The sequence below is a fragment of the Homo sapiens genome, chromosome 1 (assembly GCF_000001405.40).
Source record: "Homo sapiens chromosome 1, GRCh38.p14 Primary Assembly".
NCBI lineage: Eukaryota > Metazoa > Chordata > Mammalia > Primates > Hominidae > Homo > Homo sapiens.
Window position 1 is genome coordinate 167197956 of NC_000001.11, and position 416271 is coordinate 167614226.

Below are 416271 nucleotides of genomic sequence, written 5' to 3' on the forward strand. Positions count from 1 at the left end.
TACCTCCCCTGTCCCATGCTTACAAGTATTTATTGGTCAGCTTTTGCTAGGTTACGCTGTCGTGACAAACACTCCTAAAATTTCAGTTGCTTCCTACTCACTACAAAGTTCTATTTCTACCTCTTATGTATCAGCTGCAGTTGGCTGTGCCTGTGCTCTGTATGTCTTCTCCACTCTGGCATCCAGGCCGCAGGGGCAGCCCCTGCCTAGGATGGACCATTCTCATGACCAAAGGGGAAAGAATAATGGCAGAACTGTGAGAATGACTCTTAAAACCTTTGTCAGACATGGCACATGTTACTTCCACTGACAGCACATCTGGCCAAAGCATGTTATATGCCAAACCTGATGTCAGTGGCCTGGGAAAACATAATCACAGAGAGATTCAGTGACTAATTGGAAATACATAATACAATCTTCAACAGTATTTGAATTTATTCCTCTCCTGATGAGAAAACATTTTGGAGTGAGGTAGGAGTAAAAACCAGAGGGCCTTGAATGCCAGCCACAAGGCTCTGTGACCGACAGCAAAGTTCCACATGCACATAAAACAAACAAAAAAACCCAAGGCAGGTGTGAATCTGGGAAACGGGGCTTTCACTGTATACAGCCTTACAAGAAGCATGCAACTGAACGTGACAGAGGCTGATAGAGGAGGAGGAAAGGGTTAGATCCCTCTGCTCCTGTCTTTATTTACAGCAAAGGGTAGAACACTTTGTCACCTTGGAAACAACCAACAAAGGCAGTGTGTAAAGCTGTAAGAAATCCCTGTCTGCTCTCTCAGAGGTGACTCGGGCTAAGTAGTGGGGTGGGGTATCCTGCCACCAGACTGCCCTGGGTCCTGGGTATTGTGTAGTCAGGCAGATGGCTCCAGCTGGAAGAAAAAGCTGTTTGGCCTTTGATGGTCACAGCTGACTACATAATATGTACCTTCTTGTCTTTTGTATTCAAAGATAACACTGCTGACCAAGGAGAGTGTGACCATAGTATCTGAACCCGTGACCTACACTGGGGACAGTACAGTCTCTCCGCTGCATAGCTATTCTTTATAAGTCTCACTGCAAAGATTTTATAGTCTGTAAAATTCTTTGCAATGGTTTTTACTCTGAATAAGCCTTAACAATCTGGTGGATTTTACTATCATTCCCAAAAGCATCTATATGTCACTGCTTGCATTTGCATAGTTACTAATTTTCTCTTACCATTTTATACTAAGTTGCATAGACTCTGCACTAGGAAAATTCTTCAAGAAGCTGATGTGCTTCTATCTTAGACTGTGGACTCTAAATTAACTACAAGATTAGTCACAATCATTGCTGTATCAGCCTGAAGCCTTGGTGTGATATCTCATGTCATATTGATGCCACGCTGGCACTATTCAAAAAGTTCTTGGCCTTTGAAATAGAGTTTTGAGCTTCTTAGACCTTCCAGATATTATTATCAGTTAGCACACAGGTGAAGATAGCCCAGCATATCTTTAGCCCTATCTGTGTAACATATACATTCCATAATGCCTGCATGGCTGAGCCATTCCTACATGACTATTCAAATAAAATGTAAACTTTATTTGCATTTTACTATAGAAAACATCTCATTTTGTTTCAGATTAAACATTATCGAGCTCAAAACTTTATAGTCAATTCCAATCCATTTGAATACTAAACTTCAGAGTATTAACATGTCTCCATATATAACATGGTTTAATAGGAACGACAATAGATTAAAGGAAACCTGAGTTTGGGGCTCAGCTTAGCCATTTATTATGTGACCATACACAAGTCATTTACTCACTTGTATAAAGAATGGACTAGAAGAGATAAGAGACAGCAAATATTTGACAGATGTACCATCAGTCCTAACTCCTCTGACATGGCAGACGTGACTAATCATTCATGGCCCTGATTCTTACTGATCTTAGAATGATCTTCAAAACCCTCTTCAGTACAGAATTCCAGGCAGCCACTACCAGTCATTGGAGTTGGCACTCAAGTTGAAATTCACATATGAGTCCAGGTCAAAATAATCTACAATATATGGAGATAACATGTGAAAGCACTTTGCCAATTGTTCTATGTCATACAAATTTAAGATGTTATTGTTACTACTATTACATTAGCTATTGTTACAGAAAATTTGTGCAGATTATGTTTATTTATTTATTTATTTTTTATTTTTGAGACGGAGTCTTGCTCTGTCTACCAGGCTGCACTCCCCTCCTGGGTTCAGACAATTCTCCTGTCTCAGCCTCCTGAGCAGCTGGTATTATATTATGTTTAGACTATATGAAGTGCTGATGGTGACTTGTATCTTGCTATTTTGCCACCTATAATTGTTATTCTAACAGCATGTGTGAAGAGATTTGGCTCCCAGCCTTTTCTTAGGTGAGCATGCACTATGAAAGCAATTTCACAGTACTGAAAAGGACTATCTTGGACTGCCTAGGAAACTGTCAGGGAGACATACTGCCTTGAATTTGAAGCCTGGCCTCACCTTTTAATGTGTGAATGTTGGCCTGTCACTCAACCTCTCTGAGCCTGTTTCGTCGCCCATGAAGTGGACAGTATAACCAACCTCCTCTTGGGGTTGTTAAAAAAATTGAAATGTAGGCTGGGTGCAGTGGCTCTTGCCTGTAATCCCAGCACTTTGGGAGGCCAAGGTGAGTGGATCACGAAGTCAGGAGTTCAAGACCAGCCTGGCCAAGATGGTGAAACCCCGTCTCTACTAAAAATACAAAAAAAAAAAAAAAAAAATTAGCCAGGTGTGGTGGTGGGTGCCTGTAATCCCAGCTACTCAGGAGGCTGAAGCAGAGAATTGCTTGAACCTGGGAAGCAGAAGTTGCAGTGAGCCAAGACCGCACTACTGCACTCCAGCCTGGGCGACAGAGTGAGACTGTCTCAAAAAAAAAAAAAAAAAAAAAGAAATGTGTAAAATAAGAAGCAAAAACCATGATTCATAAGCTGTACTCTATAAATGTGAGTTCCTGATACTGAAAAACTGGTTTATGGTGAGTACTCTAGGAATTTTGACTCACTTTCTATTTAACCTTAAGAGACAGAAAACACTTTCAGTCAGAAACAATATTTCTTTAGTGCAAGAAATAAGGACCTGCACTTAACTTAAATCACTATCTTCTTTCAAAACAAAGGTAAGAGCTGGAGCCCAAGTCCTCTCTGTGAGATTTGCCGCCAGGGCCGGGTGCTGTTGCTCATGCCTATAGTTCCAGCACTTTGGGAGACAGGGGAGGGTGGATCGCTTAAGTCCTGGAGTTTGAAACCAGCCTGGGCAACATGGTGAGACCCTGTCTCTACAAAAGAATTCTAAAAATTAACTTGACGTGGTGGCATGAGCCTGTAGTCCCAGCTACTCGGGAGACTGAAGTGGGAGGATCCACTGAGCTGGGAAGGCAGAGGAAGTTGCAGTGAGTCGTGATCCCTCCACTGCACTCCAGACTGGGTTACAGAGTGAGACCCTGTCTCGGCTCGGGAGCGGTAGCTCACGCCTGTAATCCCAGCACTTTTGGAGGCCGAGGCGGGCGGATTGCCTGAGGTCAGGAGTTAGAGATTAGGCTGACCAACATGGTGAAACCCTGCCTCTACTAAAAATGCAAAAATTAGCTGGGTGTGGTGGCCGGCGCCTGTAATCTCAGCGAGTTGGGAGACTGGGACAAGAGAATCGCTTGAACCCTGGAGGCAGAGGTTTCCCTGAGCTGAGACCAGGTCATTGCACTCCAGCCTGGGCAACAAGAGTAAAACTCCATCTAAAAAAAATGGGGGCCGGGCACAGTGGTGGCTCATGCCTGTAATCCCAGCAGTTTGGGAGGCCGAGGTGAGCAGATCACCTGAGGTCAGTAGTTTGAGACCAGCCTGGCCAACATGGTGAAACCCCGTCTCTACTAAAAATACCAAAAATCAGCCGGGAGTAGTGCAGTCGCCTGTAATCCCAGCTACTCAGGAGGCTGAGACAGAAGAATCGCTTGAACCCGGGAGGTGGAGGTTACAGTGAGCCAAGATCATACCATTGCACTCCAGCCTGGGTAACAAGAGCGAAACTCCGTCTCAAAAAAAAAAAAAAAAAAAAGATTTGCCTCCTTTACCAAATGAGTTGTTGCGACTTTTATCTAAAACAATTAGAAAATTTGAAGGGAGCAATAACTCAAAAGCTGCTAATGCTGTGTGGATGACATTCAGTAAGGGAACAATGCTATGACTTAAAATAACATACTTCAATCTTTGTGCTAAGATCAGACATTGTCATATTATGCGTGCACGTGCTTGATCATGTAGATGAGATTTATGCAAATCCCTCTGGGAATGTATATGTGACACTTTTCAGAGTGTTCTGTGTCAGGGTTCTGAGTATCTCAATTAGAAGACTTTCAATGCTCAGTCTGGATACTTCTGCTGTTTCCACCTCAAAGATTAGAACTTCTTTTGAAACTATAACCTTGGCAGCTTTAATCTGCCCCCATCCCTATTCCTCATCCATCCACCTCCCCTCTGTCAAGTTTATTATCAGTACATACTTTTTAAAATCTTTGGAATGCAAAGCCATTTAATTAAGAAAAATTTGAGGGCACAACTATATAAAGGAGGTAAAAATCGCTAATATTAGTTAGTTAAAAATCTGCTAGGGGGCAGCTAGATTGAGAAATCTTGCTTTTGGGGTAGCCATTTTTGTAGCAAAATTTTTTACCTTCTCCAAGAGCAATGGTCTGTTGTGACTGTAGCAACTGATAGGAAATCCTAAGGCCCAGAAGCATCTTTTCAATATGTGGGGGTTCTTAAACATTAAGGGAAGATATTCTTAAGCATTTTCTTGAGCAGATGTGTTTTTAAAAATGCAAATGGATATAATCTCTGAATACTAAACCAGTGGTGAGCAATCTTTTTATATAAAAGCCAATGTAAAAACATAAAATAAAAAGTTTATAGCCTCCCACCCTCTCATTTTTTTCTAAATAAAAATGTCTTCATATTTTCTCTCATCATAAAAATGGTATAAATTCAGAAGAAAATTGACGCTGCTTTGTAGCCAATAAATATGAATATCTAGACCCGTTATGGAAGTAGCAAAGTGGAGTTTTTTTTCTAATCTTTTTATGAACTTAGATCAAAATGCAAGATGGGGAGCACGCAGCCCTCAAAGCCACAAAGTTTTTATCACCTTTGAGAAAGAATATAGTTTTTCCTTTAAATGTTGTCTCTTCTAAATTACTGTTGTAGGAAAATAACATGATTATATACTTGAAAATCATAAAAGAATCACATTTAAAATGACCCTAACTGAATTCAGTATGGGAATTAGTTTAAAAATAAATAAATAAATAAATAAATAAATTTTTTATTTTTGAGACAGAGTCTTGCTCTGACACCCAGGCTTGAATGCAGTGGTACGATCTCGGCTCACTGTCACTGCAACCTCTACCTCCTGGGTTCAAGTGATTCTCCTGTCTCAGCCTCCCGAGTAGCTGGGCTTACAGGCGCACATCATCATGCTGAGCCAATTTTTGTATTTTTAGTAAAGACAGGGTTTTATCATGTTGGCCAGGCTGGTCTTGAACTCCTGACCTCAGGTGATCCACCTGCCTCAGCCTCCCAAAGTGCTGGGATTACAGGCATGAGCCACAGCGCCTTGCCTAAAAATAAATTTAGAAGTGTGTCTCTCACACACGCACACACACACACTTATACACATATATGCACATACATACATATACACCCACGTATACACACACACACACACACACACACACAAGAGGACTTCAAAAAGCTCATGGAATAATAGAATTAAAAGAAAAAGATAAAAATATAAATATAAGCTTTACTTCTCAACATAAGCTCCATCAAGTTCAAGACACTTTTTTTAAATGATGATACCTGCCATTTAGTCAATCCATAAAGAACTGCACGTCCTGGGAATTTAACCATCAAAGCAGTCTTTTAAAATATAATTTAATGAAGAAAAATGGATGCCCTTTAAAGACTTTTTTTTTTTTTGAGACGGAGTTTCATTCTTGTTGCGCAGGCTGGAATGCAATGGTGCGATTTTGGCTCACTGCAAACTCTGCCTCCCAGGTTCAACCGATTCTCCTGCCTCACCCTCCCAAGTAGCTGGGATTACAGGTGCATGCCACCATGCCCACCTAATTTTTGTATTTTTAGTAGAAATGGGGTTTCATCATATTGGTCAGGCTGGTCTCGAACTCCTGACCTTAGGTGATCCGCCCACCTCGGCCTCCCAAAGTGCTGGGATTACAGGCGTGAGCCACTGCACCGGGCTTGAAGATTTTTTTAAGATTAAGAAACAAAAATAAGTCAGAAGCAGCCACATCAGGATGGTATGGTGGATGCCTAATGATTTCCCATTGAACCTCTTGCAAAATTGCCCTTGTTTGATGAGAGAAATGAGCAGGAGCATTGGTTGTGGTGGAGAAGGACTCCCTGGAGAAGCTTTCCTGGGTGTTTTTCTGCTAAAGCTTTGGATAACTTTCTCCAAACACTGCCATAATAAGCAGATGTTATTGTTCTGTGGTCATCCAGGAAGTCAACAAGCAAAATGCCTTGAGCATCCCAAAAAGCTATGGCCATGACCTTTGCTCTTGACTGGTCTGCCTTTGCTTTGTTCTTTTTTTTCAAGATGGAGTCTTGCCCTGTTGCCCAGGCTGGAGTGCAGTGGTGCAATCTCAGCTCACTGCAACCTCAGCCTCCCAGGCTCAAGCGATTCTCCTGCCTCACCCTCCTGAGTAGCTGGGACTACAGGCTTGGGCCACCATGCCCAGCTAATTTTTGTATTTTTAGTAGAGATGGGGTTTCACCGTATTGGCCAGGATGGTCTCAAACTCCTGACATCAAGTGATCCCCCTGCCTCAGCCTCCCAAAGTGCTGGGATTACAGGTGTGATCCACCACGCCTGGCCTCTGCTTTTGCTTTGAGTGAACCACTTCAACCTCTTGGTAGCTCTTGGTAGCCATTGCTTTGATTGTGCTTTGTCTTCAGGATAGTACTGGTAAAGCCATGTTTCATTTCCTGTTATAATTCTTCAAAGAAATACTTCAGGATCTTAATCCCACTTGTTTAAAATTCCATTGATTTGTAGGCCTAGACCTGAAAAGAAATAAAATAAAATAATAAAATTTCCATTGAAAGCTCTGCTCTTGTCTGCAGCCAAGTTGGGTGCAATGGTTCTGGCACCCATTCAGTAGAAAGTTTGTTCAACTTTAATTTTTTTTTTTTTTTATTGAGACAGTTTTTCACTCTTGTTGCCCAGGCTGGAGTGCAGTGGCACGATCTCAGCTGACCGCAACATTGTCTCTCAGGTTCAAGCGATTCTCCTGCCTCAGCCTTCTGACTAGCTGGGATTACAGGCACGTGCCACCATGCCTGGCTGATTTTGTATTTTTAGTAGAGACAGGGTTTCACCATGTTGGTCAGGCTGGTCTCAAACTCCCGACCTCAGGTGATCCGCCTGCCTTGGCCTCCCAATCAACTTTTAATTTTTCAGTCAGAATTGTGTAAGCTGAACCAGTTGAGATGTCTGTGGTGTTGGATATTGTTTGTGCTGTGAGTCATTGGTCCTGTTCAGTTAGAGAACAAACAAAATGAATATTTTCCTGACAAACTGATGTAGATGATCTGCCACTGCATTCATTTTCAACATGCTCTCACCCCTTACTAAAATGAGTTACCCATTTGTAAACTACTGGTTTCTTTCAGGCATGTCCCCCCTAAACTTTTCATAAAGCATCAGTGATTTCACCATTCTTCCACCCAAGCTTCACCATAAATTTGATGTTTGTTCTTGCTTCAATTTTAGCAGAATATGTTGCTCTGATAGGGGCTAATTTCATACTGATGTCTTATCTTTCTAGTGCCTCAAACTTATCCCATTTAGACATGTTATAACAAGTTAGTATGAGTTTATTTTGGTACAAACATTTTTTGAAATCCATGCATAGTTTTTTCATAATACATACATTTCGTGAATTTTAAAAGACCCTGCATGTATATGTGTTTGTGTGTGTGTGTGTGTGTGTGTGAGTTCAAGACCACCCTGGCCAACACGGTGAAATCCCGTCTCTACCAAAAAACACAAAAATTAGCCGGGCGTGGTGGTATCCACCTGTAATCCGAGCTACTCAGGTGGCTGAGGCAGGAGAATTGCTTGAACCCAGGAGGCAGAGGTTGCAGTGAGCCAAGATTGTGCCACTGCACTCCAGCGTGAGTGACAGAGTGAGAACCTGTCTCAAAAAAAAACAAAAACAAAAAACAACAACAACAACAAAACCTTAAGTATGTCAAAATACACATTATGGGTCTTGATGCTCTAGCCGAATGCCAGACCCAGATTCTAGTTGAGTGTGTCTGTTGACCAGCTAGCAGCTCGAGGAATCTGTTCATTGTCATGCATGTTGGGGAGGAGCAGTTGAGAAGGTGTGTGAGGTGGGTACCTGGAAAAGAGAGAGCAAACAGTTAAGAATGGTGTCTGTTCTCCAACTGACCTCAAGGGAAGGAAGGGACAATTCAAAGTTGAAAGAGTAGTTTCCTTAAGGTTGTTGGTGGGACTTGAGGCACAAGCAGTGATGTCTCTGGGCCAGGAGACAGATTTCAACACAGTGACAGAGTGAAATGCTCTCTCCCCAGCTCAGCTGAATACTCAGTACAAGAAGATCACCAGGGGCCCAGAAACTGTTTGGTATGCCCAGGGGTTTGTGGCTGTGACAGCCCTAGGAGGCAGCCTTCTTCTGGCTGAGAAGAATGGCAGGTGACTCTGTGCAGAGTGAAACATGAAAGGACAGCTTTGAATGAGGTGTGCTTATGTCCTGCAATGATGAGGATAGGTGCTGGGAATAGGAACTTTTGGACTATTGAAGAAAATTTGAACCCATTTGTATTCAGAGGCTAGTGAGGTCTTGAGACATCTGGAATATCTGATACAATGTGGTTTATATGGATTATTTTTTAACAGAAGAAAGAGGATTAAATTATAATACATAATGACACCTCACTTATTTCACATTATGAGGAAATGTGATATTCCAGTAAGTCAATTTTCCAAATAATTGAAACAGCTCTTTAAGATTTAAAACATTTTAATGTTTTTAATGGAAAGTCTGCCAAAGTATACTGTACACTTTGCTTGCTTCTCAGAGGGGAAAATGAATTTAATGATTCCAAGTCATTGTGAGCACTGATGACTTTTTGTATTCTAGTATGGCAAGGCCCTGAGGATCTGATGACATACCTAGGGCTATTTTCTCTTAAGATAAATAGTCCCTAGCCTGCCATGCTCTCTGAACTCTTGTATCCACTTTTGGTAGGTTTGCTCTCTCCATTGTTATTAGACTGTCAAGAGACACTTGCTTTTCTCAGGGAGACAGTTTCTAGGCATCCACTTTACCCTCATTAACCTTTTAATTTCATCTTTAATCTGCTTTGGATATAGAAATTGCATGACTCATGTGAAAATCCTGGCTTAAAAAAGATGGAGTTCTAACTTCTGACAAAGGGTTGGAAGGGTTTGCCTAGGAATGAAGTGCGAGTTTTTAAAGCAGTTATTTTGTCTATTTGGAAGTATTTTAAATTTACTTTTGGTCTTGGCTGTGTTCCTCCACATTGCAGTTATTGGACTGGGGACTTTCAGAGAAGTGGTTTTTAATATATGTACACAATTGGGATGCTGGGGAGAGGGGAAAAGATTATTGTAGCCCTCTATCTCACCCAGATCAACATTATCTTATTCATTTTATGGAAATTGTAGTTAATATTCTGAATTAATTAGATTGTACAATCAGTTTCAAAAGCATAATGCAGTGGTGTATAAAATTTAATAATGTATAAAACTTGTTATGGAAATTTAAAATTTTAGGGCCAAGATGGAATTCAAACATGAATTTTGTATGAAGAAATGAAACAAAATAGTTGTGTTAGAGTAATTTTCTTTATTATTAGGGAAAAACATCCACAGCATCATTTAAATACTATACCATTCATCACATGTAATGCTTCCCAGCAAACTAATTTAAGGTGGACTCTAGACTCGATAAATATCAAAAGAGTATATCACAGTCCTCGCCTCTGCCTGTTTTCCTTTTGAAGATCAGCAGGCTTAGTAAAAACAGATTTCCTAAAATAAGCATTATCATATACAGAGAAGACTGGAAATCGTAAATGATGTGAGCAACTTCCCTTGATTATGACAGGAAGCCTGCATATATAATCTTTGTAGTGAATAAACATCTCCAATTTCTAGTATTATATCATCCAATTCCAGGAAAACATTATCATAATATGAAATAGATGAGAAAGTAAGTAGCAATCAGAACTATCTGGCAATGAGAAACACTAGGTTTTCTTTCTCTTGAGTCAGAGCAGCTTTCCTTAGTGAGAAAAGCTGATGTAAGGTGGTTCCACATTCAAATTTCAGTGCCTGAGCAACTTCGGGTAAGTTACTAAATTTCTCTGAACCTCAGCCCTTCTGACCATTATGCATTGGAAATAATGCTTCCTTCCTGTCTTAATCTGTTTTGCATTGCTATAACAGAATACCCGGGGCTGGGTAATTTATAAAGGAAAAAGGTTTATTTAGCTCGTGGTTTTTTTTTTTTTTTTTGGCTCCAGACTGTCCTCTGGTGGAGCTTTTGTGCTGCATTGAAACATGGAGGAGAAGGTCAAAGGGGAAGCAAGCATGAAGAGGGACCAGACCAGAGGGGCATCCTGGATTTATAGAAACCTACTCTTGGGGGAACTAATCCATTCCTGTGAGAACTAAACCAGTCTCACCAGAGCAAGAAATCACTCACTGCCACAAGGACAGCACCAAGATATTCAGGAAGGACCTGTCCCCATGACCCAAACACCTCCCACCACACCCTACTTCTCAACACAGACACACGGGGGAATCAAATTTCAACATGAGATTTGGTGAAGACAAACAAACCATATCCTAACCATAGCACTTCCCAAGAATGGCATAAGATTTAACTGAGGTAATGTTACTGAAATGCCAGGGGTTCACTCTAGGTCCTTCTGCTTGCCACACAGAAAGCCAATCACTGAGACAATGAGTATGACTAGGGAAGAAGTCTTTAATTAGGTGCTGCAGCCAAGGCAATGGGTGATTGGTCTCAAATCTATCTCCCTGACTAACTAAAATTAGAAGTTTATATAGCAGGGAAGAACTATAACCACGTATGGGAAAACAAGAATTAGTGAGGGGTAAGGAAGAGGAGTTGGTCAACAGGAAGCAGGTGGCTGGCTAGGCACTCATGACAGGTGAGGGGTCTGGTGTTTCACTGTCCAGATGCAGTGATCTGGTAAGTTTCAGTTCCTTGATACTATCTGGGAGGGCTGATGTTTGGTTTTCTGAGAAAGGAACTCAGATAAAATAAATGTTTAGTGCTTCAGTGGAAGTTTATATATATGTAACTTTCCCAAGTTTCAAGACTGGGAGGATGAATTTCTATGTTTATTCAAAAGAAACCATAAACATCAGTTCTAGGGACAATTGGGCTGGCTTCAGTCATGCACATTTAGCCCTTTCCTGTACCCTACATCCCCTCTATTTGAAAGCAGTGGTCCTACACTCAAACAGTCTTCAGGTCCTCACCTCCAACCATGACCTCCCTCTTGTATGTCTTGTCTTTCTAAGGGATCCCCAGTCACCCACCCAAAAAGCTAGTGGCTGTCCAAGGCTCCTCCTTTGCCTTCATCCTCCCGGCTCTGAACAACTCCTGGCCACTGATTCCTGTCTGAGTTAGGAGTTAGATGCATCTGCTCTGAGCTCCCCTGATCTACACGTACTTCACAATGTGCACTTTACCCACACTGGTGAATGCTCAGTAGACTCAGATTGTCTTGCAGGAAGGACTTAGGGTTTTTATCTCTGAATAATGATATTTGTGGAACTAAAGTGAAATAAAAGAATAATAGCTCAATAAACCTCAGTTTGCATTCTCCCTATTATTTCTTTTGCTCAAGATGCTGACTTGTGTGGCTTTTGTGTCTGGCTCTTGCCCTGCCTACATGTAGGACTGGTTTCTGTGGGTATTTCTGGTGAGATCTCAGAAGTATCTCACAAAATCCTATCAGTACACACAATACAGGGAGCACTAAGAAAGCACTGCAATCCCCATCTTACAGGGGAGGACCCTAGTGTACAGGGGCTTTCAAGATCTTCGTGTGAGGTTAAACAGTCAGTGAGAGGCAAGCCTGGGATCAATCCTGGGTGTGGCTGATGCCAGTACCCACACATAACCATTATCATAACTCTATTCCCTCCTCAATAGGTGTGATCAGTTACCCATGGCATCCTCATTTTACACTCCTTCGTCTACTTAAGCTTCCCTTTCCAAGCACTGCTAGTGCTTTTGATTGGTGCTTCTGATGCCTCTCACAAAGCACTGCAGTCCTCAATTTGCCAGAATGGGGCAGATTGTTCTCTCTTGCTCTTTTGTTCATTCAACTTTGTCAGAGGATTATTAAAGCTCCTTGTACCCCTATGTCCCCTAGAAAATTTCATGAAGTGGGCAGAAATTCAGCGGATATGCTCTGGCCTTGGGCACAGCTGGCAGATGCCCTGATGGATTAGGTGCCAAATTGGATAAATTACTGGGTGTGGTGGCTCATGCTTGTACTCCCAGCACTTCGAGAGGCTGAGGCAGGAGGACTGCTGGAGTCCAGGAGATTGAGACCAGCCTGGGCAACATAGTGAGACTTCATCTCTACAAAATAAAATAATTGTCTGGGTATGGTGGCATGTGCCTCCATAAAGGATAAATTGTCTTAATATAAGTTAAACATAACTTAAACATAAATTAAATACAAATGTAATTCCCCATTTATTTAATATTTAAATTAAATATAACATATTAATATATAAACACATGTATTTCGTTTTTGAAATATATATTTATATCCATCCAATGTATATATTTGTTTTGAAGCCTCTTTCTCTTATTTGTTGTTTACTAGTTTTGTTTTGTTTTTTGGTTTTTTTTTTTGAGATGGAGTCTCGCTTTGCCGCCCAGGCTAGAGTGCCGTGGTGCAATCTCAGCTCAGTGCAACCTCCGCCTCCTGGGTTCAAGCAATTCTCCTGCCTCGGCCTCCCAAGTAGCTGGAATTACAGGTGCATGCCACCATGCCCAGCTACTTTTTGTATTTTTAGTAGAAATGGGGTTTCGCCATGTCAGCCACGCTGGTCTCCTGACCACTCCTGGCGCTCCTGATATCAGGTGGTCCGCCCGCCTCGGCCTCCCAAAGTGCTGGAATTTCAGGTGTGAGCCACTGCACCCGGCCTGTTTACTAGTTTTACATTTACTTCCACCCTACTTCTCAAGCTTCTAATCTATAACTAGATCTTAGGAGAATGATCCAGCGGGTGGTTTTACTGACTTCCTGGTTGTAAGACTGTGTCTTTGTCTTCCTACTTGGCTAAATCTTCAACATCCTATAAAGCTGTAGCCCCAGGCAGAAGTTAGGCCACAATTTTACTCAGCCTCCATTTACAAAACTGTGTGGGAGTGTGAAATGACATAGGTACAAGGCTGTTCATTGTGATATTGAGAGTAACAGAGAACATTTATCTGTAAATAGCATGTGTACAGCAAGAGAGGACTCGAGTAAACCACGGTTCACGCACACAATGAACTACACAGAGCTATAAAAAAGAAAGTAAAATCTCCATGTCCTGATATGGAACAATCTTCTGTACATACAGTTAAGCGACAAAAGCAAGGTATAGAACAGTGCATATGGTGTGCTATCTTTTGTGTAAAAGGGTATGCTATCCTTTTAAGAAAGCGAGAGACACCACATGCCTGTGGTCCCAGCTACTTGGGAGGCTGAGGTAGGAGAATCACTTGAGCCCAGGAGTTTGGGCTGCAGTGAGCTATGATTGCGCCTGTGAATGTGAATAGCCACTGCACTCCAGCTTGGGCAACATCATAGAGAGATCCTGTCTCAAAAAAAAAAAAAAGGAAGAGAAATAAGAATATATATAGTTGCGAGAAGAGCCATTGGAAGAATACACAACAAACCAATAAAAATGATTTCCTAAAGAAGAGGGAAAGTGAGACTGGAGTAAACATGAGATTTCTCTGTATCATAAAATGCTATAGTTTGAGTTTTGAATTTTGATTTATGTAATATGTAGATATTAAAATATCTACCAATTACCAAAATAAAAAAAAAAAGAGTGTGTGTACCTGTGTGTAGAGGGCAGGATGCTTCCAAGCCCAGAGCCTAGTTCCAAGCCCATTTTAGCACCTCTTTGTGGTGCTAAAATTCCAAGTACCACTGCCTGCCTCAAGGCAGCTAACCTACTCCTGGTCTGCATTTATGTGCTCTTCCTGGTTTGTGGAAATGATTATTGCTTTTGAGTCTGTTTCTTTTTGGTTTTCTCTTTTTCTATTTCATCTGTCTTGCTGAATATTTGGAGCAGAGGAAATGTTTAGATTTGTGAAACTATTGTGCCATTGTAAGTCCTTTTCCTTTAGTTTTAACCCTTATTATTGAAAATCCTTTAAAAATATTTTTTTCTTACCTTACAAAGTCCAGCACACTCAGAATTACTAAACATTTCTCAGATAACAAAACATAATAGAATGAACTTTATAACCCTTAATTATCAGTATAAAATCATTACATTTCATAGAGTTTAAAATGTCATTGTAAGATGCACCATTATTTTATGTACCATTAGAAAATGCTGCCAAGGCCCAGCGTGGTGGCTCACGCCTGAAACCCCAACACTTTGGGAAGCCGAGGCAGGAGGATTGCTTGAGTCTAAGAGTCTGAGAGCAGCCTAGGCAACATAGCAAGACCCTGAGTTTACAAAAAATAAAAAATTAACTGGGTGTGGTAGTGCACACCCCTGTAGTCCCAGCTATTTGGGAAGCTGAGGTGGGAGGATCACTTGAACCCGGCAGGTCGAGGCTGCAGTGAGCCATGATCACACCACTGCACTTGGCCTGGGGGACAGAATGAGACCTTGTCTCAAAAACAAAAAAATGCTGCCAATTAAACTATGATACAGTGCTTTCTTATCAAACCTTTGTAAGGTGCATCTTGATGTCAAAGATATTAAAATGTGAAGAATTGTGCATCTGAATGAGTAAAATAAAGAATTATAGTTGTAGACTTGGAAAATAAAAAGGTTGAACTAAATGTGACTGATCCTAGGATGTTCCAGAAATCCAAAGGAAATATTTTGCCTAGAGTAATGTCAAGTATATGGTAGGTACTTGATGAATGTTTATGAATAAATAAAGGCTTTTTACAAGACATTGGATGGTCATTAAAACACAGCGAGAAGTAGGCAAGAAAATTTGTTTTAAAAATGTTGGCCAGGCGCGGTGGCTCACACCTGTAATCCCAGCACTTTGGGAAGCCAAGGCGGGTGGATCATGAGGTCAGGAGTTCAAGACCAGTCAGGCCAACATGATGAAACCCCATCTCTACTAAAACTACAAAAAAATTAGCCGGGTGTGGTGGCAGGCGCCTTTAGTCCCAGCTACTCGGGAGGCTGAGGCAGAGAATTGCTTGAACCTGGGAGGTGGAGGTTGCAGTGAGCCGAGATCGTGCCACTGCACTCCAGCCTGGGCGACAAGAGTGAGACTCCGTCTCAAAAACAAAAAAAAAAAAAGAAAAAATGTTAAGCATCGACTCTGTCTAGGCCTGTACTGTAACATTAAGAATAAGAAGATAAAAAAAAAGAAGATATAGTCTAGTCTTTGATAGTTTATACTCTAGTGAAGGAGACAAATGTAACACAGTCTGACAATCAGAGGAGAGATGGGGACTGAAGGAGTAGGTTGTCTTCAGAGGGATATTAATAGTTGAAATTGGGACAGATAATGACACCAAACAGGCTTGCAACATGAGAGGGACACAAGCAGAACCTCGGAGAGTACCTATATTTAATGGGAAGAAAAAGAGGATCCAGTGAGGAAAATCAAGACAGAGTTAGAGAGATCAGAGGAGAAATTGAAGAGCAATTTGTCATTGAGACCAGAAGCAGAGATGGCTTTGAGAAGGAAGGAACGATCAACATTGTCAAATTGCCGAGAGATGGGGCAAGATGAAGAGTGAAGATGTCATCAGATTTGGCAGTTAGGAGTTCATCAGTGGTTTCCAATAAAGTAATTTCAGTAAAATCATTGGAGCAGATGTCAGACTGTAATGGGTTGTTGAGTAAATGCAGGGAGAGTTTATCTAGAGAATGCTTATGAGGAAGAATAAAAAGAGGCAGGAAAAACCAGGAAGGGCAGAAACGTAGTCAATAAATGCAGGGGGAAAAATAGGCATCTCATTGCATGGAAACGAAGTGAAGGATTGAATGTCTAGATGCGAGGGGAAGGCAGGTTGGGGCAGAAGCTGGCAGCTAAGGCGGCGAACAAATCTGGGGGCTCAGAGAAGAAAGGAACAGAGGATATGCAATCAGGCAATCTTTGGTTCAATTCCTAGTTCTGTCCCTTACTGTGTAAACTTGGGCAAGTTACTTAATCTCTGCCCTTCAGATGCTAAAAAATAATCCTCAGAAAAAGGACAGATACTCCAACAACACTCCTACAGTAAATATGATAACTTCTAAGAGTTTTTTCTTCTTATGATTTTAATGTAGGCTGATGACATAAGTCCAAAGTACGATTCTAGGAAAGAATCTTACAGGGGACAAAATGATGTATTTCAAGTGCATGGCTTTCTGACAGTTTGGCTTTTAAGAGTATCTAGAGGTGAAATAGCAAATGGATTTTATATTGCATGCCAATGCTAGGAGATGCCAATGGCTGCTCAAAGCACTGGTTGGGTAGAATCATGTTTGAGCAAGAGTCTAGGCTCAGCATAAGAAAGGGTTATGGATTAAAGAAGTTGCCCAGGGGCGTGGAAAGGATAGTAAGTAGCAAGAGCAGTGCCATATACAGTATTTGCTGACACTGAATTAGAAGAGAAAATGGCTATGTATCCATCAGATAGTTCTCCATAAGTGATATTGAGCTTTTTGATAAGTAATGAATTGTAAAGATTTCCGAGAAGTAGAAATATTCTATGCTGTACATTAAGGGTAAGAACATAAATTACAGTAGTCAGCTACAGTCAGAAAGTGTGACATCCTTTTATGAATGTTAAGGCATGTGACCAGTTTACATTCATTAATTTAGCAGAAGGTCTCTCCACCTGCTCAAGGGGGAAAGACCATGGAAATATCTGAGGCAGGATCAAAATCTTCCTTGGAAAAACAGGATACTCTATAAGACATGGACAAAAAGGAGATGAGGGTTCCAGTGCTTCATATCCAATGATCATCATCATTTTATCTTGAAAACTTTTTTTGTTTTTTTTTTTTTAAGAGACAGTCTCTTTCCATGTTGCCTAAGTTAGTCTCAAACTCCTGGACTCAAGCAAAGCTCCCTCCTCAGCCTCCCAAGTAACTGGGCTTCCAGGCATGTGCCACCATGCCTGGCTTGAAAACTTTTAAAAGTTTCTTTTGCCAAGCTTGCTTAATAGTATTTATAGTATATGCACCTTTAAGCTTGATGTACTTACAGTCTATGCACTTTGGTTGAATCTTCCAAGACAGTGTATTTCATTATATATATATATATATATATATATATATATATATATATATATATGAAATTATTTGTGTGTGTGTATAAACTATTTTATCTATGCTAACGATTCAATTGATTTTCTTGTATTTTCTACATAGACAATAACTTACACATAAAAATGATAATTTCTATGACTCCCCAATATTTGTACCAATTATTTAATTTCATTTACTTTTTACCCTTGCCAAAGTGTCAATAGAATGCTAAAGAGTAATGGCATCCTTTTTTTTCTTGATTTTATATACTTCTAGATATGTATATATGTACACACACCCACACACACACACACACATATATATATATACCATGTTTTTAAACAAAATCTCATCTTGAACTCCAATACAGGTGAAGCAGAACCATTCTGGCTGAAGGGGACGTAGAGGGCTTGTTTTTCATCAAGGCTGGCACTGACGACTTCACAGAACATAGTTTGAAAGCCTCTGCTGTAAGATTAGTTACGAAATGCATCCCTAGGCCACAAAACAAATTAATTTGCTAGATTAGAATGTTCATCTTTATGAACAGGTGAAATGTTGGGGATGTTTATAAAAAGTAATAATTTTTTATTTAGTCACTTAAGGCAATTATAATCATTAAAATACATCTCCCAGTGTCTGGATTCCCCAGTCTTTAACAAAACCATGTGGTAGCACCAAGAGTTAACTCCAGTACAAGGAAGGCTGTGCCAGTCCCAGTCCTGTGCTTCCCTCTGCCTGTGGAGAAGGTCTGATCTGCTAATTGCTCCTAACAGGGTGTGGTCTTTTGAGAAAAATGGCACTTCAAGGCCCAAGAACACTGCAGGTATTTCAGTCTTCACATCTGCATTCTGGGCAGCAGGAAGACAAAAAAAGGAGGAAGAATAAACTTGCTTGTTTTATTTTTTTGAGACAGAGTCTTGCTCTGTCGCCCAGGTTGGACTGCAGTGGTGAGATTAAGGCTCACTGCAGTCTTAACCTTCCAGGCTCAAGTGATCCTCCCACCTAAGCCTCTCAAGTAGCTGGGACTACAGGCATGTGCCACCACATCCAGCTAATTTTTATATTTTCTGTAGAGTCACAGTCTCATATGTTGTCAGGGCTGGCCCTGAACTCCTGGCCTCAAGCAATCCTCCCGCCTCGGCCTCCCAAAACTTGCTTCTTGAAAAAGCATTCCCAGAAATCCCACCAAATTAACTCTTTATAATTCAATAGTCAAAATTTTGTCACACATGGCCACACCTAGCTGCAAGGGAGCCTGTGTGTTGCACTTTAGCAAGACAGATGGAACACATTCCTGTTGACACTTTAGGGCTGTTACTAAGGAACATTCATCCAGTAATGGTAACAGCTAGGCAGAAGTAACCACCACTCCCCTGCACTACTGTGCCATGTGTGTATTTTACTATATGTACAGATTTGTGTTACCACTACCATACTCAGGATACAGAACAACTCCATTAACCACCCCCCTCCTCCAAACTTCCCTTGTGCCTATCCCTTATAATCACATCTTCCCCTGTAACTATCTCCTGGCAAACACTGATCTGTTTTCCATCACTATAGTTTTGTTATCTCATTAATGTCATACAGATGGAACCATATAGTACATGGTATATAACCTTTTGAGACTGGCCTCTTTCAGTCAGCATAATGCCTTTGAGATTCATTGAAGTTGTTGTATATGATAGTAGTTCATTCTTTTCAATTGCTGAGTAGTATTCCATGGTATGAATGTTTTATTCATTCATATGAAAAACATTTGAATTGTTTCTACTTTTTGGCAATTATAATAGTTGCTATTTGTTTCTAAGTGAAGTTAAGTTCTCATCCACATATACCTTTTTATTTGTATTTATTTATTAAAATCATTTTTTTGAGACAGAGTCTCACTCTGTCACCCAGGTAGGAGTGCAGTGGCACCATCATAGCTCACTGCAGCCTCGAACTCCTGCCCTCAAGCAGTCCTCATCCCTCACCTCAGCCTCCCAAGGAGCTAAGGAGCTGGGACCATAGGTGTGTGCCACCACACCCACCTTAACTTTTGGCTTTTTGTAGAGACAGGGACTGTGTTGCCCAGGTTGGTCTTGAACTCCTGGTGTCAAGCAATCCTCCTGCCTCAGTCTTCCAAAGTGGTAGGATTTTAGGTGCAACTACTGCACCTGGCCTACATTTTTATTATGACATTATATACAAGGACATTGTTTGTTAATGTGTTGTTCCCTTCCTATACTGAACTATATGTACCCATATGGTTTAATCTGTGACCCCACCAAATCTCATGTCAAATTATAATCCCCAATTTTGGTTGTGGGGCCTGGAGGGAGGTGATTGGATCATGGGGGTGGATTTCCCCCTTGCTGTTCTGGTGACAGTGAGTTCTCATGAGATCTGGTTAAGTGTGTATCTCACAGCTTGTGGAACTGTGAGCTAATTACACCTCTTTGTAAATTACCCCATCTCAGGTATTTCTTTATAGCAGTGGAAGAACAGACTAATACAGAGGTGTCTGGATCATTGGGGTAGATTTCTCATGAATGGTTTAGCACCATCGCCTTGGTGCTGTCCTCATGACAGTGAGTTCTTGTAAAAGTGTGTGGCACCTGCCCCCCTACCCTTTCTCTTGCTCCTGTTCTCCTGTGTGATGTACAAGCTCCTGCTTGGCCTTCACCACGACTGTAAGCTTCCAGAGTCTTCCCCAGAAACATAGTCCTTCCCAGTGCTATGCTTCCTGTATAGCCTACAGACCCATGAGTCAATTAAACCTCTTTTCTTGTAAGTTACCAAGTGTCAGGTATTTCTTTATAGCAATGCACGAACAGTCTAATACATGTACCTCCAAGATTTTGCCTGACCCAAAGCAAATAACTTAGTGTAGTGGTTAAGAGTACGGTCCCTTGCCTGTGTTTGAATTTTAGCTCTAACACTTAATAGTGGTGTGACACTGGGCAAGTTACTTGACATCTCTATGCCTCAATCTTCCCATCCTAGATAACTGGGATAAAGAGTTTCTACCTCCCAGGGTATTGTAAGGGTTTTTTTTTTTCTTTTTTAAAGTGATATATGTGAGTTTGCTGAGGTTAAAGTAGTGTCTTACACATTTTCCTATCTTTAGCACCTAGTAAGTTCATGAGAATGCAGATGTTTACAATTTTTTATTGAATAAATGACATTAATTTTACAAATAATCCTAACATACATAACTGTATATTCACTATTTTTCTTCAACAAATATGAACACCTACTATGCCCAGGCATTGTGCTAGGCACTGGGGACAGCTGGAAACATAAATAACTCATTAGGAGGAAAATGAAACTTTGATACAGTCTATTTTAAGCTATTTTTGTTCTCACAGAACTATCCTTCCTTAAATAAAAATCCTTTCCATGAAAATTTCCTTTTATAGAAGTGAAACAGTAAAGAATGCATAACACATACACTAGCTTCAATGACTTTCCGAAGGTCATATTAATATACTTTTTGAACCAAAGAGCAAAACTAGGATTAAATAGAAGACAGGAAATTAAATGAGGGTATTTGAGCTCTTTTTCTTAATGGAGATGATTTCAAATTTGTGGTCCCCAGAGCAGGGGCATGTACTTAACTATTTCCAATAAGGTTGTCAATTCTGAGACTTCCCTTACAGTAATGCTGGTGAAAATAACTTAGGCCATATTTCCAGATTAACTAGTTAAATATTTCATTTCCTTAAGTGTGCTGGTTGGCGTGGCTCTAAATAATTAGATTACAGGGCGGTCTAATTATTTGGTTCAAACAGTCATGCACACACCCTAAGGCTTAATTACCACGAACAAATCAATCCCACCCCCAAATCGTTGCCTGTCACTGACAATAGCTTTAACTGTACTTGCACAGTTAAAGGAGTCCAACGAGCATTCTAGGACTGATGATTAAAACTTTACCCATTAAAATAATTGCACTCACTTGGAAATCAGTTTTGTTTTTAATTGTAGAACCAGCAGTTCTACCCAATTTAAACTTCAGTCATATCTCTCAAGACAGATTAACTAGAGCTGATTTTTTTTAAACTTTGCTTACCATGAAATACACCTTTCTATTCTTAAAAAACAAACAAACAAACAAAAATAGGGCTTTAAAAATTCGTAAAATAATTAGACCTGGGACTTTGTCCAGGGAATTTCGCCATTTAAGATAAAGAAAACTCAGCAACATTATGTCTAGTTACCAAGAAAGATATGTGCAACGCGAAACCTTTCCCCAATACCATATTTACTCTGAGAAACACAGCAAAATAAAATTCACGATGAAGTTACGATTTCGACATTTTTATTAGTCATCAGCTTACTGCTAGGTTTTAAAAGGTGTTCCAAGGCGGGAAGAAGGCGCGGGGGGAAGCCTCAGAATATGGGGTCTGTTTCGATTGGGGGGAGCGGCGTTAGAGGGGCGTGAAGGCAGAAAGGAAGGGTAGGGCGGAAATTAGCGACTTAATAAGACGCCTAGCTCCCGAGGAAGCCAGCCTGGCGTTAGAAGCAAGTAGAGCAGAAGAGATTTAGGGCTAATTAAAACAATCACACGACACTCCCCCTCGCGTTTGCCGGGGCCGGGTCTCCTGCACTAGCAGAGCCGGGGGCGGGGATTAGCTCGGATTCAAATTTAAAGCGGGAGGCCCGCGTGTGGCTCAGCAGGTGCCTCATGCCCGGCTCCCGTGGCGGTCGTTTCCGCCCCTACCTGCCCAGAGGGCCGGAAATTACCTAGCGAGGAGCGGCTTATCCATTGTTGCCAATGTTTCAACTGCGCGGAAACCCTGAAGAAAGTGCGGAGCACAGGGCACGCGGGCCGCTCACTGCCCTTCCACGCGCCCCCACGTTTCTGGCCGCTGCGCTCCTTGCCGTGCTTTTACAATGCCACAGGCCACTGGGGGAGACCGGAGCGAAGCCAGGAGGGAAGCAAGGCGGGAGGAAAAGGGAGAAGTGTAAGAAGACACAGGCGCCCGGGATACTATATAATCTGGTTCTGAGCTAGAGGGAGCGCATGCGCCGGCGACACTTCTGGCGGCAGGAGAAAGGCGCGCATGCGCAGAGCCGAGACGAAAAATGAAGCCACAGGGTGCCTGGCTGATTGAGGGCGCTGCTTTAGCTACCGAAGGGCCACAGCGCCCCGAAGGCGCGTGCGCAGAGCGCGGGAAGGGGGTGGAGCTCTTCTGAGGGGGCCGGGGCGAACAGAGCCGGCCTCGCGCGCCCCCTGGCGCGCGCCCGGGGAGAGGAAGGAGCGGGAGGGGGCGGAGAGGAGGGAGGAGGCAAGCAGGGCGGGAGGGGGGAGGGGAGCCAGAGCGAGGGAGGGTTTATCGACCGGGCGATTTTGGTTAAAATATTCAAAATGGCGGACGGAGGAGCAGCGAGTCAAGATGAGAGTTCAGCCGCGGCGGCAGCAGCAGCAGGTAATCATTACAGCATTTTACATATTCATATTCATACTCAACCCCGGCTCCCGCTGCCCCCCCCCGCGACTTAGCATAATTTATTAGTACTCAGGATTATTATAATTAACGGCGGGGAGATGGGGGGCCGGGGAGCATTGAGCCCCCGCCGGGCGCTGAGCGGAGGGGGAAAGAGGCTCGGAGCGGCCAGGCGGAGGGGGAAGACAAGGGGCAAAGGGGGCTGCGATCCACTGCCCTCCTCCTGCACCCGGCCCACCCCGCCGCCGCTCGCCGTCTGCCCGTCGGCACCGGCCCTCCTCCTCTGCCGGCCGCCGCTGCCGCCTCCTCGCCGCCGTGCCCGAACCCGAGCGGGTCCGCGGCGGGGCGGCGGGGCCGGGGCAGAGGGAGAGGACAATAAAGACATTTTACATATTCATAGCTGCTGGGCCGGCGGGGCGCAGTAGGGCGCGGGCGGGCGGCCGGGGCCGGGCGGGCGCGGGGTGGGGGGCGTGAAGGGGGATGGAGGCGGCGGCGAGCACAATGCCGGGGAGGCGGCGGGGCCGGAGCGGACCCCGGCGGCCGGACACCCGCACGCGTCTTCCCCCGGGAGCGGGCCCGGGCGGGGGGGCGCTGCCCGCCTTGGGGGGCGGCCCTCAGGGCAACCGGGGGTGCGCGCGGGGAGAGCTCCCTGCCCGCGCCCCGCGCGGGGCTGAGCCCGGGGGTCACGGCCCCAGGCACTTCGGCCTCGCCCCACTGGTCCCCAATGTGGTGGCCTGACCCAAGCCAGGCCTGCTCTCTAGGTGGGTAGGGGTGAGCGGTCGTGGGCGCTGCGAGGTGGCCTGGGGCGGCGGGGGTGGGGAACCCGCGCAGGGGTCTGCGTGCCCCCCCTGGGGGGTGGACTGGATTGGAAGGAGTCCTTGGGGCAAGTTCCTTCCGAGGGGATGTCCTCTGGGGCGGCCCGCGCGCCCCCGGCCGGCGGTCGGCAGCCCCTTTGCGTTGTCGGCCGGGGCTTCGCGGGCGAGTTGGGCTGGAGGTGCCTGGCGTGGTCTGACCTCCGTCTCCCTTTGCCCCTCCCCGCTGCCCCCCCTCCGTTCCCCCCACCCCCTGCGCCTGACCGGGACGCACGGGGCGGGTGGCCCTCCGGGGCCTCTCGCTCCGAGGCCCCAGAAGCGCCCAGAGGCCTCCCGAGAACTTGGATGTAAAGGGCTGCCCTCCTGCCCCAGAATGGGCTGGCCTGACAAGTTGATCGTATTCTCGATTTCCTCTCTCCTGTTGGGAGTCGGTGGGGAGGGACGGGGATCCCCCTCCCTTCTTCTGTGGCGGTGTTTTCTCGCTGTGTGCTGGGTCGTCTTTACTCTCTGCTTAGCTGAACCTCTTCTCATTTGAATAATGTCTAATTCGGGGAGGTTTATATTATTGAAATGGCCGCCTGGCTTTCCCCGCCTCTCATGTTTAGTAATTCAGACCTTTAATAACAGCCACTCACAGCCCAACGCCGTGTTTATATTTTACATTCGCCCCATGTGCTTTTGTGGTTCGATATGATTTTTTTTTTCCTTGGCAATCCGCAGGGCTCTGAGATCAAACCCAGGCCGTGCTGGGAAGAGAGGGGGGAAGCTGGGCCTTGGCTTCTCTAGCAGTTGCCTAGGCCTCATGTTCTCTGCTGCTTGATTTATTTACTAATAACCAAAATGACTACCTCCACCAACTTCCACACACTTTCCCCTCCTCTGCGGGCAAAACAAACTCTCTTGGGGCTTTACTAGCATTAAAACAGGTCCTAGCTAAGTATCAACTCTGTGATGGTTTGTTTTCTCTTAAAAAGACTTTCTTATACTTTGCAGTAGTATTGGGCCTAGGGGGAAAAATCTGTCCTGTATTTTATTTTCAGAGCCTATGAAATCTATTTTGGTTTAATCCAAATCACTTTGTTTTGGGGATGGGTACCCCGGTTGCTCCCCACCCCCATGTTAAATACTTTAAGGCTTTGTAAAGGTCTGTAGTATTTGTAAAACTGACACTTTTTTTTTCCTCTAGGAGTTGTGGAGTAGCTAAATATTAGAAATTCCAATTAACAACAGTTTCATAATTTCTTGGTGTGGTGCTACCTTTCTGACATCTTCATTCTAATTTAAAATGGAGCTGACGTTAATTTTGTGCTATCATTGTCATAGACTTGCTTATTTTAATTGTAGCACTACTGAAAACAAAAAAATGGGGTTATGTTTTCTTTGAGTATTTGTGTCATGATTAAATGAGTGAAAAGAGAAGAATAAACATAGGCATTGCGTTTACCCTGATCTTGGAACTTATTCTCCTCCCAGCACACCCGCCCCTCCTCTTTAAGTTGTCAGAATTGATGTTATGTTTTATCTAGACTTAGGACAGTTGGCTTGTGAGAGGCAGATTAACTTTTACTGTTTAGAGGAAACAGTAATTTTGATTTTTGGTCTTTCCTGTGGTAAAATTTTCTTTTAACATTTTTATTTTGTGTAGGGGTGTGTGTGAGTGTGAGTGTGACTAGTGTTGCCTGTCACTGGTGGATGTTTACCGCTGCGTAGTCGAGGGAAGTATTAGAGGAGTGGGGTTTAACACTAATGTGTTAAACCTTTGAAATTATGTTAAGACATTTTGGTGAGTGGCTAGCTATGTATTTTGTGGGACTTTGGTCTTCAGTTTAATTTGTAACAAAATTCTAGGTTTGATGGATTAAACGCAAGCTAATTTCAGATAACCAGTTCTCACCATTTTTCTTCTTTCACTCACAGTAGGCAGGCCCTGAATGCAGCAGGAAAAAAAAAAATCTGTAGCTTTTAAGAGAACCTTCAGGTGAATGACTGCTTCAGAGACCTGAAGTATGAGGTCAGATGGACAAAAAGCAGCAATATAATTTCATGCCTTAAATAGCATATGTTTTTGCACCCGATTCCCAAGATGTGGTCAAACTGATGATGTCATTGGACAGAGGACAAGGTGCAGTTAATTTGATTTATTGTCCTGAGGTGAAGTGTAGCAGTGAAGCCTTCTCATAGGGAAACCATTTATTTCGGGTCAATTTCCTTTATAGCTGCAATTTAATCACTACTGAGGCCGTAGATATTTTATACAAAATGATAAAATGTACATTGGATTTTACAAGCAAAATTTCGCTGTTACAGTTTTTGTAATACAGAAAAGGATGGATGTTGTTAACTGGCCTTATATTTTGGTTCACTTTTAATGCTATTGTAAAAATTCATTTCCTCAAAATTCTCAAATGGAGTATTTGGGTTTTAGATAGATAGTCATAGAAGTGACCCATATAAATGTTTGTTGTGATCCCCCAGACTTTTATAAGAAACTGTGTTTCTTAATCAGAGCATGGCTTAGGCTAATGGAGAGACCATTTGCCTTAGAATCCATTTCAGTGAATAAAGCAGAGTTGAGAATGAGGGCTGTGTATTCTTTAAGGTGGAAATGATAATGTTGAAAATAAGGTAGAATACTCACAGGAAAGCATGTGCTTTTAAAACAGATTTTTTAAAAAAAATTCAGAATTCTTTTTGGATTTATCTTAGTCTGGACAAGTTTGTTCATTTTGTTTTGATTAGTGATTTTAAAATTGTTCCATTGCAACAGTGATTGCACTTAGAATTTTTGACATATTAATAGATTTTCTTGTAAGACATTTCTCATATTTTTAATTATTAGTTTATTTTAAGGTGATGATTAAAATTCCCTGAGAATGTGATAAAATTGCTTTATTTCTAACCTGAATTTGTGATCCAATTTTGATAGAGTATTTTAGGTTACTTTTGAACCCACATGAGTTTATAACCTGCCTGTCTCCTTTTGCATCTGTCAAGTAGTTTCCTGCGTATTTCTAGGAAATCCATTGTCACTGTCTTCTTTTTTTTTTTTTTTTTTTTCCAGACAGAGTCTTGCTCTGTCTCCCAGGCTGGAGTGCGTTGGTGCGATCTCGGCTCACTGCAACCTCTGCCTCGTGGGTTCCAGTGATTCTCCTGCCTCAGCCTCCTTAGTAGCTGGGACTACAGGCATGCGCCATGACGCCCGGCTAATTTTTGTATTTTTTGTAGAGGCGGGGTTTCACCGTGTTGGCCAGGCTGGTCTCGAACTCCTGACCTCAAGGGATCCACCCGCCTCGGCTTTCCAAAGTGCTGGATTACAGGCGTGAGCCACCATGCCCAGCCCGTTGTCACTTTCTTAACTCTCCCACCTATTAATTACAATGATACTTTTGAATCAAGGTCTTGAAAATTCATGTGACAGCTGACCAACTGTTTTTGATTTCTAAAGGACTGTTCTGCTTCCAAACCATTACCGTAAAAGCAATTTTTAACCTCTTCCCTCAAATTAGTTTGTAATTCCTTTCATTTTGTCATTGTCAAAAATCCCAGTAGACAAGGAAAAAACAAACCGTAGCTATTATTCAGGTTCAAATGAATTCAGGTGTAGTGTTCTGCCATATTTTAAATTTACTATTCTCTACATCAATAGGTAGTATAAAGCAGTGTAAATAAAATATGTTTCATTGCTGCCTAGTTTGAAGTAATTGTCAATCTGCCATTCATCTGGTTAGTGGATTTTGCAATAAGTTCAGGGCTCAAAATGTTACGTTGCTCTTCTCAAGCCACCAAAGATGTTTAATAGACCCTTGAATATCTTAGGCAGGTGGTTCTGAAATAACAGAAGTGGAAATTTGAATGTTATCTTTAAGTATTTTCTATTAAAAATTGAAATATTTGACCTGCTTCTTGAATCTGTATTGCTTCATCTTGAATTTATTTGTGTTTTTTAAGTTGGTCACTCATTTTCATGAATGTTTCCTTTGTACTTGGAAGACTGTAATATTATGTAGTAGTGATTGCCTTGTTGTTATCGGTTATTTTTGTTTTGTTTTTTAATTTTGAAACCCCATAGTTGTAATCTTTGCATATTAGTCTTTCAAGCACCATTAAAAATAATGTTGTGTGACTCATTAATTTGCCTTTATATAATTGTGTTAATTACACAGTTTTTGTGATTAGTAAAGACTTGCTATGAAGCCTGATTTTAAGCAGGAATGTGTTTTTCCTAATGAAAGTGATTGCATTTGAATTTAGAACTATTCAGGTAATTTGCGTTTAGGGAACAGACCAAGTCACAAACAAAACATGCCCCCTTTTGGTTATCCATGTTCTTGTTTCTGATCCCTCCTTAAATGCTAAATGCCTGAGCAAATGTACTTACTATTTCTTGGGCGTTAGAGTTGAAAGTTGTTGATTTGATTCAGTGACATATCTGCTTTGAATTTCTGTACCCTTTCTGCATGAATTTTTTCCTTTTCCTTTTTTTGGGGTAACTTTGAGTCACCATTTTGCTTACTTCTTACTGTGTTGCTTAAAGGATGTAAATATCCTTTTGAGTGGTTGAAAGGGATAATAATTAAGGTTCACAGAGAATAGCAGTTTCCTTATGCATCTTTCGCTGGACATTTTTGTGCATTATTGACATTTCATAAGTAAAGAGAATTGAATAACTGTAGATTTTAATTCTTCTTAGGAATAAATTGGTTTGTTTTGTACCGAAGTATTTCTGTGTTCTAAACAGGTGATGAGCTCTTATAAACTGTTTCAGCAGTAATAACAATGGAAACAAAAATAGCCTGAGTAGAGCTATTGCCTGACTTACTTGATCCGTTTACAGTATGTTTAGAATTTGGAATATGAGAATTGTCTTGAGTTTCAGAAGTTCTGATTTGAAGATGCTCCTTGCATACAGTGCATGTGGTTATGGGGTTCTGTGTGTTTTTACTATGGGGTGTGAATTTTTTGAGCATTGGTATCTTTGTATACTCAGTGACTAATAGAGCTCTTTTGTTTTTGGGTTTTATTTATTTATTTATTTATTTCCAATTAAGCAAGCACTCAAGATTTCAGTGTTGCCTACATTTGCTGACAGGACTAGTAATTGAGCAAAAGAAGAATCAGCAAACCTCTAGATTTATCAGATTATCTTTTATTCATTTATTTTCTCTTATTTTTAATTTTTTTTAAGAGATGGGGTCTTGCTATGTTGCCTAGGCTAGTCTAAAACTCCTGGGCTTAAGCAGTCCTACTGTGGCCTCCCCAAGTGCTGGGACTACAGGCATGAGCTACCACACCTGGCCCAGATTTCTTTTAAACTGCTGGAACTCCTGGACATTTATCCGGAGAGGATACATTATACTAACTTTTTTTTAACAGCCAATGTTCACATTCCACAAAGCTAAGTGTTTGTAGTAGCTTTACTAAGTCTTCAATATTGAAAGTCATAGCAAGTGCAGTTTATCACATTATTTATTTCATAATTCTTTGTAACTTTATGCTTTTTATGTTGGAATATAGAAATGGTATATGAAATTAAATCAATAATAATAATTATTATGGCAGGTTTCCCCCCCTCTGTTGAACTTTCTCTTTGCAATAGAAGATATAAACAGGAATGGCTGGAAAATGAACAATATGCTGTGTGTTAAACGACTCATTTGTGCTTAAACATATGATTACCTTAATGGAGTTGCACTGATACCTTAAAGGGAATATATTTTTATATGGAAAAGTGACTTAGGTGTTTTCTTGTTTTAGTACACTTATTTTAGTGGTCTGCTTAATGAAAAATACAGCCTTTTTTGGCTGATTCATACTGCAGCAAGCAATATTATAATTAATGTTTTAAAGTAGTTACCATCCTAGTCTATAAAAGGTATCTGCTATGTACCTGGTCCTATGCCTGTAGTCTTTGGGAATAACAAGGAAATATGACTGCTGCGGAGGAGTTGGTATGTTTACTTAAGCAGGAAAAATTGAAAAACAGTGTATATAATTACATATTAAAATATGTAACAGATAATGAAGATTGGAGAATAGATCAGAGTGTGTCCAAGTTTGAAAGAGCCAGAGCATCCTAGAATATATTATAGCTGGAAGGTAATTTAGATATAATCTTTGCTAAAGGTTTTGCTTCACAGATGAGGAAATATTTTCACAATGGTTTAGTGACTTGCTCACAGTCACTTAACTATTCAGTAACAGATAAGAACACAAGACTTCTAACTTTCTCCCACCTCCCAGTCTCTCCTCCTGCCCCATTGCTGTCAGTCAGAGAAGGCTTTATGTAGAAGGCGAGACTTTTAAACCGAGCTTTAAAGGGCAAAAAGAATTTAGAGGAATGGGAATACAGAGAAGGCCATTGAAGGGGAGATTGTGTTCAACATTGTGATGTATAGGTAAAGAATGAGGAAGCATTTGTTCTATCTGCAGGAAAGCTGTTGGAGGATTTTGAAATAGGGACTGATGTGATAAAAATGGTGTGTTAGGAGTAATGTGGTGTGCAGGATGGTTTGAAATAGGAAGGGAGAGATTAGATCCATAGAAACCAGTGTATAGAGGTATTTGGTTTATTAACTAATTACTGTAGGTGCTACTAGAGATACAAACATAATTTAAAAATTACTTGACCTCAAGAGACTTCCAGTCTAATTTATGAAATAGATAAGTCGTGATAAAGGTGTTGAGGATATTGTCCAATTACATTACATGGAATAAGGACGTTTGGGAGAAATTCTTACCTGGCCTTTACAGTAGAAACTATTTGTTTTTAGTCTTATGGACACTGAATTGTCTAATTGACTTAGTTTCCTTTTCAAATCAAACTACAGTTTGATTTGGTCAAATTTAGGTCAGATTATTAACCTGAGAAGCACATGCATAGGCAATTACGTTTGCATTTCTTAGCCTGATTAGTAGATCAATTTTTTGTCCATGCATTTGTTTTGTATTTCTTGTATTGCTTCCATCTTTAAACTCTTTTTATCTTGTTTTATGTGGGCCACCTTACATCCTTTCTGGAGCAAGGCAGGTATAAATAATATTACCATAACCATGGCACAGTGATAATGTCTGTATTTTTATAGTACTTTAAAATTTATAGCCACATTCTCATTTTCATTACCTCAGTTAGTCCTTTCAGGCAAGCGTTACTATACCCATTTTATAGTCGAGTAAAATAAAACTTAGATTAAGTGACTTTCTCAAGGTCCTGTGTTTTTATAAGCATTAAGTGTGGGTAATAGCAAGACTTCCAGCTTAGTTGTTATTTAGGCTGTGTATTAAGGCACTTTGGGGCTCTATTGTGGAGAGCTCTGAATCCTTTGTGTTGGTGTAAGAGTTTGGATTTTATTTGCTAGGCAGTAGGAAGTCACTGAATTTTTTTTTTTTAATTTTTTTTTGTTATGGACAGTGCCATGATCAGAGCCCTTAAAGTTTAGCAGCTAATTAGATGCAAAGAGATTATCAAGGTTTTGAGTTTAGGTTATCCAGAAAAGAGCATTACCATAAGCAGATGTAGGGATGTTGGGAAAAGGAGCCATTTGGGGAGTAAGTCAGTGAATTCACTTTGACATGTCATTTGAGACATGTTTGGGTGGGTCTTATTGGGTTGTAGATTCCTTGTGAAAATTGAAAATTTTTTAGTGAATTAAATGTTTGATAAACATTAATACTAGGGTTGAAATTTATGCTCATGCCACTGTGCGTGTGGACTGAGTATTGAATCTGAACGTTGTAAATTCTAGATATCTCATTTTGGCTTTGGCACTGTCTTCTAAGGTTATTTCCTTCAACAATACGATGGTGATAATACCAGTGTTAGAGGGATGCTGTGGGGAGTATCAAATTGATAGCAGAAGCATTTTTAAAGTAACTCTGTAATAGTTTTTCTTACATGAGCACAGGAGTAAAATCAGGAATTTTATTACTTGTGCTGCTGTAGAGAAGCAGAAGCTTTAGCAGCCGATGGATTCTGTGGGGCACCTGACTGTAGGTTGTTCATTTTTTGGTGCAGCCAGCATCTTAGGAGGAATGGACACTCCTAATACTCTTCTGAAAACTTTATACAGTGGAGGTGTTGCATTGTAGCAAATACAACTTACCTTGATTTCAGGGCATTCTGTTATCTAGCCCCTACCCTTGCCTATGCATTATTATCTTTACTACTTCCTTAAATAGCATGACTCAACAATTCCATCAAGGAAGTTCCCTTATTGTCCATTTCTACCACAAATACAGCATATTATCAGATTTTAATTTTTAAAGAAATTTCCCTAAAATTTGAAGATCTATCTTGGGAGGATGGCTATAATTTATCCTGAGACTTACCTGAGCCTTTCTCCCATTACCATCCTTGCAACACCAATCCCAGTTTGAGACACATGACCTGAATGTGTACCCAGTGTTTTGGTCAAGCCAGTGTGTTTGGGACGTTGTGTGAGAACCTTTACTCACACTTTTTCCTCCATTGGAAGGCCATGGTGTATGGTATGGTAGAGTGAAAAAAGGTACTGGGGGGTTCAGAGACCTGGCTTCTCTGTCACTAATTAGCTTAGTAACTTTAGGACAAGTTACTTCACCATGGATTTTTTTTTTAATTGCATTTGTAAAATAAGGGATTTCAAACTTTTAAAAGCCTTTGGTGTTCTTTTTTAAAGGCAAAAGTGGAGCTGTTCTGATTAAAATTGGATATTGGAGCAAGAAAAGCATTTTCCTCCTCCTTTCCACAGTAGCTTTTGAGGCACTTTCACAGGGTCCTTAGGACTTCTGCTGGTCATGACTTGAAAACTTTTGTCCTTATTTATCTTAAGGGACCTGTCTGTCCATTTCTTTATCTCCACAAATAGCCATCTGTCAAATCTGAGCTCCTGTCATACTTTCTCTGAAATTAGCACTTAATTTGTGTTCAGTTACCCAATTCAGCACTTCATTATACACAGTCCTATTTTCTTCTCTAATTGATTATGTAAGTAAATCTTGTCCTAAGAGCCTTGAGTGCAGGAACATACTGGTAGGGACAGAGTAGGCCTAGACATTTAACAAATAATGAATGCTTGGTTGATGGACTTAGTGGTTCTCAATCTTTGTCACCATGGGGTGACCCATGGAACTTTTTCAACATAAGAAGGCCCAACTTCTAATACAGTAGAGGTCTGAAAATCCATACTTTAAAAAAGCTCTACAGGTGATTTGATAACATTAAATGATTACTTGTTGCACTTCAAGATTATTTATTGCTTAGCATACCTTGAATAATGGTTTTCAGTTAATGCACCAGAAAGGCCCTATACTGGAAAGACAGACTGAGAATTAGGAGACTTGGATCCTTATTCTGCTTTTAGCATTAACGATAATAGCTTTCTGATCCTGAATAAATCACTAAATTTTTCCAACCCATAGGATTCTTATTGATAAAATTATGGGCTGAGCTAGGTGAATAGTTTTCATACTTTTTTTTTCCTTTTTAAACTGGAATTATTCAGAAACATCTTTTGGGTGAAGACCAGTAAATATAACATATATTTTTATCAGTTCGGCTTTCATCTGGGTACCTGAATATTTATTAAAAATATAGAACATGGTAAGCTTGGTCCTGTCCTAGTAGGAGAGCTAAATTGTATGCAGTAGGTAGTACTGAAGATGGGATTTAGACTTTAAACTTGAAACATCCTATTAGAATGCGAATGAACAAAGGTAGTAAGCTTATCAATAATTGTGGTACTCAGTGTGAATAAAAACTAGATTATGATGAACCAATATGGCCAGTCTTTCTGCATTCATTTAATTCAACAAATATTTATAGAGCTTCTGCTCCTTGTAATGTACTGAGCACTGGTGGTAGAGTAATGAATAAGATAACATCTCTGCCCTCTCAAAATGTATATTGGTCAGTTGGGGAAATCATATGTTAAATAATACTGGTTGTAGTTTAATGAGTAGAATACGAGAGATTTGAAGTACCCCAGGAGCATAAGGTGGGGACTGCTAATCTGGACAAGAGGATTTGGGAAGGGGCTCTCTGAGGATATCATGTTTACAATGAGATGTGAAAGATGAATAGGAATTAATCAGTTCAAGAACTGGGAGTGAGAAGTGGAATTGAAAATGTTCTGAGCAAAGGGAACACTATGCAGACATCTCAGACATCCCTCATTATACACAGGGGCATACCACAAGGGGATTGGTTCCAGGATTCCCTACTCGTGTGCCCTCCTCCCCCAACACACACACACCAATATCAAAATCTGCACATGCCTCAGTCCTGCAGCAGGCCCTGTGGAACCCGAGTATGTGAAAAGTGTGCCTGGCCCCTGGGCCTCAGAGCCCCTGTGACTATGAGCTGTTTGCATCCCGTGAATTCTGTATTTTTAATTTGCATGTGATTGAAAAAACCTGATTTAAGTGGACCCACACAGTTCATACCCATTTTGTTCGAGGGTCAGCTGTACAATCACGTACCGCATAATGACTTCTCAGTCTATGGACCAGTATACAATGGCAGTCCCATAAGATTATAACAGAACTGAAACATTCCTATCTCCTAGTGACATTGTAATGATCCTGACCCTGTGTGGGCCTAGGCTGATGTCTGTGTTTGTGTCTTAGTTGTTAACAAAAACATTTAAAAGGTAAAAATTTAAAAAATTTAAATAGATAAGAGCTTATAGAATAAGGATATAAAGAAAAATTTTTTGTATAGCTGTACAGTGTGTTTGAAACTGTTATTACAAGAGTCAAAAAGTTTTTAACATTTTAAAGCTTATAAAGTTACAGTAGGCCCAGCGTGATGGCTCATGCCTGTAATCCCAGCACTTTGGGAAGCCGAGGTGGGCAGATCACCTGAGGTCAGGAGTTCGAGACCAGCCTGGCCAATAGGGTGAAACCCCATCTCTACTAAAGATACAAAAATTAGCTGGGTGTGGTGGCACACGCCCATAATCCCAGCTACTCGGGAGGCTGAGGCAGGAGAATCACTTGAACCCGTGAAGTGGAGGTTGCAGTGAGCTGAGATTGCGCCACTGCACTCCAGCCTGGGTGACAGAGTGTGAGACTCCATCTCAAAAAAAAAAAAAAAAGTTACAGTAAGCTAGTTAATTTATTATTGAACACAGACTTTTTCTCTTATAAATTTAGTGTAGCCTAAGTATATGGTGTTTTTAAAGTGTATAGTAGTGTACAGTAATGCTGTAGGCCTTCATATTCGCTCACTCGTCATTCATTGACTCACCCAAAGCAACTTCCAGTCTTGCAAGCCCATTCAGGTAAGTGCCCTCTACAGGTATACCATTTTTAAATCTTTTATACCATGTTTTTAACTATACTTTTTCTGTGTTTAAATATTTTTATTTTTTAATTTTTTTTTTTTTTTTAAGTAGGGTCTAGCTCTGTCACCCAGACTGGAGTGCAGTGGTGCAGTCACAGCTGACTGCAGCTTCTACCTTCCAGGGCTCAGATGAGCCTCCTACCTCAGCCTCCTGAGGAGCTGGTACCACAGGCGCACGCACCCATGCCCAGCTAATTTTTTTTTTTTTTTGTAGAGACGGGGCTTCGCCTTGTTGCCCCGGCTGGTCTTCAACTCCTGGACTCAAGCAGTCCTCTTGGCTTGGCCTCCCAAAGTGCTGGGATTACAGATGTGAGCTCCTGTGCCTGGCCTAGGTATTTTTAAATACACAAATACTTACCATTGTGTTAGGATGCCTGCAGTACAACAGTAGAATAACATGCTGTACAGGTTTGTAGTCTAGGAGCAACAGGCTATACCATATAGCTTAGGTATGTAGTAGGCTATACCATTTGGGTTTGTGTAAATATGCTCTGTGATCACACAATGACAAAATCATCTAATGACATAGCATCGTTAAGTGATGCATAACTGCACATACAATTCTTGAAACTAATGAAAACACAGCACTTTCAAGGAACAAAAGTTCAGCATAGCTGGTTCAGGAAGCATGAGATTTAGCTGAAGAGCCAAAGATGATTTTCATGTTATGAGGCTATTTGCATGATCTTTGTACTTTTTAGTGACAAGTCCACAGTTGGAAATTGTGGACGAGATTCCATACTTTTCAATAAATACATTGATTCCTAGTAACAACAGCAATAACATTTATCAAGTCTTTGTGCCAGTTGTTGTACTAAATGCTTTACATGCATTTATGTTAATTACAGTGACCCCCATGGGGTGTGTATTGTTATCCTATCTTTCAGGTTAGGAAACCGAGGCTTAAAGAGGCTAAGTGGCACACCTAGGTCTCTGTTTTGATTATAGCAGTAAGCAGTTAAGATCATTATCAGGCTCTTACCCGTTAATTTCTGCTTCAGGCCAGTGGAATGATGAAGCATATATCAAATGGAATTGGGGGATTGCAGAATTTCCACTGTTAAGATCTATAGATTTAACAGCTGTTATTCTGAGTTTAACCTCAGTGTTTGTACAGTTCCCAGGTCCAGATTGTGTGCTCTAGAATCAATTGTGCATTCTTATCTCTGTATTGCATTTTGGAGACACAGACAATTGATTATCAGATCTAATGTTAACTTAGCTTTCAGGATTTCTAGATGCTGACTATAAACGTTTTTGAAGTTGGTTGTATGCAAACTGCTGATCCTGGTAACCCATACATTCTCAACATTTTGGGTTTTTGTTAAGAATTGTATTTTAGGGTAGGTTTGGTGGCTTATGCTTGTAATCCCAGCACTTTGGGAGGCTGAGGTGGGAGGATTGCTTGAGACCATGAGTTTGAAACTGGCCTGGGCAACATAGCGAGACCTTCTCTCTGCAAAAAAATTTAAAATAATAGCCAAGCATGTTGGTACTTGCCTATAGTCCTAACTATTCTGGATGCCGAAGCAGGAGGACCTCTTGAGCCCAGCAGTTCCAGGCTGTGATGGACTGTGATTGTGCCACTGTTCTCCAGCCAGGATGACAGAGCAATACCATGTCTGTTAAAACAAATATATATGAAACTGAAGCTAATTACACATGTTAACCTTGGGATAATTTTCATCTGGAGCAGCATTTATATTTTTTTGTGACCCAGTTGGTGAAATAGAAAATTAGGATTTACCCTGTTTACATGTTATTTTGATAAAAACATAATTTAAACTATTTCAGTGTTGTCAAATGAGTTGTGACTTAAAATTAATATGCAAGCAAATTATGCAAAAAGGTGGATTTGTTTACCACTTTTTACCAACCACTTCCTTTCTCCCATACCAAGCTGTTACTAAACTAGGGCTGTAGCTTTCAGTTGAGGAAACATGACGGTTGATTATTGTTTCTAATAATAGCTATTATTAGAAGTCAGCTATTTCATGGCATTGGTTTCCAGTCATTCACACCTCATTTAATCATGCCCTGCATCACCTTGTTGAGTTGTTAATGCTGTTTATTTCTCAATTTTTCTTTTACACTACATTGCTAAGTCCCCCCATCTTCCTCTTCATAGTGCTTTCCCTACCCTCTGAGTACTTGCTTCTTCATGCTCTGGCCAAGGAGAGTGGTGTTTTGGCAGACTGTTTTATACATGTACACTTATATGCCAATCATCATTAGTTAGAAAGGAATTGGTGAAAATGCTCTTATGTTATGAGAGACATGTTCAACATCACAATAGTCTGAGAAGATGAATTAACAATTTATGAGTGTTGCTGGAAAGTATGATTTCAGGCGATTAGACTATAGGGGCAAAGCCATTGCCGGCTTATGCTGTTGGAATCACATCTTAGTAGTTACATAATGCCATCAGGACCAGTACGAGACTGGTTTGGTGATTGAGCCCATTTCCTGGGATTTGTTCCTATGTATTGCAGACAGATGTCCACGCTTAGGTGTGCATGCTCCTGTCATGCATGTACACATAATTTTTAAAAAAGGAGTCATAGTGCATATCCTATTATATACTTGCTGTTTTTCCCCCATTGCTCTCTATTCTTTAGTTCACTCATTTAAATAAGATAAACATTTTAATGAAATCATATTCTTTGCAGTAACTTGGATGGAGCCAGAAGCCATAATCCTAAGTGAATTAATGCAGGAACAGAAAACCAAAGACTGGTTTGGTCTGTTCTGCTGAGACCTAGTGGAGGAGGCTAGTCCAAAATAGTAGTCTCCCATAAACTTTCTTTAACAGAATATACACACTTAAAAATTTTGTACATGTCGTCAGGTTGCTTTTAGTACCACTCTATATTTTTTATCTACAGTATTTAATAGTGTCAGTTTCTCCTGCACTGTTAACTATTAGTCTTTTAAATTTTTCCTAGGTTGATGAAAAACACTTCATTGCTTTAATTTTAATGTTTTTACTCTAATTTGGACATCTTTTTTTTTTTAGACAGACGATTGCTCTGTCTCCCAGGCTGGAGTGCAGTGGTGTGATCTCGGCTCCCTGCAGCCTCCACCTCCCAGGTTCAAGCAATTCTCTGCCTCAGCCTCCTGAGGAGCTGGGATTACAGGCGCCTGCCACCATGCCTGGCCAATTTTTGTATTTTTAGTAGAGATGGAGTTTCACCATCTTGGCCAGGCAGGTGTTGAACTCCTGACCTCATGATCCACCTGCCTTGGCCTCCCAAAGTGCTGGGATTACAGACATGAGCCACCGCGCCCGGCCGACATCTTCTTATTAAATTTTTATTAAATTAAATCTTACTAAATTTTATTAAATATAAAATCTTTTATCATTAGTTTTCAAATGTACAACAATGATTTATTTTTCCTGTTTTGGCCGTTTCAGAATACTTGTAGTTTTCCTGAAAATTTATGACTTCTTAAATATTCTCTTTCGACGTGTGCCTGCCCCACCTCCTTCCCCGCAGCTAATTCCTATACCTCTTTGGAGAAGTAGCTTAGGGATGCAGGTGGAGCTTGGATCAGTCTACCTGTTAGTCACATGCTTTACTTGCATCCCACTATTAGCTGTTCATTTATAGAAAGGGGATGGTTGCAGAGTCTGGGCAGGGATGGGTCAGCTGTGGCACTGTGGTCCTGGAGAGTCATACCCTACTCTTGGACAAAAATGTTTCTCTTAGCAGAGAACTGGAGTGAGCATATTTTTTTTACTCTGCTTTCTCTAAAGGCAATTTTAATTTTTAAGTCAAATATATGGGAGGTAGGGATAAAGGAGAAATGGAAAGATAATAGAGTTTTAGCAGTCTAGGGGTCTATTTCCTACACAAGGGCTTGGAAATGATAAGACTAATCCTGAAATATTTTCAGTGCTGGATTTCACCTAACCTCCTAGCAAGCTTGGAGTTCTCTGGGACTTGGGGAGCAAGAAATTTAAGGAAGCTGACAATAAGGAGGAAGGTATCTAACTTCTGAGTAGAGATGGCTTGATGGTGATGATACTTGTGAACTAGGGTTAACATACAGCAGTGACAGCATTGTAAAGTCTGTCAGTGGTGAGAAAAGATGACAGTGACCTTGAAGGAGAGAGGCTATCTAACGAGAACATACTTATGCGTGTTGGGGAGTGTAAACGCCTACCTAGACTTTCTGCTGGGTTATTTAGAATGTTGAGAAGTTAATAGATTCATATTGTTGCATGCATAAGTTTTTGTCCTACTATTTGGGATGGATGAGGAAAGAGCTCAGAAAAGAAACAGGTTACAGTAACAGCCCTGTTGGTCTTGTTTGTTGTTTTTCCGGTACCCTTTGGCCATTTTTATCAAGTAATTTTTGTATTTTCTTTTTCATCTGCCGGTATGTTATTTTTACCATTTTGAGTGATGTCTGTGGAATAAGAAATGTTTGTAAATATTTTGTGACTTACATGGTAAGCTTGACTAGGTTTACACAAAGTCATTTTGTACTACCATTTGTCTGATTTCTACAAATACATTATTTGGGGGTATTCTTTAATTTTTCTTTCCCCTTTTGTCCTTAATTCCTCTTCCCCTGTTCCTCCAGTTAATTGAGTTACTGGTTTTATTTTTTAAATCCATATATGTGTGTGTGTATATATATATATATATATATATATATTTTTTTTTTTTTTTTTTTTTTTTTTTGGCAGAGTGTTGCTCTGTCGCCCAGGCAGGAGTGCAGTGGCGTGATCTCGGCTCACTTCAGCTTCCACCTCCAGGGTTCAAGCGATTCTCCTGCTTCAGCCTCCCGAGTAGCTGGGATTACAAGTGCGTGCCACCGCACCCGGCTAATTTTTTTGTATTCTTAGTACAGATGGGGTTTCACTGTGTTGGCCAGGCTGGTCTCTAACTCCTGACCTGAAGTGATCTGCCCGCCTTGGTCTCCCAAAGTGCCGGGATTACAGGTGTGAGCCACCATGCCCAGCCCATATATTCTTAATTTCTTGAGTAAGCCCTTGATTTCTCATGTGACCTTTTTTCTGATCCCTTAAATTAAAAAATTTTTTTGAGATGCATTAATGTAAATTTTATCCATTTATTTATTTGTTTCATTTTGTCTCTCAAGTTGGTTTATAGAGATTTATCAACTGTATGGCAAGAAATGCAAAATAAAAATATAAAAGACCTAATATAAAAATCTAATATTTATTTCCGGTGGGGCCCAAATACTCTGTAAACTTCTTAGTAGATGATGCAAACAAGGAAAACTTGGTCAATTTATGCCCATAAAATTTGAAAACAAACAAACTTTTAAGAAAAGCACAACAATTCCTGGTACTAAGATCAGAAGGAAACTTCTCTTCAGAGGCCTTATAAACAGGACCCTATGTAATGTAATAAACAGTGCCCTCAACAGTCTTCCTACTGTGGACACACCAACAAATTTCAGAATGCCCCTGTATAGGCCAAATGCATCATACCAGAGCACCTTCATTAAGGCAGTTAATTGGTGGGAGATGAGGATATTGAGTGAGGACTATTCAAAATGGTCTGACTTAAAAAGGGAAAAGATTTTGGAATAATTAGAAGAATGGAGATACTGCATATTCTTTAGGCAATCTTCCATAAATACCTGTTTTGTTCACAGTTAGTACAAGGTTACTGGCATAGGGTAGGTTATCAAGAAATGTTTTCAGAGTAAATACTGGGTTGCATTGGGTTTGAAATTACATTTGTTGGTGCACATCATTGAAGGTAGAGTGATAAGATTTTCATGTTGTTCAGGGAGACTAGTTGGCTACTCAGATGGGTGGCTAGAGTGTACTTTGCCCTAAACAGTGCAGGGCACATCCTGAAAAGTTTTGTTCTCTAGGCTCCCCTTTCCTATTCTGAATCCAGGCACACACTCTAAAAATCTTTAACCTTTAATCTTTTCTCCACCATTCTTTTTTGTGTATGGTGTAAGGTGTAACCCTGACAAACTTTTTTTCCCCCCCAAATGGACAGCCAACTGTCCTAACACTACCTATCCCTTCTACCAAAAATGTCAGTTTCAGTCATTCAGTCATTTAACCTAGTGTTCTTTTTCTGACATACGTAGTGTTCTTTTTGTGACATACCATTTGTCAACTGACAGAAAAAGAACACTAGATTAAATAGTCTACTTTAAAAGTATTTTTAAATAAGGAGATATAGTTTAAATTTCGAATATCTGTGAATCTTCACTCCCCATATCTTTTTTGCCATGCTATCAAGACATAGTTAACTCCTAGTTATAATAAATACAGTGCTTATCTGGTATAGATGCCACTGCTTTACAAGAGTAAAAGAACATATGTAAAAGTGCTGTCCATGGGCAGCAGTTCAAGGGGTAATTTTAATTCGTACCACAGGTATACATACACATTGTAAACTGCTTTAGTGGCTTAATGGTTGTATTTTGACATTGTAGTCAAATTTGATACTCCCACCCCAACCCTCACTTTTATGCTCATTCTAGCAAGTGCTGGGAATGCTAAAAGCAGAATACATAGCCCCTTGAAGAACAATATACTTAAAAAGTGATCACCTTAATACAGACATGAAAGTTTCCTCTCAGCATTAAGCTAGAGTTTAGGTGCTTGGAATGATTGAAATTGATTTTTTAGGTAGAAGGGCCAGATGGTGTTGGGACAGTTGGCCGGCCATCCATTTGAAAAACACAAAAAATGTATGTCGTCAGGGTTATACTTTACACCGTACACAAAAAAGAATGGTGGAGAGATTAAAGATTAGACTGTTCAAAGAAAAACTCAGAAAAATACTAAGACAAAAATACAAATAATTTTTATTTAGTTTTGGGGATGGAAAGGCTTTTTTTTTTTTCTTTAAGCTATGAATAGGACTTTATGGAAAGGCTTTTTTGACATGACACACAACTCAAATGCCATAAAAGGAAAAGATGGATAGATTTAACTATATAAAATATTTATGGTTCTGCCTTCTGAAAGACTCTACAAATAAAATTAACATAATATATGGTAGAAAAGTATTAGCCTGTATGGAACATAGAGGGATAATTTTTCTTACTATATCAAGTTCTCTTAGACATTAGTAGTACATAACAAATACCCCAGTAGTCGAAGTGTATGAATAGTCAATTCATGTAGAATAAGGGCTGTGAAGATATGAACCCTGACTAGAAGCCTCTGCTGTAAAGACAGAACCTTCTTTAAGTCCGATATAAAACAAAAGGATGAAGAATTACAAAATGTATGCTTTGGTAGGGCAGTGAAGAAATTAAAATATTAGAAAAAAGAGTAAGAGTTGAATACTGGCCATTGTTTTAGAGGTAATTGAGGAAGCGTATTTTATATACTCGTGGGTAATTTTACTACTTTAAAGGTGGAAAAAATATTTAAAATAATGAAATAAATAGAGAAGGGATTCCTGCTGTTCCTGATTTAACACACAGGACAACAGATAAATGATTATGAGCTTATACTTAGCCTAAGTTTGTGTGGAAACTGTTAGTTTCTTCCAAGATAAGTGTTTCCTAGATAACTGAAAATCTACTATTGTTTTAATTCACTTTTTCTTGTGCTTCTGCATAAACATATTTAATATATGCCTTTGGTGTCCCAATGAAGTTCACCTTTTACAGTTGGTTTGAAGCCCTTCCCTAGAGGTTTGCCAACGTTATTTCTATGTGGAAATCCATTCAGAACCCAGCTTCTGAAACCTTTGCTTTGGGGACACCTTGTTCTGTAATGAAATTATCTGAAAAGGCCGGGCGCGGTGGCTCATGCCTGTAATCCCAGCACATTGGGAGGCCTAGGTGGGCGGATTACCTGAGGTTGGGAGTTCGAGACTAGCCTGACCAACATGGAGAGACCCCGTCTCTGCTAAAAATACAAAATTAGCCTGATGTGGTGGTGCGTGCCTGTAATCCCAGCTACTCGGGAGGCTGAGGCGGGAGAATCACTTGAACCCGGGAGGCGGAGGTTGCCGTGAGCCAAGATCGCACCATTGCACTCCAGCCTGGGCAACAAGAGTGAAACGCCATCTAAAAATAAATAAATAAATAAATAAATAGTCTGAAAAAGTTCTCACCCAGGAGATAACTCTCCTCTCCTATTTTACACATCTCCCTTTGATTTGCCAGTGTAAAGCAATAACCTTAGCAGAATGATGTCTTCTGTCATAATCTATTTGTCTTCATAAGGGCATGACTCAAAGAGGTCTGTAGAATCTGTTTTTTAGTGCCGGGTGAAATAACTAAATATTTCGTTTTAAAAGGAAGGAATTAATCAGGAACCTTTTATGATTCTAGCTACTACTGGGCTGTAAACAGTGATGCCAGCAAAATGTTACTTCAGCTGATGAAGTGATGCTGTTTCGAGAATTTGAAAGCAATTTTTCAGTGGATAAAGAAGTTGACAGCACGATTTGTTGGATGTGATGAAGGATTAATGAGCATACACCTTCACTTGTATTAGCTTAAGATGGAATGGTTCTGGGCAATATAAAATAACAGGTTTTCCAGTTTATTTTTATTACTGTACTTGCTTGTTTATAATATTAGGCATATTAATTAACACCTATGAAGCCCATTTGGTATGCTAAGCACTGTTCTAATGTTTTACATGAATTGTCTCGTTTAATCTTCATGTCAACACTTATGTAGGCATCATTGTTATGTGTTTTATAGGTGTAGAAAACTGAGGTACAACGAAGTTAGGTAATTTCAAAAAGTTAACATAACTGGAAAGTGGTAGTGTTAAAAATAATTTGAGGGTTTTGATTCCAGTTTTCATGCTAACTTTAGTTGACTAAAGGAAGGATACATTGTCTAATTTAATCACAAACGCAGCTATGTGAGGAAGGATTTTTAGAGTTCTCAGAGCCTAAGTTTTCTTAAGTGCCTAAAAAAATGCCTTGGTTAAGGAAGATATTTATGGTAGAAATGCTTTGTTATTGCCAATTGCTTTTATCAGGATTTTGGACCTAAGTTACCTGTTAGGTGCTAAAATATTTTTAAAGATGATGAAGCATCCAAGTGCTGCTTGTTCATTTACACTTTTATTAAGTAATTGTGAACATTAATTATGGTTTAACTAAGAAGCACCAATATTAATACTTTTGGTTTTCAGAGTTTCAAAGCCGCAATTTTGAGTTGTTCGGCCTGTTTAGTGACAGTCAAAAAATAAATGCCATGCACGAGAATTTCAGCACTATGAGCAGTGATAGAAGAGAACCAAGAAGAAGTGTATACCTTTGGAAAATGTGTTTCCTGTTATAGACACATAGAAGGACCTGTTGCCCTTGATGATTCTGCAAAGCTATAAAAGCTGGTACTTGAAAAACATGGTGTAAGAAACCCAAATCACAGAAAGACTCTAAGACCAGCTTTCTTACCATGGTGACGCATTGAAGCACTAAGTGTTTGAGCACATCTCACAGGATGATCTAGCTATAGAATTGACAAGATTTTGCCCTAAGATAGTTGAGAGAAGCAAATGTATGCTTTCTTCCATGGCATAATTTTACCTATTTACCTTTTATGTGAAATTAGCCCGAATCAGGAGTCACAGCTTAACCTGTTTATATGGGTGAAACTTTCCATATTGTGAGATGTTGTTTTTACTAGCAAAGTAACAAGAAATGAAGAACCTTCCAGAGTTTGTAACTTACTGCCTTGCTATGAAAATGATACTTCAGATACAGTGATGTGTTTATAATGTCTCCTTTTGCGTAGGATAAATGCTGTATCTGTATATGTATGGGCAAAATTCAGAAAACTATTAATCATACACAATGTATACAGACATACGTATATTCTCATTCTCCCTCTCTCCCTCCCCCTCCTTCCACCTGCCTCTCTCCCCCGCTTTCTTTCTTATTTCCTTTGTTTCCCAAAATGAATTCTACCTTTATTAACTCAGTTGAATTTTCAGCAAGTGTCTACTAATTGAGACAGAATCTACTGTTCTTCAGTGCCGCTACTTAACTATATGCTCATCTCTTTCTACTCATATCTCTGTTTTATATTTTTACTTGGGACGTTATTGCATGGTAATTAAGAATACTGGCCTAGGAATCTGACCGGTTAATGTTTCAATAACTGACCAGTAGCTTGATTCCTTCAACAAATATTTCAGTGCTTATTGTATTAGGCATTGTTTTAGGCACTTAAGAAAATCTAGGCTCTGAGAAGTTAACTGTAAAAGCCCTTCCTCATGTAGCTGTGTTTAGGATTAAGTGAGATAATGTATATAATTGCTGAGCACGTTGGAATCTGTCGATTTATGTAAACTATTTCTTATTATCTTCAAACCTTTTAATGACTTGGAACTCTCAAAGTGAAAAAGTAAGTATGAACAGGTATAAATTTATTTTTTTAATTTTTATTTTTTTTTGAGACGGAGTCTCGCTCTTGTCGCCCAGTCTGGAGTGCAGTGGCGTGATCTTGGCTCACTGCAACCTCTGCCTCCCAGGTTCAAGAGATTCTTCTGCCTCAGCCTCCCGAGTAGCTGGGATTACAGGCTTGCGCCACCATGCCTGGCTAATTTTTGTATTTTTATTAGAGATGGGGTTTTGCCATGTTGGCTAGGCTGGTCTCGAACTCCCAACCCCAGATGATCCACCCGCCTCGGCCTCCCAAAGTGCTGGGATTACAGGCTTGAGCCATCACACCCGGCCTAAACTCTTTTCTTGAATTAAGTTTCAGGATTGACAGCCTTCATTATAACATGTCCCATGTAATTAGCATCATGACCACTATCACAAACATACTGATAAATATAGTACAGGACCCAGATTTCAGCACCTGTTACATAGAGCCATTTGTTTTTTTCCCCTCTTATCCGTAGCTGCCCTCCACAAATATGGATAATGGACCGAGAGTAGACTGTGCTGTGTCTGCCCATACTCTGAATCATATTGCCAATCTCCTACTCATCCTGCCTCTTGAGAATCCTGAGCACAGGACACCTGAGATAGCAAAAGGTCCTTCCTGTAGTAAAAGGCTTACAGAGTCAAATGGCTGGAGCGGTGTGAGAATATGGACTCAGGAACTTTGGAATTGGGAGTACATTTTAGATTAGAAGATAGCATGTAAAGGAAGAAGGAGAGAATTTTTGTGGGTCAGGCATCTGGGCATGGCTCAGGTGGGTCCTCACAAGGTTGCAATTAAGATATTGGTCAGAGCTACAGCCTCATCTGAAGGTTCAACTGGGGAAGCATATGCTGCCAAGCTCACTCACACAGTTGTTGACTGGACTCAGTTCCTTACTGGTGGTCGAACCGAGGACCCTGGTTTCTTCCTGGCAGTTGGCCAGAGGCTGTTCTCCATTCCTTGCCATGTGGACTTCTCTGGCTTGCTTCAGAGCAAGCACATGAGAAGAGCCAGATAGTGTTCCAGCTGGAAAGGAGTATTAGCAAGACAGAGTCACAGCTTTTGTAACCTAATTGCAGAAGTGACATCTCATCCCTTTTTCAGTATTCTGTTTATTAGAAGCAAGTCACTTGGTCCACCCCACACTCAAGGGGAAGGGGCTACACAAGGGTACAAATAGCAGGAGTTCATGAATCATTGGATGGCCATCTTACAAATCCACCTATCACCTACCTACTGAAAGCCTTCAGTAAGCTTTAAGAGCATACAGGAGCCCTGACACCCAAAAATTAGAGAACTGCTGATCTAAATGTATGTTACATTGGTGGAACATGTATGGGAGATATAATACCTTCCTTAAAAAGTTCTTCTCTAGGATAAGATCTTGGGCCTTGGAAGCCTGTATATGGGGAGTGCAGGTAAAATCAGGAAAGCCTCCCCTTTTTGTCAACTTCAGTTTCTGGAGAGAGGGATCTTAATACTACATAGCTGTCTTCTAACATCTTTTAGGAAGTAACACAACTATGACAGGAACAGTAGTGAATGTTAGAAAAAATAAAAGGTCTGAGAGAGGAGAATAGGAGCATATTCTTGCAAAGCAGAAATAAAACTTTTTAAAAAAATCCGTGCCCTTCAGTGAAACTTTTTTTTAAAGGATCTTTGTATGTTACCTTATGGGAAACTCTAGAAATCAACTCTAAAAATGAAATTTTGAGTAACAATTTTTAGAATGGTTGTTAAAATGGCTAAAAGCTATTATGTGACTCAAATTTCTTTTTTTTTTTTTGTTTGAGACAGGGTCTCATTCTGTCACCCAGCTGGAATGCAAGTGGCATGATCGTGGCTCAGTGCAGCCTTTACCTCCTTGGGCTCAAGTGATCCTCCCAACTCAACCTCCCGAGTAGCTGGGACCACAGGTGCACCACCACCATGCCTGGCTAATTTTTTTTTTTTTTTTTTTGAGATGGAGTTTTGCTCTTGTTCCCCAGGCTGGAGTGCAATGGTGTGATCTCAGCTCACTGCAACCTCCACCTACCCGGTTCAAGTGATTCTCCTGCCTCAGGCTCCCGAGTAGCTGGGATTATAGGCATGCGCCACCACACCCAGCTAGTTTTGTGTTTTTAGTAGAGACGGGGTTTCTCCACATTGGTCAGGCTGGTCTCGAACTCCTGACCTCAGGTGATCCGCCCACCTCAGCCTCCCAAAGTGCTGGAATTACAGGCATGAGCCACCACACCTGGCCCAGCTAATTAAAAAAAAAACTTTTTTTGTAGAGATGGTTTCACTGTATTGCCCAGGCTAGTCTCAAACTCCTGGGCTTAAGCAGTCCTCTTGCTTTGGCCTCCCAAAGTGTTGGAATTACAGGCGTGAGCCACTGTCCGTGGCTCAACTCAAATAATTTCTGAAAATTGTGATAGGATTTTATTGTTTATGGTAGTCATTCAGTCTGAACAAGAAGCTATGTTTTTCATACTCAGTCCTTACTAAATGGACAGACAAAAAAATACTTTCTGAAAATCTAAGTTTATTTCTGCTTACAAATCTAAAAATAAGCAAGGTTATTGAGAAGAATTTGATGTCAGTTAAACTGTATTGTAATATCTAAGATTCATGTACAAAAATAGAAGTAATGATAATAATGATAGAACATTAAACAACAAATGAGCCCTTCTATCAGATTTATTGTTGTTGAGAAGGTTGTCCTTAAGTCACTTTGAATTTTTTTTTCATGAAGACCCACCTAGGAGATTTCTTTCAAATCCTAAATACCTGAAAAAAGTTTTGCTTTTCTTGAGAAATCAAATGCTGCTGTTCCCCCTTTCCTCCTAAAGCAAAGTTTAGAACATTTTCTTCTTTGCTTTAGCCACCAGGAGTCTTAGTGCCAAGTTTATGCCTCAGTTGAATAACTTTACATATTTACATTCGAAATATATGCTCATTTAATCTTCTATATTGTTCCTTGTTTCTGATTTCTGTGTGTTTTACTTTTCTCTTTAGGTCTTTGCTTAAAAAATATTGAATGAAATTATTATTATAAAATTTTTTAGTGAACTTAGAAAATTGTTAGCTTCACAAATAATCTAAGAAGTATAAATTAACACTGAGAAACATTTAAAATCAGATTGTAAGAAATGAAAATAATGATGATTTTCAGTGCTGACTGACAAATGCAGTAAATTGGACACTCATATCTGTTAATGGAAGTGTAAACCTGTGCAGTCTTTTTGTAGTGACTTAAAACATATACCTTAAGGAAATTCCTTAAGTTTGGAAAAAGCTATGAACAAAGGTGCTTATCTGTCCTTCATTTTAAAAAGGTGAAATTTGGAAATAACCTAAATGGAACTGTTAAATGAGCTATTATATACCTATGTACTTTATGGAAGGAGTAATACTGTATTTTTAAAAATCATCAAAATGAAACTGACCCAGTAATCCCATAGACAGTAAATCGATTAGTTTATACTTTTAGATGCTTTAGGATATAAATAAATTGGTAACTATGAACCACGTGCTATAGAGTTTAATGCTAAATGTAATTTTACAAGTAAATCAGGTTATATATATATGTGTGTGTGTGTGTGTGTGTGTGTGTGTGATTGAATTTTTTTTTTTTCCTTAAAGAAACAGGGTCTCACTCTGTCGCCCAGGATGAAGTGCAGAGGTGAGATCAGGGCTCACTGCACTCTCAACCTTCTGGGCTTAAGTGATGTAACTGCCTCAGCTTCTCAAGTAACTGAGACCATAGGCGTGTGCCACCATGCCTGGATAATTTTGTTTTATTTTTTGTAGAGACGGTTGCCCAGGCTAGTCTCAAACTCCTGGCCTTGAGTGATCCTTCTGCCTCGACCTCCCAAAGTTCTGTGGGATTACAAGTGTGACCTGCCACACCCAGCCTGTGATACAATTTTTATATCTCCGAATTTTAAAATGTTTGGATTTGTAAAGGATTCTTCTAAAATGGCATATATTCTAATCTTTACCTAAATTTCCTCGTTACCCAACTTTTTCCTCATCCAAAGCTTCTTTTTGTTGTTGTTTCAAACCTGAAAATATCCATCCCCACTTGAGTTTCAGTTTTGAGCTATATAGTACTTACTAGGCTTCTATCAATTGGAACATTGACCTGTTTATAGTTTTTTTTTAAAATTCTGTCTATAATACAATGATCCAGTATACATACTATTCCATACTGTTAACTTTGGTGTAGGAATTCTGTTGTTGGTCAGTAAGGTAAGTGGAATATGTCTTTATGACTTATTGGAAAAGACAAACCTAGCTTGGCTTTTCTACGTGTTTTACATATGTACCTTTGAAAAGGTATGCTTAAATATTAAACAAAAAGTACAAGTAGAATATTTATACCATGCAATCAAACTGTGCAGATTTTGAATGTTTAAATTTTGCCATGTTTAACTTTTTTAAGGTTGCATGCAGAGAGATAAAACAACAATGGACACTAGTCAGATTCTCATAACCAGTGAGGGGGAAGTATCTTTTTCTAATAATAGAATGATCTTTGGTTTGTGAAAAGAGGTGTGTAGTTGGAAGTTAATGTATTTTTCTTTACAGAGTATACAGCAGTTTACTCCTTTTAACCTGTTATCAGATTTATTTTGGAAAGAATTGTGTGAGTAATGTTCTGAATTTAAAAAAGCATTGCAGGAAATTGATGTGTGATTATTCTTTTGAGTACAGTGCCCTTTAAGAACTCAGTGGGTAGTTATGTTTACTTGTTTAACTGCATCACATTTATTCATGATAGACAAGACAGCAAGTTAGTAGATGAACTTAATGGATGAATTTGTTTTGCTTTGTTATACCTTGCAAGAAAGCACAAAACAATCATCTAAGGCTTTATCGTCTAATTTCCATCAGGTACTGTGTTACACTGATTTGCATACATTGCTGGACTTATTTTTAACAGCCCCCTGAACTTTAAATAGAAAAGGTAGCTCCTATCCTGGAAGAACTCACAGTTCGGTAGGGAAAGGGAGGCAAGGAGCAGGAACAGATGAGTCAACTGAAATTATAATACCCTGTGATAAATGCTGTGAAGGATATAAATCCTGTATGCTATGGAAGTAATGGAATAGGTTCACTTAACCCAGTAGTTTGTGGGGAGGAGGGAGAGGAAGAGTCAAGAAAGACTTCTCAAAGAAGATCCCCAGAGCTGAGGGATAATAGGAATTAGGTTGGGATAAGGCGGTTGAGGGGAGTATGTTCCTTGTAGTACTGAACAAACACAAGAGCATCTAAGAGCATTTCAGTCTTTTAACTACAATAATAGGTAACATTTAATATACAGTGCTTATTATGTGCCAATTGCTATTCCAAGTGCTTTGTATTTTCCATGTATTAACTCCTTTAATTTTCATAACAACTTTATTATGTAGGTATTATAATTATCCCCATTTTACAGATGAGGAAACTGAGGTACAGAAAGAGAAAATAACTTGTCTAGGATCACATGATGAGAAAGTAGAAGAACTAGGATTTAAACCCATGTTGTCTCATTTCGGAGTTTTGGCTTTTATTATGAGAAAAGTTAAACTCTGGATTGCACCGGAGATAAGTACCTGGGGTGAGAAAACCTTTTCAATTAATTCTTCTTACTGAAACACATATATTATTTTCTTAAAATCTGAAGCAGTGGATCCTATCCATTTTTTTCTGCCTCTGTAAGAATGTTTGGCATCCTTTATCTTCTCATCTCCAAGCTTTCCCTAGTAACCAGCCCTCTTAAACTTCAGCATTCTCGAACTTCTCCCTTCTGTTTTCTCTAGATACCAGCCTTTTGCTTCCCCTTATCTCCAGACTTCTTTGTAAACTCCTCTAAACTCCCTGCCTCTGCTATATAACTTTCATTCCCTCCTCATCCCATTGAAATCTGGGTTCTAAAGAGAGATTTATGAGGAAACTTGCTAGGCAGTGTAGGGTTATGCCTTCTTTTTGTTTTTCTAATAGTGCTTGACAGGTCAAGGTGTAGAAGTAGGAGTGGAGATGGCAGCCCTCCAGGATTGGGGTCTTTGTTAGGATGTGGAACAGAAGGACAGGGGAGCAAGGGAGTGGAAAGTCTTGACAGGAATGTCATTCATGGACCCTGTGGTCTCAGTAGAATTTAGAAGGAAGTGAAGACGGGAGTGAATTGATGGTCTAGGGGAAAATGGAAGAGCAGGAGGTCAGGTGAATTGCAGAAAAGCTCTTTAATGGGAGTAAAAGAGCCAGAGGTCTGGGAGTATTGAGGTAGTATTGGGAGAGTTTAAAGTTTTAGAGGAGGAACTGTCCTGAGTGATACATTTCAAGATCTGGTGGTCATTGGTGTGAATGACTGAAGTGACAGTCGTGAGAGTTCATGCTGACTCACCTACAGTGAGGATGGGCCTTGTGTGTGCAGTGGAGCACTGTGATGAGCAATGAAATAATGAAAGCATCATTTGCAAGATGGTGTTACCTTTGCCCACTTCTTGCTGTCAGATGGTAGATACTTATTTCATTAACAGGAGTTATGTTTATTTTTGTAATTGACATTTTATTCTTGTTTGCATAGAATAATGCAAAATCTTCATTGAAAAGGAGCAGTATCTGTAGTATCAAATTCTTTTGTGTGTCATTTTTTTTTTCAGTATATTTTCTAACATAACACTTAACATTAGCAGTATTTTGACCTTTTCTGTCATTCTGGACAATCTGTTCTGGCATTTTCCTTCCGGAAAATAGAGAAGAGAAAAAAATATGAGATGAAGAACAAATGGTTGGGCACTCATCTTTAATTTTGATTGTTAGAATTGTTTAGGTTGTTAGAATTCTGGTTGTTAGAATTGTTGTAGATGTTTGGGGAACATCCATCATGGATCAGATAGAAAAGAAAACAGTGTTTTTGGCTTATTATTACTTTGCTTTTTGTTTTAATTTTATATAGTTATAATGTTACAAATATTTCTCAATTTAAATTATAGTGTTTAAATTTTAGGTAAGAATGGAAAATGATGCCTGTTAACATTTTTATTCTTGAGAATGTTGCCACAGGAACATTAGAGAAAAAAAGTAATCTTGTGTTTTGAGAGAATTCATTTGTTGTTGACATTCCCCTCAGAGGATACTACTTTGATATGTACAAATAACAAAGGTAGCAATATGGTTTGTTGGTTTTCTTTAAACTTTGGCATAGCCAAACCTTTAGTGGACCCTGGAGGCATTTTCTTATCAACAAAGTGGATCAAACTGACTCTAAAAGTGGTTTCTAGTAATCTGGTAAACAGAAGAAACATATAAGGGCCCAGCATATCCTAAACATTTCAATTTTCTGATATACTAGAGCACTGTTTTTAAAAATGGATTTTAATAACATTGTCTTCTTAGTTATAAGTTATTTTATTTCTCCAAATTTTGTTACCTTCCCTAATTATGCTCAGTTTAGGAGCATAAATGAACACATATACACAGACTTTATTTTGCTGGAATTCTAAAAGCAAATTAAGACATTATTTTAGTAGTTTCAGAATTGTGTTCCTCAAGAGAACAGTAAAGATTTAAGTAACAACAGTTTTGGTTAATAACAGTGAAATTTTCTTTTTGTGAGGTGTATTATAAGAACATCTCATATGAGTAGAACATGAGGTATTTTAGCTTTAAAGCTAATCTTGGGCCAAGTGTGGTGGCTCATGCCTGTAATCCCAGCACTTTGGGAGACAGAAGCAGGTGAATCACTTGAGCCCAGGAGTGTGAGACCAGCCTGCCCAACATGTGAAACCCCCATCTCTACAAAAAAATCCAGAAATTAGCCGGTGTGGTAGCAAGCGCCTGTGGTCCCAGCTATTCAGGAGGCTGAGGTGGGAGGATTGATTGAGCCCAGTAAGTCAAGGCTGCAGTGAGCTGAGATCATGCCACTGCACTCCAGCCTGGGTGACAGAGGGAGACCTTGTCATAAACAAACAAACAAATAAATAAATAAATAAAATTAAGCTAATCTTGAATTCATTTGTACTTAACTAATTAGGCCTAGTATTTGTCAAATTCATATATTATTTGGTAGAGTATGGAGGGAAATATACTTAAGTGTTAGTTTGGAGAGGTAGTTTTAGTATGTTATTGGGGAATTTTTACTTTTGACTTTCCCTCATGGTCTCTGTATATCAAGTACTAGGAAAACAGCATTTTTCCATTAAAGGGCTCATACTTCTTGGAACTTCTGGTCTGACAGGCTGATCTTGTTTGTGTGACTACATAGGCTATGTTTAGGTTTCTTTACGTATTAGGCTTTACAAAGAAGATGAAAACACCATATCACTTTTGTCATCACGGAACATATTACAGGTTTCATAATGGATAACGTAAAATAATTCAGCTCACTGTATTTTTTGTTTCTTCGTTATATCTTTTTTTTTTTTTTTAAACAGAGCCTCACTGTGTCGCCCAGGCTGGAGTGCAGTGGCACTATCTTGGCTCACTGCAACCTCTGCCTCCCAGGTTCAAGCAATTCTCCTGCCTCAGCCTCCCGAGTAGCTGGGATTACAGGTGCATGCCACCATGCTTGGCTAATTTTGTATATATATATATATATATAGTTTTAGTAGAGACCGGGTTTCACCATTTTGGCCAGGCTGGTCTGGAATGCCTGACCTCAAGTAATCCACCTGCCTCGGCCTCCCAAAGTGCTAGGATTACAGGTGTGAGCCACCGCTGCAAGTCTCTTCTTCATATCCTGATTATTTAAATCAAATGTATTTCTTTTCTGAGGTCTTGGAGTTTTCCCCATGTTTTAAAATGTGTTTCCTTACCTTTTAACTTATAACAGAATCCCTTTAAGACGCTTTTACAAATGAAGGCCATGCTATTTGCTATTAGGATTATCTGAACAGACCAACAGAGAGTATATTTGACCAACAGTCCAGGTTTCATGTGAAGAAGGAGAAGCACGTATGTTTGTAGTTCTTTGTAGTTTGTGCCTACAAAACAGCAGTCACCACTAAAATACTTATTTGAAATATTTTAAAGTGCTGAGATTACATGCGTGAGCCACCGCGCCCGGCCTGAATCTGTTTTTAATGTTAATTTTTTATTTTTCTCACTGAAGGGGAACCAGCGCCCTATTAAACTCCATTGTTGGTAATTTGAGAACACAAACCAATTAATATCTATATTCTGAATAATTATATAGTTAAGGTGCAGCTTTTATTATATCTGGCTTTTTACTTTGTTGCAAACTCCAAACCAAAGAATGTTCATAACTGTCCTACAGCAGTGAAATGAATTAAAGTAATTCTGGTCATTAGAAAATCTTTAAATTATTTTAAGAATACGTAACTGACTGTGATAACTTCTTGTTTATAACAGGTTAACATGGATGACTAGTTTATAGCTTTTGATCTTATGTGTAATGACACTGGGAAGAAAACATGTATCCCTCTAAGGTAGCATTTCTGTTATTTCTATGCCCAAAGACTGTGCTGACCGCCATTTTGCCAGAAGCTTTGAACACTGTTGACTGATTGATGTGTACATCTAATTCAGATTTACATAATCTAATTGGACCCTTGGGTTCTTAAAAAATGGCCTTCTTTTATCACCATATGTGTTCATTACAATGCATATTTTAAAATGAGATGGCCCAAAGAGCATGCTATGATGAATTTACTGTTGAAATACTTGTGAAACTTGGATAAACCTAATTATCAAGGGACAGTTTCACTTAAGAGGGCAAAAGTTTCACTTCAAAGAAAAGCCTACTGCTCTTGCTTTTAATGGTTTGAATTATGTTTTTATCTTTCATCAGCCCAAGAGTTTGTACTTCAGGGTCAGAAACAAAACTTGGAGCCTCTGTGAATCCTGTAATCATTTACTAACTCTCTTGTAGAACAAGATGTCATTTTTTCCTACTATTCTGTTTCATTCTTTATTTTTCTGCCCCCCCCCCCCCAAACACACAGGAGAGTGGAACTTGGGATTATAATTGGTTAATGGGTTTTTTGGGTTTTTTTGGTCTTACTCTGTCACCCGGGCTGGAGTGCAGTGGTGCTATCTTGGCTCACTGCAACCTGTGCCTCTCAGGCTCAGGCGATCTTCCCACCTCAGCCTCCTGAATAGCTGGGACCACAGGTGCCTGCCACCACGCCTGGTTAATTTTTTGTATTTTTGGTAGAGACAGGGTTTCACCATGTTGCCCAGGCTGGTCTCAAATTCTTGAGCTCAAGTGATCCGCCGGCCTTGACCTCCCAAAGTGCTGGGATTATAAGCCTGAGCCACCACGTCCAGCCAGAATTTTTTATTTTTTAAGAAAGAAAGTTTATCTTAGGTCCTCCTTCCCCCATACCCCATTTTAATTTGGTGCCAGGTTTGCCTGTCTCTGTGGAGAAAAGAATAGAAATGTTGGCTGAGGGAAAGTTTTTATGTCTCCTCTAATACGTATTTCATTTTTTTCTATTTGCTCCTTGCTTTTCTAATACAGGTAGGATAAAGAGGCAACTTCAGGAATACCCAGACTTTAGCTCCATCTAGGAATTTTTATTGGTTTGTTTTTTGACTAGAGTGTAGAATGGAAGCTCTTTTGGCTGGGTTGGGTCCTTGGGCAAAATATTTCAGACTCCTGTATTATATGGTGAATTAAATTGCTTCACTGGCACTTTTTCTTTTTTAAAGCCTGTTCACACTTTATACAGTTTTTGAAGAGGAAAACTTTGGATAGTGCTCTTTCAAACCAGGCAAATGCCTCGGTTTCTTTTAAAAAATCTTTGTAAAATAATAATATTAGTCTGACTTAAAGGTTATGATGGAATACATATAAAACATTTGGGAGTCTCAATTCTATTTAATGTAGGTTCGATCAATGTTACTAATGTGCTTTAGCTGCAATATATTAATATTTGTTTCTTAGCATCCTGAGGCTAGCCACTTGCCTCTTGTTCACCTTACTAGTACAACTAAACTAGTGTCTGGCCCTGAAGGTGGGCAGAAAATATTCATTAAATTGAATTTTGATGTAGGGATAATTCTGTTTCTTTGTGTCTTGCCTAAGTTTAATTCATGTCATAGTCATGTTTCACATGTATCTTAATTCTTACTGCATAAAATGTTCATGCAAAAGGCAGTATTAATTTTACTCATTGTTAACAATCAGCAAGTACTATTCAGAGTCTGACTCATAACCATAGAGTATCTTGATGCTATAATCAGAAACATTTATTATCCCTGGCTTTAGCAGTTGAACTTACAGGATAATGTTTAGTTCTCATTATCAGAGAAAAAGGTGATTCAGGTAATTTCTTCATTTGTTCGTTTCTCTATCCCTCTACCCCAGTGTCTTGAAAAAATATTTAGCTAGAATGCTCAAAAATGGTGTGTTAGCATTCATTTTCTTCCATTAGGTGATTTTTGTTGACTATCATTAATAGCAATATGTAAGACTTACTATTCATTTGCCTATTTATTCATTCTACAACATTTATTGTTTTTCTACTGCCAGGAACAATTTGAAGTGCTGGATATATTTAGTGGGAATTGGTTTTCTTAGGCAGATTATCATCTGTTTGTGAAGCTTTTTCACAGTGTACGTGCCTGGCCCCAAATCTAGGAGATTCTTGTTTGGTATATTTGGTGTGGTGTAAGTTCAGGCATCTGTATTTTTACAGAGCTTTTCAAATGACTCTAATGCACGTTTGCTTTTGAGTACCATAGGAATAAAACAAGTCTCATTCAATAGGTACTCAAAATAGGTAAATGCAGTAAAGTTTCATAGATGCTGTAAGAGAAACTGTTGGTATAGTGTGGGCACAAAGCAAGAAGTCCTACTAGGTACCTCAGGAAAGGTTTCCTAAGAATAGAAATGCCTAGCTGAATCTTGTTCTCCTAAGTGTTTTAGAGTAGGTGGAACCCATGAATCTATAGATTAGCCTAAGTAAATTCCAGTATGCAGGGCAATGTGAACAAAAAGAGAGAGGTGTGAAACAGCTTACAGCATTTTGGAAATTGCAAGTAGTTGGCATGATTGAATTACTAGATGAGGATGGTTAAAAATAAGATAGTTTTTATGGTGCTGAAAACAAGCATACATTAAAGAATATGAAGAAAGGAGAATAAGAGTAGACTTGAACTTTAGAAAGATGACAGTGATGGTATGAAGCATAGATTGGAGTGGTATGAGAATGGAGGTAGGGAAATGGGTTGACATAGCCACAAGAATCCATACAAGAGCAATTCAGAGGCCTCAACTAAAGGAGTCGCAGTTGGAGAGGAAGAGGATTGGAAAAAAGAACCATAAGGAGGTGGAATCTTTGAGAATCGGTGACTGACTGGATTTAGGAGACAAGAAAGACGAAGTAATTTCTCACCTATATGAAGAATATGGTTGATGTGCCAAACATCAAGGTGAGGGTTTTAAGGGGATGATTAGGTTTTAAAAGAAGATAATGCAGATGGGAGGAGGAAATGGGAACAGGGAGGCATTTACCTTGGATAAGAGAAGGTGTAGAGAACATCTGTGTTTTTGCTTGGAGGGACTCACTCCTTTCCTACTTTTAGTCCGTGCTTACGGGGTGGTGTTTACTTTGCTTCAGGATTCAGGATTGTGTTCCCCTAGTTACATGGTTGGTTCAAGGTGGGCACATTACTCTAGTGAAGCCAGTCACAGCTTTTGCTTTTGTTTGAGCTGTAGGAGAAAGATTCTTTGTGCTTAAACCTAGGGGCTGATGAAGGATGAGAGTGGTTCTACAACTTATCTGGCCATCAACGGGAAGCCTGAGAATAAGAAAATACAAAGAGAGGCAAGCTGAGTGTGTTGGGGGTAGAAGAGAAGAGAGAGGGAAAAGGGAGAAGTATCAGGTTGTGAAGGCATTGCCTGAGTGTCAGAAATGAACTCTACTTCTGGCTATTCTAGTTCCTTGAGACAATAAATTTCTTCTTTTTTTTTTTTTTTTGCTGAGTTTGTGTTGGGTTTTCTGTTCTTTGAGATTGATAGGGTCCTAACTGGTATAGAAATGATAATAATTGTTGTTGAAGCAGGAGACTAGATGATGGAGATAACATAACTTTTTAGATGAAGAATTGTTGAGGATATTCACACCAAATAACTTTGAATTTCAACTTGAGAATAACTGAGGTTAAGTGAGTAACTGAAAGTCATGCAGCTGAGAGTAGAATTCAGATCTCAGAATCTTCAGCTTAGTGAGTTTATACCATATCATCTCACTTACGCCACCCGAAAAGTTACGAAATGATAGTCTTTGGATGTGTTGCCTTTGAATAAGGGAGAGTAATTTATTTATTTATTTTTTCCCCTTGGTGGTTGTATTTGGAAAACTTTGGGATGTAGCAGTACAATGACTTTCCTGCTCTGAAGAGCCTGAGTGAATGCCTATTGATATATTAGAGTCTGGGTGCACTGGTTATAACTACACAAATCTTTATTTTGAGGCAGTCATAATTTTGAGTTGCTTCAGGGAGAGAGATACTTATAAAGCAGTAAAAACCTGTCCGAATGTGACTGTACCTTTTCACTGTCTGGATGTGCTTGTGGAAAATGTCTCCCTAGGACCTTTAATTTTGTTCCTAAATTTACAACAGAGCCACTTCTTGATGCTATCTATTGCTCAAGGTACTGTTGGCGATAAGATTGTTATTAAGTTGGGTAGGTGAGCTGTAGACTGTGTCCTGCAGGGAACCATTTATTGTTTTGTACAAGAATAGGTAGTGGTGAGGAATCAGGTCTCATTTTGGGCATCAAATGGTCTCTCACTTTAAAATCTGACATTGGCACTACTTTTTCTTTGATTTAAACAGAAAGACCAGCAGATGTTCATGTGAGCATGAGGATAACTTAAAAACAACCATTTTTTTTTAAGGCATTGGCTCTATTTTATTTGCTCTATGAAAAGTAAAAACAAGGAAGAGCACTACAGTAACACATACACCTATGTCCAAATGATGAGAGGTGGATGGCATTTTGGCCTGATGTCAGTTACTATAATTCTTTCCCCAGAAATGTCTTTCTTTTGAGCCCTGACGTCGATTTTCAGTTGAAAATGTTGGAACCGTATAGGGCTGAACATACATAGTAGCTTCAAATCTAAAGAAATTTGCTGAGAAGTGAAATAAACTTTTATTAAAACTATTTGAGGCAAAAGGGTATTGAAGAAAATGGGAAATGTAAACTGTAAGTGATTGCATTGTAGGAAATATTAAGGGATCTATTTAGACAAGACTTTGGCAACTAGAGGTAATAATAATGGCCAACATTTAATGAACACTGATGATGTGCCTGACACTGCTAAACTGTGTTATCTTATTTAATACTCAAGTCTTGGAAGCAGGTTTTTTTTTTTTTTTTTAAAGGCAAGGTCTTGCTCTGTCTCCCAGGCTGGAGTGCAGTGGTGTAATTATGGCTCAGTTCACCCTCAACCTCCTGAGGTCAAGTGATTCTTCCTCCTCAGCCTCCTGAGTAGCTGGGACTACAGGTGCGTGCCATCATGCCTGGATAATTTTTTTTTTTTAATTTATTTTCTGTAGAGACAGGGTCTCACTATGTTTCCAGGCTAGAGGTAGATGTTTTTAACTTCCATTTTACAAAAGAGGAGTCTTGAGATTTAGGTAAAATAATTTGCCCAAGGTTCCAAAGCTAAGCTGTGATTGTCATGTGTGTCACCGCTGAGATGTAAACATAGGCAAGCTGATTCTCATGCCCCCACTTTAAACAATATGTTATAGCTCCAGATGAATGAATATGCTCTTACCTCTAGTTATATTGTGACTCCAGAAGTGACTGCGGGTAACATTTTGCTTCATTTTCTACTGTTTCTTATAGCTTGTGAGCATCTCCATATTTTGGAGGGAGTGACTGAAAGACACAAGAATTAGCAACTTTCTTCATATTTCTTCCCCTTCTGAATGTGCCACACTGTATGCGATCCTTAGCAATTGTTTGACAACCAGTTATTATCAAACTTGATCCTTTATTTCCTTCATAGCACTTACAAATTGCAAAAAAATTATAATTGCATTAATTTGTTTTGCTTTCTTCTTTACTAATAATATCCAGCACATACCTAATGGCCAGGTCTATTTGTCTATCAGTCAGTGAGATTATATAGATATATGTGTGTGTCTGTATACACATGTGTACACAGGAGGACCTGTGTAAGCTGTTAATCAGAGGTTGGCAAATCTTTTCTTTGAAGGGTCAGATAGTAAATATTTCAGGCTTTGTAGGCCAAGAGGCAAAATCATGGATACTATGTAGATACTTATATAACAAGAGAGAGAACAAATTACCATGTACTTTAAATTCAGAAAATTCAAAATATAAACGAATAGAATAGTAATTGAGTTAAAAACTCTTGCAATACAGGTCTACTAATGAGAAGAATAGAATTATTTGGGGAGGACAACATTTTGCCTAATTGGGGTCCAAGTTTAGTGTTTCTTATCAAAACTTTTGCAAATGTTCTTCTGCAAAAACTATTCTTGGCTTGTGGACCATATAAAAAGAGGCATCATACCAGATTTTGCGTACAGGCTGTAGTTTGCTAACCCCTGTTTTTATTGCTCATGTGACTGTTGGGTCAGCTAGGTGATTCTGCTGATCTTAACCAGGCTTACTCGTGTATCTATGACCAGCTGCTGTGTTGGCCGAAGTTTGTGTAGGCTAAGATGCTTCAGCAGAGACAGCTTGTTTCTGCTTCACATGGTTTTATCCCGAAGGAGGCTGGCCTTATCTTGTTCACCTGGCAGCTGAGCAGTGTTATAAACGAGGGAGTGGAAGTATATAAGGCCTTTTGAGACTTAGGCTAGTAACATCATTTTTATTGCATTCTATTGGGAGACCATCCCAGATTTGAGGGATGCAGCTCTTGATGGGAGGAGCAGCAAAGGCACACTGCAAAATGGCATGGATACAGGGAAGGGAGTAACTGCAACCAGTTTAGTAAACCATCTACCGCAATTCAGTTTCATGACCGTGTGGTATTTTGTTGAATAAATATGCCACAGTTGATTTAGTCGTTTTTCTTTTGATGGACATTTTGACTGTTTCCAGTTCTTGGCACTTATAAGCAATGCTGCTCAGAATAATCCAGTATATATCTCCCTGTGCGTACATGTTAAGAGTTTTATTAAGGGGGGGTGTGTTTGTGTGTGTAAGATAGAGTGCATGGACAAAATGTACAGTACATATGTAAGCCTAGAAGTGGAATTGTATGTAGGGTGTGCACATCTTTAGCTTTATCAGATACTGCGAGAGTGACTATATCAATTTATATTCTTACTACTAGTGTAGTTCTTATTGCACCACATCTTTGCCAAGATAGTGTAATTTTGCCAGCCTCATTGCACATGAAATGGCATCTCATAAAGGGTATAATTTGTATTTTCTTTATTGTTAATGATATTAAGTATCTTTTCATATGCTTATTGATCATTGCGTTTCTTTTTTTTTTTTGAGACAGAGTCTCGCTCTGTCGCCCAGGCTGGAGTGCAGTGGCGCGATCTCAGCTCACTGCAAGCTTCGCCTTCTGGGTTCACGCGATTCTCCTGCCTCAGCCTCCCGAGTAGCTGGGACTACAGGCACCCGCCACCACGCCCGGCAAATTTTTTGTATTTTTGATAGAGATGGGGTTTCACTGTGTTAGCCAGGATGGTCTCGATCTCCTGACCTCGTGATCCGCCCGCCTCAGCTTCCCAAAGTGCTGGGGTTACAGGCGTAAGCCACTGCACCCGGCTAATTGTGTTTCTTCTATGAATTGCCAGTTAATATATTTTGCTTGTTAAAAAAATCGTTACATCTTTCATTGATTTTTAGGAATTTTTAAATTCTAATTCTTTTTTGCTCGGTTATGTATGTTCTAATATCTTTCCCAGTCTGTGATTCATCTTTGTATTTTTTAATGGACTCCTAATGAAAACAAGTTTTTAATTTTAATACTATTGTATTTATCAGCCTTTTCCTTTATGGTTTGTACTTTTTATGTGTTATTAAAGAAAGCTGTCTCTTCCAGATCTTCAGATTCTCGTATGTTTTCTTAACGTTTGCTTTTTTACCTTTTGATCCTTAGTCTACCTGGAGTTGATTTTTGTGTATGGTATGAGATGAGGATCTAATTGTTTAAGTATATGGATTTCTAATTCTCTCAACATGATTTGTTGAATTTTTCCCTCTTTCCTCAGCTTTCCTGCATTGCCAAAGCTCTGTCATACAGAGTTTCCACATATACACATGTTCTACATTTCTTTTGACGCTAATTTCCTGTATAGGAAAGTTGTTCGGTTTTCACTTTTGAAGCTGGCACTTTTTGTTTACTACTATGTTATTGCCTGAGTAGTCTTGACTGAACTGTGCCCTTAATTACTTTGGATAAGAGTAGGTAGCAGTTTTTGGGTTGCTCACTATATGCTAGATTAGTATACTTAAAATTTTAGTGCATTTAATGCACTAAAATTTTAATGCATTAGCTCTTCATGACAGTAGTATGAATTAACTATATTTTTTTGTTCCTTTTAGAAATTAGTAAACTGAAGCCCAGAGGAAACTTAATACTTAGCTAGGATTATGAACCCATGCCAGCTAGCTTCAGGGTCTCAACTTTAAACCACTATTTTATAGTATTTCTCATTTGATTTATAAATGTCTTGTCTGATTTGAAACATTTGAATAGGAGAGTGGTTCCCAGTCAACCATAACATATCTAAAATTTGTCTGATTACTGATGTTTAAAGAGGTAATTGTTAAAATGAGTCAAGCAAGCGCTATAAGGACTAGTTACAGTTTATTTTTAGAATTTTATTAGGTTTTTTTAAATGGTCACCTTTGAGATCTGCCCCTCTCCCCTGCCACTCATGAAAGGAAAGATGCAGAAAATGATTCTTTATTTTGGAAAACTATTTTTGTGTTTTTAGATGTCTGGATTTTTCATGTGTGCACTAGCAGAGGATTCTTGCATAAGATAATGGGGCCAGTGAGCATGAACGGTTGTAGGTTGGAGATGTGGTCCTCTGCATGGGTTATTTTTCTTTTTAAGAGCAAGATATAGGGATAGATATAGCTGTTGGCACAGTCTAGGGGAACACATTGTTTTAGATAATCTTGCCTCTTCCTGCCCTCTAGCCAAGCTTCTGATAAGCATTTTGCATTGAGGATGACCAACTTTGATCTCTCCACTCAATTTCCCATGGCACTTGTTATCTGTACCAGCTCTTTGGAAATTCATATTCAATTTAGGATTTGATTTTGTTTTTTGTTTTTTAAGACAGAGTCTTGCTCTGTTGCCCAGGCTGGAGTGCAGTGGCACAATCTTGGCTTGGCTCACTGTAACCTTCGCTTCCCAGGTTCAAACGATTCTCATACCTCAGCCTCTTGAGTAGCTGGGATTACAGGCACGTGCCATCATGCCTGGCTAATTTTTGTATTTTCAGTAGAGATGAGGTTTCACCATGTTGCCCAGGCCAGTCTGGAACTCCTGACTTCAAGTGATCCGCCTGCCTCAGCCTCCCAAAGTGCTGGGATTACAGGCATGAGCCACTGTGCCCAGCCTTGATTATGTTTGATAACACTTTTGTATTTTTCTGATTGCTTTGAAAATATGTTTCGTGTACCTAAGAATAGAACCTTAGGAACCTTCTTGGGACAGGGATGGTGTTTTATACTTATTTTTAATCATCTCTACAGTCTTAGCACAGCAGCTAATTACAGTGCAGGTGTTCAATAAATGTTGCTTTTTTTGAGATGGGGTCTCACTATATTGTCCAGGCTGAGGTGCCATGGCTACTCACAGGTGCAGTCATGGCATATTGCAGCCTCAGGCTCCTAAGCTTAAGTGATCCTCCCACCTCAGCCTCCCAAGTAGCTGGACTAGGGGTGCCCACCACTGTGTCTGGTGCTTCTTTCTTTTAGTGTGGCTTAACTAATGAGACCCCAGAGATAAGGGCAAATTTTATATTTGATTTAAAATTGTTGAGTGTTTTATTCAACACTAATTTATTCAGTGTACTTTGTTCAGCGAATTGCGGGAAACACAAGATGAATCAGAAACCGTATCTGCCCTCAAAGGGACTAAGTTCTTAAACAGTTTAAGTTATAAATATAGTTGCTTGCTTCTGTGTACATACGTACCCTCTTAGTTTCACAGAGGGAGCTAGAAGTTGTTTATAATTTAATTGAGGAGATCAAACATATGAAGAAAAATCATTCAATGTAGAATGTGGTGAGTCACAAAGCCCCTGGGGATGGATTTTGTACTTGAGGTGGGTTGAAGAAAGATGCTTAGAGTGGCAGTAACAAGGGAGCTGGGCCCTCAATAAAGAAGGTAGGATTTTGACAGGTGGGTTAAGGATGGAGGGTGGGGTTGCATTTAAGAAAGAAAAAAACAGTGTGAAGCAAGGTCTGGTAGAGGCAGAAAAAGCTGGCCATGTTTGGAGCAAAAGTAGTTCAATTTGGCTAGAATATAGGAGAGAAAAGTACATAAATTGGGGCCAGTTTATGTAGAGTCTTAAATATCAGGCTAAGGTGTTTGGACTTAATTCAGTAGACAGTGGGGAGCCACTGAAGTGTTTTGAGTAATATGATCTGAGCCATACTTTTGGAAGATTAATCTGGTTGCATTGTCAGTAATGAATGAGAAAATGAAAGTGTTTTCCATTGTTGGAACACTTTTTTGTTTTCTTTATAAACATAACTAAAACAAATGTAAGCTTAGTGTAGCTATCAAATAACACTAAAAACCTTTATTAATGAAAATGTAAGAAAAGATATGTTTTTGTATATCCAGCTATTTTAAAAAACATGTCGGCCGAGTGTGGTGGCTCATGCCTGTAATCCCAGCACTTTGGGAGGCCGAGGCGAGTGGATCACCTGAGGTCAGGAGTTTGAGATCAGCCTGACCAATATGATGAAACCCTGTTTCTACTAAAAATGCAAAAATTAGCCGGGCGTGGTAGCATATGCCTGTAATCCCAGCTACTCAGGGGGTTGAGACAGAATTGCTTGAACCCGGGAGGCAGAGGTTGCAGTGCGCCAAGATCGGGCCATTGCACTCCAGCCTGGGCAACAAGAGCGAAACTCCGACTCAAAAAAAAAAAAGGCCCTATTCACCTGTTGGCTTCTAATTCAGATTTTTGCATTTAGCCTCTTCAGTGAGTTATGTACCACAGATAGATATAAACTTCCAAAAACACAGTTCCGATTGGTATATTTTACTACTCAAAGCCTTCAGTATCTCTCCATTTGGCTGCTGAATAAAGTCCAGATTTCATACCCCAACAGTCAAGGCCCTCCCTCATTCATCTCTCCTACTACTCTACTCTCTGGCTGTTTCAGACAAACTATTCTTAAGACTCCTTGTGATTTCCTACTTCTTTGTCTCATTTACTCTAGTTCTTGTGACCTTCATAGAGTCTTAAGAATAAAAGGGAGGGAAGATATGTTGAAATCTTGAGAACACCTGTGAGTAGGTCATATGTGGCAGAGCTGGGATGAAAGCTCTTCTATTACTTGTTATTTTTTGTAATTGCTATGTGCCAGGTATTGTGGCCAATCCTGGGTTATGATGGTAAGTGAAACAAAAGTGATCTCTGCTCTTTATACCTTATGGTCTATAGAGACAAATATTAACCACTATATATAGTAAACCAATGTTGCAATTACAAACTTGGATGGGTCCTATCAAGGAAAAGTACTTTGAGGTACTTTAAGAGAAGATAATGGGCAAAGGGAGTACAGCTAATTTATAGTGGTATGTCAGGAAAGGTCTCTTTAAGGAAGTGTTTTTTTTTTTCTTTTTTCATGCTGCCCCATGTGATTAAGAGGAAATGAATTTTAAGCTGAGAACTGACATATGAGAGCATGTAGGTAGGGCAAAGAGTGGAGAAGGGCATTCTAAGCAGAGTGAGCAGTATGCACCAAGGCCCCCAAGTGGAAAGGAATTTGGGGTATTAGATGACCTCAAAGGTCAGTGTGGCCAGAACATATTTTGATTACTGAGGAGTAAGATGAACCTGGAGAGTTAAGGAGGAACCAGATCATATAGAGCCTTTTAGACCATATTGGATTTTGTATTTTATATAAAGTACATTGAAAAGAAAATGGCAATTGAAGGGCTTTTGAAGAGTGACACAGTCCAGTTTGTGTTTTTAAAATATCACTGTGATTAATAATATATCCAAAATTCAGCCACTTCTTATCTCCACAGTCTCCACCCTGGTATAAATCTCATTTGAATTAGCTAGTCTCAGCTTCCACCCTTCCAGCCCTACAGCTATTCTTTTTTTATCTTTTTTCTTAAGAAATTTTTTTAAAAAAATTTATCATGGCCCAGGCACTCACACCAACAGCCTATTCTAGACAGTTACCAGTTTTTTTCCTTTAAAATGTTAGAGCATGTCTCTCCTGCTCCAGATCTTCCCACGGTTTCCCATTTTACTCGGAGTAAATCTCCGAGACATGCTCCCACCTCAGGGCCTTTACACTTGCTGTCTCGTTTGCCTAGGATGCTTTTCTCACAGATACCCATGTAGTTCACTTCCTAACCTCCTTCAGGTCTTTATACAACTGGTGAATCCATACCAGACCCCATCCCTGCCAGTCCTTCCCTACTTTATTTTTCTCTGACTTTCATACTAGAATGTAAATTTCACTGGATAAAGAATTTTGTAAGAGAGTCCTGTACTGATCTATTCTCAGGATGTGTAATGCTGTATATAACAGGCATTCAGTAAGTATTAGTTGAATGAGTAGCTTGGTGGAGTCTAGAGTAGCAGCTGAGAGAACAGTTTAAAGGGTCTGAGTCTAGATGAGAGATGGTGGCTGAGACAAAGATTGTGGAAGATGCAGAGAAGCAGGGGATTCAAGATACATTTTAGAGATAGAATTAACAGGACAGTTCACAATGATAAGATAACTTAAGTTTTTGCCTCACAAGTTTAGCGTTTCTTCTATTAAACCATTATGAAATGTCATTGTTAGCTAGTAATTTAAGTTAGTAATTAGGTTATTCAGAGTCATTGATTTAGCCTGTGTCTAAAACCAAGCAATGTAGATGGCTGCCAAATTCACTAATGGCAGCAGCATGTGGTGAAGGTTAAAGAAGATTTGATAACTCTTTTAGGTATTTAAAATATTTGTATATTTTTAAAAATCAAACTTATGAGACAGTGCATGCAGTAGTGAAATGTATATATATAGCTCATTTGAGGAGTACTCTTAGGGTTGTGGTTCTCAAATAGGGACAGTCTCTTGCCGTACCCTCCCCCACCCCCCAACATTTGGCAATGACTGGAGACATTTTTGATTGTCACAACCTGAAGAATGGTGCTCATGGCATCTAGTGATTAGAGGCCAGTTATGCTGCTAAACATCCTGCAATGCACAAAGTCAGTCTCCTCCCCTCTCTGCAAAGAATTATCTGGTCCAAAATGTCAGTAGTACTTAGGTTGAGAAACCCTACCTTAGGTATTAAAACTCAAGCTTCAATTTATGTCAATGCTAAGCCTGCAGCTACACTGTTAAATCCACAGACCTGTATACTTCTACAACTTGTTGTGTATACAAGGTGTGATTAGAATGGTTGCACTTTTAAACAAATATAACTGACACACTTGCATGCTTATGCACAGAAATCCAGTTGAAAGCTCCACCTTCACAATAGTTCTCTTGGGAAGAGTTTGCATTTATATGATTCTGCCATTTTTTTAAATTTATTTTAAGTTTCAGGATACATGTGCAGGACCTGCAGGTTTGTTACATAGATGAACACATGCCATAGGTTCTGCCTTTTTTATAGTTGCCTTTGAAACCTGGAGCATACCCTTTAAATCTCCTTAATGGTACCAAATTATCTTCCGAAGGTGGATTTGGAAATATCCAGTGCTTTCTGAATGCATTGTGATGGGTGTAATCAGGTTGGGTAGTAATTCTATTGTAAGGTGAAATTGAGATATGGCTATAAAATAATAATTGGTGGTTTAAAAGTAGTGCTTTTACAAAATCTTTTCATCGGTAATTAAGTGTGTCATAATCTCAATTTGAAGAGGTATGTGCAGATGTTCTAGAATTATTAAAACAAAATCAGTATCAGAATGTCAAATATTTAAAAGATTGTTGTCTGGGATCAAGGGAAACAGCCACTGTCACATAATATTGGGAAGGTACTTTGGCACAATTTGGTAATACTATTAATTTTTTTTTTTTTTTTTTTTGAGATGGAGTCTCGCTCTGTTGCCAGGCTGGGGTGCAGTAGCATGATCTTGGCTCACTGCAATCTCCACCTGCTGGGTTCAAGCGGTTCTTCTGCCTCAGCCTCCCAAGTAGCTGGGATTACAGGCACGTGCCACCACACCCAGCTAATGTTTGTATTTTTAGTAGAGATGGGGTTATATCGTGTTGGCCAGGATGGTCTTGATCTCCTGACCTCATGATCTGCCTGTCTTGGTCTCCCAAAGTACTGGGATTACCGGCGTGAGACACCGCAAAATGTTCATATTATTTCACTTAGGAATTCTGTCTCTAGCCATTTGTTTACAGACATTTTTACACCAGTAAGGAAAGATATGAAAAGTGCTGTTTCTTGGAGGTTTGTTTGTAAAGTGGAAAAATTAGAAACAACCCAATACCTGTATTAATAGTATTAGTATTGTGATCAGTATTATTGATCACAAATCATTAGTATATCCTTGAAGTAAAATACTATACACCACCAAAAAATGAAGGTATAATGTGTACTGATATAAAAAGAGCTATCAAATATATTAAATGGGGTGGGGGGAAGGAAGCTGTAAAAAGGAAAAAAAAAACCCACAAAAGTAGTAGGTATGGCATGTGATACCAAACTATATATGCAAGACATGCATAGAAGAGAGACCTGGAGGAATAAATACTAAATGTAATGGGAATAGGATAGTTTCCTATATTTCAGACTTGTTTGATTGTATTGTAATGTTTTACAATCAGGAAAAAAAAACTAAAACCGTGAGACAGTGATCTTACTTATAACTAGCTCTTTTAAGATTTTGAAGCAGTCCTTTGTATTAGTACATAGCTACCGATCTTTCTGCAGTTCTGTTTTTATATTAATAAATACCTAAAATTGGCCAGAGATTCCTAGGGCATTGTTCTTCATCTGAAGTTATTTACTGCTTTAAAACATTTTAAAATTCTTCATTGTGAAAGTATCACAGTTACTGTGTCTTTTTTTTTTTTTTTTTTTTTTTTTGAGATGGAGTGTTTGTTGCTCTGTTGCCCAGGCTGGAGTGCAGTGGTGCGATCTTGACTCACTGCAAGCTCCGCCTCCCAGGTTCATGCCATTCTCCTGCTTCAGCCTCCCTAGTAGCTGGGACTACAGGTGCCTGCCACCAGGCCTGGCTAATTTTTGGTATTTTTAGTAGAGATGGGTTTTACTGTGTTAGCCAGGATGGTCTTGATCTCCTGACCTCATGATCTGCCTGCCTCGAGCCTCCCAAAGTGCTGGGATTACAGGTGTGAGCCACCGTGCCCGGCCTACTGTGTCTTTTTTAAAATCTTGGGCTTTGAAATACCAGTGTGGTAAACTGCTAATCTGTGTTTACCCTGCAGGTGGCGCTGGTGGTTTTGTGGTGTTCTTCAGCGTGACTCAAGTAAAATTCCCTTCAGCTGGGAAATCACTTAGATATTGGTTCTGCTTGTAGAATGTTATCTTTCATGTAATCTGTTGAATATCAGACATTTTCTTACTATTATTTCAAGAAATACATGTAGCAGGAAAAAATCTACTAACAAATTATTAGGATATAATTATATTTTATACCTTATTTATCTACTTTATTATTCATTACAATTTCTGGGAAAATTAAATTTATTTCAGCAGTTCATTACTTTCCAACTCCCTTAAAATTCCAAAACTTCATCAAAAAACTGGCAGTAGAACTAATTTTTTCAAATTAATTCTCTTTGAAGTCTTTCATTTTCCTTTCTGTTTGTGTGTCTGACTCCCCCTTTCTTTCTCTCAGTCTGTCAAGTTCAAGAGCAGCTCAGATGCCATGAATTAAGTGGAGCACAAAAGGGGGAAAGGAGACCCTTTTGAAGAACAAAGGCCTCCCATTAGGCTGCCATGTTCTTTTTTGACCAAAAGTGCACCCTACATGGTTTCTATTGTTGTCCACATGCCCTGCACATAAGGTAAATACAGCAGATCCTCATTACCTCACGTTTTCCTCCTCTTCCTCCTATGCCACACACAACCAGTGAAGCTTTGGGTCTTTGATGTCTTTAGGCATTCTTATACAGTTGCTTTATCTCCTTTTAAAAACCTACAGGGGTAGAAGTGGAAGTGGAGAGCAATGCACACCGAGTAGTAAAACCTCACAAGAAGGGAAAATGAGCTGTTAGAGAAGCTGCAACCCAGGAATCCAGGGCAAGTGGAAAGATCCAGAGATTTTACTGTTGTTGTTCTCTATTCTCTGTCTTTTAATCCTATAGCTTAAAAATCCTGTATTTTTAAAGTAATAACTTTGATTTACATTCACTATAGTTTTTCCTCCCTTTGTCCGTGTAACAAGACAGGCAGGTGGGAATAAATTTAATTGCTGAGAGCAGTTCATGTAATGATCAGAAATTCTTGCTAATCTGCTCCTACTTATTGGATGTTGGCTCTTTGGTGTCATGGAGATGGCTTTACTGTAGGTTTGTTGTGTTGCATTACTTTTCATTGGGATTGAACTGAGAAATAACAAACAAGCTTTAAGTGGGAAATTAAAAAAAAGAAGTAACCTATGTAGATCCAAACTTAAAATGTGAGAAATTATTGAAATTTCATTTTCTACAAACTTGAAATTAGCCTGCTAATTGTAAAGTTGTTTTAATAATGCTGACAAATGTCAGTTACGTTTGCAAAGGAGTGTATGGTTCTAGGTATTTGCCTACTGTTAACCGTTGAGAAAAACATTGTCAGGTTAGCAAGTCTATTGAAATAGAGACCTCCTTAGTTTACAGCAAAGAATAAATAGCTGATGACTGGAGATTGGGACTAAGGTTTTATTTATTTATATTCTTTGAAAGAAATCGGACAGTTAATAAGTGGTTTGTGGTAGAGTTGAAGGATGTCTGAGAGATGGAAAGAGAGTGACAAAGGAGGAGAAGGAATAGTATTTCTTTTTTAGTATTGTTTTGAAATTAAAACTCTGTTATTTTAATATGGTAAAGAGCAAGAGTTGGGTTGGGCGCGGTGACTCACGCCTATAATCCCAGCACTTTGGGAGGCCGTGGTGGGCAGATCACCTGAGATTAGGAGTTTGAGACCAGCCTGGCCAACATGGCGAAACCTTGTCTCTACTAAAAATACAAAAATTAGCCAGGTGTGGTGGCACATGCCTATAAATCCCAGCTATTTGGGAGGCTGAGACAGGAGAAGCACTTGAACCTGGGTGACAGAGGTTGCAGTGAGCCGAGATCCCGCCACTGCACTCCAACCTGGACAACAGTGTGAGTCTCTGTCTCAAAAAAAAAAAAAAAAGAGTAAGAGTCGAACTTAGGACAACGTATGTTTTCTTTTTTTTCTGACGTTGAGCTAATGGTGGGCAATTTGTGACTTAACATTTAGTGACCACCTTGAACTCTCCCTGAGTTTGTGGGTCTGCCCTTTTAGGATTATAGAGGTGATTCAGTGGTGTTAAAAACAACATTAAAGGGATTAAAGAAGTAATTCCTTTGTAGGAACAGTAGTAACATTTTATTTTGAAAATTTCATGAGGAAATTTTTAGTATTCCTATTTTTTTCCCCATATGTTCTTCAAATAAATATACATAGCACATTCAACATTTTTGGTCCTAAGAATTTCTTATATTAAAATCTGACTAGCATAGCTGAAGTTAAAAAAAAAAGGCCTGTTAACTACTTGAGGAAATGTTTTGACTCTTTATGGACCCTGAATATTGCTTTTCAGGAAGTATTCCTTGTTTTGTTTTTTTGGGTACAGCAGTCTGCAAGAAGCCTTTGGTTTATGTACTTGGCAGCAAAATAAAAGGCAAAGAGCTTCTTGCTGTGTGTTATGTAGGAAATTACCATTCCTGTTGTCTGTGTAGGATGTTCTAAAGATGTAGCCAGGAATCTCAGAGGAGAGAGAGAAGAGACAGAGAGAGAGAGACAGACAGAGAGTCAGACTTGTAGTTCTAATATTTTCTTGCTTTTGCCTCTGCCTCTGGTCATACATTGGATTGTTTTTCTGCTTTTGTTCCTTGGGGTGGCATCTGTCTTCAGGAGAAATCACTCCATAGTCAAACACAGATTGCTGAACTGTGGCATTTTTGCTGTTACTGTTATCCTGAATTTACTGGGAACAGTTTTAATATGGGTGCATTTAAACACTTGTTTGTGGATAGGGAGAGATGGAGAGTGAAATTTCATTCTCTGTTGAATGCTCCGTCTCCTGCCCAGCACATTTCTGCCCCTTCCACATGGTTTTTCACTAACTCCTGAATGTTTCTCTATGCTAATCTGAAAGCTCTACAGCAGAGACTACACATTTATACAGTTCCCCACATACAGGGTCACTTTATGAAATGAATTATTTCTTGACATTTTTCAGGTTTGTGATTGTACCTTTCCAAGCCAGTGTTAACACATTTCAAATATTGTGAAAAGTTGAATTTATGCTAGCATTGTTTTAATTATTTAAATAACTTAACATTTTAGAACCTTGTGGCTTTAGATTTAAAGAGGTATCAAGTCCTTAAAACATTTTCGGTTATTATCCTAATATTAATACAATAATAGTCATTAGACAAATAGTAAATTTTAAAAAGAATAAAAATTAAAAAGAACACCTAACTGGGAAAGTGGGAGAGAAGCCATTTAAAACAATAAACTGAAACTCTTTTCCTGAGTTTCCTTAGAAGCCATTTGGACAATTAATGGAGAGATTTTAAACATTAAATGTATTTGTGACTAAAACTTGCCTTTTCAACAAGACACCCGAACTGCCAAGACTTCACAGGGGTCTCATTGTAGAGAATTAAAATTCAATGATGGTTGAAAGAGAAAAGGCATAATAAGATTGGTCAGACTTCTATATTTATTCAAAGATTGAGCATGAAAAGATTTGGAGCTTTACAGTATTTCAAGGAAGTAGGATGTGTAAAAAGTTGAGATGGGTGGCTTATTTTCTGACATGAGTAGATTTTGATTTAAAACATTCAAGCTGTGCCCTGGGGAGAGGGATGTGTAAGGAGGGAAGGAATCTGATGAAATGAGGACCTCAGAGAGTTTCTGTGGAAGGCTTAGAACTGGAAGTGGTGAATTAGTGAACCATCAAGAAAGAGAATATTTTTATAGACATTTATAAATTTTTATTTCCACAAACATTGGAAATAATGTAGGAATAGGCAAACAATGGTCCTCAGGTCAAATTCGTGTTTTCTGTTTTTGTATGGCCCTTGAGCTAAGAATGATTTCTACATTTTTTTGTGGGGGAAAATAAAAAGCATAATATTTCATGACATTATAATTATATGAAATTGAAACATCAATATTCATAAACTTTTATTGGGATATAACCATACCCATTTGTTTATGCATTGTCTCTGTAATATCTATAGCTGCTTTTATGCTGCAACAGCAGAGTTGAATAGTTGTGGCAGAGACCATGTGTCCCATAAACACTAAAATGTTTACTTTCTGACTTTTTACACGACAGGTTTGCTGTCCACAGAAATAAAAGAATGTCCGCAGTATGTTAGAATGAACAGTATACAGTTTTTTGTAAGACTAGGAATACTTGCCATTAATAAATTCATTTTCTGTATTCTTATATTTGCTTATCAGGAATAAATGCTTTTTTTGGTGAATGGTTTTCATTCTGAAAAATGTCAAAATAGTAAATATTACCTTTTTTTTTTTTTTTTGACAATGCCCCCTTTTTTGGCTGGGAATGTTCTTACTCTGGTTTTGTAAGTATGTTCCCACACATTAGGATTTCAAAAAAAAAAAAAAACCATATTCAGAACTGTATTAGTCAGTTCTTGCATTGCTGTAAAGAACTTCCTGAGACTGGGTAATTTATAAAGAAAAGAGGTTTAATTGGCTCACAGTTCCACAGGCTGTACAAGCGTGGTGGGGGAAGGCCTCAAGAAACTTAGAATCATGGCAGAAACTGAAGGGGAAGCAAGCAGGTCTTTTATGACCAGAGCAGGAGGAAGAGAGAGAAGTAGGAGGGGCTACACACTTTTAAACAACCAGATCTTGTGAGAACTCACTATTACAAGAACAGCAAGGGGGAAGACTACCCCCATGATCTAGTCACCTCCTTCCAGGCCCCTCATCCAACATCGAGGATTACAATTTGACATGAGATTTGGGTGGGGACACAAATCCAAACCGTATCATTCTGCCCTGGCCCCTCCCCAATCTCTCATGTCCTTCTCACATTGCAAAATACAGTCATCCCTTCTCAGTAGTCCCCCAGAATCTTATTTCAGCATTAACTCAAAAGTCCACAATCCAAAGTCTTATCTGAGACAAGGCAAGTCTCTTCCACTTATGAGCCTGTGAAATCAAAAACAAGTTAGTTACTTCCAAGATAACAACACGGGTACAGGCATTGAGTAAACACACCCATTCCAAAAGGGAGAAATCAACCAAAAGACAGGGGCTACAGGCCCTGTGCAAGTCCGAAACCCAGCAGGGCAGTCATTAAATCTTAAAGCTCCAAAATAATCTTTGACTCTATGTCTCATATCCGGGCAGCACTGATGCAAGGGGTGGTCTCCCAGGTCCTGAGGCATCTCTGCCCCTGTGGCTCTACAGGGTACAGCCCCTCGGCTGTCTTTACAGGCTGTCGTTGAGTGCATGTGGCTTTTCCAGGTACACAGAACAAGCCGTCAGTAGATCTACCATTCTGGGGTCTGGAGGACGGTGGCCCTCTTGTCACAGCTCCAGTAGGCACTGCCTCTGTGGCGACTGTGTGTGGGGGCTCCAACCCCACTCCCCTCTACACTGCCCTCGTAGAGGTTTTGCATGAGGCCTCTGCTCCTGCAGCAGAGTCCTGCCTGGAGTTTCCATACATCCTCTGAAATCTAGGCAGGAGCTCCCAAGCCTCAACTCTTGCCCTCTGTGCACCCGCAGGCTTACCACCACGTGGAAGCTGCCAAGGCTTACAACTTGCCCCATCTGGAGCAGCAGCCTGAGACGTATCTGGGCCCCTTTTAGCCACAAAGAATTTTCTTTCTCTTGGCCTCAGGCCAGTACCTTTTATGCCTTGCCTATTATGTCTGGCAGAAGTGTGGCAGTTGTTGGGAAAGTAACTGGGAGCTCTCATAGGCTTCTGTATGAAAAGCTAGGATAACCACGTTATGAGTAGTGTATGGACAAGAACTTGAACTTGTGGTCTTTCCCCTCTCATCAGCTTCATATTGCTTAAGATAGAAAAATAAGGGATTTCAAAATGTAAGAGTGAAAGAAATTAGAGTTTGACAAAGATATAAAAGCCATAGTTTAAAATAAATGTGTTTTATTTTCTTCCTGAATAATTGAGCCTGAACCAGGAGCATACTGTTCATGTTTAATCTCTATGTGAAAAAACAAGGGTAGTAATTGTAGAGCAAACTCTTGATTTATTCTGAATGACCACCAGTTACTAACTAAAAATACGATTTTCCCCAACTAGGTTTTCTTATTCCTTATAATAGTTGAAGAGTAATAAGGTTGAGATTTTCTTTTTGTGTGTTTCTTTGCTCACATTAAGAAGGTTACTCTATGCAGAACTTTTTGACTACTTTTATTAGTTACGTACCCCTCCTTTCCCTTAATTATTAAAGCTCTAATCTCTAGCATGTAATGTTTTGCTTTTAATCTGTTGCTTCTCACCCTGTTGCTTTAGGTAAAGTTTAAGGGGTTTTATTTTAATAGGCCTGAGTAGAGAATGAAACTATGAAGAATCTGACTATAAAACTAGTAACAGAAATTCACTTGGTTATTTCAGATAATTCCTTTATCTAATATCTTCCTTTCCTCTTCTTTCCTTCTAGGTCTTTTGAGTATTGCCTGGAATTTACTATTTCTGACAAATTTCTATAGAACATGTGGGTCTATGAGGAAGGTTTCATTTTAAATAGGTAGTTACCTATTTCTGTTATTTTATTGTCCTTGTTTTTAGATGAATTTTGCTATGTATTGGGTCTATATTTTGCCCTAGTAAATATAGACCAAAATTACTCTGAATTTTAACACAGTTAAAATTCAGTCTTTGCTGATTAGTAGACTTACTTCTTTGTAGACTCACTGTGTTTCCGAAAGGGTTGGGAGTTAAAATAGTTTGGTTGTCATTTGTTCATATATTCAGTTTTCTGGACAAACCATGAATTATAGTAAAGTTACGCTTTCTTGTAAATCCAGTTCTTGCGAAAATGCTTGTTGCCTTTCATTAATGACAGCATTTCCATCTAAAAATAATGACAACCCTCTCATTTTCCTTTACAGCTCCTTCTTGTTTTCCACCTTTTTTGTTGTCTTTTAGAAAGATACTCTTCTGAAACATACTACTTTTAGTCCTGAGATTTGCAGTGAATGAATTGCAACTGATGAACTCTGGGGCTGCTAATCTTACTTAGTCAAATAAATGTATTTTTTTTTTTTTTTTTTTTTGAGACAGGCTCTCACTCCAGGTTGGAGTGCACGATCACAGCTCACGGCACCTTTGAGCTCCCAGGCTCAAGCAGTCCTTCCACCTCAGCCTTCCCCCAGTAGCTGAGACTACAGGCTTGCACCATCATGCCTGGATTTGGTTTTTGTTTTCTTTGTAGTGATGGAGTCCCAGTATGTTGCCCAGAGTGATCTTGAACTCCTGGGTCAAGTGATCCCCCCACCTTGCCCTCCCAAAGTGTTGGGATTACAGGTGTGAGCCACTGTGCCCGGCTGTAATAATTATTGATAATAGAACTATGATGAGAACAATAGTGTTTTCTTACAGAAGACTTTTTTTTTTTGGCTTATTTAAAAACTGTATTAAAACTTTAAATGTACATCATTCTTCAGTATGACTACAGAAGGCCGCAATGGCCCTGATATCTCTACTTGTTCTTTCTGAAATTGAAGATGGGGCCAAATACTGTGTCTAATTCAACAGTTCAGATTTTTCATTCCCACTTTTTAAAGTGTTAGTGTTCGCTTGAGCACACAGGCGAGATTATGGGATCTTAACATTTGAATCACCTGGCAGAACTCTGAAGGTTTAGGGCAAGGAAAAAAAAGACATCCCAAAATTCTATGCTTACTATCACCCTGTCTTAGTAATGGTAAATTTTAAATTCTACCACCCCCTGCCCAAAAAGATGGGGTAAGAATAATGATTGGTTAAGTGATACATGGAAGACTGCTACATCCTAAAAAAGACTGATGGATGGTTCTGTGAAACACTGCTTATGTCTTAGCTATTTTCCATTCTGAGGTTTCTGTATAAGAATATCTTGTGCCCTGGAAATATTCAAGAAAAAGTACTTTAGATGAGTCTTATTTAATAACTTAAGATTTTATAACAGAGATGGTGGTTTGTGCCACATTATATCCAGCAGTTAGCGATCTAAGAACAAAATATTTAGCTTATACTAGAAGACAACAGTAGTCCCCCTTTATCTGCTGTTTCTTTTTCTGTGGTTTCAGCTTCCCACAGTCAACTGCTGTCCAAAAATATTAAACGGAAAATCCAAGACATAATTTATAAGTTTTAAGTTGCATGCTGTTCTGAGTAGTGAGATGAAATCTCACGGCATCCCACTCTGTTCTGCCGAGGACGTGAATCTTTCCTTTGTTCAGTATATCCCATGCTGTATACACTACCTGCCTGTCAGTCATTCAGTAGCGGCCTATGTTATCAGATTGGCTGATCATTGTATTGCAGTGCTATGTTCAGGTAACACTTATTTTACTTATAGTGGTCCCAAGGTGCAAGAGTAGTGATGCTGACATATTATTATAACTTCTATTTTATTATTCTTATTGTTAATCTTACTATGCCTAATTTATAAATTAAACTTAATCATAGGTATATATATATAGGAAAAACATAGTGTTATATAGGGTTCAATACTAGCCCCAGTTTCAGTTGGGGGTCTTGGAATGTGCCCCCCACAGATAAGAGGGGACTATATTCTTATAGAAGAAGAGTTTGATTTTTTAGGACGTTATTTCCTGTTCAAACCATTGACCCACTCTTTGAGATAAGTTATTCTGAAGCTTTCATATAAGTAAAAGCAATTAAATTTTGCCACCAGCACCATCCTCAACCATTCTGAATTATAAAGTGTTAAAATTAAGAACAGGAAGAATGGAAGTATTCAATAAAAAATGAAGTATTTTCAGTTCCATATTGTCATCAAATAAGGGTGGGAAAGGCAAAGGAGAAAATCAATAAGTATGGAGAAGAAAGAAATGAGTAGATAGAACAAAAAAGATGAGAAAGGAAGCCATATTGAAGTCAGGAGAGAGTGCAGAGCAAGAAAGGATGGGCAGAAAAAAAGAAAACAAGAAAGGAGTTTAATGAGTGAGTAGAATGTGCTCTTGTTGCATTCTACTGCCAGTCTAAGCCATGGAATAGTTCACTATTCTGGGAAGTATTCTTAAGATCATCAGTGACCTTCAGGTCATGAAATCTAATAAGCATTCTTTCAGACCTGTTCTTATTTGACCTCTCAGTGGTGTTTGACACTCTCAACCACCAACTCTTTGTGAAACCTTTTTTTCCCTGAAAGCTGTGAGGTCGTGCTTTCTCGGTTCTCTTCTCATGTCTCTGGTAACTCCTGCTTTGTCTACTTTGGGTTTTTTGTTTTGTTTTGTTTTTTGTTTTTTAAGAGTTGGGATCTTGCTCTGCTGCCTAGGCTGGAGTGCAGTGGCGCAATCATAGCTCACTGCAACCTCACACTCCTGGGCTTAAGTGATCTACCTGCCTTGGCCTCCTAAGTAACTGTGTTCATTTGACACAGTTTAGGAACTAAAGATCAGGTAAAACCAGCCAGTTCCTGAGCTGGAATTGAATCTGTTCAGAATGTCTGGGAACTAACTCCATTTTTACGTGTCAACCATACCTGGCTAATTAAAAAAAAAAAAAAAAAATTGCCTAGGCCAGTCTTGAACTCCTGACCTCAAACGATCCTACCTCAGCCTTCCAAAGCCTCGGATTACAGGCATGAGCCACCTCACCCCAGCCACCTTTGTTGTCCAGAGATGTCAGATTTTGTGAAAGCTCAGTCCTAGGCTTCCATTTCTTTTCATTCTACGACCCAGCAATTATATCTATCCCAATGGCCTCAGTTACTACTCGCTGATGCCGCATGCCATCCTCTGGTGTCCCACATGTCAGTGAATAGCATCACCTTTTTTATTCCAGTTTTCCAAGTTAAAGACTTAGGAGTAATTCCTAATACCCCCTCTCCCTCACTTCCCAAATTCTTACTGTACTAAGGCCTGTCTATTTGACATCCTTTAATAATTTTCAAATCCATATTCTCTGCTGTCTTAGTCTGAGTAGGATTATCTCCCCCTTGCAGCACAATAGTAGCCCTCCATATCCTTGTTAAATTTGTTCTGTACACTGAAGCTAGGGTACTGTATCCTATGAAAACACAAATCCAGTCATGTCATTCTCCTCCATAGCATTATTTCCTGCTACTCTTAGGATAAAGACTAACATTCCCCAGGCCTACTTCTCCACCTCCCCTCTTATTTTTCAAACCCTCTGCACTTGAGCCACTGAGACTTTTGTTCAGATTCTCACAGGTACCATGCTCTGACCTTTTACTTCTCTGCTTAGTCAATTTCCATTTCATTCTTCACGTCTCAACACAAAGACTGTTTCTATAGAAAAAGTGATTATTGATATATGGTCTTGTAAGATTCTGTTCTTTTGCTTATAGCATTTATCATAATTTGTTATTATGTATCTCTGAGACTGAAAACTCCCAAGAGGGATGGGACCTTGTCTGCTTTACTCACTGCTGTATCTCCAGCACCTGGCACATGGTAGGGATTTCATAGATAATGGTTAAATGACTTGAGTTTGTCCTTTCTCTAGATCTAGGGTATTTGTCATTTGTCCATAAATTTTGCTTCAGGAAATTTTAGGGCTCAGCATAATCTGATTAGGCTTCAACGATGAAGATAATGTTACATTTATCATTCGACACAGTTTAGGAACTAAAGGTCAGGTAAAATCAGCTAATTCCTGAGCTGTGGAATTGAATCTGTTCAGATTGTCTGGGAACTTTATTTTTACCTGTCCTGACAAGTCTTCTAAAAAAAGATACGTTGACTTAGCTCACTTTTCAGCAAGCGTTTCAGTGCTTACAATACGCCAGACATTTTGCAAACTTTAATTGGCTATCCCCTTCATTTGTTTTTCTATTTTAATAGAATTTAATAAAATTCTATTTTAATAGAATTTATTTTAAATTTGGTTTTCAAGACCTATTTCACATGGGTACATATTTGTGTCTTTGAGTATGATTCTTTAAGTAAAACACTTTGCAAATAAAATGATCATCTGAAAGATATTTTTTCATTTGATTGTAATTAGTTAGGTAAATTAAGGGGAATACATAATTACACAGCTTAAAGATATTCAAATGCTATTGGAACAGGATTGGTGTCTCCATGTTCTTCCATTTCCTTCTATTCCCCCCTGATTATAATGGTACACAGTGCTTACAGCATACGCCTGATAATGTTAAATGAACACACATTATGTGTAGAATATGCAGAATCATGGGTAGTGGTATGTAACAAATGTTGTTAACTGATGAGATATAGCAAACGTGAATAAAAAAGGTTTAATTAACATGGATAAAGAAATTCAGTCTTTTGTTTTATAATGTAATGCAACTGACCTCTGCCCTGTGATGCAGACAAGAGCTGTTACAAGTTATCAAAAGTAAGTTTATGAAAAAGATCATTTTTCTTATTGATGTTGTGTCCCCCCATGACAGAACATGTAACAGAGTTAAGAGAATAATGTGTGACCTACCCTCGCAATCCAGATAAATATAGAAATTCTTGATAATTTAGTTATATGAGCTTGAGTAATATTTTAAAGGTGAGAAGAGTTATGACTTAGAACAGAGGAAAAATGTGATTCTTGGTAGAGGGAACTGCAGCTTAAATGTTCCAGAGGGGGCCGTGCATGGTGGCTCACACCTGTAATCCCAACTACTTGGGAGGCTGAGGTAGGAGAATTGCTTGAACCCTGGAGGCGGAGATTGCGGTGAGCTGAGATTGCACCACTGCACTCCAGCCTGGGCCTCAGAGCGAGACTCCATCTCAAAAAAAACCATATGTTCCAGAGGGAATAAATATTGATGGGAGTTGGGTGGGGACAGATGATGGATGGAACTTAAGTTCTGGAAGGGTTAGCAAGCAGGTTTACTTGTCTAGATTGAGAAAAAAGTGATTCATGGAAACTATGTTTGGAAACATAGGATAAGCACTCTGACTTGACAAAATGATTTGTATTTAAAACCATATTGTTGGCAGGGCATAGTGGCTCACTCCTGTAATCTCAGCACTTTGGGAGGTCGAGGTGGGCAGATCACCTGAGGTCGGGAGTTTGAGACCAGCCTGACCAACATGGTGAAACCCCGTTTTTACTGAAAATACAAAAATTAGCCAGGCGCCTGTAATCTCAGCTAGTCTGGAGGTTGAGGCAGGAGAATCGCTCGAACCCAGCAGGTGGAGGTTGCAGTGAGCTGAGATTGTGCACTCCAGCCTGGGCGACAGAGTGATACTCTGTCTCGGGGAAAAAAAAAAAAAACTTATTGTAAATGTGTGATATCAGAAATAATAAAGCTTTCCTCTCCAGATCTTATGAAAATAAAAGTGGACATGATATGTAGCAAATATGCTTGGTGTTTGAGCTTGATTTTTTTTTTTAAAGAGAGATTTTATTGCCATTACTGTTATGTAGGGTTTTTTTTTTTTTCAGACTTTTAGTTTTTATAGCTAGTCTATTCATTTGGAGAATGTGGAAAAATAACTCTGAACACTTCCCACTAGTGAACATGTTAGGCTCTCAATAAAACAGTTTCTATAGTCAGTCATCCTGTATCAGTGTCAGCCAGAATTACCTAAAGGTATGAACAGTATTATGACAGTTACCTTTAAAACGATAGGCAACACTGGGCTTTTACATGGCCCTTTGTGTCAAGATGTGTTACAGATCAGTTTTGCTTCCTTTGTTTTGAAATGATTTTGATTTAGCCTTTTGTGAACCTTTGACTTTTCTTCCCATTTCACTAAGATAACTTCTTTTGCATGGTCTTTGAATAGTCTCATTTTTTAAAAAGTCCTAAGCATAAAAAGTAAGATTTTCCTTCTTTCCAACCCTTTCTGTGAAATTATAATTGTGCTAAAGTATCAGCTTAGATTTCAAGCAGTCCTCATGCCAAAGGCGTTTATTAAGTGTTTATATGTTTGTTACTATGCTGTATTGTATCAATAAAGTAGGAACACACAGGAGTCACATCTATTAAGTGCTTTTAAAGTGCCTGGTAACACTAATGTAAATCATATTTTCAATGTCATTCATATAAATAGTGTCAAGTCCTGCCTGCCCCCTCTCCACCAAAGCTAAGTATCTTAAATGCTAAGTATCTTACAAGATTACATCCCCATAGGAAGAGGGTGGAGTGTTTAGTCTTCATTTGTGACTGGTTTAAATGAATAGATACAGTTCTCCAAAGGTCCATTTATAGACCGGTCTTAACTTAAAATGTACATAATGTATTTGGGTATTGACGAAAGAGTCAAACTCTGTAAAATATTTAAAGCGTCTTATTCTGAGCCAAATATGAGTAACCAAGACCTGTGATACAGCTCTAGGTGTGATAGAGTTAACTGGGTGACAACTGAAAAGTGAAATGAGGGTTGCCTGACATCTGAGAATCATTCTGGAGTGAGACAGTCTGTTAAGGAGTATTTGATCAGGAAGAAGGTAGTGATAAAAGAAAAACCTCGGCTGAATTAAATTTAAAAGAATTTAATTCAGCAACTGACGGTTTGCCAATCGGGCAGGCCTCCCAGCCATAGTAGGCTCAGAGACTCCAGTGCAGCCACATGATGGAAGAAGATTTATGGACAAAAAAAGGAAAGTGATGTATAGAAAATGGGAGTGAGGTACAGAAACAGCTGGATTGGTTACAGCTCAGCATTTGCCTCATTTGAACATGGTTCAAACAGTTGACTACATTTGATTGGCCAAAACTCGGTGATTGGCGTAGGTGTAGGCTACGGTCTGGTTACACCTCCACTTGTTATAGTTCACCATGTACAGAAAAACCTTTAGCCAAACTTAAAATACGTAATGAGGCAGCTTTAGGCTAAACTTGGTTTAACAGTAGAGACTTTTCCTTTTTGTTCCAGACTTGTAAATTCTGCTGTCTGTTGAACTTCTCTCAACGGTGCATCACATTAAACATATCCAAACTCATTCTTCTCCCTTTCAGGCCACACTTTTTCCTCTACTCATATTTTCCTGCTCATCTCCTTCACTCAGTTGCACATGTTACTTAGTACCAAGGCTTCCTTCTTTATATTGTTCATACCTAGTTCTTTTCCATTCTCATGGCTACTACTTTAATTCTAGCTCCTACTCTTGCCTAGGGTTCATGGACTGGCTCCCTCACTATTTTCATACTTACTCCCTCAAATCTATATTCATACTGTTACTTAAGTAAACAAAAGAATTTTTTTTCTTATTTTTTTTTTTTCTGAGACGAGTCTCGCTCTGTCGCCCAGGCTGGAATGCAGTGGCGCGATCCCGGCTCACTGCAAGCTCCACCTCCCCAGGTTCACGCCATTCTCCTGCCTCAGCCTCCCGAATAGCTGGGATTACAGGCGCCCGCCACCACGCCCAGCTAATTTTTTGTATTTTTTAGTAGAGATGGGGTTTCACCGTGTTAGCCAGGATGGTCTCGATTTCCTGACCTCGTAATCCGCCCGCCTCGGCCTCCCGAAGTGCTGGGATTACAGGCGTGACCTACCGCGCCTGGCCAAAAATTTTTAAATTTCTATTACATCCCTCTTGCTTAAAACTCCTAAAACCACTCAGCTTTAAGGACTAACTTTAAGAAGTTGAAACTTAAATATGAGGACCTTCATAATGTGGTCCTTGTCTATCTTTCCAGCCTCTTCTCCTGTCACTTTTTTGCCTCTTCTTTTCACTCTGTCTTACTGGTGTTTCCTGAATTTATCATCCCTGTCACACCTCATTTTCTTCCCATGTTCTACTTTTTCTGTACTTTTCCACCCTCATAATACTGCTTTCCCTTGTTTCTACTTCTCAGGGAAGCCTGCTCTAACTTTCCTATAGGGTTTAGATATTGCACCTCTTCTCTGCCCCATTAGCTTCCTAGCAAATGGGGTTAAATGCAGAGCTTGCTCCAGAGGCCTACTGTCCAGGTTAAAACTTTAGCTTCACTCTGCTGATTATGTCTTCTTGGGCAATTTACTAAATATCTCTGTCTCTGTTTTCTCATATGTAAAATGGGAGTTACAAAAGAACTTCATAGGGTTGTTCTTGTGGGAGTAAATTGATGTATGTTAAACACTTAGAATAATTGTGCTTGGCACATGTTAACACTTACTGAACATTAACCTATTACTATCTTGTGTATACCTCATTCATAGGACAGATTATTTGATATTGAACTTCTGTTTTACTTGTTTCTTCCTCTAGTACATTGTGACCCTTTTTTGAGGGCAGGAACTAAATCTTATCAACTTAAAGTTTATTTAAAAATATTTGAGCATCCATTAAATCATTGATACTTGGCTAAGTCCAAATTACGGCCTGTTTTGTGAGACCCCTTTTTACATTTTTGTAAAATGTAAAAAGCCATTACCAACAAAAAGGAGGAAAAAAAAAAGAGGAAGAAGAGTATGGACAGAGAACATGGGCCAACAAAGCCTGAAATATTTACTACCTATAATTTTCTTAACAGAAAACATTTGCTGATCTCTGAGCTAGACCTCTTGATGTTGATGTTACACATAACATGATTAGAATCCAGTAAATGTTTGCTGGAATGAATGGATGGTTGGGTAGATAGATAAATGACTAGGATAAGAAGATCAGAATTGTGTGTATTGGTGATTATTTCTTAAGACGTGACAGCAATATGAAAGTCAGTGAAGAGTCTGAAATAGTTGCTTTCTCATTTGGTGACATGAGACTAGACTATTTGCACTTTGTGGGTAGGAATGTTTTAGGGTCCTGTGTCTTTCTGTTGTGTTTGAGAAGTTGGACACAAGAATGGTGTTCAAATTCCTGGTATTAACATGTGAAGAAGACAAGAATTTGCTATTTTCTATAGTTTGTACAGATGGAAAGTGTCAAGCGGTCTTCTGTGTTTTCCATTAAGCATTCCTTGCTGTTATTGCTAGGAATATCATAAAGGAGAGGATCCTCACTGTCATTTAATAAATAATAATAACAGCCTAAGTGGTTAATTTTGTTCCTTATCCCTACAGTAAACAAATAATAAATACTTTGAATTTAACTAGCTTAATATTCTGTTGGTGTAGAATTGTGGAGATAGATAAGGCTGAGTAAATTCAGGCCAGATTCTTTAATATTTATTTTTGACCGCTCTTAGGGATTTTGACCAAAGCAATTTACCCTCTAACTGTCCTATTTTGTATTTGTGGTATCAGAACAATTTTTCTTCCTTCATTTTTATTTCCTTAATGATTCAACTTTCTGTCTGCTCTAAACAGTATATGTGTTAAAGCTAATGTCCAAATGGTAATAAATTTTTTTTGTTATTAATTGATAATTGTTTGGATGTTGCTATTCTGAAAAGGACCATAAAGAGTATTTACACCAAGTCTTTAGTTTTACAGATAGGTCAGTTATTTAAAAATCACAAAGGTTCTTGATAGTAGAATGACAGCGAAAAGCTGGTGCTCTGATAGACCATGCTGCATCTCCTACTGTCCTGGTTTTTTATATAATAAGAGCTTACCATCTTCAGTTACATTGTTTTGCTGAACTTAAGCTGTGTATTGCACTCTTTCCATTGCTACCTGACAGAATAATAATGATCAAGACTTAAAATCTATTTCTAGTTTATTTTTTAGGTATTCGAAAATATTCTACTGTATTCACTTTGCCTTTCCCATTGTGAATGGTCCAAGAAACTTTAAAAAATATAGATACTGGTATAACTATGATTTGATACATTTTAATATAGGCAGTGTCAACATTTTGTGAATTTTATGTCAATATTAGATTATATTTTTCCTCTTCAAAGGGGCTTTTTAATGAAAATTGGGGAATAACTTGTTTCTAGTCTTGTAAAATCTTCCTTCATGGCACCATGAACTCTCATACATACAGTGGTAGACTTTCTACTTTTATATTATCCTTAGCTGTTTTAGTTTAGAATTCTGTTAGTGCCTTTCACAATAAATGTTTGTTGAATTGAATTGAACCTTGTGAGTAGAACTGTTTTGCTTTGCTGTTTTGTTGCAAGTATAACAGAATAACTTGTCATTATTTGCTATCTATACTCGATTCATTTGTGTTCATAGTATTTTCAACATATTTTTCTTTGTTTACTTAAATGTGGAAATTATATTCTAAATCACTTGGCAGCTGTGATATGCAAGAGCAATAGGCTTATTAAGTTAAAAGATGAAGTTTATGCCTTCATTCTGCCACTTGTATAGCATTTGTATTAGGACAATCAGCCTGAATCTTCTTTCCTCATCTGTAAAATAATGACTGCTTTATAGAGTTTTGTTAGGATTAAAAGGGAATCACATTTAAGCCTACCTAGCATGGTATCTGGTACATGGAGGGTGTTGAGTAAATGTTTACCCGGTAAAAAATGGCGATATGTACTTTAGATGTATCTTAAGACTATTTTTGGCCGGGTGCGGTGGCTCACGCCTGTAATCCCAGCATTTTGGGAGGCCAAGGCGAGTGGATCACGAGGTCAGGAGATCGAGACCATGGTGAAACCCAGTCTCTACTGAAAATACAAAAAATTAGCCAGGCGCAGCAGCAGGCGCCTGTAGTCCCAGCTACTTGGGAGGCTGAAGCAGGAGAATGGCGTGAACCCCGGGAGGCAAAGCTTGCGGTGAGCTGAGATCGCGCCACTGCACTCCAGCCTGGGTGACAGACAGAGACTCCGTCTCAAAAAAAAAAAAAAGTATTTTTAATAAAGGTTTTATAGAATCACAAAACCTTAGATTTTAAAGGGATATCAGAGTTCAAGCCCAGTTTCCCTTTTAAGAATTAAATTTCTTCTCTGCCGTATCCTGGGCTAGTGCTCATTTATCAGTTGCTATTTAATTTCTTTGTGCAAGGCGCTGTGGTAGGTTTTTGGGAAGCTGCAGAGTTGATTTAGGACAGATACTCTTCTCAAGAAGGTTGTTCCGAGTAAGCTTCATGGAAGAAGTGGCAGTTGAGCTAGAACTTGAAGGATAGGGTAGAATCTGAATCTTTATAGGGGTTGCCAACTGCAAGAACACAAGGAACAAAGGAGAGAAGAGTTTGGGCAGTTGCAGAAAATCATTAATAAATGAGTAATTTTATTTGACTGGATTAGGGAAGGTGAAGAAATAATGAAAGGTATGGCTGGAAAAGAAGATTATGGCCAAATAATAGAGATCCTGGATATATTGCAACAATTGGATTTCCTGGTACTCATCAGATGAAGTAAAATGAAACATTTTTAACTGGGGGTGATATAGTCAGTTTCATTCAGCTTTTTAATATATATGCCAAGTTTTAAATAGTTCTTTATTAATATTAACTTCTTGTAACTTTGATCTCTTTGCTGTAGTTCATTCTCTTTAGCCTTAGAGTCAGTCCCTCTTTCATCCTTCATGTCAAATCAGATACCTGTCAGTTTTGCCCCTAAAACACATGTAAAGTCTATCCTCATTGCTCCTGAGTTACTGTCTCATGTGGCACAGGATCAACCAGTAAGTTTCCATTCCTACTCTCCTGTTTAGAGCATTCATCAAAACCTCTGGTAGCCTTTATTGTCTTAAAAATATAGAGAGCATAGTGAAAACCATGTCACTGCCCTTGATTCTTATCTTCAAAATTATAGCGAAGTTAAGCAGTCTGCTAATTCTTATTTTCCTGTTGTAGCTAAAGCAGGAATCACTGAGGTAATAAGTTATTGTTTATGCATTACCTTATATTGTTGAGCACTAGAGATGTCTGTTAAAATCAGGGCAGAGAAATAGACAAGTAAACCACAGTGACAAGGTGGAGTAAAATAAGTACATACTTATTTTGTGTAGTGCTATGGAAACACAGAAGGGGCAAACAATACTGTTTTAAATCTTGCTTTTGAAGATGGAAATTATTGTCTTAAAGCTTATTCTCAGAGACTTGTGGCAATATAATGGATTAGATAACCTGAAAAATTCTGTGAAATGTCTACAAATGTCCATAACATTCGTTTACATGTTTTCCCTGCAAGCTCAAGGATGTGAAGGATTTCCCCAGGGCAATCGAAGAGAAAAATTAATGGTTATCAAGCTAATGCAGGCGCTGCCCTAAGTAAGGGCCTTTGTTCAAACCACACTCCAGAGCTTTGTGTTGTACTGGATCTTCTCGAGAAAAGGCTGGATTTTTCAGGGCAGGGAAATGGAGCTGAGGATCCCTGTATAGAGCTGTAACTCTTAAAGACTTTATACTCTTAGTAAAAGGGTAGGCTGGGGCGAACAACCACCCACCAGCAAAGTATACTGATGAAGGCTTGTCTTTCTTAGCCTTAGATCCAAATAGAAGTCTTCCCTGAAAATTTAAACCATAACTCTTTTAAAATACAGGTTTGCTATTTGAATTTGTTCACCTGTGTGGTCTGGGAAACCCAGAGATAAGAAACTAAAATGATCCTGAGCTAGAAGTGCCTCAACTGGAGCAGAGGCAAATATATGGCCTTTCTGAAGGAATGTGCTTTCAACACAAGCTTCTCATATTCCTCCAGATTAAAGTTTTCCAATATTAGCCTGTAACCCAAAATGACAGAACCTAGGAAAAAAGACAACATCAGAAAGTTGCAGCAAAACAACCAACAAAGGAAAAAAATAGTCATTGAAATTTAGAAACTTAATGGACAAGTTCAGCAAATAGATATGTTTTGAAGAATGGTTTAGGAAATTAACATATGTAGTACTGCTTTGTTTTCTCTGAGTCTCTTTTCTCTGAGATGAAAAATGCAAAAGAGAAGTTCAAAGTTATGGAAAATAGAATGAGGTTCAAAATGAATCTAATTGGAGTTACACAGAAAGAATAGGGATAGTTCTCAGCTGCTATCAGTTTAAATACATACTGGCTGAGATTTGATACAAGGCATGAATTCTCAGCTTTAGGAAGCACAATGAAACTCCAAGCGAGATAGGTAAAAATTCTGCACCTAGACACATTATCGTGAAAATGCAGAAAATCAAATATAAAGAGAATATCTTAATAGAGAGTAGAAAAAAATAGATGATTGATCATAAAAGAGCCACATTTAACTACTCAGTAGCGATGATGGAAGCCTAAAGACGATCAAGTTATAAAATACTGAGAAAAGATAACTGCCAACCTTAAATTTTTACCCAGGTGAACTTTAAGAGTAAAGATGAAATGACTTTTTGGACAAATAAAAACTGAGTTGGCTACCATCATACATTCTTTTAAAAGATGTACTTAAGAGAGAAGGAAATTGAACTCAGAAGGAAAGACTGAAATGCAAGAGGGAATAATGAGCAGATATATTGGTAGCCTGTGGGTAAATCTAAGTAAACTACGCTTATTTTATGACCTTGGTACATAGTAAATGCTTGGCTAACAGATATATTATTCACCAGTTTTCCTGAAATAACGTGTTTTCTTATTCCATTGTGACAGACAGTGGAATTGACTTCATATTCAGAAATTAAGAGAAGCTGGAATCTCAACAGGATTCCTAACATGGTTAGTCTTATTTTTCAAAGTTAACAGATACAGTGTCTTTAGGAGCTGACTTGGAGTGGCTAGGTTTCTTAAAAGTTTATGTTGGCCAGGTGTGTGAGCTCAGGAGTTCGAGTCTAGCCCAGGCAACATAATGAGGCCCCATCTCTACAAAAACAGTTAAAAATTAGCCAGGTGCTGTGGCCTGTGCCTGTAGTTCCAGCTACTCAGGAGGCTGAGGCAGGAGTGTTTGTGCCCAGGAGTTTGAGGTTACAGTGAATTGTTATCAGGCCACTGCACTCCAGCCTGGGTGACAGAATGAGACCCTGTCTAAACAACAGCAACAACAAAAAAACAAAGATTTATGTCTACTTATAGGCTGCTGAACAAATTTTAATTTAGATATTAACTGACCTTGCCCCCTCCTTACCAAGATCCTAATTTTTTGTGTTTGATTTATAGTTTGGATCTAGAATTTCCGTTCAAAATGTTCTCAGATTTCACAATCATTAAATAGAAGACAGTTCTAAATTTATTATTTGAGAACCTGTGCTAATCTTGGGGGAAACATTATAACAATAAGTAAAATGGAACTCAGTGCTCTTTAAATGGCCAAGAACATCACAAACCGGAAGCTTGGTCACTTGTGGTCCTGACTTGTAAAAAGAAGTATTTGCTAACCATGTTTTTATTTTTATTTTTTTAAACTATTGAATTTCAGGTAGTCTATGAGGGGAGTATACTTGTAGTAGCATTTTGCTAGATGAGCTGCCTTTATTCCAAATCAATAAATGAGTGGTCTGAGCACATGTTTCTTTTTTTGAAATAGTTTCTTTGAAGTTTTATTGTGGACTTAAATCTAATATCCCTGACGTAATATTTATTGACTTTCTAGGCATCATTCATTCATTCAACAAATGTTTCTGAGTGCTTGTCAGATTCTACCACTAAGGTTGCTGTACTGAACATGACTTATAAGGTGCCTGTGCTCAGCAAGCTTACCTTCTAGTGAGGACTAAACAGAAACCAGACAAGTGAACAGGGTTTAAATTTAGGAGAAGTACATACAGAAAATAAAATCAGGTGATGTGATAGTGACTTCAAAGGGTCTCTCTGAGGAGGTGACATTCAGACAAAGACAGAGGCCTGGGCAGAAGCATCTTCAGTGGAAGGAACAGAAATTCCAAAGGCTGTAAGGTGCTTGTGAGTGAGTTTGGTGTACATTTACATGGTGCTGTAAGTGCTGAGAGGGTATATTAATGTGATGGTTTAATGTGACTAACATATTTTGTGGAAATTAATTTTGATTTTATGATCAATCACACCAGATTGCCATAACTTAAAATTTCTATCTCAGGTCTTAGGAGTTACACTAACTTTTACTCTGTTCTATATTTGGCCAGTGGAACTCAAACCCATTTGAAAACGTTTGGTCTGAGATGTTCATTTATTTGCTGGCTTGTGTTCTGTTCTCTTTTAGACAGTTTTTTTGTGACCCCATTGTAATGTAAAAACATTTAAATATTTGCCAAATTAGTTGAATTATAAATCTACATTTTTACATAGGGAGACAAAATATAATGAAAAATAATTATAGTAACTTGGAAGAGACTTCAAAAGCAGTATCCAAAACTGCAAATTATGTTATACAGTTTAAGCACTTAGTTCATTTTCTTTGTAATAAAACTTATTCCACAAATACGTAATTATTTACAGGATTCCTACATAAATAAGGAACTACTAAGATTGCATGAAGGCTGGGTGCGGTGGTTCATGCCTGTAATCCCAGCAGTTTGGCAGGCAGAGGCGGGTGGATCACTTGAGCTCTGGAGTTTGAGACTAGCCAGGGCAACATGGCAAAACCCTGTCTCTACAAAAAATACAAAAATCAGCCCAGTGTGGTGGTGGTGGTGTGCGCCTATAGTCCCATGTACTTGGGAGGCTGAGGTGAGAGGATTGATTGAACCCAGGAGTTTGAGCCTGCAGTGGGCAGTGATCGTGCCATTGCACTTCAGCCTGGGCGACAGAGCAAGGCCCTGTCTCAAAAAAAAGTGTAGCACGAAAACCACATGTTCTCTTTTGTGTTGAGATATGCATATGATTATACCCTTTTATCAAAATTTAGTAAAAGCATTTCTTAGCTTTTGCTCAAATTACAGATTCTATATGTCTGTCCTAACTTGTCATCCATCCAGCTGAAGCGTCTCAAGGTCAGAATCATGTCTGTTTCATCTTTCTGACCCCATGGAGCAGAGTACAGTGCCTATGCATAGTAATCTCTCAAAATTGTTTGTTGAGTGAGTGAATGTGTGAACATTTTATGAAATTATCTTTAAGAGTAGTTACTCATGATCAGTATACTTTAAAAGATCGGCAAAACATTGATGACTTTTTAAAAAGTAATTTTGGCCAGGAGCAGGGGCTCATGCCTGTAATCCCAACACTGGGAAGTGAAGGGGGGAGGATCACTTGAGGCCAAGAGTTCAAAACTAGGCTAGTGAACGTAGCCAGACCACATCGCTACAAAAGAAAAATTTTAAAACCAGCTGGATGTGGTTGGCATGTGCCTATAATCCCAGCTACTGGGGAGGCTAAGGCAGGAGGATTGCTTGAACCCAGGAGTGCAAGGCTGCAGTGAGTTACAATTGCACCACTGCACCCGGCCTGGGTTAAAGAGTGAGACCCTGTCAGAAAAAAAAAAAAAAAAAAAAGTCATTTCATAAAATTGTTGGAAAATATGCATTTCTGAAGGAGAGGCGTCAGTGTGAAGAACACTCATCTGAACTAAGAATCAGAAAATGGATCTGAATTTCAGCTTTGCTATTCATTCAGTGTCCTTAAATAAATCATGCAACCTTGCACATCATTTTCTTATTTATACAATGAAAGCATTGGATTGATCATTGCTAACATTTCTCTCTGCTCTAAAACTGTGATTTTTATCCTTTGCTATTTGCAAGAACCAGAAGAGATAAAGGTTGCCTTTTATGTTAGATTTGATTCTAAATCTAATGATATAGGACAGCGGTGCTTAAGCTATTTTTGTGAAGTGATAAGGAAAAACCCTGGGAAAGGTTCAGTGGTGGTTTGCACAGCTGATTATTTGTTATGATTAATTGTTCCACTTTTATTTTCTTTTGTGGCCTGTAACCTAATTTTTCACTTAGTATTGGGATTATTTTAGTACAAACAAGTGATATATTTGTAAGAAGGGATCCAGAGAGTATGGTAAAATGTCTGGATGCTGATGTTCTCTAAGTTAAAGGAGATTCTAGGGGGTAGTCTATAATAAAGGAAAAACACATTTTTTAAGGTTTTAATTTTTCAGAGTGCAGGGAGGTGCTAGGTGCTTTCCTCACATTAAGTATAACATTTCCTTTTACAGTATGTCAGCATATTGTTGAAGTTTTCCAATATGAAAATAATATCTATTTACTAGCATATTAAAGCTTAGCAAGAGAATTTTAATAGCCTCATTTAGCCTCCTAAACAGTCAGAGGCAGGGAAATATTATTAGAGTAACAACACTGTAGGTGCTCTCTTTTGTCTCTAGTAGCAAAATGAATTCTGGCTACCATGTACTGTAGGAGTGCTGCTGGCTTGAGGCTCCTGAGATCTGGCATGGCTGTTATACTGACTTGTTTTCTTTCAAATTCATGTTAGAAAAATCTGTGCGTGTGTGTGTGTGTGTGTCTGTGTACACAAATATTTATATTACCGTGTCTCAGTGCTTTGAGACTGTGTGAGGCGGGGGAAGAGCTGTTGAGGCTTTTTATAGATAAAGTTGATAATGCTTTTTTGACTTGGTTTTCTGTTACCATCTTTTTTGTCTCTATTATGATATCTATTATATAAGTCAGAAGGAGAAATGACACAAATGCCAGTATACCAGTTCAAGATAGGATCTTGGTTTGATTTAGCTAAAATTTACCCTACTTATTGGTGCAATTTTTAATAATAGAAAACCATTCCTCATTGCTTGGAATTTTTATCTGCACTTTCCATTTTGAATATTATTGTTAGTTGTTGAACACCAGGTTTACTCTGCAGGACACCAAGCAAAGCTTTAGAAATTTCTGCCATCATTAAACCCTGAACAGACTGATAAGCAGCAAAATTGAATCAGTTTAAAAAAAAAAAAAAACTTGCCAACAAAAAAAGTCCAGGACCAGATGGATTCACAGCTGAATTCTACCAAACATTAAAGAAGAATTGGTACCAATTCCAAAAGATTGAGAAAGAGGGAATCCTCCCTAAATCATTCTATGAAGCCAGTATCACTCTGATACCAAAACCAGGAAAGAACATTTAAAAAAAAACTACAAGAAATAATAAATAAATAAAAATTAAAAAGAAAACTACAGACCAATATCCCTGATGAACATAGATTCAGAAAACCTCAAGGAAACACTAGCTAACTGAATCCAGCAGGACATAAAAAAGACAATCCACCATGATCAAGTAGGTCTCATCCCAGGGATCCAGGGATGATTTAACATACACAAGTCAATAAATGTGATACATCACATAAACAGAATTACAAACAAAAACCATACGACCGTCTCAATAGACAAAGAAAAAGCATTTGATAAAATCCAGTATTCCTTTATGATAAAAACCCTCAACAAACTAGGCATGGAAGGGACTTTTACCTTAAATTAGTAAAGCCATATCTGACAAACCCACAGCAAACATCATACTCTATGGGAAAAAGTTGAAAACATTCCCCCTGAGAACTATAACAAGACGACAATGCCCACTTTTACCCCTTCTATTTAACATAGTCCTAGAAGTCCTAGCCAGAGCAGTCACGCAAGAGAAAAGAAATAAACAGCATCCAAATTGGAAAAGAGGAAGTCAGACTATCGTGATTGTATGCCTAGAAAACCCTAAAGACTCTTAGATTCGAGAAACAAATTCAGTAAAGTCTGAGGTTACAAAATCAGTGTTTACAAATCAGTAGCACTGCTGTACACCAATGACCAAGCCAAGAATCAAATCAAGAACCCAATCCCCTTTACAACAGCTGCAATAAAATATAAAATACCTAGGAATATACTTAACCAAGGAGGTGAAAGATCTCTATAAGGAGAACTAAAAAACACTGCTGAAAGAAGTCATAGATAACACAGACAAATAGAAGCACAACTCATGCTCATGGACTGGAAGAATCAATATTGTGCCAGTTGACAGATTCAATGCAGTCCCTATCAAAATACCAACATCATTTTTCATGGAATTAGAAAAATATCCTAAAATTCATATGGAACCAAAAAAGAGCTCAGGTAGCCAAAGGTAATTGTAAACAAAAAGAACAAATCTGGAGGCATCACCCACTACGGGATTTCCAGTTATACTACAAGGCTGTAGTTACCAAAGCAACATGGTACTGGTATAAAAGTCGGCATGTAGACCAATGGAACAGGACAGAGAACTCAGAAATAAAGCCAAATATGTATAACCAACCTGATCTTCAATAAAGCATACAAAAAAGTAAATTAGGAAAGGACACCCTATTTAATAAATGGTGCTGGGAGAACTGGTTAGCCACATGAAGAAGAATGAAACTGGATTCCTATCTCTCACCTTATACAAAAGTCAATTCAAGATGGATCAAAGACTTAAATCTAAGACTCAAAACTGGAACTAGAAGATAACCTTGGAAAACCTCTTCTGACATTGGCCTAGGCAAAGAATTCATGACTATGGTGGCTCACGCCTGTAATCCCAGCACTTTGGGAGGCCGAGGCGGGCGGATCACAAGGTCAGGAGATCAAGACCATCCTGATCTCAGTGAAACCCCGTCTCTACTAAAATACAAAAAAAAAAAAAAAAAAAAAAAAAAATTAGCCAGGTGTGGTGGCGGGCACCTGTGGTCCCAGCTACTCAGGAGGCTGAGGTAGGAGAATGATGTGAACCCGGGAGGCGGATCTTGCAGTGAGCCGACATCATGCCACTGCACTCCAGCCTGGGCGACAGAGTGAGACTCCATCTAAAAAATAATAATAAAAAAAGAATCATGACTAAAACCCCAGAAGCAAATGCAACAAAAACATAAATAAATGGGACCTAACGGAATCAAAAAACTTCTGCACAGCAAAAGAAATAATCATCCGAGTACACAGACAACCCACAAAGTGGGAGAAAATATTTGCAAACTATACATCTGACAAAGGACTAGTATCCAGAATCTACAAGGAACTCAAACAAATAAGCAGGAGAAAAACACAAATAATTCCATCAAAAAGTGAGTAGATGACAGGAGTAGACATTTCTCAAAATAAGATATACAAGTGGTCGACAAACATGAAGAAGTGCTTGGAATCATTAGTCATCAGGGAAATGCAAATTAAAACCACAATGAGATACCACTTTATTACTGCAAGAATGGCCAGATCTGGTGAAAGGGGAATGCTTATACACTGCTGGTGGTAATGTAAATTAGTACAAGCTCTATGAAAAGTAGTGTGGAGATTCCTTAAAGAAGTAACAGTAGAAGGCTGGGCACGGTGGCTCACACCTGTAATCCCAGCACTTTGGAAGGCTGAGGTGGGCAGATCACTTGAGGTCAGGAGTTTGAGACCAGCCTTGCCAACATGATGAAACCCCATCTCTACTAAAAATACAAAAATTAGCCGGGTGTGGTAGAGGGTGCCTAATCCCAGCTACTCAGGAGGCTGAGACCTTGAACCTGGGAGGCGGAGGTTGCAGTGAGCCGAGATCACGCCACTGCACTCCAGCCTCGGTGATAGAGCAAGACTCCATCTCAAAAAAAAAAAACCTAACAGTAGAAATACCATTCTATCCAGCACTCCCACTACAGGGTATCTACCCAGAGGAAAAGAAATCATTATATGAAAAAGACGCCTACACATGCATGTTTATTGCAGCCCAATTCACAGTTGCAAAGATATGGAACCAACCTGAGTGTCCATTGACTAATGAGTGGATAAAGAAAATGTGATATGTATACACCGTGGAATACTACTCAGCCATAAAAAGGAACAAAATAATGTCTTTTGCAGCAACTTGGTTGGAGCTGCAGGCCATTATTCTAAGTGAAGTAACTCAGGAATGGAAAACCAAATACTATATGTTCTCACTTATAAGTGGGAACTAAGCTATGAATATGCAAGTGCATACAGTGATATAATAGACATAGGAGACAGACGTGGGAAGAGAGTGCCAGATAAAAAAACTACATAATGGTTACAACATCACTATTCAGATGACAGGTGCATTAAAATCTCAGAATTCACCACTATATAATCCATCCATGTAACCAAAGCTATTGAAATTTTAAAAGACATTTTAGCCGTTATTTTTGTGGAGCCATGAACATGATTCAGAGGCTAAATTGTAATAAAAGATTTCTCTTAATGTTCTACTAAGTTGGTTGCTTGGTGTTATCATAACCAGTGTAAAGTGAATGGGCCATAGAAGGCCTTCTTCTATACCAGGGAGAATAGGGAACCTCTTAAGGGTCGTTGTAAATTTTTTGTTGTAATTGCAGGATGAGTGACTTTGAACATGAAAAAAGTAAGAGTCTGTGAATAGATGTGTTATGGAGCTGCTGTTTTTAATTCAGAAAGGGAGGGTGTATAGTAACTGCTTTAATATGTAAAAATCTTTAAAATTTTTATTTGGTCTAAAAAGCATTACAAGTAGAAAACTTTTTTTTTTTTAGTTTCTGTACAGTTAAGTCGTGAGTTGGACAAAGAATTTTTACTGAAGGAAATAGATTATTGGTGGAGACTCAAAGTAGTAAGGGCAGCATTTTGGAGTTCATCCATTGAGCCTTTTTGCATTCAGGTAAAATGAGAGCTAAACTCAGGCCAAATGGAGAGATGGTCAGAAAGAATCCAGTTTTATGTTACTTCTAAGCAACCTGAGCTTAGTATTTGAAAAATCTTCATTCATATTTGTCTATTTCATCTTCATCACAACTTAGAACTTTCTCATATTGTAACACATCTTTATATTTAATATCAATATTGTAATTCCTGCCACAGTGGTTCTTACTTGTTTTTAATCTTTATCATTTTCTCTGTTGGACCTATTTTTAGGACTCTGGTTCATCTTAGCTCCTCATTGTCTGAAGCAGAAAAACTTCTTTCAAGAGGTTCTTTGTGATAAAATAATAAAAACTGATTACACAGCGTTGCACTCCATTATTTACACAGATTTGGGTAATAAAGGAAAAGTGTTTGGTCAGATTCTGGGGACCTAACCAAATATATTAGGAAAGTAAAGAATTCAGCTAAAATTCTTTTAATAAAAATAAATTTACAAAAACTCGGTGTCCATTAAAAAGATTGAAACAAAAAATAGAAATGTATATGGTAAATGTTAACCATTTAGTGTGAAACTACAAGTCCTTTTTCCTGTGTTCATATATATGTCCATAGGTATATGTAAAAGTCAGATCATATCTGTAACTATCCAGCATATTTCCAATTATATGCAAAGCACTGTAGTGTGAAATACGGGGACTGTTTGCACTTTAAAAACTTGTATCATGAAGGCTGATTTTTAAAAATTATAGGCTGGAAATGGTGCAAATATGCTATATATGTTTATATGCTGTATGGGAAGACTGATTTTTTTAAAATTATAGGCTAGAAATGGTGCAGGTATGCTTATATAACTAAGATAACTAAGTTGATGTGCAAGACAGGAAAGAATGGTTGAAATTAAAAACCATAATTTAATATTGATTTTGCACTAATAACCAGACCCAATTTTGGAAATTCCAACTTGTTCATAATGTGCATATACAACAGGAGTTTTGCAGAGTTTTGGCAAAGTATGTGGCAGCCACATGTCTTCACAGAACACTGAAATAATCCTTAGTAAACTCTGGTAACTCTAACTTGTGAACACCAAATTAATAACTCTTAATAATTTAACGTATTTGTTATTGGTAGTTTGCTTTCAGCTTCAGACAATTGGAACTGGCTGAAATACAAAGGAGTTTGCGTGGCTAATCTGATTGAGAAACCAGAAGCTTCAAGGACAATAGGGCAGGGCTGTGTTTGGACTCTGCACTTCTGTGTTTTGCTTTACCCTCATGGTTGCAAAATAACTGCCAGCAGCAGCCAGGGAAATATGCTTCCTTGTTAATAATGTCCAGAGAAAAGAGAGTAGTCTCAGTATTCTCTATTAAAAGTAAGACTATATCAGAAAGGTTCAGGAGCTCTGTCCTTGATTTCACTGCCCAGAATTGAATAAAAATTTGAAATGCAGTTCACTTCTGAGCAAGCCATTAGCTAGGGGGATGGGATTAATCATTCAGGCCCTTTCCTTGTCCTTGCTCTTATTCAGCTAGAGAGAGTTGGAATGGCAACCAGCATGTACTACTACTATGTAAGCCCTCAGTCAAATGTCACAACCAACAGAAGCAACAATTTTGAATCAGCTCTATCCCACTAGTGGCAGGAAGAAAATACTTTGGCAATCACTAGTGTAATGAGAATTGGGCTGAGGATGGACCCTAAGGAACACTAACTTTTAACCAGTAGAGCAAGAGGCCAAGGTGGGTGGATCACTTGAGGTCAGGAGTTCAAGACCAGCCTTACCAATGTGGTGAAACCCCGTCTCTACTAAAAAAAAAAAATACAAAATTAGCTGGGTGTGGTGGTGCAAGCCTGTAATCCCAACTACTTGGGAGGCTGAGGCAGGAGAATTGCTTGAACCTGGGAGGCAGAGGTTGCAGTGAGCTGAGATCAAACCATCACATTCCAGCCTGGGCAACAAGAGTGAAACTCCATCTCCAAAAACAACAACAACAACAACAACAAAAACAAACAAATAGAGCAAGAACGAGGAGCCTGTGAATCCATTTCCTGTTTTAGTCCATATTGCTTCTTTGATATGGAATAAGACAGTAATGATGACTCCAGGATTTTTTTCTTTTGCATTTCTTTTTCCAAGACTAGAGTAAATGCTGGAAACACATTAAAGTTAGAAATAGAGACTTGAATTTATTCTTTAATAAAAAATGTTCCTTGAACATTTAAGTAAAAATGTATCTATGATACAAGCATTTTCTAATTTAAGATAATAGCAAGCAGAAGAAAACAAGTTAAATGTAAATTTTTTTTCTGTTTCCTGCTCTGTATGTAAAGTCAAGAATCTGACCTTTGAGTAAATTTCATCATATTTCTTATCGTAAAATAGATTACAAAATAAATCCTGAGAATAAGTAAACAAACACTTCCCTTTGAATTTCCTGGGGTGGTTTGTATTTCGTTTTTTTTAATTGTGGCTGGTCTTCAGATTCATTCAAAATATAATTTTAAGAGTCCATTTTTTGGGAGTATAATACTGACGGCATTTAGCAATTTATTTTTAATTATGAGCTTCAAAAAACTATTCAGTTTGCTTGAATTCATTAATTTTAACAGCATATGCCATGTTCAGTTTACCCAGTGGCTTTTCTTCATTAAATCTGTGTGTCTCTGGTCACTTTAATGTCAGTAGCTCATCAGTTTCTTCGAAGTGCTGCCCATTAGAATTATGGAAGGAAGGCTGGGCACGGTGGCTCATGCCTGTAATCCCAGCACTTTGGGAGGCCAAGGCGGGCGGATCACCTGAGGTCGGGAGTTCGAGACCAGCCTGACCAACATGAGCAAACTCCGTCTCTACTAAAAATACAAAATTAGCTGGGCATGGTGGCAGGTGCCTGTAATCCCAGCTTCTCGGGAAGCTGAGGCAGGAGAATCACTTGAACCTGGGAGGCGGAGGTTATGGTGAGCCGATATCGCACCATTGCACTCCAGCCTGGACAACAAGAGTGAAACGCCATCTCAAAAAAAAAAAAAAAAAAAAAGAATTATGGAAAGAAAAGAAATATGGAAGGAGTTGTGATTGGATATACTGAGGTTAAAGGATAAAATGAAAAGTGTATCTTGTAGTATATATGAAGGCAGTGTGGTTAGTTACTAGGAAGAACTGCATCCTTGTATGTTTTTTAAAAAAATCTTACAAGTAGTGTTGTTAAAATGTATGACTCAAACTTCATACTCATCTTTACATACATATTTAATATGTTGAAAAAATTATTCTTCTAAAAGGAATAAATGGTTAGGTTTGCTGCCCTGTGTGGGAAGACATCAGTGATTGGAGATTGATTGTGATTAGTAATACATTATGAATGGTAGTGGATTGAATGTTCTACGTGCAAGGACCCTCCTGTCCTTGAGTGATTATAAACAAACACTTGATTTTCGCTTGGTGCTTTACATGTGTAGGAATGACAGACACACTGAACTACTGTTTATCTCTGCATATCTTTTAGACGGTGAGATATTAGCCAACAGACTCAATTCAGGAGACCAGAGTTTTTTTTTTTTCATTTTATTTTGCTGCTGTTCCTCACCTAGTTCCAAAGAGTGGGATAAAGCATTGCATTTTCTATTTCATATTTGCCTCCTCTGAAGTTTGACACTGTAAGTCAGTGGTTCAGGGTCTTCTAGGGGTTTGTTAAAACCCAGATTGTTGGGCCCCCACCTCCAGAGGTTCTGATACAGTAGGTGTGAGGTAGGGGCCAAAAAAGTGCATTTCTAATAAGTTTCCAGGTGATGCTATGATACTGATCCGGGTACTGCCCTTTAAGAGTAGCTACTGTGCACTGTTCACAATAGCAAAGCCATGGTATTAACCAAGGTGCCCATTAATGATGAATAAAGAAAGTGTGGTACACAGATACCACGGAATACTACACAACCATAAAAAGAACAAAACCATGTCCTTTGCAGCAACATGGATACAGCTGGAGGCTATTACCCTAAGCGAGTTATTGCAGAAACAGAAACCAAAATACCACATTTTCTCACTTGTAAGTGGGAGCTAAACATGGGGTAGGTACCACATGGATATAAAGATGGGAACAGCAGACACTGGGGACTCCAAAACGGTCAGGAGGAAGGAGAGCAAGGGTTAAAAAATTAGAGATCAGGTACCGTATTCACTGTTTGGGTTATGGGTTCAATAGAAGCCAAAACTTCAGTATCATGCAATATATCCAGGTAGCAAACCTACATATGTACCCTCTGAATCTAAAATAAAAATTAAAAATTTACAAAAAGAATTACCATTGTGAAAACTCTTATTTTTTATTTATTTTTTTGAGACGGAGTCTTGCTCTGTCGCCAGGCCAGAGTGTAGTGGCGCGATCTCAGCTTACTGCAACCTCCGCCTCCCAGGTTCAAGCGATTCTCCTGCCTCAGCCTCCCGAGTAGCTGGGACTACAGGTGCACGCCACCATGCCCACCTAATTTTTGTATTTTTAGTGGAGACGAGTTTTCACCACGTTGGCCAGGATGGTCTCGATCTCTTGACCTCGTGATCCGCCCACCTCGGCCTCCCAAAGTGCTGGGATTACAGGCATGAGCCACTGCACCCAGCCTCTTATTTTTATTTTTTATTTTTTTGGAGACGGAGTCTACCTCTGTTGCCCAGGCTGGAGTGCAGTGGAGTGATCTCGGCTCACTGCAACCTCCAACCCCCTGGTTCAGGCAGTTCTCCTACCTCAGCCTCCTGAGTGGCTGGGATTACAGGCGCATGCCACCACGCGCAGCTAATTTTTGTATTTTAGTAGAGGTGAGGTTTCACCATGTTGGCCAGGCTGGTCTTGAACTCCTAACCTCAGGTGATCCGCCTGCCTTGGCCTCCCAAAGTGCTGAGATTATAGGTGTGACCCACCGTGCCCAGCTGTAAAAACTCTTAACAGTTTTAATTAAACCAAGGAACTGTCATATTAAATTTATTTAAGGAAAAGATGCATAGTATTTACTACTGTTTAGATTAGACTTTATATTGGTTCTCTCTCTCTCTCTCTCTGAATGTTACCTATTACATTAGGTGACCCACAGGGAATACTCACTTAAAATTTTATGTTTCTTTAGTCAAAGAATGGTTATCACTTGGTGATGGGCATTTTGTAACTTTTCACAGACACGTTAGTTACTGCTGTTGGGCTGAAAGCCACTTTTGGACTAGCAGAAAATACCTTGCGTTATTTTGTTTAACATTTCAAGCAAAGATAAAATTTTTTAAAAATTGTTCTTAACTGAGATAACATAATTATTATTTCACTAAATGAATATTGAAACTTTTAAAACCAATCTGAAGCCAGTACAGCCTCTTTGCCATTGCCAGCTGTGCATGTTGCTATGGAAACTCAGTAGGGACTAGCAGGATTACTGTTGTGAGGACCACACCTGGTTTATTTGCATCCAGTTTAAGTTGGGGGAACATTTCAAAAGAATAAAAGGTCTCAAGATGTGCCAATGGACAGCAAGAAAGAGCTTGTTAGTTTGTAACCATCATATTGGAAGGGTGGGTAGGTTTTTCTTACTCCTTACAGTTCCTGGTTGGGAGGGTTTGGTGGATGTGTTAAAAATTTGTTTTGTGTATTCATTTCTCTCAATTTTTCGCTATTCCTTACGGTGTTTTTTTGTTCTGTGTGCTTTTTGTTTTAGGTATTTCTTCTTGTAATTTAAATGTTTTTTTCATTCTCTTAAAGTATGGACAGATCAAAATTTTTTAAGAGGAAAGAATTTAATTTCTTTTCAGTTGTATTATGTAATAAAATATCTTAATAAGGTTTTCATCACTGTTAGCTATGGTAGAATTTTATGTTGATCTCTGATTTTAAGTAGTATGAGCCTCTATGCTCCCCTTCACTCACAAAAACAAAAACAACTCCTTTTATTTATCCCCCGCCCCCGAGACGGAGTCTTGCTCTGTCACCCAGGCAGGCCGGAGGGCAGTGGCACCATCTCGGCTTACTGCAACCTCCACCTCCTGGGTTCAAGCGATTCTCCTGCCTCAGCCTCAGCCTCAGCCTCCTGAGTAGGTGGGATTACAGGCACACGCCACCACACCCGGCTAATTTTTTTTTTCTTTTCTTTTTTTTTTTTTGAGACAGCATCTCACTGTGTCACCAGGTTGGAGTGCAGTGGCGTGATCTCTGCTCACTGCAAGCTCTGACTCCCTAGTTCAAGCGATTATCCTGCCTTAGCCTCCCGAGTAGCTGGGATTACAGGCATGCATCACCATGCCTGGCTAATTTTTGTATCTTTTAGAGACGGGGTTTCACCATGTTGGCTAAGAGGGTCTCCTTCTCCTGACCTCGTGATTCGCCTGCCTTGGCCTCCCAAGGTACTAGGATTACAGGCGTGAGCCACCGCGCCTGGCCAACAACTCCTTTTTAAGAAGACACTTTGAACTGCATTTGATTTTGTTTGTACCATTGCATCTCAGCTGTTCAGATTCATGAAATAGGAACAAAACTGAATGTACAGAAAAAAGTTATGTGGGCCAGTTATATGAGCACTGAGTATGGATCTATAAAATTTACATAGTTTTCATTAATTAGCTATACTACTCAATCAGTTACACTGACTTATACCAGTTATACTAATTATGCTAAATCAAAAATAGCTATAATAGTACAAGTATATGTTAAATAAGAGTCATAGCATGTACCATTTCTTTATTGGTTTATGTTGTTTGAATTCTATCGATGAGGATTCTGAGGCCTCATGACAAAGAGGGGGATGGTCAACCAGTGATAGTAAATTTTCACACCTGTGTGTACCAAGTATTGGTCTTTCTCATTTTCTAAATACAAAATATAATCTTATATCTTTTTTCAGAATACATCCATAGCAACCTGTATGGATCTATTGCTATCTATATCGTCTATCTATGTATATATATAAAGCCAGTAGATACTTGTATTGTATATTAGGGGGAGGTTAATGTCAAATGTGGAGATCAGGTTTTTTTTTTTATGTTAGTGAAATGCACCCTTTAAAAAAAACCTGAGTAGGCTGTTTTATCCAGCTTCATGAAAGAATAGCACCATACGACACATATTCAAAGAACTTTCTGATTTATCTCCATGGTCCTTTAGTAAGGGCAGGTACTAGTTATTTCTGTTTTGTAGGTGAGGAAATAGGTACAAGAGGTGCCTGCCTAAGGCAGCTAATCTAAATGTGTCCTGATGGATAGTCTGGTGTCCCCCACTGTGTGTAATTGTTCTCTCTTTAAGTGTTAGGTTATTTTATACAGCTTACTCAGTTTTGCCTTTTTCTCTTTTTGTGTTCATAGACTGGAAAAGTAAGAAGAGCTTTCCTGCCTTTTTAATTACCAAACTACTCTCAGTTTTCAATGAATCAGTTCAAAGAAAGAATGCAGTCTTTCTATACCTGGTAAATATTTTCTGCTAAATAAAGCTATTAATTTAGTAGCATCTGATAAATCCAGGTGTTATGATGATTACCTTTAATTTTGTGGAATGACTATTAAAATGACTTATCAAATATATATTTTTCTATTTTTAACTCTGAAATTTGTTTGATATTTATTGATATGATGGAGTGATGCTTGGGATGCCTGCGACCCAGCCAGCAATGGAAAATAGTTTAGGATTGGCCCTAGTTCTTAGATTAGACTCTGGTCTCTTTTGAAAAGGTTGTGAAATCAGTGGAAATAGGGTATATAAATATATTTTTATATCATCTTTATTCTGTGATGATATATCATTAGCATTAATCCCTGTATGATAGTTTAATAGAAGCACTTTGTAAATAATGGTTTTATAAAATTAATGTAGTAATGAGAATATTACATTTTACCATTTTACAAATTACCTACATGAAGATTAAAGAAGTAACTTGCGAAAGAAATTCAGCTAGCTAGTGTAGAACAGAGATCCGACTCCAGTTCAGAATCTACATCTGACTCCTAGTCTAGTGCCTTTTTTATATTTTTATTTTTAAGTACTTTAAATATAAATGTACGTGTCTAAGAGAATAAACAAACCATAGTGATGTTTCACATGGATTTTTCTTTTGATATAGCTTATAATGTTACAGTGTTACTGTTAACAGTATTAACCATTAATTAACTGGTATGTGCCTTTGAAACTTTTGTATGTATTATTTTATTTAAGCCTACGAAGAACTCTTGAGAGTATTACTGTCCATTTTACAGATGAAAAAACTGAGGCTCAGAAAGGCAGTCATATAGCTCAATATGCTAGAACTGGAGTTTAAACCTAGTTCTGTGTTCTTTCAAAGCACGTTACTAAACTGTTTAGCCTGCTTATTTTTTTAAACGAAAATTTATGTGATCACAAATTCAACCCATCTCATGTTAACTAACACTGATTATGGAATCATTTCCTCTCCTAATTCACCTATCCAAAAATCTCAGCATTTTAGAGAGAGGTGAGGTAGTGTTGAGAAACCATATATTCCTCCGTAATGATTTTAACTAAGGGAATCATACTATTTTTATAATGTAATTCAAAGATATGAATCTTATCCCCCTTTAAAAATGTTTATGAAATATTTGTATATCGTAAACTATGTTGAAGTTCAAGTAAACTAATTTGGGCAAGTCCAAAGGGATATTTTCTGTGACTGAACATTTATCTCATGTTTTCACTTTTTATAGTTGATAAGCAATAATTTATTTTCATAAGACATTTTAAAAACGCTTTTCAAAATTAGCTGACACCTTTAATGAAAAAAAATGATGTTATAGAAAGAGTATTATTCAGAAATTAATATAACATTTCACATCTGACTGGCCTGGGGGTAAATAAGGCTTATTATCATGAATGAAACTGTAATGATGAAAAGTGTAGAGAAAATCTCTTCTTAGTAAAATAGCCAGAATGTCTGAGTTTGCCAAAACCAGGAGAATCTTTGCTTTAAAACCTGTCTCATTCCCTGAAGTTCACCTTTCCTCAGGAATCTCATTAAATTACTACCACCACCTGGCTGGCCAAAAGAGGGTGGGGACACAGAGAATGTAGGCAATTTTTTTTTTTTTTTAAACAGGATCTCTCTCTGTTGCCCAGGCTGGAGTGCAGTGGCGAGATCTCCACTCACTGCAGCCTCCACCTCCCAGACTCACGTGATCATCCCACCTCGGCCTCCTTAGTAGCTGGTATTACAGGCATACACCACCACACCCAGCTAATTTTTGTTTTTTTGTTTGTTTGTTTTGTAGAGATGGGTTTTTGCCACGTTGCCCAGGCTGGTCTTGAACTCCTGAGCTCAGGCAATCTGCCCGCCTTGGCCTCCCAAATTGCGGGGATTACAGGCATGAGCCACTGCACCCAGCTGAATGTGATATTTAAAATACCTCTTTTAATAGCTCATATCATGTAACCGTTTATTCCTGGTACGGTGTGGAGATCTTATAGCGAATAATTTTTAGTTACATGAATTTTAGCCTATGCTATTCTAAATGAGAAGGTACATTTGATTGCCTAATGCCTTTCTATTTTGGGCAGTCATATTTAGGACTTTATACAAGGTGAGAAGCATTAACAGATAGTACTTTGATTTTACTTTTTAGTAAAACTCTTTCACCTAAAGCTTATAAAGATAATGTGAAATTTATTGAGATAATCTGTCATTATGGAAAGATTACAAAGTTGATTACCCTAAGTACACTTCTACCACTCATCCTCTGAGTAGAAGGGCAGGAGGGTGGGGCAGGGCTGGAACAACTAACATTTCCTGGAATTCCTACTCTGCTGGGCATATGGTAGACATGTTCACATGTATTCTTTTATTTTTAGTATACATAGAAATGTAGAAGTATAGGAAGTAGGGCAAAGAGAAGAAAAGCGTTGTGCATGGAATTATTCCTTCCTTTTTGTTTGTTTGAACGGTCAACTTGTTAACCCTCCACATTCTTTCTTCATCTGCTTTTGGCAGCAGCAAATACAGTTGATTGTTTCCAGTCTCTGAATCATAACTACCTGGGACTGCTGTATAGTGTTCACCTGGCCAGAGGTGCTTCTTTTTTAAGTTTTCAGAAGACAACATTTGTACTTCTTAAAAAATGTTATTTGAGGATTAAAACATGAAGACAAAAGAAGAAAAAGAAAACCACTAGTACTTTAGACATGTTCAGATAGTCCTAACACTATTAAGACTCTATTCCTGTGTACAATAAAGATGATTTTCTGGCCTGTGGATTAAAAAGCATGGAAATACTCAAGAGCATCGCTTAAAATTTTTTCTTGTACTAGGAGAAAATGTTTGACAGTTGTATTTATTAAATATTTATCAAGATATAATACCTTTATTTTTATAATTCCTGATTACTTTCAAAATAACATATTAATTTTAAGGATAACCTTGGGAGACAGCATAATTCTCATTTTTCAAATGAGAAAATTAAGGTTCAGATGTTAGATTAGTTTTTTAGTAATGCCGTAACACGGTACTACAAACAACAGAAATTTATTGTCTCTCAGTTCTGGAGGCTAGAAGTCCAGAATAAGGTATTAGTAGGTTTGGTTCTTTCTGAGGGCTGTGAAGCAGAATCTGTTCCATCCCTCTCTTCTTGTCTTCATCTGTTCTATGTCTGTCTTTGTTCAAATTTCCCCTTTATATAAGGATAGCAATCATATTGGATTAGGCCCAGTCCTAATGACCAGATCTTAACATTTGCAAAGGCCCTATTTCTCACTAAGGTCGTATTTACAGGTATAAAGGGTGTAGACTTTAACATCTTTTTGGGGAAGACACAGTTCAATCCGTAACAGATGTTAAGTCCTTTCCTCTCCTAAATAGTGTCTCGTAAGTAGGAAAGTTTGACATAGCACATTGTAGTGCCACTAAAATGGTAGTTTTAAAAGAACATGACAATATATTTATAATACCACATTTAAAATTCATTTTCTAATACTGGCTTATGTCTGGGGAGATTTTATTTTAAATTAACTAAGTTTCTAAAATATTAATAGAATTTTGGGTTGTAATGGTTTCAAACTTTTTCTTCAAATAATAAGTAAGTGATGACACCAACTGTGTAAAGTTATTCAAAACCCAGTGCTTAGATCTGGCTTTATGTCTGAACTTCCATTAATAAAATGTAGACTTGTAAAATGTGGACTCCTCTATAAGATCTTGAAATGTCCATCAGAATACTGTTTAAATTGTTGCAAGAGCAATCTGACAGTGGAATATCTGTACATTTCATATTTATGTAAAAATTGTGGTTTTACCAGTGTTAATACACATCTTGTGACTAGGGATTTCTGAGTGTTGGAGAGGTCAAAGCCATACTAGGATAACCAAAAAAAAAAAAAAAACTGTATAGTGGTTTGTTCATCTGTTTCCTTTTTCTTTCTTTGCTGTTTTTTTAAATTTCAAAATAATTTGAGAGTTACAGAAAAAATGAAAGAATAGTGCAAACAACTCATCCTGGAACCTTTTGAGAGTAAGTTACTGACTTGATGCTCTGTCACCCCCAACTACTTTACTGTCCCTACAAATAAGGACATTCTTCTTCATAGCCACAATACAAACATAAAACTCAGAAAATTAACATTGACAGGTTACTATCGACTAATCCGTAGACCCTATTCAAATTTTGCCACTTGTCCCCAAAATGTCCCTTACACCAAAATAATCCAATCCAAGACTGCACATTGGATTTAGTTGTCATATCTCTTTACTGTTGTTCAATCTGGAATAGTTCCATAAGTCTTTTTGATTTCTAGGGTCATGGCACTTTGGAAGAATACATTTTGTGGAATGTTTTTGAATTTGGGTTTACCTCATGGTTCCGCATGATTAGATTCAAGTCATGCCATGCATCTTTGACAGGAGTGTCATAGAGTGATGCTGTATTCTTATTGCATCCTTTCAGGTGGTGCAAAATTTTTATTTGTTTCTTTTTTTTTTTTTTTAGACGGAGCCTTGCTCTGTCACCCAGGCTGGAGTGCAGTGATGCAATCTCGGCTCACTGCAGCCTCTGCCGCCCGGGTTCAAGCAATTCTCCTGTCTCAGCCTTCCGAGTAGCTGGAACTACAGGTGCACACCACCACGCCTGGCTAATTTTTCTATTTTTAATAGAGACGGGGTTTCATGATATTGGCAATTCTGGTCTCGAACTCCCAATCGCAGGTGATCCGCCTGCCTCGGCCTCCCAAAGTGCTGGGATTACAGGCCTGAGCCACCACGCCCAGCCTGTTTCTTGACTGATTACGTTACCTTTGATCGCTTAAGGTGATGTTTGTCAGTCTTGTCTTCTGTAAAGTTGTGCTTCTCTTTGTAATTAATAATTATTTTATGGGGAAACTGTAAATTTTCATCACCAAGTTTTCATTTACTAGATTTAATAGTGGTCCTCTCTCCCTCCCTTCCTCCTTCCCTGGTCTCACTCTGTCCCCAAGCTGGAGTACAGTGGCATAATCATAGCTCACTGAAGCTTCAAACTCCTAGGCTTAAGAGATCCTCCCACCTCAGCTTCCTGAGCAGCTGGCACTATAGGTGCATGCCACAACACCTGGCTGACTTTTTTGTAGAGACAGGATCTCACTATGTTGTTCAGGCTGATCTCAAACTCCTGAACTCAAGTGATCCATCTGCCTAGGCCTCCTAAAGTGCTGGGATTACAGGCATGAGCCACCGTGCCTGGCCTTTTGTTATTTCTTGACTGAACTTATTACTGTGATGGTTTTCAAATATTGATTTCCCAATTATATTATTCTACATTATTTGGAATCCTACTATAAGGGAAAGCTTTCTCTTCTCTATATTTATATCTGTATGGACTCATGAATTCCTTTAAGCAATAGTTATAATTCATTCATTTTTTTTTCCTTATCCAGATTGTCTAAAATTTGGCTAATGGGAATGCCTTCAAACTGGTCTTGTATCTTTTTCACATATTCCCATAATTTTTTAAAGTGCTTCCACTAGTGGTTTTTTTTTTTTTTCTTTGAGAATCCCTGTTTTATTAATAGTAGAAAGTAGCATTTAGAAGTCAAGATGTGGGTGCCAAGTATGGTTATTGCTGTAGGGGTACTATTGCCCCCAGGCACTCCATGGACAGAACTAGAGAATAGAATATATGTATATGTGTGTGTATTTCACTTAAAGCTGTGTTTATTTTTGCATTTATATATTTTGAAAACCATTGACTTTATACCAAAACTTCTAATTCCAATTTAGTATTAGAGAGTTGATTCTAGTTTTTTTCTCTGTTTAAGGTTTTAGTTCCTTTCCCCAACAGTGGTACACTTCACTCTCATTATCCTTAAAATAATTACTTACTACAGTTTCTCTCTCCATATAACCAGTCTCCTCATTGCTTCTCCCCACTCACTTTCCTAAGCTTGGATGCCTGCCTTACTCAGCCCCATCTAATGACTTTTGGACTGAATTATGAAAAAAAGTTCATTTTTTAATGACAAATATTAAAGTAAATTGGACAAATTTGCTTCTACTACACCACCTTTGGTTAATTTGCTTCCTCTATTCTTATTTATTTTTAATTTGGAACCCTATTAGTTCCATGTTGATGGAAATTCTTTGAGATTTTTAAAATTAAGCTTAATTAGGCATTTTATATTATCTTAATCCTACTCTTAGGAGCTGTTACATTTAAGGTGTTAAAGATAATTAGCTGGCTAACTAGAGATGCTCTGAACATTGATTATTTTTAATTTCAACGCATATAATCAGTTTAAAATGAATTGCTTTCGTTATATGAAAACATTCCATCATTTATGAAGAACAATAAGGACTTTTTACTGTTTTTAAGTCAATTCTGGTCTCATTTACCTCAGCTCTAAATTCTTTTCATAGAACATTATTTATGAACAAATAATGCCAGAAAATAAGATGAATTCCAAAAAAATCAAGGAGTTACTATATGTGCGAAGATGATTTATGTGCAGATTTTTTCTTATTAGAATGGTCTAGGGATATTGATTAACTTTGGAAGTTGTTAGCAAAATATAAATAGCAAATATAAAAAGAATATTTAACTCCTGGACTGTTAGAGAGGGGAAGAAAGGGGAATAAAGAAATTGCATTTAATATTAAAAACCAGGAAAGGGGGGAAGGGAGATCCACAACAAAGAACAACTAAAGTAAATAAAAACTGTAAAATGACATGATGGGAAAAGGCCAAATATATCAGTAATCACAAAGGAAGTAGTAAATGGGTTAAACAAACCTCTACTCAGATTGGATTTTTAAAAAATGAAATGAAAATCCTATCTATTTCTTTTCATAAGTGACATACCTAAAACCAAATGACACAGAAAAGATAATTAATGAATCTATGGAGCTATGCCAGTCAAATAGTATAAAAACAAAAGAGCTGTTATAACAGTAAATTCTGAGGCCAAAAAAAGGAGGGAGGTAGATAAAGGAGAATAATTTTAAAGTGATAAAGGAACAGTTTACCAAGCAGAAATGTCCATGTACGTAAAAATGTTTAATATAAAATGCCTAATAATCAATAGACATAATTACCACGATGACAGAGATGTTAGGATTATCTGACAAGGATTTTAAAGCAGCTGTCATAAAAATGCTTCAGTGAGTAATTATGGACACACTTGAAACAAATGAAAAAAATGTGGAGTCTGAGCAAAGAAATAGGCCTCAGTAGATAGAAAATACAAAGAAAAACTAAATAGAAATTTTAGAACAGACAGCTACAATATCTGGATTAAAACTCACTGTGTAGGCTTACAACAGAATGGAGGAGACAGAGTGAACTGGAAGGTGGAACAATAGAAATTACCCAATCTGAACAAGAAAGAGAAAAGAGAACAAATAATCAGTGGACCCTCAGGGACCTTTAGGACTACAACAAAAATTCATCTGAATGCTGGGAAGAGAGGAGAAAGAGGGTAGGGCTGAAAAGTACTTTCAGAACACTGACTGAAAACTCCCCAAATTTAGTAGAAGGCATATACCTATATAGATTTAAGAAACTGAGCAAATTTCAAACAGAAAAATTTCACAAAACAAAAAAATCTCCAAGATACATTATAATAAAACTTTATATAAACTGGAGACAAAGGAAAAATCTTGAAAACAGAGAGAAATGACACCTTACCTATGGGAAAAACAATTCCAGGGATAGTGGATTTCTTAGCAGAAACCATGCAAGCCAGGAGGCCAAGGCATATTTTTCAGGTAGAGAGAGAGCTCAGACTCCCCCAAATCTGTATCTAGCAAAAAATATCCTTCAGGAATGAAGGGAAAATCAAGACATTGTTAGGTGAAGGAAAAGAAAGAAAATTTACCTCCAGCAGACCTACCCTAAAAGAATGACTAAAAACAAAAGAGAAATGTAATCATGTTCCATATAACAATGTTTCAGTCAATGATGGACAGTGTATATAACCGAGATCCCATAGGTTATAATGGAACTGAAAAATTCCTATTGCTTGGTGATGTCTTGATGATTCTGGCCCTGTGTAGGCCTAGTCTAATTTGAGTCTTAGTTTTTAACAAAAAAAAATTTCAAATAGAAAAAGCTCATAGAAAGGATGTAAAGAAAGAAAATATTTTTTGTGCAGCTATACAATGTCTTTGTATTTTAAGCTACTATGGGTTATTACAAAAAATCATTTATTTATTTATTTATTTATTTATTTATTTATTTATTTTTTCTTTTGGAGACAGAGTCTTGCTCTGTCGCCTAGGCTGGAGTGCATTGGTGCAATCTTGGCTCACTGCAGCCTCCACCTCCTTGGTTCAAGCAATTCCCCTGCACACCAAGCGTGGCTAATTTTTTTTTTTGTTTGTGTGTCTTTTTTGGAGATGGAGTCTTACTCTGTTTCCCAGGCTGGCGCACTCTCGGCTCACTGCAACCTCTGCCTCCTGGGTTCAAGCAATTCTCCTGCCTCAGCCTCCTGAGTAACTGGAATTACAGGCATGCGCCACCACGCTCGGCTAATTTTTGTAATTTTTTAAATAGAGATGGGGTTTCACCATTTTGGTCAGGCTGGTCTTGAACTCCTCACCTTATGATCCACCCCCCTTGGCCTCCCAAAGTGCTGGGATTACAGGCGTGAGCCACCGTGCCCAGCCAATTTTTTTTTTTTTGTGAGACAGAGTCTTGCTCTGTCGCCTAGGCTGGAGTACAGTGGCACGATCTCAGCTCACCGCAACCTCCACCTCCCGGTCTCCTGCCTCAGCATCCCAAGTAGTGGAATTACAAGCATGTGCCACCACGCCCAGCTAATTTTTGTATTTTTAGTAGAAATGAGGTTTCATCTCGTTTGTTGTTGGCCAGGCGGGTCTCGAACTCCTGACTTCAAGTGATCTGCCTGCCTCAGCTTCCCAAAGTGCTTGGATTACAGGCATGAGCCACCACACCTGGCTAAAAGTCAAATTTTTTTTTTAATGAAAAGTTTATAAATTAAATAAGTTACAGTGAGCTAAGGTTAACTTATTATTCAAGAAAGAAAAATATATTTTTATAAATTGAGTGTAGCCTAAGTGTACAGGCTTTCTCTAGTTGACACTAGTGTACAGTAATGTCTTAGGCCTTCATTCACATTCACTCACAACTCCTTCACTGGCTCACCCATAGCAATTTTAGTCCTGCAAGTCCCATTCATGGTAAGTGCCCTATACAGGTATACTATTTTTAATCTTTTATACTGTATTTTTACGGTATCTTTTCTATGTTTATGTATGTTTAGATATTCAAATACCGTTTTAGAAATACTTGTTAGAAATGCAAATACCATTGTGTTACAGTTGCCTACAGTATTCACACTAACATGCTGTATAGATTTGTAGCCTAGGAGCAATAGGCTATGCCATATAGCCTAGGTGTATAGTAGCCTGTACCATCTAGTTTTTTGTAAGTATGTTCACACAGTGATGAAACCACCAAATGACACATTTCTTAGAATATAGCCCCATTGTTAAACAAAGTATGACTATATACTTGGTTGTAAATCCAACAAAACATGTACAGGAAGTGCGTGCTGAGAACCACAAAATGCTGATGAGAGAAATCAAGGAAGATACAGAGTAAGGGAGAGATATATACTATATTCAGGGATTAGAAGATAACATAGGAAACATCAGTTCTCCCCAAATTGATATACAGGTTTAATGCAATTTCTATCAAAATTCTCACAGACTTTTTTTCTAGACATGAACAAGAATAGTCCAAAATTAATAGGAAATGCAAAGGAATTGAAATAGCTGAAAAAATTTTGAAGAAAAATAAAATAAGAAGAGTCAGTTACCCCAATTTCAAGACTTATTATATAGCCACAGGAATCAAGCCTGAGAGTATTGGTGGAGGGATAAACACAGATCAGTGGAACGGAATATTGAACCCAGAAATTGACCCAGAGATGTATAGCCAACTTATTTGTGACTAAGGTACAAAAACAATTCAATGGAGTAAGGACAGTGTTTTTGACAAATGACTGAAGAAAAAAACAAAACAGAAACTCAACCTAAACCTCACATAAAAAAACAAAACAGAAGAACATCTTCAGGATGCAGGATTTGATGAACAGTTTTTAAACGTGACACCAAACATACAATCCATAAAAAATTGATGAATTGGCTTATCAAAATTAAAATATTTTGCTATGTGCAAACCTCTGTTAAGAGGATGAAAAGACATGGTCCACAGTGGGAGAAAATATTTGCAAAGAACATATCTAATAAAGGACTCCTGTCTACAATGTATAAAGAACTTTCAAAATTCAACCCTAAGGAAACGATTCATTAGAAAATGAAATTTTTGGATTTTTTTAGAACACCTGTAATCCCAGAACTTTGGGAGGCTGAGGCAGGTGGATCACAAGGTCAGGAGTTCAAGACCAGCCTGGCCAAGATGGTGAAACCTCGTCTCTACTGAAAATACAAAAATATTAGCTGGGCATGGTGGCATGCACCTGTAATCCCAGCTACTTGGGAGACTGAGGCAGAGAATTGCTTGAGCCCAGGAGGCAGAGGTTGCAGTGAGCTGAGATTGCGCCACTGCACTCCAGCCTGGGCAACAGAGCAAGACTCTGTCTCAGAAAAAAAAAAAAAACAAAACTTCAAAAGAAAGAAATAGACATGTCACTGAAGAGGCTGTATGGATGGCAAATAAGCACATAAAAGGGTGTTCAGTATTACTAGCCACTAGGGAAATGCAAATTAAGATCACCATGAGCTATCACTGCACACCTACTAGAACAGCTAAAATAAAAAATAGTGACAATACCAAATGCTAGTAGATTTGGAGAAGCAGATCTCTCACATTGTTTGTGGGAATGTAAAGTGTTACAGGTATTCTGAAAAATATCTGACAATTTCTTAAAAAATGAAACAGTTCAGGCATGGTGGTTGTCGCCTGTAATCCCAATACTTAGGAAGGCTGAGGTGGGAGGATGGCTTGAGCCCAGGAGATCCATACCATCCTGGGCCACACAGGGACACCCTGTCTCTACAAAAATAAAAATAAGCCGGGCATTGTGGTGTGCACCTGTGGTCCCAGCTCCCTAGGAGGCTGAGGTGGGAGGATTGCTTGAGCTCAGGAGGTTGAGGCTGTAGTGAGCTGTGATCACACCACTGAACTCCAGCCTGGGTGACAAAAGTGAGACCTTATCTCCAAAAAACAACAGCGAAATCCCTAAACCTAATACACATAGAGTTTGGATATTTGTCCCCACCCAGATCTCATGTCAAATTGTAATCCCCAGTGTCGGAGGTGGGGCCTGGTGGAAAGTGTTTAGATTATGAGGGTGGATCCCTCATAGCTTGGTGCGGTCTTCTTGATAGTGAGTTCTCATGGGATCTGGTTATTTTAAAGTGTATGGCAACCCCACTCCCCAGTCTCTGTCTCTCTTGCTCCTGCTTTTGCCATATGGCATGCCTGCTCCTGCCTTCACTTTCTACCATGATTGTAAGCCTCCTGAGATCTCCCCAAAAGCAGATGCTGCTATGTTGCCTATACAGCCTGCGGAACCTGAGCCAATTAAACCTCTTTTCTTATGCATTACCCAGCCTCAGGCATTTCTTTATAGCAATGTAAGAATGGCCTAATACATACATATGCCCTATGAGCTGGCAGTCTCACTTCTGTGCATTTATCCCAGAGAAATAAAAAATTATGTTCACATAAAAATATGTATACAGATGTGCTTTACATATTATATATGAGTCCTGTATCAGAAATGTGCTTTGCCAATATTTTTCCCCAGTGTTGACTTGTCATCCTCTTTACCTCCTATGTACGAATGTTTACAGCAGGTTTATTTTAATAACCTAAAACTTAGAAACAGCCAAAAAGTCCCTCAATAAGTAAATGCCTAACAAACAGTGGGACATTGCTGAGCATGGTGGCTCATGCCTGTAATCCCGGCTACTTGGGAGACAGAAGTGGAATGATGGCGCTTGACCAGGAGTTCAAGACCAGCTTGAGCAACATAGTGAGGACTTGTCTCTAAAAAAAATTGTTTTTTGTTTGTTTGTTTGTTTGTTTGTTTTTTAATTAGCCAGGTGTGGTGACATGCTGGTAGTCCCAGCTACTTGGGAGGCTGAGGCGAGATGATCGATTGAGCCCAGGAGTTCAAGGCTGCAGTGAGCTATGATTATACTACAGCACTCCAGTCTGGGCAACAGAGAGATACCCCATCTCTTTAAAAAAAAAAAAAACCCTGAAATTAAAAAACAAGCAAACTGTGGTACATCCATACCATGGAATACTTAATATTCAACGAGAAAAAGGAATAACTATTGATACACACCAAAGCTTTGTTGGATCTCAAAGGCATACATAATGCCAAGTAAAAAATGCCAATCTCAAATGGTCACGTTACTGTATGTTTCCATTTATATAACATTACCAAAATAACCAGTTATGAAGGTGGATAGCAGATTAGTGGTTGTTAGGGATTAGAAATAGCCAGAGGGATAGGAGTTGGTGTGACTGTCATGGGGTAGCAGGACGGAATTCTTTGTGATGAAATAGTTCTGTATCTTGATTGCAATGATAGTTACATGAACCTGCACATGTGACATTAAAATGACATAGAAGCATACTTTATATCAAGAGCAATTGTTTGGATTTAATATAATGGTGTAGTTACATAAGACGTAACCAGTGGAGAAATTAATGAATGGTACATGGGACCCATCTTTGAAGATTCCTTTGCATTTCTAGTAATTTCAAAATAAAAAGTCAAAAACAAAAGAGAGGGATATCATAGTTGCTATAGGATTTCAGAAGAAGAAATAGTTCCTTGATAACTAGGAGAATGAGGGAAGACCTGAGGCCATAGCTTTTGAATAGTTTTTATAGGATAGGTAGACTTTTCACGAAACAATACAGGGAAAAGAAGGGTATTTTAGACAGATCGAGGTTAATGTTTATGGAATGACTGCCACTGTATTATTATTAAGAAATGTTAGTAACATCTGATTAGTCTGAAGAATAATTAACTTAATGAGGAGGAATGTATCTTTAGATTTTATATCTGATATAGAACTCTGAGATATTTGTTACCCTTGTGGTGTCACACAGATTCTGGAAGCCTGAGTGTAACAGATAAAGAGAGAAAACATAAATTACCAGTATCAGAAATGAAATGGAACAGTTCAAAAAATGGATGGGAATAATCAAAGCTGCCTGGGTTTTAAACAAAACAAGGCTTATTTTTTCATGGATTTAAGAAATTGAATCAGAGAAGAACTCACATTTTATTTGTTGAAATAGGATAACTCTAATATTATTTTTATTTTTTTGAGATGGAGTCTCACTCTGTCACCCAGGCTGGAGTGCAGTGGTGCAGTCTAGGCTCACTGCAACTTCTGCCTCCTGGGTTCAAGCAATTCTCGTGCCTCAGCCTCCTCAGTAGCTGGGACTATAGGCGTGCACCACCACACCTGACTAAATTCTTGTATTTTTAGTAGAGATGGGGTTTCACCATGTTGGCCAGGCTGGTCTTGAACTACTGACCTCAGGTGATCCTCCTGCCTTTGCCTCTCAAAGTGCTGGGATTAGAGGCATGAGCCACCGTGCCTGGCTAGAACTCTAATACTAGACAACAATGTCAAGACAAATTACTATATGGTCCTGTGTTAAAACTCTGTAGTGACCTATTCTTTTTCTCCCTGGAATGTTCACAGTTTGTCATTACACCTTTTGGTGATTGCTTAATATTTCTATTATTCAGTTACAAGCCTTCTGAAACTTGTCCTTGTCGAGACCAGCTCAGTCGTGGAGACCCTAACCCAGTGGCGCTAGAGGAATTAAAGACACACACACACAAATATAGAGTGCAGAGTGGGAATCAGGGGGCTGACAGCCTTCAGAGCTGAGAGCCACGAACAGAGCTTTACCCACATATTTATTGACAGCAAGCCAGTAATAAGCCTTGTTTCTATAGATTATAGATTAACTAAAACAGGAAACAAAGAGATGGACTCTGGCTAGTTATCTGCAGCAGGAACATGTCCTTAAGGCACAGATTGCTCATGCTATTATTTGTGGTTCGGGAATGCCTTAAGCAGTTTTCCATCCTGGGTGGGCCAGGTGTTCCTTGCCCTCCTTCCGGTAAACCAACAACCTTCAGCATTGGCATCATAGCCATCACAAGCATGTCACAGTGCTGCAGAGATTTTGTTGATGGCCATTTTGGGAGCCTGTCTATGGCCAGATTTGGGGGCCTCTTCCCAACATGTCTCCCCTTTTTGTTTTTGCAAGATGATAAAAGCAAAGGTGGCTTTATCACAGTGAGCTACTTCTCGCAGGAGTCGGGATCTGCATCTGCAGACTATACACAGACAACACAGATTAAAAGCACGATCATCATTGAAATCACAGAGTCTCCAAGAGTTTTTATCCATTTTAATGGGTTAATAGCTGCTAATCATTTGCAGCTCCTTCAAGCACTCCAGTTCCTGGCATTAAGGTCACGTGTGCCTGGGATGCTTTAAGTATTTGTTCTTTTAATTTTGCAATATCCAAAGACAAGTTTGTAGAGTGTCCTTCTAGATGCTTTTTTATTCTTTCCCAAATTTTGATCTTATTAAGAGCCATTAATAGTTTCCACAAATCCTTATGTTTAGCTCCTACAGTGGGCCATATCATTTGAGGTTGAGGTGCCACTAGACCGCCATGTTTTCAGATAATAGGAACTCTTGCCATACTTCTTACCATTTCTACCATTTGACCGTTTTGTTTAGAGGAGCTGAACATAGTGTGGCCATGGCACGCAGACTGAGAGGTGCAGTTCAAGCTAAACATCCCCTTAGGGGACCAATCAATAATGATGCCATAGGAATCATTGCTCAGCACCTCTGCCTGTTCTGCAATGCAATCTTCCCAAACAAGTATGTTCATTTTTTCTGACCAGGTCCAATCCTGTTTACAAATTTGTTTTTGAGGGCCGTATGCCTCAATTATAAGAGCAGATTTATTATGGTAAATACTGAGACCAGAAAGCATGTGTAACTGTGTCATAAAGTGATTATGTCCAGGCATTATTTGCCAGCCAAGATTGATAGCGAGGGGGTAGGCAACTAGTGGCCTTTCTCAAACAGATAGGCGGACATTCAAATCCTAAACAAATATTCATAACAGTTCTTTTCTCATGTGAGTGAGATGGGCCTCTAACATCTGTAGCACTGAGCATCCAAGAGCTATCATTAGTGTATACCTCCACTGGGGGGGTCCAGCCAAGTTACAGGCCATAGAAGTGGTAGAAAAGGTAAATATGCCCAATAAGTATAATTGTTCTCTGTGTCAGCCTTTGCTAAGGGAATACTCACGGTATTGGTGATCACCGCTATCATAGCTATCATTAGATTGATTACTCATTGTGACTGGTTGTCCTGCTTTCCTCAGGTTTTCTTCCATCATCTGTGACAGCTTCTTGATCTGTCCCCAGGTAGGTGGCTGTATTTGACGGGTGTTGCTCATGACAGTTGAGGTCCTCCTCAGTGTCATTCTTGACATGGCTGCAACCAGGGGGTTTTTGGGATCCTCCCAAAACCTCTTCCTGGGTATCTGGCTCATAGTAAGGTTTCAGGTGTCTTGATGGTATCCAGATAGGCTGCTGGTTTTGGCCTGGAGAAACACAAGCATAACCTCTACCCCAACTTATTATTTTACCTGTTTCCCAACTTTTTGTTGTCGGATCTCTCCACCAAACCAGTTGTTTTGCTTCTGTCTTTGCAGCTGGTTTCTGTAGATGCTGTTTAGCTGCTGATAACATCTGGGCTTTAGGCAGGCTCAAAAAATTTAAAGTCAGTAATGCTAGATTCAGTTGCATATGTGGTGTCCCGTAGTTCCTGTTTCCCCCCTTTTGCTTTTGCAACTGCTGTTTCAGTTAGAGATTCATTCTTTCCACTATGGCTTGTCCTTGAGAATTACATGGGATACCAGTAATGTGTTTAATATTCCATAGAGAGAAAAATGTAGCTAGAGCTTGGCTAGTATAGCCTGGGGCATTGTCCCTTTTAATAGAAACTGGAATGCCCATCACTGCAAAACACTGCAAAAGGTGACATTTAACACAAGCAGAAGACTCTCCTGATTGGCATGTAGCCCAGACAAAGTGAGAAAATGTATCTACACATACGTGCACATAAGCTAGTCTCCCAAACGAGGGAATATGGGTGGTGACATCCATTTGCCAAAGAGAATTAGGTTCCAATCCTCGAGGATTAACTCCTCCTGTAAAAGATGAGGAATGCACCATTTGGCAAGTTGGGCATCACTTGGTAATAGCTTTAGCTTCTTTCCAGGTAATGCTGTATCTGCATTTGAGACCAGAGGCATTAACATGGGTTAAATTGTAAAAGTGTCTGGCATTAGATATTGCAGTAGCAACTAGGCAATCAGCCATTTGATTCCCTGCAGTCAAAGGTCCTGGAAGAGGTATATGAGCCCTAATGTGAGTTGATGTAAATAGGGTGCATTCTACTCCTAACTGCTGTTTGCAATTGGGTAAGTAAAGTCGTCAGCTGCTCATCTGTTTGGAATCGTAGCTGAGCATTTTCAACTAACTGTGTAGAATGAACCACATATGAAGAATCAGAAATCACATTAATAGGCATATCAAAAGCAGTCAATACCTCAATTACAGCTACAAGTTTTGCTTTTTGAGCTGAAGTATAGGGCGTCTGGAAAACTTTACCTTTCAAGCCAGAATAAGAAGCTTTACCATTACTAGACCCATCTGTGAAGACATTTTCAGCACCTTCAATTGGTTTAAATTTAGTTGTTTTAGGGAGAATCTAATTAGTTATTTTCAAAAATTGAAACAGTTTTCGTTTTAGGAAAATGGTTATAGAGAATACCTACAAAGTCAGCTAAGTGAGTTTGCCAAGTAAGACTATTTGTAAAAGCCTGTTGTATTTCTGCCTTTGTAAGAGGGACAATAATTTTTCCAGGATCATATCCATGTAATTTAACAATCTTAGTTCTCCCATTTCCTAGCATAGTAGCAATTTGATCCAAATAAGCAGTCAAAGTCCGTGAATTAGTTTGTGGAAGAAAAAGCCACTTTACAAGATGTTGCTCTTGAACAATAACACCAGTAGGTGAATGCTGAGTTGAAAAAATTAGCAAATCTAGAGTCTTCTCTGGATCTATTCTATTTATTTGAGCCTTATACGCTTGCTTCTCAATTAGCTGTAACTCTGCCTCAGCCTCCTTTGTTAATTGCTGAGGGTTAGTGAGACTAGGATCTCCTCAAAGGATAGAAAATAGATTACTCATGGCATAGGTAGGAATGCCTAGAGCAGGTCATGTCCAATTAATGTCCCCTAGTAATTTTTGAAAGTCATTTAATGTTTTCAATTGATCGCTATGTATGGTTACTTTCTGTGGCACAATGGTAGTGTCATTTACTAAGGTCCCCAAGTAGGGGTAAAGAGTAGTAGTCTGAATTTTGTCAGGAGCTATAATTAAACCAGCATGAAAAATCGAATTTTGCAAGTGATCATAACATTGAAGTAATATTTCTCGAGTGGGGGCAGCACAAAGTATATCATCCATATAATGAATAATGTAACACTGGGAAAATTTTTTACGAGTAGGTTCAATTGCTTGCCTTACATAAGTCTGGCAAATTGTTGGACTGTTTAACATGCCTTGTGGCAACACTTTCCTATAAAAACACTTAGCAGGCTACAGGTTGTTTACCGCAGGAATTGTAAATGCAAACTGTTCACAGTCCTGCTCAGCTGAGGGGATAGTAAAGAAACAGTCTTTTAAATCTATGACTATTAAAGGTGAATTTTTTGGAATCATAGCAGGAGAAGGCAATCCTGGCTGTAATGCCCCCATAGGTTGTATAACTGAATTAATGGCCCTAAGATCTGTCAACATTCTCCATTTACCTCATTTTTTCTTAATAACAAAGACTGGAGAATTCTGGAGGAAAATGTTGGAGCTATGTGTCCTTTTTCTAATTGTTCAGTTACTAAGTCCTCTAAAGCCTCCAGTTTCTCTTTACTTAGCAGCCATTGTTCTATCCAAATTGGCTTATCTGTTAACCATTTTAAACATATAGGTTCTGGAAGCTTAACAATGGCCACCATCAAAAATGATACCCTAAACCTTGGCAGGAACTTTGTCTTTCTACTTGAAGTGGTTCCTTCAAACCTTGCAGATTTTTTCCTAGTCCCATACCAGGGACATACCCCATTTCCTGCATCATATGTTGACTTTGAGGGCTATATAATTGTTCTGGAATTAGAACTTGTGCTCCCCATTGCTGTAATAAATCTCTCCCCAATAAATTTATAGGTACAGAAGTTATAACTGGTTGGATAGTCCCAGGTTGTCCATTGGGCCCTTCACAATGCAAAATATAACTACTTTGATATACTTCAGAGGCTTTACCAACTCCAACTATGTTAAATTGAGCAGATTGAATTGGCCACGTGGACGGCCAGTGCTGTAGAGAAATGATTGAAATGTCCATTCCTGTATCTACCAAACCTTTAAATTCTTTACCCTGAATAGTTATTTCACAGGTAGGACATTTATCAGTAATTTGATTCACCCAATAAGTTGCTTTGCCTTATTTGTGCTTCCAAATCCTCCTGTTCGTGTAGTTTCACTTTTCCCCATCTCCATATATGACACAATCAGGAGCTATGCTATATGCTCTCCTGGCTCTGCTTTCCAGGGAACAGAAGTAGATATAACAATTTGAATTTCCCCATTGTAATCTGAATCTATGACTTCTGTACGTACTTGCACTCCTTTTAAATTTAAACTAGACATACCTAGAAGTAATCCTACCATCCTCACTGGCAAGGGTTGACAGATTCCTGTTGGCACTTTTTGTGGGGGTTCCCCAGGCAGAAGGCTCACAGCTTTTGGGCAGCATAAATCTACTGCAGCACTACCGGCTGTGGCGGGGGACAGGCATTGTACAGGGGTGAGGGAATGGCCTGAGCCAGAAATGCCCCGGTTTGGGCGCTACTTGCCGAGACCAGGTCGGTCATGGAGACCCTAACCCAGTGGCGCTAGAGGAATTAAAGACACACAGAAATATAGAGTGCAGAGTGGGAATCAGGGCTGACAGCCTTCAGAGCTGAGAGCCACAAACAAAGCTTTACCCACATATTTATTGACAGTAAGCCAGTCATAAGCATTGTTTTTATAGATTTAGATTAAAACGGGAAACAAAGAGATGGGCTCTGGCTGGTTATCTGCAGCAGGAACATGTCCTTAAGGCACAGATCACTCATACTATTGTTTGTGGTTCAGGAACACCTTAAGCGGTTTTCCACACTGGGTGAGCCAAGTGTTCCTTGCCGTCATTCCGGTAAACCAACAACCTTCAGCATGGGCGTCGTAGCCATCATGAGCATGTCACAGTGCTGCAGAGATTTTGTTTATGGCCATTTTGGGGGCCTGTCTATGGCCAGATTTGGGGGCCTATCCTCAACACGTTCTTGTCTTCCCAATTCCTATGCCTGTGCCTGAAAGCACTTAGTAAATACTTGTGGAATCCATTAATGATTGAAATCAGTGACTTGGCAAAACACTTTAAACTAGAATGAAAGAAAGACAGTTATAGAAGTAAAGAAACAGTATGGTAAGATAGGATCATGTAGGATAGGCTAGACAGATAAGTTTAGTGAAATGGTAAAACTTTAATAGAGCTACACAAAGATTTAAGCTTTTACAACCAAGAAATTCAGGATTGGATTTTGTAATAGATTTAGTTTTAAAGAATGCCAGATTGTTAGAGTGAACAGTAGATGAGCTATGTATATAGCTGTAAAAATGTAATATAGCACAGGTTAAAAGAGACCAGAAACATGTCATTTCAAACCGCTTTCTGGTGGAGTAGCTTTCTCAGTGAGCCACCACTTAAATGACTTGATGAGATTAACTGACAGCCCATTCCTGTTTGATGCACTATCTGATTCCCTATAGCATGCTGAAGACTTATTCCATGGTATGTCTACCAGTTGAGTTGTAAAGTTATTAAGAACCATTTACTTGTTTGTGCTCCCAATACTGTTCATGCTAGTTGTACTAATTTTAATCACACTATTTATTTATTTATTTATTTACAGATGGAGTTTCTCTCTGTCACCCAGGCAGGAGTGCAGTCACGCGATCTCGGCTCAATGCAACCTCCGCCTCCTGGGTTCAAGCAATTCTCATGCCTCAGCCTACTGAGTAGTTGGGACTATAGGCGCATGCCATCACGCCTAGCTAATTTTTGCATTTTTAGTAGAGATAGGGTTTCACCATGTTGGCCAGGCTAATCTCGAACTCCAGAGCTCAGGTGATCCACCTACCTAGGACTCCCAAAGTGTTGGGATTACAGGCATTAGTCACCGCACCCAGCCTAATTACACAATTTAAATAACTATATAAACCAAGGAAAAGAATAGAAAAAGAAAGATGATGTTTCTGTGAAAATTAAGTTAAATGCTTTGGAAAGATTTGATAAAGGGTAATTACTAAAAAATACTGAATTAGATGTGTGCAAGAGAGCTATAAAATAGTAGGGATAAATTATTCTAAAAAAATAGAAAAGCATTATGGACTCAGATTGCCTCATGTGTCATATAATTCTTGCCCCACTTTTAAAGCAGTGTTTTTTAATCTATGAGACATGAAGTCAATTTAATAGGTTGAAGTCTAGAACACATCGCAATACATTTATACCTGGAAAGAAGCATTGTTCTATGGAACTTTTCTTGAGTTTTTAGTATTTAGTCTATACATATATGTACAATGTAAAATGTGACTTTCAGTGAAAAACGTAAAAATCTTTTGAGTTTTTTATCCAAACTCAAAAGGCTTTGGCCCAAAAAAATTGGTGAATGAATGTGTATTTATATGCTTTGGGTTAAAATACAATCATTATGTACTTGTGTTTATGATACTTAGGTTGACCATTTTGTTCAGCCAACCAACTACTGATCTCAGTCTCATGGGATAAGAATTTTTACATATTTTATTTTACTTGTCTTCCTCTCATGCCCTCCATATTGTGCCTGAGTCCCCAACCCCCACCATACCTCGGCTCTCTGTTTAGTAGCTATGTGACCCTAAGGGTCATTAACTAGGCCTCAGTTTACTTTTTATGAAGTAAGATTATCCTTCAGATTGCTTGTTATTTGGCAGTGCTTAATAGCCACGTTGATAAAGTACATGTCTTTCATGGTATCTGCCCATCTAGATTTTTAGTAAATGATAGACATTCCGTTAAGTTATTCTAAAAGATTTTTGGTGGGGGGAGGGGACACTGAGAGCCCCATAATGCAACCTTAGAGGGTATCATTTACATAGTCTGTGATGTAGTTGACAAGAATGGTGGCAGTGCCAATACCTATCACTTGATTCTGAGTCTCAAATTTTCAAGTCCTGGAATGTTGTTTCATATTTGGTGGGCATTAGTAAAATTATTTTAGTTTGTATGTGTGTGATGGGTTTGTTGGACTTTTTTTGTAAATAATTATTGATAATGCTTGAGGTACTAAGTATTTTTATTACAGAGAATTGAAATATCATTAAGTGTTTTCTGTAAGTAAGTTAATAGGACACTAAATTATTGGTAGATTGGAAAAGAGATGAAGGTTGGAAAGGATATTGGTGTACTGTTGAGATTGGCTGGGGTGAAACCAGTGGTGCTAAAAGATGCAGACACCCCCCATGATATAGAAAGGAGGTAACAGGCAATAATTGTTGAGTCAGACATTTCTGCTTGTTCAACTAGTTATATGGTCAGTACAGAATAGAGGGTACAAATGGCTATTCATATAGAACATGACCAGGCTGGATGTTAATGATTTAGTAAGGTAGAATATAGGCCGATCTCAGTTCACTCTCACATAAAAGGTGTGTTTTAAAACACTAGTTTGTGATTTAGTTGTCATTGCCCTCAATTTCATTTCTAATGATACCTACACTGGCCCATAAGATCATGAATATAAAAATATTTTAATACTAGTAGTGTCGGCTGGGCATGGTGGCTCATGCCTGTAATCCCAGCACTTTGGGAGGCCAAGGTGGGCGAATCACGAGGTCAGGAGTTCGAGACCAGCCTGGCCAACATGGTGAAACCCGTCTCTACTAAAAATACAAAAATTAGCCTGACTTGGTGGCAGGCGCCTGTAATCCCAGCTACTTGGGAGGCTGAGGCAGGAGAATCGCTTGAAACTAGAAGGCAGAGGTTGTAGCAAGCTGAGATTGTGCCACTGCACTCCAGCATGGGCAAAAGAGCAAACTCCATCTCAAAAAAAAAAAAAAAACTAGTAGTGTTAACCGTGAATTCTGGGTCCTGGAAGAGCGTTTGTCCCCTCTTTTAGAAAATAAAAAAAGGCTACATTTTAGGCGTAATTGTGAAATACATGAGTTTGAATTTGCCCTTTCAGCTCCTTTTTATACTTCCATATGTTACTACTATTTCCTATTATTACTACCTTCTATGAACCCTTTGCCCACATTACCCCACCCCCAATCCAGGTCCTCTAAACATCAGTTATTTTATCATTTATTGGCCTCTTCTCTAGTAGAAACAACCATTGCCTTACAATCAACTCCTCAACTAGGTGTTAAATGAAAGCAGTGGGATTGGATTAATTCATGCTCAAGTGTGAATGACTGACAATCCCACAAACCTCTCAAAAATGATTTTCCTTTGTACAACGGGTGTTCTTTCTAGGTTAAGTTTTAGTCTAATTGATTCTTTGCTATTATTTCAGACAGATGACCAAGTGAAATGGACATTTGAACTTTGTGGGAAAAGCTGTCATTTTCTTCTTTTGGACATAAATGTGCCATGGTTGGGGAGTACAGGCAAGAGACGGTGACAGTCCCTCTCCCAATCCATCTGTAGAGGCTTGGACAAACTCCTGGTATTTAAACTTCCCCTCTAAAATTAGTAGGGTACCTAGGTCAAGGGTGGTAGAAAGGGACTTTTCTTGCCTTTCCTTCCCACTGTAGCAATGTGAGCTTTTTTTTCTGGGTGAGCTTTGCAGTAGAGGGGAAGCGGGGGGTCCCACTCTAGATAGTAGCCTGTGTGGGCTGGTAAACTATAGCCTCCCTGCTACAGGTCTTGTGGGACTCCCTTAGCCTGAGGAGGAGGCTCTTTCACTAGGAAGGTGCTGCTCCTGTTGGGTACAGACACACTCCTTTGTTAGCAATGATTGTCTGGCTGCAAGTCATCCTTAGCTAATATATGAAAGACCACACTCACAGTAGAAAGGTAGTTTAGAGATGTTATTACATAAAGTAGAAAAGGGCAGATGGTAAGTTGCAGAAATATCCCATAATAAATGCAAATAATAAATTTTAAATTTCGTAAAGGCGGAAGAGGAGGGAAATAAACATTTATTGATATCTACTGTAATCTAGTCACATTCATCATTGCTTTTCATCTTTTCTCACCAAGGAGAATTTGTATAATCCAACATATTCTACCTTAAAAACTCATTTGAAATTTGTGTTCTCTTCTATAATGTATTCTTATTTTAATACAAAGTGGTGTGAAATATTAAATAAGATTGATGCTTTCAAAAGATGGACATGTTTATCCAGTGACTTGATGTCTGCCCTGGCACAACTGCATCACATTCCTCCAGTCCACGCTCTTGTCTGAGAAGCATGAAAGCATTTATCTCACAATAACCTCATGAAAGGGATATCATCATTTTATAGGTGATAAAATTAAGGCTCGAAGAAGGAAGGAACTTAAACAGGTATTACAGGTATTAAATGGCTGTGTTAAGTTTCTCCCCCAAAGTCTCTCCTCATAAGCATTTTGTGATTCAGTAAAACAGAAAAACTGGTAATGCAGAGTGCTGATCCAAAAGTTTAAGGTTTTTGGTCCTCTACTGACTTGCAAGGGAATCTTTTTAAAGGCCCCTTGTTAAAATCTGTCTTTCATTTCCTGAAGACTAGTTCTAAATAAAAACAGTTATTAATGGGCTGACACCTTTCAGAACTCTCCTCAAATCTAGTGCACTCTTCTGTGTATCTGTACACACCTGACTTTTAAACACAATGTCTTTGCTGCCGTTTACTGGTTTCTTCACTACACGGAAAACAAACCATTCAGTCTGCTGCTTTACCACCTCTCAGCAATTCCCTACGTGTTTAACTCATCCATAATGCATAGGAATAGCCAAGAGCACAGATTCTGATATCAGAAAATTCTAGTTTTAAATCCTGATTCCGAATTACTAGTGTGACATTGGATAAAGTGTTTTAGTTCTCTGTGCCTCAGTTTCCTTACTTTAATAATATATAAGGAAAGAAAGGGGTAATAATGCTTATTACTCCATGGAGATTTTATAAATCTCCTGAATTGTCTGTGATGATTAGGCTGTTGTCATTGTAATGCCTAAAAAATTTTGGGTTGATGACTTACCTTGTAAATATACTTTAAATTGAATAAACATATAGTTTAGTAAGGATTATATATATGTATGTATGTTCATTAAGTGAAATATACTTGAGAATACCAAGTAATTCCACAATTTACATGGCCCACCCTTTGACAATAGAGATTCTAAGTAACAAACTGTCTTCTTTCTACTTGAGATTTATTTTCATGGGGGAAGGATACTGCATAATATGTAGCATTCAACTAATCTATTCTGTTAATTTGGTAATATAAAAAGATTTGTAGATAATGAATTTCTATACTCTTTAAGATACTTTATACACCTTGCACTGCTTCTGGGTTTACTGTTGCCTCGTTTTAAAGTGGGACTTTCTCTTGACGGAAGTGTGTTAAGAATTGGAAAATTCCCTATCAGTAGACTAGCACCATCTTGACAGCCTTGTGTTCTGCTTCTACCTTGCTAATTGTTTCCTTGGGATTATTTGGATTGTGTAGAAAGCTTTTTGCAAATCCTCTTATTACTGAAGTCATTGTTGCCAGCAGGAATAAGATTAAAGGTGCTTAAGTCTGTAGGGTTGTTTCTAATTTGTACGTGTCATTTCAGTGGCATTTTAACAGAACTCTGTCTCCTGTACCTCCCTTCTCCCTTGGTACTATCTCCAGTTAGGTCCAAGAAGCCAGGCCATTGGAAGAAGTCTCATTTTATCCTCCTAATTATTATGCTGGCACTCAGGAGATAATTTTTCCCTTCATGCACTGCCAATTAATATGCAAATAGCCTGATAAATATTTATGCAACGATTTAAATTATGCAGGGAGTGCTTTCAGTATATTCTGTAAATGAATTGTTCATGGACTTCAAAGTGCTGGCTGCTGTGCTAACGAGGAGAGATTTGCATAAGGCCCTAATCACGCGCATACTGATTAAGCTTCATTATGGAAACTGCCAGCTGCAATCTTTGTTTCTATTTTATTACAAAAAGAGGAACTTTTTCATGCTTCAGTTGCCTTGACAATGTCAGTCCTAGCTGGTAGGAGAGACTAAAACTCCTCTGAGCAACTGAAGTTTCCTTATTCAGTTGAAGATTGCTATGGTGTAACAGAAGTTGTATTTTGCTTTTCCCCTTAATCCACTTTCCACCCTACGCAACCCCCCTCTTTTCGCTTAAGAACATACTGTAGATTTGTTAGAAATAGTAGTACCTTCTTTCCCCACCCCAAACTGCTACCTGTTTCTTCCTTGTTTGGACTCTCTGCTCCTCTAGAAGATTTCACAGCAATGCTGGACTGCAGTGACTATGTTCTAGGTGGGTACCAGCACAGTTCTTTTCTTAGAAGCTTTAATATGGAAATAGAGTGTGTCGGGTTGACTATGCATAAATGCTTAATCGCATATGCAGCCTGTGGCGGGGGAGGGGGAGAGTTGGACTGAGCAGGGAAGGAGGAAAGCATTTGCAAAGCACAAGCTTACTTGAATTTGCAGTAGGTCCCTCCCTGTGACTAGCTCTTCTGATTCAGAGGGTATCGTTAGTAAATACAGTTAATTTAGAGTTCAGCTCGAATGAATATTTTTGCTTTTTGGAAATTCCTATTGAGAACATTTCATGTAGTTATAAAAACATCTTAAATCTGAAACAAGGCATAGAACTGTACATATATAATATATACATATTAATAAAAATGTTTTTCATACCTAATGAGAACGTCTTATACAAAAACCAAAATGCTCAGTGAAAAATAAGGTTGAGTCACAATGCAGAATAGTTTTTATAAATGTTAATAAAGAGGGTAATTGTACTGGTTGCTGCAACAGATCTGTTGATCGATTTCCAGATTTTAGAAACTATTAACTTTTCAAATTTTTGCTAGGATTAGTCCTCTTTTTAATTTTTTTAAAATCAACTATATACTCTAGATAACTACAACTTTAAATGTTGGAAAACCTTTTTAGAGTTTTCTCTGTAGAACAGCAAGCCTTTTGGAGTGGAAGATGTCCAGCTTAAATTTGTTAAAACCATCTTTGGTGATGAAGATTTCAAATAAATCAAGGCACTTTGATTTTTAGATATATGGTGGCTAATGGTGGTCATATTTTGTGTGGAGTTATGTCTGTTTATATGCAGAATTATTGAGACTTTTTTAGTTACTCTAGTCACCTGGAAAGTTAAATGATATGAACTCCGGGACTTGGATATCTTACATTTAAAACTTTTGCAAATGACTTTTTTCCTATATTGTCATTTTCTGCACTTGAAAATTAAAGCTGCTCCTGTCACCTTCATAGTTGCCAAAGATAAAGTAAAATGATACTTCTGAAAACGTTTGAATTCTTATGCATAAGGCATGGCCTAAACCCAGGGTAGCAGTATCTGCCCAGCACAGTAAAAGCCACTATGTAAAGAGTGAATGACAGAAACAACAAATTTATGTCAGGAATTCAATCTTGTATTTACTCTTTGACATTTACTTAGTTAACAATTCAAAAAAAGGAAAGAAAAATACCTTTTTGGAATATTTTTAACACATCATTTTAGAAGTAGAAATTACATCTCTTACTTTCAGTTAATAGTAAGTATTATTTAAACAGTCTTCCCATTGTGCAATTTTATTTTTGTGTGTATGTGAAGTAATGTTTTATTTTTGTGTGTATGTGAGATAATTTTGTTAAATGCTTTTGAAGCTCTTGACAGTTCAGTAGAAGAATCTGAGATGATTCACTTAAAATACCTGTGACATAGTCTTTATAGATGGGAAAATTAGAATATGAATTGTACAAAGTCAGGCTCATGACTTGTTAAGAATTATGCTTATTTCTGCGGTGCCCACATATGTGAGAAAACTGTTACTCTTTTTATGAATGTTAACTGATTGATCATTTTTTCCACTTTCCTTTAAAATTCATTTAAAGGAAGCATGGAGCAGTATGTATGCTAATGGTATATTCTATTACATTTGTTGTGATCTCTGTTGACTTTCATGAGATTTTGGTTGTCATTCAGAAAGCTGATTTTTCACTAAGTTGTACACCTGTTCCTTTCAAACCTTAGTATGCTTTCAGATGATATTTAAATTTCTCTGGACAGTGAGAAGAAGGAAGTTGTAGAACTGCCCTCATTTATGACCACAAACATATGAATTTTAACCCTTTGAACATTAGAAGACCAAACCAAAGTTATGACAGAACTGCCTAAGCCCATAAGACAAGCATCAGTTACAGAAACTTTTACTGTATTGGAAAAGCTATTACACATCTTCTTGTTGGAAATGAAACTTATAAAAGAAAGACTCCTGATTTTTTTTCTCATCTGTTATGCATGGGGATAATTCGACTGTAAAGAACATGGTTGAGAATTCTGTCTAGTGATTGTTTTGATTTTCTAGTTAGATGTTTAAGCAGATGAAAAAATGTGCTCTTTGGTCAAAAACAGTATAGTTTAAATATTTGTTCTCTGTTAATAACTAAAGTTAAATGGTTCTTAACTTATTTAACCACTAAATAAGTTAATGTGGGTAAAGGCAGAACTTATTTGACAGTAAACTTGTTTGATCATAAATATTCTAAGTTTGAGTTTACAGTAGTAGAATAAGAGATATATTTATGTATATTCCGTTTCTTACCCTTTCAAAGACTTAGAAGAAAAGCAGAGTTCTTGTCTCTTCTCTTAATGTATTTTCTGGGATACCTAATATTGCTTGATGAAAACATTTTACTGTGGAAATAAACCTTCATTAAGTAGATAACCCAGAAATGATAAACTCAAATTAGCAGTTTCATTTAGGATATTGAGGTAGTATTACTTTAAGTGGGTGTGGTTGTAATGCAGTTTTGAAATTATTAGCTATATCTGTTATGCCTTACGGTACAACTTCTTGTGCTGGTTTATAGTTGAGGTATGAATTTAATATGTTCTCACTTTGACTTGTTTAGTTTGGTTGGGGAGGGGAGTAAATTTAGAGATAATTTACCTTAGACGTGTTTTCTTTTAGTTCATAGGTTGAGTTACTGTCCCATCTTTTATCAAGATTACCAGTGGGTTGTTTTGGTTATAATGAATGAATATCATTGCATATAGAAAAAGATACTTTATTTGGGAATAACATTTTATTATGTGAGGTGCTTCCCCCCTTTCCAGTTTTACTTCATGTTAAAAGCATTTATTCCTTTTACATATCAGGCTTTCTAATTTTCTTCAGGTTACAGTTCTGCTGTCTTTCTTTAAAGAATCTTAAAATTATTTAAAAAGACAGTTTATTTGTGAATCCCTTCAGGGTCTGGGGAATTTTGAATTTCTTCCAGATAACCTTTTATTATAATTTCTAGTATTTTAGCCAGACATGTATACACTGGGTCTTCTTAAACTATATGACTATAACATTAGTTAACCCTTTTCTCTGCCACAGTTTTGCCTCCTCAATCCCATCTCCATCCCCAGTTTTTTAAAAACCTTATTCTCCTCTGATTTATTGCAGACTCAAGAATGAACAATCCGTCAGAAACCAGTAAACCATCTATGGAGAGTGGAGATGGCAACACAGGTAAGAGTTTTCTGATCTAGCTTTTTAATTAACTCTAGTAGAGCACAAAGAAGAAAGTTTCCATGTAACTAGGACTTGTATTTGGCAAATACAGACCAATTTGAGTATTGAGTTGTCAAATATGATTCAGTCCTTTAGGAACTGGGAGGGATTATGTTTGTTTAAGATTACTTAACTTTCTTCTGCAGGCAGCTTCGTTGTTTTGCTTCTGTCTATCAGACAAACTATGCAGAAGTTAGGAAAACTGTCCTTTGGGTCAGATAGTTTTGGATATGAAATATGGGTTTACCACTTACTAGCTTGTGACTTTAGGCAATTTCCCCAATCTTTTTGAGACTTAATTTATTCAATTACAAAATGAGGATAATATATTTCAGGTTATTGTGAGTATTAAAGGAGATGATATATGTGGCATGTTAAGCAAAATGCCAGCTACACAGTAACTATTCAGTAAAATGTTTTTTCTTACAGATGTTAATCAAAATAGTAAATTTTATCTGCCCTACCTTTGCTATAAATTATATTAAAAGTTATGATAGTAAGTAGTTATAGACACATACCCATTTCTAATACATTCTTTTATTTGGTAATTTAAAAAAATTATACTTCATTAAACCTTTTATCAAGAGAAAATTATCATATAAATGAGAATACTGAGGCCCCATGAGAGAAAGGTAAATCTGTAAAGGATGGTTTGTCTCCACGGCTCATACTCTTGAGTCAGTATATTGCTTAGAGGATGTAAGACTATGTATCTTTATCATCTGCCAGAGAGGATACAGGGACTTCCCTGGTTTCTGGTAAAGGTATAAATCAAAATATGAAACCAAATAAGAAGACAGTTATGGGCAAGGATGAACAGAAAGTACTTGCTTCTAAAAACTAGGTTTTTCGCTTGCAGAGAGGGATCCCTTTTGACTTATCATTTTAAAAATGCTTAACCATGGGCAATGGTAAGAGTGAGAGGCACTCTTAATTTGTGGTAAATGGCTGAGTTGGACTAATGTAGCAGTTTTCCTGCCTGTATGTCTTTTGCTGTAAACTCTCCTATACCTGGAGATGCTTATGTTAATCTCTAAACTGTACATACCTCTTTATGTGAAACTGAGCTGTGGGGCTTCCATGTTCACCCCTGTTGTATTTAACACACTTCATAGTACTCTTACTGAGGCTAGCCAAGTAGACTTCTGTAGTATCTCTTAAGAAGGGAAAGGGCAGCATTGTATTCTGTCTGAATTGTCAGCCAGTCTCCTTTTTGTTACTTCTCTGTCCCCTGTTTGGACTCCATCTTTCTTTCTTGTTCAGCACTGGTTCCTATGCCAGTGCCGGTGCTTCAGCCACCTAGCTTAGGTGTGGGAAATGTTTGCAGAGAGAAATAGGGCAGCTGATCCCCTTAAGAGACTAGAGGGTGGGGCAGTGGGCAGGACACCTGTGCCTAAAGAACAGCTTCAAAGAAGAAACATACTTTTTTTTTCCCTAAGGGAAGATAAGCAAATGATTGGAAAACACTGAAAATAGCCATTACATCAGACTACATGGAAATCCCTGTATCTACTTTAATGCTACTACTGTAATAGCAGTTTCAGCAGTTACCATTTATTGAGCAACTACAACACTTTTTTTTTTTTTTTTTTTTTTTTTTGAGATGGAATTTTGCTCTTGTTTCCCAGGCGGGAGTGCAATGGTGCGACCTCGGCTCACTGCAACCTCTGCCTCCTGGGTTCAAGCGATTCTCCTGCCTCAGCCTCCGGAATAGCTGGGATTGCAGGTGCCAGCCACCATGCCCAGCTAATTTTTTGTATTTTTAGTAGAGACAGGGTTTCACCATGTTGGCCGGCTGGTCTTGAACTCTGTGGGCATTACCTGATTTCGAGTTAAGTTATTTTGACAAGTTAGATACCATTATTTCAAATTATAGGAAATTGAGGCACAAAACCAGCCAGGAAATAAAGTCAGGTTTAGGATTCGCAGCCCACATGTAAGTTTCCCCATGAAGTGCAATAAAATAAAACTGAAAATTTAAGCAACACATTGTGTATGTCCAGACCTGTATAAGGTAAGTTCTGACTGGAGCACTTGTTGTAACCGTCTTGTGAATTTCTTGCCTCGTTTTAATATAGAATGTGTGGCAGACTGGTTCCTATCAGACTTGCATATTTACTTACCATGTTTGATATATTAGATATAAAATTACAGTTTATTTAGATAATTGTATGCTTACAAATTGATTTTTATTTAAGCATATAACAAATGAGCCTTCAGACTCTTGAGTTGTTAGTTAACTATTCTTTTTTTGGTAGTTTATGAAAGCAAGTAAAATGTTTAAGGGGAAGAACGCTTAACATTATAGTAAAACTGAAGCCTCACAATTTCTGGATTCAGAATATGTTTGTGTAGATCATTTTTTCCTGAAATGTTTACAATTGTAATAATTTTGATTTGTGACACTTTAAGGAGAATGATATTGTAAAATTATTTTAAGATTGTGTTGATACGTTAATTCTATACCTTCTGTCATTGATTCGAGAGGCAAAATCAAATGATGCACTTTTTGTCAAATAGTCCTTTTATGTTTGCAGAAAATTTATAGTTTAGGTTTTTAAAAAATGTATTCAGTAAGTGCCCGTTCTATGTGTAAAGTACTATAATCAGTGTTATTAGGATGTACAATGCAAATAGATGAAATAACCCTCAGTCTTTAAGGAGTTAACAATTCATTAAGAGATAAGACAGATAAATAACTGATTCTGGATAGATTATGGTAAATAATTCAAGAGGAGGTACAGAAAAGTGCCATAGTGGTGTTAATTAGGTGTTTCTTTGAAGAAATTTGTGTATGTTTATAGGTCAGGTGGAAGGACCCATCAGGGAGCAAGAGAGTGGAGAAAGAAATACAATTAATTGAACCAAGGTAGGGGTGAAGGTCTAGGATCAGAAGTGCAGAATGAAGGGTTGACTCTGAACATGAAAAAGACTACCCCATGTCTCTAAAACTGGGGAGAAGAAGCAAATATTATACAGTAACAGAGAATTGAAATGGAAGGGAGAAGCAAAACTGAGCAATCATTCACATCAGATTGCTTCATTTTTCTCATTAAAGTAGTTGAGGTGGTCATCTGAGAGGAAGGCAGGGATAATAGTAATAATAATGGCAGCAGCTACTGTTCTTTGAATTCTTACTGTAGGTGTCTGGCTAGCCACTTTATTATATATACTTTATGTCGTAATTTTTAAAATACTCTTACAAGGTTAAGTAGATTTATAAAAAGGATTGATGAGCCTTTTGAGGGTCAGTCTCAAAGAAAATAAATGTGTTAGCTTATCCAGCCAACCTAGTTATACAGCTGATCATTGAATAACATGGATTTGAGCTGCATGGCTCCACTTATATGCAAATATTTTTCATTAAATATGTTGGAATTTTTTTGAGATTTGCAACAATTTGGAAAAACTCACAAATGAACTGTGAAATATTGAGAAATATTGAAAAAAATTAAAAGATATGTAATGAATGCATAAACTATATGTAGATACTATTTTATCATCTATTACCATGAAATATCACAAATGTATTAAAATTATAAAACCTTAAAATGTATCAGAACTTACGCACACACTCGATCACATACATGGCACCATTCACAGTCTAGATAAATAGAAACAAATGTAAACAATACAGTATAAATCGTAATTGGATAAAATTAACTGCATTACCTACTATACTACTGTAATAATTTTGTAACCACCTCTTGTTGCTATTGCAATGATCTCAAGTATTGTGAGTATCCATTTAAAATGCCATGTGACCCTAATCATGTCACAGTGAACAGTTCATCCAGTAAATTGTGTATTGCAGTAAAAAGTGATCTCTCTATGTCCTTGAGTATTTTGCATCCTGTTTAGTGCAATAACCTAAACCTTAAATAATGCCATAAGACCTATACGAAGTACCACTGGTGGTGCCAGAAGTGTTCCCCAAAGCAGAGGCAAGTCATAATGTTATAGGAAAAATTTGAATTGCTTGATGTATACTATAGATTGAGGTCTGCAGTTATAGTTGCCATCCATTTCAAGATAAATAAATTAAGTGTAAGGACGATTATTTAAAAAAAAAGAAAAGGAAATTCATGAAGCCTTCACTGCAGCTACACCAGCAGACATGAAAAACTTGAACTTTTTGCTAAATACCTTTTTATTTCATTGAAAATACCGGCCTGGTGCAGTGGCTCATGCCTGTAATCCCAGCACTTTGGGAGGTTGAGGTGGGCAGATTGCTTAAGCCCAGGAGTTCGAGACCAGCATGGGCAACATGGTGAAACCCTGCCTCTACTAAAAATATAAAAAACTAAGCCAGGCGCCATGGCTCATGCTTGTAATCCCAGCACTTTGGGAGGCCAAGGTGGGCGGATCACCTGAGGTCAGGAGTTTGAGACCAGCCTGACCAACATGGTGAAACCCCATCTCTACTAAAAATACAAAAAAATTAGCCGGGCATGGTATAGCTGTAATCCCAGCTACTCTGGAAGCTGAGGTAGGAGAATTGCTTGACCTCAGGAGGTGGAGGTTGCAGTGAGCCGAGATTGGGCCATTGCACTCCAGCCTGGGCAACAAGAGCGAAACTCCATCTCAAAAGAAAAAAAAAAAAGCTAGGTGTAGTGGTGCACACCTGTACTCCCAGCTGCTTGGGGGAAGAGGTGGAAGAATCACCTGAGCTTGGGCAGTCGAGGCTACAGTGAGCTGAGATCACGCCACTGCACTCCAGCCTGGGTGACAGTGAGACCTTGTCTCAAAAAAAAAAGAAAGAAAAAAGAGAATGCAGCTTTTATGTGGGTGCAGGATTGCTATAAGAAAGACATACCTTTGGACTCTAATGTGATTTGAGAGGAAGCACAGTTGTTATACGACAGCTTAAAAGGCAGGTGAAGGATCTAAAGCTGGAGAATTTAATGCCAGCAAAGGATGGTTTGATAATTTTAGAAAGATGTTTGGCTTTAAAAATGTCAGGATAACGGAAGAAGCAGCTTCTGCCAACGAAGAGGCAGCAGACCTCAAGTTCTCAGATGCCATGGAGAAAATCAGTGAAGGCCGTCTGTGGTGGCTCACACCTGTAACCGCACCATAGCTGGACCCCATCTCTACCCTCACCCCACCCCCTGCAAAAAAAAAAAAAAGATAAGACAAAAGAAGGAAAATCATTGAAGAGAAAGGATATCTGCCTGAACAGGTTTTTAATGCAGACAAAAGCGCCCTATTCTGAGAGGGAAAAAATGCCACAAAGGACATTGATTAGTAAGGAAAGACATGAAAGCACACCAAGATTTAAGGCAGGAAGGAATAGGCTAACAGTACTGTTTTGTGCAGATGCAATCGGGTTTATGATCAGGACAGCCCTATCTATATCCTATTAAAGACTGCTTTTTGCCTTCTTTTACAGCATGGACCCTTTTATGATATGGGCACTGAAACTAAAGCACATGGTGGAAGAAGGATTGGTAGCATATAGAAACATTTTTAGACAAATGAAAAAGCAAAAAAGTCAGAAATTACAGTGTATTTCCATAAAGTTACACCAAGTGTGCCTGCCTCTCCTGCCTCCCCTTCCAGCTTTTTGTCTTCTGCCATTTCTGAGTCAGCAAGACCCCTCCTGTTCCTCCTTCTCAGCCTACTCAGCATGAAGACAAGGATGAAGATCTTTGTGATGATCCACTTCCACTTAATGAATAGTAAATATATTTTCTCTCACTTAGGATTTTCTTTAGCTTACTTTACTGTAAGAATACAGTATATAATACATATACAAATATGTTTTAGTCAACTGTTTATGTTATCAGCAATGCTTCTGGTCAACAGTAGGCTATTAGTATTTGAGTTTTGTGGGAGTCAGATGTTACATGCAGATTTTCAACTGTTTGTGGGGTCGACACCCTTGACTCCGTTGTTCAGGGTTCGACTGTATGACCTTTCTGTAGCCTAGATCAGCAGTCCAAACTCAGGAATGAAGAAAATGGAACATTGGATTATTGTGCCAAAATAGTATACTATCACCAAAAAAGAAAGAGATAGAAGGGAGTGGTAATATTTTTTATAACATAGTTGTTTGCACAAGGATGCTTCCCTTTGGAAAGATGGTATTTCCCCATTCTTCCCTCTCCTCCACCTTTGGTAAAGTCTATTCTATGTTCTCAAGATTATTCCGTATTGTAGCATGTATCAGAACTTTATTTTTTATAAGATATTCCATTGTATGTATATACTACATTTTGTTTATGCATTCATTTGTTAATGGGCAGCTGGATTGTTTTTACTGTTTGGCTATTATGAGTAATGTTGCAGTGAACTTTGGTGTACAAGTATCTGTTTGAGTTCCGTTTTTCAATTCTTTGGTTTATATACCTAGGAGTAGAATTGCTGGGTAAAACAGAATACAAACTTATTATCTTACAGTTTGGGAGGTCAGAGTCCTAAAATGAGAGTGTTGTAAGTGCTTTATTTCTTCTGGAGGTACTATGGAAAGTCCATTTCCTTCTCTTTTCCAGCTTCTAGAGACCACCTGCACTCCTTGGCTTATGGCCCCTTCCTCCATCTTCAAAGCCAGATGTATAGCATTGTCAAATCTGTTTCCTTCCCTCCCTTTCCTGTCCCCCTCCTCCCCTCAACCCTGCTTCCATCATCATATTTCCTTCTCTAACTCTCCTGTCCCCATCTTTTCTTTAAACACTTACTATCCTGAACTTCATTGGATTTGCAAAATACCTTTTGCCGTGTCAGGTAACAAATTCACAGCTTCCAGGAATTAGGATGATTATTAGGCCCATCTTTGATGGGCTGTTGTTCTGCTTTCCCACAAGATTTTCTCCTAAATTAAAGCTGATCATCTCTATTTTAGATGATAGTTGGAAAAGTAAAGAAGTTGTTTGAAGTTTTACAAGGTTTGGTAGGAAAAAACTAAATCAACTATTTTGATGTAAAGAAATATTGAGGGAAAAAGGAATATTGGACAAACATTAAAGTTTTGCTCACTTTTAACTCAAAGGGCAGACCTCTTTCATCAGTACTCCTGACAGATGGTTATCTGCCCTGTGCCTGGGTTCATGCACTGACACAGAACACAGTACTTTCTAGTGTTATCTGTTCTCTGGTATTACAACTCTGTTTTCTACATTCTTTTGAATTTTGTCCTTAGGAGTTTGTCATCTTTTAAGAAATTAAAGCTCTTCTGAAAGTCATTGTCACATTTTAACTCTTTTCCATTCATTTGACAATTTATTACAAATTAATTTACTATAAAGTAGTAATTTATTATAAAACAATTTGTTATAATCATTTGTACTAGAATATGATGATAGTGGCTAGCATTGATTAAGTATTTACTGGGTGATTTAAACATTTTACATAGATTATCTCATTTAATCCTTATAAAAACCTCATGAAACATTATTTTTCTCTTTTTATAAATAAGGGTCTCTTTTTATAAATAAGGAAGTTGAGGCTCAGAGAGGTTCAGTCACTTGATGAAGGTCACACAGATAGCTATAAAGGGGAGCAGAACCATTCTTTTTTTAAGATGGAATTTCACTGTCGTTGCCCAGGCTGGAGTGCAATGGCACGATCCTGGCTCACTGCAACCTCCACCTCCCGAGGTCAAGCAATTCTCCTGCCTCAGCCTCCCAAGTAGCTGGGATTACAGGCATGCAACCACCATGCCTGACTAATTTTGTATTTTCAGTAGAGATGGGGTTTCTTCATGTTGGTCAGGCTGGTCTCGAACTCCTGACCTCAGGTGATCCGCCCACCTTGGCTTCCCAAAGTGCTGGGATTAGAGGTGTGAGCAACTGCACCCAGCCCAGAACCATTCTTTTACCCTTTGAGCTATGTTGTTTCTTTTTTCTTTTTTTCTTTTTTTTTTTTTTTTTGGAGACAGAGTCTCACTCTGTTGCCCAGGCTGGAGTGTAGTGGCACGATCTCGGCTCACTGCAACCTCCACCTCCTGCATTCATGAAGTTCTCCCGCCTCAGCCTCTCAAGTAGCCGGGATTACAGGTGTGCGCCCCCACGCCCAGCTAATTTTTGTGTTTTTAATAGAAACTGGGTTTCACCATGTTGCCCATGCTGATCTTGAACTCCTGGCATCAAGCGATCCACCTGCCTCAGCCTCCTGCTGGGATTATAGGCATGAGCCACCATGCCTGCCCTGTTGTTTCTTTTTGTCTCCGATGCGCAAGATAACAGTACTAAGTAACATCAGTGAAGTTGAATAAAAGACTGATTTTGTTCTCAATAAATTTATCTTATAGAGAAAACATATATGAAAATGTAATATAACAGAAATTGAGACGATTCATGAGAAGTATATGTGAACCCATGAGAATTCAGTGTAGGGGAAAAGTGTTTCTAGCTGGGAGGATCAGAGAAGGCTTTGGAGAAGGTGGAATTGAAACTGTATCTTACAGGCTGGGTAGGGTTTAAATCATGATGATGCTAGGCAATTTATGTTCAGCATGAAGAAACAGTCAAAGCTGAGATGGGGGAAGAAATCTGTCCTAAATGTCTCTAATTCCTTCAAAAGATTTCCATTATGTCATCTGATTTCTAGATCTTTTATCTTTTAGTCATTCACAGAATTAGACAGTATTCCAATTCTTCAGACTTCATTGCAGCCATTACCATTACCTTTTGCTTATTATTATCTTTGAAAACTTACCATTGGCTTATTATAATTATTTTTATAATGCAGGTAAAAAGGATATTTAAATATATTTTAATATAAATGTTAATATATTTAATCAGATTTTCTGATACTTGTTTTGTAATGTGAAAAGTTGTTTTAAAGCAGCTGACTCATCTGTTGTAATGAATTTACAGTCAATTAACTGTCTTTTTTTCATCTGAATTATGATAGATAGATCCAAGGCTTCCCTATCCTGTCCTTTTTCACTTGCTTTTTTCATTTGAATTGAAAGGGGAGAGTTCCCTGACCCCCCTTGCAGGACATGCGACAGGGAGTGGCTCATATGTTTGGCTGCCCACACTCAAACCTCTTAGAGGAAGGGAAGCACACAGACTGGCAGGTGCAGGAGTTATGGTAAGCACTTTCTGGGCTCTGGCCACATGATAGTGTCTAGGGGTGGGTGTCTGCAACTCCCAAAGCCCAAGTGGGCACATGTTTCAGTGCACTCTTTTAGCCTTGCCATCTACAGACAGCTTAAGTGTTAGCTCAGTGATCCTCTTGGTACCCAAGTCCTTGTGCGGCGTCCAGGAAGAATCAGGTCACACATGGACTTGAAGGATGAATTCAGGGGTTTTGTTGAGCGGTGGAGGTGGCTCTTAGCGGGATGGATGGGGAGCTGGAAAGGGAATGGAATGGGAAGATGATCTTCCCCTAGAGTTTGGCCATCCAGCAGCTGATTTCCTCTTTGACCACCCCCAGTCGAATTCCTCTCAACATTCAGACATTCCTTCTCTTCTCTCTGCCACACCATTCTGCTGTTCTTCTGCTCTACTGTTCATGTCTTCTGGAGCCTGGGGTCTGGGGGTTATATGGAGCCACGATAGTGGGGTATGGCAGGCCAAAAGGCAACTTTTGGGCGCAAAAACAGAAATACCTGTTCCCATTTAGGACCATGGGTTTCCAGGCTTGAGGGTGGGGCCTTTGCTGGGGAACCACCCTCTTCTACCCAGTATTTCCCTGTCTCCTGTTCATATCAAAATGATTTTTCCCCAGGATAGTATCACTATATTTCAGGCAAATGAAAAGTCAAAAGAAATTTGTTAATGTAACCTAATATACATAAATACAATAGTATTTTTGGAATAATATTTATGGGCTTGTATTCCAAAAATACTGTCATCCAAAGTTCCTAGTAACCAGTGATGTTATTAATTCTTTGGGATTTACTAGTGCTATGGCTGGTATTAGGACATTATATGCTCATTTATATTCATAAAAGAGCATGATCAGATATCATTTTCTCCAAGATGAAGAGAAAGAATCCTGAAAGACCAGGGTACCAGTGAATAGACTTGCTATTCTTCATAGTAATTTAACAACTTGATGCCTTGAACCAGCACTAGTTTTGGAAATAATTTCCAGATAAAATACCAGTGTTTTCCAGAAAAGCCTCAAAATAGACCTCAATATAGTTCTTGTTAAACCAGAATGGAGCATTTGCAAATTTCAGACACTTAAGGATTATTTTCCTTTTGAACTTACGTTTATCCAGAGGCCATTTTTAATATTCTTACTGCTTTTATTATTATTTTAAAATTTATTACATATTTTATTGTGTAGACTACATTCTGCCCTGGCCAAGCTGCTCTTATAAGCCTGAGAGTAGAAATACTAATTTTGTTTGGAGTACCTTTATAGCTAATTTTTAATTAGTGGGTCATTGAAAGTGGCTGAAGCATTTCCAGAGAGCCTCAGGAGCTCAGTGAAGGATCTTGGTGGTTTAGAAGCAAATACCAAACACCTGTAGGAAAGATAGACCTCCCTCTAGTGTTTGATTTAATAGATGTCAGTTACAGGATATGGCTTCTACAAGATTCTGATCAGTACGTATTGAGAAACTTGCCCTGGCTCTGCCCACTGGTGCACATGGGGATTTTAAAACTTTAGGTCAGGGGTGGGGGTCAAGGGGGAGAAGGGCGCTATAATTACTGAAGCTGTGCGAATAGGAAGTGACATCTGAATTAAGATTATACTTTTGTTAAATGACTGAATAAGCAATTGATCTTTTTGCCATGAGGTAACCCAGTAACAAATTTAGAATTTTAAAGGTAGTATCCATTTTTGTTCATTACTAATAGAAATTGAGAACATTAAAGAGAGGGTTTGTTTCTAAAATGCTGTTTTCAGTACAGATTATTAGAGATTGTCTATAATTTTCTCCCTTAGAGAGCAGCTTAGTTTTATTTCATGTTACTTTTTTCATTTTTTTTCCTAACAGATATTAAAGAATTTTTGGTATAAAAGAATTTTCCAGCCATGTTATACTTTACATCTTGCTTGAAGCCAAAAACTAGACTACATTATTCTTTCAATTAGATCCATTATATAACATCCTGGCATAGAGCAATGGCAATAGAAGCCAGGGGTCAATTTTTTTTTTTTTTTTTTTTTTTTTTTTTTTTTTTTTTTTTTTTTTTTTTTTTTGAAGGAAGGAAAGGGAGTAATTTAAAATGAATACTTGTATTTGCCTCGGGGCTGGGAGAGATGTGGTAGCATTCTCTGAGTAGGAACTGTACTGTTGGGGAGTAGACTTGACAATGAGATGATGAAACATTTCAGCACTGAAAATGTTGTACTTGGGGTGCCTTGTGGTGCTTGCAGGTGAAGATGTGGGCAATTGAAGATAGAGATAGGTTCCTGAGGAGAGGTGTAAGAGTCTTTAACAGGGAAATGCTACGGGGAGGAGAGTGGAATCAGCCAAGAGGACCAAGGACGGAGCTCTTCTAAGGTGTTGAAAGGGCTGGTAGAGGAAGAGGAGCCCATGCCTTTGTTGTCGAATAGGATGGACACTGACTGCATGTGGCTCTTTAAATTTAAATTAAATTAAATTAAATTAAAAATTCAATTCCTCAATCATACTAACCACATTTCTAGTGTTCAGTAGCCACGTGTAGTTAGTGACTACCATATTGGCCAGTACATATAATAGAACATTTCCATTATCACAGAAAGTTCTATTGGACAGTGCTTAAGTAGACTAAGAAATAACAACCATGGAGATCAGATGTGAATCAGACCAGTGAGCTCATGGAGTTAGCATTTAGTGTGGTCAAGTCCTGCCATAGGAGCCTTAAAATGTGACCCTTGAATTTGACAATTAGTTACTGTGGGCCTTTTAAAGATTTTAGTTAAGTGGTTTGGAAAGAAATTGCTGTGGTTAAGAAAGTGAATGGTTGTGTAAAGGGAATGATAAATGTAAGCAACTCTTTTCATGGAAGCTCTATATGGGGCTATATATATGTATCATAGTGGTTAAGAGCTCAGACCCTGAAATCAAACCCCATGGATTCATATCTTGCTCCTTTCACTTGCTAGTTGTGTTACCTTAGGCAAGTTACTTTTTTCATGTTAGAGTTTTTCTTAGCTGTAAGATGGAGATAAATAATAATCCATCTCATAGTCTTGTTGTATACACGGAAAGCAAGTAGGTATGTGGCACAGTCCATTCACTATCAGTGTTAGCTATCTATTAGGAGGAAGGGGAGGATGATAGAGAAGGAAAGAATGGGAGGGGACGTTAGAAGGGCCTCCTAGTGAAGCAATTTGAATATGTTTAGATGCTAAGGGAAAAGAGCCAGTGTAGGAGGGGAGTGGCAAAGAAAGAACAGATGATGCAGCCATAAAAAGGAATGAGATCGTGTCCTTTGCAGGGACATTGATGAAGTTGGAAGCCGTCATCCTCAGCAAACTAACACAGAAACAGAAAACGAAACACCACATTTTCTCACTCATAAGTGGGAGTTGAACAGTGGGAACACATGGACACAGGGAGGGGAACATCACATACCAGGGGTGAGGGTGAGGGGAGGGAACTTAGAGGACGGGTCAATAGGTGCAGCAAACCACCGTGGTACACGTGTACTTATGTAACAAGCCTGCATGTTCTATGTATCCCGGAACTTAAAGTAAAATAAATAAATAAGAAAGAACAGATGAGTCAGGGATCCATTTTTGAGGAGAGGGGAGGTGTTGGGTTTCAGAGCACGTGGTGGCTGAAGTAGCCTAAAGTAGAAGATTCCTTTTTTTGTTGTTTTTTAGGTGAGAAATGGGAGAGTAAAGGAGATAAAGACAGATTCAGATAGTAAGTTTTCAGGTAGAAGGGAATGTAAGAAAGCAGTCTAGAGAGGATTAGGAACAGTCAATTAGGGATTTCCTTGTGATACAGGGAAAACAAAACTGGGAATAGAATGCAATAAACAAGTCTAGGATTAAAATAAACACTATCAGCAGGATTTGTAGCAAAGTGTCATAATCCAAGTTAGGAAGGCTGACATCAGATAAACTCAGAAGGTAAAGAGCATTCATTGTGTTTCTGAGGAAGGCAGGAAGCTGCTACCGTTTAACTGGCTCACATCCTACAGGGAAAGATGAGCAAGGGAGCCTCTGACTAGGTTGAGAGGCAGAACAGAGATGGAGCAAGGTCAATGTTTGGTAATTTTCTCCACCAACAAAAATATTAATAAGATTTTAGGATATTAAAATAAGGTCTGTCTTTCTGGTTTTCTTGGTCTTCAAATATATTTCATTTATGTTCAATATTTAAGTTATTTGAAAAGTCTCAACAGCTGGTAAGTCATAAGACACTTATTTTTCTACAATTAAGAATAAAGTTAAGAGCCTGGAATAAGTGGCTCACACCTGTAATCCCAACACTTTGGGACATCAAGGCATGAGGATTCCTGGAGCCCAGGAGTTGAAGACTAGCCTGGGCAACATAGTGAGACCCGCATGTCTACAAAAAAAAAAAAAAAAACTTAAAAAAATTAACTGGGCATGGTGGCACATGCCTGTGGTCCCAGCTACTTGGGAGGCTAAGGGAGGAAGATCGCTTGAGTCTAGGAGGTCAAGGCTGCAGTGAACCATGATTGCGCCACTGCACTCCAGCCTGGGTGACAGAGTGAGACCCTGGATTTTTTTTTAAAAAAAGAATAATGTTAATGAAAACCTGTTTTAACTGAGTCTTTCATCCAGATAGACTTAACAATTTAGCAAACAGCCACCTATAGAAATCTTGTCATGCATCACTGATAATGCATTCATCTCTAAGGTGATGTATAAAAGTAATTTTAAAAATACACATACTATTATTACTTAGGAAGTAAAGGATATACAATCCAATCATTACAATCAAGTACAATCACTGTGGAGATTTTTAGCAGATAAGTAATACCTATCCATTCTATAGATCAGCAGCCCCCAACCTTTTTGGCCCCAGTGACTGGTTTCATGGAAGACAGTTTTTCCACAGACAGCGAGTAGGGGATGGTTTGGGGGATAAAACTGTTTTTTACCTCACATCATCAGTCATTAGTTAGATTCTCATAAGGAATGCACCACCTAGATCCCTCGCATACACTGTTCACATTACGGTTCACGCGCCTATGAGAATCTAGTGCCACTGCTGCTCTGACAGGAGGCAGCGCTCAGGCAATAACGCTATCTTGCCCACCACTCACCTCCTGCTGTGCAGCCTGTTCCTAGCAGGCCACAGATTGGCACCAGTCTTCAACCCAGGAGTTGGGGACCCCTGCTATAGATATTCTGTGTCATGAATTTTGATTATGCTTCTTACTTTTGTAGTGGCTTAGAATCTTTCTGTGGTTTTGTTTCTGTGATAAGTGATTCTCTTTCAGGATTTCCATTATCCCAGATTCTTCCCATTTTATGGCAGCTCAGATGGAAGAAACGCTCTCCACACAAACAATCTAAAAAATGAGCAGTAGCTAAGTTTTCCTAAAAGATCTTTTAGCTATTATTTATGTCCTGTGGTTGCTTGACTTTCTGTGAACTTCATTTGGAATTTGTCCTTGCTTATCAAGGTGATGTAGTGATGGGCACAGATATTGTCATTATTTCCTATAGGGTGTCGGAAATTTAGTCTATTGGTAATTTTGCCTTGACTGCCTTAAATTTACTTATAAATAGAAATATGTGAATAATGTATTTTTCCTCTTTATTATGTAGGTTTAATTGAAGTAGTATATTATTTTCATTACACATTAACATGTAGTATAGTACTATCTCAAATATAACTGCTGGGTGATGAAAAATAGCCTTCACAAACTCATGTTCCAAAATTTCTCAGGCCCTTATTCAAGAAATTGTTAATCTTATTTTCATGTGCACTTCTAACAGGGGTGCATTTCATAACAGATCATAAGCAGCCATTTATACAGACGAGGCTGGCTGCTCTAGGAAAGTAAGCCAGTAGAGCAGAAACTGTCAGATTTATACCAGAACTGCAGTCTTTTATTTTCTTTTTTAGATTGAGGTGAAATGCGTAACATAAAATTAACTATTTTAAAATGAACAATTCAGTGGCATTTAGTGTATTCACAGTGTTGTGCAGCTACCAATCTATCCAGGTCCAAAACATTTTCATCACCCCCAAAGGAAACCCTATACCCCTTAAGTAGTTGCTCTCCATTTTCCCCTCTCCCCAGCCCCTGACAACCACCAACCTATAGTTTGTCTCTATAAATTTACCTATTCTAGGTATTTCATGTAAATGAAATCATATGGTATGTGACCTTTTGTGTATGGCTTCTTTAACTTAGTATAATGTTTTCAAGGTTCATTCATGTAATAGCATATTATCAGTACTCATTCCTTTTATGGCTGAATGGTATTCCATTATATGGATATACCACAATTTGTTGGTGTCCCTTTGTCTCTTGATGGACATTTGGGTTGTTTCCACTCTCTTTGGCTCTTGTGAATAATGCTGCTGTGAACATTTATATACACGGATTTGTTTGAGTACTTGTTTTCATTTATTTTGGGTATATAGTCATGCATAACGTCAGGGATACATTCTGAGAAATGCACCATTGTATGAACATCATAGAGTATGTTTCACAAACGAAGATGGTATAGCCTATGACATACCTAAACTATATGATATAGCCTGTTTCTCCTAGGCTACAAATCTGTACAGTTAGTATACTGAATACTGTATGCAATTGTAACACAGTGGTATTTGTGTATCTAAACATAGAAAAGGTACAGTAAAAATAGGGTATTATAATCATGGTTCTATTGTTGCTGATGGAAATGTCTTTATATGGTACGTGACTGTATGTCTAGCAGTGAAGTTGCTGGGTCCACTTTTTGATGGTCCTTCAAATAGTTAAACATAGAATTACCGCCAAACTTTTTTCCATAGCAGCTGAACCATTTTATATTTCCACAATCAATGTACAAGGATTCCAATTTCTCTGCATCCCTGCCAACACTTATTTCTTCTTTAAAAAAATTACAGCCATTTTAATGGGATTAAATAATGTACTTTAAAAAGTGGCAACTCTTCATTCATTTTCCCCAGGAAATAATAATAACTGAAACCTCCTCCTTTTTTCCAATGTTTTTGTGTATTTTCCTCTATCTTATAGTCAAAATATCTTGTAATAATGAGATGAGAATGGGCAATAATAAATTGTGTTTACATCTAAGGCAGTTAGATGTTTGACTTGTCACCTTGGTTGTTTGTGCCTTGCTCTCTTACCCTGAACTACCTGTATCACCTCATCTCTCCTACATCTTAGCCACACTAAACCTCTCAAAACTCTTTGTACCTTTCTAAGAGCAAGTAAGTGCTCTGCTTTGCATGGCTTGAGGACAGTGACAGTACCTTATTCTTTTTTGTGTTCTACCTTCCACTTTTTTTAGATACCACTTTTCATAGATATCTTATTTTTTTTAATAGTGCTTGTCTTTTGTATTACTTATTTACTTGTCTGCCACCCAAACCTAACTGTGAGCTCCTTGTAGTATGGGAATATGACTTTGTAACCCTAGGACCTAACAGGGTATTTAAAATTGTTAAAATTCTTAGATTTTATTTTTTAACGTGGCCACGGTGTCTTCTACTTTTGGTATAGAAATGCTTGGTATTTTCTTCCCTCACTCAACCTTTTCCAATTAATTCCATCTCATCCTCTTAAGATTCATCTGAAATGTTGTCTCCAGGAAGCTTCCCTGACCTTGCCTTCTCCCTTTCCCCTTAAAGTCTTCTTTTAATGTTCTTGTCAGTAGCCTATGTGGTATCTGTTTTATACTTTCCACATTGTATATATATTTTTATGAATATGGAATTCATAAATGCATTACTTGTGCACCCCGGCCAGACTCGCTATCCCTTTTCCTCTTTATTTTTCCATAGCATTTATTTGTATCTGATATTCAATATTTTTTCATTTTTATTATCTATTTCCCAACTAGAATGTAAGCTCCACGAAGGACATTATTTTTGTCTCTCCACTGCTGCATCTCTGACACCTGGAACAGTGCTTGCTATACAGTATATGCTCAATACGTATTTTTTGAATGAATTAATCAGTTAATGAATAGGCCTGAGAACTACTTAAGAGCAGTGACTGTGGTGTATTCATTTTTATAACCTCAGCATCTGGAATATCAATTCTCAATAAATATTTATTGAATACAGCATTTATTTTTACAGCAGGATCTTTTGCTATGTGATATTCCTGGTTCTCATTTGTTGTTGTTTTTGTTTGTTCCTAAATAATTATATAAAAATAGAAAATGCACATAAGCAAAAATAATTGTTTCATTCAAAATAGGAGATGATTCAGTCATAGTCTTGTGTATATGGGCGTAATAATTTTATCTAAAGCCATTTCTTATAAAGGTAAAACTGTTCATTCAAGGGAAGAGAAATTTCTACTGAACTGTAAACATGAACACATCAGTTGGCTAAGATTTAAGAAAACAGCTGAATATTTTTATATTCATATTTCAAAGTAATCATTGCTTTGGAGTAGATTAAAAATAAAGGTTGTATAGGGTTTCAGGTGAGTTTTGATTAATAAGAAAAGATTACATACACATCAAGTTAGATTAAGTTCCCAATAAGCCAATGATACTAAGTATTATTGGGAGGCAAAGTCATTTCAGAACAGGTGTACTATACTTAATGTAGTTTCCCTTGCCCCCTGCAAGTAGGATCATATCAGATGAGAGAATAAAAAGAGTACCTTGCCTTTTTACATATTCAGGATTTTGGTCTCCGTTGAGAATGAATCTTTTTTGTTCTTTTGTTGGAAATGGGCTATTTACAAATATTTTCCAGGGTTCCAGAAAACTCAGTTCTCTGCAACCAACTTTCTTACTCTGATTTAATTCTATTTTGTCGTCTGTGTGATTCTGATACTTAGTCTGAGACCTATAGTAACAAATGTATTTCCATGCATTTAGCTAAAGAACATGGGGAACTGACATTGCAAAAGACAGATTTTTTTTCTCTTTAAAGTGTCATGATTTCCTTCAGATGTAGCTAGGTCCTGAACAGATGAGGCAGGAGAATTGCTTGAACCTGAGAGGTGGAGGTTGCAGTGAGCCAAGATCTTGCCACTGCACTTCAGCCTGGGCGACAGAGCAAGACTCCATCTCAAAAAAAAAAAAAAAAAGAAAAGAAAATGTATTATCTGTGTTAGGCTGGGCACGGTGGCTCATGCCTATAATCCCAGCACTTCAGGAGGCTGAGGCGGGCAGATCACCTGAGGTCGGGAGTTCGAGACCAGCCTGACCAACATGGAGAAACCCCATCTCTACTAAAAATACAAAATTAGCCAGGCGTGGTGGCGCATGCCTGTAATCCCAGCTACTAGGGAGGCTGAGACAGGAGAATCGCTTGAACCCGGGAGGCCAAGGTTGCAGTCAGCCGAGATCATGCCATTGCACTCCAGCCTGGGCAACAAAAGCGAAACTCCATCTCAAAAAAAAAAGTATTATCTGTGTTTTAATTTCTGGGCTCAAAAGGTTGATCTGTTTTGAAACTATTAATGTTGGCCAGTCATGGTGGCTCACACCTGTAATCCAAGCACTTTGGGAGGCTGAGGTGGGTGGATCACCTAAGGTCAGGAGTTCTAGACCAGCCTGGCCGACATGGTGAAACCCCATCCCTACTAAAAATACAAAAAATTAGCTGGGTGTGGTGGCACGTGCCTGTAATCTCAGCTCCTCAGGAAGCTGAGACAGGAGAATCGCTTGAACCAGGGAGACGGAAGTTGCAGTGAGCTGAAACTGTGCCACTTGCATTCCAACTTGGGCAACAAGAGCGAAACTCTGTCTCAAAACAAACAAAATTAGCTGGGTATGGTGGCACATGCCTGTAATCCCAACTACTTGGGAGGCTGAGGCAGGAGAATCACTTGAACCTGGGAGGCGCAGGGTTGCAGTGAGCCGAGATCGCGCCACTGCACTCCAGCCTGGTCAGGAAGAATGAAGCACCATCTCAAAAAAAAAAAAAAAAAAAAAAAAGAAAGAAAGAAAAAAAAGAAAAGAAACTATTAATGTTATATCTTAAGTAATGATTAAACGTCCTAAGGAAAACTAGATTTTATAGGAGTTAAGATTTTGGAAATATTATTTATAATTAGGCTGGCCCTTAAAGTCTTCTTGAAGGAAGTAGATTCCAGGCTGGATATTTCATAATGACTAGGATTTTCAGAGCTAGAGAGGAGGGTGAAGGATATCTGCATTTTCATCCTATTTGAGGGTTTCACCTTAGCTTTCTCCCTGACTCTCCTCTCCTCCCTCCCACCTCTTCTTTTCTCCTTCTTTCCCTAATGTGTAATGTTTCCTCTCTCATTTATACATTTTAAAATTAATGTTCATAGGATATAGATTTCCATTCTCATTTGTGGAAAAATGACAACAGGAATAGGATAAAGGAGAGGACTGTCCTCCCACCGCAAAAATAGATGCACACCTGGGCAGAATTCAAACAGCAGAAGTGTGTCTCTTTTAAGAGACTGGAGACTGATTGCTTTGGAGATGACATTGAAGGATAAATTGAAAGGATGCCCATTTTAGGAAAATTTTAGCAATAAAAATTAAAGCTGTTATCACAACTTAATGGTAATACTCATCATGGTAGAGAATTTGAAAAATACAGAATAATGTATTCACTATTAACATTTTGATGCATTTCCTATTTGAAGACGTTTTTTGACAAAGTTGTCCTTTATAAAATGTAATATTTCTTGTGGGCTATAAAATTTGATTTGATTCCTTTTTAAAAACTTTATTTTAATGTAAAAGAAATGTAGTTGAAGTAGCTAGCTGTGAGATAGATAGCAAAGGCCAGAATTCTACTACTTTGTCATCTTATGTCCCCTTATGAGCCTGATCATGGCCTCAATTACTGATTTGTCACTTAGCTAATATTTGTGAATGAGCATTGAATTGGAGTCCTTCGTCATTGGATGGTTTAGTAGAAAGGGCAATTGGGAGAGAGTTGAGGCAGGGGTGCTAGACAAATCGGTGGAAGGCTCGGAATTTCAGTCTGAGCTCAATTACTATCCAGCTTGGTTATTTCAGTGGAAGTATTTCTGTATATTAGAAAAAATTTCTTATTTGTAAAACAAGGAGCTTGATTAGTTCTTTTTAATGTCCCTTTCAGCTTTACCATTTCCAAAATATGAAATAAATAGAATCATGTGGATGTACCCTTTGAATCTGGCTGCTTTTACTTAGTATAGCGGGCTTGAGATTCATATTCATCTGTGTCATATGTACTTTAGCTCAATTTTATTTCTTCCCTCACTCCCACAAAATGTTGAGGAAGTACCAAATGTGTTTTCGTAGTAAGAAGGTATAGATTATTGCTTTTGGGTTAGAGAGATGGGAAACATGAAAGAAAATAGCATTTGAGCTGAGCGCTGAAAGACATTTAAATGCCTGAATCCTGTGCAAAGCTGAGTAATATGAACTGTTCATGAAGGGAAGAAACCTTTGCCTATTTGATCCTTGACTGCTGGCTATGAAGAGAAAAACAGAACTTTCTGGGAGATGAGGACTCTCCAGTGCTTGAACTTAATATAAATCCAACTGTCTCTCAGCTGGGTCTTCACTGTCACTGGTGCTAACCTTGGATTCACCTCTAATTTATTCCCTGTCACATTTTTCATTGCATATTTCCAGTCTTCTCTATTTCTGTTTTGCTCTTTCGTTTTCTGAAAATATCTGCCTTTTGATTACTGAAAAAATTGTAGCTGTCTGATTTGAGCCTCACCACCTCCCTCTTCAATACTTTACATTTTTCTGTTTTTACCTACCTTCTCCTTTTTTTTTTTTTTGCATCTGACAAAGAAATATCTCTCTTTACCCCCACCGCCTCCATTATTTGAATTGTCTTCTCGTACCCTTCAGGTTTCTGCCCTATCTTTCAACCGCTATTGTTCTTACCTTTTCAGCATATCCCTTCCACAGACTCTTTCAGTCTTTTAAGTTTGCTCAGGTTTTATCAACCTCAAGTCTTTCCTTCCACCCTATCTGCCCCTTTGAATTATCATCCTCACGCTGTCCCGCCAGTACCTGACTTATGAAAGAAACGATCATCACTCACCACCTTGGCTTCATTATTACCTGCTTTTGCCTTTATTCCTTGCAATCTGGATGTGTACCCAGAATTTTGTTGCACTTTTTTTTATTGTTGATTCTTTTACGATTTTATGCAAAAGTAATTGTAAAAACTTGTATGTAAACATGAATGTAGCGTTTAAGTACTCATATCTACCACTGTGGCCATAAAGTAGAATGTTACCATTCCTCAGAAGGCTTCTGTAGGCCCACCCTGAACATATTCCATTTTTCTACCACAAAAATAACCACTATCCCGAAGTTAGCGTTAATGGTGACATTGCTTTTCACTCAAAATATTTTTCCATCTACATATTTATCCTCAAATAACACATTACTTAGATTTGCCTGTTTCCATAATGAAATTGAATTATACTGTACCATGGATATTTTATTACTGATTTCTTTTGCTCAACATTATGTGTTTGAGATTCATCCATGTTAGTACATATACCTATAATTCATTTTCACTGGATATAATATCCCATTGTATGACTACATTAGAATGTTTGTTTATTCCATTATTGATGGACATTTGGGTTATTTCTAGGCTTTTGCTATTACAAATAATATGGCTATAAATGACTTTGTACTTATCTCTTGATACATATTGTGAAAAAGTCCCCAGAGTATTTTCTTTATTTTTATTTATTTATTTATTTTTTGACAGAGTCTCACTCTGTCACCCAGGCTGGAGTGCAGTGGCACAATCTCAGCTCACTGCAACCTCGGCCTCCCGGGTTCAAGCAATTCTCCTGCCTCAGCCTCCCTAGTGGCTGGGATTACAAGCACCCTCCACCACGCTCAGCTGATTTTTATATTTTTAGTAAAGACGGGGTTTCACCATGTTGGCCAGGCTGGTCTCAGACTCCTGACCTCAGGTGATCTGCCCGTCTCGGCCTCCTGAAGTGCTGGGATTACAGGTGTGAGTACCCAGAGTATTTTCTTAATAGTGTTATTGCTGAACTTGTTCTAATGTTACTTAGTACTGCCAGCCAGTTTTCCAGAGCATTTGTACTGGTTTATACTGCTACTAATAGCAACTGGGATTAACCGACTTTGCAATTTTAGCCAATTTATCAGGTGTAAAATGGTATCTCATTGGGGTTTTAATTTGCATTTCCATAGTTTCCAAGCAGATTGAACATCTTTTCCTGTGTTTATGGGCCATCTGTGTTTCTTCCTTTGTTAAATTCCTGTTCATTTATCTTGCCTATTTTTTCTGTTGGGTTGACTTTTTCTTATTGACTCATAGGAGTTCTTTGTGTATTCTGAATACTAATCCTTTGTTGTTTGTATGGATTGTAAATATTTTCTTTTTTCAATTCACTTTATGTAGCCCTTTGATGAGCTTTTAATTTTAAAGTAGTTAAATTTATGTGTTTTCATCTTTTGGTTCTTGATAAAGAAATTCTTCACTTTCCCAAGGTTAGAATGATATTCTTTTATGTTATCTTCTAAGAATGTTATAGTTTTGCATTTCACATTTTGGCTTTTAATCCTTCTGAAATTTTCATTTTTCTTTCTTTTTTTTTTTTTAGTATAGTGTAATGTGTCTAGTTTTTTGTTTTTTGTTTTTTAAATAGATACCCAGCTACCCCTTTATTAAAAACTCCACCCTTTCCTCATTGATCTGTCATCTTTCATCCCTTCCTCACCTCTGTCATGTTTCAAGTGTTCATAGGTGTGTGTACCTCTGTCTCTAGACTCTGCACTGGTATATGTGTTGATCCCTATGCTAATACCACACTGCCTCAATTATTATTGCTCTCTAAATGTTAATATCTTGATAATCCACGTCTCCATGTTTTAAAGAACATCTTGGCCCCATGCCATTCTATGTAAATTTTAGAATCAACTTGTTAAGTTCTACCCCTCTGCTCCAAAAAAAAGACAGAGAGAAAATAATTTATTGAGATTTTCATATGAATTTACTTTGAATCCATAGGTCAGTTTGGGGAGAACTGACATTTTTACAATATTGAGCTGGCATCTGTCTATACAACTGGCATACTATAATAACTGCACATTTTTAATTACTATTTTTTTTCACTATGTTGCTCAAGCTGGTGTCAAACTCCTGGCCTTAAGCGATCCTCCCACCTCTCAAATCTCTGGGATTATAAGTGCGAGCCTCCATGCCCAGCCATGTCTTTGTTTTTAAATAAAGTTTTATAATTTTCTGCCTATGGAACTTGCTGTATTTTGATAGATTTATTTTCAGGACTTTGTATCTTTTAAGTGTTTATAAATAAAATCTTTAAAAATTGTTTTCATTTGGAATATACAAAGACAATTTTATTATTATTATTATTTTTTGAGACAGGGTCTCACTTTGTTGCCCACACTGGAGTGCAGTGGCAGGATCATGGCTCACTGCAGCCTCGACTTCCCTCAGATCAGGTGATCCTCCCACCTCAGCCTCCTAAGTATGTTACTTAGTACTGGGACTATACTGTTACTAAGTAGCTGGGACTATAGGCACGTCCCACCACGCCTAGCTAATTTTTCTTTTTCTTTTTTTTTTTTTTTTTTCTTGTAGAGGCGGGGTTTCACCATGTTGCCCAGGCTGGTCTCTACTCCTGGGCTCAAGGGATCTGCCCGCCCTGGCTCACGCCTGCTAGGATTACAGGCGTGAGCCACCCTGCCTGGCCACAAAGGCAGTTTTAAAGTAGATTTTGTGTGCTGCATCCTCATTAAACTCTCTTATTCTAATAATAAATTATTAGATTCCTTAGAACATTCTGTACACACAAATCACCTGCAAAGGGTTTTATTTTGTTTTTTCCAACTCAGATGTTTTCTTTTTTGTCTTGTTTTGCTGGATAGGCCTTGGAGTATGATAGAAGTAGTAGTAGTGTTACCAGTGGCAAATATCCAAGTTTCACAGCATCAAATGTGTTACCGGTAGAAGGTATTTGAGTCACTGGCGGCAAATATATACGGGTCTGCAGCAACTTCAATTCTTGCCTCCTCAGAAGAAAGAATTCGACTGAGGGGCATAAGGCAGCAGAAGAGACCAAGGCAAGTTTCAGAGCATGGGTGGAAGTTTACTTACAAAGGCTTTAGAACAGGAAAGAAAGGAAAGTACACTTAGAAGAGTCCCAAGCAGGCACCGAGGTCAAGTGCAGTGTTTAACCTTGATCCTGGGACTTTATAGGCTGGCCCCTTTCCCATGATTCTTCCCTTGAGGTGGGCTGCCCACATGTGTAGTGCCCTCCTTACCCTTGGGAGGTGAGCAGGCGCAGTGTGTTTAGGAAGTTGTAGACATGCCCATCTGAGGTTTTCTTCCCTTTTCTGGTGGTGTGCCCCCAGAAGGTCATATTCCGCCATTTTGTCTCTTAATGCACATGCTCAAGAAATTACTTCTCCCTGGTCCCTGCCTTCAATTAACACTTTAGCACAACAGGTGTGGACCATTAGGAAATGGCCTTTCCCTGAAGCCGGCTGCCAATTTATCACTTAGGCAATATGAAAACTGCCAGACCATCACCCGACATTCCTAGTGGGCAAGGGAAGAGCCCTCTGCCCTGCTCATGCCTGTCTACCTATTGTAACAGTAACTGGCCCCCTTATCTTCTTCTTAATCTTAAAGGAAATGCTTTTAATTTTTCACCATAAACTATGATGTTTATTTATTTTAATGCTTATTCTTTATCAAGTTAAAGAAACTTGTATTCCTATGCCAAGATTGCCCCCCCTCCCCCACGCCTCCCCCCCCACCCCCCCCCCACCCCCCCCCGCTTCTTTGTGAGACGGGGTCTCACTTTGTTCCCCAGGCAGGAGTGTAGTGGTGTGACGTGGGCTCACTGCGGCCTCAACCTTCTGGGTTCAAGCAGTCCTTCCCCTCTCAGCCCAAGTTGCTGGGACTACAGGTGTGCACCATCACGCCTGGCTGATTTTGGTATTTTTGGTAGAGATGGGGTTTCATCATGTTGCCCAGGCTCATCTCAAACTCCAGAGCTCAAATAATCCACCTGCCTCAGCCTCCCAAAATGCTAGGATTACAGGTGTGAGCCAGCACACCCAGTCCTTATGCCAAGAATTTTTATCATAAGTGGATATTGTATTTGTCTAAGAGTTTTATGCATCTTTTGAGATTTCTATATGATTCCACCCCGCCCTTTATTGAACTTGGTGAATCTTATTAATTGATTTTTTTTTTTTTTTTTTTTTGAGACAGAGTCTCACTCTGTCTTCAGGCTGGAGTGCAATGGCGCTATCTCGGCTCATTGCAACCTCCGCTTCCTGGGTTCAAGCAATCCCCCTGCCTCAGCCTCCTGAATAGCTGGGACTACAGGCGCACATCACTACACCCAGCTAATTTTTGTATTTTTAGTAGAGATGGGGTTTCACCGTGTTGGCCAGGATGGTCTCGATCTCTTGACCTCGTGATCTGCCTGTCTCGACCTTCCAAAGTGCTGGGATTACAGGCATGAGCCACCGCATCTGGCCTAATTGATCTTTTTTCTTTTCTTTTTTTTTTTTTTTTTTTTTTTGAGACGGTGTTTCGCTCTTGTTGCCCAGGCAGGAGTGCAGTGGCGCGATCTCGGCTCACTGCAACCTCTGCTTCCCAGGTTCAAGTGATTCTCCTGCCTCAGACTCCCTAGATCTACCTTAGCCATAATATTTTATATTAGTAGATTAGGTTTGCTATTATTATTTAGTATTTTTTCATATATGTTTATGAATGAAACTGGCTTGTATTTATATTTTTCACACTTTATCAGGTTATGGTATCGAGGTTATGCTGGTCTCATAAAATGAGTTAGAAGTGTTTCTGGTTTTGTTGTTCTCTGGAAACGTTTGTGGAGGATTAGAATTATTTGTTCCTTGAATTTTTGGAAGCACTTGGGTAAAATCAACAAGGCTTTTTATTCTCTTGGGAAGATTTTTACTTACCTACTAATTCAGTTTCCTTAAATGCTGTGGGACTCTATGGATTTTCTATTTCTTCTTGAGTCAGTCTTGATAAATTATATTTTCTATAGAGTTATTCATTTTTAAGTTTTAATTGTATTGACATGAAACGCTTCACAATATATTCTTAATCTTTTTATTATCTGCAGCTTTTTTTTTTTTTTTTTTTTTGAGACAGGTTCTGACTGTGCTGCTCAGGCTGGTCTTGAACTCCTGGCCTCAAGTAATTCTTCTGCTTCAGCCTGTCTAGAGTGCTGGGATACAGGCTTGAGCTACTGCACCTGACCTGCAGCAGTTTTTGATAGGCCTTTTTGTTACACTTAAATTGTTTGTTTGCTCCTTCTCTCTTATTTTCTTGTTCCATCTTACCAGAAGTTTATACGTTACAAAGTGACAAGATTCTTTTGAAAGAACCAAGTTGGTGTTTCTATTATGTGGAAGTTTTTTTTAATGGTATTCATTATTGGTCTTACCTTTATTATTACCTTTCCCTCTATTTTCTTTGGATTTATTTATTTCTCAGTGCTCTTATCCTTATCTTCTCTGTACCATTTAATAGTATTAAACCACTCCATCCTTGTAGCTTTCTCATCCCTGGCTCCTGAAACACACTAGACTTTTTTTAAAAAAAAAAAAACTATTTTTGTTTTAGATGTAGGGGGTAAATGCACAGGTTTGTTACATGGGTATATCGCCTGATGCTGAGGTTTGGGATTCTAATGATTCTGTCACCCAAGTAGCAAACCTAGTACCGTAGGTAGTTTTTCAGCCCTTGCCTTCTCCTTCCCTTCCCCCTTTTGGAATCCCTAGTTTCTGTTTCTGTCTTTGTGTCTTATGTGTTTAACTCCCACTTAAATGTGAGAATATGTGGTATTTGGTTTTCTGTTCCTGTGTTAATTCACTTAGGAAAATGGCCTCCAGCTGCATCCGTATTACTGCATGGATTTTGTTCTGTTTATGGCTGCATAGTATTCCACGGTGCATATGTACCATATTTTCTTTATCTAATCCACTGTTTTGGGCACTTGGGTTGATTCCATGTCTCTGCTGTTGTGAATAGTGCTGTGATAAACATGCAAATGCAGGTGTCTTTTGGGTAGAACGATTTATTTTTCTTTGGGTATATATCCAGTAATGGGATTGCTAGGTTGAATGGTAATTCTGTTTTTAGTTCTTTGAGAAATTGCCAAACTGCTTTCCACAGGGACTGAACTAATTTGCATTCCTACCAACAGTGTGTACGTGGTTTTTTTTTTTTCAGCTTTGTCAACATTTGTGGGTTTGTTTTTTTTTTTTTTACTTTTTAATAATAGTCTGCCTAGTGTGAGATGGTATCTCATTGTTATTTTGATTTGTATTTCTGATGATTAGTGATGTTGAGCATTTTTTCATGTTTGTTGACTTGCTTGTATGTCTTCTTTTGAGACGTGTCTGTCTTTGCCTGCTTTTTAATGAAGTTTTTTTTCTTGTTGATTTAAGTTCCTTATAGATTTTGGATATTAGTCCTTTTTTGGATGCACAGTTTGCTAATATTTTCTCCTATTCTGTAGGTTGTTTATTCTGTTGATAGTTTCTTTTGATAGTTGGTTTTGGCCCTCAGTGTACCTATCTCCTCAGTCCTGTCTCTTTAGTTTAATTAAATCCAAGTTGTCTGTTTTTATTTTTGTTGCGTTTGCTTTTGAGTAGTTAGTCATAAATTCTTTGCTTAGGCCAATGTTTACAAGAGTATCTCCTAGGTTTTCTTCTGGGGTTTTTACAGTTTGTGGTCTTACATGGAAGTATTTAATCCATCTTGAGTTAATTTTTGTATATAGTGAGACGTAGCGGTCCAGTTTCATTCTTCTGCATATGGTCAGCCAGTTTTCCCAGCACCGTTATAGGGTGCCTGTTCCCCATTGTTTATTTTTCTTGACTGTGTCAAAGATCAGTTGGGTGTAGGTGTGGGGCTTTATTTTAGAGGTCTCTACTCTGTTATATTGGTCTGTGTATCTATTTTTGTACCAGTACCATGCTGTTTCATTAAGTAGCCTTGTAGTATAGCTTGAAGTCAGGTAATGTGATGCTTCTGGCTTTATTCTTTTTTGTTTAGGATTGCCTTGGCTATTCAGGCTCTTTTTGGTTCTATATGAATTTTAGAATAGTTTTTTTCTAATTATGTAAAAAAAATGATGTTGGTAATTTGATAAGACTAGTGTTGAATCTGTAGATTGCTTTGGGCAGTATAGACATTTTAAAGGTATTGATTTTTCCAACCCTCGCTCATGGAATTATTTTCTATTTGTTTGTGTCGTCTGTGATTTCTTTTAACAGTGTTTTATAGTACTCATAGATATCTTTCACCTCCTTGATTAGATGTATTCCTAGCTGGTTTTATTTTATTTTATTTTATTTTTTATTTTTTTCAATTTTGTGGCTACCGTAAATGGGATTGTATTCTTGATTTGGTTTTCAACTTGAACGTTATTCATGTATAGGAATGCTACTGATTTTTGTACATTGATTTCGTATCCTGAGTCTGCTGAAGTGGTTTATCAGGTCTAGGAGTCTTTGAGCAGAATCTTTATATAATTTTACTTCTGCTTTTCCTATTTAGATGCTGTTTATTTGTTTCTCTTGCCTGATTGCTCTGGCAAGGACTTTCAGTACTATGTTGAATAGCAGTGGTGAGAGTGGACATCCTTGCCTTGTTCTTAGGGGAAATGCTTTCAACTTTTGACTGTTCCATATGATATTGGCTATGAGTTTATCATAGATGGCTCTTATTATTTTGAGGTATGTTCCTTCAATGCCTAGTTTATTAGGAGTTTTTATTATAAAGGGATGTTAGATTTTATTGAATGCTTTTTTCTGGTTCTATTGTGATGATCATATGGTTTTTGTTTTAATTCTGTTTGTGTAGTTAATCACGTACTGATTTGTATATGTTGAACCACCCTTACATCCCAGAAATAAAGCCCACTTGATCATGGGGAATTGACTTTTTGATGTGCTGCTGGATTTGGATTACTAATATTTTTTGAGGATTTTCGCATCTATGTTCATCTGGATGTTGGCCTGTAGTTTCCTTTTTTTGTTGTATCATTGCCAGATTTAGGTATCAAGATGATGCTGCTTTCATAGAAGAAGTTAGGGAGGAGTTCCTCCTACTTGATTTTTGGGGGATAGTTTCAGTAGAATTGGTACGAGCTCTTCCTTGTACGGCTGGTAAAATTTGGCTGTGAATCTATCTGGTCCAGGGATTTTTTGGTTAAGTTTTTCATTACTGATTTCGTTTAATTACTCATTATTGATCTGTTCAGGATTTCTGTAAACACACTAATCTTGAATGGTTTTTTTTCTACTTTTCCAACTGCTCCTTCTGTTTCTCTGTGTCTTCATGTCTCCTAATGTAGGTGCTCCTATTATGTCTCCTAATGTAGGGTGCTCCTTTTCTCCCAGGCACACAAAACCAAGTGCTATTTGGTTTTGGCCCGCAATGTACCTACCTCCACATTTCTAGCTCATACTTAACTTCCAGTTGGGGTATGTGTGTGTGTATCTGTTTCTCTCTCCTTTCCTTGTAGTCCAATTTAGGTCTTTATGTTTTACAAGAATGATTTCCATGTAATAACTACTTTCTTCTACTTCTCACCTCCCAGTGGAGCCTCAGTTGCCACAGTAAAAGAGGTTAACCTACCTTAGCACCTTAAATTCCTCTATTTATCTGAGTAGTTGTCTAAGAGTATTCTTTTTACCTTACTACCTTTGAATACTGTTTTGTATTCTGTTATGAGGTGGTTAGTCCAGTGTGGCCACAATAGGTGACATAAGAAAAGCTCAGGAAAACAAAGTTTATTATACTCACAGGTCCTAGAGACAGGAGGCACAGCACACCATGCAGGGTCACATGGGGAAGACACCAGAGTGGTGAGGAGGCAGAATATAGGAGTGAGTGGAAGGTTTAGGCCACTACCTTTGCTGGAGTTTCTAAAGGGGAATAGTTAGGCCATCACCTTTTTGCAGTGGCATGATCGTAGCTGGTTGCAGCCTCGAGCTCCTAGGCTCAAAGGATCCTTCCTGCCTCAGCCTCTGAGTAGCTGGAATTAGAGGGGAAAGCTACCCACTGGCTCTAGGCCACTACTTTTGTTGGGGTTTCTGTGGGAAAGTCAGGACAGAGTAAACAGTTTAGGATTGGCTAATTTGAATAATTTTAGAGGGCTTTGGGACCACCTAGGGGTCGTCTCTAGTTGCCCAGTACCTGGCCCTAGGATGAAGGCAGAATATTGCCTGTAGAGTCTGATTGAGGAAGTATAGCTCTAGATTGGTTAGTTTGTGTATCAAAGACATGCTCCTGACTGGGCCCTTTGCTGTCTCCAAGAATTGACTAAACCTGGGAGGGGCAGTCTCTCCCCAGCCAGAAAGGTTTTTATGATGTCAAAATATCATAATACATTAAAAATGTAAGAACATTTTACAATACAGAGACCATGCCTTCAGCTCCTCCTCCCCCCCAAGGCAGAACCAGGGCACTTAAATACTATTACCAGTAGACCATTGTACCAGGGATACTAGACATCAATGTCTCTGTTACTTAGTGCTTTGTGACTTATAAGAAGCTTTGATAGCATTTTTATGGCAACTTGAAAGTGGAACCAGTATATAGAATTTTCACAAACTCCATGAGAGTGGAATATTTGGTTCTGGAAGACCTCCTATTAGTAGTGTGTTAATCTTTTAAGTGCTTGTCTCGGTTTTTCAAAATCTCATATTCTTTTAGTCTTGTTGATTTATTTAATATATCTTGAGCATGTTTCTCTAATGGTGAACAGTCTCTTTTTCCTCCAGTTTTATTGAGGTATGATTGACAAAATAATATAATGCTGTACTATCTTAAAATCTCCACAAAGGGACTGATATCCTGCATAGAGATAGAGATAACAACTAATGACAAAACGCATGACTTTAAAATAGTGAAACTTCTACATGTGGCTTATGGAAGTGACTACTTACTTGACTAGAATGTCTCGTTGTGGAAAAAAATAAAAAATAAAGGAGGTGATTCTAATTACATTTTATTTTCACGCAAGTTTTCAATTACTTGACACAAGCATGCATTCTTAATTTTACTAACTGTATATGTCTAAGTAGTTCTGTAGTTTTCTATTTGTGGAAGACTTTAGGAAAAAATAGAAGCGATTTTATGATTTTTAGAAAGTGAAATATTCATACATATCTTTTATAATTATCTCAAGGAAACAAATAGGGCTCTGCTTCATGTTCTATACCTAATTATTCATTCTTATTTAAGTAATACATCTGCCAGAAATTAGGATGTGTATATTGGCAGACGTTAGCACTGTCTTACAAACACTGCTGTAAGGTTCTAACTTTGTGCTCTTCTGACTGGTTTGCTCTGGATGTGTGTGCACATGTAAGTGTAAGGATGGGAAGAATGGGATGTTTGAGTGGTAGGAAATGGAAGTGTAGAACCATATCCATGGTCTAGACAATTCTTAGAGATTCCTGTGGCCTATTATATTTTATTCAGTACATAATGTTCTGGCTTTTTAAAATAATAACTGGATATAGTAATTTGAAAACAATGTATTATAATCCCTTAGAAAATATTTCTGGGTGTTAGGGTGGCATGTCTTTCCATAAATTAGCCCTATTCTAATATCAGATCACAGCAGAAGTGGTTAAAAAGCTCTTGCATGGCTCACGCCTGTAATCCCAGCACTTTGGGAGGCCGAGGCGGGCGGATCACGAGGTCAGGAGATCGAGACCATCCCGGCTATAACGGTGAAACCCCGTCTCTACTAAAAATACAAAAAATTAGCCGGGCGTAGTGGCGGGCGCCTGTAGTCCCAGCTACTTGGGAGGCTGAGGCAGGAGAATGGCGTGAACCCGGGAGGCGGAGCTTGCAGTGAGCCGAGATCCCGCCACTGCACTCCAGCCTGGGCGACAGAGCGAGCTCCGTCTCAAAAAAAAAAAAAAAAAGCTCTTGCATAACATTTTTTTTTCTTTCTTTCTTTCTTTTTTTTTTTTTTGAGACAAGTTTTAGCTCTATTACCCAGGCTGGAGTGCAGTGGCGTGATCTCGGCTCACTGCAACCTCCACCTCCTGGGCTCAAGCCATTCTCCCTCAGCCTCTGGAGTAGCTGGGACTTCAGGCGCACACCACCACACACCTGGCCGATTTTTTATAGAGACAGGGTTTCACCATGCTGCCCAAGCTGACCTCGAACTCATGAGCTCAAGCCATCTACCCACCTTGGCCTCCCAAAGTGCTGGGTTTACAGGCATAAGCCATTACACCCAGCCTCGCATAACATTTTGAAAAATATAATTACAGCAGGGCCCTTGCTAATGAGATACATGCAGCAATCTGTTGTTTAGGATTAAAGGAATTAGTACAGCTATTGTTTTCTTTATGCTTATCATGGAGAAGGTTGCTTTTTGCCATCAGATTGCTATTCATTAAAGTGTTCAGAGTTAATAATAAGTCTTTCTTGCTCTTGGCAAAGTCGCCAGTGAATTTCTTCTGTCTAAGCCACATATCAAGTAGGCTGAAAAATAGAAGAGAGCCTCAGGGTGTCTTTGAACTCTGTTCCTGTGCTAGCTGCTCCAGTTGCTGCATTCACATCTGAATTTTCACATACCATCTTATGATTGTAATTTATTATTTATATTTTTGTTTCTGTTTCTTAAGCTTTATCAGTGTTTGTGTACTTGTCATGCAGTCCTGCTTTTAGAAGATAAACCAGTTTACTGTTTCCTTTCTTTTGAATCCCTTCTCCTTGGAGGTACTTAGAAAAGTACTTATGCAAAATAGGTGCCTGATGAATGTTGGTAACTGAAATCTAGTGCTTTATTTCATTTATTTCTTTTAATAGTTGAAATTATTTTGCTTGCTTTCTAGGCACACAAACCAATGGTCTGGACTTTCAGAAGCAGCCTGTGCCTGTAGGAGGAGCAATCTCAACAGCCCAGGCGCAGGCTTTCCTTGGACATCTCCATCAGGTAGGAATGTTCTGCTCAACCATCAGTGAGAGTGAAAGATAGAGGCGTAAAGTACTGGGGCCTGAGGAAGTTATTTCAGAATGTGGGACCTTTTAAATTATTTAAAGCCTAGTGCTAATTGTGTAATTGTGTCATTCTATTTGGTTAGTATGAAATCCTATGGTTTAGTTGAGTGTATAGTCATTGACCCCACAGGTGTGTGGGAAACAAAAGAATTCCTTGTTGTGAATGGAATGTGTATAACAACTGGTTTATTGTTTTTATAAGTGGGTATCTGTGGTGGCTATCTGATGGTAGCAAATTATCAAAATCATCCAGAAAGATGTAGCTACCATTGCCTGAGACCTGCTGTGTAAGGCTCTGAGCTCCAAGCTCATTTCTGTCCTCTAAAACAGTTCCAGACCATGACAGTTGATTTGGGCAACTACTCAGAGGCTTTTGCTTGACTGTGACCCCCGCACCCTAGTTTGAGGTTCAAAAGACTCTGCCTCAACTTTATTACCCTATGTCACAACATTTTTTTCCCTGGGTCTAAAACAGACCATGAATTCTGTTCATTCATGCTTTAGCTATAATGTAGAGGGAATGGGAATAAAAAAACAAACACTGGCTACTCAATAGTTTTGGAATATGGAAGCTGGTTGAAAATGGAAAACAGTGAAAACAGTTGGGAGCTAGATTATCAGAGTGTCTCAACCTCTTGACTTATGTTCACAATTATATATTAGACCAATATTTTGGTGGTCTATATGTGTTGATAGTAATGGTGCTAGTGATGGTGCCTAATGATGGTAGTGGTAGTGATTCAGTGAAAAACCCATATGTACATAAGACAGGTTACATATTAATATACTGAGTTACTGAGCACTGAATATATACATCTTACTAAAGTCTTTTCATCAAAATATGTCATCAGACCACCTAAACTATAAAAGAAATTCTTCTACTTGAAAACAGGTAAAATCCTGGAAGCTGTTCTAAAGCCCATTTATTTGTTCACAGACTCAAATGGATATCATGTAGGCAGCAGTTATTATCTGTTACAGTGAGGCCTAATGGAACACTTTTGCTCAGGCACATAGCTTCGTTTATATCTTTGAAATGGAAAAACTTTGACATTAACTTCCAGATAAAATATTAAAATGAATTAACATCTAAAATGAATTTTAAAATATATTTTAAATATATCCTAGAAGAAAAAAATGTTTTCATGTTGATTTTTTTTCTAAGAACATATTCAAGCCTCCAGTAATTTTTCTGGGTTCCTAAGAGGAATAGCATTTTTGACAGAATTTAGTCAATTATTTGTCACCTAGTAAGCATCTTTATCTGGCTTAAATATGTGATGGTCCAAATGTATTAAAAAATCACTGAGGGTGCACAGATGATGTGCAGTTTTCTCTGCAGGATCCTTCTGGATCCAAATTCCAAGATGATTGCAACTCTCCCTGTACCAGCTCCAAGACCTCTAGATCTAGCCACTGATTACCAAAATCACAGACCCTTCAATACCACCCAGACCAAAGGACTGCAAACAAAAGAATTTTATTTGAAATTGCGACACCATTGAATCTCCCATCAAGACACAAGTCCTTGCATCTGATTAGCTACATAATTAACAGTGTGACACTTGCCTTCTATTTCCAAGCCCCTTATTGACAGAATTAGCACCTTGAACCTTTCCTTACCATAATTATAATATACATACACAAAATCGATGGCTTTAGGTCTGTTGCCCCATTAACTATAAGTTCCATGAAAATGGAAACCTTTTGTTGTTTACCTGTGTCCCAGCATTTACCAAAGAACCCCATAATACAATAGGTGTTCAGTAATTATTTGTTGAATAAAGTCATAGATGACTAAATGGTCAAGTATGAGACTACTGAGGAAGAAATGATTAGCTTACCCTGTACAATCTAAGACATTTCTCTCAGGGTGATTTTTGAGCTGAGTCTTGAGGGGTGTTGGAAACTAGCTAAATGGAGTTGGTAAAGGAATGCTCTCTTCTTTTTATTTTTAACTTCCTATTTTAAAAAAACTTTCAAATTTGTAAGAGTTACAACAATAGAACAGTGTTCATCTGAAAGCCCTTCACCTAGAATCACCAGTTGTTACTATTTTACCATATTTGCTTTATACCATATGTGTATATGTATGTATGTACACATACAAAATACATTTTGCTTTTACCATATGTGTATATGTATGTATGTACACGTACAAATTTTTTTTTTTTGAAATGAGGTCTTATTATGTTGCCCAGGTTGATCTGCAACTCCTGAGCTCAAGGGATCTTCTTGCCTTGCATCTAACTGTGATTATAGGCGTACACCATGGCACCGAGCCAAAAAAAATTGTTTTTTGCTAACCCCTTTGAAAGTTGCAGACATTATAACCATTTACTTCTAAATACTTCAGCATGTTTTTCCTAAAAACAGCATTCTCTTATAAAACTGCAGTGCAAATTTCAAATTCCAGAAATTTAACATTGATACGATATCATTTTCCAATATTGGCCCATATTTATATACTTCCTGCCCACAATCCAGTCCATACTTTGCGTTTAGCTGTCATGTCTGTTAAGTCTTCTTCAATCCAGAACAATTCCTCAGCATGTCTTTGTCTTTCATGATATTGGCATTTTTGAAGAATAGAGGCCAGCTGTTTGATAGAATGCCCATTTAACTTGAATATGATTGTTCCCTCAACGGCTGAACCCAAGTTATGCATTTTTGAAAGGAATACAGCAGAAATGATGCTGAGTCCCTCTCGGTGCATTCAGAAGCCGTATCATATTGCTTTGTCCCATTATTGTGATATTAAGTTTGATTATTTTATTAAGGTAGTGTTTATTAGATTTGTCCACTGTAAATATGTCTTTTTGCCTCCTGGTAAGTAATACTCTGTGAGGCAGTACTTTAAAGACTGTGTAAATATCCCATTCCTCAACAGACTTTTACCCTGAAACGTAATAAGTAAAAATCACATAAAATTTTTATCTTCTTCAAATCTTTGTACCTGAAGTTCTTTCCTTGGGCTCTTTGACTTCTTAGCCTTTAGGCCTTAAACATATTATCTGTTCAGATAGGCCTCTCCTGATTACACTGTATTTTAAATGTGTTCTACATATGTCTTCAGATTTTGGTTTTTTGTTTTTGTGTTTGAGGGTTCTCATCTACTAACAGGACTAGCAGTTTCAAATAAAGGACATAGTAGTCAATTCATTTTAGCTCTTAACTCTTCACTGAGCTCCATACCAACATTTATATTTAATCTCAGGACATCTTGATGCTATCTGGTGTATACAAAATGGAACTCATTATCTTCTCTGTCCCTGTTAGTGGTACTACCATTTTCCAGTTGCCCAGATTTGAACCCTGGAATAATGCATGACTCTCTTTTTTTAATCTAAATCCAGTCAGGATCCTTATGTAGTGCATTGCAGAGACTTTCATGTTTCCTACTTTTTATTCCCACTGCCACCATTCTAGTTTAGTTTTCCATTTATTCTAGCCTAGTTTATAGTCTCTTTCTCCCTCCTCAGTCTTTCTTTGTTTCAGGACATTGACTGTTTTGAACAGTGTACACTGGTTATTTTGTAGTGTTTCTCAGTTTGGGTTTGTCTGATTTTCATCATGATTAGATTCAGATTCTACACTTTTGTTAGGGATGCAGCATAAGCAATGCTGTATTCCTCTCAGTGCATCTTAGCAGAAGGCCTGTGTCTCCTTCCTGGTGACTCTTGTTTGTGCTCACTTGATTATTTGTCTGCCAGGTTTCTCCACTGAAAAGATACTATTTTACCCTTTGTGAGTATCAAGTATCATTGGAGACATAGCTGAGAATATGTAAATATCCTGTTACTCCTCAGATTTCTCACCCATTAGTTATCCATTGATGACTCTGCCTAAATCATAGTTATTATCATAGTTGCCAAATGATGGTCTTAATTCCATGTGTATCCTTATTTTCACATAACCATGATTTGAACTTTCTGAATGTATGAAATGTATTAAATGTTTTGACAGACTTTTATGTGTGGTTTATAGGGTAGATTTTCTATTTCAGCTAAGAGTTTTAAGTTATGATTATAAATGTTTTAAGGACTTGGCTGTGTGGGTGTGTAAATATATTTCTACTCTGGTGTATACATGGAACATTCAAAATTAAAATAAGTAGATGGTTCTGATTGTTTCTAATAATAAAGAATGTATATAGATAGCTTATATGTTCTTTAACACAATGTGGAAGGTTAATTAAATTTTTAGAATCTTAAGCATTCTGTGAATACAAACAATGTTATGTAAGGAGCATTCAATACAAGTGTGGCATGGCTGATAATGTTCATTTAGTGTGGGAAAACATCTTCAAAAAAAGATTAACAGCATTTTTCTGTGGGACCCGTTGGGGTGGGGTAGGGTGGGTTGAGAAGGGACTGAGCTTGTTCATAAAGTTTTAACTCCGTAAGACAAACTTCTTTGTCTTCTCAGTTCTAGCTCGGTGACACATAGTAGACTTTATTTAGTGATGACAACCCCTTGTGATGAATGTCAACAGTATTAAACTAGAACTTCCCCTGATTACTTATAGGTCCAACTCGCTGGAACAAGTTTACAGGCTGCTGCTCAGTCTTTAAATGTACAGGTAAGCTGGGACCTGGGATTATGGGTCAATCTTTTATTTATTTTTTCTTATATTTTTCTGTAGTGAGCATATATTTTATAATAGGAAATGCTTAGAAGTATTACCTTTTCAAAATTAGTGAATCTCGTGAAGATTCAAATAATGATAATTATTACCATTAATGAAAATCAGTTTTATATTATGCTACTGTGCATGAACCAAAAATGGACAGGAAAAGTCTACTTTCAAAGTTGTATGTGTAAGTTCAGTAAAAATGTTTCTAAGTTATACTGCTATAACACATACCTAAACACACAGCCTGAAAGTTCTCTTAAATGCCAGTTTGTTTCCAAAAGACTTGTTATTTATCATTTTTGATGTCTTAGGGAGACCTTATAGGGAAGAGGAAAGAACACTGGACTGAGACACAAGGGTCTTAGGTTTGCATTCTCATTCTGCCACTGACTAGCTGTGTGACCTTTGGCAAGTCACATAACCTCCTTGGGTTCAGTTTTTCTCATCTGTACTTAAGTGGGGACATTTATAAGATTGCCAGGGTTCCTCTCCATCCTAAAATGTTAGGCTTCTAATAATTGTAATTAAACCTGTTTGTAGATGTTGGTGGATAGACAATCAAAATCTTAAAACTTAAATCTGGCCACTTTCCTTCTTTGAACCATATGGCACAACATGCAAAGTTCAAGTGTTAGACATTGCCCTCTTAATATTTCTATCAACCTGCTGGTTCCTTTCATTATAGTGTTTAGGTAACTAGCAGTCAAGAGGGAAAGACAGTATTATGGAAGATTGATTTCAGTGTTGCTAATGACTAAAGACCTTGGGTTGAGCATTTCATGAAACCCAGTTGAATATGGACCTAGTAACACGTAGGAACAAGGAGAGAAAAGAAAAAGAGATAATGTGACCTTACTTTCTGAGGGAGAGGAGGCGGAAAATTGCCTTGGTTGCCATGGTAAACTTTCATCCCTTAGAGAGATGTTGGCAAACAGGCTGTATCTCCAGTGCAGAATGTTTACAGTCCTGCACTGTAATTATCTCTCAATGACTGGCAGAATTAATCAGAGCATTTATGTTAATTAGCCTTGCTGCAGTCCCCAAAACAGGTGGTGAGAAATATGCAAATCTATGCAGAATTTTAATGCTTTGCATAACCAGTTTTAATTACCGTAAAATTTTCTCTTCGTGCCCCTCTCTCTTGACTGCAGCATTTTCTCTCTGAGCTTGTGTGTTAGTTGATGGGAGTTGCTAGATTTACCGTTCTGTAAAATATTAGGTGGAAAGTTCTGTGGATCAAGTGATCATTCTCTGAGATGGTATATGGAGAAGTTTCAGACTGACCACCAGGTGTATGTTAAAATATTGGTTTGGAAGGTCTAATGTAGAGGTGAATTGAAAATATATTCTTCCCTTTACCCCCTATTTCTAGAGTTGAGGAATTGGGGGCTATGAAAAAAATCTATAAATTTGTGGGGGATGACTTTATTTTTAAAAATTGTAATAGCAGCTTTGCTGGCATTAGAATTAACAAGTTTAAAAACTTGGTATGTGAAACTAGGAAAATACAAATAAAAGAAAGGAGGTAAACCAGAACTCATGACTGAATAAGCTCATGTTTTAAATGATTCCTAAAAGATGGGGTTTTAAGTACATTTCTTTTAATCAACCATTTGCAATCTTTTATTTCCTACCCACCCCACCTCAGTCTAAATCTAATGAAGAATCGGGGGATTCGCAGCAGCCAAGCCAGCCTTCCCAGCAGCCTTCAGTGCAGGCAGCCATTCCCCAGACCCAGCTTATGCTAGCTGGAGGACAGATAACTGGGGTAAGTGTTCACTGAGAGAATTATAACAAACTTTTTCTGTGTCAGAACTGCCATTGGCCAATAGCTGATTAGAATTGTTCACCATAGCTGGTAGTAACATGGCTATGCCTGGCACTATTGTGTCTTTAAGGAACTTCCTACACTGTAGGTAGTAAGTTGCTCTGAAAAAGGAATTATCTTTGTCGTAAGTTTTCAGGATATCTTTTATTAGAATTGTGGATGCTCTGGATAAATTAAAAACCTTATTAAACCCCTGTTTCAGGTGTTGCTTCATCATGCAATGGAGTAATTATCATATGGTTGAGATCATTACACTGAAAATGGCAGTTATCCATTTGGCATTAAGACATCACTGCAGGGTAGAAGTTAAAGAATGGATTAGTACCTGCAAAAGAAAAACATTTTTCTTTAAGTTACTGTGTAATGATCTAAAATAAAGCATGTGGCTTCATATCCTAGCTCTGCAACTTACCGTATGGCCTAATTACTTCATTTCCCTCTACCTGTTTTCCTTCTGTTAAATGGAGATACTAATAATACCTATCTCACATTACTGTTGTAAAGATTGGAGATAATACATGTAAAACTTATAGAACGGTGCTTGGCATGTAGCATTCAACAAATATTGTTTATTTTTGTACTTGATCTTAGCCAAAAGGCTGAGACGTTCTGTCATTTATTTTTTATGGTTAATAAATTGGCCTGTTTGGCTATATTAAGCTTTTAAGTTTTCAGCTGTCTTTTCTCTAAGGCACCATTCAAAATATTTTTCCAATGTTGAAAATTTGTGTATTAAATTATCTTTGTGGGGGTTGGTTTAGGGCAATGGTAAGGAATAGTTTTTATTCAATTCACATCACATTAACTCCCAAGAATTTCCTAGGGTTTTTTGTTTTCTTTCTTTCTTTCTTTCTTTTTTTCCCAGTTAAGTGTGTTTTGTCAGTGGACAACTGTTTTAAGAACTGTTGCAAAATTGTTCACAAAATCCCATGAGTAGAGATGTATGTATATATATATTATGTAAAAATTAAAAATATATCTATACTTTATATACACACATATCCCTTGAAGGGTATTGAGTTTTTGAATGGTTTGGTTTTGAGCCTTATGTTTCTAATGCACAAATTGTGTTTGATTCTTTTAGAGGAGGTTGTGGCACTAAGTGACTGTACATATACTTCAGAAAATTATGGTTCCATCTTGTTTGATCAATCAGAACTTGTCACCAAAAGAAAAGTAGAACACATTTACTACTTTAAGTGTGTTTGAAATAAGTTGCATTATGAAAACAACTTTAAATATGCTCTAAATACATTTCCTACTTTACTATTTGGGTCTTGTTTTTGGTGACTAGTGTCTACAATAGTAAGAGGGAGTTGGGATTCTAGGTTCCTTTGGCTGGAGCTTCTGTTAAACCTGGGCATTAGGGTTCATTTGCATGTAAAGAGAACGGCTATCACCACCTGTTTCATAGAGATAATGTGTTGGAAAGGAGATGTAAAGTTGCAGAGACTCAGTGCTTTCAATAACAGAAAAGATTGTGTTAGGGAGGGGCCTGTAGGGAGACTTGGAAAAGAAACAAATGGAGCTCATATTCTTTAGTCATATCTTTGGACTTAATGGAAATGATGGAATATGGCAGGGATTCATGCTAATGGGAAGCAGCTGGGCCTTATCAGTTCTTTCCTTGGTTATATCCAGCATCCTTGTTCCTCATTCATCTGACTAATCACTTGCTGTTTGGTTGTGTGTAAATGTATTTTCATATCTTGTCAGTGGTGATTCTTTTTTTTTTTTCTTGCTTACTAGTTAATTACTTTTTTGCCCAAACCCTAGGGCCCTGGACAAGCTTGAATGATTAAGTCCATAGTGGGGACCACCATTTTAATTTAAATGTTCTGCTAGTAATGGTAGTTTGATCACTGATGAACATTTTAGCTGTCTGCTAAGCAAGTGAAGTTGGGTAGCTGGGGACTGATATCATTTGAGTTACCTATTTTAAAGCAGTTGGCTTGCATTAGGAGACTTTCTCCTTCAACACTTTCCCATAATGTGTTCTGGTTTTGTTTAGCTTACTTTGACGCCTGCCCAGCAACAGTTACTACTCCAGCAGGCACAGGCACAGGCACAGCTGCTGGCTGCTGCAGTGCAGCAGCACTCCGCCAGCCAGCAGCACAGTGCTGCTGGAGCCACCATCTCCGCCTCTGCTGCCACGCCCATGACGCAGATCCCCCTGTCTCAGCCCATACAGATCGCACAGGTGAGTGAGGAACTCCAATAGCTGGGGCAGCAAGTGAGGAATAAAGTGGCAGGTTTTATTTAATGTTAGATTAACTTTTTGATTGTTAGTGTGGGGCCTTAACTGCCTGAGGAGCTCTAGATCAGTGAGGTAAGCGGTACCCTTCCTTACCACTGAATTAGAAATAATGTTTGTTTGCTTATTGTAGTTGATATTGTAAACATATAGCTGATTATTTGAATAACTGACTTTATATTAAGTGACAATTCTTGAATAATTAGCTGGCATATTTTTGAAGCAGGGGATTACTGTATTTATTTTAATTAGCTAATTACAGCAGACATGGATTTTTTTTCATGTGCTCTGCGGTGAATGTTGCCACCCATGTGTGAGACAGTGAGTCATCTCTGCTATGGAGTGATTAACATTATTGCATTAGAATGTTGTTTGGTTTCAATTTTCACATTTTAGGGCAAAGTATCTAGAGATAATAAAAATTTATTTAAGAAGCGCCAGGCGCGGTGGCTCACGCCTGTAATCCCAGCACTTTGGGAGGCCGAGGCGGGCGGATCACTAGGTCAGGAGTTCGAGACCATACTGGCTAACACGGTGAAACCCCATCTCTACTAAAAATACAAAAAATTAGCCAGGTGTGGTGGCAGGTGCCTGTAATCCCAGCTACGCGGGAGGTTGAGGCAGGAGAATAGCGTGAACCCAGGAGGTGGAGCTTGCAGTGAGCCGAGATCGCGCCACTAAAAAAAAAAAAAATTAAGAAGCATACACAATAGTACCAAGGAGGAAAATAAATAAAATCTTTAATCTCAAGAAGAGGAAAAAGGTATAAGTAGATATATCAGTAAAATATATGAAGAGTTATTATGAGTCTAATTGTTAGACAGCTGTCTTTATCCGTCTCAGAAAAGACTCAGAAATGGACTTAACTTGTAGCAAGAGTTTGACTAACCATTTAAAAAGAACTAATTAACTGTAAGAGTAGAGAATAAATATCAGACTAGTCTTTATACAATCTTTATCAAGATAATGTTTTGATTTTGGCCACTTTCTCATCACCAAATAAATGTTTTTAGTGCCTAAGCTGTGAGACCCTATATTAACATTAGTCTAAATAAGATAACGTTCATGAAAACACTTTGAAAATTATAAAACAGTAGGCCAATGTAAGGTGCTATTGTTGTTAGGGATTAAATTTTTATATGGATAGCTATTTTTGGTTTTAAAAAATTGAATACTTTAGAACATGTGGAAAAGGGCAAAAAAATTGAATACTGATTTTTCAGTTGAGTTAGATAAGCTGTTGTCAAATGTCATAAGTCATTATAGGCCCTTTATTGATGGAAATTCAGACATAACACGATCAATTTTTATTTAAGAGAAAGATCAATCAAATATTTAAAAACTGTTTTCTCACTTGATTTTTAAAACCCATATTGGTCTTTACATGATAAAAAACAGAAGTATATTTGTTCTGAGGGAATTTTAAAGAAACATTGAAAATTAGGCTTATCATAACAATATATGTCAGTCCACAAAAATAGTCAGTTGCAGAGGCTCCAGGTTGCTTCACGTGCTTTGTCAAGCACACACAGAGCATACCCTGTTTGGAATATGAAAGCATGCGAAGTATTTACTCTTCTTTATTTGGATGTGACAGAAGTCATCAGCTGGAAGCCTTATAATTAAGCGAACTTTTATTTCAGAATCTCCAATCCATGTTTTAATTCCAATTTTTCAGGATCTTCAACAACTGCAACAGCTTCAACAGCAGAATCTCAACCTGCAACAGTTTGTGTTGGTGCATCCAACCACCAATTTGCAGCCAGCGCAGTTTATCATCTCACAGACGCCCCAGGGCCAGCAGGGTGAGCTCCTCCTTAGAGCTTATTAGTGGTATACCAAGGCTGTTCGCTGAATGTTACACATGCATGAACTACTATCATTTTGGCCCTGAAACTATTAGACCAATGTTTTTATTAAATTTTATTTGATTATAAACTTTCGTTTAAAAAAAGTTTTGTTTTGTTTTTTGTCATAAATACCACATTATTGAAGGTTGCCCTGAACTGCCATTCATCTGCTTAATCACTAAGGAAGAACCAAGAGTTTGGCCAAAAGTCTAAGTGAAATTATTCAACATGCCAAACATAAATTGGATAAGTTGCTGCTAGTGTTTTGATTGTTTTTCATGGAAGTGTATTCAAAGAATATAGACTGAGTGTTGAAAGTATGTGCTTCTAACCATTGTTTTTTTAATTTAAGGAGGGAAGACTGCTATAATAGAAACTACAAATTTCGTGAGTTATAAAAAACATCTTTGAGTCATTTGAGTGGTAAATGTTATATAATTAATATATCAAACAACCACTCGTCTGTAAGGTCAGTTAATGTAATCAGGGTGAAGAATGTCAGAGTATCAAGGCTTCAACCCAAGGAACATTAGTGCATCACTAATGATTCTTTATTATTTCTGAGTGGGTTTTTTTGCCTTTTTTCTTCTTGATCATTCATTCCAAAATCTTTTGTCATGAAATAATTATTCTAGCATATATTCAAGATTCAGAGATAAGTAATTCAGTATTTACTTGCAGAGGGCTCACAATTTAGTGGCAGGGAAACAGACCTAAATTATGTTAGATTTGATATGCACACAATGCTATGGGAACCAAGCAAAGAGACCCCTGTAACTTTGTGCTCAGATAAGTCTTCACAGTGAATTTGGGAAAATACATTCATAGGCTTACAAAAGAGAGAATGTCAGTCTTGGAAAATGAACAGCATTTGCAAACCTTAGAAACATGGAAGAAAAATCAATAAGCTGTGTTTGAGAACTATAAGTAGTGCCTTACAACTGCAGAATAAGTTTGCATATGCAGGTAATAGTGAAATTTGAACCCAGAAAGATTAGCAGAGACCAGATCATTAAAGAACCTTAGATTAAGTTTCCAGGAGTTTGACCTTAAATCCTATAGCTTAGTGCTTCCTAAGATTTGATTTATTTAAGAGTCATTAATGGCCAGGCGTGGTGGCTGACGCCTGTAATCCCAGCACTTTGTGAGGCCGAGGCAGGCAGATCACGAGGTCAGGAGATCGAGACCATCCTAGCTAACACAGTGAAACCCCATCTCTACTAAAAATACAAAAAAAATAGCCAGGCGTGGTGGCAGGCGCCTGTAGTCCCAGCTACTCAGGAGGCTGAGGCAGGAGAATGGTGTGAACTGGGAAGGCAGAGCTTGCAGTGAGCCAAGATTGAACCACTGCACTCCAGCCTGGGTGACAGAGTGAGACTCCGTCTAAAAAATAAAAAAATTAAAAAATCACTTGAGGAATTAGAAAAGTTTCCTGAGCCCTAACCCCAACCTCCCAATTACTTTTTTTCTTATTTTTAAACTATTAGGTTCAGGGTTACACTCAGGTTTGTTATGTAGATAAACTACATGTCATAGGGATTTGATGTACAGATAATTTCATCACCCAGGTAATAGGCATAATACCTGATAGGTAGTTTTTTCGATTCTCATCCTCCTCCCACCCTCTACCCTCAAGTAGGCCCTGGTGGCTGTTGTTCCCTTCTTTGTGTACATATGTACTGAAAGTTTTATGGCTGTATAGTATTCCGTTGTGTATATGCACCACATTTTTTTTAATCCAGTCTAGTGTTGATGGATATTTAGGTTGATTCCATGTCTTTGCTATTGTGAATAGTGCTGCAATTAACATACGCATGGGTATGTGTCTTTATGGCAGAAAAATTTATATTCTTTTGGGTATATACCCAATAATGGGATTGCTGTATCAAATGGCAATTCTAAGTTCTTTGAGAAATCGCCAAACTGCTTTCCGCAATGGCTTAACTAATTTACATTCCCACCAGCAGTGTATAAGTGTTCCCTTTTCTCCACAACCTCGCCAGCATCTGTTATTTTTTGAGTTTTTTTGTTCTTTGTTTTTTGGGATTTTAAGAGATGGAGTTTCACTCTTGTTGCCCAGGCTGGAGTGCAATGGCACGATCTCGGCCCACCGCAACCTCCGCCTCCCAGGTTCAAGCAATTCTCCTGCCTCGGCCTCCCAAGTAGCTGGGATTACAGGCATGCGCCACCATGCCCAGCTAATTTTTTTTTTTTTTTTTTTTTGAGACATAGTTTCACTCTTGTTGCCCAGGCTGGAGTGCAGCAGCACAATTTCAGCTCACTGCAACCTCTACCTCCTGTGTTCAAGCGATTCTCCTGTCTCAGCCTCCTGAGTAGCTGGGATTATAGGCGCCCGCCACTATGCTGGGCTAATTTTTGGTTTTTAGTAGAGATGAGGTTTCACTATGTTGGCCAGGCTGGTCTCAAACTCCTGATCTCGGGTGATCCGCCCACCTCGGCCTCCCAGAGTGCTGGGATTACAGGCGTTAGCCACTGCATCAGGCCTTTTTGTTTTTTTGTGTTTTTTTGAGATGGAATAAATAGGAAATGGATTCACAGGCTCCTCGTTCTTGCTCTATTTGTTTGTTTGTTTTTGAGATGGAGTTAAATGGCATGATCTTGGCTCACTGCAACCTCTGCCTCGCGAGTTCAAGCGATTATCCTGACTCAGCCTCCCAAGGAGCTGGGATTACAGGCATGCGCCACCACACCCAGCTAATTTTGACTTTTTTTTTTTTTTTGAGACAGAGTCTTGCTCTGTCACCCAGGCTGGAGTGCAGTGGCACAATCATGGCTCACTGCAGTCCCAGCCTCTTGGGATCAAGCAGTCCTCCCACCTTAGCCTTCAAAGCAGCTGGGAGTACAGTGTGTACTACCTCACCTGGCTAATTGAGAAAAAAAAAAAAGTTTTTTATAGAGACATGTCTTGCTGTGGTTGCGCAGGCTGGTCTTGAACTCCTGGGTTCAAGCGATCCTCTTGCATCAGCCTCCCAAAGTGCTGGGATTATAGGCATGAGCCACTGTATCTGGACTCACTTAGAGGAGTCTAATGTGAATGGCCCAATATCTTCCAATAAGAAAGTCTTCTGTCAACTCTACTAAACCACAGATTTAATCAGAAAAGTGGCATTTCCAAGTTTTTATTTAATAAAGTTCATGTTGAAACTTGGGTAGGGAAAATTGGTAAATAAGTAGGTAGATGGACAGGACCTGGTGGCCAGTTATATTTGATTAATGATAGGAAAGAAGTATCTAGGTATAATGCCTGGGTTTTTAGGAAACTACGAGGGTTGATAGGGTCAGAGAAAATATATATGTAGTGTTAGAAGAACCTTGGTGAAACCAACCTTTTAGGTGTAAAGGATTAAGTAGATTCAAAAGATACTGCATTTTCAGAAGTCAAAAACTAGTGGAGAGTGGTAATCGCAATGGAAGAAAATGCCAAGAGGGAAGGAGAAAGTGACCTAGATCAGAAAGACTTAGGAAGGTCAATGCAAAGTGTGTTTATTAGATTTGTTAATTGCCAAAGCCTTAAGATAGAATGAGATTGCCTTCATTCACTTTCAGCAAAGCCAAGGGCGTTGTCTTTCCCTTTTCATATCTGGGACCTCATTTTATTTCAATTTTATTTGTCTCAAATCAAGATAGTAGGAATAATGAATTACTGTTCATTCTGATTTTTTGGTACTTGCAAAAGTATGTGTATGTTTTTAAACACTCCCCCAACTTCCAGACTTTTATAAGATTGGGAAAATAGCACAGATAATGTAATACTGATTGGCCTTAGAGCCAGTGACCCTGGACAACTCACCTAACCTTTCTGAGTTTCCCATATTTCCCTTTTTATCTTCCCCTTCACTTACATGGGTGAATTACAAAAAAAGTTTTACTACCCTAACATCAGGAAGGTCATTATAATGTAGTAGCAAAGAGCATAGACTCTAAAGCCAAACTGTCTCTTTGTGAATCTTGGCTCTGCCACTTACCTGTGTGTCCTGGGGAAAGTTAACTTTATGGGCCCCTGTTTCCTCAACTGTGATATTAGGATACTTTCAGTGTTCACCTCTAAGAGTTGTAGGGAGTCAACGAGTAAACACATGTAAGGCACCTTTTAGAAAGCTGCCTCCTACATAGTAACCTTTCTAAATCTTTGCTGCTGTTACCATTATGACATTATCATGATACCAGTATCATCCTCAGTCAACAAACGATAGATAACTCAGAGAATGAAAAGGTTGTTCCTTTATATAGTTTCCCTAGAATCACCTTGTACCACTGCTGCTGAGTTGCAATCATTCGTTAGTCGTATGTGACCTAGATTCCATTTTCTAAGATTATTCAACAATGTAGAGGATCAGCGTAGTGGAAATACGTCTATAAACATTTCTAAGAATTGAATTCATTGTAATTAATAGCATCAGAGAAGCTGAAAATCCAAAGAGCTAATCTCTTAACTTCATGATGGAGGACAAAGATTTTATCTTTTGGAATTTTAATAATGTTTCCAGCATGAGATTAGCCTTCAATATTGATTTCTGGAATTCTGTTTTCCCTTGTTTTTCATTGATTAACCTAAAACTTTTGAGATGTAGTTCATATTTTTGGTAATATTGCTATGATTATATAACTGTAACTGTCTAGAATTTAATTTCTAGCAAGGGAAATTTAAGCCTTTTCCTCAGAATTATTTTTCATGGGAAAATTCTTACTGATAGATTACTGGACTTGAGTCATAATTTATTGGTTATCTTATTCTGCCCTATCTACTCTCAGCACTAATTATAAAAATAATCAAAGAAATGTTTTTGGTTAGAAAACTGTTGTTCATTTGAGTTTTGTTTGGGTTTTCATTGTTTAGGTAAGGGAAAGTGGCAAGCGTTTTTTTTTTGTTGTTGTTTTTGAGATGGAGTCTTGCTCTGTCGCCCAGGCTGGAGTGCAGTGGTGTGATCTTGGCTCACTGCAACCTCCGTCTCCCAGGTTAGAAGGATTCTTCTGCCTCAGCCTCCTGAGTAGCTGGGACTACAGGCGCATGCCACCACGCCTGGCTAATTTTTTTGTATTTTTAGTAGAGACTGGGTTTCACCGTGTTAGCCAGGATGGTCTCGATTTCCTGACCTCATGATCCACATGCCTCGGCCTCCCAAAGTGCTGGGATTACAGGCGTGAGCCATGGCGCCTGGCCAAGCATTGGTTTTTTAAAAAGTTCTAAACCTCTATGGGCCCTTTCAGCCTTTTCAGCTGACCTTGTTTGGGGGTAAAACCTAAGGTTTGAATTTGTTTACTTATCTGCTTTTGTCTCTTACAGATTAAACTAACTTTCATTGTTAAACTTTAAAGAAACTCCTATGTTGAAATAGCCTATGTTTAATGGAACTTCATTTCTGACCTTTGTGCTCTCTTCTCTTTTTTTTTTTTTTTTTTTTTTTTTGAGACAGAGTCTTGTTTTTTCACCCAGGCTGGAGTACAGTGGCGCAGTCTTGTCTTAACACAACCTCTGCCTCCTGGGTTCAAGCAATTCTCTTGCCTCGCCTCCCGAGTAGCTGGGATTATAGGTGTGTGCCACCACACCCGGTTAATTTTTGTATTTTTAGTAGAGATGGGGTTTCACCATGTTGGCCAGGCTGGTCTTGAACTCCTGACCTCAAGTGATCTGCCTGCCTCGGCCTCCCAAAGTGCTGGGATTACACACATGAGCCACCGCGCCTGGCCCTCTCTTTTTTTATTATTGTTTTTGAATATTCTTTAGTCTTTTCAAAACAATTTTATTTAATTAGTTTTAATAGTTAACATAGTTTTGTTCCTCTAGACTACCCTTCAGTATTTTTCAAACCAGTAAAGTTTGATATTTTAATTAATTCACTCAAAAATTAGTTGAGTGCCTGCTGTGTCATATAGTGCTCTGATAGTTAGGGATGTATTTTGAACAAGATGCAGGCCCTGCCCTCATTAAGAGACGTCAAATAGTAAACATGTAAACAAATGGTTTAGATACCAATAAGTACTAGTCAGGTAGCGGATCATAGTAATCTGGTAATGGTTAACCTAAAGAAGAATGGGCCCATGGTCTGGAAAAGTCTCTCTGGAGAAGCAATATTTGAATTGGGAACTGGTGAGGAAGGATGAGGGAGAGGTTACCACACCTAGAATCTGAAGACAAGAGTCTTGTAGGCAAAGGAATGTGAAACACCTGAGATGGGAACAGCTTGACCTGATCCAGGAAAAGAAAAGCCAAAGTAGCTGGAGTTCAGTGAGTCAAAGGAAGTGGTAGAAGTTGAGATACGATAGCTAGACAGGGCCAGATACCTAGGGCTGCATAGATTTTGTTCTAATTCTAATATAAGGCCATGACAGCATTTTAATTGGGAAATAATAAGATTATAAAGATCACCCTAACTATTATATGGAGATTGAACTATAGGGAGACACTTGGGGAAGGAGGATGGTCATTTAAACTTCCATAAACCTGCCTTTTAAGAAATGTTTGTAGTAATATATGCTGAATTTTATTTAATCATATTTGCTTCAATATATATTTCACTTGTCCCAGATCAGCAAAAGTCAGGGTTCTTTAGAAAAATTCAAATCTATTTAATATATTTATCTTATTTGTGACCTACATTATGAAATAAATATTAGTATCTTTTGATAGCTTAAATTTAGGCAGTGCTTAGTTACTTATAAATAAGTGATAAATTCTATGGCTAATCTCTGGCAGGCTTAAGTGTTCTGGCTGTTGTCCTACATATTACAACATTTAATATATCCAAATTTAGTAACCTAATGAAATCATAATTAGGAAGCTATTGCCTCAGATAATCTTATCACATATTCAAAAGAAAATGGTAAAATCCCTTTTGTTTGGTGTGCTTTGTCGAATACTTTCTACCATTGCTCTTATCACAGCAAACATAATCTTGTATTTAGTATTTTAGCAACAGCATTTTATCTGAAACTCTTTACTTAAACTCTTTACTCTGTATTTAAGATTAAATCCTTAAATACAGACATTCTGGGTTGGTCCTGTCTATCAGTTTCTGAAAATAAAAAGCCATGTATTCAAGTAATTGAGCATCTTCTACAAACAAAGAGTTTGTATTTCTACTTTGAATGTCAGTTTGTCATCATGAAGCATTGGTGGCATTACATTATCAATTATTTGAAACTAAGACAGTTCAGTGTTCATGCAGATATTAATAGAATATTTTACATTTCAACTTTATTATCACCAACAGGCAAATGTTTGATAAAGAGAACTTGAAAATGCTTCTTTTCCTCTGGTCCAACATACGCTGGCAGTTTCTAATGGATTCTAGGTTAAGAAGTTGAGCTCTTTTTGGAATTTCCAGCTGTTTCTATTTAGAATAGTTTTTTAACTTTCATCCCATTCTTTCCTAAAATAAAGGATTGACCTATCACAGAGCTTATTCAGATTATGCCAAAGACATATCAGTTTTAATTTAATGTTGTATATCTTCTCTTCCAAGTTGTAAAACAAGATTGAATGTAAGGCAAATAAGATAAATAAGAGTTTTGATACCAGTAAGACTACCAGAGATCAACTGGAAATTTTCAGCTCATTTTCTGATTCTTTCTTTCTTTTGCCATGTGTTCGAAGAAATCTTTAATGTTTCTGGATAACATGTTTTTCTTCTACAGGTCTCCTGCAAGCGCAAAATCTTCTAACGCAACTACCTCAGCAAAGCCAAGCCAACCTCCTACAGTCGCAGCCAAGCATCACCCTCACCTCCCAGGTCAGTTTTCTTCTATGGGGGCTGCTTTCTCTTATCATATTGTTTGGGGAGACTTTTGGACTTTATTTAATTTTTTTTTTAAATCTAATAAAAATAATTCGGTCTTCGAAAACTGACCAGAAAATCAAAGCTAGGCTTATCAGCTCAATGCTACCAAATCAATATAGTCTTTGAAAATCTTCAGAGTTCCTGTTTCTTATATGTTCTTAAAGAATAACTGCATTAGCAGTAAATGAGTAATGAGTTCTAGCTATGTGACATCTCCCCTCACCATACTTGGCGGTAGATATTACCACTTAAACTGGAAACCTAGTGAGCCTCAGTTAAAAATCCATTGTTACCCTTTACCCTTTCTCAGAAACTGCTAAGAGATTTTGATCTCTATATTTTCTTTTTTCTCAATGCTTTTATGGTGCTTTAGCTCATTTCTACTAGACCATATAAACACTATAATTATATTAAAAAAATTTAGACATATAAAGGTTTAAATTATAGACCTGATTCCACTTCTTATCTAGCTGTTGCTTTGAACATGTCATTTTATCTCTCTGGACCTCAGTCTTCTCATCTATAAATTAGGTGACTGAACTGGCTGATCCTGAATCTCCTTCCAGCTCTGACTTTCTTTGTCTGCAGTATGGAAGTTATCACTTAATACTAACACATTACCAGATTTGACAGAATTCAGCATCCATTTATGATAAGAACTCTTGCAAACTAGATATAGAAGGTAACTTTCTTAACCTGGTAAAGAGCATGTATTAAGAAAAAAAAAAGAAAAGAAAAAAACCAACATCATACTTCACGAAAAACTGAATACTTTCCCCCTAAGATCAGAAACAAGGCAAAGTGACCAGTTGCCACTTTTATTCCACATTATACTCAAGGTGCCAGTAATGCAATAAGACAATAAAATAAAATATTAATAAATGACATACAGATTAGAAAGGAAGAAGTAAAACTATCTTAGTTGCTAGATGACATGATTGTCTATGTAGAAAATCTTAAGGAATCTACCAAAAAAAGCTACTGGAATAAGTGAGCTTAGCAAGTATGATACAAACTCAATATATAAAAATCATTTACATTTCTATACACTAGCAGTGAGCATTTGGAAATTGAAATTAAGAAAAAGAAATTTACAGTACTTAGGGGTAAACAACAAAATATTTGTAAGGCCTATACAAATAGTTCTATAGTTGAAAACTATAGAACATTGCTGCATAAAATTAAAGACCTATAAAATAGAAAGAAGTAATATGTTCATGAATCAGAAGACTTAAGTTAAATGTTAAAATGTCAGTTTTTCCCAAATTGACCTCTAGATTCAACAGTCTCAACCAATACCTAGCAGGCTTTTTTGTAGAAATTTGCATACTGTTTCTAACATTTATATAGAACTGTAGAAAACACAGAATAACCAAACGATTTTGAGAAGAAAATTGAAGGACTACTGATGTCAAGAATAATTATAAAACTCAAGTAATGAAGACAGTGTAATACTGGCATATGGATAGAAATAGAGATCAGTGGAACAGAATAGAAGGTCCAGTAGATCCACATGTATATGGCCAACTGATTTGCCAAAGGTGCCAAAGGATTTCAATGGGAAAAAAAAAGTCATTCAAAAAATGCAGCTGAAACAATAGGGAAAAAAAATAAAAAACCTTGACTATTATTTCACACCATGTACAAAGATTTGTTTGATGGGTCATAGACCTAAACTTAGAGAAAAAAGCTTGGAAAAAAATCTTTGTGTCCTTGGGTTAGGCAAGGATTTCTTAAATAGGACACAAAAAGCACCATAAAATAATGGATAAATTTAATTTCATAAAAATCAAAAGCTTCTCTCAAGTGAATGAAAAGAAAACCACAGATGGGGAGAAAATATTTATGAAACATATCTGATAAAACATTTGTGTTCAGAATGTCTAAAGAACTCATTCAAGTTAATAATAAGACAATCTGATTTAAAGGAATGGGCAGCAAAAAAATTGGAGATACGTCACCAAAGATGATATGTAAATGTCCAGCAGGCATATGAAAAGATGCTCAAAAACCGTTAGTGATCAGGAAAATTTAAATGAAATATCACTACACAGTCACTAGAATAAGCAAAATTTAAAAGGCTATGACAAAACCAAGTGTTGGCAAGAAGGTAAAGCGACTAGAGTTCTCATACATTGCTTAGTGGTGTTGCAAAATGGTATACACACTTTGGAAATTATTTTGGCAGTTTCTTTTTGGGGGGGTGAGGGGGAGGCAAGGTCTTGCTCTGTCACCCAGGCTGGAGTGCAGTGGCACAATCACAGCCCACTCTAGCAGCCTGACCTCCCAAGCTCAAGCAATCCTCCCGCATCAGCCTCCTGAGTAGCTGGGACTACAGGCGTGCATCACCATGCCCAGCTATTTTTTGTAGAGATGGGGTTTCGCCATGTTGCCTAGGCTGGTCTTGAACCCCTGGGCTCAAGCAATCTGCGTGTCTTGGCCTCCCAAAGTGTTGAGATGACAGGCGTGAGCCACCGCACCAGGCTGGCAGTTTCTTATAAAATTAAATGTGCATGTACCTTGTGACCCAGCAGTTCTGTCCCTAGAAATGAAAGCATACGTCCACACAAAGACTTGTATGTGAATGTTTCTAGCAGCTTTATTCACCTCAAACTGGAAACAACCTAAATATACATCAGCTGGTGACTAGGTAACATAAGCTTTAGCATATCCATATGATGGAATGCTACTTTGCAGTAAAAAGAAACGTGCTTCTGATACATGCATCTCCTGTGAATCTCAAAAGCATTATACTACATGAAAGAAGACATAAAAGACTGCATACAGTATGATTCAATGCACATGGCATTTTAGAAAAGACAAAACTAAGGTACATAAAACATATTAGTGGTTGCCAGGGACGGGGGGCTAATGGTGGGGATTAACTGCAAAGGGAACAAGGGAACTTTTGGGAGTGATGAGAATGTTCTGTATCTACTACTATCTGTAGTAACTGCTACTGCAATTAGTAGCAGTTGTATGACTGTAGTTGCTGAAACATATACTTTGCCCTTTTAAATGGTGAATTTGTGAATATGCTGAATGCAAGAGTGAGGTTGGGATTTTGAAAAAAGCCTATACCAGAGACTTCTTCCTGGCCTCCGTTCTCTGCATATGGTGGCAGGGCCGTTGTGGCTTCATCCTGACTCCTGCTCACTGAATTCTACTCTGCCATTTCTAGATCTGGCCCAGTCCAGCCTGAGGTTTCTGGAGCTGGGGTAACTTATCTGTAACCACCCCATCTAAAGGTACCCAAGCGATTTTTAGTCCTTTATTATTTGAGAATGGGGCTACTTCAGGCCCGGAGATGAAGTAACAATGTGATAGTTAAGACTCACCTGTAACTGTCAACCAGTTTCGCTGTGAGAAATGTACAGCTACATAGGGGTCTGCTATGGTTGGTGCTCGTTTTGGCTCCTCCAAAATGGTCAGGTTGAAAATTACGCAGTGTCAGCATGACATAGAAATGAACTTTGTTATTGTCATTGAAACAGGATAAGAGAGGAACTTAACTCCAGTTGTCGCCTGTGTAATGCTTATTCTGTAGTTTTCTGGGACAGTTAGTTCCTTTGGAGGAAGCCTTGACTCATAAGGTAAAGGTCAGGCTTATATAACTCATCTAAATTTGAAGAAGAAAAATTCACAGCCACAGACTTTATCTGTAATTCTGGTTTATAATCGCTCACCTGGGCTACTCTTCACAGGAGGAGTCAACTGAGCAACTAAGATGCAGTCAGGCAGTGCCTCCCACTAGTGAGGTGTGTTCCACTCAGGGCTTGTGAATAGAACAGAATAACCTTAAGTTTGTGTGATAAGAAAGTAGAGTATTTTATTTTTAAAAAGAGACTATACCCTCATGTCCCAAAATAAACTATACATGGATTTAAATAATCAAATATTCAACAAAGAAGAAGCTAGCAGATTAAAAGGAATTTTATCAATGTTAGAAATAAGTGAAGCTTTCTCAGATTTGAAGTAACAGGATATATTAGAAAGGAAAATTAAAAGCTCACCCAAATGACAATTTAAAGGTTTATGTACCCTGAAAAATAAAAGGAAGAAAGCAAATTGGAAAAGCATTTGCATTAATATGACAAAGCTTCCTTTATAAAATTTGAGGATCTCTCTAAGGATAAGGATGAGAATAAATATCATTAATATATAAATTGGTTAAGGACGTAAATCCAATTCACATTCAAAGAAATACAGATAATAATTGACACATGGGAAAATTTTGACATTGAGTAGTAAGAGAAATACAAATTAAAGCAGCAGGGAACTACCATTTACTTCTTGAATTAGCAAAACATTTTTTAAAACTGCTAACGTAAGTCATGTGGAAGAGTGTTGCATAGTGGGAACCAACGTTATGATATGTATCAAAAACCATGAAATTGTTTATCTAGTTACCAGAAAAGCCCTTGAGAATTTATCTCAAAAGAACTAATTACACACATAGGTGGAAAAAATAACTAATATGCATAAAGTTTTTCATTGTGTTATCTATGTTAGTGAAAACATAAAAACTGTCTAGCAATTAAGAACTGGTTAAGTAAATTATGAGAATATTGCCTTAGTTTTTAAAAAGGATAACTATGAAAACTGAAATACTCCTGATTTCAGTAGTCCAAGCTATCAAAGAGTAAGTCAGTGGTAGTGCTTAAAACAAATAAAAATGCTATATATCCAGACAACTATTTAAACCATTAAATATATTCACTCTTCTTTAAAAGTCCTCGGTTAGCTGACAAATTCCAGAAAATTAATTTGGATTTTGGTTAATTTGGGGTTTTCATCTTCTATAGATTCTTGCTCGATTAACTGGTGTTAGCATAGGCTTAGAGAGTATGTGTGCCTGTGCTTGCATGCCTGTCTCCATCACCCTCTCTCTTCCAAAAAGTTATTTTTATTTTTAATTTTTATTAATTTTTATTTTTTAGAGACAGTGTCTTGCTCTGTTAAAACAACGTTAAATAAGAAAAGCAGAGAGTAAAATTTTGTATACCATAATTACAGTGAAGGTTTAAAGATATAGGTCCTTGGGGAAAAAACTGGAACAGATATACAAAAGCGAAACCTGTTATAAGCTATTTAAACTGCAGGTGGTTTACTTTTCCCCCTTAATGATTTTGAATTATGATCTTGAATACTGTTTTTATAATACTGTGTCACAGGTTGGAGATGTAATAGTGGTAAACAAGACAGATATGCTGTCTACTGTTTTGACAGTTGAAGTGCTAGACTTATGAAATAGATTTTTTGAAATAAAGAGTAATTTATTAAAAGACATAAGATATATGTATTCAGACCATTTGAAAACCCAGTTATAATAGGTTTCATTTTTGTGTATTCATTTCATTTTTGTGTATTCATGTTTTTTCTATAGAATTACATAATTACTTGTAATTACAGTATACATAATTTCACTGTCTGCTTTGCTCACTGAACATTATGTTGTACATTCTGTAGTGTTACATGGTCTTCATCGTTATCCATAAATGTGGCTCTTTCCTTCAGTTGTTTACTTGGAGTAAACCTAAATATCTCTTCACGTGTTTTTCCTCATTGTTTTATTCTTTCTCCAACAGCCAGCAACCCCAACACGCACAATAGCAGCAACCCCAATTCAGACACTTCCACAGAGCCAGTCAACACCAAAGCGAATTGATACTCCCAGCTTGGAGGAGCCCAGTGACCTTGAGGAGCTTGAGCAGTTTGCCAAGACCTTCAAACAAAGACGAATCAAACTTGGATTCACTCAGGTAGGGTGAATTGGCCTTACATTGATTCCCCTCCTTGGCTGGGTCCAAATACAGTTGGCTCTCTGTATTCATGGATTCCACATCTGTGGATTCAACTAGTCCAAAATATTTGGGACGGGGGACGAAAAAGGATGGTCATGTCTGTACTGAACATGTATAGACTTTTTTCTTGCCATTATTTCCTAAACAATACAACAATTTACATAGCATTTACATTATATTAAGTATTATAAGTAACGTAGAGATGATTTAGAGTATATGGGAGGATACACGTATGTTATATACAAATATACATTTTATAATTTGGAGGACTTGAGCATCAGTGGATTTTGGTATCCAAGGGAGGTCCCGAAACCAATCCCCTGTGCATACTGAGGGACAACTGTATTTGCTTTACATGTCCAAAGAGGCTTCTAAGATACAATATGTTCCTCAGCCATGTTGTTTTTTGGTTTTAAACTGCACCTTTTTGTTAGCCTTTTCCTGCATTTTTAATGTATGGTTTAATGTTAGTCTAGAAGCTTTATGATTTCTTTCAGAACACAGGCCTCTGAAATCATAATTATATCACTAAATTGTGAAGACTTTAAAAGATTGTATGGAGGATTTTGTTATTTGAAGAATATCTGGTGGTAGACCTCAGTACTTCATATGTAAGATTGAGAGAGTAAAGATTACGGGGTGTATTATATTAGCTAAAAGGGGAAAAGTTTAGAAGGCTTATTTAAAAACAGTTTTTTGTAGTGGGGGCAGTAGCTCTAATCTGTAATCCCAGCACTTTGGGAGACTGAGGTGGGAGGATTGCTTGAGCCCAGGAGATGGAGACCAGCCTGATCTCTGGTGGGACCCTGTCTCTCCAAAAAGTAAATAAATAAAAAATTTAACTGGGTGTGGTGACGCATGCCTGTAGTCCAAGCTATCAGGAGGCTGAGGTGGGAGGATTGCTTGAGCCCGGGAGGTCGAGGCTGCAGTGAGCCATGATTGCTCCATTGCACTCCAGCCTGGGTGACAGAGCAAGACACTGTCTCTAAAAAGTAAAAATTAATAAAAATTAAAAATAAAAATAACTTTTTGGAAGAGAGAGGGTGATGGAGACAGGCATGCAAGCACAGGCACGCATACTCTCTAAGCCTATGCTAAAACCAGTTAATCGAGCAAGAATCTATAGAAGATGAAAACCCCAAATTAACCAAAATCCAAATTAATTTCCTGGAATTTGTCAGCTAACCGAGGACTTTTAAAGAAGGGTGAATATATTTAATGGTTTAAACAGTTGTCTGGATATGTAGCATTTTTGTTTGTTTTAAGCACTACCACTGACTTACTCTTTGATTAACCTGTCATAAATAATATATTTTTTTAGAGACAGGGTCTCGCTATGTTGGCCAGGTTGGTCTTGAACTCTTGGCCTCAATCAACCCTCCCGCCTTGGCCTCCCAAAGTGCTAGGATTACAGGTGTGAGCCACTGCGCCCAGCCTGCAAATAATACTTTTAAAGCAGGCAAGGAATTAAACTGAATGAAATTTATGTAAAATGGTATAAGATCATTAGGTAAAAAAAAACTGAAGTATGGATTAGACTGGGTGCCTTTATGGAATCAGGAGAAATCTGTTATTTTCTTTCCAGGGAATATAATTTAAAGTTTTTAAGCCACTAGTTAAATATTACTCAAATTATTTTGTGTTGAAAGTACGGTAATGCTCCACCTGGCCTGGTAGGTCAAAATCCAAGGGTAGCATCCCCAAATGTACTATGGGTGTTTTTAAGAACACATTTATATATATCTTTATATATATCTTTTTTTTTTTTTTTTTTTTTTTTTTTTGAGACAGGGCCTTGGTCTGTCACCCAGGCTGGAGTACAGTGGCATGATCACGGCTCACTGCAGCCTTGACCTCCAGGGGTCAAGGGATTCTCCCACTTCTGTCTCCTGAGTAGCTGGGACTCAGGCACACCACCACACCCGGCTAATTTTTGTAGAGACAAGGTCTTGTCATGTTGCCCAAGCTGGTCTCGAACTCCTGGGCTCAACCAAATCCACCCACGTCAGCTTCCCAAAGTGCTAAGATTACAGGTGTGAGCCACCAGGCCCAGCCCAGGCTTATATTTCTTTGGGAATTCATTTTTGCTCAAAGAAATCAATTGTGTTGGGGAATATGTAATGATTTTTTAAATAGGCATGATTTTAGAGGAAATACAGTTACATTTGTGAGGAGTTTGACTTGTGAAGAAGCAAATTATCCAGAAACATTTTAATACTTTCAAAGCATCTTAAATGATCTGACCTGTTTTAAAAAGAAAGCTAGGCCGGGCACAGTGGCTCACACCTGTAATCCCAGCACTTTGGGAGGCCGAGGCAGGTGGATCACCTGAGGTCAGGAGTTCAAGACCAGCCTGGCCAACATGGCGAAACCCCGTCTCTACTAAAAAATACAAAAATTAGCCGGGCGTGCTGGCGGGCGCCTGTAATCCCAGCTAATCAGGAGGCTGAGGCAGGGACAGTGGCTTCAACCTGGGAGGTGGAGGTTGCAGTGAGCCAAGATCACGCCACTGCACACCAGCTTTGGGGGTGACAGAGCCAGACTCTGTCTCAAAAAAAAAAAAAAAGAAAGAAAGAAAGCTAAACATAGAACTAGATTGATATGAGTAAGTTACAAAGCTGAAATAAGTATAAGGTTAGCATATTTAGCAGTGCCTCAAGTTTTAAACTATTAGCACAGCATACTCTGGGGTTCCCTGAGAGATTGTTGCGTAAGTGATATGCCAAAGATGTTAAGGCTTTTAAAAATCCTTATCTTTTACTCAAATAGTGGTTTGCCTTTCTGCATTTGACCCAACATATTGCCAGTGTTATGTTTTTCTCTCCCTCCGCACATCTCTCCAGGTAAAGGAGCTTCCCTATGGTCTGGTGTTTTGTTTTGTGGTTTTATCCTATTTTTTGGCATGACCATTCCTTATTTTTCGAAATGACTTTGAGACAGCAGTGGCAATGGTTCACAAACTTGGACTATGTGGGTTAAAGTACATACTACTGCTGCAGAATGGAAAATCAGTCTATCAACCTCTGTTTTTAAGTCAGATACTTCAATTTTAGTTATTCAAAGGTTGCTCTGTGTCCAATTTATTTATATACACACACAAAGTTTTAGCCATTAAAGTTATTTGCTGAAACAAAAAAAGCTCTATTCTCTGTGTAAATATACACATTATTAGATGTTTTAAAGTTATTTTCTAATTTCATAATTGCTTATTAAAGGATTACCATGGCTGTCTTTGCATAATTAGAAAACATGTCATAGCATAATACATTTATCACATGTGGTACATTCATTATTTCCCAGTCTCAGTTTTTGTTCCTTTTTTGTTATGTTCTTTTTAAAAATATCAAAGGGATATAATATAGTTAAGATTATATATGAATCGACTACTTAAAACATTTACTTTTGTGAGTGATAACCCAAGATGGTTGTGAGTTGGATTATCACGAAAGAGCATTAAACCAAGCCTGTACCGAATTAATGAAAATTAGTATGTTAACTGAGGAGTCTGTTGCTTTTTATTCAATTAAGCAATTTAAATGTGAAATAAAACATATTAATAAATGATAAAGTGAGTTTATTATTTATTATCATGGTTCTAGTTAGTGAATGGCATAGCTTTATTTCCAGCCACCACCTTAAAGTATCATTTCTTATAATTACTGTCATGATTTTTTAATATATATTTTATTTACTTATTTATTTATTTTTTTTAGAGAGAGGGTCTCACTCTCTTGGCTCTGGCTGGAGTGCAGTGGCACAATTATAGCTCACTGCAGCCTCAAACTTCTGGGGTCAAGTGATCCTCCCACCTCAGCCTTCCAAGTATCTGGGACTACAGGCACATGCACCACACACAGCTAATTTTTTTGTGTTTGGTAGAGATGGGGCCTTCTGTTTCCAAGGCTGTTGACTTATTTTTTGCTTGTTAAATTGTTACTTTTATAATAAGACAGAAGTTTGTGAAAATTTGTAGCTTATTGTGCAGTTACTATGCCAGAAAACACTTATTGCCATCTAACTGCTACATAAGTTTATATACTCAAAGAATTGCAAGGTTTAGTTGGCACCAGCTGTAATCTAAACAAGCTGACCATGACATGAATATATGTGATACACAATGCATAAGTTCAATGCTTGACATATAGTAGGCACTTAGTGAATATTTGATTGAATGAAGTAACATTTTATTTTATTTTATTTTATTTTATTTTATTTTATTTTATTTATTTTTTTGAGACAGAGTCTCACTTTGTCACCCAGGCTGGAGTGCAGTGGCATGATCTCGGCTCACTGCAACCTCTGCCTCCCAGGTTTCAAGCAGTTCTCGTGCCTCAGCCTTCTGAGTAGCTGGGATTACAGGGGTGTGCCACCACACCCAACTAATTTTTGTATTTTTAACAGAGACGGGGGTTTTGCCATGTTGGCCAGGCTGGTCTCGAACTCCTGACCTCAAATAATCCACCCGCCTGGGCCTCTTAAAGTGCTGGGATTACAGTTGTGAGCCACCGTGCCCTGCCTGAATGAAGTAACATTTTAATAAATATATAGAGATACAGGTATAGATAAACATAATCATCTGTGTCTTTAGACATATTTGTATACAGTATAATGGATAGCATTTATGCCCTGCTCACCACTGATTCTGATTCTTGCAGTTTTATGGTAATTGGAATGAAATCAATAAACAGTCTACTTCAGTATATTCAGAACTGTCATTAAAACTTTCTGTGATGATGGGGTGTTCTGTACATTGGACATGGGATGTCCAATACAATAGCCACTGTCTACTTATGGCTATTGAGCACTTGGAAGGGCTAGTGATGCTGAAGAACTGAATTTTTAATTTATTGGGTTTTAATTAATTTAAATAGCCACTTGTGGCTGGTGGCTATATGGGAAGGCAGAGGATATCAATCACTTGAAGTTCAGGTATTCTGGGTGCCTCATTTTGTCTTACATTTCAATATTTCTCATCTGTTAAACTTTTTATCAGAAGTTGCTCACCAAAAAGAAAATGGGGTTTTAAAAATATGTTACTTTTTTAACCCAACTACCACCTAATAAAAAATGTAGTATTCAATGTGCTAATAAAAAATGTAGTGTTCAAAAGATGGATTTAGGGGTAGGGGGGAATCAAAAGACTGGGATAATCCCAGTTCAAACAAGTGTTGCCAGGATAGTTGAGAGTTGGCTGTCTCATAGTAGGATTAGTTGTATAGTACTTTGGACCAGAAATGATGTTGCCTTTCTGCCCTGTCACTAAACTAATTGAAATGAATGGGTGAATCATTTAAACTCCGTGAGCCTCTGTTTCCTGTATATAAAGCAACTATCTTACGCTTTTTTCCCAGTTTGATCAAGAGAGATTCAGCAAGAAGAAAAGCTCTGTATACATTTCAAAGGTTATAGGCTTATAGAGAAAGACATCTTTTGTAATATATTCAGGGCATCATTGTTCTATTGCTATAAGGTTACTAAGTTTCCATTGCCCATGAAGGTTTGACTAAATGGGTCAAACCTCTCTACTGTGAATTTCTATTTCTATGATGGTTACAAAAGTAGTCTTTTAGAATACCTGTTTTTTGTAACTAACTTTGAAATCCAAACTAGGAGTGAAAATAGATTTTTTTTTCACTGCGTCCAGAAATACTTGATAGGGAAAAGAAGAAAAGAGATGATTTCTAATTTTTAAAGTGATTTTTGGGAAGTTTGATTAGTTCGTAAATATCTTGGGTTATCTAGAGAGTTATACATAATATCTGTAGGTGATACAGATAAATTTATTTTTATTTTTCTTTTTTAAATTTTTTTCTTTTTTTGAGACAGGATCTCGCTCTGTCACCCAGACTGGAGTGCGGTGCCATGATCACGGCTTGCTACCGCCTTGACCTCCTGGGCTCAAGCGATCCTTCCACCTCAGCCTCCCAAATGGCTAGGACTACAGGCACACGCCACCATACCTGCCTAATATTTGTATTTTTTGTAGATGTTTTGCCATGTTCTCCAGGCTGGTCTGGAAATCCTGGGCTCAAGCATTCCACCCATGTAGGCCTAGGCTTCCCAAAATGCTGGGATTAAAGGTGTGAGCCACTGTGCCCAGACCAGATAAATACATTTTTAAAAATTACTTAAATCACTTTGGTTGTATCAATTAAGGGGCTTGTTAGAATATTAGCACTATTTTTGATACCTAGTTGAAATTTTGGTATCTCCATGATTACATAAGGTGGCAAGAAGAGATTCAAAATGGGAAAGTATGTGGGACAGTATTGAACATTGTAACGATCAGGCCTAAAAGAGTCCTCACAGTAACACTGTGACTGGCTTAGGGATGGAGTTTATGTGGGACCCCGTAAGTGGAATAATTACTGACTCCTTGTCTAAAGCAGTTATTGGAGCAACACCCCAGAGTGAAGGCTTTAAGCACTGGTGAGATAACTCTGTCTTTCCTCTCCTCTTCTCCTGCTCTGTATTGTGTGTAGGGTGATGTTGGGCTCGCTATGGGGAAACTATATGGAAATGACTTCAGCCAAACTACCATCTCTCGATTTGAAGCCTTGAACCTCAGCTTTAAGAACATGTGCAAGTTGAAGCCACTTTTAGAGAAGTGGCTAAATGATGCAGGTAAGTGACTGTATAAGACATTTCTTTGTCATTCATTGGAATTTTACATGGGGATTGTTATATAAATTGGGGTTTATATTTCTTACTCTATTTTTGTTGTTACAGAACCTTGAAGCTTACTAATCCTGGGAGGATCATTATAAATTATGGTGATATAAATCAGAAAGCTGATTCATTTAAATATTCTAGTAATTACAGTATAAATAATTAGCCGTAATTTTTAGCCTGAAATACTCTTGTATTTGAGCCAGGATTAGGAACACACACACACACACACACACAGTTGAAGGAATAGGATAAGTAAGGCTTTTGTATTTAGATAAGCTTGAAGTAGAAGCTTATTGTTTCTTCCTTGATGAATTATCATAGAACTTGTTCTTGCAATAGTTCTGCTTTTGTTATTTCAAATGACCACACATTTCATTCAGAAAAGTTGGACTACTAGCTTTGTCTTACGTTTTTTTGTGCTGAGAGTTCCTTTTGGAAGATTGGAATTTTGAGTCACAGGATCATAGACTATGAAAGCTGTAGGAGTCATGTAGATCCCTTAAACTATGGTTCTTATTGTAGATATGAACAAAAATTAGGCCTTTGGAAAAGACAAACCTGAAACACGCATCCTTGGACAGTTTTATTCAGTAGCTATGGGTGAGGCCTAGGCATCTGTTTCCCAAGTCCACAGATAAGAACCACTGGTTTACTGTTTCCATCTTATTTTACGTGTAGCAGAAACAAACTCAGATGTGTATGACATGCCCAAGGTTATTAAACTGTGAAATTATAGAACCCTGTGATTTAACTTCAGAGAATTTATAAATATTTCATTTGTTTCTTTTCTTTTTACCCTAGATTATACCAATAAAATGAGAGGCCATTTACAAGATAAATATTAAACGTTCAGTAATTTCTAAGAAACTTTCTTCCTTTTATCCCCAGAACTTATAAACAAACAGAACTGGAGACATAGAGCTGAGTTTAAGGATAGGAATAGTAAACCTCTTCTGTCTCAGAAACAGAAATCCAAACATAGTGGTAATATTGTCAACCATCCTAGCAGAAAGAATGCCAATAAGGGCAGCAGAAATATCCATGGTAGTAAATATATATATATTGGGGGGATGGGTGGTGGGTAGGGGGAGACATGGTCTCACTCTGTTGTCCAGGCTGGAGTGCAGTGGCACCATCTCAGGTCACTGCAGCCTCCACCTCCCAGGTTCAAGTGATTCTCCTGCCTCAGCCTCCCAAGTAACTGGGACCACAGGCGCACGCCACTGTGCCCAGCTAATTTTTGTATTTTTGGTAGAGATGGGGTTTCACCATTTAGCCAGGCTGGTCTTGAACTCCTGACCTCAAGTGATCCTCCCGCCTCAGCCTCCCAAAGTGCTGGGATTACAGGTGTGAACCACCATGCCCGGCCAATAAGCAATATTGTAATGTAGGTTATGTGAAAACCTTTTCATACTTGGATGTAGCTTATTTTGTCAGTTTTGTTGTTAATATGCATATTATGCACATGAATCACTGTGCTCAGCTAATTTTATTTCTGTATTTTCTTCATTCTTACAGAGAACCTCTCATCTGATTCGTCCCTCTCCAGCCCAAGTGCCCTGAATTCTCCAGGAATTGAGGGCTTGAGCCGTAGGAGGAAGAAACGCACCAGCATAGAGACCAACATCCGTGTGGCCTTAGAGAAGAGTTTCTTGGAGGTCAGTGAGGATTTTACTTTTCTGTACATGGGATTGTCTGTGTAGTACTTAACATTAGTACTTAGTAGAAACTGTAGGTGGTAAAAGATGACATGTCAGCCTCTGCTCTTATGGATGATTATAAATAGGTGAAGTAAGTAAGTTACTAACATAGGAGACAGAACCAGAGTTCTGCAGGGTTCAGGAGAGACTAGAATCACATCCATGCAAGCACTCAGTATGAGAGAGGTGGCAGCTTACCATAGGATACATAGGAATTAATTCCACAGACTAGAAAAGGTGGGGGGAAAGTACTTTAAGCAGAGGAAATGCATGAGCGTTTCCCCCTCAGAGTGGGGGAGAAACACTGGAGTGAGGGAAACCATAGGGTGTATGAGGAGACACTCTAGTAGATTGGTTGGTTAAATTGTAGTGTCTGTATGCCTGGAATAGTAGTTTGGGACTGGAACACTAGAGACCTTGAGTGTTAGGCTATGGAGCTTAAGTTAATGCAAGAGATATTTGGCAATTATTTTTTTGTACCAGGTAATATCATAACAAAGCTTTTAAGAAAATTTTGACTTCTCTAATTCAGAAAAGACTTGAGCACATTGGGAGGACTCTGAATTAGGAGTTTTTGTCAGCTCTGCCACTTAAACTGTGTGATTGGGCAAATCATGTGATTTCTTTAAGCTAAAGGTCCTTCATTGTGAAATACCTGCCTTTCTTACTGTGAGATCCAAATTAGATAGCATGAAGCATGGAGAAAGGTTAAATTCCTACTAATACATGTGGTTGTACTGGTATTTTGTTAATTTCATTCACAATTAATAGATCTTAAAAATGAAAAACTATAGATATTTAAGGATAACTTATCCTAAGTTAATATGAATAAGTTTAATAGGTGTATGTTCATTAGAACTTCTATCTACACAATCTCTTTGTTGAAAGTGGCCTAATGTGGATGGTCATATGTATCCCAGCTTCATTTTCTAACCTGACGTGATTATGCCAGTAGTTCAAAAAGTTATTGCAAAGGATAGCTTTTGGAATTACATCTTTTCACCCTGCAGAATCAAAAGCCTACCTCGGAAGAGATCACTATGATTGCTGATCAGCTCAATATGGAAAAAGAGGTGATTCGTGTTTGGTTCTGTAACCGCCGCCAGAAAGAAAAAAGAATCAACCCACCAAGCAGTGGTGGGACCAGCAGCTCACCTATTAAAGCAATTTTCCCCAGCCCAACTTCACTGGTAAGAATAAAAAATAGGGAGTGCAAGCTCAAGGGCTAATTTTTGCAATTTTACAAATGACCTGTTAAATCAGTTTATTTCATAATAGTAATTTAATGAATAAATACATCAAATAAATGCATGTAAATTTGTATTTTAGACATTACCAAGGTAATGAAATTCTCATTCTCTCTTTCCTTGTCTCTCGTGCTCTCTCTCTCTCTCTGCTGAGGTCACTGGTCTTGAGGTGCCCCTGCATGGAGGGTGAAATCTCGTGTTGTTATTAACCCAAGAACTTATTGGTCTTGCTTATTTTTTATTTATTTTTCTATTTATTTTATTTTTTTGAGACAGAGTCTCATTCCATCACCCAGGCTGGAGTGCATTGGTGCGATCTTGGCTCACTGCAACCTCCGCCTCCTGGGTTCAAGCGATTCTTGTGCCTTGGCCTCCCGAGTAGCTGGGATTATAGACGTGTACCACCATTCCCGGCTAATTTTTTGTACTCTTAGCAGAAGCAGGGTTTCACTATGTTGGCCAGGCTGGTCTTGAACTCCTGACCTCAAGTGATCCCTTGGCCTCCCAAAGTGCTGGGATTACGGGTGTGAGCCACCATTCCCAGTCTTTTTTTTTTTTTTTTTTTTTTTTTTTTTGTTGAGACAGAGTTTCACTCTTGTTGCCCAGGCTGGAGTGCAATGGTACGATTTCAGCTCACTGCAACCTCCGCCTCCTGGGTTCAAGCGATTCTCCTGCCTCAGCCTCCCAAAGTAGCTGGGATTACAGGCGCCCGCCACCAGACCCAGCTAATTTTTTTGTATTTTTAGTTGAGACCAGGGTTTCATCATGTTCTCCAGGCTGGTCTTGAACTCCTGACCTCAGGTGATCCACCTGCCTCAGCCTCCCAAAGTCCCAACGTGCTGGGATTACAGGTGTGAGCCACTGCGCCCAGCCCACCTATCTTATTTTTTAAAGTGAACAATTTTAATTCTTTCATCACATTTCCATCATACTCTTCTCTGGTATAGTTCATTAGATTACTCTGTAACCATGGGAGTAAATTTGCTGCTGATCCCAGTTATCTCAGAAAATCTTGTTACTTTTTATTCATGTTGAGTCCTAAAGCCCAGTTTATTAAACTTACACTCACGTGATTAAGTGACAATAAGTTACCAGATAACCTTCAGTTCTGAACTTGTATTAAAACAATCATCTCAGGTCTTTTACTTTGAAACAACATATGATCCTTTCCTGTGAAGCCTCATTGAGTAACTTCTGCTGTTTGCATTATTCCTAGACTGAAGAGACATACAGTGGTCGTATGACTCCCTTGGTTTTTAGGATGATTATGAATTTGACTTCTACATTGTCAGGATTCAAAAGATGGGAATATTGTTGAGTTTGCATTTCTGTTCTTTTTAAATTTGGTTTTATTTTATTTGAATGTCATTCCATACTGGCAGGCTTTTTAAACTAAGGTCAGCATTAAAAGCACATGTTAGTTTATGTGAAGGTTGTAGTTGTTAAATGGTGGGCCTGTAGTCATAAAGTTATGAGATAGTTATGAAAAAGATAATTATTAATCAACAATTTTGTTTTGTAAAGGTGATGTTTGTGTTTTAGATTTGTACTAAAAGAAAGACAGTATTTCTTGCAAAACTAGAATTTTTTGTTATTTCAAAACTAATCCGTTTTTTTTAAAAGTTTGCTTCACATTATTTTCATAATTTTATTTTATTAAAACCAAACCTAAGGCAATACTGCCCCCCTACAGAGTCAAAAGTAAAAGTAATACATGTACCCCAGATTCCCTGATCCTGTCAAATAGTTTTCTTATTTAGGTAAAGTTGATAATTAGTATAATGTTTCTTACCGACTTAGAGTATATCTGTCTCAACGCTATTGAAATTTACGAACTTTTTATTATTTATTTTTAAAACCCAGGCAAAGCTATCTGTGATATCAGTGAACAACCATCTTCGAATAGCAGCTTTCCAACATAGGATGTCAGGTGTCTCAATTCCAAGATCAAAGAAAGACTGTAAAATCATTTCCTCTTTAAGTTTTGATTTTAAGTGCTTTGTCCATGTTTTCATTTCTGACCTCAAGGTGGCGACCACACCAAGCCTTGTGACTAGCAGTGCAGCAACTACCCTCACAGTCAGCCCTGTCCTCCCTCTGACCAGTGCTGCTGTGACGAATCTTTCAGTTACAGGTAAGCAGCTGCCAGGCCATGCACCTGCTGAGCACATGGGAGGCCCGTTTTGGGTTATTATAAGAGTCTACCATTAAATTGTGAATTAAGGCCCTAACTAAAGATAGGTGTTGCTCATAAATATCAATTTTCTTTAAAGTAACTCCTTTCCTTAAAAGCCTTCAATAGCCGTGGCTTTTTGCATTCAGAAAAACCTCCAAGTTTGTCAATTCGTGAAGGTTATTTCCGGTCTGAACCTGATCTCCCACTAGTCTTTTGCCTACGCACCCTCAACACACAGGAGGCCTCCATCCATACCTTTGTAAACATCCCTACAATGGAAATGTCCATCTTAGCCTGCAGTTCTTGATCTGTTACTGATAAAACTATACCAGCTTGTATGTCAATTTTCTTGGAAATATTCTTTAGCTTTCCCAGGAAACTATTCATTTCCATGTACCTGTATTATAAATGATTTTATTTTTACACACCTGTCTTTCCCAATAGACTGCACTTCTCAAAAGATTTGATTATTCTTTTTGAACTCTTGATGCCTAGCTCAGTGCATGACATACTCACTATAAAATGAATGTTTTTTTTTCCTTTGGCCTCTTTTAAATAGCAAATTTTCCAGATAAATTTAAAATCACTTAGCATTGTCATCAGATGTTTTTTAGTGATACATAGTGCATAAGACATGCTGTAATTATTCACCAGGTTGGTTATTTGCTAGTACATCATTGGGTAGATTAATGATATTTCATAATGAAGCTTGATTTAACCTAGAGGTAGGGACTTTTATTTTTCTCACCCATGTTTTAAGTTTACAATGCCTCCTTGGCTCTATGACCTACCCATGATGTAAAAATTGAATAAATGGCTTTATATTATATTAAATTTCTACATTATTAGAACATTTTGTTTATTGTTTTCTGCATCCAATCATCCATTAATTTTTGCTTATGTTAAACAGTACTTCTTGACCTCTTCTGGATGTTGGACCTTTTTAAGAATTTGAAAGCTACAGACTTTTCCTCACACAAAATAGACATATACACAATTTTTAGTAAAATTTAAGGAGATTTATAAATGACAGCTCCCATCAACCTCCCACTCCAAGGCTATTTGTGGATACCTACAGGTTCCAGTTTTAATAACCTTGGTTCAAGAATATACTTAAGAACCTTGGTTAAGAATATATATAATATTGAGCACTTCCACTTAATAAGCAAACTGTTAGTGATTGATTGGCATTGTGTTGGGCACCAAGAATGTGAAGAACCATCTCTGAGGACCTTGTTGTCCAAATTGACTGCCAGTCACCTGGTAAATTATGAACTGAATCCTACCTTCCCAACAAATTATATTGCTTTAGGTCTAAAAATACCTGTCTCTTACAGAAATTTTGTTAATAGTTTACACATTAAGAACAAATAGCTTTGCAGTTTTCTTAAAATATGGGGAAAATCAAAGTAATTTTAGAGAGATTTTAATACTCAAAACTAGCTAAAAATTTGCATCAGTTTTTGATACTTCTTACCACTCACATTTTCTTGAACTCTTACTCAGCCTATTTATGTGGATCTATTTGTGATTTTTTTCTGACACGTTGATAATTTTTCCTGGAGTGAATTTTTTTTAATTATTAAAAACATTATTAGGAAATTCAAACAGGAAAAACAATCACAAGTACCATTTTTATTTTCTCTTTAAATCCTTTTTATATGTACATGTATGTACAGTTTCAGTAGTATTTGTGCAGTACAGTATTTGATTGCAGCCTTGTGATACTCTAAGCAGAGGACTCAGGCTCTGCCTGGACACCTGACCCACAAAAACTATGAGATAATAAATTGTGATGATTTAAGCTGCCGAATTTGTGTCATTGCTCCTTGAAAGAGAAGAAGAGTCAGTGTCAAGTGGGTTTTCTTTTCTTACTCTTTTATCAGCCGTTGCTCAAAACCATGCCCCTTTTTAATTTGTTTTTCCTCTTTGGACTGTAACTTTCTTGTACAGCCTCTTTTCCTCTGATATTTTTATACTGCCTTCTTTTTTTCTCTGTTGAGAAAAGTAGCATGTTTCTTTATCATGTTATTTATTAAAGACGGCCATTGTCTTAATCATACAACTTATGTAATGCAATCTGCTTTCTTCCTGAAGACTTTCTTCTTGGGATTTCTATGATTGCTTATTTTAAATTGTTTTCCTTGTTTTCCTGAGTTAGATCCAATGTTTCTCAGATGCCCTGTCATCCTCTTTGATTCCTTTTTGTCTGGAGCACGTTCTCAAGTAATTTTATTTAGAAAGGTTACATGGGAGGTAAAACTTCTAAATACATGTATAACTGAGAAGTATTTATTTTGCCTTCACAGTATTTTTTGGAGTTTGTCCAGTTACAAAAGTATTTTTCCTTTGAATTTTGTTGTGTTTTAGCATCTAGTGTTGCTAGTGAAAAGTCTGATTTCAATCTCTTTTTCCTTGTTTTTTCTCTCTGTAAACCTTAAGGGTTTTTTAAAATCTTATACTGTTCTAAAATTTCACTACAAGGTTTCAAAGAAGGGGCCTTTTAAAACTTGCCCTCATTGGCCTTCAGCAAGCATTTTCAATGTGAATTAATGTATTTCTTGCACTCTGGTAATTTATCTTTTTTTTTTTTTAAGTTAGGATTTTTTGGCATTCACTCTGTTTATTCATTTTGTGTCATTTGTAATGTGCTGTTGGCTTTTTTCATTGTCTGGTGATTTTTGTAGTGATGAATGCAAGATTACATTACTTATTATCAGTAGCCTGTAAGGGTTTTTCCTGACATTGTGTAGCTTCTGTTACTCAAGAGTCCCCTCCCCTGAATGGAAGGGCTCGCGGTGAGCTGTGAATGTGAATAAAGAACTGCCAAACTTTATTTCAGCCTATGAACAGGAAGCAGGCAGGCAAGCGAGGCTTTCTGTCATACTTTTCCAAAATGAGGGGTATCTTTCCTCATGCATGCAAGTACCTACACTAGAATCCTTAGCGTTCCATAGTCAGATTTTATTTTCTTTCAAGAGTAGGTGACTTTGGTTCTGTTCATTTGAGAGGTCTGGTAGAAGGAGGGAAAGGCCCACTGTGAGAGCTATTATGTGAATAGCCCTTGAATCACCCTGTTCTCTGACCCTATTTCCATCTACCTCAGTATCTGACAAATAACTCTGAGCTGGGACTCTCTGTGAGGCTCCATCAGAGTGAATAATTTCCTCCTCTATCATAGTCTTCTCCTGTGCCCTTCTGGATTATGGTTGATTTCTCCACCATCCAGTTTTATCCTTTTTCTCATTTCTGCAAATCTGTCTAAATCTCAAAACCTCTGATACCTGTCACCAGAGCTCTTTTTCCCTTTTGTATCTCTTTACTATTATTTGGAATAGGATTTTAGAAATGAAGGGAAAAACCATATCCTTAGCACTATCTTCTAAGAAAAATCATGTTTGATTGATGTGGTCATCTTATTTTCCCATAGGTACGTTTGACACATAATAGGTCCTTGGTAAACATTCTAAAATAGATGCAAGTGAGCATTGCCATACTCCTCCAGAAAGACGAGTGTTCCATTGTGTCTCAAAAACTTGTAAAAATTCCACAGCCCTTAATAATCTCAACCAAACATGCCCCGCCCCCAATTCATTTTCCAAAATATTTTTCATAGTGACAAAATTGTTGATTCCTCAGGAAGATATAGCAACTATAATTATATAGCCACCTTAACAACAAAGGCCCAAGATACAGGAAACAAAAAGGAATAAAATTCAAAGAAGAAATAGACAATTCAACAATAACAGTTGCAGACATAGTATTTATTTGAGCCACGTTAAAAAAAAAAAAATTCAGGCCATGTGCAGTGGCTTATGCCTATAATCCCAGCACTTTGGTAGGCCAAGGTGAAAGGATCGCTTGGGTCCAGGAGTTCAAAACCTGCCTGGGCAACATAGTAAGACCTTGTCTCTACAAAAAAAAAAAAAAATGAGCAAAATTAGCCAGGCGTGGTGGCACGTGCCTATAGTCCTAGCTGCTCGGGAGGCTGAGGTGGGAGGGTCACTTGAGCCTGGAAAGTTGAGGCTGCAATAAGCTGAGATTGTACCACTGAACTCCAGCTTGAGAACAGAGCGAGACCCTGTTTGGGGGAAAATAAAAAAAAGCCGTGAAGGATATACAACATTTGAGCACTATCAACCAACTTGTTCTAACTGCCATCTGCAGAACACTTGGTCCAGCAACAGCAGAAAACACATCCTTTTTATGTACACATGGAACATCCATCTCCCAGGATACTTTTAGCCATAAAACAAGTTTCAGTAAATTAAAAAGGATTAAAATCATACAAAGTGTGTTGTCTGATGACAACTGAGATAAACTAGAAATTAACAATAGAAAGAAATTTGGGAAGTCCCCATGTATTTGAAAATTAAAACATGCATCAAAGAAGAAATAACATTTCTCCTCTATTTTCCTATCAGGCCGGTATTACCCAGATACCTAAGCTTAGATAAATAGCACAAGAAAAAAAAATTACAAACTCATATTCCTCGAGAAAATATAAACCAAAACTCTCAAAAGAATCTTAGCAAGTCAAATCCAGCAACATACTGAAAAAATCGAACGATTATATACATCATGGCCAAGGAGGATTTATCTCCCAGGAATGTATGGTTAGTACAATAACTGAACATCAATTAATGTAACACATTATAATAGTAGAAGAAAGGACAAAAACCACATAATCATCTCAGTGGATACAGAAAAGATATTTGTAAAAATCCAAAACCCATTCATGATGAAAGCTGAAATACAAAGGAACTGCCTCACCTGATAAAGAGCACTTACTAAAACTCTCCAGCAAATAGAATACTTAATGGCAAAAGACTGAATACTTTCCCCACTAAGATTGAGAATTAGGTAAGAGTGTTTGTTTGCTCTTGTGGACTTCTGATTAACATCGTCCTGGAGGTTATAGCCTCCAGTAAGGGGGAGAAAAAAAACGGAAGACAATTTGGAAAGGAAGAAGTTAAACTGCTTGTATTTGCATTATTCTATATGTATAAAAATACTAAGGAATTCACCAAAAAAAGGTATCTAGGACTAATCAATAAATTCAGTATTGTTGCAGAATACAAGATTGATATATAAAAAATAAATTACATTTGTATGTACTATCAATGGACAGTTCAAAAATGAAATTTAGGAAATAACTTGTATGTAACAGTATCAAAAGAATAAAATACTTAGGAATAAACTTAAAAGAAGTGTAAGACTTGAACAATGAAAACTACAATTTGCTGAAAGAAGTTAAAAGAAGTCTAAATAAAGAGACATTTCATATTCCATGTTCATGTTTTGGAAGACTAAGCATTCTTAAGATGACAGTTTTTCTCCAGCTTGAGATATATGTGCATCTCTCTTTCTCTCTGATTTCAAGGTTTATCCACATTATAGCATAAATATATATTTTTTTATTTTATTTATTTTATATATTTTATTATTATTATTATTTGTTTTCGAGACAGGGTATTGCCCTATCACAGTGGCGCAATCACATTTCACTGCAGCCTCAACTTCCCAGGCTCAAGCAGTCCTCCCACTTCAGCCTCCCCGGTAGCTGGGACTATAGCCACATGCCACCCGCCCAGCTAATATTTGTATTTTTTGTAGAGACGAGGTTTTGCCATATTGCCCAGGCTGGTCTCGAACTCCTGGGCTCAAGCAATTCACCCACCTTGGCCTCCCAAAGTGCTGGGATTACAGGCATGAGCCACCATGCTCAGTCTTCCAGCTTGATTTATAGATTCAACAAAATCATAGTAAAAATTCCAACAGGTTTTTTCTTTGTTTTGTTTTAAAGAAATCGATAAACTCTTGGAAGGGACCAAGAATAGCCAAAACAATTTTGAGAAAGAGTGAAATCAGAGGATTTTCATGTCCTAATTTCAAAGTTTACTGTAAAGCAACAATAATCAAAGCAGTGTATTACTGGTATACATATAGATATATAGATTAAATGGAACAAAATTAAGAGTCCAGAAGCAAAACTTTAAATTTATGCTTTATTGATTTTTGACAGAGGTGCCAAGGCAATTCAATAGGGAAAGGACAGTCTTCAACAAATGGTTCTAGGACAACTGGATATCCATATGCAGAAAGAGGAATAGAGGAATTTAGATCCTTACCTTACACCGTGCATAAAAATTAACTGAAATGGATCAAAGGCCTAAATATAAGAGCTGAAACTATAAAGTTGCTAGTAAATAAAGTAGGACAAAATCTTTGTGACCTTGGGTTAAGCACAGAGTTCATATACACAGCACCAAGAGAACGATCCATAAAAGAAAAAAAAATTAGTAAATTCAGCTTCATCAAAAGTAAAATCTTTTGTGCTTCAAAAGCCACAGACTGAGAGAAAACATTTGCAGATCACATATCCAATAAAGAAATTGTGTCTAGAATGTATAAACAACTCTTACAACTCAATAGTAAGAATATAAACAACTCAGATTTTTAAATGGACAAATGTTAGTAGACATTTTACCAAGGAAGATATAGGAGTGACTAGTAAGCACATGGAGAGATATGTGACATTAGCATTACTCATTAGGGAAGTGCAGATTAAAACTGTAATGAGATACTACTTTGTACTCACTAGAATGGCTATAATCAAAAAGACCCAAGATGATAAATGTTGGGAAGGATGTGGAGAAACTGGAACTTTCATGCATTGCTTGTAGGAATGTAGAATGATACAGCTTCGGAAAACATCTTGGCAGTTCTTTTAAACATAAATTTACCGTCCTACCCAGCAATTTCCCCAAGAGAAATGAAGACATTTCTACACAAAAACTTCAATGTGAATGTTTATATAGCAGCCTTATTTATAATATCCAAGAACTGGAAACAAACCAGTGCTCATCAACTGGTGAATGAATAAACAAAATGTGTTATATCTACACAGTGGAATATTATTCAGCCATAAAAATTAATGAGGTGTTGATTCGTGCTACAATGTGGATGAACCTTGAAAACAGAATGTTAAGTAAAAGAAGCCAGATGCAAGAGACTACATATTGTATGATTCCATTTGTGTGAAATGTCCACAAAAATCTAGAGACAAAAAGCAGATAACTAGGTAGGAGTGTGACATGATTACAAACAGGCACAAGGGATCTTTTTTGGGAGTGGAAATGTCATAATCTGGATTGTGATGATGGTTGTATAACTGTAAGTTGATTAAAAGTCATCAAATTTTAAAGCTGGATGAATTTTCATGTGCTTACTAGTCACTCCTATATCTTCCTTGTTAAAATGTCTACTAACATTTGTCCATTTAAAAATCTAAGTTGTTTATATTCTTACTATTGAGTTGTAAGAATTGTTTATACATTCTGACACAATTCCAGTTCCTTTATTGGATATGTGATCTGCAAATGTTTTCTCTCAGTCTGTGGCTTTTGAAGCGCAAAAGATTTTACTTTTGATGAAGTTGAGTTCACTGATTTTTCTTTTCTTTTATGGATCATTCTCTTGGTGCTGTGTCTGTGAACTCTTTGCTTAACCCAGGGTCACAAAGATTTTGTCCTACTTTATTTACTAGAAGCTTTATAGTTTCAGCTCTTATATTTAGGCCTTTGATCTGTTTTAGTTAATTTTTATGCACAGTGTAAGGTAAAGATCTAAATTCCTCTTTCTGCATATGGATATCCAGTTTATAAGTTGTATCTCAATAAAAGCTGTTTGAGAAAAGACAAGACAGGGCGGGAAGCACAGGGAAGTGCCAGGTACTATATACACACCTTGACTATAGCTTCCTACTGCCCCTGTGAGGTGGTTGGTGGTATCTTATTTTGCTGTTGAGGACATTGAGGCTCAGCAACAATAAGTTCACTAGTCAAAGTTACCCAAGTAATTAAATTGCCAAGTTGCCAAGAATTTACAGTCATGAAATACATATATTGATGAAAACATGACTCACTGACTGGGATAATTAATTTGAAGATAATTTTAAGTTGTTATACCATAATGCTTATTTATATAACATTTATATTGGAGACGCCTAGAACAATTTTGAATGCTTCTGGAGTCATCATCTTCTGGCCTAGGTTAAATTCACTGATAAAATTTGACTGGGATTTTCTTTGTAAACTTAAGGGATTTAAGAAAACAGTTGGTGAATGATTTGAAGGTGGCTGGAGAGTAAAGAAATAACTATTTTAAGCCTTTTGAGCTCAAGATATTAGGACTTATAAAAATAGGCAATTCAATTTCAGAACTTTGAAAGGGAAGTAGTACCCATAGGTAAAATCAGGTTAGATAAGGTGAGAAATTGGTCAAAAAAAGATTGAAAGTACATTGAAATTGCTTAGCATGGAAGAGAAATAAAAGATGTTCACCTTACTATGTGACAGGGGGCATGTCTTAAGAGAAGATTAAAGCGAAAAAGGGTATATGAATCTGCCTAACACAGGACCCTACACAGCATCCAGTGTTCAGTGGTTGATTGTTCTGAGAGATTTAGAACCAAAGAAGTAATGAACGAAAATAGGATTCATAGTATCTACAAAGATGTAATGATATTTAGGGGCAGTGGCAATAAAAATAAATCACTTATATTTTTCAGAAGGGTAGACAGAGGAAGAAAGCCTTCCTTTTTATTTAACAATAAGAACATTATGTTTACCTCATTCATTTGGCAGCCACTTTTGCACAGCTTTATAGGAGGTGAAGAAAGTAGTCAGTGCTGAAATAAATGATGTCTGAGTCTCTCCCAACCCTGTGACATGTGATAAAAACTGAAGAGTGGAAGTGAGAGTTCAATTCTAGATGTTCTTAGTACAGACCAGAAGAAGGTTTTAAAACAGATTTTTGGAAGGACAAAATTGCCTGAATTTGTAACAAGATTGTTATGAAAGAAGAGCATGTTCTGAAGCTTGGTAAAAGATTTCATCACCAAAAAATGTTATTATTATTATTATTATTATTTTTAACGGAGTCTTACTTCGTCACCCAGACTGGAGTGTAATGGCGTCATCTCGGCTCACTGCAACCTCCACCTCTTGGGCTCAAGCAGTTCTCCTGCCTCAGCCTCCTGAGTAGCTGGGATTACAGGCGCCCACCACCATGCCTGGCTAATTTTTGTATTTTTAATAGAGACGGGGTTTCACCACATTGGCCAGGCTGGTTTCGAGCTCCTGACCTCAAATGATCCACTCACCTCAGCCTCCCAAAGTGCTGGGATCACAAGCGTGAGCCACCACACCTGGCCTTGTCTTACCATTTTCAGTGGGGCTACTAGAAATTTTTAAATTACATATGTCTTGTATTTCTGTTAGACAACACTGATCTCAAACATTAAATAATCCCAGCAAATGTGTTTTAGTGTTTAGTAATGATATATTTAATGTCAGTTAGTCATTTATATCCAAATGTTCATTCTCCTTAAACCAAAAGCATATTCAGGCACTTTTTTCTAAGACCTCACAAATAATTTCTTTTTTTTTTTTTTCTTGAGATGGAGTCTTGCTCTGTCGCCAGGCTGGAGTGCAGTGGCGCAATCTTGGCTCACTGCAACCTCCGCCTCCCAGGTTCAAGCGATTCTCCTGCCTTAGCCTCCCGAGTAGCTGGAACTACAGGCGCGTGCCACCACGCCCAGCTAATTTTTGTATTTTTATTAGAGGCAGGGTTTCACCATGTTGGCCAGGATGGTCTCAATCTCTTGACCTCTTGATCTGCCCACCTCAGCCTCCCAAAGTGCTGAGATTACAGGTGTGAGCCACCATACCCGGCCTACAAATAATAATTTCTTAGATCTTAATTTTTATGCTTTTATGAGATTCATAGTATCATTGTATGTTGTTTTTTTTTTTACCACAATGGACTTTTTGAGAGCTAATTTTTATTACAGAATAGTTGTTTGAATGTAGAGAAGGCATGTAGTCATTTTTATACTATGTTGTTGTTGATACTGAATTCTTAGAAAAGCATATAACTTTCTGTTTTTCTTCTCCTTGTTTTGATTTTTCTGAGGAGACCCCTAAGGAGATTTCTGAATGAAAAGAGCTTTACAGAAGTTTTTCTTCTTTTGCTTTCTTTTTCTTCCCCAGAGCAGTTGTATTCCATAATTAGAGCTTCTATGATTCTTTTGTTTCTTGAATAGGAAACAGGCAATGGAAAACTTCTCTGTTTCTTTCATTGCTCATATCTCTTAAAGTAGGGTTCCTAGCTGTGATCCTAAAATGTTTGGTTTTGTAGTTAATTTCCATAAAAGCACTAAACTAGGTTATTAAAGGACAGCTTTACTAGGTGGTAGGTTAATTATTCCATTGATTATAGAGTTTGGCTGAGTAAAGCCACCATTCTTCCAAAACCATTTACAAAAGGTCATCTTCTAATCTGTTTGTCTTTTCAGGCACTTCAGACACCACCTCCAACAACACAGCAACCGTGATTTCCACAGCGCCTCCAGCTTCCTCAGCAGTCACGTCCCCCTCTCTGAGTCCCTCCCCTTCTGCCTCAGCCTCCACCTCCGAGGCATCCAGTGCCAGTGAGACCAGCACAACACAGACCACCTCCACTCCTTTGTCCTCCCCTCTTGGGACCAGCCAGGTGATGGTGACAGCATCAGGTTTGCAAACAGCAGCAGCTGCTGCCCTTCAAGGAGCTGCACAGTTGCCAGCAAATGCCAGTCTTGCTGCCATGGCAGCTGCTGCAGGACTAAACCCAAGCCTGATGGCACCCTCACAGTTTGCGGCTGGGTAAGGCGCTTTCTCATCTCATTCACGTCTGAGGTGGAGGTCATCCCTGGAATTACTCACAGGGGAGACTTTACATCACTGACTTAGATGGGGAAAAAAATGTCTTTAAAGCAGTAATCTCTTTGAAGTGGGCTGTTTTGTGATCATACAAGGACTTTGATTATAGTTGAGTTTATGTTTCTTAACACCCTGGGAAGGGCAGTAGTCATACCTTTGTTTCCAGATGAAGACCCAAAATACCAGGTCACTAATTACCTTAGTGACGGGGCCAGGAAGAAAGCCTAGAATTCTTGACTCTTATTTTCCCCATTAAACTCTCTCAACTGCCTACTTCCTAATTCTCAAGCATAGATAAGAGATGTAATAGGAGTCTCAATTTTATACTGTTATTGTCACACATTATAAGAATTATCTTGTAAATATATCTTTTTCTCTAGAATGTTTCTTTCATTTTGGAAAGAAAGAGAAATAAGTCTTTCAAAGAAGGGTCAAAATGACTATAAAAGTTTTACATTTTGTGCTGATCATAACCTCGTTTGTATGAGTAAGCATCCAGGAAAGCAGTAACTGAGAAGCACAAACCATAGAAGAGTAAAGAAAAATAAATATTTCCACCTATTTCCCCAGCTGGATTTTCGTTTTGTAAGTTCCTTTTGGTGTGTTGTCAAAATGAGACCTGCGTCTGCATGGTAATAAAGTGACTCCTCTTTTGGACTTGCAGAGGTGCCTTACTCAGTCTGAATCCAGGGACCCTGAGCGGTGCTCTCAGCCCAGCTCTAATGAGCAACAGTACACTGGCAACTATTCAAGGTCAGTAGAAGCCTTTTTCTTAATTTGGTGGCATGCACGTGTGTGTGAGTGTGTGTGTGTGTGTGTGTGTGTGTGCTTGAGACAGAGATAGAGGAAGTCTGCTTTGCTAGAGGTAAAAGTGATGGGAAAGAGTCAAATGCTGACTAACTTGTTCTTGAGAACTAAGAAAATGTCCTCGTAAAAAAGCTTTGTAAGAAAAGTATAGGTGTTAGTATGTGAGTAAAAGCAGGAAATATACTTAGTTTGGTATATGGTAAAAAACCAGAACTTTCATGCTAATATTGATCTTATGTGAGTAGACTTGAAGCCAGATTTTTTTCCCCTGATAAGTTTATCCCAAGTATTAATCTAAAACCCGTCTCTAGGCAAACTTGACCAAGTAAGACTCTCCAGTTCCCAGCTGCACTCCTGAGAAAGCTGTGCATGGGAAAGTCCTGTAATGAACAAACATTGGAACACATCAGGTGGACCTCAGGAGTGCTTTTAATTCTCATTAAGTTCTGCTCTTTTTATATCGCCGTTAGTGTAGAACATATATTCTCTTGGATTATAATGTCTCTTTTCCAAGCTCAGCTGGGTTCCTTTTGCCTTTTAGCATGTTACCCAGGGCAATATTCATTCCATATACTGAAGGGTTCCACTTGTTTAGTACCTAAGCTTTCTGTCTAAAAATGTTTACTGTTATGTGATTCAGGGAGACAATTTGAGAGACATCACTAATTAATTAGAATTTTTTTCTTAAAATAGTTTTGCTAAGAGGCTGAGGCAGGAGGATCACTTGAGGCCATGAGTTCAAGACTGCAGTGTGCTATGATCATGCCTGTGAATAACCATTGCACCCCAGCGTGGGTAACACAGTAAGACCCTGTTTCTAAAAAAAAAAAAAAAAAATTAAAGTGTTTTGTGCATAAATGAGAATTCTCAGGGCCAAAAATAACTATTAGCCAACCTAAATTAAGATTAATATTTCACAGGTAATATCTCTAACAGTGTACTAGAGAATGTTAATTACAGACAAAACCAAACCATGGCCTAGATTACCTTACATTATATTGACTTTCTGATTGACTAAATCATACCTGAATTGGTTAGCTCTAAAGCTTTTGTTATATAATAATTTTTTTTTGCAATAGAATTTGTGATAAATCACTTTTTCTTCTGCTTTATTGAATGTTTCTGTGCTGTGTTGATACTACAAAGGCAAAATGTCTTCCCTAGGGCATGATTGACACTCTGAAAAGATACTAAGTTTGGAATCTCAGAAAAACTTCAAGCTGCACTGTCTCACTGTTCTGTACTATTTGTATGAGCAAGGCCAAAGTCAGAGGCATTCCCTTCAGCTATATTTTATGTAAGAAATCAAATGTGTAATGCCGTTAGAAAATCCCTCAAATCTACATGTAGGAGTGAGGTTATATGGCTAGAGAGATTTAGGAATGTTGCCAGACAACAGGTTGAGATACTAAATGAGAGTCTCGATTATTTTAAATAAAATGTTGATGATGCCTTCTTTGGGGAAGCAACAGCATCATAGAAAATTTCTCACCCATTAAAGCACATCCTAGACTTAGATCACCCACCTACATCATTATGTCTAATTTCCTGCTACAATAGATTCATCATTCTCCTTTGCACAAGTCATAGAAATCAAGTATTTAGCCTCAGGAAGTGAGAAATTAATTATACCTTTTAACTTTATTTGGTGATACATAATTTATTTTAGAACTAAAGCCTTTTTGCAAGATGATTTTCATCTTGTATATCATAATATAAAGCAGTGGTCCCCAACCTTTTTGGCACCAGGGACTGGTTTTCTGGAAGACAGTTTTTCCATAGCCACATTGTGGTGGCGTGGTTTCTGGATGACACTGTTTCCACCTCAGATCGTGCTCTATGAGAATCTAATGCCGCCACTGATCTAACAGGAGGCAGGCCTCAGGCTGTAATGCCCACCACTCACCTCCTGTTGTTAATGCTTTAATCACTTCAGCTAGTTTGTCCTTTGAACAGAGGTAGTTTAAAATCAGCAGTCTTCATTAAAGACAAAATTATTGGATTTATCAAATATGTCTAGGTAAATGAAATAAACTGGTGATTTCAAGACACGAACATGACTCTAATTCATTAGACAGTTATTAGCTGTCTTCTACCCCTGCTTGTGCCCATTAAATTAGACATTTCAGTCTTTTAGGCTCTTCAAAATTAAAAATAAACTACAATTGGTATCAATATAGCACTGTGTTTGAGGAAAAAAATTCAGTGAAGGGCTATACTTTTTCCTGGTGGGTTGTAGGAAAATGATAGACTTTTGATGTGTTATTTGGCTTCTCCAGGATGATGTTAATGTTTTCATTCCTGCCTGTTTTGGGGGGTTTTTGTCTGTAGCTCTTGCTTCTGGTGGCTCTCTTCCAATAACATCACTTGATGCAACTGGGAACCTGGTATTTGCCAATGCGGGAGGAGCCCCCAACATCGTGACTGCCCCTCTGTTCCTGAACCCTCAGAACCTCTCTCTGCTCACCAGCAACCCTGTTAGCTTGGTCTCTGCCGCCGCAGCATCTGCAGGGAACTCTGCACCTGTAGCCAGCCTTCACGCCACCTCCACCTCTGCTGAGTCCATCCAGAACTCTCTCTTCACAGTGGCCTCTGCCAGCGGGGCTGCGTCCACCACCACCACCGCCTCCAAGGCACAGTGAGCTGGGCAGAGCTGGGCTGCCAGAAGCCTTTTTCACTCTGCAGTGTGATTGGACTGCCAGCCAGGTTAATAAACTGAAAAATGTGATTGGCTTCCTCTCGCCGTGTTGTGAGGGCAAAGGAGAGAAGGGAGAAAAAAAAAAAAAAACCACACACACCCATACACACATACCAGAAAAAGAAAGAAAGGATGGAGACGGAACATTTGCCTAATTTTGTAATAAAACACTGTCTTTTCAGGATTGCTTCATGGATTGGAGAACTTTCTAACCAAAAATTAAAAAAAAAAAAAAAAAAAGAAACAAAAAAATCAAAAACAAACAAAAATAAGTGAAAGGACTACTTATCATTTCCAGCAGTCATGATGACAAGTTAAGGTGGGTTACCAATTCCAATATAGGAAGGGGATTTCTTGTTTGTCTAAATTTCTTTTTTTCTTAAAAAAAAAAAATCATTTTTATGGGTCTGTTGTACAGGCCATTAAGTCATAACAAGGTGTTTATAATCGTATCAATTGTGTTGGGGGTTCCTTTCTTAACTGGTACAATTTAGGCAGGCCTGTATTACTGTATTATTATTGTTGTTGTTGTTATTGTTTTATATATATAGTTTGGACATGTTTATTATCTCTTGCTCCTGGATCCTATTTCAGTGAGCTCCCACACTGTGGGGAGGGAGGGTTTTGGGGTAAGGGGAGACTTCTGTTCTTAACTGTGGGGAATGTTCTTGCTGGTTTCCTTATCCTTGATGACTCTTACAGAGGTGCTAGAAAATTATTTTCTTTTGCCACTTATGCAAGAGGCTTGGTGCAGAAGCTGAAGGCAGTGTGTGCAAACACTCCCATTCCACACACGCCCCTTCCCCTCCCCACATCAGGTGGTGCCTTTGGAGCACTTTTGTGTAGGAAGGAATTCCTGCTGAACTGTAGCTCTCACTCACCCCCAAATCATTGAATGACCCTGAGGCCCAGTTCCTGTGGTGCAACAGTGCTGCTTTCTGCTACTTTCAATGGGAACAGCTGTACATGTTGCAGGGCAGGATTTGGTTCCCAAGAGCAAAGACTACTGCAGACACCTGACTTGGTGGTTCTCCTGATTTCTTATCTCCTGAAAAATGCTCCTGCTGTTGGTGTGTTTGTTTGTTTGTTCCATTTTGTGGAAGTTTTTCATCCAAACTTTAACTAACTTGGCAAAGAAAAAAAACTGACTTACTGAAATTGGGAAACTTTTCCCTTCTTTTATTTTCTAAAGGAATTCTACTAGACTATTTTCCATTGATAATATATACAAAAGAGGTGTGATGAGAAGGGTATAAGGTTACCACCTTTTCCTCTAGAGAGCCACAGACTTCCTTTCCACTGGATGGTTTATAAATTCCTCTAACCCTGAGATTCTTCTTGGTTCTCTGACTAAAGGAGGCACTTATTAGCCGGGCTGGGATCTGTAGAACCTTTGAAGAAGGACTTTGAGCAGGAACTTTGCACACACCTTAAGTGTCTCCTTGGTTTGTTCATGATGCTCCTGCTAGGTAGGTCTAAATGGCAATACACATCTCTTTATTCAATGTAGAAAGTAATTAGCTCTGTAATTATTTTCAGGGTGTTTGTAGACTATATAAATGAGCCCATTGAAAAGGAAGAGTTTGTGAAAGTGGATGAAGAGGAATAAGGGTAACTTGGAGATTAAATTCCTTTTTTTGTCAGTGTACTGTTGTTATGCCATCTGTACCAAAAAATTTTCCAAAAGACTGGATCACTGCAGTGCAGCTCATCTAAGTTCCCCTTCTTATTGGAGTTAAAGGTTCCCATTTGGTGGCTGTGGGTGCTTGCTTAAATCTCTGGTGGTCCCAAGACTGCACTTTTTCTCCCTTTCGAGCTGGGGATGTAGAGAGAACTTACAGGTGATTTTTATTCTGATTGCTTTTGTTTGTGTCCACAAGGGAGCTTGGATTCTGTGTACTTGTCTCTTTCCCATTGTCCAGTAAGGCAGTAAATACAGACACAATGTGTACTTTTGTGTGTGATTCAAGTGGGAGACAGTCTGTTAAAAGGTCAGAAACATTTTAGTCCCCTTTAAAATATTTCTTTTAGTTTATTTCTATCGTGTTTTATTTCACAGATATTTAATTACCACCCCTAAATTTCCTCCTCTTACCCTTCACCTTCCCTAAAATCCTTCCAAAATCAGTGAACTGCAAGCAGGGAAACTAACAAATGTCCATTCACCCTTTTTGTGTGGTGTGTTTTTTTATGTTTTGTTTTGTTTTTTAACTAAGCTTGAACCAAAGTCAATTTTTAGCAAGCTGCTGTACTAATGGACTAGTTGATAACGTGCAGTTCAGACACATCGAGGAGATAGATGCTACTGACAATTTCTTTTTCATTTGTCTTTATTAATTTTATATGAAAGTTGCTGCTTGTTTTTAATCTTTTATGTTGGTAAATTGTGATATCCTCTGGGCAGACATTAACTTGATGTTTAACTAGTTTATTAGGTTGGTGTGTAAATAGAATGACAATGTCAATTACTAATTTCTCTCCTCTCCATTCACTTTTTCTCTGTTGTAGTTAAATTTAATCTTCTATCCTGACTTGACATCTCTACCTTTAGTCTGTGGAAATGATTTTAGGGCTATCAGTAATGCTGTAGCTGCCCATAATAATGAGTCCCTCCCTTGGGAGTGGTGAAACTTAGAAGGAAGGATTCAGGGAGGGAAATGCTGGTACCCAGTATACTGGATTAGAAGTTATAGCATTAATTTCTCAAAATTGCTACCAAAGGAAGTGTGGAGTCCCAAGGGACTCAAGCTCAGTGAGGTAAGACAAAGGGCAAGGAAAGGCTGTTTGGGTGGTTTTTTTTTCCCCACATATGGTTTAGAAAATGATCCCTTTCCCAAACAAAACTCACCAACAGACTTTAATATTAGAAAAGATACTAAGCTTTAAATGTCAATACAGTGGTCTTTTATTCCCTGCCCTGTCTATATTTTCTACTCAATTTGGGATAAGGGGATTTTATGTGAAGCACTTGATGAGGGTAGACCAGCATAAAAAATCTGTTTAAAAGAAGAAATAATCTTTAGGAAAAGATAAATCTTTAGATAAAAATAAATTTTTTTCTCTTTTTTTACTTATTTAAAAATAAGTTGTGAAATGAAAGGTACATTTACACATGTACACACGAAACACTAATATAGCTTTTTGGTGGTTGTTTAGTTTAAAATCAACTCCCTATCCATCATCCCTAGATATTCTACTTATCGTATTGCTTCATGAACACCTTAGTCATTTTTTACTTTACGTATATATTTTTTTATCATCTCAAGAAATGCATTTTGAATTGAATGAACTATCTTCTAAGCTAAGATACTCAAATTTAACTTTTAGCCACCTTATATGGGAGAGCCTGGAAACTAAAGGGGACCAGGGACCATTTGACCAAAAGAGGTGTTTGGTGGAGTTTCTGCATTTCAAAGAAGAAAGGCCAGATAGGTCATCACAATTCATTGTATTATTCTTTTTTTTTCCCCTTAATGTTTATGCAAATTTTATTTTATATTTCTGAATTTGGTTAGCACATACTAAGCCAAAGACTATTCTAAATGCATTTATAGTGAATACTATGTATGCCCATGGTAATGGGTCCTCCCTAAGGAGTGGTGAATGTAATTGTGTGAATCCTGCTTATCACAAGTGGTGCAATTTGGTCATAAACTTTATTTATACCCTGTATACATCTGAATAACAGAGCAGAAAGACCTAAAAAAGGGCTTCTCACAGGAACAATATTACTATGTTGTTCTAAGAAAAAATAAGTTGAGTGCTGTATTAGTTTAAGTGTTTCTAAAGTTCTATAGGCAGCATTTTAGAATTAAGAATTGTGTATATCCATTAACTGATATAATTCACATGTCCTTTTATTTGTTATCAGAAAGATCAATACTATCCCAATTTATTCAACTTGTTACCCAAGAAATGGAACCAAAGGAATCCAACTTTCATTTTGTGTAGAATCATACCTACTTATACTTAATGCTAGCACTGTAAGAAATAAGTCTTTTTTGTTTAAAAAAGGGAAGATAAGATTAAAGATTCTTAGTGAGATCATCTTGCCAATTTGTTGTACATCTCTCATTCATTGTTGGGGGAAAAAAAAGCACAACTATACCTCTTTAATGTTATTTTCTTCCATTATCCCTCATTTATTTGGAAAGATAAGGGAAACCTTGTCTGTATTATCCAGAAGCACAGATATTTGCTTGACACAATATTTAAATTCAGCCCAATCTTTAACATTAAAAAATTTTCTTTTTAACTTGCTGGAAAAGTTGGATACATTGGCAAATATAGGGAATTCATGTCTTTTTTTTTTTTTTTTTTCTGGTCTTGCTCTGTTGCCTAGGCTAGAGTGCAACGGCATGATCTCGGCTCACTGCAACCTCTGCCTCCCGGGTTCAAGCAATTCTCCTGCTTCAGCCTCCCAAGTAGCTGGGATTACAGGCGCCCACCACCGCACCCGGCTAATTTTTGTATTTTTAGTAGGGACGGGATTTCTCCGTGTTGGCCAGGCTTTTTGAACTCCTGACCTTAGGTGATCTGCCTGCCTTGGCCTCCCAAAGTGCTGGGATTACAGGTATGAGCCACTGTGCCCATCCTCATGTCAATTTTTAAAGTGATAAATCCTGATATTATACATTGCAATTAGTGTAGAATAAACGCTTGGCTTATAGAACTCTCTGTTCTTAGTCTAAAGCTGTTCCCAAACCAGGTCATCCTCACGAAACATTCTTGACCAAGAAAAAAGATAAGGTCATTGAGATAGGAAGACAGAGGAAAAGCCTCTTGCTGTTGTTTCTTCCCAAGAAAGGAGAAGCCCTGCCAGGGAGAAGTCAGTAGTATTGCTGACTCACTGTATCACTGAGTGTAGGGTGTGGTAGCAAGGAGGAGGCAGGGGATTCACGCTGACAGGTGGCTCTGGCCTGGCTCTTGGGGGGCCTTCTGAAGACCAGTCTGCAGTTTGAGGAAGGGCCCCAACAATTCATTTGGAGAGCTTGGCCAAATACTTTCTCATTAAATCAGCACCTAAACTTGATGAACTTAAAGTTTGTTTATTAGAGTTGAAAACATTAAAAGATGACTGATACTAATGGGAGAAAAATACTAAAGACCCAAAATTTAAAATTTTCCAAAATGGACAAGAATTGATGGGTTAATTTGCTCATAACTGATATGAGTTTGCTTTTATGTGTGTGTGGAAAGCATTTAATGTGTGATGCTGTTCATAGTCCTGGCTATTTGATGTCATTTTCAGTTTTACAACATTTTGAGGATGACACTTTATAAAATGGTAAATCTTTCTCAGCGTTTACAAACTTGGCTTTTGAGAAGGGAAAAATCCTCTTTGCTATTTCTGTAAGAAGAATAACTGAGATCAGCTATTATATAGGTTTGCATGGATGGTGTCCACAATACAAATGTAAACTTGGACAGGAATAGGATAAATAAATTGCTTTCATCATAAAGGCCAATCATCCATTTCTTAGTCCAAGGAGATTAAATATAAATAGGACACCCCTGAGATTTCCAGTAAGGTATTTGAAAGGATTCCACTGGGAGGGCAGGGAATATATTTTTTCTCAGAGCATCCAGTTTGTACCCAGTTTTCTATATGGTTTGTGAACTGTAGCTTTTAAAAAAAAATTTTGTAGTTTTCTTCTAACCTTATTCATTAAGTAGTTCCTTGTTTTGGCCCTTCTACTCTTGGCCTTAGCTAAAAGCAGTAAATGTGAGTGAATTTTATGTTGATTATGTCACCTGGATCTCCTTTCCTTCCCTTCTTTTTCTCATTGAATGGTGGTACCTTAATTTGGGTAACAGCTAGCTTCTGGCACCTTCATAAAATACCTCAGAATAGCTTAGCATTGTTGCAAAACTGGTTTTAAACTAAAAACCAAATAAATAAGTGAAAAAATTTTATAAATAGTGGAAATAATTCTAGCTGTAGCATTTAGTTGAACTAATGTTTATTATGATCGATAAACAAGATTGATGCTGTATGTATTTGGGATCCTGTTTATAGGTTACAATTTATAGGGTTAGGGAGGGTTGGGTGGGGGAAGAGGAGATGTTGATTATGTTAGAAGGAAAACATTGCTCGTGTGTGTGTTTGTTTTTTCTTATATCTGTCTTGCCAAAGGAAACTTGATTTTCCCTGTGATTGGCTTTGGCCTCTGTGGTCTGGTCTGCAGCAGTGTGTGGTGGCATGCAGGTAACATATGGGGTGTCCAGTAGGTTCAGGGACCCTGAGGGTGCATTTACATCCCTTCCTATGGTTGCCCATGCCCCCCAGACCCTGCCAACCTCTCCTAATGATTCATTACCTCTGTACATAGCAAAAGCATAGGCAAAGGATGAATGCGTGAATGCCTGGATGTGCAGTTGAGAAACAGAGGCAGACATAGACATGCACCAATTAATTTGGAGCCAAGAGGTGAGTGATTGATGTATCTTAAATCTAGGAAAGTTAAAGTGAAACAGGTTCTTTGTGTTGCCCTCTGTCAAGTTACTGAATGTTGTGCTAATAACACAACACTTTAAAACCTTACTTACTTTTCTCATACCAAGGCTAGTTCTTTCTAGACCAAAAACACAAACAGGATAAAAAGCAAACCAAGAAGTTGAAAGCTAACCTGCCCACCTCACCCCTGTGATACAAAGTGTGAACCTTAAGGATTAGTTGGTGGGATTGAGGAGAGAATTATTCTTGGTGGGAACATGAATGAGAAATGATGCTGGCTTAGGAAAAATCACAAGCCCTTTCTGCCCATACTCTGGGACAAACTTTCTTGGCTCCCTGAGTTCGGATATAGACTGTATCTCTAGAAAGGCTATTTTTTTAAATAAATGATCCCACAGAACTTAAGTGGGATTTGGTTTAGATACCAAAGACACTGCTAATGTCATTGCTTATCCTTAAGTTTTCAAAACAGGCAGAGGGAATAGGAGCAAAAAGCCAAAATTTGGAAAAGCTTTACTTTATCTCTTTCCTTCCCTTTTCCCCTTTTCCCAGTCCCCTGCTTTTTGAAGGAAGTCTTCTTGGTTATCCTGGCTTTGGAAAAGAGATTTATTTTGTTTTGCTCTGCTGGCTCTTTAAAGATGGATAGTTGCTCAATCTAGCAGTGATGTTCTTGGAATTGCTGAGAAATTTGGGGAGGGCAAAAGATAGGGGTAGAATTTTTTCATTATTTCCCTTTATCTAATACTTTTAAATAGAACCAACACAGCCTATATGAGTTCAGACAATATTTAGATGTGGTATCTCCATCTGTCTCCTGTAAAAGATAAGAATTTTCAAGAACAGGATTACGTGGAAAACCAAAAGATCTTCCCTTACTCTCCTATAAATGTTTTGTTCCAAATGTTTTTATATATGGGCTCTAGGGAGTCAGGTAGTTCATTGTTTCGGTGTACTATTGATAGGACACAGAAAGGGAGAGAGGGTAAAGAAATGTATCACTCTCTGAATATTGCATCAAAAATGATTAGGTTGCAGAACTTCATGAAAGCTTTACTAATAATCTTATTGTTCTGACATTATGTAAAGGTGGTATTAATATTGTATGACTTGTCAAAGTGCTAGATAGGTTTATAAGTAGGTAATAGGGATGTTGAAGATTAGAGCACTTGAAACAGAAGTTCTGGGAAAACAAGGTGTGTGTAATGGAACACCACTTTGAGCACAGAAACAAAGGTCCCTTGGACCTGGTAGGGAAGATGTGATTTATGATTGTTTCTGTGTCCCTGTATCTGCCCACCCTGCACAGGGCTCCACCACCCAGGGCCACCTTCTGGTTTAAACCCAGGACACTGTCAAAAAGTTAAGACCCCAAAACTAATTTACTGTAAAAAACATTGAGGACTGCTGCAAAGTTTTCCCTTGTTTTCTTTGTGTACTTGTTCATCATTGTATAAGTTAGCCACAGCTTCACAAGAGCAGCTTAAGGCTTCTTTCATAAATTGGCAGTGGCATTGAGTTCTCAAACATTATATCCCAAAGTCTGCAGGCAGACAGCTGGATACAGCGCTGTGTATAAATGAGACGTCCAAACACTTGAGTTTCTTAAGATTGGGATCTCTTTCAAATGAAAAAGGACAGAGCCAAGTAGAGAAAAGACTTTGTGCTCCCACCCAGCCTTAATGAGTCTCATGGTCTAAAAGTATAGGAAGAAATGAAATGCACTTTCAGAAGCTAAAATGACAGTGTCTGCTACAAAAGGCTGTAGTTGTAGGCAGTCGGGGATGCCATGTCCTTGGTTCCATTCCTGCGTGAGTCTGCAGAAGGCACACACTTTGTAAGAGTAGAGTGGACTAGTGCCAGCCTGAATAGGTTTAAAACTGCAAACAGTTGGAGAACATGGAACAGGTTGGTGCAGGAAGCCTAAGATTTTGCAATCATATTATAACATTGGCTTTTGACAACATAAATGTTGTATCTTCCCTAAGGTCAGGTCGGGGAAAGAAAGACTTCCAGCTTCTTACCTCTGCGTGCATGGGCACGTGTGCATTGCTCAGTCCGCAGGAGGTCTCACTCCGCAGGAAACGCTCTCCTCCCGCATAAGTCTGTACTTCCATCCCCTCATCTGTGGTAGTAGTGAAGGCTAGGTGAGTAAGCGTGGGCTGTTCTACCCACCAGAAGTCCAGGAGCTGTTGTATACCTCATTTCTAACTCGTGACCGAGTGACTTGCTTTAACTTTCTCGAAATCCTACAGAGTTGCCAAGTCTGCCCTCCCTCCTCAGTCATGTTAAACTCTGGCCTATAGCATCATGGGACCTGTAGCCTAGGGTGGGACCCCCTAAAGCCTCTGAATGTCGCTGCTTAAAAGCTACTGCAAACTGAGGGCAAATTGCAATCTTCTATTCCTTTTTGTTGCAAGGGGTCTTCACAGGTCTCTTAACATCTGCTTTCCCTGCCACCCTGCCTTTAGGGGCTGGCCAGCTATCCACACCCCTAACCCACCCTGTGTTTCTGACAGCTGGCCACACGTCAACTTCTGTACTTGCCTTTTCCTTGGTGGGGTAGAGGCCAACCCCTTCTCCTCTGAGGCCTCAGGGTTCTGTTTCTTTTCAGGACTTTGGGTAGAAGGGAAGACACCAAAGGCTCCTTTAAGCTGACTGCTGCATACACATTTCACTTTTTTTCCTTTGACATGACCAAAAATATCCAAATATTTAAGTTTATTATTATTATTATTATTATTTGACAATCTTATATCCAATGGGCTCTCTAGAAGCTGCATCCCCAGCCCTTTCACCTTTTCTTTGAATGTAGTTCCCAACCTTCAATTCCCACCCCTAATGCTGACAAAAAGCTTAGCCAGGTCATGATACTGCTGCTATAAGCCAGGGGAGGGTGGTTTCTTTGTTTTGTTTTGTTTTGTTTTGTTTTTCAAATTTCCAGCCAAAACCAAAGATTTCTTAATGATTGTATAAACTCAAAACAAACAAAAGAACCAAAGAAAAGGGAAGTCTTCAGCATCAGTCCAGTCTGTGGTGTCCTGGCACTTAGAAGAGTGAGGCCAGGGAAGGTGGGGCGGGGGGACCCTCTGACTGGATCAGAAAGGGCAGGCAAGCTGCTTACCACCTTCCAGGGTCCAGCACAGGTGCATGCCCCTAGCTTTGGCCCTCACAAACTTGTGAGCATGCCCTGAAACAAATTGGCATTTCAGATTTTCCAAAACAAAAGTCAAAAAACCCCATCACCACCATCATCCACCCTACACCAACCAGGGTCACTATGGGGACTTAGCACAGGGCCTAGGGAGGGTGGGAGCTGCTGCTGGACTGGCCCGAGGACTCCACAGAGTGGGGGACGTTGAAGACACTGGCGCACGATTGGCTGCTCTGCTGGGTGCTTTAACCTCTGGGGCTGGGCGAATGCACGCCACGGTGCCCTTCTGAGCCTTTTTTTCTTTTCCTGTACTGGAACTGCTTGGAAGTGGCTGTCCTGTTTGTGAGAAAACATGCAGAAAGATTATCAAGCTTTTCATTTCTCTTTATTGTAGTTTTCTTTCCTTTTTGCAGCACCACTGTGCAACTATGCATTGTACTTCACAACCTTTTGTGCTAGGTAGATGCCTGTGACTTTTTAACTTGGGGGGTGGGGGGATTGCAAATGAAGGAACTTTTTACATGGATCTTTTTAATCTCAGTTGGTTGGGGGAGGGGGGTACTTGGTTCTTGGGTCACACAAGCTCTATCCCAAAGCAAAATCCAAATGTTAATAATATTAGCCTGATGCAGATACCAAAGATAATTTCTTTCCTGCAGAACCTTAGACTCGTGTATTAAGTACGATTACCCAGCACTTGCATTAGTCTAACCTCAGTAATTCCAAAGCTTAGATGTATATTTTGGTATATTTCTGGGATATTAAAAAAAAAATGTCGTTTAACTTCTTGTTTGTTTCAGTGTAATGCTCTTAAAGTCATAGCATGAAAATAATTGAACTGTCCTATTCTTAGTAGTTTGAAATAATAGTATTTTTGTATGTTTTGGGTGTGTCTATGTATGTATTAACATAACAGTTTTCACTGCCTAGGTGTTCATAATAAAAAAGAAAATGAAAAAAGTTCTGAGTGTACATAATATTCAATAATAATCTCCCACCAGGTGTCAATTTAGATTGCATATTCCTCATTACTGTTCCCAACTGGGATTTTGTTTTCTTTTAAAGAGACAGTGATCGTGTTTTTCTAAAGATGTTTTCTTTCTCTCTTTCAATATCTTAACTCACTTTTTTTTTCTTCCTTTTTTGTCTTAATTATTAATTCAGGGGTGTTTGTCCACTGTTGTCAAAGGAGGGGCACAAGGGGAATTGGCCCCCGGCCTCCTAGAACTTTTTGTTTTATGTACTTTAAAATGTGAGTTTGAGTTCTTCTTTGTGGAAACTTAAGATGTGGTGTAAATGATTCTTTCCAAAATTGTCCAGCAGCTTGAATGAGGCAGTGACAATTCTGAGGTGGTTTATTGGGAGTCCTTCTACATTTCTCTTAGATAACTCTGCACTCTGGGTGGCTATTGTGTAGCCTTACTGCCCCAGAGTGCCTGTTAGCCAAATATTTCCCCTCTGATAGGAATATTTTCTAAGAATCAGCTGATAACTTGCGTGCTGGACCTTGTTATCTGTGCCCCTGGGAGACACACGTTTTCTTGGTTTTGAAAACCTGAAACACAGGCAACTTTACATTTTGGGGAATTAGCTGATGCCTCCTGAAGCCTGAGGAGGTGGCGGGGAATATGAGCGGTGCTGTCTCTCTCAAAAGTGCCCTTTAGATGATTCCCCCTCCTAGGGCTGCCTGCAGGGGCTGTAGGCTTGGGAAAGATTGTGTAGGTGACAGTGAATCAGAATGAAGTGGTAGATTTTGTGTAGATGCATTTGTCTGCTGTAATTTTTTATATATATATTAAACTTACTGTAACTGTACAGTTCATTTCTGTTGTAAAACATCATTAAACCATCTTCCAAGTGTTTTCACATTGTTGGAGTTTCTTTGAAATTGCTGTGTTGGTATTCTGGATGCTTCACATACAGATTCTCAGACTTCGCATAATTCAGCTTCCAAATTGTTTTTTCCAAGTGCTCTCAGGAACCCCAGAATCACCATAAGCACCCTGGTTCCTGCCCCACTCCACCCTTCCTCCTGCACTCCAGGAGGAGCTATGGCCACTGCATTTCTCCCTCCCAGACCCTCAGTGTGGTTTCGTGGGACCCTGAGTAGCAGTAGTCTCCCTCAGGCCCAAGTACTTTGTGTGATCAAACACGCAGGCCCATGATTGATCCTGCAAGGGAGCTCTTCAAAGCTCCATCTCACTGTGTATTTGACTGCAGAACTGGGACCGAACTCAACTTTTTCCAAATGTATTGTTTAAACTGCACTGCCCCTCTAGCATTTCTTGCCAAGTCCTGAACATTCACTGGGTGGGGGCCGGGTGGGGGGTCCTCCGAAGGAAGGTAACCCTGAACTTGGCATCTGGTCCTCCTCCTGTTCGAGGCTGCACAACTTAGCTTCTTCAGACTTATAAATACCACTTAGCATTTAGTGTCTTACTACAATTCATTCATTTCATGAAAAGTAAAGTTTGAATTTTAAAATGAATTCCCCACAGAGAGAAGGCTTCAGCTTACTGAAGAACCTGGGGAAGTTGTCTATCACGTGCTGGCCATCTGGCAGGCATTCTTGAATTAGATGATGTGGAGAGCCGTTGTCGCAAGATGTGCTCGCTCTCCTGGAAAGGGACCAAAATGGGAAGGCAAATGGTGGGTCCCTTTCTCCCTGCTCCTTTATCATAGAATTTATATTTTTCCATTCCATTCCTTAGATATATGGCTTATGTCTCAGTTTGTAGTTATTTTCTTAAAATAATGTCAAGTTTTTAACAGAAATCCTGTTTTTGAGATAGTGTCGTGCTCACAGACTTAGCAAGCAAAACTCGTTTGTCATATCCTAAGGAATGAGGATAAACAACTGATGAGATTCTGTTACCCTGTAGTCCTTTGTGAAAAAGTTGTTAAATTCTAACCCATTTCCAGGTTTGTATACAAAGCTGAATTACCTATGGCAGGATGTGAATAATATATGCCCTTACTCTTTTGTTTTTGGAGGGACTTACATCTCTCCAAAGACCCAGGTTGAAGTTAACAGGAAATCCGGTGTTAGGACTCAGTCATGGGTTCACAAAAGTAGTTGTTGATCAACAACTGAAATGTCCAGCACCAAGCAACCAAAACACATCACAAGTTATTCATGGACAGTTTGAGGCCTGTGGCTAAACAGTTGGCCAAATGACAAGGCTTTAAATCACCCCGGAAGTTGTCCTCTTAGCCTAAGTAGGTCATCTGCCATTTTTTCTCTGCCAAGCCAGGCTTTGCAGTTTTGAGTATTTCTCTGCTTATAGGAACATTTTAAACTAGAAACCTTGGATCTTATTCCAAGAATGACCTCAAATTATACTCTAAGAAGAAAAGCGATCAGAAATATTCATATCTTATCTCTGAGTTTAGTGACATTTGAATAAACGTTTGAAAAATATTGAAAGCTTCCATCTTTATATATAATGTGTTTCCTCAATACAAGTAAAATTCCATGTTTCCTTGATTCTAAGCATATCTTCACATTTTAACCCATGAAACAGATCTACATCTTACAATGGATATTTAGTGTTTTTGCCCTTGAAATAAGTTGATACATCAGTAACCAACAGTGTCTTAGGATGGAGGGAGTGCAGTTGTGCTGTGGAGAAGGCATTGCCAGACCTCAGGAAAGACAGGAACCCTGGCAGTTCCAGGGCTAGCCGCTCTCCCCTCGGATTCAGGGCTTTGCTCTCTCAGAAACTGGTTTCTCAGCCCTGCTTCTGTGAGCATATCTCAGTTCTCCCCCAGCTTGCTGTCTGTGTGGTTACCTTGCACGTAGCCTGATGTGGCCCACACCTCAGTTTAGCTCTAGCACCATAGCTCACTGCCCACTGCCAGCTTTTCTTTTTGCCTCTTTAGACATGTTATAAAAAAATTATATATATATATATATATTTTGAGATAGGGTCTCCTTCTGTTACCCAGGCTGGATTTCGGCTCACTGCAGCCTTGACCTCCTGTGCTCAAGCGATCCTCTAGCTTCAGCATCCCAAGTAGCGAGGAACACAGGCACATGCCGCCATGCCCAGCTGTATTTTTTTGTAGAGACGGGGTCCTCCTGTGTTGCCCAGGCTGGTCTCAAACTCCTGGGCTCAAAGGATTCTCCTGCCTCAGCCTCACAAAATGCTGGGATTACAGGCATGAGCCACCATGCCCAGAATGACATATTCTTGACAGAATTGGATCAACTCACTTTTCAAACCAGCCATCCAGGTCACACAGCCTGTATATATGTCAGCTGACCTTGAAACTTGGTCTAGCACAAGCCCTCGATGTGAGAGGCACTCTCTTTCACTAATAGATGAACCAGATTTCAGTTTTAAAAGCCCAGTGAGTAGCAGAATTCCCCTGAGGCTGAGTTACAAATCAAATGCCTTCTCCTTATGAGTTGCCTGTGAATTGTTAAATATGCCTAGTGATGATGTGCGTGGCTCCTGTTGGAATCCCAAATTTTCAGGGGCTTTAACAGTCATGGTCTTGGATTTCCTTTTTGAAAATGTCAAGGTATAGATTTCAGTCTTTACACAATATTAGTTGGTGGGCTTGTTGAATTGGGGCCCTATATATAGCCACTGCAGTTAGAGGAAACACTGCTAGGGACAGGGCCACCTTTTGTGAGAGAAACGCCTAAAAGACTTGTTCTCCATCCCTCCCTCAAACCCTATGCACTGAGACATTTTGCACTGTGGCGTCAGCTGCTGTGCATAACTTCCGGACACCTTCTGCTCACACGCTGTCTATTCTGATGCCTGGGTGCCAGGCCAGCCTTTCGCGCTTGTTTTCCTGCACCTGACAAGCTGGTGCCGTGCTGCAGGGCTCCTTTCCCATAGCCCTCTCTGTTTCTGGCATAAGACTGGGCCCATCCTGACACATTGTATTGCACCAAGCCCCACTCTCTCTGTCTAAGGCACAGCCACCCAGCCGGGATGCCCGGCCCACTTGCCGTGTGTGACACCACCCATATTGCCGCATTCCGGGCCGCAGGATGCACCTGTGCTCATGTGCTCGTTCCCAGGAACTGTCCTGTTCTCTCCTGAGAATCAGCAGTTTTGCTCCCCTCCTCCCCCAAGGGCAACCTGCTGATTTACTGATGACTAAATTGCCATTACAAGCTTGACTGCTGAAATAAAGCTTAGTAAAGCTGCATTTTCACTGAAGCATTTATTATGCAAAATAGGAAGGCTTTAGCATGCCAGTATAAATTAAAACAGTAGAAAAAAAGCAGAGTAGAGAGCGTTTTCCATCCATGGCCTGTGCCCTGTAATGACGCAGCAGTATCCTAGTACATTGACGGGTTTTTCCTGTCCTGCCACTGTCCGCTGGGCAGTTATAGGTCCCATGTGTTGGGTCTTCCTGCGAGGCCTTCACAAAGATGATTTTGTCATTCGCTGAAAGCGTGAAGTGAATCAACGGCCTCCTCTTGCTCCGCAGCACTTTATTCACACTGTGTAACCACATGTTTTTTATGCCACTTTGTGCACAGCTCATCAAGGTCAGTCTGTTCATCTTCTGGCCCCTGTAGCACATGGTACAGTTCAATGGTGCGGCACAGAGGCCTGAGGCAGGGAGGCTCCCGCTGCCCTCGCAGGCCCTGGCTGACCCTCCCCTGCCCGCCCACCTTCCCATGCCCCTGCAGCTCCCTGGTTGCACCTGGCCTAGGCTCCTTTCCATCTGCCCCTCTGCCCGGCCCTCTCACCAGGGAGGCACAACATGGCCCAGTACAGTTACCTTGAAAGGAGGTGAAGGTGACAACAGAAGCCAAATTTACAGCAGGAGTGAAGCCACTCAGACACAGAGTGATACAGACATTAGGGCATGTGCTAGCATCTGCGCTTTCTCTGGGGACTTTACAAAACAGACTCAACAACTCAGCTGTGAGAGGCAGTGCGCCCGCCTCCCAGGGAGAACGAGGAACCGCCAGGAGACAGGTCTACCTGCACCACCGGCAAACCAGAGGGCCCAAGGCCAGGGCCGTAAGCCCTGGGAGTACACTCCCTTAAAGAGTGCAGGGACAACAGTCTGTGTGTGAAGGTTTGGAGCTAAATATAACCAAAGCATCCTGTACATAAAGGGGAATACTTCAGTGGCTGAGAAGAGTGAACCGGGTTGTAAATGCTTCATCCTGTGTCTCATAATCTGGGCGTCTGCAGGTCTGGCCTTTGAGTGGTGAAATCCCCTGGCTGTTAGCGAGGGGGCAGGGCCTGCATGTGAAGGGCGTCGTAGGTGTCCTTGGTGGCTGTACTGAGACCCTGGCGTGAAAGCAAATCAGAAAACAAAGAGTGGGTCAGTAGCCTGTGTGGGCAGGAGCCAACCCAGAGGCCAACAGGTGTCTCTGCAGCACAGCCCTGTGACCACCCACCCAGCCTCCAGAGGCCCAGGAATAATCCCCCTGGCCCCACGGGCAGGAGCCTTGGCTGCAACAGCTTCGTTGGTAGATGGGTGCTGTGCCCTGCCGGGAATGGCCTTGCAGCAACTCCTTTCCAGCTAAATTCTCACCCCTCTTCTCAGCTCCTCAAATGCTGTGCCTTACAGTGCTTGGGCCCCGCCAACTTCCTGCTGGACCTAAGAGAAAGGAGTCTCCCACCTCCCATATTGGGCAGGAATCAGGGGGGAGGGCCCAGACCTGCTCCAGAGAATCTGCTGTCCCTGACACCTGGGCCCAAAGGAAGCCTGGACTTGTCACAGGGAGAAGAGGGGCTCCTTGGCCTCAGCCCTCTGTGAGCCTCCTTCCCTTCCCAGGCCCGGTGATTCTAGTGTTTTCTTGGTCACGAACAGGCCCACAAGGCTGGCCCCAAACCTGCTGGAATGCCTGTCCCCCTGGTCCAGGGGCCAGGAAGGAGAAGGATCAACAGCAGCCACACACAGGTAAGTTTCTGGGGCCCTTTTGATATCACTCAACTCAGGCAAGCTGGGCATCCTGACACTAGAGTCAGAAGAACGAGCTATGAACAGCCCATGGGAGCCAGAAGGAGGGAAATGACAACCCGCTGGGGATCATGTTTTAGAGAAGTAGTTTGACCGTGCTTAGTTTGCATAATTGCCTGCACTGATTTGCAAAAACCAGGCACCTAACTACATAACATTTTCTTTCTGAAGCTGCCATTTTTCTTAGCTTTTTTTCCTTCAGTCTTCCCAGCCAACCTCTCATCTTACTAGGCCTAAGGAAATGATGCAGAGTGAGGGTTCTACAAGAACCCAAAGAGGCAGGATAATCACTTGTGTGGTCCTTTGCCTCCATCTGCATCGGCGGGGAGGCTGCGTACCCTCTGGACAGCTGCTGCTCTGTCTGCCATGGCCAAGCAAGGCATGGTTGGAGCCAAGTAATTCGCTTGAATGGCCAAGTCCCAGCTGTGCTCCAGGGACTTATTGGCAGTGGCGTTGCCACTGGCCTAAATGGGTGCCTTGGGCTTGCCCTGCCCAGCTGTTGGCAAGAGCTGGTGCCACCAGCAGGCAAAATGTGGGGGCCTTGATCTTGCCCCTTGTCAGGTGGTGCCCCTTCCACTGAAGGGACGCCGGCAGCTCCTACCTGGTAAAGGCCATCGTGCCCCTTGCCCCTCCGGCGCTGGTTGTTTGGGAGTGAAATGAGAAAAGGATTAGAAAGTCAGGCAGTCAGTAGTGGCATTTCTGCTCAAGGGCCCCTCCCAAGGTACCCAGGAAGTCAGAGGTAACTGTCTCCCAGCAGCACCCCTGCCCCTGGGAGAGAAGGATCCTCAGGCCCCTGGTCAGACCTTCATCTCTGCAGAGTAAGGTGAGGCCTGGCCATGATGGGGCTTGGGTTTGCTCCACCCCACTCAGATCCTCACAGACATCAGATTCCTAAGGTCTAGGGCCCGCAGGACCTATATTGCCTACTGCTTAGATAAATGGGCTTCCCTTCAGCTCTTAAAGTTCTTGGCTAGTCATTTTTGCTCACTGACAACCAGCTGTTTTGAGCAGTTACGAGCTCTGGCATAGTCAGTTCAATCACGTGCCCGTTTACCAGCTAGAAGACCTTGGGTAAGTCACTCAACCTCCTTGTGCCTTGCAGGGCACATGTTTCTCATTGGGTTGTTGTGGGAATTAAATAAAACTACAGAGAACCCCTGCTTGGAAGGGGTCAATGCTTCACTCTCACCATTTTGAAATTCTTAATTGTTGATGAACAATTAATTGTTGATGAACAATTCTTAATTGTTGATGAATTGTTTTCATGTTGTCCTGGGACCTGTGGTCCTGAGCACTGAACACGGCAGCACATATTAAGCACTCGATGCTTCCTGTTATTAAAACGGACCTGCTTTTGCAAAGCTTAGGCTGTCATAGAATCTAGATGTGGTTTTCTGTACTGAAAGAGCATCAGCCCTTCCTTAGTTTCTTATGTTCTGCCCGGCTGGGTGACAGCCAGGTTCGCCTTCACCTCTGATGGCCACCACATGGGCATTTGCAGCTGGGATGAGAAGTGGATGGGAAAGGAGGCCTGCAGCAGGCGTGTCTGGAGGACCAAGAGGAACTCCCTCGGAAATTAAGAAACAGCAACACTCACCTCGCCTTTCATCCCAATCTCACTGTAGGCCTCCGCCATCTTATCTTTCTGCAGTTCCTGCAGAAGAGGGCGTGGAACACTGATTTTTACCAACTAATGCAGAAAGCAGCAGGTTCCCCTACAACAGGAAGCTTCTTGATCCCCAAGTTGGCAGCAGTGGCAGACAGGGAGGGCTCCCACAATCAAGGCTCCAAACCTTATGCACACAAACTTCTCTGCCCACAACCAGCTCCAGCCCACCCCCCTCATCCTCAGCCCTTTGGAGTCTCCTCCGAGCTGCCAGCTCTTTGCACTGAGCTGAGGGGCTCAAGTTAGGCTCAAAAAGATAGGAGGTGGAGTTCTAGACAAAGACACGGAGACTGGGCAAAACAAGGGCTCACCTGGAGCCCCAGAATCATTTATCTGAGCAAGTTGTCTCTTTACACAGCCAAACGGGCTGTAGATCAACCCTCCCTCCCCACAGGAGGGGCGGGGAGGCATCTCCTTCACAGAAGGCTGCCACCTGCAAGGGTCTCCTGCATGGCAACCCAGATCGACAATCAGGGTTCAGGGTCACACCCAGGAGGGTGAGGTTGACCTTCCTATAGGGGGGTACACTCAGAAGACTTCAGCACCCAGGACAGGAGCCCCTCGAAGGGGCCAGCCACCTCGTCCTTGCCTAGCTTGACCTTGCTGTGTCCCCCTACACCCCAGGCTGATCAACCTGGGAACTCCAGCAGCAGGGTTTGGGGAGGGAAGGGAGATTACTCGGCACTTTTCAGCTAAGGAGACTTTCTAGAAGCAGGTGCTGCTGCAGGCCGCAAGCAGGTGAGACATTACTCGATCCAAGAAGGGAAGGTCTGGACAGACAAAGACCACAGAGTGAGGAGCAACCGCCTTCCTCTGGAGCCCTCCTCCAGCCCTTCCTCCAGCCCTTCCTCCGGAGCCCTCCTCCAGCCCTTCCTCCGGAGCCCTCCTCCAGCCCTTCCTCCAGCCCTTCCTCCGGAGCCCTCCTCCAGCCCTTCCTCCAGCCCTTCCTCCGGAGCCCTCCTCCAGCCCTTCCTCCAGCCCTTCCTCCGGAGCCCTCCTCCAGCCCTACCTCCAGCCCTTCCTCCGGAGCCCTCCTCCAGCCCTTCCTCCAGCCCTTCCTCCGGAGCCCTCCTCCAGCCCTTCCTCCAGCCCTTCCTCCGGAGCCCTCCTCCAGCCCTTCCTCCAGCCCTTCCTCCGGAGCCCTCCTCCAGCCCTTCCTCCAGCCCTTCCTCCGGAGCCCTCCTCCAGCCCTTCCTCCAGCCCTTCCTCTGGAGCCCTCCTCCAGCCCTTCCTCCAGCCCTTCCTCTGGAGCCCTCCTCCAGCCCTTCCTCCAACTTTCCAAGGTCAAATGTGAGGTCTCCTCTACTCACATTGTACAGGCCTTCCTGAGGGTTCTTCCTTCTCTGCTAGGAAAGACAACGGGAAGACGTTAGAGGGAGAGAAACACAAACCCAAGCCATGAAAGTACAGCAAACCCCATCCTGCCCCCTGACTGCAGTTTCCTGGGGCTCTGCCGTCTGCCTCTCTCCTCCCTGTGCTACCCCAGCCTTGCCTAGGCCACTGTTGGGGCCCTCATGGCACTACATGGCTCATACTTGGTTACCTGCAACTGGATACACACTTCGCTCTTCCAGAGGGGCCCACCCAAGCCCAGCATTGCCCAGGGCAGGCCATCGGGACGCCCACACACATCACAAGCTGACAAGTGGGACTTTTGGCTGAAGACAAAAGGAGTCACATACCATCATTTGGAGCAGGGCCAGCCACTGGTAGTGAGTGCCTACTGAAAGGTGCCCTCCCCACACCCTCCTAGTCCTGACAAGAGGAGAGGAGGCAAGATAAACTTGGATGGTGGGGGTGAGGAGTGGTCAATGAAATCGACAGCCTCTCTACTGCCCATTCACTCTAGCAACAACACAACCAGCACAGGGATCAGCCTGGACAGGGGCTGGATGGACAGGCGTGACCACTGGCAGCATCTGGCAGCACTGCCCTTACACCAGGACAGCCCTGGCCTTTGTCCTGAGCCCTGTGCTTAAAAGGACCCTAACAAGTCAAATTTAACAACACATTAAAAGGATCATTCAGTGTGATCAAGTGGGATTAATCCCTGGGATGCAAGGATGGTTCAACAAACGAAATCAATAAACATGATACACCACATTAACAGAATGAAGAACAAAAATCATGATCATCTCACTAGATGCAGGAAAAGCATTTGACAAAATTTAACATCCTTTCATGCTAAAAACTCTCAACAAATTAGGTATAGAAGGAATGTGCCTCCACACAATAAAGGCCACATATGACCAATCCACAGCTAACACCACACTCAGCAGGGAAAAGCTGAAGCCTTTCCTCCCTTTCTTCTAAGATCTGAAACAAGACAAAGATGCCCACACTCACTACTTCTATTCAATATAGTAACATAGGTCCCAGCCGAGCAATTAGCAAAAGGTGCCAAGAATATACAATGGGAAATGAATGGTCTCTTCAATAAACGGTGTTGGAAAACCTGGATATCCACAAGCAAAATAATGAAATTGGACCTTATCTCACACCGTATACAAAAATCAACTGAAAATGGATTAAAGACTTAAACATAAGGCCTGAAACTGTAAAACTTCCATAATAAATCATAGATGAATAGATATTTCTCAAAAGAAGACATATAAATGGCTAAGAGACATATGAAAAAATGCTTAACATCACTAACCATTAGGGAGATAAAAAGTAAAACCACAATGAGATCACCTCACACTTGTTAGGGTGCGCATTACCAAAAAGACAAAAGACAACAATAGTTGGCAAGGATGGAGAGAAAAGGAAACCCTTGAACACTCTTGGTGGGAATGTAAATTAATACAACCATTATGGAAAACAGTATTGAGGCTCCACAAAAAACTAAAAATAGAACTACCATATGACCCAACAATCCCGCTTCTGGGTATTTACCCAAAAGATTTGAAGTCTGCTTGTTGAAGAAATGTCTATACTCCCATGTTGATTGTAGCACTATTAACAATAACCACGGCTGGGCGCGGGGGCTTACACCTGTGATTCCAGATTGTAGTCCTATTAACAATAACCAAGGCTGGGTGTGGTGGCTCACGCCTGGAATCGCAGCACTTTGGTTGGCTGAGGCGGGCAGATCACTTGAGGTCGAAAGTTCGAGACCAGCCTGATCAACATGGAGAAACCCCGTCTCTACTAAAAAAACTACAAAATTAGCCAAGCGTGGTGGCGCATGCCTGTAATCCCAGCTACTCGGGAGGCTGAGGCAGGAGAATTGCTTGAACCCTAGAGGCAGAGGTTGTGGTGAGCCGAGACTGTGCCGTTGCACCCCAGCCTGGGCAACAAAAGCTAAACGCTGTCTCAAAAAAAAAAAGAAAACAAAACAAAAGAAACCAATAACCAAGTTATGGAATCAACCTAAGTGTCCATCAAAGAATGAACAGATAAAGAGACTGTGGAACATACACACAATAGAATACTATTCAGCTTTTAAAAAGGAAGAAATTCTGTTATTCACTCTAACATGGATGGAACTAGAGACCATTATGCCAAGTGAAATCAGCCAGGCACAGAAAGACAAACACTCCATGTTCTCACCTATATGTGGAATCTAAAACAGTTTAACTCACTGAAGCATGGACAGGTAGCATGATGTTTACCAGAGGCTGGGGAATGGGGGGAATGGGGAGATGATAGTCACAGGGTACAAAGCCTCAATTAGATAGGAAGAGTAATTTATTTTTAGATCAACAGCACAACATGCTGAATATAGTTAATATGTGAGTACTATACATTTTAATATCTCTAAGAGTAAGTTGCTAATGTTCTCATCACAAAAAAGTTAAAGATTTGAAGTGATAAATATGTTAATTAGCTTAATTTAATCATTTCATATTATATTCAAAAATCATAACAATACTTTGTACCCCATAAATATGTAGAACTATAATTTGTCAATATAAAATAAATAAAGACAGAGGAAGGAAGGAAGGAAGGAAGGAAGGAAGGAAATCAGAATGAAGGGGAAAAAACAAAGAGGACCCTACCCTACTGTGGTGTCATCCAGCTGCTCCCCTACCCACAGGTATACCCACAGGTATAGTGTCTACAAAGCCAAGAGGTCAAACCCCCCAGGGACCATACCCCGACCATATGTGGGTTATCCAGGGGTCTTGGGCCCTTCCTGTATGGACCTCTTCACCAGGTCTGTCCTCTTGGGGCAGATGGCGTCACCGTATGTGCATCTCAGGATGGCCAAGGAGCAGTTTGAGGGGAAGTGGGTAGAGCTTAGACATGAGCAGTGGGGTGCCACGTCCGGGGGTGAGGCCCCTTGAGATGCAGAATGGAGCCAAGGAGGAAGGAAGAGGGTGCGGCAGCAAGTGGGTCTCCATCTCTTCTCTTGTCCTGGGCCCACACATGTGAGGGTCGAGTCTGGTTGCAGAGTGAGCTGAGGAGCCCTCCCCCACAGCCTGGGCTGAGCCCCACCACACATGCAGGAACACACAGGAAGGTAGAGGAACCCCTACCGGCTTTCCCCCCATCTCAGGGTCCCGGCCACGTCTCTTGTCCAAAACATCGTACTCCTCTCTTCGTCCTAGATTGAGCTCCTATAACAGATAAGAAAGTGTCAGACACAGGACGGAGGAACCTCAGAAGGATGGAGCCAGCTGGACTGGGGAGTGTGGTTTCCCTCTCTGGGGTGGCTCATAAAAAGAGGGGCAGGGGCTGGGGAGGGGATGGTAACTGGTCCATCTGGAGACCATCATCCCAGAGGACATCTCAGAGAACACGCCTTAACATGACAGTGGATGGGATCCCCAAAGGTCACCAAGTACTATAGGCTGATCAGTCCAACGGGATAAGGATCAACATTCTCATGAGCAAATAGAGAAGTGGGGGCTCAGAGGTGGTAGTCAATTTCACCACAGTCCCATTGCACAGGGAGTGTGAAATCGCTTTCCCCTCCTCTGGGAAGATTCTAATACATTCCTTCTCCACCCCCCTCTAGCCTTTGCAAATTGCTGATGGCTTGGGGGCTCACTAGTGGCAGGCACTAGACTAAGCTCGTTCCATGCATCAAGACATTAAAGCATGTAATCTTTATGGCGCCCTTTGAGACAGGTACAATTACTACACCTGTTTTGTGGGTTAGAAAACTGAGGTTAAACAAGTTGCAGCCGGGTCGCAGAGGTGATAGCTAGGGACCAAACCTAAACCCAAGACTCTGGCGGGCGCGTTCCCTAGGTCCGAGGAGGAGGCTGCCCTTCCTTTCCGGAGGGTCTACGGCGAGGCTGACTTACGTTATAGAGCTGGTTCTGGCCCTGCTGGTACGCGGGGGCGTCTGCGCTCCTGCTGAACTGCAACACAGAAAGCAAAGCGCGTTACTGCTCCGCGAGGGCGCGCAGGGGAGCCGGGGTGCCAGGGCGCGCGGCGACCCGAGGGACAGCCCTACTCCGCTCCTTGGCAACTAACAATGCTGCCCTGCCTCCTGGGGCTGAGCCCTTGCAGGGGCCGGGGCGTGGCAGCCCCTTTTTCTGAGCCCAGTTGTCCTTTTTCCTCCCGCCTGTGACACGTGCATTCATCACGCTGGCCCAGGACCCGCTGGAGTTTATTCTTCCCGGGCTAGCGCCCTCGCGCGTGCGCAGAGGTATAAGGTTCTTGGTCTGCGCCCCCGGGGACATGAGTATTCTCTAGGATCCCTTCCTCCGGGGACTCTGAGGACAATCCAGGGTGGATGGCGGCTGGTCAAGATCCCGCCTCCTATCTTGACCCCCGGAGCAGTGTACTGTACGTGCATCACTCGCCCAGCCCTCAGCCATCGCCCGGCTGCCCCGGTGCCCAGGAAGCCTCGCGTTCGCTTAGTGTCCTGAGCATCTGTGGGAAGCTGACACAGCCTCACTCCTGCTTCACTTCATGCCGCTTCAGGCGGGAGAAACTGCAATGTCTTACAGATCTAGAGCATTGGAAACAACCTTAGAAATCATCTAGGGCAGCATTTTCAAACTTAAAACAAGAAACTCAGTAAGATTTGGTTTTTCAAATAAAATATTATGCCAAAGTCCAAAATTCAAACAAGAAATGGGTTGAGAAGCACTGAAGTGATGACTGGGACTGGATTCTCCCCTTTACTCCTAAATTCTTCCAATCTCTGCCCACACCATGACCAGCCCCACGAAGAAATCCAGGGTCTGCAAGGCACCAAGTGAAAAACCCACGCTCTGGTCAGCTCCCCAGTTACAGATGAGGAAAGGGCCTTTTCAAGAGAAAGGCTAACATGGCCTTCATTCACACTTGGAAAGAAGGACCTCTGCCTGAGTGTAAGCCCCTTTGTCACCAGTAGCATCGCCTTCCCTGGGACACTCTGATGTGCACACATTTGTACGGCTTGTCATGGAGGTGCCTAGCACCAGGCTCTCCCTCCTACCCTGTCCATCTCAGCCAGACACTGCCACCTCCTCCTCAGCCCACTCAAGGCACACACTTGGCTGGTCCTTGCTTTGCTCCTGGATACCAAGCCCCAGGCACCACCCGAGCTTGAGACCTTCCAAGACCAAGGCCCCTCTGAACATCCATCAAGTGGGGGACCCCGTGCCCTCCTCCCAAAGCCCAGTGGTACCCACCTTCACTCTCAGGAACAAGGCAGTGAGAATGACACCATAGATGAAGAGGATTCCATCCAGCAGGTAGCAGAGTTTGGGATCCAGCAGGCCAAAGCTCTGTGCCTCTGTGCCAAGAGATAAAGCTGGTCAGCCAGGCCCAAGGTGACGAGAACACATCCCCATTACCCCAGGGTGGCACTAGGACTGACTGACCAAATAAATCATGACACGGAGACTATATCCAATCCCCATGCCTCAGCCTGATCACAACCCTCTCCCTCCCTCCCACCTCAACCAGCTCCTGGAAAACCTATTGGCACCAACGGCAGATGTGGCCGCTGTGGGGCCAAAGAACCTGGGGCAATGGGAGGGGAGGTGGAAACAAGGCGAGCAGATGAGGCTGTTCTCTGTGCACAGAGCTCCTGCCACTGCAGCAGAAGCCCAGCCATGTTAGCCCCGGTGTGAACCAAGAACTCTGGAAGCCTCGGGAAGATGTTCACGTCTGGATGAATGGTACTCCTGGCCTGAGGTGTGTGGCTCTGAGGCCTACCCACAGGGAGACAATAGGTCAAATGATGGTCAAATGAGATCATTTCAATATCTGACAGTTAACTAGGACAGGGAGAATCTGGGTTAACTCTCCCCCAACTCCCTGCCTCCTCAGTGCCAAGCACTCTCCCGCCTAGGACAGTGGGATCTGGTGCTCGGCTTCCCTTCCCTGTTCCCTGAAGGGTTTCATGGCCAACAGACAGAGGTACCTTTGGTGCCCCTCCCCACCTAGGCCCAGCATCTCCCTGTCCCCTAGTCCCAGCTCCATGGCCTCAGCCTTCTCTGTCTCCCCTCCTCCCACTACACACACCCCATTCCCAGGACACGCCTTGCTCTTCCAGACTATTTGCCCTGTGCCTTGCACTCTCTGTTCCCTCTTCATGTTCCCTCCATTTCTCTCCCTGAAACCCTACTATTTGGTAACATTTGATGCATCCTACAAAATGCAGCTCAAAGATCCCTTCTGTGTTAGCTTCTCCCACTGCAAATTTCCCAGGGGCCCCTAACTCCTAGTGCCATATTAACCTTTGTCAAGCTGTAGTTAATGCACGTTTAGTTGGCACTGCCATTGGAGTACAATGGGCTGAAGAATGCAGATACACTAAATACTCTGGTTAAATAAAAGTTTGCATTTTTGGGCTGGGGGCGGTGGCTCACGCCTGTAATCCCAGCACTTTGGGAGGCTGACATGGGTGTATCACTTGAGGTCAGGAGTTCAAGTCCAGCCTGGCCAACGTGGTGAAACCCCATCTCTACTAAAAATACGAAAATTAGCTGGGCGTGGTGGCTGGCAGCTTTGATCACAGCCACTCTGGAGGCTGAGGCAGGAGAATCGCTGGAACCTGGGAGGCAGAGGTTGCAGTGAGCCGAGATCACGCCACTGCACTTCAGCCTGGCACACAGAGTGAGGCTCCGTCTCAAAAAAAAATTTAAAAAGTTAGTGTTTTTATTTGGAACATCATTGCACTGTGAATGAGGAGACTCAGATTTTAGTCTGACCATACTTCCTACTAGGTAAACGTGCAGCAACTCAACCTGTAAAACAGGGTGTGGTACCCATCTCACTCCACCCCTGCCTGGTAACTAGAGCAGAGGTCCCAGGCCAGCCCCGCTAGTGTCTGTCTCCCAAGGCCTGGGCGCCCTCTGGTGGCCTTTGGACCCAGATGAGGGCAGAGGGAGTGGAGGCCATATGTGGGAGTGCTGTCATTCTTTCTGGCTGTGTGATTTGGGGCAGGTTATGTATGCTCTGTCAGCTGCCTCTTCTGTTGAACAGGGTGAAAACTAACATTTCTTCAGACACTGCCTTAAATGTAATCATCGTCAGATCCTCCTGCCACCCACACTCGGACACTGAGGCACCGAGTATTCGGGTTCAGAGCACACGGTCACAGGCAGCCCAGGACTGATCCCTAGCAGTTCTCGCCCCCTTCCTGCCCCTGGGCCAGCCCTGCCTACCCCTCCATGCCAGCAACGTTTTGGCCTCCCTGACGAACTATGGAAGCAGATGATTCAAAGGCAGCCGCCAGTGTCCCCACCCCCACCACCCTGAATCCCTCTGTCCCCTGGCTTTTGACTCCAACCCTAATTCAGGACCCCTCTTGCCCCCAGGCAGCTGATCTCTACAAACCTCCCACAGACCCTGCCCAGAGACCATTGATGACCCAGCCACTCGGACGAGAGTCCAAGCTCTTTGTCCAGCCATGTTAGGGCTCTGCCATAACCAGTCCAGGCCTGAAAAGACCACAGCTTTGTGCCACCCTGTCCCTCTGCTCTTGTCTTTTCCCCCCATTCTTCCTTGAACACCCATATTTTTCTACCCCCTGGCCTGCTGAGCTAGATCTTTTTCTAGGCTTGCGTTCTACCCCTCCACTCAACACCTGTTGAAATCAGACTGTCCCACCACCTGAGCCCCTGAGGAAAAAGTGAGAGGATGTCGGTTCAAGAGCCTATATCCCCCAAAGCGCTCTACAAACCCAACTCCTCAGGACTCAGATGCCCCTCCATCTAGGCTGTCAGCACCTGAGACCAATGGCTGCATCTTCATTATTGCCTCTTCCTCCAGCCCCAGCATCAGAGTGCAGGGCACAGGGTAGACAATCACTCGATATCATGGAATTTTTCAGGGCTGAACTTCAGTGATGAGGAAGATGCTGGGCCCAGCCCCAGGTGTGCCTGCCCTCTGGCCCCAAGGTATTGCTGGAAGTCCTCACTGACCTAGGGACGATCTAAAGGCCTCTGGGGGACAAGCCAGCCCCCATGAAGGCCACCAAAGCTGGGGTGACTTTTTGCTGTGAGGACTGCAGAGGAGATAACCGTGGCGATTTATGGGACTGGTTGAGACTCAGAAGAAAATCCAGGAGAAAATCACTCAGCTGCTTGTCACAGAAAATTAGAACAGAAAAATTACTGGACAGTAAATTTAGCACAAATAAGAAATATTTCTTTGTGTTGTGCAGACTCAGCACAACACAAAGGGGCAGGGGGATTGGGCATGTCCCTGAGATAAATAATATGAACAAGTTTCCTTCCTTTCTTCCTTCCCTCCTTCCTTCTTCCTTTCTTTCTGCATAGTTTTATGACTGATGACAAGTGTGCTGTGTGTGGTTGGGTGGAGGAGAGGATATTAACCCCAACATAATTCCCTGTGTAGGACCCTCCTCTCCTCGGTCCCACTATACCTGTGCTGGGAGAGATGGGCCTGAGGAAGACAGTCATGGCCCAGAAAGCTCCATGCAGGGATGCAGGACCTGATTCAGTTACGCAATTAATTAAATATTCATTGGGCATCTGCTCTGTGCCGGGAACTATTGAAATGGAATGAACTCTGGATTGCGTGCAGGTGGGTTCGAGTACTTCTCTTGCCACTTACTAGCTGTGTGGTTTTGGACAAGTCACTTCCCTCTCTGGGCCTCAGTTACCTCATCTATTAAATGGAGGGTAATCATATCTACCTTAAGGGTTGTGATGAGAATCAAAAGACAATGATGTCTGATATTTGGGTCGAGTCTTCTGAGTCCCTGCCCTCATGGGGCTTAAGTCTTAGCTCTTGAGGCCGCACACAAGGTGTAGGAGCTTCCCTGGACAACAGACAGTTTTGCAGGATGCCAGCTCAAAGGCACCGCATCGCCACTCTCTACTTGGTCCTGGCTTCTTCCCTGTGCGCGCTCCTGTGGCTTCTTCGTATTTCTACCAATTCCATCCCAAAGGGACCAGCAGCTGCTTCCTAGGAGGTTTCAGGGTATTACATGGTAGCTACTTTTCTGTAAAAGTGGAGAAGCTGTTTTATTTAATGTTCCTGATCCCTACCCAAGAGTACAGCACCCAGGAGAACCTCAGCATCTGAAAGGAGCCCCAGAGACTAATAGAGCATTCTCACACAGACTCTCAATCCACCGCCCTCTCCCCTGAGGCTCTGACTTAAGTGGCCTGGAGTGGAACCTGGGCATGGGGACTTCACTGCATGGCCATGAATGGATTGAGATTCAGACCTGCATCATTACAGGGGCCACAGCATGTGAGAGGGAAGCCCTGCCTTCTGTAGAGATGCAGCCATACCCTACAACAAATGTAAATTTCTGTCAAACAGATGCAATAAAATTAAAGCTTTGGTCCTTCTTATACACTGTACTTCTGAACTGTGTATTATGGAACTTCTCTAAGCCTTCGTTTTCTCATCTGTAAAATGGGGATAACAACACTACCTGTCTCATTAGATGGTGGTGAGGGTTAAATACGATACTTTTTTTTTTTTTTAAGTGGAGTCTCACTCTGTTGCCCAGGCTGGAGTGCAATGGCATGACCTCAGCTCACTGCAACCTCTGCCTCCCAGGTTCAAGTGATTCTCCTGCCTCAGCCTCCCAAGTGGCTGGGATTACAGGTGCACACCACGATGCCCTGCTAATTTTTGTAATTTTAGTAGAGATGGGGTTTTGCCATGTTGGTCAGGCTGGTCTCAAACTCCTGACCTCAAGTGATCTGCCCGCCTCGGCCTCCCAAAGTGCTCGGATTACAGGCATGAGCCACCGTGCCTGGCCAAATATGATACTTCTTATGGGGTGAGGATAAAATAAAATAATTCTTATGGGGTGAAGGACCCCATAAGGGTATGTGTTCCATTTTGCCACCTATTGTTACTGCCATGATTTCTACTTTAAGCCCATGCACGATAAGTTGGAACCTTCCTGCCCTGTAGCAAGATCCCAGGAATAGGCCATGTGAGATGCTCAGAGGAGGCTGGGGGCAGCCAAAGATGATCACAGAGTATCTAGGCATACGGGTCATTGTATCTAAGTGTTGTGAGTCTAATTAGTGACAGTGAGCCTCGCCATCCCTTTGTAGCCTTTTGTCATCTTCATTAAAAAAAAAGCCCTGAATTCAGGAAGTCTCATGGTACTGACCACTAACAGGAAGATTCTGGAGCCCCAGAGTGCACCCTGGGGGAGACGCACCTATCCTTACAGAATCTGGTTTCTCTGGGTGAGATTTACTTGAATTGCGTTGTTTGTCTGTCTGTCTCTGAGCCAGACTATGAACTTCTGCTAACAGGGATCAGGCCTTAATCAACCTGGTCCTGCCATACCCTGAGGCTGAAAATACACGCTGGTGCCCTTTCCCCTGCAGTCAACCTCCTTCTCCAGCAAATCCTGTTTCGGAGCTGGGCATCTGCGGGACTTACTCACATCCAACTAATAAGGATTCTTCTCATTTGAACTCTAATTTCTACTTTTAAAGTGACTTCCTGTGTCTGATGGAGTTAGATTCTTATGAGTGCCAGGAGACAAACAGGGGGCTACTTTTGGGCCCAATTCACAGGTGGATAAACTGAGATCAGAGGAATGAAGCAACTTCACCAAGGACACCTGCAGGTTAGTGGCAAAGCTGGAAGGGAATTCCTGGGTCTCCTGACTCCAGGTACTTCTCTTAGCCTTATGGCTTCGATGCAGCTGACCTATGGGCTCAGGATCCGGAGTTTCCACCTACCTCTGATTTCACAGCCCTTGCCATTTTGCCCACTTTTGACACTTAGTCACAACGGCTTGTAAACGTTCCACTTCAAGTCCGCCCCCCACCACTGGCTCTGGCAAGCACAGATGGTGCCTTATAGTTTCATTTGCACCTTTCCCTCCTCACCCGCACATCACAGGCTTAGAGAAGAGCAAAGAACATAATAAGTCTTTGAGTCAGAAAGACTCTAAGACTCAAATGTGGAATCTGCCCCATTATTGGCTTGTTTTGGAACAGTTTTCTTAACCTCTCTGAGCGTCAATTCTCCTATCTGCAGAAGGGCTTTGACAAGACCGATTTCACGGGTGCAGAGAAATGAGGTAAAGTTTGTGGGGTGCCCTGCACAGTGGCGCATGCTAAGAGGCTCTGCAGGTACAAGGAGTGACAGCAGGGGATGGCCCTCTGACCTCCCACACCATCATGCCACGGTTGGGGACAGAACCTGGCCAGGTTTCCCAGCCCAGGATGGGGATACCCACTCTTCAGGGGTGTTTGAAGATAAAAACAGATAATGGGGGCCAGGCGCGGTGGCTCACGCCTATAATCCCAGCACTTTGGGAGGCCGAGGCGGGCGGATCATGAGGTCAGGAGATCGAGACCATCCTGGCTAACATGGTGAAACCCCGTCTCTACTAAAAAATACAAAAAAATTAGCCGGGCGTGGTGGCAGGCACCTGTGGTCCCAGCTGCTCAGGAGGCTGAGGCAGGAGAATGGTGTGAACCCAGGAGGTGGAGCTTGCAGTAAGCGGAGATTACGCCACTACACTCCAGCCTGGACAACAGAGTGGGACTCCGTCTCAAAAAAAATAAAAAGAGATAATGGGTGTGTACAAAGTGCCTGGCACACAGTGGGAGCTCAGTAGTGTGTAGACTTTCTGAGAACTCCTCACTTCACAAAATGATAATGATGTAACACATGCATGAAGCATACAGTTTAGAGAGCTCTTTGCACTTGCATGATCTGGCTTAATCCTCAGAACAACCTTGCACAATACGGGCAGAATTATTACCAATTCTATTTTGCAGATAATGACGTTGCAGCTCCAATAGGTCACATGGCTAGAGATTTTCTGAGTGCATCTGATGCAAAGTCCCTTCTCAATCTACCTTATCCCAGTGCCTCTGGGGTTCCTGTCATATAGAGAGCTTCCCACCTCTTTCAGGAGTTTCTTCTTTGGTAGGCACTTCTGGCCTCTGCTTGAATATCTCTGGTGACAGGAAGCTCAGCACCCAGCAATCACTGGTGGAGAGCTCTAATTTTCAGAGTTAAAAAAAAAACTTTGAACCTAGTTCTGCCTTCAGAAGCACAAATCACACAGATCCTCCAATTTCTATAGGGCAGCCTTTCAAACCTCACCCCCGTCCAGCTTGTTTCCACTTTGATAGGAAGCACGGCAGGTAAGAATGAATCCTACGAAGGCGACAACTGCAATCCAAGTCCTGGTGTTGCTACTGTGTAATCACTGAGTAATCACAGCGACCTCCCAGGGTGTGTGACACTCAAATGGGAAGGGCTTGGTACCTGGTAAGCGCTCAGTTTGTAGGCACTGATGGAATCAATATGAATCACAGTAGCTCATGATCCAGGTAGGAGTGGCCAGCTTTCTACTCGCCAACCTTCCTTCCTTTGAGTCCCCAACTTTGAGCCCTGAGTCCTGCTGCTGCCAGCTCCACCCCCAGGCTCAGGCACAACTGGTGATGACATTGCAGGGTAAAAACTTAGAAAACAGGAAGTCACTGTTCTTAGGAAGGCAGTGGCAGCAGCTATGGGTGGGGGGGTGGGGGCGGTGTCTGTGTTGGGCAGGGTGCTGGGTGTGATGCCGACCCATTGACCACAGCATCCAGGCACCCAGACCATCCCCCTCAGTGGGTTGCTCCCTTTCATCGAATAACTAACTTTCACTGCAGCAGAAAAGATATAGGCTAGACACACAGAGTAATAGTTATAACCACTGGTTGAAGATTTGTTCTGGGCCAGGAACCACACGTGTGAGTTTTCTCATTCAGTCTTCACAGTGACTCTGATTTCACAGCTAGGGAAACTGAGGCTCAGAGAAGTTAATAACATGCCTAATGTCTACAGCCAGGGTTGAATCCAGGCACATCTGGATCCACAGTCCAGGTCTTAACCACCACTTGGTACTGACCTTCAAAGACTTGCTGATCCTCAGAGGTGGTGAGAGGGGTCCTCACCAGGCTGTGGAGTCCCTTCTCCCAGGATCGAACCATTATAGCAGGTCATATTCTTGACTCTACAATTAGCTTTCTTTCATTGAGGGCTGAGAGGCCGGCCTGGGGGGTTGACAGATACAGAAGGCCTGCTACCAAATGTGAGGCCAGGACTCACACTGCCCAGTGCTTATAGCAATGACCCACTGGAGATACCTCAATCACCCTGAACTGCAGAACGACTCCAGCTAATTTACTGGCAACATATAATGTTTTACTACTCTCTTTAATTTGCTACCAGCCTGGCCAACAGGGTGAAACCACATCTCTACTAAAAATACAAAAAATTAGCTAGGTGTGGTGGCGGGCGCCTGTAATACCAGCTACTCAAGACGCTGAGGCAAAAGAATCGCTTGAACCCAGGAGGTGGAGGTTGCAGTGAGTTGAGATAGCACCACTGCACTCCAGCCTGGGCCATAGAGTGAGACTCTGTCTAAAAAAATAAATAAACAAAAATTTTTTTAAAAAGTACCACAGCCTCCTTAATTCTCTCCTCAGTGTCAGATTTCAAATATTCATGTTTCATTGTAAAATTGGATCATTTGTTCAAAACTACCTACAAATTATGTATTCCCATAGATAAGGGTTCCAAGGGAAGAGGGAAGAACAGGGCTGTATGATTTCTTAGGGGTAGCGCTTTATGAGCAAATGTTTCTCTTCTTGTATTTTTATTTCCATTAAAGTTGTTATGTTTTGAGCGATACTTTGTGATCATTTTTCTTTTCTTTTTTTTTTTTTTTTTTTTTGAGACAGAGTCTCGCTTTGTTGCCCAGGCTGGAGTGCAGTGGCATGATCTTGGCTGACTGCAACCTCCGCCTCCCAGGTTCAAGCGATTCTCCTGCCTCAGCCTCCCAGGCAGCCATGATTACAGGCACCTGCCACCACACCTGGCTAATTTTTTGTATTTTTAGCAGAGACGGGGTTTCACCATGTTGGCCAGGCTGTTCTCAAACTCCTGACCTCAGGTAATCCACCCGCCTCAGCCTCCCAAAGTGCTGGGATTACAGGTGTGAGCCACCGAGCCCAGCCTTTGTGATCATTTTTCTTTTCATTTTCAAGTAAATCAACTTAATATAAAAGTGCAGAAAAGTAGGAAAAAATCAGAATTGCCCATAATACCACTTTCAAACACAGCCATTATTAATATGATGGCAGATGGCTGACCAAAGTCTTTGTTATTTATAAACTGTAATCATTTTACATAACAACTTTCCACGGGCAGGTGCAGTGGCTCACGCCTGTAATCCCAGTACGTTGGGAGGCCGAGGTGGGCAGATCGCCTGAGGTCAGGAGTTTGAGACCAGCCTGGCCAACATGGTGAAACCCTCTCTCTACTAAAAGTATGAAAATTAGCCGGGCATGGTGGCACGTGCCTATAATCCCAGCTACTTGGGAGGCTGAGGCAGGAGAATCACTTGAACTTGGGACGTGGAGGCTGCAGTGAGCCAAGATTGCGTCATTGCATGTCAGCCTGGGTGACAAAGTGAGACTCTGTCTCAAAAAAAAAAAAATTTCCTGAAGAATTGTTTTTTTCATTTAGTATTATGTTATAATCTAAGACTTCATGTTATTTCATATATTCATATTTCATGTTACTTTGTCATTTTACTATTAATAAATATCCTTTTTAAAGGTTGCCTAATAAGCTTTCCACTATCTACATAACCATTCCCCATTGGTGCTCATTTGTTTCCAATTTTTCACCATTATAAATAATTCTAAGATGAACAGCTTCATTCCTAAAGCTTTTTACAGGATTGGAATTCCATCAATAATAGCTTGAAAAATGGGCCAGGTGCGGTGGCTCAGGCCTGTAATCCCAACACTTGGCGAGGCCAAGCTAGCAGGACTGCTTGAGCCCAGGAGTTAGAGACCAGCCTGGGCAACATGGCAAGACCCTCCCTCTACAAAAAATAAAAAATTAGCTGGGCATGATGGTGCATGCCTTAGTCACAGCTACTCAGGAGGCTGAGGTGCGAGGATCACTTGAGCCCAGGAGGTCAAAACTGCAGTGAGCCCTGACCGTGTCACTGCACTCCAGCCTGGTTGACAGAGTGAGACCCTGTCTCAAAAAAAAATAAGTGAATAAATAATAATACTTTGAAAAATGAAAGCTAAGACTAATAGTCCAAGAGATAAATCAGCAAAAGATATAAATAGGCAATTCGCAGAGACAGGAAAACAGATTACTTACAAACATATAAAAAGACATACTGGGAGCAGTGGCTCATGCCAATCCCAGCACTTTGGAAGGCCGAGGCAGGCAGATCACTAGGTCAGGAGCTCGAGACCAGTCTAGCCAATATGGTAAAACCCCATCTCTACTAAAAATACAAAAATTAGTCAGGCATGGTGGCATGTGCCTGTAGTCCCAGCTACTCGGGAGGCTGAGGGAGGAGAATCGCTTGAACCCAGGAGGCACAGGTTGCAGTGAGCTGAGATCGAGCCACTGCAATCCCACCTGGTGACAGAGCAAGCATCTGTCTCAAAAAAAAAAAAAAAAGAAAAGAAAAGAAAAGACAGTCTCAGTGCTAGCCAAGGAAATGAAAGTATGAAGTGACAAAGAGATGTCTCCTGTTTTTCACAGGTGGTCAGAGCGGGCTTCAGCTGTGCAGATCTGTCAGGGAAGGGCACTCCGGGCAGAGGAGCAGAGGTGGAAAGGCTGTGTGGTGGACCTGTGCCCAGTGTCTCTGAACTGCAAGCAGGGGTAGGTAGCATGAATGAGGGGAAGTTCTAGGAGACTAGGAAAGAGGGCGACAAGCGTGTGGGGTTGTTAGGTAGAACTTCCTTGGCCAGTGGCTTTTACTCTGAATGAGATGGGGAACAGCTGCAGGGTTTTCTCTTTTGACAAGGACACATTATGTTTTTATTTAAAATATGGTAATAACATTTCAAAGAAAAAATTAAAGCCAACTGGAACAAGGCAAGGTTCACAGTTGCCTTGGGCCCCTGGGCTAACTGGAGATGCCCCGGCAAGCCCCAGGACAGGCTTCAAATCAGCCCTAAAATCCAGGCTATACTGCCAGCCTCCATTACCTGTCTGCATTCAGCCAAACATAGTCATTGTCATCTCTTCTTCCCCTGGTCCTCAAAACCAAGCTCTTCCTACTCTTGCCCCATAAACCACCCAGAAAGTGGTTGTTTGTCCTGAAAGGGTGAAACCCATTCACTCTTTTGCTCCTTCCTCATCCATTAACACTAATAATCCCTAAGCCTCCATTTCTGTTATGGGCTGAATTTTGCCCCCTGAAATTCTTATGTTGAAATCCTAACTCCCAACACCTCAGAATGTGACCGTACTTGAAGAAAAGGTCTTGAAAGAGGTCACTAAGTTAAAATGAGGTCATTAGTGGGGGCCCTGATCCAATATGACTCGTGTCCTTGTAAGAAGACAAGATTAGGTCGGGCGAGGTGGCTCACGCCTGTAATCCCAGCACTTTGGGAGGCTGAGGTGGGTAGATAACCTGAGGTCAGGAGTTTGAGACCAGCCTGACCAACATGGTAAAACCCCAACTCGGCCGGGTGCGGTGGCTCATGCCTGTATTCCCAGCACTTTGGGAGGTGGAGGCGGGTGGATCACCTGAGGCCAGGAGTTTGAGACTAGCCTGGCCAACATGGCTAAACCCCGTCTCTACCGAAAATACAGAAAAATTAGCCAGGTGTGGTGGTAGGCACTTGTAAACCCAGCTACTCAGAAGGCTAAGGCAGGAGAATTGCTTGAACTTGGGAGGCAGAGGTTGCAGTGAGCCGAGATCACGCCATTGCACTCCAGCCTGGGCAACAAGAGCGAAACTCCATCTCAAACAAAACAAAACAAAACAAAAACCATCTCTAATAAAATACAAAAAATTAGCTGGGCATGGTGGTACACCATGAGGCTTCAGGAGGCTGAGGCAGGAGAATCCCTTGAACCCGGGAGGCGGAGGCTGCAGTGAGCCGAGATTGTGCCACTGCACTCCAGCCTGGGCGAGGGAGCAAGACTCTATCAAAAAAAAAAAAAAAAAAGATGAGATTAGGACACAGACATGTACAGAGGGAAGATGCCGTGAAGATGATGTAAAGACACAGGGAGAGATGGCCACCTACAAGCCAAGGAGTGGCACCTCACGAGTGGTCATGTGGTGGCCATCCTTACTAGGAGAAAATGTCACGCACTGTGCTGGGCAGTGAGGGTGGAGGTGACAGACACAGATGTAGCCTCCCAGCCGAGCAGAGAGGTGGGCAAGGAAACAAATCATCCCACGAGAGAGGGGCACAGGGTGCTAAGGAAACATGAGGGAGGGACGATGCCTGCAGTCACGCTCTGGGAGTAAACAATGACAGGCAAGTGATCTCCTTTGGTGAGCAGGTTGCATGTTTCAGTTCCCTCCGCTCATTCCACCAAGAGCCCCCCAACGCCAGTGGACAAGTCTCTCAGGTTAGCAGACAACACTTGCTATATGCCAGGCACATAGAGTGTAAGATACACACACACACTTGCATACATATGTGTATATACACACACATAAATAGAACAATACAAACATATATGTATGCATGTACATATATACATAGAGAGCAATATGTGTGTGTATGTGTGTGTGTGCATATATATATATTATAGATATATATTATATATATATATATTATAGATATACAGAGAGAAAGACACTTATTCTTACCTCTTGTTGCCAACTTGGACATGTAGCTTTCTCTGGCTGACTCCAGGGACTGATGCTGTAACAATCATTGTCATACCAAACATTTGCTCTACACTTTCAGTTTACAAAACCCTTTTATATTTTTTATTTCATTTGATCCTAACAACAATTGAGTGAGGTAAGCCGGGTAGATCTTATTTGCTCCACTTTGCAGATAAAGAGACTGAAGGTCAGGGAGGTGAAGTGACTCTCCCGCAGTCAAACAGCTCATGTGTCAGAGCCTGGACGAGAAGCCAGGTCTTGCCGGGCCTTTGTTCTTTCTCACGCAGCACACTGCCCTCAAGTTTTGCTCTTGAAAATTAGCACCATTTCAAAAAAATCTACTTTCGAGCAAACCCCTTATGTCAAAATTCCAGGCAGTATTTTGCCATTTCTCTGAGAATTTAATTTTTTCTGAGGATAAACTCTCACAGTATACAGAGAAAATAATGTAAATGTCCATCAACTAGGAACCTGATAAATTTTGGTGTATTCATATATAACCGTTAAAAAAAACACAACAGATAATTCTACATGTGCTACCATGAAAGATCTTCAAGATAATTAGGTTTTAAAAAAGGTGGCCAGGTGCAGTGGCTCATGCCTGTAATCCTAGCACTTTGGGAGGCTGAAGCTGGAGGATTTCTTGAGCTCAGGAGTTTGAGACATAGCAAGACCCGTCTCTGCAAATAATGACAATAACAAAATTAGCTGGGTGTGGTGGCACACACCTGTAGCCCCAGCCCCCTCCTCCGGAGGCTTAGGTCGGAGGATCACCTGAGCCCAAGAGGTGGAGGCTGCTGTGAGCTGTGATCATGCCACTACCCTCCATCCTGGGCAACAGAGTTAGACCCTGCCTCAAAAACAAAAACAAAAACAAAAAAAGCTCTAGATACTTGTGTATGAAAAAAACACTATGTAAGCTGCATATATATGTATATATACATAAAAATATATCTAGATGGAGTTTCTGTTTGGGATGGTGAAAATGTTCTGGAAATGGATAGTGCTGATGATTGTACAATAATGTAAATGTACTTACTTCATGTCACTGAATTACACTTAAAAATGAAAATAGTAATGTTATATTATTTTACAAGAAAAAACACGTTAAAAATATATGTATATCTGGAGGGCCGCACACACAAAAATGTCATCCACGGTTACTTCTGCAGAGGAGCCACGGGAGGGGGAGGCTGGGTGAATTTCACTTATTTTCCACCTTACACCTTTTTGTGGTGTTTGGAACTCTAACTATGATAGTATATAATATTTATAATACTAAACAACCAAAACAAAAACAAATAACATGAACCCTTACATCAAAGAAGGTGTGTGCGGCAAGATTCTGGCAGGGCAGAAAGTGGAGGAACAGGGGCTGGCCCATTTAGCGAAGCGCTTTGCGCCCAGCCCTGGCTCAGTACATTTCTGGTGATGACTTGCCGGGGTTTGGAAGGACCTCAGCTATACAGAACTTTCACGATAATGGTATTTGGTGAATATGGTTACATTTATATATGAACACAGAAAACCAACTACTGCTGGTAAATAGCATGATCACTATTGTTATTATCCAGTGCTGTAAGGACGAGATGCTTTCACCAGCAGCCGAGTGAGATGAAAGCGCTTTTCCGATCCACCGAATCAGTCCCACTGCAACTGTAAGCTGGAGACCCTCTGGGCCTTGGGAGCTCAGGCTGCCTGGGCAACGCAAGGGAGGACAGGGGCGGAGGGGGAGCCAGGAGGGCCGCACCTGCCTCGCTCGCTGGTCGCCCTCGCTCTGGGATCCGTCCTGCCGGTCCCAGGCTGTTGAGGGCGCCTCCTCAGAGTCCCTGTGGCCCCCGCAGCTTCCCCGGAAGAAACCCGTGCATCCATCGGCTAGCCCAAGCCCAAGCTCCTCCCGGAGCTCCCCGAGCCGGGGCCAGGCCTCCGCCCCTCGGTGCCCGCGCCTGGGCTCCTCCCGCTGCGGGCCGCCCGCCCGGACGCAAGGCACAGGGGGACGCCCCGCCGAGCCGCTGCCCACTGCACCGAGTTTTTCGGAGGCTGGGAGAGGAAATGCCACTTGGATTTTAAAACCGTCACCGATACGCTATAGGTGAATATTTCGCTGGGATTTTAAAGAGACGAGCTTCAGCCTGCTAAGCCGCGCTCACGCCGCCTCTCCGCCCTGGCCTCCCCGCGTCCGGCTTGGGGCCGGGTCCCTCCCGGGTCAAAGCTACGCCGGGTGCACTGCGGGCTGGGCAGCTCTCCCACTACGCCCAAAGCCCAGGCGGCCGGGACCGCCGTCCCAAAGTCACAAACCACACCCGTGAAGGACGCCCTCCGCAAGACAGAGAGGAGGCTGGGCCTGGGAAGGAACCTCCGGCCCTTCCTCACCATGCAGCCAAGGTGGGCTCCCAGCCCCGTGTTGCCGCCAGCCGCGGCTCCCGTGCGGTTACGGGAGCAGCAGCCCCGCCCCGCCGGCCCCCAGCTGGCTCCTCGCTCGAGGTTTCCTGTCGAGCGCTGCCATCCAGGGCCCGGGTTATCGCGCGTGATCTCCCATCTGAGCTGCTCACACGCTGCCGCCCGCCCCCACTTGCGGTCCCTTGTCCCCGAACCGCACCCGCCCCCAGGCCCCCGCGCTGAGAGACCAGGGCGTGGATCTGCGCCGGGCTCCGGCGCTGGGGGCCGAGGGTCTGGTTTTTAGATATCAAAGGAGCCCGACACCAGGGTCCCCCAGACAGGCAAGGAGAGGGACCCGGCCTGGGGCCTGCCTTCGGTGGTGGGCACAGTGGCCAGGATCGGGCCTGGCTCCGGCTGGCCCGGCACACGAGCACGGCGACAGTGGCAAGACTGGGAGGGCCGGCGCTGCCTCCTTGGGAAGCCCCGGAGAGACGCAACCCTGAGAGGCTGGGCCTTCCCACCCCCCGCCCCCTCCCCCTTCCTCAGATAGCAGGGAGGAAGCGCCAGGGGTCTCTCCGTTCTCACATAGGGGGACTCCAAATGTCGTCAAACCTGCCACTCTCGGAATCAACAGCTGCTTTCATTTTGAGCCCTGTGAGCAAAAGTTTCAGGGCTTTCCTGGCACACATACCCAGTGCATGGAGAGCGCTAAATTTTATCTTCCCTTCTAGAGTGGGACATTCCTGTGTGGAGCTCCGAGAATACATGCCGGCACTGCCTGTGCCTGGGGCTGTGCTGGCTCCCACCCAGCTGCAGGAATGAGGGACCACGGTACGGAGGGAAGTGGCTGAGTTGACAGCCACTGATAGAGCTTTTTCCTGATTGTCTCTGGCTTGAGCTAACCAGGTGGCATGACAAAGTACTTAACAAAAACTACAGATGCAGAGAATTTTGGAAATTTTTAAAAGACAGGAAAAAAGGTGGTTGAGGCAGAAAAAGGTAGTTCTAGAGTGAGAGGGGTTTCTTTCCTCCTCTTGGCTCACAGCAGAGGCCAAGTCCTTAGCAGTGTTTCCAGAGCAGGTGAATGAGACTCTCTGAAGGCCGGCCCAGGGGTCTGCCTTGTAACACGTTCCCCCAGCTTCTCATGTACACCACCACTCTTCGGGGACCACCACCTTCTGGGTTGGATGGGTCTGGAAGATTCTACGAATATATCCAGCCCTACCTGAGCATTTGCAGAAAGCCTGCTCTGTGAGGGAGGGCAGCCCCAAAGCTCTCTGTTGTAGACACAGAACCCAACAGGGACTACTGGTGCCACACTCTATCTCTTCTGTCAGAGAAGCACCCAAGTGAGCCATGACTTTGACATTGCATGGCCATCTTATGTTCATTCCTCAAACTTTGTCATGTTAATGTGTACTCTCTCGGGGACATCATACCTAACACGGCTGCCTGAAGATCTGCTTCGTTTAGAATATGCTAGTGAGGACAGTCCTGGAATTTCTTTGTCTCTTTCCAGCCCTGCTTTCTCTACCTCCAGTCGTTTTCTGAGGACCGGCTTGGTGGGTGCTGATGCCTGCCTGGAAGACCTCACACCCACAGTGTCTTAGAAGATTCTGAAAGCAGTGTGAGGTACCAGCCTGCTTTAGCGCTAGGAGCTGGCATGGTGGGGGTCTCAGGCTGCATCCGCACATTCTCAGCGGTGCTTTTGCTCCTGGAATGGAGCCACAAGCTGCTCTGGGCCATTTAGAGACTCTAAGTGGTTTGCTCAGGGCTATATGGAAGTGGGAGGTGGGGGACCTGGGCGCTCTGTAGCATGCTTAGTCCCCCTGGCAGGGTTAGAGGTTAGTTGACCAGAGACAACGAGTCCAATTCCCAAACAGACCAGAATGACCAGCAAAGGAGAAAAGAACAAGGACACATTGCAGCCAAAATGGAGCTAGAATCTTGCCTCTGTCCATCCTTCACTGGAGTTATCCTGGATGGAGAAGGAACCATATCACCTGCAAAGCCTGGAAGGGGAGCCCTGCTGTGAGGTGAGCCAGTAAGTCTGTGAGTTCAGGAGGGAGCACACGCTTGTCTGTCCATCTGTTCATGAGCAGGCGCTCTTGAGTCTTCCTAAATATTGCCCAGAGCTCTCCATCCAGATACTGTCCTTTCCCTTCCTCTCCATTGATGGTCTCCAAGCCTTTCTTAGCTTTCATCTTCCCCTAAGGATTCCTTCTCCCAAAGCTCCAGCCCATTCCAATGTCAACTGCATTCGTTGTTTTTGTTACTCTCATTGTGTCAAATGGGTTCTTTCCTATGCAACTAGATTGTAGGTTGCTCCAAGGTAAACACCGTGATTTCTAGTTCCTTTGTTTCTACCACTGCAGGACTGTAGGAAGCCCAGTTGTAGGCATCACTAGGACTCAGTAATTACATAATTGCTCAGATAATTGAGAGAATGATTGATTGATTAGTGGTCATTAATGCCATAAAATGAAGGAATTTCGCCCCTCACATTTTCAAGAACCTATGAGTTCGAAGAGACCTGAAAGAACATTTTTATGGGAGCCTACACCAGTGCTATCACCTAAAGTGCGTGACCTTAGGGAAGTTGCTTCACCCCTTGTTTCTGTGCCTCCAAAATACTGGTGTTAATACAGTAATTTCTGATTCCTTCCACCTGTGCCCTGCTCAGCGATCCAGTGTTCAAGCTGGTCATCAGGAGAAAGCTACTTATGATTTCCTAACAAGCCACCACAGAACATCACATTCCCAAACATGCTCTTCACCGTCCCTGCTGTCCCCACGTGCCTAGCCCTGGTGTGGGCAGGAATGAGTGGGATTGGGATGTTTTCTCACAGGTCTTTCTCAGGTGAGGCCCCAGGCTGTGACCAGGCCCCTGCCCTGCATGTGACTCAGGCCTAGCCCCTGCTGGGGCAGGAATGCCACCCAGCACAGCATCCTACTGGTGCCTGAATAAAGAATGGACTGGAGGTTCACCTGAAAGGGGCTGCCAGGTTTCTGCGGGGGCCAGCCAACGGCTCACAATGACCCTGTGTTCGACTCATCTTACGATGAAATTTTTCAGCTTGACGAACTTTTACTCATCTTTCAAGGCTCGGCTCAAATGTTATTTCCCTGGGAAAACTGCGCTACTTTCAGCAAAATGCATTTCCTTTTGATGGGCATCTGTTTTTTTCTTTCTTTCTTTCTTTCTTTTTTTTTTTTTTTTTTTTTTTTTTGAGACAGGGTCTTGCTCTCTTGTCCAGGCTGGAGTGCAGTGGTGCAATCTTGGCTCACTGAACCTTCACAATGGGCATCTGTTTCTGTTCTATGGAGTGACCTAAAAGTCAAGAATCATGGAGAAATTGGGAGCAATGGCTCACGCCTGTAAATCCCAGCACTTTGGGAGGCTGAGGCAGGCGGATCACTTGAGGCCAGGAGTTCGAGACCAGCCTGGCCAACATGGTGAAACCCCGTCTCTACTAAAAATACAAAAAAAAAAAAATCTGTTAGCTGAGCACTGTGGCGTGCGCCTGTTATCCCAGCTACTCGGGAGGTTGAGGCACAAGAATTGCTTGAAGCTGGGAGGGGGAGGTTGCGGTGAGCCGAGATCAAGCCACTGCACTCCAGCCTTGGTGACAGAGTGAAACTGTGTCTCAAAAATTTTAAAAAAAAAAAAATCATGGGGAGAATTTATTGTTAAACAGAATATTAGTTACATTTTCAAATAATACAGTCAATATGTTTTTCTGTAACCTTTAGATATGTTTTCAGGTGAAGTACCTCTAAATGTAAAGAAATGGGTCCAATTGTTAATTTTTTTTAAAGGTTCAAGAAATACACTACTTTCTCTGGCTTTTTCCTTACAACTCTTTTTTTTTTTTTTTTTTTTTTGAGATGAAGTCTTGCTCTGTCACCCAGGCTGGAGTGCAGTGGCATGATCTCAGCCCACTGCAACCTCCACCTCCCGGGTTCAAGCGATTTTCCTGCCTCAGCCTCCTGAGTAGCTGGGATTACAGGCACACGTCACCACACCCGGCTAATTTTTGTATTTTTAGTAGAGACAGGATTTTGCCATGTTGGCCAGGCTTGTCTCAAACTCCTGACTTCAGGTCATCCGCCTGCCTTAGCCTCTCAAAGTGCTGGGATTATAGGCTTGAGCCACTGTGCCCTGGCCTCTTGTACCTTTTTTACATTAACAACTGGACTCGCTTTAAATGTAGAGATACTTCCTGAAATGGTGTGTGAAGGTTGAAGAAAAACATGAGCATATTATTTGAAAATGTGGCTAAAGTTCTGTTTTAAAGTAAGTTTATGGTAATATTTCTAACTTTTCAGATGCTCTGTAGTTCTTGGCACATTTTTCACTAATATTTGGTGACAGGTCTGTCCCCGTTAAAAATTGAGAATTCCACAAAGCCTGGGATATGTTTTATTCTTCTTTGACTCTTCACTCCCCAGCTAACCACCATGCAGTGGGCAATCATAAGGGTTTAATGAATGAATAAATGATCAAGTCAGGTAGGTTTTCCCCGAATTCTTGTCTTTGGGGCTGAACCCAGGGTAGGTTTCCTGGCATCATTCCTGTGTTTTCTACTCTCCCTCCCTAATCCTCTGAAAGTTTGAACAAAAATAAGATTATGGGCCAGGTGTGGTGGCTCACGCCTGTAATCCCAGCACTTTGGGAGGCTGAGGTGGGAGGATGGCTTGAGCCCAGGGGTTTGAGACTAGCCTGGGCAACATGGCGAAATCCCGTCTCTACAAAAAATAGAAAAATTATCTGGGTGTGGTGGTGCGCACCTGTAGTCCCAGCTACTCGGGAAGCTGAGGTGGGAGGATCACCTGAGCCCGAGGAGGTCCAGGCTGCAGTGAACCAAGATCACATCACTACACTCCAGCCTGAGTGACAGAGTGAGACCCTGTCTCAAAAAATAAAAATAAAAATAAAGAAATAAGATTATGACCAAGAGCCGTATGTCTCAGATGTTGAAGGGCAATATACCTGTGCTTCAGAAAAATCTGCCCTGTGTGCCAAAATGTGCAGAAAGGAGAGCCAGCTTCTCAGCTGGCCCCATGCCCCACTACTAACTACTCCCACGGCCTCGGCGAGTTATTTCTTCTTTTTTTAAAAATTATACTTTAAGTTCTAGATGTGAACAACGTGCAGGTTTGTTACATAGGTATACATGTGCCATGTTGGTTTGCTGCACCTATCAAGTCGTCATTTACATTAGATATTCTCCTAATGCTATCCCTCCTCCAGCCCCCTGACCCCCCGACAGGCCCTGGTGTGTGATGTTCCCCGCCCTGTGTCCATGTGTTCTCATTGTTCAACTCTCGGGGAGTTATCTCTGAGTTACTCCTGAGTCTGGGCTGGGAGACACCAGGGGGACAGGGCACACACATTTGCAAGTTTCCTATTCAGGCCATGCTGTCCAGGCAGCCAGAATGAAGCCCAGCCAGAGCCAAAAGGCTTTCCTGGAGGTGTGTTTGTCAGTTTGGCAACCCTTGGTGTGCCCAGCCCACGCGCTGTGAGCATTCGCCTATGACGTACTTTGCGTGGATCAAAGGCCCCACAAAGCCTGCCGTGCCTGCAGCTGCCACGCTGGGGACATGCTGGGGACGTGGGCGATCGTGGGCTGAGAGGCAGACTGCTGGGCTGCCGCCTCCCATGGCAGCTTTCTCCCATGGGAGGGAGTTCACCTTGCGGCTTCCAAACTCAGCCGGGCCGCCCCTAGGCATGTCACCTCTTCTCTTTTTCTCTCTGTTGTCCCATGATTTGGGTCCTCAGGACCTCTCACCTGGACCCAGGGATAAATGAGATCCACTATCAGAGCCAATGGCAGCATCGGCAGCACTCTAGAGCTATTTCTACTTGATTCTAAACCTAGATTTATACTATGTGTAGCCAGCTAGAAATACAGATCTCACTGTAGAAAAGAGACTGGAAGAAATTACAGCAACTGTTAGCAGTGGTTTCATCTCTGGTTTGTGAAATTATGGGTGATTTAAATTTTCTTTATGCTTTCCCTTATTTTCCAAGTTCCATAGTGTATAAGAATATGTAATTTTGAAATAAGAGAAAATAGTCGGCCGGGCGTGGTGGCTCACGCCTGTAATCCCAGCACTTTAGGAGGCCCAGGCGGGCGGATCACAAGATCAGGAGTTCGAGACCACCCTGGCCAATATGGTGAAACCCCATCTTTACCAGAAATACAAAAATTAGCCGGCTGTGGTGGTGGGCGCCTGTAGTCCCAGCTACTCAGGAGGCTGAGGCAGGAGAATCGCTTGAACCTGGGAGGCAGAGGTTGCAGTGAGCCGAGATCACGCCACTGCACTCCAGCCTGGGCGACAGGCTCAAAAAAAAAAGGAGAAAATAGTCAAAGTACATTTTTGATGCCTTGTATTAACCTCCCTTTTGTGTCCCCCACCCTCAAACCTTAGTTGCACTTTAGGTCAATGAATATCTAAATCACTCTGCATTCTTCAGGCACACAGCAGCAGGAGGGAGGTGTGCCTGATAGGATGCTGGATTAAAGATTGGTTCTGACCAATTCACAGAGTATAGGATGCCCACAGGAGGAAAGCTGAATATTTAGCATGGTGTAAGTCTCATGGGACTTGGCCACTGTCACAGGCTAACTGATGCCCAACCTGCATGGAGCCCAGGCCCTCTCCCCACCTGGCTCTCTTCAAGCTTAGGAGGCTCCTCATCCCACTCAGGGTTTAAGATTCTCCTTTGATATTCTAGGACATGGACCAAGTTGGGATTTAGGGTTGCTCTTGGGTTACCAGCCAGCGTCCCTGAAGCCCCTCCCAAAATGTCACTGGGGCCCTGTGACCATAGAAGAGGCCTCTGTGGGCCACACAGTGAGTCCAGCGATGAAGCCAGACCAGTGTGGTTTAGGGAACAGGCCGCAGCAATGGGCAGGAACTCTGGCAAAGCTGTGCCTCCTATGGCTCTCCTCGACACAGAAGTCACAACCCAGGTTGGGGACCTAGGCGTCTCTGCATGTGCCTGTGTAGGAGCCTGTGTGTGTAAACAAGTGTATCTACATACACGAGAACCCAAGGGAGAGAGCTGCACAGGGGGCCTGCCCTGGTCTAAGCCAGAAAAGGAGGAGAACTGTTCCTTTTGGGGGCCGATCCCTGCTGGGAGAGGTGTGCCAGGGTTCCCGCCGCTGGGCCATTTCCCCCACCTGAGTTCTCTCTACAATGTCCAAAGAATGGGACCAGTAAAAGGGGGCCAGGGCAATTCTCCCACCCCCTGGAAAAGTCTGCCCTCCCTCCCTGCAGGCCTGAAGCCCTTCCGGCCCTCATCCTCCCCTTCTCCTGTGTCATCCTGTCTTCAGACTGATACACTCCTTCCCTCTGGTTTTCCTCTCAGTTGTCTCTTCCTTGCATTTCCCTCCTTAATTCCCTCCCACCAGCCTTATTTTTTTCTCCATCATCTGTGCTTGCTCTTCCATCTTTACTCTTGATAGCCTCATTGCCTGTCTCCTCAGATAGCCTTGGGTGCCAGGTTACCTGGCATCCCTGGCCCTAAGAATTTGGGGACTGCTTCTTTTGCTTGATCCAGCTCTCTCTGGAGGATGGGCAGTCGCCGGGCCATCCCAGGAACCCTTCCTGGGTTCTGTTTGTGGCTTTTCTGCGTTGCCACTGAGCATGGGTTGCTCTCGGCTGGTTAGCATAGGAGGTCACACTATCTGTTCTGGTGCAGGAATTGTCCAGGGAATTACAGTCAAGGCTGCAATGTGACCTATGGCCTGGGGCCAGCAAGCCTTTCTTAGTCTCCAGGCAGGCCAGGTACAGACAGCAAACTCAGAAACCCACGATTACATTGGCTGTCCTTTATATTAGCACACCAGGATGCACCCAATTAGCAGTGCTCATTCCTGCCTCCCTTCTGACTTCAAATACCTAAAGCCCCTCATATCTGGAAGCAGAGACCTGAAAAAGTCATCATTTCTTTTTTTAAAAGGAGAAAGGGAGAGGGAGGCTAACACACATACACTTATTCACAAAAAATAAAAGATGGTTTCATGGAGTTAGTCTGCTGGGATATTTAGAATCTAGGTTTGTAACTTGCATCTCCTTTCTCTTGATCCTACATTTCAGCCTCCAATTTAGTGGGAACTTGAACTGAACTGTGCTAATTTATTACTTGGACACCAAAGAGTTATTATTTTGTGGAGGAAAATCAACTTTGAACATTCAAGAAAAAAGACCCCATTGTAATGATTGGTTAGAATTTGATCTGGATCTACATAGATTCATTTTCTAAAACTATTCAATTAAGGATAATGTCAACCTATTGCCTGAATTTAAATCAGCGATTCATTTGGCTAATGAATTTTCCTTTTTCTGTGAGTACCGTGTCCTACGAATTTACAGGGGATGGTCAGAGAAATGGTGACAAAGAAAAGGAGGTTTGTTTGTTTTTAATGTTTTGTTTGCTGACTTAAAAAGCACACAGCCCTGGAAATGGCCTTCTCATTACTCGAGACAATAAAACATCCCAGAAATCCTGACACTGGCTAATAAGACACATGCCTTTAATGACAGCCTCAAAAAGAAGCCCCTACGGTGGAAAGTGTTGTGTGTTTGATTGCGCTAGTTTTACCATGGAATGTGCCAGTTGTGGCTGGAAGTAATTGTCTTTTCAGTGGACAACAATAAAACTGTTTTTAAGTTCTCTTCCTTAGTAAAGCCTAATTTATAAATGGAAATAAGAAGTTTCTAATTTCCCCCAAGCAGATGCCACTCTCCTTGAACTAAAATCACCTTGGGATTGCAGTGGAGTCCAGCATGAAGATGCGGTTTTCCTGCGTTTCCAACTCAGGCTGATTGAAGGCAGCTTATTTGTTTCCCCAAACACTTGGCTCCAAACACAGAGGGCTCCCTGCTGAGTGATGGGTTCCTAAAAACCTGTTTTTCTTCAGGGGAAGATGGGTTTAGTTCCAGTTCTGAACATCTCTAGGGGTTGCTTCCTCCAAGAACGGCTCAGAAATAGTCCCCTAAGGAAACTCCATGGGGAGAAGCTTCCCTCAAACTCAGGACTGGCTGCTTTCTGCTTTGGACAAGGATGCTGGCTCCCAAAACAGGGGCCCAAATAACTTGAATTCTCAAAAGCTATTTTTATCTTTCTCAGCCCCCACTCCTATTCTAAAAGTAGAAAGCTGGGGAAACAGGGTGAGTAGAAGAAGAGGGGTACAAAAAGGATCTACAGAGAATTTTGCCTGTAGTTTTTCTAGCTCTGAAATGCCTGGGGACAGAAGATGACAACACTAACTTGAAACTTCAATTGTCTCTGTTTTAAAGGCAGACACTTTTAATTAGACAAAAGCAAAGGGAAAGAAGAATAGAAGTACAGTTACCGAAAAGGCCCCAAGATCGCACTATTTATCTGCAGTGTGTGCTCTGTAAAAAACAAAAACAAAAACAAAAAACAAATAACAACAAAAAAAAACTGCAGCAACTTTTAGAGAGCCACATAGTATTATTCCAGCTCTTTCTTCCCCTCTGTCTCCATTTTACGTTTATTTCCTTTTTATTGGTTTCACTATCTCTTGCTTTTTCTCTTCTCCCTCCAATACTCAATCTTCCTGTCCATATATTTATTTCTTTCCTTCCTTCCCCACCTCCTTTCTTCTCCTTCAGAGACCTATCCAGACAGAGAATCATGTGTTTACAAGCCTCATACACAGAGTTGTTGGAGAAGGCGCCAGCCCCCTCCCCACCACCCTGCTAGGCCAACCTGCCTCCAGTGGCCAGTCCCTTATAAACTGGAGATCAGTGAGATAGAAAGTCACTCATAGATGCCTTCCACCTTCCTTTTTTTTTTCTTTTTCTTTTTTTTTTTTTTTTTTGAGATGGAGTCCCGTTCAGTTGCCCAGGCTGCTGGAGTGCAGTGGTGATCTCAGCTCACTGCAACCTCCACCTCCCAGGTTCAAGCGATTCTCCTGCCTCAGCCTCCCGAGTAGCTGGATTACAGGCTCCCGGCATCATGCCTGGCTAATTTTTTTTGTATTTTTAGTAGAGACGGGGTTTCACCATGTTGGCCAGGCTGGTCTTGAACTCCTGACCTCAGGTGATCCATCTGCCTAGGCCTCCAAAAGTTCTGGTATTACAGGCGTGAGCCACCGCACCCAGCCCCTTTCTTTCTTCTTCACCTGTAGTGTTGCTCTAGTTTCTTGTAGCTCAGCAACTGGGCAGTGAAAGAATTGGTTTCCCTGAATTATTTGGGGGAATTTATTTATTTCACAGCAGCAGGAATTATTTATCTAGCCTAGGCTGCCAGACACTTCTGAGCATCTAGTCATTTGGAGGTCATTGATGACTGGCCATGCCCCCTCCATATTTCTCTGGCTACAGTTAAAGCAGTTCTTTGAGCAGTCAGCTGGGTGATATTAACTCACTATCTTTTTCCTCTGCTAATTTGAGTGTTCAGATGATGCATGGCCAGGCACATGCACACACTCCTGACAGCAATTGCCAGGGAATATTGCTTTTCTGGACTTTGACACCAGCTCCAACTTTGAGAGGAATTTAAGTGATATTTACTGCATAGAAATTCCTCTTTGGAGCTTTGCTCTTCTGGTTCAGTCTGCTGACAACACGTTAGATTTATTCTGGCATCAACTAGCTGCAGAGCCCAAGACTCAGACTTAATTAACTTTATCAGGGATTTGAGTTGCAACTTTGGAGTTCGAGGCTCAGCACAGATCTCAGTATTACTACCAATCACAGCACTTAGAAGTACCTAAAATCAAACAAATGCACAAACAGAAGAATTCCTCCCCCTTGCACAGTTTTCTGACTATTTGCCAATTAACTCTGATAGCCTTTAGAAAAAAAATCAGTTTGTACTGATCCAAGCTGCTAGATGTTCTGTGTATTAAATGTAAGTCCATTTTAATACTGTACCACATTCGTCTTTTTTTTTTTAAATATTAGAATTTAGAACTAATGTTGTTGGGGAAATTTCCATTTTGAGATAAGCTACAGGATAATTATTGCCTTGTCCTGCTTTTTATCCCCAATTTTTCCCCTCAGTTTTAAGAGTCACCTGAATATTGGAAATAAAATTTAATCCAGTTTCATTTATGAGGAAAAACGTGTGTATGTGTGTATATACATATGGATAGGTACCTATGCAAATGTATTTTCATATGCACATATATACATACGTGTGTGTAATGAATGCCATGCAGCAATTTCAGTTTTCAAGAGCGAGGCCTGTGGAAAGTCAAGTGAGTAAAGACCAGGCAATGTGAGCCCAACAGGCTGGAGCCCCTTGATTAGTTAGTTAACATGCAAAGGCTTCGGGAGGCCTAGCTCCTGTTCTAGAAGTACTTTATCCTCTTCTTTTTTTTTTTTTTGAGACGAAGTCTCGCTCTGTCGCCCAGGCTGGAGTGCAGTGGCGCAATCTCAGCTCACTGCAAGCTCTGCCTCCCAGGTTCACGCCATTCTCATGCCTCAGCCTCCCGAGTAGCTGGGACTACAGGCGCCCGCCACCGCGCCCTGCTAATTTTTTGTATTTTTAGTAGAGACGGGATTTCACGTGTTAGCCAGGATGGTCTCGATTTCCTGACCTCGTGATCCGCCCGCCTTGGCCTCCCAAAGTGCTGGGATTACAGGCGTGAGCCACCGCGCCCGGCCCCTTTATCCTTTTCAGTCCCAGACCTGAACCAGGAGGCAACGGAAGATTTATTACAGATGCTCATTGCGGTGCACTTTTAAAATTTATCGTGGACTCCAAGCTTGTTAACAAAGATTTGCCATTCGCTCCTGGCTAATTTCAAGGTTAACATAATCTGCTTTTCTGCGGCCCTTCATGCAAACGCAGAGTCACCCTGACTCATGAAACCATGCCTTGCTTTCCCACCTGAAAACTCTCATTTTCCATTTGGAACGTTCCAAGGACACAAATTCCAAAGGGGATTTTCTGTTCAACAGATAATTCTGTTGGATTGGATTATTACTACTTTCCAGCCTGCTTCTTTGCCTCGGTGACTCAGAAGATGAGCACTTTGCAGTTAAATAGAAAGCGCTGAACTGTTTACGTTCCCTCCCCAGGACACTAGGGCAGGTTGGTGCAGAGCACAGCCCTAAGCGTTGGGGGCTGGCTGTTAAGAGCAGCCTCTCCTTGGGCTGCTGGCTTTCAGTCATCATTTTGGACAGTTCTGAGCTTCTGCTTTATTATCGGATTTATTTGTCTGTCTGCACATCCCCTGTCATGCTCTCCCCAGCCTCCTAACCCACCCACATGAACCCCAGCACAGTTTGCTCGTATCCCAGTGACCTAGGGCCTCCGTCTGGTCGGTTTAATAACGGTATGGTACTTCTGTGGGCTATTTCCCATCATGGACACTTTCTCATTCCAGACATTTGGTAACAAATAGAAGCATGAGAGGCGTATTACATGCCAGAGTTCTCCAATCCCCTTAGCCAATTCATAATTGACTTTTAAATCATTTAGGCGCAAAAGCAAATAATAATAGCTTCAGTGTTCAGTGGCGAATAAATTCTAGCTCATGAAAACTGAGGGAGAAGGCTTAGACAGTAAAAATTAAATATTTATGAAGATACTACGCTCACACCGACATATAAATGCACATACACATACATTTTAGGCATAGCTATTTATTTTTAATTCTTTATGTGATACCCAATGAGAAAAGATTTCCAGTAAAAAAAAAATGAGGGGAAGATTTATTGCCTCCAAATTAATATAAGAAAACGTCCCTGTAATAGCTGTCCTCCTCCCCCAGTAAAAGGAAAGAAAAAAGATACACAAATATTGAATTGACAAAATTATCTTTTCTCTATTGTGAGAAAGGCAAGTTAATACCCATAAAGAACTTCGCACTCCCTCAGTTGAAGGATGCTCTATAAATACAAAGCATCGTTATAATTTATTATTGAACAGAGTCAATTTTTTCTTCTGAATCATTTTTCAAACCTCTCATAGCTCAGGCCTCTCTGATGGGAGCTCTGACATGAAGCCAAAACACCTCTTCCAGACACAGAGAGACCATCAATCAGTTTAATTCGAAGACTCCTCAAAGTGAGCCTCCTGGTAGCCCAGCAGGAACTGTTTTAGAGTCTTCTTCCTTCAGTTACAGTCAGTGACTTGCATAGAGAGCTCAGGTCACCTGGCTCATCTCAGGCACTCACCAGACACCTGGGAAGGGCTGGTATTTCTACCCTTGATACTTTGCTCCCAGTAAAGGGAAACCAAGGCTGAGAACCCTCACTTTTCTTTACCCACCTTTGTTCTTAGCCCTGCCTTCTGCTAAATTGTAACCAACAAATCCACAGTGGCTAAAATTCCCAGTCATGCAGTCGCTCCTAGACTGAGATGCTCCACCCGGCTGATTTGTTGTGAATTAAGGGAACCAAAAAATAAAGTGCTCTCTTTCCTTCCAAGCAGGGAAAGGAAGCTACATTCCCAAACATAGAGAAGAGCAAACTGCAATAAAAAAAAAAAAAACAGGAGTTCCTACCACTAAAAAATACGTGATCTGTTTTGCTTTGTTTTGTCTTTTTCCTGGAGTGCAGTGGCACAATCTCAGCTCTCTGCAACCTCCACCTCCTGGGTTCAAGTGATTCTCATGCCTCAGCCACCCGAGTAGCTAGCACTACAGGTGTGTGCCACAGTGCCCGGCTAATTTTTGTATTTTTAGTAGAGACAGGGTTTCACCATGTTGGCCAGGCTGGTCTTGAACTCCTGACCTCAAGTGATCTGCCCCCCCTCAGCCTCCCAAAAAGTGCAGCCTCCCAAAGTTTGGCAAGAAGCATTTATACATTTGTGGGACTGAGTCCATTTAAATCGTCCAAATGTCCAGATCCAAACCATGGGCCCACAGAGCTAAGGAGTTGTCTTGGAAGATGGAGACGTATTTGATTTTCAGTTGTAAGATCCAGTTAAACAAGGGAATTCACTGGAGAAGGAAATCGAGTCTTTCCCTGTCCTCTGGCATTGGATTACTTCCCAGTATGCTTAAGTGGTTCTTGTTGATGTTGGGACACTTAACTACACTCATTAAGACAGTCACGGGCATTGACTCTGCATTTTTTAATCTGACATTTTCTGTTTTCCAAGCGATTTTATTTTCAAGAACAATGCAGATCTCCCCTCCTCACCCCTTTTTTTTTCTTCCAATAATTAGGCCTGAAAGCAGAGTGAGAGATAAAGGAAAGTGTTCAAGCAAATGATCTGAGGTTCTAGAATAAATATGTCCTAGTCATTACAGAGCTGTTTGAAAGCCTGTGATTGGCCTCCTATGGTCACTGGGGCACAGCCTCCTTGGATGGCATCTCTGCCTCTCCTAGATGTCTTGGAGAGAATCAAGACTCAGGCCTTGGACCTCTTCTCTAATCTTACACACTTCTTTTGTGATTTCATCTATTCATTCTCGGTACTTTATTTTATTTTATTTTATTTTTTTTGAGATGGAGTCTCACTCTCGTCACCCAGGCTGGAGTGCAATGGTGCGATCTCGGCACACGGCAACCTCCGCCTCCCAGGCTCAAGTGATTCTCTTGCCTCAGCCTCCTAAGTAGCTGGGATTACAGGCTCATGCCATCATGCCCAGCTAATTTTTGTATTTTTAGTAGAGATGGGGTTTCACCATGTTGGCCAGGTTGGTCTTGAACTCCTGACCTCAGGTGATCCACCCATCTCAGCTTCCCAAAGTGGTGGGATTACAGGCATGAGCCACCATGCCTGGCCTTTTCTCAGTACTTTAAAATATCATCCGTATACTGTTGACCCCACCATTTAGATCTACAGCCCCAGTTCTCTCCTGAAATCCAGACTCGAACATCCATTCAATATCTAACGGACAACTCAGCTCTACTTGTCCTAAGCAGAACTCCTTATTTCTCCCCCAGCAAACCTGCCTTTTCCAGGGTCATTGGGTAACATGAGGAAGAATTTGATTTCTCAATCCAAAACTGGGGGAAATATTTTTTTTATTTCCTATATGACTTTTGGGCTTACAGAAGTAAAAATGTTAATTGTAAAAAAAAAAAAAAAAAAAAAAAGAAACAAGGAAAATACAGAAAAGCGTGGAAAAGAAAATAAAAATTAGCCAAAAACCAACCACTCAAACATAATCTTTAACATTTTGCTATATTTTCTTCTAATGTTTTTTTCTACTGCTTTCCTTTTTTTCAAAATTAGGATCATATGTTAGGGTTTGTGTTTGTTTGATTTTTCTTAGTATTACCTATTTTTTGACTATTTTGAGGTATTGCTATGTATAATAATTTACTCAGCTATGCCCTTATTGTTAGAAATGCAGGTTATCGTTGATTTTTAGTATTATAGTGCTGCAGTCAACATCCTTGAACACAAATATTTTATTCCACTGATTATTTCTTTCTTTCTTTTTTTTTTTTTTTTTGAGATGGAGTCTCACTCTGTCACCCAGGCTGGAGTGCAATGGCACAATCTCGGCTCACTGCAACCTCCACCTCCTGGGTTCAAGCAACTCTCCTGCCTCAGCTTCCCGAGTAGCTGGGACTACAGGCGCCCATCACCACGCCCGGCTAATTTTTTATATTTTTAGTACAGGTGGGTTTTCACCGTGCTAGCTAGGATGGTCTTGATTTTCTAACCTCGTGATCTGCCTGCCTCGGCTTCCCAAAGTGCTGGGATTATAGGTATGAGCCACTGCGCTCAGCGTGATTATTTCTTCAGAATAAATTAAGACACATGGAAACATGTACCCTAAAAGACAAATATATTTTTCTGGAAAGTAACTCACCCTTAAATTTAAAGAAAATTGGCTCTATCTTTCTGGAAAGTAATTCAGCTCTAAATTTTCTGGGCTATTTAAACTTAGGGCTGACTTACTTTCCAGAAAGACAAAACCAATTTACATTCAGCAGTTTTTGAGAGACTCTAATTCATTGTGTTCTCACCACACTGGGTATTATCATTAAACAGACACACAGCAAACAAAACAACTCAACCTACCCAGTAAGCAAAAATAGTCTAATTTTAAAATTTGCATTTTTTTGAATAGTAGCAATGTTGAACATTTTTTTCATGTGTTTTCTTCACCCTGTGTATTTCCTATTTTATGAATTGTGTGGTGATGACTTTTGCTTATATTTTGTTTATGTGTTTTAGAGATGGGGGTCTCATTCTGTCTCTCACGCTGGAGTCCAGTGGTATGTTCCTAGCTCACTGCAGCCTTGAACTCCTGGGCTCAAACGATCTTCCAGCCTCAGCCTCCAGGGTAGCTGGAGCTACAGGCATGAGCCACTACACTCGGCTTTATTTTTCTTTTGATGTACCCTCTTACAAAGTGATTTCTTTTTTTTTTCTTTCTGTTTCTTTCTTTTTTTTTTTTTTTTTTTGAGACTGAGTCTTGCTCTGTCACCCAGTCTGAAGTGCAGTAGTGCGATCTCGGCTCACTGCAACTTCTGCCTCCTGGATTCAAGCAATTCTCCTGCCTCAGCCTCCTGAGTAGCTGGGACTACAGGTGACCACCACCACACCCAACTAATTTTTTGTATTTTTAGTAGAGATGGGGTTTCATCAAGTTGGCCAGGCTGGTCTCAAACTCCTGACCTCAGGTGATCCACTCGCCTCAGCCTCCGAAAGTGCTAGGATTACAGGCATGAGCCACTGTGTCCAGCCCTAAATGATTTCTAAGAGCGTGTTACATATTAAGGATTCATCCTTTTCCTATGGTATATACTGTGAATATTTTCCCTCTTTACCATCTACCTTTTATTTGGTGTCTTTGGCACATAGAAGTTGAAATTTAAGTCATCAGATTTTTGCTTAGAAAATCTTTCCTCATTTTGAGATCAAAGATCATTCACTTATATTTTCTTGGGGGTACTATTTTCAATGTCCTGATAAAACGCTCACAATAAAAAAATTAGGAAGTGTTTTAGGCTGCAGTTCAGGTTGGCAGAATTATGCCTATGGCCAAATGTGTTTGTATGCACTCACACACAGTGTGTGCACATGCGGGAAAGCAAGTCTAGCAAAATTTATTTTATCTATTTAAATGCATTACAATTAAGAAAGCAAAATGTGGACTTTTTTTTTCAAGGGGACAGTAACAACGAAGCGAAGAATTCTGTTTCATAGCTGGGTGAGGGAGGGTATTGTTGCACATCTATTAGGATTTTGCTGGCTGTTGAAGTCAGGTCCTACTGCAGATTGTGTATTTATCACAGTTTTCTTTAAAGAAGTAAAATCAAAGTGGGCAAAGGCATCTGTTGGAAGCGCTCTAAATATGCAGATATTCTTGAGGGAGACACAACATTACTAATCTTGTGTCTGACCCTCTTGTGTCTGATCCTGCCACTCCCACACACTGTGAGGGCCTGTTCGGCTTGGTGTCCTCATGGCCTAGTGACCCCCATGGCCTAGAGAGGATTCTTTGTGTGTCCACACCTGTGTTGCCTGCATGAAAGATCAGTGAACATTTGCTAGTGTGTGGAATTCCTTGGCCTTCCCGGCAGCCCCTGCCCACCTGCTCCTCTGGCCTGACCACCTTTGCCCTCCAGCCCACACAAGTATTCTACAGCTGGGGCCTTGAAGGATATCAGATGTCTACTCCTTAGGCGTCTTCTTCAAGTTTTACACACACACACACACACACACACACACACACACCCATCTGTAGTCTTACAGGGAGATCTATTCTGAGGCCTTTCCTTGAAGAGCTGTGGTTCTGTGTTCACACTCCCTCTTACACCCTCTGGGTGGTTCTCTGACCTGAGATAGCCAGCTGTCCCGAGCTGCCCTCCACCGCCCAGGGGGCAAGTGTGGTTTCTCCTGCTCCCTGCTTGCCATCTCCTTCTCTCTGGGCCTTTCTCTCCTCCAAGGCCCATCTGAGGGCAGCTGCAACCTGCATATTGTTTCGAAAATAAGGTTGCTTCCTGCCTACCTGCAGACCACCCACGCCCACAGGCTACTAGGAGAAATGTCATTTAGCCGCGCTCACAGCCAGTGATTCACAGAGCTTCTCGCCAACTCCTTCAACCCCAACTGCAGCTTGAGAATGAGGCGCTGTTATTATTCCCATTAGAAAAAAAAATGGGAAGGAACAGCCCAGACCAAGTTCACACAGCTGGGGAGTTCGTGCAGAACTGGGAGTCCTAGGTCTTTTCTGCTCTGCCACAGGCAAGTCCACGTTCTCTCTTTCAGCCAAGGGTCACTGTGCTCTGCAAGATTATGATGTGTGTCTGGTCAGGGTATAGAAACCCCTCACCTAAGCATTCCTGACTGGAGACCCCCCAGACTTTGAGGAGCTCTCACTGTGAAGGGGAACCCCTTCTTGCACATTGCAGCCCCTCACTCCTTTGCTGGGGGGTTTTACTGGTCACCAGCCTCCTTGTCACACTGACTCACGGATCTGCTAGCTCTGGCCTTGGAAATTAACCACTACACTCTCATCTTCTACTTGGTTGCACCTTGCATATCTGATGGCTGCTCCTGGCCTGTGCCCTTTTGGTCTTCTATGCCGTTTTCATCTTGTACTTGTCTCTGGAGGGCTCTGCCTGCTCTGCACACCCTCTCCCTTCACCACCCCCGGAAGACTAGATAAAGCCGTGTGAACCAGAGATACCCCACTTCCTTCTTCCTAAATATTTCTCTCTGATTTCATTCGCAAGAGAAATCTGCCTAATTATAGATGGATAGAGATACTGAATAGTCTCACTGCCCTCTTTTTCTTCTCCCTGGCTCTGAGTCTGGGGGTGGGGCTGGGAAGGGGGAGCCAGCCTCAGGCAAAGTTACTGCCTGAGACTTTAAAGTCAGATTTTAATCTCCTTAATCTCCTTTCCCTTCCACCCACCCACCAGCACAGTCAACGCATCACTGAGACACCTGCTTGGGTAGGGGTGGGAGGGTAGCGGTAGTGGGGTTAGAGGGTGGCAGAGGCACACTTGTTTGGGGTGTGGGGAGAAAAATTCTGCTTCTGGCCACAGAACCTAACTGGAGGCTCAAAGAGATCTTTTTAGATAACAGTGGCCAGGCAGGAATGATGAGAGTCATGCCACAGAAAAGATCTTTAGTGAAAGACAAGAGCCCTACTTCAGAAAACTGGCTGAGCCCCCGGTCTGGGAAGGAAATGCACACAAATGGGACACCTTGGCCCGCTGAAAGCACAGACACCAGCGAAGACTACTGGACTCAGTTCAAAAAGTATTTGGGAGCCAGCTTGAAGAGGCTCCCACTGGCCAACGATGGAACAACTTGAGCATATAAGAAAAACGACTGCCATGGGTTAAAACTGTCTTTTTTTTTTTTTTTTTTTTTGACGGAGTCTTGCTCTGTCCCCAGGCTGGAGTGCAGTGGTACGATCTCCACTCACTGCAACCTCTGCCTCCCGAGTTCAAGCGATTCTCCTGCCTCAGCCTCCCGAGTAGCTGGGATTACAGGCGCCCACCACCATGCCCGGGTAATTTTTGTATTTATAGTAGAGACAGGTTTCACCAAGTTGGCCAGGCTGGTCTCCAACTCCTGACCTCAGGTGATCCACCCGCCTCAGCCTCCCGAAGTGCTAGGATTACAGGTGTGAGCCACCGCACCCGGCAAAACTGTCAAATATTTTTATGTTCCTACATTTATCACAACCCTAAAACCAACCAACCAACATACTTATTGCTCACCCTTGGAGGATGCTAAGGAACCAAATTATTACTTAACTTTTTACTGGGAAAAAACCCCACCATTTTTATTATAAAATTATCAAACACACATAAGAGTGGAATAGTAGAATGAGCCTCTGTGCACCTGTCGCACAACATCAACGATGATCAGCTCACGGCTCTTCCTGTTTTTCTATATCCCTACCCAGTCCCCTCTCCCCTGGATTATTTTGAATCAAATCACAGGCATCATGTCATTTTATCTATAAATAATAAATCATTATAAATAAAGGGAAGAAATCGAACACTTATCCTGGGCATTTATCAGGGTAACCAAATAGTTAACAAGGGTAAGTTTCTCTCTATAGAAATATTCCAGCAAACAAATGAAAAAGGAAAGATAATCCCTAATGAAATAGAGGCTCTAGGCAATGATTATCAGTGGCTTTTGGTGTCACCAAAAGAAAGAGCAGGACACATCACAAGCCTCCTGAGGAAAGTACAATAACCACCTTGAAATGTTCTTGCTACATTAAACCTGAATCCCATCAACCTCCAGATTCAACAGCCAGTTTAGAAAAAACACAGGAGGCAGAGGAACACGTTAAATGACACCACAGGGATGCAATCAGCAAAAATTCACACTGTGGGAGATTCTGTGGCACAAATAACCTAGCTTCGTACAGTTCAAAGAAATAAAGAGAGGGGTCGGGCTGTGGGGGAAGGAATTCTAGATATGCAAGAGACAGAGAAACTGTCTTTGTTGGATAAAATGAACTGTGAAGTAAAAAACATGAGACAGAGAAATTATTTCAACACCAACTTGATATTTGATGATATTAAGGAATTACTGTAAATTTTGTAGGAGGGATAATGGTAGTATAGTATATATTTTTTTTCTTTAAAGGGTGCTTATCTTTTGGAAATACACACTAACGTATGTATATGTAGTTTATTATATTATTTTCTTTACTTTTCTACATGTTGAAACAGGAAGAGTTGTCCTGGAAAATAGTCCTGGGGTCCCCCTTCAGAAGAAAAGCAGTTGGTGAGAAGTGAAGCGCTATAACATTATGGGTTGAAATGGCGCCTTTCTTGGGCTGCTGACACCTTCTCAGATTCTGCTGAGCTTCCTGAGGGTGGACTCTGAATCTTGGCTTCTCTTATACCCTCTGGTACACCAGGCCCAGGGATGGCCCACTGTGCACTCTCCCCAAGCCCTACCAAGCAAATAGAATGAGCCTTTCAGAGAGCTCTTGGCTCTGTGTCATGTCTTACTTAGCTGCATACTTAATCTCTTAATTTTCTTTCTTTATCTATAAAATAGGACCAATGATTCTTAATTCACAGGATTTTTGTGAGGATAAAATAGTATAATATATAGGATTCTTCTCTGTGATTAAAATAACAATTCATAGTGATAATAATAGCTAGCAGCCAGGTATGGTGGCTCACGCCTGTAATCCCAGCACTTTGGGAGGCCTAGGCGGGCAGATCTCTTGAGCTGAGAAGTTTGAGACCAGCCTGTGCAACATAGTGAAACCCCATCTCTACAAAAAAATAGAAAAATTAGCCAGGCGTGGTGGCACATGCCTGTAGTCCCAGCTACTTGGGAGGCTGAGGTGGCAAAGCTGCAGTGAGTTATGATTGTGCCACTGCACTCCAGCCTGGGCAAGAGTGAGACTGTGTCTCAAAATAATAATAATAATAACATCTAACACATATAGAAGGTTTATTATGTTTCAGGTTCATTCTAAGGGCTTTCTATGCATTATCTCATTTGATTCTCATAAAACCCTATGCCGTATGTTTTATGATTATCCTCATCTCACACGTGTGGAAGTTAAGGGGCAAAGATGTAAAGGTTACAGTGCCAAATTTGTAGTATTTGTTCTTATCATACATAGATGGAAGAGGCTATTGGCCCCACTGTTGTAATTTGAGGGATAGCTGAAAGCTCTCCTCCTGCTGAAAATATTTTTAGATAGAAGCATTTTGGAATCCAAGAGATTACTGTTAAAAGGATATTACTCTGAGAGGGGTGACAAATTAAACCTCTGCCTACCTGGAATGCCTTAATATGAAATTATCAGGTTACTCTCCCTCCTCTATCAGGACCCTTAGAGAAAATAGGAGCGGCTGGGCCAGGAGAAAGCAAAAGGGAGGAAGACGTTAAGAACAAAGCCCATGACCTTGACAATTTTACCTGGAGCCTGCCTTGAGCCCAAATTCCAGTGGTCAGTGCCAGAAGAAAGACAAACAAAGCTGCTTTTCTTTTTTTCCAAACAGACCCAGAGATGGAAGATGGTCCTGACTTGAAAGTGCCATTTGTGTAGTTCCAGTGCCCAGAGCTTCCTTCCTCACTGATCCCTCCTGTGGGCTTGGACTCTGGCACACTGGCTGTGAAGTGTTTTTTGTTTTTTCCTTGAGACAGGGTCTTACTCTGTCACCCAGGAGGCTGGAGTGCAGTGGCGCTCCAGCACAGCAGATCGTAGCTCACTGCAGCCTTGACCTCCTGGGCTCAAGTGATCCTCCCACCTCAGCCTCCCGAGTAGCTAGAACTACAGGTGTGCACCACCACTTTTGGCTAATGTTTTATTTTTTGTGTATATGGAGTTTTACTATGTTGGCCAGGCTGGTCTCAGACTCCTGGCTTCAAGCAATTCCCCCGCCTTGGCCTCCCAAAGTGCTGAGATGACAGGTGTGAGCCACTGTGCCTGGCCTGGCTCTGAAGTCTTGATAATTTCTTGGGATATCTTAGTGCAAAACTTGGAAGCCATATGGAGAAATGCTGGTGCTGATGGGGCAGTTGCTGGCCCTGCTGCCAATCCTGTGACCAGCCCTGGGTCTCCCCTTCTGTCCTGATGACTATTTTGGTCCCCACCAGGATGTCATGAAAGTTCTCAGCCCAGCTGAGCTAAAGCCCTTGGCAACTCTTCCTTTCTTCTGGGCTGTGCTCTGCAGGACCAGGCAAAGAATCAAAAGGCCAGACGAGCCAGACCATAGAGCTGTGAGGGGCTGAAGAATGTGGAGAAGCACTGTGTTTACTGCAGCACAGCTGCTATATGGAAAAGCCAGTGCAGCTCCGGCTACACTGACAGCTGTCTGATGTCTCTCACACACAGATGGAGAGGCTGACCCCAGACTTCCTTGGGCAGGTTACACCACAGCCGTGCATTTGTTTCTAGCTACGCAGTTAATGGGACATGGAAGAACCAGACCTGCCTGAGTACCTAACATGGCAAAGGGCCTTCGGAACATGAAGAATAGCAGAGATAAGAATGTTAAGCTTAGAAAAGACTTGAGGACTTTAAAGCTGCTTTCCTATTTGAAAGGCTGTCTCATGGAAAAGAGATTGGACTTGTGTATGTGTGTGTGTTTGGTGGGGGGCTTCGAGGGTTTGAACAAGGACCAGTGGAACACGGGTCAGATTGGTAGAAGGAAGTTTCACTAAAAACCAATTGGAGAGGCAGTAGTGTGGACAGGAACGCAGAGTCTGGAGTCAGACTATTTGTCTCCAAATCCTACTTTCTGTGCCTCTTACCTTGTCTGTGAAGGCGAGATTAAAAAGTTGTACTTATCTCAAAAAGTTGTTGTGAGGAATAAGTAAATTAATATGGGTAAAATGCTTTAAATAGCTTGGTTCATGCTAAGTACTCAATAAATGTGAGGTGGAAATGGAAACATCTATGATTTGATAAATAAAGGCAGCAAGATTCAAATTGTATATGGTGTAATTCCAATTTTGTTTTTAAAATGCATATTATTTTGGAAGAATACTCGAAGAAAATACCCCAAAATATTCACAGTGGTAATTTCTGAACAGTTGGATTATGAGTGATTTAAAGTATTACAGTTTTTAATATTGCATATTTTCTAGATAAGCATATATTACTTCATAATGGAAAAACATTTTTATTTTGCTCTCTATTTAAAAAGGCATGGCATACCTAAAAATGTAGTGAGATCCTAGTTACCAAAAAAGATAAACCATCCTGTTACTAAAAGTATTCAAACTCACATAGCTAATGGACAGTTGGGTTATTCATACTGTTTAATCCCAACCATGTAAAGAAAGTAGCACGTGAAAATGCAGACTGGAGGGAAACAGGTGGCACTGGTTATGGTTACTCTGGGGATGTGGATGAGAAATTGTTTGTTTCTGTATTCTTTTCTGTACTTTCAGAGTTTTCTAAATTACATGTGCATTACTTTGAAAACGGGGAGGAGTGGGATTAATTGGAAATGAAAATTAAACTAAAAAGACATTTTTAAAAAAGGAGTTCAGTCCAGATTAGCTTGAAGGGCCCCATAGACCTGCTGATCTAGTTTCCCCGACCATGATTCTGTGACCACACAATGGTGGCGATTACATGATGTGACATATCCGCCTCCATCTGCCACACACTACGGCCCAGCGGTGGCCATGCCTCCCCCTGTTCAAAAATCACCCCAGGAGTTCAGGTTTGTTTTTGCATCACATCACAGACCTCCCCGCTCCCCATCATGTGGCTTTTAGGGCCTCATATTCTGGTCACCTCACTTTCCACCTGTGTCCCCAGTCCACATCTCTTCCATCCAGCCAGGTCCACACCTTTGGGAACTCACCAACACCTACCCTCTCCCTGTCTGGACTGCCGCTGATCCCTGACTTGGAATGCCCCTTCCTCCTGCCAGTCCACATTCTACCCATTGGTTGAGGTTGCTCCAGGGGCACTGGGCTTCTGCAAACGCCAGTTCTTTGCCTGCACCAAATAATTTAGCACAACTGCATTCTTTACTGCTTCGTGCCTCTCCCCTTTGGCATGAGCTTCGTGACTGCAGAGCCACATTTTCTACTTCTCTTTTGCCTCATATGCCCCAGACCAAAACATCTAGCTTGCTGCTGAGAGCGGACTCAGAATCCAAAACAGCACGGGCTGGATCACTGTTACTCAATGGCCACTGCATATGGTCTGATGCCCCGTTCCAAAATAGGCCAAGAACCGATTAGGCCGACGTTCTTTAGATCTGGAAGGATAGTAGACCTGTGAGTTAAAGGTGATTTGTCAGGGCAGCCCCACAGTTAAGACACAATCCTGCCCTGGAGAGAAAGAAACAGTTTTCTCACTTTGAGCATTTCAGTGTTTGGTTTAGAGAGCTGCTGAGGTCTTGGCAGGGCGATGAAAATGGGAAACCGTTTAGAAAGTGGAATAAAAATAAAAAGAATAGGGTTAATTTAGTTGGAGAAGGAGTGGAGATGAGGCCACACAAGTCTTTAATACACCAAGAAAAACTGAGGCAGCATGCACGCTACTGGTACTACTTCTGCTCTTAAGAACGTCTCCTGTCCCCAACCTGCCCCTGACACCCCCAGAGCTCTCCTCCTGCTCAACCAGCCTAGGAGCCTTCCAGCTAACAAGATCTCTTCCAGCTCTAAAAGGTTGTTTTGCAATGTCTTAAACCTGAAACTTCAGGCTGTGGAGCATGTAAACAAGAGTGACTGTGGGATATCCTGCTCAGGTGATTTTAAAGAAAATAGGGACATAGTTTGGAGGATGGTTTAAGCAAGACCTTTTAAACCCTTTTAACTCTTCAGCTCACCCTGCATTAAATCAAATGTGAAGATAAATGCTCATTAAACATTAAATATATATTTATTTTTCTATGAAAACAGTTGAAAGCATTTTTATAATTTTGCTTTTGAAATTATTTGGTTACAAGTAATTCATTTAATTCATGACAAGCTACAATTTCTTGACTTTTATTGTGTATTCTTGGGAACATTTGTGACGTGATAAAACTCTAAGATTTACATGTGAAACAACAAGGCTGACATATAGCACAATTATAACATTGTCTTAGATTCGCTTTCTAGTACATATATTGATTCTCAACCATTATCCACTAAGAGGTGTTGAGCTGGGTGTGGTGGCTCTTGCCTGTAATCCCAGCACTTTGGGAGGCTGAGGTGGGTAGATTGCTGGAGCCTAGGAATTTGAGGTCAGCCTGGGCAACATGGTGAAACCCCATCTCTACAAAAAATACAGAAATTACCTGTGTGTGGTGGCATGTTCATGTGGTCTCAGCTACTTAGGAGGCTGAGGTGGGAGGATCACTTAAGCCTGAGAGGCAGAAGTTGCAGTGAGCTGAGATCACGCCACTGCACCCCAGGCTGGGCAACAGAGAGAGACTCCCTCTCAAAAACAAACAAACAAAAAGAGGCACTGAAAGGAAACTGTCATTTATAGTAGTTAGAATACTAAAACTTGGAAATAGCTTACTTCTATTAAAACAGGTAGAGTCAAACTTATACCTATATTAAAATCATTTTTACTCATTTGCTTTCCAAAAGATTTCATGACGCAGGGGAGAAAGTTGGGAGCAGAGGGAGGATGGGTTCATACAAGCCCATGAGAAACATACATTTTGGTGCCGTCTATAATGTGGGTGGGGGCGGAAAGAGAAACTCAGAATGACTGCTCTGATCATTTTGTGTGAAATGTCTTACTTCTTTTCTAAACCATACATTTCTTGAGGACAGATGCAGTAAGTTCATCGCACAATCCAGCAGTGAGCACAAGGGTCTCATTGAATTGATTGGTGCACGTGATACTCCAGATGGAGCCACATTGCAAATGGCACCACTGTCCCCATTTCCTCCAGGAAAAGCAGTGGTGGGGTGGGGCGGTCACAGGACCATACCTGTCACTGCATTCAGTTCTGTGAGGGTGGCCAGGGACTCCTGTCTGCCCCATTTCAAAGGGGACACACTGAGGCCCAGGGCAGGCAGCGATGGAACCCAAGGTTGGGTGCTGAGTAGGACTCTAGGCCTCTGACCAAGTTGATCTGGGGCCTTCTGCAGCAGGACCTGCCTGTATCTTTTACTGTGTGTGATCCCTGCCTAAGAACCTGCCCACTCCCTCTTCTGCCTCTCAACCAAGACTTCTGGGGACCTTTCTTTTTACCCTCTGGACAACTCTTAGAAGGAGGCTCAACCTCTGAACTGTCTCAGCATGAATGAGAGGTCTTCTAGGTCCTGTGAAAAGTTCTCTGGCCTGAGGATGACCATGAACCCACAGTAGGTTCAGCCCCCAACACCACCCGACTGGAGACAACGCCATCCCTGGGTGCTCTGGAATGAAGGGATCAAGCTGGCATCTCCTTTCTCAGTGACCTTTCTGAACCTAAAGCTACCAGGCCCATAAATTCCCCCCTGGTGCTCACAAGACTCTGATGATCAAGAAAGAAGGCGGGTCTTCCCTCACCAACAGCCAAGAGGCTGCTTGAGAGTCAAGGCAGCTTCTTCAGGGCTTTGCCTGGGTTTGTTCTGAATCTGCCCTGGCCTCTGTGGGGGTGGGGTGGAGTGAACGTCTTTCCTCTCTGGGTGTCTTCCAAACACACTTCTGCACTAAGAGTTGCCACTCCCTTCCTTTCTCCCCTCAGCCTCTCCAGAAGCAAAGCCCATGCTGGCTGGGGCCAAGGGCTGACTTCTAAGAGTGGAGAATCGTGACTCCACAGCAGGGGAGACCTAGCTGCTATGAAAGCAACAACTTCTAGGGAGGCTGGGACCTCGGGCCTCCAGCACCATGGAGGACCATGGAGTGACCTTAAGGAATCCTTCTGGACAAATATCCAAAGGGCTGTGTGCCTATTCACCTGGGAGAGAGGCCTTGGGCTGCCCGTACCCTGGGAAGGGAAGATGAGGTGAGGGTAGTTTATCCGGCCCAGGCTACCACAGCCTGTTAGGACAGAGCCCAGGTCTATTCAAGGATGGGTGAAAAACTAAAATGTGGGGAGGGGGAAGGTCTGGGTAAGCCCTTGTTTGGCTCATGGTTTTGGCCCTCTCTGAGGTGCCTAATCTGATCCAGTAACCACACAAACTGGGCTGCAAAGGAACTAACCAATATTCTTTCTTTCTTTCTTTCTTTTTTTTTTTTTGAGACTGAGTTTCGCTGTTGTTGCTCAGGCTGGAGTGCAATGGCATGATCTCGGCTCACAGCAACCTCCGCCTCCTGGGTTCAAGCAATTCTCCTGCCTCAGCCTCCCGAGTAGCTGGAGTTATAGGCATGCGCCACCATGCCCGGCTAATTTTGTATTTTTAGTAGAGATGGGGTTTCTCCATGTTGTTCAGGCTGGTCTCAAACTCCCGACCTCGGGTGATCCACCTGCCTCAGCCTCCCAAAATGTTAGGATTACAGGCGTGAACCACCGCACCCAGTGAGCTAACCAATATGCTAATGACTTCAGTTGATCAACCACAGTGTCCAGTGAAGAAAATCAGGGCTCTTCTCAGGGTGGTGGTATCTAGACCCTAAAAATAGCCTCCCTCCCCCTCCCTACCCTGCTTTCCCACCAACCTTGAAGATTCTGATATTTTGTTAAAAATTCATGCTAGTTTTTCCCACAAGGGAGCTGGAATTTATTATCATCTCCTATGTTCCTAACACTGGTTATAAATGTTTATTTCATTTAATCCTCAGAACTGGCTCAGAAAATAGGCCACACTCTCCCCATCTCATAGAGGAGTCAGAGGCTCAGAGAGATTAACTTACTTGCCTGAGGTCACACAGCTAGTTGGTAGAGGAGCTCTTCCATAAGATAGCAAGGCCACATCACCTGCAGGGCAGTGCCTGCTCTGGGAGGTGGCACAATGTGCCCAGTGATGACGATGACAATAACTATGAAAGGATTTTATATTTGCACAGCATTTTGCAGCAGTGCCCCTCAGCTTTGAACCCAGGGCATGCACTGAGTCCAAGAAGGGGTTCCCCTCCCCACTCCCTCCCCAGCACACATCACCTTAGCCACTTCCGGAGGAACAGGAGAAATGGCTTGCCCACTTGGCTGGCTGCAGTGGTAGCAGGAGGCTTCCTGAACAGAGGCTGCCCAGACTGCCCACAGCAAGTGTCCCACTGCTCTGCCACCGCTGGTGCCGTGTGGGAGTCAAGGCTGGGGAGCCTGAATGGTGGGCCAGGCCGGGGGCCGTGGGGTTCAGAGGCAGAGTGGAGAATACAAAATCGCAGGTGAGATCACAGCTCTCTCAAGCCTCATTCCTCGTGCCCCACACAGGCAGAGTCTTGAGTCCTCCCTTTGTTCCTTTCTTGTTTCTCTGGGGGTAATTTGGCCTTTTAGAGACCACTTCCTTTACCCCCAATCAGCAGACACCACCAGCTCCCTGCCCATCTTCCTTCCCTCTGTTTCCTCCTCTTCCCTATAGGCTGACTGTGTTGTGGGGGCTCCTTAAAGCTCCATCTCAGTCACAAGGACAGCAGGGGCTTCTCCAGCTCCCTGAAGTCCCCTCTGTACACCCTTCCCCTTTGGGAGCCCAGAGGCCAAGGTCAAGTTTCTGGAGGAGGAGGAGGCACTGTCTGGATTGCTCTGGCAGGAGCATTTTAAGAGCCCTGTTCAGCCAGGCGCGGTGGCTCACGCCTGTGATCCCAGCACTTTGGGAGGCCAAGGCGGGCGGATCACCTGAGGTCAGGAGTTCGAGACCAGCCTGGCCAACATGATGAAACCCCGTCTCTACTAAAAATACAAAAATTAGCCAGGCGTCATGGCACGTGCCTGTAGTCCCAGCTACTCAGGAGGCTGAGGTAGGAGAATCACTTGAACCCGGGAGGCAGAGGTTGCAGTGAGCCGAGATCGCGCCACCGCAGTCCAGCCCGGCGACAGAGCGAGACTCTGTCTCAAAAACAAAACAAAACAAAAAAGAGAAGGGCTTTTAGAGGTTCACTTGTCTCTCACAACCTCAGAAGAAAAACCAGGCGGGATGACTCTCCAGCTGAGGAGACTGAGGCTGAGGGACTGCCTGGTCCTTGGCTGTCCAGGGAGGGGCTCATTCCCTGCTGCTCTGCTGCCAGACTGTTCAGAGGTGAAAGCCTCACATTGGCAGAACCCAGGTATTTGGTATCTAGGGAACCCAGGAAATAACAATCAGGCCAAACACTGGCCCTGTCCTGAATCCTTTAGTCCCCATCCTTCAGCACCCCCTTGTGAGGGACAACCAGGCACATCACACCCTCATGGATGCAGATGGCATGGACTCCTTCACTTGGTTACAACCCACACTCACCTGGGGTCTTTTCTGCCTTCTGTGGACCTATTGGAAGATCTAAGGGGGGCATTTGAAAATGAAAAGGGAGCTTGCAGGGAGAGCAGCCAACTCAGCCCATCCAAGAGCAGACAGACCCCTGCACGCCCTGCTCACAGCTCTGTCCCTGTGCCGCTGTGGCCTGGCGCTGCGTCTGGGGAGCTCAGTAAATATTTGTTGAGTGAATGAATGAATGGGATGGCCTGACCGCTTGACATTGCAGAAGGAGAAGGACAAAGTGGAGAGGCTGAGGTTTGTTTTTGGGTGGGGAAGCTCCCATCTTGGATTGTAGTGGGGGTGGAAGCAGAAGCAAAAACCTAGTCTAGGGTGTGGATTGAGGGAGACCCAGGAAAACGACCCACTCACACACCTGCCTTTCCTGAAACACTGAGAGCTGCCTGAGATTAGGGAGCTGCCTTACTCCTCCTTTTGTCAGCATGCTGGCTGGCGTGCTAGGCTCCCGTGGGGAGGGTATCCCGGCATGGCTTACTAGGTGGTTAACGCCAGGGCAGTTGGGAGGTAAATTAAGGGGCACAAGCTCAGGAATCCCTCCTTTCAGTCCTGTCACCAGCCCCAAATCCAACCCACCAAGAATGGTGGGTATAATTCATCTTAACTATTTCCCACCAAAACAATATGACTTTTACTCTCTGCCTCCTTCTGGCTGAGCTCTGAGACCAAGAGGGCTGTGGATGTTGGGGGTGGGGAAAGAAACTATGGAGCTGCCAAGAAGGTTGAACAACCAGGTAATTAACTGAAAGAAAACGACTGGAGGCTGGGGAGGGGAGGGTTAAGAGTCATTGTGGGCCGCCTTCCAGAAGCCTCCTTCCACGGCCCCCACTGCCATCCACACACCACTCTGACCCCTGCAAGGACACACCACCATGCTCCGAGGGGCAGGTGGCCTCAGCTCTGCTGCTCTCAAGACAGCAAGAGAACAGGCATTGTCAGGCCAAAGAAATTAGCAACATGGAAAAGTGAGTGGAAAGAAAACATGTTTTCATCACAAGATCAAGAAACTGGTTTGGTTCTTGCACCAGCCCCCTCGGTTGTCAAATGAGAAGTCAAATTCAGAAGGGACACAGGACCTGCCCGAATCACCACAGCCAGAGAGAGGCAACTCTGGGGAAAGTGCCCTGGCCTCGGAGGGAGAGGAAGTGCTGCGGGACATGAGCAGGTCACTTAACCTCTCAGAGCACTGGAGCAAAATCGAGGGACTGGACAATTTCGGAGTGTTGTTGTGAAGATCAGCTGAGACTGTTTATGTGAAAATACTTTGTAAACTGAAAAAAATAAAACCAAAGAGTGTCAGCAGCAGAACTAGCACTAAAGCCCAGATGACCTCAGGCCCAGCCGCCGGTCCAGGGCCCGCCTCGAGTTTGCGGATAGCATGATTTGGCAGGCATGCCACTGACGGCAAGCAGATCTGTTTCCCACGCTTCAGAGGCCAGTTTCTGCTACCACATCCTTTCACTCTGGCTTATGGGGCTTGCTGCCTGCTGAGGGGTCAGCAGAGAAACCCCCTGCAACCCCCAGGAAAGAGCTCTGGCCACTTATGCGGGCCACTGCAAGCTGCTCTGATACCTCTGTGTGAGTTAGAAATGGCAGCTCTGGGTGGGCATGGTGGCTCGTGCCTATGTAATCCCAGCACTTTGGAAGACCGAGGTGGGTGGATCACCTGAGGTCAGGAGTTCAAGACCAGTCTGGCCAAGATGGTGCAACCCCGTCTCTACTAAAAACACAAAAATTAGCCAGGCGTGGTGGAGGGTGCCTGTAATCCCAGCTACTTGGGAGGCTGAGGCAGGAGAATCACTTGAACCCCAGAGATGGAGGTTGCAGTGAGTCGAGATCATGCCACTGCACTCCAGCCTGGGTGACAGAGCAAGACTCCATTTCAAAAAAAAAAAAAGGAAGAAAACGGCCGGGTGTGATGGTTCACATCTATAATTCCAGCACTTTGGGAGGCCGAGGTGTGTGGATCACGGGGTCAGGAGTTCAAGACCAGCCTGGCCAAGATGGTGCAACCCCATCTCTACTAAAAATACAAAAATTAGCCAGGCATGGTGGTGGGCGCCTGTAATCCCAGCTACTTGGGAGGTTCAGGCAGAGAATCGCTTGAATTCGGGAGGTGGAGGTTGCAGTGAGCCGAGATCGTGCCACTGCACTCCAGCCTGAGAGATAGAGTGAGATTCCATCTAAAACAAACAAAAGAAAAAACGAAGAAAGAAAAGGCAGCTCCATGGCAGGCAGGTTCAGGCCAGCTGATGCCCCTTCCTCCAGGTGGGCATCCCTGGACCCACACTGCCAGGGAGCAGGTACAGGCAAGTCCCAGGACCCACTGGCAGCCTCAGCCTGGCACCTCCATCCAATGCTTAAACCGCATAACCTTACTGGAGGCACTGACCAAAGTAGGCTCCGATCTCAGTCTATGAGGCAGGCACAACCCACCATTCCAACAACACTAATTGAGTGCCATTTCATGACACAACAGCATTATCAAAAAGAATGAGTACCAGGCTAGCAGTGAGAAGTGTGGGTCCTACTCCCACCACACTACCTTGTTTTTTTCGAGACAGGGTCTCACTGTGTTGTCCAGGCTGGAGTGCAGTGGCACACGATCACTGTGCACTGTGGCCTCAAATTCCTGGGCTCAATCAATCCTTCTGCCTCAGCCTCCTGAGTAGCTGGGATTACAAGTATCTACCACCACATCTGACTAATTTATTTTTAGAATTTTTTTTGTAGAGATGGGGGTCTCACTATGTTGCCCAGGTCAGTATTGAACTCATGGCCTCAAGCAGTCTTCCCCACTCGGCCCCCAAAGGGCTGGGATTGCAAGCATGAGCCACTGTGTGCCAGCCCCACAATACTACTTTCTAGCTGTGTTCCCCTGAGGAACTCATTCAAACTCAGTTTCTCCAGCTATCACATGGAAATAACAATTGTTACCCCAAAAGGTTTGTTAAAGGCACAAATGAGATGATAATATGAGCACTCTATTGTAAAGTGGAAATCAGGATACAGCTATAAGAGATGATGATCATACATTCTAAGAAAATTTTGAAGATAATTTTACTGCTAAGATGTGTTAAAGAAAAATAATTCAATGATACCTGTTAAAGCACAGTAAGGCAGACTTCATTCAAAACTGTCATGATAGGTAGAAGGATGATTGCAATGGGGTCTTGCAGTGGGACAGAAAGATTGGGCTCAACTCCAAGTACAGCAAGTGGGCATTTATGCCAAGGAGCAGAGTAGGGGGTCAATGGATAGAAAATTCCCAAAAAGAGTGAGAGGGATTCTGGCTAAACCAACCTAACAGGACTCTAGCTGAACACAGGCCAGGGGGATCAGACCTCACCTGGGGGATGGAGTGGGATGAGGACCCTGATCAGACACTGAGGGGAACCGGATATTGAAGGTTGATGGTTGTGCTCAACTAACTGGGCAGAGTTCTTTGCTAAACCTGGATTTTGCAAGAAAGTACACAGATGGGCCTAGGAGAAAGTTTGGAAGCCTGATTAAGTTTTTGTCAAGCAGGGAATCTTTAGCAGTTGACATAATGACAATATTGAGAGATTTTTGAAAAATATTCTCTCTGATGGAGCCCAACAAGTATTTCCCTTTCTGCATGTGCGTGCGTGTTTTTATGTCACGTACGTGAGTATGTTCTTGTAGCTCAGACAGCTCCGAATAAAAACCCAGGGAAGCGAGGGTGTGCTGAGCCCAGGGAGGGCCTGCCAGGAGGGTTTTCTGAAGGATGGCTGTGGGCCGGGCCTCTTCTGAGAGGGCTGAGGGCAGCTGCTTCCCTTGCCGTTTGATTCATTAGTCCACACCTCGTGGAGAGGTAACTTGAAAGGCAGCGCCGAGAAGCACGTAATGGATTTGTGAGGTTTTAACACCGGACAGCAGACAAAAGACTAATAAAAATCCGGGGCAGGAATTTCCCAAGAGGGAAGTGTCACAGTGGAATAAAAATGAAAGAGATAAAGGAGAGTTCCTAGAAGGATCCAACCCCCCTTCCCCACCCCAAACTCTGCTTATAGGTTCTTATATGATAATTTAAACTATATATGATATTAAATTAGCACTCCAATAGCAAAAATAAAAGTGTTCCCACATCACCTTCTTTGAAAATATTTATTTAAATAGGATGAAATGTTATTGAGGGCTTTTGTGTCTAGAAACAGGGTTAATTAAAGATTTCCTGCCTGCTTTGTGGGTAGGTGACACTCTCATTGAGATAGCAGCAATGCCCTATTTAGTGGTCTCTCAGCTTTCTTTCTATTCATCTGGTTTGGTAGTGGAATTCCATGGGAAGTTTGACCCTATTCAGTGATGAGAGAAGCAAAATACTGTTGTTCACCTAGAGGCTGTTTGCTCAGAAAAACAGGGTGTCAGAGACATGGGACGCAAACCCAGAGTGACATAGCGCAGGGACTTGGCTCACTTTTCTGAGATCTGTAAAATGTGATGTGACTGGCTCTCAGAAAGGAGGCTGAAGGGTTCCTGCCCGATTGGTTTTCAAAGGGCAAGAGCCCCGCTGCTGAGGAGCTGCGGCTTTGTTAGACAAAAGCCCAGGGCAGCCCCCTCCTGGGCTCAGCGTTTTCCCCACCTCCCCCTTTCTCACAGGCGGTTTCCCTGAAATGAAAGAACTGTGATGCATTTGCGCCTTCAAAAGCAGTTTTTAAAATGCATTAAACCCAAGATTGAATACCACCCAGTTCGGCCTCTGACCTGTGCCCGCGCCGAGGTTTCTGGGCAGCCAGGCCCAGGGAGGAAGCTGGCCTTTTGGCCCCAGGAGGCAGAGCCAGTTTAGCTGCCTGTGCCCCCCCACCACCCCACCCCTTTTTTTGACCTTCTGGCCCAAATAGGGAACTGTGGAGCGCTCATCTTTGTGTCCTTGCTAGTACACAGCCTCCCTGTGAAAGCAAGCAATGTCCCCAAGCAAATCCATATATCCGGGACCTACGGCGGCGGAAAGATCGGGTGCATTTGGAAGGCACGGGGCCTGGCCTCACATTTCCAAAAGCAGTATTCCAGACTCTGCCTGCAAAGCTTCTCCACCTTCCCCGTCATCTGACCTCATCTTTCTTAATTTTTCTTCTCTCATTCTTTCTATCTTCCCCTCTCTATCTCTTTCTTCCTTTAGAAATTATATTTGAGGCCGGGCGCGGTGGCTCACGCCTGTAAGCCCAGCACTTTGGGAGGCCGAGTTGGGTGGATCACGAGGTCAGGAGTTTGAGACCATCCTGGCCAACATGGTGAAACCCCATCTCTACTAAAAATACAAAAATTAGCTGGGCTTGGTGGCGCACGCCTGTAGTCCCAGCTACTCCGGAGGCTGAGGCAGGAGAATCCCTTGAACCTGCGAGGCGGAGGTTGCAGCGAGCCGAGATCGCGCCACTGCACTCCAGCCTGGGCAACAAGAGCGAGTCTCCGTCTCAAAAAAGAAAAAAAAATTATTTTTGAAGGTCGGGTACAGTGACTCACGCCTGTAATCCCAGCCCTTTGGGAGGCTGAGACGGGCAGATCACTTGAGGTCAGGAATTCGAGACCAGCCTTCGTCTCTACTAAAAATACAAAAATTAGCCTGGTGGGGTGGTGGGTGCCTATAATTCCAGCTACTCAGGACGCTGAAGCAGGAGAATCGTTTGAACATGGGCAGGAGAACTGTTTGAACATGGGAGGCCGAGATTGCAGTGAGCTGAGATCACACCACTACATTCCAGTCTGGGTTGACAGAGCAAGACTCTGTCTCAAAATAATAATAAATAATAATAATAATAATAAATAAAAAGAAATTATCTTTGAAAGAACTCATATAAGCAGGCTAAAATTAATTTGTTAATTTGTCACATTTAAAATAGTCTATTTTATTCTATATTTACAATTTTTGAAATCCTAGTTTTGGCACGTCTTGCCTCTTAAAAAATTTATATCACCCTTTACTCGTTGGAATGGCTACTTGTTTAAAAAACAGAAAATCACAAGTGTTGGTGAGGATGTGGAGAAGGAATGCCGTGCACTGTGGGCGGAAAGGTAAAATGGTACAGCTGTTGTGGAAAACGGTTTGGTGGTTCCTCAGAAAGTTAAAAATAGAACTACTGGCCGGGCGCAGTGGCTCATGCCTGTAATCCCAGCACTTTGGGAGGCCAAGGCGAGTGGATCACCTGAGGTCGGGAGTTCGAGACCAGCCTGACCAACATGGAGAAACCCTGTCTCTACTAAAAATACAAAATTAGCCGGACATGGTGGCCCATGCCTGTAATCCCAGCTACTCGGGAGGCTGAGGCAAGAGAATTGCTTGAAGCCAGGAAGGGAGGTTGCAGTGAGCCAAGATCATGCCATTGCACTCCAGCCTGGGCAACAAGAGCGAAACTCCATCTCAAAAAAAAAAAAAATAGAACTATCATATGGTCTAGCAATTCTACTTCTGGTTCTATACCCAAAAGAATTGAAAGCAGGGTCTTTAAGAGATATTTGTGCACCCATGTTTATAGCAGCACTGTTCACAATCACTAAAAGGTGGACGCAACCAAGCACTCATTGACAGATGGATGGATGAGCAAAATGCGGCAGATGCATACAGTGGAATATTATTTGGCCTTGAAAAGGAAGGAAATTCAGACACATGCTACCACATGGATGAAAGTTGAGGGCATTAGGCTAAGTGAAATAAGCCAGACACAGAAAGACAAATATGGTATGATTTCACTTATATGAGTTACTTAAAGTAGTTAAAATCATAGAGACAAAAAGTAGAATAGTGGTTGTCAGGGGCTGGGAGGAGGCGGGAATGGGGAGTTATGGTTTCATGGGTACAGAGTTTCAGTTTCGCAAAATGAAAAGAATTCTAGAGACGGATGGTGGTGATGGTTGCGCAACAATATGAATGTACTTGACATCACTCAACTGTGCGCTTAAACATGGCTAAGAGGGTAAATTTTATGTTATGTGTATTTTACCAGGCAAAAAAACAAACAAACAAAAAACCTGGAGGAAAAATTAGCAGCCTGTGCTATGAAAATTGCCTCAGGTGTAAGACAGTCTTGTCAGTATTGGAGCGTGCTCACAGTTGACATGTGTGAAGGACCAGGAGAGCCGGAAGAGGTCAGCAGGCTCAGGGGGTGCTGTTAGCCTGTTTCACCGACAGAAAGGCTTAACCCCTGCGGCGCCAACTAGACCAGGAGACCTTGCCTCTCTATTATTCTCCCACTGGCTGTTGCTTATTTTTGTTAGTCCAATATTTTCCACTGCTCTCAGAGACAAAGGTAGGCAACAGTTTGCAAAATTTAGACGCTTATGTGTGCACAAAGGAAAAAAAGAAGAAAGAAAGAAAACAACAGTCTGGTGAGCTTCTGTGAAGCTTCTTAACTAGCAGGGAGGGGAATTTTCCTTTCTGGTCACGTAGGCTGCTGTCTTCGGCTTCGATTCGTAAGCCACCTCCCAAGCCCCCATTAGCCCCAGGTAGGGGACATCCCATCCCCCTAAACCTCCTTCTTGAACTGACAGTTCACCCCTAGAAGGAGGTGGGAAACCACTCAGATCCATCTCAAAGGGATGCCTACCAGGGTAGGTGTGTGGGAGGAAGGCTGAGCCCATGCTGTGTTCAGGGGCCCCCCCAGAAGGTGTCAGCCTGGAGGAACATGCCCCACAGTTATAAAAGGCATCATTCCAGGAGCTATCATGGCGTCTGCTAGGGGCAGAGAGGAAGGGGAGGCAGGAAAGGGGCTGAGTATTTTGGGGCTGTATGCTTATTGTTCTACTTTTCTGTTGAAGTTATTGCAGTTGCTGCCCTCAAATTTTTCCTGCCTTTCTCCACCCCCAATTTTGCCCTATTTTCCCTAATTTTTCTCCTTTTTTTTTTTTTTTTTTTTTTTGAGATGGAGTGTCACTCTGTCGCCCAGGCTGGAGTGCAGTGGTGCGATCTCGGCTCACTGCAACTGCCACCTCCTGGGTTCAAGCTATTCTCCTGCCTCAGCCTCCTGAGTAGTTGGGATTACAGGTGTCCACCACTATGCCCAGCTAAGTTTTGCATTTTTAGTAGAGACAGGGCTTCACCATATTACCCAGGCTGGTCTCGAACTCCTGACTTCAGGCAATCCGCCAGCCTCGGCCTCCCAAAGTGCTAGGATTACAGGTGTGAGCCACCGCACCTGGCCAGTTTTTCTCCTTTTGTCCCATCTTCCTTTTTCCTTCTCCATCTGTTCCTTTCTGCTTCTCAGAATAAGCATCTCTATCCTTAGCTTCAAATCATAAACAACTTAGAAACAGTTACTTAGCTGAGTACTGTCTCTGTGCCAGGCCCTGTGCTGAGGGCTGACATTCATTGTATCTTTGGGTCCTCACAACAGCCATATGAGATAGGTGCTATTGTGCCCATTTTATAGTTGGGGATACTGAGGCTTAGGAAAGATAAAGTAACTTGTCCAAGATCACACAGCTGGAATGTGGCAGAGCTAGGATTTGAACCTTGACAGTCTGGCTAGAAGGGACCTTACTGATCATCTCTGTCCAAATCCTCCATAATGTACAGAAGAAAACAGGACCAGAGGCATCAAGTGACGTGTCCGAGGCCCCACAGCTAGTTAGGGGCAGTGCTGAGAACAAGAAGCTGGCCTCCTAATTCTGAGATTCTTCTTGTTTAAGAAGCATTTTCCATAGGTGGGCATCTGCTAGGCTTCTTTATCTAGAATTATTAATTCCAGGAAGCATGTGCCCTGGTCAGGCACAGAATCAGCAAAAACCCCACTGGAGACCCAAAATACCCTATATGCTCTCACCATTGCAGAATCTGTTGTGTCTGCAGGTGCAGCCTCCGGGACCCAGGACTTTCTTCTCAGGGCTCTGCTGAGTTGGGTGGGGGAGGCTGGAGGCTGCAAAATGATGACAGAGCTTGGGGCTATGATCTGGACTGGGTACCCAGAGCTAATAGGAGAAGAGGACAAGCAGGGGGACAGAACTGAGTCAGGAGACACTTTAGACGATGGAGGGTTGGGGGATGGAGGTGGCTAGTGAATAAAACACTTCTGAAGGGTCTTTGCTGCCTGTGTTGATGGCCATGATCAATTCGGATCCCCAGGGCCAGTTCAGCAAAACCTCTGTCAACAAATAGAGGATTTGTTTAATCTTTTCTGAAAGAGTCCGATGTTATCTAAGTGAGGACTGGCCAGGTAATTGGAACGTTCTAGAGACTGTTGGGTTGACTTGGATTTGGGGTCAATAAACATAGCGGCTCCACTACACTAGTGTGAGGAGGACCTCGGGAGAAATCGCATAGCTCCCTGGGCTGCAGTTTTCCCATCTGTGATATGGGGATAATGTCCTCACCCTGTCGACCTCATGGGGCTGCTGTGAGGGTCAGATGAGAAAATGGGTGGGGAGGTAATAATTAGTGAACAGCACCATTCAAAGCTACAGTGGTCTTATTGCTGTGTTTTCCTAATTGTATTTTGCACTGTGGCTTTACACAGCCCATGTCTCTGGATTGTTAAAAGGATCAAAAAAGATCATGAGTAGTGCATTCCTCGGCATTTTGTATCTCCTATAATTCCTGGATACAGATAAATGTTTATTAAAGAATGTGAAGGTCTCATCAAAAACCAAGCATGAGAGGCAAGACAATTATTACCTCAGATCACATACGCCTTGGATTTCAGAGCTGGAAAGAGGGTTAGAGACCTATTCCAGGACTTTACTCTACAGCAAAGCAGTCCGGGTTCCAGAGAGCCCAGGTGACTTGCCTTGGCTGGGCTGGACTCTGTTCTCTCCCCACCTGGACCTTGTGTCCGAGGAGCAGTGTTGGACCCTCAATTCAGACAAAGTGGGAAGGCAGATCCCAAGGAGGGGAGGGCTGGTGGCCCAGGTGGCTGCCTGGAAGATACCATCACTTCTCATGCTGTCTTAGGTGAACTTTCAAAGTCCAGCGTAAGAAAAAGTTTCCAGCAACAGCATTGTGGTTAGTATTGCAGGCTTTGGAGTGAGACAGTCCTGGGTTTAAATCTTGGCTGTCTACCTAGTATCTATGTGGTCTACGATATGTTACATAACCTCTCTAAGCCTCAGTTTCTTCAACTGTAAAATGAGGATATCCTGAGGTTGTTACCTTACAGTTTGCTGAGAGGAATAAATGCAATAATGGACGGGTGTGCTCACCCCAGAGCTTGGGACTGGGTAAATACTCATAAATGACAGAGGTGGGAGTAGTTGTTACAGTAACCTACCAGAGGGAAGAAGAGTGTGCTCCCGTTTAATCCTTATCACCTACGCAGTGCTTGGCATATAGGAGCGCAACAGATGTTTCTTGAACAAACATCACTAAGTAATGCCTACTTCTGCCCTTATTCCCCCTCAGCATGTTCCTTGCCCAGCTGCTAGAATGATCCTGCCAAAACATATAATCATGTATCTTTTCTGCTCCAAGTCCTTGACCTCCATCTCACTTAGAGCAAAATGTCCTTCAAGCTTGTTTGCAACTGTCACTCTCTCCCCAAACCCCCAGAACTCAATACGTCTGACCTCACCTCCTACTGGCCTTCCCCTCACTCATACCACCTCTTTGCAGTTCCAGGAACATGCCAGTCTGCACTGCCACCTCCGTCTTCTCCAGGTTCCCACTTGGCTTGCTCGCTCACTTCCTTCTGGGTTTGACTAGAATGCCACCATCTTAGCAAGGACATCCCTGCATACCCTACCCAAAACTGTATCCCCACACCACCAGCCTGACACTTCCTATGCACCTTCTCTGTGTTATTTTTCTTCTCAGCATGTATCACAACTATCTACATATTTTTCAGTTTACCTCGTTTATTGCCTGTCTCCGTCTTTAATTGTTAGTTCTATATGGGATCTGGGATTTTGTTGCTGCTGTGGTTCAGTTTGTTCATGATTGTTTCAAAAGCACCTAGACTGTTCCTGCTACATAGTAAATAATAAATATTGGTTGAATAAATAAATGAATGAATAGCATTAGTAGTGGTGTTTGTGTGTTTGTTCATTTTGTATGGCAAGAATTGTGAAATAAAGCAGAAGGAAGGAAGGTAGGTAGGTAGGCAGGTAGTGAGTTGCTCATCACAGTAGTGTTCCCAGAAGTCTGGATTTCCATTCATCAAAGAAGCTATCGAGTGTGAGTTCTGTTGGAAGAGAGGTTGGACTAGATGATTTTGTAGGTATCACCAAATGTCTGACTGCTGCAACAGCTTGAGTCTGCTGGGGTCACACAAGAATCACTAGAGCCCTGCAACCCCCCTGCTCTTTGGGTCAGTACTTGAACCTGCCTGAGAGGGGATCTGCTTAAAAGCAGCAGCTTGTCTCCGGATCCTGAAGCAAGGAGGTTTTGCATCTCTCTGGCCTTGAAGATCTCCATCCCGTGGAGAGTCTGACTCTACAGAGCGGGCAGAGAGTAGGAAGAAGGAACCTAGACGATCTCTGGCTGGGCCAAGAGAGAAATTAGCAAGGCCAGCTGACAAACTGGGCCTCCTGCATGGGGCTGAGAAGTGGGTAAGGGTTGGGAGGGAGAAGGGACATAACCAGGGATAAGGCAAGACAAGAAGTCTAATCAGGGACTGAGTCGGTTAGAAGTTTAAGGATTGTTCCTAAATGGTTATCAGCTCCATCTGTTGGACAGCAGGCTGGTGGCAGGGGTGTGGGTGACGTGTACCACATCACCCAGGAGATCTCCATCAGAAGGAGATAGCCCTGGAACTTAGGAATCTTTACGGGGAGGCGGGTGATGAAAAAAGCAGGCCCCGGAGAGCGGGGACACTGACAGTGAGGGGAGACCTAGCAACCCTACTGCCAGGAGTGCATTCCAAAGAAATAGCCACAAATGTGAGCACAGATGTATGCACAGGAATGTCCACAGTGACACTATTCATAATGCGTCCAAACATGAAGCCATCTAAATGTCTGACAAAAGACAGTGGTAAAATAAATTACGGCATTTTACAGGCACTAAAGTTGATGTAGAGACATAGTTCATGACAGGGAGAGATGACCATGATTTATTGCTAAGTAAAAAGAACAGTTACGAAATAAAATGCACATATCCAAGCCTAGAAGGACAGTCACCAACATACTAATCAGTCTTGGGGGTAACATTTTTTAAAATGATTTTTATTTTCTCTTTGTTCTTTTCTACCTTTTCCAAGTTTTCCCCAATAAGTATGCTTTGACCTTGTAAGATATGATAAATATCATCTTTTAAAGTGTGGTGTTTTAGGTTCTCAAAGCAGAAAATAAAGTCCATTTCATTTTAAATAGGATACAGTGAAATCGCTGACTACAGGTCCTCTTTCGCTTAGTTCTCGTTTTCTTTAGTATTCTAGGGCAGGGGAGGCTTTCTTAGTGGCAAATTACTACTTTCAGGGGGAGCATTAAATAAATAAGAAAGTAAAGGTTGTAAATGTTGTTGGTATTTGATTTGGAAACAGTATGAGTTAAAATAAGATATAGGATGAGGATGCATCCTGGCACAACAGAAAAAGCACTGGGCTGAGAGTCAGTCCTGGGTTACAGAGCTAGAACCGCAAACTCTCCAAGGAACAAACTCAGTACTCCCTCTTCAAGGGGAACCTAACCCTATCCATAACCTGAATTCCACCTACAATATCTTTCTGGCTCAGCCACCAGCTTTGTGATTCTGCCATCTCCTTTCTGAGGGCCAGTGAAACAAAGGAGTCAAGGCAAAGGGGATCTCCAAGGTTCTTTACCCAGCACAGATTCCATGATGCCCAAGGGAGAAGAAAAAAGATGCCAAAAAAGCCTCCTTTACGGCTTGACCTCGGACTGTCCTGGCCGCATAGTTTACTGAGGGTCTAGACTTTTCTCCCTGGTTCCTGCTACAGATCTTGCTGTAGATGGGTGATGGTGCCATAGCTTGATCTTGGGGACCCTGGGATGTGGCATCTTCTGCCAGTCCTGTTCTGTTGTGTCTCCCCCAGTCCTGGCCAAAGGCAGTGGCTTCTGTTGCTGCTCCCGTCAAGAAGTGCCTTCCTATCCTGCCCATCTGCTCACATTTCTATCACTGCAGCTCACAGACTTCGGTTGTCTTTCACACCCCAGGTAAGATCAACTGCTAAAACCAACAATGCCTTGACATCCTTCTACATGAATCCACATCTTCCTAACATCTATTTTGGAATGCTCAGGTCCCTCAGGAGTCAGAAGAGCAGGGACACTGGGTGAGGCCAGGTGAAGAGGGCCTCAAGGGAGCTGAAGATGAGCACAGGCTTCAGGGACTGTCAAAAGAGTCTTGCGATCAGCCACAGACAGACATGGCCACTGGCACCCTCCTCCATGGAGATGCCTCAGACACTCTATTTGGCCTTTCTACCTTTCCATTCAGTCATTCATTTTTGTAAAATGTACAGTAATCGAAAACATTTATTACAGTGCTGCTATGGGCCTAGCTCCATCTGGGCCCATTACACACATTTTCTTTAATTATCCCAATGACCCTGCAAGGTAGGTAATCTTCATTTTATAAAGAAGAGGACAGTTTCAGAGAGGTCAAGAAACCTGCCCAAGATCACGTTGCTGGGTAGTGATAAAGCCAAAACTTTAATTTAGGTCTGATTGCCTCATGAATCTATGCTCTTTGCACTTTCTGCTGAAACTGACCTCCCTCAACCTTACCATCTAGACAGAAATGCAGATGGCGGACACAAGAGGCACTTGCAAACCAGGGACACCCAGAGTCAAGTGGTTGCTTTCTATGGTTTACGGCTGTCCTCCTTGGGAAGAACCATCCCAAAAGCCATGCGCACACGGGGCTCCTGAGGACATCATTTCAGCTTGTGTCAGGAAAGTGCTTAGCAGTGGATCAATTGCCAGTCTTCTGGTCAACCTAATGAGCAAAATAAAGTCAGCCTGAATTGTCCATCATGGCCTAATCATCACGGAGTGATTGATCAACACAAATGATGACTCCAATCCACTGGTTCTCAACCAGGGGCAGATTTTGCCCCCAGGAAACATTTGGCAACGTCTAAAGATATTTTGAGTTGTCACAACTTGGGGAGTGCTACTGTCATCTAGTGGGTAGAGGTCAGGGATGCTGCTCAACATTCTACAATGCACAGAACAGCCTCCCTGGTGCCCACAGCCACAGAGAATTATCTGGCCCCAGGTGTTTTAGTGCAGAGGTCGAGAAACCCTGCTCCAAGCATTCGATCAAGAGGGACTTGACCCAGCTGGAGACTAACCAAATACCAGAAAGAGCAGCTGTTTTATTTCTGGGAAATTGTTGCTAGGGTTAAACTGTATAGATTTAGCCACGACTGAAGGTGTCCACATCCTGTTAAGCTAGATGGTGGGCATTGTGTATTTTTTTCCAGCTGCCCTTATTCAAGAGTGGCCCCTGGAATTTACTTAGCCTTTCTTTGGGTTAAAATCAGGAATGGAAAATTTAACCTCTAAGAGGAAAACAAACAGAAAATGAAAAGTAGGCGTAATAATGGAAGCTTAGGTGCAAATTTTAGTGCAGGGTATTCCTTCCTGTAAGGTTACTCACCCCACTCCTCCAGGCCACAGATATGCATGCACAGCCTGCCCACATGTAACTGTGCAGAGGGAGAGCTTAGATTTGAATCCAGAAGAATGGAATTCAAACCCCAACTCTACTGATAACCAATCTTGAGCAAATCACTTGCCTTCTTGAAGTTTCAGTTCCTCTGTCAGTAACAGAGGCCATACCCACACATCCCCGAGGGCTGTGGATTTTGCATACAGTAATTTACATAAAAGCACTGGCAAAACTACAAAGTGTGCCATAACTGCTCACCTGACGACAATCACACACACAGAGGGCTTCTCCTCCCTGGGGCACGTGGGTTCTCTTTATTAGATTTTTCCACATTATCACTGCCTATGTAAAGCTTCTCCTGGGTGATATTCTATTTCTTATGCTGCACTGGAGAAATATTCTCTATATCTTGAAATGGAAACGCTGAACCCAACTTATTTTACTCATGACCTAAATGAGATTATTGCTTCCAAGAGGACAATATATCGCACTAAAATGAGAATGCTCAGGATGATTAGGTGGAGAGCATTTATGATGCAGCTTTCCATTCTCCATGTGATGAAAACTTGACATGACCCAATGCTTTATTGTCCTACAGTAATTCCTGTCACTTTTATCCAGACTCATATTGCTCTTTAATTCTAGCCTATTTTCATCTTTCCTTAACAGGACATCAGATCTTGGCTTTCACAATCAACACAGTTTCAAAGGTTATTTATAAAATAGTTTAAAATAAAATATGCCATGCTTTGATTACAACCAGCGCTTCTGGTATGAATTAGAGAGGTGGCCTGTACACATATGTGTTGTTTATTAGCTTTTATCTGATGATCTCAAAGCACTGACATCAATTCTAACACACATGGTTTCTTATAATTACCACCCCCCTACACACACACCCATTTATGCAGGGCAGAATTATTTTGAGGACAAATGAGCTACGTATTGTGATGTGCTGTGAGTTTCTGAGAATAGAAACTCCTATGACTAAACTCTCCATGAACAGAGCAAATCAGAGAATAACAGCAAATGCTTTTATCGCTCAGGCAGCTCAATCACATTTGGTTTTCCATTTCACTCTAGTAAGAGGGTTATCGGCCTTGAGGATACCCCCCAAGAAATGTTTGTGATTTTTGTTTTAAGCTCAGCCCCTGTACCATCTGCTCACTGAGGCCAACTTCCCATCCCAGCTGTGTGGCTGCCTAAGTCAGCCTGGTGCTATGGGATGGGAACAGGCAGAGGTGGGGAGAGGCTTACAGACTCATTTTCAAACAGAGATGGAAAACTGGGAGTCAGAAGAGGTGGAGGTATATATGGACCCAGCCATCCGACTTCTGATCCTATTGTTCTTTTTTTTTTTTTTTTTTTTGACCGAGTTTTGCACTTGTTGCCCAGGCTGGAGTGCAATGGCGCGATCTCGGCTCACCACAACCTCCGCCTCCCGGGTTCAAGCCATTCTCCTGCCTCAGCCTCCCGAGTAGCTGGGATTACAGGCATGCCACCACACCTGGCTAATTTTGTATTTTTTTTTTTCAGTAGAGACGGGGTTTCTCCATGTTGGCCAGGCTGATCTCAAACTCCCGACCTCGGGTGATCCACCCGCCTCGGCCTCCCAAAGTGTTGGGATTACAGGCGTAAGCCACTGCGCCCGGCCTCCTATTGTTCTTAACCAGGGGTCATACATACCCCACCTTCCTGCAATGACAAAAGAAAGTCAAGGTCATCCCTGTACATCTGTCTGGCCTATACATCTGTTTTGTAAACAAGCAGGTCTCACTAGAATTAACTTTTTTCTTAACTAAAACACACTCACACAGTTTTCCCTTGCAATTCAGGGCTGAACCCTTCTCCAGTTCCTCAAATGCTTATTGGCTACAGAAAGCTGCAGAAAGAAATGGTCAATTCCTAGTGTCTCTTTCAAGGAGAACGTATTTGCAGCATTTCTTAACTCAGAACAGAACTGGAGCCACCCACCCCACAGGTGGAGCCCTGGCAGCTGTGACCTGGAAACACAACTGTGTTTGTTCTTCCCTCACCAGCCAAGGAGACCAGAAGGCAGGAGGGGCCAGCCACAGCTGCCACCTTTGCCTCTCCTCTTCTCAGGGTCCGTATGCCACTTCAGACCACTGTATGTGGAGCCGAGATGTCAGAGCTGGAGCAGAGAAGAGGAGCACGCAGGTAGAACTGTCTAAAATCCAAAACAAGCTCTGCCCGCTTGAATTGCCACTCAGATTCATTTCAAGACTACAAAATGTGCAGGCAATGTTTTTCTGAAGGGCAACCCCGGTGCTCCCGAGATGGGAGGCACCCTCCCTTCTGACACGCATTTATTCCATCTTCCGGAGATAAGGAGGGGACAGGGCTGGCTCAGCAACCCCACAATCTCCGTCTGGGCCAGTCATCTCAGCAGGTGCTTGACAGGCAACCAGGCTGGAAGAGAATGCCTCTGCAGTATGCTGGAAGTGTCCTTCCCCTAATGCCACCTAATGGCAAAGCCCTGTGCATTTATTGCATGTGAACGTGTCCTCAACACCCATTGAGCCACGGTGTGGTGCACGGCCATCAGCGTTCAAAACGAATAAATTGAGCCACCCTAGAAACAACTCCCCCAGATAGTCTTGGAAGAAGCTGGGAGGCATATTCTTAGATTTAAGCAAGAAATTACAATGTTGACTCAAATCAGGATTTTTGCAAGGGACTTGTTACACTGTGCTAGGGAAGGTTCACAATCTGTCTGTACCTCTGAGGTACCATCTTTAAAAGGGTGTCTTACATTGAGTTCTGCTAGAAGCTGACCCTGAAACAAAGATTAGAGTTTAGATAGTTTATTTTGAGAGATGATTCCAGAAACCGTTGGTAGGTGTTATGGGTTGAACTGTGTCCCCTCAAAAGATATTGAAGTCCTAACACCCTCTGAATGTCACCTTATTTGGAAATAGGGTGCTTTCAGATTATCAAGTTAAGATGAGGTCATTAGGGTGGGCTCTAATCCAATATGACTGGTGTCCTTATAAAAAGGGAAAAATTGGACACAGAGACAGCCATGCACACACAGGGAGAATGCAGCATGAAAATGAAGGCAGAGATTGGGATGATGCATCTACAAGCCAAGGAACACCAAAGATTGCCAGCAACCACCAGAAGCTGGGGAGAGGCTTGGGACAGATTCTCCTGCACAGCCCTCAGAAGGAACCAACCCTGCAGACACCTTGACTTTGGACTTTTAGCCTTCCGAACTGTGAGCCAATAAGGTTTTGCTCCTTAAACCACTCAGTTTGTGGCACTTTGTTAAGGCAGCCCTAGGAAATGAATACAGTAAGAACATGGGAAGTGAGGCAGGTGAAGGAAGGAATCATTATGAGGTTAGCTACTGTGGTTAACAACTGGAACTTCATCCTGCTGGCAAGTCCCAGGAAACTGTGGAACAGCTACCTCAGCCTTACACAGGAGGGGTGGCAGCTTGCGTCTGCTCCTGCCGGTATTCAAAATGAACCGACTTTAGGAGGTCCCCCTGGGGCATTTGTCATCAGGCTGAGGCCATGCCCTGAATTGCAAAGTTTCCTCCTCCTCCTTTTTGCATTAAATCCTACCCATTCATATCCTACCTCCCAGGATGCTTTCCTTTAATCCTCTAGCCCAGCTTTCTCATAACTTCCTCTTAGAGCCCTCACTCTGTATTCTGCAGGTCACTTAATAGGTGTTCCCTGAAAAACCAGATGCCAAGAGGGGTGAAATTAATTTCCATTGCATTGCATAACTCTATCTTCCTCCCTTCCCCCTGGGAACGTGTAATGCACATTTGCAGACAGAAGTTTTGGAAAAGTCCTGCACTTAAACAACAACAAACAAAACCCTTCTTCAGTGCACTTAAACTACTGTTTCCAAAATGTACATTCCTTCTTTTTTGTAGTATAGTATTAACATCTTGCTGAACATAGATTGGGGAAGAGTGCCTTTGTTATAAACGTCACTGAACACATTGTTTAGGAGCCAGGTCCTTGGGACAAGGAAGGGTGACACATCTGAGCAGGTGGCAACAGGGTCTGCCTGGGACCAGGAACCATGGGGCCAGGTGAGGACTTGGCCTGGAGGAGGGGTAGGCTACCGGTTAGGGTGCCAAAGGCCATGCCCCCCTACCCCCGCCTCTTCATCTAGCCTGAGGGTGGGAAGTGAGTTTCAGGGATGGGGTAGGGATTAGAGTCACGGCTGGTGTTTCCTGGTTTTCTGGGGCAGAAAATCCTATTCCTACCACCAGATCTTCCCTTTGCTAATTCCCTTCTCCATGTGGCAGACAAACCTCAACTCCTCCCTCCAAGTCCGTGACAAGCAAATATGAGGGAGACCCTTACCTCTGGGCTCCCGGGGTGCTGTGTATAGGCAATGCGGTTCATGGCGGGGGGAGCGAGGGCAGGCTGCCTGGGGCCAAAGGCTGGCTGTGCTCCTGCTAGCCATGGACCCCCAGGGCTGAATTCCCCACCTATCAAGTGGGGACATCAATAAAAGTGCCACAGGATTAGTTGACCTAATGCATGCAAACAGCACATAAAACAAGCCCCGGCATCACAAGTGTTCACAGTTACCACCCCTCTATCACTTTACCAGCCAGGCATATCCCTCTCCTCTAGAAATGTGAGTACTTTGAGAGCAGCAACTGTAATGCAGCCGCTGACATACAATCGCTTGCTCAGAAAATACACTGAAAGTGAATTAATGCGCAGCTATGTTCTGCATTTTATTTCTATCTCTGATAATATTTCTGACGATGAAATGTATGATTAAAACAGGCACTCTTCACTAACAGGAAAATTACTTGTTTTTCTCTCATTGGTTTTAGTCTTCTCTCCCCAGCTGGCATAGCCTAACAGGACACACCATCACTAGTAAAGGCTAGTTTGCCTGCCAAGGCCTAAGATCAGTGGGTCACTGTCCTTATGGTTACCATGGTCCTGGACAGTCCCAGCAGAGAAGCAGAGATGCCATTGATTTATTGGCACAAAGAGGCATTTATCTGCCTCTCCTTGTCATTAACGGGACGCTAGGGCAGTGGGGCAGTGGGAATCTCAGTTAGAATGGGCTTCATTAAAAAGCCCTTAAAAGGAAACCCTTCTAAAACCTAGCGATCAATCTTGCCTACCTTTTGGGATCTCATCCGTTGGTGAACAACTGACAGGAAAATCTGGGCACGTCTCTATTTTTGAAAAGTTAATATATCTGTCGATTCTACAAAAATCCAATAAATGAAAATTCATACTCATGAAAACAAGTAGATTAGAAGAAGAGTCCTCACAATACCAAATAACTCACGACAGCTTTTCTTTAAATATTCTACCTATATTTACATATTATTATAATATTCTCTTGCACAAAACCTTCCAAGGGCTTCCTCTGGTGAGTGAAGATTCCCTTGTACATAGCTGACATTTTCTTTTCTTTTTCTTTTTTTAGAGACAGGGTCTTGCTCTGTCTCCCAGCCTAGACTGCAGTGGTACGATCATAGCTCACTGCAGCCTGGAACTCCTGGGCTCAAGCAATCCTCCTGCCTCAGCCTCCTGAGTAGCTTTTTTTGTTGTTGTTGTTGTTGAGATACGGTTTACATACCATAAGACATTGTCTGAGCCTAGATATACTAATAATACATGGTATTTTTGTCACTTCTTCACTCATTAAACTTTTACTGAACATCTTTATAGACTAAAAGCACTCTGGCTAAATTTACTTGTATGTGTTTGCATGTATGTGTGTGTCTATAGCTTTCTTGCTGCCTGCCTGCCTGCCTGCTTCGTTTCTGAAAGGATTCAGGTGGAAGGCTAAATTCATCTTCTCTGGAAGGCAGCATGAGTGCAGCTCATGTGGGGCAAGGCACAAGGGCTGCCCCTCGCCCTCCGGCAGCCTGTTGCCCAGCAGGTAGGCAGGTCAGGGCCTATGGCACAACAGGGCAAAAAATCTAACAACAATGGCCACTTGGCCTGCAGAAGCTGGAGTGGAGGGAGACCAAGGTAGGCTTCTCAGCAGCACTGACAGCTATCTGGTAGGGGGAGTGGGGAGGGGTTTCCTCACTGTGGGGATGATCCAATGCCTTTTTGTACCCCCTGAAACAGTTGAAAGCCATCCCCTTCATGGACAGGATGAGCTAAGGTGGCCCAGCCACCTGCAGCTCTTTTGTGGCTGTCATTCTAGTGTAGGGTCTCATCACACACACCTGAGACCCAAGTGGCTGGCTCCAGAAGTGCCATTTACTTATAACAGGGCAGCTTGTCAGCCCAGAGGACAGGCAGCTAGAGCAAGAATCAAAAGTCCTGGGTTTAAGGGCTGAATTTGCCATTTGCTTATGACATGGCAATTTCTTGATCTGTATTATTTTTCTCTAGGGCCATCATTTCTCCCCTGGTAAAATCCAGAAGTGGAACTTGAAGGTATCTATAATACTTTCCAGGTCAAATATTCCGAGATTCTGACATACCAGCCCAGTCCCACTCTGGTCACAGAAAATCTTCCCAGAGAGACGCCATCTTTCTTTTTTCTTTTCTTTTCTTTTCTTTTCCTTTTCTTTTCTTTTCTTTTCTTTTCCTTTTCTTTTCTTTTCTTTTTTCTTTTCTTTTCCTTTCCTTTCTTTTCTTTTCTTTTTTCTTTCTCCTCTCCCTCCCCTCCCCTCCCCTTCCCTTTCTTTTTCTCTCACTCTGTTGTCCAGGCTAAAGTGCAGTAGTATTATCACGGCTCACTGCAACCTCCGCCTCCCAGGCTCAAGCATTTCTCCCACCTCAACCTCCCAAATAGCTGAGACTACAGGGGGGTGTCACCGTGCCCAGCGAATATTTTCTCTCTCTCTCTTTTTTATTTTTTTTGTATTTTAGAAGAGACAGGTTTTTGCTATGTTGCCAAGGCTTGCTGTCTACTCTTCTTATCACTGAAGGTAGAACTAAGTGGCAGCAACCCTAACCCCTACCCCAGCCTAATCACGATATTGCCACAGGCCACTTCTGACTACAAAGTAGCTACACTTTACATGAGAGATGCATTCCTAAAGACTTTGCAAAATTCTGATTAATTTATCATAGGAATAAATGTAAAATCTTACATTATCTTGAATACTACAAATAGTGAGACCTTATGAATTTTTAGATTGCATTTTTTTCAAATTTACATAATTCAGAACTCCATTAAATATGGCTTATTGTATGTTCCCTCTGATTTTTTTTTTTTTTTTTTTTTTGAGATGGAGTCTTGCTCTGTCGCCCAGGCTGGAGTGCAATGGTGTGATCTTGGCTCACGGCAACCCCTGCATCCCAGGTTCAAGTGATTCTCCTGCCTCAGCCTCCTGAGTAGCTGGGACTACAGGAGCACACCACCATGCCCAGCTAATTTTGTTGTTTGTTTGTTTTTGTTTTTGTATTTTTAGTAGAGATGTGGTTTTGCCATGTTGGCCAGGTTGATCTCAAACTCCGGACCCTGGGTGATCCACCTGCCTTGGCCTCCCAAAGTTCTGAGATTACAGGTGTAAGCCACCACGCCTGGCCTGAATTTTTTTTTTTTTTAACCTTCAAAGAGAAGGAATGGTGATTGGAGAGAGAGATGATGACCCAGGGTCAAAGTTGGTAGAGAAAGACCATGGGTTTGAAGGACTCTACAGGGAAAACATGGAGAGCCAGGTGAACCAGGCCTCTTTTCTGACCCCGTAGAGAGGACCCAGCAACTCAATACTGTCTTCCTTTGTTGATCATTCCACATAGAATTTTAGATGGTTGGCCAATTAGAAGGTTAGATTTCTATTCTTTTCTTTCTTAACTGAAATTATTCCAGACTTGAATGCTGCTATTAAATGTTCAACTCCAAATTTAAAAATCTCTAAATAGGCAGCGTGGTGGCTTATTCCTGTAATCCCAGCACTTTGGGAGGCCAAGGCTGGTGGATTATATGAGCCCAGGAGTTTCCAAGGCCAGCCAGGGCAACGTAGTGAGAACCTGTATCTACAAAAAAAGAAAAAATTAGTCAGGCATGATGGTGCACCCCTATGGTTCCAATGGCTCAGGAGGCTGAAGTGGTAGGATTGCTTGAGCCCAGGATTTTGAGGCTGCAGTGAGCTGTGATCACACCCCTGCACTCCAGCCTGAGTGAAGAAGGGAGACCCTATCTTAAAAAAAAAAAAATCCCTAAATAGCAAATTCTCTCTATCTCTTGGCATATAGGAGCCATTTTGTGCTCTTCAAAATGGCTGACAGGAATTTTCTGAGGAAGCTATGGTCTGAAACCAAACGAGGAATTAGGTCAGCTTCAAGTCTGAGACTTTGTGTTTACAGCCATAGCTAAAAACTAACAGATGTGTCTTCCAAACCGACAAAATCAAGAAATTGTCATGAAGATCAAAAATGGCTTCCAAAATCTTACCCTCCGTGTCCTCCCCACCAGCCCCTTTGGACTGCAAGAGCTTGTGGCTATAACTCTATTCACAGCCCATTTCTGGTTTCCAAGTAGCTCCCTTTCCAACAAGAGATTACAAAGCTTTGAAAATTAGAGGCACCCCACCACTCCCACCCCAAAGAGCTATTGCGCGACGAGATGCTCCGTTGAAATGGAAGGAGTTTGCTTTATAGCAGCCTCCCTCATGGAATTATAGATGGGAACATTTAACAATACAGCATTTGCAATGGGCAGGTGAGAGCTGGCTAAGTTTTTAAAGGGGATTTCACAGGCCAGGTCAGCAGGGAGATGGATGGGTGAGCGATGGTGGATACAATTATTTGACTTTCTGAGCTGTTCTTTTGAAGCCTCTATGTTTAATAGAAAGAAAAAGGATAATCCTCTTTGCCAACCTTTTGTAGCTCAATCTTTATTGTTCCCAATGAAACCCAAAGAAAACGGACAAGATTCATTTTGTCCAGAAAGCATTTGTGTATTTTATGTAGGTCTGGGCTTTGAAGTGTTGATAGTTAAGTGGGAGAAAAGACAAAGATTTCTCTCGACTCTGTGGAAATCAAAGGAGGAATTTCTGAAGCTCTCTTGGCTGACTCAAAAGTCCTGGGTGGTATCCTCCATATATGCTTCCTTTGCTACTAAACTCAGCATGGAAATTAGCACAGGCCCCACACAATGATGAAAATTAGATGAGACCATAAAGAAGTGAGCCTGAAGACAAATTTAGACTTTTTTGCAAAAATTGAGAACATGGTTTCCGGGACCAGGGACACTTTCTTGTGCTTATGGGCTCTCAATCATTTAACCTTCATCTTCAAAACACTGGCCTGGCCAGTGGGCTGGTTGAGCCAACCATCTACAGGACTGTTGGTTTGATTTGGGGCACATGAGAGGTGCTTGGTAAATATTTACTCAATTGGTAAGTCAAGTGGCCTGTCAGATGGTTTAAATAATCAGATATTAAAAATCATGGCTGGGCGCGGTGGCTCATGCCTATAATCCCAGCACTTTGGGAGGCCGAGGCAGGTGGATCACTTGAGGTCGGGAGTTTGAGACCAGCCTGACCAACATGGAGAAACCCTGTCTCTACTAAAAATACAAAATTAGCCGGGTGTGTTGGCACATGCCTGTAATCCCAGCTACACAGGAGGCTGAGGCAGGAGAATCACTTGAACCCAGGATGGGGGTTGTGGTGAGCCGAGATCGCGCCATTGCACTCCAGCCTAGTCAACAAGAGCGAAGCGAAACTCTGTCTCAAAAAAAAAAAAAAAAAAAAAGAAAAGAAAAGAAATCATTATCCATCTGGTTATCTTGATGGGCAAAGTAGGTCATTGGGAACCACCTTATTGGATTGTTTGCCAACCTATTCCGAGGGTGAAAAAAAAAGAAGATTAAATGCGTGTTTGCCTATTTTAGCCAAAATACATAGGATGGACACTGTGGGAAGAACTGGTGAGAATTTGGGGAGCTGTTGACATTTTCCGCTGACAGATAAATGTTCCTGAAACTATCTGGGTGCCGAGTCTCTTCTCTGGGAACGCCTCACTCTAGGGAACTATTTCTGTTGGGTTTTTGACCCTGAATTCTGAGAACAACAATTTTCCACCTGCTTGTGTCACTTTAACGCTGGTAACAATGTCAACAGTGGGTCTGGGAGATCCCCATACATCTGGGCTTAGAATTAAGGGGTGAACAGGGTTTCCGCAGGTGGGGGATGGAGTGGCGTCTGCATTCTAAGTCGGGAGAATTGAGAGGAAGGAAGCTACAAAAAAGGAAAGACCCCAGGCTTACTTGGAAGATGAGAGACCTCTGACGGGAGTCAGGCCAGACCAACCTGAAAAGTCTATGCAGCTATGAAGAAGCCACTCACACCTCTCCATGATCCGACAGAGGTTTTCTTGTCTCCCTTCTCCACAGAATCCCTGGAACATGATCTGTGACATCTCTGACTTTCTGCTCACCTACTCAGAACCCAGACTGCCAGCCCTGAGTTGAAGTAATGTTTGCCCTTCCTTCTATGGAGCTGTCCTGCTGCCACCAAACTCCTCCTAAACACACACACCATACATACAAAATCACTCACTGCTGCACATAAAAACACATCCCTGCAGATGCAGGCACACATCCATCAGCATACAGGTGAGCATACAGTGCACCACACACACCAACACATGCACACCTGCACATGCATGTCAGGACACACCTACAAACACACAGCACCACATGCGCCAGCATATGCCCACAGGGGGCACAGACACCTGCAACCACCAGAGCCTATGGGTAAATACATGCTGGCGTGCACATTGCCAACACCCACACTGACCTGCAACCCCTGGGGCTTGGGCTCAGGCTTTTCACGTGATGGGTCACCTGGCTCAGCTGCCTTCTCCCTGCAGCAGGCAGCTCAGGCCAGTAAACCCAGGGGAACAGGTTGCAACCTCTACCCCCTCCCCCAGCCTGTCTTTTCTACTCTTTCCCCTATCATACTTCTCTCCCATCATGCCCAGCCCAGATGATGAAAGGGCAGGTCTAACTGAGGGCTGTCATTCACATTCTGTCTTGGAGCCAGTACAATTTTGCATGGTGGGGAATTAGCAAAATACAAGAAGACACAGTAGACTCTAGTATCTACAGCAAAAGAGGGGGGTAGGGGTTTGTTAATCTTAAATGGTGATGTTGGTTTCCATTCTGAGCCCTCCTCCCCACCTGCCATGGCTTGGCAAAGGCAACAGCACCTACAGCCCATCACAGACATCCTGCTGCAGCACTTGAATACTTCCCCTCTTCCCAACCCTCCTCTCAGCCAGCTTTGGGGGTGGCCCACTAAGAGTCTCAGATATTCACATCTCCAGCTGTTTAATGCTTCATGCATTTGTTCTGAGCACCAGAAAACCATCTTTTGCTTTGCTCCAGTCAACAGCACAAGGATTTGCACTACCTGCACCGAGCCTGCAGGTGAACCCCAGGCTAAAATATGACGTAAATAATTGTGAATAGATTATAGACATTTGTCATTCAAAGATAACTCTCCCAGTCCTGGAGGAGTTAGTGAAAAAACAAATCTCAATTCAGAGTCTGTGCGTGACGGTGTGCTGTTCTTTTAGAGAATCTCATACACATAAAACCTTTCACACCATATGGAGATCCACTCTTACCAAGCAGATTAATTACAGGCAATTTATTCAGGGCAAAACCTCTCAAATATGATTTAATTTACATTTTACTTATAACCTCTGCATACAGTGGGGTGGTGAGCGGTGTGCATACCTGCACACACAGGAGTGGGTTGAACTGCAAATTGAGGCGCATCCCTCTAAGGAAGTTCCAGAATAGATGCATTTTCTGAGAGTAAAATGGAAACTATGGATTTATCAGCTTTGGAGAAAATGTAAGTTCTCCATTTAGAACCATCATAATACGTTCTAGAAAAACATATAGTTCTATATTAATAACCTAATATTCATACTCAGCAGAAAATGTATATTAAATGAGAATATTCAGCATCAAAATAATTATTTTTTACTGTAAAAATTGAGAGGAAAAGAGTAAGTGCTTAGTAAGGGGAATACCTTTAGAAGTAGGCTTCAGAATCCAGTCTTTGGGTATATGATGGTGTACGGACCTGGGCGAGCGGCTGCACACTGTTCAAGGTGCAGACCCTGTACGAGGGCCCCGAGAAACCATGTTTGAGGCCTGGTTCTACTCGTAGGCAAGTCACCAGACCTACGAGCCTCACTTTCTTCATTTACGAGAAGAGATAGATCCTGCTGCTTTTTCTGCTATTTGCCATAGGATGGTTATGAGGATCCAGTAAACAAAGGCATGGAAACTCATTTTGCAACTGTAAAGGGATGGCTGCACTCAGAGAACGGCGGTCTGGACTGGCAAGGGTCCTGCTTGTCTTTGTTCTAATGCTTTCTATTTATTTTTTTCTCCTTGAGCCTGAAAATTAGTTGCTGAGTAGCACAAATCAAAACAGGCAAGCAAAGTGGACAGTGCAAACGCCTAACATTTTCACCACTGCAATTTGGCTGCTTCGGGCAGTAATTTGCTTTCTCTTCAAGTCTGTTCTCACCAACCGAAGTCCTTGCACGGCCCCCAATAAATCTGCAGCCGACGCACAAGCAGAAGGGATGGACTTTGTCCTTGGATTTTTCACAGCAGAGGCTCCCACTTAGAATGTTAAAAATATTGTGGTAAGGTGAGAGCCCAGATTTAAAAAGTATTTGGAGAGGCAAGGAAGAAGGAAGTTCAGGCTCTGAATTCTGAGAGCCAATACCTGTGGGGTGGGGTAAGGATCGGGGGCTGAGTCATTAAATGTTCTTTAAAACTTTGTAATTTCAAGACCACACACAACTCATTTTGTAGCTAAAAGGGATGTTCAATCCTCTCATAATTTATCTCACAGATGCTAAAACTAAAGCCTAGAGAGAAATTTCTGCCCAAGTATACACTGCAATGTAATGACAGAGGAAGAAAAAAAGCATGTCAGTCCAGTGTTCCCCCATTATTGCATTGGGAAAATGATATTCTATTTTGCAGATTGGGAAACTGAGGCACACATGCTAATGGTTCTGGCTTTCCAAGTGCCTTTTGTGTTTAGGCACTTCCGAATCAGATCTCCACTCCACAGTCCCCTGCGTGAAGAGGCACCATTGCCGCCATCTCACAGAGGAAGAACAGGGCTCTGAGGTCGGGAGGGGAAGGCGGCTCAGGACTTCTGGCTCCAGAGCCTCCTCTCCTTCCACCATAGTGCCTGCTCCAGAGGAGACACAAAGGCTTGGAGATGGTAACAGAGAGTTAGAGAAACATTTTCTTTCCTTGATGGGATTGTTTTCAACAGAAGTCTAGAGCATCCTGCAAAATGCTGTTTTACTTTAACCTATTCTTTCAAATGTCATTCCTGGATTTGCCCAAGAAAGTAACAAAAGCTACATATGTAAAGATTTTCTTGTAGGATTAGCTAAAATAACAAAAATCAGAAATAGTCCAAATGTACAACAATAAGGAAATAGTGAAGAAAATACGATGCATGGATGCTATGGAAGCTTACATAGCAATTAAAAACAATCACAAAGGCTAAACATGAAAACAATGCTTACAATAAAATATTAAGAAAAAAAGCACTTGAAACTTTTTAATGATATGTTTTATGTTTTGATTATGATATGACTTATGTTTTTATGTTAACTATAAAAAGATAGTAAAATTTTTTACACTTGTAAAAAATGTTGGATTGGAATATAAAGAAGTGAGAATGCAATATTATTGGGCTGGCTTGGTAGGAATTTTGAAAAAAATTTAATTAAATTTTAACTTCCGTCAGTGATTTTTATATCTTTACTAAAATATCTCAAACTAAGAGAACAGAAAAATGTTGGCTACCTGAAATATTTATTTAGTAACCTGGATCAAACCAGACTAATAGTAAGTATCTTGCTTTTTTTTCTTTCTATATTTTGAGGAAACTGGGTGATTGGATACTGTGGTTTATACTATAATCCAGTCTTTTGCTACCTGATGCCTTTCATTAGTTTATTTTTAGTTCATTAGTTAACAATCTCCAACAGTGTTAGCCTTGCTTATTTTCCGCTTTCCTCCGGTGTTAAAGCCTAATCAGAAAAAATGAGCATATTTCTTTATTTTTAGTTATAATGTTAGTTGAATCATATGAAATTATCCTTTTTGTAGATCTGAAATAAACAAATAGTGGAAATTTCATATGGTCCAACCAGAAAACTTTAATAATGGCAGGGTTTTATCTTAAACCATCCTTACAACTCATTTCAAATAATTCTAATCACTCAAACTGCCCTGTCCCCTCCACTGGTTTAATTTCTGGTTTTTGTTTTGTTTTTAAAATAACATTGTTTAATACTACGTTCTCTAGAGGAAAGGTCCAAACAATGCCAATTCAATATACCCACCAAATAAACCATTAAAGTTAATTTAATCGTATGAAAACATCTAGATTTCCTTCATTCACTCACCTTTTAATTCATTCAACAATTCTTATTTTATTTTATTTTATTTATTTTTTTGAGATGGAATCTTGCTCTGTCGCCCAGGCTGGAGTGCAGTGGTACGATCTCAGCTCACTGCAACCTCCGCCTCCCGGGTTCAAGGGATTCTCCTGCCTCAGCCTCCCAAGTAGTTGGGACTACAGGCACGTGCCACCATGCCCAGTTAATTTTTTGCATTTTTTAGTGGAGATGGGGTTTCACCACATTGGCCAGGCTGGTCTCAAATTCCTGACCTCAGGTGATCCACCCGTCTCGGCCTCCCAGAGTGCATTCAACAATTCTTATTGATAATTATTGCACATTGACTCTGCTCCAGGTACCATGCTAAGTGCTGGGTAGAGCTGTGAGCGTGACAGGGGCGTCTTTGTTTTCAGGGAACTTAAAGTTGTTTTTTAGACCGGAAGACATACTATGTACATGCGCTGACTAAAGCGATCATTTTGTTTTGATTAACAGGTCTAATGACCGGTTTAATTTTTTTTTTTAACCATATTGAATGTTTGTTCAAAGTGACGAACACCATCACTTTAGTGTTAATAAAAATTAGCCTTGGCCGAAGCAGAGCTAAGAAATTTATTTTGAACTATTTCCGGTATTTATTAAATCAATTATCTGACCTATATAAGGTCCTAAGCCTTAGATAAATAAGGCTTGGGAGAAACGATTCCCAAAGTGCGTGTTTGGACAACTCTAATCTAAGAGAGTTCCCTCAGGGCAACTGGACCCTTCTAAGTAAAGCACAAGACACAATGCTGGGTAACTTTTGACTGGAAAAGTATATATCCAACAATAATTACATGTATTTTTTTAAAGAACAAAAGCAAAAATACAAAGAATTTAAAATTAAATACAGCAGTGGTTATTCACCTAAGCCAGAGCTCCCCAGGACCGTTTCTGGGGGATGCTTAGCAGAAGCAGATGTGATCTCTAGGCTAGTAAGCCTGAGAAACGCTAAAATTGAAAAATGAAATAGCTCATTTGGATGAGCAGAGCTAGGCGATTGGAGGGCGAAACAATCTGATGGTGAAAATGCCATTGATGAAAAATTTGTACTGGTATCACTTAAAAGCTTGCCTCACATTCACCTCCCAGCAATTTTAGCAAAGATTTAGTGTTCAAGAAGTTTGCATTTAGATACTCAGTCGCTGTGCACCCACAATAGCCCTTTGGCTTCAGAATCTAGGTGGCCACCCGGACCAGTGATGACTGGGTGGATTTTGTTTCTGATTCCTTTCAAAGTAATACTTTGAAAAACTTTTGTCTATGAGCCTTATCTAAGATAGCTAAAATGTCAGTCTCCACAGAGGCAAAGTAAGTGGCACTGAGAAGTAAAAAAATCCAGCCAATCCCCCTGCCCCCTATTTGTGGAAATGGGGCACAGCCCCCATCTTGCATATATTTTTTCAGACATGTTTTTACTTCGGGAGAATATTCCCCTACAGAGTAAGTATCTTTAAAAAATGAAAATGGTGGATGTAACAGTCATCCTATGACCAGCCAGAGCTTTGCTGCTTTTTCACTATCGGGCCTACCTCTGCAATCATTGTTATGTTTCTGTGCTGGTATGGGTGTGCCCAGAAATCAGAAGAGGGATGAGTTGGATTGCAACAGATGGAGAAAATGCCCACTGCTGCTTTATAACATATTGAAAGCAAATGAAGAATCCCAGCCATGGGTTTCCATCTCCTGTTTTGAGAACAAGAAGACAGTCCGAGATGTAATAATAGTAATAGTAAATACAATGTTTACTTATTGGCTGTCTACTATGTATTGGACACATTACATTACTTCTCATTGTCACATCTCTGCAAAGAAGGTATTACAAGTCTTTCTTTAGAGGTGAGAAAACTGAGGCCCAGAGAGGTTAAGTAACTTGCCTAAGGTTGCACAGCTAGGAAGCGGCAGCACTGGGACACCACCTGAAATTAGCCTGGCTCTTTCTACCACGTCCAGCCACCTTCCTAAAAGCAGAGCCACTCACAAGCCTGGAAGCTTTGCATTCCCCAAGGCTGCATGTCAGAGCTCCATCTCCTCACTGATAAAAGACAAACACCACACTGACCGCTGGGTGCATTCTTGGCTACTGCAGAGTAGGGAGTTAGAGGCACTGAGGGCTCTGCAGGCACAAGTGTGCCCATGCCACTAGGCACGCCATCTTAGGATCTTCTGGCCTCAAGCCCTGGTGACTGTCTTGGTAGATTCTCTCTCAGGGAGGCCTCCTCATGTGGACAGACCAGGTCATCATTTGCTTTGATCCTAATAATCTGGGCATTTCCAAAGAAATGCAAATGCAACAGCTTAGTAAAAAGTAGACATTTTAAAAGGGATGTATGCAATGGGTCACTTAACTGAGCAAGAAAAGAGAGAAGACCTGACTGAAATTCTATGTGCGGCCTTTCCTCCGGGGAGACTGTGGAGGTGTCCCCTCAGGCAGCAAAAGCACCATCGCAGCCCTCGGTGTCAAGGCCTCTCTGAGTCGCGCTTTGCCTTACCGTACCTCGTTTCTGGGCTAGGATATTTTGAAACACTTTTGTCTATTAGCTTTATCTAAAATAGCTAAAATATCAGTCTCCATAGAGGCAAAGTAAGTGGCACTGAGAAGCAAAAAATCCAGCCAATGTGCAGTTTTCTCCTCCTGCCCCCTATTTGTGGAAATGAGGCACGGCCCCCATCTTGTCTGCTGGGTGGGGTTCTGTTTACCACGCTTGGCAGCCACCGCCACCCAACAATCTTTCATTTTTCTTTCTAACTTCACTTTGCCCCTACCTTGGTCTCTCCAAGCCGAACACAAATGGACCAGTGAGGAAACTGCAGGTAAAGACCCTGAAAGGTTATATGAGCTCCCTGGTGTGGTGTCTCAAGCCTGAAGCTCAGAGGCTGGAGCTATTGCCCCTGGCTGTCTCCCCTGAAGTCACTAAATTCCAGCGTTCTGGGTCCCCTTGTCCCCAGCACACAAGGATGGGCTGCTCTGAGCAAGCTCAGGCACCCTCACTCTGCCACACTGTGTGTGTGACTTAGACCCCACAAGGCTTTTCTGAGAAAACAGCTGTGACCTGACAGAAACCCCTGCAGCTGCACGGGCCTCAGAATCCCCCGAGGCGCTGGCCCGGGCTGTGCCTGGCTCCCTGGTGGGAGCAGAAGTGCCCATGGCCTCTCCTGCCCTCCCAACAGGGCCCCTAAACAAATTCCCACACCCAGGTGAGTTACCAGGAGCGATCAGGTGGGCCGAGGACATTTGCTTGCTTCACCTTCCCTGTTTCTTTAGATTGAAATTCAGCCTGCCCCACTTCTCAGGAAGATGCCACGAGGCTGATCCCCCTGAGCAGTTTGTCCTGTCCTCTTTTCACTGGTTTTCTTCCTCATTACCTGGGCTAGAAAACATGGTGGAAGCTAAAGGCTTGCAGCAAAGCTGGGCTCCCACGATCGGGAATGAGGTGAGGAGCAAGCACTCTTGTTGGCTGGGCGCTGCTCGTGGTGGTGACTTAACCAGGCACATCGTCTCATCTGCCCCGTGTTCTGTCAATGCCGGGCCCTCTGGCTGGGCTAGATGGCCGCCTAAGGGGCAGGCTGGGGTGAGTCACGGAGCCTGGGATGGTGCGTCACCCGGCAGTCCCAGGCGTGGGTGTGGGGACAGCCATGACAAGGCTGAGCCTAGACACGGACGCTTGGCCATGAGGTGGCGAAGGCGCTGTGGAGGCTGCCACCCGGTGCTTCCTGCCTGTGCCCCTCTCCTCCTTGGTTACCCCACTTACTCCCGGGCCCATTGGAGTGTTTCAGGCCATGACCTTGACTGACCAACAAAATCTTCTTTGTTGGCAAAGGAAGAAAGAAAGGGGCTGAGTGACGGAGCCAGCCAGAGGGTGAAAGAAGCTGAAGGGACTAGAACGTCGCAGCACGAAACATGGCCTGGCTGACATTTTCCGATCCTGTCCAGCTTCTGTGAAACACTCCCTCTCCGTTTCTCTACCCTGGGCCTGCCTCGGTTGCTCTCTTGCTTCCTTCTTCCTTCCTCTCTTATCACTCGAAAAATCTGTACCTGGAGGAGCTGTGTATTCTAGCAGCTGGCTCTGAACTGATGCCCAACTCGGCTGTGACGGAGCAGATGCCAGCACCGGGCCGGACCCCTCACTGCTCACTTGCCCATTGATTTGAGGAGGGCAGGATTTGAAGGAGACCCCAGCCCCTCACCACCCTCCACTACCCACACCCACTCCCCTACACATACACAAAGAGTTTCTAGAAGTTCCCTGCCGTCGACACGTCGGCCCTACCTGTAATCGGCAACTGTGCCTGCAGGATGGCCGCGGTGAAAAGCGCCTTCCACTTCATCTTGTCCTTTCCCTCAGAAAGAGGCTGGGAGGCAGAGGCTGAGGCAGCGGTGGCCGGGACGGTTAGGAGAAAAGGAGTCTCTGCTGGTTTTATTCTGCAGCTACCTCCCCAGGAAGTGGAGGACTGTGGGGCCTTTGAGAAAGCACCTGCCGACAGGGCCAAGAAATTCGCACTCCCCCTTTCGGTTCACAGGCAGGAAGCCCTGGAGGTTTGAGGGTTTGGGGTGTGTGTATGTATCTGTCTGTCTGAATTTTGCTTTTTCTCTCATTTGACCATTGTTTTAATGCTCCTTTTTTTAAAAAAAATAATTCTTATCTAATTCCTATCTTGATTGGTAAAGTCCATCTCTAGGCAAATACAAGTTCTCGATGGATGTAAGAACATTTGCTGTTTTCCTAGACTGTCAAATATTTTATGGTGGCTGGCAAAATGACAGAACCCTGGATTAGAGTCCAGGACAAATGTAGAGACAGATTCCTTGGGCTTTAGTGACATCTCTGCCTACCACCTACTTGCTGTGTGGCGTTGAGTCAGTCACTCAACATCTCTAGACTTCAGCTTCCTTATCTATAAAGCAAAGAGCTGGAGTAGATCTGAGGTTGCAGATCTGAACTTGGCCTGAATTTGGATCATTGTGTGAAATACTGTAGCTCACATAGTATTTTAAACACTTGTGTTAGTTGTCAACATTTAAACACCAGAGTAATTTACAATAATAAAACATTAAAACCTAGACATAAACTTCGTCTAAAAATTGTAATATATCTATATGAAACAAACTTTAAAACATTGCTGAAGAACGCCGAAAGGACTTGGGTAAATGGAAAGGCATACCCTTCTTTGATAGGAAGCTCTCTTTTAAGGAGACCACCATTCTCTCTTAATTAATCAATCTATTTCATTGAAAATACCAACAAAAAGTTTTAGAACAAGTTAAGCTGATTCCAAAATTGATATGAAAAAAATTAATGTACAAGAATAGCCAATAATCCAAAGTCACAGCAATCCAACATAAAATTGATAAATTGGACTTCATCACAATTAAAAGTTTTTGTGCATCAAAGGACACTATGAAGAAAGTGAGTCCTGCAAATCACCGCATACCTCTAAGTGATGGAAACAGCATTCCCATCATCAGACTTGGTACCTACTCAGAGCCTAAATTGACCCCTAAGGGGGCCGATGACTTACTCAAGGCCACACAGCAAGTAGGTGGTAGGTAGAGATGTCACTACAGCCCAAGTAGTCTGTCTCTACATTTAGTCTGAGTCTTCATCAGTGAAGGTTGTCATTGGTCTGGGGTGCTGACACACTGATGAAGCCTACATATACCAAAATGAAGACACAGCTGGGGAGGCCATCAGGGGGAAAATAGCAGAAGGAAAGGTGCAGAGGAAGGATATCTTCTACTGTGGAAAACTGTGGGCTACAAATCACAACCCAGAGCTGGTCTGCCCGAGCCTAGAGAGGATGCTCAAGGTCCTCCAGCTAGATTGTGTGGATCTTTACATCACTGAAATACCCATGGCCGCTAAGCCAGAAGACAAAATCTACCCTATAGGTGAGAATGGCAAATGGTTATATCACAAGTCAAATCTGTGTGCCACTTGGGAGACTTCGGAAGCTTGTAAAGATGCTGGCTTGGTGAAATCCCTCGGAGTATCCAGTTTTAACAGCAGGCCAGCTGGAGCTCATCCAGAACAACCCAGGACTCAAACCCAAGCCAGTCAGCAACGAGGTTGAGTGCCACCCATATTACACCCAACCAAAACTTTTGAAATTTCGCCAACAACATGACATTGTCATGATTGCATATAGCCCTTTGGGGACCACTAGGAATCCAACCTGGACAAATATGTCTTCTCTGCCTTCGTTAAAGGATGCACTTCTAAAAAGGTGCAATAAGATCACAGCTCAAGTTATTTTGCGTTTCAACATCCAGCAAGGGGTGGTTGTCATTCCTAAAAGCTTTAATCCTGAAAAGATCAAGGAAAACCTTCAGGCCTTTGACTTTTCTCTCACTGAATCAAGGACATTGAAGCCTGGAGTGAAAATGTCCGCTTCATAGAAATGCTCATGTGGTGTGATCATCCCAAATACCCATTTCTTGATGAATACTGACTTCAGAGAGTTCCTGAACAGATTCTCCCCTCCCACGTGTGGAGGACCTTAGGGTGCATAGTTCCCCATGGACACGGAAATGAAAGAGGTTTTATTATCTGAAAAGTGGTGATGGAAACATGCTTAACTTTTGTATAGTGTAAGTGATTTTAACTCACCCATGTTAAAGACAAAATGTTTAAATCTGTTGAAATTCTTAGGAAATTATCACCTAATATTTTATTAGATAAATGTCTTCTGGGTTCCAGACCAAAAACAAAACAAAACAAACAAACAAACAAAAAACAATTAGATTCCAGAAAAGACTTGAAAGGCAACAGATGACAACCAGCAACAAGTAACTCATGAATGTGGGTAGTAACATTGTTAGCCTGAGTTCTTTAGCAGTCAACAGGACAACAAAGACAGCAGAGGGCCCCCATGTGCCAGGGTGCTGGCAGTGGCCTTGAGGACTTGAACCATTGACTGCAATACAGACACAGCCAAGATAAGATCCAGACATGCATTATTAACAAAAAAGTGATTTGCTGCACCTTGAGTAGGGAGAGAGGGCTAAGTGTAGAAAAGTCTTAAAATAGAGTCAATTAAACACCACAGTGATCAACAAAGCCATAAGGATTTTATTGTTGTTTGTTTCTATCCGATGTATGTTTGTTTAGCTTTTACTCAGCTTGAAGGATGCATACTTGCTGGTTCTCTTTTGCATCCTCAGAGGGTCTGAGTTTCAACATAACTAGTGGTCCATACTTACATTGTCTTATATTCACTCTTGCCACATTGATCATCGAATCACCATTACGTGAAGTGGCTTGAAACAACCAACATACATAAATAAAACTCTGCATCATAAAGTATTCCAAAGACGGCTATTTTAAAACAAGACATTTTATAAGGGGACTTTAGGAGACATATTGAAAGAAGAGGCTTTATAAAAGTACTATGCTTAAGTCTTTAAGAGTGTTATTGGGATAGCTATGTGAATTTTGAGAAAATAGCACGTTCAAAAGAACACTGGTAATTGTACTCTATGTAAATTTTTAAAGAGAATAAAATTATTAGAATTCAACAACAGAGATGTACCTATTTTCAGTTCAACTACAGAAATATATTTTATTCATTCATATTAGATCACTCTCACAGGGCAAGAGAGTTCTTCAAAAATTATGCTTTTCCAAGACCAATTGCTTATAGATAATCTTCAATGACCTGTACACATACATTTCTGAGAAAGTATCACTTAAAAACTTGATCTATACTGATTGTTTTCACTGATTCCGATGTTAATACTTACAATGCTTGTCCTCTAGACAATACTTTGTTCACAAGAAATCATGAAATATGATGACAAAGAAAGACAAAAGAAAGAACGAAGAAAGTGAAAAGACAACCCAACCCACAGAATGAAAGAAAACATTTGTAAATATACTGATAAGGGTCTAGGATTCAGAATATATAAATAACCCCTATGACTCAACAATAAAAAACATAACCCAATTAAAAATTGGCCAAAGATGTAAATAGACATTTCTCCAAAGAAGACATACAAATGGCCAATTAGCACATGAAAAGATGTACAACATCATTAGTCATTAGGGAAATACAAATCAAAACGACAGTGAGATACCACTTCTCACCCACTAGGATAGCTAAAATAAGAAAACAGACAATACAAGTGTTGATAAGGATGTGGAGAAACTGGAATTCTCATACATTTTTGTGGGTTATATAAATGGTGAAGCCCTTGTGAAAAATAATTTGGCAGTTCCTCAAAAAGTTAAACATAGTATCATGTGACCCAGCAATTCTATTCCTAGATATATACCCAAGAGAATCGGAAACCTAGGCTCACACAAAAACTTGTAAAGGAATGTTCATAGCAGCATTATTCACAGTGGCCCTAAACTGGAAACAATTCGAATGGCCACAACTAGGAATGGATAAGCAAATGCGCCGTATCCAAACAATGAAATATGACTCAGCCATCAAAAAGAATGAAGCACTGTTACATGCTGCAACTGGGATGACCCTTGAAAACATTATGCTAAGCGGAAGAAGCCAGGCACAAAAGGTTACATAGTGTATGATTCCATTTATATAAAATGTCCAGAATAAACAAATTCATAGAGATAGAAAGCAGGTTAGTAGTTGCCAGGGGATGGGGAGAGTGGGGAATTGGGACTGTCAATAGCTATGAGGGTTCCTTTGAGATGATGAACATGTTCTAGAATTGGACAGTGGTGATGGTGTGCAACAGAGTGAATATACTAAAAACCATTGAAGTATGCACTTTAAAATGACACATTTTATGTTATATGAATTATATCTCAATACAAAAATAATGCTAAAACAAACACAAGAATAGTTAGGAAAATTCTTGCAAAGAAGAGTAAAGAGAGTGAAATAACCCTGCCAGATATCAAACAATAAAAGGGGTGTAATTATCATACAGTACTTAGGGTACTATAGACTTAAACATATATGGTCAATTGGTTTTCAATAAAGGTACAAGAAAAATTCAGCAGGAAATGGTAGTCTTTTCAACAAATGGTGGTAGAACAACTGGATATCCACATGGAAAAAAAATTGACCCTCGGTTCATACCATACACAAAAATTATCTAAAATGGTTCATAGACCTAAATGTAAAACCCAAAACTATAAAATTTCTGGAATAAAACATAGGAGAAAAATATTTGTGATAGAACACAAAAAGTAAAAACCATAAAAGAAAAAATTGGTAAACTGGACTTTATCAAAATTAAAAGTTTTTGCTTTGTTCATTGAAAGACAGCAGTAGGAAAATGAAAAAGAAGCCATAGACTAGGAGAAATTATGTCCAAACACATACATCAGACAGAGGACTTATATCCAGAATATGTAAAGAACTATTTTAACTCAATAGTAAAGTAATCAACTCAATAAGAAAATGGGCACAAAGTTTGAATAGACAATTCCCAAAAGAAGATAAATGAATGGCCAATAAGCAAGTGAAAAGATGCTAAACATCATTAGTAATTAAAGAAAAACAAATTAAAACCACAATGAGATACTACTACATACCTGTTAGTATGGCTAAAATTAAATAACTGGTCGTTATCAAGTGTTGCCCAGGATATGAAAGAACTGAAACTCTCATACGCGGATGGGGGAAATGTAAAATGGTACAACAATTTCTGAAAGATCTGGCGGTTTCTTTAGAAAGTTAAACATACACTCACCATATGATCCAGCCATTGCACTCATGTATCTAACCAAGAGAAAAAAAAAAATATATATATATATATATATGTCCATATAAAGATTTGTACATCAACACTCATGGCAGCTTTATTTGTAATAAACTACTGGAAAACTACCCAAATATTTATCAACAAATGAATGGATAAACTAATTATGGTATATCCATTCAATGAAATAATACTGAACAATAAAAAGAAATAAACTGCTAGTGCACACAACATGGCTGAATCTCAAAATCAATATACTGAGTGAAAGAGGCCAGGCAAAAAGAGTACATATTGAAAGATTCTACTTACAGGAAATTCTACAAAATCTGAATTAATCTGTTGTAACAGATTTCAAACCACAAACTAAGAAAGGTACTTGCAGCACTGTGACAAAGGGCTTAGTTCCTTAATACATAAAGAGCACCTAAACATTATTCAGTTTTAGCAAATAATTTTCAAGTGTCCACCAGGTGCCAAGCATGGTACTATACACTGAAGATATAACTGGGAGTTAAATAGACAAAATCCTTGCCCTCGTGAAATGTTCAAGCTGACGGGAGTCTAAAACAACGTTAAAAAAATGAGAAAAGGACTTGAACAGAGAGTTCATGGGAAAAAAAAGTAACACATAGCTGTCAAATGAATGAAAGATTACCAAAATCACTCATAGTAGGAAAAAATCGAAATTAAAATTACAATGAATACATATCAGATTGCTATCAGCTTCTCCACTGGGTTCCGTCTTCCTTTGCTTCCCAAGGAAATTGCCCCAGATATTCTCTTTTTTCTCTCCTGCATGTCAGTATTTTCCTCTAAATTGGATCATTCCTATCTGTATACAAGCATGTTATTTCTCTCATCTTAAAAAACTCAAAGACTTATATAGCATTTGCACATTGGAACTTGCCATATTTCTTATCGCTTTGGGAATCCAGTCTCCACACTAAGAAGCCTGTATTAACCCGCTGGAGACACGTGGCACAGCTGACAGCCAGCGCTGACTTCCAGACAAGTAAGGCTCTCTTACATCATCCAGACCCAGCTGAACCAACAGAGGACTGCAGCCACGTGGGTGACACCAGATGAGACCGGACAAAGCACTGCCTGAGTCCAGCCTAAGTTGCTGGCCGACAGAATCATGAACTAAAACGGTTGTCGTTCTAAGCCACTGAGTTTGGGAGGATTGTGACATACCAAATGATAACAAAATACTCAATATCCCCATATCAATCTCAGGAATTGCCCTAATTGGCCCACCTTGGGCCATATGCCCACTTTTTGGATAAACCAGTGCTTCCAGGGGGTCAAGACGAGATTGGAGCTGGAAAACTCTGGTTTACAGCCTTAGCAGAATCATTCGTAATAGAAGAAATGAGGGGAAAGGATTCTGGGCATATATAGAACAATGACTGTCCACGACAGCCAGCCTTGCCCTGGTGTGTGCAGTGGGATGGGGTTGGCAACTAGAACGAGGCTCACGCTTTGCAGAGGGGCACACAGGCAAGGCCCAGAGCTGGAGCTGAGAGGAAGCTGGATAGAACATGATGACCTGCAGCTGTGAGTTTCTCATGGTGGAAGCTCTGGCTCTTCCTCATGATTGAATCCCTGCTTCCTGATATATTTTGGTGGGTGGGTAGATGGATAGATGGATAGATGCATGCATGCATGGTTGGATGGATGGATGGTTGGGCGACTCAGTGAGTGAGTGGCTAGATGGATGAATGAGTAGGAGGGTGGCTGGTAACATTCAGGATGGCAGGAAGTCCAATACTATGTAGGAGGATGCCCCAACTTCCTCTCAGGAAGAGCACAGTAAGGGAAACCCAGAAGCTGGTGAATGGAGATTTTAGCTGGAAAAGTTGTCATTGTCATTACAGAGAAGGGCCCCTGCCATTGAGGGGCTGACTGGAAAATTGGGTAGCGTAAAGAAAATGTAAAGACAAGGTATGGGGGAAGGGACTGGGGCTCAGGACTGGGACTGAACTGATGGAAGCCAAATGGCTACAGCTACAAGCAGGAACAATTTAAAGTGTAGGGCCAAGCAGAATATAAGCAGCCATGTGGTAAGAGGAAGATGCTGGTGCTAAATAAATTCTCATAATTCTCCAAATAAGTAATGCTGGTGAAGTAATTATTTTAACTTGTCCAGCATCTTTCCCCTCCCTTTTTTGGAAGCAACCTCGTTTCCCTTGGAGGGGAGCGCATATTCCCTCAACGGAGTGGGATGTATGCCGCTGGCTGGCTCCCGGTGTGGGCATGGACCCTGTGACAGCCAATCAGGCATCATATCCTTCTGTCTACAAAGACCGGCTCAGGGAGGGCCCATGAGAGCCATTTTCAAGATTCTTGCTGGAACTCCAGGGAAAGGGGCACCATTTTCCCGTAGAGAATGGTGACCGTGGGGTAGTGCAGCCTGCAGCAGTGGAGGCCGTCTATTTCCCACCGGGAGAGAGCCTGACGGGATGAGGCCAACAAGAGGGAAGCAGAGCCCAGAGACAGGAAGAGAAGGATGGTTCCCATTTTGCCCCCTTGTCAGTCACAGGAGCCAATAAATACCCCTTTTTGCTCTTTGGGTCGATTCATCAGAATTTAGTGGGAAAGCTTTGTCTGCACCTAGAGGAGAGGTTGTTCTGAGGCGCCAACGTGCTTCAGGTGAGCTGGGTCTCTTCCCACAACCACTTGCTCCCAAGGGGCCCTCCCAGGATTCAGATTTCCCTGGGGTTCTTTCTCTACAACAGCTCCTTCTAGGCAACAGGGACTCGGCACTGAGCCTCGCAATTCCCTGGCTCCTGATCATCAGAGAAAACAGCACAAAAAAGAGGATTGGTCTCTGTCCCTTGGGGTGTCCAGAGACAGCCTCTCCCAAGACCCCTGTGAGGGGAAGCACTTCCCTAGCCCTTGAGACCCCAGCATGTTGACCCAGGCCCTGTGCCTCCCTTCAGCTGACTGGTCCAGGGCTGGCAAGCAGCTGGAGGCCCACACAGGCTATTCCCTCACAAAGTGCATTTCTGCTGGCAGGATCCCAGCCAAACACCTCGGTGGAGCCTTGTCTCTTCAGCCTCAACCCGAGGTTTCCCCAGTCATAGCCTGTGTATGAGCCCCTCCTTTTGTGACCGCAAGCCTTGGCTCACAGGAATCCTTTTGCCTGAAGGCCCTTCTCTCCTTTCCCCAACCCAGGAGCTTGGTCTCGGACAAGGTGTAAATATCCCTTCACTGTGAAGCCTGGCTCACACCTACTAAACCTATTAGCTATGTCCATCGCATATTGTTTAGTGCTGTGTTAAAAAACACTTGTCACTTTTTGCCTTGGTTATTTGTTTACACAGATGTTCACACAATGATAATCCAAGCTCTTCAAGAGCATGGACGGAGTTTTATTCATTTTGTAATCTTTAGTGTCCAGTACATAGTTGGTATTTAATTTGAGAGAGAGAGAGAGAGAAAGAAAGAGAGAGAGAGAGAGACCAGACCATTCCTGACCCGAAAACCAGATGGGGTAGAGAGCAGCAGGAAACAAAATTTAAATGCTCTCTGGGAAGTTCAGTCCCCGGGGTTAGAGACCATGTCTTAGGCAATTTGAATGGCCAGAACTGAATGCAGTGCCTGGAACATAAAAGGTGCTCCGTTAAAATTTACTGAAGGAATGAGGGGGCATGACCCCAACTACTGTTATCGAGAGGGGAATGAGGGGAATGGGTTTGCAGAAAGGGCCAAGCATCCCTTTAGTGACAATCCCAGGTAGAATCTGCCTTCTAAGATGCTACATTTGGGCCAAGCATGGCCCCCTCCCACCACCACCTGCACACAGATCCACATCTTATGGCTCTGATGGACTCCTTGGGCTCCATGACTCTTTCATGTCTGACCAAAGCTGGAGGAGAGGGCAGAGCCTAAAGAGCCTAAAGGAGCCCCCACCGGCTGGGAGTAGAGGCTGAGGAAACTGACATATCAGTAACTGCTGGTCCTTTTTTTTTTTTTTTTTTTTTTTTTTTTTGAGACAGGGTCTTACTCTGTCACCCCAGGCTGGAGTGCAGTGGCATGATCACAGCTCACTGCAGCCTCGACCTCCTGGGCTCAAACGATCCTTCCACCTCAGCTTCCTGAGTAGCTAGGATCACAGGTGTGTACTGCAACACCCAGCTAACTTTTTCTGCTGTATTTTTTGTAAAGACATGGTTTCACCATGTTGCCTGGGCTGGTCTTGAACTCTTGAGCTCCAGTGATCGACCTGCCTCAGCCTTCCAAAGCGCTGGGATTACAGGTGTGAGCCACCACGCCCAGCACCAGTCTTTATCTGAGCTGAATTTGGCTGACTTTGAGTGTGGCCCAGGATATGACTGCATATAGAATGTAATTTCAGTGGATTTCTGATCCCTAAAACACACCCTCTCCACTCACCTACTAATATCCACCCAAAAATACATGCTTAGAGAGTCACTCTTTTGGCTAAAATTATAATAATGGTGTGTGGGAGCTGGCTGATATCAGCACATGAGAGCCAACTGTTAAATTTTCAGGAATTTTCCCAGTTGGTTGTTAAATCATTGGTAACTTGAAATTGGCTGTGGTGGGGGCAGACATTATACATGAAAGTTCATTCTGTATGCCCCAGCACACCACTGACTAAACACTTTTCTTCCATTCAGAAGCAAATGCCCTTGAGAGATATATAAAGCCTTATCAGTTATTTATACCTTTGTGTTAAATACTGAGTCACAGACCATTGTCCCAGTTAGATGGGGACTGGAAATCATTAATCTAACCTTTATTTAGTAAATGAGAGAATTGAGACCCAGAAAGGTAACATGACTTACTGAAGATATAGAATTAGCTAGTTTCAGAGTCCAGACTGCAACTGAAGTGCTCTGATTCTCAGTAAACGGGATGCCATAATAGACATTATATGCTTATATTTACACCCAGCATCCCTTCCTCCCCCCAACCCCCATATTAACCCTGGCCAGACCATGCAGTACAAGTGGAGCTAACCCCTAGCCTGTCTGCGCTCAGGGATGGTCACATGACTAAACCTGCTCCATTAGAGTATTCTGTCTTCCTCGCCATTGTAACTGATTAGGGGAAGAACATATTAATGCAGGGATGTTTTTGTAGGCCTGGCATCAAGACCCCCATCTTCTAGCAATAGTATCAATTTTGCTTTGAAGAGTCAACTATTCTCCACGATTATAATCTCTTTTTTTTTTTTTTTAATGGAATCTCTCTCTGTCGCCCAGGCTGGAGTGCAGTGGTGCAATCTCGGCTCACTGCAATCTCCACCTCCCAGGTTCAAGCAATTCTCTGCCTCAGCCTCCTGAGTAGCTGGGATTACAGGTGCCTGCCACCACTCCCAGCTAATTTTTATATTTTTAGTAGAGACGGGGTTTCATCATATTGGTCAGGCTGGTCTCGAACTCCTGACTTCAGGTGATCTGCCTGCCTTGGCCTCCCAAAGTGCTGGGATTACAGGCGTGAGCCACCGTGCCGGCCGATTATAATCGCTTGATGAGGCTATCAGGTAATGTCAATCAGCTGCTTTCTCCCCGGACTTTAAATCTTAACAGAATGAAACAAGACCTGGACATAACCCTTGTTTGTTTCTCCTTCTTGGATCCATCCCAGAAGTTGCTCATATTCTGTGGCTACACGAACACTGTTCCAGCCAATTTCCTTTTTTGCTTAAGCTATCCAGAGCTGATTTTTGTTGCTTGCAACCAAAGGATCCTGACTTACACAGTAGAATTTTTGGAAGTTGTATTAGCTTTCTATTGCTGCATAACAAACTATCACAAATGTAGTGGCTTAAAACAACACATTTATGATCTTACAGTAATGTAGGTCAGAAGTCCTGATATAGCATGGCTGAGTTCTCTGCTCAGGTACTTACAAGGCTGAAATCAGTGTTGGCTGGGGCTGCAGTTCTCATTTGAGGCTCAGGGTCTTCTTCCAGGCTCATTGGTTGTTGGTAAATTTTATTTCCTCTCAGTTATAGGAGTGAGTTCCTGTTTTCCTGCTAATGATTGGCCAGGGAATGCTCTCAGGTCCCAGAAAACACCTGCAGTTCCTTGCCAGGTGGCCCCCATAGGCAGTTCACAATGTGGATGTTTGCTTGCTTCTGGCCCAAACACAGAGCATCTCTCTGACTTAGTCTTCTGGAACCAGCTGGAGAAAACTCTGATTTTAGAGGATATGCCTGATCAGGTCAGGCCCACCCAGAACACTCTCCCTTTGCCACATAAAACCGCAAAAGCACAGGAGTGATAGCTCATCGTATTCACAGGTTCTTCTTACGATCACGAAGATTGTACCATGGCGTGTCAATCTTGGAGGCCACCTTAGGATCCCATTTCTCACAGAAATGCTGTTCAAAAAGATGCTCCCTTCTTCCTCTGGGAAGATCAGACACGCCTGGTGTTCATCTTTTTCACCAGATGGAAGAAGCTTGCCTGGGAATGAAGCCAACACAGAGAACAGCTGAGCAAGAGACATAAAGACAGGCAGAGCATTTGCTGCATTGTTGAGAACCTGGATCGTGCCATGCCTAGCTGCCTGTCCCAGGGGCTTTTCCATCTCACGAGCCAATAGCTTTTTTCTTAAGTTATTTGACTTTGATTCTGCAACTTGGAATTGAAATGGTCTTGAGTATTACAGATGCTGAAATTGCATGGCTATTAAAGACATGTTTGCAAACTTCACAGCTGGCACAAATCCACTTTGATGGGAGATTTACCTAGTGCGCCCTACCCCTCAAAAGACTAATTGCCCTTTAAAAAATTAACCGCACAATTTTGGGGCTTTTTTTTAGTGAGACACTAAGGAGGAAAAACACACCTAATGTCCAAACACTCCAGAAAAAAAAAAATGAAAGTAAAAGGCTGCACAAAGATTTTCTATCAAAAGCCACTGTGAAAGATGGCAAAAAAAATAAGCTGGGGACATGGGTAAGATTAGAGAGATACTATGAATGGATAAGATGAATTGCAGTTGACCCTTGAATGACTCAGGAGTTAGGGCTGCTGAACCCCATGAAGTAAAAAAAATCTGCGTATAACTTTTGATTCTCCAAAAACTTAACTACTAATAGCCTACTGTTGACCAGAAGCCTTACTAACAACATAGTCAACTAACACCTATTTTGTATGCTGTATGTATTATATACTGTGTTCTAACAGGAGAGTAAGCTAAAGCAAGGAGAATGTTATTAAGAATATCATAAGTACGAGAAAATGCATTTACTATTTATTAAGTGGAAGTGGATCATCATGAAGGTCTTTCTCTTTTTTTTTTTTTTTTTTTTGAGACATAGTCTCACTCTGTTGCCCAGGCTGGAATGCAGTGGAGTGATCTCAGTTCACTGCAACCTCCTCCTCCCTGGTTCAAGCAATTCTCCTGCCTCAGCCTCCTGAGTAGCTGGGATTACAGGTGCCCACGACCATGCCCCGCTAATTTTTTGTATTTGTAGTAGAGACGGAGGTTTCACCATGTTGGCCAGGTTGGTCTCAAACTCCTGAATTCAGGTCATCCTCCTGCCTCAGCCTCCCAAAGTGCTGGGATTATAGGCATGAGCCACTGTGCCTGGCCATCACAAAGGTCTTCATCCTCATTGTCTTCACATTGAGTAGGCTGAGGAGAAGGAAGAGGAGGGTTGCTCTTGCCATCTCAGGGGTGGCACAGGTAGAAGAAAATCCATGCATAAGTGGACCCATGCAGTTCAAACTCATGTTGCTCAAGGGTCAACTATAGTTATATATAACCTACTAAATATTGCTATTGATAGCCAAGCCCCTTTAATTGGAAAAAGAACCTTTTTTGCTTTAATGGGGGTGTCTTACATTTGTGTGTCATTTTCACATATTAATATATTGTATTTTTTAAATTTATTTTTGAGACAGGGTTTTACTGTCACTCAGGCTAGAGTGCAGTGGTGCAGTCATAGCTCACTGCAGCCTTAAATTCCTGGGGCCAAGCTACCCTGTCGTCTCAGCCACTTGAGTAGCTGGGACTACGGGTGCACACACCACAATGCCCGGCCAATGTTTTAATTTTTTTTTAGTAGAGATAGGGGTCTCCCTGTGTTGCCCAGGCTGGTCTTGAACTCCTGGCCTTCACGGATCCTCCCACCTCGGCCTTCCAAAGTGCTGAGATTACAGATATGAGCCACCATGCCCAGCCATATTGTCTTTTTAATCTTGATGACTCAGTAAGGTTGTCAATATTGGTGTACCGTTTCCATTTTATTTATTTATTTATTTAAATTAAAAAAAAAAAATTTTTGAGATGGAGTTTTGCTCTTGTTGCCCAGGCTGGAGTGCAATGCCGCGATCTCGGCTCACTGCAACCTCCGCCTCCCAGGTCCAAGCGATTCTCCTGCCTCAGCCTCCTAAGTAGCCGGAATTACAGGCCCCCCACACCACAACCGGCTAATTTTTTGTATTTTTAGTAGAGATGGGGTTTCACCATGTTGGCCAGGCTGGTCTCAAACTCCGGCTGCCCCAGCTTCCCAAAGTGCTGGGATTACAAGAGTTAGCCACCATGCCCAGCCAGTTTCCATTTTGTAGTTTAGGAAACTTAAAATTAAGTTATTTTTCTAAGGTCACAAAGCTGGTAGAATCAAAACTAAAACTCAAGTTTTCTGGGTGCTGGTTCACAGTAGTGGAAGAACATGAGCTTTAGAACAGGTTAGACCTAGGTTCAAATTCCAAATTCCATCTACTAGCTGGCTGTATGTTTTGAACAAGTTAATAAATATCTGAAATCTTTTGTCCCACATTGGCTAACAATGCCTACTGTACTGTCTTGTTGGAGGAATGAGTAAGATGATGTAGGTTATGTGCCTAGTATATAGAAGGTGTTGGGAAATGTTACATCACAGAGAGGAGGAGAGGACTGTAAAATGTTTGCTGGCAACTGCTCTGGGAAAAATCCTTCCAGGAATGATTGGAACCCAGCATGGGGAATGGGGTCACTGTCTTGGTGGAAAGGGTGGGAGATGAAGAGGAGGAAAGAGGAGGTGGTGTGGACAAGCCCTCCTATGGGGAGGTGAGGGAGGCCCCACATTCCCAGAATAGGGACCTGTGTGCTTCCTCTTTTTATCCCTCCAAAGTTCTTGAGCACTAGGTCAGAATTTAATGCACCTGCCTCTCATTCGTTATGAATAGACAGTTGCAATTCCTGGGACTGTTGGAGGTGATGGGTTTATTCTCAGAAATCTTAAAAAGGCATTTTCTGGGCACCTGAGCAAACACAAAATTATCCTGTGGAATGAGCAAGCTTCGAACGCTGAGACCCTGGGGCATCTGAAGGACCAGCTAATAACCATGTGCTAAGCAGTGTGTATTCCTAAGTTCCTCAGCTCTGCTTTTTAAAACCCCCCACCCCCCGTGCTCTGACTTGACCAAATGGTCTTCCCTCAGTGGGGTGTGTGGAAAGCAGCTGCTATGGGAATGCACAAACCTGGGATCTGCTCTCAGCTTTGTCCTTTACTTGCTGTGTGACTTTGACCAAATCACTTCCCCTCTCTGGGCCTGGGTGTCCTCAGCTATACAATGAAGAAGCTGAACTAGATGGTCTCCACAAGATGTCTTCCAGCTGGAAATTAAATTTTCGTATAATGATTCCTGCTTCTCCAGTGCCCCTTTCTCTTTCAGCTCCACTAGCTGTTACCTCCCCACAGGGTTGTGCTGTGTGCTGCCTCTGGGCCACATCCCAGGCATGCAGTGATGGCCCATGTCCAGGGTTCCTTCCCTATGAGGGTCTGGCTCCTGGCCTGCAGGGTCTGCCAAGACACCCTGACTTCATGCAGATTACATTTTTGTCTTTTCTAAAAGTGAAAGACGAAAAGGTTGCCTGAGTTTGCCCAGGGTGGAGACAGCCTGACCTGGAGTCCTCACAGAGCCCATCCTGGCCCCTGGGAATCCACTGGAACAGGCCTGCAACCCCTCGCCTCAGGATTAAACCTGAGGGCCCACTTCTGGGGACTGAAGGTCAGGAACCTGTGAGTCTCAGCATTAGCCCTTGACAGCCCCTTAGAAGGGTCACCAGCTTTAAGGGAAGGAAGAGTGCTTATCAGGACAAAGAGGGGCCCTCAGTTCCAGCAGGGCCAGCTGGTCTGGCCCAAGACAGGAGGATTAAACAGAATTCTTGGATGTTCAATGCGGCTCCATGGGGACCTCTAGCGGCTGTTTTGTCGAACTGCGGTCTCCAGCCTTCCCAGCCTCAGGACATTCCACACCTGGATGGATACTAAGTAATACCAATAACCAACATCTATCCTAGGCAGCGTCCCTGATTCACAGAGGGGAACCTCTTGAGGAGCACTTGCCTAAGGCCACCTGGCTAAGTGGTTGAGCAGGAATTTGAACGCTGCCGCTTGACTTCAGAGTTCATACTGCCTGCCCTCAAAGATGTGAGTGTGCTCCTCATGAAAACCTGGTGTTTTCCAGCACATGGCACTTGCCAATTCTATACGATGCACCTCTAAAACAAGTGAGAAGACATCTCTTCAAAGGACCCATGTGCCACCAGCAGTTGAGGGGTCACCGGATTCTTGGAGACAGAGCTAGGTTGAAGGGATGGGTCTGACACGTGTAAACTTGCCCAAGGTAACCATTTGCGAATCCAACCTCCTCCACGAAATAAAAATAAAGAGTGTCCTGCCTATCTCTAGGGCTTGTTGCAAGAGTTAGCTGAAACGCCACGATTGAACATATTTTATAAAATTAAGTAATTTGACGATTATAACTTTTATTTTTGTGAAAACAACCTGTAGTTACCAACCGATATTTGAAGCTAAAGAAAAAAAATGCAACCAGTATTTATGGAATGTTTGATATATTGGATAGTGTTCTGTGTACTTTTTACGTATTAGCTCGAACTTTTTCCTACAAACCAGGGAGGCAGGTCCTATTTTTATTCTCCATTTTACTGATGAAAACCCTGCAGCCCACACAGGGGAGGCACCTTGTCCATGATGAAATAGTGATGGAACGAGGATGTGTTCCTATGCAGCCCCACTGCAGAGCCACTGTGCTTGATTTTGACACTTACTCTGCTGTTCTTCAAGGATACATTCCAGTCTCCCAGAGAGGATGCAATGAGGACCCCCAGAGCTTGAGGATGCCTCTTCTACTGGCCCTAACAAGGATCACTGCTGTGTCAGGCACTGTGCTAAGTGATTTGTGGACATTTTTGCTAATCTGTACTCCCACCTGTGAAGTATTGCCCTTGCTTTACAGATGGGGTCTAAGGCTCTGAGAAGTAGAATGATTTGCCCAGGGCCACGTGCAGCAAGTGCACAACTAGCTCAGAACCCAGTGCTCTCGCAGCCGAACCGCTCCTAACCTCCGCTATACTGCTCCTGCTTGGCTGCTCCCCCCATCCATCCACCGGTGGGGCCCCCCACAGCCCAGGGCTCCCTTGGGCTCTGTTCACACTCTTTTTGCCCTCTCTGGGATTCCATGCATAGGAAGCAAAAACTTCTAAAGTAAGAAATGGCCCGAAAGCCAGGTGCCACCAACCCATAAAGTGTCATTTTTAGGAAAGATGCCCTTTGGGGTGATGCTGCTCACACCAGGACAAAGGCATGAGCTCAGGCTGGGTTTCAGCCCCTGCTTCCCTGTCAGCTGGGGCCTTTGTGCAGGATACAACCTGCAAAAGCGTGTCGTAAAACCACAGTCCAGAGCAGGAATGGACTAGAAACCATTGAGGATAAATCTTCTTGCGTGGGTGGGCCTGGGAGTTATCAAAGGAGGAAAGGTTTGGGATGAACAAAGCAGCCTTATCATTTATTCTCTTCCAAACACAATTACTATAAGCTGAATTGTTTTCCCCCAAATTCATATGTTGAAGCCATAACCCACCCTATGATTGTATCGGGAGGTAGAGTCTTTAGGAGGTAGTTAAGGTTAGGTGAGGTTGGAAGGTTGGGGCCCTGATCTGACAGGACTGTGGTCTTAGAAGAAGAGGAAGAGAGAGGCCAGGCGTGGTGGCTCACGCCTGTAATCTCAGCACCTTGGGAGGCCGAGGCAGGTGGATCAAGAGGTCAGGAGATCGAGACCATCCTGGCAAACACAGTGAAACCTCATCTCTACTAAAAATACAAAAAATTAGCCAGGCGTGGTGGCGGGCGCCTGTAGTCCCAGCTACTTGGGAGGCTGAAGCAGGAGAATGGCGTGAACCCGGGAGACGGAGCTTGCAGTGAGCCGAGATAGCACCACTGCACTCCAGTCTGGGCGACAGAGCGAGACTCCGTCTCAAAAAAAAAAAAAAAAAAAAAAAAAGAGGAAGACAGAAAGAGATCTCTCTCTGCCATGTGAGGAAACAGCAAGAAGGCGGCCGTCTGCAAGCCAGGAAGAAAGCCCTCCCCAGAACCCACTCTTGCTGACACCCTGATCGCAGATGTCCAGCCTCTAGAACTGCGGGAAATAAATACCTGCAGTTTAAGCCACCCAGTCTATGGTATTTTGTTCTGGCAGCCTGGGCAAACTAAGACAAAGATAAATCCCAGGGTCACAGATGACTCTTGGCAACCAAATAGGAGAGTTTGTGTTGACCGACTCTGGGCATGCATATAATGTGCTGAATTCCCCTTCTCAGAGCAGCCGTAAAGAGAGAGAGGAGACTGTGTCTTGGTTAAGCTGCTCTGCCCTCATTCCATGCTCAAAAGCGTATTTGAGCAGCGTCTATACATCAGGCTTTGGGAACAGAACAATGAGACATAGTCCGCCAAATCTGAAAAATCAAAGACATGATAATTAACTCACTTCGAAATCCCTTGCTTCCTCATGGAACGTTTGTGGCAGAGTTGCTCAGCGTGCCCACAAGACAGATGTCTCCATCCAAGCCTGTAATGTGGAATGCCATTCCTTAATGGAGGCTGATGTCTGGGGTGCCAAGCAAAGTCTCCTTGAGATTTGCCAAGTGCTTGGGATTAAATGTGCCTTCACTGAAACAAATCACTTCATTCTAAGTCACACAGCAAGTTGGAGGTCCAACCTCCATCTTCCACTATATTCACTAAAGTACAAAGTCTGTAAGCAAAACGTTTGTTAAAATTTCATTGAGGGGTTACTCCACGTAATGGAATATTGACACTTGGTGTTTTGGGGCTACAGTGATAAATATATCAGATGCAGACTCGGCCTTCAAAGGACTACCTACTCCTGAAAAGTGAGGGAGATGAGGAGGTAGGAGATGCCTGGCTAAGGGAGGAGCATGTGGAAAAGTCCAAAGGGAAAAGTTTGGGGTATAACCAGATCAGATTGGCTGGTCATGGCATAGGATACACTGAGGAATGGCAGATAATGTTGGGAGAGCCAGCTGAAGTTTTATTGTGGTGGGACTTGAGAATCTAGCTAAGGAGTGTGTGTGTGTGTGTTAGACAACCTCCAAAGGTTATGAGAATATTATCAGAACCATGCTTCTTTGCCAATTCCAATCCCTCAAGTTCAAGCTAAGGGATACAGAGTGTCTCTCAGACAGACTGTCCAGCAGGCTAGGCCGATGGCCCTAACTCACTTACATCCTCACTTCTGAGAAAGCTATGCTTAGATTTGGGTTCACATCTAGACTACAAAAGCTAAGCATAATTTGGGTTTGTCATCCAAAAAAGTGAAGAATATTATACACAAAATGCATTCTAAAGGATTAAAAAGTATAAAAATTAAACATAACAATTTGAAAATCTGAATTGACATTTATCAAATTTCTCAAAGGAAACAAACATACCAAGTTTAAAGGAAATTAAACTTAAAGAAGTCAAGGGAAAAATATTATGTTAATTTCTTCTATAGAAATGGAAAATCTATAGGTTTTAAACAAAATAACTTAAAAGGAAAACTGAGTATTAGCAACAAATTTACTAACTAAATGATTTCATAGACTGAATATACAGAATTCAGCAAGATCAATTTTTTAAAATGATCCCCCAAACATAAGTGGACAAAGAATATAAATTGACAGTTTTCAATGAGGAAAAATAAACCAAAATAAATTTTAATGTTCAATGTTATTAGTAACCTTAAGAATTGCCAATTAAAATAACACACTATTTTAACCCATCGCAGAGTAAGCACTTTCATACACTGCTTGCAGGGCTGTTCATTGATATAAATTCTCTCCCCTCCCCCATTATTATGTATTTTCCAAAATTTTACTGAAAACATCCTTTCAAGAAATCTCTATTGAACTCCTGAATCACCAAGCCAAACTTGTTATCTAGCTCCCTAGCACCCACTACTCATGCCCCCTCCCCACCCACAAACATAGATTAGCTCTGCATTCCTGCCTTGGTGTGTTGCGGGGTGAAGAAGAGTCAGGAAGCCTTACGCTGGCATAATCTGTGTCTCAGACAATATGACCACATGCCAATTTAGTGTGGAGTAGAAGAAATGGCCAGGATTTAAAGCCTGGAGACCAGAACTGGGTGGGCTTGGGAAAGTCACTTAACCTCTCTAGATCCTCAATTCTTTATTTTTTTTCAATTCAATTTAGAAATCTTTGTAATTTTCAGACATACACAAAAGAGAATAATAGCAAAATGAATCTCCAGGCACCTCACCTAGCTTCAACTGTTACCATTTTGCCAGTTTCTCCTCATCTAATCCCCTATACTTTTTTCTTTGCTAGAATGTTTTAAAGCAAACACTGGACATTATAATTGATACACATTCTTAAAAGCAATTTATAACATGTACCAAAAGCTTTTGGCTTGGAAATTCCACTGCTGGGAATCTAAGGAAATAAACAGAAATGTAGAAAATATTTTATGTGTAAGACTTTTCTAAGAGGAAAAAACTGAAAGTAACCTAAATATGCAAAAACTGGAGAAAATGCTAATAGCCTTTGGTTTTTGCCTGCTCAGTGTTCCTTCAGTTCGCATAAGCACTCTTTTCATTGCAGGAGTCCCCCTTCTACATTCTCCCAGTCTCTGTGATTCTGATGGTGCTGAGTGAACCCGCAACTCCAGGAGAAGCCACACTACTCAAGTTCGGCCAAAGAGGGCACCCCATTCCCAGACACAGTGATTATTCGGGAATGGCTAGGGCCCAGCTAGGAAGGACACATCCTCTTGGTGGTAAGATTGCTGGCTGCAATGAAAACTAACACGGCAGAAAGAGGAGCCAGGAAATGAAAGCCAAGTTCTGAATAATATAAGATCAATGAACTCTTTTTGTTTAAACAACTTTGACTTAGGTTTCTTGTCACTAGCAACAGAGTCCCAATGCAGACCATTATTTGGTGGCCTGCTTATATTGATCTGATGAAATATTCTGCAGCCATTCTCAGCCATCCTCGTGAATGGCTTCTAGGAACACGGTTGTTTATGATAAAGTGAAAGAAGCATGATACACATTCATTAAACAGCAAGATCTTGACTATGTTTAAACATCACTCCCAAGAAAACACACCCAAAATATTAGCAACCATGCTGGTTGGTGAGGTTATAAATGTCAAACTTTTTATTCTCCACATTTCCTATACAAATGTCTTACAATAAATCTTAAAGAAAAAACTGAAAAATTTACATTTTACTGATTTGTACCCCCCTTAATTCCAAAAGGAATTATAATTAAATTATAATTATCTTCTCTAATAATATTTATAGAACACTTGGTTTTGAAGTGACAGTTTGGAATTCCCCTAGGAAACACTGACCAACCAGCATTACACAAATTAGAGCATTATTTCCTCAGTACTAAAACTGAAAAACATGCTCCCTTAAAAGAAAGTAGTCTCCTTTTCAATTACTTTGTGATCTTCAGTCTAAATACTACTAAGAAGGGAACATCACACTAGCAACCTCCTCAGAATATCTGATGCATTTATTTCATTGAACTTCGTCACATTTCATAAAGATTTTTCTCCACTCCCCCACATACCTGTCAAGGACTTTGAACCTGGACTAGAACACAGAATAAACTATGATTATTGGCCATGGTTGGTAAAGACAAATGGCCTTGACCAGCTGAGTGCAGAAGGATGGTCAAGATAGCATCTGCCAAACGCAGCTGTCTGGACTCTGTAGCTTCAGGATCCTGAGCTACTCCCTCTTTCCACTTTTTTTTTTTTTTTTTTTTTTTTTTTTGAGACGGAGTCTCGCTCCATCGCCCAGGCTGGAGTGCAGTGGCGCGGTCTCAGCTCACTGCAAGCTCCGCCTCCCGGGTTCACGCCATTCTCCTGCCTCAGCCTTCCGAGTAGCTGGGACTATAGGCGCCTGCCACCACGCCCGGCTAATTTTTTGTATTTTTAGTAGAGATGGGGTTTCACCGTGTTAGCCAGGATGGTCTCGATCTCCTAATCTCGTGATCCACCTGCCTCAGCCTCCCAAGGTGCTGGGATTACAGGTGTGAGCCACCGCGCCCGGCCCCTCTTTACACTTTTATCTTTCTCTATCAGGGCCTGTCCTGCTCTCTGCACCAAGGCTGACTCCCCCTCCCCACCCCAGTCTAAGATACTCATCTCCTAGCTGTTTGAGCCCAGGGATCTGTTCTCCTTCTGCAGCAGGTGGGGTGCAAGGAGACCAGAAGCCTGATGTAGAAGCACATGGTGTGGAGGGAATGATAAACCCAGGAAAACCTAGCAGCAGCAGCAGCAGCAGCAGCAGCAGCAGCAGCAAATCAGGCCTCTGCTTCTCCTCTTGCCCCTGCTGAGCTGCATTTACTCCAGCTCCTAACCCAGAGCATTATTCCTAGGGGCTTGATTTGGCTGTGTAAGAAACCCAAACTTGCACAAAGAGTAGTCCAGTGCCCCCTAGTGGCTAACTGGAATATTAACAGTGACATATTCTGGCACATTCAATTATAAAAGAATCTGCCTGCTGTGAAACACTGGTTGACTTTACTCTGTATGATAACTAGATCTTACCTGAATGTCGATATGTATTTATGTGGTTCCAAATGCTGGAGAAAAAACTCACTAAGTGGGTAAAGGGAGAAAACCAAATAGCTGCCCTCAACCTAATTCTATCACAAGGTACACTGGCAACCAAATCCCTGAGGCAGAACCTGTGACAAAGGCTAGATCTGGCCATGCCCAGAATTTTAGGACACAATGAGCTTTTTGCCAATTAGAAAGAGTGGTATTATTCACTTCAAGTTTTGAAACAGCCAGTGACTGATTTAGGAACATGCTATTTCGACAGTAGACAATAAAACAAAGTGTAATAAATATTAATGTCTATGTTTAAGAAAACGAATCCAACACATTTCATTAAAATAATTCTTTTAATTATTGATGCTTTGAATAAGAAGTCCATTTTACTAAATTTAGTATAAATTATTTTTCTTAAACAGAACCTGTTTGCTGGATCTCAGTTAAGTTCACTTTGCAGTTTTCAGACACAATGACTCATATTCAACTTTTCTCTTTAAGGATTCAGTGGCTTGATTCCTGACATTTCCTCTTTAAGAGGAATCTTATGTCATCTTCTGAAATCATGTATATGGGTAATAATATTAGTGTCTTCTCTTCTGAAGATGTGATTCTTTTAATGCCATGTTCTCTTCCCTCTGGTGACCTGACTTAGATTGTAGCAGCACTAGAAGCTATTAAGAGATTTGGGGCAGTTGAGGAAGCCTTAGGTAATTGTTAAGAGTAGAAGTATTTTTAAAAAGCTGTGGAGAGTGGTTTGGGAGGGGATTTTGTCCCTGGCTGAAGCTGGTCCATGCCTGGGTAAACTTTACTTATAAAAGAATACCAGGAACACACAAAATATTCTTCTCCTCTTTCTTTTGCAATCCAGTTTTGGAGCCAAAAAATAATCTGTGTGCACATGTGTTTTGATAATACTGTTTCGACTTAGGTGGGGAAATTAAATTCAGGAGTTTTATGACTTTCTTTTGTTCTGAGTATCACTTTAGAGTATAAAAAGTTTTTCAAAAGTTCTTTATCAGAAATAGTTTCACCCTATGTTGAATTAACAATACCCAGGATTGTGAGACATAAATCAACGTGAGTAGGAAGCTCCATCTGAGTTTCATCATTGTTTGTCTATCTTGGCAAGATTTATTCAGAAGCACCATAATGGGGGCCAATCCTTTTGCACCAGGCTCAGGCAGCTCAGGAGGCAGCTGTGGTGAGTGATGCACTCTACCAAGCACAGTGGCTTCTAGGAATAAAGAACACATACTCAACTACCTTCAAATGCCAATGGGCAATTTAAAACTGGTACTCATTCCTCTTCAAGAGCACCACTGGAAACATCTTTGGAATTGATGGGACAAAACTTATTTGATTATAGTGAAGGATATTTCTCTACGAAAATGGCTTCAAAATAGGAAAAAAGTAGCTACCACATCTTCCAGGAAATCCAATAACAGGTCAACTCTATTGGTAAACAAGCAAGTAAACAAGCAAGCAAACAAACCAGCATGTGACAGAAAACTGGCTAATATTCTGGGACGCTTTCCAGAGAAACATTAAGCCTTTTAAGTGTGTATGAGCCACTTTAAGAAACTTCATAAGTGTTGCTAAATTCACCACAGTCTGCTTCACCTAGAAAGGGGAACAGAGAAGAATTATTTTGTTAAACTGGGTTAACAAATCTTAAAAATTAATTCATTCTAGGGAAGGACTAGATAAAATTTCTGATCTAAATTAAGATTTTCAGTTCATTTCAACCACTAGAATATACTAAATAACCACTTGGGTTTGTTAAAATGCAGACTCCTGAGTTTCGGTTTCAATAGGTTGAGGGTGGGGCCTAGGAATCCTCATTTTAGCAATAACCCTCCTCTCCAAGTATGATTCTGACACACTGATAAACGCTACTAGGATGTAGCAAGAAGCAGGCCACTGCCGTGGCTGCTGTTGTTATCTCATTTAAGAGTATCTGAAGGCTTAAAAGACAAAAATAGTTGAGAACAGAAGGGGTCCTGAACATCAGGGCAGAAGAGCAGTGATTAGCCATTGCCCAGTGATAGTGACCACAGCTGGGAGGTGAACTTTCCCCCTTTCTGCTGCCACCAACCAGGGAATCCATCTCTAGGTATCAAGACTGGGCAAGTCTGTAATCCATGACCTTTTGTTACCTGTGTGTTTGCTAGGAAATATCCGGATGTGCGCCAGAGGAGATAAAATGAGGCTTAGCACAAACATGCTGCTGCCCAGACTTAACAGTGGTCAAAAGCAATGCTTATGCTTATAAGAACTGCTTGTTGGGCGGGCGCGGTGGCTCACACCTATAATCCCAGCATTTTGGGAGGCCGAGGCGGGCAGATCACGAGGTCAGGAGATTGAGACCATCCTGGCTGACATGATGAAACCCTGCCTCTACTAAAAATACAAAAAATTAGCCAGGCGTGGTGGCAGGTGCCTGTGGTCCCAGCTGCTCAGGAGGCTGAGGCAGGAGAATGGCATGAACCCAGGAGGCAGAGCTTACAGTGAGCTGAGATCGCACCACCACACTCCAGCCTGAGCAACAGAGTGAGACTCCATCTCAAAAAAAAAAAAAAGAACTGCTTATTCCAGGGTGCCAGCAAATGCTTCGTGTAGACATTTAAGCCTTCCACTGATCATGCAAACATGCTCATGGGGGCTTCACCCAACAGTCCAATGAGGCAAACCACATTCAGTTAAGCTCCGTATCAGCTCTCACAAGTGGCAGTCTCCATCTGTGTGAAACAGATTTCAGATGCAGAGGGCTTCGTGGTATTTGGAGGAATAATACCTTCCAAAACCGATCTGGGCAAGCCAAGCAAGGTGGCTGCCAATGTGGGGAAGCTCCAGAACGCCTGTGAGGCCCCTGTGGGTGGTTCTCCAAGAAGATGGGGGCCCTGGTCCTCACAGATATCACTGTACACTCCCCGGACTATTAAACAGCTCTGGTGGCAAACCTGGCGGGTGGGATTAGTGGGGGCACTCCTAGACTCGGAGATGGACAATTCCTAGCCAGAGGCACCCGGTCAGAGCGGGCAGCTTTCAGGCCCTGCCCATCCCTCGGGTTCTGGTGCACTGCCTCAGAAGAGTCACATCTGCTCTAGCCTTTGGGCCGCCTCTCAGGACAAGGGAAAAATGTTCTATCTCTGTGCTGCAGAGAAGTGCTCCTTTGTCAGCATAATAAAGTGGGAACCTCAAAAGTATCTGTTTTACTCACTTATTCAGTGTGGAGACTTATGGGAAAACAGTTTTATTTTGTTATTAAACCAGGCACTGCCTTTGGGCATGTTATTTATATAAAGATAACTGCGCTTTAGAGATTATGTCCTGTGAAAGTAAACTTTAACTTCGAAGAGCAGGCCCTTCTTAACAGTCATCCTGATAATTTGTTGCCAGGGAATAAAGTTGTAATTGCTACCTCTATATTCCTATGAAGTCAGATGGCTTTGCCAGCCCAGAAGACGACCAGTGGCCCGTGCCTCTCCTGCATGCACAGCAGCAAAACAAGCGCCAGGACTGTGGGATTCTTTATTCCAACAGAGTGTGAGAGTGTTTGTCTCAAGTAATGAGCCAGACAATCATTCCTAAACACCTGCTCTATGACACACACTGTCCTAGGCCCTGCTTGGAATTAAAAAAAATTAGAAACAAAACAAAACTGAGATTTCCAATCATGGTAGGGAGTCAATAGTTCAACACGGAATTGTTCTACAATTGAAAAAGACAGAGATTAAATAAATGCTAAGAATTTAAGCCCTCAAATGACCTACAACCTACAAGTCTACCTTAGTTATCATCACCGTAATCTCCTGAAACAGCAGTCAATCATTACAAGCAGAAAGTGCATTATAAATTACACTGAGCTAGGAGCCTGGCCAGCTACCAGTGAGGCAGCCAGAGGAGAAGTACAGCATCATGGATAGAAGTCAGGTGATGGCTCTGGAGCAAGAATGCCTGGGTTTGAGTCCCAGCACCACCACTTCCTGGCTGCAAGAACAAACAGTTTAGGCCAGTTTGTTCTCTGTGCATCAGCTTTCCATTTCACACATGTGGAAAAACAGCACCTACCTGTTGCGGTGGAAGGTTGCGCAAGAAAGGGATGTGGTGAGAACTGAATGAGTTAATACATGAAAAGTAGCCAGTATAGCACCCAGCCAGTAATAAACAATGGACACTAGCTGTTATTGTTACTGTTCTTATCACCTCCCCAGATATGCCAGAATTCCCTGTGTCACCTGGGAGAAGCACCAGTCCCTTGTATTCCCTCATTTGAACCCTTAGCTAACTCCAAAGACTCCAGTTACACTCTTCTTTCCTTTCCCTTTCTGTCTTCAGGTCCTGGGCTTTATTTTCTCCCATGGCCTCTTTTATCTCAGCCTCCTCCCTTCCATGCACTTCTTAGTGGGATAAACCACACATCCCCATAGGCATTTGTAGTACTGGGGCTGATGGGATGGGGTTACTTGCTCAGACTCAGATGAAGGGCATTCACAGTCCAGGAGCACCTGAGTCTAAGCCTCATGAGAAAATGCCATCGTGGGTCATAACTGGGCTCTGTTCAGGGCCCAATAAGCACAGCCTTAAAATGGAGTCTCAACCTGGTGTCCAGGCCTGTAGACAGAGTTCAGGGGTCTGCGAACTTGGCTCAAAAAAATTTTTTTTTCATTTTCATTAGGCTCTAACTGAATGTATCATTTCCTTCAATAATGAATGTAGGGAATAAACCACAGGGTGACAGCCTATCTGTGACTGTCTCCAACAGAAATAGAGAAATCACAGATACGTTCATATCATGTCACAGGTGTTGCAGATGTCTTAAAATATTGTCTTCAATCCTCACTACTTTAAAAGCACAGAAAAGGCCAGGCATGGTCGCTCATGCCTGTAATCCTAGCACTTTGGGAGGCTGAGGCAGGCAGACTGCCTGAGCTCAGGAGTTCGACACCACCCTCTTTATGAAAATACAAAAAATCAGCTGGGTGTGGTGGTCTATGCCTGTATTCCCAGCTGCTTGGGAGGCTTGAGGCATAAGAATCGTTTGAACCCAGTAGGTGGAGGCTGCAATGAGCTGAGATGGTGCCACTGCACTCAGCCTGGGTGACAGAGTAAGACTCTGTCTTGAAAAAAAAAGAAAAAGTAATAGACTTATTACTAGATCTTATATTTAATATATTAATAAAACGATTATACCACACATTTACAAATATTTTCATAAATGTATTTCATTATAGTTGATTTTCTTCTTAATCCTCTGTATTTTATGTGTTTAAAACATTATTCTGAGAAGGGGTCAGCGGCTTTACCAGACTGCCCAGGGTGTCCAGGGCACATGAAACGGTTAAACCCCCCTTGCCTTAGAAGGCTGAGGATGGCTGTAAGGGCGGCAATCTTAGGTGAAAGATGTGTAAGTACTTACTGAACTGTGACATTATAATATTCTTCTGGTGTCACGATTTTTGGTCCACCAAAGTAGTCCAGGACCCAGATATTGGTTATATTCAACTTAGCAAAGAACCAATTATGGCTGGAAGGCCAGGTTTTCATCTCAGGGTGTCGAATGAATAACGAATGCTTTGCAATATCCATTTCTGTTTCATTCACCTAAAGGACATATATGAAATAAACATTCTTATGGCAGTAACACTTTATCTTCTCATTTGTTAAGAATGTGTGATTAGGCCGGGTGCAGTGGTTCACGCCTGTAATCCCAGCACTTTGGAAGGCCAAGGCGGGCGGATCACGAGGTCAGGAGACTCAGACCATCTTGGCTAACACGGTGAAACCCCATCTCTACTAAAAAAAAAAAAATTAGCCAGATGTGGTGGTGGGCACCTGTAGTCCCAGCTACTCAGGAGGCTGAGGCAGGAAAATGGCATGAACCCGGGAGGCGGAGCTTGCGGTGAGCCGAGATCGTGCCACTGCACTCCAGCCTGCATGACAGAGCAAGACTCCATCTCAAAAAAAAAAAAGAATGTGTGACTCTAGCATTCTATAAATCCTAAGAGTTTACTTACTTGTAAATCTTGATCTTAACCTTAAGGAATCAAGAGAAAATAAAGGAAATGTAAAGAATGCAGAGAATAAAGATTTCAATTGTTGGTAATAACAGATACCACGAAGTGGGAAACCACTGTAAGTATAATACCAACTTTCATTGGTAAAAAGGCATTTTGAGCTATTAGAATAACTAGCACTAAGTACTGTAACATTACTGGTGCCTAAGACATGTAATGTTTAGCATATTTATCCCATAACATGGACATGTTAAACATACAGATGAATGTACTGAAGGATAAAAATGTTTAGAAACCACATAACAGAACTCAAAAGCATGTGCTGCTCCTCCATCTTTTTCCTGCCAGTGAAGGACACTCAACTACAGAGATGCATCCACAAAGAATTTACAGACCATAAATAACACTTGTCTGAGGCATTAATGATTGACACGGTCAAAAAGCAAATCTGCTGGCTGGGTAATCAGATCAGCACTCCTGACACCATGCCCACTGCTCTTCCTGAGATTGTATTTGACCTCTTCCCTTCAGCAGGTGATCCAAACTAAATTCACTTCCAGTTTTCAGTAATGGATAGTCCTCTGGTTGGCCTACTTAATATGTTTTCTCTGCTTTAAGCCACTGTTAAAATATGGAGACAAGGAGCCCAGACATGGAAAAACATTATACCAATGTAAAATGTAATGGAGAGTAGAGGGCTTTGGTCAACCAGATGCTCTTTAGTAAGAATAACTTTATATACAGGAGCTTCATAGTTGTTACATCTGCTTGGCTTCAGAAAATCATTCATTTTTGTCATATCTTATTTAACACCTATATGAAAGCAACTTATTAAAACGTTTGGTTTTCATGGAATTACTTCACCTATTAGAATAGAACATGTTCTGACTGGGCATGGCAATCACAAATCAACTGCATTTCATTCTGAAAAGATCTATTCTGCCAGGCATAGTGGCTCACGCCTGTAATCTCAGCACTTTGGGAGGTCGAGGTGGGTGGATCACTTGAGGTCAGGAGTTCAAGACCAGCCTGGCCAACATGGTGAAACCCCATCTCTACTAAAAATACAAAAATTAGCTGGGTGTGGTGGTGCGTGCCTGTAATCCCAGCTACTAGGGAGGCTGAGGCACAAGACTCGCTTGAACCCAGGAGGCAGAGGTTGCAGTAAGCCGAGATCACACCACTGCACTCCAGCCTGGGAGACAGAGTGAGACTCTGTCTCAAAAGAAAAATGATCTATTCTTTCATTGTGAATACGATGGTGTTCTGAAACCATCTCCCTTCCTGTAGGATAACTACTTACCTTGGTCACAGTTCCTGACAGCATTATGTGAACACAAAGGGGACTTTGTGGATCAAATCCATGTTTCTTGCAGAAGTTGGTCTGTGCCAAAGTCATGGTCAGTGTAGCATATGGATTCTCCTATAGAGAGAAAATGAAGATCCTCTCATGTGAAATATGGTTTCTGGAGAGGTAATAAATTTCAAAAGTTGCATACATGATGTCCCTAGAGCTTGACTGGTCTTCCACGAAACAATGAATCATAAAACATCACCTTCCACTCAGGGGAAAATAATACTTGGAAAGTATCCTGACCACTCCCCAAAGGGGGTGCGGGGGTTCATATTTAAAATGAACTGACTTGGTAAAAATTATTTCAATATTCTTTTTCTGAAACCCTGAATTTATTCCATATTCATCAGAAGAATTATAATTATAGTGACACCCAAATTCAAGGCTGTTCTATAGGCTTCACTGAAAGATTTAAAGGGTTAAACTCTATACAAAACCATTGCTAAAAACACCACAGTTGCTCAATTGGCTAACTACGCGATTTAAGCAAGAAAGTAGCTGAATCATGCTACTTGGTTATCTTACATTAGCAGAAACTGTCATGTGATTTCAAAACTGGAGAAGTTGTTCATTCCTGCTTTAGTAACAATGAGTTTTATCCCACATTCAAAAAGTAACACAAGTAAAATTCTTAATGCTTTCTTATTCAGAAATCAACTTCATAAAAGGCACTGTTGACAGATTATAGCAAAATTCACACATCGCATTTTAGACTATTTAGCTCTTTAAGCTCTAAGTGCCTTGTGTGGAGAATTTTGCCATTTCACACTGACCCATCAAAACAAAGAGTCATAAAGAGATTTCTTTGAAATCATTTAGCCAAATAGTCACTGTCTAGAAACTATTAGGCAAGGCACCACAGGAGACCAAAGAAGGGGAGGGGGACACTCAGGTAAACTCTCTCCCTCCGTGAGTTTATAATCTGGTTGAAAAGGCAGACATAAACAAATGTGTATGTCCAGCATAGACCAGAGTGATAGAGGAACTGTAAGGAGCTTTATAATATATTCAAAACCAGGATAGAAGGTGGGAGGACATATTAAAGGGAGAGGAGACACTGACTGCAAAAAACACAGAACTGGGTGAGCCTAAGACTTGATGAACAGTACCAAGAAACCTGATTTGCTGGAAAGAAGGGCTTTCCTACGGGAGGAGCCTGGGGTTGGGAGTGGAGAGGGCTCCAACCTAAGTTAAGGAGTCTAGATTGTAATTTGTGGGCCAACCTTAGGCACTGTTTTCTAAGAACCACCTGCCTGGAGAGCTTGATAAAATGCTGATTTGGGTTAAAATGTTGAAACAGGCTTCACTCCCAACCCAAATAACTGCAATTTTTTTTTGTTTTTTTTTTTTGAGACGGAGTCTTGCTCTGTCACCCAGGCTGGAGTGCAGTGGTGCGATCTCAGCTCACTGCAACCTCCAACTCCCAAGTTCAAGCGATTCTCTTGCCTCAGCCTCCCGAGTAGCTGGGATTACTGGTGTGTGCCACCACGCCCAGCTGATTTTTGTATTTTTAGTAGAGACTGGGTTTCATCATGTTGGCCAAGCTGGTCTTGAACTCCTGACCTTGTGATCCACCCACCTCGGCCTCCCAAAGTGCTGGGATTACAGGCGTGAGACACCGCACCTGGCCTGCAATATTTTTTTTAAGACAGTGTCTCACTCTGTCACCCAGGCAGCCACCCAGTGCAGTGGCACAATCATGGCTCATTGTGGCCTCAACCTCCAGGGCTCATGTGATCCTCCCATCTCATCCTCCTGAGTAGCTGGAACTATAGATGTGCATCACCACACCCGGCTAATATTTTTTTATTTTTTGTAGACATGGAGTTTCACTGTGTTGCCCTGGCTGGTCTCAAAATCCTAGACTCAAGTGATCCTCCCACCTCGGCCTTCCAAAGTGTTGGGATTACAGGCATGAGCCACCAAGCTGTCCTCTATCTGCATTTTATTATTTAGAAACAGAATCAAGCTCTGTCACCCAGGCTGGAGTGCAATGGCGTGATCTCAGCTCACTGCAACCTCTGCCTCCCAGGCTCAACTGATGCTCTCAACTCAGCCTCCCAAATAGCTGGGACTACGGTCGTACACCACCATACCCAGTTAATTTTTGTATTTTTAGTAGAGGTGGGTTTCACCATATTGGCCAGGCTGGTCTCAAACTCCTGACCTCAGGTGATCCGCTCACCTCGACCTCCCAAAGTGCTGGGATTACAGGCTGGAGCCTCCGCACCCGCCTCTATATGCATTTTAAACAAACATCCCAGGTAGCTCTTACGCAGCTATAGGCAGCTGGGTATTGTTAAAGGTTTCTGGCCAGAGGGCAATGCTGTGACAGGTATTTTTGTTAATCTATTTGGGTAGGCAAGGTGGATGGGGCAGACAGGAAGACTATGTAAGAGCTGTTCTAGTACTTTTAGGCATGAGATGATAAGCTTAAGGATGAGGTGGCAGGAATGAAGAGGAAGGGGCAAGGACAGAGGTAAAGAAGGCAACAAAAAACTGTCAGGACTTGGGAACTGAGGGATTTGGGGAGGCAGTGAGAACCAACTGGGTTTACTGAGAAAACAATAATTCCACTAACAGAAATGCAGAAGATCAAAAGCAGCTTGTTTCAGGAGGAAGAAGGACTGGATTTAAACATGTTGAATTTGAAGTGGTGGCAAAGTAACGAAGCAAAAATGAACAGCAAGCAGAAATATAGAGAACTTTGAAGAGGTCAGAAATGGACACACATCTGGAAGTGAGTCCTAGTAAGGACTAGAAGAGAATGTATACAACGAGAGTGTATACAATCTTCTGAGGATCGCTGCAGGGAACAAAAGAGTAGGAAACTGACTTTGAGGGATACTTATTTTAGTGGGTCAGAGAAAAAAAACCAAGAGTGACCAGAACAGAAAGGGGCACATCACAAGAAAAGAATGCCAAAATGGAAGGGAGGCTAATAGTAAGAGGTCTTGGTGCAAATAATCAAACCCCAAGATTTCCCTTCAGACTCACTGGCTCTGCAGCCAAACACGGTCCCACTATAAGCTAACATCAGCAACACTGTCCTACAGACATTTACTATACAAAAATGCCACAAAGAAAGAGACATACAAAAGAAACAGCCCAGTGGTAAGTACGTTTGAAGCTCACAACATATCTCTAAGTTACAGAGGACAGGTATTTTACACATGAGAAATGGTCCCAAACCTAGGTCTTTTTGTTCCTTCTGAACGATTTCACCCCCTGTCAATGAGAAGAAATGCAGAGCACCCTGGAGGTCAGGAGGAGGAAAAGAAAAAAGCAGAAACTTTGACCTGCTAATTGATGGAATCAAGTCAGACAAATTCTAATGTGGCCACTTCTTTTCACTGCCATCATGGAAACCTAAAGCCCTGGGTAGGTTCCTTGCCACTGCCCTGTCTATTTCTAGAAACATGAAAGACCTGGGCTAATGTCCTACCTGACAGCCATTAGCTGACTGGTCACAGGGTAAGTCCCTGCACCTCTGAGTCTGTGTTTCCTCACTTCCTAAATGGGGACAATAATACCAGCAACTCCCTAGTCACCTCACAAATTTAAATATGATTATGTATTGGTCAATCTCCCTCCTCCCCCATTAGAATCATCAGGGAGTGGTTTGTGGGGAGGCGGGAAGGGGTGTTGTCTTAAAATAAAATGTGCTTTCAATAAAATACCTTGGCATCCCATTTTTAAAGCCTTCTTAGGTGACTATGATTTGCAGTCAAAGTTGAGCACCACTGATGGAGTGGAGTGAGTTTGTTTTGAGCAAACGCCTAAAGGTGTGGAATGGGCTGGGAATAAGAAAATGGTGAACTGGGGTGTATCTGCCTTAGCTAAAAGAGGGCACTGCTTCTGTTTTTGCTCAAAGAGTGCAGGCCCACAGTGTCACTGGATCTTCCCATTTTTCAAGAAAAGTTAGAGATTTACATTTTAAAGTAAAATCTAAATTTTAAAATGTTGGTAACAAATTCAAATTTATTAAAAACAAAACAGAACTTTGTGTAGGCCAAACCGGTCTGTGGGACATATTCAGCTGATGGGCCACCAGCCTGTGATAGGTGGTTTGAAGAAAGATGAACCTGAGATGAAACTAGGGGTTTGCCCGCTGGCTTTAAACAAGTTACTTAACCTAGGTAGGCCTCAAGTTCTTCATCTGCAGAATGGGGTATATAATACCTACTTCAAAGAATTAATAGAAGAGACAACGAATGGAAGGCAAATGGAAAAGTGATTAATCAAGCATCAGTTTCTTGCATCCTGTCTTTATCAACAATGTTGTACTTTCAGAGTTGAACTCAAATGTGAGAGCTTTGTCAAAAAGACCCTCCATCAAATCAGGCTCCATTCCTGGACTCTGTGTGTCTCCGGCCTCCCAAGCTGGGTGTCTGTGACCCCATCCCTGAGACAGCAGAGATCCATCAGAGTTGTAAGTGTGGCCCTGCACCAGAAGGTGGGCAAAGGGCGAGGAAGAGATACACCTTCAATCAGCTCTGCATCTTACTGAGGAGCCACTATGCCTGTGGAGGCCTAAAGACTGCAGTAATCATTGTAATCGTCCATGATATTGTACGTTAGCGTCTTGCTGCAGGAGGGAAAAGCTTAATTCAGGAAGGGTAAGAGAGTGAGAAACCCTGAAGTCACATATTAAAGTGCTTAAGTACCTAACAATCTCTATGCCCTGTAAAACCTTTAAGAATAGGAGCCCAGGCAGGGCGCGGTGGTTCACGCCTGTAATCCCAGCACTTTGGGAGGCTGAGATGGGTGGATCACGTGAGGTCAGGAGTTTGAGACCAGCCTGGCCAACATGGTGAAACCCCGCCTCTACTAAAAATACAAAAATTAGCCGGGTGTGGTGGCACGCACCTGTAATCCCAGCTACTCGGTAGGCTGAGGCACGAGAATCGCTTGAACCTGGGAGGCAGAGGTTGCAGTAAGCTGAGATAGCGCCACTGCACTCCAGCCTGGGCCACAAAGTGAGATTCTGTCTCAAAGGGAAAAAAAAAAAAAAAGAGAATAGGAGCACAGTTAATAGAGACACTGGGCCCCAAGACGACTGAGAACCACTCACGGATGAGAAGTCCTCGGGCTGCTGGCAGAGAATTTACCCCAGGTGCGTGGCCCAGTGGCGGAGGCTTGTGGGAAATTCCTGGTACCCAGCTGCCCAACATCTGGGACGCTGCAACGCCCACCTACCTGCCTGCGCGGCAGAGAAGCAACAGCCGTTCGAGCCACGCTCCACTTCCCGGGAAGAATTCTGGGGAGAGTGAAGGCTCGCTCTGTGGCCGCCCCGCCCACAGCCCGCCTGGGGAAGCCGCGGGCCCCAGCTCACCTGCAGGTTGCTCACGGAGAGCTGCAGCGGGCTCAGGTAGAAATAGGGCACGCCGCTGCCCGCGCCCGGGGGCCCGTCGCTGAGCGAGAGGACGTCGGCGAAGGGCCGGCCGCGCACCGCCTCCAGCGTGGAGATGGTGGCCAGAGCGCCCCAGTCGGAGACGTGCGTCACGAAGCGGGCCACGCGCGCCGCGTCCTCGCGGGGTGGTAGCGGCGGCAGCCGGGAGGCCTCGTCCCAGTCCCCGTGGTCCCGGCCGCCGCGACCCCGCGCGGGCGACACGAGCAGCGCCAACAGCGTCGACGCCAGCAGGGCGGCGAGCAGTGCGCGCGCGGACCCGCGGGATAGCCCGGCCATGGCGGTGTCTCCAGGAAGAGTCCCGGGCCCCAAGACCTGCAGGGACCCAGCCGGAGCTCGGCGCGCCCAGGCCCCGCCCCCTCCGCGAGGCGCCAATCAGAGCTAAGCACAATGCAGGGGGCGGGGTCCCTCTGCAGCTCCGCAACCTGCAGGAGAAGGGATTGGTTCATCTGCATTCCAATCGCTCTGCCTGCCCTCTTTAAGGATTGTGAATTTGTCCTAAACGGGATATTTGTTTTGTTTTGTTTGACAGGCGGAAAAAGAAAGGCTTGAAGAAATCAAGCAACTTGCCCAAATCGTACTGCTAGGAAAAGACCAGCCTCTTTACACAGGCACACACCCCCTCCTTTTAATACCTTTGGAGATGAATATCTGGCATCTGAGAGGAAATGCTGCATTTTCTACCCATGCGCCTCTTTTCTGTTGAATTTACCATCAGCTCCAAAGAACAGCGAGGGTCCCAGCGTTGTAGAAGCCCAGACTCAGGCTCGTGTACCCCATGTGTAGCTGATGCCAAACACTGACATATAGGTGCTTGGAGATAAAAGTTTATTCGATTTGGCCAAAGCGAGAAGGCGGGAGGGCAAGATCTCTCAAATCCGCCCTAACAAAAAGAAGAAGCAGAGAGTGTTTATGCGGCCAGCGAGTCAGGGAGGGGGAGTTTCAGGGAATCGAGGGAAAAAGTCTGTGTTTCTTCAGTCTCAGATAATTCCTTGAACAATCAGACTTCTGGGCGACAGAAGCTGGCCTCAAAGTACTTCAAAGGACTTATTCCTCCTGCAAACTTTTTCGTAACCCTGAAGTTATTATCTCCTCCTGCTTGATAAAGAAACAGTACATCAGCAGTTTATGATTATGTTGTAGGAACAAGGGATATTGGGCAAAAAGAGAGTTGTCAACATGTGCAAGCAAGGGCCTGATCAGAATTTTCATTATTTCAGTCACTAACAAATGCTGGGGTGCTGAAATCTCAAGGGGCCCACTTACACTAGTAGTAAAGTTAGGCAGAAGCCCGAAAGTTCAAGACCTTTAAAAAACTTTTTATTTACTTATTTTAAAATTTTTAATTTTTGTGGGTACATAGTAGGTGTATACATTTATGGGGTACATGAGATATTTTGCTACAGGCATACAATGCATAATAGTCATATCAGGGTAAATGGGGTATCCATTGCCTCAAGCATTTATCCTTTGTGTTACAAACAATCCAATTATACTTTTAGTTATTTTAAATGTACACTTAAATTATTATTGGCTATAGTCACCCTGTTGTGCTATGAAATACTAGGTCTTATTCTAACTATTTTTTGTACCCATTAACCATCCCCACTCCTCCCCTGCAAGTCCCCCCACTACCCTTCCTGGCCTCTGGTAACCATCCCTCTACTCTCTGTCTCCATGAGTTCAATTGTTTCCATTTAGGCTCCCACAAATAAGTGAGGATGTGTGAAGTTTGTCTTTCTGTGCCTGGCTTATTTCACTTCACGTAATAACCTCCAGTTCCAACTATGTTGTTGCAAAGACAGACAGGATCCCATTCATTTTTTATGGCTGAATAGTACTCCATTGTGTATATATACCACATTTTCTTTATCCATTCATCTGATGATGGACACTTAGGTTGCTTCCAAATCTTAGCTGTTGTGAATAGTGCTGCAGTAAACACAGGAGTGCAGACATCTCTCAATATACTGATTTTCTTTCTTTTAGGGATATACCTAGCTGTGGGATTGCTGGATCATATGGTACCTCTATTTTTAATTTTTTGAGGAACTCCAAATTTTTTTCCAAAGCGGTTATTCTAATTTACATTCCCACCAACAGTGTACAAGGGTTTCCTTTTCCCCACATCCTCACCAACATTTGTTATTGCCCGTCAAGACCTTTTAAACTACTGGCCCAGGAGTCCCTCATATAGACGCACAAAGGGATTGTTAGTCTACTATCAATATCCCATGTACAAATTTGAACTTACCAGTTCAGGACCTGTTAAGACATTAAGCTTGGGGTCGGCGGTTTCATGAATTTATTGCCCCCGCTGCCCTTCCCTGCTCCATGTAAGGGACATTCCTTTTGCTTCTTCTAAGATGGCCTGTCTCATTCTCTCACGGGTGCTCCTGATTCTGCTATTCTGGAAACTGGTCAATAAGCTCATAGCACCTGGCCTCCATTCTTTATGACTTTAAGCTTTGGTCACGTCTTTTTGGAGCAAGTCTTAATCTTTTTGGCCTGGCCTCAAATTTCCACTGTAATTGTTGTTATAAAGACTGTATGGTGGTGTTAGTGCAAGAGTTTGTCATCTTGTAAAGCTGGCTCTGGCAGACACCTGGCCCTGTGAGGCTGAGTTGTGTAACAGAGGTGAGGTAATTTCACTCAGCTGCTGTTGGCCAGTCATGTGAGCAGCCGTGGGCAACAGGTGTGTGAGCCAAAGTCCCACCGCTACTTCCCTTCTCAAAACCAGCCTCCTAATATTCAGCCAACTTCTCAGGCTACACAGTAGGAATTGTGTATCAGAAGAAGCAAGATCATCTACTCTGAACAGGAGACTTCAGTGCCCTCTGGTGGCCAAATGATGTCACACACCCTGATTTCGACATTGGGGTAAGAAGGATCCTTAATCAAAGTTGGTTTGCTTTATAACAACTGAATTTGGAAGAACTTCAAAATAGATGGAAAACTAAGTGGGAGAAATTCAAAAGGAGGAAAATTGGGTTCATCATTTTAAAAACAAATGATTAATACAAATAGTTTGAGTACCTGCCGGTTATAAACATTTCATCCCTTACCTGTTAAGGAAAGAATACTCTCACATTTGGAGTTCTAATCTCAGGTCTGCCACTATCGTGCCATGTGACCATGGGATTTTATCTTACCTTTGGGCCTCAATTTTCTCATCTAAAATGAGGAGTTGGATTAGATGATATTAATATCTGATGCCTCTTCCAGCCCTATATCTTCTTTTTCTTTGTGGTTGTTTGTTTTTCTTTTTCTCTTTTTTTTTTTTTGAAACAAGGTCTTGCTCTGTCATCCAGGCTACACTGCAGTGGTGGCTCACGAGCTGTGAGCCTCAAAATCCTGGGCTCAAGTGATCCTCCCTCAAGTGATCCTCCCACCTCAGACTCCCATGTAGCTGGGACTAAAGGTGTATGCCACCACACCTGGCTAATTTTTAATTTTTTGTAGAGATGGGGTCTCATATGCTGCCCAGGCTGGTCTTGAACTTCTGGCCTCAATTGGTCCTCCCACCTCATTCTCCCAAAGTGCTGGGATTATAGGCATGAGCCACTGTGCCTGGCCTTATTTTTCTATTAACATGCAAAGTATGAGCCTTTTGTAAGTTTCACAATGTGAATTTTTTTGCAAAAAGATGAAAAAAATTTATTTATTGCTACATCATTTATTGCTGGCATACAAAATAGCAATAGACCCTATTACAGCTCCATTACAAAACAGGTGCCTAGAGCTTGGTCTCAGGCATCAGAGCAGGAGAATGAGGTCTACAAACCCTCTGGCTTTAAGCACGCCACCTCAGTATCTATCTTTGTGTTTGCTGTTCCCTATGCTCAAAATGCTCTTCCCTCAGCTGCTGGCATGGCTACCTCACTCCCATTGGGACCTCCACTTAGATGTCACTCCTCAGCAGTGACTCCTAGAGCACTCTTTCCGAGAGGCCTTCCCCAGTTACTCTCCCTCAGCCAACTCTATTTCTTTCATAGCAATCATTAATTCATCACAACAAAAATAAATACTATAATAACAGTATTTATTTTTTTAGCTACGTGTTTATTGTCTCCACTGGTAGAACGCGAGCTCCGGGAGAGCAGGAATGTTGTCTATCCTGTCCGCCTTCGTATTCCCAATGCTCAGAGTGGGCACTACATAAATATTTATTGAAAGACTACCTGACAGTGAATAATATCTGGCAAAATTCTTTGCACATAGAGCTGTATAAAATGATTAAAAAGTGAGGATGAGTAAATCAGCATAAGCTAACAACCAGGCGCTCCAGCTTTTGTTTAGCAAATCCTCCTCATTGGGATATTAGGGGAAGCCCTTAGCCAGGAGTGGCTGAAATAATCATCCCAGATCCTGCTGCTTCTCATCCTGACTTTATGTTTTTATGTGAACAACCTACACTGGTCCCCATCCCCACAGGCCCACTGTGGAATAGTTATCTTTTCCTTATGTCTAGGTTTGATCCTTATGAAGAACCCACCCTGCAAACTCCTTCTTTTACATGGTGTTGCCCTTGCTTATTTGTCTAGGTCACCACCGGTTCCTTCTAGGTTAGAAGCAGTGGCTTTGTCCTTTCCGTCTCCCAGCACCGAGCACAGATCCAGGCATCTAGCAGGTACCCATTACATGTTATTGACAAAAGAATTGTATCAGAACAGTCACACCAAGGGCAGAGGGTTCTCAGGCTGTCTGCCATAGCTCAGGCTTTAGTCTTTAAAGAATAGAAAACTTCTCTTTTGTGGTATGCATGCTTCAAATAGTAGATAGCTAGTGAAACAGTGAAGAGAGTTAGCTCTGGAGTTAGCCACTTAAGCATGAGCTTACATAGGATGATACTGAACCACAATTTCCCTGTCATTAAAATCATAGCTCCTCCTTCACTGGATTTTTATGGGGATTAAATGAGAGAATGCATTTAAAATATCCATTATAGTGCCTGGAACAGAATAGATGCTCAGTAGTTGTTAGCTATGTGTTAGTAATTGTTAGCTTTTTTCTCACTATTTCTTTTTTTTTTTTTTGAGACGGAGCCTTGCTTTGTCACCCAGGCTGGAGTGCAGTGGTGCAATCTTGGCTCACTGCAACCTCCACCTCCTGGGTTCAAGTGATTCTCCTGCCTCAGCCTCCCAAGTAGCTGGGATTACAGGCATGCCACCACGCCCAGCTGATTTTTGTATTTTCAGTAGAGATGGGGTTTCACTATATTGGCCAGGCTGGTCTCGAACTCGAACTCAGGTGATCCGCCCGTCTCGGCCTCCTGAACTGCTGGGATTACAGGTGTGAGCCACCATACCAGGCCTTTTCCCACTATTTCTGTTCCCACTTTCTACTCTAAAAATCTGTAGATTGCTTCATTTAATTTCTCTATAGATTTTTCACACTTTTCACTGTGGCCTCTGCAGGAAAAAAAAAAAGCCTCTTGAAAAAAATAACTTTATAAAATGTCTTGAAAGTCCCCAGGCAGCTATTGAGGAAGTACTTTCATAGCCCACCCCAGCTTTGAGGGAGAAAATGCCGATGCCTATTATTTTTCATTAAGCAGATAGCCTTTCCCCATGGTTCTTCTCACATCCCTTCACTTTAGTCAAATGTTCCGAATTTAAAAGGTAGCAATGAAAACCTGCCCTTTTGCTGACTGCCTTGAGTTTTACATGTTTCTCTTTCATGCACGTTTACATTTGGATAACAATTATTTTCCAGACATTTGGGGAACAATTCTTGACTCCTTTCAATCTAGAGGACATGTTTTCCAAATGCCTAATAGTGCTTGCTACATAGAAAGACATGTTAATATGTATCTTTTGGATTGCATTTGTTTAATCAAAAACACATTAACTAAGCTTTAGAAGAGTAGTCATCCCAGTATTTCAATATATCTGTAAAATTTATTTTTTTAATTTTACTTTAAGTTCCGGGATACATATGCCGAATGTGCAGGTTTGTTACATAGGTATACATGGGCCATGGTGGTTTGCTGCACCTATCAACCTGCCATCTAGGTTTTAAGCTCCACATGCATTAGGTATTTGTTTTACGCTCTCCCTCCCCTTTACCCCCAACCCGCAACAGACTTTGGTGTGTGATGTTCCCCTCCCTGTGTCCATGTGTTCTCATTGTTCAACTCCTACTTACGAGTGATAACATGCAGTGTTTGGTTTTCTGTCCTGTGTTAGTTTGCTGAGAATGATGGCTTCCTGCTGCAAAGGACGTGAACTCATTCTTTTTTATGGCTACATATTATTCCATGGTGTATCAATATATCAGCAATATTAAACAGGAGAAGAAAGTTACCTGCGAGTCAGAAGAAAATAATTAGATTAGAATTTGCACTAAAATAAGGCCAGCCTTTCACATCATCATCATAGTAATTTTAAAAGCACAAATGAAAGAGTGCCTGTAACAAAATATCTGTCCTCTTTGCCTGCCAGATGCCCATAATTCCACTACTTATGCATTTGTACATTAGATGTATGCATTTAACAAGTATGCATTGAGTGCCAAACAAGCCCTGGGTGCTGTGATGGGTGATGAGAATTAAAATTATTAATAGACATTGTCCTTAATTTTAAGAAAAATTTCTGCTTAATTAATTCACAAATAAGCAAAGAGACAAAGTATAATTCGATGTCATTAGTGCAACGTGGAGGGCTATCCACAGGCAAAGGCGCCAGGGAAGAAGGAGCATAGGCCTGTCTCGAGGGAAGGTTCATATCAGAGGTAATTCTTGAGTTGAAACTTGAAGAACAAATAGAAGCGTGGCAGACAGTGAGAAGGTGGGACTAGAGAGAAGGAGAGGAAGAGTTTTACACAGAGGAAATAGTAGGTACAGAGGCAAGAAGACATGATGTGTCAGAAAAAGCCATTTTAAGTTGAAAAGAATGTGAAGAACCAATGCAGGCAGATGAGCATGTTCAGCTGGGTAGGGGAAATATATCATGCCAAGAAGAGATTTTGATTTTGGGAAGCCATAGAAAATTCATATGTTAGAAAGATCAATTCAGGCATGATGGCTCATGCCTGTAATCCCAGCACTGGGAGGCCAAGGCAGGTGTATCACTTGAGCTCAGGGGTTCAAGACCAGCCTAGACAAAATGGTGAAATCCCGTCTCTACCAAAAAATACAAAAAAAAATTAGCTGGGCATGGTGGTGCATGCCTGTAGTATCAGCTACTGGGGAGGCTGAGGTGGGAGGATCCCTTGAGCTCAGAAGGCGGAGGTTGCAGTGAGCCAAGATTGTACCACTGTACTCCAGCCTAGGTGACAGAGTTAGACCTTGTCTCAACAAAAAAGAAAAAGAAAGGAAGAAAGAAAGAAAAAGAAACAAAGAAAGAAAGAAAGAAAGAAAGACAGAAAAAGAGAAAGAAAGAGAAAGGAAGGAAGGAAGGAAGAAAGAAAGAAAGAAAGAAAGAAAGAAAGAAAGAAAGAAAGAAAGAAAAAGAAAGAAAGAAAGAAATATAATTTTATGAAGATATCTGTTCTCCCCAAGTTATCCTATTAATTCAGTGACTTCCAACCAAAATCTCCACAGAATTTTTTAAGGGAAACTGATGAACTCATTTTGGAATTTATTTGGAATTGTAATCCATGTGGGTAACTAAGATATTTTTGCAAAAGAAAAGCAGTAAGGGGGAAATTGCCCTATAAATATCAATCATACTGTAATCTCTCCAAGAAATGTGTATGTAACAGTATAACTTAAAGCTTTAAAGCATAATTTTAACAAACATATAACAATACCATTTATAGGATTTAGATTGATTTTTGCTACCTTACAGTGTCATGAAAAACAAATATATATGTGTTCATTGACAAAAGCTCATAGGTTAAAACACACTGTACATGACAGTAATTGAGGCAGCTGTAGGAACTATGGTAGGAATAGGCAAATTGTTACAGATTGGATTCCTCAGAAGCAGACACTGACAGAGTTTGGCCTGCAGAGCACAGATGGTCCCTGACTTAACAATACTTCGACTTAATGATTGCTTGACTTTAAGATGATGCAAAAGTGATGGGCATTCAGTAGAAACCATACTTTGATCACCCACACAACAATTCTGTTTTCACTTTCAGTACAGTATTCAATAAATTACATGAGATATTCAATCCTTTATTATAGTATTGGCTTTGTGTTAGATGGTTTTGCCCGACTGTAGACTAATGTAAGTGTTCTGAGCACGTTTAAGGTAGGCAAGTTTAAGTTAAATGCATTTTGACTTATAGTATTTCAAGCTTACGATGGTCTTGTTGGGACATAGCCCCCTCGTAAGTTGAGGAGCATCTGTACTTATTAAGGATCAATATCTGTGGGGGAAAAAAAGGGTGGCAGCAGGATTGGGCAGAGAGAGAAGCGAACCTGCAGTGCAGGCCTGACAAAGCCCCTCTTCCTAAGGAGTTCTGGAGTGTATATGGTCCATCGGAAGTGGGGCAATGGCATAATGACTCATGAGATGCAGATTAAAATCGCAATGTGATGTGACTACATACCCACCGGAATAGCTAAAATCCAAGTGTTGGTGAGAATGTGAAACAGTGGGGACTTTCACATACCGCTGGTGGAAATGTGAACTGCTGCAGCCAGGTTGGAAACTGATTGGCAGTATCTATTTTTTTTGAGATGGAGTCTCACTCTGTCACCAGGCTGGAGTGCAGTGGCGTGATCTCAGCTCACTGCAACCTCCGACTCCCTGGTTCAAGCAATTCTCCTGCCTCAGCCTCCCGAGTAGCTGGGATTACAGGCACACACCACCACATCCAGCTAATTTTTTATATTTTTAGTAGAGATGGGGTTTCACCATGTTGGCCAAGATGGTCTCAATCTCCTGACCTCATGATCCCCCCGCCTCAGCTTCCCAAAGTGCTGGGATTACAGGTATGAGCCACCGTGCCCGGCCAGCAGTGTCTATTAAACATATGGCCCAGAAATTCCACTCCCCAGTATATACCCAGCTGAAATACTTGTATATATTTTTTGTTTTGTTTTGTTTGTTTTTGAGACAGGGTCTCACTCTGGTTGCCCAGGCTGGAGCGCAGTGGCACGATCTCAGCTCACTGCAGCCTCGACTTCCCTGGCTCAGGTGATTCTTCCACCTCAGCCTCCCAGGTAGCTGGGACTACAGATGCACACCATCCTTCCTGGCTAATTTTCTGTATTTTTTGGTAGATACAAGGTTTCGCCATGTTGCCCAGGTGGTCTTGAACTCCTAGACTCAAGTGATCCACCCACCTTGGCCTCCCAAAGTGCTGGGATTACAGGCCTGAGCCACCATAGCCAGCCTGAAATACTGACATATGTTGACCAAAAGATGTGTACAAGAATGTTCATAGCAGCATTACTTGTAATAGCCCCCAAATGTCCATTGACAGTGGGATGGAAAATAAACTGTGGTTTATTCCCACAGTGGAATAGTTCAGCAATGAGTGCTGCTACATGAAGCAACATGGATGAATCACATAAAGATGATCTTGAGCAAGAGAAGCCAGCCACAAAACACATGTATGATTCTGCTTATATAAAATTCAAAAGTAGACAAATAATTCTAAGGTCTAAATATGAAAACAACAGTTCCTTTTGGGAGATAATGACTGGAAGAGAGCATGAGGGGAGCTTCGAGGCTGTTGGCAATGTTCGTTTCTGGAGCTGGGCAGTGCTTACAGAGGTGTGCTCACCTTATGAAACAATCATTGAGCTCTACACTTGATTTTTATACTTTTATGTGTCTATGTTTGTGTTGCTCCTTAACAAATTATCCCTAAACTTAGTGACTTAAATAATGAATATGTATTATTCCATTATTTCTTTGGGTCAGGAATTGAGGTGTGGGTTGACTAAGTAGTTCTGGCTTAAGGTCTGTCATGACAGTCGCAGTCAAGCTGTTGACAGGAGCCGCAGTCATCTCAGGGCTCCACTGGAGTCTTACAATTTTTTCATAATCTCAGAATGACATTCCGTCATTCAAGGAGAGGAGATTAACACAGGACATGATACCAGGGGGTGAGGAAGGCAAGCATATGGGATTGGTGCTGTTATACTACTCCAGTATTCAGAGAGGAGGGGGTAACAAAGAAGATGGAAGAACACCTACAACTTATATTTATCCTCCAGTCCAGCTTTATAACCTCCCCTGGTCTCATGCCTTAGTCTAGAAGTGGAACATGATGGATAGGGGAAGGAGGGGCTAAAAAAAACCTCAACAACATGAACTGAAAGTGCATATGTTGGCAGTAATGTTTGGCAATAGTGGAGGTCCAGTTTCGATGATGCCCGGTGGTTGTAGGCCAGTGCAGAGCTGCAGTATCCGGTGCAACAGTTCCCCATGAAAGTGGCTCATCTGAAGGCTGTGACAACAGAAGAAGGGCCCTGATGCAGCTGTGCAGGCAGAGGTGGCCCGAGCAGGCAAAGGAGGTTGAGCTCATAAGTGAGACGCCTCTGGTGATAGGAGCGACTTGGAGGAGAAGTAGAGGCCCCACCATCATGAGTGGAGACAAGGGTCATCAATATAAAGAGCTACTGTGAATGTGACTCACTTTGTCTCCCAGGCAAACAGAAGCCACTTAAAGCTTTCATTGAAAGGAAGGAGAAATCATCAGCTAGATAGATAGTGACTATGCTGGAGGTGAGTGAGAAGTTGGCTTTGGTCCAGGTCTCAACTGGGCAGCTGCTGGACTGAATCCAGACTGGCTGGCCCTTACATTCTCCTTGTTGCTTGTCTACAACCTCCGAGAGTCTTGAGCTGGGTGTGAAAGTCTCCTTCTACCTAAAATGTGGATGTGTGATGCAGGGAGGCGTCAGGAGATAGGGAATGCTGGGGCTGTTTTTCCTAAAAGCAAGAAGGAAAATGAAAGCTTAATAATGACAGGTAAGGTTGAATTGTCACGATAATATGTGGCTTGTATATTGGGAGCTTATGCCATTTACTTCTTGTTCCACATGCATCATTCCTTAAACAAGTGTTTGCTAAATATTTAATGTGCATTTATATTTAATGGAAGGGGTTTTTTGTACAGTAGAAAAAGTCACACAACATCATATGCATTAAGACTGATAGTCACAGGTTTTTACATGTGGGGATGGCTTAATTTTGGAGGTGGTGACCCAAGGCACTGTTAGTGACCTAGATGACCACTAGAATACCAGATACAGTCACAAGAATGAATTCAGAGCCCTTTAAAAGCTATGCCTAGCAAATTCCATGAAGGGTGTGTGAAAAATAAAAGACCAGAAGGCACTATAGAAAACAATTCTCCTGCTCCTCAAGCAATGATAAACGAGATTGCATCATGTCTTTGCTTAAACCCTCCAGTGGCTACTCCTTACACTTACTAGCTACACTGCTTGGCATGGCCTGCAGGGTCTGACCTGGTAGAGCGGGCCTCTGCATACCTCTCCAACCACACCTCCTGTTCTCAGTCCCCAGCTCCAGCCACATGCCTCTCCTGGCTGCTCCCCAAACATCTCCAATCCCTTCTGCCTCAGGGGCTTTACACTTGTTCCTCTTTCTGCTAAGAACTTTCTTCTCTGAGCTCTTCATGAGCCAGCTTCTTTCCAAACCCCTTCTCAACTGTTGAAGATAATTTCATAGAGACCTTCCCTGACTTACCCCATCCAAAATACCCACTTCCAGACACTCCCAGCTCCATTACCCAGTTTTGTTTTTTTCCTAGCACCCACCACGATTAATCATTATATTACTTAGTTATTTGTCCACCGTCTTCACTAGGATGGAAACTCCATGGGAGGAGAAACTTGTCTGTTTTGTTCAGCTCGGAATCCCCTGGGCATAGAACAGTGCCTGGGCCACACAGGTGCACAGGCACTGATTGTTAAATGAATTAATATGTGGATGATTAAATTATGAGCCATGTTTTAAATCGGGGTGTCCACTTTTTTGGCTTCCCTAGGCTGCATTGGAAGAAAAATTGTCTTGGGCCGCTTGTAAAATACACTAATACTAATGATAGCTGATGAGCTAAAAAAAAAAATCGCAAAAAATTCTCATAATGTTTTAAGAAAGTTTACGAATTTGTGTTGGGCTGCATGCAGCCCACAGGCCACAGGTTGCACAAGCTTGTTTTAAATGTTTTTAGCTATGTTTCCTTCCATAGTTTCTATAACTTGAAGTACAATTTAAGATGATATCACTCTACATTCTTTTACTTCTATCAAAAGAATATATTCTTTCTATCTATGTGCCCCAGTAAGAAGCCCAAGAATTCTGGGCTGCTCTTCAAGCCATGGGGTCAGTTACGATTGCCTTGTACAAAAATAAATCATTTGATAACTGGGAAACTGGAGTCTTCTGCAGAGAGGCTGCATTCAGAGCCTGTATGTGGAGCTGTTGAGGATGCACAGGATCTCTTCCAGAAACAGGCAGCCTAGAGCCAGATGCAGGTATGGCTGGAAACTTGCCATTGCAAAGTTTTTCAGGGTGCAGGGATGAGAGGATACCCTCTCCCATGGTGTTGTCCTAAGCTGTGGTCCCTCTGTGCACCTGTGAGTCTGAACCCCAATGTGACAGCTCCTTGGTTACATAAAACTCTCAGCATAATCACCATGGCAAATATTTATCAAGCTCTGTGTGCCCAGTACTATTCCAAATACTTTCATGTACTATCTCACTTCATTTTCACATCAACTCTACGACATAATACCACAGGTCCTCAATTTCACATCCTCATTTCCAAAATTCAAAAAGCTCTGAAAACAGTCATTTGCCAGCACACCTTCCCTCGGTGAGACTCTTCATGTTTTTTATCCATCCTGTGCTCCGCAGGTGTTCCTATGTTTCACTGCAGAACTATGAATGTTGTGGAGGAAAAGCAACCGGAACACCATGACCGTAGACTTTAATCCAGACTGCCAGGCAGAAGCAGTCCCTGAAAGGAGTGTTCTCAAATACCTTGGGGGAGGAGGGAGGGTTTTTGGGTTTGTTGTTTGTTGTTGTTGTTTTTATTGCTGTTATAGGGCCTTAGCAGGGGGGTCAGCCTTAATTCAGGAAGTTCAGGAATAGTAGGTGAGGGATGGATTTTAGAAGAGAGAGGAATTCTTGCACATCAGCCACCATTGTTCAGGCAATTTGGATTTCATTAAGAGGGATGAGGAGGAGCAGTTAGGGGCTAAGGTCACGTGTTAGAGTGGGTGGAAGAACAGCTGTGGAGGACGAGGACATGCCACAGCCTCAGTGGAAACTTCTTGGTCCTTCGGTGTCTCTCAGTGTATTCGATTGCAGGTACTGCTCCAGACACCACTTTCTCTATTCTAGGAAGTTTCCCAGGCTGCCTCAAGAAATGTGAAATTCTTTTCTTTTCTGTGTAGTACATAAAATAGATACTTCTGGGCAGCTTCTTACCTTTCTCAGATCTGAAAATCCTGAATTCTGAGACACGTTTGGCCCAAGGGTCTTGGGTAAGGGATTACGAGCTCTTTTTCTCAGCCCCATCTTACAGCTGAGGAAACTGAAGCCCCTGGGGGTTACAGACCTTGCTCAAGATCTAGCATTTAGTGAGTAGACTAACAGACATCCTGTTTTCCACAAGTCACTCCCAGGTGCCAGAGAGGCTGGGTCAGAAGGAATGCATAGCCCCAGGTAGGTGCTGTGCCCAGAGGTGCCCTCCTCACGACCACAGCATCCTGTCCTGGGTGGGAGGTAGAGTCACTGCCCCTCTCCAGACAGAGGTCAAGGATGAGTAAAAATTCGCCCTGATGTTGCCATGTTTCCTGCTTCTCCAAGAGTTGGTGAAAGAGCCTGTGGTTGTTTTTCTCTCCACTTTATTTCCTTCCTGATAGACTTTCTTGGCCATTCACAATAATTTGTTTTTATTTTTTCCTTAAGGATGACATAGAATGTTTTTAAAAGCCTGACCCCTTATTGAAAGTAAAAAGAAAAATGCCTAAAGAGGGTAACATGCTCTGGCCAGGCCTTCAAGATCTGACAGGAAGACAAGGGCAGCCCCTTCCCACTGCAGGGCTTCTCTGGCCATGCAGCCATGAGGTCAACTCCCACTAATAAGCACTTTAACCCTCAATAAGCGCTCTCAATACTTCATGGGTAAAGATGGGCAAATGTTTTTAAAAGCAGACATGTTACAGAAATTTTTAGTAGGCCCCACCTCCAAAAAGCAAACAAAAAAAAAAACACTGCAGGAAGGGCTCCATAAAATGTTTATTTCACTGCAACCTCTTCGCAGAGCCTAGTTTTGTTCTACAAACAACGCAAACCACCTACATTCTTCACACATAAGCTTATTATGACCCTAAGTTTCATGTGGATTTCAAAAATGTGATTTTCTCTTTGGGAGGAGGCAGGTAGAGGTAAATTAACCTCCTTTCTTATTGCTGGCTTAGCTGCCCTGGAGGGCTGTGGGTTACGGAGTGACTTCATCAGGAGAACAGAGGGATGCTCGGGAAGAAAGGCTGGAGCAGCTCCTGTCTCAGCCGCACAGGGAAATGGATGCCTGACTTGCTGTATTATAATAGCAACGTCTCTGCAGGGAACTCATTTCAATACTTTATATACTGAACTTGCTTAATAAGAGGCTAGCATTTCTCAAAGAAATCAGTTTCAACTATGATTTTTTAAATGCTAACCAACTACAAAGTAACCCACAAATATCGGAGGGCTATACTAGTTATTTAAAACTTAGCAGCCTAGAGAGCCCCGTTTCCTTTAGTTTAGTTGTGTCACTTTTTCCTTTAACATTTAAATGGAAATATTTCATATGCTGGGCTTGGAAACTCAGCATTTCCCCACAGAATAACTGAGGATTCCCAGGGGTATATGCTGTTCACAATAGTTTTCTGCAAGATTTTTTATCTTGCTGGAAGCTTTCTCTGCTTCTTGTCCTGAATTAACCCAACAAACACTACTTTGCCTTAATTTCCCTGCAACAAACACTGCTCACCCAAAGCATAGCAGGTTTTTGTTGAAGATTTAGGGGAGGCGTTACATTGCCATGTACCACGGCAGATTATTTAAAATTGAATGTTTCAGTCTCTATTCTAGAAAGCTTCCCAGGCTGCCTTAAGAAACTTGAAATTCTTTTCCCTTTAATATGTACAATAATTTTGCTCAATGTCTTCTCTTAGCACAGCCAACGAGGCATGGCAGTATTTTTCCACAATAAAATGGCTTTCTGAGCATTTTGTTAAATGAAATATATTTCTTCTTTTAAATAAATTCTAGGGCCCATTTTAAAACTCCCTCTTTCACATTTACAAAATTTCAAAGGGAAACTTTAAGTAGTTACTCAGTATATGCTGATCAAATAAATTTCAAGCATACTGCTTAAATTCATCTTATTCCTCCATAGAAAGGGAGGAAAGCCTGGGGACAGTGGCTCACGCCTGTAATCCCAGCACTTTGGGAGGCCAAGGTAGGTGGGTCACTTGAGCCCGGGAGTTTGAGACCAGCCTGGGCAACAAGGAGAAACCCCATCTCTACAACAAATACAAAAAAAAAAAAAATTAGCTGGACATGGTGGCACACACCTGTAGTCCCAGTTACTAGGGAGACTGAGGTGGGAGGATCACTTGAGCCCAGAAGATCAAGGCTGCAGGGAGCTGTGAGCATGCCACTGCTCTCCAGCCTGGGTGACAGTATGAGACTGTTTCAAAAAAAAAAAAAAAAGGGTGTGTGTGTGTGTGTGTGTGTGTGTGTGTGTGTGTGTATAACATTTGTGTTTGTGTGTGTGGGAGGAACATCTGAGTGGGCATTTTGTGCCAAAGGTAATCATGTGTGCTATCTGTGGTAGGCATTATACTGTCCACCCAATATTTCTGGCTCTCTGCCTTCTGGGCACAAGGGGGGCCAACTTAGGGTTAGTGGGGCCATATGACTAGTTCTGGCCACTGAGATCTAAATGGAAATGACATGTATCACTTCCATTCAGACCCTCCAGAAGGCTCTTTCCCTTACCCTAGGTTGCTGTGTTCCAGATTGTGGGTGCTCTGTCCACTTGTATCTTGGATCAGTGTAGAGTAGATCCCTCTCCCACCAAAGCTGGTCTGCAGGGACCACAGTAAACACGTATTATGAGTGGGAAATAAACAATAAACCTGTTATTTGAAGTCACTGAGATTTAAGGACTATTCGTTACCATAGTATAGCCTAGCCTACTTTGATATACTATCTAATTGTAATTCTTGCAATCACCCTCTGAAACAGGTATTATTATCTCCATGTTATTGATGTGATTTTCTCAGGCCACAGAGCAAATACATGGTGGAGACTATTTTCAAATCCACCTCCATCTGACCCAGTGCCTGTGCTCACTACGCTGAATTTATACTTACATTTATGAACTTTACTTTTTGATGAATATTCTTACAAACAGGTTCATAGCTTTTTTGAATTTCCAATTTTGCTGAATTGGAACTTCCAGTTTTGAAATTCCAATCCAATTCCAGTGATCCCAATAAAACAGCACCATAGAATTTTTACTCAGTGTAATTTCATGTGATCCCCACAACACTCCTGTTATGTCAGGCACATTCTTTTTTATTTGTTTGTTTTGGTTTTAATTGTTTATTTTACTTTAAGTTCCAGGATACATGTACAAAACATGCAGGTTTGTTACATAGGTATACATGTGCCATGATGGTTTGCTGCACCCATCAACCCGTTATCTAGGTTTTAAGCCCTGCGTGCATTATGTATTCGTCCTAATGCCCTCCCTCACCTTGCCCCCCATCCCCCCACAGGACCCAGTGTGTGATGTTCCCCTCTCTATGTCCATATGTTCTCACTGTTCAACTCCCACTTTGAGTGATAACATGCGGTGTTTGGTTTTCTGTTCCTGTGTTAGTTTGCTGAGAATGATGGCTTCATCTATGTCCCTGCAAAGGACATGATCTCATTCTTTTTTATAGCTGCATAGTATTCCATGATGTATATGTGCCACATTTTCTTTATTGAGTCCCTCATTGATGGGCATTTGGCTTGGTTCCAAGTCTTTGCTGTTGTAAAAAGTGCTGCAATAAACATACGTGTGCATGTGTCTTTATAGTAGAATGATTTATAATTCTTTGGGTATATACCCAGTAATGGGAATGCTGGGTCAAATGGTATTTCTGGTTCTAGATCCTTGTAGCTTTTTTTTTTTATTTTGTATTTTACTTTAAGTTCTGGGATACATGTGCTGAACGTGCAGGTTTGTTACATAGGTGTACATGTGCCACGGTGGTTTGCTGCACCTATCACTCGTCATCTAGGTTTTAAGCTCTGCATGCATTAGGTATTTGTCCTAATGCTCTCCCTCCCCTTGCCTCCCATCCCCCGACAGGCCCCAGTGTGTGTTGTTCCCCTCCCTGTGTCCATGTGTTCCCATTGTTTAGCTCTCACTTATGAGGAAGAACATGCAGTGTTTGGTTTTCTGTTCCTGTGTTAGTTTGCTGAGGATGATGGTTTCCAGCTTCATCGATGTCCCGGCAAAGAACATGAACTCATTCTTTTTTATGGCTGCATAGTATTCCATGGTGTATATGTGCCACATTTTCTTTATACAGTCTATCATTGATGGGCATTTGGGTTGGTTCCAAGTCTTTGCTATCGTAAAAAGTGCTGCAATAAACATACGTTTGCACGTGTCTTTACAACAGAATGATTTATAGTCCTTTGGGTATATACCCCAGTCATGGGATTGCTGGGTCAAATGGTATTTCTGGTTCTATATCCTTGAGGAATCACCATGCTGTCTTCCACAATGGTTGAACTAATTTACACTCCCACCAACAGTGTAAAAGTGTTCCTATTTCTCTGCACCCTCTGATTGCTGCCTGCTACTTCCTCTGGAATCTTTGTCCCAGAGGGCCACTGGCCTGATGCCTGCTGGAGCTCTCCTGTATAAGGTGTCTGTCAACCCCTGTTGGGATGTCTCTCCCAGTCAGGAGTCACGGGGATCAGGGACCCTCTTGAGGTGGCAGCCTGCCTCTTAGCAGAGCTCAAGCTCTACTGCGCTGGTAGAACCCTCTTTGTCAGGATCCGCTGCTCTTTTCAGAGCTGGCAGGCAGAAACATTTAAATCTGCTGAAGCTACGCCCACAGCCGCCCCTTCCTCCAGATGCTCTGTCCCAGTGAGATGGGAGTTTTATCTATAAGCCCCTGACTAGGGCTGCTGCCTTTTTTTCAGAGATGCCCTGCCCAGGCAAGAGGAATCTAGGGAGGCAGTCTGGCCACAGCCAATTTGCCGCTCTGTGTTGAGTTCTGCCCGTTCCAAACCTCCAGGCTTTTTTAGCACGGTCAGGGGAAAACCGCCTACTCAAGCCTCAGTAATGGCTGATGCCTTCCCCCCACCAAGCTCAATCATCCCAGATTGGCTTCAGACTGCTGTGCTGACAGCGAGAATTTCAAGCCAGTAGTTCTTAGCTTGCTGGACTGCGTGGGAGTGGGAACTGCTGAGCGAGACCACTTGGATCCCCGGTTTCAGCCCCTTTTCCAGGGGAGTGAATGGTTCTGTCTCACTGGGGTTCCAGGCGCCACTGGGGTATGAAAAGAAAAACTCCTGCAGCTAGCTCAGTGTCTGCCCAAACAGCCACCCAGTTTTGTCCTTGAAACCCAGGGCCCTGGTGGTGTAGGCACCTGAGGGAATCTCCTGGTCTGTGGGTTGCAAAAACTGTGGGAGAAGCATAGTATCTGGGCCAGATAGCACAGTCCCTTATGGCTTCCCTTGGCTGGGAAGAAGAGGCTCTCCCACTCCTTGCACTTCTTGGGTGAGGTGACACCCCACCCTGCTTCTGCTCACCCTCCGTGGGCTGCACCCACTGCCTAACCAGTCCCAGTGAGATGAACAGGGTACCTCAGTTGGAAATGCAGAAATCACCCGCCTTCTGTGCTGGTCTTGCTGGGAGCTGCAGACCGGAGCTGTTCCATTCGGCCATCTTGCCAGCAGCCTCTGGCAGATTCCTAGTAGCCTCATTTTACAGACAATCCAAATAAAGTCCAGAGCCATTAACAGACATACCCTAAGTGAGATTCATAATGTGTGACAGAGCTAGGTCTTAAACCTAAGTTTTCTGACTTCAAGTTCAGGGCACTTTCTATGTCCAGGGTGTCTTTCAAATAAACTATATTTTCTTCAATGAGTACCATTCGGCTCATGCTATATACACACAGTTGGTAGAGCATGAAACGATTTCATACATTCCTTCAGTCTTTCAACAAATACAATTTAATAGCTCCTATGTGTCAAGTATGCTTCTTAAGCCAAATCTGTTGATACATTCTGGAGGAAGTAGATTTGAAGAAAAAAGTACAAGTGGTTTCCAGACAGAAGTTTGAAGGTAGGTGCAGAGGCAGCCGTGTGCTGGAGCCAGCATGTACCAGCTCTAAGTAGCCGATTCCACATGTAGCTTCCTATCTCCAAGTTCAGTTACCTTACAGTGGCTTGAAATTGGCCATGTTGACAGCATTTACACCACAGATATTGGCAAATGCTGAAAATTAGGGCCCTTTTTTTTCTACCTGGAGAGCTGGCTGTTAAACACTTACTAGCACACCATTGATTACTAGGGCTTTGTGTGAATGGTGGCCCTTGCCCTAGTACTAGAAAGTGGAAAATAATATTGAATGTGCTTCCTAGGCCACCATGCCCTTGCACCAGAGACAAATTTGCCTCAAACTTCTATGCACAATCTGGGAGGAGGGTCTGTTACCTGTTAAGAAGAGGGAGAGACATAGAGAAAGCCATCCAGGTGATAGAGGCAGGAGACAGCCAAATGCTGTCCAGGTCATTGTGCACAGGGAGCTTGCCTAAACATGCCTACAGTAGGAAATTCCGTTCCTTAACACATGCACAGTAAGGGAAATAAATCAATGTGGAGTGGCTCAGAGTAAGGGCCCACATGTGCACTGGAAGAATGGGGTGGAGGCACCAGGAATTCACACCTTATGGAGGGCAGGAGGGGGCCTCTTCAGCTCGTGTGTGGTGGCCTGGTATTCAATTTTGTGAGGTGGAAAACCTGTGTGCAGGACCCCTCTTTTTGTTGACAGTTTTTCTTTTCACTTAATAAATTACAACCTCCTCACTTTTCAATGAGTCCACAGGCCTAATTTTTCTTGGTTGTGAGACAAGATTTTAGCTGGATTTTAGCTGAACTAAGGAGCAAAATATCCTGCATTATTTTGGTGCCTGTATGGGGACCTGAAAAAGGGTGAGTAAAATGCAGACTCAAAAATCTCTTTCCCTTTTGTTTCTGAGCCTTCTTGTCCTCAGACTTAAGGGAGAGGAAACTGCACCCTATCCCCCAACCCTGACACTCTCAGGGGTCAGGAATGTCAGCCCTGGTCACCCAGGCTGGAGTGCAGTGGCCCAATCTCAGCTCACTGCAACCTCCGCCTCCCAGGTTCAAGCAAGTCTCCTGTCTCAGCCTCCTGAGTAGCTGGGACTACAGGCACGCACCATCACACCTGACTAATTTTTGTATATATATTTATTTATTTTATTTATTTTTTGAGATGGAGTCTCACTCTGTGGCCCAGGCTGGAGTACAGTGGTGCGATCTCAGCTCACTGCAACCTCCACCTCCCAGGTTCGAGCAATTCTCCTGCCTCAGCCTCCCGAGTAGCTGGGACTACAGGTGCATGCCACCACGTCCAGCTAATTTTTGTATTTTTAGTAGAGACAAGGTTTCACCATATTAGTCAAACTGGCCTTGAACTCCTGACCTCAGGTGATCCAGCCATCTTGGCCTCCCAAAGTGCTGGGATTACAGGTGTGAGCCACCATGCCCAGCCTAATTTTTATATTTTTAGTAGAGACAGGCTTTCACCATGTTGGCCAGGCTGGTCTTGAGTTCCTGACCTCAAGTGATCCACCTGCCTTCACCTCCCAAAGTGCTGGGATTACAGGTTTGAGCCACCATGCCCAGCCAGGACTTTCTTAAAGAGCACTCAGCTTAATTAAAAGTGGATATCCAAGTTATAGGTGTATTTAAAAGGACTTTATGTTTTTCTCTTCTTGGATCTTGTTTTGCTAGAAAAAGTCAACTGAATTACTTTTCTCCATTTTGCGTTGCCACTCTTAATGCATGCATGAGAGACCCTAAGATAATTTCTGATGGCCTAGGACTCCTTGGGAAAAACAGAAAAGGTGCCACAGATTCCATTTGGGGAGAAACCTCTGTTTTCCTCATGGAACCCCAGGAATTAAAAACAGATAGGTCCCTCTCAAAATTTGTTTTTGTCTTCCAGCTATACCTGTTTGTCGGGCCCTGGAAACAGCATGCTTTCCTAGCCTTGCTCTTAAAGGGCCCCACCTGGAGGGCAATAATCCAATTAGGAGATTGGCAAATAAAAAATCTTATAGCTATCAGATCTTCTTTCTCTGTTTAGTTATATATGTGTTGTGTGTGATGTCTATAAGAAAGCTCTAATTAATTGGCTTAAAGAAGGATAAGTGCTTGGATCAATATTCTAGTTCTGGGCAACTATCCTACAAATCCTTCCAGTTGATAAGAGTAAATAGGGTGCCCATCACCCGAAGGTTTCCTTTTTTGAGAAAATAAGAGCAAGGGAGCTAACCAAAGCCAAGCCCTGTGCATCCAAATCTTAGCAAGCATAACTGTAGCCACCAGTTATCTGGGCATGTCAGCAGCCTCAGGATTTTTGAGCCATCCTTGCCCTCTTGTTTTGTTTTGATACATGTCTTCTAATAACCTGGTTTATCTCTTCTCACCTTCAGGCCATTAAACTCCAAGTGGTCATGCAACTGGAGACTCGGATGATGGCCCCTTTTACCAGGACCCTTAGATAGGTCTCCAAGGGAGATCTGACTACCATTTTCCCAAAACAGCATATCCTGTCAGCAGGAAGCAGTTAAGATTAGTCTTCATCCTTATATTTATCCTTATTCTAATAGCAGTTAGATGTACTTCTTTAGGTGGGGAATGATAGAGGCAGGAGACAGCCAAATGCCATCCAGGTCATTGTGCACAGGGGGCTTGCCTAACATGCCCACAGTGGGCCAGGTGCAGTGGCTCACACCTGTAATTCTAGCACTTTGGGAGGCCGAGGCAGGTGGATTGCCTGAGTTCAGGAGTTTGAGACCAGCCTGGGCAACATGGTGAAACCCTGTCTCTACTAAAATACAAAAACTTAGCCAGTCGTGGTGGTGTGCACCTGTAATCCCAGCTATTCAGGAGGCTGAGGCAGGAGAATTGCTTGAATCTGGAGGTGGAGGTTGCAGTGAGCCGAGATCGTGCCATTGCACTCCAGCCCGGGTGGCAGAGTAAGACTCTGTCTCAAAAAAATAAAATAGAATAAAAAAAAAAAAAAAACATGCCCACAGTGGAAAATTTCATCCCTTAACACACGCGCAGTAAGGAAACTAAATCAACGTGGAGTGGCTCAGACTAAGAGCCTGTATGCGCACTGAAAGAATGGGGTGGAGCCACCAGGAATTCGTGCCTTATGCAGGCGGGAGCCGGGTCTCTTCAACTCGTGCGTGGTGGCCTGGTATTCAATTTTTGAGGTGGAAAACCTGAGTGCAGGACCCCTCTTGTTGAGAGTTTTCCTTTCCACCCTCCTCACTTTTCAATGTGTCTGCATGCCTAATTTTTCTCGGTCATGAGATAAGGACCTGGATTTTAGCTGAACTAAGGAGCAAAAAATTGTGCATCACAGAGGAAAAATGAAGAATGAGGAATGAGCAGTGAGAAGTCAGAGGACAGAATCTAAGACAACCCTGCAGTGACCTGGAAGTCAAGAGGGTGAAGAAATAACAGTTCCCACTCTTTGACTTAATGACTCTGGCTTTCCTCCCCATCCTTCCATACAAAGGTGACAATTACTCCCATGTTACTAACGCCAGTGGACACTTCACTTCTCAGAAGCATTCAACATAACTGCCAACTTCATTCTTCTCAAAACATTCTCTTCCTTTGACCCCCTGATTTTCTTCTCCTGTTCTTCTGCTATTTTTTGGCACATCTTAATCTCCTCTGCCTCCTCCTCATTTTCTACTTAGCCATAAAATTTGCAGCTCCTTGAGGCTCTGTTGTAAGCCGTCTTTCCTTCTTATTCTACACTCTTTCCCTAAGCACTCTCATCCTCTCCTGTGGCTTCATTAGCCATCAGAAGGATAACAGCTCTTGACTCTGTATTTCCAGCTTCCTAATTAGCAGCTCCACTTGAATGTGTCACAGGACTCTCAACCTTAAGTCTAAAAATGAACTTCCCACCCAATCTTATTCTTGTATTTTTTAACTGAATAAAAGGGTACACTGCTGGTTTGTCACCTGAAAACCTGAGACATCTTTGACTCCTCCTTCATCTAACCCTTAACCGTGTTGATTCTTCCTCCCATGCCTTCTCCCTATCCCCTTCTTGGCACCCTTTTCTCACTTGGATGGTTGTAGTAGCCTCCTGAGTGCCTCCTTGTCCCTAGTCTTTCCACCCTTGCCAAGAGTCCATTCTCCACAAAGGAGCTAAATGACTTTACAAATACAAGAACTTGGGGCATTCTCCTGCTTTTAAACCTTTTTACTATGTCCCATTGCTTGTAGAATAAAGTTTTTTCTCAATGGAGGTGAAATTCACATAACATAAATCATTTAAAACAGAACAATTCAGTTGTACAATCACATCTATCTAATCCCAAGACCTTTTAATCACTGCCAAATAAAACCCTGTACCCATTAAGCGGTTGTGCCCATTCCCTTTACTTTCATCCCCAGGAGACCACTCACCTGCTTTCTGTTTCCATGGATTTTCCTATTCTAAATACTTCATATAAATGAAACCATACAATATATATGTGCTGTTCTGTGATGGGCTTCTTTCATTGAGCATAAAGTTTTTGTGATTTATCTATGTCACAGCATGTGTCAGTACTTCATTCCTTTTTATCACTGAATAATATTCCATTGTATATCTATATAGATATATATAGATATATGGATAGATAGATATAGATATATAGATATATATAGATATATATATAATCACCATTTGTTCATCCACTCATCCAGTGATGCAGATTTGGGTTGTTTCCACCTTTTGGCTATTCTGAATAGTGCTACTGTGAACATTCATGTACAAGGATTTCAGTACCTGTATTCAATTCTTTTGAGTATACACCTAGGACTGGAATTGCTGGGTCAAATGAAAGTTCTATGTTTAACTCTTTGAGGTACTACCAAACTCTTTTGTACAGTGGATTCACCATTTTATGTTTCCATCAGCCACGAACAACGGTTCCAATTTCTCCACATCCTCGCCAGCACTTGTAATTGACTATTTTTTTGATTATTGCCATCCTAGTGGGTGTTAAGTGGTAGCTGGTTGAGGTTTTGCTTTGCATTTCCCTAATGACTAATGATGTTGAGTGCCTTTTCAGGTGCTTGATGGCTATTTGTGTATCTTTGGGAAAATGTCTATTCAGGTCCTTTGCCCATTTTTAAAATTGGGTAGTCCTCTTCATGTTAGGCTAGGCTACAAGAGTTCTTTATATATTCTGGATATTAGACCCTTATCAGGTATATGATTTGCAAATATTTTCTTCCATTCTACACGTCTCCTTTTCACTTTCTTGATAATGTCCTTTGATGCACAAAAGTTTTTAACTTTGAGGAAGTCCAGTTTATCTAATTTTTTCTTTTGTTGTTCATGCTGCCACTTCCTAACTGTGTAATCTCTCTGTACCTCAATCTCCTAATTTACCAAATGGCAATAATAGAATTGTTGTGAGGATTAAATACACAGATAAAGTTCTTAGAAAAGTACCTGGTGCAAAATCAGCACTTGATAAATGTTAGTATACTATACTACATTTACTTCTAGGCCAGTGTGCCCTGGATAACATTCTGTGACAAAAATGGATGTCAAAGGAAGAGCACAGATAAAAATTCTAGTGAACGTTAAGCAGGTTACATTCTTCTGGATTAGACCAGCATTGAAATCAAATACGTTATTTCCACAAGCCCAGATACGGTGCCAGCGTTTGGTACTTACTTAGAGAATAATGTCTTCTGAAAATGTGATTTTTTATCAGATGTCTTGTAATCATCCAACAACTCTACTGGCTAATTTGTATTTAATAACATATTTGAGCTCTTCTTTTTTTTTTTTTGAGATGGAGTCTCGCTCTGTCACCCAGGCTGGAGTGCAGTGGTGCAAACTCAGCTCACTGCAACCTCTGTCTCCTGGGCTCAAGCAATTCTCCTACCTCAGCCTCCCGAGTAGCTGGGATTACAGGCACGCGCTACCACGCCCAGCTAATTTTTGTATTTTTAGTAGAGACAGGGTTTCACCACACTGCCCAGGCTGGTCTTGAACTCCTGACCCCAGGTGATCTACCCACCTCGGCCTCCCAAAGTGCTGGGATTACAGGTGTGAGCCACCGCGCCCAGCTGAGCTCTTCTTTTTCACTGACTCCCAATCAACTACCACCCAGGAGTGCCTGAAAGAGCTTGAGATTTCCAATCATTCTGACCCTTCATTTCATCCCAAGCACAATTTCTTTCTTTTCTTTTTACCAGGGGTTCAGAGAAAGGGTGGCAATGCAATCCCCACTGAGTATTATGGGTTGAATTGTGTGCTCTCCAAATTCATATTCTAAAGTTCTAACCTCCAGTACCTCAGAATGTGACCTCATTTGGAAATAGGGCTCTTGCAGATGCAATTAGTTAAGATGAGGTCATGCTGGACTAGAGTGGGCCCCTAATCTGTCTGATGTCCTTTAAGATGGCCATGAGAACATGGCCTCCTTGTTCTCCCTCACCATGTGACAATGAGGGTAGAGTGGAGTCACACAGATGCAAGCCAAAAATCAAATCATCACAGATTGCCAGCAAATCAGCAGAAGCTAGCAGTGAGGCTAGAAAGGATCCCCACAGCTTTCCGAGGCAGGTTGGCCCTGCCCACAGCTTGACTGCAGACATCTAGCCTCCAGCACTGTGGAATGAGACATTTCTGTTAAGTACCCAGTTTGTGGTGCTTTGTTACAGCAGCCCTAGGAAACTGAGACACCGAGAAAGAGAAAAAAAAAATGCCTCTCAGGTGGGGTTTTCTTCCTCTGAGTCCTGTAGAAAGTGGAAATTAAAAATTGTTTTAATTCTTCCATGTCTGGGCACTTTCAGAGCAAAAATATGCTTTCCAGGTGCATTTAAAGCTCAAAATATAGACCTCTCCAGTCAGCTCATGACAGTTTTACAGCTAAGAATCTTCTCAACTTAGATGGGGGTGGAGGAAAAGGGAGGCATCAGGGCTGGACCATGTTGTAGTCTCACGCCTGTAATCCCAGCACTTTGGGCAGGTGGATCACCTGAGGCTGGGAGTTCGAGACCAGCCTGACCAAAATGGAGAAACCCTGTCTCTACTAAAAATACAAAAATTAGCAGGGTGTGGTGGCACATGCATGTAATCTCAGCTACTCAGGAGGCTAAGGCAGGAGAATGACTTTAACCCAGGAGGGGGAGGTTGCGGTGAGCCGAGATTGCACCATTGCACTCCAGCCTGGGCAACAAGAGCAAAATTCCATCTCAAAAAAAAAAAAAAAAGAAAGAGAGAGAGAGAGAGAACAAAGTGGTGTAATTAAGGTGTCTAAGGTGTCACTCTGGGACTGGACATAAACCCTGATTCTCATTTCAAAGAACTGGAAAGGAAGAGAAAAGGAATAGAAGACTAAATGCCTTGAGGCTGACGACCCCACGGTCCTCCCTTCTGTGCCCAAAATAGCGGTGACAGGTCAGAATAGTTGGGACGTCCTGTCCACAAGACTGACAGCCATTCAGCACCCCCTGCCTGGCCAGCTGGTAGATCTGCCCACTGCTTGGCTTAGGTAGTTGATGAAAGGCTGTGGCTTGCTTCTTTTCATTCCTAGAAATCTCTCTCTCTCAGGTATATGATTCAAGCCCCAAACTTATGGAAACTTTGTATTTATACATCTTTCAGATTGTGTAGTTTCCTTCCTCCCAGGTTCCCCCACTTCCCTTCCTCATAGGATTTTCAGTGACTCCTTCCTGGGCAGTGTTTCAGTGAAACCTCTGAGGCTCTGGGTATTAACTTTTGATTAGAGGTGCTCCCAAGGTCCAGGGAAAAGCCCATGGGCAGGCCAGTTCAAAGGCAGAGCATCTTCTGGTAGTGAATGTTGTGGATTCATTCTGTCCTGTCAGATTTCCCAGGAAGCAGATTCTAAAATATATATTCACATGCAATAAGGTTATTGGGAGAGACTCTTGGGAATCAACACCTGTCGGGGGTGGAGAAAGCCAGACTGGGCAGAAGGGGAATTGGGGTGTGACACGGTCGCACCAGTGGTCTCAGTCAATCTCATGGAAGACTCCAGATGAAGGATGGCCTTTCAGAATTGTCCTGATCCTCAAGGATTGGCCTGCCACTGGATGTGGGAACATGACCACGGAGGAGGCAGATGTTTTCAGCTGCTGTTTTCCCCCAGGATATGATATTGGTTTTGATTTACTTATCTTTGTTATCAAACTGAACTGGGGTCCACTTGCCTGGGGCAGCAAAGCCACATGCTGACATTGGCATAGCATCAAGAGAAAGTGAGGCATTTATTGCAGGGCACCAAGCAAGAAGAATCGGGCAGCTCATGCTTAAGACCGGAACTCCCAGATGACTTACGGGTAACAGTTTCTAAAGGTGAAGAGGCAGAGGTTACAGGCAAAGTCATAAAGCAAAACACGGAGGCTATACATTGGTTTGACCTAAAAAAGTGGGCTATCTCAAAGCAGGAGCCCATAGGTTGGTGGCAGACTCAAAGATTTTCTCATTTGCAATTGGTTAAGGAGGCAAAGTTTTGTCTCTAAAAAAGAACGTCAGCTCTGGCTCGTGGGTGTGACCTCCTCCAGGCCCCTTAGGAAGAAATTTAGAACAAAGAACAGCGGTCAGGGTTCAGTCCTCATTTCCTCCTTATCTGGGCCTAAGTGCCAATGGATCCATTTGGTGGGGATCCGGGTTTTTGAAAAACAACTCAGTGACATATGTTAGGATGTTACCTTTAGTTTCTATAGGAAACAAATTATCTGCTGACTCTAACTTCCTTGGCTATTGTTTTAAGTTACTATTACCTTCTTGCTTATTAAGTTGTTCCCTTATTTAGGCTAGCTAGTTGCCTCAAATTTCCTTTGAAGGAAGATTTTCCTTTATTTTCATGCTCAGGGGAAGAAGGGTACAGGCTCCTAAAAGGGGTTCCTGTTCTGCCTTATCTTGCATGGGCTAGAGGGATAGTTCAAGGTTTGCACTGAGCCTTCTCTACTGTGATACTTCTCATTCTGCAGGCCAATGAACCAATGTAAGGTTTCTGCCAACCCTCAAGTATGTCCATTTCAAATTACACATTTGGGGATTAGGACCATGATCACTGGGTGAGTCTGTGGACCCCAGGGGACCAAGTGTGAGCTCGACCTAGGCCTCGACCATTTATTACCTGGTGCCCATTCACCCCTCCTCTAATAGATGGCTCTCCTAATGTCTTAGGTTTCCAGGTACCAATATTAACTTGGGCTCTGTGTCCTCAAACTATATGGGTACCACGCTTTCCCAGTACATAATTACCTAAGTAAATAGTTCTTAGTATTTTGGGGGGAAGACTAGGGGAATCATTGCCATTTATACTTGCTATGGTTTTATAAGGCCTTCCCAGGGATTTAGATTCTCCTTCAATCAATGGGTGCTAGGTCAGAAAACTGGCTCAGGTCTGGAAACTAAAAAAGAGATTTTAAGTTTTTACTGTGGTGGCTACTTTTAGTCTCCTAATCATCTACTCTTGATTTCTTTTGCTTGTATAGATTGGGCAAGACCCTGTTGACTGTCTGTTTGTCTTACCTCCAGGGACATCACGTTCTAGTTGCTGCTTCAATAGCTCTCAGGTCAGGCCTCCTGGGCTTCCACTTCAGCTTTGCTTTTCATGACAATAATTGCACCCACTTTTCTTCTGGTATTTAAGTGTCACCTGACTCTATTATTTTGGAATTCTGTCATTTCCTTCTACTATCAGAGAGCCCAGTTCTGCAACAGGATCTCCCACCTTGCAGAAGACTATCACCAACCACTAAGCTTCTCAGAGATTCTGGTGCCTTCTTGTCAGTGCATTTCTTATTGATTTTATCAACAGTGTGTCCTCCAGGGCTTCCCACCAAACATAGTCATAGAGTGAGTTTCCCAGTTTTGCTAATTATATCCACTGTAGTAGGCCTACTGCTCAAGGTTTCTATCCCTCTTCCACCATCTGCCACAGCAATTCTGGCACTTCTACTTCACTTTGTCCAAGCTTCTAAGGGCCATCCTAGAAATATGTTAGCTTCACCTCCTTAAATAGGGTATTAAATCTGTATTGCAGAAGAGTGCTGCCATATTGATAAACTGTCCCCTAACCAACTTTATGTCCCATGCCCCTTGATCCAGTACCCTTAGAATCTAGTCATTTATGTATTCTCCCAGCTCCTGCCAGCGCATATTGGAATGTATGCATATGCATATATGTCCGGTGGCTCCTGCTGGCTGTAATCCCTTTCCTCTCTTAGCAGGCCCAGCACAGTTGGGTTACGTTGTGACATATTTCTGATTATTGGTCAGGAGGGGAGTTGAGAACATATCCTTGAGGAGTGTGCATGCTGTCTCGCAAGGCAAAGGACTTTGCATTGGCTTAAACCAAGGGGTGTTCCTTGGGGGTGGTGGTGCACATCAGAGTACCATCTTTTAACAGGAAGGAGTGGGTTGCTTCTGCAGACCCAGAGGATACAGGAGAATCTGGGGATTCAAGAGTTTCTAATACATTAACACAGTTTTGATAGCGATAGGAGTCAGCCAAATGCTGAGGCAGATAGGGGTGGGTCCCTGGTGAAACCCCACCTTCAAGTCAAAAACAGCTTGAAGGCTGAAAAACTAGATTGCTGGTCCCAGATGAAACCGGTGACCCAGAATGAGAACTTCTGTTCCTGTTTGCTCACCCTTTCCCTATTGATTCTTTCTGAATAATACTTTTTAACCAATTGAGTGTTGCCTTTTCCAATACTACCTATGGCCTGCCCCTCCCCATTCTGAGTCCATAAAAATCCCCAGACCCACCTACGCAAGGAGGAGAGAACCACCTGACTGTGGGGGTGAGGGACCATCCCCTGTGTCCCCTCTCCACTGAGAGCTGTTCGGTCGCTCAGTAAAATTCTTCTCTGCCCTCCTCACCCTTCAATGTGCAGCATATCCTCAATCTTCTTGGGTGTGGTACAAGAGCTTGAGAATCACCAAATGTGGGTACAAGCTATAACACAGACAAGCTGAGGCACACCAGCATAGCCAAGCAAGCCCTGGGCGGACATCACTGGCTGGAGGTCCCAGGCTTGCAAAGTGACCAAGAAGAAAAAATCCTACATCAGTTGTCCACATCCCATGTATTGCAGTTCCATTCCTTCATAATTAGGGCTCTGACCTTGGCAGAGCTGGTCTGTGGAACTCAGAACTCAACCTTCTCTGAAACTCTGTGCTTCCATAATTAAATCCTAAATTCATTCCTCAGGTTTTTCTGCACTCCAATGATAGGAGATGAGGGTATCTTTTTATGCTTCTGAGGATGTCCTCTGGAATTCTGACTTAGCCTGTAAGAGGTGATTAATTACCCTCAGCCTTTTACGGTCTTGCCCCAAAGAATAGATTATTTCCTAACAACAACTATCTAGTTCTATTGTCTTTATAATGACTATTGCCCTGTATCTCTCAAATGCCTGATACACTACTTGCCAGTAAGTCCTATTCTACCAGCCATCCTTCCATGTACACCATGGTGGAGTTTTAATAGTTGCAGCAGTACAGCGGGCCTGAGGCCATTTGTGCACCCCCAACCACCAGCGGCTGGTCCTCACAGCTGGCTGGCCAGTGGATGATTCCACCCTCAAATCTCAATTTACAAACAGTCTTCATTCTTGGATGAATCCCCACACTGCCACAGATCAGATTTCCTGGGCATCAGACTCTGAGAAGGAGACCGGGTGCAAGAGGTGCATGGTGACACATGCCTGTAATCCCAGCTTGGGAGGCTGAGGCAGAAGAATTGCTTGAATCTGGGAGGCGGAGGTTGCAGTGAGCTGAGATCATGCCATTACACTCCAGCCTGGGCATCAAGAGCGAAATTCTGTCTCAAAAAAAAAACAACAACAACAACAACAACAAAAAAGAGGTTTATCGGGGAGTGCTTTTAAAATTAACTCCCAGGGGAAGGGAAGGGAGCATGATGGGGCAACAGGAGAAGTTAAGCTGTGATGTAGTCACATCAAAAGCCTGAACCAATCCCACTGGTCCTGTGGAGCTGAGATGGCTCATAGCCATCCCACACTGGGGCAAGGGGGCTAGATATTTATACACCCTGTCTTTACTAGTTGTGTTCAACAGCTGAGGGCAATCTCCAGAGAGGGCCTCAGCTACCAGCTGTGAGTTGTCAACACTCTGAGCGAATGAGGAAATAAGTGACCCAGTCCCGAAAGGGGTTGGAAGTGGGTATCTGAGGGGCACACCACAGCATCCTCTCTGAGAGAGTCATTCTTGACCTAAAGCAGGATCCAAGTGCAGACCCAAAGCAGAACTCATACCTTGAGTGTGTGGTTCAAATGCCACTCAGTAAACATGTAGGATTCTTTCAAAACTCATGTATTGTTGGAGTTGGAAAGCCCTTAGAGGATATTCCGTTTCAGACCCCACTCGTCATGGATGAGAAATTTAGACACAGTTTGACCCAAACAGAGCTTTTGACTTCCAGTATTGCTCTTTCTGCTATGGCTTTCTGGTTTTGACTTTATAAAATTCTGAAAATCTTTCTCTTTCTATCTGCTGAAGGAGTCTAAATGGTGATACTTAATTTGGCAAAAAACCAATTACATCTTTGTTATTATCTCAGGATGCAAGAGATGGAATGGCGATTGAACAGTGATCACCTCCACAAAAGAAAGTTATCAGTGATGGTCTGGGCAGGGTGGCTCACGCCTGTAATCCCAGCACTTTGGGAGGCCAAGGCGGGAGGATTGCCTGAGCTCAGGAGTTCGCGACCAGCCTGGGCAACACAGTGGAAACCCGTCTCTACTAAAATAAAAAAAATTAGCTGGGCATGGCGGCATGTGCCTGTAGTCTCAGCTACTTGAGAGACTGAGGCAGGATAATTGCTTGAACTCAGGAGGCGGAGGTTGCAGTGAGCCGAGATTGTGCCACTGCTCTCCAGCCTGGGTGACAGAGCAAGATGCCGTCTGAAAAAAAAGAAAGTTATCAGTGATGGATATAAAGTATCATTTTATGTAATAGTCATAAAGCATTAAATTATTTATCCTCAATTGTTAAGCTGGGTGATATGTACATGGGACTTTAGGGCTTATTGTGTTATTTTACATGCAATTTTATATGTTTAAATTTTTCCTTAATAAAAACTTGACAAAATTATTTAGCCCTTGTTTGTTTGTTTTAAAGAGATAGGGTCTCACTATGTTGCCCAGGCGGATCGTGAACTCCCGGGCTCAAGCAATCTCCTGCCTTGGCCTCCCAAAGTGTTGGGATTAGAGGCATGGGCCACTGTGCCCGGTCTCCCTTGTTTTCCTATAAATACATGATGCCTAGTCTATACATTGAAAGAAATTTATTTCCTCTAAATATAAATGATTTAACAGTCATTTATGTAGCACTTACTCTGGGCTTAAACACTGTGCTAAGTTCCAAAGAAAGAAACAAAGATGAATTCGACAGGTTAATCAATTTTTTGCAAGTGAAATAAAACCTGACATTTGTAGTCCTAAATAATTGGGGTTTCATTTTCTTAAACTCTAAGAAGTCTGGAGAAATATAGTCCAGAGATAGTGTAGTGCCTTAATGACATCATCAAAGACCTAGGTCCTCCTTTTCCCCCAGGTATTTCTGGGAGTCATTGGGAGTCATCAGATAAGGTTGCCAGATAAAATACAGGACACACAGTTAAAATAAAATACAGGACACGCAGTTAAATTTGAGTTTCAGGTAAATAACAAATAATTCCTCTTAGCATGACTATATCCCATGCAATATTTGGGATATATGTATACTAAACATTTTTTTTATATTCATCTGGAATTCAATATTAACTAAGTGTCCTGGGTTGTTTTGTTTTGTTTTGTTTTTTTGCTTTGTTTCTTTTTTTGAGATGGAATCTCACTCTGTTGCCTAGGCTGGAGTGCAGTAGTGGATCTCGACTCACTGAAACTTCTGCCTACTGGGTTCAAGCGGTACCCTTTCCTCACCCTCCCAAGTAGCTGGGACTACAGGTGTGCGCCACCATGCCCAGCTAATTTTTTTATATTTTCAGTAGAAATGGGGTTTCACCATGTTAGCCAGGCTGGTCTTGAACTCCTGACGTCAGGTGATCCGCTCACCTCAACCTCCCAATGTGCTGGGATTACAGGCCTGAGCCACCGTGCCTGGCCCTCTGTTTTTATTTGTTAAATCTTGCAATGCTCCCTTTAGGGAGCAGCTCACATGTGTTCATGACAAATACTATCAGTTACTCCCTCAGCCCATGTTTTCTAGAAAAACAGAGCAGAGGCAAGCCTCACATGCTACAGCTCAATGTAAATCCCAGGGCGGGGGCAAGGCAGGGAAGGAAGGAAAGCAAATGCAAGGTGGCACTTGGATTAGCAGCCCACAGCTTCCAAGGAAAGAGAGCAGCTGCTCAGCTGTGCAGAATGTTGTCTAGACAGGCCCTGTAGAAACCCATGCCCTGGAAATGTCCCTCTTAGTGAAAAAGGAGAGGGCTATATCTGCCAGGTCTTTCACCTTCTGTCATTGTTAAGATTCACTATACAGGGTGTTGGTTCCCCTACTCTTCTGGTTGAGTTATGTGGCTACTCTATGCAGTTAATAGGGAGGCCAGATCCCATGTCCTCCAATGTGGTCTTCACCTGAGCCCAGAAGTGTGAGAGGAGCCACAGCAGCTGTGGGTCTAGTCAGGAAAAATTTGGACACCTGTGCTGTCCCCATAAGCATTATAGAAGCCATGTAGAAGCAGGCTGTCTCCAGGGGGAGGCTGAAGCTGCTGGCAGTATGAGGAGATGAAGTGATGATGACCACAGCAGCAAGCACACTGGCAGCCACAGCCCTGGGGCGAGGAGACTGGTGTACGCATCACATGGACCATGTTCTCACCTCCTCCTGCTAGAGCTTCCTCTGCTGGGGATCTCCTGCAGACACTACTGCCCTTGCAAGATATCACTACTTCTTCTGGCCTCTTCACATGCATCTGAAGGGGCCACTGTGGCAGACCCCACAATTCCTGGCAGGGGGCTTCTGCCACCTTCTGTGCCACTGGAGCCCCTAAATGCTATGGTAGAAAAGGAAGATGGCCTCTCTTTTCCTGAATTTGTTTCATACTATTTTAGGTGGTTACCTTTGGGGACATTTTCCGAATCAAGTGTCAGCAAAATCACACTCAAACCGACCATGGCAAAAAATAAGTAAGCAACCAAAAGGAAGATACTATTTATGTTACTGAAGACATTTCTTAGAAGATGACATACAAATGGCCAATGGGTATTTGAGAAATGCTCAACATCACTAATCATCAGGAAAATGCAAATCAAAACCACAATGAGATATCATATGACCCCGGTTAGAATAGCTATTATCAAAAAGTAAAAAAAAAAAAATGCTGCTGAGAATATGGAGAAAGGGGAACACACACTGTTGGTGGGAATGTAAATTAGTACATCTATTACAGGAAACAATATGGAGGTTCCTTAAAAAGCTAAAAATAGAATTACCATATGATCCAGCAATCCCCCTGCTGGGTATATCTTTGAAAGAAAGGAAATTAATATATCAAAGAGACATCTGCACTCCCATGTTTATTGGAGCACTATTCATAATATCAAAGATGTAGAATCAACCTAATTGTCCATCAGCGGGAGAATGGATAAAGCAAATATGGCATATATACACAGTGGAATACTATTTGGCCATGGAAAATAATGAAATCCTGTCATTTACAGCAACATGGATGGAACCGGAGATCATTATGTTAAGTAAAATAAGCCAGGCACAGAAAGACAAATATCACATGTTCTCATGCATATGTGGGAACTAAAAAAGTGAACCTCATGGACATGGAAAGTAGAATGGTGGCTACCAGAAGCTGGGAAAGGAAGTGGGAGGAAGATCAAGAGAAGTTGGTTAATGGGTACAGAGATACAGTTAGATAGAAGGAATAAGTTCTAGTATTTTATAGTGTAATGGGAAGTTATAGTTAAAATTTTTTTTTTTTTGAGACAGAGTCTTGCTTTGTCACCCAGGCTGGAGTGCAGTGGCGTGATCTCAGCTCACTGCAACCTCTGCCTCCTGGGTTCAAGTGATTCTCCCACCTCAGCCTCCCAAGTAGCTGGGACTACTAATTTTTGTATTTTTAGTAGAAAGGGGGTTTCACCATGTTGGCCAGGCTGGTCTCGAACTCCTGACCTCAGGTGATCTGCCCTCCTTGGCCTCCCAAAGGGCTGGGATTACAGACATGAGCCACCATGCCTGGCCTATAGTTAATAACTTATTGTGTATTTCAAAATAGCTAGAAGAGAAGAATTTTAATGTTCCCAACACAAAGAAAAGAAAAATGTTTGATGTGATGGATATCCAGTTACCCTGATTTGATCCTTACACATTGTATACATGTATCAAAATATCTTATGTACCCCAAAATATGTACAACTAATATAATTAAAAATAAAAAAGTATAGTGTTCAAAAAAAAAATCCCAAGAGGAGCTTTACGTTCAGATGTGGCTGGGCTCAGAGCTCGAGTGTTGTCTTCTGGGTTCTTTCTAACTCTTTGCTCTGCCCTTCCCTGTGTTGCCAGCATTCTTAGGCTCTAGGCAGGGGCAAACCATCATAACCTAACGGCCTCCAAGGCAGTACAAGGAAAGCCTCTCTTCTGGGAGTTCTGCAGAGGAGTCTTGGGTTTCTTCTCATCAGACCAGCTCAGGCAAGGAGCCCACTCCTAAGCCAGGGAATGAACTATGCCCACTGCCCAAGGCTGAGTCATGTGTTGCACCCCAACAACATGACTAGGAGAGGGCGGGGAAGTCAGGGAGTGTTGCTGCACCAAGGGAGAGGATGCTGGGAGATAAACAAAGAAATATTGGCCGCAGATTGGCCACAAACAAAGAAGGACTGCTTGTGCCTCCACTCCTCAAAGAGTTTTAATGTACACCCCCCTTCTCTATAGGACCAAGCTGTAAGTTCCTGGGGACTGTTCCTGGGGCAGACTAACAGAAGAAAGCAATCTTAGTCAAAATCTTCCCTCTCCAACAACTAAGCCTGCTTACTGAGTCAGGCTCATGAGCTCCCCGCTACCAACCAAGCTGTCGACGTAGAATCAAGCAATGTACTTTCGGGTGCATTTGCTCCCAAAAGGTGTGGTCAGTATCTCACGCAGAAAGATTGTTTGGCCTTGTGATCCAGGAGAAACCACTCTGATCTTTGCTGATCCCAGGCCCCTCTGTGATCAGGTACAGGAGATCAGAACCCTCAAATAACAGGCTTGATACAGTTTGGCTGTGTCCCCATCCAAATCTCATCTTGAATTGTAGCTCCCACAATTCCCTTGTGTCTTGGGAAGAACCTGGTGGGAGGTGATTGAATTATGGGGGCAGGTCTTTCCTGCACTGTTCTCATGATAGTGAATGAGTCTCACAAGATCTGATAGTTTTAAAAATGGGGAGTTTCACTGCACAAGCTCTCTCTTTATCTGCTACCATCCATGTAAGATGTAACTTGCTCCTCCTTGCCTTCCACCATGATTATGAGGCCTCTGCAGCCATGTAGAACTGTAAGTACATTAAACCTCTTTTGTTTTGTAAATTGCCCAGTCTCGGGTATTTTTTTTTTTTTCTTTGAGACAGAGGCTTGCTCTGTCACCCTGGCTGGAGTGCAGTGGTGCCATCTCCGCTCACTGCAAGCTCCGCCTCTTGGGTTCACACCTTTCTCCTGCCTCAGCCTCCCAAGTAGCTGGGACTACAGGTGCCCTCCACCACACCCGGCTAATTTTTTGTATTTTTAGTAGAGATGGAGTTTCACTGTGTTAGCCAGGATGGTCTTGATCTCCTGACCTCATGATCCGCCCGCCTCAGCCTCCCAAAGCACTGGGATTACAGGTGTGAGCCACCGCACCCTGCCCAGTCTCGGGTATGTTTTTATCAGCAGCATGAAAACGGACTAATATAAGGCTAAAGGTTTTCTACAATCAGATTTATCTTAAGTCTATCCTAAATATAAAGCTGATTCATAGTTAGGAGGACAATTCTCTATTCCCATAAATAATAGGTCAGTTTATATAATAAACAGTTTATAAACTCCAGGTTGCTTTCATACGTGACAGATCTGGTTTTTTGGATCAATATTCCCTACCAGAAGCATGTGGGTTTTGAACCCAGCCCCAGTTCATGACTTATATGTGAAACACCTTGTGGGGAAGTCTGTAAGAATCAACATAAGAATGTGTCCTTGTCCGGGTGGAGTGGCTCATGCCTGTAATCCCAGCACTTTGGGAGGCCAAGACAGGCAGATTACCTGAGGTCAGGAATTCAAGACCAGGCTGGCCAACATGCTGAAACCCCATCTCTACTAAAAATACAAAAATTAGCCAGGTGTGGTGGCAGGTGCTGTAATAATCACTACTCAGGAGGCTGAGGTAGGAAAATTGCTTGAACCCGGGAAGCAGAGGTTGCAGTGAGCCGAGGTTGCGCCACTGCATTCCAGCCTGAGCAACAGAGTGAGTGTCCATCTCAAAAAAAAAAAAAAAAAAAAAGATGTGTCCTTTATTTAAAAATATTTTTTCCTCAGCCTTTGCCTTTGAGCCTGTAGATAGGACAGGTTATCAGTCGGAGCTGTGCAGACTTAATCTTGATGCTTGGTCATTCAAAGCGCTGACAAAGCTCTTCCACAGGAGGCCTGCGCACTGCCACTCATGCTGCCACCGTGTCTTGAGTGATCACTGAGAAGTTCAAGCCATGTTTTGTGAGTACTCAACCCCAACATCAATGTGTAGCAGAAAATAGCCCTTGCCATCACTGCCATTAAGGGTGTGAGCTGAACTTATGCTCGTGTGGAGTTGAAAAAGCAGACATCGGCTTCCCCAAGAGGGCAGGAGAATTCACTGAGGATGAGGTGGAATGCCCTGAGGATCACCATGATGCAGAATCCACGCCAGTACAAGAACCCAGACTAGTTCCTGAACAGACAGAAGGATGTAAAGGATGGAAACTATAGCTAGGTCCTGGTCTGGAAAACAAGCTCTGTGAAGACCTGGAGCGACTGAAGAAGATTCAGGTCGATAGAAGGCTATGCCACTTCTGGGACCTTTGTGTCTGAGGCCAGCATGCCAAGACCACTGGCTGCCATGGCTGTACTGTGAGTGGATTCAGGAAAAAGTAAGTTTGTAGGCCTTGTCTGTATATATACTTAAAAAAATAAAAATAAAATAAAATCCTGGTATCACCTTAAAGTTTAGGATAAGGTCACTATGAAAAGATCCCAAGCCACACTATGAATTATACAAATGACAGCACTATTTATATACAGTAGATGGACAGAAATGACAAAGTCTGGCTAAACCAAATGTCAATAACGTATTATACATGACTGTGGGAATGTAAATTGGTTTAGCCACTGTGAAAAACAATTTGTCGGGCCGGGCTCAGTGGCTCACGCCTGTAATCCCAGCACTTTGGAAGGCCGAGGAGGGCGGATCACTTGAGGTCAGGAGTTCAAGACCAGCCTGGCCAACATGCTGAAGCCCTCTCTCTACTAAAAATACAAAAAATTAGCCGGGTGTGGTGGCAGGTGCCTGTAATCCCAGCTACTCAGAAGGTTGAGGCAGGAGAATCACTTGGACCCCGGAGGTGGAGGTTGCAGTGAGCCGAGATTGTGCCACTGCACTTCAGCCCGGGCAACAGTGTGAGACTCTGTCTCAAGAAAAACAAAAAGAAAAGAAAAAAAAGAAAAACAATTTGTCATTGTCTTCTATAGTTAGACACATATCCTCCACCCGCCTCTCCATTCATCATGGACATAATACCCTAGAGAAACTGTTGCTCATGTATGCCCACCAAGAAACATGTTGAGGGCAGTAATTTTTATATGACCAAAACAAAACAGAACAGAACCTACCCAAATTCCATCAACAGGAGAATAGATAAATAACTTGTGAAATGCTTACCCAGTGGAATATTATACAACAATGAAAAACTATCTCTCTAGCTGGGCACAGTTGCATGTGCCTGTAGTCTCAGCAACTCAGGAGGCTGAGGTGGGAGGATCACTTGAGTCCAGGAGTTTGAGGCTGCAGTGAGCTGTGATCACACCACTGGACTCCAACCTGGGTGACAGAGCAAGACCCTGTCTCAAAAAAATAAAAAGAAAAGGAAAGAAAAAAAAAATGTCTTCACCAGCTACCTGTATCAACATGAATGCATCTTGGAAATATAATGTAGTGGGAAAAAGAAAGTCAAGTTGCAGAAGGCAATCCACCATATAATCCCTTTTTTGAAGCTCAAAAAAGAAGTAAGATTAATATATAGTTTGTACACATATACATCTGTAGTAAAACTATTTTTTAAAAGGCCAAATTAATTAAAATGTAAAAGTAGGATAGTATGACTTCTCATGGGGAGGTGGAGGGCTGAAAGGAGAAGCACGCAGGTGGTTTAGATGGTACTGGACATAAATTGGTTTATAAACTGGGCGGTGGGTGCACAGATTTGATTATGTTATTATGCTTCATAAACATATAAGCTACACATTTGCTTTGCATCCATCAAACATTACAACATGAAGAAAATTCCTTAAGTCATGTGGGAAAAAAGCAAGTGTAGTCATATTTACATTCCAACATAAACCAAGGAATTATTTGTGAGAATGCTTTGTGATATCTCAAGCCCCTTTCACTTTTTAACGTTTGTAATCTTTGACCCCCACTGCATCCCTTCTTGCAATGACTGTAAAATGCCACACTAATATGGAACAAAGCAGAATAGAAGTCAGGATAAGCATGGAGTCCTGATAGATTAGGTAACAATTTGGAGTAGGAGACATAAATCTTGTTTGGAAAGAAACACTCAAAATGTTAACCAAGGCAGCACTTGAGGTAGGATTGGAGGAAGGAGGCGTTTCAACAGGAGGACGCTTCACTTTTTACTCTTCTGTGCTGCTTGGGTTTGTTACAATAAGGGTACGTTACACATGTAAAAATTTCATAACAGTAGAAATGGAAAAAAGCAGAGGGATTTTGACCCCACACCTTTTCAGTGTGTATCTCATGAATTGCTTTTGCTTTCAGGTAAGGAGGAAGCATGTGCATTTGTTATTGAAATCAGAAAGACTTTTTCTAAGAAAGGTGACATGGCTTTGACATTGCCAACTAAGTTTTATCATAGTATCATGTCTAGCTTCAACAGACAATTGCTTTTGTCTCCTAATCTATGTCCACAAATGGCTATGGCAGAGACTGGTAGACCCATTTCCCCCCTTTTTCTTTTGTAATCAACCTCCATATTTAGCTGGGCATGTGGCCATCCAAAATAAAGATTACATTTCCCAACACCCTCTTACCCCTGACTCCTCAGAGCTAGGTATGGCCATGAGACGAAGTCCTGGTCAATGACATGTATGCACACATCCTGACTACAAAACCGGAAAATGTCCTTAAAGGGAGGGAGTACATCCACCTTTGCCCTTCTTATTTCCTGCAATCTGCAATGTGGAACCGTAGCAGGAGCTCCAGCAGCCGTCTTGGGTGTGATGTCTTCAGCATGTAGAAGCCACACGCTGAAGATCAGAGCAATGGAGGGAGCCTAGGTCCCTTCCATTGGAGAGCATGATACCTGCTCAGCACTCAGCGCTGCCAGCCTCTGAAACCCATTTATTTTCTTTTTTTTTCTTTTTTTTTTTGAGACAGGGTCTTGCTCTGTCACCCAGGCTGGAGTGCAGTGGTATTATCTTGGCTTACTGCAACCCCTGCCTCCCGGGCTCAAGCAATCCTCCCACCTCACCCTCCCAAGTAGCTGAGACTACAGGTTTGTGCCACCATGCCTGGCTAATTTTTGTATTTTTTGTAGAGATGCAGTTTCACCAAGTTGCCTGGGGTGGTCTCAAACTCCCAGGCTCAAGTGATCCGCCTGACTCAGCCTCCCAAAGTGCTGGAATTACAGGATGAAATAAGAAACCCATTTCTATGAGAAAGAACATCTATGATGTTTAGGCCACTGTATTTTTTCTGTCATATGCAGCCAAACCTAATCCAAATTGATCTAATGGCTTTAGTTTACCTACTCTAAAGTCAAAAAATTTGGCAGACATCCTTTAACATAAATTAGCTTTAGCAGCAATTCTATACAGCAGGTCAAAACATTCATTTACTCAGGGACCGCAATTCCAAACTAATTTGTCCTAGAGGGTTTACCAGGAAACTACTGTTAAAATAAAATCCTTAGGCAAATTAAATTTAACAGAGTTTAATTCAGCAAAGAACGATTTGTGAATCGGGCAGCCTCCCAAGCCAGAGTAGGCTCCGAGACTCCAGCACTGACATGTGATGGAAGATTTATAGACAGAAAAAGGAAAGTGCTCTATAAAAAACTGAAGTGAGGGACAAAACAGCCAGATGGGTTACAGCTCAGTGTTCGCCTTATTTGAACACGGTTGGAACTGTTGGCCACCTTTGACTGGCTAAAACTTGGTGATTGGCACAAGAGTAAGCTACAGTCTGTTTACAAGTCCATTTAGGTTATAGTTCATGATATATAGAGAAACCTTTAGGTCGAACTTAAGATATTTATATGTAAGGAGGCAGCTTTAGGCTAAACTCATTTTAACTCTATATTTTAAAATTAAGTTAAGGTGTTTTACTGAGAGATGTTTGTCCAAGTGAGCAATCTTGAGCATCTGCTTTGAATTTTTTCCCCAGCTAGAGTTATCATAGACCTGCTTAAGGTAGTGTCCTGTCCCAGTTGTTTCTTGAGTAATTGTTTAAAATGCAGATTCATTGGCCTACTCTAGAACACTAGAATCAAAAATCCATAGAGAGATTCCTGGGACTCTGCATTTTTAACAAATATCCTAGTACAGCCTATGCACTATAACATTCGAGAATTTTTAGATGCCTCTCTCTTTCTCTCATAAGCTAAAGGAGCCAAACTGTTCTTCGAAAGAGACTTTGGCTTCTGTTTTTGGGGTACCCACTTAATCTACCTTCTGCTGCTTCTTTTGAGATGTTACAACTTCACACTCTGCCATGTTCAGTTTTATCAAATGCCCAGTTAGGAGAAATAATATCTGTGGTGGATTTCCTAAGAACATGCAGTCCATTCATATTGGGGTTTTTTTTTAAGCTATTCTAAATTGTACCCTTGAAATGCATCTGAGTATCAAAGAATTGCCTACTGGAATTGTACTATTTGTCCTTTTGTTTGGTTTTGTTTTTATTGAATTGTACCCCAGAGTTACAATATCAGCTTACTTCAAACACAGTTATAAGAAAGAACAGGAGGAAATGTGTTACTATCGCTCTTGTAGGGCTATGTTGAGATGTCTCCCTCTATAAAACAGTACTTTCCTTATGAGCACCCATAAGAGAATGTGTCAAGTCTCAATATCAGAAAGCATAATACTTCCAAAGAGCAACTGGTTTCTTTTAATCTAATGGAGATGATAAAAACAATTATTAATTATTTTTCCCTTTCGCTTTGGTTTCTGAGAGTTTTCACAATGAAATGTCTTGTGACCTACCTTGAGCAAATATACAGGACTCTATGTTATACATTACTTTTTATTATTTTCCTTCATCATATCCCTTAAGAGTATATTGTATGATTATTTACTGTATGTGTTTTAATGAATGATTGCTAATTCTTTGTGGAGAGAGCAGGGAGGGGAGGATAGATGGAGAGGAACCTAGATCTTTTAAATCCAAGTCTGGTTTTCTCTTGGTTATATCATAGCGCTTCAATCTCTGCACATCTACACTCACCCCAACACACACTCAAAAAAGAAGAGGCAAAATTTTAAAACCACATAAATGAGCAAAATAAAAATGCCATGATTTCTAAGTAAACATAACTATTTTTTTTTTTTTTTTTTTTTTTGAGACGGAGTCTCACTCTGTCGCCCGGGCTGGAGTGTAGTGGCGCAATCTTGGCTCACTGCAAGCTCCACCTCCTGAGTTCACGCCATTCTCCTGCCTCAGCCTCCCAAGTAGCTGGGACTACAGGCGCCCACCACCACGCCTGGCTAATTTTTTTTGTATTTTTTTAGTAGAGACGGAGTCCATGTTAGCCAGGATGGTCTCAATCTCCCGACGTCATGATCCGCCCCCCTCGGCCTCCCAAAGTATTGGGATTACAAGCGTGAGCCACCGTGCCCGGCCAACATAACTATTTCTAAAAGTTGATAGGAAGCGTAGAGAGAGGAAGGGAAAAAAGCAAATGAAGGGAAAATAATAAAAGACATGGAAAAGAAAGTATAAAAGAAAAAACAAACATGGTAAAGAAGTAAGGACCATTTTCTGATTATTATTGTTATTACATATATTTTCCTCATCATATCCCTTGAAACAAAATTTCTAGACTTTCCAGGCTAGCACAGGACATCAGCTCCCCTCAGCATGCATGAGAGTATAGTCATCCCTGGGTATCCATGGGGGATTGATTCCAGGATTCCCAGCAGATACCAAAATCCATGGATGCCTGTATTAGTCCGATTCCACTCTGCTGATAAAGACATACTTGAGACTGGGAAGAAAAAGATGTTTAATTGGACTTACAGTTCCACATGGCTGGGAGGTTGAAATCATGGCGGAGGGTGAAAGACATTTCTTACATGATGGCGGCAAGAGAGGAGAGGAAGAAGCAAAAGCAGAAACCGCTGATAAACCCATCAGATCCATGAGACTTATTCACTATCACGAGAACAGCAAGGGAAAGACCAGCCTCCACGATTCAATTACCTCCCCCTGGTTCCCTCCCACAACATGGGGGAATTCTGGGAGACACAATTCAAATTGAGATTTGGGTGGGGACACAGCCAAACCATATCATTCTGCACCTGGCCCCTCCAAATCTCATGTCCTCACATTTCAAAACCAATCATGCCTTCCCAACAGTCTCCGAAAGTCTTAACTCCTTTCAGCATTAACCCAAAATTCCACAGTCGAAAGTATCATTTGAGACAAGGCAAGTCCCTTCCACCTATGAGCCTGTAAAATCAAAAGCAAGCTAGTTACTTCCTAGATACAATCGGGGTACAGGTATTAGGTAAATACAGCCATTCCAAATGGGAGAAATTGGGCAAAACAAAGGGGTTACAGGGCCCATGCAAGTCTGAAACCCAGTGGGGCAGTCAAATTCTAAAGCTCCAAAATGCTCTGCTTTGACTCCACGTCTCACAACCAGGTCATGCTGATGCAAGAGGTGGGTTCCCATGGTCTTGGGCAGCTTTGCCTCTGTAACAGCCTCCCTTCTGGCTGCTTTCACAGGCTGGCGTTGAGTATCTGCAGTTTTTCCACACACATGGTGCAAGCTGTCAGTGATCTACCATTCTGGGGTCTGGAGGACAGTGGCCCTCTTCTCACAGCTCCACTAAGCAGTGCCCCAGTAGGGACTCTATTTGGGGGCTCCAGCCCCACATTTCCCTTCTGCGCTGCTCTAGCAGAGGCTCTCCATGAGGGCCCTGCCCCTGCAGCAAACTTTTTCCTGGGCATCCAGGCATTTCCGTACATCTTCTGAAATCTAGGCGAAGGTTCCCAAACCTCAATTCTTGACTTCTGTGTACCTGCAAACTCAATACCACATGGAAGCTGCCAAGGCTTAGGGCTTTCACCCTCTGAAGCCACAGCCTGAACTCTATGTTGGTCCCTTTCAGCCATGGCTGGAGCAGCTGGGACACAGGGAACCAAGTCCCTAGGCTGCACACAGCACGGGGACCCTGGGCTTGGCCCACAAAACCACTTTCTCTCCTGGGCCTCCGGACCTGTGATGGGAGGGGCTGCAGTGAAGACCTCTGACATGCCTTGGAGACATTTTCCCCATGGTCGTGGGGATTAACGTTAGGCTCTTGCTACTTATGCAAATTTCTGCAGCTGGCTTAAATTTCTCCTCAGAAAATGGGTTTTTCTTTTCTATTCCATAGTCAGGCTCCAAATTTTCTGAACTTTTATGCTCTGTTTCCCTTTTAAAACTGAATGCCTTTAACAGCACCCAAGTCACCTCTTAAATGCTTTGCTGCTTAGAAATTTCTTCCACCAGATACCCTAAATCATCTCTCTCAAGTTCAAAGTTCCACAAATCTCTAGGGCAGAGGCAAAATGCCACCAGTCTGTTTGCTAAGACATACAAGAGTCACCTTTGCTCCAGTTCCCAAAAAGTTCCTCATCTCCATCTGAGGCCACCTCAGCCTGGATTTTATTTTTCATATTGCTATCAGTATTTTGGGCAAAGCCATTCAACAAGTCTCCAGGAAGTTTCAAGCCTTCCCACATTTTCCTGGCTTCTTCTGAGCCCTCCAAACTGTTTCAACCTCTGCCTGTTACCCAGTTCCAAAGTTGCTTCCACATTTTCCACATTTGCTGAGTATCTTTTCAGCAACGCCCCACTCTACTGGTACCAATTTACTGTATTAGTCCATTTTCATGCTGCTGATGAAGACATACCCAAAACTAGGAAGAAAAAGAGGTTTAATGGATTTACAGTTCCACATGGCTGGGGAGGCCTCAGAATCATGGCAGAGGGCAAAAGTCGCCTTTTACATGGCGGCAGCAAGAGAGAAGAAGAAGAAGCAAAAGCAGAAACCCCTAATAAACCCATCAGATCTTGTGAAACTTATTCACTATCACGAGAATAGCATGAGAAAGACCAGCCCCCATGATTCAATTACCTCCTCCTGGTTCCCTCCCACAACATGTAGGAATTCTGGGAGATAGAATTCAAGTTGAGATTTGGGTGGGGACACAGCCAAACCGTATCAATGCCCAAGTCCCTTATATAAAATGGCATCGGCCGGGCACGGTGGCTCACGCCTGTAATCCCAGCACTTTGGGAGGCCGAGACGGGCGGATCACGAGGTCAGGAGATCGAGACCATCCTGGCTAACACGGTGAAACCCCGTCTCTACTAAAAATACAAAAATTAGCCGGGCATGGTGGCGTGTGCCTGTAGTCCCAGCTACACGGGAGGCTGAGGCAGGAGAATGGCGTGAACCCGGGAGGCGGAGCTTGCAGTGAGTCGAGATCGCGCCACTGCACTCCAGCCTGTGCGACAGAGCGAAACTCCGTCTCAAAAAAAAAAAAAAAAAAAAATGGCATCGTATTTGCATATAATGTACACATATCCTCCCAAATACTTTAAATCACATCTGGACTACCTAATGCAATGCTTACACATCACTTCATTTGCCTGGATTCAATGTAGTACTCAGTGCATGCAAATTCAAGTTTTGCTTTTTGAAACTTTGTGGAATTTTTTTCTCACACAATTTTGATCCGCAGTTGGTTGAATCCACAGATGCACAATTCATAGAATACCAACTATTCCAAGATTACTTCCCTTTAGTTTCTCCTGCAGGTCCTGGTACTTAGTAATTTGCCTCTGGGTGGAGTTCTGCAGATTTAGCAATTTTTCATCATTTCTTCCCAGCATGCTTCAAAGACATAGAAAGCAAAAGCGAAAACAAACAAAAGAAGCAAAAACAAAAGTGTTTCATAGTTTTAAGATTGTTTAAAATGTGCCTTTCTCCAGAGTTCAAAGGTGCGTTGTGCTCCTGACACATGAGGGCACTATTTCTGTAGTTTGTAATATTCATGGTACAGAAAGAATATTCATGTGGGAAGCTAGGTCTGCAGAACCGTGGCTAGGAACATGCAGAGAAAAATGGTTTGCTATGTGTTCTAGGCTCGCCAGGTTTTCCAAGTGTGACATGTCCTAATGTACCCTATGAACAATGCCAGGACTCTCGGGGCTGCAACCTGGCCTTCTGACCACAGGGTTGCTAGCTGGAACTTCCTTGAAATGAGGATGACCTCATCTCATTTAGCTCTGCAGGGATAGAACTAGTGTATTAAAACACCAGCTTTGGAGACTGACTGAGAATGAAAGATGAATGACCTAGAGCAAGCTGCTTAACCTTTTCTTGCTCTAATGATGGAGGTATTGCTGAGCACAGTGGCTCACGCCTGTAATCCCAGCACTTTGAGAGGCCAAGGTGGGCAGACTGCTTGAGCTCAGGAGTTGAGACCAACCTGGGTAACATGGTGAAACACCATCTCTACAAAAAAATATAAAAATTAGCTGGGCATGGTGGCACATACCTGTACTCCCAGCTACTTGGGAGGCTGAGACGGGAGGGTCAACTGAGCCTGGGAGGTCAAGGCTGCAGTGAGCTATGACTGCATTACTGTACTCTAGTCTGGGTGACAGAGTAAAGCCCTGTCTCAAAAAAGAAAAGTAAATAAATAAAAATGGAGGTATTGCCTCACAGATCTGTGAGGAAGATTAAGTGGGGGTAATCTATCTAAAGCGCCTGACACTTAGTTGGAACTCAATAAGGAGACACTAATAGTGTTTGTTACTTAGCAGTGCTGATGTATAGTGATGCTCAGGACAAGTTTAAGCAAGCGAATGAATGAATAGGATGTGTAGAATCACACAGATTTTACCAAACTGAAGAAAACTAACACTTTCGAGCTTTTTTAGTGTTGAATCACTTCAGGGCAAAGTGATCAGCCAGTGTGCGGTAAGCCCTCTAAACTTCTGTTAGCCTTCTTGATTCCTTAACTGAACCGGTGAGAATGCTGAGGTCAGAGGAAAAAAGTGATGTGCCCCAGGCTTCAGAGCTGTTTAGGGGATCGGGATGAGACCCAAGGTCTCCTGAGGCCTAGCACAAAGCTTAACCCATAGGGACCTGCCTGGCTGGGCTGGGAGTTGAGGGGTTAACAGACTGATCCTAGAAAACAAATAGGCTTTTGGCTTGGTTTACCTGTGCTTGCTAGGCATATTGTTACCCAGCAGTGACCCCGTCTGAGTGTGGAAAGAGCTGAACCACAAGAGCATCCCAGCTTGCCCCAGGGCAGCCACCCAGGGTTGACCTCTAATCTGAAGACATCTTTGGGGAGAGCTCTCACACACTTCCCCAAATATACTTCTATGTGCTTCTGTGTGTGTCACAAGAGGCCTTGGGTCACCTCCTTCCTTTGCGCAATGAGATCAAAAGAGCAGTTTCTGCTTCTGCTGTTGCTTCTTTCCTGTTACCACTTTCTTGGACTTTTCGGGGACTGTTGAATTCTTAGGACACAGCCCTGCTCTGGCCCTGGTGGGCTTCCTCTATTAGAAGGCTCCCCAGGGCTTCCTGACTGGAGCAGATGGCCCTCCCTTTCCCGGGTGAAACAGGCTGACCTGGGCAGGCCGGCCCCTCTGCCTTTGATCTGCAGGTGGGAGGCAATAAAAGGCACTTTCCACGTGCCTGCTATAACCATATTTTCCAAATTCAAAAGCAGGACTCAGGAGTCTCTCTGAGCCTACTCTGGTTTGAGAGGCTGCCTGTAAAAATAAATAAATTAAATAACTAAGAGCAGGACTTTACCCACCCCATACATATGTCCTTCTAAGGACTTTGAGACAAAAGATGGGAAATTGGACCATGCCAGGAAACCCAGGATGGCTGGCTGCCATACACAGGCCTCATGGAAAATTCTCTCCTCTGGGGGATGTCTGCCGGAAGTGCCATCTGCTTTTGCCACAGATTCATGGCTGTGAGTGTGGCTCAGGCAATAACCACAGTAGACCCTTGGTTAACTCCTGCTGTGGTTCCGCCAGGAAGCCTGGCATGAACAGTTGTGTCCAGGAAATCTTTTCCCTGATTTCACTAGCTTGTTTTATCTGCCTGACAACCTTACTCCCAGGAAGGCTTTGCAAGGCACTTTCACCTTCAGCTCTTGGAATGAATAAATACAGCTATGATTTTTTAAAAAATATCAGTCCAACAATTTCGGTATGTCCAATAAATATCATAATGACCTGTTTCACGTATCAGGAACTGTGCTGTGCACTGTCAGAGATAAAATGGTGAAAAATGCCATTCTCTTTAATCCTTTTGAGGCCCTGCTGGCATGAAATCGTGTTAGTGCTCAAGGGAAGGTACAATGGCTGAACACATAGTTTCCACCTTTTCACACTCAACTACAGTACAGATTAATCACGGTGTCATAGGAGGGAGCCAGACTTGGCATCAGATCCTGGATTCAAATCTTGCCACCTTCACTTGATGACTGTCTGGTACTGAACAAGGTACTCTTTCAACCTCTTACTCCTCATCTACCAAGAAGGAGGTCATAATTCCTCCTGGCAGTGAGGTTGGGTGAGGAATAAATGCTGGCACATTGTTTATGAGCCTAAGGCATAATAGATGCTGAGAAAAGGTTTATTTCCTTCTTTCCTTAAGGAGCTTAGAGGCTAATAGATAACAACTGGTCCTGCTGTAACTAACACACACTGCTGACTGTCATACAATCTCAACTAGGGGTGTGAAAGCATGCCGAGGTGGCCTTTTGAGGTTTGTTGCATATGCTTGGGGAAAAACGCTCAGATTAGCATTGCCGGGGGCCGTTTCCTGGGCTCCTTCCTGCAGGGCCTGTTTCGGGGCCCTCCACCCAAATCCACTCCGGGAGGAGTAAGTTTCGGGGCCTTTATTACCCACTTGTGATTAGGGATCAGAAGTGGCCAGTCGGGGTGGGTTGGCAGTGACTTGCACCCAAGGGAAGGATGGGAGCCCACAAGAGTGGCAGGGCTCTGGGGAGAGAGGCAGGCTAACCAGTAGAAGTGAATAGGATGTGCTAAAGTATTCCCTTGAGAGTGGAAATACCATACAGAAGACTTGGATATGTGGTTTTCACCCTAAACCAAGCTGAGGAACCAGCACCAAATGCTTAACAAACACACAAACAAAAACAAAAACCCCCCTCTGGGTGGCCCAATGCTGTAGCACTTCACTTTTCATGGGACCTTGCAGCTTACATGCAGCATTCAAAGACATGAGTTTATTTGGGCCTTCCAATATCCGAGCTTGGTAGGTAGGCTAATTTCATCACTTCATTGTACAGAGGAAAAATCTGAGATTCAGAGAAGTTACACAACTTGCCAAGATCACATCTAAGTAGCAGAGTTGTGGCTCTAAGCCACATAATCCAGACTTTTTTTTTTTTTTTTTTTTTTTTGAGATGAAGTCTCGCTCTGTCGCCCAGGCTTTAGTGCAGTGGTACAATCTCAGCTCACTGCAAGCTCCGCCTCCCGGGTTCAAGCAATTCTCCCATCTCAGCCTCCCAAGTAGCTGGGATTACAGGCACCTGCCATCATGCCCGGCTAATTTTTGTAGTTTTAGTAGAGACAAGGTTTCACCATGTTGGCCAGGCTGGTCTTGAACTCCTGACCTCAGGTGATCCGCCTGCCTTGGCCTCCCAAAGTGCTGGGATTACAGGTATGAGCCACCACGCCTGGCCCAGACTTCTTAAAGAAAACATAAATGGCCTATCAATTCATGTAAGAGTGTTCCAAAATTATTATAGTAGTGGCTCCTCTATGTTCTCCCCAATTTTTTTCTCTTTTCTATAGCAACAGAAGTTTTTTTACTGTGTACATGGAAACTCAGATAAAGACTCTATTTCCCAACTTCCCTTGCAGCTACAATTGTTCATGTCATTGTTTGGGACAACATGAGATATAAGTAGAGGTGATATGTGCAATCCTCAAGGCCAGACTCTTAAAAAGAAGTTGCATGTTCTCCTCCATCTTGATGGTAGGGATGCAAGATGTGATGATAGGAGCTGAGCAAGACATTTTGTGGTGTACCAGCTCTGAACCACTCACCTGGAATTTTATGTGAGAGAGATAAACTTAAGTTTAAGCCATTATATTTTGGGTTTATTTGTTACAGAAGCCTAACATTTACTCTAACTAACATGGGTATATGGATCTGATAATAGTCCTTAGGAAAGAAGACTGTGGAACAATCATGAAAAAAGAATAGGAGTTAAAGCCTGCAGGACATGTTACCAGTATGTTCTGCCCTTGCAGAGTCTCCTGAATTCTGTTCCCTGTGTTGGGCCTCATCCTTAGGCACACAGAGGGTGTCCCCTCAAATTCTTATTTCATCAAAATTGAGCCAACAATTGCCCTTTCTCTCAAATTGATTTCAGGTGGCATGACTCAAAGAGCACCAGACTTAAGGTCAGAAGATCTGAAGTCTAATTCCGGCTCGGTTTTTTCTGCCGTTCACAGTTATTTAATCTCTCTGAGCTTAGCTTTCCTCATCTATAAACTGAAGATGATGGTATCTGCCTCCAGGATTATTGTGACAATTGGCTTAGCTCAATGCTTGGCACAAAACAGACACTTCATACTCTCCCTCCTTCCCAGCCCCTCTGCCTTGCCGCATGCAGAACAGCCATGTGTCACATGAGTACAGTAAAGACCCCCATCGTCTCTTGTCTCACCGGCCCACCAAGGAAAAACACACTGGGAAATGTATCCAAGGACTTATCGGCCCTAAGGCCACAGGGCTTAGGCTTTGGTGAGCAGAGAGTGGAGGCCTAGAGTAATGTTGGCAGAATCCAAGAGTCTTTTTAAAAGGAGGGGCGGATCAGTGAAACCCGGAGCAAAAGAGCCTTGCAGCATTTGGGAAACACAACAGTGGGCTCCTTTATGTGGATGAAGTGCTGAGATCATGATCAGAGCCTCTGGGCTCTTGGCATGACCTTTCGGGTCAGAGGTACCTGACAAGACTGGCTGGTTGGTTCAAGTTCAGGGTGTCACAGTTCTGGTGGCTCCAGTCTCCACTGAGAAACCTGGGAAAATCTTTCTGCTGGACAGCCCAGGGGCTGACATCAACCTGAACTGCTACCAAGTATCAGGAGAAGCTTTCTTAACAAGTCAGGAACAATGAGACATTGTGCAGGCAGGTAGATCACAGTCTGTGTCCAAATCCCACAAGAAGAATTCTTAAGTATCTGCTTTCAGCCCCTGGAGACAGGAGTTTTTCATCTGGGGTCCTAAACTCCTCAACCACAACCTCTGGCCACGTTCTTGGCCCTCACCGGTCCCCATGTATCTCCTCTCTGGTAGTGGGACCCCAAATACATATATGGCTCCACTACCAGGGGGCCTGCAGGATTCCTGGAGGCTGAACTCCAATTCCCACTTTTCCATCCTTATCAGAAGCCTGACTGTCCTGTCCCTCTCATCCTAATCTAATCCAGTCAAGTTCAGGGTTTGCCAGCACACCAGGGCCTTCTCCTCTCCAACCAGACAGTGATTGAGGCTCCGGGATGGTAGAGTATGAGTCAGATCAGACCAGCGCCAGCACAGCTCTCCTTCCTCTATTGGTATTTCCCAGAGTGTACGTGCAAGTTTTAGATAACATAGGAATAAAAATTTATTGTAGCCCTGTGTTTATTGTAATAGGTATAAAAAATCAGTAGCTCATTGGAGTGGTGATTTCATGGATATCATTACTTAGTGTAATGCAAAATTTAAAAAGTAAATTAATTTAATATAGATCTCAAACTTACTGAAAAAAGTCATGGTATGGATGGCCCATGACACCAAAAAAAAAATGGTGCTGGGAAAATGCTCTTCACTATGCTGATTCTCTGGTCAAAAATGAGAAATATGATTTTTCAATTGACCCAAATACTCCTTCCAGCTGATAAATACAGTCTCTTTTGAGGAAGATTATTTACCTGTGAAGTCACATTAAGATAGCAATAGATTAAACAGATCAGATTTGCATTTTAGAGAGGTGATTCTGAAATAGAGTTGCCAGATAAAATACAGAATACCCAATTCAATTTGAACTTCAGATTGATTATTGCATGGTGATATGGTTTGAATCTGTCCCCACTCAAATCTCATGTTGAATTGTAATCCCCAGTGTTGAAAGTGGGGCCTGGCCGGGCGCGGTGGCTCACGCCTGTAATCCCAGCACTTTGGAAGGCTGAGGCAAGGTCAGGAGATCGAGACCATCCTGGCCAACACGGTGAAACCCTGTCTCTACTAAAGATACAAAAAAAAAAAAAAAAAAAAATTAGCCAGGCATGGTGGCAGGTGCCTGTAGTCCCAGCTACTTGGGAGGCTGAGGCAGGAGAATGGTGTGAACCCAGGAGGTGGAGCTTGCAGTGAGCCGAGATCGACACTGCACTCCAGCCTGGGTGACAGAGCAAGACTCCGTCTCAAAAAAAAAAAAAGAAAGAAAGAAAGTGGGGCCTGATAGGAGGTGATTGGATCATGGGGTCAGGGTTTTCATGAATGGTTTAGCGCCATCCACTTGGTGCTGTCCTCATGCTAGTGATTGAGTTCTCACAAGATCTTGTTGCTTACATGTGTTTGGCACCAGCCACTGCCCTTGGTCCTGTTCCTGCCATGTAAGATGTCTGCTCTGGCTTTGCCTTTTGCCATGAGTAAAAGCTCCCTGAGGCGTCCCCAGAAGCAGATGCTGTTATGCTTCCTGGACAGCCTGTGGAACTGTGAGCAAATTAAACCTCTTTTCCTTATAAATGACCCAGTCTCAGGTATTTATTTACAGCAATACCAGAATGAACTAATACAGAAAATTGGTACTGAGAAGTAGGGCATTGCTATAAGAATACCTGAAAATGGAAGTGACTTTGGAATTGGGTAGCAGGCAGAGGTTGGAGGAGTATGGAGGGCTCAGAAGATTGGAAGATGGGGGAAAATTTGGAACTTCCTAGAGACTGCTTGAATTGTGACCAAAACGCTGATGGTGATATGAACAATGAAGGCCAGGCTGAGGAGGTCTCAGATGGAGATGGGGAACTTACTGGGAACTGGAGCAAAGGTCACTTTTGTCATGCATTAGCAAAGAACTCATAGGCATTATGCCCCTGCCCTAAGTATCTGTGGAACTTTGAACTTGAGAATGATGATTTTAGGGTACCTGGTGAAAGAAATTTCTAAGCAGTAAAGCATTCAAGATGTGACCTGGCTGCTTCTAGTAACCTATGCTCATATGATGAGCAAAGAAATGATCTGAAACTGTAACTTATATTTAAAAGGGAAGCAGAGCATAAAAGCTTGGAAAATTTGAAGGCTGGCCATGTGGGAGAAAAGAAAAGCCCATTTTCAGGGGAGCAACTCAAGCCAACTACAGAAATTTGCATAACTAAAAGGAAAGCAAGTGCTGATAGCCAAGATAATGGGGAAAAGGCTGAACCTTTGTGGCACTCCTCTCATCAGAGGCCTGGAGGCCTAGGAGGGAAGAGTAGTTTCATGGGCCAGGCCTAGGGCCCCCCTGCCCTTTGCAGCCTGGGGACACTCCTCCCTGCATCCTAAGCCACTCTGGCTCCAGTTGTGGCCCAAAGAGGCCCAGGTACAACTCAGGACACTGCTTCAGAGGGTACAAACCATGAACCTTGGCAGCTTACACATTGTGTTAAGCCGGCTAATGTGCAGAGTGCAAGAGTTGAAGCTTGGGAGCCTCCACCTAAATTTCAGAGAATGAAAAGCCTGGACGTCCAAGCAGAAGTGTGCTACAGAAGTGTGGGGCCCTCATGAAGAACCTTTACTAGGGAAGTCCAAAGAGGAAATGTGGGGTTGGAACTTCCATACAGAGTCCCCCCTGGAGCACTGCCTAAAGGAGCTATGAGAAGGGGGTTACCATCTTCCAGATCCCAAAATTGTAGATCCACCAACAGCTTGCACCCTGCACCTGGAAAAGCTGCAGACACTCAATGCCAGCTCTTGAGGGGGCTGAATCCTGGAAAGCCACTGGGTGGAGCTGCTCAAGGCTTTGGGAGCCTACCCCTCATACTAGTGTGCCCTGGATGTGAGACATGGAAGCAAAGGAGATTGTTTTGGAGCTGTAAGATTTAGACTGTCCTGTTGGGTTTCAGACTTGCATGGGGCCTGTAGTCCCTTCCTTTTGGCTGATTTCTCCCTTTTGGAAAGGGGGTTTTTACCCAATCCCTATGCCTCCATTGTATCTTGGGAGTAACTAACTTGATTTTGATTTTACAGGCTCTGGACTTTTGAGTTAATGCCAAAATGAGTTAAGATTTGGGGGATTATTGGGATGTCACGATTGTACTTTTGCAACATGAGAAGGACATGAAATTTGGAGGGGCCAAGGGTGGAATGATATGGTTTGGATCCCCACCCAAATCTTATGTTAAATTGTAATTCCCAGTGTTGGAGGTGGGGCCTGATGGGAGGTGATTGGATCATGAGGGCAGAGTTCTCACGAATGATTTAGCACTATCCCCTCAGTGCTATTGTCATGAGAGTGATGGAGTTCTCACAAAATCTGGTTGTTTAAAAGTCCATGGCACCTCCTCCTGTCTGTCAGTCCTGTTCCTGCCATGTAAGACACCTGCTCCTGTTTTGCTTTCCACCATAAGTAAAAGCTCCCCAAGGACTCCCCAGAAGCAGATGTCATTATGCTTCCTATACAGCCTGCAGAACTGTGAGCCAATTAAACCTCTTTTCCTTATAAATTACTCAGTCTCAGTTATTTCTTTATAGCAATGTGAGAACAGACTAATACACATGGGAGATATTTATACTAAAAATTACTTATCAATAGTTTGATGTTCAAATTTAACCGGATGGCTTGTATTTTTATTTGATAAACCTGACAGCCTTACTCTGAAAGTTTAAGTTAATCTCGGCTCCTCCTACTTACTCCCACATCCTAATATGTACTTAATCCCTGGAAAATCAAACTTGTAGTGTCTTTCAACCCTCTTTTTTCCTCTCCAGCTTAGGTCTTCAACTCTCCTGACTTGTTTTCCTGTCTGCAAAATTGCCTCTGATTCCTTCTGCTGTCGGAATCATCTTCCTAAAATGTAAATCTGACCCCTGCAAAACAGCTCTTAAGATGTTGCCCTTTCTCCTACTGACAAAGTCCAAATTCCTTTGCATGTCCAATTCCAGCCCCTGTTCCTCTCTGTCATCCCCGCCACAATGGACTTTGCTTTTCCCTCTGTACAGTGCACCCCTTTGTGTATCCTCCAGTTTGCTCCTGATAGCTTCACAGCCTTGAAAAATCTGACTTGGGTCTTCGTTATTAACCCCAGTGCTCAGTCCTCAGTGACACCTCCTCAGCACCTTAGCTCTCACTGCTGTCGCATCTCTGCCCCAGGCTAAGAGCACTGGCTACATCTAAGACTCTATCTCAGGTTTGTAGTGGAGTACTTGAGGTGAGGTGCCAGAGTGCGGTATTGACCATAGCAGGAGGGCCTGAGGTCCTTTGAGGCACCAGGAGGTAAGAGGAAAAGAAAAGGAACTAGTACAAAGATGAAAAGAAAAAACTGGAAAATGTTGGTTCCTCCTACTTCTTTTCTATTTAAGTCTCTGTTGATTGTGCGACTGTGTGCACATGATCTGATTTAATCCTCACGATATCCCTGCAATTTCATCACCCTGAATTTTTATAGGAAGAACTGATGACAAGAGAAGTTGGCATGATTTGCCCCCAAACACATTCAAGAAATAGCTATATTTAGAACCCAAGTCTTTTAGTAGGAAGACCAGCCTAGTACCATTTACTGAACTCCACCACCCTACCCCACCTCATCCTACCCCATATCCCCTTCTGCCTCAGACCTTGTACCCCAGGAAGAGGTCCTGGGAAACAAACCATTTCTTCTTTGCAGGCTGCATGCTCATTATTCTGTACATGACAACTTCCTTTGGCTTAATGTGTTGAACTGGTGATTATTAGGATTTTCTCATGAATGTTTTCAGAAAAAAAAACAAAATATAAAAAAAGACTGGATTCTTTCATTGCTACTGGGGCAAAGAGCTGACTAAACAGGGCTGATGCATTTTGCAAAAGGGAAAAGGCAGGATAGAAGTCTGGAATAGAACTGGAACCCTTTCCCTGACCCCTGGATTATAGAACATTCCAGACAACATTTTCCTAGCATAAGACTTTAGCTTTCTGAGTCAGGAACTCAATTTTCTTTAGACCCTAAAAATATTGTCTTAAATTTTTCTACCATTAGATTTCTTTTGGAAATTCAAAACATTTCCAGGTTTTTTTTCTTTTCCTTTTTTATTGTTTATTCATTATGATTACTATTTTTGAGTTATAATACAAATAGCATAGAGTGCACAAGGGCACTGATCTTAAATGTCCTGCTTAATGAGTTCTTGCATTTGTATACACCAGCACCTGGACCAAGATGTAAAACATTTCCATCACCTCAGAAGGGTCCCTCATGCACCTTCCCAGTCAATATCCCAGCTCAGGGGTAGCTATTATTCTAACATCTATCACCCTGAATTAGTTGTGCCTATTCTTGAGCGTCATAGCACATACTCTTCTGTGTCTGTCTTCTGCTCAGCATTATGTTTTTGAAATTCACCTCTGTCACGTGTGTCAGTATTTTGTTTCTTTTTATTGCCGAGTGTGGTAATATTTTATTGCATTAATATTCCACAATTTGTTGATCTGTTCTTGGACATTTGGATTGTTCGTAGTTTTGTACTATCATGGATAAAACTGATTTGTACCAATATGATAGGCTTGTATGTGTCTTTTGATAGGTATATCTACCTATTTCTCTTGGGAGCATGCCTAAGTTTGAAATTCCTGGTTCATGGAGCAGAGTCACAAATTTTTCAGGAAATGAATAAACTAAACTTTTCCAACAGCCATATGAAGAATGCTGCCCTTAAGCAAACCTTTAAAGTAGATAAAGATGTATTTACTGATCTCAAAGTTTTCAGTGACCTTTCTCTCTCCATCACCAAGAGCCTATCCTGGGTATCCGATCACCCTGAGTCTACTCACTGTTTTTGTTCTTGTTGTTGTTATTATTTTTGTTGTTATTTTGGAAATTTATGAGGGTATACAAGTCCAGAGAGAATAGTGCTATGAATTCCCACATGCGTGCACCCAGTTTCAACAACTATCAATGCATTCCCAATTCTGCCTCATCTATCTCTTTAACGATTTTTCACCCCTGGAAGATTTTAAAGAAAATCTCACACCTCATGTAACTTTAGCCATGGTACTTCAGTATGTATCTCTGGCAGATAAAATCTTTTATTTTTAACACAATCACTATATCACATTCACACCTAGGAAAAGTAACATGGATTTCTTGACATCATCTAATACCATCTGTGTTCAAATTTTCCCAATTGTCTCAAAATTATTGGTGTGTTTGAATCAGGACCCAATGAAGGTACACACATTGCATTTTGCTGATACTTCTCTTAAGTCTCTTTAAATATATAACAATTCTTTCTCCCTCTTTCTTTTTTTAAAATGTTGTTTATTTGTTAAAGAAACCAGTTCATTTGATCTATAGAAATTTCCCACATTCTAGTTTTTGCTGATTAAATCCTCATGGGATGTACATGGGCCATCTGCCATGTTTCCTGTAAACTGAAAGTTAGAGCTGGAGGCTTGATTAGTCTCTGGTTTCATTTTATATTTTTTTACTTTTGCAAATATCCCATCATCATAGGTGGCACTTACTGCATCATATCAGGATGGGCATAATGTCTTCTTGCCTCATTTTGAAAGATGCTGCCCACCTTTCACCTGCCCTCCTCCCTTTCACTCCCCCAGGGCTTTGCTTGTTTTCTGCTCTATTCCTGCCCATCTCTCAATGCCCACATACCATATTGCCACCCCCGGCCAATCCACCAGACACACATTGTCATAGCTGTCCTACATTTCATCCACTCAAGTGTGATGTTAGTTTGTGGCTTCAACAGTTAATATCATGACTAATCACAGAAAGAGAGATAATGCACAAAGCCAAAGGGCCTTCTACCTGTCCTATCACCACTTCTCAGCCCAAATGTATGGTTTCCAACCTCAGAATCCCCACATTGGAAACTACTTTGAAAGTCAAGTCATTAGACTCTATCAGAACATGGACATAACAAACCAAAAGTGATTGTCTGAGATTGGTTTGTGATGTTCAGTGCTGGAGAACACACATCTTTAGAAAAGAGACCACAGCTAGAAGGCTTATAAAAGTGTTGTCTTTATTGATGCCAAATCTGCTTTCTTAGAATTTTTACCCAGTTAGTCATATACCTGGACTTAGAAGTTAACCCAGAGGAGTGACACTGATGGTGGCAATTTATGGTCAGGCATATTCAGGTGTTTATTGTTTTATTCTTAAAAATTTTTTAATTGTGGTAAAAAAATCACATATTATAAAATTTACCCTCTCAATCATTTTTTACAGTTCAGTAATGTACAGTGTACAGTTCAGTAATGTTAACCGTATTTACATTGTTGTGTAACAGATCTCTAGAACTTCTTCATCTTGCAAAACTGAAACTTTATATCTATCAAGCAATTCCTCTTTTCCTCCTTCCCCAAGTCTCTGACAACCAGTATTCTTTTGTTTCCCATGATTTTGACTACTCTAGACATATCACATAAGTAGAACCATGCAGTCCTTTGTGCCTGGCTTATTTCATTCAGCATAATGTCATCCACAAGGTTTATTCATGTTATAGCATGTGACAAAATTCTCTTTTTTTAAAGGCTGCATAATATCCCATTGAATGCATATAACACATTTTCTTTTTTGTTCTTTTTCTTTTCTTTTTTTCTGAGACAGGGTCTTGTTTGTCACCCAGACTGGAGTGCAGTGGTGCAATCATGGGCTGGCTAATTTTTGTATTTTTTTGTAAAGATGGGGTCTCACTATATTGCCCAGGCTGGTCTCAAACTCCTAGGCTCAAGCAGTCTGCCCAACTTGGCCTCCCAGAGGGCTGGGATTACAGGCATAAGCCACCGCACCCAGCCAAACACATTTTCTTTATCCATTCATCTGTCAATGGACATGTAAGTTGCTTCCACCTCCAGGCTATTGTGAATAATGCTTCCATGAACATGGGTGTGCAAATAATCTCTTCAAGATCTTGCTTTCAATTCTTTTGAATATATACCCTAAAGTGAGATTACAGGATCATATGGTAATTCTATTTTTAGTTTGTTTTTTTGTTGTTGTTGTTTTTGTTTTTTTATTTTTTATTTTTATTTTTATTTATTTTTTTTTTTTTTGAGACGGAGTCTCTCTCTGTCGCCCGGGCTGGAGTGCAGTGGCGGGATCTCGGCTCACTGCAAGCTCCGCCTCCCGGGTTCACGCCATTCTCCTGCCTCAGCCTCCCAAGTAGCTGGGACTACAGGCGCCCGCCACTACGCCCGGCTAATTTTTTGTATTTTTAGTAGAGACGGGGTTTCACCGTTTTAGCCGGGATGGTCTCGATCTCCTGTCCTCGTGATCCACCTGCCTCAGCCTCCCAAAGTGCTGGGATTACAGGTGTGAGCCACCATGCCCAACCCTATTTTTGTTTTTAAAGGAAACTTCATACTGTTTTTCACTGGGACTGCACCATTTTATATTCCTACCAGCAGTGCACAGTGTTCTAATTTCTCCATAAAAAATTAGAGAATTCTGGGTTTTTTTTCAGATAGTGGCCACCCTAATGAGTATGGGGTACACTCAACTATCTCATTGTGGTTTTGATTTGCATTTCTCCAGTGATTAGTGATGTTGAGCATCCTTTCATATGCTTGTTGGTTATTCATGTAACTTCTTTGCAGAAATGTCCTTTGAAGTCCTTTGCCTATTTTTTGTTATTTTTTTAACGGACCTTCCTTCCTTCCTTCCTCCCTTCCTTCCTCCCTTCTTCCTTCCTTCTTCCCTCCTTCTTCCCTCTCTCCCGCCCTCCTTCCCTCCTTCCTTCCTTTGTTGTTTTTTTTTTGTGGTTTGTTGTTGTTGT

General features: G+C 41.5%; 3 protein-coding genes, 4 long non-coding RNA genes and 2 pseudogenes across 31 annotated transcripts, besides 38 other annotated features; 5 read left to right on the forward strand and 4 right to left on the reverse strand.

The window, feature by feature from the left end:
* Positions 3555-4055: an enhancer, noted in NCBI's record as "H3K4me1 hESC enhancer chr1:167170747-167171247 (GRCh37/hg19 assembly coordinates)". NCBI's record gives its function as "activates a minimal SCP1, AML or CMV promoter by ChIP-STARR-seq in primed H9 embryonic stem cells {active_cell/tissue: H9 hESC(primed)}" and the evidence as "EXISTENCE:reporter gene assay evidence [ECO:0000049][PMID:30033119]".
* Positions 21876-22581, reverse strand: POU2F1-DT (POU2F1 divergent transcript). Its single transcript, NR_185889.1, has one exon. It is a non-coding gene; the product is annotated as a POU2F1 divergent transcript (long non-coding RNA).
* Positions 22514-22623: an enhancer, noted in NCBI's record as "active region_2035". NCBI's record gives its function as "activates an Ori minimal core promoter by ATAC-STARR-seq in GM12878 lymphoblastoid cells {active_cell/tissue: GM12878}" and the evidence as "EXISTENCE:reporter gene assay evidence [ECO:0000049][PMID:35858748]".
* Positions 22804-22903: a silencer, noted in NCBI's record as "silent region_1519". NCBI's record gives its function as "represses an Ori minimal core promoter by ATAC-STARR-seq in GM12878 lymphoblastoid cells {active_cell/tissue: GM12878}" and the evidence as "EXISTENCE:reporter gene assay evidence [ECO:0000049][PMID:35858748]".
* POU2F1 (POU class 2 homeobox 1) lies at positions 22930-229390 on the forward strand. Of its 13 annotated transcripts, NM_001365848.1 has the most exons (18): positions 22930-23003; positions 43452-43655; positions 134515-134580; positions 140015-140303; positions 167512-167612; positions 172206-172259; positions 173962-174081; positions 176153-176341; positions 178074-178200; positions 185902-185996; positions 191633-191806; positions 198331-198472; positions 200039-200178; positions 201231-201410; positions 203496-203601; positions 214004-214349; positions 215071-215159; positions 217545-229390. In NM_001365848.1, the coding sequence occupies exons 4-18, from the start codon at positions 140252-140254 to the stop codon at positions 217853-217855; spliced, it is 2226 nt and encodes a 741-aa protein (NP_001352777.1). In that variant the 5' UTR covers positions 22930-23003; positions 43452-43655; positions 134515-134580; positions 140015-140251; the 3' UTR covers positions 217856-229390. The 13 variants fall into 13 exon arrangements, 12 of the variants coding, with proteins under 12 accessions (NP_001352777.1, NP_001352778.1, XP_011507957.1 ...); NM_001365849.1 differs by lacking the exon at positions 43452-43655; NR_037163.2 differs by lacking the exons at positions 43452-43655; positions 140015-140303 and adding an exon at positions 105519-105619 and having other exon boundaries at positions 22931-23003; positions 217545-229385.
* Positions 23254-23403: a silencer, noted in NCBI's record as "silent region_1520". NCBI's record gives its function as "represses an Ori minimal core promoter by ATAC-STARR-seq in GM12878 lymphoblastoid cells {active_cell/tissue: GM12878}" and the evidence as "EXISTENCE:reporter gene assay evidence [ECO:0000049][PMID:35858748]".
* Positions 23624-23903: a silencer, noted in NCBI's record as "silent region_1521". NCBI's record gives its function as "represses an Ori minimal core promoter by ATAC-STARR-seq in GM12878 lymphoblastoid cells {active_cell/tissue: GM12878}" and the evidence as "EXISTENCE:reporter gene assay evidence [ECO:0000049][PMID:35858748]".
* Positions 23914-24093: a silencer, noted in NCBI's record as "silent region_1522". NCBI's record gives its function as "represses an Ori minimal core promoter by ATAC-STARR-seq in GM12878 lymphoblastoid cells {active_cell/tissue: GM12878}" and the evidence as "EXISTENCE:reporter gene assay evidence [ECO:0000049][PMID:35858748]".
* Positions 24154-24333: an enhancer, noted in NCBI's record as "active region_2036". NCBI's record gives its function as "activates an Ori minimal core promoter by ATAC-STARR-seq in GM12878 lymphoblastoid cells {active_cell/tissue: GM12878}" and the evidence as "EXISTENCE:reporter gene assay evidence [ECO:0000049][PMID:35858748]".
* Positions 43662-96500, forward strand: LOC124900412 (uncharacterized). The gene is made up of 2 exons (XR_007066718.1): positions 43662-57878; positions 60310-96500. It is a non-coding gene; the product is annotated as an uncharacterized LOC124900412 (long non-coding RNA).
* Positions 51746-51795: an enhancer, noted in NCBI's record as "active region_2037". NCBI's record gives its function as "activates an Ori minimal core promoter by ATAC-STARR-seq in GM12878 lymphoblastoid cells {active_cell/tissue: GM12878}" and the evidence as "EXISTENCE:reporter gene assay evidence [ECO:0000049][PMID:35858748]".
* Positions 66334-66423: an enhancer, noted in NCBI's record as "active region_2038". NCBI's record gives its function as "activates an Ori minimal core promoter by ATAC-STARR-seq in GM12878 lymphoblastoid cells {active_cell/tissue: GM12878}" and the evidence as "EXISTENCE:reporter gene assay evidence [ECO:0000049][PMID:35858748]".
* Positions 102806-103010: a silencer, noted in NCBI's record as "fragment chr1:167269998-167270202 (GRCh37/hg19 assembly coordinates)". NCBI's record gives its function as "represses an EF-1alpha promoter that drives an FKBP-Casp9 reporter gene in an ReSE screen in K562 erythroleukemia cells {active_cell/tissue: K562}" and the evidence as "EXISTENCE:reporter gene assay evidence [ECO:0000049][PMID:32094911]".
* Positions 129762-131854: an enhancer, noted in NCBI's record as "VISTA enhancer hs1331". NCBI's record gives its function as "enhancer in: neural tube[4/7] | hindbrain (rhombencephalon)[4/7] | midbrain (mesencephalon)[5/7] | forebrain[7/7]" and the evidence as "EXISTENCE:transgenic organism evidence [ECO:0001131][PMID:17130149]".
* Positions 215023-215223: a silencer, noted in NCBI's record as "peak441 fragment used in MPRA reporter construct". NCBI's record gives its function as "represses an SCP1 promoter by STARR-seq MPRAs in K562 erythroleukemia cells {active_cell/tissue: K562}" and the evidence as "EXISTENCE:reporter gene assay evidence [ECO:0000049][PMID:32103011]".
* Positions 226294-227264: an enhancer, noted in NCBI's record as "H3K27ac-H3K4me1 hESC enhancer chr1:167393486-167394456 (GRCh37/hg19 assembly coordinates)". NCBI's record gives its function as "activates a minimal SCP1, AML or CMV promoter by ChIP-STARR-seq in primed H9 embryonic stem cells {active_cell/tissue: H9 hESC(primed)}" and the evidence as "EXISTENCE:reporter gene assay evidence [ECO:0000049][PMID:30033119]".
* Positions 227265-228235: an enhancer, noted in NCBI's record as "H3K27ac-H3K4me1 hESC enhancer chr1:167394457-167395427 (GRCh37/hg19 assembly coordinates)". NCBI's record gives its function as "activates a minimal SCP1, AML or CMV promoter by ChIP-STARR-seq in primed H9 embryonic stem cells {active_cell/tissue: H9 hESC(primed)}" and the evidence as "EXISTENCE:reporter gene assay evidence [ECO:0000049][PMID:30033119]".
* Positions 231808-232714: an enhancer, noted in NCBI's record as "OCT4-NANOG-H3K4me1 hESC enhancer chr1:167399000-167399906 (GRCh37/hg19 assembly coordinates)". NCBI's record gives its function as "activates a minimal SCP1, AML or CMV promoter by ChIP-STARR-seq in naive and primed H9 embryonic stem cells {active_cell/tissue: H9 hESC(naive and primed)}" and the evidence as "EXISTENCE:reporter gene assay evidence [ECO:0000049][PMID:30033119]".
* Positions 232253-232442: an enhancer, noted in NCBI's record as "active region_2039". NCBI's record gives its function as "activates an Ori minimal core promoter by ATAC-STARR-seq in GM12878 lymphoblastoid cells {active_cell/tissue: GM12878}" and the evidence as "EXISTENCE:reporter gene assay evidence [ECO:0000049][PMID:35858748]".
* On the reverse strand, positions 232685-320574 carry CD247 (CD247 molecule). 6 transcript variants are annotated; one of them, XM_011510145.2, is made up of 9 exons: positions 320453-320574; positions 250388-250532; positions 242709-242812; positions 241389-241445; positions 240615-240695; positions 237444-237476; positions 236065-236121; positions 235069-235104; positions 232685-233791 (listed from the first exon to the last, which is right to left on the reverse strand). In XM_011510145.2, the coding sequence occupies exons 2-9, from the start codon at positions 250467-250469 to the stop codon at positions 233726-233728; spliced, it is 516 nt and encodes a 171-aa protein (XP_011508447.1). In that variant the 5' UTR covers positions 250470-250532; positions 320453-320574; the 3' UTR covers positions 232685-233725. The 6 variants fall into 6 exon arrangements, with proteins under 6 accessions (XP_011508447.1, XP_011508446.1, NP_001365445.1 ...); XM_011510144.3 differs by having other exon boundaries at positions 237444-237479; NM_001378516.1 differs by lacking the exon at positions 250388-250532 and adding an exon at positions 296009-296101.
* Positions 232715-233621: an enhancer, noted in NCBI's record as "OCT4-NANOG-H3K27ac-H3K4me1 hESC enhancer chr1:167399907-167400813 (GRCh37/hg19 assembly coordinates)". NCBI's record gives its function as "activates a minimal SCP1, AML or CMV promoter by ChIP-STARR-seq in naive and primed H9 embryonic stem cells {active_cell/tissue: H9 hESC(naive and primed)}" and the evidence as "EXISTENCE:reporter gene assay evidence [ECO:0000049][PMID:30033119]".
* Positions 232715-233662: a biological region, named in NCBI's record as "OCT4-NANOG-H3K27ac-H3K4me1 hESC enhancer GRCh37_chr1:167399907-167400813".
* Positions 233113-233162: a silencer, noted in NCBI's record as "silent region_1523". NCBI's record gives its function as "represses an Ori minimal core promoter by ATAC-STARR-seq in GM12878 lymphoblastoid cells {active_cell/tissue: GM12878}" and the evidence as "EXISTENCE:reporter gene assay evidence [ECO:0000049][PMID:35858748]".
* Positions 233373-233472: an enhancer, noted in NCBI's record as "active region_2040". NCBI's record gives its function as "activates an Ori minimal core promoter by ATAC-STARR-seq in GM12878 lymphoblastoid cells {active_cell/tissue: GM12878}" and the evidence as "EXISTENCE:reporter gene assay evidence [ECO:0000049][PMID:35858748]".
* Positions 233593-233662: an enhancer, noted in NCBI's record as "active region_2041". NCBI's record gives its function as "activates an Ori minimal core promoter by ATAC-STARR-seq in GM12878 lymphoblastoid cells {active_cell/tissue: GM12878}" and the evidence as "EXISTENCE:reporter gene assay evidence [ECO:0000049][PMID:35858748]".
* Positions 233933-233992: a silencer, noted in NCBI's record as "silent region_1524". NCBI's record gives its function as "represses an Ori minimal core promoter by ATAC-STARR-seq in GM12878 lymphoblastoid cells {active_cell/tissue: GM12878}" and the evidence as "EXISTENCE:reporter gene assay evidence [ECO:0000049][PMID:35858748]".
* Positions 241459-241588: a silencer, noted in NCBI's record as "silent region_1525". NCBI's record gives its function as "represses an Ori minimal core promoter by ATAC-STARR-seq in GM12878 lymphoblastoid cells {active_cell/tissue: GM12878}" and the evidence as "EXISTENCE:reporter gene assay evidence [ECO:0000049][PMID:35858748]".
* On the forward strand, positions 256714-280877 carry LOC101928512 (uncharacterized). 8 transcript variants are annotated; one of them, XR_002958381.2, is made up of 4 exons: positions 256714-257536; positions 259050-259162; positions 259414-259566; positions 260214-260524. It is a non-coding gene; the product is annotated as an uncharacterized LOC101928512 (long non-coding RNA). The 8 variants fall into 8 exon arrangements; XR_007066724.1 differs by lacking the exon at positions 260214-260524 and adding an exon at positions 280276-280877 and having other exon boundaries at positions 257111-257243; XR_002958382.2 differs by having other exon boundaries at positions 257111-257243.
* Positions 256965-257074: a silencer, noted in NCBI's record as "silent region_1526". NCBI's record gives its function as "represses an Ori minimal core promoter by ATAC-STARR-seq in GM12878 lymphoblastoid cells {active_cell/tissue: GM12878}" and the evidence as "EXISTENCE:reporter gene assay evidence [ECO:0000049][PMID:35858748]".
* Positions 257095-257184: a silencer, noted in NCBI's record as "silent region_1527". NCBI's record gives its function as "represses an Ori minimal core promoter by ATAC-STARR-seq in GM12878 lymphoblastoid cells {active_cell/tissue: GM12878}" and the evidence as "EXISTENCE:reporter gene assay evidence [ECO:0000049][PMID:35858748]".
* Positions 257275-257364: a silencer, noted in NCBI's record as "silent region_1528". NCBI's record gives its function as "represses an Ori minimal core promoter by ATAC-STARR-seq in GM12878 lymphoblastoid cells {active_cell/tissue: GM12878}" and the evidence as "EXISTENCE:reporter gene assay evidence [ECO:0000049][PMID:35858748]".
* Positions 257705-257934: a silencer, noted in NCBI's record as "silent region_1529". NCBI's record gives its function as "represses an Ori minimal core promoter by ATAC-STARR-seq in GM12878 lymphoblastoid cells {active_cell/tissue: GM12878}" and the evidence as "EXISTENCE:reporter gene assay evidence [ECO:0000049][PMID:35858748]".
* Positions 287995-288575: an enhancer, noted in NCBI's record as "H3K4me1 hESC enhancer chr1:167455187-167455767 (GRCh37/hg19 assembly coordinates)". NCBI's record gives its function as "activates a minimal SCP1, AML or CMV promoter by ChIP-STARR-seq in naive H9 embryonic stem cells {active_cell/tissue: H9 hESC(naive)}" and the evidence as "EXISTENCE:reporter gene assay evidence [ECO:0000049][PMID:30033119]".
* Positions 305548-306048: an enhancer, noted in NCBI's record as "H3K4me1 hESC enhancer chr1:167472740-167473240 (GRCh37/hg19 assembly coordinates)". NCBI's record gives its function as "activates a minimal SCP1, AML or CMV promoter by ChIP-STARR-seq in naive H9 embryonic stem cells {active_cell/tissue: H9 hESC(naive)}" and the evidence as "EXISTENCE:reporter gene assay evidence [ECO:0000049][PMID:30033119]".
* Positions 318971-319934: an enhancer, noted in NCBI's record as "H3K4me1 hESC enhancer chr1:167486163-167487126 (GRCh37/hg19 assembly coordinates)". NCBI's record gives its function as "activates a minimal SCP1, AML or CMV promoter by ChIP-STARR-seq in naive H9 embryonic stem cells {active_cell/tissue: H9 hESC(naive)}" and the evidence as "EXISTENCE:reporter gene assay evidence [ECO:0000049][PMID:30033119]".
* Positions 318971-320405: a biological region, named in NCBI's record as "P300/CBP strongly-dependent group 1 enhancer GRCh37_chr1:167486398-167487597".
* Positions 319206-320405: an enhancer, noted in NCBI's record as "P300/CBP strongly-dependent group 1 enhancer chr1:167486398-167487597 (GRCh37/hg19 assembly coordinates)". NCBI's record gives its function as "activates an origin of replication core promoter dependent on BRD2, BRD4, P300/CBP, MED14 and CDK7 cofactors, with strong dependence on P300/CBP, by STARR-seq in HCT116 cells {active_cell/tissue: HCT116}" and the evidence as "EXISTENCE:reporter gene assay evidence [ECO:0000049][PMID:35650434]".
* Positions 321593-338132, forward strand: AKR1D1P1 (aldo-keto reductase family 1 member D1 pseudogene 1; annotated as a pseudogene).
* LOC107985224 (uncharacterized) lies at positions 331584-337840 on the reverse strand. The gene is made up of 2 exons (XR_001738279.2): positions 335308-337840; positions 331584-332300 (listed from the first exon to the last, which is right to left on the reverse strand). It is a non-coding gene; the product is annotated as an uncharacterized LOC107985224 (long non-coding RNA).
* Positions 342047-342547: an enhancer, noted in NCBI's record as "H3K4me1 hESC enhancer chr1:167509239-167509739 (GRCh37/hg19 assembly coordinates)". NCBI's record gives its function as "activates a minimal SCP1, AML or CMV promoter by ChIP-STARR-seq in primed H9 embryonic stem cells {active_cell/tissue: H9 hESC(primed)}" and the evidence as "EXISTENCE:reporter gene assay evidence [ECO:0000049][PMID:30033119]".
* On the reverse strand, positions 343058-355807 carry CREG1 (cellular repressor of E1A stimulated genes 1). The gene is made up of 4 exons (NM_003851.3): positions 355433-355807; positions 350047-350166; positions 348146-348330; positions 343058-344346 (listed from the first exon to the last, which is right to left on the reverse strand). The coding sequence occupies exons 1-4, from the start codon at positions 355784-355786 to the stop codon at positions 344343-344345; spliced, it is 663 nt and encodes a 220-aa protein (NP_003842.1). The 5' UTR covers positions 355787-355807; the 3' UTR covers positions 343058-344342.
* Positions 350550-350694: an enhancer, noted in NCBI's record as "145 bp enhancer 235 fragment used in the MPRA reporter construct; PK_construct_4323". NCBI's record gives its function as "activates an SV40 promoter by MPRA in K562 cells {active_cell/tissue: K562}" and the evidence as "EXISTENCE:reporter gene assay evidence [ECO:0000049][PMID:23512712]".
* Positions 350613-350630: a transcriptional cis regulatory region, noted in NCBI's record as "GATA motif; enhancer activity is reduced when this motif is scrambled". NCBI's record gives its function as "necessary for full MPRA enhancer 235 activity {active_cell/tissue: K562}" and the evidence as "EXISTENCE:site-directed mutagenesis evidence [ECO:0005528][PMID:23512712]".
* Positions 355496-355945: a silencer, noted in NCBI's record as "silent region_1530". NCBI's record gives its function as "represses an Ori minimal core promoter by ATAC-STARR-seq in GM12878 lymphoblastoid cells {active_cell/tissue: GM12878}" and the evidence as "EXISTENCE:reporter gene assay evidence [ECO:0000049][PMID:35858748]".
* Positions 366134-367333: an enhancer, noted in NCBI's record as "BRD4-independent group 4 enhancer chr1:167533326-167534525 (GRCh37/hg19 assembly coordinates)". NCBI's record gives its function as "activates an origin of replication core promoter dependent on BRD2, P300/CBP, MED14 and CDK7 cofactors, and independent of BRD4, by STARR-seq in HCT116 cells {active_cell/tissue: HCT116}" and the evidence as "EXISTENCE:reporter gene assay evidence [ECO:0000049][PMID:35650434]".
* On the forward strand, positions 393394-393921 carry RPS18P4 (ribosomal protein S18 pseudogene 4; annotated as a pseudogene).
* Positions 403662-403811: an enhancer, noted in NCBI's record as "active region_2042". NCBI's record gives its function as "activates an Ori minimal core promoter by ATAC-STARR-seq in GM12878 lymphoblastoid cells {active_cell/tissue: GM12878}" and the evidence as "EXISTENCE:reporter gene assay evidence [ECO:0000049][PMID:35858748]".

What these genes read in the sequence shown, in the direction of transcription:
- POU2F1 (XM_011509653.2), top strand. Translation starts at nt 22,943, where the DNA reads ATGGCGGACGGAGGAGCAGCGAGTCAAGATGAGAGTTCAGCCGCGGCG. An exon ending in CTGGAGGACAGATAACTGGG is followed by an intron (nt 174,082 to 176,152) that starts GTAAGTGTTCAC and finishes GGTTTTGTTTAG; the next exon opens with CTTACTTTGACGCCTGCCCA. An exon ending in GAAGTGGCTAAATGATGCAG is followed by an intron (nt 198,473 to 200,038) that starts GTAAGTGACTGT and finishes TCATTCTTACAG; the next exon opens with AGAACCTCTCATCTGATTCG.
- CREG1 (NM_003851.3), bottom strand. Translation starts at nt 355,786, where the DNA reads ATGGCCGGGCTATCCCGCGGGTCCGCGCGCGCACTGCTCGCCGCCCTG. An exon ending in TCTCCGTGAGCAACCTGCAG is followed by an intron (nt 350,167 to 355,432) that starts GTGAGCTGGGGC and finishes TTCTCTCTATAG; the next exon opens with GAGAATCCATATGCTACACT. An exon ending in TGTCAGGAACTGTGACCAAG is followed by an intron (nt 348,331 to 350,046) that starts GTAAGTAGTTAT and finishes TATGTCCTTTAG; the next exon opens with GTGAATGAAACAGAAATGGA.
- CD247 (NM_001378515.1), bottom strand. Translation starts at nt 320,510, where the DNA reads ATGAAGTGGAAGGCGCTTTTCACCGCGGCCATCCTGCAGGCACAGTTG. An exon ending in ACACAACAGATTCTGCAATG is followed by an intron (nt 242,813 to 296,008) that starts GTGAGAGCATAT and finishes CTCTTGGCACAG; the next exon opens with AGGCACAGAGCTTTGGCCTG. An exon ending in CCTTGTTCCTGAGAGTGAAG is followed by an intron (nt 241,446 to 242,708) that starts GTGGGTACCACT and finishes TCTGTGTTGCAG; the next exon opens with TTCAGCAGGAGCGCAGACGC.